At 40.4% G+C, this 576,716-nt stretch overlaps 1 protein-coding gene and 1 long non-coding RNA gene across 2 annotated transcripts; both read right to left on the reverse strand.

Moving 5' to 3' along the window:
* Positions 1-102,036: 102,036 nt before the first annotated feature.
* CCDC6 (coiled-coil domain containing 6) lies at positions 102,037-423,912 on the reverse strand. The gene is made up of 9 exons (XM_053692244.1): positions 423,562-423,912; positions 367,266-367,415; positions 315,113-315,241; positions 310,927-311,030; positions 260,302-260,462; positions 209,552-209,708; positions 162,337-162,437; positions 141,777-141,901; positions 102,037-103,121 (listed from the first exon to the last, which is right to left on the reverse strand). Exons 1-9 carry the CDS (start codon positions 423,817-423,819, stop codon positions 102,933-102,935), a joined length of 1,374 nt encoding a protein of 457 aa, XP_053548219.1. The 5' UTR covers positions 423,820-423,912; the 3' UTR covers positions 102,037-102,932.
* An 83,417-nt stretch (positions 423,913-507,329) lies between these two features.
* Positions 507,330-555,666, reverse strand: LOC128639536 (uncharacterized). Its single transcript, XR_008399217.1, has 2 exons — positions 555,453-555,666; positions 507,330-508,365 (listed from the first exon to the last, which is right to left on the reverse strand). It is a non-coding gene; the product is annotated as an uncharacterized LOC128639536 (long non-coding RNA).
* Positions 555,667-576,716: the final 21,050 nt, after the last annotated feature.

The following is a 576,716-nucleotide window of genomic DNA, read 5'->3' on the forward strand; positions in this document are numbered from 1 at the left end:
AAAGAATGCCAGGAGAATTTATGAGAAGAACACCATGAAATTTAAGTCTTGTAAACTCTATAATAAATCTTTCTAGAGACAGATTTACGAGCTTGTAACATAGTATTAATCACTGAGTCAGAGAAACCTCTATGACTTAGAACTAAACATTCGATTTCCATACCTTCAAATTTAATGATTTGAGATCCTGATGGAAAAACGGACCTTGAGATAGTAGGTCCGGCCGTAACGGAAGTGGCCAAGGAGGGCACCTGGACATTCGCACCAGATCCGCATACCAAAACCTGTGTGGCCATGCTGGAGCCACCAGCAACACAGAAGACTGTTCCATGATGATTTTGGAGATCACTCTTGGAAGAAGAACTAGAGGCGGGAAGATGTAAGCAGGATGATAACACCAAGGAAGTGTCAGTGCATCCACTGCTTCCGCCTGAACATCCCTGGACCTGGACAGGTATCTGGGAAGTTTCTTGTTTAGATGAGAGACCATGAGATCTATCTCTGGAAGACCCCACATCTGAACAATCAGGGAAAACACATCTGGATGGAGAGACCACTCCCCTGGATGTAAAGTCTGGCGGCTGAGATAATCCACCTCCCAATTGTCTACACCTGGGATATGCACCGCAGAGATTAGACAGGAGCTGGATTCCGCCCAAGCAAGTATCCGAGATACTTCTTTCATGGCTTGGGGACTGTGAGTCCCACCCTGATGATTGACATAAGCCACGGTTCTGATATTGTCTGTCTGAAAACAAATGAACGGTTCTCTCTTTAGCAGAGGCCAAGACTGAAGAGCCCTGAGAATTGCACGGAGTTCTAAAATATTTATTGGTAATCTCGCCTCTTGAGATTTCCAAACCCCTTGTTCTTTCAGAGCTCCCCAAACAGCTCCCCAACCTGAAAGACTCGCATCTGTTGAGATCACAGTCCAGGTTGGCTGAACAAAAGAGGCCCATTGAACCAAACGATGGTGATCTATCCACCATCTCAGAGAGTGTCGTACATTGGGATTCAAGGATATTAATTGTGATATCTTTGTATAATCCCTGCACCATTGATTCAGCATGCAAAGCTGTAGAGGTCTCATGTGAAAACGAGCAAAGGGGATCGCGTCCGATGCTGCAGTCATGAGACCTAAAACTTCCATGCACATAGCCACTGAAGGGAATGACTGAGACTGTAGGTGCCGGCATGCTGCGACCAATTTTAAACGTCTCTTGTCTGTTAGAGACAGAGTCATGGACACTGAATCTATCTGAAACCTAAAAAGGTGACCCTTGTCTGAGGAATCAAGAAACTTTTTGGTAAATTGATCCTCCAACCATGTTTCCGAAGAAACAACACTAGTTGATTCGTGTGAGATTCTGCAGTATGTAAAGACTGAGCTAGTACCAAGATATCGTCCAAATAAGGAAACACTGCAATACCCTGTTCTCTGATTACAGATAGTAGGGCACCCAGAACCTTTGAAAAGATTCTTGGAGCTGTTGCTAGGCCAAATGGAAGAGCAACAAATTGGTAATGCTTGTCTAGAAAAGAGAATCTCAGAAACTGATAGTGTTCTGGATGAATCGGAATATGCAGGTATGCATCCTGCAAGTCTATTGTGGACATATAATGTCCTTGCTGAACAAAAGGCAGAATAGTCCTTATAGTCACCCTCTTGAAAGTTGGTACTCTTACATAATGATTCAAAATTTTCAGATCCAGAACTGGTCTGAACAAATTTTCTTTCTTTGGAACAATGAATAGGTTTGAATAAAACCCCAAACCTTGTTCCTGAGAAGGAGCTGGCATTATTACCCCTGAAGACTCCAGGTCTGAAACACACTTCAGAAAAGCCTGAGCTTTTACTGAATTTACAGGGATGTGTGAGAGAAAAAATCTTCTCACAGGAGGTCTTACTTTGAATCCTATTCAATACACTTGAGAGACAATGCTCTGAATCCAATGATTTTGGACTGATTTTATCCAAAAATCCTTGAAAAACCTTAATCTGCCCCCTACCAGCTGAGCTGGAATGAGGGCCGCACCTTCATGTGGACTTAGGGGCAGACTTTGGTTTCCTAAATGGCTTGGATTTATTCCAATTTGAGGAAGGCTTCCAACTGGAAGCAGATTCCTTGGGAGGAGGATTGAGTTTTTGTTCCTTATTCTGACGAAAGGAACGAAAACGGTTAGAAGCCTTAGATTTACCCTTAGTTTTTTTATCCTGAGCCAAAAAAACTCCTTTTCCTCCAGTGATAGTTGAAATAATAGAATCCCACTGAGAACCAAATAAATTATTACCTTGAAAAGAAAGAGATAGTAATCTAGATTTAGATGTCATATCAGCATTCCAAGATTTAAGCCACAAAGCTCTTCTAGCTAATACAGCTAAAGACATGGATCTAACATCAATTTTGATATAAAAAATGGCATCACAAATAAAATGATTAGCATGTTGCAGTAAGCGAACAATGCTAGATATGTCAAAATCCAATTCATGTTGCGCTAAATTTTCCAACCAGAAAGTTGATGCAGCCAAAGAGATAGCAGGTCTGAGAAGATGACCTGAATATAAATAGGCCTTCCTTAGATAAGATTCAAGCTTCCTATCTAAAGGATCCTTAAAGGAAGTGCTATCTTCCATAGGAATAGTGGTACGTTTAGCAAGAGTAGAAATAGCCCCATCAACTTTGGGGATCTTTTCCCAAAACTCTATAGATTTTGCTGGTAAAGGATACAATCTCTTAAACCTTGAAGAAGGAATAAAGGAAGTACCTGGCTTATTCCATTCCCTAGACATCATATCAGAAATAGCCTCAGGAATGGGAAAAACACCTGGGGAAACCACAGGCGGTTTAAAAACAGCATTTAAACGTTTATTAGACTGAACGTCAATAGGACTGGTTACCTCAATATCCAAAGTAATTAACACTTCTTTTAATAAAGAACGCATATACTCTATTTTAAATAAATAAGTAGATTTGTCAGTGTCAATATCTGAGGAAGGATCTTCTGTTTCAGATAGATCCTCATCAGAAGAGGATGAATTATTATGTTGTTGGTCATTTGAAATTTCATTAGCTAAATGAGAAGTTTTAAAAGACCTTTTACGTTTATTAGAAAGTGGAAATGCAGACAAAGCCTTCATAATAGAATCAGAAACAAATTCTTTAAAATTTACAGGTATATCATGCACATTAGAAGTTGAAGGAACTGCAACTGGCAATGTACTATTACTGATGGATACACTATCTGCATGTAAAAGTTTATCATGACAACTATTACAAATGACATTCGGTGGAATAATTTCTACAATTTTACAACAAATGCACTTAGCTTTGGTAGAACCAATGTCAGGCAGCAATGTTCCAGCAGAAACTTCAGAGACAGGATCAGATTGGGACATCTTGCTCAATGTAAGAGAAATAACAACATATAAAGCAAAATTATCTATTTCCTTAAATGACAGTTTCAGGAATGGGAAAAAAATGCAAAAGCATAGGCCTCTTGACAGAAAAGACAGGAGGCAAACATCAATGGGGTATTGAAATAATGGAAAAAAATTGGCGCCAAGTATGACGCACAACGTAACGTAAACTTTTTGGCGCCAAAAATGACACATTTGCGTCACTAATGACGCCGCCGTGTGAAAGGTCTCTTTTCGCGCCAAAAAAAGTTTGCGCCAAAAATGACGCAATAAAGTCTAGCATTTGGCCTAACACCAGCAATTGCAAAAAAGTAGTCAAATTGAAAAAAGACTAAACCCCAGGTAAGAAATAAATTTCTTAAAGTGTTTATATTCCCAAATATGAAACGGACAGTCTGCAAAAGGAAATACATGAATCTGACTCATGGCAAATATAAGTACAATACATATATTCAGAACTTTATATAATTGCATAAAGTGCCAAACCATAGCTGAGAGTGTCTTAAGTAATAAAAGCATACTTACCAAAAGACACCCATCCACATATAGCAGATAGCCAAACCAGTACTAAAACAGTTATTAGTAGAGGTAATGGTAAATTGAGAGTATATCATCGATCTGAAAAGGGAGGTAGGAGATAAATCTCTACGACCGATAACAGAGAACCCATGAAATAGACCCCCGTTAGGAAAATCATTGTATTCAATAAGTGATACTCCCTTCACGTCCCTCTGACATTCGCTGTACTCTGCGAGGAATTGGGCTTCAACAATGCTGAGAAGCGCATATCAACGTAGAAATCTTAGCACAAACTTACTTCACCACCTCCATAGGAGGCAAAGTTTGTAAAACTGAATTGTGGGTGTGGTGAGGGGTGTATTTATAGACATTTTGAGGTTTGGGAAACTTTGCCCCTCCTGGTAGGATTGTATATCCCATATGTCACTAGCTCATGGACTCTTGCCAATTACATGAAAGAAACAAACTTTTCAACCAGAGAAAAGAGAAGTAGCTTTCTGATACAGAGAAAACAAACAAAAAACAGAAGAAAAAAATATTAAGTACGCACAACATTCAAATTGTGCACACATTCCTCAACATATAAGAATGAGGACACAGAGAGGGAACAACAAATTCCCAAACAAAATTTCCACTTAGGATAAATAACTGCCTTATCCGAAATAAGATAAAGCGAATCTCACTGCAAAGCCGAGATTACCTAAACTCTCTGAGCAGAAGATATAGCAAAAAGATAAAAATAATTAAAATGAATGGAATGCCATGGCTCAAAACTGAGCCTGCTGCAAAACCTTAAAATCAAGGTTAAAACTCCAACAGGAGCAACAGACTTAAACACAGGCCTGATACTAACCAGGGTCTATAAAAAGATTACACTTGTGTAAAAAAAAAATGTAGAAATCTGACCCTTCAGAAAACTGACTGACAAACCGTCCTCCAGACCTTCCCAGCGAAAGGGCAAAACCCCTAGGAATCCTGACCCTACTTCAAAGAGTAGTCCTGAGATTCACACCAATCAGGGAATTTATGCCATACCTTATGGTAAAAATTACCAGTAATAGTTGCCCCCGCTCCTGTTCGCCTTCTCCATCGAGCCTCTAGCTCAAGCCATACGAACAGACACGAATATTTACGGCTTTCCTGTTAGCTCCCGTTCACATACCATTTCTTTATATGCGGATGATGTAACTCTCCTGCTTACTGATCCAATTAGGTCGCTCCCCGCTGTTTTCAAACTCATCTCTAAGTTCAGAACCCTAAGTTATTATAAATTAAACCTGGCCAAAACCGAAGCTTTATATATTAATGTTAAGCCTCAGGATCTTATCACTCTACGTGAAAGATACAGGTTCCAGTGGTCTCCCCACTCCTTAATTTTACTAGGTGTCCACCTCTCCTCAAGTGTCTCAACTGTTATTCTTAAGAACTTTACGGAGAGACTTCCGGATTGGAAAAAACTATTAGATTCTTGGGATTTTCGGGATATCTCCTGGACGGGCAGGATTGCAGCCATCAAAATGTCTTATATTCCAAAACTCATTTACCTATTCCGTACCATCCCACTCAACCTGCCCCGTCCACTTCTGAATAAGCTTCAGAGCCTTATTACCAGCTATGTCTGGAAAGGCAATAAACCTCGAACATCGAGACAAACCCTTCAAAGACCCAGTGACAGAGGTGGCCTGGGTATGCCTAATATCATTCTTTACTATCAAGCGGCACGCTTAACCCATCTGATCGAATGGGGTTGTACAGATAGCCCAGCCCTATGGAGGGATGTTGAACAGTCTCTTCTCCCTTCAGGAGTGAGATTAACAGACCTCCCCTGGATTCCCTCTCATTATTGGGAAAATCTTGTCACCACACACCCGGTGATTTTAGATACCCTTAAGTTTTGGGATCAGGCAAGACACTTGATTTCGGTGGCTCCCCACCCTTCCCCGTGTCAAATTATAACTAGTGTTCTTTTTTGCTTACCTGACACTCATGTCCATTCCTGGTCCTCCCTTGGAGCTAACCGTGTTATGGATCTCTATGATAATTCTGGTGGTTTATCTCATGTATCGATTTGTAATAAATTCCGGATTCCAGCTCAGTTACAATTTGAGGCCTTTCGACTCTCTTCCATAGTCAAATCATGGGGATTCCCCAGAGAACACATTAGAACGGATACAAAATGGGAACAGCGTTGGTCCCTACCTCACAAGGTTAAAGGAACCTTATCGTTCCACTATGAGATATTACTAGACCCCTCCTCTCAACCAAAAGTCTCACAATTTATAGCTTGGGAAACTGAACTCAACTTCACAGCTGATGCTGACTCCTGGTACAGAGAACTTAAGTCCACTAGAAGATTATTACATTGCACATCCCTATGGGAACTCCATTACAAACTCACGGTGCGTTGGCACCTAGTCCCAGTAACCCTTCATAGGATTTATAACTCTCACTCTCCTGCTTGTTGGAGAGGCTGTGGACAACTTGGAACTCAGGCACATATCTGGTGGTATTGCCCCAAAATCTCCTCTGTTTGGCTCTGGGTAACTAACCTACTACAATCCCTAGGCATAATTTTTCAACTTAGTCCCCAAATTGGCTTGCTCCACCTCAACTTCCCAGCCCTCTCCCCTACACATAAAGCTTTATCCATCTATCTACTGATGGCTACTAAGTTAGAAATTGCTAAAGCATGGAAACAACTTTCTCCTCCTAACACTTCACAGATTATAGCTACAGTCAACTACTTATCGAAAATGGAAGCCTATTCCCATTCATCCCTAGATAAACTAGATTTTTACCATGCAACTTGGGCTCCCTGGTGGGAAAAATTCTCCTACTAATCAAGCCTAACATTAATTAGACCCTACTCGCTTCTTTCTGAGACAATATACCCCTAATGTAACATTTAACTGACATTCTCTCACTATATATCTCTATTCGTCTCTCTACTTTCTGACTCAATATTTTACATACTTATTTATCTATTTATTTAGTTATTTTCTTCTGGTGCTATCTCTCTCTTTCGTTTCTATTTCTCCATTCCATACTCCACTACCCTATTTGAGACTACCCTATGAGAGCATATATCCCCACTTATCTTTACAATTATTGTAATGCCTGTTATTAATATAAAACTGAGGAAACGGTTATTCGAAATATCATGCAACCTTGGAATATTCTTATATTGATACTTTTTGACTCCACATTAGTTGGTATCACTATCACCTTTTGTCTGTATCATGGAAAATGTCACATTTGTATGGTATTCTTGTATTTTGTGTTTTTCCTCAAATAAAAATTTATTTAAAAAAAAATAAAAAAATAAAAATTACCAGTAATAGGCTTGCGAGCTTGAATCATGGTCCAATACTCGATTCAGAAAAACCACACTTACACAGAACTAAGCATTCAATCTCCAAGCAGAAAGCTTCAGAGAAAACGAAAGTTTGATGAAAGAATGGACCCTGACTTAGAAGGTCCTTCCTCAGGAACAACCACCAAGGTGGAAGAAATCGATCTCCGCTAGATCTGTATACCAGATCCTGCGAGACTATGCAGAAACTATTAAAACACTGATGCTCACTCCCCGATTTGATACGAGCAATGACTCGTGGAAGGAGAGCAAACTGAGGAACAGGGATGTCAGACTGAAATCTCACAGAACCGCCAGGGTATTTAACAGAGCAACCTGCTGATCTCTTGACCTTTAAAACAACTTGGAAGCTTGGCATACTGCCATCCACAACTCCAGCACCCCCCATTTGAGGGTTAACCTGGAGAACATCTCTGGGAGAAGCGCCCATTCCCCGGGATGAAAAATCTGACTGCTCAAGAAGTCCACTCCTGGTATTCACTCCTGAAATGGGAAAAAGTGAATAAAAGAATGTGAGCGTCCTCCCACCGAACAATCCATGCCAACCATGGCAAAGGAACTCCAGATTCCTCCCAGGTGGTTAATGTAAACCACTGAGATTAAATTGTTCAACTAGAACCTGAAAAACGGTTAAGACAACTGAGGCCAAGCCATCAGAGCATTGTAGATTGCTCTCAACTCCAAGATGGTTATGGGAAGAGCAGACTCTTCTCAAGTCTATAGTCACCCACCCAACAGGCTAGTAACCATGGTCACTATTACTCAGGAAGGTCTCTGGAAGCATGTGCCCTGAGACAGATGCTCCTGAGAAAACCAAAAGATTCTGGGGAATGCGTGCAACAATCCCGCTACCTCTTACAAGCTAAGCGAGCAATATACCACTAATTCCCCTCTCTAATCCACAGGGAAGAATCTCATGTTGACAGATCTAGATCTATCCTTCGACACAGAGCCACAAGATCCCAGGTCCACCATCTGAACATGCATAACAGCAGACTCTCAGATGGAATCGAGCAAAGGGTTGATTGTCCAATGAAACAACCATCAGACCAATTACCTCCATACATTCAGCCACTGAAGGGCCAAACAGAAGAGTACTGAAAGAACCAAGAATCCTCTCTAGATAGGGAAAATAAGATGGTCCCTAAGAAAACTACCCCTGTGTCAGCCGTATTGGATCAGCCCAGTTATTTCACCCAACTGCTAGCGTGAAAATTAAGACACACGCTAGCACACTGAGAAATATCCAGGACGTGACCCACTCAGGAAACAAAATAAGCAGGATATAAGGTCTTCCCAAAAGAAATAGTAACTCAATATATCTTCTTGAGAACTGAATTGACACGCAGGTGATAATGTTCCTTTTTAGCAGGTTTACAACAAACAAAGGTAATGTCCCTTTAAGCAGGTTTTCAGCAGACAAATGAGAAATGTTCCTTTTTAGCAGGTTTGCAACAAACAAAGATAATGTCCCTTTAAGCAGGTTATCAGCAAACAAATGATTAATATTCCTTTTTAGCAGGTTTGCAACAAACAAAGATAATGTCCCTTTAAGCAGGTTATCAGCAAACAAATGATTAATGTTCCTTTTTAGCAGGTTTGCAACAAACAAAGATAATGTCCCTTTAAGCAGGTTATCAGCAAACAAATGATTAATGTTCCTTTTTAGCAGGTTTCCAAAGATTAAGGCAAGCAAGGTCAGACAGACAGGAGTTAATGAATCCAGGGGAGGAAGATTAGCAAGGTCAGACAGGCAATGGTTGTTTTCAGGAGACAGGTTGAGGGATATAGATTAGGCAAAAAATCAGGCAGGCAAATATCAAATAAAACAGAGTACTCACAGAACAAAATCAGGACTTTACAAATGGGCCCCGAGTAATATCTCCCACCGTGATTTAAAGGCTGAGCGAGAGGGCCGTGACGTCAGAGGGAGTGTCCGAGAATGTGTCACGTTGCTAGGCAACGTGACGTAACAGAAGAGGTCCGGGAGCCGCGGCGAGACGGCGATGAACGGAGGGGAATCGTGACAGCACCCCCCCTCAAGGACCCCTCCGGGGGACAGGACCAGGTTTAGTTGGGTGAAACTTGTGAAAGGCCTTAACCAAGGTAGGGGCGTTCACCTGCCGGCCAGGGTCGCTCCGTAACAGGGTAACCTTTCCAATGAATGAGATAATACAGTTCTTTGCCACGAAGTTTGGAATCTAGAATGTGACTGACCTCAAATTCAGGTTGTCCATGAATCAAAAGAGGTGGAGGTTTGAACATAGGTTTAGAATACCTATTAGATAACATAGGTTTTAGAAGAGATACATGGAATACAGGATGGGCTTTGAGAGTCTTGGGCAGAGCAATTTGGTAAGCAGTAGGACATACTTGACCCAGTATCCGGAAATGACCCACATATCGTGGTCCCAATTTGGTGGAAGGTTGCTTGAGGCTAAGATGATGTGAAGAAATCCAAACCTTATTGCCAGGCCGATATTTGGGAGCCCTCTTCCGTCGAAGATCAGAATAGAACTTATAACGTTTAGAAGCCTTGGAAAGAAGAAGACGTATCCTCCTCCAATGACGAGTTAACCTCCGGGCAGATAAATCAGAAGCAGGATTTTCTGTGGAAGAAGTATGTAGAGGAAATGTTCTGGGTTGAAATCCATAGGACGCATGAAAAGGAGAGGTCTGAAGAGAGGAGTTGTATCGGGCGTTATGAGCCAATTCTGCTAGTGGGAGATAACCAGTCCAATTAGAATGATGATGATCCACATAATGTCTAAGATACGTTTCAAGGCACTGGTTTACCCTTTCAGTTTGGCCATTAGATTCTGGATGATGTGAAGTAGACAAAGAGATCGTTGTTCCAAAGTGTTTGCAGAGTGATCTCCAAAACCGGGAAACAAATTGTACCCCTCTATCCAAAACGATATCCAGAGGGAAGCCATGTAATCTCACAATGTGAAAAAGAAATAGTTCTGAAAGTCTTTGGGCAGATGGTAAACCAGGTAAAGGAATGAAGTGTGCTGTCTTAGTGAACCTGTCAACAACCACCCAAATAGTGTTGTTTCCAGCTGAAAGAGGAAGGTCGGTAATAAAATCCATGGATAAATGGGTCCAAGGCTGATGAGGAATGGGTAACGGTTGGAGCAAAACGAGGAGTCTTATTGATGGCACACTGTGTACATACTGAGACATAATCTTTAACATCTTGAGAAAGAGTAGACCACCAGACATGTTGCTTGAGATTCCGAGCGGTGTTACTGATGCCAGGATGTCCAGAGAGAGGATTGTCATGAGCCCAATATAGAATCTTGGAACGAAGACGTTTAGGAACAAAGAGTAGGCCATCAGGGGGTTTGCAAGACAAAGGAAGATCCTTCTGATCAGATTGTAAGTCTTGTAAACCAAGAAGTTGATAACTGGGCTAAGACTTTATGAGGTTGAAGAATGGTACCAGACTCAGGAGTTGAGGTATCTTGAAATTGTCTGGAAAGGGCGTCAGCCTTGATGTTCTTAGAACCGGGTATATAAGACAGATTGTAATGAAAATGTGAGAAGAATAAAGACCAAAGTGCTTGTCTGGAATTCAGTCGTTTGGCCGTTTGAAGATATAGAAGGTTTTTATGATCTGTGAGTATAGTAAATGGTAAAGAAGTACCTTCCAACCAATGCCTCCATTCGTCCAGGGCCATTTTAATGGCAAGCAACTCTTTATTGCCTACGTCATAATTTAATTCAGAAGGAGTAAACTTCTTGGAGAAGAATTCAACAGGATTAATCTTTCCTGTGTCAGGTATTCGTTGGGAAAGAACAGCCCCAGCAGAAACAGAAGAAGCATCCACTTCAAGAATAAATTGAAAATCCGGATTTGGGTGACGCAGGATAGGTGCAGAAGAGAAAGCTTCTTTGAGAGAGTCAAAAGCTTCAACAGCCTCAGGAGGCCACTCTTTACAATTTTGCCCTTTTCTGGTGAGGGACGTAAGAGGTGACGTAATTGTAGCAAAACCTTTGATGAATTTCCTATAATAACTGTCGAAGCCCAGAAAACGTTGTAGAGCTTTAAGAGAGTCAGGTCTAGGCCAATCCAAAATGGCAGAAAGTTTAGTTGGATCCATTTCAAATCCTGATTCGGAGATTACATATCCCAAGAAGGGTATGGACCTTTGATGAAAAGAACATTTTTCCAGTTTAGCAAATAGATGATTAGTTCTTAAATGTTGAAGTACCCTCCTGACGTGATGTATATGATCTTGGTAGTTTTGAGAAAAATCAAGATATCGTCAAGGTAAATTATGACAAAAATGTTCCAAAAATCCAGAAAAATCTCATTCACGAAGTGTTGAAAAACAGCAGGGGCATTACACAGCCCAAAAGGCATGACCAGATACTCATAATGCCCAAATTGAGTGTTAAAGGCTGTCTTCCTTTCATCACCCTTGCACATACGGATGAGGTTGTATGCACCACGAAGATCTAGTTTGGTAAAAATGGTGGAACCTTGAAGATATGTGAATAATTCAGGAATAAGGGGTAAAGGATAACTGTTCTTGATGGTAATTTGATTTAGCCCTCTGTAATCGATACAAGGTCGCAGTCCGCCATCCTTCTTTCCCACAAAAAAGAATCCAGCCCCTACAGGAGAAGAGGAGGGTCGAATAAATCCTCTGGCCAAATTATCTTTGATATATCCTTCCAAGGCTACATTTTCAGGCCTTGAAAGTGGGTAAGTCTTGCCTCGAGGATAAGGAGCCCCAGGGAGAAGATCAATAGGGCAATCAAATGGACGGTGAGGAGGGAGGCGTTCTGCTTCTTTTTTAGAAAAAACATAGACAAAATCTTGATAAGGCATAGGTAACGGACCAGAAGTTTCGGTAGTAAGAGCAATAGTGAGTGGTATTTTAGTAAGTTCTTGAAGACAGTTAGTATGGTATGATGATCCCCAGGAGGTGAGTTCACCATGGGTCCAAGAAAAGGTAGGATTATGCAATTGAAGCCAAGGAAGACCCAAGATTATGGGAAATTGAGGAGTAGACATAACATCAAAACTTATCTTCTCACAATGAAGTACTCCGACAGAAAAAAGTATGGGTTTAGTAGCAAACTGGATGAATCCGGAACCCAAAGGATCTCCACTAACAGTAGAGACAGAAACTGAAAACTTCATCCTTAGTAAGGGAATAGAGTGGAGTCAATGAACACTCCTCCAGCACCAGAATCAATAAGAGCTTGGGTATGTATCTTGCTATCCCCAAATTGAAGAGTTACTGGAAAATTATTACTGCGCGTCTGACGTCACTGGGTTTCCGTTGTCTCCGTTCTATGCGTTTCACCCCTTTAGTTTGGGGCTTTATCAAGATCTTGATAAAGCCCCAACCTAAAGGGGTGAAACGCATAGAAGGACTGTGCAAAAAGAATTGTGAAGTTAATACACCTGGGAAACCCTGCTTTTACAGTAAGCCTGGATCGCCGGTCCCAAGTTAAGAAAAGCCCAAACTCTGCGTACAGAGTACTAAAGTGCAGTGGGAGCGAGGCCGAGGACGGCAGAGAAAGGTAGTAACCATCTGAATACTTGCCCAAGTAACACGGAGACAACGGAAACCCGGTGACGTCAGACGCACAGTGAGTAGCGTGGTCGACCCTGGTGAAACACAGCTCGAAGGGACATTGAGGAGAAGCAGGTGAGAGCAACATAAATACAAGCGACAGCTCATTACCCCTGTGAGGTAAGAAATCCTCAGCATACTGAAGTTTGATAATGGACTCTCAAGTGCAAAAGCTTTGTTGCAAAAATATCGAATAATACGTTACAAAGACTAAACATATAGAGACACTTGAATATACAGATTGTTTCCAAAAGTGAAACGCTGGGATAAGGATCTTGCATAAGTTTTTTTATCAATCGAAACACAGTGATTTTGGGATGAAAGAAAAATATATTTTTTCAAGAGTGACTTTTTATGGCTACAAGCTGTGGAAACAGTTAAAAACATAATCTAAGGATACAGTTATAATTATAATCTTCTGTTGAAACAATCCACGAGGCGAGGTCATACAATTTTCTAAAAGATTATTTTTGTTTATACCCATAAGGAAAGAGTCTGCAAAACAGCATATATAACGGTCCATGATAAGATTGAGACTCAGGATTGTAAAATCATAGCGTAGAGGGCTTTATTTAGATTGACATTTTATATAGAAGAATGTTTTTTGAATGAATTTACACGGAATGAATGTGAAGATTATTATTATTGTTATTATTATATTGTGCATCTTTTAGAGCAGTTAGCTGCAAAGTTGTTTGAGGTGATTTTATTGTACTATTTGTAATTAAAGATCAAACTGATATTTTTTAAGATTTGAGCATTCTGGAATTATTTCTAAAAGGGACCCTTTTGAATAGGGATTTACCTAAGATAGATTTGTGATACAGTTTAATGGTTTAAGCAGAGACCCACAGCTGGTACAAGGATAAGGTTTTAATATTCACACTTTATTTTAGAATCCCACAGCTTTTTAGCGCGATCTGAATCCTATTCATTAAATCTTGTACTTACAATTACTGCTTGGGAAGGAGGCAGTTACATTAGATTGGCTAGGTGGGGAAAGTCTAGCGCTTCACATCACAGTATTTACATCTTCCTGCATTAACTGTGCCATTTGTACATATTACGCTATGGGCGCCTTCTTTTTGTACATTTTTTTATAGGTTATCGTTAAAGTGAGAGGCCATCTCACTCTATGAAGAGCTGCCTGCATACCATTGATGTACCCATTGTACCCGAGTATCAGATGTTGTGATCACTAAACAAACAATGAAAGAACCAAGAAACTTTGGGTTCTGTTATATCCCCTATTAGGGAATTTATCATTTTTGGGACTTTTGTATTTGCCTTATGATATTTATTCAGTATATGAATTGTGTCTAAATTGTGTTCTGTAGTGTTGCAATACCAATTGTTAAATAGTATAGTGTTCATTTACTTTGGCCCACCTATTCACTCTTCCTGTGGTTGGTTGAGTTAGTTTTTCCCATTAACTACCACTGGCTCTTGGTCCTAATTAACCATATTGCATTTATTATAATTTACTATTGTGATACAGGAAACACTGTACATATTCAAATACACGTGTAATGTTAACCTGAACACACTCTGTATACAGTAATTATATTGACCTGACAGAGGTCTAGTCGGCTTATATGTGCTTGACTTCATTACCAGCTTTATTTGGCATTATCCTAAACTATCAAGATAGTGTCTAAAGCAATTGTACAAACTAATCTCCCTTTAAGTGTCTTTTTCTCCATAATATTTGGATAAACTTTAATTCTTTCATTGTTACAAATTTCATGACAACAAACGTATTTGTGAAGGGTCCAAATCCTACTTTGAAGTTTATGTTCACATTTCAGATTAAAACCGGCTTTCTATAATCCTCACATTTTCTTTAAATTTTTCATTTTAATTAGTCTTATTATTTGAACTGTACGGGAAATAACTTTATCCATGTGCTTGAGCGCAAAATAGCTAACGTATTAAGAGATCACTACAAGTTTTTTAAATGTTCGTTGACGTGATGCCTGTTAGTAATTTGCTTATTTCACAAACTGACTCACATACATTTAAAAAAATAAATAGAAAATACACAATTTTTAATGGTTTGTAGACTTTTTACATAAAAGTGCCAGATTAAAAATGTTCTCTTAATACCATTTTTTTTTTTTTTTTTTAAGAAATACAATTAACCCAAACAAACAAAATTACTTTTAGCTTGATGCTTTTGTTTTTGCAAGTGTCAGTATCACATGTACATCTCTGTGTTCTAAGCTATCTTACTTCAAAAGTTCCTAAGTAGCAATGTCCCATGATAAAGGGAAATTTAAAGGGATTTGAGATTATTATATCAAATGTTTAATTATATCTAGTAAAAAAAAAAACAACAACTCAAAATATACTTTATTTTGCCAGTAAATGAATAATAAATATTTCTGAAATTTTCCAATTCCTGTTAAAAACAAAATGTATGCTTAACAGATCATTTATTTTATGATGGTTAAAGTCCACAAGTCATCTTGTATAGGAATTCCCCTCCTGGCCACAAGGAGGAGGCAAAAGATAACCTAACACACCAGAGATTTACATTCCTCCCACTTCCCATGTTCCTCAGCCTGTTCTATGGTAATTTACCACCTGGGTGTAGCTTCTTTTTTGTCCAGTAATACTTTTCACAGAGTAGAACTTTCCTGTAGTATATCAGTCTGATTCCGCCTATTATGGTCAGTCCAGCGCAGAAATACCAGGCAATTCCTCTCTGAACAAGAAACACAGCAAACCCCAGACGATCATTTCAGCCTTCATTGGACCTCTTCAGTGAGGTGAAGCCATATTCCTCTAAGCACACTGAGTAAGGAGTCCACATCTGGTTGCCTCTTTTTCCCATAGGAAGACTATATACATACAGAGAGGAGCGCAAGTAAATGAGCAAAACAGAAAAGCAGGAAATATAAAGCAGTGCAAAAGAAGTGCAAAACAAGTACTGCCGCCACCTGAACAAAAAAAAATGCGGAGCTCATAGACTCTCACCATCATGAAAGTATTACATTTATCAAGTAAGTATACATTTTGTTTTCTTTCATCAGATGGTACATTTATATACCCAAGCACTGAAGTTCACAAGATCACCATGAAATAGGGGGGGGAGGGGGCTAAAAGTGACGCCAGGTACATTAGTGATCAGGCACTGTGGCACGCTGAACTAAAAGCGGACTCAGAAAAGGCATACACATCAAAGTGATATAATTTTGAAAAAGTGTGCAAAGAAAACCAAGTAGCTGCTTTTCAAATCGGATCAATAGAAGATTCATTCTGAAAAGCCCACAAAGTGGCAACTATTCTAGTAGAATGTGTAGTAATGCACTCAAGGGGAGTTTTTCCTGCATTCATAAATACCTTCTAAACTCAGGCTTTAAGCCAGACAGCTTGTGAGGCCCAGAAGAAGAAAAAAAAAAAAGAAGAAAGTTTTAAATATTTTGTGGCTTCCACATGATATTTGAGAGCTCTCACAACATCCAGATTGTGAAGAAGATGCATATTAGTTCTTAAGGGTTGTATAAAAAGAAGGAACCACAATTTCCTGGTTAACAGTATCTGTAGATACTACCTTAGGAAGAAAGGAATATCTAGTTAAAAAAACAGCCTTATCCTGATTAAAAATCAGAAAGGAGGTTGACATGAAAAAGCGGAAAGCTCTGAAACCCTTTTAAAAGAAATAGCTAGATGAAAACAAGCCAATATATGCATCAGCTCAAATGGATGAGTTTGAAGAACCATTAAAACTAGATTTAGATTCCAAGGAGGAGAAACTGGATGAATAACTGGTTTAATTCTGATCAGAGTCTGAGATAAGGACAGACCATCTGGAATTTTAGCAATTTTTTTATGAAACAAAACAGAAAGAGCTAAAATCTGACCCTTCAGTGAACTGGCTGACAAATCCTTATCCAGACCCTATTGCAGGAACTCAAGAACTCTAGCAATTCTGAAAGAATTTCAGGGATAACCTTTGCAAGTAGACAATACAAAAAAAGTTTTCAGACCTTACAATAAATATGTCTAGTTCAGGTTTCCTAGCCTAAATCAACGTGCCAATAACTTTGTCATAAAAATCTCTCTGAGACAAAATTAAGCTTTTAATTGCAATGTCATCAAATTCTGAGTTTTCAGATCTTAGTAAAAGAATGAAGAGAGAAGATCCCTTCTTAGAGGAAGACTTCAAGGTAGGCAGAAGGAAATCTGAATCAGATCTGCAAACCATATCCTGCAAGAACATGCCGGAACAATCAAAATTGCTGCGGCTTGTTCCTGCTTGATTCTGGCTATCGCTCAGGATACTAACACAATGTAGAAAAGATATAAATCAGGTTAAACAACTACCACTAGGGGATCTATCAGACCCTCCCGATGGTGCCGAGACCTGGCACAATACTGAGGCCATTTGCTATTCAAGCGAGATGCCATGAGATATATTACTGGTAGTCCCCAATGTCTCACAATTTGGTCAAACACTTCCTGATTTAGAGACTATTCTCCTGGGTGAACACTGGCTACTGAAAAAGTCGGACACCCAATTGTTCACACCTGGAATGTGGATGGCAGATATCATGCAATGATGACATTCTGCCCATCTAATGATGTGGGACATGTCTCTCATCGCTAAGGAACTATGAGTTCCTCCCTGATGATTGACATATGCCACTGCTGTGATATTGTATGACTGGAAACGCAGAAAAGATTCCTGTATGAGGTCAGGCCAACTCTGGAGAGCTTTGAAGATTTCACTGAGTTTCAGAATATTTATAGGTAACCTCAGCTTCTAGCACTTTTGTAAACATTCTGGGTGCTGTAGCCAGACTGAAAGGGAGGACCACAAACTGATAATGCTTGTTTAAAAAAGTGAATCTCAGGAACTCAACATAATTCATTTGAAAAGGGAGATGTAAATAAGTCTTTTTTAAATATATGCTAGACATAAACTGACTCTCCTGCACTAAAGCAAGTAAAGCGTGAATGTTTCCATCTTGAAAGTAGGAACTTCCAGGAATTTGTGAGATTCAAAACCAGACAAATAGAGCCCCTTTCGTTGGTACTAAAGAAATATTTTAATAAAACCTATGGCTTAATTCTGAAGTTGGAACTGAAGCAATCACTTCCAATAATTCCAGATCTCTTACACAAGCCAAAAATGCTTGGGCCTTTAAAGAATCTTGCGGCACTAGACACAAAGAAACTTCCCTGAGGAGGCCTTGAACAAATGCTTATTCCATTCCCCTGATAAATAATTTATAATAACCAGGGATTCTGAAAAAAATCTCTCCCAATCTTACTGAAAGTGTTTCAATCTGCACCCCTACCAGAGACTGGCCTGGCATGGGGGTGCACCTTTATGCAGTCTTGGAGGCTGGGGTAGACTTCTTGGACTGTTAATTTTGAGCCAATAAGGGCTGGACTTCCAGGAACACTTGCAGAAGTCAGAACTCTGGGCAGAGGGGAAGCTTTCTAAGCCTTAGATTGCCAAAATAAATTAAAAACACCCTGCAGATCTAAGCTTACCCTTTTTTATCTTTGGCAGAAAATCTCCCTTACCCCCAGCAGTGACTATGACAATAATAGTATCTAGTCCAGGCCCAAACAGAGATTTATGTTGAAAGGGGAGAGAAAGAAATCTATATTTAGATACCTCATCAGCAAATCAAGCCATCCAGATTGCCTAGCTAAAACAGCTATTGCAGCATTCTTAGCATTAATGTAAATCATTTGCTCTGCTGCATCCCAAATAAAGGTATTGTAATGTGTGTGAGATATTTCTCTATCAGACCAAACTTGGCCAGATGTCTTCTTATCCCGGCATCAAGTGGAAGGATAGGAAATAACCCAGAACAGAGTGGGTTTATGAAATGAGGTAAGCAGTACTCACGATAGACAGGGTAGTCCTTCATGGCAATAAGATGAAGGCAGAGAATGGTCAAGACAGGCAGGGTCCGGCAACAGGAAGGCAATCCAGCAGTATAACAGTTCAGGGGTAAACCAATAGAATGGTCAGGAACAGGCAGGTGTCAGCAACAAAAGGAAATCCAGCAGTATAACAGTTCAGGGGTAAACCAATAGAATGGTCAGACAGGCAGAGTTCAGCAATGATAAGGCAATCCAGCAATGCAAGGGTTAATCAGGCATAGTCGTCAGAAAGGCAGAGTTCAGTAATGATATGGCAATCCAGCAATGCAAGTAAAACAGCACCCAGGAGTACAGACAGTAACACCTATACTTCGGCATTGTAGTAAGGGAAATTGAGTACTTACATAGGCGCAGATTGGCGCCAATGAGGACACACAGGTGCAATCAGGAGCGGCATCCAGGAGTGAGAGACAGCGTGTGGTGATGACGTCATCGCTACAAGCTGTGAACCACCGCAGCATCTATATATATACATAGTGGGCATGGGAACTGCGGTGGCGTGACAGGTATTTGCTGTTCTCAGGTGATAAATGTGATCCTGAACCTCATCCAAAGTAGTTTCCCCAGAAACAAGTTCTTAAAGGCTGTCACACCAAACGGCAGTAGCAGCAGCTACACAGGCATCACTGTCAGAAGGTTGAAACATAAAGCCTAAGAACAAGGGGATATGGGAACGCGCTGTACAAAACAGCATATGAGAGGTAAAGAACTATATAAGGAATGTGGATTACACAAGAGTATAATAAAAAAGTTTATATTTGTTTATAATTGTATTACAATAAGCGATGCCGGCATCTGTTACAAAGTAAAATAGTACAATTAAAATAGGATAAGAATCAACATAAAATATAAAACATCAGTGTGTAGTGCTGTAAGTAACTATAAAAATAATAATATGTTGCAAAGTAACACAATGTTAAAATTCATGATAAAACCCAGTCATATGACTTTCTCTCATCTAATCCCATGACCCTCTCTGATCCAATCACAGAGAACCACAGTGTATTTAAATTCTTGAAAGACCATAATGAGCATCTTGATAAAGGCCTGACTAGGTTGAAACGCGTAGAAATTTGCTCATAACTTGTGAAATTAAGTAGTAGGTAAGGTGGTTGAGACCAACTCTAATTCACAGAGTTGTTTTTTCCTGGAAATACCATCATACCCATGATCTACTTTCTTCTGTCCAGCACTGGAATCTGAATAATATGGACACTGTTACAAACTTTACTTGCAATACAACTGCTTGACTTACATATGCGGTAGGTGCGGTGCATTGAGCCTCTTTAATATATGAATTGACTCTATATGCGTAATTCCCACCCATGACCCACATTTGTTAAAAGCAGTCTGATTCATTTTTACTTCAAAGAAACTAAGTCTGTCGTTGCTTATCATTACTCCTGCACTCTGACCTCCTGACCGGAACCGGTCCACAGCACGGGACATCCCGCAAATACGGCTGTGAATGTGTCTTTGAAATTTAACTCACAGTCATTGGATACAAGCCAGAAGATTCTTGCAAGTTTTTTGCTGTTTTAAAAACAACGCAGAGGGAATTTTCCAAGTAATTCATATAAACAGCTGGATCAGACACTCTAATCACTGGCCTGATTGTGAAAGGACGGTAACATTGACTCTGTTTAAATTTTAACATTGTGTTACTTTGCAACATATTATTATTTTTATAGTTACTTACAGCACTACACACTGATGTTTTATATTTTATGTTGATTCTTATCCTATTTTAATTGCACTATTTTACTTTGTAACAGATGCCGGCATCGCTTATTGTAATACAATTATAAACAAATATAAACTTTTTTATTATACTCTTGTGTAATCCACATTCCTTATATAGTTCTTTACCTCTCATATGCTGTTTTGTACAGCGCGTTCCCATATCCCCTTGTTCTTTTTCTATTTTGGTTTGATGTTAGGAGATACACTTACCTTTTGGGAACAGCATTTGAAATTTGAGCGTTGTATCTTATACCTTCCCTGTTGTTTTGAAACATAAAGCCTGCGAGCTGAAAGCATTGCCTATGAAAACCTTCAAGGTTTCTTTAAAAGAGAAACTATTCTCCAAACTCTTACTTAGTGCCTGGGTGCCAAAATGGATTTTACACGACCATCACTTTAGTAATTTAGTGCGCGTATTACAAGTTGAAAGTAAATGCGTTCACTTGAGCGTAATTTAATTTAATGTGCTTCAGGATAGCGCAACTTCTGAGCTCTGGTTAACTGTTCTGCTCGACAAAAAGTTGCACAAACCACATCAAAATTACATTTAAATGCAGTTACACTCATAATACTGTCTAATAAAAAAATATTTAAATAAAATATTGCATAAAAAAGTTATAATGGCTCAAAGATTTGAGGTCTGTTAGAAAACAAGGCACGCAAAGGGCTTTAACATAAAGATACATACATACACAAGTCTAAATATGTACAGTATATATATATATGTGTTTGTTTATATGTGTGTACAATATATTTATATGGGTATATATGCATTTACAGACAGATATGCACATATAACCACATAAAAAAACATATGTATACAAATATAAACATATATATAAGTGCATTGGAGCCCTTTGCAGTCATGTAGCTGAAAACATGTAAAATCATATTTATGCAATATTCATCCTATAATATAAAAGGTCAGGTATGTTTGTTCGAAGCGGTCATGCGCAGTAGAAACTGCGCAAGGACAAACATACCTTGCATAGGATCAGACAGCAGCTGCAGAGAGGCCAGACGGGAGGGGCGTGGCCTGGTAGGAGGAGGCGGGGCCGTGAGAGAGAGCGCAAAAGAGAGGGTTGAGAGAGAGAGAACAAAAGAGGGGAGAGAACAAAAGAGGGGGGAGAACAAAAAAGGGGGGAGAGAGAGAACAAAAGATGGGGAAGAGAGAGAACAAAAGAGGGGGGGAGAAAAAAAAATAAGGGAGGGAGAGAGCAAAAGGGGGGCAAAAGAGGGGGGAAGAGAGAGAGTAAAAGAGAGGGTGGAAGAGAGAGAGCAAAAGAGAGGGTGGGAGTTAGAACAAGAGAGGGTGGGAGAGAGCAAAAAAGGGGGGAAAGAGAGCAAAAGAGAGGGTGAGAGAGAGAGAGCAAAAGAGAGAGTGGGAGAGAGAGAGAGCAAAAGAGAGAGTGGGAGAGAGAGAGAGAGCAAAAGAGATAATGGGAGAGAGAGAGAGCAAAAGAGAGGGGGGATAGAATAAAAGAGATAGGAGATAGAGAGCAAAAGAGGGGGGAGAAAGAGCAAAAGAGAGGGGGAGAAAGAGCAAAAGAAAGGGGGGGAGAAAGAGCAAAAGAGAGGGGGAGAAAGAGCAAAAGAAAGGAGGTGAGAGAGCAAAAGAGAGGGGGGTGAAAGAGTAAAAGAAAGGGGGTGAGAGCAAAAGAGAGGGTGAGAGAGCAAGAGAGAGGGTGAGAGAGCAAGAGAGGGTGAGAGAGCAAGAGAGGGTGAGAGAGCAAGAGAGGGTGAGAGAGAGCAAAAGAGAGGGTGAGAGAGAGCAAAAGAGAGGGTGAGAGAGAGTAAAAGAGAGGAGGTGAGAGAGAGCAAAAGAGAGGAGGTGAGAGAGAGCAAAAGAGAGGGTGAGAGAGAGCAAAAGAGAGGGGTTGAGAGAGAGCAAAAAAGACGGGGGAGAGAGAGTGTAAAAGAGAGGGTGGGAGAGATAGAGCAAAAGAGGGGGTGGGAGAGAGAGCAAAAGAGAGGGTGGGAGAGAGAGCAAAAGAGAGGGTGGGAGAGAGAGCAAAATAAAGGGTGGGAGAGAGAGCAAAAGAGAGGGTGGGAGAGAGAGCAAAAGAGAGGGGGAGAGAGAGCGCAAAAGAGAGGGGGAGAGAGAGCGCAAAAGAGAGGGGGAGAGAGAGCGCAACAGAGAGGAGGAGAGAGAGAGCGCAACAGAGAGGGGGAGAGAGAGAGCAGAAGAGAGGGGGAGAGCACGAAAGAGGGGAAGAGAGCAAGAGGGGAAGAGAGTGCAAAAGAGGGGGAATAGAGTGCAAAAGAGGGGGGAGATAGCAAAAGAGAGAGAGCAAAAGAGATGCGAGAGAGAGCAAATGAGAGGGGGAGAGAGAGAGCAAAAGAGGGGGAGAGAGAGAGCAAAAGAGGGGGAGAGAGAGAGCAAAAGAGGGGGAGAGAGATAGCAAGAGAGGGGGGAGAGAGAGAGCGCAAAAGAGAGGAGAGAGAGAGAGAGCAAAGGAGAGGGGGAGAGAGGGAGCAAAGGAGAGGGGGAGAGAGGGAGAGAGGGAGCAAAGGAGAGAGGGAGAGAGAGAGAGAAAGGGGTGGGACCGCTGTACTGCAATAAATGGCAGTGTACAAGGGCTTTAGGAGTAGTATTTTATAAAGTGTTCTGTAAATATTTCTTGACATCAGGGAATATGTTCTAAGTATTTTTAAATAGAGATTCCTATATATCTATACCTATAGATATATATTTATATTTTATCAACAATAAAAATCACACACACACACACACATATATATATATATATATATATATATATACACTGTATATATTTAGGAATAATATTTATGAATAAATAGAACATATTCTGCTTAAACTTGTAGGACACTTTTTAATTAAAAAACAATATATATTTTCTACCAAAGAAAAGTGAATTATTTTTAAGTTGAATTAATTTTGACAATATAAAATTACATTTATACTATTTGGAGATCAAGCACATAATCTATCATTTCAGCATAAATAGCACAAAATTGCAACCTCTACTCAACCTCCCTAGACAGAATATCTTTAGTGTTAAAAGGGCAGTAAATGTTTTGCAATTACAAGCCATTTCTGTCGTGTTGCTGTAGAATGACTTATTAGCCAAGTTTTAAACAAAGGGATAAAAAGGTCAAAATTGAAATGTGAACGGGTGCATTTCAATTTGTAATAGAAGCATTTTTGTTATATTTCTATAAGCAAAAATGCTTCTAGTAAAATGTATTACTTTTTTTCTGCTGCATACGCACATATCTTGTGAGGAGCCGTGCACCAGTATTCAAACACCTCGCATGCTAAGGGAGTCAGTGCTAGTTTGTATGACTCAAATTAAGTCTTCACGGAAGCAATATATACCATCATTATTTCTCTGAGATTGAATACTGGTGCACAGGCCTTCTGAGCATATGTGCATGTGCCACTAATAAGCAGTAATTACTTAAAAGAAGCATTTTTGCTAATGGAAATATATTACAAATATAGTACCTTTCTATCCTTTTAACGTCCTTTTTACAGCAATTGTTTTTTAATAGCCAAACTCCAGCCAGCACTTGGGTTATTAGAAGAAGCCAATCCAGGCTTGAGTAAGCAGACAACAACGCTAGCCATAGTCATAATGTTTGCATAAACTTTAAGTACATTGATTTACAGTTGTTATCTAATAAAGGCAGATAGTGAAAGCTATGTAGCAGAGTTAGTCTTGAGAAGTCAACAATGTGTATTTCAAGTTGGAAGAATTAGAAAATCCTCAATTTTCAGAGCAAATGTACATGAAATGGGGCAAAATAGATAATGAAGATGTATTGCCAAGTAATTTTATTACACATAACTAAAACATAATTTATGTAAGAACTTACCTGATAAATTCATTTCTTTCATATTAGCAAGAGTCCATGAGCTAGTGACGTATGGGATAACAAAATTTATGCTTACCTGATAAATTCCTTTCTCCTGTAGTGTGATCAGTCCACGGGTCATCATTACTTCTGGGATATTAACTCCTCCCCAACAGGAAGTGCAAGAGGATCACCCAGCAGAGCTGCTATATAGCTCCTCCCCTCTACGTCACACCCAGTCATTCGACCAAGAACCAACGAGAAAGGAGAAGCTAAAGGGTGCAGTGGTGACTGGAGTATAATTTAAAAATTTAGACCTGCCATAAAAAACAGGGCGGGCCGTGGACTGATCACACTACAGGAGAAAGGAATTTATCAGGTAAGCATAAATTTTGTTTTCTCCTGTTAAGTGTGATCAGTCCACGGGTCATCATTACTTCTGGGATACCAATACCAAAGCACACGGATGACGGGAGGGATAGGCAGGATCTTTATACAGAAGGAACCACTGCCTGAAGAACCTTTCTCCCAAAAATAGCCTCCGAAGAAGCAAAAGTGTCAAATTTGGAAAATTTGGAAAAAGTATGAAGCGAAGACCAAGTTGCAGCCTTGCAAATCTGTTCAACAGAGGCCTCATTCTTAAAGGCCCAAGTGGAAGCCACAGCTCTAGTGGAATGAGCTGTAATTCTTTCAGGAGGCTGCTGACCAGCAGTCTCATAGGCTAAACGTATTATGCTACGAAGCCAAAAAGAGAGAGAGGTAGCCGAAGCTTTTTGACCTCTCCTCTGACCAGAGTAAATGACAAACAGGGAAGATGTTTGTCGAAAATCTTTAGTTGCCTGTAAATAAAATTTTAGGGCACAAACTACATCTAGATTGTGCAGAAGTCGTTCCTTCTTTGAGGAAGGATTAGGACACAAGGATGGAACAACAATCTCCTGATTGATATTCCTGTTAGTGACTACCTTAGGTAAGAACCCAGGTTTAGTACGCAGAACTACCTTATCCTAGTGAAAAATCAGATAAGGAGAATCACAATGTAAGGCTGATAACTCAGAGACTCTTCGAGCCGAGGAAATAGCCATTAAGAATAGAACTTTCCAAGATAACAATTTTATATCAACTGAATGAAGGGGTTCAAACGGAACGCCCTGTAAAACGTTAAGAACAAGGTTTAAACTCCATGGCGGAGCAACAGCTTTAAACACAGGCTTAATCCTGGCCAAAGCCTGACAAAAAGCCTGAACGTCTGGAACTTCTGACAGACGTTTGTGTAACAAAATGGACAGAGCTGAGATCTGTCCCTTTAAAGAACTAGCGGATAAACCCTTTTCTAAACCCTCTTGTAGAAAAGACAATATCCTAGGAATCCTAACCTTACTCCAAGAGTAACCTTTGGATTCGCACCAATACAGGTATTTACGCCATATTTTATGATAAATCTTTCTGGTAACAGGTTTCCTAGCCTGTATCAGGGTATCAATTACTGACTCAGAGAATCCACGCTTTGATAAAATCAAGCGTTCAATCTCCAGGCAGTCAGCTTCAGAGAAATTAGATTTTGATGTTTGAAAGGACCCTGAATCAGAAGGTCCTGTCTCAGAGGTAGAGACCAAGGTGGACAGGATGACATGTCCACTAGATCTGCATACCAAGTCCTGCGTGGCCATGCAGGCGCTATTAGAATCACTGATGCTCTCTCCTGTTTGATTCTGGCAATCAATCGAGGAAGCATCGGGAAGGGTGGAAACACATAAGCCATCCCGAAGGTCCAAGGTGCTGTCAAAGCATCTATCAGAACCGTTCCCGGATCCCTGGATCTGGACCCGTAACGAGGAAGCTTGGCGTTCTGTCGAGACGCCATGAGATCTATCTCTGGTTTGCCCCAACGTCGAAGTATTTGGGCAAAGACCTCCGGATGAAGTTCCCACTCCCCCGGATGAAAAGTCTGATGACTTAGGAAATCCGCCTCCCAGTTCTCCACTCCCGGGATGTGGATTGCTGACAGGTGGCAAGAGTGAGACTCTGCCCAGCGAATTATCTTTGATACTTCCATCATAGCTAGGGAGCTTCTTGTCCCTCCCTGATGGTTGATGTAAGCTACAGTCGTGATGTTGTCCGACTGAAACCTGATGAACCCCCGAGTTGTTAACTGGGGCCAAGCCCAAAGAGCATTGAGAACTGCTCTCAATTCCAGAATGTTTATTGGCAGGAGACTCTCCTCCTGAGTCCATGATCCCTGAGCCTTCAGGGAATTCCAGACAGCGCCCCAACCTAACAGGCTGGCGTCTGTTGTTACAATTGTCCAATTTGGCCTGCTGAATGGCATCCCCTTGGACAGATGTGGCCGAGAAAGCCACCACAGAAGAGAATTCCTGGTCTCTTGATCCAGATTCAGAGTGGGGGACAAGTCTGAGTAATCCCCATTCCACTGACTTAGCATGCACAATTGCAGCGGTCTGAGGTGTAGGCGTGCAAAGGGGACTATGTCCATTGCCGCTACCATTAAGCCGGTCACCTCCATACATTGAGCCACTGACGGGTGTTGAATGGAATGAAGGGCACGGCAGGCGTTTTGAAGTTTTGTTAACCTGTCTTCTGTCAGGTAAATCTTCATTTCTACAGAATCTATAAGAGTCCCCAAGAAGGGAACTGTTGTGAGTGGAACGAGAGAACTCTTCTTTTCGTTTACCTTCCACCCATGCGATCTTAGAAATGCCAGTACAAACTCTGTATGAGACTTGGCAGTTTGAAAGCTTGAAGCTTGAATCAGAATGTCGTCTAGGTATGGAGCTACCGAGATTCCTCGCGGTCTTAGTACCGCCAGAAGAGCCCCCAGAACCTTTGTGAAGATTCTTGGAGCCGTAGCCAACCCGAATGGAAGAGCTACAAACTGGTAATGCCTGTCTAGGAAGGCAAACCTTAGATACCGGAAATGATCTCTGTGAATCGGTATGTGAAGGTAAGCATCCTTTAAATCCACTGTGGTCATGTACTGACCCTTTTGGATCATGGGTAGGATTGTCCGAATAGTTTCCATTTTAAACGATGGAACTCTTAGGAATTTGTTTAGGATCTTTAAATCCAAGATTGGTCTGAAGGTTCCTTCTTTCTTGGGAACCACAAACAGATTTGAGTAAAACCCCTGTCCGTGTTCCGACCGCGGAACCGGATGGATCACACCCATTAATAAAAGATCTTGTACACAGCGTAGAAACGCCTCTTTCTTTATTTGGTTTGTTGACAACCTTGACAGATGGAATCTCCCTTTTGGGGGAGAGGATTTGAAGTCCAGAAGATATCCCTGAGATATGATCTCTAACGCCCAGGGATCCTGGACATCTCTTGCCCAAGCCTGGGCGAAGAGAGAAAGTCTGCCCCCCACTAGATCCGGTCCCGGATCGGGGGCCCTCAATTCATGCTGTCTTAGGGGCAGCAGCAGGTTTTCTGGCCTGCTTGCCCTTGTTCCAGGACTGGTTAGGTCTCCAGCCTTGTCTGTAGCGAGCAACAGCTCCTTCCTGTTTTGGTGCAGAGGAAGTTGATGCTGCTCCTGTCTTGAAATTACGAAAGGAACGAAAATTAGACTGTCTAGCCTTCGGCTTGGCTCTGTCTTGAGGCAGGGCGTGGCCTTTACCTCCTGTAATGTCAGCGATAATTTCCTTCAAACCGGGCCCGAATAAGGTCTGCCCTTTGAAAGGTATGTTGAGTAACTTAGATTTAGAAGTAACATCAGCTGACCAGGATTTTAGCCACAGTGCTCTGCGTGCCTGAATGGCGAATCCGGAATTCTTAGCCGTAAGTTTAGTTAAATGTACAACGGCATCTGAAACAAATGAATTAGCTAGCTTAATTGTTTTAAGCTTGTTTGAAATTTCCTCTATAGTTATTGAGTCAAGAGTCTCTTCCAGGGACTCGGACCAAAAGGCTGATGCGGCCGTGACAGACGCAATACATGCAAGAGGTTGCAATATAAAACCTTGTTGAACAAACATTTTCTTAAGGTAACCTTCTAATTTTTTATCCATTGGATCAGAAAAAGCACAGCTATCCTCCACCGGGATAGTGGTACGCTTAGCCAGAGTCGAAACCGCTCCCTCCACCTTAGGGATCGTCTGGCATAAGTCCCGTGTGGTGGCGTCTATTGGAAACATTTTTCTAAATACAGGAGGGGGGGGAAAAGGGCACACCGGGCCTATCCCACTCCTTAGTAATTATCTCTGTAAGCCTCTTAGGTATAGGAAATACGTCAGTACTCGCCGGTACCGCATAGTATCTATCCAGCCTACATAATTTCTCTGGAATTGCAACGGTGTTACAATCATTCAGAGCCGCTAATACCTCCCCTAACAGTACGCGGAGGTTATCAAGCTTAAACTTAAAATTAGAAATGTCTGAATCCACTCTAATGGGATCAGAACCGTCACCTGCAGATTGAAGCTCTCCGTCCTCATGTTCCGCATACTGTGACCCAGTATCTGACATGGCCCTAGTATTATCAGCGCACTCTGTTCTCACCCCAGAGTGGTCCCGCTTCCCTCTAAGTTCTGGTAATTTTGACAAAACCTCAGTCATAACATTAGCCATGTCCTGCAATGTGATTTGTAATGGCCGCCCTGATGTACTCGGCGCTACAATATCACGCACCCCCCGAGCGGGAGATGCAGGTACTGACACGTGAGGGGAGTTAGACGGCATAACTTTCCTCTCGTTGTCTGGTGAAAGCTGTTCAATTTGTACAGATTGACTTTTATTTAAAGTAGCATCAATACAATTAGTACATAAATTTCTATTGGGCTCCACTTTGGCTTTAGCACATATAGCACAGAGATATTCCTCTGAGTCAGACATGTTTAACACACTAGCAAATAACCAGCAAACTTGGAAATATTTTTCAATCTTTTATAAATAGTATGCAAAAACGCACTGTGCCTTTAAGAAGCACAGAAGGATATGACAGTTGAGTACAATAAAACAGATAATTTTATGAAAAACAAACTTTTTTCTCAGTAAAAAAACAATCTTAGCAAAGGATTGCTCCCATTAGTAATGGATAACTAGCCCTTTAATAGCAGAAAAAAAGTACAGAATGTAACGTTTTTTATCACAGTCAAGCACAATCTCACAGGTCTGCTGTGAGTGATTACCTCCCTCAAAATAACTTTTGAAGACCCCGGAGCTCTGTAGAGACGAACCGGATCATGCAGGGAAGAAGAACAGACTTGTGACTGAATTTCTGATGCGTAGTAAAAGAGCCAAATTCAGCCCCTCCCCCTCACACACAACAGTGAGGGAGATCAGTAAACTGTCATAAATCCAACAAAATGCCCGCCAAGTGGATAAAACTAATGCCCAAATAAGTTTTCACCCAGTACCTCAGAAATATAAACGATTTTTATATGCCAGCAAAAACGTTTCACATCAATAAATGTATTTGTCATAAAAAGCCTGCTGCAAGCCGTTTTTAACTGCAAAATAGGCTAAAGTTTTATGTAAACAGTATTATTTCAGTGAAATGCCATTCCCCAGAATACTGAAGTGAAAATATATATACATGACAGCCTGATACCAGTTGCTACTACTGCATTTAAGGCTGAACTTACTTTATATAGGTATTTGCAGTATTTCCTAGTCAATTCCATTCTCAGAAAATAATATGCTGCTACATACCTCTTTGCAGGTGAACCTGCCCGCTGTCCCCTGATCTGAAGTTTACCTCACTCCTCAGATGGCCGAGAACAGCAACATGATCTTAACTACTCCGGTTAAAATCATACAGAAAAAACTCAGGTAGATTCTTCTTCAAATTCTCCCTGAGAAGGAACAACACACTCCGGTGCTGTTTTAAAATAACAAACTTTTGATTGAAGTTATAAAAACTAAGTATAATCACCACAGTCCTCTCACACATCCTATCTATTAGTTGGGTGCAAGAGAATGACTGGGTGTGACGTAGAGGGGAGGAGCTATATAGCAGCTCTGCTGGGTGATCCTCTTGCACTTCCTGTTGGGGAGGAGTTAATATCCCAGAAGTAATGATGACCCGTGGACTGATCACACTTAACAGGAGAAATACATTCCTACCAGGAGGGGCAAAGTTTCCCAAACCTCAAAATGCCTATAAATACACCCCTCACCACACCCACAAATCAGTTTAACGCATAGCCAAGAAGTGGGGTGATAAGACAAAAGTGCGAAAGCATAAAAAAAAAGGAATTGGAATAATTGTGCTTTATACAAAAAAATCATAACCACCACAAAAAAGGGTGGGCCTCATGGACTCTTGCTAATATGAAAGAAATTAATTTATCAGGTAAGTTCTTACATAAATTATGTTTTCTTTCATGTAATTAGCAAGAGTCCATGAGCTAGTGACGTATGGGATAATGACTACCCAAGATGTGGATCTTCCACGCAAGAGTCACTAGAGAGGGAGGGATAAAATAAAGACAGCCAATTCCGCTGAAAATAATCCACACCCAAAATAAAGTTTAAATCTTATAATGAAAAAAACTGAAATTATAAGCAGAAGAATCAAACTGAAACAGCTGCCTGAAGTACTTTTCTACCAAAAACTGCTTCAGAAGAAGAAAACACATCAAAATGGAAGAATTTAGTAAAAGTATGCAAAGAAGACCAAGTTGCTGCTTTGCAAATCTGATCAACCGAAGCTTCATTCCTAAATGCACAGGAAGTAGAAACTGACCTAGTAGAATGAGCTGTAATCCTTTGAGGCAGAGTTTTACCCGACTCGACATAAGCATGATGAATTAAAGATTTCAACCAAGATGCCAAAGAAATGGCAGAAGCCTTCTGACCTTTCCTAGAAACGGAAAAGATAACAAATAGACTAGAAGTCTTTCGGAAATCCTTAGTAGCTTCAACATAATATTTCAAAGCTCTAACTACATCCAAGAATGCAACGACTTTTCCTTAGTATTCTTAGGATTAGGACACAATGAAGGAACCACAATTTCTCTACTAATGTTGTTAGAATTCACAACCTTAGGTAAAAATTTAAAAGAAGTTCGCAACACCGCCTTATCCTGATGAAAAATCAGAAAAGGAGACTCACAAGAAAGAGCAGATAATTCAGAAACTCTTCTAGCAGAAGAGATGGCCAAAAGAAACAAAACTTTCCAAGAAAGTAATTTAATGTCCAGCGAATGCATAGGTTCAAATGGAGGAGCTTGAAGAGCCCCCAGAACCGAATTCAAACTCCAAGGAGGAGAGATTGACTTAATAACAGGTTTTATACGAGCCAAAGCTTGTACAAAACAATGAATATCAGGAAGACTAGCAATCTTTCTGTGAAAAAGAACAGAAAGAGCAGAGATTTGACCTTTCAAGGAACTTGCAGTCAAACCTTATCCAAACCATCCTGAAGAACTGTAAAATTCTAGGAATTCTAAAAGAATGCCAAGAAAAATGATGAGAAAAACACCAAGAAATGTAAATCTTCCAGACTCGATAATATATCTTCCTAGATACAGTTTTACGAGCCTGTAACATAGTATTAATCACAGAGTCAGAGAAACCTCTATGACTGAGAATCAAGCGTTCAATCTCCATACCTTCAAATTTAAGGATTTGAGAACCTGATGGAAAAAAGAACCTTGCGATAGAAGGTCTGGTCTTAATGGAAGAGTCCACGGTTGGCAATTGGCCATCCGGACAAGATCCGCATACCAAAACCTGTGAGGCCATGCTGGACCCACCAGCAGAATAAACGAGCGTTCCTTTAGAATCTTGGAAAAAGAACTATAGGCGGAAAGATATAAGCAGGATGATACTTCCAAGGAAGTGACAATGCATCCACTGCTTCCGCCTGAGGATCCCTGGATCTGGACAGATACCTGGGAAGCTTCTTGTTTAGATGAGAAGCCTTCAGATCTATTTCTGGAAGTCCCCATATTTGAACAATCTGAAGAAATACCTCTGGGTGAAGAAACCATTCGCCCGGATGTAGCGTTTGGCGACTGAGATAATCCGCTTCCCAATTGTCTATACCTGGGATATGAACCGCAGAAATTAGACAGGAGCTGGATTCCGCCCATACAAGTATTCGAGAGACTTCTTTCATAGCCAGAGGACTGTGAGTTCCTCCTTGATGATTGACATATGCCACGGTTGTGACATCGTCCGTCTAGAAACAAATGAACGACTCTCTCTTTAGAAGAGGCCACGACTGAAGAGCTCTGAAAATTGCACGGAGTTCCAAAAATGTTGATTGGTAATCTCGCCTCCTGAGATTTCCAAACCCCTTGTGCTGTCAGAAACCCCCATACAGCTCCCCAACCTGTCAGACTTGCATCTGTTGAGATCACAGTCTAGGTTGGAAGAACAAAAAGAAGCCCCCTGAACTAAACGATGGTGGTCTGTCCACCACATCAGAGAGTGTCGAACAATCGGTTTTAAAGATATTAATTGAGATATCTTTGTATAATCCCTGCACCACTGGTTCAGCATACAGAGCTGAAGAGGTCGCATGTGAAAACGAGCAAAGGGGATCGCATCCAATGCAGCAGTCATAAGACCTAGAATTTCCATGCATAAGGCTCCCGAAGGGAAAGATTGAGACTGAAGGTTTCAATAAGCTGAAACCAATTTCAGACGCCTCTTGTCCGTCAGAGACAGAATCAAGAACACTGAATCTATCAGGAAACCTAAAAAGGTTACCCTTGTCTGAGGAATCAAACAAACTTTTTGGTAAATTGATCCTCCAACCATGTTCTTGAAGAAACAACACTTATAAAAGACTGGAAAGGTTCTTTCTAGTGAAAATGAGCAAAGGGAATTGAATCCAATGCTGTGGCCATAAGACCTAAAACTTCTATGCATTATAGCAACTGAAGGAAATAATAGAGACTAAAGGTACCGATAGACGGAACCCAATAACATTATCCCTTGTCTGATAGAGACAAGGACAGTGACACAAACTATCTGGAAACCTAAAAAAAGGTGACCCTTGTGTGAGGAATCAAGAGCTTTTGAAAAGAAGATCCTCTAACTATGTCCTGAAGAGTAAGTGAATCATATGAGATTTCTGAAAACAGAAAAATGAAAATATGCATTTATTGTATCTAATGAAAACAAATAATGCTATCAATGACCATAAAAAGGCAAAATAGTTTGAATAAAACTCCAAAACCCGGTTCCTCAAAAGGAACTGGAAGAAATACCCCAGAAGATTCCAGGTCTGAGCAGCGCTTGAACCCCATGGGTGCCCAGCCATGCTTCAACAGTACCCAAAATATATAGGACAGAAACACAGTTAAAGAAAGTTTTAGCCGTACTGGAATAAAATCAAAGAAATTTGGACAAAATAAATTTCAAAGAAACCTTAACCTGCCCCTTACCAGCCAAGCTGGAATACGGCACGTACATCGCAAAATTAGGGAGCTGATTTCGAACTCCAATTATAGACATGTTACTTGGGAAAGAACTCAGGAATTCGTTCCTTAATAAGAACAACCAAACCAGTATAAGCTTAAAGTTTTAGTCTTAGAACTCAACCTTGAAGCCCAGAGTAACAGTTAAGAATTGAATCCAATTATAAAATAAATAATTGATTATCTTAGAACAAAGAAATATGGATTTTTTTAAATTTTTTTTTAAATCACAAAATTCTTCTAGCTAAAAAAGCTAAAGACATAGATTAACCCTCATTTGCGAAAATATTCAATAAAATGAAGACACAAATGAAATTATTAGCATGATAGTCCAGTTTAAAGGACCAGCCAATACAGTGGACTTGCATAATCAATAAATGCAAAACAACAAGACAAATGCAACAGCACCTAGTCTAGTAAAAGTTGTCCCTTTAACAAAAAATAAATCATAATCTGATACTTGATCTTAAAGTAAACAGAGAAAATGAAGCAATTGCAATATCCAAATAAATCACAGGACCAAGAAAAGTACCTGAAACTAAATAATTTTCCATAAATAAGATACAACTATCTAAAGGAAAATAAATACTATTTTGCTATAGAAACAATAGCATAATTAGTAGAATTAGAGATAGCCCCAAAAAATTGGAGAACCCTCCAAATTGAGTTTAACTGCTGCAAAGAATATAGTTTAAAACCTTTGAAGAAGGAATAAAAGAAAATTCTCAGCCTATTCCATTCCCTAGTATAGGGAATTGGAAAGAAAACCTCTGAAAACACAGAAGAAATAAATAGGCAGAAATAGTGTCAGCTAGTCTTAAAGAACTAGTTACTTTAATATCCAAAATAATCAACACCTTTTCAACAAAGAACAAATGTACTTTAATAATAGAAAAATAATAAAAAAGTAGATTTGTTAGTGTCAATATCTGATGAAGAAAATTTCTGAAAGAGAAAAAAACATCATCAGAGAAGGATAAATCAGTATGTTGTTGGTCATTTGAAACTTCAATAATTAAAAAAGAAGTGAAAAAGACCTAAAAATTTTATTAGAAGGCACGAAGTCAGACAAAGCATTTAACATAGAATCAGAAAAACATCTCTTATAAGTCTTCTAAATATTTCTTGTAAGAAAAGAAAATATATAAAGCATAAATACTAATGGATTCCGCATGTAAAAGTATAACAGAATAACTTAATACAAACCATAGCTAAAGATAAACATTTATAACATTTAAAATAAATGAACTTAGCTTTGGTAGAACTGAAACTCAGTTAAGCGTTTTTCCAGAAGTGGCTTCTGATTCAGAGTCCATCTGAGACATCTTGCAATATGTAATAGAAAAAACAACATATAAAGCAAAATTGATCAAATTCCTTAAATGACAGTTTCAGGAATGGGAAAAAAATGCCAATGAACAAGCTTCTAGCAACCAGAAGCAATAAATAATGAGACTTTAAATATTGTGGAGACAACAATGACGCTCGAATTTTTTAGCGCCAAAAAAACCGCCCACATTATTTGGCGCCTAAATGCTTTTGGCGCCAAAAATGGCGCCACATCCGGTAACGCTGACATTTTTTGGTGCAAAAACGTCAAAAAAATGACGCAACTTCCGGCGACACGTATGACGCCGGAAATGACAAGAAAATGTTTGCGCCAAGAAAGTCCGCACCAAGAATGACGCAATAAAATGAAGCATTTTCAGCCCCCGCGAGCCTAACAGCCCACAGGAAAAAAAGTCAAATTTTAAGGTAAGAAAAAATTGAATTATTCATATGCATTATCCCAAATATGAAACTGACTGTCTGAAAATAAGGAACGTTGAACATCCTGAATCAAGGCAAATAAATGTTTAAACACAATTATTTAGAACTTTATATAAAAGTGCCCAACCATAGCTTAGAGTGTCAAAGAAAATAAGACTTACTTACCCCAGGACACTCATCTACATGTAGTAGAAAGCCAAACCAGTACTGAAACGAGAATCAGTAGAGGTAATGGTATATATAAGAGTATATCGTCGATCTGAAAAGGGAGGTAAGAGATGAATCTCTACGACCGATAACAGAGAACCTATGAAATAGACCCCGTAGAAGGAGATCATTGAATTCAAATAGGCAATACTCTCTTCACATCCCTCTGACATTCACTGCACGCTGAGAGGAAAACCGGGCTCCAACCTGCTGCGGAGCGCATATCAACGTAGAATCTAGCACAAACTTACTTCACCACCTCCACAGGAGGCAAAGTTTGTCAAACTGATTTGTGGGTGTGATGAGGGGTGTATTTATAGGCATTTTGAGGTTTGGGAAACTTTGCCCCCCCTGGTAGGAATGTATATCCCATACGTCACTAGCTCATGGACTCTTGCTAATTACATGAAAGAAATATAATTTATATAACAATCTCAAGGCCTTTACTGTCCATTTAATTTCTTGGAAGATTGGAATGGGTCAATTTGAATTATAACCAAACTTTTTAAGAGTTGCCACCTGTCTGGGAATGACCCAGACAGTCTGGGTTTCCAAGTGTGTGTCAGAGTTTAAAGGTGAGTCATTACAGGATCTGAAAATGTCCGGGTATGTTGAGTATGCAGAGTCGACATAAAGATATGTTTAGTACTGTAAAGTAAGCAAAACCTCTTTTAAAAAAAAGAACTAATATGTTCAATGTTAAATAAAAAGTGGAGAAATTTACATCATGAGAAGAGTCCTCATCATCAGAGGTGACTTCTCCTTCTGAAGACACAAAAGGTTTATCAACAGGAATCCTAGCCTCAAAAGGCATAGTACTAGTAGAAGGTAAATTCTGAACTGACCTTTTATGGTTACTTGAAGTCAGGAGAGCTGCCAACATTACAGAAATGGTAGATTTGATGAGACCTTTCACACCTGGAGAAAAATCTGTAGCGCTCCCCTGTAAGGAACAAACAGAAGGAGCAGCAATAGCCATAGAAGCTGCATTAGGTTGGTCTAAACGCATTAACATATTTAAATATGAGTCACATGAATGACCCAGCTTCTAAGGTAGATTTAAGGACAGAATTAGAAGGCTCCATTACAGCATTGAACTACAATAGCATAAACAATTACATCCCCTTTAAAAAAAAAACTCTTGAGGAATGGAAAACTTACCCCCTCCAAATGTATTGGGTTATCATGCCACCATTTCACCGCCAAATGTGATCATATAAAAAAATCGTACATTTTTCACAAACATTTGGTTTCTCACTAAAATTATTTACATACCACTTGTGCAATCATGACAAAATTTATTGTAAAAACTTCTTTGGGATCCCTTTTGTCATAAATAGCAGACATACCTGGCTTTGCCATTGTTTTTTTTAATTATTAGTAGGCCGCTACTTGCATCTGCACACCACACTTCTATAATACCCAGCAGTGAAGGGGTTAATCAAGTAGCTTGTAAAATCAATTTTAGCTGTAGTGTAGAGATTACACTTCCACCTGACACCACCCATCCCCCTGATCCCTCCCAAGCGGCTCTCTTCCAACCCGCCATTAACACTCATTCCATCCTTCAACCCCCCCCCAAACTGCTCTGTAACCTTCCCTGTCCCACTAATGGTTGCCATCTTTGGTATTGGCAGCTGTCTGCCATTACCTCATTTTTTTATATCTTTTTAAATTGTTTCTATAGAGTAGTGGATCCCCCCAACTCCCCCCTCCTAGCGATTGTTACATGGGGAACCCCCACCCACCCCCAGCCTTTTTTGTAGTGAAGCGCCCCATCCCACCCTCTCCATTCAATTTTTGGCTTTCTGGAGTTAAGGGCCACTCTCTCCTCTACCACGGAGCCGCGTACCTATTTCTCTCCCACACCTCCTGCCGGCACCATCAGATGATCATTACACATGCTGACACACACAGCATCAATGTAACAATCAGGCATCTGCCTTCATATGGAACCGTAGCACGAGTTTCCATATGCAGACAGATGGCTGCAGCTCAGGAACAGCAGCTCTTAACTGTCACTTTACTTATATACGTTATGTGGTAAATTGGAAAAGAACCTCATGATCAATATATACTGTACCTCTTTTTGGGTCAAGGGGTTAAGGAACGCTAAGCCAAAACAAAAATAAAGTAGGCGACAGGCAGACTCCACACCCAAAGCTTGGATAGCGTTAAGCAGAGAACATGCGTGAAAACTACACTGTTAAAAGGGAGTGAAACTCTCACCAAAAAAACAACAAATTATTAAAGCCTTACAAAATCCAGTTTCTTTTAGATTTTTTTAAGCCAAATAATGTATTAAAATGACAAAATCATGGATTTAAACTTTTTGTGATCCTGTCATTCACCCAATCGGAATCAAGTTTTAATCAAGCAATAAAAAGTGTCTAGAACCATAACACAATATATACAAACTGCATTAAACCACCACAAATGTCAGGTAAATGTAAGTGCTTTTAAAATTAGAGTGGATGGAAAACAGCAATATTGACAGAAATCTTCAGTTTATTTCCTCAAAAAAAGAAAAGGAAAACCATAGCGTAAAAACGGTAAAATTCGATGATATACAGCAATTCAGCTGGGCAATACTACTCACATGTTGCAGAGCTTCAATAGCTAGAGCGCAATTTAATTTAACATGTGTCAAGATAGCGTGACCGCAGAGCTCTGGTTGGCGGTTAAGCTTGAAGAAAAAGTGTCACAAAACACATAAAAAATGCATTTAAAGTACAGTTACACTCATAACAACACCATCTAATAAAAATTATATATAAAAATTATATATATATAAAAAAAATTATAAGGGCTCAAAGATATGAGGTCTCAGTTGTTCGATGAAAAAAGGCAGGCAAAAGGGCTTTAACATATATATATATATATATATATATATATATATATATAAATGTATATGTGTGTGTACATATGTATTTGTGTGTATATATGTATTTACAGACATACAGTATATATATATACATATACACAAATAAATATGCATACATATCTAGACATATATAGAAGTGCATTGGAGCCCTTTGGTAGACGAAAACATGCAAAAGCATATTTATGCAATATTCATATTTAATATAGTGTTATACTGTATATTTACTGTAAATGTTTCACATTCCAATGTTCTGCACACAGGGGGATATGTTGTAAGTATTTTCTAAATAGATATTCCTATATATATCTCTGTATATATCTATACCTATATATAAATGTATCTTTTTGTGCGCATCGGGTTAGCGTCCGAGCGAAAACTTTTTACTTTCAACTTGAAATAGGAGCGCTACCGGACGTGTGCAAAAATCCGACTTCTAGCCGAGTTAGCGTATTAGCGGGAGTGCAAAATATCGCTCCACTCGTAATCTAGTCCCAAATGAAAGCAAAAAAAATAGGAGAAGGGAAAAAAAGATGTGCTCCAGTAAAAACACAGGGTGGGGTCTTGTGGACTCTCACCACCATGAAAGAAATCAATTTATCAGTTAAGCATAAACTATGTTTTCTTCCATCCAGGTGGTGAGTCCACAATCCATTACTCCTGAGAACTAACACCCAAGATGTGGAGTCCACAAGTAATGAGACAAAGGGCAGGATTCAAGAAACATCCTTTTTCAATGAAAAACATCATTTATGTAAGAACTTACCTGATAAATTAATTTCTTTCATATTGGCAAGAGTACATGAGCTAGTGACGTATGGGATATACAATCCTACCACGAGGGGCAAAGTTTACCAAACCTCAAAATGTCTATAAATACACCCCTCACCACACCCACAATTCAGTTTAACGAATAACCAAGAAGTGGGGTGATAAAGAAAGGAGTAAAAAGCATCAACAAAGGAATTTGGAAATAATTGTGCTTTATACAAAACAATCATAACCACCATAAAAAATAAAAAAAGGGGGTGGGCCTCATGGACTCTTGCCAATATGAAATAAATGAATTTATCAGGTAAGTTCTTACATAAATTATGCTTTCTTTCATGTAATTGGCAAGAGTCCATGAGCTAGTAACGTATGGGATAGCAATACCCAAGATGTGGAACTCCACGCATGAGTCACTAGAGAGGGAGGGATAAAAATAAAAACAGCCATTTTCCGCTGAAAAAAATAATCCACAACCCAAATTCTAAGTTAATTCTCATAAATGTGAGGAAAAAACAAATCAAAAGCAGAAAAATCAAACTGAAACCTCTGCCTGAAGAACTTTTCTACCAAAAACTGCTTCCAAAGAAGCAAATATATCAAAATGGTAGAATTTGGTAAATGTATGCAAAGAAGACCAAGTAGCAGCTTTGCAAATCTGATCAACTGAAGCTTCATTCTTAAAAGCCCAGGAAGTGGAAACTGATCTAGTAGAATGAGCTGTAATTCTCTGAGGCGGGGCTTGACCCGACTCCAAATAGGCTTGATGAATCAAAGGTTTTAACCACGAGGCCAAGGATACGGCAGAAGCCTTCTGACCTTTCCTGGAACCAGAAAAGATAACAGACTTGAAGTCTTCCTGAAATCTTTAGTAGCTTCAACATAATATTTGAAAGCTCTCACCACATCCAAAGAATATAAAGATCTTTCAAAAGAATTCTTAGGATTAGGACATAAAGAAAGGACAACAATTTCTTTATTAATGTTGTTAGAATTAACAACCTTAGGTAGGAATTTAAATGAAGTCCGCAAAACTGCCTTATCCTGATGAAAAATCAGAAAAGGAGATTCACAAGAGAGAGCGGATAATTCAGAAACTCTTCTAGCAGAAGAGATGGCCAAAAGAAACAACACTTTTCAAGAAAGTAGTTTAATGTCTAAAGAATACATAGGCTCAAACGGAGGAGCCTGTAAAGCCTTCAAAACCAAATTAAGACTCCAAGGATGAGAGATTGATTTAATGACAGGCTTGAAACTAACCAAAGCCTGCACAAAACAATGAATATCAGGAAGTTTAGCAATCTTTCTATGAAATAAAACAGATAGAGCAGAGTGCTTTCAAGGAACTTGCAGACAAACCTTTATCAAAAGCATCTTGAAGAAACTGTAAAATTCTAGGAATTCGAAAAGAATGCCAAGAGAATTTATGAGAAGAACACCATGAAATGTAAGTGTTCCAAACTTAATAATAAATCTTTCCAGAAACAGATTTACGAGCCTGCAGCATAGTATTAATCACTGAGTCAGAGAAACCTCTATGACTAAGCACTAAGCATTCAATTTCCATACCTTCAAATTTAATGATTTGAGATCCTGATGGAAAAACGGACCTTGAGATAGAAGATCTGGCCTTAAAGGGACATAAAACCCAAATTTTTTCTTTCATGATTTAGAAAGAGCATGTAATTTTAAACAGCTTTCTAATTTACTTCTATTATCTAATTTGCTTAATTCTTTTGATATCCTTTGCTGAAAAGCATATCTAGATAGGCTCAAAAGCTGCTGATTGGTGGCTGCACATAGATGCCTCATGTGATTGGCTCATTGATGTGCATTGCTATTTCTTTAACAGAGGATATCTAAAGAATCAAGCAAATTAGATAATAGAAGTAAATTGGAATGCTGTTTTAAATTGTATTTTGTACCTGAATCATGAAAGAAAAAAATTGAGTTTAGTGTCCCTTTAATGGAAGTGGCCAAGGTTGGCAACTGGACATCCGAACAAGATCCGCATACCAAAACCTGTGAGGCCATGCTGGAGCCACCAGCAGCACAAACGATTACTCCGTGATGATTTTGGAGATCACTCTTGGAAGAAGAACTAGAGGCGGGAAAATATAAGCAGGATGATAACACCAAGGAAGTGTCAATGCATCCACTGCTTCCGCCTGAGGATCCCTGGACCTGGACAGGTACCTGGGAAGTTTTTTGTTTAGATGAGATGCCATCAGATCTATTTCTGGAAGCCCCCACATCTGAACAATTTGAGAAAACACATCTGGGTGGAGAGACCATTCTCCCGGATGTAAAGTCTGATGACTGAGGTAATCCGCTTCAAAATTGTCTATACCTGGGATATGAACCACAGAAATTAGACAGGAGCTGGATTCCACCCAAACAAGTATCCAAGATACTTCTTTCATAGCTTGAGGACTGTGAGTCCCACCCTGATTGACATATGCCACAGTTGTGATATTGTCTGTCTGAAAACAAATGAATGGTTCTCTCTTCAACAGAGGCCAAGACTGAAGGGCTCTGAAAATCGCACAGAGTTCCAAAATATTGATTGGTAATCTCGCCTCTTGAGATTTCCAAACCCCTTGTGCTGTCAGAGATCCCCACACAGCTCCCCAACCTGAAAGACTTGCATCTGTTGTGATCACAGTCCAGGTTGGACAAACGAAAGAGGCCCCTAAAATTATACTATGGTGATCTAACCACCAAGTCAGAGAAAGTCGAACATTGGGATTTAAGGATATTAATTGTGATATCCTTGTATAATCCCTGCACCATTGGTTCAGCATACAAAGCTGGAGAGGTCTCATATGAAAATGAGAAAGGGATCGCGTCCAATGCTGCAGTTATGAGACCTAAAACTTCCATGCACATAGCTACTGAAGGGAATGACTGAGACTGAAGGTTCCAACAGGCTGCAACCAATTTCAAATGTCTCTTGTCTGTTAGAGACAAAGTCATGGACACTGAATCTATCTGGAAACCTAAAAAGGTTACCCTTGTCTGAGGAATCAAATAACTTTTTGGTAAATTGATCCTTCAACCCTGTCTTCAAAGCAACAACACTAGTTGATTCGTGTGAGATTCTGCAGAATGTAAAGACTGAGCGAGTACCAAGATATCATCCAAATAAGGAAATACCGCAATACCCCACTCTCTGATTACAGAGAGTAGGGCACCTAGAACCTTTGAAAAGATCCTTGGAGCTGTCGCTAGGCCAAAAGGAAGAGCAACAAATTGGTAATGCTTGTCTAGAAAAGAGAATCTCAGGAAATGATAGTGATCTGGATGAATCAGAATATGAAGATATGCATCCTGTAAGTCTATTGTGGACATATAATGCCCTTGCTGAACAAAAGGCAGAATTAGTCCTTATAGTTACCATTTTGAAAGTTGGTACTCTTACATATCGATTCAAAATCTTTAGATCCAAAACTGGTCTGAATGAATTTTCTTTCTTTGGGACAATGAATAGATTTGAATAAAACCCCAGACCCTGTTCCTGAAACGGAACTGGCATGATTACCCCTGATAACTCCAGGTCTGAAACACACTTCAGGAAAGTCTGAGCCTTTACTGGGTTTGCTGGAATGCGTGAGAGAAAAAATCTTCTCACAGGCGGTCTTACTCTGAATCCTATTCTGTACCCCTGAGAGACAATACTCTGAATCCAATGATTTTGGACCGAATTGATCCAAACATCTTTGAAAAATGTTAATCTGCCCCCTACCAGCTGAGCTGGAATGAGGGCCGCACCTTCATGCGGACTTGGGGGCTGGTTTTGATCTCTTAAATGGCTTGGATTTATTCCAATTTAAAGAAGGCTTCAAATTGGAAGCAGATTCCTTGGGGGAAGGATTAGGTTTCTGTTGCTTATTTTGTCGAAAGGAACGAAAACGGTTAGAAGTTTTAGATTTACCCTTAGGTCTTTTATCCTGAGGCAAAAAAAAACTCCCTTCCCCCCAGTGAAAGTTGAAATGATTGAATCCAACTGAGAACCAAATCATTTATTACCTTGGAAAGAAAGATAGCAATCTGGACTTAGAAGAAGTCATATCAGCATTCCAAGATTTGAGCCAGAAAACTCTTTTAGCTAAAACAGCTAAAGACATAGATTTAACATCAATTTTGATAATATAAAAAATGGCATCACAAATGAAATTATTAGCATGTTGAATCAACTTAGAAATGCTAGACAAATTATGTTGCGCTAAAGTTTCCAACCAAAAAGTTGAAGCAGCTGCAGCATCAGCCAAAGAAATTGCAGGCCTAAGAAGATGACCTGAATATAAATAAGCTTTCCTTAGATAAGATTCAAGTTTCCTATCGAAAGGATCTTTAAAAGAAGTACTATCTTCCGTAGGAATAGTAGTATGTTTAGCAAGAGTAGAGATAGCCCCATCAACTTTGGGGATCTTTTCCCAAAACTCCAATCTAACTGCAGGCAAAGGATACAATTTTTTTAAACCTTGAAGTAGGAATAAAAGAAGTACCAGGCCTATTCCATTCTTTTGAAATCATATCAGAAATAGCATCAGGAACTGGAAAAACCTCTGGAATAACCACAGGAGGTTTATAAACAGAATTTAAACGTTTACTAGTTTTAATATCAAGAGGACTAGTTTCCTCCATATCTAATGTAATCAACACTTCTTTTAACAAAGAACAAATATACTCCATTTTAAATAAAAAATAGGATTTGTCAGTGTCAATATTTGAGGCAGGATCTTCTGAATCAGATAGATCCTCGTCAGAGAAGGATAATTCAGTATGTTGCTGGTCAATTGAAATTTCATCAACCTTATGAGAAGTTTTAAAAGACCTTTTACGTTTATTAGAAGGCGGAATGGCAGACAAAGCCTTCTGAATAGAATCAGAAATAAATTCTTTTAAATTTACAGGTATATCTTGTGCATTAGATGTTGAGGGAACAGCAACAGGTAATGAACTACTACTGATGAATACATTCTCTGCATGTAAAAGTTTATCATGACAACCATTACAAACCACAGCTGGAGGTATAACCCCCACAAGTTTACAACAAATGCACTTAGCTTTGATAGAACTGTTATCAGGCCGCAGGGTTCCATCAGTGATTTCTGAGACAGGATCAGATTGAGACATCTTGCAAATGTAAGAGAAAAAAACAACATATAAAGCAAAATTGTCAATCTCCTTATATGGCAGTTTCAGGAATGGGAAAAAATGCAAACAGCATAGCCCTCTGACATAGAAAAAAAGGCAGGAGACAAATAGAAATAGGGTCTTAAATAATGAAAATATTTGGTGCCAAGTATGACGCACAACAAACAGAAAAATATTTTTTGGCGCCAAAAACGTCCGTAAACGACTCATAGATGACGGAACCTTGTGAAAGGACTCGGCGTCAATTAAGACGCCGGAAATTACAAATTTGCGTCAATTTATAGGTAACCTTGCCTCCTGAGGAGACCAAACCCCTTGAATAATAAGCTGATGATTAAGCCACCAAGACAGAGACTGAAGTCTAGATGTATCTTTTGAGATAGCGGAGTATGATCCCTGCACTATTGCTGAAGTATACAAAGCTGAAGAGGCCTCCTTAGATCTGTCAAGGAAAGTCTCATGGAAACTGACGTCTATGAATAAGGCCGGAGTAGCCATAACATGTAGGATGGATTGGTGCCTTGTCCTGACATATCTTCAGCAGTGGTTTTAACGTTCTGATGTTTTTCCACGTTGTTAAATAACGAAGAAGCTTTTAAGGATCGCTGTGTTCTTCTGTTTTTTGCTGTCTCATGGAAACTATCTATCTGAACCCCCAGAAAAACAGCCTTTGTATGAGGAACCAGCACTCTTTGGAAAAACATAATTTATGCTTACCTGATAAATTTATTTCTCTTGTGGTGTATCCAGTCCACGGATCATCCATTACTTGTGGGATATTCTCCTTCCCAACAGGAAGTTGCAAGAGGATCACCTACAGCAGAGCTGCTATATAGCTCCTCCCCTAATTGCCATATCCAGTCATTTGACCGAAGACAAGCAGAGAAAGGAGAAACCATAGGGTGCAGTGGTGACTGTAGTTTAAAATTTAAAAAAAATACCTGCCTTAAAATGACAGGGCGGGCCGTGGACTGAATACACCACAAGAGAAATAAATTTATCAGGTAAGCATAAATTATGTTTTCTCTTGTAAGGTGTATCCAGTCCACGGATCATCCATTACTTGTGGGATACCAATACCAAAGCTAAAGTACACGGATGAAGGGAGGGACAAGGCAGATACTTAAACGGAAGGTACCACTGCCTGTAAAACCTTTCTCCCAAAAATAGCCTCCGAAGAAGCAAAAGTATCAAATTTATAGAATTTTGAAAAGGTATGCAGCGAAGACCAAGTCGCCGCCTTGCAAATCTGTTCAACAGAAGCCTCATTTTTAAAGGCCCATGTGGAAGCCACAGCTCTAGTAGAATGAGCTGTAATCCTTTCAGGAGGCTGCTGGCCAGCAGTCTCATAAGCTAAGCGGATTATACTTCATAGCCAAAATGAAAGAGAGGTTGCCGAAGCCTTTTGGCCTCTCCTCTGTCCAGAGTAGACAACAAACAAAGCAGATGTTTGACGAAAATCTTTAGTAGCTTGTAAATAATACTTTAAAGCACGAACCACGTCAAGATTGTGTAATAGACGTTCCTTCTTTGAAGAAGGATTAGGACACAATGATGGAATAACAATCTCCTGATTGATATTCTTATTAGATACCACCTTAGGTAAAAACCCAGGTTTGGTACGCAGAACTACCTTATCTGCATGGAAGATCAGATAAGGAGAATCACATTGTAAGGCAGATAACTCGGAAACTCTATGAGCCGAGGAAATAGCTACCAAAAAAAAGAACTTTCCAAGATAAAAGTTTGATATCTATGGAATGAAGAGGTTCAAACGGAACCCCCTGAAGAACTTTAAGAAACAAATTTAAGATCCAAGGTGGAGCAACAGGTTTAAACACAGGCTTGATTCTAACAAAAGCCTGACAAAATGCCTGAACGTCTGGAACATCCGCCAGACGCTTGTGCAAAAGAATAGACAGCACAGAAATCTGTCCCTTTAAGGAACTAGCTGACAATCCTTTCTCCAATCCTTCTTGGAGAAAAGATAATATCCTGGGAATCCTGGCCTTACTCCATGAGTAGCCCTTGGATTCACACCAATAAAGATATTTACGCCATATCTTATGATAGATTTTCCTGGTGACAGGCTTTCATGCCTGAATTAAGGTATCAATGACTGACTCAGAGAAACCACGCTTTGATAAAATCAAGCGTTCAATCTCCAGGCAGTCAGCCTCAGAGAAATTAGATTTGGATGGTTGAAAGGACCTTGAAGTAGAAGGTCCTGTCTCAGCGGCAGAGTCCATGGTGGAAAGGATGACATGTCCACCAGATCTGCATACCAAGTCCTGCGTGGCCACGCAGGCGCTATCAAGATCACTGATGCTCTCTCCTGCTTGATTTTGGCAATCAGACGAGGGAGCAGAGGAAACGGTGGAAACACATAAGCCAGGTTGAAGGACCAAGGCGCTGCTAGAACATCTACCAGCGTTGCCTTGGGGTCCCTGGACCTGGATCCGTAACAAGGAAGCTTGGCGTTCTGGCGAGACACCATGAGATCCAGTTCTGGTTTGCCCCAACGATTAATCAATTGTGCAAACACCTCCGGATGGAGTTCCCACTCCCCCGGATGAAAAGTCTGTCGACTTAGAAAATCCGCCTCCCAGTTCTCTACACCTGGGATATGGATAGCTGATAGGTGGCAAGAGTGAATCTCTGCCCAGCAAATTATCTTTGAGACTTCTAACATCGCTAAGGAACTCCTTGTTCCCCCTTGATGGTTGATGTAAGCCACAGTCGTGATGTTGTCCGACTGAAATCTGATGAACCTCATTGTCGCTAGCTGAGGCCAAGCCTGAAGAGCATTGAATATCGCTCTTAGTTCCAGAATGTTTATTGGAAGGAGTGTCTCCTCCTGAGTCTACGATCCCTGAAGCCTTCAGGGAGTTCCAGACTGCCCCCCAGCCTAGAAGGCTGGCATCTGTTGTTACAATTGTCCAATCTAGCCTGCGAAAGGTCATTCCCTTGGACAGATGGACCCGAGATAGCCACCAGAGAAGAGAATCCCTGGTCTCTTAATCCAGATTTAGTAGAGGGGACAAATCTGTGTAATCCCCATTCCACTGACTGAGCATGCATAGTTGCAGCGGTCTGAGATGTAGACGTGCAAACGGCACTATGTCCATTGCCGCTACCATTAAGCCGATTACTTCCATACACTGAGCCACCAAAGGGCAAGAAGTGGAATAAAGAACACGGCAGGAATTTAGAAGTTTTGATAACCTGGACTCTGTCAGGTAAATCCTCATTTCTACAGAATATATTAGAGTTCCCAGAAAGGAGACTCTTGTTAGAGGGGATAGAGAACTCTTTTCCTCGTTCACCTTCCACCCATGCGACCTCAGAAATGCCAGAACTATGTCCGTATGAGACTTGGCAATTTGGAAATTTGACGCCTGTATCAGAATGTCGTCTAAATAAGGGGCCACTGCTATGCCGCGCGGTCTTAGGACCGCCAGAAGTGACCCCAGAACCTTTGTAAAGATTCTTGGGGCTGTAGCTAACCCAAAGGGAAGAGCCATAAACTGGTAATGCCTGTTCAGGAAGGCAAACCTGAGAAACCAATGATGATCTTTGTGTATCGGAATGTGAAGATAAGCATCTTTTGAATCCACTGTAGTCATGTATTGACCCTCCTGGATCATAGGTAGGATGGTACGAATAGTTTCCATCTTGAATGATGTAACTCTGAGGAATTTGTTTAAAAACTTGAGATCTAAAATTGGTCTGAAGGTTCCCTCTTTTTTGGGAACCACAAACAGATTTGAGTAAAATCCCTGTCCTTGTTCCTCCTGTGGAACTGGATGGATCACTCCCATAACTAGGAGGTCTTGAACACAGTGTAAGAATACCTCTCTCTTTATCTGGTTTGCATATAATTGGGAAAGGTGAAATCTCCCTTTTGGAGGAGAAGCTTTGAAGTCCAGAAGATACCCCTGGGATACAATTTCCAATGTCCAGGGATCCTGGACATCTCTTGCCCAAGCTGGGCGAAGAGCGAAAGTCTGCCCCCTACTAGATCCGTTACCGGATAGGGGGCTGATACTTCATGCTGTCTTAGGGGCAGCAGCAAGCTTTTTGGCCTGTTTACTTTTGTTCCAGGTCTGGTTAGGTCTCCAGACCGACTTGGACTGGGCAAAAGTTCCCTCTTGTTTTGCATTAGATGAAGTTGATGCCGTACTCGCCTTGAAGTTTCGAAAGGCACGAAAATTAGTCTGTTTGGCCCTTGATTTGGATCTATCCTGAGGAAGGGCATGACCTTTTCCTCCAGTGATATCAGAAATGATCTCCTTCAAACCAGGCCCGAATAGGGTTTGCCCCTTGAAGTGAATGTTAAGCAGCTTAGACTTTGAAGTAACGTCAGCTGACCATGATTTAAGCCATAGCGCCCTGCGCGCTTGAATAGCAACACCAGAATTTTTAGTCGTTAGTTTAGTCAAATGAACAATGGCATCAGAAACAAAAGAATTGGCTAGCTTAAGTGCTCTAAGCTTGTCAAGTATGTCATCCAATGGGGTCTCTACCTGTAAAGCCTCTTCCAGAGACTCAAACCAGAAAGCCGCAGCAGCAGTGACTGGGGCAATGCATGCAAGGGGCTGTAGAATAAAACCTTGTTGAATAAACATTTTCTTAAGGTAACCCTCTAACTTTTTATCCATTGGATCGGAGAAAGCACAACTGTCCTCGACAGGGATAGTAGTACGCTTAGCTAGGGTAGAAACTGCTCCCTCCACCTTAGGGACTGTCTGCCATAAGTCCCGTGTGGTGGCATCTATTGGAAACATTTTCTTAAAAATAGGAGGGGGAGAGAACGGCACACCTGGTCTATCCCATTCCTTAGTAATAATTTCTGTAAACCTTTTAGGTATTGGAAAAACATCAGTGCACACCGGCACTGCATAGTATTTGTCCAATCTACACAATTTTTCTGGCACTGCAATTGTATCACAGTCATTCAGAGCAGCTAAAACCTCCCTGAGCAACACGCGGAGGTGTTCAAGCTTAAATAAATGTAGACATATCAGAATCAGGTTGAATCTTTTTCCCTGAGTCAAACATCACCCACAGAAAGAAGCTCTCCTTCCTCAGCTTCTGTATATTGTGAGGGAGTATCAGACATAGCTCTTAAAGCGGCAGTATGCTCTGTATTTCTTCTAACTCCAGAGCTGTCTCGCTTTCCTGTAAACCCAGGTAGTCTGGATAATACCACAGACAGGGTATTATCCATGACCGCCGCCATGTCTTGTAAAGTAAACGCTATGGGCGCACTAGATGTACTTGGCGCCATTAGAGCGTTTGTCCCTTGAGCGGGAGTCAAAGGGTCTGACACGTGGGGCGAGTTAGTCGGCATAACTTCCCCCTCGTCAGATTCCTCTGGTGATACATTTTTTAAAGACAGAATATGATCTTTATTACTTAAAGTGAAATCAGTACATTTGGTACACATTCTAAGAAGGGGTTCCACCATGGCTTCTAAACATAATGAACAAGGAGTTTCCTCTATGTCAGACATGTTTAAACAGACTAGCAATGAGACCAGCAAGCTTGGAAAACACTTTAAATCAAGTTAACAAGCAATAAATAAAAACAGTACTGTGCCTTTAAGAGAAACAAATTTTGTCAGAATTTGAAAAACAGTGAAAAAAAGCAGTAAATCAAACGAAATTTTTACAGTGTGTATAATAAGCTAACAGAGCATTGCACCCACTTGCAAATGGATGATTAACCCCTTAGTTCAAAAAACGAATCAAAAAAACGATAGACGTTTTTTTAACAGCACACCAAACTGCCACAGCCTTGCTGTGGGCCTACCTTCCCCAACAAACTATTTTGGAAAGCCTAAGAGCCCTTGAGAGAGGTCCTATAGCATTCAGGGGACTCCTGGAGGAAGCTGGATGTCTCAGTCTGTAAAAGTTACTGCGCAAAAAATAGCTAAATTAGGCCCCTCCCACTCATAGTAACACAGTGGAAAGCCTCAGGAAACTGTTTCTAGGCAAATTTAAGCCAGCCATGTGGAAAAAAACTAGGCCCCAATAAAGTTTTATCACCAACGTATATATAAAAACGTTTAAACAGGCCAGCAAAACGTTTTATATTGCAAATCCATTCGAGTATTACCTCAGAAAGTAAGCATGATACCAGTCGCTATTAAATCACTGTATTCAGGCTTACCTTACATAAACCTGGTATCAGCAGCATTTTCTAGCATTCACATCTTCTAGAAAATTTTTTAACTGTACATACCTCATAGCAAGATAACCTGCACGCCATTCCCCCGCTGAAGTTACCTCTCTCTTCAGTCATGTGTGAGAACAGCAATGGATCTTAGTTACAACCTGCTAAGATCATAGAAATCACAGGCAGATTCTTCTTCTATTTTCTGCCTGGGACAAAATAGTACAACTCCGGTACCATTTAAAAATAACAAACTTTTGATTGAAGAAAAAAAAACAACTATGTTACACCACTTCTCTCTTACTACCTCCATGCTTGTTGAGAGTTGCAAGAGAATGACTGGATATGGCAGTTAGGGGAGGAGCTATATAGCAGCTCTGCTGTGGGTGATCCTCTTGCAACTTCCTGTTGGGAAGTAGAATATCCCACAAGTAATGGATGATCCGTGGACTGGATACACCTTACAAGAGAAATTGATTTTCCAACCATGTTGTTGAAGAAACAACAAAAGTCTGCTCGTTTGAGATTCTGCTAAATGAAAAGGTGGAGCTAGAACCAAGATTTCCTCCAGGTAAAGACACAGGAATACCCTGAGCTCTGATCACAAACAAAAGTTACCCAGGACCTTGGAGAATATCCTGGGAGCTGTAGCCAGACAAAACAGTAGAGCAACAAACTGAAAATGCTTGTCCATAAAAGCAAACCTTAGGAACTGATTATGTTCCCTGTGAATAGGAACATGAAGGTATGCATCCTTTTAATCTATTGTGGAAATAAACTGAACTTGCTGAACAAAAGGTAGAATAGCCTGAATAGTCTCCATTTTGAAAATAGGAACTTTGTTCAGGGCCTTCAGATCTAGAGCTGGTCTGAAAGTTCCCTCCTACTTTGGAACACTAAAGTGGTTGTTGCAACAAAAGAAGAGGAACAATTACTCTTGGAACATAGGACACGAGAAGCCTTCTCATGGGAGGCCTTGTCCTAAATCCTATTCGTTAACCCTGGGAGACTATATTAAGAACACAAGGATCCTGAACAAACTGAAACCAAGCCACCTGAAAAAGGCTTGGCCTGCCCCCAACCAGAATAGGGGCCGTACCTTCATGCAAACTTGGATGAGCGAGTAGATTTCTTGGAAAAATAGTATATGAACAATTATCCGGCTTATGCTTGTCTACTTTAGGATCTTTAACCTCTAAATTAAGCACAATTTCTTTTAAAAGTGAATGAATATGCTCACTTTTAAATGAATTTGAGGATGTTCCAGAATTATGATCAGAGGAAGACCCCCTAATCATCAGAAAAAAACCTCTCCCTCTAAGGACATAGCAGCTTCATGTCTAGAAACATTAACCTCAGCAGGCTTAGAGTTAGTAGAAGGTAAATAAAATCCTTGACCCAAGGGGCGAAATCAGTAGGATACTCCTTTAAGGAACAAACAAGAGGAGCAGTAAAACCTTTAGAAGCAAGAGCAGCAAAAGATTGGTCAGAATGCATTAAAATATTAATAAATTTATTGCATACGTTTGTCGGAGGAAAAACCTCAGTCTGTTTACAATACAAACATTTAACACTGCTTCAAAGTCAGAAGGCTCTATAACTGCAGAAAACAAATACAGAAGTTAAGTGCAGAAAAAACAACAAGCATACAGCTAAATGGTACTATCCCCCATTAAGAGCTTTTGATGAAAGGGAAATACTTACCCGCTCTGAAAGAAACTCTTAAAACAAAACAAAAAAACAAAAAAACTTACAAATTCAAGAATCATTAAAGCAGAGATGCAGTAGCACACAGGACATCTGGCATCCAGAAAGCGCACTTATGAGAGAAAACGCACGTCAATCTGGCGTAATATAAAAAAAGAGAGTGCCAAAACGTACACTATCATGCCAACGCACGCTGGCCCAAAAGCTGACGTGTATCAATAGGCATCAAAAAATATACGCACACAAAAAAAACATAATTTATGCTTACCTGATAAATTTATTTCTCTTGTGGTGTATCCAGTCCACGGATCATCCATTACTTGTGGGATATTCTCCTTCCCAACAGGAAGTTGCAAGAGGATCACCCACAGCAGAGCTGCTATATAGCTCCTCCCCTAACTTCCATATCCAGTCATTCGACCGAAACTAGCCGAGAAAGGAGAAACCATAGGGTGCAGTGGTGACTGTAGTTTAAAATTTAGACCTGCCTCAAAAGGACAGGGCGGGCCGTGGACTGGATACACCACAAGAGAAATAAATTTATCAGGTAAGCATAAATTATGTTTTCTCTTGTTAGGTGTATCCAGTCCACGGATCATCCATTACTTGTGGGATACCAATACCAAAGCTAAAGTACACGGATGAAGGGAGGGACAAGGCAGGTACTTAAACGGAAGGGACCACTGCCTGTAGAACCTTTCTCCCAAAAATAGCCTCCGAAGAAGCAAAAGTATCAAATTTGTAAAATTTTGAAAAGGTATGAAGCGAAGACCAAGTCGCCGCTTTGCAAATCTGTTCAACAGAAGCCTCATTTTTAAAGGCCCAGGTGAAAGCCACAGCTCTAGTAGAATGAGCTGTAATCCTTTCAGGGGGCTGCTGTCCAGCAGTCTCATAGGCTAAGCGTATTACGCTCCGAAGCCAAAAAGAAAGAGAGGTTGCCGAAGCCTTTTGACCTCCTCTCTGTCCAGAGTAAACAACAAACAGGGAAGATGTTTGACGAAAATCTTTAGTCGTTTGTAAGTAAAACTTTAAAGCATGGACTACGTCCAAATTATGTAAAAGACGTTCCTTCTTTGAAGAAGGATTAGGACACAATGATGGAACAACAATCTCTTGATTGATATTCTTGTTGGAAACTACCTTAGGTAAAAACCCAGGTTTTGTACGCAGAACTACTTTATCTGTATGGAAAATCAGATAAGGAGAATCGCATTGTAAAGCTGATAACTCAGAGACTCTACGAGCCGAGGAAATAGCCATCAAAAACAGAACTTTCCAAGATAAAAGTTTGATATCAATGGAATGAAGGGGTTCAAACGGAACTCCTTGAAGAACCTTAAGAACCAAGTTTAAGCTCCATGGAGGAGCAACAGGTTTAAACACAGGCTTAATTCTAACCAAAGCCTGAAAAAATGCCTGGATGTCTGGAACCTCTGCCAGACACTTGTGCAAAAGGATAGACAGAGCAGAAATCTGTCCCTTTAAAGAACTAGCTGATAATCCTTTATCCAAACCCTCTTGGAGAAAGGACAATATCCTAGGAATCCTAACCTTACTCCATGAGTAATTCTTGGATTCACACCAATGAAGATATTTGTGCCATATCTTATGGTAGATTTTCCTGGTTACAGGCTTTCGTGCCTGTATTAAGGTATCAATGACTGATTCGGAGAAGCCACGCCTTGATAAAATCAAGCGTTCAATCTCCAGGCAGTCAGTCTCAGAGAAATTAGATTTGGATGATTGAAAGGACCTTGTAGTAGAAGGTCTTGTCTCAGAGGCAGAGGCCAAGGTGGAAAGGATGGCATGTCCACCAGGTCTGCATACCAGATCCTGCGTGGCCAGGCAGGCGAGATCAAGATCACCGATGCTCTCTCCTGTTTGATTTTGGCAATCAGTCGAGGGAGCAGAGGAAACGGTGGAAACACATAAGCCAGGTTGAAGAACCACGGTGCTGCTAGAGCATCTATCAGCGTCGCTTCTGGGTCCCTGGACCTGGATCCGTAACAAGGAAGCTTGGCGTTCTGGCAAGACGCCATGAGATCCAATTCTGGTGTGCCCCAACGATGAACCAATTGAGCAAACACCTCCGGATGGAGTTCCCACTCCCCCGGATGAAAAGTCTGACGACTTAGAAAATCCGCCTCCCTGTTCTCTACACCTGAGATATGGATCACTGATAGATGGCAAGAGTGAGTCTCTGCCCAGCGAATTATCTTGGAGACTTCTAACATCGCTAGGGAGCTCCTGGTCCCCCCTTGATGGTTGATGTAAGCCACAGTCATGATGTTGTCCGACTGAAATCTGATGAACCTCAGGGTTGCTAACTGAGGCCAAGCTAGAAGAGCATTGAATATTGCTCTTAACTCCAGAATATTTATTGGGAGGAGTTTCTCCTCCTGAGTCCACGATCCCTGAGTCTTCAGGGAATTCCAGACTGCACCCCAACCTAGAAGGCTGGCATCTGTTGTTACAATTGTCCAATCTGGCCTGCAAAAGGTCATACCTTTGGACAGATGGACCCGAGATAGCCACCAGAGAAGAGAATCTCTGGTCTCTTGATCCAGATTTAGCAGAGGGGACAAATCTGTGTAATCCCCATTCCACTGACTGAGCATGCATAATTGCAGAGATCTGAGATGTAGGCGCGCAAATGGCACTATGTCCATCGCCGCTACCATTAAGCCGATCACTTCCATGCACTGAGCCACCGAAGGGCGCGGAATGTAGTGAAGAACACGGCAGGAATTTAGAAGCTTTGATAACCTGGACTCCGTCAGGTAAATTTTCATTTCTACAAAATCTATCAGAGTTCCTAGGAAGGAAACCCTTGTGAGGGGTGATAGAGAACTCTTTCCCTCGTTCACTTTCCACCCATGCGACCTCAGAAATGCCAACACTATGTCCGTATGAGATTTGGCAATTTGGAAGTTCGACGCCTGTATCAGGATGTCGTCTAGATAAGGGGTCACTGCTATGCCCCGTGGTCTTAGGACCGCCAGAAGAGACCCCAGAACCTTTGTAAAATTCTTGGGGCTGTAGCTAACCTGAAGGGAAGAGCCACAAACTGGTAATGCCTGTCTAGAAAGGCAAACCTTAGGAACCGATGATGATCTTTGTGAATCGGTATGTGAAGGTAAGCATCCTTCAAATCCACTGTGGTCATGTACTGACCCTCCTGGATCATAGGTAGGATTGTCCGAATAGTTTCCATTTTGAACGATGGAACTCTGAGGAATTTGTTTACGATCTTTAGATCCAAAATTGGTCTGAAGGTTCCCTCTTTTTTGGGAACCACAAACAGATTTGAATAAAATCCCTGTCCTTGTTCCATCTGTGGAACTGGATGGATCACTCCCATTATTAGGAGGTCTTGCACACAGCGTAAGAATGTCTCTTTCTTTATCTGGTTTACAGATAATCTCGAAAGGTGAAATCTCCCTTGTGGGGGGGAAGCTTTGAAGTCCAGAAGATATCCCTGAGATATGATCTCCAACGCCCAGGGATCCTGAACATCTCTTGCCCACGCCTGGGCGAAGAGAGAAAGTCTGCCCGCTACTAGATCCGTTGCCGGATAGGGGGCCGTTCCTTCATGCTGTCTTAGAGGCAGCAGCAGGCTTTCTGGCCTGCTTGCCTTTGCTCCAGGCCTGGTTAGATTTCAGGGCCGGCTTGGATTGCGCAAAAGTTCCCTCTTGTTTTGTAGCAGAGGAAGTTCATGCTGCACCTGCCTTGAAGTTTCGAAAGGCACGAAAATTAGACTGCTTGGCCCTTGATTTGGCCCTGTCCTGAGGAAGGGTATGACCCTTACCTCCAGTAATGTCAGCAATAATTTCCCTCAAACCAGGCCCGAATAGGGTCTGCCCCTTGAAGGGAATGTTAAGTAATTTAGACTTTGAAGTCACGTCAGCTGACCAAGATTTAAGCCATAGTGCCCTACGGGCCTGGATGGCGAATCCAGAATTCTTAGCCGTTAGTTTAGTCAAATGAACAATGGCATCAGAAACAAAAGAATTAGCTAGCTTAAGTGTTCTAAGCTTGTCAAGTATTTCAGTCAATGGAGTAGCTGTCTGAAAGGCCTCTTCCAGAGACTCAAACCAGAACGCCGCAGCAGCAGTGACAGGAGCAATGCATGCAAGGGGCTGCAGGATAAAACCTTGTTGAATAAACATTTTCTTAAGGTAACCTTCTAATTTTTTATCCATTGGATCTGAAAAAGCACAACTGTCCTCGACAGGGATAGTGGTACGCTTTGCTAAAGTAGAAACTGCTCCCTCCACCTTAGGGACCGTCTGCCATAAGTCCCGTGTGGTGGCGTCTATTGGAAACATTTTTCTAAAAATAGGAGGGGGGGAAAACGGCACACCGGTTCTGTCCCACTCCTTAGTAATAATTTCTGTAAACCTTTTAGGTATTGGAAAAACGTCAGTACACACCGGCACCGCGTAGTATTTATCCAGTCTACACAATTTCTCTGGCACTGCAATTGTGCCACAGTCATTCAGAGCAGCTAAAACCTCTCCAAGCAATACCCGGAGGTTCTCAAGCTTAAATTTAAAAGTAGACATATCTGAATCAGGTTTCCCCGAGTCAGAGACGTCACCCACAGTCTGAAGCTCTTCCTCAGCTTCTGCATATTGTGACGCAGTATCAGATAAGGGCATTAAAACATCTGCGCGCTCTGTATTACGTCTAACCCCAGAGCTATCGCGCTTTCCTCTGAATTCAGGCAGTCTGGCTAATACCGCTGACAGGGTATTATCCATGATTGCCGCCATGTCCTGCAAAGTAATCGCTATGGGCGTCTTTGATGTACTTGGCGCCATTTTAGCGTGAGTCCCTTGAGCGTGAGTCAAAGGGTCCGACACGTGGGGAGAGTTAGTCGGCATAACTTCCCCCTTGTCAGAATCCTCTGGTGATAATTCTTTTAAAGATAACAGCTGATCTTTATTGTTTAAAGTGAAATCAATACATTTAGTACACATTCTCCTATGGGGTTCCACCATGGCTTTTAAACATAATCAACAAGGAGTTTCCTCTATGTCAGACATGTTTATACAGACTAGCAATGAGACTAGCAAGCTTGGAAAACACTTTAAATCAAGTTAACAAGCAATATAAAAAAAAAAACGTTACTGTGCCTTTAAGAGAAACAAATTTTGCCAAAATTTGAAATAACAGTGAAAAAAGGCAGTTAAACTAACAAAATTTTTACAGTGTATGTAACAAGTTAGCAGAGCATTGCACCCACTTGCAAATGGATGATTAACCCCTTAATACAAAAAACAGATTAACAAAACGAAAAATATGTTTTTTAAACAGTCATAACAACTGCCACAGCTCCTACTTTTGAAGCCTTTTGAGCCCTTCAGAGATGTCCTATAGCATGCAGGGGACTGCTGAGGGAAGCTGAATATCACAGTTTGTAATTTTAACTGCACCAACTGTAACTTTTATACTATAACAGTGGAAAGCCTCAGGAAACTGTTTCTAGGCAAAAATAAAGCCAGCCATGTGGAAAAAAAACTAGGCCCCAATAAGTTTTATCACCAAAGCATATATAAAAATGATTAAACATGCCAGCAAACGTTTTATATTGCACAATAATCAGAGTATATACCTCTGATAGCAAGCCTGATACTAGTCGCTATTAAATCACTGTATTTAGGCTGTAACTTACATTAATCCGGTATCAGCAGCATTTTCTAGCAAATTCCATCCCTAGAAAAACTTAACTGCACATACCTTATTGCAGGATACCCTGCACGCCATTCTCCCTCTGAAGTTACCTCACTCCTCAGACATATGTGAGAATAGCAGTGGATCTTAGTTACTTCTGCTAAGATCATAGAAAAACTCAGGCAGATTCTTCTTCTAAATGCTGCCTGAGATAAAATAGCACAACTCCGGTACCATTTAAAAACAATAAACTTTTGATTGAAGAAAAAACTAACTATATTTTACCACTTTCCTCTTACTACCTCCAGCTATGTTGAGAGCTTGCAAGAGAATGACTGGATATGGCAGTTAGGGGAGGAGCTATTTAGCAGCTCTGCTGTGGGTGATCCTCTTGCAACTTCCTGTTGGGAAGGAGAATATCCCACAAGTAATGGATGATCCGTGGACTGGATACACCTAACAAGAGAAAAACAGTGTGCATTTAAATAAATACACATGTAAAAACACCAGTAAGCAATATAAAATAAAGGCGGGCGAAAATATGATACATAATAATTAGGGTTGCACCGATACCATTTTTTTTATGACTGAGTACAAGTACCGATACTTGTTTTCAAATACTCGCCGATACCAATTTCTGATACTTTTTTTTTTTTAATGTCATGTGACAGTTTACCAAGCACAATATAGATTATTTAAGATTCCTTCTTTATAATTATAAAGGACTGTAATTCAAAAGACATTATGAAATAATAAAACAGTTTTATTTGTCACAAAGTTCACTGAACATGTTTATAAATAAAAAATATTACAATAAAATATTAAATTTAAAGGGGTGATGCAATTGGCTTGTAGGGCTGTTATATAACATCAATCTGACATTTGTATGGAGGTTCGACTCTAAGTTGAACAGTCTTTCACTTTCCACACTACTGCATGGGGCAGAAAAACATAATTTATGTAAGAAATTAAACGATAAATTAATTTCTTTCATATTGGCAAGAGTCCATGAGCTAGTGACGTATGGGATATATATTCCTACCAGGAGGGGCAAAGTTTCCCAAACCTCAAAATGCCTATAAATACACCCCTCACCACACCCACAATTCAGTTTAACGAATAGCCAAGAAGTGGGGTGATAAGAAAGGAGCGGAAGCATCAAACAAGGAATTGGAATAATTGTGCTTTATAAAAAAAAATCATAACCACCACAAAAAGGGTGGGCCTCATGGACTCTTGCCAATATGAAAGAAATGAATTTATCAGGTAAGTTCTTACATAAATTATGTTTTCTTTCATGTAATTGGCAAGAGTTCATGAGCTAGTGACGTATGGGATAGCAGATACCCAAGTGTGGAACTTCCACGCAAGTCACTAGAGAGGGAGGGATAAAATAAAGACAGCCAATTCCGCTGAAAAAATAATCCACAACCCAAATCAAAAAGTTTTAATCTTATAATGAAAAAACCTGAAATTATAAGCAGAAGAATCAAACTGAAACAGCTGCCTGAAGTATTTTTCTACCAAAAACTGCTTCAGAAGAAGAAAAAACATCAAAATGGTAGAGTTTAGAAAAAGTATGCAAAGAAGACCAAGTTGCTGCTTTGCAAATCATCTGATCAACAGAAGCTTCATTCCTAAAAGCCCAGGAAGTAGAAACTGACCTAGTAGAATGAGCCGTAATCCTTTGAGGCGGGATTTAACCGACTCCACACAAGCAAGATGAATTAAAGACTTTAACCAAGACGCCAAAGAAATGGCAGAAGCCTTCTGACCTTTCCTTGAACCAGAAAAGATAAGAAATAGACTAGAAGTCTTTCTGAAATCTTTAGTAGCTTCAACATAATATTTCAAAGCTCTTACTACATCCAAAGAATGTAAAGATCTTTCCAGAGAATTCTTAGGATTAGGACACAATGAAGGGACAACAATTTCTCTACTAATGTTGTTAGCATTCACAACTTTAGGTAAAAAATTAAATGAAGTCCGCAACACCGCCTTATCCTGATGAAAAATCAGAAAAGGAGATTCACAAGAAAGAGCAGATAACTCAGAAACTCTTCTAGCAGAAGAGATGGCCAAAAGGAACACAATTTTCCAAGAAAGTAATTTAATATCCAGAGAATGCATAGGTTCAAACGGAGGAGCCTGTAAAGACCTCAGAACCAAATTAAGACTCCAAGGAGGAGAGATTGACTTAATGATAGGCTTAATACGAACCAAAGCCTGACCAAAAAAAAATATATCAGGATGATTAGCAATTTTTCTTTGAAAAATAACAGAAAGAGCAGAGATTTGTTCTTTCAAGGAACTTGCAGACAAACCTTTTTCCAAACCATCCTGAAGAAACTGTAAAATTCTAGGAATTCTAAAATAATGCCAAGAGAATTTATGAGAAGAACACCAAGAAATGTAAGACTTCCAAACTCTGTAATAAATCTTTCTAGACACAGATTTACGAGCCTGTAACATAGTATTAATCACTGAATCAGAGAAACCTCTATGACTAAGTATTAAGCGTTCAATATCCATACCTTCAAATTTAATGATTTGAGATCCTGATGGAAAAAAGGGCCTTGAGACAGAAGGTCTGGCCTTAACGGAAGTGTCCAAGGTTGGCAACTGGCCATCCGAACGAGATCTGCATACCAAAACTTGTGTGGCCATGCTGGAGCCACCAGCAGTAGAAACGAACGCTCCATTAGGATTTTGGAAATCACTCTTGGAAGAAGAACTAAAGGCGGAAAGATATAAGCAGGTTGATAATTCCAAGGAAGTGACAACGCGTCCACCACTTCCGCCTGAGGATCCCTGGATCTGGACAGATACCTGGGAAGTTTCTTGTTTAGATGAGAAGCCATCAGACCTATTTCTGGAAGTCCCCAGATTTGAACAATCTGAAGAAATACCTCTGGGTGAAGAGACCATTCGCCCGGATGTAACGTCTGGTGACTGAGATAATCCGCTTCCCAATTGTCTACACCTGGGATGTGAACCGCAGATATTAGACAGGAGCTGGATTCCGCCCATACAAGTATCCGAGATACTTCTTTCATAGCCTAAGGACTGTGAGTCCCACCTTGATGATTGACATATGCCACGGTTGTGACATTGTCTGTCTGAAAGCAAATAAACGATTCTCTCTTCAGAAGAGGCAAGAACTGAAGAGGTCTGAAAATCGCACGGAGTTCCAAAATGTTGATTGGTAATCTCGCCTCCTGAGATTCCCAAACCCCCTGCGCTGTCAGAGATCCCCATACAGCTCTCCAACCTGAAAGACTCGCATCTGTTGAGATCACAGTCCAGGTTGGACGAACAAAAGAGGCCCCTTGAATTAAACAATGGTGATCCAACCACCAAGTCAGAGAAGCTCGAACATTGGGATTTAAGGATATTAATTGTGATATCTTTGTATAATCCCTGCACCATTGGTTCAGCATACAGAGCTGGAGAGGTCTCATGTGAAAACGAGCAAAAGGGATTGCGTCCGATGCAGCAGTCATGAGACCTAGAATTTCCATGCACATAGCTACCGAAGGGAATGATTGAGACTGAAGGTTTCGACAAGCTGAAACCAATTTCAGACGTCTCTTTTCTGTTAGAGACAAAGTCATGGACACTGAATCTATTTGGAAACCCAAAAAGGTTACCCTTGTCTGAGGAATCAAGGAACTCTTTGGTAAATTGATCCTCCAACCATGTCTTTGAAGAAACAACACAAGTTGATTCGTATGAGATTCTGCAGAATGTAAAGACTGAGCAAGTACCAAGATATCGTCCAAATAAGGAAATACCGCAATACCCTGTTCTCTGATTACAGAGAGAAGGGCACCGAGAACCTTTGAAAAGATCCTTGGAGCTGTTGCTAGGCCAAATGGAAGAGCAACAAACTGGTAATGCTTGTCTAGAAAACAGAATCTCAGGAACTGATAGTGGTCTGGATGAATTGGAATATGAAGATATGCATCCTGTAAGTCTATTGTAGACATATAATGCCCTTGCTGAACAAAAGGCAGAATAGTCCTTATAGTCACCATTTTGAATGTTGGTATCCTTACATAATGATTCAATATTTTTAGATCCAGAACTAGTCTGAAAGAATTCTCCTTCTTTGGTACAATGAACAGATTTGAGTAAAACACCAGACCCCGTTCCAGATCCTGAACTGGCACAACTACCCTAGCCGACTCCAGGTCTGAAACACATTTCAGAAACGCCTGAGCCTTTACTGGGTTTACTGGAATGCGTGAGAGAAAGAACCTTCTCACAGGTGGTCTTACCTTGAAACCTATTCTGTACCCTTGAGAAACAATGTTCTGAATCCAAAGACTTTAAATTGAATTGGTCCAAACATCTTTGAAAAATCGTAACCTGCCCCCTACCAGCTGTGCTGGAATGAGGGCTGCACCTTCATGTGGATTTGGGAGCTGGTTTTGACTTTCTAAAAGGCTTGGATTTATTCCAGACTGGAGAAGGTTTCCAAACGGAAACTGTTCCTTTAGGGGAAGGGTCAGGCTTCTGTTCCTTATTCTGACGAAAGGAACGAAAACGATTAGCAGCCCTATATGATATATGATATCAAAAATGGCATCACACACAAAGTTATTAGCAATTGCATGTTGAAGAAGTTTAACAATGCTATAAGCATTTTGGTCTGACACTTGTTGCGCTAAAGCCTCCAACCAGAAGGTGGAAGCTGCAGCAAAATCAGCCAAAGAAATAGCAGGTCTAAGAAGATTACCTGTACATAAATAAGCATTCCTTAGAAAGGATTCAAGCTTCCTATCTAAAGGATCTTTAAAAGAAGTACTATCTGCCGTAGGAATAGTAGTACGTTTAGCAAGAGTAGAGATAGCCCCATCAACTTTGGGGATTTTTTCCCAAAACTCTAATCTATCAGATGGCAAAGGGTACAATTTCTTAAACCTTGGAGAAGGAGTAAATGAAGTACCCAGACTATTCCATTCCCTAGAAATTACTTCTGAAATAGCATCATGAACTGGAAAAACTTCTGGCATAACTACATGAGGTTTAAAAACTGAATTTAAACGCTTATTAGTTTTAATATCAAGAGGACTAGACTCCTCCATATCTAATGCAATCAACACTTCTTTAAGTAAAGAACGAATAAACTCCATCTTAAACAAGTATGAAGATTTATCAGAGTCAATATCTGAGGCAGAATCTTCTGAACCAGAAAGATCCTCATCAGAGATAGATAAGTCAGAATGATGGCGGTCATTTAAAAATTCATCTGAAATATGAGAAGTTTTAAAAGACCTCTAACGTTTACTAGAAGGAGGAATAACAGACAGAGCCTTCCGAATAGAATTAGAAACAAATTGTCTTACATTAACAGGAACATCCTGAACATTAGATGTTGAAGGAACAACAACAGGTAATGGATTATTACCAATGGAAATATTATCCGCGTTAGATAGTTTATCATGACAACTAACACAAACTACAGCCGGAGGAACAGTTACCAAAAGTTTACAACAAATGCACTTAGCTTTGGTAGAACCAACATCAGGCAGCGTCTTTCTAGAAGTAGATTCTGATCCAGGGTCAGGTAGTGACATCTTGCAATATGTAATAGAAAAAAACAACATATAAAGCAAAATTATCAAATTCCTTAAATGACAGTTTCAGGAATGGGAAAAAAATGCAAAACAAAACAAGCCTCTAGCAACCAGAAGCAACTAAAAAGTGAGACTGAAATAATGTGAAAAAAACGGCCACATTTTTGGCGCCAAGTATGACGCCCCCACATTTTTGGGCGCCAAGAATGACGCCCACATTTTTTGGCACAAAAAACGTCTACAACAAACATGCGTGAAAAATGACGCAACCATGTGAAAACCTCCGGCGTCAACTATGACGCCGGAAATGACGATATTTTTGCTCCAAAAAAGTCTTGTGCCAAAAATTACGCAATAAATTGTAGCATTTTCTGCACCCGCGAGCCTAACAGCCTGCAATTTAGAAGAAAAAAGTCAATTGAAAATTTTAAGGTAAGAAAAATATTTATTCATATGCATTTTCCCAAAAAATTAAACTGACAGTCTGAAAGAAGGAACACTGATTATCCTGAATCATGGCAAATATAAGTTTAAAACATACAGGGAGTGCAGAATTATTAGGCAAGTTGTATTTTTGAGGATTAATTTTATTATTGAACAACAACCATGTTCTCAATGAACCCAAAAAACTCATTAATATCAAAGCTGAATATTTTTGGAAGTAGTTTTTAGTTTGTTTTTAGTTTTAGCTATTTTAGGGGGATATCTGTGTGTGCAGGTGACTATTACTGTGCATAATTATTAGGCAACTTAACAAAAAAACAAATATATACCCATTTCAATTATTTATTTTTACCAGTGAAACCAATATAACATCTCAACATTCACAAATATACATTTCTGACATTCAAAAACAAAACAAAAACAAATCAGTGACCAATATAGCCACCTTTCTTTGCAAGGACACTCAAAAGCCTGCCATCCATGGATTCTGTCAGTGTTTTGATCTGTTCACCATCAACATTGCGTGCAGCAGCAACCACAGCCTCCCAGACACTGTTCAGAGAGGTGTACTGTTTTCCCTCCTTGTAAATCTCACATTTGATGATGGACCACAGGTTCTCAATGGGGTTCAGATCAGGTGAACAAGGAGGCCATGTCATTAGATTTTCTTCTTTTATACCCTTTCTTGCCAGCCACGCTGTGGAGTACTTGGACGCGTGTGATGGAGCATTGTCCTGCATGAAAATCATGTTTTTCTTGAAGGATGCAGACTTCTTCCTGTACCACTGCTTGAAGAAGGTGTCTTCCAGTAACTGGCAGTAGGACTGGGAGTTGAGCTTGACTCCATCCTCAACCCGAAAAGTCGGACTGGAGCTCTCTGCCCTTTACCAATCCAGCCACGGGCCCATCCATCTGGCCCATCAAGACTCACTCTCATTTCATCAGTCCATAAAACCTTAGAAAAATCATTCTTGAGATATTTCTTGGCCCAGTCTTGACGTTTCAGCTTGTGTGTCTTGTTCAGTGGTGGTCGTCTTTCAGCCTTTCTTACCTTGGCCATGTCTCTGAGTATTGCACACCTTGTGCTTTTGGGCACTCCAGTGATGTTGCAGCTCTGAAATATGGCCAAACTGGTGGCAAGTGGCATCTTGGCAGCTGCACGCTTGACTTTTCTCAGTTCATGGGCAGTTATTTTGCGCCTTGGTTTTTCCACACGCTTCTTGCGACCCTGTTGACTATTTTGAATGAAACGCTTGATTGTTCGATGATCACGCTTCAGAAGCTTTGCAATTTTAAGAGTGCTGCATCCCTCTGCAAGATATCTCACTATTTTTCACTTTTCTGAGCCTGTCAAATCCTTCTTTGACCCATTTTGCCAAAGGAAAGGAAGTTGCCTAATAATTATGCACACCTGATATAGGGTGTTGATGTCATTAGACCACACCCCTTCTCATTACAGAGATGCACATCACCTAATATGCTTAATTGGTAGTAGGCTTTCGAGCCTATACAGCTTGGAGTAAGACAACATGCATAAAGAGGATGATGTGGTCAAAATACTCATTTGCCTAATAATTCTGCACTCCCTGTATTTAGAACTTTACATATAAAGTGCCCAACAATAGCTTTGAGTGTCATGAATAAAATAAGACTTACTTACCTTAAGACACTCATCTACATTAAGTAGATAGCCAAACCAGTACTGAAACGAGAATCAGTAGAGGCAATGGTATATAAGAGTATATCGTCGATCAAAAAGGGAGGTAGGAGAAGAAATCTCTACGACCGATAACAGAGAACCTATGAAATAGATCCCCTAGAGGAAGACCATGGTATTCAAATAGGCAATACTCTCTTCACATCCCTCTGACATTCACTGCACTCCGAGAGGAAAACCGGGCTTCAGCCTGCTGCGAATCGCATAACAACGTAGAAATCTAGCACAAACTTACTTCACCACCTCCATGGGAGGCAAAGTTTGTAAAACTGAATTGTGGGTGTGGTGAGGGGTGTATTTATAGGCATTTTGAGGTTTGGGAAACTTTGCCCCTCCTGGTAGGAATGTATATCCCATACGTCATTAGCTCATGGACTCTTGCCAATTACATGAAAGAAAATATTTTTGGGCCATTTTAGCCAGAGCTGGAAATCTGTTTATTAACTGCCCAGTACTTCAGGGGTTTGTCTGAACGAGGTAAAGTGACCCTCAGTGGTATCCAGTGACTCCTGTGACCCTCAGTGGTATCCAGTGACTTTCAGAAAAGTTTTATACTTCAAGCAATTGGAAAACTGTTGTGAAAGTATAACCCGGGTTATTTCTATTACCAACAACTACCACATCAAAATCATCGCTTTTAAAGTATTCCTTTCCTGCGTGTAAAACACTAAGTGCAGGAGTTTTTAGGAATACCTTGGATCTGAAAAGCTAAATTGCCAAACTGTTACTACTTTTTAACGGACCAGAAGATCAAAGACCAGACAGTGACGTCAGACGCCGATAACATGCGGCGGGTCTGAGCCTTCAGTCGCATTGAGGAAAGAAGCAGTGATTGAACTGTGCACAAAGGGATAAGGTAACTCATACGATAAGTATCTTAACATAAATCTGCTCCCCTTTTGACCCGCCAAGTTTGGGACTTAAATCAAACAGTTTATACCTATTTTGTTGCAAAGACTTTGTTGCCGTAACAGGAAATATTGCTGTCAGGAAAAAAACGGCTACTAGAGATTTTACATTTTTTCTGTTGCAGAGACGCCTTTGTTGTACCGAAAACACAGTTGTGAAATAACTGATTATTAGAGATTTATATTTTGTCATAAGGTTTTATGCCCTTTTTATATATTTCTTATTGGGGAGACGTCCCCCTATTCTATATCTCCAACCATTATTCTATATTGGTATAATAAATTACTTATATTAAGATCCATTTCTCTTCTTATTGGTTGTCTTGCATAAATTTGCACAAACTATATAAATTTACACACAATTTGCATCTAGAAATTTTAAAACACTAACTGATTTGAGAAATCTACAATTTAACACGCATGGAATTTACAACTTAACACGCATGAACTTTTCAGCATAGCTTTACTTCTATACATTATTGAATATGAACAACTGAATGAAAGTATTTATTTGTTGCACAAGAAATATTGCACATTGCACTTTATTCACATTTGACAATTATGATAAACGATCATACTGTACTCTAAACGCTATATAGCACAAACTGCAATACAGTTTTCAACTAAATAAGAACCAACACTTATGAAAGAAATCTTTGTTTTACAATTAACATTTCTTGATTAACTATTTAGGGAAATCTTATCTATCTAAACATATACACATTGTGTCAAAAAATAACACTTTAGATTTCTTAAGCTTTCACTAGCGCACTCACGCCCCGCCCCTTTTTCCGAATAGGGTCTTACCTTTGAAAGGGATGGACAAAAGCTTAGATTTAGATGACACATCAGCTGACCAGGACTTAAGCCACAACGCTCTTCGCGCTAAAATGGCAAAACCTGAATTCTTTGCCGCTAACTTAGCAAGATGAAAAGCGTTAAAGTCTGTAATAAAAGAATTAGCCAACTTAAGGGCCTTAATTCTGTCCAAAATATCATCTAGTGGGGTCTCCATCTGAAGAGCCTCTTCTAGAGCCTCAAACCAAAAAGCAGCTGCAGTGGTTACCGGAACAATGCACGCTATAGGTTGAAGAAGAAAACCCTGATGAACAAACATTTCTTTAGGAGACCCTCTAACTTTTTATCCATAGGATCAATGAAAGCACAACTGTCTTCAATAGGTATAGTTGTATGCTTAGCCAGAGTAGAAATAGCTCCCTCCACCTTAGGGACCGTCTGCCATGAGTCCTTTATGGTGTCAGAAATGGGGAAAATTTTTATAAAAACAGGAGGGGGAGCGAACGGAATACCTGGTCTATCCCACTTCTTAGTAACAATGTCCGATATCCTCTTAGGGACCGAAAAAACATCAGTGTAAACAGGAACCTCTAAATATTTGTCCATTTTACACAATTTCTCTGGAACAACAATAGGGTCACAATCATCCAGAGTAGCCAAAACCTCCCGGAGCAATAAACAGAGGTGTTCTAGCTTAAATTTAAAAGCCGTCATATCTGAATCTGTCTGAGGGAACATCTTTCCTGAATCAGAAATCTCTCCCTCAGATAGCAAATCCCTCATCCATACCTCAGAACATTGTGAGGGAATATCGGATACGGCTACTAAAGCGTCAGAAGGCTCAGCATTTGTTCTTAACCCAGAGCTACTGCGCTTCCCTTGCAACCCTGGCAGTTTAGATAAAACCTCTGTGAGGGTAGTATTCATAACTGAAGCCATATCTTGCAAGGTGAAAGAATTAGAAGCACTAGAAGTACTTGGCGTCGCTTGTGCAGGCGTAACTGGTTGTGACACTTGGGGAGAACTAGATGGCGAAACCTGATTTCCTTCTGGCTGAGAATCATTTAACGCCAAATTTTTATAAGTCAAAATATGCTGTTTGCTATTAATAGACATATCAGTACAACTGGGACACATTCTTAGAGGGGGTTCCACAATGGCTTCTAAACAAATTGAACAATGAGTTTCCTCAGTGTCAGACATGTTTAACAGGATAGTAATGAAGCAAGCAAGCTTGGAAAACACTTTAATGAAAAAAACACAATTTGCAAAAACGGTACTGTACCTTTAAGAGAAAAAAAGGCATACACAAACTGCAAAACATGTTAAAATTGCTTCAAAAATTCCAAAATTTTAACAGTGTACCCACTAAGCTTTAGAAGGATTTCACCACAAGTAAATAAGCAATAGACCCCCAAATGAAAAAAAAAACGGATTGATAATTGTCTAAAACCGGTTAAAAAAACCCTAAAGCACCTTGGCCCTACCTGCCCTTAGGAAACGATAATATGTTGTTTAAAGCTTCAATTAGTCCCTCAGAAGACTATCAGGACCTCAGGAGAAGTTGCTTGCTGCTTGTAAGTGCGCAACTGAGGCGCAAAAATAGGCCCCACCCACCTCACTCAATGTTGCTGGGGCTTACCCAAAATTAACAAACCCTGCCTGAAAGCCATGTGGGTTATAAACAACCCCAAAGAACCCTCAAGCAAATGTCCCATAAAGCTGAAAACGTTACTCCCAGACACAAAAACGTTTGTCCCAAATTCACATAACAAACTGAGTGCCCACAAAAAATTAACCCTTTATGCAAGCTAGTAAAACCTCTGATAACACTAGGATTACTGCTTCCCCTTCCCCTAATAGGTACACTGTCAGCCTTTCTGAGTTAACAGAGTCTCTGCAGACAAACAGAATTTATGCTTACCTGATAAATTACTTTCTCTTGTGGTGTATCCAGTCCACGGGTTCATCCTTTACTTGTGGGATATTCTCCTTCCTAACAGGAAGTGGCAAAGAGAGCACACAGCAGAGCTGTCCATATAGCTCCCCCTCTAGCTCCACCCCCCAGTCATTCGACCGAAGGTTAGGAAGAAAAAGGAGAAACCATAGGGTGCAGTGGTGACTGTAGTTTAAACTAAAAATCTACCTAATAGCCAGGGTGGGCCGTGGACTGGATACACCACAAGAGAAAGTAATTTATCAGGTAAGCATAAATTCTGTTTTCTCTTGTAAGGTGTATCCAGTCCACGGGTTCATCCTTTACTTGTGGGATACCAATACCAAAGCTTTAGGACACGGATGAAGGGCGGGAACAAGACAGGTACCTTAAACGGAAGGCACCACTGCATGTAAAACCTTTCTCCCAAAATAGCCTCAGAAGAAGCAAAAGTATCGAATTTGTAAAATTTGGAAAAAGTATGCAGCGGAGACCAAGTTGCTGCCTTACAAATCTGTTCAACAGAAGCCTCATTTTTAAAAGCCCATGTGGAAGCCACTGCTCTGGTAGAATGAGCAGTAATTGTTTCAGGAGGCTGCTGGCCAGCAGTCTCATAGGCCAGACGGATTATGCTGTTCAGCCAAAAGGAAAGAGAGGTAGCAGTCGCCTTCTGACCTCTCCTCTTACCAGAATAGATAACAAACAATGAAGTTGTTTGTCTGAAATCCTTAGTTGCTTGTAAATAGAACTTTAAAGCACGAACCACATCAAGATTGTGTAAGACGTTCCTTCTTCGAAGAAGGATTAGGACACAGAGAAGGAACAACAATTTCCTGGTTAATATTCTTATTAGACACAACCTTTGGAAGAAAACCGGGTTTGGTACGCAAAACTACCTTATCTGCATGGAACACCAAGTAAGGTGAGTCACACTGTAAAGCAGATAACTCTGAAACTCTTCGAGCAGAAGAGATAGCTACCAAAAACAAAACTTTCCAAGATAAAAGCTTAATATCTATGGAATGTAAAGGTTCAAACGGAACCTCTTGCAGAACTGAAAGAACTAAATTCAGACTCCATGGCGGAGCCACAGGTCTATAAACAGGCTTGATTCTGACTAAACGCTTGAACGTCTGGTACCTCCGCCATACGTTTGTGTAAAAGAATAGACAAAGCAGGTATCTGTCCTTTTAAGGAACTAGCTGACAATCCTTTCTCCAATCCATCTTGGAGAAAAGATAATATCCTGGGAATCCTAATCTTACTCCATGAGTAACCCTTGGATTCGCACCAACAACGATATTTTCGCCAAATCTTATGGTAGATTTTCCTGGTGACAGGCTTTCTAGCCTGAATCAGGGTATCGATAACTGACTCAGAGAAACCACGCTTAGATAGAATTAGGTGTTCAATCTCCAAGCAGTCAGACGCAGAGAAATTAGATTTGGATGTTTGAAAGGACCTTGAAGTAGAAGGTCCTGCCTCATTGGCAGAGTCCATGGCGGAACGGATGACATGTCCACTAGGTCTGCATACCAGGTCCTGCGTGGCCACGCAGGCGCTATTAGAATCACCAACGCCCTCTCCTGCTTGATTCTGGCAACCAGACGAGGAAGGAGAGGAAACGGTGGAAACACATAGGCCAGATTGAAGGACCAAGGCGCTGCTAGAGCATCTATCAACACCGCCTGGGGATCCCGGGACCTGGACCCATAAAGAGGAAGTTTGGCATTCTAACGGGACGCCATCAGATCCAATTCTGGAGTGCCCCATAGCTGAGTCAGCTGGACAAATACCTTCAGGCGGAGTTCCCACTCCCCCGGATGAAAAGTCTGACGACTTAGAAAATCCGCCTCCCAGTTGTCTAGTCCTGGGATGTGAATTGCTGAGAGGTGGCAAGAGTGATCCTCCGCCCACCTGATTATTTTGGTTACTTCCATCATTGCTAGGGGACTCCTTGTTCCCCCTTGATGGTTGATGTAAGCTACAGTCGTGATGTTGTCCGACTGAAATCTGAGGAATTTGGCCGCAGCTAGCTGAGGCCATGCCTGAAGAGCGTTGAATATCGCCCTCAGTTCCAGAATGTTTATCGGGAGAAGAGCTTCTTCCCGAGACCATAAACCCTGAGCTTTCAGGGAGTCCCAGACTGCACCCCAGCCCAACAGACGTTGGTCGTTATGATGATCCACTCTGGTCTGCGGAAACACATTCCCTGAGACAGGTGATCCTGAGACAACCACCAGAGAAGAGAATCTCTGGTCCCCATGCCCAACTGTATTTGAGGAGACAAATCTGCATAATCCCCATTCCACTGTTTGAACATGCATAGTTGCAGTGGTCTGAGGTGTATCCGTGCAAAAGGGACTATGTCCATTGCCGCTACCATTAGTCCGATTGTCTCCATGCACTGAGCTACAGACGGCCGAGGAATGGAATGAAGAGCTCTGCAAGTAGTTAAGAGTTTTAACTTTCTGACCTCCGTCAGAAATATTTTCATTTCTACCGAGTCTATTAGGGTTCCTAGGAATGGAACTCTTGTGAGGGGGGAGAGAGAACTCTTTTTGATGTTCACCTTCCACCCGTGAGACCTCAGAAAGGCCAATACAATTTCCGTGTGAGACTTGGCTCTTTGGAAAGTCGACGCCTGAATTAAGATGTCGTCTAGGTAAGGCGCCACTGCTATGCCCCGCGGTCTTAGAACCGCCAGGAGGGACCCTAGCACCTTTGTGAAAATTCTGGGAGCAGTGGCCAACCCGAAAGGAAGAGCCACAAACTGATAATGATTGTCCAGAAAGGTGAACCTGAGAAACTGGTGATGATCTTTGTGGATAGAAATGTGCAGATACGCATCCTTTAGATCCACGGTAGTCATATATTGACCCTCCTGGATCATCGGTAAGATTGTCCGAATGGTCTCCATCTTGAATGATGGGACTCTGAGGAATTTGTTTAGAATTTTGAGATCCAGGATTGGTCTGAAAGTTCCTTCTTTCTTGGGAACCACAAACAGGTTTGAGTAAAAACCCAGCCCTTGTTTCACAATTGGAACTGGGTGGATCACTCCCATTGTATGTAGGTCTTCTACACAGCGTAAGAACGCCTCTTTCTTTGTCTGTTCTGTAGACAGACGAGAAATGTGGAACCTTCCCCTTGGAGGGGAGTCCTTGAATTCTAGAAGATATCCCTGGGATACAATCTCTAAGGCCCAGGGATTGTGTACGTCTCTTGCCCAGGCCTGAGCGAAGAGAGAGAGTCTGCCCCCCACTTTGTCTTAAAGGACTTGTCCTGAGGGAGAGCATGGCCTTTTCCCCCAGTTATTTCTGAGATAATCTCTTTCAATTCAGGCCCGAAAATGGTCTTTCCTTTGAAAGGGATGTTCAGGAGTTCGGATTTTGACGACACATCGGCCGACCAGGACTTTAGCCATAGCGCCCTGCGCGCCAGAATGGTGAAACCTGAATTCTTTGCCGCTAACTTAGCTAGTTGGAAAGCGGCATCTGTAATAAAAGAATTAGCCAGCTTAAGAGCCTTAATTCTGTCCCTAATGTCCTCATATGAGGTCTCCGTCTGGAGCGCATCTTCCAGCGCCTCGAACCTCGAGCTGCAGTAGTTACAGGAACAATGCACGCTATAGGTTGGAGAAGAAAACCTTCATGAACAAAAAATTTCTTAATTAAACCCTCTAATTTTTTATCCATAGGGTCTTTAAAAGCACAACTGTCCTCAATTGGTATGGTTGTGCGTTTAGCAAGTGAAGAAACAGCCCCCTCAACCTTAGGGACAGTCTGCCACGAGTCCCGCGTGGTGTCAGATATTGGGGACCTTTTCTTAAAAACAGGAGGGGGAACAAACGGAATACCTGGTCTATCCCACTCCCTAGTTACTATATCCGCAATCCTCTTAGGGACCGGGAACACATCAGTGTAAACAGGAACTTCTAGGTACTTGTCCATTTTACACAATTTCTCTGGAAACACCAAAGGGTCGCAGTCATCCAGAGTAACTAATACCTCCCTGAGCAATAAGCGGAGGTGTTCTAGTTTAAATTTAAAAGCCAATGTATCTGAGTCTGTCTGAGGAGCAACCTTTCCCGAATCGGAAATTTCTCCCTCAGACAGCACATCCCTCGCCCCCATTTCAGAGCGTTGTGAGTGTATATCTGATACGGCTACCAAAGCGTCAGAATGCTCAGAAACTGTTCTTAAAACAGAGCTATCACGCTTTGTAGGTAACACGGGCAGTTTAGATAAAAACACTGAGAGGGTATTATCCATAACTGCCGCCAAGTCTTGCAAAGTAAAAGAGTTAGACGCACTAGGTGCGCTAGGCGTCGCTTGAGCGGGCGTAACTGGTTGTGACACTTGGGGAGAGGTTAACGGGCTAACCTCATTACCTTCTGTCTGAGAATCATCTTCGGCCACATTTTTAAGCACAACAATATGTTCTTTAAAGTGTATAGACATATCAGTACAAGTGGGACACATTCTGAGAGGGGGTTCCACCATGGCTTCTAAACACATTGAACAAGGATTTTACTTAGTGTCAGACATGTTTAACAGACTAGTAGTAAGACAAACAGGCTTAGAAATCACTTTAATCAAGAAAAAACACACTTTGCAAAAAAACGTTACTGTGCCTTTAAGAGAGAAAAAAGGCACACAATTTTCCAAAACAGTGAAAAATGCAGCAAACTTTTCGAAATTTTCACAGTATGTACCTAAAGCATTGGTAAGATTGCACAACTAGCAAGAAAAAAAGATTAACCCCTTAATGCCCAAACCGGATCAATAGCAAGCTAACAACCGGTTAAAACGACTTCAGCACCTTGCCACAGCTCTGCTGTGGCCCTACCTGCCATTAGGAACCAGATTTGTGGGGAAAAAACTTCTTATAGGCCCTCAAACTGCAGCAGGACCCTCCATGTGAAACAGCCTGAAGATCTAGTCAATCTAACTGCGCATCTGAGGCACGAAATTAGGCCCCTCCCACCTTACTCCGGTGCTGTGAGGCCTAAAGAAACACTCCTAAGTGTTATAATAATAGCCATGTGGGTAACAACCCCTGAAAGAAACCCAAAGGAACCTTCAAAGTGTCTCAAAAAACAATATTTATTAGTAAAAAACGTTTGCCATAAAATAGTGTCAACCAGCATAAATTAGCCCTGTTATGTAAGCTTGTAATTCCATACTTAGTCTCTGAATAAAGCTTACCCTTCCCTCATGGGGATCTTATCAGTCCTTTTCTAGCATTATCAGTCTTGTCTAGAAATAAATGACTGAACATACCCTTATTGCTGCCTAACCTGCAAACCGTTCCCCCAAACTGAAGTTTTCTTGTACTCCTCAGACCTTTGTGGGAACAGCAGTGGATTTTAGTTACAACATGCTAAAATTATCTTCCTCCCTGCAGAAATCTAAATCTCTTTTCTGCTAGAGAATAAATAGTACACACCGGTACCATTTAAAATAAACATTTGCTTGTAGAACAAAAACTACAAATCTAACACCATATTCACTTTACCCTTCCGAGAGGGACCCTATTGCTTAGAGCCGTCAAAGAGAATGACTGGGGGGTGGAGCTAGAGGGGGAGCTATATGGACAGCTCTGCTGTGTGCTCTTTTTGCCACTTCCTGTTAGGAAGGAGAATACCCCACAAGTAAAGGATGAACCCGTGGACTGGATACACCTTCCAAGAGAAATATGACTGAACATACCTCATTGCTGTATAGCCAGAAAACGTTCCTCACACCAAAGTTTTCCTATACTCCTCAGCTTCTGTGGGAACAGCAGTGGACCTTAGTTACAAATGCTAAGATCATCCTCTACAGGGAGTGCAGAATTATTAGGCAAGTTGTATTTTTGAGGATTAATTTTATTATTGAACAACAACCATGTTCTCAATGAACCCAAAAAACTCATTAATATCAAAGCTGAATATTTTTGGAAGTAGTTTTTAGTTTGTTTTTAGTTTTAGCTATTTTAGGGGGATATCTGTGTGTGCAGGTGACTATTACTGTGCATAATTATTAGGCAACTTAACAAAAACAAATATATACCCATTTCAATTATTTATTTTTACCAGTGAAACCAATATAACATCTCAACATTCACAAATATACATTTCTGACATTCAAAAACAAAACAAAAACAAATCAGTGACCAATATAGCCACCTTTCTTTGCAAGGACACTCAAAAGCCTGCCATCCATGGATTCTGTCAGTGTTTTGATCTGTTCACCATCAACATTGCGTGCAGCAGCAACCACAGCCTCCCAGACACTGTTCAGAGAGGTGTACTGTTTTCCCTCCTTGTAAATCTCACATTTGATGATGGACCACAGGTTCTCAATGGGGTTCAGATCAGGTGAACAAGGAGGCCATGTCATTAGATTTTCTTCTTTTATACCCTTTCTTGCCAGCCACGCTGTGGAGTACTTGGACGCGTGTGATGGAGCATTGTCCTGCATGAAAATCATGTTTTTCTTGAAGGATGCAGACTTCTTCCTGTACCACTGCTTGAAGAAGGTGTCTTCCAGAAACTGGCAGTAGGACTGGGAGTTGAGCTTGACTCCATCCTCAACCCGAAAAGGCCCCACAAGCTCATCTTTGATGATACCAGCCCAAACCAGTACTCCACCTCCACCTTGCTGGCGTCTGAGTCGGACTGGAGCTCTCTGCCCTTTACCAATCCAGCCACGGGCCCATCCATCTGGCCCATCAAGACTCACTCTCATTTCATCAGTCCATAAAACCTTAGAAAAATCAGTCTTGAGATATTTCTTGGCCCAGTCTTGACGTTTCAGCTTGTGTGTCTTGTTCAGTGGTGGTCGTCTTTCAGCCTTTCTTACCTTGGCCATGTCTCTGAGTATTGCACACCTTGTGCTTTTGGGCACTCCAGTGATGTTGCAGCTCTGAAATATGGCCAAACTGGTGGCAAGTGGCATCTTGGCAGCTGCACGCTTGACTTTTCTCAGTTCATGGGCAGTTATTTTGCGCCTTGGTTTTTCCACACGCTTCTTGCGACCCTGTTGACTATTTTGAATGAAACGCTTGATTGTTCGATGATCACGCTTCAGAAGCTTTGCAATTTTAAGAGTGCTGCATCCCTCTGCAAGATATCTCACTATTTTTGACTTTTTTGAGCCTGTCAAGTCCTTCTTTTGACCCATTTTGCCAAAGGAAAGGAAGTTGCCTAATAATTATGCACACCTGATATAGGGTGTTGATGTCATTAGACCACACCCCTTCTCATTACAGAGATGCACATCACCTAATATGCTTTATTGGTAGTAGGCTTTCGAGCCTATACAGCTTTGAGTAAGACAACATGCATAAAGAGGATGATGTGGTCAAAATACTCATTTGCCTAATAATTCTGCACTCCCTGTATGTAGAAATCTTCATCTATGTCCTGCCTGAGAGTAAATAGTACAACACCGGTTCCATTTAAAAATAAACTCTTGATTGAAGAGAAAATAAAAACTAACAGTTTAACACCTCTTCTCTTTACCCTTCCAGCTTAGAGCCAGCAAAGAGAATGACTGGGGTGTGGAGTTAAGGGGGAGCTATATAGACAGCTCTGCTTTGGTGCTCTCTTTGCTACTTGCTGTTAGGAAGGACAATATCCCACAAGTAAGGATGAATCCGTGGACTCGGTAGATCATGCAAAAGAAATATATATAGAAATATATTCGCGCAGAGAAAAGGAAATTAACTACTGCACTGCCAAATAAAACCTTATGCTTAAAACTACATTAAAGGTGCAAGAGGCGATCTAACCCTAGTCTGCCATGCAAGTCGGTAGCGCACGGTGAAAATCTAATTTTCAATCGATTTGCAAAGAGATAGACGGCTAGATTTAGAGTTCTGCGACCAAAGGGGTGCGTTAGCTACGCGTGTATTTTTTCCCCCGCACCTTTTTAAATACCGCTGGTATTTAGAGTTCACAGAAGGGCTGCGTTAGGCTCCAAAAAGGGAGCGTAGAGCATAATTTACTGCCACTGCAACTCTCAATACCAGCGGTGCTTACGGACGCGGCCAGCTTCAAAAACGTGCTCATGCACGATTCCCCCATAGGAAACAATGGGGCCGTTTGAGCTGAAAAAAAACCTAACACCTGCAAAAAAGCAGCGTTCAGCTCCTAACGCAGCCCCATTGTTTCCTATGGGGAAACACTTCCTAAGTCTGCACCTAACACACCCCGAGTCTAAACACCCCTAACCTTACACTTATTAACCCCTAATCTGCCGCCCCCGCTATCGCAGACCCCTGCATATTATTATTAACCCCTAATCTGCCAATCCGTACACCGCCGCAACCTACGCTATCCCTATGAACCCCTAATCTGCTGCCCCTAACCCCCGCTGACCCCTATATTATATTTATTGACCCCTATATTATATTTATTAACCCCTAATATGCCCCCCCAACGTCGCCGCTACCTACCTACAATTATTTATCCCTAATCTGCCGACCGGACCTCACCGTTACTCTAATAAATGTATTAACCCCTAAAGCTAAGTCTAACCCTAACATCCCCCTAAGTTAAATATAATTTAAATCTAAAGAAATAAAATAAATCTTATTAAATAAATTATTCCTATTTAAAGCTAAATACTTACCTGTAAAATAAACCCTAATATAGCTACAATATAAATAATAATTATATTGTAGCTATTTTAGGATTAATATTTATTTTACAGGCAACTTTGTATTTATTTTAATCAGGTACAATAGCTATTAAATAGTTAATAACTATTTAATAGCTACCTAGTTAAAATAATTACAAAATTACCTGTAAAATAAATCCTAACCTAAGTTACAATTAAACCTAACACTACACTATCAATAAATTAATTAAATACAAATACCTACAAATAACTACAATTAAATAAACTAACTAAAGTACAAAAAATAAAAAAAGAACTAAGTTACAAAAAATAAAAAAAATTATTTACAATATTATAAAAATATTACAACAATTTTAAGCTAATTACACCTACTCTAAGCCCCCTAATAAAATAAGGCCCCCAAAATAAAAAAATGCCCTACCCTATTCTAAAATAAAAATTGAAAAGCTCTTCTACCTTACCAGCCCTTAAAAGAGCTTTTTGCGGGGCATGCCCCAAAGAATTCTGCTCTGTTGCCTGTAAAAAAAAACATACAATACCACCCCCCTTCCTACCTTATCTTCACCTCGCCGGGTATCACCGATCCGTCCAGAAGAGGGTCCGAAGTCTTCCTCCTATCCGGGCGATGTCTTCATCCAAGCGGGGGCTGAAGAGGTCCATCATCCGGCTGAAGTCTTCATTCAAGCGGGGGCTGAAGAGGTCCATCATCCGGCTGAAGTCTTCATCCAAGCGGGGGCTGAAGAGGTCCATCATCCGGCTGAAGTCTTCTATCAAGCGGCATCTTCAATCTTCTTTCTTCCGGCTCCATCTTCATCCTGCCGACGTAGAACATCCTTCCTCCACGACAAACTCCCGACGAATGAAGGTTCCTTTAAGGGACGTCATCCAAGCTGGCGTCCCTCGAATTCCGATTGGCTGATAGGATTCTATCAGCCAATCGGAATTAAGGTAGGAAAATTCTGATCCAATCAGCCAATCAGATTGAGCTCGCATTCTATTGGCTATTCCGATCAGCCAATAGAATGCGAGCTCAATCTGATTGGCTGATGGGATCAGCCAATCGGATTGAACTTGAATCTGATTGGCTGATTCCATCAACCAATCAGAATTTTCCTACCTTAATTCCGATTGGATGATAGAATCCTATCAGCCAATCGGAATTTGAGGGACGCCATCTTGGATCGGGAGTTCATCGTGGAGAAAGGATGATCCGCTTCGGCGGGATGAAGATGGAGCCGGAAGAAAGAAGATTGAAGATGCCGCTTGATAGAAGACTTCAGCCGGATGATGGACCTCTTCAGCCCCCGCTTGGATGAAGACTTCAGCCGGATGATGGACCTCTTCAGCCCCCACTTGGATGAAGACATCGCCCGGATAGGAGGAAGACTTCAGACCCTCTTCTGGACGGATCGGTGATACCCGGTGTGGTGAAGATAAGGTAGGAAGATCTTCAGGGGCTTAGGTTTATTTAAGGGGGTTTGGGTTAGATTAGGGGTATGTGGGTGGTGGGTTGTAATGTTGGGGGAGGGGGGGTATTGTATGTTTTTTTTACAGGCAAAAGAGCAGAATTCTTTGGGGCATGCCCCGCAAAAGGCCCTTTTAAGGGCTGGTAAGGTAAAAGAGCTTTTCAATTTTTATTTTAGAATAGGGTAGGGCATTTTTTTTATTTTGGGGGGCTTTGTTATTTTATTAGGGGGCTTAGAGTAGGTGTAATTAGCTTAAAATTGTTGTAATGTTTTTATAATGTTTGTAAATTATTTTTTGTAATTTAGTTCTTTTTTTATTTTTTGTACTTTAGTTAGTGTATCTATTTGTATTTATTTGTAGGTATTTGTATTTAATTTATTTAATGATAGTGTAGTGTTAGGTTTAATTGTAACTTAGGTTAGGATTTATTTTACAGGTAATTTTGTAATTATTTTAACTAGGTAGCTATTAAATAGTTATTAACTATTTAATAGCTATTGTACCTGGTTAAAATAAATACAAAGTTGCCTGTAAAATAAATATTAATCCTAAAATAGCTACAATATAATTATTATTTATATTGTAGCTATATTAGGGTTTATTTTACAGGTAAGTATTTAGCTTTAAATAGGAATAATTTATTTAATAAGATTTATTTTATTTCGTTAGATAAAAATTATATTTAACTTAGGGGGGTGTCAGGCTTAGCTTTAGGGGTTAATACATTTATTAGAGTAGCGGCGAGGTCAGGTCGGCAGATTAGGGGTTAATAAGTGTAGGTAAGGTAGCGGCGACGTGGGGGGGCGGCAGATTAGGGGTTAATAAATATTATGTAGGTGTCGGCGGTGTTAGGGGCAGCAGATTAGGGGTACATAGGGATAATGTAGGTTGCGGCGGTGTGCGGTCGGCAGATTAGGGGTTAAAATTTTTTAATAGAGTGGCGGCGATGTGGGGGGGTCTCGGTTTAGGGGTACATAGGTAGTTTATGGGTGTTAGTGTACTTTAGAGCACTGTAGTTAAGAGCTTTATGAACCGGCGTTAGCCCAGAAAGCTCAACTCCTGGCTTTTCTCTGCGGCTGGAGTCTTGTCGTTAGAGTTCTTACGCTCACTTCAGCCAAGACTCTAAATACCAGCGTTAGAAAGATCCCCTTGAAAAGATAGGATACGCAATTGGCATAGGGGATCTGCGGTATGGAAAAGTCGGGGCTGGAAAGTGAGCGTTAGACCCTTTCCTGACTGAATCTAAATACCAGCGGGCGGCCAAAACCAGCGTTAGGACGCCCCAACGCTGGTTTTGACGGCTAACGCATGTGCGCTAAAGGAGCGTGCTAGTAACTGAATACAGCAAAATAAAAAGTGGCTTTCTAACAAAGGGGGGAAAGTTGAACAAGGAATCTGGCACACACTAATAGTAAAGGCACGCATTTCAGTAGTGCCAACGGCAAAGAAAAAATGGTTTAATAAATAATAAATATATTATAAATATATTATTAAATTTAATACATAACTCCAAATAAAACCATTTGGTTGTCAGATGCACAATAAAATGTTTTCTGAGAGAATCTCTAATACACCTTCATGTTCTCCATACAGTATTACTAGACTAAAATGTATTAAGTCTAGAGAAAATATGGTAGTGTCCACATAGTAAATTGTCCCCTGGCTATGATATACTATACAATATGTACCTGCTAATAGCCTGTGGGTTATGCAAGTGCATGAAAATGCCATAATTTACATGAAGATGCATCCACTCCACTGTGCTTTCCAGCTGCAGAAATAATTGCTTCCAGTAGAGAGCCAATTCAGTGCTGAGGTGGAAGAGATTAAGTACTCTGAGTTTTAGAAATCTTTGCCTCCTGCTAGTGGCCAGGAGTTGAATCCCAGGAGTAATAGATTGTGAACTCTCACCACCTTAAGAAACTGACCTCCCAATCAACCAGTAAGGCCAACTAGCAGAACTTATCAGTGTTGTTCAGCTGGCCAGAACTTTTAAGGGACATGAACAAAAAAAAATAAAAAAATGATTTCATGATACAGATAGAGCATACATTTTTAAACAACTATCCATTTTACTTATATTATCAATTTTGCTTCATTCTCTTGGTATACTTTGTTGAAAGAGCAGTAACTCACTACTGGGAGATAGCTGAATACATTGGTAAGCCAATCACAAAAGAACATATATGAAGACACCAGTAAGCCACTAGCTCCCAGCTCCTTAACCTACCAAGGTGTGATTTTCAACAAAGGATACCCAAAGAACAAAATAAATTAGATAATAGAAGTAAATGGGAAAGATGTTTAAAAACAGAATTTATGCTTACCTGATAAATTACTTTCTCCAACGGTGTGTCCGGTCCACGGCGTCATCCTTACTTGTGGGATATTCTCTTCCCCAACAGGAAATGGCAAAGAGCCCAGCAAAGCTGGTCACATGATCCCTCCTAGGCTCCGCCTTCCCCAGTCATTCGACCGACGTAAAGGAGGAATATGCATAGGAGAAATCATATGATACCGTGGTGACTGTAGTTAGAGAAAATAATTCATCAGACCTGATTAAAAAACCAGGGCGGGCCGTGGACCGGACACACCGTTGGAGAAAGTAATTTATCAGGTAAGCATAAATTCTGTTTTCTCCAACATAGGTGTGTCCGGTCCACGGCGTCATCCTTACTTGTGGGAACCAATACCAAAGCTTTAGGACACGGATGATGGGAGGGAGCAAATCAGGTCACCTAGATGGAAGGCACCACGGCTTGCAAAACCTTTCTGCCAAAAATAGCCTCCGAAGAAGCAAAAGTATCAAATTTGTAAAATTTGGTAAAAGTGTGCAGTGAAGACCAAGTCGCTGCCTTACATATCTGATCAACAGAAGCCTCGTTCTTGAAGGCCCATGTGGAAGCCACAGCCCTAGTGGAGTGAGCTGTGATTCTTTCAGGAGGCTGCCGTCCGGCAGTCTCATAAGCCAATCGGATGATGCTTTTAAGCCAAAAAGAGAGAGAGGTAGAAGTTGCTTTTTGACCTCTCCTTTTACCAGAATAAACAACAAACAAGGAAGATGTTTGTCTGAAATCCTTTGTAGCCTCTAAATAGAATTTTAGAGCACGAACTACATCCAAATTGTGCAACAAACGTTCCTTCTTTGACACTAGATTCGGACACAGAGAAGGCACAACTATCTCCTGGTTAATATTTTTGTTAGAAACAACTTTCGGAAGAAAACCAGGTTTAGTACGCAAAACCACCTTATCTGCATGGAACACCAGATAAGGAGGAGAACACTGCAGAGCAGATAACTCTGAAACTCTTCTAGCAGAAGAAATTGCAACCAAAAACAAAACTTTCCAAGATAATAACTTAATATCTACGGAATGTAAGGGTTCAAACGGAACCCCTTGAAGAACTGAAAGAACTAAATTGAGACTCCAAGGAGGAGTCAAAGGTTTGTAAACAGGCTTGATTCTAACCAGAGCCTGAACAAAAGCTTGAACATCTGGCACAGCCGCCAGCTTTTTGTGAAGTAAAACAGATAAAGCAGAAATCTGTCCCTTCAAAGAACTTGCAGATAATCCTTTCTCCAAACCCTCTTGTAGAAAGGATAGAATCTTAGGAATTTTTATCTTGTTCCATGGGAATCCTTTAGATTCGCACCAACAGATATATTTTTTCCATATTTTATGGTAAATTTTTCTAGTTACAGGCTTTTTAGCCTGAATAAGAGTATCAATGACAGAATCTGAGAACCCACGCTTTGATAAAATCAAGCGTTCAATCTCCAAGCAGTCAGTTGGAGTGAGGCCAGATTCGGATGTTCGAACGGACCTTGAACAAGAAGGTCCCGTCTCAAAGGTAGCTTCCATGGTGGAGCCGATGACATATTCACCAGGTCTGCATACCAAGTTCTGCGTGGCCACGCAGGAGCTATCAAGATCACCGAAGCCCTCTCCTGATTGATCCTGGCTACCAGCCTGGGAATGAGAGGAAACGGTGGGAATACATAAGCTAGGTTGAAGGTCCAGGGCGCTACTAGTGCATCTACTAGAGTCGCCTTGGAATCCCTGGATCTGGACCCGTAGCAAGGAACCTTGAAGTTCTGACGAGACGCCATCAGATCCATGTCTGGAATGCCCCATAATTGAGTTATTTGGGCAAAGATTTCCGGATGGAGTTCCCACTCCCCCGGATGAAATGTCTGACGACTCAGAAAATCCGCTTCCCAATTTTCCACTCCTGGGATGTGGATTGCAGACAAGTGGCAGGAGTGAATCTCCGCCCATTGAATTATTTTGGTCACTTCTACCATCGCCAGGGAACTCCTTGTTCCCCCCTGATGGTTGATATATGCAACAGTCGTCATGTTGTCTGATTGAAACCTTATGAATTTGGCCTTTGCTAGTTGAGGCCAAGCCTTGAGAGCATTGAATATCGCTCTCAGTTCCAGAATGTTTATCGGGAGAAGAGATTCTTCCCGAGACCATAGACCCTGAGCTTTCAGGGGTTCCCAGACCGCGCCCCAGCCCACCAGACTGGCGTCGGTCGTGACAATGACCCACTCTGGTCTGCGGAAGCTCATCCCTTGTGACAGGTTGTCCAGGGTCAGCCACCAACGGAGTGAATCTCTGGTCCTCTGATCTACTTGGATCGTCGGAGACAAGTCTGTATAATCCCCATTCCACTGTCTGAGCATGCACAGTTGTAATGGTCTTAGATGAATTTGCGCAAAAGGAACTATGTCCATTGCCGCAACCATCAAACCTATTACTTCCATGCACTGCGCTATGGAAGGAAGAAGAACAGAATGAAGTACTTGACAAGAGCTTAGAAGTTTTGATTTTCTGGCCTCTGTCAGAAAAATCTTCATTTCTAAGGAGTCTATTATTGTTCCCAAGAAGGGAACTCTTGTTGACGGGAATAGAGAACTTTTTTCTACGTTCACTTTCCACCCGTGAGATCTGAGAAAGGCTAGGACAATGTCCGTATGAGCCTTTGCTTGTGGCAGAGACGACGCTTGAATCAGTATGTCGTCCAAGTAAGGTACTACTGCAATGCCCCTTGGCCTTAGCACCGCTAGAAGGGACCCTAGTACCTTTGTGAAAATTCTTGGAGCAGTGGCTAATCCGAATGGAAGTGCCACAAACTGGTAATGCTTGTCCAGAAAGGCGAACCTTAGGAACCAATGATGTTCCTTGTGGATAGGAATATGTAGATACGCATCCTTTAAATCCACCGTGGTCATGAATTGACCTTCCTGGATGGTAGGAAGAATTGTCCGAATGGTTTCCATTTTGAACGATGGAACCCTGAGAAATTTGTTTAGGATCTTGAGATCCAAAATTGGCCTGAATGTTCCCTCTTTTTTGGGAACTATGAACAGATTGGAGTAAAACCCCATCCCTTGTTCTCCTAATGGAACAGGATGAATCACTCCCATTTTTAACAGGTCTTCTACACAATGTAAGAATGCCTGTCTTTTTATTTGGTCTGAAGACAATTGAGACCTGTGGAACCTTCCCCTTGGGGGTAGTTCCTTGAATTCCAGGAGATAACCTTGAGAAACTATTTCTAGCGCCCAAGGATCCTGAACATCTCTTGCCCAAGCCTGAGCGAAGAGAGAGAGTCTGCCCCCCACCAGATCCGGTCCCGGATCGGGGGCCAACATCTCATGCTGTCTTAGTAGCGGCAGCAGGCTTCTTGGCCTGCTTACCTTTGTTCCAGCCTTGCATCGGTCTCCAGGCTGGCTTGGTTTGAGAAGAATTACCCTCTTGCTTAGAGGATGTAGAATTTGAGGCTGGTCCGTTTCTGCGAAAGGGACGAAAATTTGGTTTATTTTTAGCCTTAAAAGACCTATCCTGAGGAAGGGCGTGGCCCTTTCCCCCAGTGATGTCTGAAATAATCTCTTTCAAGTCAGGGCCAAACAGCGTTTTCCCCATGAAAGGGATGTTAAGCAATTTGTTCTTGGAGGACACATCCGCTGACCAAGACTTTAGCCAAAGCGCTCTGCGCGCCACAATAGCAAAACCTGAACTTTTCGCCGCTAATCTAGCTAATTGCAAAGTGGCGTCTAAGGTAAAAGAGTTAGCCAATTTAAGTGCTTGAACTCTGTCCATAACCTCCTCATAAGAAGATTCTTTATTGAGCGACTTTTCTAGTTCTTCGAACCAGAAACACGCTGCTGTAGTGACAGGAACAATGCATGAAATTGGTTGTAGAAGGTAACCTTGCTGAACAAACATCTTTTTAAGCAAACCCTCTAATTTTTTATCCATAGGATCTTTGAAAGCACAACTATCTTCTATAGGGATAGTAGTGCGTTTGTTTAGAGTAGAAACCGCCCCCTCGACCTTGGGGACTGTCTGCCATAAGTCCTTCCTGGGGTCGACCATAGGAAATAATTTCTTAAATATAGGGGGAGGGACAAAAGGTATGCCGGGCCTTTCCCATTCTTTATTTACAATGTCCGCCACCCGCTTGGGTATAGGAAAAGCTTCGGGGGGCACCGGGACCTCTAGGAACTTGTCCATCTTACATAATTTCTCTGGAATGATCAAATTGTCACAATCATCCAGAGTAAATAACACCTCCTTAAGCAGACCGCGGAGATGTTCCAATTTAAATTTGAATGTAATAACGTCAGGTTCAGCTTGTTGAGAAATTTGTCCTGAATCTGAAATTTCTCCCTCAGACAAAACCTCCCTGGCCCCTTCAGACTGGTGTAAGGGCATGTCAGAACCATTATCATCAGCGTCCTCATGCTCTTCAGTATCTAAAACAGAGCAGTCGCGCTTTCGCTGATAAGTGGGCATTTTGGCTAAAATGTTTTTAATAGAATTATCCATTACAGCCGTTAATTGTTGCATAGTAAGGAGGATTGGCGCACTAGATGAACTAGGGACCTCCTGAGTGGGCAAGACTGGTGTAGACATAGAAGGAGATGATGCAGTACCATGCTTACTCCCCTCACTTAAGGAATCATTTTGGGCAACATTATTATCAGTGGCATCATTGTCCCTACTTTGTTTGTCACATTCATCACATATATTTAAATGGAGAGGAACCTTGGCTTCCGAACATACAGAACATCGTCTATCTGATGGTTCAGACATGTTAATAGGCATAAACTTGATAACAAAGCACAAAAAACGTTTTAAAATAAAACCGTTACTGTCACTTTAAATTTTAAACTGAACACACTTTATTACTGAATATGTGAAAAAGTATGAAGGAATTGTTCAAAATTCACCAAAATTTCACCACAGTGTCTTAAAGCCTTAAAAGTATTGCACACCAAATTTGAAAGCTTTAACTCTTAAAATAACGGAACCGGAGCCGTTTTTACATTTAACCCCTATACAGTCCCTGGTATCTGCTTTGCTGAGACCCAACCAAGCCCAGAGGGGAATACGATACCAAATGACGCCTTCAATAAGCTTTTTCAGTGGATCTGAGCTCCTCACACATGCATCTGCATGCCTTGCTTCTCAAAAACAACTGTGCATTAGTGGCGCGAAAATGAGGCTCTGCCTATGACTAGAAAAGGCCCCCAGTGAAAAAGGTGTCCAATACAGTGCCTGCCGTTTTTTTTAACACAATTCCCAAGATTAAAATAACTCTTCAAAGTTATAAACCATTAAATATGCTTATAAAGTAATCGTTTTAGCCCAGAAAAATGTCTACCAGTCTTTAAAGCCCTTGTGAAGCCCTTTATTCTTATATTTAAAACTAAGAAAATGGCTTACCGGATCCCATAGGGAAAATGACAGCTTCCAGCATTACCAAGTCTTGTTAGAAATGTGTCATACCTCAAGCAGCAAAGTCTGCCCACTGTTTCCCCCAACTGAAGTTACTTCATCTCAACAGTCCTGTGTGGAAACAGCCATCGATTTTAGTAACGGTTGCTAAAATCATCTTCCTCTTACAAACAGAAATCTTCATCTCTTTTCTGTTTCAGAGTAAATAGTACATACCAGCACTATTTTAAAATAACAAACTCTTGATTGAAGAATAAAACTACATTTAAACACCAAAAAACTCTAAGCCATCTCCGTGGAGATGTTGCCTGTGCAACGGCAAAGAGAATGACTGGGGAAGGCGGAGCCTAGGAGGGATCATGTGACCAGCTTTGCTGGGCTCTTTGCCATTTCCTGTTGGGGAAGAGAATATCCCACAAGTAAGGATGACGCCGTGGACCGGACACACCTATGTTGGAGAAATTGTATGCTCTCTCTGAATCATGAAGGAAAAATGTTCTGTCCCTTTAAGCTTAACACGCAACATGTTTCAACTGGTAATGTTAAAATGCTTGCTGGTAAGTGTAATGCGTTAATTGGTGCAATGCATAACTGCATATGCCATTCCCCTTGTTCAGAGGAGAATTGTCTGTTATTTCTTTGCTCCTGAGATTACATCACTGTTTTTTAAAGAGACAGTCTACACCAGAAGTTTTGTTTTAAAAGATAGATAATCCCTTTATTACCCATTCCCCAGTTTTGCATAACCAACAGTTATATTAATTTACCTCCGTGATTACCCTGTATCTAAGCATCTTCTGACAGCCCCCTGATCACGTGACTTTTAGTTATCTATTGACTTGCATTTTAGCCAATTAATGCAGTGTCTGCCAAAAGCCACGGGCATGATCACAATGTTATCTATATGGCTCACATGAACTAGGACTCCGCTATTGTGAAAAGCAAATATAAATCATGTAATAAGAGGCTGTCTTTAATGGCTTAGAAACAGGCAGACATTTAGAGATTTCAATGTTATAAAGGATATTAATATAACAATGTTGGTTGTGCAAAGCTGGGGGGGGGGGGTAGTAAAGGCACTATCTATATTTTTAAACAATAACAATTTTAGTGTTGACTGTCCCTTTAACAAAAGATGCCAAGAGAATGAAGACAATTTGATTATAGACGTAAATTTGAAAGTTGTTTTAAATTGCATGCGCTATCTGAAAGAAAAATGTTAGGTTTCATGTCCCATTAATGGAGATGAGCGTGTGAACATCAGTTTACACTAATGTAAAAAAGATGGTCCTGAGCACTTTTCTTGTGTGACAACTTGAGTGACATCTAAAATCTTTAAGATGATCTGCTAAAATCCCTGTGTACTAATGTAAAGGAGCTGTGTTGTTATGGAGCTTTAAGTGATTGATTGAATGATATGATCGACAGTGAAGTGGGAGTAACCAGTTATAGAGGTGTGGAAGGAATTTTAGAATCACCCACGCTCTTTAAGAGTAGAAAAGCACCATAAACTGAAACTAGAGTAAATAAAAATGGAGACCATGAACAACTGATCTATGAAGGAGTGAAAACCAGTAGTTAACTTGCCTGCAAACAGGGCATCAGAAGGCAGCTGGATAACAGTCGTCGTAGCCCAAGCAATCTCAGTAGAGTTTTATACCACTATTAACAACTAGTTTAGATGTACACAAAAAACTTAATTTATGCTTACCTGATAAATTGATTTCTTCTATGGTAAGACGAGTCCACGGATTCATCCTTTACTTGTGGGATATTATCCTTCCCTACAGGAAGTGGCAAAGAGCACCACAGCAGAGCTGTCTACATAGCTCCTCCCTTAGCTCCACCCCCAGTCATTCGACCGAAGGTACAGGAAGAAAAAGGAGAAACTACAAAGTGCAGAGGTGACTGAGTTTAAATCAAAAAATACAATCAGTCTTAAAATGACAGGGCGGGCCGTGGACTCGTCTTACCATAGAAGAAATCAATTTATCAGGTAAGCATGAATTTAGTTTTCTTCTATAAAGGTCCACAGGTTCATCCTTTACTTGTGGGATACAATACCAAAGCTACAGGACACGGATGAACGGGAGGGACAAGACAGATGGTTAAACAGAAGGCACCACTGCTTGAAGAACTTTTCTCCCAAAAATAGCCTCCGAAGAAGCAAAGGTATCAAATTTGTAAAATTTGGAAAAGGTATGAAGCGAAGACCAAGTCGCAGTCTTGCAAATCTGTTCAACAGAAGCATTTTTAAAAGCCCATGTGGAAGCCACCGCTCTAGTAGAGTGAGCTGTAATTCTTTCAGGAGGCTGCTGTCCAGCAGTCTCCTATGCCAACCGGATGATGCTTTTCAGCCAAAAGTCAAGAGAGGTAGCCGTAGCTTTTTGACCTCTACGTTTTCCAGAATAGACAACAAACAAAGAAGATGTTTGACGGAAATCTTTGGTCGCTTGCAAGTAAAACATCAAAGCACGAACGACGTCCAAGTTGTGCAACAGACGCTCCTTCTTAGAGGAAGGATTAGGACACAGAGAAGGAACAACAATTACCTGATTGATATTCCTATTAGTAACAACCTTAGGAAGGAATCCAGGTTTGGTACGCAAAACCACCTTATCAGCATGGAAAACAAGATTAGGCGAGTCGCATTGCAATGCAGATAGTTCAGAAACTCTTCGAGCCGAAGAGATAGCAACTAAAAACAGAACTTTCCAAGATAGAAGCTTAATATCTATGGAATGCATAGGTTCAATCGGAACCCCTTGAAGAACTAAATTCAAACTCCATGGCGGAGCAACAGGTTTAAACACAGGCTTGATTCTAACTAAAGCCTGACAGAACGACGAACTTCTGGAACATCTGCCAGACGCTTGTGCAGTAGAATTGATAAAGCAGATATCTGTCCCTTTAAGGAACTAGCTGATAGCCCCTTCTCCAATCCTTCTTGGAGAAAAGACAAAATCCTAGGAATCCTGATCTTACTCCATGAGTAGCCTTTGGATTTGCACCAATAAAGATATTTACGCCATATCTTATAAATTTTCCTGGTGACAGGCTTTCGAGCCTGAATCAAGGTATCTATGACCCACTCAGAGAACCCCCGCTTGGATAAAATCAAGCATTCAATCTCCAAGCATTCAGTCGCAGAGAAACTAGATTTGGATGCTGGAACGGACCTTGAATCAGAAGGTCCTGTCTCAGTGGCAGAGTCCATGGTGGAAGAGATGACATGTCCACCAGGTCTGCATACCAAGTCCTGCGTGGCCACGCAGGTGCTATCAAAATCACCAAAGGTCTCTCCTGTTTGATTCTGGCAATCAAACCAGGAAGGAGAGGAAATGGTGGAAACACATAAGCCAGGTTGAACTACCAGGGTACTGCTAGAGCATCTATCAGTACTGCCTGAGGATCCCTTGACCTGGACCTGTAACAAGGAAGTTTGGCGTTCTGACGAGACGCCATCAGATCCAATTCTGGTGTGCCCCATTGCTGAATCAATTGTGCAAACACCTCCGGATGGAGTTCCCACTCCCCCGGATGAAAAGTCTGACGACTTAGAAAATCCGCTTCCCAGTTCTCCAATCCTGGGATATAGATTGCTGATAGATGGCAAGAGTGAGTCTCTGCACATCTAATTATTTTGGTAACCTCTATCATCGCTAGAGAACTCTTTGTTCCCCCTTGATGATTGATATATGCTGCAGTTGTGATATTGTTCGACTGGAATCTTATGAATCTGGCCGAAGCCAGCTGAGGCCACGCCTGAAGCGCGTTTAATATCGCTCTCAGTTCTAGAATATTTATTGGGAGGAGAGCCTCCTCCTGAGTCCACAAACCCTGTGCTTTCAGGGAATTCCAGACTGCACCCCAGCCCAATAGGCTGGCGTCCGTCGTCACTATGACCCACACTGGCCTGCGGAAACACATTCCCTGGGACAGATGATCCTGTGACAACCACCAAAGAAGAGAGTCTCTGGTCTCTTGATCCAGATTTATCTGAGGAGATAAATCTGCATAATCCCCATTCCACTGTTTGAGGATGCATAGTTCCAGTGGTCTGAGATGCAAGCGAGCAAACTGAACTATGTCCATTGCCGCTACCATTAGTCCGATTACCTCCATACACTGAGCCACTGACGGCCGAGGAATGGAATGAAGAGCTCGGCCGGTGGTTATAATCTTTGATTTCCTGACCTCTGTTAGAAAAATCTTCATGTCCACCGAATCTATTAGAGTTCCCAGGAATGGAACTCTTGTGAGAGGGATAAGTGAACTCTTTTTTACGTTCACCTTCCACCCATGAGATCTTAGAAAAGCCAACACGATGTCCGTGTGAGACTTGGCTAGTTGGCAAGTCGACATCTGAATTAAGATATCGTCCAGATAAGGCGCCACTGCTATGCAACGTGGCCTTAGAACCGCCAGAAGGGACCCTAGCACCTTTGTGAAAATTCTGGAAGATGTGGCCAACCCGAAGGGAAGAGCCACAAACTGATAATGCTTGTACAGAAAGGTGAACCTGAGGAACTGGTGATCTTTGTGGATAGGAATGTGTAGATACGCATCCTTTAAGTCCACAGTGGTCATATATTGACCCTCCTGGATCATTGGCAAAATAGTCCGAATGGTCTCCATCTTGAAGGATGGGACTCTGAGGAATTTGTTTAGGATCTTGAGATCCAAAATTGGTCTGAAAGTTCCCTCATTTTTGGGAACCACAAACAGATTGGAGTAGAACCCTTGCCCCGGAATTGGGCAGATCATTCCCATGGAAAATAGGTCTTCTACACAATGTAAGAACGCCTCTTTTTTTGTCTGGTTTACAGACAATTGAGAAAGATAGAATCTTTGAACTCTAGAAGATACCCCAGGGTTACTATTTCTAAAGCCCAGGAGTCCTGAACGTCTCTTGCCCAAGCCTGAGCAAAGAGAGAAAGTCTGCCCCCTACTAGATCCGGTCCCGGATCGGGGACTACCCCTTCATGCTGTCTTGGTGGCAGCATCGGGCTTCTTGGCCTGTTTACCCTTGTTCCAAGTCTGGTTAAGTCTCCAGACTGACTTGGATTGAGCAAAATTCCCCTCTTGCTTTGCGGCAGGGGAAGAGGTAGAGGGACCACCTTTGAAGTTCCGAAAGGAACGAAAATTATTTTGTTTGGTCCTCATCTTATCCTGAGGAAGAGCATGGCCTTTCCCTCCAGTGATGTCTGAAATGATCTCTTTCAGTTCAGGCCCGAATAGGGTCTTACCCTTGAAAGGGATGGCTAAAAGCTTAGCCTTTGATGACACATCAGCAGGATAGACAGGGTAAGGGAAAAGCTGGACAAGAAGGGGTTAATTAGCACTCATTCCTGTAATTAATGTAAGTATGTTGAGACAAATTCAACTAATAGTTGAAGTGATAGATAAGCTAAAACTTATTATTTATTAAACCACCATTAAAATGTATTTGAAATTACAACTGGGATAAATCCCTATTAAATCACCATTGTGCTCCACACACACAAAGTAAATTACCAACTGCAATATACCGAGACAATAAACACAGCTTCAGCCACCCCCCTGTATTCCTGGCCAGTAACTGGATACTCTGGCTTCAGGTGACAGGGATGGCTTCAATGCTGTGTTTGAGTCCCTTGCAGAAAAATTACTTATTAAGTGGAGTATCAAAAGATAAAGATAATTAAAATCAAACACCATTCACACTAGCATGCTTCACACAAACACGTTTCGGCCTTTCTCAATGTGTAAGATAGAATTGACAAGACGAGTGTATTGCTAACGGCTCCTTAAATACCTAATGTGTGAGTTATCTATCCAATCACATCGCGTGTTGTGTACACGCCCCTCCTATAGCGAATCACATGCGATCTTAGGTGAACATACTGATAGATGAAACTCAACTTCCGATTGGCTGCCAGTGACTAACTGTCTGTCCAATCACTGATCGTTAGCTGTGCTTTGTTTATATTGTTACGATCGATATGTTTACAATGGTATTAAGCTTAGTCAGCTAAAATCACTCGATTTATCTACCGAATTCTACGTGCACCCATATTTATTGCAGCATTGGCCAACATCTGTGTTTAAGAAAGTATTTAGCGCAACGGTAGATGGAACAACATATGCACATTATGCTTATAACTTACTGATTGTATAGTGTTATCAAATGCTGATTATTAGAAATAATCCAATTGATTGCTATGATGGACTCCCACATCTTAAAAATTTAACCGATGTGCATACATAACCTAAGAGTGATTAGCCATTGCGTAACTCACTAACATAACATTGGTTTAACTACAATGGCTAATCACTCTTAGGTTATGTATGCACATCGGTTACATTTTTAAGATGTGGGAGTCCATCATAGCTACTCGGCCGAAAGGCGTTTGTGTGAAGCATGCTAGTGTGAATGGTGTTTGATTTTAATTATCTTTATCTTTTGATACTCCACTTAATAAGTAATTTTTCTGCAAGAAACTCGAACACAGCATTGAAGCCATCCCTGTCACCTGAAGCCAGAGTATCCAGTTACTGGCCAGGAATACAGGGGGGTGGCTGAAGCTGTGTTTATCGTCTCAGTATATTGCAGTTGGTAATTTACTTTGTGTGTGTGGAGCACAATGGTGATTTAATAGGGATTTATCCCAGTTGTAATTTCAAATACATTTTAATGGTGGTTTAATAAATAATAAGTTTTAGCTTATCTATCACTTCAATTATTAGTTGAATTTGTCTCAACATACTCACATTAATTACAGGAATGAGTGCTAATTAACCCCTTCTGGTCCAGCTTTTCCCTTACCCTGTCTATCTTACTATTTTTAAGGGTTAGCACCAGGGATTTTTATATCCCTTATTCCTATATAAAAACAATCACAGTGCCAATACTCCCTTTTTTCTTTGTATACAACACATCAGCAGACCAGGACTTAAGCCATAACGCTCTACGCGCTAAAATGGCAAAACCTGAATTCTTCGCTGCTAATTTAGCCAATTGAAAAGCGGCATCGGTAATGAAAGAATTAGCTAGCTTGAGAGCCCTAATTCTATCCAGAATATCGTCTAATGGAGTCTCAACCTGAAGAGCCTCCTCCAGAGCCTCGAACCAAAAGGATGCTGCAGTAGTTACAGGAACAATGCACGCTATAGTTTCGAGAAGAAATCCTTGGTGAACAAATATTTTCTTCAGAAGACCCTCTAATTTTTTATCCATAGGATCTTTGAAAGCACAACTGTCCTCGATAGGTAAAGTTGTATGCTTAGCCAGGGTAGAAATAGCTCCCTCCACCTTAGGGACCGTCTGCCACGAGTCCCGCATGGCGTCAGATATGGGAAACATTTTCTTAAAAGTAGGAGGGGGAGCGAACGGAATACCTGGTCTATCCCACTCCTTAGTAACAATTTCCGAAATTCTCTTAGGGACCGGAAAAACATCAGTGTAGGCAGGAACCTCTAGGAATCTGTCCATTTTACACAATTTCTCTGGAACTACAATAGGGTCACAATCATCCAGAGTCGCTAAAACCTCCCTGAGCAATAAGCGGAGGTGTTCTAGTTTAAATTTAAAAGCCGTCATATCTGAATCTGTCTGAGAGAACATATTTCCTGAATCAGAAATATCTCCCTCAGCCAGCAAATCCCTCACTTCAGAACATAGTGAGGGTACATTGGATATGGCTAATAAAGCGTCAGAGGGCTCAGCGTTAGTTCTCACACCAGACCTACTGCGCTTCCCCTGCAACCTAGGCAGCTTAGATAAAACCTCTGTGAGGGTAATATTCATAACTGCGGCCATATCTTGCAGGGTGAAAGAATTAGACGCACTAGAAGTACTTGGCGTTGCTTGTGCGGGCGTTAACGGTTGTGACACTTGGGGAAAATTAGATGGTAAAACCTGATTCTCTTCTGACTGAGAATCATCCTGCGACATACTTTTAGTAGCTAAAATATGTTCTTTACAATTTATTGACCTTTCAGTGCATGAAGGACACATTCTAAGTGGAGGTTCCACAATGGCTTCTAAACATATTAAACATTGACTTTCCTCAATGTCAGACATGTTGAACAGGCTAATAATGACTACAAACAAGCATGAAAACACTTTATTTAGTGAAATAAATAATCTTAAAAAATGGTACTGCGCCTTTAAGAGAAAAAAAGCATACATGTTCTGCAAAACAGTCTAAACATGCACCACATTTTTCAAAATTTTGTATGTAGACCCACTATAGGTAGTTAAGATTGCACCACAATTTTTTTTTTAACAATTAACCCCTTAATGTCCAAACCGGATCGAAAATTGGCCCAGATCCGGAAAAATAACCCTCAGCACCTTGCCACAGCCCTGCTGTGGCCCTACCTGCCCTCAGGGATCAAAAGTGTGGGGTAAAAGCTTTGATTTGGCCCAAAACATACACCAGAGCCCTCAGGAGTTAGAACTTGCTGCTTGCTGACAAACTAACTGAGCATCTGAGGTGCGAAAATAGGCCCCGCCCATCTCACTCGATGTTTCCTGAGACTTAAAGAACCACACCAGAGCAGTTATAACTAGCCATGTGGGTTCCAAGACCCTAAAGATAAGCCATGTGTGCCCTAATAAAGTTGCCCAAAACGTTTATTGCCCACAAAAACGTTGAAGCACTCCCATCCAAAAAAGGTTTGCTCACAAACATTTTACATTCAGTGTCAACCATATATGTAATTGGCCCCATAAGCAAGCTAAGTAATGCCCTTCTTTTAGCTCTAGGATTACTGCTTACCCTTACCCTCCTGGGTATGTCAGCCTTTCTGAAATACAGTCTCTCCAGAAAAAATATGACTGAACATACCTCATTGCTGCATAGCATGAAACTGTTCCTCACACTGAAGTTTCCTGTACTCCTCAGCCTCTGTGGGAACAGCAATGGACCTTAGTTACAAATGCTAAGATCATCATCCTCCAGGCAGCAGTCTTCATCCATCTGCTGCCTGAGAGTAAATAGTACAAACCGGTACCATTTAAAAATAACAAACTCTTGATTGAAGAATTAAAAACTAATATTTTATCACCTCTTTCACTTTACTCTTCCTAGTACGTAAAGTAGGCAAAGAGAATGACTGGGGGTGGAGCTAAGGGAGGAGCTATATAGACAGCTCTGCTGTCGTGCTCTTTGCCACTTCCTGTAGGGAAGGATAATATCCCACAAGTAAAGGATGAATCTGTGGACTCGTCTTACCTTTATAGAAGAAAAAAGCCTGGATCATGGTCTCACTGACCGATTCAGAAAATCCACGCTTAGACAGAACTAAGCATTCAATCTCCAAGCAGTCAGCTTCAGAGAAACGAGATTTGAATGGCGGAATGGACCCTGAGTTAGAAGGCCCTTCCTCAGAGGCAAGCTTCAAGGTCACCAAGATGACATCTTCACTAGGTCTGCATACCAGATCCTGCGAGGCCATGCAGGAACTATAAGAATTACCGATGCTCTATCCTGTTTTATACAGGCAATAACTTGTGGAAGGAGCGCAAATGGAGGAATCGGGTATGCTAGACTGAAATCCCAAGGAACAGCCAGACCATCTATGAGAGCGGCCTGAAGATCGATTGACCTTAAACCGTACCTTGGAAGTTTGGCGTTCTGCCGAGACGCCATCAGATCCAACTCCAGCACCCCCCATTTGAGGGTTAACCTGGAGAACACCTCCAGATGGAGAGCCCACTCCCCAGGATGAAATGTCTGTCTGCTCAGGAAATCTGCTTCCCAGTTGTCCACTCCAGGAATGTGGATGGCAGATATACAACAATTGTGAGCTTACACTCACTGAATAATCCGTGCCACCTCCTTCATGGTTAAGGAACTCCTAGTTCCTCCCTGGTGCTTCATGTAAGCCACTGAGGTAATGTTGTCCGACTGAAACCCGATAAACTGGGCTAAGAACAATTGAGGCCAAGCCATTAGAGCATAGTAAATCTCTCTAAATTCCAAGATGCTTATGGGGAGAGCAGACTCCTTCCAAGTCCATAGTCCCTGCACCGTATAACGAGTCCCAGACTGCTCCCCAGCCTAGCAGGCTGGCGTCCGTGGTCAAAATCACCCAGGAAGGTCTCTGGAAGCATGTGTCCTGAGAAAGCCACCACGGGAGAGAGTCTCTTGTTGACTTGTCTAGATCTATCCGCTGAGACAGAACCGAATGGTCTCCGTTCCATTATCTGAGCATGCATAATTGCAGAGCTCTCAAATGGAATCGTGCAAAGGGAATGATGTCCATGGAAGCAACCATCAGACCAATTACCTCCATACATTGAGCCACTGATGGCCGAACAGTAGACTGTAGAGAGAGGCAAGAGGATAGAATTCTGGATTTTCTGACCTCCGCCAGAAAAATATTCATAGATAGGGAATCTATTATGGTCCCTAAGAAAACCACCTTTGTAGCTAGAACAAGGAAACTATTTTCCAGATTCACTTTCCAACCGTGGGAATGTAGAAAAGACAACAAAATCTCTGTATGAGTTTGCTTGTTGAAAATATGGCGCCTAATCAAATATGTCGTCCAGGAATGGCACCACTGCAATTCCCTGAGACCTGATCACTGCCAAGAGAACCCCCAGAACCTTTGAGAAAATTCTGTGAGCTGTGGCAAGGCCAAACGGAAGAGCCACAAACTGAAAGTGTTTGTCTAGAAAGGTGATTCTCAGGAATTTGTGATGATCCCTGAGGATGGGAACATGAAGATACTCGTCCTTCAGATCTATGGTCGCCATGAACTGACCCTCTTGGACCAAAGGAAGAATGGAACAAATGGATTCCATTTTGAAGGACGGTACCCTGAGAAAGTTGATGAGGGACTTTAGGTCTAAAATGGGTCGAAAAGGTCCTTTTTTTTTGGGCACCACAAACAGTTTTGAATAGAATCCAAGACCCTGTTCCTTTACTGGAAAAATCACTCCCAGTGAGGAAAGGTCCTGAATGTAGAAAGCTGGTCTGCAGATAATCTTGAGAGGTGGAATCTGCCCCTGGGAGGGAAAGTTTTACTATGTTCACAGCCCAAGGATCTGGGACATCTCTTCTCCACACTTGACAAAACAGGGAATGTCTGCCCCCCCCCCGATCCGGGGCCGGCCCTTCATGCTGACTTAAACTCAGCTGAGGGTTTCTTTTATTGCTTCCCCTTATTCCAAGACTGGGCTTCCAAGAAGACTTGGACTGCTCCTGCTTGGAAGAGGGAGACTTTTGACCTTTGAAGTTACGAAAGGAACGAAAATGACTTTGAAGTTCTTTGAGTCTGTTCTTCTCGTCTTGCGGTAGAAAAGACCCTTTTCCACCCGTAATATCAGAAATTATTTCTGCCAGACCAGGTCCGAACAAGGTCTTACCCTTGTAAGGAAGCGGCAGAAGCTTGAACTTAGAGGTAACATCAGCTGACCAAGATTTTAGCCACATTGTCCTGCAGGCTAGGACAATGAAGCCAGACATCTCGGCTCCCAGTCTAATTACCTGCATGTTAGCATCAGAAATAACGGAATTGGCTAGTTTGAGAGCATTAATCCTATCTTGTATCTCCTTCAACTGAGTCTCTACTAAAATTGATTCAGACAAGGCGTTGCACCAATAAGATGCCGCACTTGCTACTGTAGGTTGCCATTGAAGAACTTGATGAACATACATCTTCTTCAAATAAGCTTTCAGCTTTTTGCCCATAGGATCCTTAAAGGAGCAGCTATCCTCTATAGGGATTGTAGTTCTCTTAGACAGAGTAGAAATAGCCCCTTCTACTTTAAGCACCGTGCGCCAAGAATCTTTAATGGAGTCAGCAACAGGAAACATTTATTTAAATACGGGAGACGGGGAGAAAGGAATCCCTTGCTTCTCCTATTCCGGTGAAATAATCTCTGTTACACGGTCTGGGACAGGAAAAACTTCCACAGAGGAAGGAACATCATAGTATTTAATAAGTTTAGTAGACTTCTTAGGCTTGACAACCACAGGAGTATTGGAGTCATCCAAAGTAGCCAAATACCTCCTTTAACAGTACATGGTGTTCAAGCTTAAATCTGAAGTTTACTTCTTCAGTATCAGATGAAGGAATAATAGTGTCCGAATCTAAGATTTCACCCTCAGAGGCTACTGACGTATCCTCAGACTTATGAGGGAGGGCAACCTGCGTGGCAGTAGGTGGAACAGAAACCTTACTATCTGAATGTCTAATTTTTCTCTTGCTTTTTCCCATCATAGGAAAAGCAGATAATGCCGCAGAAGATACCTGTACAGCAAAATCTGCAAGCAAATAAACTCCTCCAGGAGGCTGAGAAGAACTGCAGGGCACTGTATTTGACGCCATAGAGGCTTGGGACGTTTGAGGAGAAAAGCTGTGACATTGCCTGAACAGCATTATCCTGAGAGGGCAACAATTTATCTTTAAATTGAAGTGTTCTAGCTAAGCATGCAGCACAGAATTGCATAGGCAAAACAATTTGTGCCTCTAGGCATAAGCAGCATTTGTCAAAAGACAGAGTCTTTCATGTCCATAATACTAAGTAAAAAAAAATCCCAAATTGTAGACATTTTTAATACACTGTCACTTTAAGAATTTTTAATACCACAGCCGCTTAACGTTATGCAAAAATTCTTTAAAATAATAAACCAATCAGACCCCTACACCTCAGACAGACTGAGGTGCCTTACCATAACGCTTACACAATTTGGCTGCCAGAAGTCTCTAAAACGATTGTATAGTAGATCGACACTGAAGAGACTAAAATTCGATGATGCCGCTTCGCTCCGTGAATATCCGACAGCAGAAAGAGGTCACATGACCAGCAGAGAGAGGTCACATGACCGGCAGAGAGAGGAAACTATGCAGCAAGTAAAAGGCATGCATTTCGCTCTGCCTACAACACCGGAGCTAAATTTAGACAAAAGCTCAAGTAGTCTGTCAGTTAGCCTATTCTAGCTAAGCAAGCAAAGAAAACCAACTGCCAAATTTCAAGTTTATACATAAATCCCTGTATAAAACATAAGCCCCACACACATACTAATAAAGTATTTCAACAAAATTAGCCCAAAGAGGAAAAACGTCCGAAGGGAAGATTAACCCCCTAGTCTAAACATACATAATGTGCCTGCTCACTGCCAAAGATAATCCTGTATAAAGGGTTTTAAAGATGTCCCCATCTACTGCATATGAAATATTCTTCTGAAGTGCAAGTCTCCAAGACCTAGAAGACAAAAGCACTTACCTGCAGTCTAGCTGCCTGGCAGGAAGACAGCTCACGAGGCATGAAAGGACACATACTCCTTACAGAGAGACCTGTAGAAAAAGTAAAAGCAGAGTAACAACTCTGGCTATCTGTACCATTGGCAGCAATGTGTTAGGAAACAAAGCAAGGACTACCTCACAACTGCTTAAAAGCCACCACTACTCTACTGAAGAGATTGACATGGATTCAGCTAAACCCAAATCCTTGCTTGCAGGGAAAAATACCAGAAAAAAGGAATTCATTTCTTCAGACATCAAACTTCACTTCCTCCATTGACAGATGCAAAGAGAATGACTGTGCTGCTCTTTGCCTCCTCCTGCTGGCCAGGAGTGATATTCCCGCTAGTAATTGAATGTCTTGAACTCTCCATATCTTAGGAGAGAAAGCAGTCTGCTAAAAATTGATTTTTCTTCTGTTAAATTACCTGTAACTGCTTAAAAGACATTGGACCTCAATGACAGTAGAAAAAAGTGGAGCTCTAGAGGACATTATTTATCTGGGCCATGTAGAAACTTGTCTGACCGTCCATTGGTTGGCTGAATAGAAACGGAACAAAGCCCATTGTAAAAAAGACAGAAATTTTAAAACAAAAAACAGAGAGGAAAGTAGGTGGGGGATGAAAGTTTGTGTGTTACTTCTCTCTATGGCAGCAAGTCTTTGCTAATCGGGTCCTTAGAGAGAAAGAGGAGCTTAACCCCTTAGCGACAGTGACATACCCTGTACATCAGGGTATTTCAGCCCGGTAATAGTGTGGGGGTCTTGCCGACAGCCTGAGGATTGTAGAGATTGCATGTTATTGCTGCTATCATCAAAGGGGTGTCTCTGGTAGGTTTTTAATATATTCCAAATGGCTTGAACTTAAATAATATGTAGTCATGTACTGTTATACACAAAATCACACAACTACTATTCCTATGTACACCTGAATATATTTTACTGTTAATTTTGACACTATCCTACCTAAAATTTAAAAAAAAAAAACAATTTAAATCTTAAAGAAAACACAAATGCTGTTTCACTGCAAAGTGAAACCAAACAATTTATTTGTGCTAAATGAATGAAAAAGATGTATTCAGAAAATAATTCTCTATACATTGTACCGGCTTAGAGTATTCTGCTAAATAAGCAATCAATAGTGCCAAGCTGTGCTACGTTCTCTGTAATATGTCCTGATTCTAATTAGTACAAAATAACTGGACAAGTCAAGACATTGCTAAAATGTAATTTTTAAATCATATTCTCTTTATATGCTACGTTTGATTTTTAAAATATGCAGGGGAAAAAGAACAAAAGAAAAACCTATGCAGAGTAAGATGCCAAATGTCTTTCACAAATCTCTTCACTTATGTAGCCCATATAGCTAAATTTATACAGCTCATACTCTTTACACTTGCAAAAATAACTATTAAAAAAAAAATAATAAAAAAAAAATACTGTGAGTGTCAGAAATGAATTTACGGACAGTTTACTTATGATGATGATCTAGGATACATTTAAATCTTAAGATCAATTTACAATACATTCCACATATTTAAACAAAATTCCCCACATTTCACCACCATTTCAATTATAGATGATATTTTGGTTTTGTGATTTTTGCATCAGTTACGTCTTGTGTGCAACACAAAACTTGCTCAGCATATAAAATGTATGGGAGTTACAGGCACTGAAGAACTTCACCTACCTCCATAAAATCTTGATTTACACATAATTGGTAAAGAATATTAACATACTGGCTTGCAAAGTATCCATGCTACTATATCTCAAAGAGCATGACTGCTGTTAGCAATATTGGCTTCATTTTAAATTGTGTATATTCATTGTAGATTGGCTTACAACCACAATGGTTTTCATGAGCACCCCAAAAGGTGTCCATATTAAATATTACTCATATGTAGTGATTGTTTCCTGAACGCTTGGGATATCCCTTTGCGGAAAAAAAAAAATCAACCTATCATGCTTAATTATACAAACTCATAAAAAAAGATGATATCCCTTTAACTACACAAATCTAAAAGCCTTGAGAGGATGTATTAGAGCAGTGTTGTACAACTTTTAGTTGGTTCTGCCCAATACCAAGTAGCAATTGTTCCAGCCAGAGAATGAACGTACATGAAGTTTCCGTAAACATGGACAAGTAATCGTGTTGGGAAGTTAAACGCTGTAGACCCACAACACTGGCTGCATTTTAAGACAAACATTTACAACACAATAAAACAGTGAAGCCTATGTAACCTCAGTGCAAATAAAGTCAAATCCAAATATGACAGATAAGCCTTTGGCTTTAGTAAACTGTTCCATGGTATGAGTCCAACTCAAAATGCAGAGACTGCAGAGCACATGCACTAGGGTTGAGGGAAAGGATGCACTGAATTGTGGGAAGTTGCAGACTGAGATGCAGCAGACTGGACTGCAGGTTGTGCTGGAGGTGGTGGAGGTGGTGGCGGCTGCACTGGGGTTTGAGTGTTTGGAGAAGGAGGTGGTGTGGGGCGCTTGAATTTATCTGGGCTGTTGCTTCTCCTTGGTGAAGGTCTCTGAAAAACAAAATGTAAATGATCATGTAAACAGAATAGAAATAAGAAACGGTAAGCCTACTTTACATTTGCTTAAACTATATAACTACAATTTTACCGTTACATTTCATGATTAAGTGAAATATTTTAGTGGCTTCTGGGGCAGCAGTCTCCTTGAGGGAGATGAGTCAACAATATATTTAGTGATCTCTCTAGTAAGTCTCCAAAAATCATCAGTTTGAGTAATCTAGTGTGCAAATAACATAATTTATGTAAGAACTTACCTGATAAATTAATTTCTTTCATATTAGCAAGAGTCCATGAGCTAGTGACGTATGGGATATACATTCCTACCAGGAGGGGCAAAGTTTCCCAAACCTCAAAATGCCTATAAATACACCCCTCACCACACCCACAATTCAGTTTAACGAATAGCCAAGAAGAGGGGTGATAAGAAAAAAGTGCGAAAGCATATAAAATAAGGAATTGGAATAATTGTGCTTTATAGAAAAAAATCATAACCACCACAAAAAGGGCGGGCCTCATGGACTCTTGCTAATATGAAAGAAATGAATTTATCAGGTAAGTTCTTACATAAAACAGAATTTATGTTTACCTGATAAATTACTTTCTCCAACGGTGTGTCCGGTCCACGGCGTCATCCTTACTTGTGGGATATTCTCTTCCCCAACAGGAAATGGCAAAGAGCCCAGCAAAGCTGGTCACATGATCCCTCCTAGGCTCCGCCTACCCCAGTCATTCGACCGACGTTAAGGAGGAATATTTGCATAGGAGAAACCATATGGTACCGTGGTGACTGTAGTTAAAGAAAATAAATTATCAGACCTGATTAAAAAAACCAGGGCGGGCCGTGGACCGGACACACCGTTGGAGAAAGTAATTTATCAGGTAAACATAAATTCTGTTTTCTCCAACATAGGTGTGTCCGGTCCACGGCGTCATCCTTACTTGTGGGAACCAATACCAAAGCTTTAGGACACGGATGAAGGGAGGGAGCAAATCAGGTCACCTAAATGGAAGGCACCACGGCTTGCAAAACCTTTCTCCCAAAAATAGCCTCAGAAGAAGCAAAAGTATCAAACTTGTAAAATTTGGTAAAAGTGTGCAGTGAAGACCAAGTCGCTGCCCTACATATCTGATCAACAGAAGCCTCGTTCTTGAAGGCCCATGTGGAAGCCACAGCCCTAGTGGAATGAGCCGTGATTCTTTCGGGAGGCTGCCGTCCGGCAGTCTCGTAAGCCAATCTGATGATGCTTTTAATCCAAAAAGAGAGAGAGGTAGAAGTTGCTTTTTGACCTCTCCTTTTACCAGAATAAACAACAAACAAGGAAGATGTTTGTCTAAAATCCTTTGTAGCATCTAAATAGAATTTTAGAGCGCGAACAACATCCAAATTGTGCAACAAACGTTCCTTCTTTGAAACTGGTTTCGGACACAGAGAAGGTACGATAATCTCCTGGTTAATGTTTTTGTTAGAAACAACTTTTGGAAGAAAACCAGGTTTAGTACGTAAAACCACCTTATCTGCATGGAACACCAGATAAGGAGGAGAACACTGCAGAGCAGATAATTCTGAAACTCTTCTAGCAGAAGAGATTGCAACTAAAAACAAAACTTTCCAAGATAATAACTTAATATCAACGGAATGCAAGGGTTCAAACGGAACCCCCTGAAGAACTGAAAGAACTAAATTGAGACTCCAAGGAGGAGTCAAAGGTTTGTAAACAGGCTTAATTCTAACCAGAGCCTGAACAAAGGCTTGAACATCTGGCACAGCGGCCAGCTTTTTGTGAAGTAACACAGACAAGGCAGAAATCTGTCCCTTCAGGGAACTTGCAGATAATCCTTTTTCCAATCCTTCTTGAAGGAAGGATAGAATCCTAGGAATCTTAACCTTGTCCCAAGGGAATCCTTTAGATTCACACCAACAGATATATTTTTTCCAAATTTTGTGGTAAATCTTTCTAGTTACAGGCTTTCTGGCCTGAACAAGAGTATCGATAACAGAATCTGAGAATCCTCGCTTCGATAAGATCAAGCGTTCAATCTCCAAGCAGTCAGCTGGAGTGAAACCAGATTCGGATGTTCGAACGGACCCTGAACAAGAAGGTCTCGTCTCAAAGGTAGCTTCCAAGGAGGAGCCGATGACATATTCACCAGATCTGCGTACCAAGTCCTGCGTGGCCACGCAGGAGCTATCAAGATCACCGACGCCCTTTCCTGATTGATCCTGGCTACCAGCCTGGGGATGAGAGGAAACGGCGGGAACACATAAGCTAGTTTGAAGGTCCAAGGTGCTACTAGTGCATCCACTAGAGCCGCCTTGGGATCCCTGGATCTGGACCCGTAGCAAGGAACTTTGAAGTTCTGACGAGAGGCCATCAGATCCATGTCTGGAATGCCCCACCGCTGAGTGACTTGGGCAAAGATTTCCGGATGGAGTTCCCACTCCCCCGGATGCAATGTCTGACGACTCAGAAAATCCGCTTCCCAATTTTCCACTCCTGGGATGTGGATAGCAGACAGGTGGCAGGAGTGAGACTCCGCCCATAGAATGATTTTGGTCACTTCTTCCATCGCCAGGGAACTCCTTGTTCCCCCCTGATGGTTGATGTACGCAACAGTTGTCATGTTGTCTGATTGAAACCGTATGAACTTGGCCCTCGCTAGCTGAGGCCAAGCCTTGAGAGCATTGAATATCGCTCTCAGTTCCAGAATATTTATCGGTAGAAGAGATTCTTCCCGAGACCAAAGACCCTGAGCTTTCAGGGATCCCCAGACCGCGCCCCAGCCCATCAGACTGGCGTCGGTCGTGACAATGACCCACTCTGGTCTGCGGAATGTCATCCCTCGTGACAGGTTGTCCAGGGACAGCCACCAACGGAGTGAGTCTCTGGTCCTCTGATTTACTTGTATCTTCGGAGACAAGTCTGTATAGTCCCCATTCCACTGACTGAGCATGCACAGTTGTAATGGTCTTAGATGAATGCGTGCAAAAGGAACTATGTCCATTGCCGCTACCATCAACCCGATCACTTCCATGCACTGAGCTATGGAAGGAAGAGGAACGGAATGGAGTATCCGACAAGAGTCTAGAAGTTTTGTTTTTCTGGCCTCTGTCAGAAAAATCCTCATTTCTAAGGAGTCTATTATTGTTCCCAAGAAGGGAACCCTTGTTGACGGAGATAGAGAACTCTTTTCCACGTTCACTTTCCATCCGTGAGATCTGAGAAAGGCCAGGACAATGTCCGTGTGAGCCTTTGCTTGAGGAAGGGACGACGCTTGAATCAGAATGTCGTCCAAGTAAGGTACTACAGCAATGCCCCTTGGTCTTAGCACAGCTAGAAGGGACCCTAGTACCTTTGTGAAAATCCTTGGAGCAGTGGCTAATCCGAAAGGAAGCGCCACGAACTGGTAATGTTTGTCCAGGAATGCGAACCTCAGGAACCGATGATGTTCCTTGTGGATAGGAATATGTAGATACGCATCCTTTAAATCCACCGTGGTCATGAATTGACCTTCCTGGATGGAAGGAAGAATAGTTCGAATGGTTTCCATCTTGAACGATGGAACCTTGAGAAACTTGTTTAAGATCTTGAGATCTAAGATTGGTCTGAACGTTCCCTCTTTTTTGGGAACTATAAACAGATTGGAGTAGAACCCCATCCCTTGTTCTCTTAATGGAACGGGATGAATCACTCCCATTTTTAACAGGTCTTCTACACAATGTAAGAATGCCTGTCTTTTTATGTGGTCTGAAGACAACTGAGACCTGTGGAACCTCCCCCTTGGGGGAAGTCCCTTGAATTCCAGAAGATAACCTTGGGAGACTATTTCTAGCGCCCAAGGATCCAGAACATCTCTTGCCCAAGCCTGAGCGAAGAGAGAGAGTCTGCCCCCCACCAGATCCGGTCCCGGATCGGGGGCCAACATTTCATGCTGTCTTGGTAGCAGTGGCAGGTTTCTTGGCCTGCTTTCCCTTGTTCCAGCCTTGCATTGGTCTCCAAGCTGGCTTGGCTTGAGAAGTATTACCCTCTTGCTTAGAGGACGTAGCACTTTGGGCTGGTCCGTTTCTACGAAAGGGACGAAAATTAGGTTTATTTTTTGCCTTGAAAGGCCGATCCTGAGGAAGGGCGTGGCCCTTACCCCCAGTGATATCCGAGATAATCTCTTTCAAGTCAGGGCCAAACAGCGTTTTCCCCTTGAAAGGAATGTTAAGTAGCTTGTTCTTGGAAGACGCATCAGCCGACCAAGATTTCAACCAAAGCGCTCTGCGCGCCACAATAGCAAACCCAGAATTCTTAGCCGCTAACCTAGCCAATTGCAAAGTGGCGTCTAGGGTGAAAGAATTAGCCAATTTGAGAGCATTGATTCTGTCCATAATCTCCTCATAAGGAGGAGAATCACTGTCGACCGCCTTTATCAGCTCATCGAACCAGAAACATGCGGCTGTAGCGACAGGGACAATGCATGAAATTGGTTGTAGAAGGTAACCCTGCTGAACAAACATCTTTTTAAGCAAACCTTCTAATTTTTTATCCATAGGATCTTTGAAAGCACAACTATCCTCTATGGGTATAGTGGTGCGTTTGTTTAAAGTGGAAACCGCTCCCTCGACCTTGGGGACTGTCTGCCATAAGTCCTTTCTGGGGTCGACCATAGGAAACAATTTTTTAAATATGGGGGGAGGGACGAAAGGAATACCGGGCCTTTCCCATTCTTTATTAACAATGTCCGCCACCCGCTTGGGTATAGGAAAAGCTTCTGGGAGCCCCGGCACCTCTAGGAACTTGTCCATTTTACATAGTTTCTCTGGGATGACCAACTTGTCACAATCATCCAGAGTGGATAATACCTCCTTAAGCAGAATGCGGAGATGTTCCAACTTAAATTTAAATGCAATCACATCAGGTTCTGTTGAGAAATGTTCCCTGAATCAGTAATTTCTCCCTCAGACAAAACCTCCCTGGCCCCATCAGACTGAGTTAGGGGCCCTTCAGAAATATTAATATCAGCGTCGTCATGCTCTTCAGTATCTAAAACAGAGCAGTCGCGCTTACGCTGATAAGTGTTCATTTTGGCTAAAATGTTTTTGACAGAATTATCCATTACAGCCGTTAATTGTTGCATAGTAAGGAGTATTGGCGCGCTAGATGTACTAGGGGCCTCCTGAGTGGGCAAGACTCGTGTAGACGAAGGAGGGAATGATGCAGTACCATGCTTACTCCCCTCACTTGAGGAATCATCTTGGGCATCATTGTCATTGTCACATAAATCACATTTATTTAAATGAATAGGAATTCTGGCTTCCCCACATTCAGAACACAGTCTATCTGGTAGTTCAGACATGTTAAACAGGCATAAACTTGATAACAAGTACAAAAAACTTTTTAAAATAAAACCGTTACTGTCACTTTAAATTTTAAACTGAACACACTTTATTACTGCAAATGCGAAAAAACATGAAGGAATTGTTCAAAATTTACCAAATTTTCACCACAGTGTCTTAAAGCCTTAAAAGTATTGCACACCAAATTTGGAAGCTTTAACCCTTAAAATAACGGAACCGGAGCCGTTTTGAACTTTAACCCCTTTACAGTCCCTGGTATCTGCTTTGCTGAGACCCAACCAAGCCCCAAGGGGAATACGATACCAAATGACGCCTTCAGAAAGTCTTTTCTAAGTATCAGAGCTCCTCTCACATGCGACTGCATGCCATGCCTCTCAAAAACAAGTGCGCAACACCGGCGCGAAAATGAGGCTCTGCCTATGCTTTGGGAAAGCCCCTAAAGAATAAGGTGTCTAAAACAGTGCCTGCCGATATTATTATATCAAAATACCCAGATAAAATGATTCCTCAAGGCTAAATATGTGTTAATAATCAATCGATTTAGCCCAAAAAAAGTCTACAGTCTTAATAAGCCCTTTTTGAAGCCCTTATTTACAATCGTAATAAACATGGCTTACCGGATCCCAGAGGGAAAATGACAGCTTCCAGCATTACATCGTCTTGTTAGAATGTGTCATACCTCAAGCAGCAAGAGACTGCTCACTGTTCCCCCAACTGAAGTTAATTGCTCTCAACAGTCCTGTGTGGAACAGCCATGGATTTTAGTGACGGTTGCTAAAATCATTTTCCTCATACAAACAGAAATCTTCATCTCTTTTCTGTTTCTGAGTAAATAGTACATACCAGCACTATTTCAAATAACAAACTCTTGATTGAATAATAAAAACTACAGTTAAACACTAAAAAACTCTAAGCCATCTCCGTGGAGATGTTGCCTGTACAACGGCAAAGAGAATGACTGGGGTAGGCGGAGCCTAGGAGGGATCATGTGACCAGCTTTGCTGGGCTCTTTGCCATTTCCTGTTGGGGAAGAGAATATCCCACAAGTAAGGATGACGCCGTGGACCGGACACACCTATGTTGGAGAAATTATGTTTTCTTTCATGTAATTAGCAAGAGTCCATGAGCTAGTGACGTATGGGATAATGATTACCCAAGATGTGGATCTTTCCACGCAAGAGTCACTAGAGAGGGAGGGATAAAATAAAGACAGCCAATTCCTGCTGAAAATAATCCACACCCAAAATAAAGTTTAATGAAAAACATAAGCAGAAGATTCAAACTGAAACCGCTGCCTGAAGTACTTTTCTACCAAAAACTGCTTCAGAAGAAGAAAATACATCAAAATGGTAGAATTTAGTAAAAGTATGCAAAGAGGACCAAGTTGCTGCTTTGCAAATCTGATCAATCGAAGCTTCATTCCTAAACGCCCAGGAAGTAGAAACTGACCTAGTAGAATGAGCTGTAATCCTTTGAGGCGGAGTTTTACCCGACTCGACATAGGCATGATGAATTAAAGATTTCAACCAAGATGCCAAAGAAACGGCAGAAGCTTTCTGGCCTTTTCTAGAACCGGAAAAGATAATAAATAAACTAGAAGTATTTCGGAAAGACTTAGTAGCTTCAACATAATATTTCAAAGCTCTAACAACATCCAAAGAATGCAACGATTTCTCCTTAGAATTCTTAGGATTAGGACATAATGAAGGAACCACAATTTCTCTACTAATGTTGTTGGAATTCACAACTTTAGGTAAAAATTCAAAAGAAGTTCGCAACACCACCTTATCCTGATGAAAAATCAGAAAAGGAGACTCACAAGAAAGAGCAGATAATTCAGAGACTCTTCTGGCAGAAGAGATCGCCAAAAGGAACGAAACTTTCCAAGAAAGTAATTTAATGTCTAATGAATGCATAGGTTCAAACGGAGGAGCTTGAAGAGCCCCCAGAACCAAATTCAAACTCCAAGGAGGAGAAATTGACTTAATGACAGGTTTTATACGAACCAAAGCTTGTACAAAACAATGCATATCAGGAAGATTAGCAATCTTTCTGTGAAAAAGAACAGAAAGAGCAGAGATTTGTCCTTTCAAAGAACTTGCGGATAAACCTTTATCTAAACCATCCTGAAGAAACTGTAAAATTCTCGGAATTCTAAAAGAATGCCAAGAAAAATGATGAGAAAGACACCAAGAAATATAAGTCTTCCAGACTCTATAATATATCTCTCTGGATGCAGATTTACGAGCCTGTAACATAGTATTAATCACAGAGTCAGAGAAACCTCTTTGACCAAGAATCAAGCGTTCAATCTCCATACCTTTAAATTTAAGGATTTGAGATCCTGATGGAAAAAAGGACCTTGCGACAGAAGGTCTAGTCTTAGCGGAAGAGTCCACGGATGGCAAGAGGCCATCCGGACAAGATCCGCATACCAAAACCTGTGAGGCCATGCCGGAGCTACCAGCAGAACAAACGAGCATTCCTTCAGAATCTTGGAGATTACTCTTGGAAGAAGAACTAGAGGCGAAAGATATAGGCAGGATGATACTTCCAAGGAAGTGATAATGCATCCACTGCCTCCGCCTGAGGATCCCGGGATCTGGACAGATACCTGGGAAGTTTCTTGTTTAGATGAGACGCCATCAGATCTATTTCTGGAAGCTCCCACATTTGAACAATCTGAAGAAATACCTCTGGGTGAAGAGACCATTCGCCCGGATGCAACGTTTGGCGACTGAGATAATCCGCTTCCCAATTGTCTATACCTGGGATATGAACCGCAGAGATTAGACAGGAGCTGGACTCCGCCCAAACCAAAATTCGAGATACTTCTTTCATAGCCAGAGGACTGTGAGTCCCTCCTTGATGATTGATGTATGCCACAGTTGTGACATTGTCTGTCTGAAAACAAATGAACGATTCTCTCTTCAGAAGAGGCCAAGACTGAAGAGCTCTGAAAATTGCACGGAGTTCCAAAATATTGATCGGAAATCTCACCTCCTGAGATTCCCAAACTTCTTGTGCCGTCAGAGATCCCCACACAGCTCCCCAACCTGTGAGACTTGCATCTGTTGAAATTACAGTCCAGGTCGGAAGCACAAAAGAAGCCCCCTGAATTAAACGATGGTGATCTGTCCACCACGTTAGAGAGTGTCGTACAATCGGTTTTAAAGATATTAATTGAGATATCTTTGTGTAATCCTTGCACCATTGATTCAGCATACAGAGCTGAAGAGGTCGCATGTGAAAACGAGCAAAGGGGATCGCGTCCGATGCAGCAGTCATAAGACCTAGAATTTCCATGCATAAGGCTACCGAAGGGAATGATTGTGACTGAAGGTTTCGACAAGCTGAAATCAATTTTAGACGTCTCTTGTCTGTTAAAGACAGAGTCATGGACACTGAATCTATCTGGAAACCCAGAAAGGTTACCCTTGTCTGAGGAATCAATGAACTTTTTGGTGAATTGATCCTCCAACCATGATCTTGAAGAAACAACACAAGTCGATTCGTATGAGATTCTGCTAAATGTAAAGTACCAAGATATCGTCCAAATAAGGAAATACCACAATACCCTGTTCTCTGATTACAGACAGAAGGGCACCGAGAACCTTTGTAAAAATTCTTGGAGCTGTAGCTAGGCCAAACGGCAGAGCCACAAACTGGTAATGTTTGTCCAGAAAAGAGAATCTCCGGAACTGATAATGATCTGGATGAATCGGAATATGCAGATATGCATCCTGTAAATCTATTGTGGACATATAATGCCCTTGCTGAACAAAAGGCAAGATAGTCCTTACAGTTACCATTTTGAACGTTGGTATCCTTACATAACGATTCAATATTTTTAGATCCAGAACTGGTCTGAAGGAATTCTCCTTCTTTGGTACAATGAAGAGATTTGAATAAAACCCCATCCCCTGTTCCAGAACTGGAACTGGCATAATTACTCCAGCCAACTCTAGATCTGAAACACAATTCAGAAATGCTTGAGCTTTCACTGGATTTACTGGGACACGGGAAAGAAAAAATCTCTTTGCAGGAGGTCTCATCTTGAAACCAATTCTGTACCCTTCTGAAACAATGTTCTGAATCCAAAGATTGTGAACAGAATTGATCCAAATTTCTTTGAAAAAACGTAACCTGCCCCCTACCAGCTGAGCTGGAATGAGGGCCACACCTTCATGTGGACTTAGAAGCTGGCTTTGCCTTTCTAGAAGGCTTGGATTTATTCCAGACTGGAGATGGTTTCCAAACTGAAACTGCTCCTGAGGATGAAGGATCAGGCTTTTGTTCTTTGTTGAAACGAAAGGAACGAAAACGATTATTAGCCCTGTTTTTACCCTTAGATTTTTTATCCTGTGGTAAAAAAGTTCCTTTCCCACCAGTAACAGTTGAGATAATAGAATCCAACTGAGAACCAAATAATTTGTTACCCTGGAAAGAAATGGAAAGTAGAGTTGATTTAGAAGCCATATCAGCATTCCAAGTTTTAAGCCATAAAGCTCTTCTAGCTAAAATAGCTAGAGACATAAACCTGACATCAACTCTGATAATATCAAAAATGGCATCACAGATAAAATTATTAGCATGTTGAAGAAGAATAATAATATTATGAGAATCATGATCTGTTACTTGTTGCGCTAAAGTTTCTAACCAAAAAGTTGAAGCTGCAGCAACATCAGCCAATGATATAGCAGGTCTAAGAAGATTACCTGAACACAGATAAGCTTTTCTTAGAAAGGATTCAATTTTCCTATCTAAAGGATCCTTAAACGAAGTACCATCTGACGTAGGAATAGTAGTACGTTTAGCAAGGGTAGAAATAGCCCCATCAACTCTAGGTATTTTGTCCCAAAATTCTAATCTGTCAGACGGCACAGGATATAATTGCTTAAAACGTTTAGAAGGAGTAAATGAATTACCCAATTTATCCCATTCTCTGGAAATTACTTCAGAAATAGCATTAGGAACAGGAAAAACTTCTGGAATAACCACAGGAGATTTAAAGACCTTATCTAAACGTTTAGAATTAGTATCAAGAGGACCAGAATCCTCAATTTCTAAAGCAATTAGTACTTCTTTAAGTAAAGAACGAATAAATTCCATTTTAAATAAATATGAAGATTTATCAGCATCAATCTCTGAGACAGAATCCTCTGAACCAGAAGAGTCATCAGAATCAGAATGATGATGTTCATTTAAAAATTCATCTGTAGAAAGAGAAGTTTTAAAAGATTTTTTATGTTTACTAGAAGGAGGAATAACAGACATAGCCTTCTTGATGGATTCAGAAACAAAATCTCTTATGTTATCAGGAACATTCTGAACCTTAGATGTTGAAGGAACTGCAACAGGCAAAGGTACATTACTAAAGGAAATATTATCTGCATTAACAAGTTTGTCATGACAATTAATACAAACAACAGCTGGAGGAATAGCTACCAAAAGTTTACAGCAGATACACTTAGCTTTGGTAGTTCCAGCACTAGACAGCGATTTTCCTGAAGTATCTTCTGACTCAGATGCAACGTGAGACATCTTGCAATATGTAAGAGAAAGAACAACATATAAAGCAAAATTGATCAAATTCCTTAAATGACAGTTTCAGGAATGGGAAAAAATGCCAATAAACAAGCTTCTAGCAACCAGAAGCAAAGAAAAAATGAGACTGAAATAATGTGGAGACAAAAGCGACGCCCATATTTTTTAGCGCCAAATAAGACGCCCACATTATTTGGCGCCTAAATGCTTTTTGGCGACAAAAATGACGCCACATCCGGAACGCCGACATTTTTGGCGCAAAAGAACGTCAAAAATGACGCAACTTCCGGCGACACGTATGACGCCAGAAACAGAAAAGATTTTTTGCGCCAAAAAAGTCCGCGCCAAGAATGACGCAATAAAATGAAGCATTTTCAGCCCCCGCGAGCCTAACAGCCCACAGGGAAAAAAAGTCAAATTTTTAAGGTAAGAAAAAATGATTGATTCAAATGCATTATCCCAAATATGAAACTGACTGTCTGAAAATAAGGAATGTTGAACATCCTGAGTCAAGGCAAATAAATGTTTGAATACATATATTTAGAACTTTATAAACAAAGTGCCCAACCATAGCTTAGAGTGTCACAGAAAATAAGACTTACTTACCCCAGGACACTCATCTACATGTTTGTAGAAAGCCAAACCAGTACTGAAATGAAAATCAGCAGAGGTAATGGTATATAAATAAGAGTATATCGTCGATCTGAAAAGGGAGGTAAGAGATGAATCTCTACGACCGATAACAGAGAACCTATGAAATAGACCCCGTAGAAGGAGATCACTGCATTCAAAATAGGCAATACTCTCCTCACATCCCTCTGACATTCACTGCACGCTGAGAGGAAAACCGGGCTCCAACCTGCTGCGGAGCGCATATCAACGTAGAATCTAGCACAAACTTACTTCACCACCTCCATAGGAGGCAAAGTTTGTAAAAACTGAATTGTGGGTGTGGTGAGGGGTGTATTTATAGGCATTTTGAGGTTTGGGAAACTTTGCCCCTCCTGGTAGGAATGTATATCCCATACGTCACTAGCTCATGGACTCTTGCTAATTACATGAAAGAAATCACTCATTTGGCTCTTCTTGATGGTCTAAAATTGTTCTAACATATCCCAAAGTTAAAAGAACTGTAAAGTCATTACTAGACATTCATGATATAGGCAGAGCATATAATTTTAAAAAACTTTCCAATTTACTTCTATTATTTAATTTGCTTCCTTCTTTTGTTATCCTTTTGCTGAAAGGTTTATCTAAGAAAGCTCAAGAGCAACAAAGAACCTAGGTTCTAGTTGCCGATTGGTGGCTGCATATATATATATATATATATATATATATATATATATATATATATATATATATATACACACACACACACACCGATTGTCATTGGCTCACCCATGTCTTCAGTTAGAAACCAGTAGTGCATTGCTACTTCTTCAACAAATGATACCAAGAGAACGAAACACATTTTTATCATAGAAGTAAACTGGAAAGTTGTTAAAAAATTGTATGTTCCACCTAAATCATGAAAACATTTTGGGTTTCATGTTCCTTTAAAGATGCACAATCATAAGAATTATTCAGTCGGATAAAACTTATAGTCTAAGACTAATAATTTCTTTATTTAACTCTTTCAATTTACAAATTGAATTGGATCTGAAGAGCAACTTAATTATTCTCTTTCTCTAATGTTCATTGTTTACTGAAGCAATGCTGTCTGGTATAATGGCTGCATTTAGTTATCATGTCTGTCTTGCTTAAAGGATTACTAACTTTTAGCAAATTTAGTATAAAAAAAAACACATATAAAAGTTACATGTATAAAATAAAACTTACTGACATATAACTTTTGCAAATCGAAGCCGCATAACCTTAGACAATGCATCTTTATTTTTTGACGATTACGTCATGATATCCAGCCCACAATTTTCGGCACTACGTGTATGGAATTTACAACCAATCCGATTAGCGGTTTATGCATGTCATTATGACACAAATTAGTCCTCATTCGCATGCACACAAAATCGGCTGAAATAGCACATGCACATTTGCAACTATTGAAGCCGAAATTACCAGCAGCTAGATTGGAATAACACATGCACATTTGAGACCGAAATCTATGCAATCGGTTCTCCAGGCTTTCTACGTAGATAAGCCTCTGACAAAGCGGGAGGAGTCCCGCGAAACGCGTAAGGCCACGCCCACACGCACAAGTAGAGTTACGCTGTATCCCTCTAGGTCAGGAGAAACCGTTGCCGGCAACACGGGTTGACCTACCGCATGAGGGAATCATTTGTTTGAAGGACTGCAACTTGTATCCTGTATCCGGACTTCCTGCAAGTAACACTGAGACTGGACGGTCACAGACAGGTTAGCCAGGAGGGAGAAACAGGACACTGTGATATCGTATAGCATCATCTATACAACACGCTGTTACATACCTCACATTGTTTGAGGTTTTGCTTGTGAGTTTGTTTTTTGTCTTTAATAAATTGTAATTTTTATTCAGACATACTGCACTATGATTTTTTTCTCTGCTTTCTTCCTTGCGCTCCATGTTTTCCTTCTTTCTACGTAGAATCATAATACTATTAGACTGCATGTCCTTATTCAAAATGAATCTCTTGCAGGGAGTGACGTTTGCGGAATGTTGCGCAATCTTGCACAGAGAGAATTTTAGGCGCCATATTCCAACTGCAGTTGTCGGCCAAGATTGCATAGGAGAGAAAGATACCCACAGAGTGGGTTTGGAAAAAAAATATATTTCGGAATGAAGATTACGGCGATACAGTAAAGATCTCCTAATGAGATCCTATTGAGAAGATGCTTATTTTGGATAGTTAGTTTGTAACAAGCATCGTTACATTTTACTTACAGTGTCCCTTTAAAGGGACACTAAAGTCAAAATTAAACTTTAATTATGCAGATAGAGCATGCAGTTTTAAGAGTCTTACTTTACTTCAATTATCACATTTTGCAGTCTTTTTATATGCACACTTTCTGAGGCACCAGCTCCTACAGAGCATGTGCACAAGTTCAGTGAATTTGTATACTAGTCTGATTGGCTGATGTCTGTCACGATACAATGTGCCAGCATTTGGGGGGTAAACTACTGTGTATTTGAAATCCAGAATGTGTATTTGAAATCCAGAGTTACTGCATTATATTTTTTATTATGCACTTGATAAATTATACAATTCTACTGTACTTAAAGGGACAGTCTACAGCAGAATTTTTATTGTTTAAAAAGATAGATAACAGAATTTATGCTTACCTGATAAATTACTTTCTCCAACGGTGTGTCCGGTCCACGGCGTCATCCATAACTTGTGGGAACCAATACCAAAGCTTTAGGACACGGATGAAGGGAGGGAGCCAATCAGGTTACCTAAACGGAAGGCACCACGGCTTGCAAAACCTCTCTCCCAAAAATAGCCTCCGAAGAAGCAAAAGTATCAAATTTGTAGAATTTGGCAAAAGTGTGCAGGGAAGACCAAGTCGCTGCCTTACATATCTGATCAACAGAAGCCTCGTTCTTGAAGGCCCATGTGGAAGCCACAGCCCTAGTAGAGTGAGCTGTGACTCTTTCAGGAGGCTGCCGTCCGGCAGTCTCATAAGCCAATCGGATGATGCTTTTCAGCCAAAAGGAAAGAGAGGTAGCAGTAGCTTTTTGACCTCTCCTTTTACCAGAATAGACGACAAACAGAGAAGATGTTTGTCTGAAATCCTTAGTTGCTTCTAGATAAAACTTTAAAGCACGGACTACATCTAAATTGTGTAACAAACGTTCCTTCTTTGAAACTGGATTCGGACACAAAGAAGGCACAACTATTTCCTGGTTAATATTCTTGTTGGAAACAACTTTTGGAAGAAAACCAGGTTTTGTACGCAAAACTACCTTATCTGAATGGAACACCAGATAGGGCGGAGTACACTGCAGAGCAGATAACTCAGAAACTCTTCTAGCAGAAGAAATAGCAACTAAAAACAAAACTTTCCAAGATAACAACTTAATATCTATGGAATGTAAAGGTTCAAACTGAACCCCTTGGAGAACTGAAAGAACTAAATTTAAACTCCAGGGAGGAGTCAACGGCCTGTAAACAGGCTTGATCCTGACCAAAGCCTGAACAAAGGCTTGAACATCTGGCACAGCTGCCAGTCGTTTGTGTAACAAGACAGATAAATCAGAAATCTGTTCCCTTAGAGAACTCGCTGATAATCCCTTATCCAAACCCTCTTGTAGGAAGGAAAGGATCCTAGGAATTGTAATCTTACTCCATGAGAATCCCTTGGATTCACACCAACAGATATATCTTTTCCATATTTTATGGTAAATCTTTCTAGTTACAGGTTTTCTGGCTTGTACCAGAGTATCTATCACAGAATCCGAAAACCCACGCTTAGATAAAATCAAGCGTTCAATTTCCAAGCCGTCAGCTGGAGAGAGACTAGATTTGGATGTTCGAATGGACCCTGTACCAGAAGATCCTGTCTCAAAGGTAGCTTCCATGGTGGAGCCGATGACATATTCACCAGGTCTGCATACCAAGTCCTGCGTGGCCACGCAGGAGCTATCAAGATCACCGAGGCCCTCTCCTGTTTGATCCTGGCTACCAGCCTGGGAATGAGAGGAAACGGTGGAAAAACATAAGCTAGGTTGAAGGTCCAAGGCGCTACTAGTGCATCCACTAGAGTCGCCCTGGGATCCCTGGATCTGGACCCGTAGCAAGGAACTTTGAAGTTCTGATGAGACGCCATCAGATCCATGTCTGGAATGCCCCATAATTGTGTCAACTGGGCAAATATCTCCGGGTGGAGTTCCCACTCCCCCGGGTGGAATGTCTGACGACTCAGATAATCCGCCTCCCAGTTTTCCACTCCTGGGATGTGGATCGCAGATAGGTGGCAGGAGTGATCCTCCGCCCATTTTATGATCTTGGTCACTTCTCTCATCGCCAGGGAACTCCTTGTTCCCCCCTGATGGTTGATGTAAGCAACTGTCGTCATGTTGTCTGATTGGAATCTTATGAATCTGGCCCTTGTTAGCTGAGGCCAAGCTTTGAAAGTATTGAATATCGCTCTCAGTTCCAGAATGTTTATCGGGAGAAGAGATTCTTCCCGAGACCATAGACCCTGAGCCTTCAGGGAGTCCCAGACCGCGCCCCAGCCCACTAGACTGGCGTCGGTCGTGACGATGACCCACTCTGGTCTGCGGAAGCTCATTCCCTGGGACAGATGATCCTGGGTTAGCCACCAACGTAGTGAGTCTCTGGTCTCCTGATCTACTTGAATCACTGGAGACAAGTCTGTATAGTCCCCATTCCACTGTTTGAGCATGCACAGTTGTAATGGTCTTAGATGAATTCGCGCAAAAGGAGCTATGTCCTTAGCTGCAACCATCAATCCTACTACTTCCATGCACTGAGCTATGGAAGGTCGAGGAACAGAGTGAAGAACTTGACAAGCGTTTAGAAGTTTTGACTTTCTGACATCTGTCAGGAAAATCTTCATTTCTAACGAATCTATTGTCCCCAAGAAGGGGACTCTTGTCGACGGAGACAGGGAACTTTTTTCTATGTTCACCTTCCAGCCGTGAGATCTGAGAAAGGCCAGAACGATGTCTGTGTGAGCCATTGTCCTTGAAAGAGACGACGCTTGTATCAGAATGTCATCCAAGTAAGGTGCCACTGCAATGCCCCTTGGCCTTAGAACCGCTAGAAGGGCTCCGAGTACCTTTGTGAAAATCCTTGGAGCAGTGGCTAACCCGAATGGGAGAGCCACAAACTGGTAATGTTTGTCCAGAAAGGCAAACCTTAGGAACTGGTGATGATCTTTGTGGATAGGAATATGTAGATACGCATCCTTTAAATCCACGGTAGTCATAAATTGACCCTCCTAGATTGAGGGTAAAATCGTTCGGATAGTTTCCATTTTGAACGATGGTACTTTGAGAAATTTGTTTAGAATCTTTAAATCTAGAATTGGTCTGAAGGTTCCCTCTTTTTTGGGAACTACAAACAGATTTGAGTAAAAACCCAGTCCTTGTTATACAATTGGAGCTGGGTGTATCACTCCCATTTTTAACAGGTCTTCTACACAATGTAAGAATGCCTGTCTCTTTATTTGGTTTAAAGATAAGTGAGACATGTGGAACCTTCCCCTTGGGGGTAGTCCCTTGAATTCCAGAAGATAACCCTGAGAAACTATTTCTAGTGCCCAGGGATCCTGAAATCTCTTGCCCAAGCCTGAGCGAAGAGAGAGAGTCCGCCCCCTACTAGACCCGGTACCGGATCGGGGGCTGCTCCTTCATGCTGTTTTGGTAGCAGCAGCAGGCTTCTTGGCCTGTTTACCCTTGTTCCAGCCTTGCATCGGTTTCCAAGCTGGCTTGGTCTGCGAAGCATTACCCTCTTGTCTAGAGGCTGCAGAGTTGGAGGTCGGTCCGTTCCTGAAATTGCGAAAGGAACGAAAATTAGACTTATTCTTGGCCTTGAAGGGCCTATCTTGGGAGAGGGCATGGCCCTTACCCACAGTGATGTCTGAGATAATCTCTTTCAACTCTGGTCCAAAAAGGGTTTTACCCTTGAAGGGGATATTAAGCAATTTTGTCTTGGAAGATACATCCGCTGACCAAGACTTTAGCCAGAGCGCTCTGCGTGCCACAATTGCAAACCCAGAATTTTTCGCCGCTAATCTAGCTAACTGCAAAGCGGCATCTAAAATAAAGGAATTAGCTAACTTAAGTGCGTGTATTCTGTCCATAACCTCCTCATACGGAGTCTCTCTATTGAGCGACTTTTCTAGTTCCTCGAACCAGAACCACGCTGCTGTAGTGACAGGAACAATGCACGAAATGGGTTATAGGAGGTAACCTTGCTGAACAAAAATCTTTTTAAGCAAACCCTCCAATTTTTTATCCATAGGATCTTTGAAAGCACAATTATCCTCGATAGGAATAGTAGTGCGCTTGTTTAGTGTAGAAACTGCCCCCTCGACCTTAGGGACTGTCTGCCATAAGTCCTTTCTGGGGTCGACCATAGGAAATAATTTCTTAAATATAGGAGGGGGAACAAAAGGTATGCCGGGCTTCTCCCACTCCTTGTTCACTATTTCCGCCACCCGCTTGGGTATAGGAAAAGCGTCGGGGTGCACCGGAACCTCTAGGAACTTGTCCATCTTACACAATTTTTCTGGAATGACCAGGTTGTCACAATCATCCAGAGTAGATAAAACCTCCTTAAGCAGTGTGCGGAGGTGCTCTAATTTAAATTTAAATGTCACAACATCAGGTTCTGCCTGTTGAGAAATTCTACCTGAATCTGAAATTTCCCCATCTGACAAAACCTCCCTCATGGCCCCTTCAGAGTGGTGTGAGGGTATGACAGAACAATTATCATCAGCGCCCTCCTGCTCTACAGTGTTTAAAACAGAGCAATCGCGCTTTCTCTGAAAAGCAGGCATTTTGGATAAAAAATTAGCTATGGATTTATCCATTACTGTCGCCAATTGTTGCATAGTAACAAGCATTGGCGCGCTAGAAGTACTAGGCGTCTCCTGCGTGGGCAAAACTGGTGTAGACACAGAGTGAGATGAAGCAGAACTATCTTTACTCTCTTCATCTGATGAATCATCTTGGGCAACCTTACTATCTGTGGCAGTACTGTCCTTACTTTGTTTGGACGCTATGGCACAATTAGCACACAATTTGGAAGGGGGAGACACATTGGCTTCCATACATACAGAACATAGCTTATCTGAAGGTACAGACATGTTAAACAGGCTTAAACTTGTCAATAAAGTACAAAAAAAACGTTTTAATTAAAACCGTTACTGTCTCTTTCAATTTTAAACTTTATTACTGAATATGTGAAAAACAATGAAGGAATTGTTCAAATTTTACCAAATTTTCACCACAGTGTCTTAAAGCATTCAAAGTATTGCACCCAAATTTTCAGAGCTTTAACCCTTAAAATGAAGAAACCAGAGCCGGTTACAGTTTTAACCCCTCTACAGTCCCAGCTACAGCCTTTGCTGCGACTTTACCAAACCCAGGGGGGAATACGATACCAAATGAAGCTTTCTAGGAACCTTTTCAACTACTTTCAGATCCACACACATGCAGCTGCATGTCCTGCTCTCAAAAGTAACTGCGCAGTAATGGCGCGAAAATGAGGCTCAGCCTACTACAGTGAAGGCCCTTCCTGACTGAAAAGGTGTCTAAACCAGTGCCTGACGTTAAAAACGTTCCCCAAAGTTTATAAGTGTGAAATTCAACCTTAATCTGTATAAAATGCCCAAATAAAGCAATCGATCTTGCCCATAAAAGTGTCTACCAGTTTTATAGCCCATATTAAGCCCTTTATTCTGTTTGAGACTAAGAAAATGGCTTACCGGTCCCCATGAGGGGAAATGACAGCCTTCCAGCATTACACAGTCTTGTTAGAAATATGGCTAGTCATACCTTAAGCAGAAAAGTCTGCTGTTTCCCCCAACTGAAGTTATTTCATCTCAACAGTCCTATGTGGAAACAGCAAACGATTTTAGTTACTGCTGCTAAAATAATATTCCTCTCACAAACAGAACTCTTCATCTTTTTCTGTTTCAGAGTAAATAGTACATACCAGCACTATTTTAAAATAACAAACTCTTGATAGTAGAATAAAAAACTACAACTAAACACCACATACTCTTAACCATCTCCGTGGAGATGTTGCCTGTGCAACGGCAAAGAGAATGACTGGGGTGGGCGGAGCCTAGGAGGGACTATATGGACAGCTTTTGCTGTACTCTTTGCCATTTCCTGTTGGGGAAGAGATATTCCCACAAGTTATGGATGACGCCGTGGACCGGACACACCAATGTTGGAGAAAATCCCTTTATTACCCATTCCCTAGTTTTGCACAACCAACACAGTTATATAAATACACTTTTTAACGCTGTGATTATCTTGTATCTAAGTCTCTGCAAACTGCCCCCTTATTTCAGTTCTTTTGACAGACATCTATTTTAGCCAATCAGAACTGACTCCTGGAACCTCACGTGCGTGAGCAGTGTTATCTATATGACAAACATGAACTAATACCCTCTAGTGGTGAAAAACTGTCAAAATGCCCTGAGAGAAGAGACGGCCTTCAAGGGCTTAGAAATTAGCATATGAACCTCCTAGGTTTAGCTTTTAACTAAGAATACCAAGAGAACAAAGAAAAATTGGTGATAAAAGTAAACTCGAAAATTGTATAAAATTAAAGTCTTTCTGAATCATGAAAGTGTATTTTGGACTAGACTGTCCCTTTAATGGTCCTTTAAGTGGTCAAGTTTTTATGTGAAGTATTTCTCTGTATGTTGTATGTTACAGTTTCCCTTCTATCTAATATTAGTTTGAACCTAGAAAAGCAAGGATACATTTGCAAAAATTACAGCAAAAAGAGTGGAGATTGATGTGTCCAGAATAAAAAAAATAAGATAAAAAAAACATTTATAAAGCTATTTAAAGGGACACTCAATAAAATTAAACTTTCATTACTCAGAGCATGCAATTTTAAACAACTTTCCAATTTACTTCCATTAACAAAATGTGCAGTCTTTTTATATTTTAACTTTTTGAGTCACCAGCTCCTACTAAGCATGTGCAAAAATAAGTGTGCATGCATTTGTGAATGGCTGATGCTGTCACATGGTAGGTGTATGCATTTGTGATTGGCTGATGGCTGTCACATGGTAACAGGGGGAGTAGAAAAAGACATAACTTTTTAAATTGTCAGAAATAAAAATCTACTACTCATTTGAAGTTCAGACTAAGTGCTATTGCATTGTCTTGTTATCTTGCATTTGTTGATTATGCAAATCTACTGTGTTGAATGTTCCTTTAAAAGCAAATGGAGTACAGTCACAAAAAAGTTATACAGATTTTTTTCCGTCTATTTTTGACAAAGACTAACCCTCTCATACAACATAGGGTGACAGATACATAAATTAGAAATAACAGGGAAAAGGTTATAACGAACAAAACATAACTAACAACATCTCTATAACAGGTGCAAAAAGATGGGAAACAAAAGGCAGAAGCTGCAATAACTCTTGTTGAACTAAGTTACATACTGAGTATAAGACTTGAGCCTTGCCAGTTCAACCAATAGATGGTGCGGCACATAAACCACCAATACAATATACAACCAAAGAATTAGTCTGGAGTCATATAAGCTAATAACTACAAAACAAATGTATGCTTACCTAATGAGATGAATTTCTTTCATGATAGTGAAAGTCTACAAGTCATCACATGTGGGTATTCTCCTCCAAGTGGTCAGGAGGGGAATTCCCACACGTAACGATTAGCAGACGTTCACCATCTGATAAAAGAAAAACATAAATTATAAATTAATTTCTTTCATGCTGGTGGGAGTAAACAATCCATTACTCATGGGAATTAACTCTTCTCAATGACTACAAACCCCAAGAGCTCTATAAAACCCCTCCCACATACCTCAGGTTAACGCATAGCCAAGCAAAGTGAGGTAAGAAAATGGAATAAGAGTCATAAAAGGAGCAGGGAAAAAATAAGGAGCACTGAAATAACAATAACCCCCAAAAAACATAAGGATGGGGTTTCAAGGACTCTTAACACCATGAAAGAAATTAACTTATCAGGTAAGCAAAAATTATGTTTTCTTTCATACAGGTGGTGAGAGTCCACAATTCATTACTTATGGGAACTAATACCCAAGCTGTGGAGTCCACGTGTAATAAAGTGAGGGAATTTAAAAAAAAACAAAAAAAAAACACATTTTTTTACTGAGAAATTAAATCCACAACCCCAATAATTATTTTTTTTGTGAATGCACTTAAATTAAACTATACCACACATATACATCCCTGTGACAAACACTGTACTCTGAGGGGAGTCCGGGCCTCAACATAGACTGAAAACCCCTTTCTCTGAAGAATTAAATGCTCATCTTCATTCTTCAACCACCTCCAGCAGAGGCACAGTAAAGACTGAGGTATGTTTTAGGTAGAATGGGTTTTATAGGGCTCTTGTGGTTTGGGACTCTTTGCTGCCTCCTAGGGGTAGAGAAAAGTAAGGATTGTAGACTCTCACCAACTGTGTGAAAGAAAACAACTTACTCTCATGGTGTTGCAACAGTCAAAGAAACAAATTCAAGCTTTATTGAAAAATAGGATGTTAAAAAAAAAAAAAAAAAAAAAGGATAAGATGGGGTGGAGCTGGCTGTCAAGCATGATAGCCGCACACTAAGTAAGCCCTGTGTGCCCGGGCCAATTTACCTCATTATAGCATAAAAAGGCCTCTGACTATGCGACAATTCCTCCTAAACCAACAAAAAGACTCAAAGGATCCACAGCTGTACTTGCGAGGTAAAGCCGACGGCACTTCTTAAGCACATTGCCTAGGACTCAGCGGGGCCAGGAAACCTAAGACCTGCATGGTTTCCATGCATGGATGGATACTGTAATATACTCGCTTTCAATATTTATATGAATACTAAGAGTCCCAGCAATCTGGAAAGTGATAATCTGTCCTTGAATATTATTTCACTGTTATCCAGATACTTTGACTTCCTACCTCACATTAAAGTATTTTCTTTATGTACTTCTCTATATGAAATAAAGAACCACAGAGGTGTTTATATTACACTCATTAATGCATGTTCTGGGAACTTCATCTTTAAAGACTTCTCTTCAAGTTTGCAGCTTGTATTTCAGAATTGTATTCCTGCGTCCAATTGCATATCTTCTAAAGGGAGTTAGCGTACTGCATTTGAAAAGTTATGTAGCTAAGAAAACCCAATCTGATCTCTATTTTATATGCACTTATAATAACTTTTCTCTTGATCAACCCTACACTCACTTGTAATTTCGTGGCATTGAGACCTCCCATTCACATTGTCCTCAAAAGAATGGCAGCAAATATTTCTCCACACGAAAAAAAATCTGCACACTAAGCATCCCTTTCAGAAACAAACTATACATTCCTATTCAGGTGGTACTTAACACCTCAAAAAACAGAATTTATGTTTACTTGATAAATTACTTTCTCCAACGGTGTGTCCGGTCCACGGCGTCATCCTTACTTGTGGGATATTCTCCTCCCCAACAGGAAATGGCAAAGAGCCCAGCAAAGCTGGTCACATGATCCCTCCTAGGCTCCGCCTTCCCCAGTCATTCGACCGACGTAAAGGAGGAATATTTGCATAGGAGAAATCATATGATACCGTGGTGACTGTAGTTAAAGAAAATAAATTATCAGACCTGATTAAAAAACCAGGGCGGGCCGTGGACCGGACACACCGTTGGAGAAAGTAATTTATCAGGTAAACATAAATTCTGTTTTCTCCAACATAGGTGTGTCCGGTCCACGGCGTCATCCTTACTTGTGGGAACCAATACCAAAGCTTTAGGACACGGATGAAGGGAGGGAGCAAATCAGGTCACCTAGATGGAAGGCACCACGGCTTGCAAAACCTTTCTCCCAAAAATAGCCTCAGAAGAAGCAAAAGTATCAAATTTGTAAAATTTAGTAAAAGTGTGCAGTGAAGACCAAGTCGCTGCCTTACATATCTGATCAACAGAAGCCTCGTTCTTGAAGGCCCATGTGGAAGCCACAGCCCTAGTAGAATGAGCTGTGATTCTTTCAGGAGGCTGCCGTCCGGCAGTCTCGTAAGCCAATCTGATGATGCTTTTAATCCAAAAAGAGAGAGAGGTAGAAGTTTCTTTTTGACCTCTCCTTTTACCAGAATAAACAACAAACAAAGAAGATGTTTGTCTAAAATCCTTTGTAGCATCTAAATAGAATTTTAGAGCACGAACTACATCCAAATTGTGCAACAAACGTTCCTTCTTTGAAACTGGATTCGGACACAAAGAAGGCACGACTATCTCCTGGTTAATGTTTTTGTTAGAAACAACTTTCGGAAGAAAAACAGAATTTATGTTTACCTGATAAATTACTTTCTCCAACGGTGTGTCCGGTCCACGGCGTCATCCTTACTTGTGGGATATTCTCTTCCCCAACAGGAAATGGCAAAGAGCCCAGCAAAGCTGGTCACATGATCCCTCCTAGGCTCCGCCTACCCCAGTCATTCGACCGACGTTAAGGAGGAATATTTGCATAGGAGAAACCATATGTTACCGTGGTGACTGTAGTTAAAGAAAAGAAATTATCAGACCTGATTAAAAAAACCAGGGCGGGCCGTGGACCGGACACACCGTTGGAGAAAGTAATTTATCAGGTAAACATAAATTCTGTTTTCTCCAACATAGGTGTGTCCGGTCCACGGCGTCATCCTTACTTGTGGGAACCAATACCAAAGCTTTAGGACACGGATGAAGGGAGGGAGCAAATCAGGTCACCTAAATGGAAGGCACCACGGCTTGCAAAACCTTTCTCCCAAAAATAGCCTCAGAAGAAGCAAAAGTATCAAATTTGTAAAATTTGGTAAAAGTGTGCAGTGAAAACCAAGTCGCTGCCTTACATATCTGATCAACAGAAGCCTCGTTCTTGAAGGCCCATGTGGAAGCCACAGCCCTAGTGGAGTGAGCTGTGATTCTTTCAGGAGGCTGCCGTCCGGCAGTCTCATAAGCCAATCGGATAATGCTTTTAATCCAGAAGGAGAGAGAGGTAGAAGTTGCTTTTTGACCTCTCCGTTTACCAGAATAAACAACAAACAAAGACAAAGTTTGTCTGAAATCCTTAGTAGCTGCTAAGTAAAATTTGAGAGCACGAACTACATCCAAGTCGTGCAACAAACGTTCCTTCTTTGAAACTGGATTAGGACACAAAGAAGGCACAACTATCTCCTGGTTAATGTTTTTGTTAGAAACAACTTTTGGAAGAAAACCAGGTTTAGTACGCAAAACCACCTTATCTGCATGGAACACCAGATAAGGAGAAGAACACTGCAGAGCAGATAATTCTGAAACTCTTCTAGCAGAAGAAATTGCAACCAAAAACAAAACTTTCCAAGATAATAACTTAATATCAACGGAATGTAAGGGTTCAAACGGAACCCCCTGAAGAACTGAAAGAACTAGGTTGAGACTCCAAGGAGGAGTCAAAATTTTGTAAACAGGCTTGATTCTAACCAGAGCCTGAACAAAGGCTAGAACATCTGGCACAGCTGCCAGCTTTTTGTGAAGTAACACAGACAAGGCAGAAATCTGTCCCATCAAGGAACTTGCAGATAAACCTTTTTCCAATCCTTCTCGAAGGAAGGATAGACTCTTAGGAATCTTAACCTTGTCCCAAGGGAATCCTGCAGATTCACACCAACAGATATACCAAATTATGTGGTAATTTTTCTGGTTACAGGCTTTCAGGCCTGAACAAGAGTATTAATAACAGAATCTGAGAACCCTCGCTTTGATAAGATCAAGCGTTCAATCTCCAAGCAGTCAGCTGGAGTGGGTCGAACGGACCTAGAACAAGAAGGTCTCTCAAAGGTAGCTTCCATGGTGGAGCCGATGACATATTCACCAGATCTGCATACCAAGTCCTGCGTGGCCACGCAGGAGCTATCAAAATCACCGACGCCCTCTCCTGATGGATCCTGGCTACCAGCCTGGGGATGAGAGGAAACGGCGGGAACACATAAGCTAGTTTGAAGGTCCAAGGTGCTACTAGTGCATACACTAGAGCCGCCTTGGGATCCCTGGATCTGTACCCGTAGTAAGGAACTCTGAAGTTCTGACGAGAGGCCATCAGATCCATGTCTGGAATGCCCCACGGTTGAGTGACTTGGGCAAAGATTTCCGGATGGAGTTCCCACTCCCCCGGATGCAATGTCTGACGACTCAGAAAATCCGCTTCCCAATTTTCCACTCCTGGGATGTGGATAGCAGACAGGTGGCAGGAGTGAGACTCCGCCCATAGAATGATTTTGGTCACTTCTTCCATCGCTAGGGAACTCAGTTAAACACTAAAAAACTCTAAGCCATCTCCGTGGAGATGTTGCCTGTACAACGGCAAAGAGAATGACTGGGGTAGGCGGAGCCTAGGAGGGATCATGTGACCAGCTTTGCTGGGCTCTTTGCCATTTCCTGTTGGGGAAGAGAATATCCCACAAGTAAGGATGACGCCGTGGACCGGACACACCTATGTTGGAGAAACCAGGTTTAGTACGTAAAACCACCTTATCTGCATGGAACACCAGATAAGGAGGAGAACACTGCAGAGCAGATAATTCTGAAACTCTTCTAGCAGAAGAAATTGCAACCAAAAACAAAACTTTCCAAGATAATAACTTAATATCAACGGAATGTAAGGGTTCAAACGGAACCCCCTGAAGAACTGAAAGAACTAAATTGAGACTCCAAGGAGGAGTCAAATGTTTGTAAACAGGCTTGATTCTAACCAGAGCCTGAACAAAGGCTTGAACATCTGGCACAGCTGCCAGCTTTTTGTGAAGTAACACAGACAAGGCAGAAATCTGTCCCTTCAAAGAACTTGCAGATAATCCTTTCTCCAAACCTTCTTGAAGAAAGGATAGAATCTTAGGAATTTTTACCTTGTCCCAAGGGAATCCTTTAGATTCACACCAACAGATATATTTTTTCCATATTTTGTGGTAGATTTTTCTAGTTACAGGCTTTCTGGCCTGAACAAGAGTATCAATGACAGAATCTGAGAACCCTCGCTTTGATAAGATCAAGCGTTCAATCTCCAAGCAGTCAGTTGGAGTGAGACCAGATTCGGATGTTCGAACGGACCTTGAACAAGAAGGTCTCGTCTCAAAGGTAGCTTCCATGGTGGAGCCGATGACATATTCACCAGGTCTGCATACCAAGTCCTGCGTGGCCACGCAGGAGCTATCAAGATCACCGATGCCCTCTCCTGATTGATCCTGGCTACCAGCCTGGGGATGAGAGGAAACGGCGGGAATACATAAGCTAGTTTGAAGGTCCAAGGTGCTACTAGTGCATCTACTAGAGTCGCCTTGGGATCCCTGGATCTGGACCCGTAGCAAGGAACCTTGAAGTTCTGACGAGAGGCCATCAGATCCATGTCTGGAATGCCCCACAATTGAGTAATTTGGGCAAAGATTTCCGGATGGAGTTCCCACTCCCCCGGATGAAATGTCTGACGACTCAGAAAATCCGCTTCCCAATTTTCCACTCCTGGGATGTGGATTGCAGACAAGTGGCAGGAGTGAGTCTCCGCCCATTGAATGATTTTGGTCACTTCTTCCATCGCCAGGGAACTCCTTGTTCCCCCCTGATGGTTGATGTACGCAACAGTCGTCATGTTGTCTGATTGAAACCGTATGAACTTGGCCTTTGCTAGCTGAGGCCAAGCCTTGAGAGCATTGAATATCGCTCTCAGTTCCAGAATATTTATCGGGAGAAGAGATTCTTCCCGAGACCAAAGACCCTGAGCTTTCAGGGGTCCCCAGACCGCGCCCCAGCCCACCAGACTGGCGTCGGTCGTGACAATGACCCACTCTGGTCTGCGGAAGCTCATCCCCTGTGACAGGTTGTCCAGGGACAGCCACCAACGGAGTGAATCTCTGGTCCTCTGATCTACTTGTATCGTCGGAGACAAGTCTGTATAGTCCCCATTCCACTGACTGAGCATGCACAGTTGTAATGGTCTTAGATGAATTCGCGCAAAAGGAACTATGTCCATTGCCGCTACCATCAAACCTATTACTTCCATGCACTGCGCTATGGAAGGAAGAGGAACAGAATGAAGTATTTGACAAGAGTTTAGAAGTTTTGATTTTCTGGCCTCTGTCAGAAAAATCCTCATTTCTAAGGAGTCTATTATTGTTCCCAAGAAGGGAACCCTTGTTAACGGAGATAGCGAACTTTTTTCTACGTTCACTTTCCACCCGTGAGATCTGAGAAAGGCCAGGACAATGTCCGTGTGAGCCTTTGCTTGTGGAAGGGACGACGCTTGAATCAGAATGTCGTCCAAGTAAGGTACTACTGCAATGCCCCTTGGTCTTAGCACCGCTAGAAGGGACCCTAGTACCTTTGTGAAAATTCTTGGAGCAGTGGCTAATCCGAACGGAAGTGCCACAAACTGGTAATGCTTGTCCAGGAATGCGAACCTTAGGAACCGATGATGTTCCTTGTGGATAGGAATATGTAGATACGCATCCTTTAAATCCACCGTGGTCATGAATTGACCTTCCTGGATGGAAGGAAGAATTGTTCGAATGGTTTCCATTTTGAACGATGGAACCTTGAGAAACTTGTTTAGGATCTTGAGATCTAAGATTGGTCTGAATGTTCCCTCTTTTTTGGGAACTACGAACAGATTGGAGTAGAACCCCATCCCTTGTTCTCCTAATGGAACAGGATGAATCACTCCCATTTTTAACAGGTCTTCTACACAATGTAAGAATGCCTGTTTTTTTATGAGGTCTGAAGACAATTGAGACCTGTGGAACCTCCCCCTTGGGGGAAGCCCCTTGAATTCCAGAAGATAACCTTGGGAGACTATTTCTAGTGCCCAAGGATCCAGAACATCTCTTGCCCAAGCCTGAGCGAAGAGAGAGAGTCTGCCCCCCACCGGATCGGGGGCCAACATCTCATGCTGTCTTGGTAGCAGTGGCAGGTTTCTTGGCCTGCTTTCCTTTGTTCCAGCCTTGCATTGGCCTCCAGGCTGGCTTGGCTTGAGAAGTATTACCCTCTTGCTTAGAGGACGTAGCACTTGGGGCTGGTCCGTTTCTGCGAAAGGGACGAAAATTAGGTTTATTTTTGGCTTTGAAAGACCTATCCTGAGGAAGGGCGTGGCCCTTGCCCCCAGTGATATCAGAGATAATCTCTTTCAAGTCAGGGCCAAACAGCGTTTTCCCCTTGAAAGGAATGTTAAGCAATTTGTTCTTGGAAGACGCATCCGCTGACCAAGATTTTAGCCAAAGCGCTCTGCGCGCCACAATAGCAAAACCAGAATTTTTCGCTGCTAACCTAGCCAATTGCAAAGTGGCGTCTAGGGTGAAAGAATTAGCCAATTTGAGAGCATGAATTCTGTCCATAATCTCCTCATAAGAAGAAGAATTATTATTGAGCGCCTTTTCTAGTTCATCGAACCAGAAACACGCTGCTGTAGTGACAGGAACAATGCATGAAATTGGTTGTAGAAGGTAACCTTGCTGAACAAACATCTTTTTAAACAAACCCTCTAATTTTTTATCCATAGGATCTTTGAAAGCACAACTATCTTCTATGGGTATAGTGGTGCGTTTGTTTAGAGTAGAAACCGCCCCCTCGACCTTGGGGACTGTCTGCCATAAGTCCTTTCTGGGGTCGACCATAGGAAACAATTTCTTAAATATGGGGGGAGGGACGAAAGGTATACCGGGCCTTTCCCATTCTTTATTTACAATGTCCGCCACCCGCTTGGGTATAGGAAAAGCTTCGGGGGGCCCCGGGACCTCTAGGAACTTGTCCATTTTACATAATTTCTCTGGAATGACCAAATTCTCACAATCATCCAGAGTAGATAACACCTCCTTAAGCAGAGCGCGGAGATGTTCCAATTTAAATTTAAATGTAATCACATCAGGTTCAGCTTGTTGAGAAATTTTCCCTGAATCTGAAATTTCTCCCTCAGACAAAACCTCCCTGGCCCCCTCAGACTGGTGTAGGGGCACTTCAGAACCAATATCATCAGCGTCCTCATGCTCTTCAGTATTTTCTAAAACAGAGCAGTCGCGCTTTCGCTGATAAGTGGGCATTTTGGCTAAAATGTTTTTGATAGAATTATCCATTACAGCCGTTAATTGTTGCATAGTAAGGAGTATTGGCGCACTAGATGTACTAGGGGCCTCCTGTGTGGGCAAGACTGGTGTAGACGAAGGAGGGGATGATGCAGTACCATGCTTACTCCCCTCACTTGAGGAATCATCTTGGGCATCATTTTCTCTAAATTTTGTGTCACATAAATCACATCTATTTAAATGAGAAGGAACCTTGGCTTCCCCACATACAGAACACAGTCTATCTGGTAGTTCAGACATGTTAAACAGGCATAAACTTGATAACAAAGTACAAAAAACGTTTTAAAATAAAACCGTTACTGTCACTTTAAATTTTAAACTGAACACACTTTATTACTGCATATGTGAAAAAGTATGAAGGAATTGTACAAAATTCACCAAAATTTCACCACAGTGTCTTAAAGCCTTAAAAGTATTGCACACCAAATTTGGAAGCTTTAACCCTTAAAATAACGGAACCGGAGCCGTTTTTATATTTAACCCCTTTACAGTCCCTGGTATCTGCTTTGCTGAGACCCAACCAAGCCCAAAGGGGAATATGATACCAAATGACGCCTTCAGAAAGTCTTTTCTATGTATCAGAGCTCCTCACACATGCATCTGCATGTCATGCTTCCCAAAAACAAGTGCGCAATAGAGGCGCGAAAATGAGACTCTGCCTATGATTAGGGAAAGCCCCTAGAGAATAAGGTGTCCAATACAGTGCCTGCCGGTTATTTTACATAGTTCCCAAGATTAAAATAATTCCTCAAGGCTATGGAGTATAAAATATGCTTATATATAAATCGTTTTAGCCCAGAAAATGTCTACAGTCTTAAAAGCCCTTGTGAAGCCCTTTTTTCTCTTTATGTAATAAAAATGGCTTACCGGATCCCATAGGGAAAATGACAGCTTCCAGCATTACATCGTCTTGTTAGAAATGTGTCATACCTCAAGCAGCAAAAGTCTGCTCCCTGTTTCCCCCAACTGAAGTTAATTCCTCTCAACAGTCCTGTGTGGAAACAGCCATCGATTTTAGTAACGGTTGCTAAAATCATTTTCCTCTTGCAAACAGAAATCTTCATCTCTTTTCTGTTTCAGAGTAAATAGTACATACCAGCACTATTTTAAAATAACAAACTCTTGATTGAATAATAAAAACTACAGTTAAACACCAAAAAACTCTAAGCCATCTCCGTGGAGATGTTGCCTGTACAACGGCAAAGAGAATGACTAGGGAAGGCGGAGCCTAGGAGGGATCATGTGACCAGCTTTGCTGGGCTCTTTGCCATTTCCTGTTGGGGAGGAGAATATCCCACAAGTAAGGATGACGCCGTGGACCGGACACACCTATGTTGGAGAAATTGGATAGACTAATTCTACATGAACCCAATTTCCTATTTGGTGGACATGCTTTAAAAACAGAATTTATGTTTACCTGATAAATTACTTTCTCCAACGGTGTGTCCGGTCCACGGCGTCATCCTTACTTGTGGGATATTCTCTTCCCCAACAGGAAATGGCAAAGAGCCCAGCAAAGCTGGTCACATGATCCCTCCTAGGCTCCGCCTACCCCAGTCATTCGACCGACGTTAAGGAGGAATATTTGCATAGGAGAAACCATATGGTACCGTGGTGACTGTAGTTAAAGAAAATAAATTATCAGACCTGATTAAAAAAACCAGGGCGGGCCGTGGACCGGACACACCGTTGGAGAAAGTAATTTATCAGGTAAACATAAATTCTGTTTTCTCCAACATAGGTGTGTCCGGTCCACGGCGTCATCCTTACTTGTGGGAACCAATACCAAAGCTTTAGGACACGGATGAAGGGAGGGAGCAAATCAGGTCACCTAAATGGAAGGCACCACGGCTTGCAAAACCTTTCTCCCAAAAATAGCCTCAGAAGAAGCAAAAGTATCAAACTTGTAAAATTTGGTAAAAGTGTGCAGTGAAGACCAAGTCGCTGCCCTACATATCTGATCAACAGAAGCCTCGTTCTTGAAGGCCCATGTGGAAGCCACAGCCCTAGTGGAATGAGCTGTGATTCTTTCGGGAGGCTGCCGTCCGGCAGTCTCGTAAGCCAATCTGATGATGCTTTTAATCCAAAAAGAGAGAGAGGTAGAAGTTGCTTTTTGACCTCTCCTTTTACCGGAATAAACAACAAACAAGGAAGATGTTTGTCTAAAATCCTTTGTAGCATCTAAATAGAATTTTAGAGCGCGAACAACATCCAAATTGTGCAACAAACGTTCCTTCTTTGAAACTGGTTTCGGACACAGAGAAGGTACGATAATCTCCTGGTTAATGTTTTTGTTAGAAACAACTTTTGGAAGAAAACCAGGTTTAGTACGTAAAACCACCTTATCTGCATGGAACACCAGATAAGGAGGAGAACACTGCAGAGCAGATAATTCTGAAACTCTTCTGGCAGAAGAAATTGCAACTAAAAACAAAACTTTCCAAGATAATAACTTAATATCAACGGAATGCAAGGGTTCAAACGGAACCCCCTGAAGAACTGAAAGAACTAAATTGAGACTCCAAGGAGGAGTCAAAGGTTTGTAAACAGGCTTAATTCTAACCAGAGCCTGAACAAAGGCTTGAACATCTGGCACAGCAGCCAGTTTTTTGTGAAGTAACACCGACAAGGCAGAAATCTGTCCCTTCAGGGAACTTGCAGATAATCCTTTTTCCAATCCTTCTTGAAGGAAGGATAGAATCCTAGGAATCTTAACCTTGTCCCAAGGGAATCCTTTAGATTCACACCAACAGATATATTTTTTCCAAATTTTGTGGTAAATCTTTCTAGTTACAGGCTTTCTGGCCTGAACAAGAGTATCGATAACAGAATCTGAGAACCCTCGCTTCGATAAAATCAAGCGTTCAATCTCCAAGCAGTCAGCTGGAGTGAAACCAGATTCGGATGTTCGAACGGACCCAGAACAAGAAGGTCTCGTCTCAAAGGTAGCTTCCAAGGTGGAGCCGATGACATATTCACCAGATCTGCATACCAAGTCCTGCGTGGCCACGCAGGAGCTATCAAGATCACCGACGCCCTCTCCTGATTGATCCTGGCTACCAGCCTGGGGATGAGAGGAAACGGCGGGAACACATAAGCTAGTTTGAAGGTCCAAGGTGCTACTAGTGCATCCACTAGAGCCGCCTTGGGATCCCTGGATCTGGACCCGTAGCAAGGAACTTTGAAGTTCTGACGAGAGGCCATCAGATCCATGTCTGGAATGCCCCACAGCTGAGTGACTTGGGCAAAGATTTCCGGATGGAGTTCCCACTCCCCCGGATGCAATGTCTGACGACTCAGAAAATCCGCTTCCCAATTTTCCACTCCTGGGATGTGGATAGCAGACAGGTGGCAGGAGTGAGACTCCGCCCATAGAATGATTTTGGTCACTTCCTCCATCGCTAGGGAACTCCTTGTTCCCCCCTGATGGTTGATGTACGCAACAGTTGTCATGTTGTCTGATTGAAACCGTATGAACTTGGCCCTCGCTAGCTGAGGCCAAGCCTTGAGAGCATTGAATATCGCTCTCAGTTCCAGAATATTTATCGGTAGAAGAGATTCTTCCCGAGACCAAAGACCCTGAGCTTTCAGGGATCCCCAGACCGCTCCCCAGCCCATCAGACTGGCGTCGGTCGTGACAATGACCCACTCTGGTCTGCGGAATGTCATCCCTTGTGACAGGTTGTCCAGGGACAGCCACCAACGGAGTGAGTCTCTGGTCCTCTGATTTACTTGTATCTTCGGAGACAAGTCTGTATAGTCCCCATTCCACTGACTGAGCATGCACAGTTGTAATGGTCTTAGATGAATGCGCGCAAAAGGAACTATGTCCATTGCCGCTACCATCAACCCGATCACTTCCATGCACTGAGCTATGGAAGGAAGAGGAACGGAATGAAGTATCCGACAAGAGTCTAGAAGTTTTGTTTTTCTGGCCTCTGTCAGAAAAATCCTCATTTCTAAGGAGTCTATTATTGTTCCCAAGAAGGGAACCCTTGTTGACGGGGATAGAGAACTCTTTTCCACGTTCACTTTCCATCCGTGAGATCTGAGAAAGGCCAGGACAATGTCCGTGTGAGCCTTTGCTTGAGGAAGGGACGACGCTTGAATCAGAATGTCGTCCAAGTAAGGTACTACAGCAATGCCCCTTGGTCTTAGCACAGCTAGAAGGGACCCTAGTACCTTTGTGAAAATCCTTGGAGCAGTGGCAAATCCGAAAGGAAGCGCCACGAACTGGTAATGTTTGTCCAGGAATGCGAACCTTAGGAACCGATGATGTTCCTTGTGGATAGGAATATGTAGATACGCATCCTTTAAATCCACCGTGGTCATGAATTGACCTTCCTGGATGGAAGGAAGAATAGTTCGAATGGTTTCCATCTTGAACGATGGAACCTTGAGAAACTTGTTTAAGATCTTGAGATCTAAGATTGGTCTGAACGTTCCCTCTTTTTTGGGAACTATGAACAGATTGGAGTAGAACCCCATCCCTTGTTCTCTTAATGGAACAGGATGAATCACTCCCATTTTTAACAGGTCTTCTACACAATGTAAGAATGCCTGTCTTTTTATGTGGTCTGAAGACAACTGAGACCTGTGGAACCTCCCCCTTGGGGGAAGTCCCTTGAATTCCAGAAGATAACCTTGGGAGACTATTTCTAGCGCCCAAGGATCCAGAACATCTCTTGCCCAAGCCTGAGCGAAGAGAGAGAGTCTGCCCCCCACCAGATCCGGTCCCGGATCGGGGACCAACATTTCATGCTGTCTTGGTAGCAGTGGCAGGTTTCTTGGCCTGCTTTCCCTTGTTCCAGCCTTGCATTGGTCTCCAAGCTGGCTTGGCTTGAGAAGTATTACCCTCTTGCTTAGAGGACGTAGCACCTTGGGCTGGTCCGTTTCTACGAAAAGGACGAAAATTAGGTTTATTTTTTGCCTTGAAAGGCCGATCCTGAGGAAGGGCGTGGCCCTTACCCCCAGTGATATCAGAGATAATCTCTTTCAAGTCAGGGCCAAACAGCGTTTTCCCCTTGAAAGGAATGTTAAGTAGCTTGTTCTTGGAAGACGCATCAGCCGACCAAGATTTCAACCAAAGCGCTCTGCGCGCCACAATAGCAAACCCAGAATTCTTAGCCGCTAACCTAGCCAATTGCAAAGTGGCGTCTAGGGTGAAAGAATTAGCCAATTTGAGAGCATTGATTCTGTCCATAATCTCCTCAAAAGGAGGAGAATCACTATCGACCGCCTTTATCAGATCATCGAACCAGAAACATGCGGCTGTAGCGACAGGGACAATGCATGAAATTGGTTGTAGAAGGTAACCTTGCTGAACAAACATCTTTTTAAGCAAACCTTCTAATTTTTTATCCATAGGATCTTTGAAAGCACAACTATCCTCTATGGGTATAGTGGTGCGTTTGTTTAAAGTGGAAACCGCTCCCTCGACCTTGGGGACTGTCTGCCATAAGTCCTTTCTGGGGTCGACCATAGGAAACAATTTTTTAAATATGGGGGGAGGGACGAAAGGAATACCGGGCCTTTCCCATTCTATATTAACAATGTCCGCCACCCGCTTGGGTATAGGAAAAGCTTCTGGGAGCCCCGGCACCTCTAGGAACTTGTCCATTTTACATAGTTTCTCTGGGATGACCAACTTGTCACAATCATCCAGAGTGGATAATACCTCCTTAAGCAGAATGCGGAGATGTTCCAACTTAAATTTAAATGCAATCACATCAGGTTCAGCCTGTTGAGAAAATACCGGGCCTTTCCCTCTCCCTCAGACAAAACCTCCCTGGCCCCATCAGACTGGGTTAGGGGCCCTTCAGAGATATTAATATCAGCGTCGTCATGCTCTTCAGTATCTAAAACAGAGCAGCCGCGCTTACGCTGATAAGTGTTCATTTTGGCTAAAATGTTTTTGACAGAATTATCCATTACAGCCGTTAATTGTTGCATAGTAAGGAGTATTGGCGCGCTAGATGTACTAGGGGCCTCCTGAGTGGGCAAGACTCGTGTAGACGAAGGAGGGAATGATGCAGTACCATGCTTACTCCCCTCACTTGAGGAATCATCTTGGGCATCATTGTCATTATCACATAAATCACATTTATTTAAATGAATAGGAATTCTGGCTTCCCCACATTCAGAACACAGTCTATCTGGTAGTTCAGACATGTTAAACAGGCATAAACTTGATAACAAAGTACAAAAAACGTTTTAAAATAAAACCGTTACTGTCACTTTAAATTTTAAACTGAACACACTTTATTACTGCAATTGCGAAATAACATGAAGGAATTGTTCAAAATTCACCAAATTTTCACCACAGTGTCTTAAAGCCTTAAAAGTATTGCACACCAAATTTGGAAGCTTTAACCCTTAAAATAACGGAACCGGAGCCGTTTTAAACTTTAACCCCTTTACAGTCCCTGGTATCTGCTTTGCTGAGACCCAACCAAGCCCAAAGGGGAATACGATACCAAATGACGCCTTCAGAAAGTCTTTTCTAAGTATCAGAGCTCCTCTCACATGCGACTGCATGCCATGCCTCTCAAAAACAAGTGCGCCACACCGGCGCGAAAATGAGGCTCTGCTTATGCTTTGGGAAAGCCCCTAAAGAATAAGGTGTCTAATACAGTGCCTGCCGATATTATTATATCAAAATACCCAGATAAAATGATTCCTCAAGGCTAAATATGTGTTAATAATGAATCGATTTAGCCCAGAAAAAGTCTACAGTCTTAATAAGCCCTTGTGAAGCCCTTATTTACGATCGAAATAAACATGGCTTACCGGATCCCATAGGGAAAATGACAGCTTCCAGCATTACATCGTCTTGTTAGAATGTGTCATACCTCAAGCAGCAAGAGACTGCACACTGTTCCCCCAACTGAAGTTAATTGCTCTCAACAGTCCTGTGTGGAACAGCCATGGATTTTAGTGACGGTTGCTAAAATCATTTTCCTCATACAAACAGAAATCTTCATCTCTTTTCTGTTTCTGAGTAAATAGTACATACCAGCACTATTTCAAAATAACAAACTCTTGATTGAATAATAAAAACTACAGTTAAACACTAAAAAACTCTAAGCCATCTCCGTGGAGAGGTTGCCTGTACAACGGCAAAGAGAATGACTGGGGTAGGCGGAGCCTAGGAGGGATCATGTGACCAGCTTTGCTGGGCTCTTTGCCATTTCCTGTTGGGGAAGAGAATATCCCACAAGTAAGGATGACGCCGTGGACCGGACACACCTATGTTGGAGAAATTCAATCTATTTGGAGTGAATTTAAGGAGCTATTAAACTCTCTGCTACAGAGCAACTTACAGCTTGATTCGCTAATCTTCCTCTTAAATTAATTCCCCAAGATGCAATTTAAAGCCCATTTATGTCTTGCCCACTTGGCCATCAATAGTGTGAAGCAACTTATAACTAGGTTATGGGGGAAAAAGCCACAGTACCTACTTTGAATATGTGGAAAGCACAGTTTGAACTTAACTTATCCTTAAATAGATACCACCATTTAATTACAGACAAACAAGACTTTTACTACTCCAGGATTTTCATTTGGTCCAAATCTTACTAAGTATATTAATTAGAGCGAAAATAAAATTGAGGTATAATGTGTAATTTCACAGCAGCAGAAAGTATTGAATTTCCTCTTTACAGTATCAACAATCCATTTGTGCACATTCCTGACAGATGGATTTGTTTTGCTTAGCATAATTATGTTACTGTAAATGTACGTTCATTCTTTTTTTCTTCTCTTACCTTACCAGTAAACTTGATAATGGTTATTAAATTGCATATGGACACTGATGTCTTTGGCCAAAATATATCTGCTTCTTACAGGGACAGTCTAAGTACAGATAACATGGTGGAGATCATCTTACTGAAGCTATATACTGTATGTTATATTGTTGTAAAAGTATCTGTTTACTGGATTTGCTCTTTTACTTGGTCGCTGTTATTTTTTCCTTTTTTTTTATAACTTTAAATAAAATAAAAGAAATAAACAAAAGGACAAGTTCAAGTCAAAACCAAAAAAGATGCTGAAACAACTAGAAATCCAGTTCTTCACACTCAGAAAAGGGTTCTATGTTCTAGATAATATAATTTTTGTCAGAAAACTCCTGAAGAGACCTCTTCCTTTGAGATGATTCCAGACTGCACCCAAACCAAACATACTGGCAAAACCACAGTCCAAATGGGCTTCATTAAAAACCTTTCCCTGAAGTATGTGTCTTCCAAGAGGCACAAACTCAGCGATAACCTCACACGGAGTGCCAGCTCAGTCCCCTGGGACAAATCTTTAAAACTCACTTGCACTGGTCTCTTGAGAAACTGAGCAAAATAGAATCACTTCTAGAGTTAAAACCATCAAACCTAGAACAAACATAAAATTCTGTGCACACATAAGAGGCATGAATCTTGGGACACAGTCTGCCGAAAAAAGGCTAACAGAAAATAAACACTTCTTGATTGAACTAGAGAATTTTAGCTAGATTGCTCTGTAAATTGAAACTCTGATCAATAAGAGTGGCTTGAAGGATAAGTATCTGCACTAAACCAAATTTCTGTTCTGCTCTTTTATATGAACTACAAACATTTTTCTGCCTGGAAAATAATGAAGGAAAAGCTGTTTAAAGGACCATTAAATACAGAAGAATTGCATAATCAACAAAAACAAAATAAAACAACAATGAAATAAATTTAAAATCAGATTTGTTTTTTTAAAGATAAATTTCAATATGACTTCCATTTTCCCCACCCCGTGTATCATGTGACAACCATCCGCTAATCCTAAACACATACACACACATTATATACACACATGCATATATATATATATATATATATATATATATATATATATATATATATATATATATATATATATAAACACACACACATATATATATATATATATATATATATATACATACACACACACACATACATATACACGCATATGCTTTTGATTCTTTATCTGAGTTTAGATAAAGTTTTGAATACTTACTGTAATACCGTGGGATGATCCCATATGTTGCACATGTAAACCAGGAGCGTTGAAATATGACATTCCAGCCCTAGTCAGGGACGCTGGAGGTGTGAAACCGACATTGTGACTTGCATAAGACAAACCTAAGAGAAGACAAATTAGGCTATGACACATCACTGTATTTTACCTGCAAGGAAAAAGGAATTCAAAATACGATTATTTAGTAAAGTTCTGGAAGAAACTGGAGCAATGAATAGTTATGAAATGGGACAGCAAACACCCTTGCCTTACAATAAATTAATGTACTAGGTGAGACTGAACATCTTTTGAATGCATCATCAACTTGTTCGCGGCAACTGATTTTTCAATAGCCAAACTCCACCCACCAGCTGCCTTATTTGGGGGAGCAAATCTGGACTTCTTACTGGAGCATACACTGCTAGCCAATGGCAACTTCTTAGCAAAATTCCATTGTGCTGCAGTCCCTTATCTGATCGTTCCTGCTGAAGACAGTTGGGGACAGATGTGTGTCAGGGATAGACTGGTAAAGCCTTCTATACTCAATTTTCTTTTCCTTAAATGTTGAATAATCTTAATTTTCAGATGTAAATTAAATGGAAAAGGGGACAAAATAAATGATAAAAGTATACAGGAATTTTTTTTTTAAATACATAAACATTGCATATTAAAGCTTAAAGTGTTTACTGTCTCCAAGTATGAAATAAAAGAAGTAGAACACACTTTTTGATTGGCTCTGTAGTAACGTCATAGTATGTTGGTCAAAATAAAACAGAATCTAAACTAAAGCTGTGCCCAGCCATCTAAAAAAGAAAAAGAAAGCAGGCATGCCATTACCAGATGCCCTCCACAAAAAGGAAATTTATGCTTACCTGATAAATTTATTTCTTTTACGATATGACGGGTCCACGGATTTCATCCTTACTTATGGGATTTCCCCTCCTGGTCAGCAGGAGGAGGCAAAGAGCTCCACAGCAGAGCTGCATAAAGCTCCTCCCTTCCACCCCTAACCCAGTTAATGAAGTTAGGAAGAGAAAGGAAAAGCCAAGGAGCAGAGGTGACTGAAGTTTAACAAAAATAAAAACCTGTCTTTAGAAAAAATACGACAGGGAGGGCCGTGGACTCGTCATATCGTAAAAGAAATAAATTTATCAGGTAAGCATAAATTTCCTTTTCTTTTACAAGATATGACGAGTCCACGGATTTCATCCTTACTTATGGGATACAATACCAAAGCTATAGGACATGGATGAAAGGGAGGGACAAAACAGGAACCTAAACGGAAGGCACCACTGCTTGAAGAACCTTTCTCACAAAAACAGCCTCAGACGAGGCAAAAGTATCAAATTTATAAAATTTGAAAAAGTATGAAAAGACGACCAAGTTGCAACCTTGCAAATCAACAGAAGCATCATTTTTAAATGCCCATGAGGAAGCCACAGCCCTAGTAGAATGAGCCATAATTCTTTCAGGAGGCTGCTGTACAGCAGTCTCATATGCAAAGAGGATGATGCTCTTCAGCCAAAAAGAAAGGGATGTAGCCGTAGCTTTCTGACCCCTACGTCTTCCGGAAAAAACAACAAATAATGAAGATTATTGACGAAATTCTTTAGTCGCCTGCAAGTAAAACTTCAGGGCACGGACCACCTCCGAGCTATGTAACATACGTTCCTTCTTAGGAGGAGGATTAGGACACAATGAAGGAACAACAATTTCCTGATTAATATTTTTGTTGGAAATAACCTTAAGAAGAAACCCAGGTTTGGTACGGAACACTACCTTATCAAAATGAAAAATAAGGTAAGGAGAATCACATTGTAGAGTCGAAAGCTCAGAAACTCTGCGCGCAGAAGAAATAGCAAGTAAAAATAAATCTTTCCAAGATAAAAATTTAATATCTATGGAATGCATAGGTTCAAACGGAACCCCTTGAAGAACCTTAAGAACTAAATTCAAACTCCAAGGAGGAGCAATAGGTCTAAACACAGGCCTGATCCTAGTCAAAGCCTGAAAAAAAGATTGAACATCCGGAATATCTGCCAGACGTTTGTGTAGCAAAATAGACAAAGCAGAAATCTGTCCCTTTAAGGAATTTGCTGATAACCCCTTCTCCAATCCTTCTTGGAGAAAGGACAAAATCCTAGGAATCCTAATCTTACTCCATGAGTAACCCTTGGATTCGCACCAATAAAGATATTTACACCATATCTTATGGTAAATCTTTCTAGTAACAGGCTTACGTGCCTGAATCAAGGTATCAATGACCGAGTCAGAGAACCCTCGCTTAGATAAAATCAAGCGTTCAATCTCCAAGCAGTCAGCTGTAGAGAAATTAGATTTGGATGATGGAAGGATCCCTGAATGAGAAGGTCCTGCCTCAATGGAAGCTTCCACTGTGGCAGAGAGGACATGTTCACCAGATCGGCATACCAAGTTCTGCGGGGCCACGCAGGAGCGATGAGAATCACTGAAGCCCTCTCCTGTTTGATCCGAGCAATCACCCGGGGAAGGAGAGCAAACGGTGGAAATACATAAGCTAGGATGAACGACCAAGGCACTGCCAAGGCATCTATCAGTTCGGCCTGAGGATCCCTGGACCTGGATCCGTATCTCGGGAGCTTGGCATTCTGACGAGATGCCATAAGATCCAGCTCCGGTCTGCCCCATCTGAGAATCAGGGTGGCAAAGACCTCCGGATGGAGTTCCCATTCCCCCGGATGAAACGTCTGTCTGCTCAAAAAATCCGTTTCCCAGTCGTCCACTCCTGGGATATAGATTGCTGACAGATAACAAGAGTGAGCCTCCACCCACCGAATTATCTTGGATACTTCTGTCATCTCTAAGGAACTCCTTGTTCCTCCCTGATGATTGATGTAAGCCACAGTCGTGATGTTGTCCGAATGAAATCGGATGAATTTGGCCGAAGCCAACTGAGGCCAAGCCTGAAGCGCATTGAATATTGCTCTCAACTCCAGAATATTGATTGGAAACAGAGACTCCGACTGAGTCCACACACCCTGAGCCTTCAGGGAATTCCAGACTGCGCCCCATCCTAGTAGACTGGCGTCCGTTGTCACTATCACCCATGAGGGTCTGCGGAAGCACATCCCTTGGGACAGATGATCCGGCGACAACCACCAAAGAAGAGAGTTCCTTGTCTCCTGATCCAGATCTATTTGAGGAGACAAATTTGCATAATCTCCATTCCACTGTCTGAGCATGCTCAGTTGTATATGTCTGAGATGAAAACAAGCAAACGGAATGATGCTCATTGCTGCCACCATCAATCCAATTACCTCCATGCACTGAGCCACTGATGGCTGAAGATTGGACTGAAGGGATCGGCATGTATTCAGAATCTTTAACTTTCTGACTTCCGTCAAAAAGATTTTAATGAATAGAGTCTATTAGAGTTCCCAGGAAAGGAACTCTTGTCCGTGGAATTAGTGAACGCTTTTCTAGATTCACCCTTCCACCCGTGAGTACTTAGAAAGGACAGAACCATGTCGGTATGAGACGATAAGACGACGCCTGGATCAGAATATCGTCCAGATAAGGTGCCACTGCAATGCCCCGCGGTCTGAGAACCGCCAACAGAGACCGTAGAACTTTTGTGAAGATTCTGGGTGCCGTGGCCAGCCCAAAAGGAAGGGCCACAAACTGAAAATGTTTGTCCAGAAAGGCAAACCTCAGGAACTGGTGATGATTTTTGTGGATAGGAATATGAAGATATGCATCCTTTAAGTCCACGGTAGTCATATATTGACCCTCATGGATCAATGGAAGAATTGCCCGAATAGTCTCGGATGGAACTCTGAGAAACTTGTTTAGACTCTTGAGATCTGAAATGGGTAGGAACGTTCCCTCTTTTTTGGGAACCACAAAAAGATTTGAGTAAAACCCCTGCCCCTGTATTGGAACGGGACAAATTACTCCCATAGTGGAGGTCTTTTACACAACGTAAGAACGCCTCTCTTTTTATCTGGTCTACAGACAATCGTGAAAGAAGAAACCTTCCCCTTGTGAGGGAATTTTTGAACTCCAGCTGATACCCTTGGGACACGATTTCTAGTGTCCAGGGATCCTGAATGTCTCTTATCCAAGCCTGGACAAAGAGAGAAAGTCTGCCCCCTACTAGATCCGGTCCCAGATAGGGGGCCGCCCCTTTATGCTGTCTTGGGAGCAGCAGCGGGCTTCTTGGGTTGTTTACCCTTGTTCCAAGCCTGGTTGGGTCTCCAGGTGAGCTTGGTTTGAGGATAATTCCCTTCCTGCTTACCTTGAAAGGAATAGCCAAAAGCTTGGATTTAGAGGATACAGCCGCAGACCAAGACTATAACCATAAGGTTCTGCGCGCTAAGATGGAAAATCCTGCATTCTTAGCAGCTAATTTGGCGATCTGAAAAGCGGCATCCGTAACAAAAGAATTAGCAAGCTTAAGGGCCTTAATTCCATCCATTATTTCCTCTAACGAAGTCTCAGACTTAAAGAGACTCTTCTAAGGTATCAAACCAAAAGGCAGCCGCAGTTGTGACTGGTACAATGCAGGCTGTCGGTTGTAATAGAAAACCTTGATGAACAAATAGTTTCTTTAAAAGACCCTCAACTTTTTATCCATAGGGTCTTTGAAAGCACAACTGTCCTCAATAGGGATAGTCGTACGCTTAGCCAAGGTAGAGATAGCTCCCTCCACCTTAGGGACCGTTTGCCAAGAGTCCCGAACAGTGTCAGATATAGGGTACATTTTCTTAAATATAGGGGAAGGTGAGAACGGGATACCCGGCCTTACCCATTCCCGTGTAACAATTTCCGAAATTCTCTTGGGGACCGCAAAGACATCAGAATAAGAAGGCACCTCTAAGTATTTGTCCATTTCTCTGGCGGTACCACAATAGAGTCACAGTCGTCCAGAGTCACCAACACCTCCCGCAGCAACAGATGGAGGTGTTCAAGTTTAAATCTGAAAGACATGACGTCCAAAACTGTCTGGGGCAAAGCACTTCCTGAATCTGACAGTTCCCCTTCAGACAGGTTCTCCCTACCCCCCAAATCAGAGCCCTGGGAGGGTATATCGGAGATAGCCATTAAAGCATCAGAAGTAGAAAGAACCACAAGGGTTTCTGCCCTGCTGCGTTTGCCTTGTAGCACTGGCAACTTAGACAAAACTTCAGTAAGAGTGGATGACATAACTGCAGCCATATCCTGCAGAGTAAATGAGTCAGACGCAGTAGAAGAACATGGCGTCGCTTGAGCGGGCGTTAAAGGCTGTGACGCTTGGGGAGAAAGATGCGGCATACCCTGAATCTCATCAGTCTGAGAACATTCTTTAGATAAATCTTTATTAAAGAAAATTTGTTCCCTTTCAATGCATGAGGGACAAAGCGTAACAGGGGGTTCCACAATGGCATCTAAACACATAGAACATGTACTCTGTTCAAGTTAATCCATGATAACATGCTTGGTCAAATACTGAAATTATTGTTTAAAAATTCAGTAAACTGAGTTCAAAAATAAAAATACTCTATTTTCTTTCTTTTTATTTATTTATTGTACTGTATCTTTAAAAAGAAAAACTTCTATAAAAGATCGATACATAATGTGTCAATATAAGGAGTATACACTTATATTCCACTCCCTGCACCTTATTCACATAGGATTGTATTGCAAAACAAAAAGAGACAGTCACCCTGCCGCAGCTCTGCTGCGGCTCCTACCTGCCTCCACAAGACCACTCGTTAACCCCTTAAAACCGGCTTCCCTAAGATCGCCTGTCATATACTACAGCACGCAATCTTAGGAGCCATGAGGAGATGCAACCGGAACTCAGATGAAAGAAAACTGAGCGGCTAAGCGCGCTGCACCAAGCCCCGCCCCTCGTGGGCGTAACAGTCACACAAACCCTGTGAAAGTAAAGGAAAGAACCGCCATGTACCGGAGCCTTGTACAAACACTCAAGCACGATCCCCAGCTCATTTTCATATAACTGCATGTAATAGACACTACTATAAAGAATAAGATGCACAGATACTGATATAAAAATCCAGTATAAAATGGTTTAAAAACATACTTAGAAGCTTTCAGTTTAGCTCTGTTGAAAAGGTAGTTGGAAAGCCCACTGCAAGTGGGAAATAAGACACTCCCCCCTCCCCCTTCTTTTGCATATGAAAAGACCCTTTTACACAAACAGGAGCAAGCTGGAGAAGGTAGCTGACGGTATTCAAATAAAACTTTGGGGCTTTGTTAGGAGTCTGAAAATCAGAGCAATGTTATTTAAAAATAAGCAAAACTATACATTTAAAAAAAACAACATAATTTATGCTTACCTGATAAATGTATTTATCTTGTAGTGTATCCAGTCCACGGATCATCCATTACTTGTGGGATATTCTCCTTCCCAACAGGAAGTTGCAAGAGGATTTCCCACAGCAGAGCTGCTATGCCATATCCAGTCATTCGACCGAAACAAGCTGAGAAAGGAGAAACAATAGGGTGCAGTGGTGACTGTAGTTTAATTAAAATTTAGACCTGCCTGAAAAGGACAGGGCGGGCCGTGGACTGGATACACTACAAGAGAAATAAATTTATCAGGTAAGCATAAATTATGTTTTCTCTTGTTAAGTGTATCCAGTCCACGGATCATCCATTACTTGTGGGATACCAATACCAAAGCTAAAGTACACGGATGATGGGAGGGACAAGGCAGGAACTTAAACGGAAGGAACCACTGCCTGTAGAACCTTTCTCCCAAAAACAGCCTCCGAAGAAGCAAAAGTATCAAATTTGGAAAATTTGGAAAAAGTATGAAGCGAAGACCAAGTTGCAGCCTTGCAAATCTGTTCAACAGAGGCCTCATTTTTAAAGGACCAGGTGGAAGCCACAGCTCTAGTAGAATGAGCTGTAATCCTTTCAGGAGGCTGCTATCCAGCAGTCTCATAGGCTAAACGGATTATACTCCGAAGCCAAAAAGAAAGAGAGGTTGCCGAGGCCTTCTGACCTCTCCTCTGTCCAGAGTAAACAACAAAAAGGTTAGTTGTTTGGCGAAAATCTTTAGTAGCCTGTAAGTAAAACTTCAAGGCACGGACTACGTCTAGATTATGCAAAAGACGTTCCTTCTTTGAAGGATTAGGACATAATGATGGAACAACAATCTCTTGATTGATATTCTTGTTAGAAACCACCTTAGGTAAAAACCCAGGTTTTGTACGCAGAACAACTTTATCTGAATGAAAGATCAGATAAGGAGAATCACAATGTAAGGCAGATAACTCAGAGACTCTTCGAACCGAGGAAATAGCCATCAGAAAAAGAACTTTCCATGAATGAAGTTTGATATCAATAGAATGAAGAGGTTCAAACGGAACCCCTTGAAGAACTTTAAGAACCAAGTTTAAGCTAACTGGAGGAGTAACAGGTTTAAACACAGGCTTAATTCTAACTAAAGCCTGACAAAATGCCTGAACGTCTGGAACTTCTGCCAGACGCTTGTGTAAAAGAATAGACAGAGCAGAAATCTGTCCCTTTAAAGAACTAGCTGATAATCCTTTGTCCAAACCCTCTTGGAGGAAGGACAATATCCTAGGAATCCTAACCCTACTCCATGAGTAATTCTTGGATTCACACCAATGAAGATATTTACGCCATATCTTGTGGTAAATTTTCCTGGTGACAGGCTTTCGTGCCTGTATTAAGGTATCAATTACTGACTCGGAGAAGCCACGCTTTGATAGGATCAAGCGTTCAATCTCCATGCAGTCAGTCTCAGAGAAAGAAGATTCGGATGATTGAAAGGACTTTGTATTAGAAGGTCTTGTCTCAGAGGCAGAGTCCATGGTGGAAAGGATGACATGTCCACTAGGTCTGCATACCAGGTCCTGCGTGGCCACGCAGGCGCTATCAATATCACCAATGCTCTTTCCTGTTTGATTTTGGCAATCAGACGAGGGAGCAGAGGAAACGGTGGAAACACATAAGCCAGGTTGAAGAACCAAGGCGCTGCTAGAGCATCTATCAGTGCCGCTACTGGGTCCCTGGGCCTGGATCCGTAACAAGGAAGCTTGGCGTTCTGGCGAGACGCCATGAGATCCAATTCTGGTTTGCCCCAACGGAGAACCAATTGAGCAAACACCTCCGGATGGAGTTCCCATTCCCCCGGATGAAAAGTCTGACGACTTAGAAAATCCGCCTCCCAGTTCTCTTCACCTGGGATATGGATCGCTGACAGGTGGCAAGAGTGAGTCTCTGCCCAGCGAAATATCTTGGAGACTTCTGACATCGCTAGGGAACTCCTGGTTCCCCCTTGATGGTTGATGTAAGCCACAGTCGTGATGTTGTCCGACTGAAATCTGATGAACCTCAGTGTTGTTAGCTGAGGCCAAGCCAGAAGAGCATTGAATATTGCTTGAGCCTTCAGGGAGTTCCAGACTGCACCCCAACCTAGAAGGCTGGCATCTGTTGTTACAATTGTCCAATCTGGTCTGTGAAAGGTCATACCCTTGGACAGATGGGCCCGAGATAACCACCAGAGAAGAGAATCTCTGGTTTCCTGATCCAGATTTAGTAGAGGGGACAAGTCTGTGTAATCCCCATTCCACCATTCCACTGACTGAGCATGCATAATTGCAGCGGTCTGAGATGCAGGCGCGCGAATGGCACTATGTCCATCGCCGCTACCATTAAGCCGATTACTTCCATGCACTGAGCCACCGTGGGGCGCGGAATGGAGTGAAGAACACGGCAAGCATTTAGAAGTTTTGGTAACCTGGACTCCGTCAGGTAAATTTTCATTTCTACAGAATCTATTAGAGTCCCTAGGAAGGAAACCCTTGTGAGAGGAGATAGATAACTCTTTTCTTCGTTCACTTTCCACCCATGCGACCTCAGGAATGCCAGAACTATCTCTGTATGAGATTTGGCAATTTGAAAGCTTGACGCCTGTATCAGGATGTCGTCCAGGTAAGGAGCCACCGCTATGCCTCGCGGTCTTAGGACCGCCAGAAGTGAGCCCAGAACCTTCGTAAAAATTCTTGGGGCTGTAGCCAACCCGAATGGAAGAGCTACAAATTGGTAATGACTGTCTAGAAAGGCAAACCTCAGGAACTGATGATGATTCTTGTGAATCGGAATGTGAAGGTAGGCATCCTTTAAGTCCACTGTGGTCATGTACTGACCCTCATGGATCATGGGTAAAATGGTTCGAATAGTTTCCATCTTGAATGACGGAACTCTGAGGAATTTGTTTAGGATCTTTAAATCCAAAATTGGTCTGAAGGTTCCCTCTTTTTTGGGAACCACAAACAGATTGGAATAAAACCCCTGTCCTTGTTCCGTCTGCGGAACTGGATGGATCACTCCCATTACAAGGAGATCTTGTACTCAATTTAGGAATGCCTCTTTCTTTATCTGGTTTGCAGATAATATTGAAAGGTGAAATCTCCCTTGTGGAGGAGAAGCTTTGAAGTCCAGAAGATATCCCTGAGATATGATCTCCAACACCCAGGAATCCTGAACATCTCTTGCCCACGCCTGGGCGAAGAGAGAGAGTCTGCCCCCTACTAGATCCGTTGTCGGATAGGGGGCCGCTCCTTCATGCTGTCTTAGAGGCAGCAGCAGGCTTTATGGCCTGCTTGTCCTTGTTCCAGGACTGGTTAGGTTTCCAGGCCTGCATGGATTGAGCAAAAGTTCCCTCTTGTTTTGAAGCAGAGGAAGTTGATGCTGCACCTGCCTTGAAATTTCGAAAGGCACGAAAATTAGACTGTTTGGCCTTTGATTTCGCCCTGTCCTGAGGAAGGGTATGACCCTTACCTCCAGTAATGTCAGCAATAGTTTCTTTCAAACCAGGCCCAAATAAGGTCTGCCCCTTGAAAGGAATGTTGAGTAATTTAGACTTTGAAGTCACATCAGCTGACCAGGATTTGAGCCATAGCGCCCTATGCGCCTGGATGGCGAATCCGGAATTCTTAGCCGTTAGTTTAGTCAAATGAACAATGGCATCAGAAACAAATGAGTTAGCTAGCTTAAGAGTTCTAAGCTTGTCAACAATTTCAGTCAATGTAGCTGTATGGATGGCCTCTTCCAGAGCCTCAAACCAGAATGCCGCCACAGCAGTGACAGGCGCAATGCATGCAAGGGGCTGTAAAATAAAACCTTGTTGAATAAACATTTTCTTAAGGTAACCCTCTAATTTTTTATCCATTGGATCTGAAAAAGCACAACTGTCCTCAACCAGGATAGTGGTAAAGTAGAAACTGCTCCCTCCACCTTAGGGACAGTCTGCCATAAGTCCCATGTAGTGGCAACTATTGGAAACATTTTTCTAAATATAGGAGGTGGGGAAAAGGGCACACCGGGCCTATCCCACTCCTTACTAATAATTTCTGTAAGCCTTTTAGGTATTGGAAAAACATCAGTACTCACCGGCACTGCATAGTATTTATCCAGCCTACACAATTTCTCTGGCACTGCAATTGTGTCACAGTCATTCAGAGCAGCTAATACCTCCCCAAGCAATACACGGAGGTTCTCAAGCATAAATTTAAAATTAGAAATCTCTGAATCAGGTCTCCCCGATTCAGAGACGTCACCCACAGACTGAAGCTCTCCGTCCTCAGGTTCTGCATATTGTGACGCAGTATCAGACATGGCTCTTACAGCATTTACACGCTCTGTATATCGTCTAACCCCAGAGCTATCGCGCTTGCCTCTCAATTCAGGCAATCTGGATAAAACCTCTAACAGGGTATTATTCATGATTGCAGCCATGTCCTGCAAAGTAATCGCTATGGGCGTCCCTGATGTACTTGGCGCCATATTAGCGTGCGTCCCTTGAGCGGGAGGCGTAGGGTCCGACACGTGAGGAGAGTTAGTCGGCATAACTTCCCCCTCGACAGACCCCTCTGGTGACAATTCTTTTATAGATAAAGACTGATCTTTACTGTTTAAGGTGAAATCAATACATTTAGTACACATTCTCCTATGGGGCTCCACCATGGCTTTTAAACATAATGAACAAGTATCCTCTGTTTCAGACATGTTTGTACAGACTAGCAATGAGACTAGCAAGCTTGGAAAACACTTTAAAGCAAGTTAACAAGCAATATAAAAAACACAATTTATGCTTACCTGATAAATTTATTTCTCTTGAAGTGTAGTCAGTCCACGGGTCATCCATTACTTATGGGATTATATCTCTTCCCCAACAGGAAGTTGCAAGAGGATCACCCAAGCAGAGCTGCTATATAGCTCCTCCCCTCACGTCATATCCAGTCATTCGACCGAAACAAGACGAGAAAGGAGAAACCATAGGGTGCAGTGGTGACTGGAGTTTAATTAAAAATTTAGATCTGCCTTAAAAGACAGGGCGGGCCGTGGACTGACTACACTACAAGAGAAATAAATTTATCAGGTAAGCATAAATTATGTTTTCTCTTGTTAAGTGTGTTCAGTCCACGGGTCATCCATTACTTATGGGATACCAATACCAAAGCTAAAGTACACGGATGAAGGGAGGGACAAGGAAGGAACTTTAAACGGAGGGAACCACTGCCTGAAGTACCTTTCTCCCAAAAATAGCCTCCGAAGAAGCAAAAGTGTCAAATTTGTAAAACTTTGAAAAAGTGTGAAGTGAAGACCAAGTCGCAGCCTTGCAAATCTGTTCAACAGAAGCCTCATTTTTAAAGGCCCAGGTGGAAGCCACAGCTCTAGTAGAATGAGCTGTAATTCTTTCAGGAGGCTGCTGTCCAGCAGTCTCATAGGCTAAACGTATTATGCTACGAAGCCAAAAAGAGAGAGGTAGCCAAAGCCTTTTGACCTCTCCTGTGTCCAGAGTAAACGACAAACAGGGAAGAAGTTTGACGAAAATCTTTAGTTGCCTGAAAATAGAACTTCAGGGCACGGACTACGTCCAGATTATGCAAAAGTCGTTCCTTCTTTGAAGAAGGGTTAGGACACAATGATGGAACAACAATCTCTTGATTGATATTCCTGTTAGAAACTACCTTAGGTAAGAACCCAGGTTAAGTACGCAGAACAACCTTGTCTGAATGAAAAATTAGATAAGGAGAATCACAATGTAAGGCAGATAACTCAGAGACTCTTCAAGCCGAGGAAATAGCCATGAAAAACAGAACTTTCCAAGATAACAGCTTAATATCAATGGAATGAAGGGGTTCAAATGGAACGCCTTGCAGGACGTTAAGAACTAAGTTTAAGCTCCACAGCGGAGCAACAGTCTTAAACACAGGCTTAATCCTAGCCAAAGCCTGACAAAAAGCCTGAACGTCTGGAATTTCTGCCAGACTCTTGTGTAGAAGAATAGACAGAGCAGAAATCTGTCCTTTTAACGAACTAGCGGATAAGCCCTTTTCTAAACCCTCTTGTAGAAAAGACAATATCCTAGGAATCCTAACCTTACTCCATGAGTAACTCTTGGATTCGCACCAATACAAATATTTACGCCATATCTTATGGTAAATTCTTCTGGTAACAGGTTTCCTAGCTTGTATTAAGGTATCAATAACCGACTCCGAGAAGCCACGCTTTGATAGAATCAAGCGTTCAATCTCCATGCAGTCAGCCTCAGAGAAATTAGATTTGGATGGTTGAAAGGACCCTGAATTAGAAGGTCCTGCCTCAGAGGCAGAGACCATGGTGGACAGGACGACATGTCCACTAGGTCTGCATACCAGGTCCTGCGTGGCCACGCAGGCGCTATCAGAATCACCGATGCTCTCTCCTGTTTGATCTTGGCAATCAGTCGAGGAAGCATCGGAAATGGTGGAAACACATAAGCCATGTTGAAGACCCAAGGGGCTGTCAGAGCATCTATCAGCACCGCTCCCGGGTCCCTGGACCTGGATCCGTAGCAAGGAAGCTTGGCGTTCTGGCGAGACGCCATGAGATCCAGATCTGGTTTGCCCCAACGATGAATCAGTTGAGCGAAGACCTCCGGATGAAGTTCCCACTCCCCCGGATGAAAAGTCTGGCGACTTAGAAAATCCGCCTCCCAGTTCTCCACCCCTGGGATGTAGATTGCTGACAGGTGGCAAGAGTGAGACTCTGCCCAGAAAATTATCCTTGAGACTTCCAATATCGCTAGGGAACTCCTGGTTCCCCCTTGATGAATGATGTAAGCCACAGTCGTGATGTTGTCCGACTGAAATCTGATGAACCTCAGAGTTGCTAACTGAGGCCAAGCTAGAAGAGCATTGAATATTGCTCTTAACTCCAGAATATTTATTGGGAGGAGTTTCTCCTCCTGAGTCCATGATCCCTGAGCCTTTAGGGAATTCCAGACTGCGCCCCAACCTAGAAGGCTGGCGTCTGTTGTTACAATCGTCCAATCTGGCCTGCAAAAGGTCATCCCCTTGGACAGGTGGGGCCGAGAAAGCCACCATAGAAGAGAATCTCTGGTCTCTTGGTCCAGATTTAGTAGAGGGGACAAATCTGAATAATCCCCATTCCACTGACTTAGCATGCACAATTGCAATCTGAGATGCAGTCGCGCAAATGGTACTATGTCCATTGCCGCTACCATTAAGCCGATTACTTCCATGCACTGAGCTACTGACGGGTGTGGAATGGAATGAAGGGCACGGCAAGCATTAAGAAGTTTTGATAACCTGGCCTCCGTCAGGTAAATTTTCACCTCTACAGAATCTATAAGAGTCCCTAGGAAGGGAACCCTTGTGAGTGGTAATAGAGAACTCTATTCCACGTTCACCTTCCACCCATGCGACCTCAGAAATGCCAGAACTATCTCTGTATGAGACTTGGCAGTTTGAAAACTTGACGCTTGTATCAGAATGTCGTCTAGGTACGGAGCCACCGCTATGCCTCGCGGTCTTAGTACCGCCAGAAGTGAGCCCAGAACTTTTGTAAAGATTCTTGGAGCCGTAGCTAACCCGAAAGGAAGAGCTACAAACTGGTAATGCCTGTCTAGGAAGGCAAATCTTAGGTACCGATAATGATCCTTGTGAATCGGTATGTGAAGGTAGGCATCCTTTAAGTCCACAGTGGTCATGTACTGACCCTCTTGGATCATGGGTAGGATGGTTCGAATAGTTTCCATTTTGAATGATGGAACTCTTAGGAATTTGTTTAGGATTTTTAAGTCCAAGATTGGTCTGAAGGTTCCCTCTTTCTTGGGAACCACAAACAGATTTGAATAGAATCCCTGCCCGTGTTCCGTCCGCGGAACTGGGTGGATCACCCCTATTAGTAAGAGGTCTTGTACACAGCGTAGAAACGCCTCTTTCTTTATTTGGTTTGCTGATAACCTTGAAAGATGAAATCTCCCTTGTGGAGGAGAAGCTTTGAAGTCCAGAAGATATCCCTGAGATATGATCTCCAACGCCCAGGGATCCTGGACATCTCTTGCCCAAGCCTGGGCGAAGAGAGAAAGTCTGCCCCCCAACTAGATATGTTTCCGGATAGGGGGCCCTCTCTTCATGCTGTCTTAGGGGCAGCAGCAGGTTTTCTGGCCTGCTTGCCCTTGTTCCAGGACTGGTTAGTTTTCCAGCCCTGTCTGTAACGAGCAACAGCTCCTTCCTGTTTTGGAGCGGAGGAAGTTGATGCTGCTCCTGCCTTGAGGTTACGAAAGGCACGAAAATTAGACTGTTTGGCCTTTGATTTGGCCCTGTCCTGAGGTAGAGCATGGCCCTTACCTCCCGTAATGTCAGCGATAATTTCTTTCAAGCTAGGCCCGAATAAGGTCTGCCCTTTGAAAGGAATATTAAGCAATTTAGATTTAGAAGTCACGTCAGCTGACCAGGATTTAAGCCATAGCGCTCTGCGCGCTTGGATGGCGAATCCGGAGTTCTTAGCCGTAAGTTTGGTTAAATGTACAACGGCATCAGAAACAAATGTGTTAGCTAGCTTAAGTGCTTTAAGCTTGTTCATAATTTCATCCAATGGAGCTGTGCGAATGGCCTCTTCCAGAGACTCAAACCAGAATGCCGCCGCAGCAGTGACAGGCGCAATGCATGCAAGGGGCTGTAAGATAAAACCTTGTTGAACAAACATTTTCTTAAGGTAACCTTCTAATTTTTTATCCATTGGATCTGAAAAGGCACAACTATCCTCCACCGGGATAGTGGTACGCTTAGCTAAAGTAGAAACCGCTCCCTCCACCTTAGGGACCGTGTGCCATAAGTCTCGTGTGGTGGGGTCTATAGGAAACATTTTCCTAAATATGGGAGGAGGGGAAAAAGGCACACCGGGTCTATCCCACTCCTTGCTAATAATCTCTGTAAGCCTTTTAGGTATAGGAAACACGTCAGTACACACCGGTACCGCATAGTATCTATCCAACCTACATAATTTTTCTGGAATTGCAACCGTGTTACAATCATTCAGAGCCGCCAATACCTCCCCTAGCAATATGCGGAGGTTCTCAAGCTTAAATTTAAAATTAGAAATCTCTGAATCCGGTCTCCCTGGATCAGATCCGTCACCCACAGAATGAAGCTCTCCGTCTTCATGTTCTGCAAATTGTGACGCAGTATCGGACATGGCTCTCACATCATCAGCGCGCTCTGTCCTTAACCCAGAGCGAACACGCTTGCCTCTTAATTCTGGCAATTTAGATAATACTTCTGTCATAACAGTAGCCATGTCTTGCAAAGTGATTTGTAAGGGCCTCCCTGATGTACTTGGCGCCACAAAATCACGCCCCTCCTGAGCGGGAGGCGAAGGTACTGACACGTGAGGAGAGTTAGTCAGCATAACTTCCCCCTCGTTGTCTGGTGATAATTTCTTTGCATGTAAAGACTGACTTTTATTTAAAGTTACATCAATGCATTTAGTACACAACCTTCTATGGGGCTCCACATTGGCCTTCATACATAGTGAACAAACAGATTCATCTGTGTCAGACATGTTTGTACAGACTAGCAATGAGACTAGCAAGCTTGGAAAATACTTTTCAAATAAATTTACAAGCAATATAAAAAACGCTACTGTGCCTTTAAGAAGCACAAAAAGCTGTCACAGTTGAAATAACAATGAACCAAATTAGTTATAGCAACCAAATTTTCACAGTAAATGTATTAAGTTAGCAAAGGATTGCACCCACCAGCAAATGGATGATTAATCCCTTAATACCCAAAAACGGACAACAATTTAATAATTAACGTTTTTATCACAGTCAAACACACTGTCACAGGTCTGCTGTGACTGATTACCTCCCTCAAAATGAATTTTGAAGACCCCTGAGCTCTCTAGAGACGTCCTGGATCATGGAGGATGAAGTAGGAAGATTGTGACTGAATTTTTACTGCGCAAAAAAAAGCGCTAAAATAGGCCCCTCCCACTCATATTACAACAGTGGGGAAGCTCAGTTAACTGTTTCTATGCAGAAACAAAAGTTAGCCATGTGGTAAAAATCATGCCCCAATAAGTTTTATCACCAAGTACCTCACAAAAAACGATTAACATGCCAGTAAACGTTTTGAACATACATTTTAAAAGTTATGAAGTGTTATTAATAAGCCTGCTACCAGTCGCTTTTACTGCAGTTAAGGCTCACACATTACTTCAGTATTAACAGTATTTTCTGAGTCAAATTCCATTCCCTAGAAAAATACTTCAGTGTACACACACTCCTCAGCCTAATACCAGTCGCTACCACTGCATTTAAGGCTGAACTTACATTACATTGGTATCAGCAGTAATTTCTCAGTCAATTCCATTGCTTAGAAAAATAATTTATTGCACATACCTCGTTTGCAGGGGGGCCCTGCATGCTATTCCCCTTTTCTGAAGTTACCTCACTCCTCAGAATGTGCGAGAACAGCCAGTGGATCTTAGTTACGTCTGCTAAGATCATAGAAAACGCAGGCAGATTCTTCTTCTAATGCTGCCTGAGAAACAAACAGCACACTCCGGTGCCATTTAAAATAACAAACTTTTGATTGAAGAAATAAACTAAGTTTAAAAACACCACAGACCTCTCACAACGACCTATCTTTAGTTAGGTCGCAAGAGAATGACTGCATATGACATGTGAGGGGAGGAGCTATATAGCAGATCTGCTTGGGTGATCCTCTTGCAACTTCCTGTTGGGGAAGAGATATAATCCCATAAGTAATGGATGACCCGTGGACTGACTACACTTAACAAGAGAAAACGTTACTGTGCCTTTAAGAGAAACAAATTTTGACAAAATTTGAAACAGTGAAAAAAGGCAGTTACACTAACAAAATTTTTACAGTGTATGTAACAAGTCAGCAGAGCATTGCACCCACTTGCAAATTGATGATTAACCCCTTAATAACAAAAACGGAATAATAAATGACAAAAACTTTTTTTAAAGACAGTCACAACAACTGCCACAGTCTACTGTGGTTGTTACCCTCCTCAAACACGACTTTGAAGCCTTTTGAGCCCTTCAGAGATGTCCTGTATCATGCAGAGGGAAGCTGAATGTCTCTGTCAGTATTTTTATCTGCACAGAAAAGCACTAAAATAGGCCCTTCCCACTCATATTACAACAGTGGAAAGCCTCAGGAAACTGTTTCTAGGCAAAAATCAAGCCAGCCATGTGGAAAAAACTAGACCCCAATAAGTTTTATCACCAAGCATATATAAAAAAGATTAAACATGCCAGCAAACGTTTTATATTGCACTTTTATAAGAGTATGTATCTCTGTTAATAAGCCTGATACCAGTCGCTATCACTGCATTTAAGGCTTAACTTACATTAATCCGGTATCAGCAGCATTTTTCTAGCAAATTCCATCCCTAGAAATATGTTAACTGCACATACCTTATTGCAGGAAAACCTGCACGCCATTCCCCCTCTGAAGTTACCTCACTCCTCAGAATATGTGAGAACGGCAGTGGATCTTAGTTACTTCTGCTAAGATCATAGAAATCACAGGCAGATTCTTCTTCTAATGCTCCCTGAGATGAAACAGTAGTAGAAGTTAAAAAACTAACTATAATACACCACTCTCCTCTTACTACGTCCATCTTTGTTGAGAGTTGCAAGAGAATGACTGGATATGGCAGTGAGGGGAGGAGCTATATAGCAGCTCTGCTGTGGGTGATCCTCTTGCAACTTCCTGTTGGGAAGGAGAATATCCCACAAGTAATGGATGATCCGTGGACTGGATACACTTAACAAGAGAAAAAAAAACTTTATGGGCTTTATAAATAGATCATCTACAAAACATTTATGCAAAGAAAAAATGAGTGTATAATGGCCCTTTAAGCAGCATGTCGGCTCTCCTATATCTAATGAGAACCCACATACTGTTCAATATCAAAGGCAGAGTACAGTCGAATCTGAGATATGCTGCAGGGCCCCAGAGTAAAAGACTGCACTTACCTCCATGCTGAGGAACAGCATGCTATTTTCACAGTGTCAAGAGGTCCACTCTTCCTCCTGAGGTCCTATGATAGTAGAAGGATCTAAGTAAATATTCTCTAAGACCACATACTGAAAAGGCAGCACAAGAATGGGAGGCACAGAGAAGCTAAAACCCCTCCAGTTCCCACAGCCTGAAAGGCTATCACTCCAGACGCTGCTCTATAGAAAAATAGTACACATTGGCACCGTTTGAAAATAAAAAATTATTGATTGAAGAATCTAAACTAAACACCTCACTTTACCTCTTCCTATCACTAACAAAGGCAAAGAGAATGACTGGGTTGGGGGGAAGGGAGGAGCTATTTATGCAGCTCTTTGCCTCCTCCTGCTGAACAGGAGGTGAAATCCCATAAGTAAGGATGAAATCCGTGGACTCGTCATATCTTGTAAAAGAAAATACAGGATGACCTGTTGGCGACTAAATGGACCTTCACCAAAGCTCTACCTGGCCTAACTGACTACCAATGTTTTTACAACTCTATGGTTTCCAATAAAGAACACAGTTTATCCCAGTGGCTGCATGTGACACACACAGAGAAGTATTTTAATAAACCCAGAGACTGACAGAAATGCAAGACATTTTACCCTGCATGGCTGTCAGTAACACCTAAGCAGTACATTTGCAGTGTAATTTCTTCCTGGGCACTATGTGTAATGCATACAGGCATAAAAGCCCTCTCTAGCTGCCACTCAGAAGACTTTGAATAAAAACTGGACATTTTATCCCCCCCCCCGTACTTTTTTTTATAGATTATACAGGACACCTAGCTACCCTACCAGAGAGATATAACTTCCTAGACCAGTGCGTCTTTTAGTAGAAAGTGCTCTTAACATTCCCCCTAAGTATCTCCTAACTACAGCAGATAGTTTTCAAGATTTAAGATACCCCCAACATAGCTCAGATATTCCTATTTTTTCTGTTTGGTATGTTGCACTTTGTTTCCTTTCACTGGGGCTGTTTTGTTGTTACAATTACACATTTTATGTGAATTTATCTTTATTTTAATTTGCACTGGGACTATATTTTTTTATATTTTATTAGATTGCAAGCTCTGGAGTAACTCTTACAAATAGCCCAAGTGGCCCCAGAAGTACACGTGCCACTAATGGAGAAACTAAGAACTAGACCAGGGATGGCAGACATCAAACAAGTTCCTAAGGTGGCACTCTGTTTCTAGCCTACCAAAATACTGCTTAGTTTCACTGGTTGCAATTGTAATGCTTAATATTGTTTTTTTGACAATAAAATCATTCCATAAATATGCAAATAAGCTTTAATAGTCCATTTTGTATGTCACGAATGGTCAACTTACAACCAATGGGCCACATATGACTTCTCTGTATTAACCGTTTACTGCCCCCAGTGCATTGTTGTTGTTTTTTGGTTTCAGTGAAAAGCCAAAACTAAATATTTGTGCTTTGGGGACTTCTGGTGGGTGGGCCAAACAAGGTGGCCACAGCTCAAGAGTGGAGAACAGGAGAGTACCTGCACCCTTACCTAAATATGGATCTGTGCCACTAGATAATTTAGGAAGTTTCCCACCACATTTATAAAAAAACAACTAAATGGTAATGTTTCTTTAATGGCCATTTAAATTCAGAAAATGATCACTAATTTGCGCCCCCCCCCCCAAAAAAAAAAGGTTCCCATCTCTCCTAGAACATAGTCTAAGTAGCATCATTTGCCCTTATATTGTATTATAGGAATCTATTTCATTTTTCTAGCAATTAAAATGCCTGAACAGGAAACTTAAAGGTGCAGTACAATATTTCACAGACCACATAGAGCATGCAACTTTCCAATTTACTTTTATTATCAAATTGCTTTGTTGTTTTGATATCCTTTGTTAAAGAGCATACCTAGGAAGGCTTGGGAGCACCACTGCACTGCTGGGAGCTAGCTGTTTATTGGTGGCTGCACATATATGCCTCATTATTGCCTCACCAGAGGTGTTCATCTAGCTCCCAGTAGTGCATTGCTGTTCCCGAGCATACTCTACAACAAAGGATACCACGAGAACAAAGCACATTTGATAACAGAAGTAAATTGGAAAGTTGTTTAAAATTGAAAAAAATGTCTGAATTATGAATGTTTATTTTTTTACTTTATTGTTTCTTTATGCTAAATAAATGAACTCTTCCATATTTCTTTATTAACAGTCTAGAGCAGGATGGATCAAATAAAAAGCACTTTACCAGGAGAAATAGGCCTGCTGGAACTTGGAGATGGTGTATAGGGAATAGGGCTGGATACAGTGCGTGGCCTCAGCCCTTGTGCTGACATCTCATTAAAATACCTGAAAATGAAAATATGAAAAACTTTCAGAATTTATTTTTTTCATACTCAAAATCATTATGTCATCTTTATTTGTGAGTTTATAACTGTGTGCGACTTATAGTAATTCCAGAATTATCCAGATCCTTCTCCTTAAGGGAGAAGAGAGAGAGGGAGAAGAGAGAGAGAGAGAGAGACAGCGAGAGAGAGAGAGACAGCGAGAGAGAGACAGCGAGAGAGAGACAGCGAGAGAGAGAGAGACAGCGAGAGAGAGAGAGACAGCGAGAGAGAGAGACAGCGAGAGAGAGAGAGACAGCGAGAGAGAGAGAGACAGCGAGAGAGAGAGAGACAGCGAGAGAGAGAGAGACAGCGAGAGAGAGAGAGACAGCGAGAGAGAGAGAGACAGCGAGAGAGAGAGAGACAGCGAGAGAGAGAGACAGCGAGAGAGAGAGACAGCAAGAGAGAGAGAGACAGCGAGAGAGAGAGAGACAGCGAGAGAGAGAGAGACAGCGAGAGAGAGAGAGACAGCGAGAGAGAGAGAGACAGCGAGAGAGAGAGAGACAGCGAGAGAGAGAGAGACAGCGAGAGAGAGAGAGACAGCGAGAGAGAGAGAGACAGCGAGAGAGAGAGAGACAGCGAGAGAGAGAGACAGCGAGAGAGAGAGACAGCGAGAGAGAGAGACAGCGAGAGAGAGACAGAGGGGGGGGGAGAGAGAGAGAGAGGTGGGGAAGGGTCAAAGAGAGTGAATAAGAAAAATTAAAGAATATAATAGAATTTTTGGTAAAAATAAATCTCTTAAGTAGTTATACCATAAGATCTTCATTAGTGGGTTAATATCAGCATAACCCATCAAAAAAAATGTGATTGGAAACTCTCTGCCAAATGCTGCTGGGTGGTATATATATACATACATACATACACACACACATACATATATATAGGAGTATGGAGACTAGGCCACTGCAGAGCGTGATGCTGGGAGGAGAGTCGCAAGCTGCCCAGCTGATAGGGTGAATATCAACACATACATATATATACCATATTGTCCGGAGTATAGGCCACACTCCCCCCCCCCCCCTAATTTTAATTAAATTAGAGGCGCAGCCTAAATCGGGATGTTATCAACAGCGTCCAATGTCATTCAATATTATCGACAGCTGTTACATTCAATAATGCTATTTCAAATATGCTAAAAAAAAAATTGACGCCTTTGGCTGCAATTGAAATATTACTGTAAGTTTTTATTTTTGTTTGTATACACTCAGGTGTTGTTAATTGAATTAATGATTGTTTAACTGATCACTTTTTCTCAAACTTTTTTTCAAAGGGGATAATGGATTCAATGAGAGTCCTGAAAAAAAACAGTACAGCTACTGTATTTCTGTGAACATATAACAGATGCCGTCAAAAGCAGGCCTAACTGCATAGTTGATAGCAAAAGTGTTAAAAATACCGGTACATGTGTTCCTATTCATTGAATAAATTAAAATACTGTTTTACTGTTCTAGTAATGTATATAGTTTCTTTAAAAATTAAATATTCTTTAAAATGGCACCAAACTTTAAGGGTGAGGCTTATAATCGGGTGGGGTCTATACGCGAGACAATATGGTATTTATTAACTAAAATTTGGGAGTCAGTCCTGATGACGTCATATTAACACCACCAGGCAGTGTCATAAAACATATGCAAGTCAGCTAAACCAGTTAATCTTAATTAAACCCATTATCCTCTTTGATACACAGACTACATGACACATTGTTCAATATATTGCTCAATACACGCTCACAGATGTTACTTTGCTGACACCTACTGGTTTAATCGTGTGAAACATACAGAGTAGTGATTTAGCCTCTTGGTTGTCCAGTTAACAGGATAATCTAATCAATGGGTAAAAGGGACATTTAAGTCAGACAAACTTCCATGATTCAGATACAGCATAACATTTTAAATGACTTTACAGTTTACTTTTATCATTAAAGGGACACTGAACCCAAATCATTTTTTTCATGATTCAGATAGAGCAGGAAATTTTAAGCAACTTTCTAATTTACTCCTATTATCATTTTTAATTTGTTCTCTTTGTATCTTTATTTGAAAAAGCAGAAATGTAAGCTTACGAGCCGGTCTATTTTTGGTTCAGACTCTGGATAGCACTTGCCGATTGGTGGCTACATTTAGCCACCAATCAGGGAGCGCTACACAGGTGCTGAACCAAAGATGGACCGGCTTGTAAACTTACATTCCTGTTTTTAAATAAAGATAACAAGAGAACAAAGAGAAAAAAGAAAACAGAATTTATGTTTACCTGATAAATTACTTTCTCCAACGGTGTGTCCGGTCCACGGCGTCATCCTTACTTGTGGGATATTCTCTTCCCCAACAGGAAATGGCAAAGAGCCCAGCAAAGCTGGTCACATGATCCCTCCTAGGCTCCGCCTACCCCAGTCATTCGACCGACGTTAAGGAGGAATATTTGCATAGGAGAAACCATATGATACCGTGGTGACTGTAGTTAAAGAAAATAAATTATCAGACCTGATTAAAAAACCAGGGCGGGCCGTGGACCGGACACACCGTTGGAGAAAGTAATTTATCAGGTAAACATAAATTCTGTTTTCTCCAACATAGGTGTGTCCGGTCCACGGCGTCATCCTTACTTGTGGGAACCAATACCAAAGCTTTAGGACACGGATGATGGGAGGGAGCAAATCAGGTCACCTAGATGGAAGGCACCACGGCTTGCAAAACCTTTCTCCCAAAAATAGCCTCAGAAGAAGCAAAAGTATCAAACTTGTAAAATTTGGTAAAAGTGTGCAGTGAAGACCAAGTCGCTGCCCTACATATCTGATCAACAGAAGCCTCGTTCTTGAAGGCCCATGTGGAAGCCACAGCCCTAGTGGAATGAGCTGTGATTCTTTCGGGAGGCTGCCGTCCGGCAGTCTCGTAAGCCAATCTGATGATGCTTTTAATCCAAAAAGAGAGAGAGGTGGAAGTTGCTTTTTGACCTCTCCTTTTACCGGAATAAACAACAAACAAGGAAGATGTTTGTCTAAAATCCTTTGTAGCATCTAAATAGAATTTTAGAGCGCGAACAACATCCAAATTGTGCAACAAACGTTCCTTCTTCGAAACTGGTTTCGGACACAGAGAAGGTACGATAATCTCCTGGTTAATGTTTTTGTTAGAAACAACTTTTGGAAGAAAACCAGGTTTAGTACGTAAAACCACCTTATCTGCATGGAACACCAGATAAGGAGGAGAACACTGCAGAGCAGATAATTCTGAAACTCTTCTAGCAGAAGAAATTGCAACCAAAAACAAAACTTTCCAAGATAATAACTTAATATCAACGGAATGTAAGGGTTCAAACGGAACCCCCTGAAGAACTGAAAGAACTAAGTTGAGACTCCAAGGAGGAGTCAAAGGTTTGTAAACAGGCTTGATTCTAACCAGAGCCTGAACAAAGGCTTGAACATCTGGCACAGCTGCCAGCTTTTTGTGAAGTAACACAGACAAGGCAGAAATCTGTCCCTTCAGGGAACTTGCAGATAATCCTTTTTCCAATCCTTCTTGAAGGAAGGATAGAATCTTAGGAATCTTAACCTTGTCCCAAGGGAATCCTTTAGATTCACACCAACAGATATATTTTTTCCAAATTTTGTGGTAAATCTTTCTAGTTACAGGCTTTCTGGCCTGAACAAGAGTATCGATAACAGAATCTGAGAACCCTCGCTTCGATAAGATCAAGCGTTCAATCTCCAAGCAGTCAGCTGGAGTGAGACCAGATTCGGATGTTCGAACGGACCTTGAACAAGAAGGTCTCGTCTCAAAGGTAGCTTCCATGGTGGAGCCGATGACATATTCACCAGATCTGCATACCAAGTCCTGCGTGGCCACGCAGGAGCTATCAAGATCACCGACGCCCTTTCCTGATTGATCCTGGCTACCAGCCTGGGGATGAGAGGAAACGGCGGGAATACATAAGCTAGTTTGAAGGTCCAAGGTGCTACTAGTGCATCCACTAGAGCCGCCTTGGGATCCCTGGATCTGGACCCGTAGCAAGGAACTTTGAAGTTCTGACGAGAGGCCATCAGATCCATGTCTGGAATGCCCCACAGTTGAGTGACTTGGGCAAAGATTTCCGGATGGAGTTCCCACTCCCCCGGATGCAATGTCTGACGACTCAGAAAATCCGCTTCCCAATTTTCCACTCCTGGGATGTGGATAGCAGACAGGTGGCAGGAGTGAGACTCCGCCCATAGAATGATTTTGGTCACTTCTTCCATCGCCAGGGAACTCCTTGTTCCCCCCTGATGGTTGATGTACGCAACAGTTGTCATGTTGTCTGATTGAAACCGTATGAACTTGGCCCTCGCTAGCTGAGGCCAAGCCTTGAGAGCATTGAATATCGCTCTCAGTTCCAGAATATTTATCGGTAGAAGAGATTCTTCCCGAGACCAAAGACCCTGAGCTTTCAGGGATCCCCAGACCGCGCCCCAGCCCATCAGACTGGCGTCGGTCGTGACAATGACCCACTCTGGTCTGCGGAAGGTCATCCCTTGTGACAGGTTGTCCAGGGACAGCCACCAACAGAGTGAGTCTCTGGTCCTCTGATTTACTTGAATCCTCGGAGACAAGTTTGTATAGTCCCCATTCCACTGACTGAGCATGCACAGTTGTAATGGTCTTAGATGAATGCGCGCAAAAGGAACTATGTCCATTGCCGCTACCATCAAACCTATCACTTCCATGCACTGCGCTATGGAAGGAAGAGGAACGGAATGAAGTATCCGACAAGAGTCTAGAAGTTTTGTTTTTCTGGCCTCTGTCAGAAAAATCCTCATTTCTAAGGAGTCTATTATTGTTCCCAAGAAGGGAACCCTTGTTGACGGAGATAGAGAACTCTTTTCCACGTTCACTTTCCATCCGTGAGATCTGAGAAAGGCCAGGACGATGTCCGTGTGAGCCTTTGCTTGAGGAAGGGACGACGCTTGAATCAGAATGTCGTCCAAGTAAGGTACTACAGCAATGCCCCTTGGTCTTAGCACAGCTAGAAGGGACCCTAGTACCTTTGTGAAAATCCTTGGAGCAGTGGCTAATCCGAAAGGAAGCGCCACGAACTGGTAATGCTTGTCCAGGAATGCGAACCTTAGGAACCGATGATGTTCCTTGTGGATAGGAATATGTAGATACGCATCCTTTAAATCCACCGTGGTCATGAATTGACCTTCCTGGATGGAAGGAAGAATTGTTCGAATGGTTTCCATTTTGAACGATGGAACCTTGAGAAACTTGTTTAAGATCTTGAGATCTAAGATTGGTCTGAACGTTCCCTCTTTTTTGGGAACTATGAACAGATTGGAGTAGAACCCCATCCCTTGTTCTCCTAATGGAACAGGATGAATCACTCCCATTTTTAACAGGTCTTCTACACAACGTAAGAATGCCTGTCTTTTTATGTGGTCTGAAGACAACTGAGACCTGTGGAACCTCCCCCTTGGGGGAAGCCCCTTGAATTCCAGAAGATAACCTTGGGAGACTATTTCTAGCGCCCAAGGATCCAGAACATCTCTTGCCCAAGCCTGAGCGAAGAGAGAGAGTCTGCCCCCCGCCAGATCCAGTCCCGGATCGGGGGCCAACATTTCATGCTGTCTTGGTAGCAGTGGCAGGTTTCTTGGCCTGCTTTCCCTTGTTCCAGCCTTGCATTGGTCTCCAAGCTGGCTTGGCTTGAGAAGTATTACCCTCTTGCTTAGAGGACGTAGCACTTTGGGCTGGTCCGTTTCTACGAAAGGGACGAAAATTAGGTTTATTTTTGGCCTTGAAAGGCCGATCCTGAGGAAGGGCGTGGCCCTTACCCCCAGTGATATCAGAGATAATCTCTTTCAAGTCAGGGCCAAACAGCGTTTTCCCCTTGAAAGGAATGTTAAGTAGCTTGTTCTTGGAAGACGCATCAGCTGACCAAGATTTCAACCAAAGCGCTCTGCGCGCCACAATAGCAAACCCAGAATTCTTAGCCGCTAACCTAGCCAATTGCAAAGTGGCGTCTAGGGTGAAAGAATTAGCCAATTTGAGAGCATTGATTCTGTCCATAATCTCCTCATAAGGAGGAGAATCACTATCGACCGCCTTTACCAGCTCATCGAACCAGAAACACGCGGCTGTAGCGACAGGGACAATGCATGAAATTGGTTGTAGAAGGTAACCCTGCTGAACAAACATCTTTTTAAGTAAACCTTCTAATTTTTTATCCATAGGATCTTTGAAAGCACAACTATCTTCTATGGGTATAGTGGTGCGTTTGTTTAAAGTGGAAACCGCTCCCTCGACCTTGGGGACTGTCTGCCATAAGTCCTTTCTGGGGTCGACCATAGGAAACAATTTTTTAAATATGGGGGGAGGGACGAAAGGAATACCGGGCCTTTCCCATTCTTTATTTACAATGTCCGCCACCCGCTTGGGTATAGGAAAAGCTTCTGGGAGCCCCGGGACCTCTAGGAACTTGTCCATTTTACATAGTTTCTCTGGGATGACCAACTTGTCACAATCATCCAGAGTGGATAATACCTCCTTAAGCAGAATGCGGAGATGTTCCAACTTAAATTTAAACGTAATCACATCAGGTTCAGCTTGTTGAGAAATGTTCCCTGAATCAGTAATTTCTCCCTCAGACAAAACCTCCCTGGCCCCATCAGACTGGTTTAGGGGCCCTTCAGAACCATTATTATCAGCGTCGTCATGCTCTTCAGTATCTAAAACAGAGCAGTCGCGCTTACGCTGATAAGAGTGCATTTTGGCTAAAATGTTTTTGACAGAATTATCCATTACAGCCGTTAATTGTTGCATAGTAAGGAGTATTGGCGCGCTAGATGTACTAGGGGCCTCCTGAGTGGGCAAGACTCGTGTAGACGAAGGAGGGAATGATGCAGTACCATGCTTACTCCCCTCACTTGAGGAATCATCTTGGGCATCATTGTCACATAAATCACATTTATTTAAATGAGAAGGAACTCTGGCTTCCCCACATTCAGAACACAGTCTATCTGGTAGTTCAGACATGTTAAACAGGCATAAACTTGATAACAAAGTACAAAAAACGTTTTAAAATAAAACCGTTACTGTCACTTTAAATTTTAAACTGAACACACTTTATTACTGCAATTGCGAAAAAATATGAAGGAATTGTTCAAAATTCACCAAAATTTCACCACAGTGTCTTAAAGCCTTAAAAGCATTGCACACCAAATTTGGAAGCTATAACCCTTAAAATAACGGAACCGGAGCCGTTTTTAACTTTAACCCCTTTACAGTCCCTGGTATCTGCTTTGCTGAGACCCAACCAAGCCCAAAGGGGAATACGATACCAAATGACGCCTTCAGAAAGTCTTTTCTATGTATCAGAGCTCCTCACACATGCGACTGCATGTCATGCCTCTCAAAAACAAGTGCGCAACACCGGCGCGAAAAACATAATTTATGCTTACCTGATAAATTCCTTTCTTCTGTTGTGTGATCAGTCCACGGGTCATCATTACTTCTGGGATATAACTCCTCCCCAACAGGAAATGCAAGAGGATTCACCCAGCAGAGCTGCATATAGCTCCTCCCCTCTACGTCAGTCCCAGTCATTCGACCAAGAATCAACGAGAAAGGAGTAACCAAGGGTGAAGTGGTGACTGGAGTATAATTTAAAAGATATTTACCTGCCTTAAAACAGGGCGGGCCGTGGACTGATCACACAACAGAAGAAAGGAATTTATCAGGTAAGCATAAATTATGTTTTCTTCTGTTATGTGTGATCAGTCCACGGGTCATCATTACTTCTGGGATACCAATACCAAAGCAAAAGTACACGGATGACGGGAGGGATAGGCAGGCTCATTATACAGAAGGAACCACTGCCTGAAGAACCTTTCTCCCAAAAATAGCCTCCGAAGAAGCAAAAGTGTCAAATTTGTAAAATTTGGAATAAGTATGAAGCGAAGACCAAGTTGCAGCCTTGCAAATCTGTTCAACAGAGGCCTCATTCTTAAAGGCCCAAGTGGAAGCCACAGCTCTAGTGGAGTGAGCTGTAATTCTTTCAGGAGGCTGCTGTCCAGCAGTCTCATAGGCTAAACGTATTATGCTACGAAGCCAAAAAGAGAGAGAGGTAGCAGAAGCTTTTTGACCTCTCCTCTGTCCAGAGTAAACGACAAACAAGGAAGAAGTTTGGCGAAAATCTTTAGTTGCCTGCAAGTAGAACTTGAGGGCACGAACTACATCCAGATTGTGTAAAAGACGTTCCTTCTTTGAAGAAGGATTTGGACACAAGGATGGGACAACAATCTCTTGATTGATGTTCCTGTTAGTGACTACCTTAGGTAAGAACCCAGGTTTAGTACGCAGAACTACCTTGTCTGAGTGAAAAATCAGATAAGGGGAATCACAATGTAAGGCTGATAACTCAGAGACTCTTCGAGCCGAGGAAATAGCCATTAAAAACAGAACTTTCCAAGATAACATTTTTATATCAATGGAATGAAGGGGTTCAAACGGAACACCCTGTAAAACGTTAAGAACTAAGTTTAAACTCCATGGTGGAGCAACAGCTTTAAACACAGGCTTGATCCTAGCTAAAGCCTGACAAAAGGACTGGACGTCTGGATTTTCTGACAGACGTCTGTGTAACAAGATGGACAGAGCTGAAATCTGTCCCTTTAATGAACTAGCTGATAAACCCTTTTCTAAACCTTCTTGTAGAAAAGACAATATCCTAGCGATCCTAACCTTACTCCAGGAGTAACCTTTGGATTCGCACCAGTATAGGTATTTCCGCCATATTTTATGGTAAATCCTTCTGGTAACAGGCTTCCTAGCCTGAATCAGGGTATCAATAACCGACTCAGAAAAACCACGTTTTGATAAAATCAAGCGTTCAATTTCCAAGCAGTCAGCTTCAGAGAAGCTAGATTTTGATGTTTGAATGGACCCTGTATCAGAAGGTCCTGTCTTAGAGGTAGAGACCAAGGCGGACAGGATGACATGTCCACTAGATCTGCATACCAAGTCCTGCGTGGCCAAGCAGGTGCTATTAGAATTACTGATGCTCTCTCCTGTTTGATTTTGGCAATCAATCGAGGAAGCAGCGGGAAGGGTGGAAACACATAAGCCATCCTGAAGTTCCAAGGTGCTGTCAAAGCATCTATCAGAACTGCTCCCGGATCCCTGGATCTGGACCCGTAGCGAGGAAGTTTGGCGTTCTGGCGAGACGCCATGAGATCTATCTCTGGTCTGCCCCAACGTCGAAGTATTTGGGCAAAGACCTCCGGATGAAGTTCCCACTCCCCCGGATGAAGAGTCTGGCGACTCAAGAAATCCGCCTCCCAGTTCTCCACTCCCGGGATGTGGATTGCTGACAGATGGCAAGAGTGAGACTCTGCCCAGCGAATTATCTTTGATACTTCCATCATTGCTAGGGAGCTTCTTGTCCCTCCCTGATGGTTGATGTAAGCTACAGTCGTGATGTTGTCCGACTGAAACCTGATGAACCCCCGAGTTATTAACTGGGGCCAAGCCAGAAGGGCATTGAGAACTGCTCTCAATTCCAGAATGTTTATTGGAAGGAGACTCTCCTCCTGATTCCATAGTCCCTGAGCCTTCAGAGAATTCCAGACAGCGCCCCAACCTAGTAGGCTGGCGTCTGTTGTTACAATTGTCCAGTCTGGCCTGCTGAATGGCATCCCCCTGGACAGGTGTGGCCGATAAAGCCACCATAGAAGAGAATTTCTGGTCTCTTGATTCAGATTCAGAGTAGGGGACAAATCTGAGTAATCCCCATTCCACTGACTTAGCATGCATAATTGCAGCGGTCTGAGGTGTAGGCGTGCAAAAGGTACTATGTCCATTGCCGCTACCATTAAGCCGATCACCTCCATGCATTGAGCTACTGACGGGTGTTGAATGGAATGAAGGACGCGGCATGCATTCTGAAGTTTTGTTAACCTGTCTTCTGTCAGGTAAATCTTCATCTCTACAGAATCTATAAGAGTCCCCAAGAATGGAACTCTTGTGAGAGGAAAGAGAGAACTCTTCTTTTCGTTCACTTTCCATCCATGCGACCTTAGAAATGCCAGAACTAACTCTGTATGAGACTTGGCAGTTTGAAAGCTTGAAGCTTGTATTAGAATGTCGTCTAGGTACGGAGCTACCGAAATCCCTCGCGGTCTTAGTACCGCTAGAAGGGCACCCAGAACCTTTGTGAAGATTCTTGGAGCCGTAGCCAATCCGAATGGAAGAGCTACAAACTGGTAGTGCCTGTCTAAGAAGGCAAACCTTAGATACCGGTGATGATCTTTGTGGATCGGTATGTGAAGGTAAGCATCCTTTAAATCCACTGTGGTCATGTACTGACCCTCTTGGATCATGGGTAAGATTGTCCGAATAGTTTCCATTTTGAACGATGGAACTCTTAGGAATTTGTTTAGAGTCTTTAAATCTAAGATTGGCCTGAAAGTTCCCTCTTTTTTGGGAACCACAAACAGGTTTGAGTAGAACCCTTGTCCTTGTTCCGACCACGGAACCGGATGGATCACTCCCATTGTTAACAGATCTTGTACGCAGCGTAGAAACGCTTCTTTCTTTATCTGGTTTGTTGACAACCTTGACAGATGAAATCTCCCTCTTGGGGGAGATAATTTGAAGTCTAGAAGGTATCCCTGAGATATGATCTCTAGTGCCCAGGGATCCTGAACATCTCTTGCCCAGGCCTGGGCGAAGAGAGAGAGTCTGCCCCCTACTAGATCCGGTCCCGGATCGGGGGCTCTCGGTTCATGCTGTCTTTGGGGCAGCAGCAGGTTTCCTGGCCTGCTTGCTTTTGTTCCAGGACTGGTTAGGCCTCCAGCCTTGCCTGTAACGAGCAACAGCTCCTTCCTGTTTTGGTGCAGTGGAGGTTGATGCTGCTCCTGTTTTGAAATTCCGAAAGGGACGAAAATTAGACTGTCTAGCCTTAGCTTTGGCCTTGTCTTGAGGTAGGGCGTGGCCCTTACCTCCCGTAATGTCAGCGATAATTTCTTTCAAACCGGGCCCGAATAAGGACTGCCCCTTGAAAGGTATATTAAGTAATTTGGACTTAGAAGTAACATCAGCTGACCAGGATTTTAGCCACAGTGCCCTGCGTGCCTGTATGGCGAATCCTGAATTCTTAGCCGTAAGTTTGGTTAAATGTACTACGGCCTCCGAAATGAAAGAATTAGCTAGTTTAAGGACTCTAAGCCTGTCCGTAATGTCGTCTAGCGTAGAGGAACTAAGGTTCTCTTCAAGCGACTCAATCCAAAATGCTGCCGCAGCCGTAATCGGCGCGATACATGCAAGGGGTTGTAATATAAAACCTTGTTGAACAAACATTTTCTTAAGGTAACCCTCTAATTTTTTATCCATTGGATCTGAGAAAGCACAGCTATCCTCCACCGGGATAGTGGTACGCTTAGCTAAAGTAGAAACTGCTCCCTCCACCTTGGGGACCGTTTGCCATAAGTCCCGAGTGGTGGCGTCTATTGGAAACATCTTTCTAAATATTGGAGGGGGTGAGAACGGCACACCGGGTCTATCCCACTCCTTAGTAACAATTTCAGTTAGTCTCTTAGGTATAGGAAAAACGTCAGTACTCGCCGGTACTGCAAAGTATTTATCCAACCTACACAGTTTCTCTGGTATTGCAACGGTGTTACAATCATTGAGAGCTGCTAAGACCTCCCCTAGTAGTACACGGAGGTTCTCCAATTTAAATTTAAAATTTGAAATATCTGAGTCCAATCTGTTTGGATCAGAACCGTCACCCACAGAATGAAGCTCTCCGTCCTCATGCTCTGCGAGCTGTGACGCAGTATCAGACATGGCCCTAGCATTGTCAGCGCACTCTGTTCTCACCCCAGAGTGATCACGCTTGCCTCTTAGTTCTGGTAATTTAGACAAAACTTCAGTCATAACAGTAGCCATATCTTGTAATGTTATCTGTAATGGCCGCCCAGATGTACTAGGCGCCAAAATATCACGCACCTCCCGGGCGGGAGATGCAGGTACTGTCGCGTGAGGCGAGTTAGTCGGCATAACTCTCCCCTCGCTGTTTGGTGAAATTTGTTCACATTGTACAGATTGACTTTTATTTAAAGTAGCATCAATACAGTTAGTACATAAATTTCTATTGGGCTCCACCTTGGCATTGGAACAAATGACACAGATATCTTCCTCTGAGTCAGACATGTTTAACACACTAGCAAAAAAACTTACAACTTGGTTATAATCTTTTTTTAGCAAAAAAACGCACTGTGCCTCAAAGAGGTACTAACGATTAAATGACAGTTGAAATAATGAACTGAAACACAGTTATAGCATCAAACTTTAAAACAACACAACTTTTAGCAAAGGTTTGTTCCCATTAGTAAAAAACAACACTAATTAAATTTGTACATAAGAAAACAAAACAACGTTTTTTATTCACAGTCACTATAAGAATTCTCACAGCTCTGCTGAGAGAATTTACCTCCCTTCAAAGAAGTTTGAAGACCCCTGAGATCTGTCAGAGATGAACCGGATCATGCAGGAAATATAAAAGTAGCTGACTGGAATTTTTTGATGCGTAGCAAAGAGCGCCAAAAACGGCCCCTCCCTCTCCCACACAGCAGTGAAGAGAAACGAAACTGTCACAATTAAATCAAAAAAACTGCCAAGTGGAAAATAATGCCCAAATATTTATTCACACAGTACCTCAGCAATGTAAACGATTCTACATTCCAGCAAAAACGTTTAACATGAGAATAGTTATTAAAAGGATTAGTGACTTTTAACACAGTAGTTCCGGTGAAATACCATCCCCAGAATACTGAAGTGTATACATACATGTCATTTTAACGGTATGGCAGGCTTTTCTCATCAATTCCATTCAGAAAATAAAAACTGCCACATACCTCAATGCAGATTCATCTGCCCGCTGTCCCCTGATCTGAAGCCTTTACCTCCCTCAGATGGTCGAGAACAGCAATATGATCTTAACGACTCCGGTTAAAATCATAGTAAAAAATCTCTGTCAGATTCTTCCTCAAACTCTGCCAGAGAAGTAATAACACGCTCCGGTGCTATTTTAAAATAACAAACTTTTGATTGAAGTCATAAAAACTAAGTATAATCACCATAGTCCTCTCACACATCCTATCTAGTCGTTGGGTGCAAGAGAATGACTGGGACTGACGTAGAGGGGAGGAGCTATATGCAGCTCTGCTGGGTGAATCCTCTTGCATTTCCTGTTGGGGAGGAGTTATATCCCAGAAGTAATGATGACCCGTGGACTGATCACACATAACAGAAGAAATGAGGCTCTGCCTATGATTTGGGAAAGCCCCTAAGAATAAGGTGTCTAAAACAGTGCCTGCCGATATAATCTTATCAAAATACCCAGATTAAATGATTCCTCAAGGCTAAATATGTGTTAATAATGAATCGATTTAGCCCAGAAAAAGTCTACAGTCTTAATAAGCCCTTGTGAAGCCCTTATTTACTATCTTAATAAACATGGCTTACCGGATCCCATAGGGAAAATGACAGCTTCCAGCATTACATCGTCTTGTTAGAATGTGTCATACCTCAAGCAGCAAGAGACTGCTCACTGTTCACCCAACTGAAGTTAATTCCTCTCAACAGTCCTGTGTGGAACAGCCATGGATTTTAGTAACGGTTGCTAAAATCATTTTCCTCATACAAACAGAAATCTTCATCTCTTTTCTGTTTCTGAGTAAATAGTACATACCAGCACTATTTTAAAATAACAAACTCTTGATTGAATAATAAAAACTACAGTTAAACACTAAAAAACTCTAAGCCATCTCCGTGGAGATGTTGCCTGTACAACGGCAAAGAGAATGACTGGGGTAGGCGGAGCCTAGGAGGGATCATGTGACCAGCTTTGCTGGGCTCTTTGCCATTTCCTGTTGGGGAAGAGAATATCCCACAAGTAAGGATGACGCCGTGGACCGGACACACCTATGTTGGAGAAATAGGAGTAAATTAGAAAGTTGCAGTATCCCTTTAAATTTGCATCATTCTTTTGGTAACTTTGTTAAAAAAATCAGCCCCAGAGCAAAAATGCACCACTGGCAGCTAGCTGAATACATTTGGAGAGGCAATGACAAGAAGTATATATGCAGCCACAAATCAGCAGCTAGCTCCCAGTGAAGCACTGCTGCTGTTTCTGAGCCTACTTGGGTATGCTATCCAACACAGGCTACCAAGATAGCAAACTTATTATTTCTGAACTAAGTTTAATTTTGAATTTCAAAATCAGTTTGAGACTAGCTGAATTTAGCTTTCAACAAATAACAAGAGAACAAAGCACATTTGATGATAAACGTAAATTGGAAAGTTATTTAAAATTACATGCCCTATCGGAATCACAAGTTTAATTTTGACCTGACTGTCCCTTTAAACAACTTTCCAGTTTACTTCTATTATCAAATTTGCTTAATTCTCTTGGTATCATTTGTTGAAGGAGCAGTAATGCACTACTGGTTTCTAACTGAAAACATGGGGTGAGCCAATGACAATAGGTATATATATATATGCAGCCTCCAATCAGCAGCTAGCACCCAGGTGATTTGATGCTCCCGATCTGAGCTAGATAAACCCTTCAGCAAAGGATAACAAGAGAATAAAGCAAATTAAATAATAGACGTAAATTGGAAAGTTGATTACTAAGGTATCTCACAGCGCTCACAGATAGTTCCTACTAGCTCCCAGGTTCAAAAGGGAACCTAGCTTACCCTTAGATGAAAGTTATTAAAATATTGGAAGACCTAGGAGCGCCTAACACAGGCCGAGGAAGTGATTTAGAAGCTAGCTAGTAGCTCTGCAGGTTAGCCAAAAATAAATAATCTTATATATTAAAATATAGATAAACGTTCTAGGACGTCTTAAAAAATCCTGTTACCTTTACTAGAGTGGATGTAGATTAAGGCAAAATATACAATATTGATGCAGTAAAACACAATATGTTAATACAGTAAAACACAATAAGTTAAAATCATGGATCCATGGTACATTACACGCAAAATACAATAACATATAATTAATAGGATAAAACAATGGTATTGCAATAGTAAATAAAATGGTTGGGAAATCAGAGGGAAATAGTGTTCCCTGCTAATGGGATGTACAAAAAAGGTGAAAGAAAATATATCTCTCAAAAAATGAACAACGTGAAAGTGATCAAAAAAGTGATCTAAAAAGCCAAAAAACATAATTTATGCTTACCTGATAAATTCCTTTCTTCTGTTGTGTGATCAGTCCACGGGTCATCATTACTTCTGGGATATAACTCCTCCCCAACAGGAAATGCAAGAGGATTCACCCAGCAGAGCTGCATATAGCTCCTCCCCTCTACGTCACTCCCAGTCATTCGACCAAGAATCAACGAGAAAGGAGAAACCAAGGGTGAAGTGGTGACTGGAGTATAATTTAAAAGATATTTACCTGCCTTAAAAAAACAGGGCGGGCCGTGGACTGATCACACAACAGAAGAAAGGAATTTATCAGGTAAGCATAAATTATGTTTTCTTCTGTTATGTGTGATCAGTCCACGGGTCATCATTACTTCTGGGATACCAATACCAAAGCAAAAGTACACGGATGACGGGAGGGATAGGCAGGCTCATTATACAGAAGGAACCACTGCCTGAAGAACCTTTCTCCCAAAAATAGCCTCCGAAGAAGCAAAAGTGTCAAATTTGTAAAATTTGGAAAAAGTATGAAGCGAAGACCAAGTTGCAGCCTTGCAAATCTGTTCAACAGAGGCCTCATTCTTAAAGGCCCAAGTGGAAGCCACAGCTCTAGTAGAATGAGCTGTAATTCTTTCAGGAGGCTGCTGTCCAGCAGTCTCATAGGCTAAACGAATTATGCTACGAAGCCAGAAGGAGAGAGAGGTAGCCGAAGCCTTATGACCTCTCCTCTGACCAGAGTACACGACAAACAGGGAAGACGTTTGTCGAAAATCCTTAGTTGCCTGCAAGTAGAACTTGAGGGCACGAACTACATCCAGATTGTGTAGAAGACGTTCCTTCTTTGAAGAAGGATTCGGGCACAGGGAAGGCACCACGATCTCTTGATTGATGTTCCTGTTAGTGACTACCTTAGGTAAGAACCCAGGTTTTGTACGCAGAACTACCTTATCTGAATGAAAAATCAAATAAGGAGAATCCCAATGTAAAGCTGATAACTCAGAGACTCTCCGAGCCGAAGAAATAGCCATTAAAAATAACACTTTCCAAGATAACAACTTTATATCAATGGAATGAAGGGGTTCAAACGGAACTCCTTGTAGAACGTTAAGAACAAGGTTTAAACTCCATGGCGGAGCAACAGTTTTAAACACAGGTTTGATCCTAGCTAAAGCCTGACAAAAGGCCTGGACGTCTGGATTTTCTGACAGACGCCTGTGTAACAAGATGGACAGAGCTGAGATCTGTCCCTTTAATGAGCTAGCCGATAAACCCTTTTCTAAACCTTCTTGTAGAAAGGACAATATCCTAGGAATCCTAACCTTACTCCAGGAGTAACCTTTGGATTCGCACCAGTATAGGTATTTACGCCATATCTTATGGTAAATCCTTCTGGTAACAGGCTTCCTAGCCTGTATCAGGGTATCAATAACCGACTCAGAAAACCCACGTTTTGATAAAATCAAGCGTTCAATTTCCAAGCAGTCAGCCTCAGAGAAGTTAGATTTTGATGTTTGAATGGACCCTGTATCAGAAGGTCCTGTCTTAGAGGTAGAGACCAAGGCGGACAGGATGACATGTCCACTAGATCTGCATACCAAGTCCTGCGTGGCCATGCAGGCGCTATTAGAATCACTAATGCTCTCTCCTGTTTGATTTTGGCAATCAATCGAGGAAGCAGCGGGAAGGGTGGAAACACATAAGCCATCCCGAAGTTCCAAGGTGCTGTCAAAGCATCTATCAGAACCGCTCCCGGATCCCTGGATCTGGACCCGTAGCGAGGAAGTTTGGCGTTCTGGCGAGACGCCATGAGATCTATCTCTGGTTTGCCCCAACGTCGAAGTATTTGGGCAAAGACCTCCGGATGAAGTTCCCACTCCCCCGGATGAAAAGTCTGGCGACTCAAGAAATCCGCCTCCCAGTTCTCCACTCCCGGGATGTGGATTGCTGACAGGTGGCAAGAGTGAGACTCTGCCCAGCGAATTATCTTTGATACTTCCATCATTGCTAGGGAGCTTCTTGTCCCTCCCTGATGGTTGATGTAAGCTACAGTCGTGATGTTGTCCGACTGAAACCTGATGAACCCCCGAGTTTTTAACTGGGGCCAAGCCAGAAGGGCATTGAGAACTGCTCTCAATTCCAGAATGTTTATTGGCAGGAGACTTTCCTCCTGACTCCATTGTCCCTGAGCCTTCAGAGACTTCCAGACAGCGCCCCAACCTAGTAGGCTGGCGTCTGTTGTTACAATTGTCCAGTCCGGTCTGCTGAATGGCATCCCCCTGGACAGATGTGGCCGAGAAAGCCACCATAGAAGAGAGTTTCTGGTCTCTTGATCCAGATTCAGAGTAGGGGACAAGTCTGAGTAATCCCCATTCCACTGACTCAGCATGCACAATTGCAGCGGTCTGAGATGTAGACGTGCAAAGGGTACTATGTCCATTGCTGCTACCATTAAGCCGATCACCTCCATGCATTGAGCTACTGACGGGAGTTGAATGGAATGAAGGACACGGCATGCATTTAGAAGCTTTGTTAATCTGTCTTCTGTCAGATAAATCTTCATTTCTACAGAATCTATAAGAGTCCCCAAGAATGGAACTCTTGTGAGAGGAAAGAGAGAACTCTTCTTTTCGTTCACTTTCCATCCATGCGACCTTAGAAAAGCCAGAACTAACTCTGTATGAGACTTGGCAGTTTGAAAGCTTGAAGCTTGTATCAGAATGTCGTCTAGGTACGGAGCTACCGAAATTCCTCGCGGTCTTAGTACCGCCAGAAGGGCACCCAGAACCTTTGTGAAGATTCTTGGAGCCGTAGCCAATCCGAATGGAAGAGCTACAAACTGGTAATGCCTGTCTAAGAAGGCAAACCTTAGATACCGGTAATGATCTTTGTGAATCGGTATGTGAAGGTAAGCATCCTTTAAATCCACTGTGGTCATGTACTGACCCTTTTGGATCATGGGTAAGATTGTCCGAATAGTTTCCATTTTGAACGATGGAACTCTTAGGAATTTGTTTAGGATCTTTAAATCCAAGATTGGCCTGAAAGTTCCCTCTTTTTTGGGAACCACAAACAGGTTTGAGTAAAACCCTTGTCCTTGTTCCGACCGCGGAACCGGATGGATCACTCCCATTAATAACAGATCTTGTACACAGCGTAGAAACGCTTCTTTCTTTATCTGGTTTGTTGACAACCTTGACAGATGAAATCTCCCTCTTGGGGGAGAGAATTTGAAGTCTAGAAGGTATCCCTGAGATATGATCTCTAGCGCCCAGGGATCCTGAACATCTCTTGCCCAAGCCTGGGCGAAGAGAGAGAGTCTGCCCCCCACTAGATCCGGTCCCGGATCGGGGGCCCTCGGTTCATGCTGTCTTTGGGGCAGCAGCAGGTTTCCTGGCCTGCTTGCCCTTGTTCCAGGACTGGTTAGGTTTCCAGCCTTGTCTGTAACGAGCAACAGCTCCTTCCTGTTTGGGTGCAGTGGAAGTTGGTGCTGCTCCTGCTTTGAAATTCCGAAAGGGACGAAAATTAGACTGTCTAGCCTTAGCTTTGGCTTTGTCTTGAGGCAGGGCGTGGCCCTTCCCTCCTGTAATGTCAGCGATAATTTCTTTCAAACCGGGCCCAAATAAAGTTTGCCCCTTGAAAGGTATATTAAGTAATTTGGACTTAGAAGTTACATCAGCTGACCAGGATTTTAGCCACAGCGCCCTACGTGCCTGAATGGCGAATCCTGAGTTCTTAGCCGTAAGTTTGGTTAAATGTACTACGGCCTCCGAAATGAATGAATTAGCTAGTTTAAGGACTCTAAGCCTGTCCGTAATGTCGTCCAGCGTAGCTGAACTAAGGTTCTCTTCCAGAGACTCAATCCAAAATGCTGCCGCAGCCGTAATCGGCGCGATGCATGCAAGGGGTTGCAATATAAAACCTTGTTGAACAAACATTTTCTTAAGGTAACCCTCTAATTTTTTATCCATTGGATCTGAAAAAGCACAGCTATCCTCCACCGGGATAGTGGTACGCTTAGCTAAAGTAGAAACTGCTCCCTCCACCTTAGGGACCGTTTGCCATAAGTCCCGTGTGGTGGCGTCTATTGGAAACATCTTTCTAAATATTGGAGGGGGTGAGAACGGCACACCGGGTCTATCCCACTCCTTAGTAACAATTTCAGTTAGTCTCTTAGGTATAGGAAAAACGTCAGTACTCGCCGGTACCGCAAAGTATTTATCCAACCTACACAATTTCTCTGGTATTGCAACAGTGTTACAATCATTAAGAGCCGCTAAAACCTCCCCTAGTAATACACGGAGGTTCTCCAATTTAAATTTAAAATTTGAAATATCTGAATCCAATCTGTTTGGATCAGAACCGTCACCCACAGAATGAAGCTCTCCGTCCTCATGCTCTGCAAGCTGTGACGCAGTATCAGACATGGCCCTAGTATTATCAGCGCACTCTGTTCTCACCCCAGAGTGATCACGCTTGCCTCTTAGTTCTGGTAATTTAGCCAAAACTTCGGTCATAACAGTAGCCATATCTTGTAATGTTATCTGTAATGGCCGCCCAGATGTACTAGGCGCCACAATATCACGCACCTCCCGGGCGGGAGATGCAGGTACTGACACGTGAGGCGAGTTAGTCGGCATAACTCTCCCCTCGCTGTTTGGTGAAATTTGTTCAATTTGTACAGATTGGCTTTTATTTAAAGTAGCATCAATACAGTTAGTACATAAATTTCTATTGGGCTCCACCTTGGCATTGGAACAAATGACACAGGTATCTTCCTCTGAATCAGACATGTTTAACACACTAGCAATAAACTTGCAACTTGGTTATAATCTTATTTAACAAAAACGTACTGTGCCTCAAAGAAGCACTAAACGATTAAATGACAGTTGAAATAATGAACTGACAAAGAACAGTTATAGCATCAATCCTTAAAAACAACACAACTTTTAGCAAAGGTTTGTTCCCATTAGTAAAGTAACAATAATTAAATTTGAAGCATAAAAATTACAGAGCAACGTTTTAATCACAGTCAATATATAAGTCTCACAGCTCTGCTGAGAGAATCTACCTCCCTCCAAAGAAGTTTGAAGACCCCTGAGTTCTGTTAGAGATGAACCGGATCATGCAGGAAATACAAGAGTAACTGACTGGAAATTTTTGATGCGTAGCAAAGAGCGCCAAAAACGGCCCCTCCCCCTCACACACAGCAGTGAGAGAGAAACGAAACTGTCACAATTAAAACAAGCAACTGCCAAGTGGAAAAATAATGCCCAAACATTTATTCACTCAGTACCTCAGAAAATGCAAACGATTCTACATTCCAGCAAAAACGTTTAACATAATAAATACCTATTAAAAGGTTTAATGTACTTTTAACAGAGTAATTCCAGTGAAATACCATCCCCAGAATACTGAAGTGTAGAGTATACATACATGTCATTATAACGGTATGGCAGGATTTTCTCATCAATTCCATTCAGAAAATAAAAACTGCTACATACCTCAATGCAGATTCATCTGCCCGCTGTCCCCTGATCTGAAGCTTTTACCTCCCTCAGATGGCCGAGAAACAGCAATATAATCTTAACTACTCCGGTTAAAATCATAGTAAAAACTCTGGTAGATTCTTCTTCAAACTCTGCCAGAGAGGCAATAACACGCTCCGGTGCTATTGTAAAATAACAAACTTTTGATTGAAGTTATAAAAACTAAGTATAATCACCATAGTCCTCTCACACATCCTATCTAGTCGTTGGGTGCAAGAGAATGACTGGGAGTGACGTAGAGGGGAGGAGCTATATGCAGCTGTGCTGGGTGAATCCTCTTGCATTTCCTGTTGGGGAGGAGTTATATCCCAGAAGTAATGATGACCCGTGGACTGATCACACATAACAGAAGAAAAATATATATATATAAAATGTAAAATGAAAAGTATGTGTTCGTGGTAAAGTTAGTGGTCAAAAGTTCCAATAAGAAACTGTGATGAATAATTCCAATGAAAAAGCTGTGTGTCAGTGAATCAAACTTCCTTAAGTGTCCTCAAAAGAGTCCATATAAATGTTGATATGGTAGGTGAGGGAATGTCCGGTAAATCCTGGATTCAATCCCTATATCCAACCTGAAAAAGAAATCTAAAATAGTGCAATAATGCTAATAAATAAACATATTATTATAAAAGTGCTCACCAATTTCTGCCAACTCGTTTCGGCCCTAATCTGGGCATCAAAATTGTATATTTTGCCTTAATCTACATCCACTCTAGTAAAGGTAACAGGACTTTTTAAGACGTCCTAGAACGTTTATCTATATTTTAATATATAAGATTATTTATTTTTGGCTAACCTGCAGAGCTACTAGCTAGCTTCTAAATCACTTCCTCGGCCTGTGTTAGGCGCTCCTAGGTCTTCCAATATTTTAGTAAATTGGAAAGTTGTTTAAAATGATATGCTCTGTCTAAAAGAAAGGGGACTTTCATTCATTAAGTATAAGATACTTCATGTAGAAAGCTCCTTTATTTGATTCAATCAATCGTTTTTAGCTGCTCCAGCAGCCCACGATTAAGAAATGATTTCACCTCTTAGCCAATAGCCGTGCAGTAAATCTGGCTTGGCGCCCATGGGAGCCGGATTTACCGCACGGCTATTGGCTAAGAGGTGAAAACGTCACCTCTTAGCAAAAAAATTTTTAGCCGTGGGTTGCTGTACCAGGTAAAAACGGCGATCGATTGAAACAAATAAAGGAGCTTTCTACATGAAGTATCTTATACGTAACAAATGAAAGTCCCCTTTATTTGTTTCAATAGTCAATCCTAGCGTTTGTAAAACGCTAGGATTGACTTTCACTTTAAGTAGCATTTATAAATAACAGAAAATTACAAAAGTATTGATTTGCCCCCACCAGGCTCATAATGCCACCTGGCTGGCAAAGTTTTGTTGCAAACACTGAAAATGACTTTACCTTTGTTTCCTCAAGAACACATTTGTAATTATGTAATTAAATCACTGCTGCTTAACAGTGTTGTAACCCCTCGATTACACAGAACACCCCAGGGTGGAACACACATGGACAATCAAGGGGATAAATCACTGGTGCAAACCACACTTGCCGTACCTGGAACCTCGACTACTTAGAACAAAAGCAACAGTGAACTTTGAAGGGAAAGAGAACTGAGTCTGGCTGAATAATTACTTCTACCAAATACCCCCCAAAAGAGATTTGGTTGAAAGATAACACATTTGCATAATAGAAAGTGGGAGCTTAAAATATTTGCTTTTTTTTTTTTTTTACAGTTTAAAAGTAACATAAAAAGTCCTCAGGAATAAATTAGAGTACTGCAGTCACTACAAAATATACAGTTCTTGCTTTGTATCGTGCCTGCCAAATGGAATTGCACAATATGGTTTGTCAGAAAGAGAACAGTATCACTGATCTGTGAATGTGCACTGCTTCTATCAAAGGGTACAAGATGGCGGCACCCAGTGTGAAGATGCAAAACTTCACTAACCAGCACTTGTAATCGGTTAATATAAATAGCTTTGAAGAGAGCTGCAGAAAAAAATGAGGGCAATAGCATGGTGAGCAGTAACTGTGTAATTGTACCAGGAGTTTAATGTCCCTTTAATGGCATATTTTTTTTTTTGGGGGGGGGGGGGATCTTAACCAATTATGTATAATTCGTCCCAGCAGAAAAGGGACGATGATTAACGAATAGGTTAAATGATGCAATTTAAAAAAAGAATGGAAAAAAGTGAAACTTGGAGACCACCTTCTGTAAAAAGCTGCAGCTAGTTTTAATACAAAACTGAACAGGGAAAACAAGAATATAGCACCTGCAACTCAGCCACCTATTAACCTGAGGTAATGGCCATGATAAAATTTGACTTTAACTAGAGCTTTCAGAGAAATATTTCTCACAAAGGGTCAATGCAAAAATGCCATTAAAGCTTCTGGAATATAATGTAAATACCGTTGAGCCACAAATACCTGAGCTGAATATGTGCCATAGCTTGAAAAAATAGTAATTAAAGGGACATTACACACCAATTTTCATATAACTGCATGTAATAGACACTACTATAAAGAACATGCACGGCTACGGATATAAAATCCAGTATAAAATAAAACCTTTTAAAAATATACTTAGAAGCTCCGAATTTAGCAGTACTGTTGAGCTTTGGTTTGGACACCCACTGAAATGGGCTGAAAAAGCTGACACTTCCCTTCCCTGCATATGAAAAGAACCTTTACACTAACAGGAGCAAGTTGGAGTCTGTAGACATCAGTATACATCTAATACTTTGGGGCTTGTTTAGGAGTCTAAAAATCAGTACAAATGTTTTTGTGAAAATGTATAGGTTTGCTTATTTTTAAAGAACACCCAAGATGTGCAATATAAAATCTAGTGTACAATGTCTCTTTAAAAAAACAAAATGTATGCTTCCTTGATAAATTAATTTCTTTCATTGTGTTCATAGCCCACGAGCCATCATGTGTGGGAATATTCCCCTCCTGACCACCAGGAGGAGGTAAAAGACACCTCAACACACAAGAGCTTTAAATCCTTCTCATGACCCTCATACATATACCCAAGCAGATGTGGAAAAAGAAAAGCAGGAAAGAAAAAGAAGGGCAAAGAAGTGCCCTTTTTGCTGCCACTTGAACAAAAAGAAACGGTGGGGTTTGTGGACTCTCACCATCATGAAAGACATGCATTTATCCTGTAAGCATATATTTTGTTTTCTTTCATCAGATGGTGAGAGTCCACAAACCAAGTGTGAGAATACCCAAGCTGTGGAGCCCACGAGACCACCGTGAATAGGGGAGAAACACAGTAAAGGCAGGATGTTACTATTCAGGCACTACGGACCACAGAACTTTCCTCCCAAAGGCAGCCTCAGCAGAAGAATACACATCAAAGTGTTTGAAACTTAGAAAAAGTGTGCAAAGAAGACAAAGTAGCTGCCTTACAAATCTGATCAATAGAAGCCTCATTACAAAAAGCCCAAGTAGCAGCAAATGCCCTAGTGGAATGAGCAGTAATGCGTTCAGGGGGAGTCTTCCCCTCAACCAAATAAACCTTGCAGATAAAAGCTTTAAGCCAAGCTACTAAAGTAAAACCCGTAGCTTTCTGACCTTTGTGAGGCCCAGAAAAATGAACAAAAAGAAAGGAAGAAAGTATGAAATCCACAAAATATTTAAGAGCTCTTACAACATCCAAGTTGTGAAGTAGAGGCACCTTACAATTCTTAGGAGCTGAACAAAAAGAAAGAACCACAATTTCCTGATTGATAGTATCTGAAGATGCCACTTAAGAAAGAAAAAATAGCTAGTGCGAAGAACAGCCTTACCCTGATGAAAAAGGGAAGTTCACATGACAATTCTGAAAGTTGAAAGACTCTTCTAGCCGAAAAAATAACTAGAAGACAATGAACCTTCCAAGATACAAGCTGAAGGTCGAAACCATGCATTTGCTCAAATAGAGGAGTTTGAAGAACCCTCAAAACAAGATTCAGATTCCAAATAGATGAAGGACAAAAAAAAAATGGTTTTATCCTTATATGAGCCTGAACAAAGGCCTAAAAATCAGGAATTCTAGCAATTTTCTTATGAAACAGAACAGAAAGAGCTGAAATCTGAAACTTCAGAGAACTGGTTGATTCTGACCTTCGCGTGAAAACTATGCAAAAAAATGCCTTATGATAAATACATCTGGTAAAAGGTTTCCTTGCTTGAATCAGGGTATTAATAACCTTGTCAGAAAAACCTCTCTGAGACAGAATTAAGCAGTCAAATGCCATGCCGTCAAATTTAGAGATTTGAGATCTTGATAAAAGAATGGGCCTTGAGAGAGAAGATCTTTTCTTAGAGGAAGCCTCCAACGCAGGAACGAGGACAGCTGCACCAGATCCACAAACAAAATCCTGCAAGGCCACAGCGAAGCAATTAGAATCTTAACTCCAGTAAATTCCAACAAAGCTAAAACTTGAGCTCTCAGGAATTCATTATGTAGAAATTTGACAATATGGCTGACAAAGAATAATACAAAGAAGGCCTATACACCTACAAAGCCAAAATTAAACTTTTATGATTCAGATAGAGCATGCAATTTTAAACAACTTTCCAATTAAAATTCAGTCAAATTTTCTTTTTTCTTTTGGAATCCTTTGAAAAGTAGGCTCAGCAACTGCAATGCACTACTATGCAATGAGAAGAGGCATAAATGTGCAGCCACCAATCACCAACTAGCTCCCAGTAGTGCCCTGCTGTTCATGAGCATACTCAGGTTTACGCTACATCAATGGATACTAAAAGAGTGAAGCAAATTTCATAATAGAAGTAAATTGGAAAGTTGTTTAGCCTGCATGCTCTAATGAAATCATGAAAACTTAATTTTGATTTTACTGTCCCTTTTACAAAAAACTTTATGGTCCACTAATCCACTAATGGATCTGAAAGCCCAAAATTGTTCAGGCTGCTAAGCTGCAAATGCAGGGCCTAAAGATTTAGACAAGAGGCCAGACCTGGACATATGAAGCAGCCCTGGTCATGTTAAGTCTTTCACAGCACACTGAAGTGGAAGAAAACATAGGGCAACAGAAAATCCCTACAAGCCAGCAGCAGCAGCACAATCCCTTAATGACAGCTGACATACTCTATGTTGGCTGTAACTTTCACTGCAAGCGGTAAAATAGACAGCGACAAGAGTGCGCTATTGCCGAATGCCTACTGGAGGGAGGCATGTAGTAATAGCACATCTCACTGCTTTAGGTAAGACCCTAGGTAATACTAAAAACCCTGTAAGGACACACAACATACAGGGTACATCTGTGTCGTTAAGGGTTTAATAAAGTCAAAATCCATTAGAGCAAGTGATTTTAAGACTTTAAGGTGTGTTTAACCCATGCAAAGAGGTTAAACACAGTAGAATTACCACTTTGGACCTGCAGAGCACTGCTTGTCCCGAATGGAAAGCGTTGCTGATCTAATTAGAAGTGATAGTTCTACATCTGAGTTGTGCAACTAGTGTTGCTGATTGGATCAGAGGCGGTTTCCGCTCTGGTCCAGCAGTGCTCTGCGAGCGAGGGTTAAACACACAGTAGTGTAAAGTCGATAGCCTTAAAATTAAAAAGCTCTAATAGATTAGAGTATGTAATGCTCGACTATAATGGTCCTTTAAATGGAATCAAAAGTCAAATTTTAAAAGACTTCCAATTAACTGTTCAATTTACTGTTAATGTTAAATTGTATTTATTTCCTTGGTATCCTTTGGTAAAAAAAAAGCATATCTAGATAAGCTAAGGGGAGCTAGTTGCCTATTGGTGGCTACACACATATGCCTCGTCATTGGATCATCGGATGTGTTCAGCTAGGTCCCAATAGTGCATTGCTGCTCTGGAGCAGACTATAGGCCGATTCTGTAAAGCTCTCTGATCTAAAGAGAATATCATACAAGCCTCCTCAGTAATGTGAGGTCCCACAAAGAATATTAGGAAGGCAAATTTTAGATAAAGGGCTTTTTGTCTTACTAAGTATGGTTCTGGCTGTGTAGGATAGACACATACATTACAATATAATGCTCCCAAACTTTCTGGGCTCGATTTATCAAGCCTTTCTCTCTCCTTTGACTGAAGGTTCGGACAAACAAACCTGCAGTCCTGATTTATCAAGCAGCGGTCATCAGACGGCTGCTACACTACCCTGTTCTCCACCTCTTATGTGAAGAATTTCAATCTCCCCGGTCCCTTAAAGGGACATAAAACTCACAATTTTTCTTTTATGATTCAGAACATAAAAACAAAATTTATGCTTACCTTATAAATGGAGAGTCCACAACTTCATTCCAATTACTAGTTGGATATTCAACTTCTGGCTAGCAGGAGGAGGCAAATAGCACCCCAGCAGAGCTTTTAAAGGTCACTTCTCTTACCCATAAACCCCAGTCATTCGGCCTAAGGGATATGGAAAAAGAAGATAACACAAGGGTATAGAGGTGCCCAAGGTTTACATAAAAAAATTGACATCTTAAATTTAAATAATGATGGGGTTGTGGACTCTCCATGCCCGGAAAGAAATACATTTAGCAGGTAAGCATACATTTTGTTTTCTTTCCTATGGCATGGAGAGTCCACAACTTCATACCAATTACTAGTGGGAACCAATACCCAAGACAGGCAGACCTAAACAGAAGGCACCACCGCTTGAAGAACCTTTCTCCCAAAGGAAGCCTCAGCAGAGGCAAAAGTATCAAATTTGTAGAATTTGGAAAAAGTGTTCGAAGAGGACCATGTAGCCGCATTGCAGATTTGCTCCACAGAAGCTTCATTTTTGAAAGCCCAGGAAGAAGAGACAGCCCTAGTGGAATGAGCCGTAATTCTCTCAGGAGGTTGTTGTCCAGCTGTCTCATAAACTAACTGGATAACGCTTCTCAAACAGAGAGAAAGGGAAGTAGAAGTGGCCTTCTGTCTCTTACGCTTACCAGAGAAAATAACGAACAGGGAAGAAAAAAATCTTTAGTTGCTTGAAAGTAAAACTTTAAAGCACGAACAACATCCAAGTTATGTAAAAGACTTCCTTCTGGGAAGAAGGATTGGGACAGAAAGGAGGAACAACAATTTCCTGATTAATATTGCGATCCAACACAACCTTAGGAAGAAAACCCAGCTTAGTACGAAGGACCGCCTTATCTGCATGAAAAATAAGATAAGGGGAATCACACTGCAGAGCCGAATAGCTCAGAGACTCTGTGAGCAGCAGAAATAGCAAGAAGGAACAAAACCTTCCAAGATAACAATTTAATATCAACAGAATGCATCAATTCAAATGGAGCCTGTTACAAAACTTTAAGAACAAGGTTAAGGCTCCAAAGAGGAGCAATAGGTTTAAACACAGCCCTGATTCTAACCAGGGTCTGAACAAAAGATTGGACATCTGGCAAATCTGCCAGACGTTTGTGTAACAGAATGAACAGTGCAGAAATGACCCTTCAGGGTACTGACTGACAAACCCTTCTCCAGGCCCTCCTGAAGAAAATACAAAATTCTGGGTACCCTGACCCTACTCCAAGAAAAACCTTTTGATTCACACTAAGAGGCATTTACGCCATACCTTACGGTAAATCTTATGAGTAACTAGTTTACGAGCTTGAAGCATGGTATCAATGACAGACTAGTCAAAACTAGGCGTTCAATCTTCAAGCAGTCAGCTTCAGAGAATCTAAATTTGGATGAGGAAAGGACCCTGAGTTAGAAGGTCCTTCCTCAGAGGTAACTTCCAGGGTGGAAGAGATGACATCTTCACCAGATCTGCGAACCAATCCTGCGAGGCCATGCAGGAGCTATTAGAATCACAGAAGCTCTCTCCTGCTTGATACAAGCAATGACTTGTGGAAGGAGAGCAAACGGAGGAAACCGGTACGCTAGATTGAAGATCCAAGGAACCGCCAGAGCGTCTATCAGAGCGGCTTTAGGATCTCTTGACCTTGAACCGTGCTTTGGAAGCTTGGCGTTTTGACGAGACACCATCAGATCCAACTCTGGAACCCCCCCACTTGTGGGTTATCCTTCAGAACACCTCCGGATGGAGAGCCCACTTCCCAGAATGAAAGGTCTGTCTTCTCAAAAAATACACCTCCCAGTTGTCCACCCCTGGGATGTGGATGGCAGATAGAAGACCATTGTGAGCTTCCGCCCACTGAAGAATGCGAGTCACCTTCTTCATAGCTAAGGAACTCCAAGTTCCTCCCTGATGGTTCATGTAAGCCACTGAGGTGATGTTGTCCGACTGGAATCTGATAGACCGACTAAAGATAATTGAGGCCAAGCCGTCAAGACATTGAAGATCGCTCTCAACTCTAGGATGTTTATGGGAAGAGAAGACTCCTCCTGAGTCCACAGGCCCTGAGCTTTGAAAGAGTCCTAAACGTCTCCCCAGCCTAACAGGCTGGCGTCCATGGTTACAATCACCCAGGAAGGTCTCAGGAAGCATGTGCTCCGAGAGAGATGGTCTTGTGATATCCACCACAAAAGAGAGTCTCTTGTCAGGGAATCCAGATGTATTTTCTGCGAGAGATCTGGGTGGTCTCCGTTCCATTGACTGAGCATGCATAACTGCAGAGGTCTCAGATAGAACCGGGCAAAAGGAATGATATCCATGGAAGCCACAATCAGACCAATCACCTCCATGCAATGGGCCGTCAGAAAAATATTCATGGACAGAGAATCTATGATTGTTCCCAAGAAACACACCCTTGTGTCTGGTACTAGGGAACCCTTTTCCAGATTCACTTTCCATCCGTGGGAACATAGAATAGATAACAACTCTGTATGAGATTTTGCTAGATGAAAAGATGACGTCTGAACCAAGATGTCATCCAAGAAAGGCCCCACCTCTATTCCTTGAGATCTGACCACTGCCAGAAGAGCCCCTAGAACCTTTGTAAAGACTATGGGAGCCGTAGCAAGCCTAAAGGTAAGGGCAACAAACTGTAAGTGCTTGTCCAGGAAGGCAAACCTCAGAAACTGGTGATGATTCCTGTGAATGGGAACATTAAGATACCCGTCCTTCAGGTCTATGGTCGTCATGAACTGACCCTTTTGAACCAATGGAAGAATGGAACAAATGGTCTCCATTTTGAAGGACGGAACTCTAAGGAATTTGTTGAGACACTTTAGATCTAAAATGGGACGGAACGTTTCCTCCTTTTTGGGAACCACAAAAAGATTTGAATAGAATCCTAGGCCCTGTTCCTCTACAGGAACTGGTACAATCACCCCCAGGGAAGATAGGTCCTTTACACAGTTTAAGAAGGTCTCTCTTTTCACCTGGTTAGCGGATAACTTGATAGGATAAATCTGCCCCTGGGAGGACAAGTCTTGAATCCTATTCTGTAACCCTGGGATACTATGTCCACAGCCCAAGGATCTGAGACATCACGTATCCAAGCCTGACAAAAAAAGAAAGCCTGCCCTCCACTTAATCCAAAATTGGATAGGGGGCGGACCCTTCATGCTGATTTTGAATCAGTAGAAGGCTTCTTGGCTTGCTTCCCCTTTTCCAAGGCTGATTGGACCTCCAGGAGGGCTTGGATTGCTCAGGCTTGGAAGAGGAGGAGGAAGACTTACACCCTTTGAAGTTACAAAAGGAACTAAAATTAGAATTCTGGCGACCCTTAGGCCTATTCTTCTTGTCCTGATGTAAGAAAGATCGTTTTCCACCTGTAATTTCGAAAATGATCTCCGCCAGACCAGGACCAAATAAAGTCTTGAATTTATAAGGTTAAGACAGAAACTTTGATTTGAAAGTAACATCCGCAGACCAAGATTTAAACCACAGAGCTCTGCAGGCTAAAACAGCGAAGCATGACATCTTGGCTCCCAACCTAATTACCTGCATGCTGGCATCACCAATAAAAGGTATTGGCCAATTTAAGAGCCTTGATCCTATCCTGGATCTCCTCTATAGAAGTCTCTTCTGAAATTAGGTCAGATAAGACATCGTACCAATAGGATGCTGCCCCCGCAATCGTAGCAATACTTGCAGCTGGTTGCCACTGTAATCCCTGATGAATGTACATCTTTAAGTAAGCTTCAAGCTTCTTATCCATAGGATCCTTGAAAAAACAAACTATCCTCTATAGGAATAAGTTATTTTGGCTAGAGTAGAGATAACTCCTTAAACCTTAGGCACAGTGAGCCGCGAGTCACGTACAGAGTCAGCAACAGGAAACATTTTCTTAAAAACAGGGGAAGGGGAAAAAGGAATCCCTGGCTTATCCCATTCCTGAGCTATAATTTCCAACATACGGTCTGGAACTGGAAAAACATCCGCAGATGAAGGATCATCATAAACTCTATTAAGTTTACTAGACGATTTATGAGCGACAGCGACTGATGAGCCGGAGTCATCCAAGGTAGAAAGTGCCTCCTTCAGAAGTAATCAGAGGTGCTCAAGTTTAAATCTAAAATTAACCTCTTCTGAATCAGTAGAATTTTCCAATATAGATTCAGAGTCTGAGATCTTACCTTCAGGAGCCACTGAAGCATCTTCATAATCAGATAACTGACTTTTGCAGAGTCAGAAACCTTACTGATAGAAATATTTTTAGACTTTCTCTTTTTCTTACCAGGAGCAGGAAAAGCGGACAAAGCTGCAGAAACCGCAGAAGTTATTTGCGCAGCAAAATCCCCCCAGTAAATAAACACCCTCTGGATGATGTTAAGAGGAACTGCAGGGCACTAGATGGCAGCACTATTTCTTGTCATGTAGTGCTCCAAACATGTGAACGCAACCTATCTATATATCTCTTCAAGAAAGACAATGAGAACAAAGCAATTTCGATAATAGAAGTAAATTGGAAACTTTTAAAATTGTATGTTCTGTCTGAATCATAAAAGAAAAAAAAACAGAATTTATGCTTACCTGATAAATTACTTTCTCCAACGGTGTGTCCGGTCCACGGTGTCATCCATAACTTGTGGGAATATCTCTTCCCCAACAGGAAATGGCAAAGAGTACAGCAAAAGCTGTCCATATAGTCCCTCCTAGGCTCCGCCCACCCCAGTCATTCGACCGACGGACAGGAGAAAAAAAAGGAGAAACTATAAGGTGCCGTGGTGACTGTAGTTAAAGAAATAAATTCATCAAACCTGATTAAAAAAAACCAGGGCGGGCCGTGGACCGGACACACCGTTGGAGAAAGTAATTTATCAGGTAAGCATAAATTCTGTTTTCTCCAACATTGGTGTGTCCGGTCCACGGCGTCATCCATAACTTGTGGGAACCAATACCAAAGCTTTAGGACACGGATGAAGGGAGGGAGCCAATCAGGTTGCCTAAACGGAAGGCACCACGGCTTGCAAAACCTTTCTCCCAAAAATAGCCTCTGAAGAAGCAAAAGTATCAAATTTGTAGAATTTGGCAAAAGTGTGCAGGGAAGACCAAGTCGCTGCCTTACATATCTGATCAACAGAAGCCTCGTTCTTGAAGGCCCATGTGGAAGCCACAGCCCTAGTAGAGTGAGCTGTGATGCGTTCAGGAGGCTGCCGTCCGGCAGTCTCGTAAGCCAATCGGATGATGCTTTTCAGCCAAAAGGAAAGAGAGGTAGCAGTAGCTTTTTGTCCTCTCCTCTTGCCAGAATAAACGACAAACAGAGAAGACGTTTGTCTGAAATCCTTTGTAGCTTCTAAATAGAACTTTAAAGCACGAACTACATCTAGATTGTGTAACAAACGTTCCTTCTTTGAAACTGGATTCGGACACAAAGAAGGCACAACTATTTCCTGGTTAATATTCTTGTTGGAAACAACCTTTGGAAGAAAACCAGGTTTAGTACGCAAAACAACCTTATCTGAATGGAACACCAGATAGGGCGGATTACACTGCAGAGCAGATAATTCAGAAACTCTTCTAGCAGAAGAGATAGCAACCAAAAACAGAACTTTCCAAGATAACATCTTGATATCTATGGAATGTAGAGGTTCAAACGGAACCCCTTGAAGAACTGAAAGAACTAAATTCAGACTCCAGGGAGGAGTCAAAGGTCTGTAAACAGGCTTGATCCTGACCAAAGCCTGAACAAAAGCTTGAACATCAGGCACAGCTGCCAGTCGTTTGTGTAACAAGACAGATAAAGCAGAAATCTGTCCCTTTAGAGAACTCGCTGATAATCCCTTATCCAAACCTTCTTGGAGAAAAGAAAGGATCCTAGGAATTTTGATCTTACTCCATGAGAATCCCTTGGATTCACACCAACAGATATATCTTTTCCATATTTTATGGTAAATCTTCCTAGTTACAGGTTTTCTGGCTTGTATCAGAGTATCTATTACAGAATCCGAAAACCCACGCTTAGATAAAATCAAGCGTTCAATTTCCAGGCCGTTAGCTGAAGGGAAACTAGATTTGGATTTTTCGAATGGACCTTGTACTAGAAGATCCTGTCTCAAAGATAGCTTCCATGGTGGAGCCGATGACATATTCACCAGGTCTGCATACCAAGTCCTGCATGGCAACGCAGGAGCTATCAAGATCACCGAGGCCCTCTCCTGCTTGATCCTGGCTACCAGCCTGGGAATGAGAGGAAACGGTGGAAACACATAAGCTAGGTTGAAGGTCCAAGGCGCTACTAATGCATCCACTAGAGTCGCCTTGGGATCCCTGGATCTGGACCCGTAGCAAGGAACCTTGAAGTTCTGACGAGACGCCATTAGATCCATGTCTGGAATGCCCCACAATTGAGTCAACTGGGCAAAGATCTCCGGGTGGAGTTCCCACTCCCCCGGATGGAATGTCTGACGACTCAGATAATCCGCCTCCCAGTTTTCCACTCCTGGGATGTGGATCGCAGATAGGTGGCAGGAGTGATCCTCCGCCCATTTTATGATTTTGGTCACTTCTCTCATCACCAGGGAACTCCTTGTTCCCCCCTGATGATTGATGTAAGCAACAGTCGTCATGTTGTCTGATTGGAATCTTATGAATCTGGCCTTTGCTAGTTGAGGCCAAGCCTGGAGAGCATTGAATATCGCTCTCAGTTCCAGAATGTTTATCGGGAGAAGAGACTCTTCCCGAGACCATAGGCCCTGAGTTTTCAGGAAATCCCAGACCGCGCCCCAGCCTAATAGACTGGCGTCGGTCGTGACGATGACCCACTCTGGTCTGCGGAAGCTCATTCCCTGGGACAGGTGATCCTGGGTCAGCCACCAACGGAGTGAGTCTCTGGTCTTCTGATCTACTTGAATCACTGGGGACAAGTCTGTATAGTCCCCATTCCACTGTTTGAGCATGCACAGTTGTAATGGTCTTAGATGAATTCGAGCAAAAGGAACTATGTCCATTGCTGCAACCATCAACCCTACTACTTCCATGCACTGAGCTATGGAAGGCCGTAGAATAGAGTGAAGAACTTGACAAGCGTTTAGAAGCTTTGACTTTCTGACATCTGTCAGGAAAATCCTCATTTCTAAAGAACCTATTATTGTCCCCAAGAAAGGAACTCTTGTCGACGGAGACAGGGAACTTTTTTTCTATGTTCACTTTCCATCCGTGAGATCTGAGAAAGGCCAGAACGATGTCTGTGTGAGCCTTTGCCTTTGAAAGAGACGACGCTTGTATCAGAATGTCGTCCAAGTAAGGTGCCACTGCAATGCCCCTTGGTCTTAGGACCGCTAGAAGGGACCCGAGTACCTTTGTTAAAATCCTTGGAGCAGTGGCTAGCCCGAATGGGAGAGCCACAAACTGGTAATGTTTGTCCAGAAAGGCGAACCTTAGGAACTGATGATGTTCTTTGTGGATAGGAATATGTAGATACGCATCCTTTAGATCCACGGTAGTCATAAATTGACCCTCCTGGATTGTAGGTAAAATCGTTCGAATGGTTTCCATTTTGAACGATGGCACTCTGAGAAATTTGTTTAGGATCTTTAAATCCAGAATTGGTCTGAAAGTTCCCTCTTTTTTGGGAACCACAAACAGATTTGAGTAAAACCCCATTCTTTGTTCCACGGTTGGAACTGGGTGTATCACTCCCATTTTAAACAGGTCTTCTACACAATGTAAGAATGCCTGTCTCTTTATTTGGTTTGAGGATAAGTGAGACATGTGGAACCTTCCCCTTGGGGGTAGTTCCTTGAATTCCAGAAGATAACCCTGAGAAACTATTTCTAGTGCCCAGGGATCCTGAACATCTTTTGCCTGAGCGAAGAGAGAGAGTCTGCCCCCTACTAGATCCGGTCCCGGATCGGGGGCTGCTCCTTCATGCTGTTTTGGAAGCAGCAGCAGGCTTCTTGGCCTGTTTACCCTTGTTCCAGCCTTGCATCGGTTTCCAAGCTGGCTTGGTCTGCGAAGCATTACCCTCTTGTCTAGAGGCTGCAGAGTTGGAGGTCGGTCCGTTCCTGAAATTGCGAAAGGAACGAAAATTAGACTTATTCTTGGCTTTAAAAGGCCTATCTTGTGGGAGGGCGTGGCCCTTACCCCCAGTGATGTCTGAGATAATCTCTTTCAATTCTGGCCCAAAAAGAGTTTTACCCTTGAAAGGGATATTAAGCAATTTTGTCTTGGAAGATACATCCGCTGACCAAGACTTTAGCCAGAGCGCTCTGCGCGCCACAATTGCAAACCCAGAATTTTTCGCCGCTAATCTAGCTAACTGCAAAGCGGCATCTAAAATAAAGGAATTAGCTAACTTAAGTGCGTGAACCCTGTCCATAACCTCCTCATACGGAGTCACTCTACTGAGCGACTTTCCTAGTTCTTCGAACCAGAACCATGCTGCTGTAGTGACAGGAATAATGCACAAAATAGGTTGCAGGAGGTAATCTTGCTGTACAAAAATCTTTTTAAGCAAACCCTCCAATTTTTTATCCATAGGATCTTTGAAAGCACAATTATCCTCGTTAGGAATACCTTAGGGACTGTCTGCCATAAGTCCTTTCTGGGGTCGACCATAGGAAATAATTTCTTAAATATAGGAGGGGGAACAAAAGGTATGCCGGGCTTCTCCCACTCCTTATTCACTATGTCCGCCACCCGCTTGGGTATAGGAAAAGCGTCGGGGTGCACCGGAACCTCTAGGAACTTGTCCATCTTGCACAATTTTTCTGGAATGACCAGGTTGTCACAATCATCCAGAGTAGATAACACCTCCTTAAGCAGTGCACGGAGATGCTCTAATTTAAATTTAAATGTCACAACATCAGGTTCTGCCTGTTGAGAAATTCTACCTGAATCTGAAATTTCCCCATCTGACAAAACCTCCCTCATGGCCCCTTCAGATTGGTGTGAGGGTATGACAGAGCAAATATCATCAGCGCCCTCCTGCTCTACAGTGTTTAAAACAGAGCAATCGCGCTTTCTCTGATATGCAGGCATTTTGGATAAAATATTTGCTATGGAGTTATCCATTACTGCCGTCAATTGTTGCATAGTAATAAGCATTGGCGCGCTAGAAGTACTAGGGGCCTCCTGCGTGGGCAAAACTGGTGTAGACACAGAAGGAGATGATGTAGAACTATGTCTACTCCCTTCATCTGATGAATCATCTTGGGCAACTTTACTATCTGTGGCAGTACTGTCCTTACTTTGTTTGGACGCTATGGCACAATTATCACACAATTTTGAAGGGGGAGACACAGTGGCTTTCATACATACAGAACATAGCTTATCTGAAGGCACAGACATGTTAAACAGGCTTAAACTTGTCAATAAAGTACAAAAAACGTTTTTAAACAAAACCGTTACTGTCTCTTTAAATTTTAAACAGTGCACACTTTATTACTGAATATGTAAAAAACTATGAAGGAATTGTTCAAATTTAACCAAATTTTCACCACAGTGCCTTAAAGCATTCAAAGCATTGCACCCCAAATTTGAGACCTTTAACCCTTAAAATGAAGAAACCGGAGCCGGTTAAAGTTTTAACCCCTCTACAGTCCCAGCTACAGCCTTTGCTGTATACGATACCAAATGAAGCCTTCTAGGAACCTTTTCAAATACTTTCAGACCCACACACATGCAGCTGCATGTCCTGCTCTCAAAAGAAACTGTGCAGTAATGGCGCGAAAATGAGGCTCAGCCTACTACAGGGAAGGCCCTTCCTGACTGAAAAGGTGTCTAAACCAGTGCCTGACGTTAAAAAAACGTTCCCCAAATTTTATAAGTGTGAATATCAACATCAATCTTTATAAAATGCCCAAATAAAGCAATCGATCTTGCCCATAAAAATGTCTACCAGTTTTATAGCCCATATTAAGCCCTTTATTCTGTTTGTTTTAGATTAAGAAAATGGCTTACCGGTCCCCATGAGGGGAAATGACAGCCTTCCAGCATTACACAGTCTTGTTAGAAAAATGGCTAGTCATACCTTAAGCAGAAAAGTCTGCTAACTGTTTCCCCCAACTGAAGTTATTTCATCTCAACAGTCCTATGTGGAAACAGCAAACCATTTTAGTTACTGCTGCTAAAATCATATTCCTATCACAAACAGAACTCTTCATCTTTTTCTGTTTCAGAGTAAATAGTACATACCAGCACTATTTTAAAATAACAAACTCTTGATAGTAGAATAAAAAAAACTACAACTAATCACCACATACTCTTCACCATCTCCGTGGAGATGTTGCCTGTGCAACGGCAAAGAGAATGACTGGGGTGGGCGGAGCCTAGGAGGGACTATATGGACAGCTTTTGCTGTACTCTTTGCCATTTCCTGTTGGGGAAGAGATATTCCCACAAGTTATGGATGACGCCGTGGACCGGACACACCAATGTTGGAGAAAAATGGGTTTTATGTCCCTTTAAGTATTCATCTCATAACACAGTGGTATAAAATTTACCTAGGCACCCAGGAACAAAATAACAGATTGTTCTCTTGTTCTTCCTCCAATAAAAAACATAATTTATGCTTACCTGATAAATTTATTTCTCTTGTTAAGTGTATTCAGTCCACGGGTCATCCATTACTTATGGGATATATTCCCTTCCCAACAGGAAGTTGCAAGAGGATCACCCAAGCAGAGCTGCTATATAGCTCCTCCCCTCACATGTCATATCCAGTCATTCACTTGCAACTCAACTAGATAGGACGTTGTGAGAGGTCTGTGGTGTTTTTTATACTTAGTTTATTTCTTCAATCAAAAGTTTGTTATTTTAAATGGCACCGGAGCGTGCTGTTTGTTCTCAGGCAGTATTTGGAAGAAGAATCTGCCTGCGTTTTCTATGCAGAAGTAACTAAGATCCACTGGCTGTTCTCGCATATTCTGAGCAGTGGGGTAACTTTCAGAAAGGGAATAGCGTGTGGGGAATCCTGCAAACAAGGTATGTGCAGTAAATTATTTTTCTAAGGAATGGAATCGACTAAGAAAATTCTGCTGATACCGATGTAATGTAAGTACAGCCTTAAATGCAGTAGCGACTGGTATCAGGCTGATGAATGTATGTACAATAAGTAATTTTCTAAGGAATGAAATTGACTAAGAAAATACTGTTAATACTGAGGTAATGTATGAGCCTTAACTGCAGTAGAAGCGACTGGTAGCAGGCTTATTAATAACACTACCTAACTTTTAAAGTGCATGTTTAAAACGTTTACTGGCATGTTGTTCGTTTTTTTGTGAGGTACTTTGGTGATAAATCTTTTGGGGCATGATTTTCCACATGGCTGTCGTTTATTTCTACATAGAAACGATTAACTGAGGTTTCCCACTGTTGTAATATGAGTGGGAGGGGCCTATTTTAGCGCTTTTTTGCGCAGTAAAAATTCAGTTACAGTCTTCCTGCTTCTTCCTCCTTGATCCAGGACGTCTCTATACACTACAAGAGAAATAAATTTATCAGGTAAGCATAAATTATGTTTTCTCTTGTTAAGTGTATTCAGTCCACGGGTCATCCATTACTTATGGGATACCAATACCAAAGCCAAAGTACACGGATGATGGGAGGGACAAGGCAGGAACTTAAACGGAAGGAACCACTGCCTGTAGAACCTTTCTCCCAAAAACAGCCTCTGAAGAAGCAAAAGTGTCAAATTTGTAAAATTTTGAAAAAGTGTGAAGCGAAGACCAAGTTGCAGCCTTGCAAATCTGTTCAACAGAGGCCTCATTCTTAAAGGCCCAGGTGGAAGCCACAGCTCTAGTGGAATGAGCTGTAATTCTTTCAGGGGGCTGCTGTCCAGCAGTCTCATAGGCTAAACGTATTATGCTACGAAGCCAGAAGGAGAGAGAGGTTGCCAAAGCTTTTTGACCTCTCCTCTGACCAGAGTACACGACAAACAGGGAAGAAGTTTGACGAAAATCTTTAGTTGCCTGTAAATAGAACTTCAGGGCACGGACTACGTCCAGATTATGTAAAAGTCGTTCCTTCTTTGAAGAAGGATTAGGACATAATGATGGAACAACAATCTCCTGATTGATATTCCTGTTAGAAACAACCTTAGGTAAAAACCCAGGTTTAGTACGCAGAACTACCTTGTCTGAATGGAAAATCAGATAAGGAGAATCACAATGTAAGGCCGATAACTCAGAGACTCTTCGAGCCGAGGAAATAGCCATCAAAAACAGAACTTTCCAAGATAAAAGCTTAATATCAATGGAATGAAGGGGTTCAAACGGAACCCCTTGAAGAACTTTAAGAACCAAGTTTAAACTCCACGGAGGAGCAACAGTCTTAAACACAGGCTTAATCCTAGCCAAAGCCTGACAAAAAGCCTGGACGTCTGGAACTTCTGCCAGACGTTTGTGTAAAAGAATAGACAGAGCAGAAATCTGTCCCTTTAACAACTAGCAGATAAGCCCTTTTCTAAACCCTCTTGTAGAAAGGACAATATCCTAGGAATCCTAACCTTACTCCATGAGTAACCCTTGGATTCGCACCAATATAAATATTTACGCCATATCTTATGGTAAATTTTTCTGGTAACAGGCTTCCGTGCCTGTATTAAGGTATCAATAACTGATTCCGAGAAGCCACGCTTTGATAGGATCAAGCGTTCAATCTCCATGCAGTCAGCCTCAGAGAAATTAGATTTGGATGTTTGAAAGGACCTTGTATTAGAAGGTCCTGCCTCAGAGGTAGAGACCATGGTGGACAGGACGACATGTCCACTAGGTCTGCATACCAGGTCCTGCGTGGCCACGCAGGCGCTATCAGAATCACTGATGCTCTCTCCTGTTTGATCTTGGCAATCAGTCGAGGTAGCATCAGAAATGGTGGAAACACATAAGCCATGTTGAAGACCCAAGGGGCTGTCAGAGCATCTATCAGCGCCGCTCCCGGGTCCCTGGACCTGGATCCGTAACAAGGAAGCTTGGCGTTCTGGCGAGACGCCATGAGATCCAGATCTGGTTTGCCCCAACGATGAATCAGTTGAGCGAAGACCTCCGGATGAAGTTCTCACTCCCCCGGATGAAAAGTCTGGCGACTTAGAAAATCCGCCTCCCAGTTCTCCACGCCTGGGATGTAGATCGCCGACAGGTGGCAAGAGTGAGACTCTGCCCAGCGAATTATCTTTTAGACTTCCAACATCGCTAGGGAACTCCTGGTTCCCCCTTGATGGTTGATGTAAGCCACAGTCGTGATGTTGTCTGATGAACCTCAGTGTTGCTAACTGAGGCCAAGCTAGAAGAGCATTGAATATTGCTCTCAACTCCAGAATATTTATTGGGAGGAGTTTCTCCTCCTGAGTCCATAATCCCTGAGCCTTCAGGGAGTTCCAGACTGCGCCCCAACCTAGAAGGCTGGCATCTGTTGTTACAATTGTCCAATCTGGCCTGCGAAAGGTCATCCCCTTGGACAGGTGGACCCGAGAAAGCCACCAGAGAAGAGAATCTCTGGTCTCTTGATCCAGATTTAGTAGAGGGGACAAATCTGAGTAATCCCCATTCCACTGACTTAGCATGCATAATTGCAGGGGTCTGAGATGCAGGCGCGCAAATGGTACTATGTCCATTGCCGCTACCATTAAGCCGATTACTTCCATGCACTGAGCTACTCACGGGCGTGGAATGGAATGAAGGACACGGCAAGCATTTAAGAGTTTTGATAACCTGGCCTCCGTAAATTTGGCCTCCGTAAATTTTCATTTCTACAGAATCTATCAGAGTCCCTAGGAAGGAGACTCTTGTGAGTGGTGATAGAGAACTCTTTTCCACGTTCACCTTCCACCCATGCGACCTCAGAAATGCCAGAACTATCTCTGTATGAGACTTGGCAATTTGAAAACTTGACGCTTGTATCAGAATGTCGTCTAGGTACGGCGCCACCGCTATGCCTCGCGGCCTTAGCACCGCTAGGAGTGAGCCCAGAACCTTTGTAAAAATTCTCGGGGGCCGTAGCTAACCCGAAGGGAAGAGCTACAAACTGGTAATGCCTGTTTAGAAAGGCAAATCTTAGGTACCGATAATGATCTTTGTGAATCGGTATATGAAGGTAGGCATCCTTTAAATCTACTGTGGTCATGTATTGACCCTCTTGGATCATGGGTAGGATGGTTCGAATAGTTTCCATTTTGAATGATGGAACTCTTAGGAATTTGTTTAAGATTTTTAGGTCCAAGATTGGTCTGAAGGTTCCCTCTTTCTTGGGAACCACAAACAGATTTGAGTAAAACCCTTGCCCTTGTTCCGTCCGCGGAACTGGGTGGATCACCCCCATTACTAAGAGGTCTTGCACACAGCATAGAAATGCCTCTTTTTTTTCTTTAAATATTTTTTTATTTGAGAAATTTCACAAATAACAGAAACATCAAACACATGCAACATCTTCGGCAATACAGGGCTAACAGATGTGATAACCAGTACAAAATCAATGGTCTCAAAACAAATGAATCTAAATGGTTGCAAGACAATTCAAACTTTTCTCAAGTTTTATAAAAGGCTGTCATAAGTATAGCATAAATTAAATGGTCCCCTTTGTGCCATATACATAGTAAATTGGGAAATCTATACCGATAAAATTAGGGCCGGGGGGGAGTTAGCCTTAAAGTTTTATGGGGGGGATGCAGCGGGCAAGAGCCGCTCAAAGTATAATTAGGGGGGGGGGGAATGGAGGGCGGAGCCAGTTTAGAATGTCAAATTGATAAATACAATGGAATTTCTGAGCCGTCTAGTACACTACCAATGGAGTCAGCCTCCATTTGTGCTATGTTTATGTTGAATTCTGGGCCAGGATACAAATGTAAAAATCAGAGAAGATTCATGATGCGCTATACTACGTGCAGGGCTGAGCTATGTTACTGTCAAAAGCAGCTATTGGCCAATAGCATATAACTATTATTCTTGGGCATAGAAACCGTGAATAAGCGTTATACCAAATGAGGCCCCACGTATCTGGAGCTAATTGTTTTGAGAGGAGAGGTGCAGAATCGCTATGGGTGTATTCAGGGAGGACAATCATACCAACCTGCTTCACAAGTAACATCAATACCCCCTATGGACCAGCACAGGGAGAGATATCTTGACTGTAAATATAATGTGGTCATCCCTTGGTGAAAGAGCTCGGGAAGTATTAGGGTTAGTATCGTTATAGTTAGTATGGAAGTAGGAGTCATTTGGAGAATAAGCCTTCTGCTACTACTATGGTTGCTGCGTGTGGGAGGTAATACCACAATACACTAAGCTATACTGTGAGGTACATAGCATATTAAGGTCTCACTATTCTAGGGCACCTATTTATATTCTGGCTCATATACACTGGTTATTAGGGAGAGTAAGACAACTATAATAATAAAAGTATAAGGCTCTGTCATCTAACCAATTAACATTTAAAAACTGCTTCTCAAATATTGATACCCCTAATAGACCCACCTCACAATAAAGTTATATACTTCTCATAGGTATAACATATGGGAACCAAGAATATCAAGTACATAAATTGTATATAATAATGAGCTAGCTAAAACACATCATTATGGACTAAATAATAGTAGCACATATATAGGTATGAGGAAGGAGTTGACTGCACACAGTATTCTAGTAGCGATGCAGTGCTCTGATACATAAAATTACCATAAAACAGAATAGCATTACACCAAGTAGTAGGTCTAAATAGAGATAACATACAAAAGTAACCACAGTGAATGAGATGACATGCCTGATAAAGAAATTAACTTTGTGATGTTCCTCCCTCATCTGGTAGCAGGTTGCATGAACTAAAAACTACAGTATCTGCTAGTTTATAGATGTCAGTTCTGAGCTCTAACAGTCTAATTATAATAGGGATCTATGAACCAACCAACTCCCTCTCCCATAAAAAGCAGCTTCAGAAATTCCTACATGAATGCTAGTATTATATCCTGTCAGGGCCTAAGTATGTGGTAGACTGAAAAGGAGCTGTCATAAACACAATAACATTTCAACCAAAACATCAAAGTCTAATATATCACGCTATATTACAACAGTAATCGTGACTACAATTTGTTATGTATAGAGAGAGCTGTTCCATGCAAATATCTGTCCCTGGAGCTGTAAACCAGTTAATAGACTGTATATACATATGTTCTTGCATCAAACCCAGGGGTCTTCATCAGTATATGTCTGCCAGAAGGGATCCATATACATGCAGACTTCATATGTATGCGTGCATGTGCAGTCAACAACAGTAGAAACATTACCCAATTCCAGATCGGATGGCAATAAACCTCCAACCAACAAAACAGGGGCCACGGAAAGGATAATGGCGCTAATAGCGCGGCTTCACCCGGATCGGAACTACCGCAACATTAGAGGAGAGATGAGCCAGGGTTTTGAAGGAGACGCTCAGTCTAGGTTTCCCTGCAAAGGTATTAGAAGTTGAAGTCCCCGTTAGCTGGCAGGATCGGTCCGCATCTCTCAGCAGTGTCTGGTGTCTACTCACTCCAAGGTAGAATGATGCTGAGCTAATGTCCGTAGCAGTGGACTCCATTGTTAGCACATGGCGATCTGTTAGGAGCATTCCTTCCTCGTGGTGTAGGGATTCCTCAATAATCTCCCATGTAGTAGCCACAAAGTTGGCTGTGTCTGTAGCCGCTGTAGATTCTGTGTTAGCAGACTCTAACCCTTTCAAAATGGTATCTCCTTTAACTTCAGTTCTGCAGGTCAGCATTAGATCCTCAAAGTTACGCTGCATCGATTCTCCCATTCGATCCAGTGACACCTGTAGTTGAAGGTAAAAGTCCTCCATATTTTATGGTGTGGCAGGAGGTTCCGTATATAGCAATTCAATTATATAGGGCCCAAGATCACAGCAACTATGTGTAGGGTCTCACCGTCAATATCTCAGACAACTGTCATCTCTTGCGAGAGCTAACTGTTACACTCCGCCATATGTGCAACCTAATGAGTAAGTTGTAACTCCGGCTAAGTAGGAGAAAGGCGGCCATGTGGAGTTGTTGCTTTCTAGCATCTTTGTTGTGGATATTTTGGTCAGATGATGGTTTTCTTAGGACTCACGTCCATCAGTGTAAAGCTTAGACTTTCTGGTGTCGGTTAGTATTATCCAAGGGCTGGAATCGTGCTAGAATCACTCATGGTTATAATCATTAAGCTTTGCAACCACGGAGCACTAAGTTTCAGCGGCCATGTTGGTCAACGGCCGGCTCGAAATGCCTCTTTCTTTATTTGGTTTGCTGATAACCTTGAAAGATGAAATCTCCCTTGTGGAGGAGAAGCTTTGAAGTCCAGAAGATATCCCTGAGATATGATCTCCAACGCCCAGGGATCCTGGACATCTCTTGCCCAAGCCTGGGCGAAGAGAGATAGTCTGCCCCCCACTAGATCCGTTTCCGGATCGGGGGCCCTCTCTTCATGCTGTCTTAGGGGCAGAAGTAGGCTTTCTGGCCTGCTTGCCCTTGTTCCAGGGCTGGTTAACTTTCCAGCCCTGTCTGTAACGAGCAACAGGTCCTTCCTGTTTTGGAGCGGAGGAAGTTGATGCTGCTCCTGCCTTGAAGTTACGAAAGGCACGAAAATTAGACTGTTTGGCCTTTGATTTGGCCCTGTCCTGAGGAAGAGTATGACCCTTACCTCCAGTAATGTCAGCAATAATTTCTTTCAAGCCGGGCCCGAATAAGGTCTGCCCTTTGAAAGGAATATTAAGCAATTTAGATTTAGAAGCCACGTCAGCTGACCAGGATTTAAGCCATAGCGCTCTGCGCGCCTGGATGGCGAATCCGGAGTTCTTAGCCGTTAGTTTGGTTAAATGTACAACGGCATCAGAAACAAATGCATTAGCTAGCTTAAGTGCTTTAAGCTTGGCCATAATCTCATCCAATGGAGCTGTGCGAATGGCCTCTTCCAGAGACTCAAACCAGAATGCCGCAGCAGCAGTGACAGGCGCAATGCATGCAAGGGGCTGTAAGATAAAACCTTGTTGAACAAACATTTTCTTAAGGTAACCTAATTTTTTATCCATTGGATCCGAAAAAGCACAACTATCCTATAAGTAATGGATGACCCGTGGACTGTATACACTTAACAAGAGAAAACATAAATTGGCATTTATAGTGCTTTCTGACAAATGATCTCTTTTCATGTATTTATACTTTCCAAAAAAGCAGTCTACAATATCACTTGTGTCGCTGGGTAATAACAAGAAGGCCCACTCACCAGTTCATGACTTATGGGTATAAAAAGACTGTAGGTTAAGCAATTTCTTATTTGAAGAACTGTGTTTCAGTACCTTTATGATTTTAACAAAGTAGGAGGAAAAACTCAACAACCGCTAAATGCCCTATTCAGGAAATTAATCCTTACATGCATACGAACAATCAGAAATAAAACATGGTAAATAACCAGCTAACTGCACATTTTTTATAGAACTTGTATATATAAAATTTCAGTAGTAAGTCTTGGCTTCCTGGCTCCTAGAAACTAGCAAATAAGACTAAATAAGAGGTTTAACAAATACCACAAGCATGTTTGTGCACAACTGATACTGCCATACATACACTTAAAGGGACATGAAGCAATTTTTTTTTTTTACATGAATTCAAATAGAGCATACAAATTTTAAACAACGTTCCAATTTACTTCTATTATCAAATTTGCTTCATTCTCTTGGTATCCTGTTTTGAAGGAGCAGCAATGCACTACTGTCAGCTAACTGAACACATCAGATGAGCCAATGACAAGAGGAATATATGTGCAGCTACCAATCAGCAGCTATCTCCCAGTAGTACATCCCTGCTGCTGAGCCTACCTAGGTATGTTTTTTAACAAATGATATCAAGATAACAAAACAAATTAGATCATAGAAGTAAATTAGAAAGTTGTTTAAAATTGCATGTTCTATCTGAATCATAAAGAGTACTTTTTTACTTTACCGTCCCTTAAATGGCAAAAAGGGTGCGAGAATATTAAATTTTATGGCCTGAAAAAAGGGGGGGGAAATGCAATGCAATTTTTGTACTTTATTCTGGCAGTATAATGGCATTATTTGCTTCCATATTTTTCAAAAACTTTGATAGGTTAAAAAAGCTGAGATGTTATGGAGAAGAAAATAATTTAAGAAAATAGTATATAACACTATTCCATTAAAAAAAAAAAAAAAACAAACACACAAAGTAAAAATGAATACAAGTAAACAATTTTACATGTCAAGAGCTCTGCAGACAAATTAGACAAGCTGAATTGTTCTCAGACAGAGATTGTAAAATGTATTTAACATTTATGAATCAGCAATATTACTGAGGAGCAAGACATTTCCTTTGTATTTTATATATATATAACTAACTATAACTATTTAACTATAAAGCCAAATGAATCATCCTGAGCTTGTAATGTTACAATGCGTACTGACACACTTCTGTTGCTAACAGGGTGTTATGTAGTTTAGGTATTTTGATCAACTCTTGGGCGTCTAGATATCAGTCTGCACTTTGCATTTAAATAGATGGAATTGCAACTATGTGTTTATCATGGCTTCTTTTGCATGTCTAGAGTTACACTTTATTCTTTCAATGTTTTTAATTTTATTTAAGGTAACAATGGTGTTGGGTGTTTATTTTCACTGCTGTTTGTAAAATTTGCTTATATATATATATGTCTCCCTTTTTTCTACAGATTATCTTTGTCTTGAAGAAGGCTCGGATGTGAGCCGAAACGTCGACTTTGTCCTTGATGAATTGCTGAGATTCCTAATAAAAAGATTTTGTGGTTCTTTAAAAACACCCTGAGAGTGCCCTTCACTTCCAAGCTTTAATATATATATATATATATATATATATATATATATATATATATATATATATATATATATATATATATATATATATATATATATATATATATATATTAATGCAACTGAATTAGGTGCCAGAGATAGATTTCTAGGAATCATGGCTCCCTGGTTCTATGGATTTGTCAACCCTGGTCTTAAGACCACTCTGGAGGCAGAACCCTACCCCATTATAATAAAAAAAAAAAAAATCAAACCTCTCATCATCCATTTCTAAACTGGACTCGCTTTCTGACAGTTGCCTGCATAGGGCCTCTCTTCTTTCCATCTCTCGCTGTAGCTTTCTTTGAAGTCGCAAGTTTTCTTCTCTCATGTGGCGTTCTTCCTCCAAATATTGTGCCATTTTCTCAGTGTCTGCAATAACAGATATAATTACTTCCCAATTCATATTTTCATACTCAAAGTGACAGCACACAGCGGTAAGTTCCTACTGATGGGATGTAATAAAAAATAAATAAAAAAAAGCAAAGGCCTGGGTAGTAAATGAGCATGTTGGGATGTCTACATAAGAGATAGGCATACTCAGTGTCACCATTATGGGAGCTGGGATCTTTGTGAACAAAAAAAATCAGAGGAAAAAGGGAAGCTTTTCTGTAGCATACCTATTGTTTATATGAAAATATTAGGTTACTTTGATGTCCCTTTAAAAGGGACACTCAAGTCAAAATTAAACTTTTAGGATTCAGAAAGGGCACACAATTTTAAGAATATTTCCAATTTACTTCCATTATCAAATTTTGCAGAATCTTTTTATATGCACACTGTTTGAGGCACCAGTTCCTACTGAGCATGTGCACAAGCTCATATGGTAAACATATACTAGTCTGTGATTGGCTGATGTCTGTCAGATGATACAGGGGCTGGCAGAGGGGAGAATAAATACATTTGCCAGACAAAAAATAAAATCTACTCCCTACACAAGTTGTAAGACCTTTCAGAAAAAGGTAAGGGAGCTGCAGGGGTCAAGCATCTACTTAATTTCTAACTAGCTTATTACAAGCAAAAGGCGTATCAGTCATGCATCATTGTATGCTCTTAAAAGGTCTCACTAGAGCACTTAGGTGACATAAAAAAGAGCTGCAAGAGAAATCTGTCAGAAATAAAGTACCACAAATAACTACTACGGCAAAATGGCTTGCCAGGTACACATATCTGTTCTAAGGTATAAATAGGGCATATCACTGGCATAATAGTTGCAAGGAACATATTATAAGCAATAAAAAGGGCAGCATGTCAAACCTATGACGTTGGGCACATCTTCCAAAGGCTGTCATTTCCACCGTACTTGACCACGTGTGCTGCAGTGGAAGTAGACATTGGTGACAGTGTGCATGGAAACTAAATAATTAAGCATACCAGGGTAACATGGGTATGCAAGAGATTTCTTTTTAAGATTCTAACCAGTTTGGACATGCTTTCTAAGAGGTTTTGTCAGCCTTTTGCCAGGGCCATACAACTGGCACAAGCGGGTTAAACAAGGACATCATTTCTGGAATAAATATTTTTTCGTCTTTAGTTAAAACAGTTATGTTTGTAAACTGTAACTGGTTTCATAGGTCTATAAATCAAATAATTATGCACCAAGATTCAGAGAAAATGTACTGTACATTACTAATGGGGGAAAAACAGATAAAGAGGATTTTCTTGAAGAACCCTTGAGGTTTTGATTCTTAAAGGGACACTCAATCAAAATTAAACGTTCATTATTCAGATAGAGAATGCCATTTTAAACAACTTTCTAATTTACTTCCATTAACAAAATGTGCACAGTCTTTTTATATTGAAACTTTTTGAGTCACCAGCTCCTACTGAGCATGTGCAAGAATAAGTGTGTATGCATTTGTGAATGGCTGATTGCTGTCACATGGTACGTGTATGCATTTGTGATTGGCTGATGTCTGTCACATGGTACAGGGGGAGTGGAAATAGACATAAGATGTATAATGCTCTTCAACAGATTGTTTTAACCACAGAACACAGTGAGTTTTTTTCTTGTAATTTTTTTTTTTTTAATTATTCATATGGTTTTTTTGGAAATCTTCTAAATCCTCCACATACTAGAAAAATAGTTATTGCTTGCAACACTCAACACCGCAACATAAACTTGGGAAAAACTTTTCTTCCAAGCAGATCCTCAAATCACAAATTGACCTTGTAGGCAACATGTAAGCATAAGTCTGGTCAACACTGGAAACCTCAGAATTTAAATCTATTTTTATCACTTACAAAGGCATCAGCCTTCATTGACCAAGCTATAGAATTATGCTGAATTTTAGACAGGTTTGCCATGTGTCCTGTATTGAACTTGGCAGTCCAGTACTTCTAAAGACTGTCCAGTAAAATCTTTACAAAACATTGACACAAACATCCATTTTCTTAGGTCATTAAACTGTAACTAAGTTTAAGGCTGTATATCCAATGATGCCTAAATAAAAAAATATGGTTTCGTTAGAAAATGGTACTGCTCGTGCAGTCACGTTGTCCGCTAGTTGCCATGTATGTAAACAATTTAAGTTTCAATGCTGTGTGTGCAGGAGTAAATTTGTGAATAATCACTGTGATGTGCATGTTACTCTCAGCCAGCTGAGTCATATAACTGTGTTTTTCGAATGTATTAAACTCATTACTAAATCAATGTAACTGACAGCCAGAGGGGAGATAAAATCACTGCTTTACAAGTATTACTAGCATACAGGGGTAATTATCACTGTTTTATTTGTTACTGGCAGCCATGGGGATAACGCGCTGCTTATTAGTGGAAAAATAACAGAATTTATGCTTACCTGATAAATTACTTTCTCCAACGGTGTGTCCGGTCCACGGCGTCATCCTTACTTGTGGGATATTCTCTTCCCCAACAGGAAATGGCAAAGAGCCCAGCAAAGCTGGTCACATGATCCCTCCTAGGCTCCGCCTTCCCCAGTCATTCGACCGACGTAAAGGAGGAATATGCATAGGAGAAATCATATGATACCGTGGTGACTGTAGTTAGAGAAAATAATTCATCAGACCTGATTAAAAAAACCAGGGCGGGCCGTGGACCGGACACACCGTTGGAGAAAGTAATTTATCAGGTAAGCATAAATTCTGTTTTCTCCAACATAGGTGTGTCCGGTCCACGGCGTCATCCTTACTTGTGGGAACCAATACCAAAGCTTTAGGACACGGATGATGGGAGGGAGCAAATCAGGTCACCTAGATGGAAGACACCACGGCTTGCAAAACCTTTCTGCCAAAAATAGCCTCCGAAGAAGCAAAAGTATCAAATTTGTAAAATTTGGTAAAAGTGTGCAGTGAAGACCAAGTCGCTGCCTTACATATCTGATCAACAGAAGCCTCGTTCTTGAAGGCCCATGTGGAAGCCACAGCCCTAGTGGAGTGAGCTGTGATTCTTTCAGGAGGCTGCCGTCCGGCAGTCTCATAAGCCAATCGGATGATGCTTTTAAGCCAAAAAGAGAGAGAGGTAGAAGTTGCTTTTTGACCTCTCCTTTTACCAGAATAAACAACAAACAAGGAAGATGTTTGTCTGAAATCCTTTGTAGCCTCTAAATAGAATTTTAGAGCACGAACTACATCCAAATTGTGCAACAAACGTTCCTTCTTTGAAACTGGATTCGGACACAGAGAAGGCACAACTATCTCCTGGTTAATATTTTTGTTAGAAACAACTTTCGGAAGAAAACCAGGTTTAGTACGCAAAACCACCTTATCTGCATGGAACACCAGATAAGGAGGAGAACACTGCAGAGCAGATAACTCTGAAACTCTTCTAGCAGAAGAAATTGCAACCAAAAACAAAACTTTCCAAGATAATAACTTAATATCTACGGAATGTAAGGGTTCAAACGGAACCCCTTGAAGAACTGAAAGAACTAAATTGAGACTCCAAGGAGGAGTCAAAGGTTTGTAAACAGGCTTGATTCTAACCAGAGCCTGAACAAAAGCTTGAACATCTGGCACAGCCGCCAGCTTTTTGTGAAGTAAAACAGATAAAGCAGAAATCTGTCCCTTCAAAGAACTTGCAGATAATCCTTTCTCCAAACCCTCTTGTAGAAAGGATAGAATCTTAGGAATTTTTATCTTGTTCCATGGGAATCCTTTAGATTCGCACCAACAGATATATTTTTTCCATATTTTATGGTAAATTTTTCTAGTTACAGGCTTTCTAGCCTGAATAAGAGTATCAATGACAGAATCTGAGAACCCACGCTTTGATAAAATCAAGCGTTCAATCTCCAAGCAGTCAGTTGGAGTGAGGCCAGATTCGGATGTTCGAACGGACCTTGAACAAGAAGGTCCCGTCTCAAAGGTAGCTTCCATGGTGGAGCCGATGACATATTCACCAGGTCTGCATACCAAGTTCTGCGTGGCCACGCAGGAGCTATCAAGATCACCGAAGCCCTCTCCTGATTGATCCTGGCTACCAGCCTGGGAATGAGAGGAAACGGTGGGAATACATAAGCTAGGTTGAAGGTCCAGGGCGCTACTAGTGCATCTACTAGAGTCGCCTTGGAATCCCTGGATCTGGACCCGTAGCAAGGAACCTTGAAGTTCTGACGAGACGCCATCAGATCCATGTCTGGAATGCCCCATAATTGAGTTATTTGGGCAAAGATTTCCGGATGGAGTTCCCACTCCCCCGGATGAAATGTCTGACGACTCAGAAAATCCGCTTCCCAATTTTCCACTCCTGGGATGTGGATTGCAGACAAGTGGCAGGAGTGAATCTCCGCCCATTGAATTATTTTGGTCACTTCTTCCATCGCCAGGGAACTCCTTGTTCCCCCCTGATGGTTGATATATGCAACAGTCGTCATGTTGTCTGATTGAAACCTTATGAATTTGGCCTTTGCTAGTTGAGGCCAAGCCTTGAGAGCATTGAATATCGCTCTCAGTTCCAGAATGTTTATCGGGAGAAGAGATTCTTCCCGAGACCATAGACCCTGAGCTTTCAGGGGTTCCCAGACCGCGCCCCAGCCCACCAGACTGGCGTCGGTCGTGACAATGACCCACTCTGGTCTGCGGAAGCTCATCCCTTGTGACAGGTTGTCCAGGGTCAGCCACCAACGGAGTGAATCTCTGGTCCTCTGATCTACTTGGATCGTCGGAGACAAGTCTGTATAATCCCCATTCCACTGTCTGAGCATGCACAGTTGTAATGGTCTTAGATGAATTCGCGCAAAAGGAACTATGTCCATTGCCGCAACCATCAAACCTATTACTTCCATGCACTGCGCTATGGAAGGAAGAAGAACAGAATGAAGTACTTGACAAGAGCTTAGAAGTTTTGATTTTCTGGCCTCTGTCAGAAAAATCTTCATTTCTAAGGAGTCTATTATTGTTCCCAAGAAGGGAACTCTTGTTGACGGGAATAGAGAACTTTTTTCTACGTTCACTTTCCACCCGTGAGATCTGAGAAAGGCTAGGACAATGTCCGTATGAGCCTTTGCTTGTGGCAGAGACGACGCTTGAATCAGTATGTCGTCCAAGTAAGGTACTACTGCAATGCCCCTTGGCCTTAGCACCGCTAGAAGGGACCCTAGTACCTTTGTGAAAATTCTTGGAGCAGTGGCTAATCCGAATGGAAGTGCCACAAACTGGTAATGCTTGTCCAGAAAGGCGAACCTTAGGAACCGATGATGTTCCTTGTGGATAGGAATATGTAGATACGCATCCTTTAAATCCACCGTGGTCATGAATTGACCTTCCTGGATGGTAGGAAGAATTGTCCGAATGGTTTCCATTTTGAACGATGGAACCCTGAGAAATTTGTTTAGGATCTTGAGATCCAAAATTGGCCTGAATGTTCCCTCTTTTTTGGGAACTATGAACAGATTGGAGTAAAACCCCATCCCTTGTTCTCCTAATGGAACAGGATGAATCACTCCCATTTTTAACAGGTCTTCTACACAATGTAAGAATGCCTGTCTTTTTATTTGGTCTGAAGACAATTGAGACCTGTGGAACCTTCCCCTTGGGGGTAGTTCCTTGAATTCCAGGAGATAACCTTGAGAAACTATTTCTAGCGCCCAAGGATCCTGAACATCTCTTGCCCAAGCCTGAGCGAAGAGAGAGAGTCTGCCCCCCACCAGATCCGGTCCCGGGGGCCAACATCTCATGCTGTCTTAGTAGCGGTAGCAGGCTTCTTGGCCTGCTTACCTTTGTTCCAGCCTTGCATCGGTCTCCAGGCTGGCTTGGTTTGAGAAGAATTACCCTCTTGCTTAGAGGATGTAGAATTTGAGGCTGGTCCGTTTCTGCGAAAGGGACGAAAATTTGGTTTATTTTTAGCCTTAAAAGACCTATCCTGAGGAAGGGCGTGGCCCTTTCCCCCAGTGATGTCTGAAATAATCTCTTTCAAGTCAGGGCCAAACAGCGTTTTCCCCTTGAAAGGGATGTTAAGCAATTTGTTCTTGGAGGACACATCCGCTGACCAAGACTTTAGCCAAAGCGCTCTGCGCGCCACAATAGCAAAACCTGAACTTTTCGCCGCTAATCTAGCTAATTGCAAAGTGGCGTCTAAGGTAAAAGAGTTAGCCAATTTAAGTGCTTGAACTCTGTCCATAACCTCCTCATAAGAAGATTCTTTATTGAGCGACTTTTCTAGTTCTTCGAACCAGAAACACGCTGCTGTAGTGACAGGAACAATGCATGAAATTGGTTGTAGAAGGTAACCTTGCTGAACAAACATCTTTTTAAGCAAACCCTCTAATTTTTTATCCATAGGATCTTTGAAAGCACAACTATCTTCTATAGGGATAGTAGTGCGTTTGTTTAGAGTAGAAACCGCCCCCTCGACCTTGGGGACTGTCTGCCATAAGTCCTTCCTGGGGTCGACCATAGGAAATAATTTCTTAAATATAGGGGGAGGGACAAAAGGTATGCCGGGCCTTTCCCATTCTTTATTTACAATGTCCGCCACCCGCTTGGGTATAGGAAAAGCTTCGGGGGGCACCGGGACCTCTAGGAACTTGTCCATCTTACATAATTTCTCTGGAATGACCAAATTGTCACAATCATCCAGAGTAGATAACACCTCCTTAAGCAGAGCGCGGAGATGTTCCAATTTAAATTTGAATGTAATAACGTCAGGTTCAGCTTGTTGAGAAATTTTTCCTGAATCTGAAATTTCTCCCTCAGACAAAACCTCCCTGGCCCCTTCAGACTGGTGTAAGGGCATGTCAGAACCATTATCATCAGCGTCCTCATGCTCTTCAGTATCTAAAACAGAGCAGTCGCGCTTTCGCTGATAAGTGGGCATTTTGGCTAAAATGTTTTTAATAGAATTATCCATTACAGCCGTTAATTGTTGCATAGTAAGGAGGATTGGCGCACTAGATGAACTAGGGACCTCCTGAGTGGGCAAGACTGGTGTAGACATAGAAGGAGATGATGCAGTACCATGCTTACTCCCCTCACTTAAGGAATCATTTTGGGCAACATTATTATCAGTGGCATCATTGTCCCTACTTTGTTTGTCACATTCATCACATATATTTAAATGGAGAGGAACCTTGGCTTCCGAACATACAGAACATCGTCTATCTGATGGTTCAGACATGTTAATAGGCATAAACTTGATAACTAAGCACAAAAAACGTTTTAAAATAAAACCGTTACTGTCACTTTAAATTTTAAACTGAACACACTTTATTACTGAATATGTGAAAAAGTATGAAGGAATTGTTCAAAATTCACCAAAATTTAACCACAGTGTCTTAAAGCCTTAAAAGTATTGCATACCAAATTTGAAAGCTTTAACTCTTAAAATAACGGAACCGGAGCCGTTTTTACATTTAACCCCTATACAGTCCCTGGTATCTGCTTTGCTGAGACCCAACCAAGCCCAGAGGGGAATACGATACCAAATGACGCCTTCAATAAGCTTTTTCAGTGGATCTGAGCTCCTCACACATGCATCTGCATGCCTTGCTTCTCAAAAACAACTGCGCATTAGTGGCGCGAAAATGAGGCTCTGCCTATGACTAGAAAAGGCCCCCAGTGAAAAAGGTGTCCAATACAGTGCCTGCCGTTTTTTTAACACAATTCCCAAGATTAAAATAACTCTTCAAAGTTATAAACCATTAAATATGCTTATAAAGTAATCGTTTTAGCCCAGAAAAATGTCTACCAGTCTTTAAAGCCCTTGTGAAGCCCTTTATTCTTATATTTAAAACTAAGAAAATGGCTTACCGGATCCCATAGGGAAAATGACAGCTTCCAGCATTACCAAGTCTTGTTAGAAATGTGTCATACCTCAAGCAGCAAAGTCTGCCCACTGTTTCCCCCAACTGAAGTTACTTCATCTCAACAGTCCTGTGTGGAAACAGCCATCGATTTTAGTAACGGTTGCTAAAATCATCTTCCTCTTACAAACAGAAATCTTCATCTCTTTTCTGTTTCAGAGTAAATAGTACATACCAGCACTATTTTAAAATAACAAACTCTTGATTGAAGAATAAAACTACATTTAAACACCAAAAAACTCTAAGCCATCTCCGTGGAGATGTTGCCTGTGCAACGGCAAAGAGAATGACTGGGGAAGGCGGAGCCTAGGAGGGATCATGTGACCAGCTTTGCTGGGCTCTTTGCCATTTCCTGTTGGGGAAGAGAATATCCCACAAGTAAGGATGACGCCGTGGACCGGACACACCTATGTTGGAGAAATATAGATCATTAGGAGGGATTTTTGAGAGACCCCCTCCGACCAACCCCTGGCACCCTCCCCACAACCCACCCAGTATTTGTTTGAAGACCAGCTGGTAACCCTAATTTTAAAACTTCTGTGAATCTTTCATTTCCTGCAGTGTACAGTTGCTTAAAAATATCCTTCCTTTTCTTTTATAGATTACTAAAACTCTTTCACAGAACAGCACCATGCAAAGCTAGTCCAGAAATATTTCCATCACTTATTGGTATTAAGAATAAGAAATATTTGTAAAAACAATCAATTTAAAGTCCTTGCCAAAAACTTCAAAAAGGAAATTTATGCTTACCTGATAAATTGATTGCTTCTACGATACGACGAGTCCACGGATTCATCCTTACTTGTGGGATATTATCCTCCTGCTAACAGGAAGTGGCAAAGAGCACCACAACAGAGCTGAATATATAGCTCCTCCCTTCTCTCCACCCCCAGTCATTCGACCGAAGGTATAGGAAGAGAAAAGAAAAGCTAAAAGGTGCAGAGGTGACTGAAGTTTTGAAAAAATATAATCGGTCTAAAAAGACAGGGAGGGCCGTGGACTCGTCGTATCGTAGAAGAAATCAAATTATAAGGTAAGCATAAAATTACATTTATTCTACTAGATACGACGAGTCCACGGATTCATCCTTACTTGTGGGATACAATACCAAAGCAACAGGACACGGATGAACGGGAGGGACAAGACAGATACCTAAACGGAAGGCACCACTGCTTGAAGAACCTTTCTCCCAAAAATAGCCTCAGAAGAAGCAAAAAAATCAAATGTGTAAAATTTGGAAAAAGTATGAAGGGAGGACCAAGTCGCAGCCTTACAAATCTGTTCAACAGAAGCATTGTTTTTAAAAGCCCACGTGGAAGCCACAGCTCTAGTAGAATGAGCCGTAACCCTTTCAGGGGGCTGCTGTCCAGCAGTCTCGTATGCCAGGCGGATGATGCTTTTCAGCCAAAAAGAAAGAGGTAGCCGTAGCTTTTTGACCCCTACGTCTTCCAGAATAAACAACGAATAGAGAAGATGTTTGGCGGAAATCGTTGGTCGCTTGTAAGTAAAACTTCAAAGCCCGAACCACGTCCAAGTTATGTAACAGACGTTCCTTCTTAGAAAACGGATTAGGACACAAGGAAGGAACAACAATTTCCTGATTAATATTCTTATTAGAAACAACCTTAGAAAGAAATCCAGGTTTTATCAGAATGGAATATAAGATAAGGCAAATCACATTGCAACGCAGAAAGCTCAGAAACTCTTCGAGCCGAACAGATAGCAACTAAAAACAAAACTTTCCAAGATAATAGTTTAATATCTATGGAAAGCATGGGTTCAAACGGAACCCCTTGAAAAACATTGAGAACTAAATTCAAACTCCATGGCGGAGCAATAGGTTTAAACACAGGCTTGATTCTGATTAAAGCCTGACAAAAAGACTGAACGTCTGGGACATCTGCCAGACGCTTGTGTAGTAAAATTGACAAAGCAGAAATTTGTCCCTTTAAGGAACTAGCTGATAATCCCTTCTCCAATCCTTCTTGGAGAAAGGACAAAATCCTAGGAATCCTAACCCTACTCCATGAGTAGCCCTTGGATTCGCACCAATAAAGATATTTACGCCATATGTTATGGTAAATCTTTCTAGTGACAGGCTTGCGAGCCTGAATCAAAGTATCAATGACCGACTCAGAGAATCCCCGCTTAGATAAGATCAAGCGTTCAATCTCCAGGCAGTCAGTTGCAGAGAATCTAGATTTGGATGTTGGAATGGACCTTGAATGAGAAGGTCCTGTCTCAACGGAAGTTTCCACTGTGGCAGAGAAGACATGTGCACTAGATCCGCATACCAAGTCCTGCGTGGCCATGCAGGCGCTAATAGGATTACCGAAGCTCTCTCCTGTTTGATTCTTGCAATCACACGAGGCAGGAGAGGAAATGGTGGAAACACATAAGCCAGGTTGAACGACCAAGGAACTGCTAGAGTATCAATCAGTACAGCTTGGGGATCCCTTGACCTGGACCCGTAACGAGGAAGTTTGGCATTCTGACGAGACGCCATCAGATCCAATTCCGGTGTGCCCCATTGACTAATCAATGATGCAAACACCGCCGGATGGAGTTCCCACTCCCCCGGATGAAAAGTCTGACGACTTAGAAAATCCGCTTCCCAGTTCTCTACTCCTCGGATATAGATTGCTGATAGATGGCAAGAGTGAGACTCCGCCCATCGGATTATCTTTGAAACTTTGATCATCGCTAGAGAACTCCTTGTTCCCCCTTGATGATTGATATATGCTACTGTCGTGATATTGTCTGACTGGAATCTTATGAATTTGGCCAAAGCCAACTGAGGCCATGCCTGAAGCGCGTGAATTTGGCCAAAAGCCGCCTGAAGTGCGTGAATTTGGCCAAAGCCAACTGAGGCCATGCCTGAAGCGCGTTGAATATTGCTCTCAGTTCCAGAATATTGATTGGAAGGAGAGACTCCTCCTGAGCCCAACCACCCTGAGCCTTCAGGGAATTCCAGACTGCACCCCAGCCCAAGAGGCTGGCGTCCGTCGTCACTATTACCCATGCTGGCCTGCGGAAGCACATTCCCTGGGACAGATGATCCTGTGACAACCACCAAAGAAGAGAGTCTCTGGTCTCTTGATCCAGATCTGAGGAGATAAATTCGCATAATCCCCATTCCACTGTCTGAGCATGCACAGCTGCAGTGGTCTGAGATGAAAGCGTGCAAACGGAACGATGTCCATTGCCGCTAACATTAGTCCAATGACTTCCATACACTGAGCCACTGATGGCCGAGAAATGGACTGAAGCGCTCGGCAAGTATTTAGAATCTTTGACTTTCTGACCTCCATCAGAAATATTTTCATGTCTACCGAGTCTATCAGAGTTCCCAAGAATGGAACTCTTGTTAGTGGAACTAGTGAACTCTTTTCTATATTCACTTTCCAACCGTGAGTTCTTAGAAATGCCAACACGATGTCCGTGTGAGATTTGGTCAGATGATAAGTTGACGCCTGAATCAAGATATCGTCTAGATAAGGCGCCACTGCTATGCCCTGCGGCCTGAGGACCGCCAGAAGGGACCCTAGCACCTTTGTGAAGATTCTGGGAGCTGTTGCCAACCCGAAGGGGAGGGCCACAAACTGATAGTGTTCGTCCAGAAAGGCGAACCTTAGAAACTAATGATGATCCTTGTGGATAGGAATGTGAAGATACGCATCCTTCAGGTCCACGGTGGTCATATATTGACCCTCCTGGATCATTGGTAAAATTGTTCGTATAGTCTCAATCTTGAACAATGGGACTCTTGAGAAATTTGTTTAAGCACTTTAGATCTAAAATCGGTCTGAAAGTTCCCTCTTTTTTGGGAACCACAAACAGATTTGAGTAAAACCCCTGTCCCTGTTCTAGTTTTGGAACTGGACAAATTACCCCCATGGTATAGAGGTCTTTTACACAGCGTAAGAATACCTCTCTTTTTGTCTGGTCTACAGACAAACGTGAAAGATGAAATCTCCCTCTTGGGAGAAAATCCTTGAATTTCAGCTGATACCCCTGGGTCACAATTTCTAATGCCCAGGGATCCTGAACATCCCTTTCCCAAGCCTGAGCGAAGAGAGAAAGTCTGCCCCCTACTAAATCCGGTCCCGGATCGGGGGCTGCCCCTTCATGCTGTCTTGGTAGCAGCAGCGGGCTTCTTGGCTTATTTACCTTTATTCCAGGCCTGGTTAGGTCTCCAGACTGACTTGGATTGAGCAAAATTCCCTTCCTGCTTTGTGGCGGAAGAGGAAGTAGAGGGTCCTCCTAAAATTATTTTGTTTAGCCCTCATCTTAACAGTCTTATCTTGAGGCAGGGCATGACCTTTACCTCCAGTAATGTCAGCAATGATTTCCTTCAATTCAGGCCCGAATAGGGTCTTACCTTTAAACGGAATAGCTAAAAGCTTCGATTTTGATGACACATCAGCAGACCAAGATTTAAGCCATAACGCTCTACGTGCTAAAATGGCAAAACCTGCATTTTTCGCCGCTAATTTAGCCATTTGAAAAGCGGCATCGGTAATTAAAGAATTAGCTAGCTTGAGAGCCTTAATTCTATCCAAAATAACATCTAATGGGGTCTCAACCTTTAGAGACTCCTCTAGAGCCTCGAACCAAAAATCTGCTACAGTAGTAACTGGAACAATGCACGCTATTGGTTGTAGAAGAAAATCCTGATGAATAAACAATTTCTTTAGAAGACCCTCTAATTTTTTATCCATAGGATCTTTGAAAGCACAACTGTCCTCAATAGGTATAGTTGTACGCTTAGCAAGGGTAGAAATAGCTCCCTCCACCTTAGGGACCGTTTGACAAGCATCCCGAATGGTGTCAGATATGGAAAATCAGTGGACTCGTCGTATCTAGTAGAAGAAATATTTGTAACTGAACATTCTGTTAAGTAGACCCTGTACATATTATGAAAGCAAAACTTAACTGTGGATTTCACAATTTGATAAACTCATTGGAATCACGTCTTATCTTTTACAAATGAGAAGAAAACAGAGTATTCAAAGGCTTATGAAACACCAAGTTAAAGAGGTCAGGAAAACAAACAACATTACTGTCTGTAGTAATCATTAAACACATTTTTTTCAGACTTTGTTATTTGCTGCAGTTTCCAACATTCCTAGAGTTCTGTATTTTCAAAGATATTTTTAGTTGCAGTTCTTTTCTACTATCCAAGGCGTTAGAACCCTTTGACTGCTGGAAACCACAGCTAACTTCCAAAAAATCCTGAAAAATCTAGCAATCAGCCTATAGGAGAAAACTTTTTATACTTTGCCAGTTAACTGCAATCTGTTTGACCATGCACTTGTTAAAAAGATTACCATTTATGTTGGAATCAGAGGTTAAGCCATCTCCCCCCCCCCCCACCCCATGGTAAATTCTATAATGTGCAGAGGGAAGAATATATATGATAGTAATTTTGCAAGAACACTAAATGGCATCACTATTTCCTGCCTTGGATTGCTCCAGACACCTACATAGGTATCTCTTCAAAGAAAATTTGATAAAAAATAAAAAATAAAGTAAATTGGGAAAAAAATAAAACGTGTATGCTCTCTTTTTCATATGTCTGTAATTACTTTTAATTGGTTAACAAACAAATAATTAGCTAAACAATTTAAATCACTAACTCTAGGTACCACAGACTCTACATAGCAGTTGCTTAAAATTAGTGTGGCCTGTCATTGTAGACTTTAATTACTAAAAGCAGAAATACAGACATTAAATCCAAAATAATGGTGTATCTTGGCTTATATTCCTATATAAAACTCCCCATTGAGAGATACCCCTATTAAAGGGACAGTCTAGTCCAAAATAAACTTTCATGATTCAGATAGAGAATGTAATTTTAAACAATGTTCCAATTTACTTTTATCACCAATTTTGCTTTGTTCTCTTTGTATTCTTAGTTGAAAGCTAAACCTAAGAGGTTTATATGCAAATTTCTAAACCCGTGAAGGCCGCCTCTTCTCTCAGGACATTTTGACAGTTTTTCACCACTAGAGGGTGTTAGTTAATGTGTGTCATATGGATAACACTGTGCTCACGCACGTAGAGTTCCAGTGAGCCAGCTATGATTGGCTAAAATGCAAGTCTGTCAAAAGAACTGAAATAAGGGGGCAGTTTGCAGAATAAAGGTAATCACAGAGGTAAAAAGTTTATTTATATAACTGTGTTGGTTATGTAAAACTGGGGAATAGGTAATAAAGGGATTATCTATCTTTTAAAACAATAAAAATTCTGGTGTAGACTTTTTAATAATTCAGCACTCCCCAATTTACTACCATAAAAGGTGGCTCTTAGTGATGTCCAGGAAAGAACAGCTAACAACCGAAGAAATCCTAATTCATTCTACAGACATAAGCCAAAATATAGAAACTCATCAGTGAATTGAATGCAAAAAATACCAAGATTTGGTAGGAAAATCTCCACAGAGTCCCAAAGGAAACAACTGCTTCTATTGTACCACTAAGGCCACCATTTTAAAGGATGTTTGAGATATAAAGGAAATCATCAGGGACAGAGTCTTTCTTGTTCTATTTCTGTAGGAATGATGCTTTAACTGACATTTCCCATCTTGCCCACTTTACAACCCATATTAATCTCACCATGGCAACAGATTTTCACATGAAGGATTATTTCCCGAATATTCTGCTATAAAATAGATAACATCCCTTTTTGGGACTGAAGAAGACAATCTCTTGACTTAGAATCAACTATCGTCTTTATTTCTCAGCCATGGTACTGCAGAAATTTTAATACCTTTTCTGTACATAGGATCCTTTTTATGTTAAAATCAATCACAAGTAAAATGTTGTCCAGATAACGGAGTACAAAAATTCCTTTTCTCCACATTTCTGCAATAAGAGGTACTAAAGAAATGCCTAATTGAAGGGCTCACAAACTAAAAATGCTGTGTTCCTATTGCAAACCAGAGATATTGCACAACAGTAGGTGACTATATTGATGCTTTAAAACAGGACACTCATGAAAAATACATGTCAGGACTGATTAAATAAATATTTTGAATAATGTTCTATTCTAAGAACCCTGACATATGTATATTCATGTGTGTCCTGTTTTAAAGTGGCAATATAGTCACCCTACACAACAACCACTGGATTATGTATAACAATTTATGTAAGAACTTACCTGATAAATTCATTTCTTTCATATTGGCAAGAGTCCATGAGCTAGTGACGTATGGGATATACAATCCTACCAGGAGGGACAAAGTTTCAAACCTCAAAATGCCTATAAATACACCCCTCACCACACCCACAATTCAGTTTAACGAATAGCCAAGTAGTGGGGTGATAAAGAAAGGAGTAAAAAGCATCAACAAAGGAATTTGGAAATAATTGTGCTTTATACAAAAAATCATAACCACCATAAAAAGGGCAGGTCTCATGGACTCTTGCCAATATGAAAGAAATGAATTTATCAGGTAAGTTCTTACATAAATTATGTTATCTTTCATGTAATTGGCAAGAGTCCATGAGCTAGTGACGTATGGGATAGCAATACCCAAGATGTGGAACTCCACACAAGACTCACTAGAGAGGGAGGGATAAAATAAAAACAGCCATTTTCCGCTGAAAAAATTAAATAAACAACCAAAAAAATACGTTTTTTTCTCATAAATGAAAGAAAAAAAAAACTTAAAACAAAAGCAGAAGAATCAAACTGAAACAGCTGCCTGAAGAACTTGTCTAACAAAAACTGCTTCCGAAGAAGCAAATAGATCAAAACGGTAGAATTTAGTAAATGTATGCAAAGAAGACCAAGTTGCTGCTTTGCAAATCTGATCAACTGAAGCTTCATTCTTAAAAGCCCACTAAGTAGAGACTGATCTAGTAGAATGAGCTGTAATTCTGAGGCGGGGCTTGACCAGACTCCAAATAAGCCTGATGAAATAAAAGCTTTAACCAAGATGCCAAGGAAACTGCAGAAGCCTTCTGACCTTTCCTAGAACCAGAAAAGATAACAGACTAGAAGTATTCCTGAAATCTTAAGTAGCTTCAACATAATATTTCAAAGCTCTTACCACATCCAAAGAATTCTTAGGCTTAGGACACAAAGAAGGGACAGAAATTTCTCTATTAATGTCGTTAGAATTCACAACCTTAGGTATGAATTTAAATGAAGCCTGCAAAACCGCCTTATCCTGATGAAAAATAAGAAAAGGAGATTCACAAGAAAGAGCAGATAATTCAGAAACTCTTCTAGCAGAAGAGATAGCCAAAAGAAACAACACTTTCCAAGAAAGTAGTTTAATGTCCAAAGAATGCATAGGCTCAAACGAAGGAGCCTGTAAAGCCTTCAAAACCAAATTAAGACTCCAAGAAGGAGAGATTGATTTAATGACAGGCTTGATATGGACCAAAACCTGTACAAAACAGTGAATATCAGGAAGCTTAGCAATCTTTCTGTGAAATAAAACAGAAAGAGCAGAGATTTTTCCCTTCAAGGAACTTGCAGACAAACCCTTATCCAAACCATCCTGAAGAAACTGTAAAATTCTAGGAATTCTAAAAGAATGCCAAGAGAATTTATGAGAAGAACACCATTAAATATAAGTCTTCCAAACTCGATAATATATCTTTCTAGAAACAGATTTACGAGCCTGTAACATAGTATTAAACACTGAGTCAGAGAAACCTCTATGACTAAGCACTAGGGGTTCAATTTCCATACCTTCAAATTTAATGATTTGAGATCCTGATGGAAAAACGGACCTTGAGACAGAAGGTCTGGCCTTAATGGAAGTGGCCAAGGTTGGCAACTGGACATCAGAACAAGATCCGCATACCATAACCTGTGAGGCCATGCTGGAGCTACCAGCAACAAAAACTATTGTTCCATGATGATTTTGGAGATCACTCTTGGAAGAAGAACTAGAGGCGGGAAAAACAGAATTTATGTTTACCTGATAAATTACTTTCTCCAACGGTGTGTCCGGTCCACGGCGTCATCCTTACTTGTGGGATATTCTCTTCCCCAACAGGAAATGGCAAAGAGCCCAGCAAAGCTGGTCACATGATCCCTCCTAGGCTCCGCCTACCCCAGTCATTCTCTTTGCCGTTGTACAGGCAACATCTCCACGGAGATGGCTTAGAGTTTTTTAGTGTTTAACTGTAGTTTTTATTATTCAATCAAGAGTTTGTTATTTTGAAATAGTGCTGGTATGTACTATTTACTCAGAAACAGAAAAGAGATGAAGATTTCTGTTTGTATGAGGAAAATGATTTTAGCAACCGTCACTAAAATCCATGGCTGTTCCACACAGGACTGTTGAGAGCAATTAACTTCAGTTGGGGGAACAGTGTGCAGTCTCTTGCTGCTTGAGGTATGACACATTCTAACAAGACGATGTAATGCTGGAAGCTGTCATTTTCCCTATGGGATCCGGTAAGCCATGTTTATTACGATCGTAAATAAGGGCTTCACAAGGGCTTATTAAGACTGTAGACTTTATTTGGGCTAAATCGATTCATTATTAACATATATTTAGCCTTGAGGAATCTTTTTATCTGGGTATTTTGATTTATTGATATCGGCAGGCACTGTATTAGACACCTTATTCTTTAGGGGCTTTCCCAAAGCATAAGCAGAGCCTCATTTTCGCGCCGGTGTTGCGCACTTGTTTTTGAGAGGCATGGCATGCAGTCGCATGTGAGAGGAGCTCTGATACTTAGAAAGGACTTTCTGAAGGCGTCATTTGGTATCGTATTCCCCTTTGAGCTTGGTTGGGTCTCAGCAAAGCAGATACCAGGGACTGTAAAGGGGTTAAAGTTCAAAACGGCTCCGGTTCCGTTATTTTATGGGTTAAAGCTTCCAAATTTGGTGTGCAATACTTTTAAGGCTTTAAGACACTGTGGTGAAAATTTGGTGAATTTTGAACAATTCCTTCATGTTTTTTCGCAATTGCAGTAATAAAGTGTGTTCAGTTTAAAATTTAAAGTGACAGTAACGGTTTTATTTTAAAACGTTTTTTGTACTTTGTTATCAAGTTTATGCCTGTTTAACATGTCTGAACTACCAGATAGACTGTGTTCTGAATGTGGGGAAGCCAGAATTCCTATTCATTTAAATAAATGTGATTTATGTGAAAATGACAATGATGCCCAAGATGATTCCTCAAGTGAGGGGAGTAAGCATGGTACTGCATCATTCCCTCCTTCGTCTACACGAGTCTTGCCCACTCAGGAGGCCCCTAGTACATCTAGCGCGCCAATACTCCTTACTATGCAACAATTAACGGCTGTAATGGATAATTCTGTCAAAAACATTTTAGCCAAAATGAACACTTATCAGCGTAAGCGCGGCTGCTCTGTTTTAGATACTGAAGAGCATGACGACGCTGATAATAATATTTCTGAAGGGCCCCTAACCCAGTCTGATGGGGCCAGGGAGGTTTTGTCTGAGGGAGAAATTACTGATTCAGGGAACATTTCTCAACAGGCTGAACCTGATGTGATTGCATTTAAATTTAAGTTGGAACATCTCCGCATTCTGCTTAAGGAGGTATTATCCACTCTGGATGATTGTGACAAGTTGGTCATCCCAGAGAAACTATGTAAAATGGACAAGTTCCTAGAGGTGCCGGGGCTCCCAGAAGCTTTTCCTATACCCAAGCGGGTGGCGGACATTGTTAATAAAGAATGGGAAAGGCCCGGTATTCCTTTCGTCCCTCCCCCCATATTTAAAAAATTGTTTCCTATGGTCGACCCCAGAAAGGACTTATGGCAGACAGTCCCCAAGGTCGAGGGAGCGGTTTCCACTTTAAACAAACGCACCACTATACCCATAGAGGATAGTTGTGCTTTCAAAGATCCTATGGATAAAAAATTAGAAGGTTTGCTTAAAAAGATGTTTGTTCAGCAAGGTTACCTTCTACAACCTATTTCATGCATTGTCCCTGTCGCTACAGCCGCATGTTTCTGGTTTGATTATCTGATAAAGGCGGTCGATAGTGATTCTCCTCCTTTGGAGGAGATTATGGACAGAATCAATGCTCTCAAATTGGCTAATTCTTTCACCCTAGACGCCACTTTGCAATTGGCTAGGTTAGCGGCTAAGAATTCTGGGGTTGCTATTGTGGCGCGCAGAGCGCTTTGGTTGAAATCTTGGTCGGCTGATGCGTCTTCCAAGAACAAGCTACTTAACATTCCTTTCAAGGGGAAAACGCTGTTTGGCCCTGACTTGAAAGAGATTATCTCTGATATCACTGGGGGTAAGGGCCACGCCCTTCCTCAGGATCGGCCTTTCAAGGCCAAAAATAAACCTAATTTTCGTCCCTTTCGTAGAAACGGACCAGCCCAAGGTGCTACGTCCTCTAAGCAAGAGGGTAATACTTCTCAAGCCAAGCCAGCTTGGAGACCAATGCAAGGCTGGAACAAGGGAAAGCAGGCCAAGAAACCTGCCACTGCTACCAAGACAGCATGAAATGTTGGCCCCCGATCCGGGACCGGATCTGGTGGGGGGCAGACTCTCTCTCTTCGCTCAGGCTTGGGCAAGAGATGTTCTGGATCCTTGGGCGCTAGAAATAGTCTCCCAAGGTTATCTTCTGGAATTCAAGGGACTTCCCCCAAGGGGGAGGTTCCACAGGTCTCAGTTGTCTTCAGACCACATAAAAAGACAGGCATTCTTACATTGTGTAGAAGACCTGTTAAAAATGGGAGTGATTCATCCTGTTCCATTAAGAGAACAAGGGATGGGGTTCTACTCCAATCTGTTCATAGTTCCCAAAAAAGAGGGAACGTTCAGACCAATCTTAGATCTCAAGATCTTAAACAAGTTTCTCAAGGTTCCATCGTTCAAGATGGAAACCATTCGAACTATTCTTCCTTCCATCCAGGAAGGTCAATTCATGACCACGGTGGATTTAAAGGATGCGTATCTACATATTCCTATCCACAAGGAACATCATCGGTTCCTAAGGTTCGCATTCCTGGACAAACATTACCAGTTCGTGGCGCTTCCTTTCGGATTGTCCACTGCTCCAAGGATTTTCACAAAGGTACTAGGGTCCCTTCTAGCTGTGCTAAGACCAAGGGGCATTGCTGTAGTACCTTACTTGGACGACATTCTGATTCAAGCGTCGTCCCTTCTTCAAGCAAAGGCTCACACGGACATTGTCCTGGCCTTTCTCAGATCTCACGGATGGAAAGTGAACGTGGAAAAGAGTTCACTATCCCCGTCAACAAGGGTTCCCTTCTTGGGAACAATAATAGACTCCTTAGAAATGAGGATTTTTCTGACAGAGGCCAGAAAAACAAAACTTCTAGACTCTTGTCGGATACTTCATTCCGTTCCTCTTCCTTCCATAGCTCAGTGCATGGAAGTGATCGGGTTGATGGTAGCGGCAATGGACATAGTTCCTTTTGCGCGCATTCATCTAAGACCATTACAACTGTGCATGCTCAGTCAGTGGAATGGGGACTATACAGACTTGTCTCCGAAGATACAAGTAAATCAGAGGACCAGAGATTCACTCCGTTGGTGGCTGTCCCTGGACAACCTGTCACAAGGGATGACATTCCGCAGACCAGAGTGGGTCATTGTCACGACCGACGCCAGTCTGATGGGCTGGGGCGCGGTCTGGGGATCCCTGAAAGCTCAGGGTCTTTGGTCTCGGGAAGAATCTCTTCTACCGATAAACATTCTGGAACTGAGAGCGATATTCAATGCTCTCAAGGCTTGGCCTCAGCTAGCGAGGGCCAAGTTCATACGGTTTCAATCAGACAACATGACAACTGTTGCGTACATCAACCATCAGGGGGGAACAAGGAGTTCCCTAGCGATGGAAGAAGTGACCAAAATCATTCTATGGGCGGAGTCTCACTCCTGCCACCTGTCTGCTATCCACATCCCAGGAGTGGAAAATTGGGAAGCGGACTTTCTGAGTCGTCAGACATTGCATCCGGGGGAGTGGGAACTCCATCCGGAAATCTTTGCCCAAGTCACTCAGCTGTGGGGCATTCCAGACATGGATCTGATGGCCTCTCGTCAGAACTTCAAGGTTCCTTGCTACGGGTCCAGATCCAGGGATCCCAAGGCGGCTCTAGTGGATGCACTAGTAGCACCTTGGACCTTCAAACTAGCTTATGTGTTCCCGCCGTTTCCTCTCATCCCCAGGCTGGTAGCCAGGATCAATCAGGAGAGGGCGTCGGTGATCTTGATAGCTCCTGCGTGGCCACGCAGGACTTGGTATGCAGATCTGGTGAATATGTCATCGGCTCCACCTTGGAAGCTACCTTTGAGACGAGACCTTCTTGTTCAGGGTCCGTTCGAACATCCGAATCTGGTTTCACTCCAGCTGACTGCTTGGAGATTGAACGCTTGATTTTATCGAAGCGAGGGTTCTCAGATTCTGTTATCGATACTCTTGTTCAGGCCAGAAAGCCTGTAACTAGAAAGATTTACCACAAAATTTGGAAAAAATATATCTGTTGGTGTGAATCTAAAGGATTCCCTTGGGACAAGGTTAAGATTCCTAGGATTCTATCCTTCCTTCAAGAAGGATTGGAAAAGGGTTTATCTGCAAGTTCCCTGAAGGGACAGATTTCTGCCTTGTCGGTGTTACTTCACAAAAAACTGGCTGCTGTGCCAGATGTTCAAGCCTTTGTTCAGGCTCTGGTTAGAATTAAGCCTGTTTACAAACCTTTGACTCCTCCTTGGAGTCTCAATTTAGTTCTTTCAGTTCTTCAGGGGGTTCCGTTTGAACCCTTGCATTCCGTTGATATTAAGTTATTATCTTGGAAAGTTTTGTTTTTAGTTGCAATTTCTTCTGCCAGAAGAGTTTCAGAATTATCTGCTCTGCAGTGTTCTCCTCCTTATCTGGTGTTTCATGCAGATAAGGTGGTTTTACGTACTAAACCTGGTTTTCTTCCAAAAGTTGTTTCTAACAAAAACATTAACCAGGAGATTATCGTACCTTCTCTGTGTCCGAAACCAGTTTCAAAGAAGGAACGTCTGTTGCACAATTTGGATGTTGTTCGCGCTCTAAAATTCTATTTAGATGCTACAAAGGATTTTAGACAAACATCTTCCTTGTTTGTTGTTTATTCCGGTAAAAGGAGAGGTCAAAAAGCAACTTCTACCTCTCTCTCTTTTTGGATTAAAAGCATCATCAGATTGGCTTACGAGACTGCCGGACGGCAGCCTCCCGAAAGAATCACAGCTCATTCCACTAGGGCTGTGGCTTCCACATGGGCCTTCAAGAACGAGGCTTCTGTTGATCAGATATGTAGGGCAGCGACTTGGTCTTCACTGCACACTTTTACCAAATTTTACAAGTTTGATACTTTTGCTTCTTCTGAGGCTATTTTTGGGAGAAAGGTTTTGCAAGCCGTGGTGCCTTCCATTTAGGTGACCTGATTTGCTCCCTCCCTTCATCCGTGTCCTAAAGCTTTGGTATTGGTTCCCACAAGTAAGGATGACGCCGTGGACCGGACACACCTATGTTGGAGAAAACAGAATTTATGTTTACCTGATAAATTACTTTCTCCAACGGTGTGTCCGGTCCACGGCCCGCCCTGGTTTTTTTTTTTTAATCAGGTCTGATAATTTATTTTCTTTAACTACAGTCACCACGGTGCCATATGGTTTCTCCTATGCAAATATTCCTCCTTAACGTCGGTCGAATGACTGGGGTAGGCGGAGCCTAGGAGGGATCATGTGACCAGCTTTGCTGGGCTCTTTGCCATTTCCTGTTGGGGAAGAGAATATCCCACAAGTAAGGATGACGCCGTGGACCGGACACACCTATGTTGGAGAAATATAGATCATTAGGAGGGATTTTTGAGAGACCCCCTCCGACCAACCCCTGGCACCCTCCCCACAACCCACCCAGTATTTGTTTGAAGACCAGCTGGTAACCCTAATTTTAAAACTTCTGTGAATCTTTCATTTCCTGCAGTGTACAGTTGCTTAAAAATATCCTTCCTTTTCTTTTATAGATTACTAAAACTCTTTCACAGAACAGCACCATGCAAAGCTAGTCCAGAAATATTTCCATCACTTATTGGTATTAAGAATAAGAAATATTTGTAAAAACAATCAATTTAAAGTCCTTGCCAAAAACTTCAAAAAGGAAATTTATGCTTACCTGATAAATTGATTGCTTCTACGATACGACGAGTCCACGGATTCATCCTTACTTGTGGGATATTATCCTCCTGCTAACAGGAAGTGGCAAAGAGCACCACAACAGAGCTGAATATATAGCTCCTCCCTTCTCTCCACCCCCAGTCATTCGACCGAAGGTATAGGAAGAGAAAAGAAAAGCTAAAAGGTGCAGAGGTGACTGAAGTTTTGAAAAAATATAATCGGTCTAAAAAGACAGGGAGGGCCGTGGACTCGTCGTATCGTAGAAGAAATCAATTTATCAGGTAAGCATAAATTTCCTTTTCTTCTACTAGATACGACGAGTCCACGGATTCATCCTTACTTGTGGGATACAATACCAAAGCAACAGGACACGGATGAACGGGAGGGACAAGACAGATACCTAAACGGAAGGCACCACTGCTTGAAGAACCTTTCTCCCAAAAATAGCCTCAGAAGAAGCAAAAAAATCAAATTTGTAAAATTTGGAAAAAGTATGAAGGGAGGACCAAGTCGCAGCCTTACAAATCTGTTCAACAGAAGCATTGTTTTTAAAAGCCCACGTGGAAGCCACAGCTCTAGTAGAATGAGCCGTAACCCTTTCAGGGGGCTGCTGTCCAGCAGTCTCGTATGCCAGGCGGATGATGCTTTTCAGCCAAAAAGAAAGAGGTAGCCGTAGCTTTTTGACCCCTACGTCTTCCAGAATAAACAACGAATAGAGAAGATGTTTGGCGGAAATCGTTGGTCGCTTGTAAGTAAAACTTCAAAGCCCGAACCACGTCCAAGTTATGTAACAGACGTTCCTTCTTAGAAAACGGATTAGGACACAAGGAAGGAACAACAATTTCCTGATTAATATTCTTATTAGAAACAACCTTAGAAAGAAATCCAGGTTTTATCAGAATGGAATATAAGATAAGGCAAATCACATTGCAACGCAGAAAGCTCAGAAACTCTTCGAGCCGAACAGATAGCAACTAAAAACAAAACTTTCCAAGATAATAGTTTAATATCTATGGAAAGCATGGGTTCAAACGGAACCCCTTGAAAAACATTGAGAACTAAATTCAAACTCCATGGCGGAGCAATAGGTTTAAACACAGGCTTGATTCTGATTAAAGCCTGACAAAAAGACTGAACGTCTGGGACATCTGCCAGACGCTTGTGTAGTAAAATTGACAAAGCAGAAATTTGTCCCTTTAAGGAACTAGCTGATAATCCCTTCTCCAATCCTTCTTGGAGAAAGGACAAAATCCTAGGAATCCTAACCCTACTCCATGAGTAGCCCTTGGATTCGCACCAATAAAGATATTTACGCCATATGTTATGGTAAATCTTTCTAGTGACAGGCTTGCGAGCCTGAATCAAAGTATCAATGACCGACTCAGAGAATCCCCGCTTAGATAAGATCAAGCGTTCAATCTCCAGGCAGTCAGTTGCAGAGAATCTAGATTTGGATGTTGGAATGGACCTTGAATGAGAAGGTCCTGTCTCAACGGAAGTTTCCACTGTGGCAGAGAAGACATGTGCACTAGATCCGCATACCAAGTCCTGCGTGGCCATGCAGGCGCTAATAGGATTACCGAAGCTCTCTCCTGTTTGATTCTTGCAATCACACGAGGCAGGAGAGGAAATGGTGGAAACACATAAGCCAGGTTGAACGACCAAGGAACTGCTAGAGTATCAATCAGTACAGCTTGGGGATCCCTTGACCTGGACCCGTAACGAGGAAGTTTGGCATTCTGACGAGACGCCATCAGATCCAATTCCGGTGTGCCCCATTGACTAATCAATGATGCAAACACCGCCGGATGGAGTTCCCACTCCCCCGGATGAAAAGTCTGACGACTTAGAAAATCCGCTTCCCAGTTCTCTACTCCTCGGATATAGATTGCTGATAGATGGCAAGAGTGAGACTCCGCCCATCGGATTATCTTTGAAACTTTGATCATCGCTAGAGAACTCCTTGTTCCCCCTTGATGATTGATATATGCTACTGTCGTGATATTGTCTGACTGGAATCTTATGAATTTGGCCAAAGCCAACTGAGGCCATGCCTGAAGCGCGTGAATTTGGCCAAAAGCCGCCTGAAGTGCGTGAATTTGGCCAAAGCCAACTGAGGCCATGCCTGAAGCGCGTTGAATATTGCTCTCAGTTCCAGAATATTGATTGGAAGGAGAGACTCCTCCTGAGCCCAACCACCCTGAGCCTTCAGGGAATTCCAGACTGCACCCCAGCCCAAGAGGCTGGCGTCCGTCGTCACTATTACCCATGCTGGCCTGCGGAAGCACATTCCCTGGGACAGATGATCCTGTGACAACCACCAAAGAAGAGAGTCTCTGGTCTCTTGATCCAGATCTGAGGAGATAAATTCGCATAATCCCCATTCCACTGTCTGAGCATGCACAGCTGCAGTGGTCTGAGATGAAAGCGTGCAAACGGAACGATGTCCATTGCCGCTAACATTAGTCCAATGACTTCCATACACTGAGCCACTGATGGCCGAGAAATGGACTGAAGCGCTCGGCAAGTATTTAGAATCTTTGACTTTCTGACCTCCATCAGAAATATTTTCATGTCTACCGAGTCTATCAGAGTTCCCAAGAATGGAACTCTTGTTAGTGGAACTAGTGAACTCTTTTCTATATTCACTTTCCAACCGTGAGTTCTTAGAAATGCCAACACGATGTCCGTGTGAGATTTGGTCAGATGATAAGTTGACGCCTGAATCAAGATATCGTCTAGATAAGGCGCCACTGCTATGCCCTGCGGCCTGAGGACCGCCAGAAGGGACCCTAGCACCTTTGTGAAGATTCTGGGAGCTGTTGCCAACCCGAAGGGGAGGGCCACAAACTGATAGTGTTCGTCCAGAAAGGCGAACCTTAGAAACTAATGATGATCCTTGTGGATAGGAATGTGAAGATACGCATCCTTCAGGTCCACGGTGGTCATATATTGACCCTCCTGGATCATTGGTAAAATTGTTCGTATAGTCTCAATCTTGAACAATGGGACTCTTGAGAAATTTGTTTAAGCACTTTAGATCTAAAATCGGTCTGAAAGTTCCCTCTTTTTTGGGAACCACAAACAGATTTGAGTAAAACCCCTGTCCCTGTTCTAGTTTTGGAACTGGACAAATTACCCCCATGGTATAGAGGTCTTTTACACAGCGTAAGAATACCTCTCTTTTTGTCTGGTCTACAGACAAACGTGAAAGATGAAATCTCCCTCTTGGGAGAAAATCCTTGAATTTCAGCTGATACCCCTGGGTCACAATTTCTAATGCCCAGGGATCCTGAACATCCCTTTCCCAAGCCTGAGCGAAGAGAGAAAGTCTGCCCCCTACTAAATCCGGTCCCGGATCGGGGGCTGCCCCTTCATGCTGTCTTGGTAGCAGCAGCGGGCTTCTTGGCTTATTTACCTTTATTCCAGGCCTGGTTAGGTCTCCAGACTGACTTGGATTGAGCAAAATTCCCTTCCTGCTTTGTGGCGGAAGAGGAAGTAGAGGGTCCTCCTAAAATTATTTTGTTTAGCCCTCATCTTAACAGTCTTATCTTGAGGCAGGGCATGACCTTTACCTCCAGTAATGTCAGCAATGATTTCCTTCAATTCAGGCCCGAATAGGGTCTTACCTTTAAACGGAATAGCTAAAAGCTTCGATTTTGATGACACATCAGCAGACCAAGATTTAAGCCATAACGCTCTACGTGCTAAAATGGCAAAACCTGCATTTTTCGCCGCTAATTTAGCCATTTGAAAAGCGGCATCGGTAATTAAAGAATTAGCTAGCTTGAGAGCCTTAATTCTATCCAAAATAACATCTAATGGGGTCTCAACCTTTAGAGACTCCTCTAGAGCCTCGAACCAAAAATCTGCTACAGTAGTAACTGGAACAATGCACGCTATTGGTTGTAGAAGAAAATCCTGATGAATAAACAATTTCTTTAGAAGACCCTCTAATTTTTTATCCATAGGATCTTTGAAAGCACAACTGTCCTCAATAGGTATAGTTGTACGCTTAGCAAGGGTAGAAATAGCTCCCTCCACCTTAGGGACCGTTTGACAAGCATCCCGAATGGTGTCAGATATGGAAAATCAGTGGACTCGTCGTATCTAGTAGAAGAAATATTTGTAACTGAACATTCTGTTAAGTAGACCCTGTACATATTATGAAAGCAAAACTTAACTGTGGATTTCACAATTTGATAAACTCATTGGAATCACGTCTTATCTTTTACAAATGAGAAGAAAACAGAGTATTCAAAGGCTTATGAAACACCAAGTTAAAGAGGTCAGGAAAACATTAAACAACATTACTGTCTGTAGTAATCATTAAACACATTTTTTTCAGACTTTGTTATTTGCTGCAGTTTCCAACATTCCTAGAGTTCTGTATTTTCAAAGATATTTTTAGTTGCAGTTCTTTTCTACTATCCAAGGCGTTAGAACCCTTTGACTGCTGGAAACCACAGCTAACTTCCAAAAAATCCTGAAAAATCTAGCAATCAGCCTATAGGAGAAAACTTTTTATACTTTGCCAGTTAACTGCAATCTGTTTGACCATGCACTTGTTAAAAAGATTACCATTTATGTTGGAATCAGAGGTTAAGCCATCTCCCCCCCCCCCCACCCCATGGTAAATTCTATAATGTGCAGAGGGAAGAATATATATGATAGTAATTTTGCAAGAACACTAAATGGCATCACTATTTCCTGCCTTGGATTGCTCCAGACACCTACATAGGTATCTCTTCAAAGAAAATTTGATAAAAAATAAAAAATAAAGTAAATTGGGAAAAAAATAAAACGTGTATGCTCTCTTTTTCATATGTCTGTAATTACTTTTAATTGGTTAACAAACAAATAATTAGCTAAACAATTTAAATCACTAACTCTAGGTACCACAGACTCTACATAGCAGTTGCTTAAAATTAGTGTGGCCTGTCATTGTAGACTTTAATTACTAAAAGCAGAAATACAGACATTAAATCCAAAATAATGGTGTATCTTGGCTTATATTCCTATATAAAACTCCCCATTGAGAGATACCCCTATTAAAGGGACAGTCTAGTCCAAAATAAACTTTCATGATTCAGATAGAGAATGTAATTTTAAACAATGTTCCAATTTACTTTTATCACCAATTTTGCTTTGTTCTCTTTGTATTCTTAGTTGAAAGCTAAACCTAAGAGGTTTATATGCAAATTTCTAAACCCGTGAAGGCCGCCTCTTCTCTCAGGACATTTTGACAGTTTTTCACCACTAGAGGGTGTTAGTTAATGTGTGTCATATGGATAACACTGTGCTCACGCACGTAGAGTTCCAGTGAGCCAGCTATGATTGGCTAAAATGCAAGTCTGTCAAAAGAACTGAAATAAGGGGGCAGTTTGCAGAATAAAGGTAATCACAGAGGTAAAAAGTGTATTTATATAACTGTGTTGGTTATGTAAAACTGGGGAATAGGTAATAAAGGGATTATCTATCTTTTAAAACAATAAAAATTCTGGTGTAGACTTTTTAATAATTCAGCACTCCCCAATTTACTACCATAAAAGGTGTCTCTTAGTGATGTCCAGGAAAGAACAGCTAACCACCGAAGAAATCCTAATTCATTCTACAGACATAAGCCAAAATATAGAAACTCATCAGTGAATTGAATGCAAAAAATACCAAGATTTGGTAGGAAAATCTCCACAGAGTCCCAAAGGAAACAACTGCTTCTATTGTACCACTAAGGCCACCATTTTAAAGGATGTTTGAGATATAAAGGAAATCATCAGGGACAGAGTCTTTCTTGTTCTATTTCTGTAGGAATGATGCTTTAACTGACATTTCCCATCTTGCCCACTTTACAACCCATATTAATCTCACCATGGCAACAGATTTTCACATGAAGGATTATTTCCCGAATATTCTGCTATAAAATAGATAACATCCCTTTTTGGGACTGAAGAAGACAATCTCTTGACTTAGAATCAACTATCGTCTTTATTTCTCAGCCATGGTACTGCAGAAATTTTAATACCTTTTCTGTACATAGGATCCTTTTTATGTTAAAATCAATCACAAGTAAAATGTTGTCCAGATAACGGAGTACAAAAATTCCTTTTCTCCACATTTCTGCAATAAGAGGTACTAAAGAAATGCCTAATTGAAGGGCTCACAAACTAAAAATGCTGTGTTCCTATTGCAAACCAGAGATATTGCACAACAGTAGGTGACTATATTGATGCTTTAAAACAGGACACTCATGAAAAATACATGTCAGGACTGATTAAATAAATATTTTGAATAATGTTCTATTCTAAGAACCCTGACATATGTATATTCATGTGTGTCCTGTTTTAAAGTGGCAATATAGTCACCCTACACAACAACCACTGGATTATGTATAACAATTTATGTAAGAACTTACCTGATAAATTCATTTCTTTCATATTGGCAAGAGTCCATGAGCTAGTGACGTATGGGATATACAATCCTACCAGGAGGGACAAAGTTTCAAACCTCAAAATGCCTATAAATACACCCCTCACCACACCCACAATTCAGTTTAACGAATAGCCAAGTAGTGGGGTGATAAAGAAAGGAGTAAAAAGCATCAACAAAGGAATTTGGAAATAATTGTGCTTTATACAAAAAATCATAACCACCATAAAAAGGGCAGGTCTCATGGACTCTTGCCAATATGAAAGAAATGAATTTATCAGGTAAGTTCTTACATAAATTATGTTATCTTTCATGTAATTGGCAAGAGTCCATGAGCTAGTGACGTATGGGATAGCAATACCCAAGATGTGGAACTCCACACAAGACTCACTAGAGAGGGAGGGATAAAATAAAAACAGCCATTTTCCGCTGAAAAAATTAAATAAACAACCAAAAAAATACGTTTTTTTCTCATAAATGAAAGAAAAAAAAAACTTAAAACAAAAGCAGAAGAATCAAACTGAAACAGCTGCCTGAAGAACTTGTCTAACAAAAACTGCTTCCGAAGAAGCAAATAGATCAAAACGGTAGAATTTAGTAAATGTATGCAAAGAAGACCAAGTTGCTGCTTTGCAAATCTGATCAACTGAAGCTTCATTCTTAAAAGCCCACTAAGTAGAGACTGATCTAGTAGAATGAGCTGTAATTCTGAGGCGGGGCTTGACCAGACTCCAAATAAGCCTGATGAAATAAAAGCTTTAACCAAGATGCCAAGGAAACTGCAGAAGCCTTCTGACCTTTCCTAGAACCAGAAAAGATAACAGACTAGAAGTATTCCTGAAATCTTAAGTAGCTTCAACATAATATTTCAAAGCTCTTACCACATCCAAAGAATTCTTAGGCTTAGGACACAAAGAAGGGACAGAAATTTCTCTATTAATGTCGTTAGAATTCACAACCTTAGGTATGAATTTAAATGAAGCCTGCAAAACCGCCTTATCCTGATGAAAAATAAGAAAAGGAGATTCACAAGAAAGAGCAGATAATTCAGAAACTCTTCTAGCAGAAGAGATAGCCAAAAGAAACAACACTTTCCAAGAAAGTAGTTTAATGTCCAAAGAATGCATAGGCTCAAACGAAGGAGCCTGTAAAGCCTTCAAAACCAAATTAAGACTCCAAGAAGGAGAGATTGATTTAATGACAGGCTTGATACGGACCAAAACCTGTACAAAACAGTGAATATCAGGAAGCTTAGCAATCTTTCTGTGAAATAAAACAGAAAGAGCAGAGATTTTTCCCTTCAAGGAACTTGCAGACAAACCCTTATCCAAACCATCCTGAAGAAACTGTAAAATTCTAGGAATTCTAAAAGAATGCCAAGAGAATTTATGAGAAGAACACCATTAAATATAAGTCTTCCAAACTCGATAATATATCTTTCTAGAAACAGATTTACGAGCCTGTAACATAGTATTAAACACTGAGTCAGAGAAACCTCTATGACTAAGCACTAGGGGTTCAATTTCCATACCTTCAAATTTAATGATTTGAGATCCTGATGGAAAAACGGACCTTGAGACAGAAGGTCTGGCCTTAATGGAAGTGGCCAAGGTTGGCAACTGGACATCAGAACAAGATCCGCATACCATAACCTGTGAGGCCATGCTGGAGCTACCAGCAACAAAAACTATTGTTCCATGATGATTTTGGAGATCACTCTTGGAAGAAGAACTAGAGGCGGGAAAATATAAGCAGGTTGGTAACACCAAGGAACTGTCAACGCATCCACTGCTTCCGCCTGTAGATCCCTGGAAAGGTCCCGGGGAAGTTACTTGTTTAGATGAGAAGCCATTTCTCCATTTTCCATTTCTGGAAGACCCCACATCTGAACAATCTGAGAAAACACATTGGATGGAGGGACCACTCACCCGGATGTAAAGTCTGACGGCTGAGATAATCCGGTTGCCAATTGTCTATACCTGGAATATCAACCGCAGAAATTAGACAGGAGCTGGATTCCGCCCAAGCAAGTATCCGAGATACTTCTTTCATAGCTTGGGGACTGTAAGTCCCACCCTGATGATTGACATATGCCACAGTTGTGATATTGTCTGTCTGAAAACAAATGAACGGTTCTCTCTTCAACAGAGGCCAAACCTGAAGAGCCCTGAAAATCGCACAAAGTTCCAAAATATTGATTGGTAATCTCGCCTCTTGAGATTTCCAAACCCCTTGTGCTTTCAGAGATCCCCAGACAGCTCCCCAACCTGAAAGACTTGCATCTGCTGTAATCACAGTCCAGGTTGGACGAACAAGAGAGGCCCCTAGAACTATACGATGGTGATCTAACCACCAAGTCCGAGATAGTCGAACATTGGGATTTAAGGATATTAATTGTGATATCTTTGTATAATCCCTGCACCATTGGTTCAGCATATAAAGCTGGAGAGGTCTCATGTGAAAAGGAGTAAAGGGGATCGCATCCGATGCTGCAGTCATGAGACCTAAAACTTCCATGCACATAGCTACTGAAGGGAATGATTGAGACTGAAGGTTCCGACAAGCTGAAACCAATTTTAATCGTCTCTTGTCTGTTAGAGACAGAGTCATGGACACTGAATCTATCTGGAAACCTAAAAAGGTGACTCTTTTCTGAGGAATCAAGGAACTTTTTGGTAAATTGATTCTCCAACCATGTTTTTGAAGAAACAACACTTGTTGATTCGTGTGAGATTCTGCAGAATGTAAAGACTGAGCTAGTACCAAGATATCGTCCAAATAAGGAAACACTGCAATACCGTGTTCTCCGATTACAGAGAGTAGGGCACCGAGAACCTTTGAAAAGATTCTTGGAGCTGTCGCTAGGCCAAATGGAAGAGCGACAAATTGGTAATGCTTGTCTACAAAAGAGAATCTCAGAAACAGATAGTGGTCTGAATGAATCGGAATATAAAGATATGAATCCTGTAAGTCTATCGTGGACATATAATGCCCTTGCTGAACAAAAGGCAGAATAGTCCTTATAGTCACCATTTTGAAAGTTGGTACTCTTACAAAATGATTCAAAATTTTCAGATCCAGAACTCACCTGAATTAATTTTCTTTCTTTGGGACAATGAATAGATTTGAATAAAACCCCAGCCCCTCTTCCTGAAACGGAACTGGTATGATTACCCCTGAAAGCTCCAGGTCTGAAACACACCTCAGAAAAGTATGAGCCTTTACTGGATTTGCTGGGATGCGTGAGAGAAAAACATAATTTATGTAAGAACTTACCTGATAAATTCATTTCTTTCATATTAACAAGAGTCCATGAGCTAGTGACGTATGGGATATACATTCCTACCAGGAGGGGCAAAGTTTCCCAAACCTTAAAATGCCTATAAATACACCCCTCACCACACCCACAAATCAGTTTAACGAATAGCCAAGAAGTGGGGTGATAAGAAAAAAGTGCGAAGCATATAAAATAAGGAATTGGAATAATTGTGCTTTATACAAAAAAATCATAACCACCACAAAAAAGGGTGGGCCTCATGGACTCTTGTTAATATGAAAGAAATGAATTTATCAGGTAAGTTCTTACATAAATTATGTTTTCTTTCATGTAATTAACAAGAGTCCATGAGCTAGTGACGTATGGGATAATGAATACCCAAGATGTGGATCTTTCCACACAAGAGTCACTAGAGAGGGAGGGATAAAATAAAGACAGCCAATTCCTGCTGAAAATAATCCACACCCAAAATAAAGTTTAATGAAAAACATAAGCAGAAGATTCAAACCGAAACCACTGCCTGAAGTACCTTTCTACCAAAAACTGCTTCATAAGAAGAGAATACATCAAAATGGTAGAATTTAGTAAAAGTATGCAAAGAGGACCAAGTCGCTGCTTTGCAAATCTGATCAACTGAAGCTTCATTCCTAAACGCCCGGGAAGTAGAAACTGACCTAGTAGAATGAGCTGTAATCCTCTGAGGCGGAGTCTTACCCGAATTAACATAGGCAAGATGAATTAAAGATTTCAACCAGGATGCCAAAGAAATGGCAGAAGCTTTCTGGCCTTTTCTAGAACCAGAAAAGATGACAAATAGACTAGAAGTCTTTCGGAAAGATTTAGTAGCTTCAACATAATATTTCAAAGCTCTAACAACATCCAAAGAATGTAACGATTTCTCCTTAGAATTCTTAGGATTAGGACATAATGAAGGAACCACGATTTCTCTACTAATGTTGTTGGAATTCACAACCTTAGGTAAAAATTCAAAAGAAGTTCGCAACACCGCCTTATCCTGATGAAAAATCAGAAAAGGAGACTCACAAGAAAGAGCAGATAATTCAGAAACTCTTCTGGCAGAAGAGATGGCCAAAAGGAACAAAACTTTCCAAGAAAGCAATTTAATGTCCAATGAATGCATAGGTTCAAACGGAGGAGCTTGAAGAGCTCCCAGAACCAAATTCAAACTCCATGGAGGAGAAATTGACTTAATGACAGGTTTTATACGAACCAAAGCTTGTACAAAACAATGAATATCAGGAAGGATAGCAATCTTTCTGTGAAAAAGAACAGAAAGAGCAGAGATTTGTCCTTTCAAGGAACTTGCGGACAAACCCTTATCTAAACCATCCTGAAGAAATTGTAATATTCTCGGAATTCTAAAAGAATACCAAGAAAAATGATGAGTAAGACACCAAGAAATATAAGTCTTCCAGACTCTATAATATATCTCTCTAGATACAGATTTACGAGCCTGTAACATAGTATCAATCACAGAGTCAGAGAAACCTCTTTGACTAAGAATCAAGCGTTCAATCTCCATACCTTAAGTTTAAGGATTTCAGATCCGGATGGAAAAAAGGACCTTGCGACAGAAGGTCTGGTCTTAACGGAAGAGTCCATGGTTGGCAAGATGCCATCCGGACAAGATCCGCATACCAAAACCTGTGAGGCCATGCCGGAGCTATTAGCAGAACAAACGAGCATTCCCTCAGAATCTTGGAGATTACTCTTGGAAGAAGAACTAGAGGCGGAAAGATGTAGGCAGGATGATACTTCCAAGGAAGTGATAATGCATCCACTGCCTCCGCCTGAGGATCCCGGGATCTGGACAGATACCTGGGAAGTTTCTTGTTGAGATGAGAGGCCATCAGATCTATCTCTGGAAGCCCCCACATTTGAACAATCTGAAGAAATACCTCTGGGTGAAGAGACCATTCGCCCGGATGCAACGTTTGGCGACTGAGATAATCCGCTTCCCAATTGTCTACACCTGGGATATGAACCGCAGAGATTAGACAGGAGCTGGATTCCGCCCAAACCAAAATTCGAGATACTTCTTTCATAGCCAGAGGACTGTGAGTCCCTCCTTGATGATTGATGTATGCCACAGTTGTGACATTGTCTGTCTGAAAACAAATGAACGATTCTCTCTTCAGAAGAGGCCAAAACTGAAGAGCTCTGAAAATTGCACGGAGTTCCAAAATATTGATCGGTAATCTCACCTCCTGAGATTCCCAAACTCCCTGTGCCGTCAGAGATCCCCACACAGCTCCCCAACCTGTGAGACTTGCATCTGTTGAAATTACAGTCCAGGTCGGAAGAACAAAAGAAGCCCCCTGAACTAAACGATGGTGATCTGTCCACCACGTTAGAGAGTGTCGAACAATCGGTTTTAAAGATATTAATTGAGATATCTTCGTGTAATCCCTGCACCATTGGTTCAGCATACAGAGCTGAAGAGGTCGCATGTGAAAACGAGCAAAGGGGATCGCGTCCGATGCAGCAGTCATAAGACCTAGAATTTCCATGCATAAGGCTACCGAAGAGAATGATTGTGACTGAAGGTTTCGACAAGCTGTAATCAATTTTAGACGTCTCTTGTCTGTTAAAGACAGAGTCATGGACACTGAATCTATCTGGAAACCCAGAAAGGTTACCCTTGTTTGAGGAATCAAAGAACTTTTTGGTAAATTGATCCTCCAACCATGATCTTGAAGAAACAACACAAGTCGATTCGTATGAGACTCTGCTAAATGTAAAGACTGAGCAAGTACCAAGATATCGTCCAAATAAGGAAATACCACAATACCCTGTTCTCTGATTACAGACAGAAGGGCACCGAGAATCTTTGTGAAAATTCTTGGAGCTGTAGCAAGGCCAAACGGTAGAGCCACAAATTGGTAATGCTTGTCTAGAAAAGAGAATCTCAGGAACTGAAAATGATCTGGATGAATCGGAATATGCAGATATGCATCCTGTAAATCTATTGTGGACATATAATTCCCTTGCTGAACAAAAGGCAATATAGTCCTTACAGTTACCATCTTGAACGTTGGTATCCTTACATAACGATTCAATAATTTTAGATCCAGAACTGGTCTGAAGGAATTCTCCTTCTTTGGTACAATGAAGAGATTTGAATAAAACCCCATCCCCTGTTCCGGAACTGGAACTGGCATAATTACTCCAGCCAACTCTAGATCTGAAACACAATTCAGAAATGCTTGAGCTTTCACTGGATTTACTGGGACACGGGAAAGAAAAAATCTCTTTGCAGGAGGTTTCATCTTGAAACCAATACTGTACCCTTCTGAAACAATGCTCTGAATCCAAAGATTGTGAACAGAATTGATCCAAATTTCTTTGAAAAAACGTAACCTGCCCCCTACCAGCTGAACTGGAATGAGGGCCATACCTTCATGTGAACTTAGAAGCAGGCTTTGCCTTTCTAGCAGGCTTGGATTTATTCCAGACTGGAGATGGTTTCCAAACTGAAACTGCTCCTGAGGACGAAGGATCAGGCTTTTGTTCTTTGTTGAAACGAAAGGAACGAAAACGATTGTTAGCCCTGTTTTTACCTTTAGATTTTTTATCCTGTGGTAAAAAAGTTCCTTTCCCACCAGTAACAGTTGAAATAATAGAATCCAACTGAGAACCAAATAATTTGTTTCCCTGGAAAGAAATGGAAAGTAGAGTTGATTTAGAAGCCATATCAGCATTCCAAGTCTTAAGCCATAAAGCTCTTCTGGCTAAGATAGCTAGAGACATAAACCTAACATCGACTCTAATAATATCAAAAATGGCATCACAGATAAAATTATTAGCATGCTGAAGAAGAATAATAATATCATGAGAATCACGATTTGCTACTTGTTGCGCTAGGGTTTCCAACCAAAAAGTTGAAGCTGCAGCAACATCAGCCAATGATATAGCAGGTCTAAGAAGATTACCTGAACACAGATAAGCTTTTCTTAGAAAGGATTCAATTTTTCTATCTAAAGGATCCTTAAACGAGGTACCATCTGACGTAGGAATGGTAGTACGTTTAGCAAGGGTAGAAATAGCCCCATCAACTTTAGGGATTTTGTCCCAAAATTCTAACCTGTCAGGCGGAACAGGATATAATTGCTTAAAACGTTTAGAAGGAGTAAATGAATTACCCAATTTATCCCATTCTTTGGAAATCACTGCAGAAATAGCATTAGGAACAGGAAAAACTTCTGGAATAACCGCAGGAGCTTTAAAAACCTTATCCAAACGTATAGAATTAGTATCAAGAGGACTAGAATCCTCTATTTCTAAAGCAATTAGTACTTCTTTAAGTAAAGAGCGAATAAATTCCATCTTAAATAAATATGAAGATTTATCAGCATCAATCTCTGAGATAGAATCCTCTGAACCAGAAGAGTCCAAAGAATCAGAATGATGGTGATCATTTAAAAATTCATCTGTAGAGAGAGAAGATTTAAAAGACTTTTTACGTTTACTAGAAGGAGAAATAACAGACAAAGCCTTCTTTATGGATTCAGAAACAAAATCTCTTATGTTATCAGGAACATTCTGCACCTTAGATGTTGAGGGAACTGCAACAGGCAATGGTACATTACTAAAGGAAATATTATCTGCTTTAACAAGTTTGTCATGACAATTATTACAAACAACAGCTGGAGGAATAGCTACCAAAAATTTACAGCAGATACACTTAGCTTTGGTAGATCCAGCAGGCAGTGATTTTCCTGTAGTATCTTCTGGCTCAGATGCAACGTGAGACATCTTGCAATATGTAAGAGAAAAAACAACATATAAAGCAAAATAGATCAAATTCCTTATAAGACAGTTTCAGGAATGGGAAAGAATGCCAAATATCAAGCTTCTAGCAACCAGAAGCAAATGAAAAATGAGACTGAAATAATGTGGAGACAAAAGCGACGCCCATATTTTTTAGCGCCAAATAAGACGCCCACATTATTTGGCGCCTAAATGCTTTTGGCGCCAAAAATGACGCCACATCCGGAACGCCGACATTTTTGGCGCAAAATAACGTCAAAAAAATGACGTAACTTCCGGCGACACGTATGACGCCGGAAACGGAAAAGAATTTTTGCGCCAAAAAAGTCCGCGCCAAGAATGACGCAATAAAATGAAGCATTTTCAGCCCCCGCGAGCCTAACAGCCCACAGGGAAAAAAGTCAAATTTTTGAGGTAAGAAAAATATGATAATTCAATGCATAATCCCAAATATGAAACTGACTGTCTGAAAACAAGGAAAGTTGAACATTCTGAGTCAAGGCAAATAAATGTTTGAATACATATATTTAGAACTTTATAAATAAAGTGCCCAACCATAGCTTAGAGTGTCACAGAAAATAAGACTTACTTACCCCAGGACACTCATCTACATGTTTGTAGAAAGCCAAACCAGTACTGAAACGAGAATCAGTAGAGGTAATGGTAAATATAAGAGTATATCGTCGATCTGAAAAGGGAGGTAAGAGATGAATCTCTACGACCGATAACAGAGAACCTTATGAAATAGACCCCGTAGAAGGAGATCACTGCATTCAATAGGCAATACTCTCTTCACATCCCTCTGACATTCACTGCACGCTGAGAGGAAAACCGGGCTCCAACTTGCTGCGGAGCGCATATCAACGTAGAATCTAGCACAAACTTACTTCACCACCTCCCTTGGAGGCAAAGTTTGTAAAAACTGATTTGTGGGTGTGGTGAGGGGTGTATTTATAGGCATTTTAAGGTTTGGGAAACTTTGCCCCTCCTGGTAGGAATGTATATCCCATACGTCACTAGCTCATGGACTCTTGTTAATTACATGAAAGAAACATCTTCTCACAGGAGGTCTTACTCTGAATCCTATTCGGTACCCTTGAGACAATACTCTGAATCCATTGATTTTGGACAGAATTTGCCCAAATGCTTTGAAAGAATCTTAAAGGGCCATTATACACTCATTTTTTCTTTGCATAAATGTTTTGTAGATGATCTATTTATAAAGTCCATAAAGTTTTTTTTTTTTTTTAAATGTATAATTTTGCTTATTTTTAAATAACATTGCTCTGATTTTCAGACTCCTAACCAAGCCCCAAAGTTTTATTTGAATACCGTCAGCTACCTTCTCCAGCTTGCTCCTGTTTGTGTAAAAGGGTCTTTTCATATGCAAAAGAAGGGGGAGGGGGGGAGTATCTTATTTCCCACTTGCAGTGGGCTTTCCAACTACCTTTTTAACAGAGCTTAAATGAAAGCTTCTAAGTAAGTTTTTAAACCATTTTATACTGGATTTTTATATCAGTATCTGTTCATCTTATTCTTTATAGTAGTGACTATTACATGCAGTTATATGAAAATTAGTGTATACTGTCCCTTTAATCTGTCCCCTACCAGCTGAGCTGGAATGAGCGCCGCACCTTCATGCAGACTTGGGGGATGGCTTTGGTTTCTTAAACGGCTTGGATTTACTCCAACTTGAAGAAGGTTTCCAATTGAAACCAGATTCTTTGGGGGAAGGATTGGGTTTCTGTTCCTTAATTTGTCAAAAGGAACGAAAACAGTTAGAAGCTTTAGATTTACCCTTAGGTCTTTTATCCTGAAGCAAAAAAACTCCCTCCCCCCGGTAACAGTTGAAATAATTGAATCCAACTGAGAACCAAATAAATTATTACCTTGGAAAGAAAGAGATAGTAATCTAGACTTAGATACCATGTCAGCATTCCAAGATTTGAGCCACAAAGCTCTTCTAGCTAAAATAGATAACGACATAGATTTAACATCAATTTTGATGATATCAAAAATGGCATCACAGATAAAATGATTAGCATGTTGAAGCAAGCAAACAATGCTAGACAAATCAGGATCCATTTCCTGTTGCGCTAAACTTTCCAACCAAAAAGTTGATGCAGCTGCAACATCAGCCATAGAAATGGCAGGCCTGAGAAGATAGCCAGAATATAAATAAGCTTTCCTTAGATAAGATTCAAGTTTCCTATCTAAAGGGTCCTTAAAGGAAATTCTATCTTCCATAGGAATAGTAGTACGTTTGGCAAGAGTAGAAATAGCCCCATCAACTTTAGGGATCTTTTCCCAAAACTCCAATCTAACTGCTGGCAAAGGATACCATTTTTTAAACCTTGAAGAAGGGATAAAAGAAGTACCAGGAATATTCCATTCCTTAGAAATCATATCAGAATCAGCATCAGGAACTAGAAAAACCTCTGGAGTAACCACAGGAGGTTTATAAACAGAATTTAAACGTTTACTAGTTTTAGTATCAAGAGGACTAGTTTCCTCAATATCCAACGTAATCAACACCCCTTAACAAGGAACGAATATACTCCATTTTAAATAAATAAGTAGATTTGTCAGTGTCAATATCTGAGGTATCAGAGGAGGATAATTCAGTATGTGTTCGGTCATTTGAAATTTCATCAACTTTATGAGAAGTTTTAAAAGACCTTTTACATTTATAAGGCGGCGGGATAGCAGACAAAGCCTTCTGAATCGCATTAGCAATAAAATCTTTTATATTCATAGGGATATCATGTACATTAGATGTTGAAGGAGCAAAAGGCATTGTACTATTACTGATAGATACATTCTCTACATGTAAAAGCTTATCATGACAACTATTACATACCACAGCTGGAGATATAATCTCCACAAATTTACAACAGATATACTTAGCTTTGGTAGAACTGTTATCAGGCAGCAGGGTTCCAACAGTGGTTTCTGAGACAGGATCAGATTGAGACATCTTGCAAATGTAAGAGAAAAAACTAAATATAAAGCAAAATTATTAATTTACTTATATGGCAGTTTCAGTAATGGGAAAAAAAATGCAAACAGCACAGCCCTCTGACATAGAAAAAGGCAAGAGGCATATAGAAATGGGGTTTAAAATAATTAAATTATTTGGCGCCAAGTATGACGCACAACGCAATATGAAATGTTTTGGTGCTAACATCCAGAAATGACACTCGCGTCATTGCAGACACAACCTTGTGCAAGGAAACTCGGCGTCAACTAAGAACGCCGGAAATGACTAATTTGTGTCACCGGACGTACCTTTGCCCCAAAAAATTCTTGCGCCAAAAATGATGCAATAAACATCAGCATTTTGCGACCTCGCGAGCCTAATTTTGCCCACGAAAATTGAATGAAAAAGCAGTCAATTTGAAAAAAGACTATATCCCAGGTAAAGAAAATATTTTTCTAAATATGTTTTTTCCAAATATGAAAAAAGGAAATATACATAAACCTGACTCATGGCAAATATAAGTATAATACATATATTTAGAACTTTATATTAATACATAAAGTGCCAAACCATAGCTGAGAGTGTCTTAAGTAATGAAAACATACTAACCGAAAGACACCCATCCACATAGCCAAACCAGTACTGAAACGGTTATCAGTAGAGGTAATGGAATATGAGAGTATATCGTCGATCTGAAAAAGGGAGGTAGGAGATGAATCTCTACGACCGATAACAGAGAACCTATGAAATAGATCTACCGTGAGGAAAACCATTGCATTCAATAGGTGATACTCCCTTCACATCCCTCTGACATTCACTATACTCTGAGAGGAATCGGGCTTCAAAATGCTGAGAAGCGCATATCAACGTAGAATCTAAGCACAAACTTACTTCACCACCTCCATAGGAGGCAAAGATTGTAAAAACTGAATTGTGGGTGTGATGAGGGGTGTATTTATAGGCATTTTGAGGTTTGGGAAACGTTGCCCCTCCTGGTAGAATTGTATATCCCATACGTCACTAGCTCATGGACTCTTGCCAATTACATGAAAGAAATAGCATTCTGTTGAAAAGAAAAAAAAGGCCTTCATGATTCAGATTTTAAACAACTTTCATGTTTACTTTTATCATCAAATTTGCTTTGTTCTTTTGGTATTCTTTATTAAAAGCTAAACCTAGCTAGGCTCATATGCTAATTTCTAAGCCTTTGAAGGCCTCCTCTTATCTCATTTGACTATTATGATTTTGACAGGCAGTGCTAGTTCACATGTGTCATATAGATAACAATGTGCTCACTCCTGTGGAGTTATTTATGAGTCAGCACTGACTGATTGGCTAAAATGCAAGTCTGTCAATAGCACTAAGATAAGGGGGCAGTCTGCAGGGGTTTAAATACAAGGTAATCACAGCAGTAAAAAGTGTATTAATATTACCGTATTGGTTATGAAAAACTGGGGAATTGTAATAAAGGGATTATCTAAGTGAGAGCAGTAACAAATCATATAACACATTTTTTTCGATTGCTCTAGACTTATTTACACAGTAGACAAAGTCTATTGATGAGTTTTTAGTGATAAAAAAAACTAAAATATATCACATTGAAGTTGAACAGAATGTCACAGCCGTCAGTCCAAAGTTACATGGATACTTAATGAACTTTCTAAGTTACATGGTTCACTGGAAAAGTCCTCAAAAATAATCAAAACAGATTCTAGATTTCTGTGTTACCTTCTTAAAAGATAATTAACACTTTTCTCAAGAAAGAGCTTCTGAAAACCTTAAAGGGACATGAAACCCAAAAACATTCTCACACAATTTAGGTACAACACAATTTTTAGCAACTTTCCAGTTTACTTCTATTATCAAATTTGCTTCATTCTCTTGGCATCATTTGTTGAAGGAGCAGCAATGCACTACTGGTTTTTAACTGAACACATGGGTGAGCCAATGACAATCGGCATATATATGCAGCCACCAATCAGCAGCTAGAACCTAGGTTCTTTGCTGCTCCTGAGCTTACCTAGATAAACCTTTCAGCAAAGGTTAACAAGAGAAGGAAGCACATTGAATAATTGGAAAGTTGTTTAAAATTGTATGATCTGTCTAAATCATGAAATATTTTTGGGGGATTTCATGTCCCTTTAAAAGGGACATTCCAGCCAAAATAGGAATCCACATGGACGCATTTCAGTTTTGAATAGAAGCATTTTTGTAATATACATCGATTAGCAAAAAATGCTTCTAAAAAAGCTACAGCTGTTTCAAAAGTGTATTTAAGTATGCACTGTGCATCAGCGTTTTAAATACAACACTTGCTCAGAGAGCCTAAGGTTAGTTGCCGACATGATTACAAGCCACACTGGTGCTCTGAGCAGCTGCAGTATTTAAAATGTTGGTGCACTGAGAATATCTAGCTATGCTTCACATGCAGAGAAAATGTTAACACTAAAACAGTGATAACTTTTACTAGAAGCATTATTGCCAAGAGATGCATCTTGGAAAACACAATTTATGCTTACCTGATAAATTTATTTCTCTTGTGGTGTATCCAGTCCACAGATCATCCATTACTTGTGGGATATTCTCATTCCCAACAGGAAGTTGCAAGAGGACACCCACAGCAGAGCTGTAATATAGCTCCTCCCCTAACTGTCATAGCCAGTCATTCGACCGAAAACAAGCCGAGAAAGAAGAACCATAGGGTGTAGTGGTTACTGTAGTTTAAATTTAAAAATTACCTGCCTTAAAATGACAGGGCGGGCCGTGGACTGGATACACCACAAGAGAAATAAATTTATCAGGTAAGCATAAATTGTGTTTTCTCTTGTAAGGTGTATACAGTCCACGGATCATCCATTACTTGTGGGATACCAATACCAAAGCTAAAGTACACGGATGAAGGGAGGGACAAGGCAGGAACTTAAATGGAAGGAACCACTGCCTGTAAAACCTCTCCCCCAAATATAGCCTCCGAAGAAGCAAAAGTATCAAATTTGTAAAATTTTGAAAAAGTATGAAGCGAAGACCAAGTCGCCGCCTTGCAAATCTGTTCAACAGAAGCCTCATTTTTAAAGGCCCAAGTGGAAGCCACAGCTCTAGTGGAATGAGTTGTAATCCTTTCAGGAGGCTGCTGTCCAACAGTCTCATAGGCTAAGCGGATTAAGCTTCTTAGCCAAAAAGAAAAAGAGGTTGCCAAAGCCTTTTGACCTCTCCTCTGTCCAGAGTAGACAACAAACAAAGCAGATGTTTGACGAAAATCTTTAGTAGCTTGTAAGTAAAACTTTAAAGCACAGACCACGTCCAGATTGTGTAACACAAGGATGGAACCACAATCTCTTGATTGATATTCTTGTTAGATACCACCTTAGGTAAGAACCCAGGTTTGGTACGCAGGACTACCTTATCCGTATGAAAAATCAGATAAGGAGAATCAAATTGTAAGGCAGATAGCTCAGAGACTCTACGAGCCGAGGAAATAGCTACCAAAAAAAAAAAAAAAAGAACTTTCCAAGATAAAAGTTTGATATCTATGGAATGAAGAGGTTCAAACGGAACTCCTTGAAGAACCTTAAGAACCAAGTTTAAGCTCCATGGTGGAGCAACAGGTTTAAACACAGGCTTGATTCAAACTAAAGCCTGACAAAATGCCTGAATGTCTGGAACATCTGCCAGACGCTAGTGCAAAAGAATAGACAGAGCAAAAATCTGTCCCTTTAAGAAACTAGCTGACAATCCTTTTTCCAAACCTTCTTGGAGAAAAGATAAAATCCTAGGAATCCTGACCTTACTCCATGAGTAACCCTTGGATTCACACCAATAAAGATATCTACGCCATACCTTATGGTAAATTTTCCTGGTGACAGGCTTTCATGCCTGTATTAAGGTATCAATAACTGACTCGGAGAAGCCACGCTTTGATAAAATCAAGCGTTCAATCTCCAGGCAGTCAGCCTCAGAGAAATTAGATTTGGATGGTTGAAAGGACCCTGAAGTAGAAGGTCCTGTCTCAGAGGCAGAGACCATGGTGGAAAGGATGACATGTCCACTAGATCTGCATACCAGGTCCTGCGTGGCCACACAGGTGCTATCAGAATCACTGATGCTCTCTCCTGCTTGATCTTGGCAATCAGTCGAGGGAGCAGAGGAAACGGTGGAATCACATAAGCCAGGTTGAAATACCAGGGCGCTGCTAGAGTATCTATCAGTGTCGCCTCGGGATCCCTGGACCTGGATCCGTAACACGGAAGCTTGGCGTTCTGGCGAGACGCCATGAGATCCAGTTCTGGTTTGCCCCAACGGAGAATCAGTTGTGCAAATACCTCCAGATGGAGTTCCCACTCTCCCGGATGAAAAGTCTGACGACTTAGAAAATCCGCCTCCCAGTGCTCTACACCTGGGATATGGATAGCTGATAGGTGGCAAGAGTGAATCTCTGCCCAGTGAATTATTTTTGAAACTTCTAACATCTCTAGGGAACTTCTTGTTCCCTCTCGATGGTTGATGTAAGCTACAGTCGTCATGTTGACCGACTGAAATCTGATGTACCTCAGAGTTTCTAACTGAGGCCAAACCTGAAGAGCCTTGAATATCGCTCTTAGTTCCAGAATATTTATTGGAAGGAGAGACTCCTCCTGAGTCCACGATCCCTGAGCCTTCAGGGAGTTCCAGACTGCACCCCAACCTAGAAGGCTGGCATTTGTTGTTACAATAGTCCAATCTGGCCTGCGAAGGTCATACCTTTGGACAGATGGACCAGAGATAGCCACCAGGGAAGAGGATCCCTGGTCTCTTGGTCCAGATTCAGTTGAGGGGACAAATCTGTGTAATCCCCGCTCCACTGACTGAGCCTGCATAGTTGCAGCGGTCTGAGATGTAAGCGTGCAAACGGCACTATGTCCATTGCTGCTACCATTAAGCCGATTACTTCCATACACTGAGCCACCAAAGGGCGCGGAATGGAATGGAGAACCCGACAGGAATTTAGAAGCTTTGATAACCTGGAATCCGTCAAGGTAAATTTTCATTTCTACAGAATCTATCAGAGTCCCTAGAAAGGAAACTCTTGTGAGTGGGGATAGAGAACACTTTTCCTCGTTAACTTTCCACCCATGCGACCTCAGAAATGCCAGTACTACGTCCGTATGAGACTTGGCAATTTGGAAGTTTGACGCCTGTATCAGGATGTCGTCTAAATAAGGGGCTACTGCTATGCCCCGCGGCCTTAGGACCGCCAAAAGCGACCCTAGAACCTTTGTAAAGATTCTTGGGGCTGTAGATAATCCAAAGGGAAAAGCTACAACTGGTAATGCCTGTCTTGAAAGGCAAACCTGAGAAACCGATGATGATCTTTGTGTATCGGAATGTGAAGATAAGCATCCTTTAGATCCACTGTAGTCATATATTGACCCTCCTGGATCAGTGGTAGGATGGTACGAATAGTTTCCATCTTGAACGATGGAACTTTGAGGAATTTGTTTAAGATCTTTAGATCCAAAATCGGTCTGAAGGTTCCCTCTTTTTTGGGAACCACAAACAGATTTGAGTAAAAACCCTGTTCCTCCTTTGGAACTGGATGGATCACTCCCATAACTAGGAGGTCTCGTACACAGTGTAAGAATGCCTCACTCTTTATCTGGTTTGCAGATAATTGTGAAAAGTGAAATCTCCCTTTTGGGGGGGAAGCTTTGAAGTCCAGAAGATATCCCTGGGATATAATTTCCAACGCCCAGGGATCCTGAACATCTCTTGCCCACGCCTGGGCGAAGAGTGAAAGTCTGGCCCCTACTAGATCCGTTACCGGATAGGGGGTCATTCCTTCATGCTGTCTTAGAGGCAGCAGCAGGCTTTTTGACCTGCTTACCTTTTTTCCAGGTCTGGTTTGGTCTCCAGACCGTCTTGGATTGAGCAAAAGTTCCCTCTTGTTTATTATTAGAGGAAGTTGATGCCGCACCTGCCTTGAAGTTTCGAAAGGCACGAAAATTAGACTGTTTGGCCCTAGATTTGGACCTGTCCTGAGGAAGGGCACAACCTTTTCCTCCCGTGATATCAGCAATAATCTCCTTCAAACCAGGCCCGAATAGGGTCTACCCCTTGAAGGGAATGTTAAGTAGCTTAGATTTTAAAGTCACGTCAGCTGACCATGATTTAAGACATAGCGCTCTGCGCGCCTGTATAGCAAAACCAGAATTCTTAGCCGTTAGTTTATTCAAATGAACAATGGCATCAGAAATAAAATAATTGGCTAGCTTAAGTGCTCTTAAGTTTGCCAAGTATGTCATCCAATGGAGTCTCTACCTGTAAAGCCTCTTCCAGAGACTCAAACCAGTACGCCGCAGCAGCAGTGACAGGGGCAATGCATGCAATGGGCTGTAGGATAAAACCTTGTTGAATAAATATTTTCTTAAGGTAACCTTCTAATTTTTTATCCATTGGCTCTAAAAAAGCACAACTGTCCTCGACAGGGATAGTAGTACGCTTTGCTAGAGTAGAAACTGCTCCCTCCACCTTAGGGACTGTCTGCCATAAGTCCCGTGTGGTGGCGTCTATTGGAAAACATGGAAGAGAACGGCACACCTGGTCTATCCCATTCCTTATTAATAATTTCTGTAAACCTTTTAGGTATTGGAAAAACATCAGTAAACACCGGCACTGCAAAGCATTTATCCAGTCTACAAAATTTCTCTGGCACTGCAATGGTATCACAGTCATTCAGAGCAGCTAAAATCTCCCTAAGTAACACGCGGAGGTGTTCAAGCTTAAATTTAAATGTAGAAATATTAGAATCAGGTCTCTTTCCTGAGTCATTAACATCACCCACTGACTGAAGCTCTCCTTCCTCAGCTTCTGCATATTGTGAGGCAGTATCAGACATGGTTCTTAAAGCGTCAGTATGCTCTGCATTTTGTCTCACCCCAGAGCTATCTCGCTTACCTCTAAGTTCAGGTAGTCTAGCTAATACCGCTGACAGTGTATTATCCATGACTGCCGCCATGTCTTGTAAAGTAAACGCTATGGGCGCCCTAGATGTACTTGGCACCATTTGAGCGTGAGTCCCTTGGGCGGTAGTCAAAGGGTCTGACACGTGGGGAGAGTTAGTCCATAACTTTCCCCTTGTCAGATTCCTCTGGTGATAATTTTTTTAAAAACAGAATATGATCTTTATTGCATAAAATGAAATCAGTACATTTGGTACACATTCTAAGAGGGGGTTCCACCATGGCTTTTAAACATAATGAACAAGGAGTTTCTTCTATGTCAGACATGTTTATACAGACTAGCAATGAGACTAGCAAGCTTGGAAAACACTTTAAATCAAGTTAACAAGCAAATATAAAAAACGGTACCGTGCCTTTAAGAGAAACAAATTTTGTCAGAATTTGAAAAACAGTGAAAAAATGCAGTAAATCAAACGAAATTTTTACAGTGTATGTAATAGGCTAGCAGAGCATTGCATCCACTTGCAAATGGATGATTAACCCCTTAGTTCAAAAAACGGATCCAAAAAACGAAAGACTTTTTTTTTTGTTTTTTACAGTCACAACCAACTGCCACAACAAGCTGTGGTCCTACCTTCCCCAATAAACGACTTTGGAAAGCCTTTGAGCCCTTTAGAGATGTCCTATAGCATACAGGGGACTCCTGAGGGAAGCTGGATGTCACAGTTTGTAATTTTAACTGCACCAACTGTAACTTTTATACTATAACAGTGGAAAGCCTCAGTAAAACTGTTTCTAGTCAAAATTTAAGCCAGCCATGTGGAAAAAACTAGGCCCCAATAAAGTTTTATCACCAATGCATATATAAAAACGATTAAACATGCCAGCAAACGTTTATATTGCAATATCATAAGGGTATTACCCCTGGGAGTAAGCATAATACCAGTCGTTATTAAATCACTGTATTCAGGCTTAACTTACATTAATCCGGTATCAGCAGCATTTTCTAGTGTTTTCCATCTCTAGAAAAAATTATAACTGCACATACCTGATAGCAGAATAAACTGCACGCCATTCTCTCGCTGAAGTTACCTCATCTGTGTAATCCCCTCAGACATATGTGAGAATAGCAATGGATCTTAGTTACAACCTGCTAAGATCATAGAAACCTCAGGCAGATTCTTCTTCTATTTACTGCCTGAGATAAAATAGCACAACTCCGGTACTATTTAAAAATAAACTTTTGATTGAAGAAAATAAACTAACTATATTTAACCACTCTCTCCTACAACATCCTAGCTTGTTGAGAGTTGCAAGAGAATGACTGGCTATGACAGTTAGGGGAGGAGCTATATTACAGCTCTGCTGTGGGTGTCCTCTTGCAACTTCCTGTTGGGAATGAGAATATCCCACAAGTAATGGATGATCCGTGGACTGGATACACCTTACAAGAGAAATAAGTTTCTATTCATCTAAATTATGACTGGAATGTCCCTTCAACTAAAGGCTACAATAATTCTAAAGTCACACTTAAAAGGGACACAATACTCATGTGCTAAATAATTTGGAAGTGATGCAGCATAACTATAAAAAGGTGACATGAAAATATCACCTGAACATCTCTATGTAAAAAGGGAAGATATTTTACCTCAACACTTATTCAGCTCACCAGAGTAAATGCTCTGTAAACAGTTAGAGTTGCCGTAAAGCTTCAAGTTGAAAAAAATAAAATAGCCAATCAGCATCAGCAGTGCTGAGGTTATGCATTGCTTTGATCTCATGAGATTTCACAGTAAACTTCCTTAAACTGAGTAGGAATCTAACATGATGCACACTCTCTTGGAAGCCCTGGGACACAAATCGCTTTACAGTGGGGTATGAATACTTAGGAAATGTTGAGGTAAATATCTTCCTTTTTTAGATAGAGATATTCATGTGATATTTTCTTGTCAGCTTTTTACAGCTATGCTGCATCACTTTCAAGTGCTTCACCATTTGGGTATCATGTCCCTTAAAATGGATGTTAAACAGTCTGTTTCATTACTGGAATAAAAAAGCACTAAGCAGTGACATATACTTGCTAGAAATCATTGCAATATGTATTTATCAATTTAAATGGATTTTATCATTTATTTTTAACTTAATTTGTGCAGTGTCCATTACTACCTGTAACAGCCCTACAAGGATGCAATGGTTTCGACAAGAATCTTATCTAGCATGATGTCACAAAACTTCCAGAGCTGGTTTATTATTAAGTGAATAGACCAGATAAACAGGGAGTCAGATTTGCTCATGTCGAAAAAGGTTCCACTCTTATCACATTTGAGGGCAGGGGCTACAGTGAGAAATTCTAAGTGCTAATGTTGCAAGAAAACAAGATGATTTCATATATTTGTTTTTAACAAAGGGACAGATAGTGATCACTACAATTATGTGCACGTGTTTATGTGAGCAACTAAGGCCATCTGCCTTCCAGTACCTCTTTGACAGTGCAGGCGCATTAGAAATACTGTACACAAACATGTGCTTCACCAAACAATTTGTTTAAACATTGAAAAAATAAGCGCTAAGCTTTAGTGTCCATAAATGAATGGGCAGTGCCATGTTGTAACCTAGTGTTCCTTCTCTGCAAAGGCAATCAGCAACAGTCATAAATTTGTTGCAACCAATGGCTGCAGGGAATACAGCAGTGTTAAGCCTGAACTCTACACTTCCACTTCTAACAGGAAATCGAAAGACTTGTAGATTTGTAGAGATAAATTACAGGAAAAAAGGATAAAATAAATAATAAAAGTTTATTTTAAAGTGTTTTAGTATATATATAACAATATCAAGGTGATTAATGGCCCTTTAAGGTCTTAGTAAGTAAAGTTATATTTAAACACCTACTTTAAAGGGACATTAAAAACTAAATACATTTTACAAGCATAGTTTAGAGGTTATGCGTATGTTCCATAATGGCAGCACTCATGATTAGAGGGAGGTGCGTGAAATCTATATAGTATTTAGAGCGATTTCATCTTCTGCAGTGCATGTTAGAGACATTGAAGACGTTTTAGGCATTGCTGGATTCATGTTCTTTCTAGTTAGCACACAGACAACAAACAGCTTTTGTCCTGACAAAAGCAGATCAGTCTGTAAAAATGCACATCTGGTACAGAGTCAAACTTACGTTGCAGCTGAGCTGCTCTTAACTGCTTCTTTAGCCTTTCTACCTCATTCTTCAAAAATCGTATGTGCCTCATCATGTTTTCTGGAGAATCTATGTCCATTGATATGTCTCGTGGTGACGGAGGAGCAGATACAGGTTGATCTAATTTTTCTTGTAAAATTCTAGAAAAACAGAGCACACCATCATTAAAATTACAAAAACAAAGTATATTGACAAACAGAAAGCTTGAAGAAAAATGTCTGATAAAACATCAACCATTGTATAGGAAGGAGGAAAAATCAATAACTACATCAAACAGGTCAATCTAAGTCACTGAGATCACTGCACTAGTTTGTGAAAATATCTGTCCGTCCTACAATTGACCATAGTGGGTAAAACCTACCATAAAGTTATAGGAATAAAAACAAAATGTTTCAAAAATATTACTTTTTACCTATACAGTAAATTCATCAACTTAGACTCATCTCAAAGCACCAAAAAATTATAATAATAATTGTGATATTGTAAAACAATGACAGCAGATTCTTGGCTAGAACATGTTTTAGCTAAGAAACTGCAAACTTATCTGGATAACTTGTTTGTCAAAATGTGTGGCCTTTGCTGCTGCTTATATAGTAATATAGGACAACTTTCTTCAAAATGTTTCCTCCCTATCTAACACTATCATATCACACACTATTATGACCCAATTCTTGTGCTTAGTCTGTAAATATGACATGTAAAATAAAACAAGCTCGCCAGTTAAAAGGGACAGTAAATCAAATTTTCATGATTCAAGTAGAGCATGCAATTTTAAACAACTTTCCAATTTACTTCTACAGGTAGGAAACCCTTTATCCAAACTGCTTTAAACTGTAAAAAAAGGTTTGGATTTAGGAATAGTCTGGATTTTGTAATATTTGTATCTGTAAAATGGGAGCAAGGGTAAACAACAAAATATTATTATATCATTTAGACAAAAAGGAAATTTATTCTTACCTGATAAATTTGTTTCTTTTACGATACAATGAGTCAACGGATTTCATCCTTACTTGTGGGATATCGCCTCCTGGTCAGCAGGAGGAGGCAAAGAGCACCACAGCAGAGCTGTATATATAGCTCCTCCCTTCCCTCCCACTCCAGTCATTCGACCAAAGTTAGGAAGAGAAAGGAAAAGCCAAGGTGCAGAGGTGACTTAAGTTTTAACAAAATGAAAGACCTGTCTTAGAAAAACAGGGTGGGCCGTGGACTCATCGTATCGTAAAATAAACAAATTTATCAGGTAAGAATACATTTCCTTTTCTTTTACAAGATAAGGTGAGTCCACGGATTTCATCCTTACTTGTGGGATACAATACCAAAGCTATAGTACACGGATGAAAGGGAGGGACAAGACAGGGAACCTAAACGGAAGGCACCACTGCTTGAAGAACTTTTCTCCCAAAAACCGCCTCAGATGAGGCAAAAGTATCAAATTTGTAAAATTTGTAAAAAGTGTGAAGAGACGACCAAGTTGCAGCTTTGCAAATCTGTTCAACAGAAGCTTCATTTTTGAATGCCCAAGAGGAAGCCACAGCCCTAGTAGAATGGGCCGTAATTCGTTCAGGAGGCTGCTGTCAAGCAGTCTCATATGCAAAATGGATGATACTCTTCAGCCAAAAAGAAAGAGAGGTAGCCGTAGCTTTCTGACCTCTACGTTTCCCTGAATAAACGACAAACAAGGAAAACGAAAATCCTTAGTCGCCTGTAAGTAGAACTTCAAGGCACGGACCACGTCCAAATTATGTAACGGACGCTCCTTCTTAGAAGAAGGATTAGGACACAAAGAAGGAACAACAATTTCCTGATTAATATTTTTGTTTGAAACAACCTTAGGAAGAAATCACATTGCAATGCCGAAAGCTCAAAAACTCTGCGAGCAGAAGAAATGGCAACCAAAAATAAAACTTTCCAAGACAATAACTTAACATCTATAGAATGCATAGGTTCAAACGGAACCCCTTGAAGAACGTGAATAACTAAATTCAAACTCCAAGGAGGAGCAATTGGTCTAAACACAGGCCTGATTCTAGTCAGAGCCTGACAAAAAAACTGAACATCTGGAACATCTGCCAGACGCTTGTGCAACAAAATAGATAAAGCAGAAATCTGTCCCTTTAGGGAACTTGCTGACAACCCGTTCTCCAATCCATCTTGGAGAAAAGACAAAATCCTGGGAATCCTAACTCTACTCCATGAGTAGCCCTCGGATTCGCACCAATAAAGATATTTACGCCATATTTTATGGTAAATTTTCCTAGTAACAGGCTTACGTGCCTGAATCAGGGCATCTATGACCGAATCAGAAAAACCTTGCTTAGATAAAATTAAGCGTTCAATCTCCAAGCAGCTGCAGAGAAACTAGATTCGGATGGTGGAAGGGTCCCTGAATGAGGTCTTTCCTCAAAGGAAGCTTCCACGGTGGTCAAGATGACATGTCCACCAGATCGGCATACCAAGTCCTGCGAGGCCACGCAGGAGCGATGAGGATTACCGATGCCCTCTCCTGTTTGACTCGAGCAATCACCCGGAGCAGGAGAGCAAATGGAGGAAACACATAAGCTAGGCTGAAAGACCAAGGCACCACCAAGGCATCTATCAGCTCGGCCTGAGGATCCCTGGACCTCAGGAGTTTGGCATTCTGACGAGATGCCATGAGATCCAACTCCGGTCTGCCCCATCTGAGGATCAAGTTGGAAAAGACCTCCGTCTGGAGTTCCCACTCTCCCGGATGAAATGTCCGTCTGCTCAGAAAATCCGCCTCCCAGTTGTCTCCCCCTGGGATATGGATCGCCGACAGATGGCAAGAGTGAGACTCCGCCCACTGTATTATCCTGTTACCTCCGTCATCGCTAAGGAACTTCTTGTTCCTCCTTGATGATTGATGTAAGCTACCGTCGTTATGTTGTCCGACTGGAATCTGATGAATTGAGCCAAAGCCAACTGAGGCCAAGCCTGAAGCGCATTGAATATTGCTCTCAATTCTAGATTATTTATGGGAAGGAGAGACTCCGCCTGAGTCCATACACCCTGAGCCCTTAGGGAGTTCCAGACTGCTCCCCATCCTATCAGGCTGGCATCCGTTGTCACTATCACCCATGAGGGCCTGCGGAAGCATGTCCCCTGGGACAGATGATCCAGCGACAACCACCATAGAAGAGAAGTTCCTTGTTTCCTGATCTAGAGTTATTTGAGGAGATAAATTTGTATAATCTCCATTCCACTGACTGAGCATGCTCAGTTGCAGAGGCCTGAGATGAAAACGAGCAAACGGTACGATGTCCATTGCTGCTACCATCAACCCAATTACCTCCATGCACTGAGCCACTGACGGCCGAGGATTGGTCCGAAGGGCTTGGCATGTATCCAGAATAGAGGGACTAGAGAACTCTTTTCCAGATTTACCTTCCACCCATGAGTCCTCAGGAAGGATAGAACAATATCGGTATGAGACTTTGCTAGCTGATAAGACGCCTGGGATCAGAATATCGTCCAGATAAGGCGCTACTGCAATGCCTCGCAGTCTTAGAACCGCCAGCAGGGACCCCAGAACCTTTGTGAAAATCATGGGAGCCGTGGCCAGACCGAAAGGAAGGGCCACAAACTGAAAATGTTTGTCCAGAAAGGCAAATCTCAGGAACTTGTGATGATCTCTGTGGATAGGAACATGAAGATATGCGTCCTTCAGGTCCACGGTAGTCATAAATTGACCCTCCTGGATCATTGGAAGGATGGTACGAATAGTTTCCATCTTGAAGGATTGAACTCTGAGAAACTTGTTTAGACTTTTGAGGTCTAAAATAGGTCGGAACGTTCCCTCTTTTTTGGGAACTACAAAGAGATTTGAATAAAACCCTTGTCCCTGTTCCTGTATTGGAACAGGACATATGACCCCCATGGAGGAGAGATCTCTTACACAGCGTAAGAACGCCTCTTTTTATCTGGTCTACAGACAATTGTGAAAGAAGAAACCTTCCTCTGGGGGAGGGATTTTTTAACTCCAACTGATACCCCTGAGACACAATGTCCAGGTATCCTGAACTTCTCTTATCCAAGCCTGGACAAAGAGAAAGTCTTCCCCCTACCAGATCCGGGCCCGGATCGGGGGCCGCCCCTTCATGCCGTCTTGGTAGTGGCAGCCTGCTTCTTGGACTGCTTACCCTTGTTCCAAGACTGGTTTGGTCTCCAAGTGGACTTGGCCTGTGAATAATCCCCTTCCTGTTTAGCGGAAGAGGAAGAGGGCACCCCTTTGAAATTTCGAAAGGAATGAAAATTACTCAGTCGCCCTTTCTGTTTGGACTTTTTATCCTGAGGGAGTTGATGACCCTTGCCTCCCGTAATGTCTGAAATAATTTCCTTCAAGTCAGGCCCGAACAGGGTCTTCCCCTTGTAAGGAATAGTCAAAAGCTTAGACTTGGATGACACATCCGCAGATCAAGACTTTAACCATAAAGCCCGATGTGCTAAGATGGCAAAGCCCGAACTCTTAGCCGCCAATTTAGTAATCTGCAGAGAAGCATCCATAATAAACAAATTAGCTAACTTAAGAGCTTTAATCCGATCCTGTATCTCTTCCAAGGGAGTCTCTGTCTTAAGAGACTCCTCTAGAGCATCAAACCAGAACGCAGCCGCACTAGTCACAGTAACAATGCAGGCCGCCGGTTGTAAAAGAAATCCCTGGTGAACGTAAACCTTCTTAAGAAGATCTTCTTATCCATGGGGTCTTTAAAGGCACAACTATCCTCGATAGGAATAGTAGTTCGCTTGGCCAGGGTAGATATAGCCCCCTCTACTTTAGGGACCGTCTGCCAAGAATCCCTAATAGCGTCAGCTATAGGATACATCTTTTTAAATACAGGCGAAGGAGAAAAAGGAATACCTGGTCTTCCCCATTCCTTTGCAATAATCTCTGAAGTTCTTTTAGGAACTGGAAAGACGTCTGAGTAAGAAGAAATGTCCAAATATCTGTCTAACTTACTCAATTTTTCTGGCGGGACATTGATGAAGCGTAAACCTGAAAGAAATCACATCAGGATCAGTTAAGGGCAAGGCACTCCCTGCTTCAGAGAGCTCACCCTCAGAGAGTACCTCCGTACTTTCCAACTCAGAGCCCCTGGAGGGTGCATCCGCAATCGCCACCATGGAATCAGTGGCACACGTGCCCACATAGGTGTCCCGTCTTGTACGCTTGCCGTGCGAAATAGGAAGGTTGGATAACGCATCAGAAAACGTAGAGTACATCACTGCAGCAATGTCCTTTAATGTAAATGCTGCAGACACTGGGGAAATACATGACCCTGCTTGTGCGGGCGTTAAGGGCTGTGGCGCTTGGGGAGAAAGTTGCAGCATACCTTGCATCTCATCTATAGACTCCTGAGAAGCATCTGTCTTAGGCAAAGGTTTATCACAACAAATTTGGTCCCTATAATGTAAGGCTCTCTCACAACATGAAGGACAAAAAGGAACCGGAGGTTCCACTGGGGCATTCAAACACATAGAACAAGTTACAACTTGGATGTCATCTGAATCCATACTAAAAGTAATAATAATAATGTAGTTAGAAGTTGTCAGTAGTTAAAGAGAACCTTATTACAAGTACACTGTCTCTTTAAGAAATAAACTGACAACAATTTTTCCTGCAAGCAAAACGATATAACAACAACTGCAGAAAAAAACGTATAGTCACCAAGCACCTCGCCTCAACCGCTCTGCTGAGGCACCTACCTGCCCCCACGGTTCTCTGACCACTCCTAGGAACAATCCGGAACAGAGCCTATAACCGCTTGCTTTAGTCAGAAACCATGCGGTCTAGGCGTTACTTGCAATGTGCCTCTATCAACCGGAGACTTCCGGAGTAAGAGCAACTGCGCAGCAATTACTGGAGAGCGTGCCAAGTCAAAACTCCGCCCATCGTGGGCATCGTCAATGCCACCATTAAACCCCGGGAAAATATCATAGGCAAAGGTTTCATGTAACCGCCAAAAAAAAACAAAATGAATTACCAGCCGCAAAACCGGAGTCCAATAATCAGACTCCGGCAACATATCCCAGCGTCAGCCCAAAAAATAAAAGCATTTACCAGCCGCTCCTGTTGTCTAATAAAGAGTAAGGCTAAATGCTAACAGTGTCCCAAGTGTACTCTTATTAACACAAACACTGACACATATAGCTGTGTTGGTAACATTCACACACTCTAAAAATAGGGAAGCCCTTTACTAAGAGCCTGGTTCCCCAAATATGAAAGGAGTACAGCCAGTGCTGACATATGCCCAAAAGCCCCAGAAATGAAAGACTGCACTTACCTTAATGCCGAGTACCAGCATGACGAGTCTCACAGCGTAAAGAGGTCCATCTGCACCCTCCTTCAGCTCTGTGAACACAGAAGGGCCTTAGTTAATACTCTCTAAGACCATCAACATAAGGGCAGCACAAGTATGGGAGACGCAGTGAAGCTAAAACCCCACCAGTTCCCATTGCTTTAAAGCCACCTGTAGCTCTACTCTAGAGGCTGACAAGGAATACAGCTACACCCTATAGAAAAATAGCACACTTTGGTACCATTTTAAAAATAATAAACTCTTGATTGAAGAATCTAACCTAACACCTCACTTTACCTCTTCCTATCACTAACACAGGCAAAGAGAATGACTGGGTGGGAGGGAAGGGAGGAGCTATATATACAGCTCTGCTGTGGTGCTCTTTGCCTCCTCCTGCTGACCAGAAGGCGATATCCCACAAGTAAGAATGAAATCCGTGGACTCATCGTATCTTGTAAAAGAAATTTACATATCTTTATATCATTTATATTACATCTGTATACATGGTACCATCATAAAGATAGTACAGCATTGTAATCAGAAAGGTAACAGTTGTTCTAATTAAATATAGAGGCGCATTAGTATTTTAGAATACGCAAATAAAATAAAAAATCAGCAGAGAAGTGTGTGTGAAAATGGGAAGTTTTTTAATTTCTTTTATTTTTAAAAATATATGAATAAAAAGTTTGGATTTTAGAATTCTTGATTTGAGGATTTGTACCTTTATTATCTATTTTGCTTCATTCTCTTGGTATCCTTTGTTGAAAAGCATACCTAGGTAGGCTCAGGAGCAGCAATGCACTGATGGGAGCTAGCTGGTGTTTGGTGGCTGTACATATATACCTCTTTCCATTTGCTCATCCAGTGTTATCAGGTAGCTTCCAGAAGCAAATTGCTGTTAATTCAGGAAAGAATACTAAAAAAATTAAGCAAATTTGATAAAAGAAGTAAATTGGAAAGTTGTTTTAAATTGTATGACCTATCTGAATCATGAAAGAAAAAAAAAAGGGTTTCATGTCCCTTTAAATATAGGGCAATTTCCACCTAAATGGTTTGACTCAGCCAAAATAAACTTTGTTCATTAAAGATGATAATTTTTAATAAATAAAATAAAACCCCATAGCAGATGCCTGTCTGCAACATATCAAGAAGCTAAACACCAAAGACACCAGACCTCACATCAAATACATTATTCCATCACAATCTTTAAAGGGTCAGTAAATTTAAGATTCTCAAAACGTCAGTCATTCTTTTTTATGTTAGCATTACAACCGCTTATTTTAATTTTTTTTTAAAAAACAACAATATTTATATATAATAATTATGCTTACTTTTTGTTATAGAACCGTTAGTGCACGGTACTTCTCCAACCCCTCTATGACAAATCTTACATGGGAGTTATTTAGTTCAGCCCTCATAAAATGTCTGTCACGCATCAATGTAGGACTTAAAAGGACATACCACCCACATTTTTTCTTTTATGATTTAGAAAGAGAATGCAATGTTAAACATCTTTCTAATTTACTTATATTATCTAATTTGTTTGATTCTATGGATATTCTTTGATGAAAAGCATATCTAGATATGCTCACTAGCGGATGATTGGTTGCTGCACATAGAAGCATCATGTGATTGGCTCACCATGTACATTGCTTTTTATTCAAATAAGGATATTTAAAAAATGAAGCAAAATAAATTATGGAAGTAAATTGTAATGTTGTTTAAATTTCTATTCTCTATCTGAATCATGAAAGAAAGATTTTGGGTTTAGTGGCCCTTTAAAGGGCCATAATACCCAAATGTTTAAACACTTGAAAGTGATGCAACATAGCTGTAAAAAGCTGACTAGAAAATATCTCCTGAACATCTCTATGTAAAAAAGAAAGATATTTTACCTCAAAAGTTCCTCAGTAGCCACCTCCCATTGTAAAAGATTTCTAAGCAGCATTTTAGTGTGTCTGTCCTGGGACATCTGAAAGGATGAGCCTCGTGAACTCTCATATTATTTCACCAATCAGGTAAAGGAAGCTTACTATGAAATCTCATGAGAGTTAAGTCAAATCTCATGAGATCACAGTAAGAGTTCATGACCTCAGCACTGCTGATGCTGATTGGCTGCTGTTCATTTCTTCATTTTTTTTTTATTTTTACCTGCAGCTGGGAGCAGGTGAAGTATAACTTTTTACACAGAACTTACTCTTCTGAACTGAGGAGATTGTGAGGTAAAATATCTTCCTTTTTTACATAGAGATGCTCAGGTGATATTTTCCTGTCAGCTTTTTACAGTTATACTGCATCAGTTTCAAGTGATATAGCATATGAGTATTATGTCCCTTTAAGTGACAGTCTACACCAGAATTTTTATTGTTTAAAAAGATAGATAATCCATTTATTACCCATTCTCTAGTTTTGCACAACCAGCACAGTTATATAAAGACACTTTTTACCTCTGTGATTACCTTGTATCTAATCCTCTGCAAACTGCCCCCATTTATTATTATTATTATCAGGTATTTGTAGAGCGCCAACAGATTCCGCAGCGCTGTAAACATAGTCGGTATACAGGATAGCTTTTGCAGGGATCAAGTGGGTAGAAGGCCCTGCCGAGAGTTGCACTGTTGTAGTCGGCTCTTATGAAGGCGATCTGCAAACAGCTGGGCTCATAGGCTTACATTCTAAGGGGTTCAAGGGGAAAGCAATGGAGTTAGTGTTAGTTGTAAGCATCCCTGTTTTTAGGGAGCGCTTGAAGCTGTTAAAACTAGAAGAGAGTCTTATGGAGCGAGGCAGGGAGTTCCACAAGATGGGGGCCAGTCTGGAGAAGTCCTGTAAACGGGAATGTGATGAAGTAACAAGAGAGGAGGAGATCCTGAGTTGATCGAAGGGGACGGGAGGGAGAGTATCTGGAGACAAGTTCTGAAATGTTCTGAAGTTATTTCAGTTCTTTTGACAGACATCTATTTTAGCCAATCAGAGCTGGCTCACCTGAACTCCACGTGCGTAAGCACAGTGTTAGCTATATGACACACATGAACTAACACCATCTAGTGGTGAAAAACTGTCAAAATGCCCTGAGAGAAGAGGTGGCCTTCAAGGGCTTAGAAATTAGCATATGAACTTCCTAAGTGTAGCTTTCAACTAAGAATATCAAGAGAACAAAGCAAAAACACAATTTATGCTTACCTGATAAATTTATTTCTCTTGTGATGTATCCAGTCCACGGATCATCCATTACTTGTGGGATATTCTCAGTCCCAACAGGAAGTTGCAAGAGGACACCCACAGCAGAGCTGTAATATAGCTCCTCCCCTAACTGTCATAGCCAGTCATTCGACCGAAAACAAGCCGAGAAAGAAGAACCATAGGGTGCAGTGGTTACTGTAGTTTAAATTTAAAAATTACCTGCCTTAAAATGACAGGGCGGGCCGTGGACTGGATACACCACAAGAGAAATAAATTTATCAGGTAAGCATAAATTGTGTTTTCTCTTGTAAGGTGTATACAGTCCACGGATCATCCATTACTTGTGGGATACCAATACCAAAGCTAAAGTACACGGATGAAGGGAGGGACAAGGCAGGAACTTAAATGGAAGGAACCACTGCCCGTAAAACCTTTCTCCCAAATATAGCCTCCAAAGAAGCAAAAGTATCAAATTTGTAAAATTTTGAAAAAATATGAAGCGAAGACCAAGTCGTCGCCTTGCAAATCTGATCAAAAGAAGCCTCATTTTTAAATGCCCAAGTGGAAGCCACAGCTCAAATGGAATGAGCTGTAATCCTTTCAGGAGGTTGCTGTCCAGCAGTCTCATAGGCTAAGCGGATTAAGCTTCTTAGTCAAAAGAAAAAGAGGTTGCCGAAGCCTTTTGACCTCTCCTCTGTCCAGAGTAGACAACAAACAAAGCAGATGTTTGACGAAAATCTTTATTAGCTTGTAAGTAAAACTTTAAAGCACAGACCACGTCCAAATTGTGTAACACAAGGATGGAACAACAATCTCTTGATTGATATTCTTGTTAGATACCACCTTAGGTAAGAACCCAGGTTTGGTACGCAGGACTACCTTATCCGTATGAAAAATCAGATAAGGAGAATCACATTGTAAGGCAGATAGCTCAGAGACTCTACGAGCCGAGGAAATAGCTACCAAAAAAAAAGAACTTTCCAAGATAAAAGCTTGATATCTATGGAATGAAGAGGTTCAAACGGAACTCCTTGAAGAACCTTAAGAACCAAGTTTAAGCTCCATGGTGGAGCTACAGGTTTAAACACAGGCTTGATTCTAACTAAAGCCTGACAAAATGCCTGAACGTCTGGAACATCTGCCAGACGCTTAACTAGCTGACAATCCTTTTTCCAAACCTTCTTGGAGAAAAGATAATATCCTAGCAATCCTGACCTTACTCCATAAGTAACCCTTGGATTCAAACCAATAAAGATATCTACGCCATACCTTATGGTAAATTTTCCTGGTGACAGGCTTTCGTGCCTGTATTAAGGTATCAATAACTGACTCGGAGAAGCCACGCTTTGGTAAAATACAGCGTTCAATCTCCAGGCAGTCAGCCTCAGAGAAATTAGATTTGGATGGTTGAAAGGACCCTGAAGTAGAAGGTCCTGTTTCAGAGGCAGAGGCCATGGTGGAAAGGATGACATGTCCACTAGATCTGCATACCAGGTCCTGCGTGGCCACGCAGGTGCTATCAGAATCACTGATGCTCTCTCCTGCTTGATCTTGGCAATCAGTCGAGGGAGCAGAGGAAACGGTGGAAACACATAAGCCAGGTTGAAAGACCAGGGCGCTGCTAGAGCATCTATCAGTGTCGCCTTGGGATCCCTGGACCTGGATCCGTAACACGGAAGCTTGGCATTCTGGCGAGACGCCATGAGATCCAGTTCTGGTTTGCCCCAACGATGAATCAGTTGTGCAAATGCCTCCGGATGGAGTTCCCACTCTCCCGGATGAAAAGTCTGACGACTTAGAAAATCCGCCTCCCAGTGCTCTACACCTGGGATATGGATAGCTGATAGGTGGCAAGAGTGAATCTCTGCCCAGCGAATTATTTTTGAAACTTCTAACATCTCTAGGGAACTTCTCGTTCCCCCTTGATGGTTGATGTAAGCTACAGTCGTGATGTTGTCCGACTGAAATCTGATGTACCTCAGAGTTGCTAACTGAGGCCAAGCCTGAAGAGCCTTGAATATCGCTCTTAGTTCCAGAATATTTAATGGAAGGAGAGACTCCTCCTGAGTCCACGATCCCTGAGCCTTCAGGGAGTTCCAGACTGCACCCCAACCTAGAAGGCTGGCATCTGTCGTAACAATTGTCCAATCTGGCCTGCGAAAGGTCATACCTTTGGACAGATGGACCCGAGATAGCCACCAGAGAAGAGAATCCCTGGTCTCTTGGTCCAGATTCAGTTGAGGGGACAAATCTGTGTAATCCCCGCTCCACTGACTGAGCATGCATAGTTGCAGCGGTCTGAGATGTAAGCGTGCAAACGGCACTATGTCCATTACCGAAGGGCGTGGAATGGAATGAAGAACCCGGCAGGAATTTAGAAGCTTTGATAACCTGGACTCCGTCAGGTGAATTTTCATTTCTACAGAATCTATCAGAGTCCCTAGAAAGGAAACTCTTGTGAGTGGGGATAGAGAACTCTTTTCCTCGTTCACTTTCCACCCATGCGACCACAGAAATGCCAGCACTACGTCCGTATGAGACTTGGCAATTTGGAAGTTTGACGCCTGTATCAGGATGTCGTCTAAATAAGGGGCTACTGCTATGTCCCGCGGCCTTAGGACCGCCATAAGTGACCCTAGAACCTTTGTAAAGATTCTTGGGGCTGTAGCTAATCCCAAGGGAAGAGCTACAACTGGTAATGCCTGTCTTAAAAGGCAAACCTGAGAAACCGATGATGATCTTTGTGTATCGGAATGTGAAGATAAGCATCCTTTAGATCCACTGTAGTCATATATTGACCCTCCTGGATCAGTGGTAGGATGGTACGAATAGTTTCCATCTTGAACGATGGAACTTTGAGGAATTTGTTTAAGATCTTTAGATCCAAAATTGGTCTGAAGGTTCCCTCTTTTTTGGGAACCACAAACAGATTTGAGTAAAAACCCTGTCCCTGTTCCTCCTTTGGAACTGGATGGATCACTTCCATAACTAGGAGGACTCGTACACAGTGTAAGAATGCCTCTCTCTTTATCTGGTGTGCAGATGATTGTGAAAGGTGAAATCTCCCTTTTGGGGGGAAGCTTTGAAGTCCAGAAGATATCCCTGGGATATAATTTCCAACGCCCAGGGATCCTGAACATCTCTTGCCCACGCCTGGGCAAAGAGTGAAAGTCTGCCCCCTACTAGATCCGTTCCCGGATAGGGGGCCGTTCCTTCATGCTGTCTTAGAGGCAGCAGCAGGCTTTTTTTACCTGCTTACCTTTTTTCCATGTCAGGTTTTGTCTCCAGACCGTCTTGGATTGAGCAAAAGTTCCCTCTTGTTTATTATTAGAGGAAGTTGATGCCGCACCTGCCTTGAAGTTTTGAAAGGCACGAAAATTAGACTGTTTGGCCTTAGATTTTGACCTGTCCTGAGGAAGGGCATGACCTTTTCCTCCAGTGATATCAGCAATAATCTCCTTCAACCAGGCCCGAATAGGGTCTGCCCCTTGAAGGGAATGTTAAGTAGCTTAGATTTTGAAGTCACGTCAGCTGACCATGATCTAAGCCATAGCGCTCTGCGCGCCTGTATAGCAAAACCAGAATTCTTAGCCGTTAGTTTAGTCAAATTAACAATGGCATCATAATAAAAGAATTGGCTAGCTTAAGTGCTTTAAGTTTGCCAAGTATGTCATCCAATGGAGTCGCTACCTGTAAAGCCTCTTCCAGAGACTCAAACCAGTACGCCGCAGCAGCAGTGACAGGGGCAATGCATGCAAGGGGCTGTAGGATAAAACCTTGTTGAATAAATATTTTCTTAAGGTAACCTCTAATTTTTTATCCATTGGATAAAAAAAAAAAAAAAGCACAACTGTCCTCGACAGGGATAGTAGTACGCTTTACTAAAGTAGAAACTGCTCCCTCCACCTTAGGGACTGTCTGCCATAAGTCCCATGTGGTGGCGTCTATTGGAAACATTTTTCTAAAAATAGGAGGGGAAGAGAACGGCACACCTGGTCTATCCCATTCCTTATTAATAATTTCTGTAAACCTTTTAGGTATTTGGAAAAACATCAGTACACACCGGCACTGCAAAGTATTTATCCAGTCTACACAATTTCTCTGGCACTGCAATGGTATCACAGTCATTCAGAGCAGCTAAAACCTCCCTGAGCAACACGCGGAGGTGTTCAAGCTTAAATTTAAATGTAGAAATATTAGAATCAGGTATCTTTCCTGAGTCATTAACATCACCCACTGACTGAAGCTCTCTTTCCTCAGCTTCTGCATATTGTGAGGCAGTATCAGACATGGTTCTTAAAGCGTCAGTATGCTCTGCATTTTGTCTCACCCCAGAGCTATCTCGCTTACCTCTAAGTTCAGGTAGTCTGGCTAATACCGCTGACAGTGTATTATCCATGACTGCCGCCATGTCTTGTAAAGTAAACGCTATGGGCGCCCTAGATGTACTTGGCGCCATTTGAGCGTGAGTCCCTTAAGCGGGAGTCAAAGGGTCTGACACGTGGGGAAAGTTAATCGGCATAACGTCCCCCTCGTCAGATTCCTCTGGTAATACATTTTTTAAAGACAGAAAATGATCTTTATTGCATAAAATTAAATCAGTACATTTGGTACACATTCTAAGAGGGGGTTCCACCATGTCTTTTAAACATAATAAACAAGGAGTTTCTTCTATGTCAGACATGTTTATACAGAATAGCAATGAGACTAGCAAGCTTGGAAAACACTTTAAATCAAGTTAACAAGCAAATATAAAAAACGGTACTGTGCCTTTAAGAGAAACAAATTTTGTCAGAATTTGAAAAACAGTGAAAAAATGCAGTAAATCAAACAAAATTTTTACAGTGTGTATAATAGGCTAACAGAGCATTGCACCCACTTGCAAATGGATGATTAACCCCTTAGTTAAAAAAACGGATAAAAAAAAACGAAATAGACGTTTTTTAACAGTCACAACCAACTGCCACAGCAAGCTGTGGCCCTACCTTCCCCAATAAACGACTTTGGAAAGCCTTTGGGCCCTTTAGAGATGTCCTATAGCATTCAGAGGGCCTTTGAGGGAAGCTGGATGTCACAGTTTGTAATTTTAACTGCACCAACTGTAACTTTTATACTACAACAGTGGAAATTGTTTCTAGTCAAAATTTAAGACAGCCATGTGGAAAAAACTAGGCCCCAATAGTTTTATCACCAAAGCATATATAAAAACGATTAAACATGCCAGCAAACGTTTTATATTGTAAATATCATAAGGGTATTACCCCTGGGAGTAAGCATGATACCAGTCGTTATTAAATCACTGTATTCAGGCTTAACTTACATTAATCCGGTATCAGCAGCATTTTCTAGTGTTTTCCATCTCTAGAAAAAATTATAACTGCACATACCTGATAGCAGAATAAACTGCACGCCATTCTCTCGCTGAAGTTACCTCATCTGTGTAATCCCCTCAGACATATGTGAGAATAGCAATGGATCTTAGTTACAACCTGCTAAGATCATAGAAACCTCAGGCAGATTCTTCTTCTATTTACTGCCTGAGATAAAATAGCACAACTCCGGTACTATTTAAAAATAAACTTTTGATTGAAGAAAATAAACTAGCTATATTTAACCACTCTCTCCTACAACGTCCTAGCTTGTTGAGAGTTGCAAGAGAATGACTGGCTATGACAGTTAGGGGAGGAGCTATATTACAGCTCTGCTGTGGGTGTCCTCTTGCAACTTCCTGTTGGGAATGAGAATATCCCACAAGTAATGGATGATCCGTGGACTGGATACACCTTACAAGAGAAATTGGTGATAAAAGTAAATTGGAAAATTGTTTAAAATGGACATTCTCTATCTGAATCAGGAAAGTTTATTTTGGACTAGACTGTCCCTTTAAGCATTGATCGCTTCACATGCGTTGCGTAGAGCGTAGTATGTTGTGAATGCTCAAACCTGTAACCCAACAAAGCCTGGTATTGGTGATGCCATCAAGCGCGCATGCACAAAAGGAATCTATAGCACGACAGAGATGTTAGCGATAAGTGGATGGTTATTACTTTGAATAAACTTCAAGATACCAACTTAAAAAAAGGCAGCTGAGCAGTAGGCGGTCAGGTAATATTCCAGGGGCTAACATTTAAGATAAAAATATTGATGATAAAATAAATATGACAAATGATGAATGAAAGTTATATTGAAATAAATCTTGCAAATGCAAAATTGAAGGAGTCATTTATGAGTTTACTGTCCCTTTAAGCTACACTATATGGGGAGAGAGAGGGGGAAAAAATCAGCTCTCAGTTCAGATTCACACCACCATAACCCTTATCTTAAAGAGACCAACACATCTTGCTTTTATGCACAAAATGTGCATGTCCCAATGCTTCCCAGGGACCAGAATGTAAATTCTGTAATGAGAAAAGGCCTGGGTTTAAGAATTACCATTTTGGCTAAGGAATATGGGACAAGCACACATTTTATACAAAAGCAAGTTACTTGATGTCCCTTTAAAGGGACAGTCTACTTCAGAATCTTTATTGTTTAAAAATATAGATAACCCCTTTATTACCCATTCCCCAGTTTTGCATAACCAACACGGTTATATTTATATACCTTTTACCTTTGTGATTAGCTTGTATCTAAGTCTCTGCAGACTGCCCCCTTATTTTAGTTCTTTTTACAGACTTGCATTTTAGCCAATCAGTGCTGACTCCTAGGTAACTCCACGGTCGTGAGCATAATGTTATCTATATGTCACACATGAACTAACGCCCTCTAGTTGTGAAAAACTGTCAAAAGCATTCTGATAAAAAGCGGTCTTCAAGGGCTTACAAATTAGCATATGAGCCTACCTAGGTTTAGCTTTCAACAAAGCATACCAAAAGAACAAAGCAAATTTGATGATAAAAGTAAATTGCAAAGTTGTTTAAAATTGCGTGTCCTAACTTAATCATGAAAGTTTAATTTTGACTAGACTTCCATTAAAATCTGCAGCTATTGCTTCCAATGATCTCACTTGCAAGTGGTTTGTTTTACATGACACGTAACAGAAAGTGAGGACAGGGAAGAGAGGAAGGTAAAAAAAAAAGGTAAAGAAGCTGTAATGCTCAAGCGCTCACAACAGAAGATTATTGCAAACTCACAAAAACAGAATTTATGTTTACCTGATAAATTACTTTCTCCAACGGTGTGTCCGGTCCACGGCGTCATCCTTACTTGTGGGATATTCTCTTCCCCAACAGGAAATGGCAAAGAGCCCAGCAAAGCTGGTCACATGATCCCTCCTAGGCTCCGCCTACCCCAGTCATTCGACCGACGTTAAGGAGGAATATTTGCATAGGAGAAACCATATGGTACCGTGGTGACTGTAGTTAAAGAAACCAAAACATCAGACCTGATTAAAAAAACCAGGGCGGGCCGTGGACCGGACACACCGTTGGAGAAAGTAATTTATCAGGTAAACATAAATTCTGTTTTCTCCAACATAGGTGTGTCCGGTCCACGGCGTCATCCTTACTTGTGGGAACCAATACCAAAGCTTTAGGACACGGATGAAGGGAGGGAGCAAATCAGGTCACCTAAATGGAAGGCACCACGGCTTGCAAAACCTTTCTCCCAAAAATAGCCTCAGAAGAAGCAAAAGTATCAAACTTGTAAAATTTGGTAAAAGTGTGCAGTGAAGACCAAGTCGCTGCCCTACATATCTGATCAACAGAAGCCTCGTTCTTGAAGGCCCATGTGGAAGCCACAGCCCTGGTGGAATGAGCTGTGATTCTTTCGGGAGGCTGCCGTCCTGCAGTCTCGTAAGCCAATCTGATGATGCTTTTAATCCAAAAGGAGAGAGAGGTAGAAGTTGCTTTTTGACCTCTCCTTTTACCGGAGTAAACAACAAACAAGGAAGATGTTTGTCTAAAATCCTTTGTAGCATCTAAATAGAATTTTAGAGCGCGAACAACATCCAAATTGTGCAACAAACGTTCCTTCTTTGAAACTGGTTTCGGACACAGAGAAGGTACGATAATCTCCTGGTTAATGTTTTTGTTAGAAACAACTTTTGGAAGAAAACCAGGTTTAGTACGTAAAACCACCTTATCTGCATGGAACACCAGATAAGGAGGAGAACACTGCAGAGCAGATAATTCTGAAACTCTTCTAGCAGAAGAAATTGCAACTAAAAACAAAACTTTCCAAGATAATAACTAAATATCAACGGAATGTAAGGGTTCAAACGGAACCCCCTGAAGAACTGAAAGAACTAAATTGAGACTCCAAGGAGGAGTCAAAGGTTTGTAAACAGGCTTAATTCTAACCAGAGCCTGAACAAAAGCTTGAACATCTGGCACAGCTGCCAGCTTTTTGTGAAGTAACACAGACAAGGCAGAAATCTGTCCCTTCAGGGAACTTGCAGATAATCCTTTTTCTAATCCGTCTTGAAGGAAGGATAAAATCTTAGGAATCTTAACCTTGTCCCAAAGGAATCCCTTAGATTCACACCAACAGATATATTTTTTCCAAATCTTGTGGTAAATCTTTCTAGTTACAGGCTTTCTGGCCTGAACAAGAGTATCAATAACAGAATCTGAGAATCCTCGCTTCGATAGAATCAAGCGTTCAATCTCCAAGCAGTCAGCTGGAGTGAAACCAGATTCGGATGTTCGAACGGACCCTGAACAAGAAGGTCTCGTCTCAAAGGTAGCTTCCAAGGTGGAGCCGATGACATATTCACCAGATCTGCATACCAAGTCCTGCGTGGCCACGCAGGAGCTATCAAGATCACCGACGCCCTCTCCTGATTGATCCTGGCTACCAGCCTGGGGATGAGAGGAAACGGCGGGAACACATAAGCTAGTTTGAAGGTCCAAGGTGCTACTAGTGCATCCACTAGAGCCGCCTTGGGATCCCTGGATCTGGACCCGTAGCAAGGAACTTTGCAGTTCTGACGAGAGGCCATTAGATCCATGTCTGGAATGCCCCACCGCTGGGTGACTTGGGCAAAGATTTCCGGATGGAGTTCCCACTCCCCCGGATGCAATGTCTGACGACTCAGAAAATCCGCTTCCCAATTTTCCACTCCTGGGATGTGGATAGCAGACAGGTGGCAGGAGTGAGACTCCGCCCATAGAATGATTTTGGTCACTTCTTCCATCGCTAGGGAACTCCTTGTTCCCCCCTGATGGTTGATGTACGCAACAGTCGTCATGTTGTCTGATTGAAACCGTATGAACTTGGTCCTCGCTAGCTGAGGCCAAGCCTTGAGAGCATTGAATATCGCTCTCAGCTCCAGAATATTTATCGGTAGAAGAGATTCTTCCCGAGACCAAAGACCCTGAGCTTTCAGGGATCCCCAGACCGCGCCCCAGCCCATCAGACTGGCGTCGGTCGTGACAATGACCCACTCTGGTCTGCGGAACGTCATCCCTTGTGACAGATTGTCCAGGGACAGCCACCAACGGAGTGAGTCTCTGGTCCTCTGATTTACTTGTATCTTCGGAGACAAGTCTGTATAGTCCCCATTCCACTGACTGAGCATGCACAGTTGTAATGGTCTTAGATGAATGCGCGCAAAAGGAACTATGTCCATTGCCGCTACCATCAACCCGATCACTTCCATGCACTGAGCTATGGAAGGAAGAGGAACGGAATGAAGTATCCGACAAGAGTCTAGAAGTTTTGTTTTTCTGGCCTCTGTTAGAAAGATCCTCATTTCTAAGGAGTCTATAATTGTTCCCAAGAAGGGAACCCTTGTTGACGGGGATAGAGAACTCTTTTCCACGTTCACTTTCCAGCCGTGAGATCTGAGAAAGGCCAGGACGATGTCCGTGTGAGCCTTTGCTTGAGGAAGGGACGACGCTTGAATCAGAATGTCGTCCAGGTAAGGTACTACTGCAATGCCCCTTGGTCTTAGCACCGCTAGAAGGGACCCTAGTACCTTTGTGAAAATCCTTGGAGCAGTGGCTAATCCGAAAGGAAGCGCCACGAACTGGTAATGTTTGTCCAGGAATGCGAACCTTAGGAACCGATGATGTTCCTTGTGGATAGGAATATGTAGATACGCATCCTTTAAATCCACCGTGGTCATGAATTGACCTTCCTGGATGGAAGGAAGAATAGTTCGAATGGTTTCCATCTTGAACGATGGAACCTTGAGAAACTTGTTTAAGATCTTGAGATCTAAGATTGGTCTGAACGTTCCCTCTTTTTTGGGAACTATGAACAGATTGGAGTAGAACCCCATCCCTTGTTCTCTTAGTGGAACAGGATGAATCACTCCCATTTTTAACAGGTCTTCTACACAATGTAAGAACGCCTGTCTTTTTATGTGGTCTGAAGACAACTGAGACCTGTGGAACCTCCCCCTTGGGGGAAGTCCCTTGAATTCCAGAAGATAACCCTGGGAGACTATTTCTAGCGCCCAAGGATCCAGAACATCTCTTGCCCAAGCCTGAGCGAAGAGAGAGAGTCTGCCCCCCACCAGATCCGGTCCCGGATCGGGGGCCAATATTTCATGCTGTCTTGGTAGCAGTGGCAGGTTTCTTGGCCTGCTTTCCCTTGTTCCAGCCTTGCATTGGTCTCCAAGCTGGCTTGGCTTGAGAAGTATTACCCTCTTGCTTAGAGGACGTAGCACTTTGGGCTGGTCCGTTTTTACGAAAGGGACGAAAATTAGGTCTATTTTTCGCCTTGAAAGGCCGATCCTGAGGAAGGGCGTGGCCCTTACCCCCAGTGATATCAGAGATAATCTCTTTCAAGTCAGGGCCAAACAGCGTTTTCCCCTTGAAAGGAATGTTTAGTAGCTTGTTCTTGGAAGACGCATCAGCCGACCAAGATTTCAACCAAAGCGCTCTGCGCGCCACAATAGCAAACCCAGAATTCTTAGCCGCTAACCTAGCCAATTGCAAAGTGGCGTCTAGGGTGAAAGAATTAGCCAATTTGAGAGCATTGATTCTGTCCATAATCTCCTCATAAGGAGGAGAATCACTATCGAGCGCCTTTATCAGCTCATCAAACCAGAAACATGCGGCTGTAGTGACAGGGACAATGCATGAAATTGGTTGTAGAAGGTAACCCTGCTGAACAAACATCTTTTTAAGCAAACCTTCTAATTTTTTATCCATAGGATCTTTGAAAGCACAACTATCCTCTATGGGTATAGTGGTGCGTTTGTTTAAAGTAGAAACCGCTCCCTCGACCTTGGGGACTGTCTGCCATAAGTCCTTTCTGGGGTCGACCATAGGAAACAACTTTTTAAATATGGGGGGAGGGACGAAAGGAATACCGGGCCTTTCCCATTCTTTATTAACAATGTCCGCCACCCGCTTGGGTATAGGAAAAGCTTCTGGGAGCCCCGGCACCTCTAGGAACTTGTCCATTTTACATAGTTTCTCTGGGATGACCAACTTTTCACAATCATCCAGAGTGGATAATACCTCCTTAAGCAGAATGCGGAGATGTTCCAACTTAAATTTAAATGCAATTACATCAGGTTCAGCCTGTTGAGAAATGTTCCCTGAATCAGTAATTTCTCCCTCAGACAAAACCTCCCTGGCCCCCTCAGATTGGGTTAGGGGCCCTTCAGAGATATTAATATCAGCGTCGTCATGCTCTTCAGTAACTAAAACAGAGCAGCCACGCTTACGCTGACAAGGGTTCATTTTGGCTAAAATGTTTTTGACAGAATTATCCATTACAGCCGTTAATTGTTGCATAGTAAGGAGTATTGGCGCGCTAGATGTACTAGGGGCCTCCTGAGTGGGCAAGACTCGTGTAGACGAAGGAGGGAATGATGCAGTACCATGCTTACTCCCCTCACTTGAGGAATCATCTTGGGCATCATTGTCATTATCACATAAATCACATTTATTTAAATGAACAGGAATTCTGGCTTCCCCACATTCAGAACACAGTCTATCTGGTAGTTCAGACATGTTAAACAGGCATAAACTTGATAATAAAGTACAAAAAACGTTTTAAAATAAAACCGTTACTGTCACTTTAAATTTTAAACTGAACACACTTTATTACTGCAATTGCGAAAAAACATGAAGGAATTGTACAAAATTCACCAAATTTTCACCACAGTGTCTTAAAGCCTTAAAAGTATTGCACACCAAATTTGGAAGCTTTAACCCTTAAAATAACGGAACCGGAGCCGTTTTAACACTTTAACCCCTTTACAGTCCCTGGTATCTGCTTTGCTGAGACCCAACCAAACCCAAAGGGGAATACGATACCAAATGACGCCTTCAAAGTCTTTTCTAAGTATCAGAGCTTCTCTCACATGCGACTGCATGCCATGCCTCTCAAAAACAAGTGCGCCACACCGGTGCGAAAATGAGGCTCTGCTTATGCTTTGGGAAAGCCCCTAAGAAATAAGTTGTCTAATACAGTGCCTGCCGATATTATAATATCAATATACCCAGATAAAATGATTCCTCAAGGCTAAATATGTGTTAATATGAATCGATTTAGCCCAGAAAAGTCTACAGTCTTAATAAGCCCTTGTGAAGCCCTTATTTACCATCGTAATAAACATGGCTTACCGGATCCCATAGGGAAAATGACAGCTTCCAGCATTACATCGTCTTGTTAGAATGTGTCATACCTCAAGCAGCAAGAGACTGCACACTGTTCCCCCAACTGAAGTTAATTGCTCTCAACAGTCCTGTGTGGAACAGCCATGGATTTTAGTTACGGTTGCTAAAATCATTTTCCTCATACAAACAGAAATCTTCATCTCTTTTCTGTTTCTGAGTAAATAGTACATACCAGCACTATTTCAAAATAACAAACTCTTGATTGAATAATAAAAACTCTAAGCCATCTCCGTGGAGATGTTGCCTGTACAACGGCAAAGAGAATGACTGGGGTAGGCGGAGCCTAGGAGGGATCATGTGACCAGCTTTGCTGGGCTCTTTGCCATTTCCTGTTGGGGAAGAGAATATCCCACAAGTAAGGATGACGCCGTGGACCGGACACACCTATGTTGGAGAAATAGAGTCTTGCAATCCATACTTTGAACATGCCTTGGATTAACAAGCTGCCTCTTTGCTTGACAGAGACATTTATGATATATTTGACAAGCACCTTGCTTTTCTAGCACAAAGCTATAATTTGCTGTCTCTATATCCATCTACAATCTTAGCGCAAAGCAACTTACACTTTCAGGCAATCTTAGTACATACATCATATGAAGTTTTTTCCTCTAGATTTAGAGGATCAGATTTCGGAAAAATCAATGCTTTAGTGTAGTTCACAATAACTTCAGAAATAAACTTTGAATGGTCTCTGATATTATCCTTAAAAGCATATTAAACAATCTGTTTCATTATTGTAATAAAAAAGCACCAAGCAAAGGGTTATACTTAAAAGAAATCATTACAGTATGTATTATTTTCTAATATTATATTATTTTCTACTATCCAAAGCACAAGTTAATTACATAATTTAATATAAATATATTTAATGATGATTGAACATTCTTATTGTTTGCTAATTTTAGCTTAATATTGGTTAACATTTTATCTGAGTGGTCAGTACAATCAGCTGGTGGTGCCCCCGCTGAAAAGGTCCTGGGAACAACACTGCTTTTTTTTTTATTAAAGGAGCACCATTTCATATCCCTTTAAGAAAGATGTAGAATGGTGCTTTATAGTATAAAGCAAGAAATGCTGCATCCCTGCAGTTCAATTTATGGCAAGTTGCAGTCTTTTGATCAAGACTTCAGAGTCAATTAATTTTATAGTTTCAACAGGAAGTTATGTCAATACTGGGAAAACCCCCATATATTATGCTTACCAGATAATTTCCTTTCCTTTTGTACAGGTAGAGTCCACAGCTGCAATCCTTACTTATGGGAAATACTGAACCTGGCCACCAGGAGGAGGCAAAGACACCCCAGCCAAAGGCTTAAATACTTACCCCACTTCCATCATCCCCCAGTCATTCTGCAGAGGGAACAAGGAACAGTAGGAAAAATATCAGGGTGAAAAAGGGTGCCAGAAGAACAATCTAAAATTTAGGGCCGCCCAACACAGAACACGGGTGGGAGCTGTGGACTCTCCCTGTACAGAAGGAAAGGAAATTATCTGGTAAGCATAATTTATGTTTTCCTTCTTAATACAGGGATAGTCAACAGCTACATTCCTTACTTAAGGAAAATTATACCCAAGCTCTAGAGGACACTGAATGCTAACGGTAGGGCAAAAAGGAGAGGTGGCCCCCATCTGAGGGCACCACATCCTTCAAAACCCTTTCTCCCGAAGGCTGCTTCAACAGAAGCAAAAACTCGTTAAATTTTTTAGGAAAAGGAATGTAAGGAGGAACAGGCAGCCGCCCTACCAATCTGATCCATAGAGGCCTCATTTTAGGAGACCTAAGAGGATGTCACTGTTCGTGAAGAATGAGCCATAATCCTCTGAGGAGACTTGTGTCTCGCTGTCACATATGCCAAGCAGCTGATACTCCACAACTAAAAGGTAAGGAAGTCGAAGACGCTTTTTGACCCTTACGCTTCCCAGAGAGATAAGAGGGGAAAAAAAATCTGTCAATTCCTGTGTAGCCTGAAGATAGAACTTCAAGGCACGTCTCCATAGTATGTAGAAAAACTTTCTTTCAAGAAGAAGGAATAGGACATAAGAAAAGAACCACAATTTCTTGAATGAAGTTGCGATTTAACACAACCTTAGGAGGAAATCCTAACTAGGATCGTAGAACAGCCTTGTTATCATGGAACACCAGATAAACAGGGTAGCGTAGCAAGGTCGGAGACTGAGACTTCTGTACGCAGAAACAAAAGTTAGACAGAAAGAAATTTCCAAGATACCAACTTAAAATCAACCTCATGCAGAGGTACAAAAGTAGTCCAATGCCAAACCATAAGAATAAGATCTAAGCTCCAAGGAGGAGCATTCGATCGACACAAAGGCCTGTTCGTAGTCAGAGCCTTCACAAAAAACTATGTCCGGAAGCTCAACGAGCCTCTAGCGCAGTAAACACAGACAGGGCCAAAACTGTCCCAACAAGGAACGAGCTAAGAGGCCCTTCTCCAGACCCTCCTTGAGGAAGGAAAAAATCCTTGCAGACTTGAATAGTGTGCCAGGCCGAACGACGCTCTTCACAGAAGAAGGGGTTCCTCCACACCTCTCAGAAAACCCTCTTTTGGCTAAGACTAAGCGTCATTTCGCAGTCCGCCTCAGATAAATAAGATTTGATTAATCAAAGCGGCCTTGTACCAGCAGATCCTTGCGACAAGGTAACCCTCATGGAGGAGAAGACAACATCCCCACCATAACACGAACCACGATTTTTGCGGCCATAACGGAGCAATCAGTATCATTGACCCCTGCTCCTGCTAGGTTCAAGTCACCACTCAAAAAAAGAGTGATGTGGTCGTAAGGAAAAATTTTAATAATCCTTCAGGGCACCGCTAATGCATCCATTAGCTCCGCCTGAGGATCCCTGAACAACAACCCATCTGTGGAACTTGGTATAGAGACGGGACGTCCTAAGATTCTAATCCGGCGTCCCCTTCCAGTCACAAATAACCAACCACCCCTCGGATGGAGACCATATCCCCAGAAAAAAGGAAATGTCTGTAGAGAACATCCGTACCAGATTACCCCAACCTCTACCAAACCCGAGATACTACCCTTATCGCTAGGGAATCTCTCAAAGACTGACCAGATCTATGGACTGGGACTAAACCAGTAGAATAAACCTTCAGAGCTAAGAGATTGCCTGAAGATTTATAAAGTTAAACGGAAGGGAAACCTAAGTCCACGGAGCCGTGCCCTCTTGGCACGCTTTCACCATCCTGATGGTCTGCGACTGAAGTCAAAACCACCCCGGATTAATATGAAAAATGTCCCTCAGGACAAGGAGATCTGGACAAAGACACTAGAGAGTAATTCTCTCAATCAGAAGTCCAAGGAAATCTGTTAAGACAGATTCGAAACAGCGCCGCTCCACTGTCTCAGCATACACCAAGCCTCTGCTGAGGCGAGACCTGGTAAAAGGAATAAAGCTTAAAATTTTATTTAAAAATAAGTTTCTAGCGCTGGACTTAAAATACTTAGGCCTCTTTTTATTATAACCTCCTCCTGGTTATATGCAATGAAATAAATAATAGATCTTTAAAAAGTGGCGCTTGATTAGCTTTAAGTATTAAAAAACTATGGGTGATGTTAACTAATGTGGTGAAAAGACAAGCTTTAGTACCTTCAAAAAATATATCAATGTGAATATTTTAAAAATTCATTTATAATAGCAACCTATAATAACCCAACTTGAATTGATGTAATTTAGTAATGGACAAATGTTAACTATTACCAGCTATAGCAACAAATACGCAAAAGTAGCTTTTTTAGTTAATAGAGCTTATTTTAATAATGCATAAACATACAATAATAGCAGAAAAAATGGGGTTTATGTTCAATAAATTATCTTCTAAAGTTTAGTTGATCAACTAATAAAACAAATTAATAAAACAGATTAAATAGAATACAAAACTCAATATAAAAAATTCATTGTAAAAACATAGGCAAAGCAATGAGAGAGAGCCCGGATTTTAAAGGGTTCAAAAAATGATTCCTTTCTGAAATTAGATATCTTACTTCAAAAAGTAGAAACACAAAAGCTTTTATTTTAAAGACAAAAATGGATAAAAGTGGATATGAATGAATAAAATATAAGCCGGTAGTTAAACGGAATAAAGTAAATGTCTTTTTGCGGCAAAAGAACGGATATGTAATTTGTCTTTGTAGAGTTAGTTCTTTTCTCTGACTGACTTATAGGTAAGGCTTACAGTCTTTTTTCTTAAAAACAAAGACTAGCTGTTTCAGATATTTCTTTATATATATATTTCTTTTTTTATATATATATATATATATATATATATATATATATATATATCGCGACGGTTAGGTTTAAACAGTGGTGGCCAGCCGTTATTTAAAACTTTTTTTTTCGCTATGTGTTAATATAGAGCAAAGTTTGATGTTACAGATCTTAACTGGACGGATTTCAATACTTGGGGTGGAAATGTATATAGCCTGCTATGCAGGTAATCTCACCCTCCGACGTCCTCTCCCTAAGATCAGGGGGCGCCTTGGAACAGCACCGCTCGAGATTGTAAATGGTGATTGATTCCGGTTGTCTTCAGACTTGTGCAAGTCACCTGGAATAAACCGGTAATGTTTTCTTCTTTGTGACTCCTGCTCTTAGTACTTCAATGTACGCAGGGAAAGAAATACAGCTTTCACAGATTCCCGGTAAACAGCTTTCAAAGATCCTCCCAGTATACAGCTTATAAAACCTCCCGGTTTAGATGGAAGTCTTTCTCTGATGTGTAGACACAGCTTTCTACGCGTTTCACCCAATTTCTGGGCTTTTTCAAGATGCTGTGTGTGTCTGAATATAGGATTTAAATAATGCCGCCTTTCGTTTCATTGGTCAGTTAGATAATGACGTTTAATAGGGCTCTCTCTTTTTTTTATATGTGTTTATTTGTTGCCCTTAGGGCTCTCTCATCAATATTGCTTTGTTTAATATAATTTTGATTGAAGATTGTATCAGAAGTTAACCTTCAATTATTACATAGTTGTTTATTTGTTGCAAGTTTGTGTTTCACTGGAATAAGTTCTTACTTTAATAAAATCTTTGTGAAGTTTTTCGTGTTTATAGTCTCTATTCTTTCTTATATTAAAAAGAGTGCTAAAATGTCAGTATATATATATATATATATATATATATATATATATATATATATATATATATATATATAATAGTTGTTTATTTTTAACTCACTAAAGACTCAGTTTTTAAATTGGATTTAGATATTAAAAGTGACACATTTCTGAAAGAACATTTGGTTAGATTTTAGGCATTTCATCAACTACAAAAAATAATAATTGTTACGCTAGTTCTAAAGCCTAGGATCGTGTATAAAAATAGGGGACAATTTCTTGATCTAAAAAAAAGGATAAGGGACACATAACATAGTGATAAGGGAGTGATCAATTTATTATTCCTGGTGTTAACCCCTTCTGTTATTAAATTTATTACTAAAGACTCAGTTTTTATATTGGATTCAGATATTAAAAGTGACACATTTCTGAAAGAACATTTGGTTAAATTTTAGGCATTTCATCAACTATAAAAAAAATAAAAAATAATAGTTACGCTAGTTCTAAAGCCTAGGATCGTATATAAAAATAGGGGACAATTTCATGATCTAAAGCCTAGTTCTAAACCACAAAGCTCCATATGAATCATATAAAAAGACTACATATTTATAATTAAAGTTCACTTTCCTCTTTTCACTAATTTTTATAACTTATTCAACCTAAATCTAAATAAATTTAATTACAGAAGGGGTTAACACCAGAAATAATAAATTGATCACTCCCTTATCACTATGTTATGTGTCCTTTATCTTTTTTAGATCATGACTTGATGAAGCTAACTCATAATTTCACAAGTCCAATAGAAGTGTCTCCATGTCTAGGAAGACAAAATTAGCATCCAGGAATCCACCCTGGTGTCTACACCCGAGAACTCATGTCTATCTAAACTTCCATCCCTGAGGATCGAGGAAGACAGATTCAATCTCTAATGGACTTCTATTAGACGAGACAATGTGGGATGAACCAGAATCGTCTAAACAAGAGAAACTTCCGCGAGATCTGGATTCTGATCACTGCCAAAGGGAAACCTAGAAGCAGTAGCGAGACCAAAACGGAAGGAGCAATGTCCTGGAGTGCTTATCCAGAAATGACAACCTTCGGAACCTGAAATGTTCCCTGAGGAGGAATGAAAAGGTATGCTATTCTTCCTCAACAGTGGTCCTGCACTGCCCTACCCTAACCAAGGGTACAGTGGACCTTATAGTCTCTCTCTAGAATGAGGAGGCATGAAGATCTTGCTTAACCACCTTAGGAACCAAATAGGACGGGAGTCCCCTCCCTCTATGGGACCTCGAAAAAACGGTTTGAATAATATCTCAAACCTCACTGCAATAGACCCCCGGGCCAATGGCTCCTAAAGAGAACAACAAAAAACATAATTTATGCTTACCTGATAAATTCCTTTCTCCTGTAGTGTAGTCAGTCCACGGGTCATCCATTACTTATGGAATATATCTCTTCCTAACAGGAAACTGCAAGAGAATTACCCAGCAGAGCTGCTATATAGCTCCTCCCCTCACATATCATACTCAGTCATTCGACCAAAGCAGACGAGAAAGGAGGAACCACAGGGTACAGTGGTGACTGGAGTTTAATTAAAATTTAGACCTGCCGTAAAAACAGGGCGGGCCGTGGACTGACTACACTACAGGAGAAAGGAATTTATCAGGTAAGCATAAATTATGTTTTCTCCTGTTAAGTGTAGTCAGTCCACGAGTCATCCATTACTTATGGAATACCAATACCATAACTAAAGTACACGGATGAAGGGAGGGACAAGGCAGGAACATTAAACAGAAGGAACCACTGCCTGAAGTACCTTTCTCCCAAAAATAGCCTCCGACGAAGCAAAAGTGTCAAATTTGTAAAATTTTGAAAAAGTGTGAAGCGAAGACCAAGTCGCAGCCTTGCAAATCTGTTCAACAGAGGCCTCATTTTTAAAGGCCCAGGTGGAAGCCACAGCTCTAGTAGAATGAGCTGTAATCCTTTCAGGAGGCTGCTGTCCAGCAGTCTCATAGGCTAAGCGTATTATGCTACGAAGCCAAAAAGAGAGAGAGGTAGCCGAAGCCTTTTGACCTCTCCTCTGTCCAGAGTAAACGACAAACAGGGAAGAAGTTTGACGAAAATCCTTAGTTGCCTGCAAATAGAATTTCAGGGCACGGACTACGTCCAGATTATGCAAAAGTCGTTCCTTCTTTGAAGAAGGGTTAGGACACAGTGATGGAACAACAATCTCTTGATTGATATTCCTGTTAGTAACTACCTTAGGTAAGAACCCAGGTTTAGTACGCAGGACTACCTTGTCTGAATGAAAAATCAGATAAGGAGAATCACAATGTAAGGCAGATAACTCAGAGACTCTTCGAGCCGAGGAAATAGCCATCAAAAACAGAACTTTCCAAGATAACAGCTTGATATCAATGGAATGAAGGGGTTCAAATGGAACGCCTTGAAGAACATTAAGAACTAAGTTTAAGCTCCACGGCGGAGCAACAGACTTAAACACAGGCTTAATCCTATTTAAAGCCTGACAGAAAGCCTGAACGTCTGGAACTTCAGCCAGACGTTTGTGTAGAAGAATAGACAGAGCAGAAATCTGTCCCTTTAACGAACTAGTAGATAAGCCCTTTTCTAAACCCTCTTGTAGAAAGGACAATATCCTAGGAATCCTAACCTTACTCCATGAGTAACTCTTGGATTCGCACCAATGTAAATATTTACGCCATATCTTATGGTAAATTTTTCTGGTAACAGGCTTCCTAGCCTGTATTAAGGTATCAATAACCGACTCCGAGAAGCCACGCTTTGATAGAATCAAGCGTTCAATCTCCATGCAGTCAGCCTCAGAGAAATTAGATTTGGATGTTTGAAAGGACCCTGAATTAGAAGGTCCTGTCTCAGAGGCAGAGACCACGGTGGACAGGACGACATGTCCACTAGGTCTGCATACCAGGTCCTGCGTGGCCACGCAGGCGCTATCAGAATCACCGAAGCTCTCTCCTGTTTGATCTTGGCAATCAAACGAGGAAGCATCGGGAATGGTGGAAACACATAAGCCATGTTGAAGACCCAAGGGGCTGTCAGAGCATCTATCAGCACCGCTCCCGGGTCCCTGGACCTGGATCCATAACAAGGAAGCTTGGCGTTCTGACGAGACGCCATGAGATCCAGATCTGGTTTGCCCCAACGACGAATCAGTTGAGCAAAGACCTCCGGATGAAGCTCCCACTCCCCCGGATGAAAAGTCTGGCGACTTAGAAAATCCGCCTCCCAGTTCTCCACGCCTGGGATGTAGATCGCTGACAGGTGGCAAGAGTGAGACTCTGCCCAGCGAATTATCTTTGAGACTTCCAACATCGCTAGGGAACTTCTGGTTCCCCCTTGATGGTTGATGTAAGCCACAGTCGTGATGTTGTCCGACTGAAATCTGATGAACCTCAGAGTTGCTAACTGAGGCCAAGCTAGGAGAGCATTGAATATTGCTCTTAACTCCAGAATATTTATTGGGAGGAGTTTCTCCTCCTGAGTCCATAATCCCTGAGCTTTCAGGGAATTCCAGACTGCTCCCCAGCCTAGAAGGCTGGCGTCTGTTGTTACAATCGTCCAATCTGGCCTGCGAAAGGTCATCCCCTTGGACAGATGTGGCCGAGAAAGCCACCATAGAAGAGAATCTCTGGTCTCTTGATCCAGATTTAGTAGGGGGGACAAATCTGAGTAATCCCCGTTCCACTGACTTAGCATGCACAATTGCAGCGGTCTGAGATGCAGGCGCGCAAATGGTACTATGTCCATTGCCGCTACCATTAAGCCGATTACTTCCATGCACTGAGCTACTGACGGGTGTGGAATGGAGTGAAGGACACGGCAAGCATTTAGAAGTTTTAATAACCTGGCCTCTGTCAGGTAAATTTTCATCTCTACAGAATCTATAAGAGTCCCTAGAAAGGGAACTCTTGTAAGTGGTAATAGAGAACTCTTTTCCACGTTCACCTTCCACCCATGCGACCTCAGAAATGCCAGAACTATCTCTGTATGAGACTTGGCAGTTTGAAAACTTGACGCTTGTATCAGAATGTCGTCTAGGTACAGAGTCACCGCTATGCCTCGCGGTCTTAGTACCGCCAGAAGTGATCCTAGAATTTTTGTAAAGATTCTTGGAGCCGTAGCTAATCCGAAGGGAAGAGCTACAAACTGGTAATGCCTGTCTAGAAAGGCAAATCTCAGATACCGGTAATGGTCCTTGTGAATCGGTATGTGAAGGTAGGAATCCTTTAAGTCCACTGTGGTCATGTACTGACCCTCTTGGATCATGGGAAGGATGGTTCGAATAGTTTCCATTTTGAATGATGGAACTCTTAGAAATTTGTTTAGGATTTTTAAGTCCAAGATTGGCCTGAAGGTTCCCTCTTTCTTGGGAACCACAAATAGGTTTGAATAGAATCCCTGCCCGTGTTCCGTCCGCGGAACTGGGTGGATTACCCCCATTAGTAAGAGGTCTTGTACACAGCGTAGAAACGCCTCTTTCTTTATTTGGTTTGCTGATAACCTTGAAAGATGAAATCTCCCCCGTGGAGGAGAAGTTTTGAAGTCCAGGAGATATCCCTGAGATATGATCTCCAACGCCCAGGGATCCTGGACATCTCTTGCCCAAGCCTGGGCGAAGAGAGAAAGTCTGCCACCCACTAGATCCGTTTCCGGATAGGGGGCCCTCTCTTCATGCTGTTTTGGGGGCAGCAGCAGGTTTCTTGGCCTGCTTGCCCCTGTTCCAGGACTGGTTAACTTTCCAGCCCTGTCTGTAACGAGCAACAGCTCCTTCCTGTTTTGGAGCGGAGGAAGTTGATGCTGCTCCTGCCTTGAAGTTACGAAAGGCACGAAAATTAGACTGTTTGGCCTTTGATTTGGCCCTGTCCTGAGGTAGAGCATGGCCCTTACCTCCCGTAATGTCAGCAATAATTTCTTTCAAGCCGGGCCCGAATAAGGGCTGCCCTTTGAAAGGAATATTAAGCAATTTAGATTTAGAAGTCACGTCAGCTGACCAGGATTTAAGCCATAGCGCTCTGCGCGCTTGGATGGCGAATCCAGAGTTCTTAGCCGTAAGTTTGGTTAAATGCACAACGGCATCAGAAACAAATGCGTTAGCTAGCTTAAGTGTCTTATGCTTGTTGATTATGTCATCCAATGGAGCTGAGCGAATGGCCTCTTCCAGAGACTCAAACCAGAATGCTGCCGCAGCAGTGACAGGCGCAATGCATGCGAGGGGCTGTAAAATAAAACCTTGTTGAACAAACATTTTCTTAAGGTAACCCTCTAATTTTTTATCCATTGGATCTGAAAAGGCACAACTATCCTCCACCGGGATAGTGGTACGCTTAGCTAAAGTAGAAACTGCTCCCTCCACCTTAGGGACCGTCTGCCATAAGTCTCGTGTGGTGGCGTCAATAGGAAATATTTTCCTAAATATGGGAGGAGGGGTAAAAGGCACACCCGGTCTATCCCACTCCTTGCTAATAATCTCTGTAAGCCTTTTTGGTATAGGAAATACGTCAGTACACACCGGTACCGCATAGTATCTATCCAACCTACATAATTTCTCTGGAATTGCAACCGTGTTACAATCATTCAGAGCCGCTAATACCTCCCCTAGCAATGTGCGGAGGTTCTCTAGCTTAAATTTAAAATTGGAAATCTCTGAATCCAGTCTCCCTGAATCAGATCCGTCACCCACAGAATGAAGCTCTCCGTCCTCACGTTCTGCAAACTGTGACGCAGTATCTGACATGGCTCTCATCTCATCCGCGCGCTCTATCCTTAACCCAGAGCTATCGCGCTTGCCTCTTAATTCTGGCAACTTAGATAATACTTCTGTCATAACAGTAGCCATGTCTTGCAAAGTGATGTGTAAGGGCCTCCCTGATGTACTTGGCGCCACAAAATCACGCACCTCCTGAGCGGGAGGCGAAGGTACTGACACGTGAGGAGAGTTAGTCGGCATAACTTCCCCCTCGTCTGGTGATAATTTCTTTACATGTAAAGATTGACTTTTATTTAAAGTAGCATCAATGCAATTAGTACACAAATTTCTATTGGGCTCCACATTGGCCTTTAAACATAGTGAACAAAGAGATTCATCTGAGTCAGACATGTTTAAACAAACTAGCAATGAGACTAGCAAACTTGGAAATACTTTTCAAAATTAATTTACAAGCAATATAAAAAAACGTTACTGTGCCTTTAAGAAGCACAGAAAAACTGACACAGTTGAAATAACAATGACCAAAATAGTTATAGCAACCAAATTTTCACAGTAAATGTATTAAGTTAGCAAAGGATTGCACCCACCAGCAAATGGATGATTAACCCCTTAGTACCCAAAAACGGATAACAATTATATAATTAACGTTTTTCTCACAGTCAAATACACTGTCACAGGACTGCTGTGCCTGATTACCTCCCTCAAAATGGATTTTGAAGACCCCTGAGCTCTCTAGAGACGATCTGGATCATGGAGGATGAAGTAGACAGATTGTGACTGAATTTTTACTGCGCAAAAAAGCGCTAAAATAGGCCCCTCCCACTCATATTACAACAGTGGGGAAGCTCAGAAACTGTTTCTATGCAGAAAACAAAAATGGCCATGTGGTAAAATCATGCCCTAATAAGTTTTATCACCAAGTACCTCACAAAAACGATTAACAAGCCAGTAAACGTTTTAAACATACATTTGAAAGTTATGTATTATTAATAAGCCTGCTACCAGTCGTTTTTACTGCAGTTAAGGCTCATACATTATTTCAGTATTAACAGTATTTTCAGAGTCAATTCCATTCCTTAGAAAAATACATTCAGTGTACACACACACACACACATCAGCCTGATACCAGTCGCTATCACTGCATTTAAGGCTGAACTTACTTTACAATGGTATCAGCAGTATTTTCTCAGTCAATTCCATTCCTCAGAAAATAAATTACTGCACATACCTCATTTGTTGCAGGGGAGCCCTGCATGCTATTCCCCTTCTCTGAAGTTACCTCACTCCTCAGATGAGAAACAGCCAGTGGATCTTAGTTACGTCTGCTAAGACCATAGAAAAAAACCCAGGCAGATTCTTCTTCTAATGCTGCCTGAGAATAAACAGCACACTCCGGTGCCATTTAAAAATAACAAACTTTTGATTGTAGAAATAAACCAAGTTAAAAAACACCACAGATCTCTCACAGCTTCCTTTTTTAGTTAGGCTGCAAGAGAATGACTGAGTATGATATGTGAGGGGAGGAGCTATATAGCAGCTCTGCTGGGTAATTCTCTTGCAGTTTCCTGTTAGGAAGAGATATATTCCATAAGTAATGGATGACCCGTGGACTGACTACACTTAACAGGAGAAAACCTGTATCCACGTAAACTGGCTTCCTTCTGTCTCTCTGGAAGACAGGATCAAAAGAAAAAAAAACTGTCCTGGAAGGCTGAGATTTGAAGTCTAGTTATGACCTCTAGGGTTCATGGATCCTGTACATTCCTGAATCAGCATCTGAAAGGAGCGATAGTCAGTCCCCAATGCGATCCAAGATAGGACCTGGAACTGCTTGGCCTTATACCAGGACTGAGTCGGCTTCAAAAAAACACTTGAAATGCTCAGGCTTAATGGAGATCTCTGGCACTGGTGCAGTGACAAGAATAAGAGAAAGAGAATTGACTCTCTCCAAATAAAAACAACTGGCACCTATACCCCCAATGGCTGGGGCACTCACCACCTCTTATGACCCATACAAAATAGAGAAAACTCACTCCTTTCCGTAGTCACTCGGTCAGGACAAAAAAATGGGAACATTGGCTACTCCCAGTCACACGGTGCGCAATGCAGGACCGCCCCTGCTAAAAAAAAAAAAAAGCGCTCCAACTGTGCAGCTCTCAAAGTAAGAGAGCAACCTGTACATTCCATATCAGCCTATGAGCCCAAAATATCTCACACATATAAGCAGCATAAATCACATAAACAAATATGATTAACACCCCACTGTTCAACAATCCCCCTCAGGAGATATTAACCCTTGATTTCATAAAGATAAATGAGTCCCACTGTGACCCTGTCTTCTAGCGTTACATATGTGTAAAAAATGAAACGATCTTACCGGAATCTATGCAGTAGAACAGACACACGGTCCTTCAAGTGTGAAAGACGGTAGCATCGCTTCTGACATGGACTTGAGAGATAAGAAGCAGGAGCTGTTAATATGAGTCTGGATGGTTTCGCCGAAAGACTCTCCCTGCATCTCCAGAATAACTTTTATCAATGCTCTCACTGAGAGGCTGACAAGACTACTAAAAAGACTAATTAAAACTCCAGTCCCATTTCGAAGGGTAGATACCCTTCCTAAGGAACTACTCAGAATCTTCTGACACTTCTCTGCCAACCTTATGTGACGAAAAGCAAAGATGACTGGGGGATGAGGGAAGTGGGGGAGGTATTTAAGCCTTTGGCTGGGGTGTCTTTGCCTCCTCCTGGTGGCCAGGTTCAGTATTTCCCATAAGGAACGCAGCTGTGGACTGTCCCTGTATTAAGAAGGAAAATACTGATATCTCAAGACAAAAAAATATTAGAATGGGGCACTAATTTACTTTACAACTAAAAAGACGTATTTAAGTGGACTACAGCAAACATAGAAAAATAAAATTATCTAAATGACAGAAAAAGTGTCCAGTAGATACGGAAAAGTTCTAAATAGGCGAGGTTCCAGAACGAGAGAGAGTTCAGTAACAAAATGTTTTGAATTTCAAATCTATATCATTATAATCCATTTCATTCTTTATCCTTAAAGAAATTATCTTTTGCCTTCAGGCCTAAAATAAAAATATACACATTTTCAAAGCCTGTATGGTGAGCAAAGCTAAAAAGTAGGCACGGTCAGAATTAGGTTATAGGAAATGAAGGCCAAATAGGGGAGTAAGCAGTAGCATTTGGCTATTGTAATACAGTGGATATAAAAAGTCTACACACTCCTGTTAAAATGTCAGGTTTCTGTGATGTAAAAAAATGAGACAAAGATAAATCATTTCAGAACTTTTTCCACCTTTAATGTGACCTATAAACTGTACAACTCAATTAAAAAACAAACTGAAATGTTTTAGGTGGAGGGAAGAAAACAAAAAAAACTAAAATAATGTGGTGGCATAAGTGTGCACTGGGGATGTAGCTGTGTTCAGAATTAAGCAATCACATTCAAAATAATGTTAAATAGGAGTCAGTACACACCTGTCATTTAAAGTGCCTCTGATTAACCCCAAATAAAATTCAGCTGCAGTGTATTCTTCATATGTCTGGGCTATGGGGTAGAGTGGCAAGACAAAAGCCTTTTCTTACGAACAAAAACATCCAAGCCAGGCTACATTTTGCAAAAACACATCTGAAGTCTCCCAAAAGCATGTGGGAAAAGGTGTTATGGTCTGATGAAACCAAGGTTGAACATTTTGCCATAATTCCAAAAGATATGTTCGGCGCAAAAACAACACTGCACATCACCAAAAGAACACCCTACCCACAGTGAAGCATGGTGGTGGCAGCATCATGCTTTGGGGCTGTTTTTCTTCAGCTGGAACTCGGGCCTTATTTAAGCTAGAGGGAATTATGAACAGTTCCAAATACCAGTCAATATTGGCACAAAACCTTCAGGGGCTTCTGATAGAAAGCTGAACATGAAGAGGAACTTCATCTTTCAGCATGACAACCACCCAAAGAATACATCCAAATCGACAAAGGAATGGCTTCACCAGAAGAAGATTAAAGTTTTGGAATGGCCCAGCTAGAGCCCAGACCTGAATCCTATTGAAAATCTGTGGGGTGATCTGAAGAGGGCTGTGCACAGGCGAGTGTTTTTGCAAAGAAGAGTCAAAATGTGCCATGCTGATAGACTCATACCCAAAAAGACTGAGTGCTGTAATAAAATCAAAAGGTGCTTCAACAAAGTATTAGTTTAAGGGTGTGCACACTTATTTCAATTGTGTAGTACAGTTTATAGGTCACATTAAAGGTCGAAAAAGTTCTGAAATGATTTATCTTTGTCTCATTTTTTTACATCACAGAAACCTGACATTTTAACAGGGGTGTGTAGACTTTTTATATCCACTGTACATAAATATCTGGATTTGCACAAATATATTTTCACTGTTACACAAGTAAATTTGGCGCTGAAAATGCCGTTGCCTGTGGCAATATTTGACATTTATTTATTTCAGAATAATGAAATTCTGCCCTTGCCTATTAAGGAGCACTTGATATGCAGAGAGTAGCCGTAGAGGAGATGGAAACACATGTTAACCTGCAAACATCACTGGGAAATGCGGGAAATACTAAATGTGCATCATTGAGGCTGCAAAACCAAATGTAATGTTACAAAAGGACGATCATGAAAAATCCTGCCACAAGTCCTGCCCCTTTAACATACAAAGTGTTAGACTGACTAAAGCTGGTTATACAATGTAGACATTCCTTAAGAAAAGCAAAAACATAAATTATGCTTACCTGATAATTTCATTTCCATCATGGGGAGGAGAGTCTACGGCTTCATTCATTACTATTGGGAATTAAGAACCTGACCACCAGGAGGAGGCAAAGACACCCAGCCAAAGGCTTAAATACCTCCCCCACTTACCTCATCCCCCAGTCATTCTGCCGAGGGAACAAGGAACAGGAGGAGAAACATTAGGGTATAAATGGTGCCAGAAGAAAAAATAAATTTAGGTCTGCCCAACAGAGATACGGGGGGAGCATGGACTCTCCTCCCCTTGCTGGAAATAAAATTCTCAAGTAAGCATAATTTATGTTTTCCATCTAAAGGGGAGGAGAGTCCATGGCTTCATTCATTCATTACTATTGGGAACATATACCCAAAGCTCTAGAGGACACTGAATGAAACCGGGAGGGTAAAAGGCGGACCCTAATCTGAGGGCACCACAGCCTGTAGAACTTATCTCCCAAAAGCCACTTCCGCAGAAGCAAAAATGTCAAATTTGTAAAATGTTGTAAAAGTATGTAATCTCCGCAAACAACTCAGGGTGAACAGAACATTCCCCCGGATGGCAAGTTTGCATGCTGAAGAAGTCCACTTCCCAGTTGTCCATACCCAGAATGTGGATCGCCAAAAGCGAACAGTTGTGGGACTACGCCCATTCCAGGATCCGAGACACCTCCGTCATTGCAAGGGAGCTCCTCGTACCCCCCTGATGGTTGATGTAAGCCACTGAGGTAATGTTGTCCGTCTGAAACCTTATGAAGTTGAACGTCCCCAGGCAGGGCCACGACTTCAGAGCATTGTAGATCGCTCGAAGTTCCAGGATATTTATCGGTAAAAGGGACTCCAGCCAAGACCATTTTCCCTGTGCCATCCTGGCACCCCAAACAGTTCCCCATCCCGCCAGACTCGTGTCCGTGGTCACAACCTCCCAGGACGGTCTCAAGAAGTATGTCCCCATGACAGTTGTTCCGGGCGGATACATCAAGAAAGGGAGTCTGTGCCCGCACATCCATGGATGTCAGCTGTTCCACTGCCTCAACATGCATAATTGAAGAGGCCTGACATGAAACCTGGCAAATGGAATGATGTCTATGCTGGAGACCATGAGCCCGATCACCTCTATACAGTGAGCCACCAAGGGCCTCTCTGAGGATCGAAGGGCCTCACAGGTGGACGCAAGCTTCCTGCGTCTTTGATCCGTGAGGAAAATCTTCATGGGCAAAAGTCTATGATCATGCCCAGAAACTCCACCCTGGTGCTGGGTACCAGGGAGCTCTTTCCGGAGTTTACCTTCCAACCGTGAGATGAACTGCCCCTCTTGAACTAGGGGCAAAACGGACCTGATCGTTTCCATTTTGAACGATGGAACGGACAAAAACTTGTTTAAACATTTCAGATCCAAAATCGGGCGGAACGTGCCCTCCTTTTTTGGAACTACGAACAGATTTGAATAATACCCTAGACCCCTTTCTGCAAGGGGTACTGGTACGATAACACCTAGAGAAAAAAGATCCCTCACACCCTAGAAAGGCCTCTTTCATTTACGGCCTCGATTACAGGTTTGACACGGGGAATCTGCCCCTGGGTGGAAAGGACTTGAACCCTATCCTGTAACCATGGGAGACAACTTCCAGAACCCAAGGGTCCTGAACATCCTGCAACCAGGCTTCGGAGAAAAGAGATAACCTGCCCCTACTCGGTCCGTAGACCTGTCGGGGGCCGCCCCTTCATGTCGACTTGGTCCCGGTGGGCTTCTTCTTCTGCTTGGACTTGTTCCAAGACTGAGCAGGTTTTCAAAATCCCTTGGATTGGTCCGCTTTCGCGGCGGGCTGCATGACGCTGGGCCCTTTCTGCACGAAAAGAGACAAAAAGTAGATCCTTTAGGTTTAGCTTTCTTATCCTGGGGTAGGAAGGCACCGTTGTCTCCCGTAACCGTGGATATGATCGAGTCTAGGCCCGGACCGAACAGAATCTTCCCTTGAAAAGGCAGGGACAGCAACCTCAATTTAGAGGTCATGTCCGCTGACCAGGATTTTAGCCACAAGGCTCTGTGCGCTAAAACCGAAAACCCTGATACCTTAGTATTCAGGCGAATAATCTGCATATTGGCGTTGCAAATGAAAGAATTTGCTACCTTCAAAACCTTAATCTTTTCCTGCACCTCTTCGAAAGAGGGATCACCCTCAATCATTTCACACAGGGAATCACACCAATATGACATAGCTCCAGTAACCGCGGCTATGGCTGCTGCCGGCTGAAAAACAAACCCTGTGTGCTAAAACATCGTTTTCAGCATGTTCTCCAACTTTTTATCCATGGGCTCCTTGAAAAACAAACTATCCTGTAGGGGAATAGTTGTTCACTTAGCGAGCAAGGATATAGCTCCATCCACCCTAGGGATGGTCGCCCACAGCTCCAACTGAGCCTCTGGAACGGGGAAAAGTTCCATTAAGGACGAGGAAGGGGAAAAGGAAGAACCTAATCGAGCCCATTCATACTTGAAATGTTAGCCATCTTTATAGGAACCGGGGAAGGTCTGGGGTACCACCCTGTCCACATAAACCTTATCTAGTTTAGGGATAGAAGGTTCTTCCGGAAGCTTCTGCTTTGTTACCTCCAGAGTAGAAAGCACTTGCTTTAGCAAAAAGCGCAAAATCTCCATCTTAAACCTATAGCCAGGCACCTCTGCCGGAGCTTTAGATGGCGCGGATTCCGAGCCAGAAGGGGCCCCCTTCCGAAGTGTCGGAGTGGGCCTCATCATCGAACTACTCCGCAGGATCTTCCGAAACGGCCAAATCCTGGGCCTGGCCCTACGCTTGCGCTTAGCAGAACGTGGTAAGGCGTGGATCACTTTGGAAACCGCCGTCTGCAGTTGATCCGCAAAATCTGGTGGCCAACAAATCTCTCCCAAAGGAGCAAAAGTCGGACCCCGGGGCGCTGATGTGCAATAGGGGACTCAACTCAGGAACGCACCTCACAGGACGGAGAACTCTCAGAGGTAGACGGCTCAGTGGTACTAGACATTCTTTTAGTTTTAGATGTCTCAGCCCTCTCAAGGCATGTGGAACATAATTGGGCAGGCTGGTCTACCGGAACCTCACAATAAACACAGGTATGAGACTTTGCTAAAGAGGGAGTACCCTCTAACGCGTCAGAATCCTACATAGCTTGTGCCTTATTAGAATAAAAGAGAAAATAACAGGCACCCTTATAACCGCCAATGGCCGGGGCACTCACCACCCCCTATAACCCAGACTACAGAAACCGCTTCGTCTCCTCCGTCGCAGATCAGCCCGGAAGTGAAGAAGCCCCACCCGGTCACATGGGTGCCTCACAGGACCGCCCCTGCCTAAAAGGAGAAAAAACACGTCAAAAAAGGCAGCGCAAAAACTCCCGGAAAAAGAACCTGATAGTTCCACACATTGCCAGAGCCTCATCCCACACAAGTGCAGCAATGACACAAGCAATATCATGTTTAAACCCCCCCTGTTCCATAATCCCCCTACCAAGAATATTAACCCAAGATTCTGTAAAGATAAAAGGCGTCACACTGTGACCATGTCTTCTATAAAATGAAACGATCTTACCAGAATCCACGCCGTGGAACAGGAACACGGCCCTTCAAGTGTGACAGGTCATAGCAGCGCTCCTGACATGGACTTGAGAGAAGAAAGCAGTCGGCGAAGCTAGTCTACGCCGATTGCTGTAGGAGCTGTTAGTATGAGTCGGGATGGTTTCGCAAAAGAGACTCTACCTGCATCTCTGGACTCTCACTTTCACCCAAGCCCTCGCTGAGAAGTCTTATAGGGCAACTTAAAACTCCAATCCCATTGCGAAGAGTAATACCCTCCATAAGAGGCCTCCAAATCTTTGGCACCTCCTGTGACGAAAGGCAAAGAATAACTGGGGGATGAGGGGAGTGGGAGAGGTATATAAGTCTTTGGCTGGGGTGTCTTTGCCTCCTCCTGGTGGCCAGGTTCTTAATTCCCAATATTAATGAATGAAGCAGTAGACTCTCCTCCCCTTTAGATGGAAACTGCTATTAAAATAAGTCAAAGTATTGTACCCAACAAAACACAAAAGAAGAAGCTGGGGAGAAGAAAGCCATGCTAGTATATAATAATGCGTAGGTCTATGGAGAAAGAAAACTGACCAATAAAATGTCAATAAATTTCCAGGAATACACAGTCAGGAATAGGCTGAGGTAGTAAAATGACTGGAACATCAACACAGGATACAGCTGGGAGACAGAGTTCTCAAGAACACAATACAGGTTACCATAATTAGCGAAGTGGAGACCCCAGACAGCTTTGCCACAGCCTATGATTCCCAGAAGAGTTACCTTAGGGGATACTCTTGCAGATTAGGGGGTCTGCATGACAAGAACACCAAGACCCTGCAGAAAGCCCTACTAAGATGGATTTCATCATCTGCAGCTTGAATCTAGCTCTACAAGAGAGACAGTGTTCACCTCTTTGGCTTTATCACAGAGCACAAGCACATTTTAGAGGGACACCATTTAAAAGGGACAGTCTAGGGGGAGGCGGAGCTTGGCCGCGCTGGTAGATGGCCGCAACAGCTTAGAGCTCCTGCTACTTGCCTAGGCCCTTTATATTAAATCAGAATATGGAAACCATCTGAGCCGCTCAAACCTACAAAAAATCAGTGGGGAACCCCTACACCAACAATCAGAAGTGAGGAGAAGGTGTTAGCTGAACTAAACATTTTGGCCTAACCGCGAGCATCGGAGTACACGCGGCACCTAACTGAGAGCATCTCCAACCACCCCGGCGCTAATCCTATACCTAACTGCTATAAGCCTACTCACCAGAGAGGATCAAGCTGCATCCATACGGCAAAGGAAACACAGCGCAAGCCGGCACAACACCTTTGGCAGAGAAGATACTCGCGGTCAGCGAGTAACGAGCAGCAAAACACACATCGCCTTGAATCGCACTACCCACCACCCGGCTGAGAATATACCCGATACCTGACCAGCAGCACACGTTGGCAACGGAACACATCCTCCCCGGCCCGCACAGGAGGAGAGGTGCCGGGAACTGGCGGTGAGTTTCAGTGAATCAGTACAAGCCGCAGCCCTCACAAGGTCTGCACGGAGTACCGGGTAGGCCCTAAAGTAATCGCATCAGGCGTGCAGGGGCAAAAGAAACACTCATATAGATAAAGTGTCCAGTACAGGATATCACTGCTTAACTGCAGAAGTGACTACACTAATTATTCTCGGGGCACATTAAGAGAACCCCCACCGGGTCAGAGGGCTGTAATATACAGGCTTCCCACCATCCCCCAAATACTACATTAACGCTGCCCCCCAATCTGCAGCACTGCTCCTGTGCCAAAGATCATAGGAGACAGACAAGCCACTCACCAAGGCCTAACATTAGGCGCATCTGAGCTTTATAGAATAAAATATTTTGTGGACTCTTTCTAATTACAAAAAGCAGATTTATATCTCCTAACACGCATAACTCACCTGCTATAACTTTGTGTGAACTGACAATAGACATCTCATCACAGAGATTGGGAAACAACAAACTCTAGTGGGGACAGGCACCTGTAATGCCCCAAAAGAAAAACACAACAGGGGAAAAAACCTCCAGACCCCGAAACATGAACCATTATCTTAAACCTGCTGACCCCTCTGTTCCTGACTCATTGACAGCTCACTCAGACATGAAACAAGCTGCCACCACACAATCACAAGAGGCACCCACACTGCCCCCATCCTATGTCACCAAAGAGGACCTGTTGTCACTTTCATCCAAAGCAGACATCAAGGGGGTAATGGAGGAAGTTAAAAGTCTCTTCAGTGAACTCCGTAAAGACATTACAGATCTGACACGAAGGGTTACCAGTGTGGAACAAAATCATAATAACTTTGTGGAGGAACTGAAAGACACCTCATCCAGAGCGCAATACAACACTGACATGATACACACTTTAATGGACAAAGTAGAAGACTTGGATAACCGCGGCAGGCGGAACAACATACGGATCAGAGGAATCCCAGAGTCTATACACCCATCAGCTCTCCAAGGTTACCTGCAAGACCTGTTCCGCACACTTAAAGGTACTCCTATGTCCCCAGCAATTGAAATAGAGAGAGCACATAGGGCTCTCCGCCCCAAACCATCAGTGAAAGCTCCCCCCAGGGATGTCATCCTTCGGGTTCTGAACTTTAAAGACAAGGAGGAGATCTTGAAACATAGTAGAAATAAACATCCGATCACTCATGCTGGAGTAGCCCTGCAGATTTTCTCGGACCTTAGCCCAACCACATTACAGAAAAGGAGGGAACTGAGATTTATTACTTGCATCCTTCAGGAACACAAGATTATTTACCGCTGGGGCTTCCCCACGAGTATAATAGCATCTAAAGGAGACCACACAGCTATTTACAGATCAATTGAGGACCTTGTCCCTTTCTTCAAATCACTAGGGCTTAACCCCCCTCCCGTGCCTAGACAACCTCAAGAAGACATAGCGGCAGACACATCTAATACATCTAATAACTTTCATAACCAGAAAACCGCAAAGGAACAGTGATGAGGACTTATCTACAATACCGATTGTGATTCCTGCTCAGGTTTGCATGAAAATTTAAAATGTCCTGGTTTTTTTATAATGGACACAGTTATGTTGAAATCTGTTGTTTATCTCCTGCCTCGCATGTTATGTCTCACTTTACCTACTGTTAGAAACTGGTATAACAATACTTCGAGTTATAATCTAATGTACTAGATATTCATGCAATTTTCTGGCGCATATTGATACTCCCACTCTGAACACACAGATGCCTGAAATGGATGTTTCAGCATGGAGGTCTTGAGATCCTTGATCTTTTACCTCCATATCACCTGTCACATCACGGGGGAATCCTCACTGTGCTCCAGGAAATATATAAAGGGCGGCGATATGCCTACAGGCCCTATATTTAGACTTATTTAGTTTTGTTTTGTTATATTTATAAAGTGAGCGGCTCAGTTAAAGTTGGTTTAATTCCTTTTTCAGTTTCATCCCCACATGGGCCTAGCAGGGCACAGCCTGTTAGACTTACTCTCTCATAAAGTATTTGTATACAATTGATCCAATGTTGCTATTTTTTCTGTACATTTGTATTGCTGGTTTTAGAGTGTCATTGTGGACGGGCCCCAATACACAATTTCTAACCTCTTGCCCCCTTCCTCCTGACTTATTTTGTTACCAACATACCACAAACACCATGCACCACCCACAGCGAGGGGACCCCATATTGAGGGAACAACATACTAGATGCAAAGCACACCCGATCAAACTACTAACGGTGAATGTTAAAGGCCTCAATAACCCGGGCAAAAGATCCATAGTAACGAGAGACCTACAGAAAATGGGAGGGGAAATTGTGTTTCTTCAAGAAACCCATTTTATCAAATCCAAAGAACCCAATTGGCACAGTCACGCATACCCCAACCTGTATCTAGCCTCAGGCCCACGTAAACAGAATGGGGTAGGGGTCCTTATCCACCGTAAACTACCATTCACCTTGATACGCCAAGAGAAAGATAAAGACGGTAGATATATCATCCTTGTAGGTCAGCTTCACGGCAAACTAATCACATTAGTCAACATTTATTCACCTAACTCAAAGCAAGACCACTTCTTAAAAGGGGTCACCCAAAAAATACAGGAAATATCGAGGGGTGTCCTCTTTATGGGGGGAGACCTCAATGTACCATTAATCCCCATGTCCGATACCTCTAACGGGGTATCAAGCACCCCACACCATACATTGAAACAAATCAACTCAATACTCAAACACCTTTTTGTACATGATATATGGAGAACATTGCACCCAACAGACAGAGATTTCACCTTTTATTCCGCCCCCCACAGAAAGTATTCCCGGATAGACTACCTCTTTTCTGATTCAATGGGGATATCATACATTACACATAGCGACATTCTGTCTATCACATGGTCGGATCATGCCCCTGTCTCCTGCAACATTGCATGGCCAAATTCACCTAACACACCTTTTTTGTGGAGGATGGAGGATGTGCTCCTGGATAATCCGGAAATAAAAACTGACATAGAAAGATCCATCTCGGAATACTTCAACATTAACACACAGGACAATCTCCCACTCACCACAATCTGGGAGGCCCACAAATGTGTCCTTCGAGGTATTTTAATTAAACATAAATCTAAACTGAATAAACAGCACAGAGAAAAATACAATACAAAGCTTCACACTATACATGTGCTAGAAGAAAAACATAAAAGAAACCCCACTAATGCTTCATTAGAAAATGAACTATCTCAAGCCCGACTTGAGTTCCGAGCCTTGTTACAAGAAGAGAACCAGCGCTCGGCCCTAAAACTCAGACAAAAGTATTATGAGGGGGGTGACAAAGCAGGCAGACTCTTGGCGAGAGCCCTTACACGCCAGAGGTTGAAAACTTATATACACTCTATGAAAGACGGACAGGGACAAACTAGACAGGATAGTTACAGTATTGCACGTATTTTCCATGCCTACTATGAAGGGTTATATAATCTCAAAAAAGGTGAGACAGATAAACATATACAGAACATACGAGACTACCTGAGACACACAAGACTACCTACTCTGACTGTAGAAGAATCTGATTCTTTAGATACTCCCCTAACACAAGAAGAAATTGCTGAGACAATAACTGCTCTCCCGGCAGGGAAGAGCCCAGGTCCGGATGGTCTGAGTAATAAATATTATAAGACCTTTCTCCCGCTACTCTTGCCCCACCTACAAAAGCTGTTCAATGAATTACCTGACTCCGGACACTTACCAAAGACTATGCTGACAGCCCACATAACAATCTTACCGAAACCCGGGAAACCCCCAGATAAACCAGAGAGTTATAGGCCCATCTCCCTCCTTAACAGTGATATTAAGATTCTAGCAAAGGTCTTAGCAACCCGTATCAACAAATATCTGCCACAACTGATATCCACCGATCAGGTGGGATTTGTCCCTGGCAGAGAGGCCAGGGACAATACTTTAAAAATCTTTCATCTCATGGCTTTCTCTAAGGCTCAGTCTATCCCTCTCGCTCTGCTGTCTACGGACGCAGAGAAAGCATTTGATAGGGTGGACTGGGCTTTTCTACGAGAATCTATGGCTGCAATGGGGTTTGGAGATAAGTTTTTAAGAACTGTTTTTGCCTTATACTCACACCCTAACGCACAAATCAAAGTCAATGGCATTCTCTCTGATCCATTCCATATTGGAAATGGAACTAGGCAAGGGTGCCCGTTATCCCCCGCATTATTTGCCATCACCATTGAGGCACTGGCCAGTAACATCAGATACAATACTGAGATAAAGGGTATAAGGACAGGTCCCGTTGAAAACAAGTTGGCCATGTATGCTGACGACTTGTTACTTACTATAACTGATATAGAATCATCCATTCCCGCGGTCTTAGCAGAATTTGAAAGATTTGGCTTAGTCTCTAACTTCTTACTTAATCTCACAAAATCAGAAATCTTGGGCATTTCTCTAACTCCAGAAATGCAATCCTGGCTCGGGAACCATTCTCCATTCCTGCAAAGGACTGGAACATTGAAGTATCTGGGAATACACATTTCGGGAAATCACCTAGAGGTCTTTGAGGCCAACTATGTGCTCTTGAAGAAAGAGATAACCAGGGACTTTTCTGAATGGAAAAACAAGTCCATCTCCTGGCTCGGCAGAGTCGGGGTCGTGAAGATGAACGTCCTGCCGAGAATATTATATTTATTACAGGCTGCCCCTATAGCACTCCCTCGCACTTTCATTCCCTCTTTACAAAATCTAATTGAGGAATACATATGGAAAGGCGTGAGACCGAGAATTAACAGACAAACTCTATATCTACCGAGGGAGCAGGGGGGACTGGGTATACCGCACATCCTATATTATAGGCGGGCTGTCTTGCTTCAGAGAATAGTAGAGTGGTGCCAACCTTCAGCGGACAAAGCCTGGAAACAGGTGGGTTCACATGCCATTAAAAGGTCTAACCCAGCTACTCTGTTCTGGACTGACAGAAAACACAGACCAAATGATATATCCAAACTACCACTGTTAGAGGAACTGCTTAATGAATGGGACAAAATAATAACCACAGACTCACACATCTCCACCAGTTATGCACCTCTCACACCTATTTACAATAACCACGACTTACCTTTGCATATGACCATGGCGGCAGACCCTCCGGCCACCCCCCTGAACTGTATAGGCAACATTTTGACCCAGGGGAGACTTAAAACACAACAGGAACTATACGATGACCACCCTGCACTAGCAAACTCTTGGTTTGCGTACTCTCAAATACTACATTATATCAGCTCACATAAATCTAAACACCTCTTCGGTAGAGACTTGACGAAATTTGAACAGCTGTGTCTATCCCTTATGGAAATTAGACATGTGATCTCGATCATTTATAAACTCTTTTTGATACCATCTGACGACGTCTTACCTCAATACACCACACAATGGCATAGAGAACTAGGACACACCTTTACTACTGAGGAATGGAGACACATGTTTCTTTTGGGGAAGAGGGTTTCCATCTCAGCACGCTCACAGGAATCTCATTACAAACTTCTAAGTAGGTGGTACCTCACACCATATAGATTGAAAAGGATCTACCCTAATACCTCGGGAAAGTGCTGGAGAGGGTGCGGGTTGGAGGGTAACATGGCCCATGTGTGGTGGGATTGTCCACTACTTAGCCCCTTCTGGGAGGAAGTGTGGAAAGAAATTAACTTAATCATTGATCTGGAAATCCCTAGATCCCTAGAAACACTACTACTACACCTTCCACTCAAATTCCAGAATAGGGCACAAAAAGCTCTACTTATACTCCTTCTATCCTGTGCTAAAGCCCTGATCCCTCTCCACTGGAAATCCACTTGCATCCCTTCATTTTCAGAGTGGAAGCTAAAAGTAAATATCACATTGCAGCTAGAAAGATATCACTATCTTTCAAATGGCCAGCTGGACACCTATGAAATGATGTCGGAGATGTGGTCCCGGAGAGAACCCTCAAATAGCCTGAGCTGTGTCAATGGGAGGGAGGGGGGAACATGTCTGGGGCCCGTCCCGAGCCACACCGAACTGAACCGAACTGAACTAACCTGTATGACACGTCTGAACTAGATGTAAGGTACAACATATATGAAACATTGGATCCTTTAATGTAAAACTTGAATTACTGTTATGAGTCATGTTTTCTTTCTGGACTTTCTTTTTTCTTTATTTTTCTTTTTCCTTTTACTACAGGACTAAATGCTTTGCATATTTCTGTATGTTTAATATAATTAGAACATCTTTGTTAGCTTTGTATTTTGCTTATGGGAACAAATGTATTGGTTACTGCTGGCAATCTTTCTGCTATGAATGGGATTTATTGGATAATTCTCTAACAGGATCTCAAGGACACTTGTAACATGAAACTGTAATATGGACATTCCTGGAATCCAACCAGAGACTTACAGATACCCATAATTCGCCACATGTAGCTAACCTATGTTAAAGATGTATGCGTCAAACTGTATATAATCCCATAATTTTTTTGTAACAACTTGGGAAATATTGTATCTTTTTCTATATCTTCAATAAACATTATTTTAAAATTTAAAAAAAAAAAAAAAAAAAAAAAAAAAAAAAGGGACAGTCTAGTCAAAATTAAACTTTCATGATTCAGATAGGGCACACAATTTTAAATGTTCCAATTTACTTTTATCATCAAGTTTGCTTTGTTATCTTGGTATTCTTAGATTAAAGCTAAACCTAGGTAGGCTCATATGCTAATTTCAATGCATTTGACAGTTTTTTCACAGCTAGAGGGCATTATTTCATGTGTGTCAGATAACATTGTGCTCACACCCGTGGAGTTATTTATGAGAGGGCAAGTCTGTCAAGAGAACCGAAATAAGGGGGCAGTCTTCAGAGGCTTAGATACAAGGTAATCACAGAAGTATAAAGTATTTTAACTAATGACCAACAACGTATCCCGTACATCGCTGGTCTTTCTATGTGGGTGTATTTTTTTTAATAGCGTAGTCTCACTGCTAGCGGCGAGACTGCACTATTTTAGCAAGAGTGCAGGAGGGAGGGTCTAATAGCGTGGTCTTGCTGCTCGCGACAAGACACTTACTATTACAGCCAGACAACCCCTTAATGACCAGCGACGTACAGGGTACGCCGTAGTTGTTAAGGGGTTAATATAACCATGTAGGTTATGCAAAACTGTGGAATGGGTAATAAAAGGGATTATCTATCTTTTTAAACAATAACAATTCTGAAGTAGACTGTCCCTTTAAATGGACACATTTTAAGTGGACAAAATTGAAATTTGGATGAGAACATTTCAGTTTTGAATAGGAATGTATTATATTTGTTTTAGCAAAACTGCTTCTAGCAAAAATTATGATTGGTTTTAGCAGCACGTAAAACACATGCTATGCTTGCCACATTCACCATCAAACACTAAGGGCAATTTATTACGAGATGATTGCCCTGATCTGTTTGAGCCTGTAACTGATATTTATAAAGTACCGGTTTTAACTGCTGTTTCATAAACCCCCTCTGCAAATTGGTTGCATGAGGTTAGGGGGCGGTATTGTGCAATGATAAACATGGGGAACACATTAGCCCCACATTTTGGGATGATACAGACAGGTTCACAACATGTAAATCCTGTCTGCTTGCAAATTGATAAATCTTGACCTAGGTCTGCTCACAGAGCTGCTTGTGGTGTGTCTCATCAGCAATGAATTAATTAGGCCTATGTAAGTCACCGTGGGATCTCGGAGCAGAAATTTCATAAAGAATATACAATGATTGTACAATAGTATTTATGAGTTAAAAGAAACAAGTGTAAACCAAGACACACAGATACAAACCTTTTCTCTGCTTCAAGTTTGTCCATCCTTTTCCAGAGGCGGTTTACAAGCGCTTCCTGTTCTTGTTCTAATGTGTTTTCAAGATCAATTTTTTCACGTCTTAACTGGAAAAAGAAAGATGGGTGGTTAGAAAATAAATACATGATCTCTACTTTCACAGTTTTCAGAAACCTTGGAAAACAAAATTTATGCTTACCTGATAAATGTATTTATTGACACGGTGAGTCCACGGATCATCTAATTACTATTGGGAAAATCACTCTTGCCCAGCAGGAGGCGGCAAAGAGCATCACAGCAAAGCTGTTAAATATCACCTCCCTTCCCTCCAACCCTCATTCGACCGAAGGTGCAGAGGTGTCGGAAGTTAATAACAAAAAAAAACCTGTCTTTAAGAAAACAGGGAGTGCCGTGAACTCACCGTGTCAAGAAAGAAAAAAAATGTATCAGGTAAACACTGAGTCCACGGATCATCTAATTACTATTGGGAATCAATACCCAAGCTAGAGGACACAGATAAGGGAGGGACAAGACAGGGAATCTAAACGGAAGGCACCACTGCTTGAAGAACCTTTCTCCCAAAAGAAGCCTCAGCCGAGGCAAAAGTATCAAATCTATAGAATTTAGAAAAAGTGTGAAGAGAGGACCAAGTTGCAGACTTGCAAATCTGTTCCACAGAAGCTTACTTTTTGAATGCCCAGGAAGAGGAAACAGCCCTTGTAGAATGAGCCGTAACTCTCTCAGGAGGCTGCTGTCCAGTAGTTTCATAGGCCAATCGAATTATACTGTTCAACCACAAAGAAAGAGAAGTCGCTGTAGCTTTCTGACGCTTATGTTTCCCAAAGAAAACAACAAACAGAGCCGAAGACTGGCGAAACTCAGTCGCCTGTAAATAGAATTTCAACGCACGCACCACATCTAGGTTGTGCAGTAGACGCTCTTTATGGGAAGAATGGTTAGGACATAAAGAAAGAACAACAATTTCTTGATTAATGTTCCTATCCGAAACAACCTTAGGAAGGAAACCAAACTTAGTACGCAGAACTACCTTATTAGAATGAAAAATAAGATAAGGGGATTCATACTGCAACGCTTAGAGTTCTGAGACTGCGGGCAGAAGAAATTGCAACAAGAAACAAAACTTTCCAAGACAATAACTTAATATCTAGCGAATGCATAGGCTCAAACAGAGCCTGTTGAAGAACTTTAAGAACAAGGTTAAGACTCCAGGGAAGAGTAAGAGGTTTGAACACAGGCTTGATTCTGACTAAGGCTTGACAAAAGGATTGCACGTCCGGTATATCCGCCAAACGTTTATGTAACAAAACAGACAAGGCAGATATTTGACCCTTCAAAGAACTTGCCGATAATGCCTTCTCCAAACCCTCTTGGAGAAAAGACAACATTCTAGGAATTCGAACTCTACTCCAAGAGTAGCCTCTGGATTCACACCAATGCAGATATTTACGCCATATCTTGAAAATAAATCTTCCTGGTAACAGGCTTCCAAGCCTGAATCATGGTCTCAATAACTGATTAAGAAAAACCACGCTTAGATAAAATTAAGCGTTGAATCTCCAAGCAGTCAGCTTCAGAAAAACTAGATTTGGGTGAAGAAAGGGCGCTTGAAGTAGAAGGTCCTTCCTCAGCAGAAGTCTCCAAGGAGGGAGAGATAACATCTCCACCAGGTCTGCATACCAGATCCTGCGAGGCCACGCCGGAGCAATGAGGATCACTGACAACCTCTCCTGTTTGATTCGGGCAATGACCAGAGGAAGGAGAGCGAAAGGAGGAAATAGGTATGCGAAACTGAAATTCCAAGGGACCGCCAGCACATCTATCAGTATAGCCTGAGGATCCCTCAACCTCGACCCGTACCTTGGGAGCTTGGCATTCTGATGAGATGCCATGAGATCCAGATCTGGCTGTCCCCATTTGAGAATCAAGCTTGAAAACACTTCCGGATGGAGTTCCCACTCCCCCGGGTGAAAGGTCTGTCTGCTCAGAAAATCTGCTTCACAATTGTTCACTCCTGGGATGTGGATCGCAGATAGAAAGCAGTTGTGGGTTTCCGCCCACCGAATAATCTTGGCTACCTCTGTCATGGCCAAGGAACTCCGAGTTCCCCCCTGATGGTTGATGTAAGCCACCGAAGTTATGTTGTCCGACTAGAACCTGATAAACCGGGCCGAAGCTGAGGCCAGGCTAGAAGAGCATTGAAGATTGCCCTCAGCTCCAGAATGTTTATGGGGAGAACAGACTCCTCCCGAGTCCATGTCCCCTGAGCCTTTAGGGAGCCCCAGACTGCTCCCCATCCCAGCAGATTGGCGTCCGTTGTCACAATCACACAGGTGGGTATGCGAAAACAGGTTCCCTGGGAGAGATGATCCTGAGACATCCACCAAAGAAGAGAATCTCTTGTTACCTGATCTAACTGTAATCGCGGAGACAGATCCGCATAATCCCCATTCCATTGACTTAGCATGCATAACTGCAGAGGTCTGAGGTGGAAACTAGCAAACAAAATGATGTTCATGGCAGCTACCATCAGACCGATTACCTCCATACATTGAGTCACTGACGGCCGAGGAGAGGACTGAAGGGCTAGACAAGAGTCTAAGATCTTTGATATTCTGACCTCTGTTAGAAATATTTTCATTGATAGGGAGTCTATTATGTTTCCCAAGAATACTACTCTTGTAGCCGGAATTAAGGCACTCTTTTCCTAGATTTACCTTCCATCGGTGAAATTGCAGAAAGGATAACAACATCTCCGCGTGGGAGTTCGCTTGTTGAAAGGATGGCGCCTGAACCAGGATGTCGTCCAGATAAGACACCACTGCAACCCCCCGCAACCGGAGCACCGCCAACAGGGATCCCAAGACCTTTGAAAAAATTCTGGAAGCTGTGGCAAGGCCGAATGGGAGAGCCACAAACTGGAAGTGTTTGTCAAGAAATGCGAACCACAGAAACTTGTGATGGTCCTTGTGTATGGGAACATGCAGGTACGCATCCTTTAGATATACTGTTGTCATGAATTGACCCTCCTGAACCAAGGGAAGAATGGAACAAATAGTCTCCATTTTGAAGGACGGTACTCTGAGGAACTTGTTTAGACTTTTGAGGTCTAGAATTGGTCTGAAAGTTCCCTCTTTTTTGGGAACCACGAACAGATTGGAGTAAAATCCCAGACCCTGTTCCTGCATTGGAACAGGAACTATCACTCCCAAAGCGGAAAGGTCTCGAACACAGTGTAAGAACGCCTCTTTTTTTATCTGGTCTACAGATAATCTTGAGAGCAGAAACCTGCCCCTGGGAGGAATGGTCTTGAACTCTAGCTTGTATCCCTGGGACACGATGTCCACTGCCCAGGGATCCTGAACATCCCGAACCCACGCCTGAGCAAAGAAGGAAAGTCTGCCCCCTACAAGTTCCGGTCCCGGATCGGGGGCAGACCCTTCATGCTGACTGAGTCAGTAGCGGGCTACACCCTAGAACAAAGCAGAACAATCTTGCACTGCTGAAAAACAATAAAATCTTGCTTGAAGAATCTTCTTTTCAACACCTGACTTTGCCTACGTTAGAGCAAGGAAGTCGTAAAGAGAATAACTGGGGTTGGAAGGAAGGGAGGTGATATTTAACAGCTTTGCTGTGGTGCTCTTTGCCGCCTTCTGCTGGGCAAGAGTGATATTCCCAATAGTAATTAGATGATCCGTGGACTCACCATGTCATTAGGAAGAAATACCTTTTACATGAAAAATAAATTGGTTTCCAGGAGACATCAGTGTATTTCAGTTTTTAATAGGAGCATTTTTGCCATGCACATATATTAGCATACGTGCTTCTAGTAAAATGTATAGTATTTTAAAAAGCTTGTCTGTTCAGACAGCTGGCTCCGTTTTGTATGATTAATTACCAATACAAGAAACTTGCTCTTTGGGCAGACACAGTTTAAAAAGCTGGGACATACCTATATATCCTTCACATGCACTTGGACAGCATAAGCCCTCACTAAAAACATTGACAACTTTTACTAAAAGCCTTTTTGCAATACATACGTTTTGCAAAGATATTTTTAATTAAAATTTAAATGAACCAATAAGTATTTCAAGTTTAAATAGAATGTGTGCTACATCTAAGAATGTTTACCTGTTCTAGCGTTAGCTGTTTGGAGATTGTATCATTTTACCTGTTCTAGCGTTAGCTGTTTGGAGATTGTATCATTTTCCAGTTTCTTTATTTTCTTCATTAGTTTGTTCACTTGAAACTCTTGTTCCTGTTCCAGATGCTGTTCCAGCTCTGCTTTTTCATGTTGCAACTATAAACGAGAGACACAGATATAGAAAACAAAAATGAGTGTGATACAAATAACATACAAACGTATTAGGAGGTGATAGTACACTCATCACCAAAATAAAAGTTTGACATTTAATATAAATAAATAAGGTACTTTATAGTGGCATAATAGCTAACAGTTATTTGATCATATTATTTTTCATGTATTTAAACAGATTTAACATAGCTCAAATAACTTTCAAAATAGGACCAATTAAAAATGACTACTAGAATCAATAGATAGACCCATATAATTCTCAATATGAAGGATAAAGAGCATGCATTGGTCCGTAGACCTCTACCTCTATTGGCCCGTAGACAATGCAATAGCACTTACAGTGACATTCCGGTCAAAATTTCAATGCACATAGATTATATCTTGGGATAAATACATATTTGCAATATGCATGTATTGGCACAATGCTTCTGGTAAAAGATAGCACTGTTTTAGTGTTAAAATGTTTCCCTGCACATGCATGTGAGCAATTAAATTGAGTCATTACCATTTACCTTATAATTGCTCTCATCTCACTCAGTATTAACATCATTCTATCCCTTGCAGACCTCACCTCCTGTTTCTCCCCCTCCTACCCTTCTAGATTGTAAGTTTCTATGGGAATAGGGCCCTCAAATACTCCTGTATTTGTTTGTCTAATTTTGTCTTGTTTTGTCTCAAGTCAAGTTTTGAATAATTGTTTTATTTAAATGAATTGTACCCATGGACAGCACTGTGGAATATGTTGGCGCTTTACAAATAAATAAAGTATGATACTACTAAAATGCTGGCGCATACTTAAACACACTTTTGAAACAGCTACAGCTTTTATTAGAGGCATTTATGTTAATACATGTATATAACAAAAATGCTTCTATTGAAAACTAAAATGTATCCCCTGTGGTTTCCCTTTAACTCCGATTATCAAATAAGCTGTAGATTAGTCAAAATTTCTTTCCATTTGCCGGCCACCTGTATCATGTGACAGCTATCAACCATTCACAGACATTACCCAGTGAACATGCTCAGTTGGAGCTGGTGTCTCATACAGTATATATACTTTATATAAGGACTTGCATTTAATAATGAAAGTCAGATTTCAAGTGTAAATACATATATTCTGCATATTTTTGACATACTCCGTAAGAGCTGGTGCCTCAGAAAGTGTGCATATAAAAAGATTGTGCATCTTTAAAATTGCATGCTGTATCTAATTCATTAAAGTTTAATTTTAGCTTTCCTTGAGTGCTAACGACGGCTCAGAGCCGTCGCTAGCACTCACCTACCTTAAAAGCAATCTTGGGGCTCCCATCGACTCTCACCCTGGCGATCGGGCCTGTATAGTGACAGGCATCGCCGGGGCTTCCTGTTACGTGCGGTGACGTTACGTGCAGTGACGTCACGCGCAATGACGTGATGCCGTCACCGTGCAACTTTATTTAATAATTACAATAGACAAAATAGGGAAAGGGGGCATGCTGCTTAAAAGCCTGTATATCAGGCATCTAAGCAGCTACAGACCCTCAAGACCCATCGTAGGTAATCGCCTAACCTTTCCAACGGCATAAGTCTTGGGTATCGGGGGGTTGGGAGGATAATAGTTTAAAAAAAACAAAAACTTAAATCCAGCGTAGCACTCAAAGGGTTGAAAGGTACCTTTAATTTTCATTATAACTTTACTTTTCAAATTCAGACTATACTGCATCCCATGAAGGAGTCGTTAATAAGATATTCTATATTTCTGGCTCAAAAAAAAACATTCCTATGTGGTATTTAGTAGGGATTTCGCTATAACAATGTTTTTTTATGTTTGTGCAATAAAATCAGGTCATTTAAAATCTCAAAATCATCAGGATCACATTAAAATCATGGGTCAATGAGAAAATGTAATCCCTACCTTGCACCAATTATTTCACTCAAAGAGAAGAATAGAAAATAGCAGCTAAGCAAAGTTTCATCTCCTGCCAAATGTAGTATTTAGAAGTGTAAAAACCATGCTAGTAAAGAAAAGTCTTTAGGGGTTTAAGGTTTGTTAAGATCAGCAGCATATGTCAAATTGAAAAAGGCAGCAGTCATCAAAATGGCTTTGGAATAGAACATGTGCACAATCAGAACAAAACAGCAATAAAAATCTCTTTCTACTGGGGAGCAAGGTCACGCGTCCAAGAGGATTTACTCCTTTGAGACAAAGGCATTTGAACAGAGATTTCAGCCGTCAGAGTGCTGTGACCTCACCTTACCTTTGCAGTTATTTGAAAGTATTCATGAAAACCTGATAATAGACCGTTTGCATTTAATCTGCTATCAACGGTTAAAATTACTTTAGAATATTAAAAGGGACAGTAAACACCTTGCGATTTTCATGTAATTTAGCCCTGAAAAATTGTGGGTTTTTTAATTCTCACAGCTGAAATAAATGCAGCAAACTAGAAGTTAGTTTTTAAAAAGTTTAGACTGTTTATTATTTGATAGCAAGACAACAGAAGTGCCTTGTAGTTACAACTTGTTTACTGTCCCTTTAACTGACAATATATTTATACTATTTTTCTTTTCCGGTTATTTGTTTAATATAAATATGTTTGCATTTGTGCAGGGCTTGACAAATGTATTCAAATCTTGGAGCCAGCAGCTTTAGGTCATCCTTATGATATGTGTGTGTGCGAGCATGTGTTTGCAGAGACCTGCACGACCCACTTGACCCCCAATCTGTACATAATGTAACTAATAGCTCCAGCCGGTATTGCATGTGAAATCAAGTGCCATTAACTCCCTCAAAGCCCCCCGTGTTGACTCATTTGTTAAAAAGGCTTTGCAGGAGGTATTAGAGGGGGGGCTTGGCCAAAGCTAGATTTGTATTTCACTGTTGCGTGGCTTAGAAAGGATCCAGCCACACCAGGTTAAATTGTAGGTGCGGCTGGTGGGTCTTGGGAGCTAGAGTCTAAATTTAAGGTGGCAGTGGCTCCCTGATGTCTGGAATCGTCAAGCCTTGTTTAAGTGGACTGAGCACTGCCCTCTGCACTTCACCGCAATGTCACAGTAATGCAATTTCCATAGCATCACAGGCATCACTGTTAATATGCAGGCTAGGAACTGGGGCATGAACTTGCTCAAAGCCGATTCAGAAAATACATCCTCATAAGCAAAGAAAACCAAAGTACCTCTTTTTCTGGAGGGCAGATCGGACACTAACACCATGGATTTTTTGCAGTCACAAACAGTAACAATTTTAAAGTCAAATTCAAGGCAGTTAAACTTTTTTAATGTAATAGAAAAAGGTCAGTAACAAATAGAATATATACATGCGTCTAGAAATGGACCTATTTTCTATCCCTTTAATGGGCAGTAAAAGTGTATACACATAAAAGGCTCCTTATGTCTACATAATCTAATAGACCTATGTTGAAAATGGATTTATTGTTTCAGAGAGAATGAGAAGCAATTGCAAAAGAAGAGCTGTAAATAGGTTATAAAGGTTGTCTGCACAGAGATTAACAATGGAGTGAACCCATATCTCAAAACTGTTGGAATAAGAAGAAAAGTATTCTAACTAAACATGAAGCTTTATATGAGGAGGAAATGATCAAATCTGATAAAACCATTACTGATTAAACAAAATCATTAACACTAAAATGCAGCACACTGTAGATAAAAACAAAATCAATACAAATGTATTTTATAGTGTTGTGTATCACAAATGTAATCTCAAGACAGGGCGTGTTAAAACTCAAATGGAGTATTTCCTGTATCATAAATCAGTGTTTGGAAAAAAAAAAAAAAAAATTGGAACATTTTTAAAGCATTTCTATCCTTAAACCAGTTATTGTTCTTTAAAAAGGGGCAGTCTACAATAGAATTTTTGCATAACCAATACAGTTATAATATTCTTTTTACCTCTGTGTATCTAAGTATTTTCTGACAGCCCCCTGATCACATGACTTTTTAGTTATCTATTGACTTGTATTTTATCCAATCAGTGCTGTGTTGTGCTGACTTTTAAATAACTTGACGGGCATGAGCACAATATAATCTATATGGCCCACATGAACTAGCAGTCTCCTGTGGTGAAAAGCAAATAAAAAAGCATGCGATAAGAGGATGTCAGTAGGGGCTTAAAACAGGCAGAAATTTAGAGGTTTAAATGTTATAAAGTATATTAATATAACAATTAGGGTTGCACCGATACCATTTTTTTAAGACCGAGTACAAGTACCGATACTTGTTTTCAAATACTCGCCGATACCAATTACCGATACTTTTTTTTATGTCATGTGACAGTTTACCAAGCACAATACAGACTAATTATTTAAGATTCCTTCTTTATAATTATGAAGGACTGTAGCTCAAAAGACATTATGAAATAATAAAACAGGTTTTATTTGTCACAAAGTTCACAGAACATGTTTAGAAATAAAAATATTACAATAAAATATATTAACAACAACAATAAATAACAAATGTAAAATTGCAACCAACCAAAAGTGCCATACAGTAAAAAATAGAACAGAATACTGTTTAATCATGGCGAACAACACTATGGGCTAGATTACATTTGACTGGTAAGCTTTACCAATGCTCTATTACACGTCCTACTCCATTAAAGGCTATGGAGTTGGAAATGTGAACAGAGCATTGGTAAAGTTTACCAATCAAATGTAATCTAAATCTAGTCCTATAATTGCAGGATGAGTGTTCATTGGGATTAACTTAATTTTTCCTGTGAGTACTCTTCCTGCAATTATATAAGCTAAGATGTTCCTCAGAGTACAGTATGTTTTGAACATAATTGTGCAAGATGAGAACTAGCAGTATAAAAGGCAATCTAGAAATTAGAATAATTTTTCAAAAGTTAGTGGCAAGTTCTTATTAAGGAACAGAACAGAAGCATCTCTGCATGTTCAGCTATAAGTCTGTTTTTGCTATCAGTAAGGAGGTTCAGCTTTCCCCACTACTGCATGGGGCAGAAAGATATTTTTGGGCCATTTTAGCCAGAGCTGGAAATCTCAGTTCATTAACTGCCCAGTACTTCAGGGGTTTGTCTAAACAATGTAAAGTAATCTCTCCTACAATAATACAAATAAGAGCAATTTGTATTGGCAGAACAGTATTAAACAATTTTTAGTTTAGTCTTCACTCCAGCTTTAAATGAAATGGGAACATGTAGTTTGAAAAAAACACCACAAGATAGCATATGGGTAGTAAGTGGAGGTATCGATTTAAGTATCGGTGCATTTGCACGAGTACAAGTACTCATGCAAGTACTTGGTATCGGTACCGATACCGATACTAGTATCGGTGCAACCCTAATAACAATGTTGGCTGTGAAAAGCTGGGGGAATGGGTAGTAAAGGCGTTATCTATCTTTTTAAACAATAATAATGTTAGTGTTGACTGTCCCTATAAAAAAAGTTAAGTTTATCTCTTTACTCTCCATTGCAAATCCATCCACGTAGAGCTGGCAGATGGCTTACTAGCGTTTGTCAATTGATGTATCCTCTATAAAGCTTTTCATCCCGCAACACTGTGACAGTGCAGACACACTTGGAAAAGAAAGTCAATGATACTTCTTTTACTAGGGTAGAAAGTAATTATTAGAAAGTAAATATAGAGAAGCAGAAAGAAATTATAGGACAAATTCAATCCATTGTGCCGTTTCTATACATTACAGATTCTTGGGTAAGATATGAGTTTATGCACTACTGCCTTTCCATCAATAATCAATACAACTGGATTCCAGTCTAATTTAGAAATATTTAAATAATGATATCAAGGGGTTAATCCAGAACTCCATTAATACTAAGTGCCAGATAACCATGGAGATAAAAACTGAGACCAGAGACTAAGCAAACCAGCCCAACAGTTACCTCCTGCCTCACTAATATCACAGTGGTAGGATTTTGGATAAGAGTGAGGTCAATGCACGGCCTTGGATGGTGCTACACCACTCCTATAGCCACCTCTTCTCTCTTTGCAATTGGTGAATCTGCACTCTCCTACCCTTGTCTGTGCTCTTTCCTCCTTTGTACCAGTCTTTATTTATTAAAACATTTTTTTAATAAACACTTTCTGGACTCCTATGGGATTAACAAAGGAGGATGCATTTTGTGACTCTAACAAGCAGCTAAATGGTTTAAACATGTTATTGGTGGGTCAAGAAATCACTATGGATGTCCAGTATTTAGGACAAAAAAAGATGGGATTTTTGTTTATGCACAAACAAGCTTATTAAAATGCCTGAAGCACAGACAGTTCTTCAAAATCCTAGATGCTAGTGTGTCCTGACGACTGAAACAAAAACTATCATAGGGAAAAAACGGTCTGCCAACTGTGGCAGAACAGATTAGTTCTAGGTTAATTTCTGCACCGTTTATACCTCAACCAGATGATTCTGAAAGTGAAAAACATAATTTATGTAAGAACTTACCTGATAAATTCATTTCTTTCATATTAGCAAGAGTCCATGAGCTAGTGACGTATGGGATATACATTTCTACCAGGAGGGGCAAAGTTTCCCAAACCTCAAAATGCCTATAAATACACCCCTCACCACACCCACAATTCAGTTTAACGAATAGCCAAGAAGTGGGGTGATAAAAAAGTGCGAAAGCATATAACATAAGGAATTGGAATAATTGTGCTTTATACAAAATCATAACCACCACAAAAAAAGGGCGGGCCTCATGGACTCTTGCTAATATGAAAGAAATGAATTTATCAGGTAAGTTCTTACATAAATTATGTTTTCTTTCATGTAATTAGCAAGAGTCCATGAGCTAGTGACGTATGGGATAATGATTACCCAAGATGTGGATCTTTCCACACAAGAGTCACTAGAGAGGGAGGGATAAAATAAAGACAGCCAATTCCTGCTGAAAATAATCCACACCCAAAATAAAGTTTAATGAAAAACATAAGCAGAAGATTCAAACTGAAACCGCTGCCTGAAGTACTTTTCTACCAAAAACTGCTTCAGAAGAAGAAAATACATCAAAATGGTAGAATTTAGTAAAAGTATGCAAAGAGGACCAAGTTGCTGCTTTGCAAATCTGATCAACCGAAGCTTCATTCCTAAACGCCCAGGAAGTAGAAACTGACCTAGTAGAATGAGCTGTAATCCTCTGAGGCGGAGTTTTACCCGACTCAACACAGGCAAGATGAATTAAAGATTTCAACCAAGATGCCAAAGAAATGGCAGAAGCTTTCTGGCCTTTTCTAGAACCGGAAAGATAACAAATAGACTAGAAGTCTTTCGGAAAGATTTAGTAGCTTCAACATAATATTTCAAAGCTCTAACAACATCCAAAGAATGCAACGATTTCTCCTTAGAATTCTTAGGATTAGGACATAATGAAGGAACCACAATTTCTCTACTAATGTTGTTGGAATTCACAACTTTAGGTAAAAATTCAAAAGAAGTTCGCAACACCGCCTTATCCTGATGAAAAATCAGAAAAGGAGACTCACAAGAAAGAGCAGATAATTCAGAAACTCTTCTGGCAGAAGAGATGGCCAAAAGGAACAAAACTTTCCAAGAAAGTAATTTAATGTCCAATGAATGCATAGGTTCAAATGGAGGAGCTTGAAGAGCCCCCAGAACCAAATTCAAACTCCAAGGAGGAGAAATTGACTTAATGACAGGCTTTATACGAACCAAAGCTTGTACAAAACAATGAATATCAGGAAGAATAGCAATCTTTCTGTGAAAAAGAACAGAAAGAGCAGAGATTTGTCCTTTCAAGGAACTTGCAGACAAACCCTTATCTAAACCATCCTGAAGAAACTGTAATATTCTCGGTATTCTAAAAGAATGCCAAGAAAAATGATGAGAAAGACACCAAGAAATATAAGTCTTCCAGACTCTATAATATATCTCTCTAGATACAGATTTACGAGCCTGTAACATAGTATTAATCACAGAGTCAGAGAAACCTCTGTGACCAAGAATCAAGCGTTCAATCTCCATACCTTTAAATTTAAGGATTTCAGATCCTGATGGAAAAAAGGACCTTGAGACAGAAGGTCTGGTCTTAACGGAAGAGTCCACGGTTGGCAAGAGGCCATCCGGACAAGATCCGCATACCAAAACCTGTGAGGCCATGCCGGAGCTACCAGCAGAACAAACGAGCATTCCTTCAGAATCTTGGAGATTACTCTTGGAAGAAGAACTAGAGGCGGAAAGATATAGGCAGGATGATACTTCCAAGGAAGTGATAATGCATCCACTGCCTCCGCCTGAGGATCCTGGGATCTGGACAGATACCTGGGAAGTTTCTTGTTTAGATGAGACGCCATCAGATCTATTTCTGGAAGTTCCCACATTTGAACAATCTGAAGAAATACCTCTGGGTGAAGAGACCATTCGCCCGGATGCAACGTTTGGCGACTGAGATAATCCGCTTCCCAATTGTCTATACCTGGGATATGAACCGCAGAGATTAGACAGGAGCTGGATTCCGCCCAAACCAAAATTCGAGATACTTCTTTCATAGCCAGAGGACTGTGAGTCCCTCCTTGATGATTGATGTATGCCACAGTTGTGACATTGTCTGTCTGAAAACAAATGAACGATTCTCTCTTCAGAAGAGGCCAAAACTGAAGAGCTCTGAAAATTGCACGGAGTTCCAAAATATTGATCGGTAATCTCACCTCCTGAGATTCCCAAACTCCTTGTGCCGTCAGAGATCCCCACACAGCTCCCCAACCTGTGAGACTTGCATCTGTTGAAATTACAGTCCAGGTCGGAAGCACAAAAGAAGCCCCCTGAATTAAACGATGGTGATCTGTCCACCACGTTAGAGAGTGTCGAACAATCGGTTTTAAAGATATTAATTGAGATATCTTTGTGTAATCCTTGCACCATTGATTCAGCATACAGAGCTGAAGAGGTCGCATGTGAAAACGAGCAAAGGGGATCGCGTCCGATGCAGCAGTCATAAGACCTAGAATTTCCATGCATAAGGCTACCGAAGGGAATGATTGTGACTGAAGGTTTCGACAAGCTGTAATTAATTTTAGACGTCTCTTGTCTGTTAAAGACAGAGTCATGGACACTGAATCTATCTGGAAACCCAGAAAGGTTACCCTTGTCTGAGGAATCAAAGAACTTTTTGGTAAATTGATCCTCCAACCATGATCTTGAAGAAACAACACAAGTCGATTCGTATGAAATTCTGCTAAATGTAAAGACTGAGCAAGTACCAAGATATCGTCCAAATAAGGAAATACCACAATACCCTGTTCTCTGATTACAGACAGAAGGGCACCGAGAACCTTTGAAAAAATTATTGGAGCTGTAGCTAGGCCAAACGGTAGAGCCACAAACTGGTAATGCTTGTCCAGAAAAGAGAATCTCAGGAACTGATAATGATCTGGATGAATCGGAATATGCAGATATGCATCCTGTAAATCTATTGTGGACATATAATTCCCTTGCTGAACAAAAGGCAAGATAGTCCTTACAGTTACCATCTTGAACGTTGGTATCCTTACATAACGATTCAATATTTTTAGATCCAAAACTGGTCTGAAGGAATTCTCCTTCTTTGGTACAATGAAGAGATTTGAATAAAACCCCAGCCCCTGTTCCAGAACTGGAACTGGCATAATTACTCCAGCCAACTCTAGATCTGAAACACAATTCAGAAATGCTTGAGCTTTCACTGGATTTACTGGGACACGGGAAAGAAAAAATCTCTTTGCAGGAGGTCTCATCTTGAAACCAATTCTGTACCCTTCTGAAACAATGTTCTGAATCCAAAGATTGTGAACAGAATTGATCCAAATTTCTTTGAAAAAACGTAACCTGCCCCCTACCAGCTGAGCTGGAATGAGGGCCGCACCTTCATGTGGACTTAGAAGCAGGCTTTGCCTTTCTAGCAGGCTTGGATTTATTCCAGACTGGAGATGGTTTCCAAACTGAAACTGCTCCTGAGGATGAAGGATCAGGCTTTTGTTCCTTGTTGAAACGAAAACGATTATTAGCCCTGTTTTTACCTTTAGATTTTTTATCCTGTGGTAAAAAAGTTCCTTTCCCACCAGTAACAGTTGAGATAATAGAATCCAACTGAGAACCAAATAATTTGTTACCCTGGAAAGAAATGGAAAGTAGAGTTGATTTAGAAGCCATATCAGCATTCCAAGTCTTAAGCCATAAAGCTCTTCTAGCTAAAATAGCTAGAGACATAAACCTGACATCAACTCTGATAATATCAAAAATGGCATCACAGATAAAATTATTAGCATGCTGAAGAAGAATAATAATATCATGAGAATCACGATTTGTTACTTGTTGCGCTAAAGTTTCCAACCAAAAAGTTGAAGCTGCAGCAACATCAGCCAATGATATAGCAGGTCTAAGAAGATTACCTGAACACAGATAAGCTTTTCTTAGAAAGGATTCAATTTTCCTATCTAAAGGATCTTTAAACGAAGTACCATCTGACGTAGGAATGGTAGTACGTTTAGCAAGGGTAGAAATAGCCCCATCAACTTTAGGGATTTTGTCCCAAAATTCTAACCTGTCAGACGGAACAGGATATAATTGCTTAAAACGTTTAGAAGGAGTAAATGAATTACCCAATTTATCCCATTCTTTGGAAATTACTGCAGAAATAGCATTAGGAACAGGAAAAACTTCTGGAATAACCACAGGAGATTTAAATACCTTATCTAAACGTTTAGAATTAGTATCAAGAGGACCAGAATCCTCTATTTCTAAAGCAATTAATACTTCTTTAAGTAAAGAACGAATAAATTCCATTTTAAATAAATATGAAGATTTATCAGCATCAATCTCTGAAACAGAATCCTCTGAACCAGAAGAGTCATCAGAATCAGAATGATGATGTTCATTTAAAAATTCATCTGTAGGGAGAGAAGTTTTAAAAGATTTTTTACGTTTACTAGAAGGAGAAATAACAGACATAGCCTTCTTGATGGATTCAGAAACAAAATCTCTTATGTTATCAGGAACATTCTGCACCTTAAATGTTGAAGGAACTGCAACAGACAATGGTACTTTACTAAAGGAAATATTATCTGCATTAACAAGTTTGTCATGACAATTAATACAAACAACAGCCGGAGGAATAGCTACCAAAAGTTTACAGCAGATACACTTAGCTTTGGTAGATCCAGCACTAGACAGCGATTTTCCTGTAGTATCTTCTGACTCAGATGCAACGTGAGACATCTTGCAATATGTAAGAGAAAAAAAACAACATATAAAGCAAAATTGATCAAATTCCTTAAATGACAGTTTCAGGAATGGGAAAAAATGCCAAAGAACAAGCTTCTAGCAACCAGAAGCAATGAAAAATGAGACTTAAATAATGTGGAGACAAAAGCGACGCCCATATTTTTTAGCGCCAAATAAGACGCCCACATTATTTGGCGCCTAAATGCTTTTGGCGCCAAAAATGACGCCACATCCAGAACGCCGACATTTTTGGCGCAAAATAACGTCAAAAAATGACGCAACTTCCGGCGACACGTATGACGCCGGAAACGGAAAAGAATTTTTGCGCCAAAAAAGTCCGCGCCAAGAATGACGCAATAAAATGAAGCATTTTCAGCCCCCGCGAGCCTAACAGCCCACAGGGAAAAAAGAGTCAAATTTGAAGGTAAGAAAAAATGAATAATTTAAATGCATAATCCCAAATATGAAACTGACTGTCTGAAAAATAAGGAAAGTTGAACATTCTGAGTCAAGGCAAATAAATGTTTGAATACATATATTTAGAACTTTATAAACAAAGTGCCCAACCATAGCTTAGAGTGTCACAGAAAATAAGATTTACTTACCCCAGGACACTCATCTACATGTTTGTAGAAAGCCAAACCAGTACTGAAACGAGAATCAGTAGAGGTAATGGTATATATAAGAGTATATCGTCGATCTGAAAAGGGAGGTAAGAGATGAATCTCTACGACCGATAACAGAGAACCTATGAAATAGACCCCGTAGAAGGAGATCACTGCATTCAAATAGGCAATACTCTCCTCACATCCCTCTGACATTCACTGCACGCTGAGAGGAAAACCGGGCTCCAACTTGCTGCGGAGCGCATATCAACGTAGAATCTAGCACAAACTTACTTCACCACCTCCATCAGAGGCAAAGTTTGTAAAACTGAATTGTGGGTGTGGTGAGGGGTGTATTTATAGGCATTTTGAGGTTTGGGAAACTTTGCCCCTCCTGGTAGGAATGTATATCCCATACGTCACTAGCTCATGGACTCTTGCTAATTACATGAAAGAAAAGAGGACATGTGAATCACATTAATCTGTATTAATAGGTTACAAAGTACTAAGATGTTAGTTTAACTTCCCTTGTATTGATTAATCTGCACTTTTACACATTTTTCATAAATGCTGTAGCTATGCGCACTAGTACAGTCCCAACACTTTTTATTTATTTTTTAAAGTTGGCATAGCCGCAACTATGCACAGGGAAAAAAAATATCAGTAAAATATAAAAAATTAAATATTAAAAAGTAAAACTATTTTTAAAAAGCATTATATACACACACACACACACACACACACACACATATATATAAATAAAAGTGACAAACTAAAAATCAATCGAAACACAGTTGCAGTAGTAATCAGGAGGTCTAGCAATAGTACTACTATTTAGAGCAGTGGCCATCCTCCTAATATGACGCCATGGTCGGTGCACTACTTGCACAATTTACAGCTCAGACATTGCATAATGTTAACCAGTGAGAAAAAGAACCCTTGCTTGCTCTTCGACACAAAGCTGCAAGAATAAACTTAGCTAAAAAACGGAAAAAAAAAAAAAAAACACATGAAAAGAAGCCTGATGAATATTGGGGGCACATTCTTTGTTTAGATGAGACCAAGATAAATGAGTTCAGTTTAGATAGGGTCCAGCATGTTTGGCTTGAACGTGGCCAGGACTACCCCATTGAATATGGAGGTGGGAGTGTGATGATATGGGGCTGTATAATGGCAAAATGTGTTGGGGAGATGACATTTATAAATGCCTGTATAGATACCAAAATACTGGCTGACATGATGACTCCCAGTGAGAAATTCAAAGGTTGTGAAAAAGGTAATTATTTCTAATATGATCGCATTTTGCAGCGAAACAGTGGCATAAAATATACCAAAATAGGCCTAGATCAATACCTTGGATTTTCTACTAAAAAATATATATTGTTTTGATAGGTAAATAATAAAAGAATAAGGCTCTATTTCTGTTTAAATGGAGTGATGGCAAAAATGCTAAACATTCTCTGGTCTTTTGAGCAAGTTTTAGTCTTAAAGGGACAGTAAACCTTAAAAATAATGTTATATAATTCTGCACATAGTGCAGAATTATATAACATTATTTAGGTGCTATAGCCATAAAACCTTTTTTTACCTTTTAAAATGTAAAAATGACAGCGCTTTTACAGACCCGCTCTCTGCTGAGCGGGTCTGTAATATTTAGTCAGCGCATCAGGCCAGCTGTATAGTCACAGCCCGGCCCGACCTGTGGCAGGAGCGAGCTGCACTTAGTCTTATGGCGCGATGCGCTGACTAAATATTACAGACCCACTCAGCAGAGAGCGGGTCTGTAAAAGCGCTGTCATTTTTACATTTTAAAAGGTAAAAAAAGGTTTTATGGCTATAGCACCTAAATAATGTTATATAATTCTGCACTATGTGCAGAATTATATAACATTATTTTTAAGGTTTACTGTCCCTTTAAGTGCCCAGTCCTTAAGGGGTTAAAAAATTACAGACTATTATTAGCACTTTAGAACACACAAAAAAAAAAAAAAAAAAAAAAAAAAAAAAAAAAAAAAGAAGCCATAAGATTGTGACTTACTGGCGGGAGGAAAATGAAAAATGATAGTAATTTTTAATAATTTTATTTGTAAAATAATTTCAAAATAATTCTGGATTTTTGAATTTCTGATTTGGGGATTTGTACCAGTATAGCAAACAAACATTTGTCTTAGTTATATTTGATTTACTTAAATGGTTTTATCCTAAAACAATAAACAAACACTCCATAGATGTCTGTTCTTGTAATAAAACACTGACATTGTAGACAGGCACACATTTTAAGTAAATATTCCGTGCTAAGAGTTGTTCTATTGCTTCTATCGCCATCTTTTGGATAAGGTTGGATATGACAAACATAAGGGAAACAGGATACACTTTCACTCAGCCACTTATGAATAACGTCTTTAAATTGATGCTACCTTTAGAAATCAAATCCTCTACGACATAAAGCTTAAAAGTAAAAAAAAAAAAAAAAAAAAAACACTAAGTGATAAGTAAGTAGAGAGTAATTTACTAAAGTGTGCATCGATTACAAGTAAGTGAATTTCAAAGTAGCATGCAGAAGGGAATTGCACTGCAGCATTTTATTGTGCAGCAAATACGAAGTATACTCCTGCCTTGGAATGGTGCAAGACTGCCAGTGAAAAGCGCAATAAACTTTTATGTTTCACACTTTGTCACTCAGCTTGAGTATTTAACCCTGTAGGTAACGGAGCAGCATTTTTTTATAGATTAACACTGGCGTAGTGAATACGGTAGTGACTTGTCTTAAAGGGATACAGAACCAACAATTTTTATTTCATTATACAGATAGAGAATGCAATTTTAAGCAACTTTCTAATTTACACCCATTATCAATTTTTCTTCATCCTCTTGGTATCTTTATTTGAAAAATAAGGAATGTAAGCTTACAAGCTGGCCCATCTTTGGTTCAGCACCTGGGTAGTGCTTGCCGAATGGTGGCTAAATGTATCCACCAATCAGCAAGCGCTATCCAGGGGTGCTGAACCAAATAAAAAAAATAAAAAAACTTCACTTGTGCAGGCTCTATTACTTCCTGCACAGCCCCATAAGAGGGTTGTAGTTTCCATAGGAAGGCAAAGAAGCAGCTTACCTTTGAAGAGGTTGCTAATAAATTACACCTGCAAAAACTGCAGTCAGTGTCTTGCCCCTGCTCAGTAGATACTTTTTGCTGCAAAAACCATGTAATGTCAGCTCACTTAACTCTCTAAAGGCAGTGGTAAGAAAATAAGTTGTTTGCATTTTCTTAACATATGGGATATATTTCCCGCCACCAGGAGGAGGTCAAGAGCTTTAACCCCTCCCACCTCCTCTTCCCACTCGGTTTACTTATAGCAGACAAGACAGAGAAAAAAGTTAGGAAAGACAGAAAGCATGGTTAAGAGGTGCAAATAAGAACTGTCGTCCATATAGGAAAACCAGGGTGGGTCCTATGAACTCATCATCCCGAAAGAAAGAAATTTATCAGTAAGTATAAATTCTGGGTTTTTTTTCGTAAGATGAGAGACTATAGGTGTACATACCATATGGGATACGATACCCAAGCTGAGAGTCCATTTTAAGGTTGGGAAAAAAGATGGCAGTTCCTATTTGCTGGACACTGCAGCCTGAAGGAATTTCCAGCAAACTTTGGAGGAAGCATACATATCAAAATGATAAAATTTAGAGAGAAAAAAAGTATGAAGGGAAGACCAGATTGACACCTTGCAAATCTTGGGCTAAAGAGGCCCAAGAAGTAGATACAGGTCTAGTGGAATTAGAAATTACTATTTTTGGAGGCGGTTTTCCTGCAATCAAGTAAGCCCCATGCTTGAGTCATGATGCTAAAGACACCTGGGTAGCCTTCTGACCGTTTCTGGAACCTGAAAAGAGAATAAAGTAGTATGTCTAAAATCTTTTGTAGCCTGAAAATAAAATTTTAAGGCTCTGACCACATCCAAAATGAGAAGCACGCGTTCCTTAGATTTAGAAGGATTTGGGCACAGAGAGGGAACAAAATGTCCTGATTAATATTCTCTGAAGACACCACCTTCGGAAAAAAATCATATTTGGTCCAAAGGACCACTTTATTCTCATGAAAAACAAAAAAGGGGGAATCACAAGACAAAGCTGGTACCTCAGAAACTCATCTAGCAGAAGAAATAGCTAGAAGGAAAACAACTTTCTAAGACATCATTTTGAGGTCCAAAGTATTCATAGGTTCAAAAGGGGGACCTAAACAGAAAGAAACAGATTCAAATGCCAAGGGTGAGAAATTGGCCTAATAACAGGGCAAATTCTCACCAAGGCTTGTACAAAAGTTTGAACATCAGGCAACTTAGCCAACTACTTGTGAAACAACAGACAATGCTGAAATTTGCCCCTTTAAAGAGCTAGACAGCAGAACCTTATCCAGATTATCCTGAAAGAACTGAAGAATTCTGTGAATTCTAAAAGATTTCTAAGAGGTTCAGAAGAACAGCAAAGAAAGTAAGCTTTCCATGTTTTTATGATAAATGCATGACCGGCTTTCTAGCCTGTGGCAAAGTAAAAACAACAGAGTTTCAGAAACCTCTGTTCTTAAGAACTAGGCATTCAACCTCCACGTCAAATTCAGTGATTGACGTCCGGATGATACAAAGATCCTTCCTAAAAGGACCACTCAATGCAGTAGAATTACATATCCAACAATTGCATAATAAAAAGGCAATAACATCTACCCTGAATTTCAAATAACAGTATATTTATCCTGACAAATTTATTTTTTCTTCTATTTTGCTGGCCCTCTGTATCATGTGACAGACATAAGCCAATCACAGACTAGTATACTTATACCCTGTGAGCTTGTGCACAGGCTCAGTAGGATCTTCTTCCCCAGAAAGTGTGTATATAAAAAGATTGTGCAAAATATAATAGAAGCAAATTGGAAAGTTTCTTAAAACTGCATTCTCTTTCTGAATCATAAAAGTTTATTTTAACTTGAGTGTCCCTTTAAGGGAAGGGTTCATGGGGAAAGAGATGACAACTGAATTAGGTCTATGTACCATGTTCTGCGGGGCCACGCCAGAGCTATGAGTATTACTACAGCCGATTATTGTTTGATTCTGGCAATGACTCTTGGAAGAAGAGCGAAATGGAAGGAATAGATGGGCCAGTTGAAAATTCCAATGACACACTAGAGCATTGATCATGTGAGCTCCAGGATCTCTTGATCTGGCACAATAAGTTTGGAGTTTGTGTTTCAATTTGGAGGCCATTATATCTATTTCCGGAAGACCCCACCTCAGGACCAACTGATCGAACACGTCCAGATGAAGAGACCATTTTCCTGGATGGACGGTTGGATGGACGACTTTGGAAGCCTCCAATTGTTCACTCCGGGAATGTGAATGGCCGATAGGGTGCAGAGGTTATCCTCTGCCCAAAACCGAATGAGAGATATCTCTCGCATAGCTAAGAGACTGCAAGTCCCTCCCTAATGGTTAAAGGGACAGTATACACCAATTTTCATATAACAGCATGTAATAGACACTACTATAAAGAATAAGATGCACAGATACCAATATAAAAATCCAGTATAAAACTGTTTAAAAACGTACTTAAAAGCTGTCAGTTTAGCTCTGTTGAAAAGGTAGCTGGAAAGCCCACTGCAAGTGGGAAATAAGACCCCCCACCCCTTCTTTTGCATATGAAGTGACCCTTTATACAAACAGGAGCAAGCTGGAGTAGGTAGCCAACGGTATTCTCCTAAAACTTTGGGGCTTGGTTAGGATCCTGAAAATCAGAGCAATATTATTTAAAAATAAGCAAAACTATACAATTTTTTAAAAATAAAAATAAACTTTATGGGCTATATAAATAGATCATCTACAAAACATTTATGCAAAGAAAAAAACAGAATTTATGCTTACCTGATAAATTACTTTCTCTTGTGATGTATCGAGTCCACGGATTCATCCTTTACTTGTGGGATATTCTCCTTCCCAACAGGAAGTGGCAAAGAGAGCACACAGCAGAGCTGTCCATATAGCTCCCCCTCTAGCTCCACCCCCCAGTCATTCGACCGAAGGTTAGGAAGAAAAAGGAGAAACCATAGGGTGCAGTGGTGACTGTAGTTTAAACAAAAACACTACCTGACTTAATAACCAGGGCGGGGCGTGGACTCGATACATCACAAGAGAAAGTAATTTATCAGGTAAGCATAAATTCTGTTTTCTCTTGTAAGATGTATCGAGTCCACGGATTCATCCTTTACTTGTGGGATACCAATACCAAAGCTTTAGGACACGGATGAAGGGAGGGAACGAGACAAGTACCTTAAACGGAAGGCACCACTGCTTGTAAAACCTCTCTCGCAAAAATAGCCTCCGAAGAAGCAAAAGTATAGAATTTGGAAAATTTGGAAAAAGTATGCAGCGAAGACCAAGTCGCTGCCTTACAAATCTGTTCAACAGAAGCCTCATTTTTAAAAGCCCATGTGGAAGCCACTGCTCTGGTAGAATGAGCAGTAATTGTTTCGGGAGGCTGCTGGCCAGCAGTCTCATAGGCCAACCGGATGATGCTTTTCAGCCAAAAGGAAAGAGAGGTAGCAGTCGCCTTCTGACCTCTCCTCTTACCAGAATAGATAACAAACAATTAAGGTGTTTGTCTGAAATCCTTAGTTGCTTGTAAATAGAACGTTAAAGCACGAACCACATCAAGATTGTGTAACAGACGTTCCTTCTTCGAAGGAGGATTAGGACACAGAGAAGGAACAACAATTTCCTGGTTAATATTCTTATTAGACACAACCTTAGGAAGAAAACCGGGTTTGGTATGCAAAACGACCTTATCTGCATGGAAAACCAGGTAAGGTGAATCACACTGTAAAGCAGATAACTCTGATACTCTTCGAGCAGAAGAGATAGCTACCATAAACAAGACTTTCCAAGATAAAATCTTAATATCTATGGAATGTAAAGGTTCAAACGGAACCCCTTGCAGAACTGAAAGAACTAAATTCAGACTCCACGGCGGAGCCACAGGTCTATAAACAGGCTTGATTCTGACTAAAGCCTGACTAAATGTTTGAACGTCTGGTACCTCTGCCAGACGTTTGTGGAAAAGAATAGATAAGGCAGATATCTGTCCTTTCAAGGAACTAGCTGATAATCCCTTCTTCAATCCTTCTTGGAGAAAAGACAATATCCTGGGAATCCTAATCTTACTCCATGAGTAACCTTTGGATTCACAACAAAAAAGATATTTTCGCCAAATCTTATGGTAGATTTTCCTGGTGACAGGCTTTCTAGCCTGAATCAGGGTATCAATAACAGACTCTGAGAAACCACGCTTTGATAAAATTAGGCGTTCAATCTCCAAGCAGTCAGACGCAGAGAAATTAGATTTGGATGCTTGAAAGGACCTTGTATTAGAAGGTCCTGCCTCACTGGTAGCGTCCATGGTGGTACAGATGACATGTCCACTAGGTCTGCATACCAGGTCCTGCCTGCGTAGCCACGAAGGCGCTATCAGAACCACCGAAGCCCTCTCCTGCTTGATTCTGGCAACCAGACGAGGGAGGAGAGGAAACGGTGGAAAAACATAGGCCAGATTGAAGGACCAAGGCGCTGCTAGAGCATCTATCAGCACCGCCTGGGGATCCCGGGACCTGGACCCGTAAAGAGGAAATTTGGTGTTCTGACGGGACGCCATCAGATACAATTCTGGAGTGCCCCATAGCTGAGTCAGCTGGGCAAATACCTCCGGGTGGAGTTCCCACTCCCCCGGGTGAAAAGTCTGACGACTTAGAAAATCCGCCTCCCAGTTGTCTACTCCTGGGATGTGAATTGCTGAGAGATGGCAGGAGTGATCCTCCGCCCACCTGATTATTTTGGTTAGCTCCATCATAGCTAGGGAACTCCTTGTTCCCCCTTAATGATTGACGTAAGCTACAGTCGTGATGTTGACAGACTGAAATCTGATGAATTTGGCCGCAGCTAGCTGAGGCCATGCCTGAAGCGCGTTGAATATCGCCCTCAGTTCCAGAATGTTTATCAGGAGAAGAGCTTCTTCCCGAGACCATAAGCCCTGAGCTTTCAGGGAGTCCAGGACTGCACCCCAGCCCAACAGACTGGTGTCGGTCGTTACGATGATCCACTCTGGTCTGCGGAAACACATTCCCTGAGACAGGTGATCCTGAGACAACCACCAGAGAAGAGAATCTCTGGTCGCCTGGTCCAACTGTATTTGAGGAGACAAATCTGCATAATCCCCATTCCACTGTTTGAGCATGCATAGTTGCAGTGGTCTGAGGTGTATCCGTGCAAAAGGGACTATGTCCATTGCCGCTACCATTAGTCCGATTGTCTCCATGCACTGAGCTACAGATGGCCGAGGAATGGAATGAAGGTCTCGGCAAGTGTTTAAGAGTTTTAACTTTCTGACCTCCGTCAGAAATATTTTCATATCTACCGAGTCTATCAGAGTTCCGAGGAAGGAAACTCTTGTGAGGGGAGAGAGAGAACTCTTTTTGATGTTCACCTTCCACCCGTGAGACCTCAGAAATGCCAATACGATTTCCGTGTGAGACTTGGCTCTTTGGAAAGTCGACGCCTGAATTAATATGTCGTCTAGATAAGGTGCCACTGCTATGCCCCGCGGTCTTAGAACCGCTAGGAGGGACCCTAGCACCTTTGTGAAAATTCTGGGAGCAGTGGCCAACCCAAAAGGAAGAGCCACAAACTGGTAATGCTTGTCCAGAAAGGCGAACCTTAGAAACTGGTGATGATCTTTGTGGACAGGAATGTGCAGATACGCATACTTTAAATCCATGGTGGTCATATATTGACCCTCCTGGATCATTGGTAAGATTGTCCGAATGGTCTCCATCTTGAATGATGGGACTCTGAGGAATTTGTTTAGAATTTTGAGATCCAGGATTGGTCTGAAAGTTCCTTCTTTCTTTGGAACCACAAACTGGTTTGAGTAAAAACCCAGCCCTTGTTCCGCAATTGGAACTGGGTGGATCACTCCCATTGTATGTAGGTCTTCTACACAGCGTAAGAACGCCTCTTTCTTTGTCTGTTCTGTAGACAGATGAGAAATGTGGAACCTTCCCCTTGGAGGGGAGTCCTTGAATTCTAGAAGATATCCCTGGGATACAATCTCTAAGGCCCAGGGATGGTGTACATCTCTTGCCCAGGCCTGAGCAAAGAGAGAGAGTCTGCCCCCTACTAGATCCGGCCCCAGATCTGGGGCTACCCCATCATGCTGTCTTGGAGGATGCTGCAGGCTTCTTGGCCTGTTTACCCTTGTTCCAGCCCTGGTAAGGTTTCCAGGCTGCCCTGGGTTGTGCAGCATTACCCTCTTGCTTTGCAACAGGGGAGGATGAAGCGAGACCGCTCCTGAAATTCCGAAAGGAACGAAAATTATTTTGTTTGTTCTTAGTCTTGAAGGACTTGTCCTGGGGAAGAGCATGGCCTTTTCCCCCAGTGATTTCTGAAATAATCTATCAATTCAGGCCTGAAGAGGGTCTTTCCTTTGAAAGGGATGTTCAATAGTTTGGATTTTGACGACACATCGGCCGACCAGGACTTTAACCATAGCGCCCTGCGCGCTAAAATAGCGAAACCTGAATTCTTTGCCGCTAACTTAGCTAGTTGGAAAGCGGCATCTGTGATAAAAGAATTAGCCAGCTTAAGAGCCTTAATTCTGTCCATAATGTCCTCATATGAGGTCTCCGTCTGGAGCGCATCTTCCAGCGCCTCGAACCAGAAAGCAGCTGCAGTGGTTACAGGAACAATGCAGGCGATAGGTTGGAGAAGAAAACCTTGTTGAACAAAAATTTTCTTAAGTAAACCCTCTAATTTTTTATCCACAGGGTCTTTAAAAGCACAACTGTCTTCAATTGGTATAGTTGTGCGTTTAGCAAGTGAAGAAACAGCCCCCTCCACCTTAGGGACCGTCTGCCACGAGTCCCGAATGGGGTTAGATATGGGGAACATTTTCTTAAAAACAGGAGGGGGAACGAAGGGAATACCTGGTCTATCCCACTCCCTAGTAACGATATCCGCAATCCTCTTAGGGACCGGAAACACATCAGTGTAAACAGGAACTTCTAGGTACTTGTCCATTTTACACAATTTTTCTGGAACCACCATAGCAGTCATCCAGAGTAATTAATAACTCCCTAAGCAATAAGCGGAGGTGTTCTAGTTTAAATTTAAAAGCCAACGTATCTGAATCTGTCTGAGGAGAAACCTTTCCTGAATCGGAAATTTCTCCCTCAGACAGCACATCCCTCGCCCCCACTTGAGTGTTGTGAGGGTATATCTGATACGGCTACTAAAGCGTCAGAATGCTCATTATCTGTTCTTAAAACCGAGCTATCACGCTTTGCAGGCAACACGGGCAGGTTAGATAAGAACACCGAGAGGGTATTATTCATAAATGCCGCCAAGTCTTGCAAGGTAAGAGTTAAACGCACTAGAGGTGCTAGGCGTTGCTTGAGCGGGCGTAACTGGTTGTGACACTTGGGGAGAGGTTGACGGGCTAACCTTATTACCTTCTGTCTGAGAATCATCTTGGGCCACATTTTTAAGTGCAACAATATGTTCTTTCAAGTGTATAGACATATCAGTACAAGTGGGACACATTCTAAGAGGGGGTTCCACCATGGCTTCTAAACACATTGAACAAGGATTTTCCTTGGTGTCAGACTAACAGACTAGTAGTAATACAAACAGGCTTGGAAATCACTTTAATCAAGTAAAAACACACTTTGAAAAAAACGTTACTGTGCCTTTAAGAGATAAAAAAGGCACACAATTTTGCAAAACAGTGAAAAAATGCAGCAAACTTTTCGAAATTTTTACAGTATGCCCCACTAACAATATAAACGATTAACCCCTTAATGCCCAAACCGGATCGACAGAAGCCAAAAAAAAACGGTTAAAGAAACTTCAGCACCTTGCCACAGCTCTGCTGTGGCCCTACCTGCCCTTGGGAACCAGCTTTGTGGGGAAAAAGCTTCTTATAGGCCCTCAAACTGCAGCAGGACCCTCCATGTGAAGCAGCCTGAACTTCTAGCCAAAATAACTGTGCATCTGAGGCGCGAAATTAGGCCCCTCCCACCTCACTATGGTGCTTGTGAGGCCTGAAGAAACACTCCCAAGTGTTTTAGTAATAGCCATGTGGATAACAAGCCCTGAAAGAAACCCTAAGGAACCTGCAAAGTGTCTCAAAAAATGATATTTTCAATAAAAACCGTTTGCCCTGAAGTAGTGTCAACCAGCATAAACTAGCCCTGTTATGTAAGCTTGACATTCCATACTTAGCCTCTGAATACAGCTTACCCTTCCCTCATGGGGATATTAACAGTCTTTTCTAGCATTATCACAGTCTTGTCTAGAAATAAATGACTGAACATACCTTATTGCAGCCTAACCTGCAAACCGTTCCCCCCAACTGAAGTTCTCTTGTACTCCTCAGTCCTGTGTGGGAACAGCAGTGGATTTTAGTTACAACCTCCTAAAATCATCTTCCTCCCTGCAGAAATCTTCATCTACTTTCTGCTAGAGAGTAAATAGTACACACCGGTACCATTTAAAATAAACTCACGCTTGTAGAAAATAAAAACTACAATTCTAACTCCACATTCACTTTACCCTTCCGATTGCTTAGAGCCGGCAAAGAGAATGACTGGGGGGTGGAGCTAGAGGGGGAGCTATATGGACAGCTCTGCTGTGTGCTCTCTTTGCCACTTCCTGTTGGGAAGGAGAATATCCCACAAGGATGAATCCGTGGACTCGATACATCTTACAAGAGAAATGAGTGTATAATGTTCCTTTAATGTGCGCCACCGCTGTGATGTCTGACTGAAACCAAATTAATTTTTCTTGCTTGAGAAAGGTCCAAGCCTGAGGGGTCCGAACAATCGCATAAAGTTCTAGGATGTTGATTGGTAACCTCGCCTCCAGAGGAGACCATACTCCCGGCGTCCTCGAGCCGCCCCAAACAGTGACCCAACCCATCAAACCTGCGTCAGTAGTGACCAAAGTAGTCCGAAGACCCCCCAAGGGTCAAAACAGGGACTCTTCCTCCACCAGAAGAGATAGTTTGACTGAGGACTGAGAAATATCTGCAGATCCAGTTGAAAATCTTTTGTCCACTTCTGCAGCATAAACATTTGTAGAGGACTTAGATGAAAGTGAGCAAAAGGTATGGCGCCTGACGCCGATACCATGAGACCCACTACTTCCATACAGTGAGCAACAGTTGGCCAAAAATTGGTAATGTTTTTTGAAAAAAATGCAAATCTTAGAAACTGGAAATGACCCCTTAGGATTGTTATGTGCAGATATGCATCCTTTAAATCTTTGGTTGTCATGGATAGTTTCCATTTTGAACAAAAGCACCCAAACCATTTTGTTCAGAGCCTTTAAGTCCAGAATAGGTCTGAAAGTGCCCTCCTTCTTTGTAATAATGAAGAAGTTGGAATAGAAACCCTGCCCTTGTTGAGATATTGTCACAGGTTGAATCACTCCCATGTACTCTAAGTCTGGATCACCTTGAACAAAGGCAGCTGATTTTACAGGATCTCTTGGAATGTGAGAAAGATGAAACCGTTCCCAAGGATGTCTGGTGCGAAAGACTATGCTATAACCCTGGGATATGATGTTGATAACTCAAGGATCCTGAACTGTTCAAGACCGAATCAATCTGCCCCCTACCAGCAGAACTTTCGGGTTAGGGGGATGTCCCTTCATACAGATTTCTAACTAAAATTGGATTTTTAGACCAAGAAGATCCTGGTGGAATCAGACTTTTGGTTGGAGGGGGATTACTGATCTCTAGAGGAGTGAAAAGAACAAAATAAATTTGCTTGTTTGTACTTCCCTTTAGACTTCTTACCCTGAGGTAGAAAAGCCAATTTTCCCCCAGTCTTAATGATAGAATCCGAATTTGATCCAAAAAGCAATTAGGAAAAAAAATAATGAAATTTTGCTTGCAGAGCAAGAGTGGGGAAAAGGGGAAGCAATGAAAGCTCGTGATGGTTCTTGACCTCCTCCTGGTGGTGGGAAAAATAAAACAGAATTTATGCTTACCTGATAAATTACTTTCTCCAACGGTGTGTCCGGTCCACGGCGTCATCCTTACTTGTGGGAATATCTCTTCCCCAACAGGAAATGGCAAAGAGTCCCAGCAAAGCTGGCCATATAGTCCCTCCTAGGCTCCGCCCACCCCAGTCATTCGACCGACGGACAGGAGGAAAAAATAGGAGAAACCATAGGGTGTCGTGGTGACTGTAGTTAGAGAAAATAATTCATCGGACCTGATTAAAAAAACCAGGGCGGGCCGTGGGCCGGACACACCGTTGGAGAAAGTAATTTATCAGGTAAGCATAAATTCTGTTTTCTCCAACATAGGTGTGTCCGGTCCACGGCGTCATCCTTACTTGTGGGAACCAATACCAAAGCTTTAGGACACGGATGAAGGGAGGGAGCAAATCAGGTTACCTAAACCTCCTAAAATCATCTTCCTCCCTGCAGAAATCTTCATCTACTTTCTGCTAGAGAGTAAATAGTACACACCGGTACCATTTAAAATAAACTCACGCTTGTAGAAAATAAAAACTACAATTCTAACTCCACATTCACTTTACCCTTCCGATTGCTTAGAGCCGGCAAAGAGAATGACTGGGGGGTGGAGCTAGAGGGGGAGCTATATGGACAGCTCTGCTGTGTGCTCTCTTTGCCACTTCCTGTTGGGAAGGAGAATATCCCACAAGGATGAATCCGTGGACTCGATACATCTTACAAGAGAAATGAGTGTATAATGTTCCTTTAATGTGCGCCACCGCTGTGATGTCTGACTGAAACCAAATTAATTTTTCTTGCTTGAGAAAGGTCCAAGCCTGAGGGGTCCGAACAATCGCATAAAGTTCTAGGATGTTGATTGGTAACCTCGCCTCCAGAGGAGACCATACTCCCGGCGTCCTCGAGCCGCCCCAAACAGTGACCCAACCCATCAAACCTGCGTCAGTAGTGACCAAAGTAGTCCAAAGACCCCCCAAGGGTCAAAACAGGGACTCTTCCTCCACCAGAAGAGATAGTTTGACTGAGGACTGAGAAATATCTGCTGATCCAGTTGAAAATCTTTTGTCCACTTCTGCAGCATAAACATTTGTAGAGGACTTAGATGAAAGTGAGCAAAAGGTATGGCGCCTGACGCCGATACCATGAGACCCACTACTTCCATACAGTGAGCAACAGTTGGCCAAAAATTGGTAATGTTTTTTGAAAAAAATGCAAATCTTAGAAACTGGAAATGATCCCTGAGGATTGTTATGTGCAGATATGCATCCTTTAAATCTTTGGTTGTCATGGATAGTTTCCATTTTGAACAAAAGCACCCAAACCATTTTGTTCAGAGCCTTTAAGTCCAGAATAGGTCTGAAAGTGCCCTCCTTCTTTGTAATAATGAAGAAGTTGGAATAGAAACCCTGCCCTTGTTGAGATATTGTCACAGGTTGAATCACTCCCATGTACTCTAAGTCTGGATCACCTTGAACAAAGGCAGCTGATTTTACAGGATCTCTTGGAATGTGAGACAGATGAAACCGTTCCCAAGGATGTCTGGTGCGAAAGACTATGCTATAACCCTGGGATATGATGTTGATAACTCAAGGATCCTGAACTGTTCAAGACCGAATCAATCTGCCCCCTACCAGCAGAACTTTCGGGTTAGGGGGATGTCCCTTCATACAGATTTCTAACTAAAATTGGATTTTTAGACCAAGAAGATCCTGGTGGAATCAGACTTTTGGTTGGAGGGGGATTACTGATCTCTAGAGGAGTGAAAAGAACAAAATAAATTTGCTTGTTTGTACTTCCCTTTAGACTTCTTACCCTGAGGTAGAAAAGCCAATTTTCCCCCAGTCTTAATGATAGAATCCGAATTTGATCCAAAAAGCAATTAGGAAAAAAAATAATGAAATTTTGCTTGCAGAGCAAGAGTGGGGAAAAGGGGAAGCAATGAAAGCTTGTGATGGTTCTTGACCTCCTCCTGGTGGTGGGAAAAATAAAACAGAATTTATGCTTACCTGATAAATTACTTTCTCCAACGGTGTGTCCGGTCCACGGCGTCATCCTTACTTGTGGGAATATCTCTTCCCCAACAGGAAATGGCAAAGAGTCCCAGCAAAGCTGGCCATATAGTCCCTCCTAGGCTCCGCCCACCCCAGTCATTCGACCGACGGACAGGAGGAAAAAATAGGAGAAACCATAGGGTGTCGTGGTGACTGTAGTTAGAGAAAATAATTCATCGGACCTGATTAAAAAAACCAGGGCGGGCCGTGGACCGGACACACCGTTGGAGAAAGTAATTTATCAGGTAAGCATAAATTCTGTTTTCTCCAACATAGGTGTGTCCGGTCCACGGCGTCATCCTTACTTGTGGGAACCAATACCAAAGCTTTAGGACACGGATGAAGGGAGGGAGCAAATCAGGTTACCTAAACGGAAGGCACCACGGCTTGCAAAACCTTTCTCCCAAAAATAGCCTCCGAAGAAGCAAAAAGTGTGCAGTGAAGACCAAGTCGCTGCCTTACATATCTGGTCAACAGAAGCCTCGTTCTTGAAGGCCCATGTGGAAGCCACAGCCCTAGTGGAGTGAGCTGTGATTCTTTCAGGAGGCTGCCGTCCGGCAGTCTCATAAGCCAATCGGATAATGCTTTTAAGCCAAAAGGAAAGAGAGGTAGTAGTCGCTTTTTGACCTCTCCTTTTACAAGAAATAGACGACAAACAGAGAAGAAGTTTGTCTGAACTCTTTTGTAGCTTCTAAGTAGAATTTTAGAGCACGGACTACATCTAAATTGTGTAGCAATTGTTCCTTCTTTGAAACTGGATTCGGACACAAAGAAGGTACAACTATCTCCTGATTAATATTTTTGTTGGAAACAACCTTTGGTAGAAAACCAGGCTTAGTACGCAAAACAACCTTATCTGAATGGAACACCAGAGAGGGTGGAGTACATTGTAGAGCAGATAACTCAGAAACTCTTCTAGCAGAAGAAATAGCAACCAAAAACAAAACTTTCCAAGATAACAACTTAATATCTATGGAATGTAAAAGTTCAAACGGAACCCCTTGAAGAACTGAAAGAACTAGATTTAAACTCCAGGGAGGAGTCAAAGGTCTGTAAACAGGCTTGATCCTAACCAAAGCCTGAACAAATGCTTGAACATCTGGCACAACTGCCAGTCGTTTGTGTAGTAGGACAGATAAAGCAGAAATCTGTCCTTTTAGAGAACTCGCAGATAATCCTTTATCCAAACCTTCTTGTAGAAAGGAAAGAATCCTAGGAATCTTTATCTTATTCCATGGGAATCCCTTGGATTCACAGCAGCAGATATATCTTTTCCATATTTTATGGTAAATCTTTCTAGTTACCGGTTTTCTGGCTTGAACCAGAGTATCTATCACGGAATCTGAAAACCCACGCTTTGATAGAATCAAGCGTTCAATCTCCAAGCCGTCAGCTGGAGGGAGACCAGATTTGGATGTTCGAATGGACCCTGAACAAGAAGGTCCTGTCTCAAAGGTAGCTTCCATGGTGGAACCGATGACATATTCACCAGGTCTGCATACCAAGTCCTGCGTGGCGACGCAGGAGCTATCAAGATCACTGAGGCCCTCTCCTGTTTGATCCTGGCTACCAGCCTGGGAATGAGAGGAAACGGTGGAAACACATAAGCTAGGTTGAAGGTCCAAGGCGTTACTAGTGCATCCACTAGAGTCGCCTTGGGATCCCTGGATCTGGACCCGTAGCAAGGAACCTTGAAGTTCTGACGAGACGCCATCAGATCCATATCTGGAATGCCCCATAGTTGCGTCAACTGGGCAAAGATCTCCGGGTGGAGTTCCCACTCCCCCGGATGGAATGTCTGACGACTCAAAAAATCCGCTTCCCAGTTTTCCACACCTTAAATGTGGATCGCAGATAGGTGGCAGGAGTGATTCTCCGCCCATTGTATTATTTTGGTCACTTCTTTCATCGCCAGGGAACTCCTTGTTCCCCCCTGATGATTGAGATACGCAACAGTCGTCATGTTGTCTGATTGGAATCTTATGAATCTGGCCTTTGCTAGCTGAGGCCAAGCCCTGAGAGCATTGAATATCGCTCTTAGTTCCAGAATGTTTATCGGGAGAAGAGACTCTTCCAGAGACCACAGTCCCTGAGCTTTCAGGGATTCCCAGACCGCGCCCCAGCCCACTAGGCTGGCGTCGGTCGTGACGATGACCCACTCTGGACTGCGGAAGCTCATTCCCTGGGATAGGTGATCCTGGGTTAGCCACCAACGGAATGAGTCTCTGGTCTTCTGATCTACTTGAATCACTGGAGACAAGTCTGTATAGTCCCCATTCCACTGTTTCAGCATGCACAGTTGTAATGGTCTTAGATGAATTCGCGCAAAAGGAACTATGTCCATTGCTGCAACCATCAATCCTACTACTTCCATGCACTGAGCTACGGAAGGACGAGGAATAGAATAAAGAACTTGACAAGCGTTTAGAAGTTTTGACTTTCAGACTTCTGTCAAGAAAATCCTAATTTCTAAGGAATCTATTATTGTTCCCAAGAAGGGAACTCTTGTCGACGGAGACTGGGAATTTTTTTCTATGTTCACCTTCCATCCGTGAGATCTGAGAAAGGCCAGAACGATGTCTGAGTGAGCCTTTGCCTTTGAAAGAGACGAGGCTTGTACTAGAATGTCGTCCAAGTACGGTACTACTGCAATGCCCCTTGGTCTTAGAACCGCTAGAAGGGATCCGAGTACCTTTGTGAAAATCCTTGGAGCAGTGGCTAACCTGAATGGGAGGGCCACAAACTGGTAATGTTTGTCCAGAAAGGCGAACCTTAGGAACTGATGATGTTCTTTGTGGATAGGGATATGTAGATATGCATCCTTTAGATCCACGGTAGTCATAAATTGACCTTCCTGAATTGTGGGTAGAATCGTTCGAATGGTTTCCATCTTGAACGATGGTACGCTGAGAAATTTGTTTAGGATCTTTAAATCCAGGATTGGTCTGAAAGTTCCCTCTTTTTTTGGGAACTACAAACAGATTTGAGTAAAATCCCATTCCTTGTTCTGCCGTTGGAACTGGGTGTATCACTCCCATCTTTAACAGGTCTTCTACACAATGTAAGAACGCCTGTCTCTTTATTTGGTTTGAGGATAAGTGAGACATGTGGAACCTTCCCCTTGGGGGTAGTTCCTTGAATTCCAGAAGATAACCCTGAGAAACTATTTCTAGTGTCCAGGGATCCTGAACATCTCTTGCCCAAGCCTGAGCAAAGAGAGAGAGTCTGCCCCCCACTAGATCCGGTCCCGGATCGGGAGCTACTCCTTCATGCTGTTTTGTTAGCAGCGGCAGGCTTCTTGGCCTGCTTACCCTTGTTCCAGCCTTGCATCGGTTTCCAGGCTGGTTTGGTCTGTGAGGTATTACCCTCTTGCTTAGAGGATGCAGAATTAGAGCCCGGTCCGTTCCTGAAATTACGAAAGGAACGAAAATTAGACTTATTCTTGGCTTTGAAAGGCCTATCTTGTGGGAGGGCGTGGCCCTTTCCCCCAGTGATGTCTGAGATAATCTCTTTCAATTCTGGCCCAAAGAGAGTTTTACCCTTGAAGGGGATATTAAGCAATTTTGTCTTGGATGATACATCCGCTGACCAAGACTTTAGCAAAAGCGCTCTGCGTGCCACAATTGCAAACCCTGAATTTTTCGCCGCTAATCTAGCTATTTGCAAAGCGGCATCTAAAATAAAAGAGTTAGCCAACTTAAGTGCGTGAACTCTGTCCATAACCTCCTCATATGGAGTCTCTCTACTGAGCGACTTTTCTAGTTCCTCGAACCAGAACCACGCTGCTGTAGTGACAGGAACAATGCACAAAATGGGTTGAAGAAGGTAACCTTGCTGTATAAAAATCTTTTTAAGCAAACCCTCCAATTTTTTATCCATAGGATCTTTGAAAGCACAATTATCCTCGATAGGAATAGTAGTGCGCTTGTTTAGAGTAGAAACTGCCCCCTTGACCTTAGGGACTGTCTGCCATAAGTCCTTTCTGGGGTCGACCATAGGAAATAATTTCTTAAATATAGGAGGGGGAACAAAAGGTATGCCGGGCTTCTCCCATTCCTTATTCACTATGTCCGCCACCCGCTTGGGTATAGGAAAAGCGTCGGGGTGCACCGGAACCTCTAGGAACTTGTCCATCTTGCATAATTTTTCTGGAATGACCAGGTTGTCACAATCATCCAGAGTAGATAACACCTCCTTAAGCAGTGCGCAGAGATGTTCTAATTTAAATTTAAATGTCACAACATCAGGTTCAGCCTGTTGGGAAATTTTTCCCCATCTGACAAAACCTCCATCATGGCCCCTTCAGATTGGTGTGAGGGTATGACAGAACAATTATCATCAGCGCCCTCCTGCTCTTCAGTGTTTAAAACAGAGCAATCGCGCTTTCTCTGATATGCAGGCATTTTGGATAAAATATTTGCTATGGAGTTATCCATTACAGCCGTCAATTGTTGCATGGTAATAAGCATTGGCGCGCTAGAAGTACTAGGGGCCTCCTGCGTGGGCAAAACTGGTGTAGATACAGAAGGAGATGATGTAGAACCATGTCTACTCCCTTCATCTGATAAATCATCTTGGGCAACTTCATTATCTGTGACAGTACTGTCCTTACTTTGTTTGGACGCTTTAGCACAATTATCACATAATTTAGAAGGGGGAGACACATTGACTTTCATACATATAGAACAAAGCTTATCTGAAGGCACAGACATGTTAAACAGGCTTAAACTTGTCAGTAAAACACAAAAACCGTTTTAAAACAAAACCGTTACTGTCTCTTTAAATTTTAAACAGAGCACACTTTATTACTGAATATGTGAAAAAATATGAAGGAATTGTTCAAAATTTACCAAAATTTCACCACAGTGTCTTAAAGCATTAAAAGAATTGCACACCAATTTTCAGAGCTTTAACCCCTTAAAATAACGAAACCGGAGCCGGTTACAGTTTTAACCCCTCTACAGTCCCAGCTACAGCCTTTGCTGCGACTCTACCAAGCCCAGAGGGGAATACGATACCATACGGAATACGGAACTTTTCCAACTATTTTCAGGTCCTCACACATGCATCTGCATGTCTTGCTCTCAAAAACAACTGCGCAGTAATGGCGCGAAAATGAGGCTCAGCCTACAACTGGGAAGGCCCTTCCTGACTGGAAAAGGTGTCTAACATAGTGCCTGACGTTAAAAAACGTTCCCTAAGTTTATAAATGTGAAATACCAGCATAAACATGTATAAAATGCCCAAATAAAGCAATCGATTTTGCCCATAAAAGTGTCTACCAGTTTTATAGCCCATATTAAGCCCTTTATTCTGCTTGAGACTAAGAAAATGGCTTACCGGTCCCCATGAGGGGAAATGACAGCCTTCCAGCATTACACAGTCTTGTTAGAAATATGGCTAGTCATACCTTAAGCAGAAAAGTCTGCTAACTGTTTCCCCCAACTGAAGTTACTTCATCTCAACAGTCCTATGTGGAAACAGCAAAGGATTTTAGTTACTGTCTGCTAAAATCATCTTCCTCTCACAAACAGAATTCTTCATCTCTTTCTGTTTCAGAGTAAATAGTACATACTAGCACTATTTTAAAATAACAAACTCTTGATAGTAGAATAAAAAACTACAACTTAAACACCACATACTCTTAACCATCTCTGTGGAGATGTTGCCTGTGCAACGGCAAAGAGAATGACTGGGGTAGGCGGAGCCTAGGAGGGACTATATGGCCAGCTTTGCTGGGACTCTTTGCCATTTCCTGTTGGGGAAGAGATATTCCCACAAGTAAGGATGACGCCGTGGACCGGACACACCAATGTTGGAGAAATACAATTGTGTATGCAGATGCATTATTCTGTATGATGTTCGCTTGATATACTGGTCGTTGGTGGTGCAGTCACTTTAAGTCTGCCTGGTCTTGCTTTGTATGAAAATGGTTTGGTTTCACAAAATCTCTGCAGTGTTTGCGTTAGAATCCCATTAGAAATATTCAAATTACCTACAATTCAGCGCTAGGAAAGATTTTCAGCACACAGAAAAGCAACAGTTCTCAACTTCCTTCACTAAACTCCTTTGATATAATTACAAATGGTATTTCAACTAAATGTCCTTCGTTAAAGGGACATTGTACACTAGATTTTTCTTTCCATAAATATTTTGTAGATAATCCATTTATATAGCCAATATGGGAGTATTTTTGTAACAATGTATAGTTTTGCTTATTTGTTTATAACATTGTGCTGATTTTAAGACTCCTAACCAAGCCCAAAAGTAATAGATTTAAACCCGGGTCTACAGATTCTTGCTGCTCTTGTTTGTGTAATATGTCTTTTTTTATGCAGGGAAGGGGTGGGTTGTCTGCACTTTCTGCATTCCCAGCCTCTTTCACTGGGTGTCCCAGCCTAACCTCATCAACAGTGCTAAACTGGGAGATTCTAAGTTTTCAAAAGGTTTTATACTGGTTTTTAAGATCACTATCTGTGAAGATTGTTCTTTATCGTAGTGTCTCTAAAACGAGTACTTGCAGGAGATGTATTAGAAGCACTAGCAGGACCATACTAATATACTTGAAATCATTAAAACACAAATACAACACATGTGTGGTAGGATGTAACCCTCTGAATTAAATATATTGTATTGGAGTGTATTGCACCAAACAGTTTTGAAAATGTATATGCAAATGGTGTGTGAAGAAAAAATACACATAAATATATAAATGGCAAATATCAAACCTCTCAAACAAAAAAATGGCTGACTAAAGCACTAAAGAAAGAAAAATCTTAGGAACCCATAGAACATCCAAAGGATTCCAACAGAAGACCAATAAAATATCAGGTTTGTGCCAAATTCTCTAGCACGTACTCTTTGTAAAGCTTGCTCTGTATCAGGTAAAATATGCATTTGTGTTAGTTATTAGTATAACTATAAATTCAGCATATGTGTGTCTGTAGTAAAGAAATGAAGATTGCTGCCACAATGTGTACAGTCCTCTTCTGAATCATCTGTTCCTGTGCTGTCACTGCCAAAAAGGAAGATAGCAATTACCTGAATGCTTAAGTGAACCACTGCAGATCGGAGAAATGCCAAGCTGCTGCAGTTTTAGCCAATGCTGAGCAGCATGTAAAGAAAATTCAGTGTGCGTGCTTTAATATTCAATAAGGGAGAAGTGAGTAAACCCCTCTGGCAATGCTGGAAAGCATAGCTGGATAAAACAATTTAATGGGAATATATAATACAGTAGTGAGAGCAGTGGAGGAAATCACGCACCTGTGCTGATTTCCAGCATTCTAAATTCCTCCTTAAATCCTACAACTCTGCGCTCAGCCTGGTCAAACAAGTCTATCTCTCCTCGTGTCATTTCACACATCCAACCCCAGAAAGCGGTTCTCAACCATTACTTCTCTTCTATGCCTGCCTGCACCCCAGGCCACTACCAACCTCACTGCTCAGATTATTGCTGATCACTTAAAAAATAAAATTGACACCATTAGAATAGATATCTACACCTCACACCACTCAAACCCAGCACTCATACCCCCCCCCCCTTCTATTAAAGCTATATGCTACTTCCCTCCTGTAACAGAGGAAGAAGTCTCTGTACTCCTATCTTTGGCTCATCTCACAACCTGCCCATTGGACCCTATTCCTTCATAACTTCTTCCCTCTCTCTCTCTGCTTCACTAACCCCCTACCCTAACTCATCTACTTAACCAATCTCTCACCACTGGCACATTTCCTGATACATTCAAGCATGCGTCAATCACACCAATCCTAAAAAAGCCCTCGCTTTACCCCTCTTCTAACTATAGCCCAGTCTCCTTACTTCCAATAATTTTGAAGCTAAGGGAACGACTGGTCTATAATCGGCTAACTCAATTTCTCACAACTTCTTAATTGAACCACTACAATCTGGTTTCTACTCTAAACACTCAACAGAAACCGCTCTTACTAAAGTAACAAATTACCGCTCTTACTAAAGTAACAAATTACACAGCTCTCTCCTGGTTTGCCTCTTATCTCTCAAACCGCTCATTTTCAGTTTCCTTTAACAACATATCTTCGGATCCTTTGCCTCTCTCAGTTGGAGTACCACAAGGCTCTGTCTTGGGTCCCTTGTTTTGCTCTCCTATAGCCACCTTTAGCTTCCAGTACCATTTATATGCTGATGATACCCAAAACTATATTTCCTCTCCCGATATCTCTCCCTCCTTACTCAACCAGATTTCCAACTGCCTCTCTGCAATTTCCTCTTGGATGACTTCACACTACCTCCAACTCTCAATTTCTCCAAAACTGAGCTACTTCTTATTCCCCTCTATTTGAGACATCCAAAACCAGACATTTCTCTGACAGTTGGAGACTCTATTCTCAACACCTCACCCCAGGTCTGCAGTTTTGGGGTCACACTTGACTCAGAACTAACATTCAACCCACATATACAAGCGCTTACCAAATCCTGCTGTGCAACATTTCTAGAATTCGTCCCTTCCTTACTAAAAAAAATACAAATATACTAATTAATTCCCTCATTTTGTCACTCATTGATTATTGCAATCTACTTCTAAATGGCCTTCCAAAACACTGCCTCTCCTCCCTTTAATCTATTATAAATGCTCAGCTAGACTCATCCACCTAAGTCGCCAATCTTTACACTGGCTCCCCATACACTCCAGAATACAATTTAAAGTATTAACCCTAACTTACAAAGCACTCAACAGTCTAGCTCCCAACTAAATTTCCTCTCTCATCTACAAATATCCTCCATCCCCTCCTCTTCGATCAACCTCTGACCTACGTCCATCTACTCCAGTTATCTCTACATCCCACTCCCGTCTCCAAGACTTCTCACTTGCTGCTCCTGTCCTCTGGAACTCTCTACCCCGCTTCATAAGACTGTCTCCAACCTTGTATAGCTTCAGACGCTCCTTGAAAACATACCTATTCGGAGAGGCTTACCATCTCTCCTCCAACAAAATAATTCTTGAACTGCCTAACTCACTTCTGCAACTACAATCCATGTTACAAGCTAGCCCAAACCTTATGTCTCTGCACCCTCAACCTGTAGACTGTGAGCTCTCCGGAGCAGGGCCCTCTTCCTCCTGTACTAGATTTGTTTAGTTTGTTATGTTTTCTATTTTATTACAAATCCTTGTCATTGTATACCGCTATCTTTGTACCCAGCGCTACGGAATTTTGTGGCACTATACAAATAAATGAAAATTATAATAATAATAATAATACTATAAAACACAAATCCACAAGAGAACCAGAACTTGGTGGCAGGAGTCCGAGCATGGCACTCAAAACATGTTCAATTGTTACAGGTCCCAACCATAAGGGAAGGGCATATGGTAGGATAATGTATGCTGAATACCCTGAGAGGGTAGCAAGGAGAAAAGTTTGTTTTGTAGAGATCCTGACAGCTTGTGTAGAGAGAGAGACACAGAGAAAAGACATGGCAAGACCCTTGTTGTTCACATAAATTAAACAAAGGGGTCAGAGAGATCCCACGGAGCTAAAAGAAGCAATTCAATAATATTTTTAAAAAAAACAGATCTAGAAGGATAGAAACCTTCTCTAAACAGGAATATATCCCTAAATGAATAGTTATTAGCCTATCAAGAATCATCTCTTGCTTACTGTGATGGCACAATAAACGCAAGAGAAAATCTTCAGGAACAGTATGCTCCTTTGACATGCCACAGAACACTTCATACTCAAGCAAAGCAAATATAAAGATATTGCAAGTAGAGGTACTTTGAAGAATAAATAATAAAAAAAAAAAAGTAAAAAACAAACTTGGGAGGGAAAAGTGAAACCACACGCAACATGTCTAAAAACTGTAAAGGCAAAAAAAACCATAATTTATGCTTACCTGATAAATGCATTTCTCTTGTAGTGTATCCAGTCCACGGATCATCCATTACTTGTGGGATATTCTCCTTCCAAACAGGAAGTTGCAAGAGGATCACTCACAGCAGAGCTGCTATATAGCTCCTCCCCTAACTGTCATATCCAGTCATTCGACCGAAAACAAACAGAGAAAGGAGAAACCATAGGGTGCAGTGGTGACTGTAGTTTAATTAGAATTTAGACCTGCCTTAAAAGGACAGGGCGGGCCGTGGACTGGATACACTACAAGAGAAATAAATTTATCAGGTAAGCATAAATTATGTTTTCTCTTATTAAGTGTATCCAGTCCACAGGTCATCCATTACTTGTGGGATACCAATACCAAAGCAAAAGTACACGGATGATGGGAGGGACAAGGCAGGATTAAGCAGAAGGAACCACTGCCTGAAGAACCTTTCTCCCAAACACAGCCTCTGAAGAAGCAAAAGTATCAAATTTGTAAAATTTTGAAAAAGTGTGAAGCGAAGATCAAGTCGCAGCCTTGCAAATCTGTTCAACAGAGGCCTCATTTTTGAAGGCCCAGGTGGAAGCCACAGCTCTAGTAGAATGAGCTGTAATCCTTTCAGTGGGCTGCTGTCCAGCAGTCTCATAGGCTAGGTGTAATACGCTCTGAAGCCAAAAGGAAAGAGAGGTTGCCGAAGCTTTTTTGACCTTGACCTCTCCTCTGTCCAGAGTAAACGACAAACAGGGAAGATGTTTGACGAAAATCCTTAGTAGCTTGTAAGTAAAACTTCAAGGCACGGACTACGTCCAGATTATGTAAAAGACGTTCCTTCTTTGGAGAAGGATTAGGGCACAACGATGGAACAACAATCTCTTGATTGATATTCTTGTTAGAAACCACCTTAGGTAAAAACCCAGGTTTGGTACGCAGAACTACCTTATCTGCAAGAAAAATCAGATAAGGAGAATCACATTGTAAGGCAGATAGCTCAGAGACTCTCCGAGCCGAGGAAATAGCCATCAAAAACAGAACTTTCTAAGATAAAAGTTTAATATCAATGGAATGAAGGGGTTCAAACGGAACTCCTTGAAGAACCTTAAGAACCAAGTTTAAGCTCCACGGGGGAGCAACAGGTTTAAACACAGGCTTAATTCTAACCAAAGCCTGGCAAAATGCCTGGACGTCTAGAACCTCTGCCAGACGCTTGTGCAAAAGAATAGACAGAGCAGAAATCTGTCCCTTTAAGGAACTAGCTGATAATCCTTTGTCCAAGCCCTCTTGGAGAAAAGACAATATTCTAGGAATCCTAACCTTACTCCATGAGTAATTCTTGGATTCACACCAATAAAGATATTCACTCCATATCTTGTGGTAGATTTTCCTGGTAAAAGGCTTTCGTGCCTGTATTAAAGTATCAATGACTGACTCGGAGAAGCCACGCTTTGATAGAATCAAGCGTTCAATCTCCATGCAGTCAGTCTCAGAGAAATTAGATTTGGATGATTGAAAGGACCTTGTATCAGAAGGTCCTGTCTTAGAGGCAGAGTCCATGGTGGAAAGGATGACATCTCCATTAGGTCTGCAAACCAAGTCCTGCGTGGCCACGCAGGTGCTATCAGAATCACTGATGCTCTCTCCTGTTTGATTTTGGCAATCAGTCGAGGGAGCAGAGGAAACGGTGGAAACACATAAGCCAGGTTGAAGAACCAAGGCGCTGCTAGAGCATCTATCAGCGTCGCTTCTGGGTCCCTGGACCTGGATCCGTAACAAGGAAGCTTGGCGTTCTGGCGAGACGCCATGAGATCCAACTCTGGTTTGCCCCAACGAAGAATCAACTGAGCAAACACCTCCGGATGGAGTTCCCACTCCCCCGGATGGAAAGTCCGCCTCCCAGTTCTCCACGCCTGGGATATGGATTGCTGACAGGTGGCAAGAGTGGTACTCTGCCCAGCGAATTATTTTTGAGACTTCTAACATCGCTAGGGAACTCCTGGTTCCTCCTTGATGGTTGATGTAAGCCACAGTCGTGATGATGTCCGACTGAAATCTGATGAACCTCAGTGTTGCTAACTGAGGCCAAGCCAGAAGAGCATTGAATATCGCTCTTAACTCCAGAATATTTATTGGAAGGAGTTTCTCCTCCTGAGTCCACGATCCTTGTGCCTTCAGGGAATTCCAGACTGCACCCCAACCTAGAAGGCTGGCATCTGTTACAATTGTCCAATCTGGCCTGCGAAAGATCATACCCTTGGACAGGTGTACCCGAGACAACCACCAGAGAAGAGAATCTCTGGTCTCTTGATCCAGATTTAGCAGAGGGGACAAATCTGTGTAATCCCCATTCCACTGACTCAGCATGCATAATTGCAGCGGTCTGAGATGAAGGCGTGCAAATGGCACTATGTCCATTGCCGCTACCATTAAGCCGATTACCTCCATACACTGAGCTACCGAAGGGCGCGGAATGGAGTGAAGAACACGGCAAGCATTTAGAAGTTTTGATAACCTGGACTCCGTCAGGTTAATTTTCATTTCTACAGAATCTATAAGAGTCCCTAAGAAGGAAACTCTTGTGAGTGGGGATAGAGAACTCTTTTCCTCGTTCACTTTCCACCCGTGCGACCTCAGAAATGCCAGAACTATCTCTGTATGAGACTTGGCAACTTGAAAGCTTGACGCCTGTATCAGGATGTCGTCTAGATACGGAGCCACCGCTATGCCTTGTGGTCTTAGAACCGCCAGAAGTGAGCCCAGAACCTTTGTAAAGATTCTCGGGGCTGTAGCCAACCCGAAGGGAAGAGCTACAAATTGGTAATGCCTGTCTAGAAAGGCAAACCTTAGAAACCGATGATGATCTTTGTGAATCGGTATGTGAAGGTAGGCATCCTTTAAGTCCACTGTGGTCATGTACTGACCTTCTTGGATCATGGGTAGGATGGTCCGAATAGTTTCCATTTTGAAAGATGGAACTCTGAGGAATTTGTTTAAGATCTTTAGATCCAAAATTGGTCTGAAGGTTCCCTCTTTTTTGGGAACCACAGATTCGAATAAAAACCCTGTCCTTGTTCCGTCCGCGGAACTGGATGGATCACTCCCATAACTAGGAGGTCTTGCACACAGCGTAGGAATGCCTCTTTCTTTATCTGATTTGCAGATAGCCTTGAAAGATGAAATCTCCCTTGTGGAGGGGAAGCTTTGAAGTCCAGAAGATATCCCTGAGATATGATCTCCAACGCCCAGGGATCCTGAACATCTCTTGCCCACGCCTGGGCGAAGAGAGAAAGTCTGTCCCCTACTAGATCCGTCGCCGGATAGGGGGCCGTTCCTTCATGCTGTCTTAGAGGCAGCAGCAGGCTTTCTGGCCTGCTTGCCTTTGTTCCAGGACTGGTTAGGTTTCCAGGCCTGCTTAGATTGAGCAAAAGTTCCCTCTTGTTTTGAAGCGGAGGAAGTTGATGCTGCACCTGCCTTGAAATTTCGAAAGGCACGAAAATTAGACTGTTTGGCCTTTGCTTTGGCCCTGTCCTGAGGAAGGGTGTGACCCTTACCTCCAGTAATGTCAGCAATAATTTCCTTCAAACCAGGCCCAAATAAGGTCTGCCCCTTGAAAGGAAAGTTGAGTAATTTAGACTTCGAAGTCACGTCAGCTGACCAGGATTTAAGCCATAGCGCCCTACGCGCTTGGATGGCGAATCCGGAATTCTTAGCCGTTAGTTTAGTCAAATGAACAATGGCATCAGAAACAAATGAGTTAGCTAGCTTAAGTGTTCTAAGCTTGTCAATAATTTCAGTCAATGGAGCTGTATGGATGGCCTCTTCCAGGGCCTCAAACCAGAATGCCGGCGCGGCCGTGACAGGCGCAATGCATGCAAGGGGCTGTAAAATAAAACCTTGTTGAATAAACATTTTCTTAAGGTAACCCTCCAATTTTTTATCCATTGGATCTGAAAAAGCACAACTCTCCTCAACCGGGATAGTAGTACACTTTGCTAAAGTAGAAACTGCTCCCTCCACCTTAGGGACCGTCTGCCATAAGTCCTGTGTAGTGGCGTCTATTGGAAACATTTTTCTAAATATAGGAGGTGGGGAAAAAGGTACACCCGGTCTATCCCACTCCTTGCTAATAATTTCTGTAAGCCTTTTAGGTATAGGAAAAACATCAGTACACACCGGTAGTATTTATCCAGCCTACACAATTTCTCTGGTACTGCAACTGTGTTACAATCATTCAGAGCAGCTAATACCTCCCCAAGCAACAGACGGAGGTTCTCAAGCTTAAATTTAAAATTAGAAATCTCTGAATCAGGTTTCCCCGAATCAGAGATGTCACCCAGACTGAAGCTCTCCGTCCTCATGATCTGCATATTGTGACGCAGTATCAGACATGGCCCTTACAGCATCTGCGCGCTCTGTATTTCTCCTAACCTCAGAGCAATCGCGCTTGCCTCTTAATTCAGGCAACCTGGATAATACCTCTGACAGGGTATTATTCATGATTGCAGCCATGTCCTGCAAGGTAATCGCTATGGGCGTCCCTGATGTAATTGGCGCCATATTAGCGTGCGTCCCTTGAGCGGGAGGCAAAGGGTCCGACACGTGGGGAGAGTTAGTCGGCATAACTTCCCCCTCGACAGAACCCTCTGGTGACAATTCTTTTAACGATAAAGACTGATCTTTACTGTTTAAGGTGAAATCAATACATTTAGTACACATTCTCCTATGGGGCTCCACCATGGCTTTCAAACATAATGAACAAGTAGTTTCCTCTGTGTCAGACATGTTTAAACAGACTAGCAATGAGACTAGCAAGCTTGGAAACACTTTAAACAAGTTTACAAGCAATATAAAAAACGTTACTGCACCTTTAAGAAACACAAATTTTGTCAAAATTTGAAATAACAGTGAAAAAAGGCAGTTACACTAACGAAATTTTTACAGTGTATGTAACAAGTTAGCAGAGCATTGCACCCACTTGCAAATGGATGATTAACCCCTTAATACCCAAAACAGAATAATAACAGACAAAAACGTTTTTTAAAACTCACAACAATTGCCACAGCTCTACTGTGGCTTTTTACTTCCCTCAAAAACGACTTTGAAGCCTTTTGAGCCCTCCAGAGATGTCCTGGATCATGCAGGAAGAAGCTGGATGTCTGTGTCTGTAATTTTTGCTGTGCAAAAAAACGGCAATAGGCCCCTCCCACTCATATTACAACAGTGGAAAGCCTAAGGAAACTATTTCTAGGCAAAATTCAAGCCAGCCATGTGGAAAAAAACTAGGCCCCAATAAGTTTTATCACCAAATACATATAAAAACGATTAAACATGCCAGCAAACGTTTTATATTACATTTTTATAAGAGTATGTATCTCTATTAATAAGCCTGATACTAGTCGCTATCACTGCATTTAAGGCTTTACTTACATTAGTTCGGTATCAGCAGCATTTTCTAGCAAATTCCATCCCTAGAAAAATATTAACTGCACATACCTTATTGCAGGAAAACCTGCACGCCATTCCCTCTCTGAAGTTACCTCACTCCTCAGAATATGTGAGAACAGCCATAGATCTTAGTTACTTCTGCTAAAATCATAGAAAACGCAGGCAGATTCTTCTTCTAAATACTGCCTGAGATAAACAGTACACTCCGGCACCATTTAAAAATAACAAACTTTTGATTGAAGAATAAACTAAGTATAAAACACCACACTCCTATTACGACCTCCATCTTGGTTGAGGCTTGCAAGAGAATGACTGGATATGACAGTTAGGGGAGGAGCTATATAGCAGCTCTGCTGTGGGTGATCCTCTTGCAACTTCCTGTTGGGAAGGAGAATATCCCACAAGTAATGGATGATCCGTGGACTGGATACACTTAACAAGAGAAACATAAATTATGCTTACCTGATAATTTCCTTTCCTTCTGTATGAGGAGAGAGTCCACAGCTTCATTCCTTACTTGTGGGAATACAGAACCTGGCCACCGGAGGAGGCAAAGACACCCCAGCCAAAGGCTTAAATACCGCCCCCACTTCCCTCATGTCGAAGTCATTCTCCCAAGGGAACAAGGAAAAGTAGGAGAAATAGGGTATAAATGGTGCCAGAAGAACACAACAAAATTTAGGTCCGTCCTTCGGAGTATATGGGCGGGGGTCGTGGACTCTCCTCATACAGAAGGAAATTAAATTATTAGGCAAGAATAATTTTTGTTTTCCTTCTTAATATGAGGAGTCTCCACGGCTTCATTCCTTACTTGTGGTAAACATATACCCAAGCTCTAGAGGACACTGAATGAAACTGGAGGGTGAAAGAGAGGTGGACCCTATTCTGAGGGCACCACAGCCTGCAACACTTTTCCTTCAAAAGCAGCTTCAGCCGAAGCAAAAAGTCAAACTTGTAAAATTTTGAAAAGGTATGTAAGGAGGACAAGGCCCTACAAAGCCGCCCTACAAATCGGATCCATAGAGGCCTCATTCTTGAAGGCCCAAGAGGAAGCCCCAGCTCTAGTTGAATGAGCCTTAATCTTCTGAGGAGGCTTATGTCCCGCTGTCTCATATGCTAATCGAATAATGCTCCTCAACCAAAAAGATAAGGAAGTGGAAGAGGCCTTCTACCCCCTACGCTTCCCAGAATAGACAACAAACAGAGAAGAAGTCTGTCTAAAAATTCTTTCGTAGCCTGAAGACAGAACTTCAAGGCCCAAACCACATCCAAATTATGAATTAACCGCTCGGTCGAAGGAGGAGGATTAGGACACAAAGAAGGAATCACAATCTCCTGATTGATGTTGGATCTGAAATGACCTTAGCAAGAAAACCTAACCCAGGACGCAGAACAGCCTTATCAGCATGGAATACTAGGTAAGGGGGCTCACATTGCAAGGCTGCAATCTCAGATACTCTGCGTGCCAAAGCAATAGCCAGTAGAAAAATAACCTTCCAAGACAGTAACTTAATGTCAATTATATGTATAGGCTCAAACTGAGCCCTCTGCAACACTTTATGAACAAGATTTAAACTCCAAGGAGGATCAATAGATCTAAACACCGGCCTGATTCTAGTCAGAGCCCAAACAAAAAAGATTGTACATCTGGAAGCTCAGCGAGCCTCTTATGCAGTAAAACAGATCGGGCCGAAAAACTGTCCCTTAAAAGAACTAGCAGAAAGGACCTTCTCCAGGCCATCCTGGAGAAGAGAGAGAATTCTGGAAACCCTGACCTTATGCCAGGGGAATCCACGTTCTTCACACCAGAATAAGTAGGTCCTCCACACCTTATGATAGATCAGACTAGTAACCGGCTTACGAGCTCGAATGAGAGTATTAATAACCCTCTCAGAAAAAACCCTATTAGCGAGGACTAAGTGTTCAATTTCCAGGCAATCAGCCTCAGAGAATCTAGATTTTGATGAACTAAAGGACCCTTTTCCAGCAGATCCCTGCAACATGGTAACCTCCATAGAGGAGATGAGGACATCTCCACCAGGTCCGCAAACCACATCCTTCGCGGCCACGATGGAGCAATTAGGTTTACTGATGTTTGCTCCTGCTTGATGCGGGCCACTACACGAGGAAGGAGTGGTAACGGCGGAAAAATGCAGATCAGATGAAACCTCCAAGGCACTGCTAATGCATCTATTAGCTCCGCAACACATATCTGGGTAGCTTGGAATTGAGCCGTAACGCCATGAGATCTATCTCCGGCGTCCCGCATCTGTTGCAAATCTCCGCAAACACCTCGGGATGGAGAGACCATTCCCCCGGATGAAAGAATTGTCTGCTGAGGAAATCCGCTTCCCAGTTGTCCACACCCGGAATGTGGATCGCTGACAACGAGTAGTTGTGGGCCTCCGCCCACTCCAGAATCCGAGATACTTCCCTCATTGCTAGGGAGCTCCTCGTTCCCCCGATGGTTGATGTAAGCCACTGAGGTTATGTTGTCTGATTGGAATCTGATAAACTGGGACGAACCCAGAAGAGGCCAAGCCTTCAGAGCATTGAGGATCGCTCAAAGTATCAAAATGTCGATCGGGAGGAGAGATTCCTCTCGAGTCCACAGGCCCTGTGCCTTCCTGGCACCCCAAACAGCTTCCCATCCTGAAAGACTTGCGCCCGTAGTCACAATCTCCCAGGATGGTCTCAAGAAAGATGTCCTTTGAGACAGGTGATCTGGACAGAGCTACCAGGAGAGCTATTCTCTCAACCGGTTGTCCCGAGAAATCTGTTGAGAATGATCGCCGTTCCACTGTCTCAGCATGCACAGCTAAAGTGGGCGGAGATGGAATCTGGCAAAAGAAATGATGTCCATGCTGGACACCAAGAGACCAATCACCTCCAGACACTGAGCCACAGAGGGCCTTAAGGAGGTCTGGAGGGCAAGACAACTGGAAGTTAGCTTGTAACATCTCTGATATGTAAGGAATATCCTCATGGATATGGAGTCTATTAAAGTACCCAGGAACTCCACCCTGGTATTGGGAATAAGAGAACTCTTCTCTAAGTTTATCTTCCATCCATGATATCGAAGAAGAGAGAGAAGATCCTTCGAATGGTCTTCTGCCAGACGATAGGATGGTGCATGAACCAGAATATCGTCCAAGTATGGCACTACTGCTATACCTCTGGTTCTGGACACCGCAAGCAGAGCCCCTAGAACCTTTTCGTAAAAACTCTTGGAGCAGTAGCAAGACCAAACGGAAGTGTAATAAACTGGAAGTGCTGGTCCAGGAATGCAAACCTTAAGAACTTGAAGTGTTCCTTGTGTAATGGAACGTGAAGGTACGCATCCTTCAAATCTATCGTGGTCATGAACTGTCCTTCCTGAATAAAAGGAAGGATGGACCTTATTGTCTCCATCTTGAACGAGGGGACAGATAGGAATTTGTTTAAGCACTTTAAGTCCAGAATTGGGCGAAAAGTTCCCTCCTTCGGGATCACAAAAAGGTTCGAGTAGTACCCCAGACCTCTTTCTGCCAGAGAAACCGGTACAATGACTCTCAAGGAGGAAAGGTCCCTCACGCACCCAAGAAAAGCCTCTCTTTTTTCTGGCCTTGAAGGCAGGTTTGAAAAGAGGAATCTGCCCCTGGGTGGATGAGACTTTAAAACTATCCTGTATCCCTGAGCGATACCCTCCAGGACCCACGGGTCTTGCACGTCCCCAAACCAAGCTTACGAAAAGAGTGACAGTCTGCCCCCTACACGATCCAGAGGCGGATCGGGGGCCACCCCTTCATGCCGACTGACTCTGCGGGCTTCTTGTTCTGCTGGGATTTATTCCAGGACTGAGCCGGCTTCCAAGTTCCCTTGGATTGCTCAGGCTTTGCAGAGGGCTGCTGACGTTCCGAACAAAAAAAATCCGAACAAAAATTAGGACCTTGTCCCTTTAGTTTGTTCTTCTTATCCTGCAGTAAAAGGTACCCTTGCCTCCAGTAACCGTGGAGATAATAGAGTCCAGACCTGGAACAAAAATAATCTTTTCCTTAAATGGAAGGGAAAGAAGTCTTGACTTCGAAGTCATGTCCGCAGACTAAGACTTCAGCCAGAGAGCCCTATGGGCTTGAACAGAAAAAAACTAAAGCCTTGGCGTTCAGGCGAATAATCAGCATATTTGCTTCATAAATAAAAGAATTAGCCACCCTTAAGGCCTTGATTTTTTTCTTGGATCACGTTGAGGGGACCCTCCACCTCGATCAACTCAGATAACGAGTCACACCAGTAGGTAGCCGCTCCAGCAACCATAGCAACAGCCGCTGCCGGTTGAAAGAAATATCCCGTATGTTGAAACATCTTTCTTAACAGAGTTTCTATCTTCTTATCCATGGGCTCTTTAAACGACGAACTATCCTTAAGCGGGATAGTATTGCGCTTAGCAAGCGTGGAGATAGCGCCATCCACCTTGGGGATGAAGGCACACAACTCCAATTGCGTGTCCGTAAACAGGAATAATTTTTTAAAGGAAGAAGAGGAAAATGACGAACCAAGTCTTTCCTATTCATTCTTAATAATGTTCGTCATCTTTATGGGAACCGGGAAAGTCTGTGGTACAACCTTGTCCTCGTAGACCTTATCTAATTTAGGAGTACAAGGTTCCTTAGAAAATTTAGGCTCCGGAACCGCTAAAAACTTCCTTTAGCAGAAAGCGTAAATGTTCAATCCTAAAGTCTGGTTCCTCCGCAGCTGGAGGCTTAGAGGCAGCAGATTCCAACCCAGAAAGAGCATTCTCTGAAGTATCAAAGGCGTCTTCTTCAACTGATAATCTTGTATCTGATAACTCCAAAAAGCTAGTAGATGACCCCTGGGAAGGATAGCAATATTTGACCTTTCACTTGCACTTAGCAGGGCGAGGTAAAGCACTAAAGGCCACAGACACTGCCGTATGTAACTGTTCAGTGAAGTCTGGCGGTAAAAGAGCCCCTCCAGATGGAGGATCAAGAGTGCTACGGGAAGCTGCATGTGTAAAAGGAGATGACTGTAGGGTGTGCACCTCACGGGACGGAGACTCCTCAGAGGTGGACGGCTCAGTGGTACTAAACATATTGACTTTCCTTGACATGATCCTTATCAAGGCATGTGGAACAAAATTGAGCAGGAGGGTATACCTTGGCCTCCTCACAATATAAACAGGTATTAGACTTAGGTAAAGAGGGAGTACCCTCTAAAGCAGTGTTTTTCAACCAGTGTGCCGTGGCACACTAGTGTGCCGTGAGAGATCCTCAGGTGTGCCGCGGCAGACTGACAACAGTGCAGGGGTGTTTGTGAATGAATGTCAATATGTCATGTATAGTTTGTAGGAGGCATGGTATGACAGCACAGTACAGTGTGTATGTGTATATATAATATATATATATATATATATATATATATACACATATATATATATATATATATATATATATATATATATATATATATATATATATACACATATATACTGAATATATATCCTGTATTAGGCTACAATGTGTGATTTTGTAAAATTTTGGGATGGTGGTGTGCCACAGGATTTTTTAATGTAAAAAAGTGTGCCACAGCAAAAAAAAGGTTGCAAATCACTGCTCTAAAGTATCAGAGTCCTCCATAGCATGTGCTTATAAAACAGACTATAGAAAAAAAATATAAACTGGCACCTTTATACCCCCAATGGCTGTGGCACTCACCACCTCCTATGACCCAGGCCAACAGAGAAACCACTTTGTCTCCTTAAACCGCACGGTCAGGTACAAGGAAATCAGTGTGACCACACCCAATCAAGTTGTGCGCCATGCAGGACCGCACCCTTCTATAGGAAAAAGCGCACCAAGCTTAACAGACTGTGCAGCTGATCCCAAAAACTAAAGTAACCTGTACGTTCCACATCTGCCTGAGCCTAATCTCACACATGTTGCAGCATAACATAAAACAATTTATGTGATTAATCCCCCCTGTTCAATAATCCCCTTCCAGAGATATTAACCATTTACTCCATACAGATAAAAGTAGCCACACTGTGACCCTGTCTTCTTGCGTTATCATGTGTGTATAAAAAAATGAAACAATCCTACCGGAATCTATGCCGTGGAACAGAAACGCAGTCTCTCAAGTTTGACAGTCTTGTAGCATCGTACCTGACATGGACTTGAGTGATGGAAGCAAGCAGTGAAACTCGTCAATACTGATTGCTTTGAAGCTGTAAATAAGAGTCTGGATGGGTTCGCAGAAAGACTCTCCCAGCATCTCCAGACCCTAACTTTCGTCAATGCCCTCACTGAGAGGCTGACAAGACTACTTAAAACTCCAGTCCCATTCCAAAGGGTAGATTCCCTCCATAAGGAACTACTCCGTATTTTCTGACACTTTTCTGCCAACCTCCTGTGACGAAAGGCAAAGAATGACTGGGATATGAGGGAAGTGGGGGAGGTATTTAAAGGGACAGTCTACACCAGAATTTTTATTGTTTTAAAAGATAGATTATCCCTTTATTACCCATTCCCCAGTTTTGCATAACCAACATAGTTATAATAATATACTTTTAACCTCTGTGATTATCTTGTATCTAAGCCTCTGCAAACTGCTCCTTTTTTCAGTTCTTTTGACAGACTTACAGTCTAGCCAATCAGTGCCTGCTCCCAGATTACTTCACGTGCACGAGCACAGTGTTATCTATATGAAATACGTGAACTAACACCCTCTAGTGGTGAAAAACTGTTAAAATGCAATCTGAAAGAGGTGGGCTTCAAGGTCTAAGAAATTAGCATATGAACCTCCTAGCTAAGCTTTCAACTAAGAATACCAAGAGAACAAAGCAAAATTGGTGATAAAAGCAAATTGGAAAATTGTTTAAACTAACTGAATCATGAAAGTTTATTTTGGCCTAGACTGTCCCTTTAAGCCTTTGGCTGGGGTGTCTTTGCCTCCTCCTGGTGGCCAGGTTCTGTATTCCCACAAGTAAGGAATGAAGCCGTGGACTCTAATAAGGAAACATGTTAGAAAATATAGTGCAAAAAAACATAAAAAGTGAGTTATTGAATCAGTAATACAGACCTGATCTTGAGAAGGCTTCAGCTGGAGAGAATCGAAGATCAAAACAATGACTAGCTGAACCATGGCAAGCGTCACGGCCTCCAAGCATGCCCTTCTTACACAGGCTAGACCAATATGGTGGGAAGTAATGACAGCAAAGCCACAGTCCATATATTCCATGGGGGGCTAATTAGAAAATGATCTTGCATAGTGGTGGTCTGGTTACAGTAGCAGCAGGTATGCAATCCTGAAAGAGGGGGCAAATTCTTTTTACGGTAGATACATACTGCTGGCAGTGTTTGTATCCTGGTGCGCTATATATATATATATATATATACACATACATACATACATATACACACACACACACACACATATACATATATACACACACACACTCTGTACACAGTACAATAGCAAAACATGTATCTAATAAATGTTGATACAAATACTTCAAACGTCCTTCTATCCAAAAATAAAATGCATTTATTTGCATTTCAAATATGATCTTTAGGTACCTTTAATTCATGTAAGATTGGTGCTAGGAATTTAGAGGAGTAAAAAACCTGTTAAGAAATCGGTCACCTGCTCAGTGGAACAATGAGGTTTGTGCTTACTATTGTGCTTGTAATCATGGATCAAGTGTAAAGGAACAATCAAAATTAAACTTTCATGATTCAAATAGAGCGTGCGACAATTAACTTTCCAATTTACTTATGTTATCAAATTTGCTTTGTTCACTTCATATGCTCTGTTGGGTAGCATAGCTAGGTAGGCTCAGGAGCAGCAATGCACTACTGGGAGCTAGCTGCAGATATGCCTCTTTTTATTGGCTCACCCAAAGTGTTCAGGTAGCTCACAGAAGGATACCAAGAAAATGTAGCAAATAATAGAAGGAAATTGGAAAATTATTTAAAATCTGGTGTTCTGTCTGAACAATGAAAGAAAAATTTGGAGTTCCATGTCCCTTTAACGCCCTGTCAGTCAGATAATTGACAAGTGTTAATCTTGATGAACAAGGAAGGAGATGTTTTTACTTCACAGATTTTAAAGTGCTGGAATTATCACAGCTTCAAAACAAATTGATAACCCACTGGTTACCCATTCTATCTGCAGGACCAACTCTTTCTCCTGTACTGTATTTAGTTAAAAGGGACAGTTTAGTCATAATTAAAAACTTTCATGATTCAGACATGTGATTTTAAACAAACTATCCAATTTACTTTTATGATCAAATTTGCTTTGTTCTATTGGTATTCTTTGTTGAAAGCTAAACATTAGGTACGCTAATAAGCTAATTTCTAAGCCGCATTCAAGTTACTTACGAGTCAGCACTGATTGGCTAAAATGCAAGTCTATCAACAAAAATTCTAGAGTAGACTGTCCCTTTAAGACCCATTAAAGGCATATAAAACCTACATTTTTTTCTTGCATGATTTAGAGGGAACATACAATTTTAAGCAGCTTTCCAATTTACTTCTATTATCACATTTTCTTAATTCTCTTGTTATCCTTTATTGAAAAGCGGGAAACTAAGTTCAGGAGTGTGCAAGTGTCTGCAGCCCCATATATCAACTGCTTTGTAACAATGTTATACATTAGCAAGAGCACTAGATGGCAGTACTATTTCCTGTCATGTAGCCCTCTAAACATGTGCATGCTACCGATCTAGATAACTATTCAACAAAGAACACCACGAGAACGACACAAAATTGATAATAGAAGTAAATTGGAAACTTTTTAAAAATTGTATTCTCTATACGAATCATGAAACAAAAAAATGGGGTTTCATGTTTCTTTAAAAATAGCATCAGTTGAATCTTGTACTCATTTTTTCTCTCTTCCATCTAATACGGGGTATGTCAGAATGTACATATTTAATTAGTTAAAGGGACACATCAGTGTGTAATGATATACACGCTAACTAATGGGAGATAGAGTGCAGTTGCTGAACCACTCTATGGTGAACTATTTAATAAAGAAGACGTTGAACATAAACAGTGTTTGCAGTAGTTGTAGGTAAATGTGGAGCTGTTGGTATTCCCAGCTTTTTTTATAGGAGCTTGCTTGTATAACACTCTTACAAACACTGCTGCCACAAAGTGCGTAAGACACAAGTCTACCTCTGTATGCCCTCAAGTGATATAAAGAGAGGTACATGTGATATATAAGAAATAAATTAGAAAGTTTTTCAGCATTTTTTGTTATTTCAAGTGTCTACACCAAGTGGTTACCAACCCTTTTTGGGCCAAGGCACACTTCAAACGAGACAAAATATTTCCAAGGCACATCTGCTTGTTTTTACATTAATTGTGGGATTATAAACATCATATCCACTATCCAATAGAATTTGCCAATATACATTGTGCAATTTATAAATAGTCCCACTGCCAGTGATACACACAAGACAAATAATAGTTATCACCTCTGTCCACTGAATAGTTCTACCCACCTGGAGGCGCACTTGTGATTTTATAAAGCTTTCTGCGTGGCATTTTTTCCAATCACAAGAGGTTGCAGGTCACTTCAGATTGTATTATTTGTTCCACAAACCATAAAGTAAATAACTTCTGCATGGAGCTACCAGTGCCTGATAAATGTTTTGTAAATAATTGCACAAAACATTTATGGTACTTCAAAAGATCAGAATGTCCTTTGCTATGTAACAGATAAAACATAAAAAAAACACACATGAGGAATTTCAAAACTTCCTGCAGACTAATAGAATTTTAGACATTCACCTGCATGAGTTTACGGGACAGTTCATTTGTGAGGAATTCCTCCTCTTTTTCATAGTTGACAGCAAGGGTTTCCTTCTCCTTCTGCAAGGCTTGAATCTTCTTAAACAAAGTGTTGCTAATGAACTCCTCCTCTTGCTCTGCTCTTGCTTGCTGCAAAAGAAAAGAATGAAAATATTTTATGGTTAAAAGCTATTTCACTAAAAACGTAAAGGGTTACTAAACACACATTTTTTTCTTTCATGATACAGATAGAGCAAGGAATTTTAAACAACTTTCTAGTTTACTCCTATTATAAATTGTTCTTCGTTCTCTTGCTATCTTTATTTAAAAAGCAGGAATTTAAAGCTTAGGAGCCCACCCATTTTAGGTTCAGCACCCTGGATAGTGTTTGCTTATTGGTGGCTACATTTAGCAAACCAATAAGCAAGCATAACCCAGGTTCTGAACCAAAAATGGGCTGGCTCCTAAGCTTTAAATTCCTGCTTTTTAAATAAAGATAGCAAGAGAATGAAGAAAATAATAGGAGTAAATTTGAAAGTTGCTTAAAATTGCATGCTCTGATCTGAATCATTAAAGAAAATATTTGGGTTTAGTATCACTTTAAAAGATGACTTTCAGACTACTGAATTATTCCAAAGAATAAAGGTCTGTTTCAGCTAGCATTTTTTTAACAATATTAAATATATTTATTAATCAGTGTTCTTACCAGAACCTATTAATGGGCTGAGTTTACTGACCACCTGGTTAAAAGTTAAGCCAATATTAAAGGCATTACAAAGGTCAAAACTGAATTATGCATGGGTGCATCTAAATTTTAAATAGAACAATTTTTGCAATATACTTCCATTAACAAAAAGGCTTCTAGTAAAGTTATTAAAGGGACATTAAAGCCAATTTTTTTCATTCATGATTTAGAAAGAACATGTAATTTTACGCAACTTTCTAATTTACTTCTATTATCTAATTTGCTTCATACTCTTGATATCTTTTGCTGAAAAGCATATCTAGATAGGCTCAGCAGCTGCTAATTGGTTGCTGCACATAAATGCCTTGTGTAATTGGCTCGCCCATGTGCATTGCTATTTCTTAAACAAAGGATATCTAAAGAATGAAGAAAATTAGATAATAGAAGTAAAATTGAATTTTGTTTAAAATTGTATTCTCTATCTGAATAATGAAATAAAATGTTTGGGTTTAATGTCCCTTTAAAGTGAATGTAAAGTTTAATGAGAAAGTAACCGTTTTTTAAAAAACAGAATTTATGTTTACCTGATAAATTACTTTCTCCAACGGTGTGTCCGGTCCACGGCGTCATCCTTACTTGTGGGATATTCTCTTCCCCAACAGGAAATGGCAAAGAGCCCAGCAAAGCTGGTCACATGATCCCTCCTAGGCTCCGCCTACCCCAGTCATTCGACCGACGTTAAGGAGGAATATTTGCATAGGAGAAACCATATGATACCGTGGTGACTGTAGTTAAAGAAAATAAATTATCAGACCTGATTAAAAAACCAGGGCGGGCCGTGGACCGGACACACCGTTGGAGAAAGTAATTTATCAGGTAAACATAAATTCTGTTTTCTCCAACATAGGTGTGTCCGGTCCACGGCGTCATCCTTACTTGTGGGAACCAATACCAAAGCTTTAGGACACGGATGAAGGGAGGGAGCAAATCAGGTCACCTAAATGGAAGGCACCACGGCTTGCAAAACCTTTCTCCCAAAAATAGCCTCAGAAGAAGCAAAAGTATCAAACTTGTAAAATTTGGTAAAAGTGTGCAGTGAAGACCAAGTCGCTGCCCTACATATCTGATCAACAGAAGCCTCGTTCTTGAAGGCCCATGTGGAAGCCACAGCCCTAGTGGAATGAGCTGTGATTCTGTCAGGAGGCTGCCGTCCGGCAGTCTCGTAAGCCAATCTGATGATGCTTTTAATCCAAAAAGAGAGAGAGGTAGAAGTTGCTTTTTGACCTCTCCTTTTACCAGAACAAACAACAAACAAGGAAGATGTTTGTCTAAAATCCTTTGTAGCATCTAAATAGAATTTTAGAGCGCGAACAACATCCAAATTGTGCAACAAACGTTCCTTCTTCGAAACTGGTTTCGGACACAAAGAAGGCACGACTATCTCCTGGTTAATGTTTTTGTTAGAAACAACTTTTGGAAGAAAACCAGGTTTAGTACGTAAAACCACCTTATCTGCATGGAACACCAGATAAGGAGGAGAACACTGCAGAGCAGATAATTCTGAAACTCTTCTAGCAGAAGAAATTGCAACCAAAAACAAAACTTTCCAAGATAATAACTTAATATCAACGGAATGTAAGGGTTCAAACGGAACCCCCTGAAGAACTGAAAGAACTAAGTTGAGACTCCAAGGAGGAGTCAAAGGTTTGTAAACAGGCTTGATTCTAACCAGAGCCTGAACAAAGGCTTGAACATCTGGCACAGCTGCCAGCTTTTTGTGAAGTAACACAGACAAGGCAGAAATCTGTCCCTTCAAGGAACTTGCAGATAATCCTTTCTCCAATCCTTCTTGAAGAAAGGATAGAATCTTAGGAATCTTTACCTTGTCCCAAGGGAATCCTTTAGATTCACACCAACAGATATATTTTTTCCATATTTTGTGGTAAATTTTTCTAGTTACAGGCTTTCTGGCCTGAACAAGAGTATCAATAACAGAATCTGAGAACCCTCGTTTTGATAAGATCAAGCGTTCAATCTCCAAGCAGTCAGCTGGAGTGAGACCAGATTCGGATGTTCGAACGGACCTTGAACAAGAAGGTCTCGTCTCAAAGGTAGCTTCCATGGTGGAGCCGATGACATATTCACCAGATCTGCATACCAAGTCCTGCGTGGCCACGCAGGAGCTATCAAGATCACCGACGCCCTCTCCTGATTGATCCTGGCTACCAGCCTGGGGATGAGAGGAAACGGCGGGAATACATAAGCTAGTTTGAAGGTCCAAGGTGCTACTAGTGCATCTACTAGAGTCGCCTTGGGATCCCTGGATCTGGACCCGTAGCAAGGAACCTTGAAGTTCTGACGAGAGGCCATCAGATCCATGTCTGGAATGCCCCACAGTTGAGTAATTTGGGCAAAGATTTCCGGATGGAGTTCCCACTCCCCCGGGTGTAATGTCTGACGACTCAGAAAATCCGCTTCCCAATTTTCCACTCCTGGGATGTGGATTGCAGACAGGTGGCAGGAGTGAGTCTCCGCCCATTGAATGATTTTGGTCACTTCTTCCATCGCCAGGGAACTCCTTGTTCCCCCCTGATGGTTGATGTACGCAACAGTCGTCATGTTGTCTGATTGAAACCGTATGAACTTGGCCTTTGCCAGCTGAGGCCAAGCCTTGAGAGCATTGAATATCGCTCTCAGTTCCAGAATATTTATCGGTAGAAGAGATTCTTCCCGAGACCAAAGACCCTGAGCTTTCAGGGATCCCCAGACCGCGCCCCAGCCCATCAGACTGGCGTCGGTCGTGACAATGACCCACTCTGGTCTGCGGAAGGTCATCCCTTGTGACAGGTTGTCCAGGGACAGCCACCAACGGAGTGAGTCTCTGGTCCTCTGATTTACTTGTATCTTCGGAGACAAGTCTGTATAGTCCCCATTCCACTGACTGAGCATGCACAGTTGTAATGGTCTTAGATGAATGCGCGCAAAAGGAACTATGTCCATTGCCGCTACCATCAAACCTATTACTTCCATGCACTGCGCTATGGAAGGAAGAGGAACGGAATGAAGTGTTTGACAAGAGTTTAGAAGTTTTGTTTTTCTGGCCTCTGTCAGAAAAATCCTCATTTCTAAGGAGTCTATTATTGTTCCCAAGAAGGGAACCCTTGTCGACGGAGATAGAGAACTCTTTTCCACGTTCACTTTCCATCCGTGAGATCTGAGAAAGGCCAGGACTATGTCCGTGTGAGCCTTTGCTTGAGGAAGGGACGACGCTTGAATCAGAATGTCGTCCAAGTAAGGTACTACTGCAATGCCCCTTGGTCTTAGCACCGCTAGAAGGGACCCTAGTACCTTTGTGAAAATCCTTGGAGCAGTGGCTAATCCGAAAGGAAGCGCCACGAACTGGTAATGCTTGTCCAGGAATGCGAACCTTAGGAACCGATGATGTTCCTTGTGGATAGGAATATGTAGATACGCATCCTTAAAATCCACCGTGGTCATGAATTGACCTTCCTGGATGGAAGGAAGAATTGTTCGAATGGTTTCCATTTTGAACGATGGAACCTTGAGAAACTTGTTTAAGATCTTGAGATCTAAGATTGGTCTGAACGTTCCCTCTTTTTTGGGAACTATGAACAGATTGGAGTAGAACCCCATCCCTTGTTCTCCTAATGGAACAGGATGAATCACTCCCATTTTTAACAGGTCTTCTACACAATGTAAGAATGCCTGTCTCTTTATGTGGTCTGAAGACAATTGAGACCTGTGGAACCTCCCCCTTGGGGGAAGTCCCTTGAATTCCAGAAGATAACCTTGGGAGACTATTTCTAGTGCCCAAGGATCCAGAACATCTCTTGCCCAAGCCTGAGCGAAGAGAGAGAGTCTGCCCCCCACCAGATCCGGTCCCGGATCGGGGGCCAACATTTCATGCTGTCTTGGTAGCAGTGGCAGGTTTCTTGGCCTGCTTTCCCTTATTCCAGCCTTGCATTGGTCTCCAGGCTGGCTTGGCTTGAGAAGTATTACCCTCTTGCTTAGAGGACGTAGCACTTGTGGCTGGTCCGTTTCTACGAAAGGGACGAAAATTAGGTTTATTTTTGGCCTTGAAAGACCTATCCTGAGGAAGGGCGTGGCCCTTACCCCCAGTGATATCAGAGATAATCTCTTTCAAGTCAGGGCCAAACAGCGTTTTCCCCTTGAAAGGAATGTTAAGGAGTTTGTTCTTGGAAGACGCATCCGCTGACCAAGATTTCAACCAAAGCGCTCTGCGCGCCACAATAGCAAACCCAGAATTCTTCGCCGCTAACCTAGCCAATTGCAAAGTGGCGTCTAGGGTGAAAGAATTAGCCAATTTGAGAGCACGGATTCTGTCCATAATCTCCTCATAAGGAGGAGAATCACTATCGATCGCCTTTACTAGCTCATCGAACCAGAAACACGCGGCTGTAGTGACAGGGACAATGCACTAAATTGGTTGTAGAAGGTAACCTTGCTGAACAAACATCTTTTTAAGCAAACCTTCTAATTTTTTATCCATAGGATCTTTGAAAGCACAACTATCTTCTATGGGTATAGTGGTGCGTTTGTTTAAAGTAGAAACCGCTCCCTCGACCTTGGGGACAGTCTGCCATAAGTCCTTTCTGGGGTCGACCATAGGAAACAATTTTTTAAATATGGGGGGAGGGACGAAAGGTATACCGGGCCTTTCCCATTCTTTATTTACAATGTCCGCCACCCGCTTGGGTATAGGAAAAGCTTCTGGGAGCCCCGGGACCTCTAGGAACTTGTCCATTTTACATAGTTTCTCTGGGATGATCAAATTCTCACAATCATCCAGAGTGGATAATACCTCCTTAAGCAGAGCGCGGAGATGTTCCAACTTAAATTTAAATGTAATCACATCGGGTTCAGCTTGTTGAGAAATTTTCCCTGAATCTGAAATTTCTCCCTCAGACAAAACCTCCCTGGCCCCCTCAGACTGGTGTAGGGGCATTTCAGAACCATTATCATCAGCGTCCTCATGCTCTTCAGTATCTAAAACAGAGCAGTCGCGCTTACGCTGATAAGTGGGCATTTTGGCTAAAATGTTTTTGATAGAATTATCCATTACAGCCGTTAATTGTTGCATAGTAAGGAGTATTGGCGCGCTAGATGTACTAGGGGCCTCCTGAGTGGGCAAGACTCGTGTAGACGAAGGAGGGAATGATGCAGTACCATGCTTACTCCCCTCACTTGAGGAATCATCTTGGGCATCATTTTCAGTGTCACATAAATCACATTTATTTAAATGAGAAGGAACCTTGGCTTCCCCACATTCAGAACACAGTCTATCTGGTAGTTCAGACATGTTAAACAGGCATAAACTTGATAACAAAGTACAAAAAACGTTTTAAAATAAAACCGTTACTGTCACTTTAAATTTTAAACTGAACACACTTTATTACTGCAATTGCGAAAAAATATGAAGGAATTGTTCAAAATTCACCAAAATTTCACCACAGTGTCTTAAAGCCTTAAAAGTATTGCACACCAAATTTGGAAGCTTTAACCCTTAAAATAACGGAACCGGAGCCGTTTTTAACTTTAACCCCTTTACAGTCCCTGGTATCTGCTTTGCTGAGACCCAACCAAGCCCAAAGGGGAATACGATACCAAATGACGCCTTCAGAAAGTCTTTTCTATGTATCAGAGCTCCTCACACATGCGACTGCATGTCATGCTTCTCAAAAACAAGTGCGCAATACCGGCGCGAAAATGAGGCTCTGCCTATGATTAGGGAAAGCCCCTAGAGAATAAGGTGTCTAAAACAGTGCCTGCCGATATTATTTTACAAAAATACCCAGATTAAATGATTCCTCAAGGCTAAATATGTGTAATATATGAATCGATTTAGCCCAGAAAATGTCTACAGTCTTAATAAGCCCTTGTGAAGCCCTTATTTACTGTCTGAATAAAAATGGCTTACCGGATCCCATAGGGAAAATGACAGCTTCCAGCATTACATCGTCTTGTTAGAATGTGTCATACCTCAAGCAGCAAAAGACTGCTCACTGTTCCCCCAACTGAAGTTAATTCCTCTCAACAGTCCTGTGTGGAACAGCCATGGATTTTAGTAACGGTTGCTAAAATCATTTTCCTCTTACAAACAGAAATCTTCATCTCTTTTCTGTTTCAGAGTAAATAGTACATACCAGCACTATTTTAAAATAACAAACTCTTGATTGAATAATAAAAACTACAGTTAAACACTAAAAAACTCTAAGCCATCTCCGTGGAGATGTTGCCTGTACAACGGCAAAGAGAATGACTGGGGTAGGCGGAGCCTAGGAGGGATCATGTGACCAGCTTTGCTGGGCTCTTTGCCATTTCCTGTTGGGGAAGAGAATATCCCACAAGTAAGGATGACGCCGTGGACCGGACACACCTATGTTGGAGAAAACAGGGGCACTTTCATTCAGTAAACTTTACATTTAAGAGGTTTTTTTTTTTTTTTTTTTTTTTTTTTTTAAATACTTACCTTTTCCCTTATGACAGCAGACCGGGGATCTTCCTTCCGCAGCTACTGCTGTACTTAGCACAGAAATGACGAATCCGGCTTCCTCCAATCAATTTGCGTGCACCCCAAGGTGTCAAGCTTGTGAGGCAATGATTGGAGGAAGCCAGATTTGTCATCGTTATACAAAGTACCACAGGAGCTGCGGGTGGAGGATTGCCGGTCTACTGTCATAAGGAAAAAAGTAAGTATTTTTTTAAAAAAAACAACATTTATGCTTACTTGATAAATTTATTTGTTTCCGGACATGGAGAGTCCACGACGTCATACCAATTACTAGTGGGATATTCACTCCTGGCCAGCAGGTGGAGGCAAAGAGCACCCCAGCAAAGCTGTTAAAGTGAAAGTAAATCCTTTACAAACGCTATAGGATTTACTTTTGAAACAAATAAAGGGGACTTTCATTCCTTTGTTTGTTTTAACCGATCACTGTTTTTAGCTGCTAAAGCAGCCCACGGCTAAAAAAAAAAATTTGCTAAGAGGTGACGTTTTCACCTCTTAGCCAATAACCGTGCGGTAAATCCAGCTTGGCGCCCATGGGAGCCAGATTTACCACACGACTATTGGCTAAGAGGTGAAAACGTCACCTCTTAGCAATAATTTTTTTTAGCCGTGTGCTGCTATAGCAGCTAAGAACGGTGATCAGTTGAAACAAATAAAGGAGCTTTCTACATGAATTATTTTATACTTCATGAATGAAAGTCCTCTTTATTTGTTTCAAAAGTCAATCCTAGCGTTTGTAAAATGCTAGGATTTACTTTCACTTTAAGTGTCACTTCCCTTACCCATAACCCCCAGTCATTCAGCCGAAGGGAAACAGAAAACGAAGATAACACAAAAGGTGTAGAGGTGCCTGAGGTTTAACAAAAAATACTGTCTAATCTTAAGGGTGGGGTCGTGGACTCTCCATGTCCGGAAAGAAAGACATTTATCAGGCAAGCATACATTTTCTTTTCTTTCCTAAGACATGGAGAGTCCACAACGTCATTCCAATTACTAGTGGGAACAAATACACAAGCTAGAAGACACGAAATGAACAGGGAGGGAGAACAAGACAGGCAGAACTAAACAGAAGGCACAACTGCTTGAAGAACCTTTCTCCCAAAAGAGGCCTCAGCCGAGGCAAAAGTATCAAATTTGGAAAAAGTATGCAGAGAGGACCATGTTGCTGCCTTGTAAATCTGTTCCATGGAAGCTTCATTTTTGAAAGTCCAAGAAGAGGAGACAGCCCTAGCCAACTTCACGTCCTCCATTGACAGAGGCAAAGAGAATGACTGGTGGTTATGGGTAAGGGAAGTGACACTTAACAGTTTTGCTGGGGTGCTCTTTGCCGTCTCCTGCTGGCCAGGAGTGAATATCCCACTAGTAATTGGAATGACGTCCTGGACTCTCCATGTCTTAGGAAAGAAAAACGCTTAAATGTAAAGTTTACTGAATGAAAGTGCCCCTGTTTTTATGAGTATTTTAAAAAAACGGGCACTTTCTCATTAAACTTTACATTCACTTTAAAGCTTTTCAGCGACATATGTACACATATGCTGTGAGGAACTATGCACGCATATTGAAGCTCAGAGAGCTGGCGATGATGTGTATTGTGCTTTTGTGCCATATAAGCCACTGATGACTGAGAAGGTGTGGTGTATGGGTAACTTCTATAATTTTTATCCATTACAGAAGCCAGTCAGTAAAGTTTTGCATGTTCAAACTGGGAACCACTATCTTGAAATGTACGAATTGTTGCATCCTGTTACAGAAGCAGTGAACTTTCATAAACCTGTGATTTTTTTTATAGCTGTACCTTGCACTTTGAATTAGATTGCACAATAGAAAGAGGGAACTTTACATATTAGCAGTTAGACGTTAAAGCAATAAAAAATGTTAGCGTTCTTGAAATTCTTGCCTGTATCTATGGAATAAATTAAATGGACCTCAATTCAGAATTTGTAAGTGAATATGTGCTAGAACATACCTTTAATTTGTTCATCATTCTACTAAAAAAAACCCTAAAGCAGCCCACCCCAAAACTAAATGTTTTTCACGAGGTGACATTTCCACCTCTTATCCAATAGCTGTGCTAGCCATACGGCACTGAACCGTTGATTGCATCTTAATTACTTGAAAGCCGAGATAATACAGTGAACAATCAGCATAAAAACTGTAGTCTTTGGTATTTTTGTTTGCAACTACCACTTAGAATGTAAGCTCCTTAGGAAGCTAATCTTTCTGTCCCAGGTTAAGTTCCCTGTTTGTACTCCCTTAATTAGCTCTGCCCAATCTGTTGGCTTAATACAAATAAAGACAATAATAAAGATAAAACTAACTTTGAAATCTGTCAGAAAAACAAAATCTACTACTGATTTTAAAATCAAACTCATTTAAAAATCAAAGTGCTTTTGTATTGTCTTTTTGATATGCATTTGTTGATTATGCAATTCTACTGTATTTAATTTTCCTTTAAAGGAACATTGAATTAAAAACATTGACAATTCAGACAGAACATGCAGACAACTTATCAGTTAACCTCCACAATCAAATTTACTTTGTTCTCTTTGCATCAATTTTTTTTTCAAAGCATATCTAGGTAGGCTAAGAAGCTACAATGCACTACTGAGAGCTAGCTTGTGATTGGTGACTAGCTTTTTTTTTAGCAGTGTGTTGCTGAGCTGGAAAAAAGCCTATCAATTTGTGGTTGTTCTTTTGTCAAGATACAAGAAAAGAAAAAAACCTCTCTATAAAGCCATTTTCCAATAACTATGTTCTTATTAACACAAAATTAAAGGGACATGAAACCCAAACATTTTCGTTCATGATTCAGATAGGGAATACAATTTTAAACAACTTTCCAATTTACTTCTATTATTTAATTTGCTTCCTTCTCTTGTTATCCTTTGCTGAATGGTTTACATAGGCAAGCTCAGAAACAGCAGAGACCCTAGGTTCTAGCTGTTGATTGATGGCTGCATATATATAAGGAGAATTGCCTGGTATTTCGGGGCTGGACTGACCTTACTTGGCGGGATCAGACTGATATACTTCAGGAAAGTTTTCTTCTGTGTAAAGCACACTGGTCTAAAAGAGGCTGCTTCCGGGTGGTAAATCGCCATAGAACAAGCCACTGAGCTGTTGTTCGTTCCTGGTAGAGCGCTTCTCTCTTTGTATGCAAACTATATATATATATATATATATATATATATATATATTGATTGTGATTGGCTCACCCATGTGTTCATTAAGAAACCATTAGTGCAGTGTTTTTCAACCAGTGTGCCGTGGCACACTAGTGTGCCGTGAGAGATCCTCAGGTGTGCCGCGGCAGACTGACAACAGTGACATATTTTTTTTTAAATTTTGTTTGTTTTTTATTGGGCCGTTTTTTTTATTTTGAGTGAGATGATGACAGAGTAACTGTGCCGGCAGCTCACCTCGCCGACCCGTGTTCACACTTGGAAGGAACCCCCCACCCACCACAACACGTATCTAGTGCCGGCTCTACACGCAGCACAACACGACACTTCAATCCCCCATGCTTTGCTCCTATTCCAGAACAGTTTCAGCCAGGTCACGTCACTCACGTTCCTTCTCAGCACAAGGAACATGACCGGAGGACTGGAGTGTGGGGGTGTCCCTCTTTCAAATTTTAAAATATTGGGAGGTATATGACAGGCTCATCAGGCATCATTTACACCCTTGACATATTGACATTCATTCACAGACAATCATTATGATTGTTTGTGAATGAATGTCAATATGTCATGTATAGTGTATAGTGTATAGTTTGTAGGAGTCATGGCATGACAGCACAGTGTGTGTGTGTGTATATATATATATATATATATATATATATATATATATATATATATATATATATATATATATATATATATATGCTGTATTAGGCTCCAATGTGTGATTTTGCAAAATTTTGGGATGGTGGTGTGCCGCAGGATTTTTTAATGTAAAAAAGTGTTCCACGGCAAGAAAGAGGTTGAAAATCACTGCATTAGTGCATTGCTGCTCCTTCAACAAACGATACCAAGAGAATGAAACAGATTAGATAATAGTAGTAAATTAGAAAGTTGTTTAAAATGGTATTCTCTATCTGAATCATGAAAGAAATTTGTTGGGTGCCATGTCCCTTTAAGGATGACATATGTTTTGATAAGCATAAATCTCTGACATAATCTGAGGACTTCAGGAAATAGACTGAGCACTACATTATCACAATGGAAATACAAATAAGGGGAATGAGCTAAAAGCCTAAGGAAAAAAATATTGGTTTACATGAGGACTCTGGGCATCTGCGACAAGAGGCTGCAGGATGTTTTACAGCTAAGAGGCTATTTGTGTCTGGTTATGTGCAGGTGTACACATGTTTGCCTGCTGAAAAGTGCTGTATAAAGCATGTGCAAAGACACTTACAGTGTCAGGTGGTGTGTGAAGCCCAAATCTGATGTGCACCAGTTCAGGGTTTGATAAATGTGTATAAAACCTAGGAGCCTAAAGGTTAGAAGTAAATGGTTTGTTTGCAGGTGCTATCAATAGATGTGCTAAATAAATACAAATGCATGTATGTGTGTGTATATATACATATTAGTCTATTTTGTCTATGAATACTAATATATATATATATATATATATATATATATATATATATATATGTACACAAAATGTATAGAGATGGCGCTGTGTGAGTAAGGTGGTAAGTATAATAGCCTATTTAGGGCTATAGACAATGTATAATTACGGTAAATACTAGAGTGTGGCTAGAGTATGGCTTACGTTCAGACAATTAGCCCAAAGAAAGTACTGCACATTAATATGAATTACTGAAAATATACATACAAGCCTGTACATATATGAAGGAGGTTATATTGGGAGCTAGGTATAATTCTCACTATTAGTCAGTAAAGAATATATCTGTGGAACTGTATTAGTATATCATAGAAAAGCTGCTATATCGATATCCACATTGAGACCTGCTGGGCTTCTGGTTCCAAATGCATGAATCCAGAAGGTCTCTCTCTGTCTAAGTAAAATTTCTCTACTGTCTCCTCTATTTCCCACTCGTACATGCTCTAAGATAGTGCCCCTCAGACATTCGGGATTTTTTTTTTTTTTTTTTCCTCATTCGATTGAGGGTATTTAATGTAAGTGCATACCCTTAGGGGTATACATACAAGATTGGAAGAAGATTGAGTCTGAATTTTCCATTTGTCTTCTACTTTGTGACACATTAAGGAACTTTCACTGCCCTATTAACACATAGGTCCTACCCTTGTGTACTTCCTAAATTTGTGTCAAAACTCGCTATATTTTCAGTAATTCATATTAATGTGAAGTACTTTCTTTGGGCTAATTGTCTGAACATAAGCCACACTCTAGTATTTAATTATACATTGTCTATAGCCCTAAATAGGCTATTATACTTACCACCTTACTCACACAGCGCCATCTCTACACATCTTGTGTACACCTATTCATTTGGGAGGTATTGGGAACTCCTCCAACATTTTGGAGCCTGGCAGCTAGTGTAAGATTATAGGTGCATACCAACGTATATAGGGGTATTTGAGAACTGCAAGTACTTGCCTCTAGACCTTAGGAGCGCTGTAGGGTTAGCTAGAGGGGTTATTCCTAATAGCTTTCTGTCTTTCTTAATATTAATATATATATATAAAAATTAGGTTGGCTCATAAATTTATGGACTGGCTCGAAGATTTCAAACAAATTTCAAATGTGTCAAGCCCTGCTGTATGTTATAGGGAACATATTAGCAAGACCCTCTACAAATCGGCCCATGTTTTTGATGAGTGCTGCTAGAGTGACCCAAGATAATAAAAGCTGTAAAATGTACTTGGAATCACCAATGTAAATCTTATAAAGAGAAACTACAGTGTCCATGTGTTTGCTAGACCTTTTAAACTAATAATAAATGGACATAGTAAAATAAGTCAGTCAGTAAGAACCAATTACAGAACAGATTTTTTTGAGCCCTGCTGTATGTTATGGGCAACATGATATTAGCAAGAAGAGAGGTGCTTTGGGTTTCTATCCAACCCTCTCTATAAAATGGTCCCATGTTTTTGGTGAATGCTGCAAGGGTGAGCCATGAAAATATTAGGGGTAATGTTTATTTGATATCACCAATATAAATAACATTGAGAGACAGTATTGTATCTATGTGCTTTCTAGACCCTTTTAAACTACTCATAGACATTCAGTCAGTAAGAGCCAGTTACAGGCCAGCTTTATTCATATTTAACAACCCGTTAAAGTACCATGACACAATCACTCACCTGGCCTCTACTACAGATATACTGAAAACCTAAAAAGACTGGAATTAAAGAATGAGTTAAATACCCCAGAAACAAGTAAAAATAAGAGGACTTTACAGATAATTTTTTTTGTAAGTTTAGTATAAATTCAGGAAAGTCACAATAAATATAATACGGAGTGTAGGTGATCTACATAACAGGCCATTTTGTACTTAATGTATATAGTGCTGTTATCCATTTAATGCTGGACTAATCAAAGGTAAACAATACAGAAATCTTAATCTTTTCACGGATGTTGACCGTTAGCGTAACATGTTGCTGCAATAAGAGTATAGACTTTCACATAATTAATTAACCGCCTCAAAGAGAGGAAACAAAACTATGAGTCTCCTGTTGTACTATAGACAAATGCTCCTGACCTACTTTAAACATCAAGAACAGGTTATAAGACAAAAACAAGTGCCACACTTTTCCAAATCTCCTTGGGCAGCATTTACAAATGTCAACAGGCACACAGTAAGGGCGTGGTACAAACTTACAACATTTAAGGGACGACGACTGATCAAATTATACAACATGGATTACAAAGGACATGTTTAAACATAATACTTTGTGTGCAAGAAAATTAAATGAGGCGCAATATTCTAAAGTAGCACAGGTTTATGCTGTGTTTGAGAGTAATTACTTCTGCCATTACATAACTTGCAACGCTGTTCAACAATCTTCACAATACCTATATTAAAGGGACACTGTGCCCAAATTTTTTCTTTTGTGATTCAGATAGAGCATTACATTTTAAGCAACTTTCTAATTTACTCCTATTATCAAATTTTCTTGGCATCTTTGTTTGAAATGCAAGAATGTAAGTTTAGATGCCGGCCCATTTTTGGTGAACAACCTGGGTTGTCCTTGCTGATTGGTGGATACATTCATCCACCAATAAAAAAAAAAGTGCTTAGATGCCTTCTTTTTCAAATAAAGATAGCAAAAGAACGAAGAAAAAATAATAGGAGTAAATTAGAAAGTTGCTTAAAATTGCATGCTCTATCTGAAGTTAGGAAAGAAAAAATTTGGGTTCAGTGTCCCTTTAAATAGAGTCATGAAACACTGATATTGTAGTATAAAATATATAATCGTGTAGTAAAACAAGTTTGCAATACTTTCATTATTTATTTTGTAGAATTGCATGCCTATCCCTGCCTCATATCTGTTTCTAATTGTCCCCAATAGAGATTGCAAGATACAAAATTTGCAGGGACAAAATTGATATTTTGGTAACAAAATGACAGTGGCAAGCTTTATCTACCCCAGTTAAGCCCAGATTCACTTTTCCAAATAAAGAAAGATGTGTGAGGCTCTTGGCTTTTGGAAAACGACGGCAGCAAACAATTTTTTTTTTTTAATATATTTACTATGTATGTTAATTTATGGCAAGACTGCAGAGAAAACATAAATTATGCTTACTCATTCTGCCAAGGGAACAAGGAACAGTAGGAGAAATATCAGGGTGAAAAAAAGGTGCCAGAATAACAAAAAATTACCGCCGCCCCGTAGATAAACACACGGGCGGGAGTTGTAGACTCTTCCCGTCAGAAGAAAAGAAAATTATTAGGTAAGCATAATTTATGTTTTTCTTCTTAAACGGGAAGAGTCCACAGCTGCATTCATTACTTTTGGGAAAACAATACCCAAGCTAGAGGACACTGAATGCAAACAACGGGTGGGTACAAAAGGCGGCCCCTTCAAAAGGCACCACAGCCTGAAATTACCCGACACCCTATAAAAATAGACAACACGGGTGAAAACCCGAAGCCCAGGTAACTGCACATTAGTTACAACGCCAGCAAAGTCGAACTAGAGACCACTCAGTGGCAGAGTCCGTCGAGCCCAAACAGCCTCAGAGAAGTCAGCCCCACGAGTCACGACTCCCAAAAAGGTACCCGGCCAAAAGACAAGGACCACTATCTTCCCCCAAAACAGGGAACCGACTCCCAGGAAAAATCCAAAGGATCATTCCACACGGCTCAACAAGCCTACAACAACCCAAGGTTGTCTTACAATAGTAGCGCCCAGGGAGACGAACTCCCTAGAAACACCAGGATCGATAAGAAAAAAAAAAAAAAAAGATCCATACACAGGGAAAACACGTCCCAAAGGACTCGAGGGACACTCCCTGATCTTGTCACATACCCTAAGGTACTCCAGAAAAACAAGAGTTCCCTAATGCCTCGAATCTGATCGAAACCTGCAGGCTAGACAAGCAGAGACAGCGGCAAAAGAATAACTATCCCAGCAGTTAGGAAGGAGCTCTCCAAGAGAACACCAAACTGCCTGAACAGGAACTCTCAATGAACAGCTTCTAGGTAGGAAAGCGGACTCAACCGCCGAAAGGTGTTGTAAGCCTGCTAGCACACCTTCAAAGTGCAAGTAGCGGTAGCTGGTTTTGAACTGTTAACCTTCCAAAAACACACAGCCCTACGAAGACCGGGCTTCATGAGCGTCCCCCCTCCCAGTACCAGACGCCAGTAGAAAAGGGAAGGACATCAAAAGTCCTCACACCAAAGGGGAGGACCAACTCTGGAGGAAAAACGGTCAACACTACAAAGGTAACAGATCCCCGAGCTTCCCTCCAGGGTAACGGTCCCAGCCCAAAGCTAGTTAAAGAACAAAGACAAGAGCCCCAAACCTCTGGAAGAAAAAGGAAGGGTCAACGAGGAACAAAGCCCACGGATAGACCTCTGACCACTACTACAAACAGCATTCTACCGTGATTCAGATAGGCAGTGTGCACGGGTAAGAGACCCCCTACACTGCTGTCTTTCCCAAAAGGACACTTTGATTTCAACATTTCAGCCAATAGGAATGCAAGGTACCCCAAATTGATTGCGGTACCTTGCATTCAATCTTTAGTGTACGAAGGACATTGGATGAAGAGAAGCCTCCATGCCGCTGAGGAGCGGTGCCGATGCTGCTGAGGACTACCGCGGTTGAGGACCGCTGCTGAGGATCCACGCGTTGGAGAAGACAGCTCCGCGCCTCCGCTCCGCCGGTGAGGACCGCCGCTGAGGATCCACAGCTCCGCATCTCCGCCTTCACTCCGGATGAAGATAAAAGATGATAGAGCAGCCTGGAAGAAGACCTTCTCCGCCGGACTTCAGGAACAGTGAGTACCTATTTGGGGCTTAGTGTTAGGATTTGATTTTTGTGTTAGTTTTTTTTATTTTGGGGGGTTTGGTGGGGTTTTACTGTTAGGGGGTACTTGATCATTTGTTTAGGTAAAAGAGCGGTTTAACTTAGGGCAATGCCCTACAAAAGTCCTTTTAAGGGCTATTGGTAGTTTAGTATTAGATTAGGGGGTGTTTTTATTTCGGGTGGATTTTTTCTTTATATAGGGGTATTAGTTTAGGCTTAATTTTTTTATTTTGGATAGCTTTGTTTATTTTTTTCTGTAATTTTAAAATTTTTATTTTTTGTAATTTTAGCTTTGGGGGGTTGTATTTTTTAAAAAAATAGTCTTCTTTTACACACACACACACACACATATATACATATACACACTATACTATGTATAATGTACAGCATTTTTTAAATGGACACTGAATATTTAGTTTACACTTTCAGGCACTGAAGAAATTACAGGGGTGACTGTTAGAAGCACTAATCGCATCAATCACAATGTATTATACACATAAAAGAAAAATGTTTATTTATCAGACAACCACAAATTATTTTTGAACATGAATCTGTGCCCCCCCCAACCCCTGTCACTTGTGGTATTACCTGATATGCACAGAAAAGCACATTACAAAAACAAAGTTTTCATACACACTTGAGTAGCTTTATTGCTAATATTCCCGCAAATATATGCAGAACGTCACCCACAAACCAATAGATCACAAAATTCTCAGCCTCATTACAGGCAGGTTGTTTTTTTTTTTTGGGGGGGGGGGGGTTCCAGTAAAGGTATAAGGGGAAGGGTGATGTCAAGTATATTGTGAGGGTGCTACAGATTCTCATTGGCTGTATTCTTAAAGAAAAAAAGCACTCTCTCTAACATTCATAAAATGCTAAAACCATTTTGCAGAGTTTTTTTTTAAAAAATGTGTGTGTTATAGAGCAGTTTATTTTTGGTCCTTTGTGTCCTTAAAATACACAGCACAGTCTGGATCTTTATTTTATTCATTTAAAGATTTATATATCAGTGTCTATATAAAGACATAAAAGCGCAACAAGAAAATTGTATACATTTTAGAACATTTTATTACTGTACTATTGTGTTTAACCCTGTAAAGGGATTAAAGGAATAATTAGAGAATTGTAATATTGCACTATTGTTTGTGTGTTTCAGCCCTGCAAAGGGAATAAACACACAGTTAAAATCAGCTCCAGAGCAGCAACTCACTAATGTGACACAGCTGAATATATCTGATGAGCTAATGACAAGAGGCATATGAAAGTAGCCACCGATCAGCAGCTTGCTCCCAGTACTGCATCATTGCTCGTAGGCCTACCTAGGTAAACTTTTTAACCAAGAATACCAAAAGAACTAAGCACATTTAATATTAGAACATGCCATTTTAAGATATTTTTTCAAACTGTTTCTATCTAAACCATAAAAATACAGAAATTTAGAGTAATGCAGCTTACCAAAGAGGAATCTAAACATAGAATGCAAAATGAGCATATTGTCTAGCCATGGAGGTTTCCCTAGTTGCTCTTAAAGGGACACTGAACCCAATTTTTTTCTCTTGTTATTCAGATAGAGCATGAAATTTTAAGCAACTTTCTAATGTACTCCTATTATCAAATTGTCTTCATTCTCTTGGTATCTTTATTTGAAAAGCAAAAATGTAAGTTTAGATACTGGCCTATTTTTGGTGAACAGCTTGGGTTGTCCTTGCTGATTGGTGGATAAATTAATCCACCAATAAAAAAGTGCTGGCCAGAGGCTGAACCAAAAAAAAGCTTAGATGCCTTCTTTTTCAAATAAAGATAGCAAGAGAACGAAAAAAAATGATAATAGGAGTAAATTAGAAAGCTGCTTAAAATTGCATGCTCTATCTGAATCACAAAATAAATTTTTTGGGTTTAGTGTCCCTTTAAATAAAGCTAAAAACATTCACTCCTGGCTTGTCCAGTTACAATAGAGCCTTGCTCTGCTTTGTGACACCATACTACCGCACCCTACACTATTCCTCTCATCACATTCAGCAAAGAACTCCAATCTTATGTTTTTTCGCTGTAGATCCAGGTGTGTGGCACTTCTCTCACTAAACAATAGATCATTGGAAGTTTGTCTATAGAGAATATTGTTAAATTTAATTTTGACCAATTTCTAAAATGTGTTAATTGGTCTTCAAGTCGGAAAAAAAATTACAATGTGGCCCATAACTTGAAAAACTGATTTAAACAGATCAAAAGACCACTTTAAAGGCACATGAAACCCAACATTTCTCATGATTCAGTTGGCGCATACAATTTGATACAACTTGCCAGTGCACGTCTATTATAAAAGTTGTTTCATTCTCTTGGTATCCTTTGTTGAAGGAGCAGCAATGCACTACTGGGGGCTAGCTGAACACATCAGGTTTCAGGTTAACCAATGAGGCATGTGTGTGCAGCCAATTAGCAGCTAGTGCCGAGTAGAGCATTGCTTCTCCTGAGGATACCTAGGTATGTTTTTTTACAATGAATACCAAGAGAATGATGCAAATTAGATAAAAGAAGTAAATTGTAAAATTATATTCTCTATCTGAATCATGGAGGTTTAATTTTGACTTTACTATTCCTTTAAAATATTAATATTACCCATGTTTAACCCCTTTCTGACGGTACTTATTTGTTACATCGGAACAAAGTTGTGATGTAAATAAATAAGTACAAAATTGAAATCAGCATGTACGATCGCAGGATTTCATAGATGGGATCAGGTCTAGGGGGAGTGCCTATGACGCTAGGCACGCCCTTCCGTCCACAATCCCAGTTAGAAAGCCGTAGCTGCTTCAGTAGAACAGCTAGGACTCCCCATGCCGTCCTAACGGCTCTAAAGCCTAGTGCGGTTAGGTCGTCATGGAACGTCCTAACAGCGTTAAAGTTCTACTATTGTCATTGTCAGTAGGAGGTCTCATCTAAATATTCACAAAAACAAGTCAAGAACTTATTTATAATGCTCAATAGATGATAGCAGATAGTTATAACAGGCATGAGGTCCATTATTTATTATGGAGATGACCAAATCAAATACACGTAGATCTCTTTTGAAGGGCTCAAAGAAACTTAAAGGGATACTAACCCCACATTTTCCTTCATGATTCCGATAGAGCATGCAATTTTAAGCAACTTTCTAATTTACTCCTATTATCAATTTTTCTTTGTTCTCATGTTATCTTGATTTGAAAAAGCAGTAATAAAAGGTTAGGTGACAGCCCATTTTTAGTTCAGCACCTTGGTAGAGCTTGCTGATTGGTTTGCTACATTTAGCCACAAATCAGCAAGTACTACCCAGGTGCTGAACAAAAAATGGGCTGGCTCTAAAGCTTTACAGTACTGCTTTTTCAAATCAAGATAGCATGAGAACAAAGAAAAAATGATAATAGGAGTACATTATAAAAGTGCTTAAAATCTCATGCTCTATCTGAATCATGAAAGAAAAAAATTGGGTTTAGTATCCCTTTAATTTGATGGTTATAATACATTTACATAAATTGGAAAACATTTTTACATGTTTGAAGCTTGGCAGAAAAAAGCCTGCCACTCAGAAAAGGAGAAAAGGAAAATGAGTTTCATTTATTCATGATAAAAGCAAATGGACACAGTGTTTGGTTTCTTTCTGTCATTAATTATTAAGAGCTTTGGCTTCTTTTACAGACATTGTAGGAGTTTATACCTTTGCCAGGTTAAGCTTTAGAGAAGACATTAGTATGGAAACATAACCGCTTAGATGATCACATAGAAAGTTGGCAGAAGTTTTGGAGACAGGAAACTTTCTATGTTTGAAATGTTTGGTGCGTAAACTTTAAAAAGGGACACAGTACCATAAAATAGGTTTCCCTTTAATGTGTTCTACACTACTTTTATACTTACTGCAGAATATTAAATGTATGGGAAATTGTTCCTTGGTGTTTATTTTTGTATTTTCAATTGCTGTTTTTCTAATAAAAATTGTCACTTATTGTTCTCAAGGATATGCTCGCTTCAATGGGCTGACTAAGCAGCAAGCGCTGACTTGCTCATGCTATCACTTTCTGTACACATAGTATAACTGTGTTAATTCACTGGTCAACAAATTACGGGAATCACACTACTAAAAATGTAACTTCTTTTCTTCAAATTAATCTTGCTACCAGGACGACACTTCTGGTGGAAAAAAAAAAAAAGACATCATCGTAGCCAATTAGCTGCAAACGACCAAGCTGCGCTGCTAATAGGGTCAGTGGCAGAGTCTGTATGGGACAAGCAGTTCTCTGCAGCTCCAGAGCAATATTAAAACATAATTTATGCTTACCTGATAAATTCCTTTCTTCTGTAGTGTGGTCAGTCCACGGGTCATCATTACTTCTGGGATATTACTCCTCCCCAACAGGAAGTGCAAGAGGATTCACCCAGCAGAGCTGCATATAGCTCCTCCCCTCTACGTCACTCCCAGTCATTCGACCAAGGACCAACGAGAAAGGAGAAACCAAGGGTGTAGTGGTGACTGGAGTATAATTTAAAAAATATTTGCCTGCCTTAAAAAAACAGGGCGGGCCGTGGACTGATCACACTACAGAAGAAAGGAATTTATCAGGTAAGCATAAATTATGTTTTCTTCTGTTAAGTGTGATCAGTCCACGGGTCATCATTACTTCTGGGATACCAATACCAAAGCAAAAGTACACGGATGACGGGAGGGATAGGCAGGCTCTTTATACAGAAGGAACCACTGCCTGAAGAACCTTTCTCCCAAAAATAGCCTCCGAGGAAGCAAAAGTGTCAAATTTGTAAAATTTTGAAAAAGTATGAAGCGAAGACCAAGTTGCAGCCTTGCAAATCTGTTCAACAGAGGCCTCATTCTTGAAGGCCCAAGTGGAAGCCACAGCTCTAGTAGAATGAGCTGTAATTCTTTCAGGAGGCTGCTGTCCAGCAGTCTCATAAGCTAAACGTATTATGCTACGAAGCCAAAAGGAAAGAGAGGTAGCAGAAGCCTTTTGACCTCTCCTCTGACCAGAGTAAACGACAAACAGAGAAGACGTTTGTCGAAATTCCTTAGTTGCCTGTAAGTAAAATTTTAGGGCACGAACTACGTCCAGATTGTGCAATAGACGTTCCTTCTTCGAAGAAGGATTTGGACACAAAGAAGGAACAACAATCTCTTGATTGATATTCCTGTTAGTGACTACCTTAGGTAAGAACCCAGGTTTAGTACGCAGAACTACCTTATCCGAATGAAAAATCAAATAAGGAGAATCACAATGTAAGGCTGATAACTCAGAGACTCTTCGAGCCGAGGAAATAGCCATTAAAATTAGAACTTTCCAAGATAACAACTTTATATCAATGGAATGGAGGGGTTCAAACGGAACGCCCTGTAAAACGTTAAGAACAAGGTTTAAACTCCATGGCGGAGCAACAGTTTTAAACACAGGCTTAATCCTAGCCAAAGCCTGACAAAAAGCCTGAACGTCTGGCACTTCTGACAGACGTTTGTGTAACAGAATGGACAGAGCTGAGATCTGTCCCTTTAATATACTAGCAGATAAACCCTTTTCTAAACCTTCTTGTAGAAAAGACAATATCCTAGGAATCCTAACCTTACGATTCACACCAATATAGGTATTTACGCCATATCTTATGGTAAATCCTTCTGGTAACAGGCTTCCTAGCCTGTATTAAGGTGTCAATAACTGACTCAGAAAACCCACGTCTTGATAAAATCAAACGTTCAATTTCCAAGCAGTCAGCTTCAGAGAAGTTAGATTTTGATGTTTGAAAGGACCCTGTATCAGGAGGTCCTGTTTCAGAGGTAGAGACCAAGGTGGACAGGATGACATGTCCACCAGGTCTGCATACCAGGTCCTGCGTGGCCATGCAGGTGCTATTAGAATCACTGATGCTCTCTCCTGTTTGATTCTGGCAATCAATCGAGGAAGCATCGGGAAGGGTGGAAACACATAAGCCATCCTGAAGTCCCAAGGTGCTGTCAGGGCATCTATCAGGACTGCTCCTGGATCCCTGGATCTGGACCCGTAACGAGGAAGCTTGGCATTCTGCCGAGACGCCATGAGATCTATCTCTGGTTTGCCCCAACGTCGAAGTATTTGGGCAAAGACCTCCGGATGAAGTTCCCACTCCCCCGGATGAAAAGTCTGACGACTTAAGAAATCCGCCTCCCAGTTCTCCACTCCCGGAATGTGGATTGCTGACAGGTGGCAAGAGTGAGACTCTGCCCAGCGAATTATCTTTGATACTTCCATCATTGCTAGGGAGCTTCTTGTCCCTCCCTGATGGTTGATGTAAGCTACAGTCGTGATGTTGTCCGACAAACCTGATGAACCCCCGAGTTGTCAACTGGGGCCAAGCCAGGAGGGCATTGAGAACTGCTCTCAATTCCAGAATGTTTATTGGCAGGAGACTCTCCTCCTGACTCCATTGTCCCTGAGCTTTCAGAGAATTCCAGACGGCACCCCAACCTAGAAGGCTGGCGTCTGTTGTTACAATTGTCCAGTCTGGTCTGCTGAATGGCATCCCCCTGGACAGATGTGGCCGAGAAAGCCACCATAGAAGAGAATTTCTGGTCTCTTGATCCAGATTCAGAGAAGGGGACAAGTCTGAGTAATCCCCATTCCACTGACTTAGCATGCACAGTTGCAGTGGTCTGAGGTGTAAGCGAGCAAAGGGTACTATGTCCATTGCCGCTACCATTAAGCCGATTACCTCCATGCATTGAGCCACTGACGGGTGTTGAATGGAATGAAGGGTGCGGCAAGCACTTTGAAGTCTTGTTAACCTGTCCTCTGTCAGGTAAATCTTCATTTCTACAGAATCTATAAGAGTCCCCAGGAAGGGAACTCTTGTGAGTGGAACGAGTGAACTTTTCTTTTCGTTCACCTTCCATCCATGTGACCTTAGAAAAGCCAGTACTAACTCTGTATAAGACTTGGCAGTTTGAAAGCTTGAAGCTTGTATCAGAATGTCGTCTAGGTACGGAGCTACCGAGATTCCCCGCGGTCTTAGTACCGCCAGAAGAGCACCCAGAACCTTTGTGAAGATTCTTGGAGCTGTAGCCAATCCGAATGGAAGAGCTACAAACTGGTAATGCCTGTCTAGAAAGGCAAACCTTAGATACCGGTAATGATCTTTGTGAATCGGTATGTGAAGGTAAGCATCCTTTAAATCCACTGTGGTCATGTACTGACCTTCTTGGATCATGGGTAAAATTGTCCGAATAGTCTCCATTTTGAACGATGGAACTCTTAGGAATTTGTTTAGGATCTTTAAATCCAGGATTGGTCTGAAAGTTCCCTCTTTTTTGGGAACCACAAACAGATTTGAGTAAAACCCTTGTCCCTGTTCCGACCGTGGAACTGGATGGATTACTCCCATTAACAAAAGTTCTTGTACGCAGCGTAGAAACGCTTCTTTCTTTGTTTGGTTTGTTGACAACCTTGACAGATGAAATCTCTCTCTTGGAGGAGAGTATTTGAAGTCCAGAAGGTATCCCTGAGATATTATCTCTAGCGCCCAGGGATCCTGGACATCTCTTGCCCAAGCCTGGGCGAAGAGAGAAAGTCTGCCCCCCACTAGATCCGATCCCGGATCGGGGGCCCTCAATTCATGCTGTTTTAGGGGCAGCAGCAGGTTTCCTGGCCTGCTTGCCCTTGTTCCAGGACTGGTTAGGTCTCCAGCCTTGTCTGTAGCGAGCAACAGATCCTTCTTGTTTTGGAGCAGTGGAAGTTGATGCTGCTCCTGCTTTGAAATTCCGAAAGGAACGAAAATTAGACTGTCTAGCCTTAGGTTTGGCTCTGTCTTGAGGCAGGGCGTGGCCCTTACCTCCTGTAATGTCAGCGATAATTTCTTTCAAACCGGGCCCAAATAAGGTCTGCCCTTTGAAAGGTATATTAAGTAATTTGGACTTAGAAGTTACATCAGCTGACCAGGATTTTAGCCACAGTGCTCTGCGCGCCTGAATGGCGAATCCGGAATTCTTAGCCGTAAGTTTAGTTAAATGTACTACGGCTTCCGAAATGAATGAATTAGCTAGCTTAAGGATTCTAAGCCTGTCCGAAATGTCGTCCAGAGTAGCTGAACTAAGGTTCTCTTCCAGAGACTCAATCCAGAATGCCGCTGCAGCCGTGACCGGCGCAATGCATGCAAGGGGTTGCAATATAAAACCTTGTTGAACAAACATTTTCTTAAGGTAACCCTCTAACTTTTTATCCATTGGATCTGAAAAGGCACAGCTATCCTCTACCGGGATAGTGGTACGCTTAGCTAAAGTAGAAACTGCTCCCTCCACCTTAGGGACCGTTTGCCATAAGTCCCGTGTGGTGGTGTCTATTGGAAACATCTTTCTAAATATCGGAGGGGGTGAGAACGGCACACCGGGTCTATCCCACTCCTTAGTAATAATTTCAGTTAGTCTCTTAGGTATAGGAAAAACGTCAGTACTTGTTGGTACAGCAAAATATTTATCCAACCTACACATTTTCTCTGGTATTGCAACTGTGTTACAATCATTCAGAGCCGCTAACACCTCCCCTAATAATACACGGAGGTTTTCCAGCTTAAATTTAAAATTTGAGATATCTGAATCCAATCTGTTTGGATCAGAATCGTCAGCCGCAGAATGAAGCTCTCCGTCCTCATGTTCTGCAAGTTGTGACGCAGTATCTGACATGGCCCTAGCATTATCAGCGCACTCTGTTCTCACCCCAGAGTGATCACGCTTGCCTCTTAGCTCTGGTAATTTAGCCAAAACCTCAGTCATAACAGTAGCCATATCTTGTAATGTTATTTGAAATGGCCGCCCAGATGTACTGGGCGCCACAATATCGCGCACCTCCTGAGCGGGAGATGTAGGTACTGTCACGTGAGGCGAGTTAGTCGGCATAACTCTCCCCTCGCTGTTTGGTGAAATTTGTTCAATTTGTACAGATTGACTTTTATTTAAAGTAGCATCAATACAGTTAGTACATAAATTTCTATTGGGCTCCACTTTGGCGTTAGTACAAATAGTACAGGTCTCATCCTCTGAATCAGACATGTTTAACACACTAGCAACTAAACTTGCAACTTGGAAATATTATACAAGTAAAATACAATGCAAAACCTACTGTGCCTAAGAAGCACAGAAAGATATATGACAGTTGAAATCAATAAACTGAAAAGGTTACAGCATCAAACTTTGTAAAACAAAAGACAATTTTAGCAAAGGCTTGTTCCCATTAGCAAGAATAACTAACCCTGATGGCCTAAAATTTTTTAAGAATAAACGTTTTTTATCACAGTCAACTACAATCTCACAGCTCTGTTGTGAAGTTTACTTCCCTCAAACAAGCTTTGAAGACCCCTGAGTTCTGTAGAGATGAACCGGAACATGCAGGAAAACAACAATGACTTTCTGACTGAAATTTTTGATGCGTAGCAAAAGCGCCAAAAAAGGCCCCTCCCCCTCACACACAACAGTGAGAGAGATCAGTAAACTGTCAGAATTAGATCAAGCAACTGCCAAGTGGAAAAATAGTGCCCAAACATTTTATTCACCCAGTACCTCAGAAAATGAAAACGATTTTACATTCCAGCAAAAACGTTTAACATAAATTAGTAAAAAGCCTGTTGCTTGCAAATAGGCTAAAGTTTATATACACAGTGTAATTCCAGTGAAGTACCATTCCCCAGAATACTCAAATGTAAAATATACATACATGATATTGTATCGGTATGGCAGGATTTTCTCATCAATTCCATTGTCAGAAAATAAAAACTGCTACATACCTCTTTGCAGATTAACCTGCCCGCTGTCCCCTGATCTGAAGTTTACCTCTCCTCAGATGGCCGAGAAACAGCAATATGATCTTAACTACTCCGGCTAAAATCATAGTAAAAACTCTGGTAGATTCTTCTTCAAATTCTACCAGAGAAGGAATAACACACTCCGGTGCTATTAAAAAATAACAAACTTTTGATTGAAGAAATAAAACTAAATAAAATCACCATAGTCCTCTCACACATCCTATCTAGTCGTTGGGTGCAAGAGAATGACTGGGAGTGACGTAGAGGGGAGGAGCTATATGCAGCTCTGCTGGGTGAATCCTCTTGCACTTCCTGTTGGGGAGGAGTAATATCCCAGAAGTAATGATGACCCGTGGACTGATCACACTTAACAGAAGAAATATATATATATATAACAGTATACTGTTTGAGTAAAGACAGCAGCCATTTAAAGGAACACTGAAATCAAAATTAAATTTTCCTGATTCAGATAGAGCATGCACATTTTATGAGGCACCAGATTCTACTGAGCATGTGCAAAGCATTCACTATATATACAGTACATATATGTATTTTCTGATTGGCTGACGCATGATACAGGGGGCAGAGAAAATGGAATTAGCTTTAAAAATTTTCAGAAAAAAAATAATATACTAGTCATTTGAAATTCAGACTCTGAGGCCCATTTATCAAGCTCCGAATGGAGCTTGAGGGCCCGTGTTTCTGGCGAGCCTGCAGACTCGCCAGAAACAGCAGTAATGAAGCAGCGGTCTAAAGATCGCTGCTCCATAACCTGTCCACCAGCTCTGAGCAGGCGGACAGACATCGCCACAATTCAACCCGATCAGGTACGATCAGGTTGATTGACAACCCCCTGCTGGCGGCCGATTGGTCGGGAAACTGCAGTGGGCGGTGTTGCACCAGCAGCTCACAAGAGCTGCTGGTGCAATGCTGAATACGGAGAGCGTATTGCTCTCCGCATTCAGCGAGGTCTGGCGGACCTGATCCGCACTGTCGGATCAGGCCCGACAAACCTTTGATAAATAGGGCTCTAAGTGTTATTGCATTGACTTTTTATTATGCATTTGTCGATGCATGCAACTGTACTGTATTTAATCATCCTTTAGAAGGGACAGTCTACTCCAGAATTGTTATTCTTTAAAAAGATAGATAATCCCTTTAACACCCATTCCCCAGTTTTGCATAACCAACATGGTTATATGAATATACTTTTTACCTCTGAGAGTGCCTTTGCAGACTGCCCCCTTATTTCAGTTCTTTTGACAGACTTGCATTTTAGCCAATCAGTGCCCTCTCATAAGTAACTCCACGGTTGTTGTCACAATGTTATCTGTATGGCACACATGAACGTACGCCCTCTAGCTGTGAAAAACTGCCAAATGCATTGACATAAAGAGGTGGCCTTCAAGGTTTTAGAAATCAGCATATGAGCAGGTTTAGCTTTTAACAAAGAATACCAGGAGAAGAAAGCAAATTTGATGATAAAAGTGAATTGGAAAGTTGTTTAAAATTGTATTCCTTATCTAATTAATGGAAGTTTAATTTTGACCAGACGGTCCCTTTAAGAAAATACAACATGCTAGTAAATAATTTCCCAAAGCACCAAGCTACATTATTATGTTTACAAAAAATAAAATACATTTAAAATATATCTCTATAACTAAGTGGACTATGCACTATGGCCCGTAGAATACTCCTCTTGCCGGATTTTCACAGATAACTCATATATATGTAGTCTAATGATTGATAGCAATCCAAGTTGCAGCTTTACAGGTTTTGATTTTTGAAGCGAATCCTTCTGCTGTCTACAAAATACAACCTTTACTGCCCTAATGAAGTAGCAGAGTGTAATATAACATGCAGATAAGCAGCGCTAATTACAGTGGGCATAGCACTTGGACAGCACAGACGATAGTAAATCTGCTACCATTACCAAAGAGGTCAAGACTGGCCTTGAAGAACAAGACCTTTGAGTTGAACAGCTTTGGAAATACACTGAACTATGATATGATATGATAAAACTGCAGCAGTCTTTGCAGGGGAAAATGTTTACAAAGTCTAGTGGAATAATAGACAGACTAAGTATTTCGAAAATACCCAGTTTAATAAGGGTTTACCATAATCAGTCTTCTTATCTGCACAATAATATCCTTTCATGAATAAAAGTCAGAAACAACTAAAAATTCTGGAACTTTGTGTAATACTTTTTTGTTCTTATGAAGTAAGAGATACGGTTTGCCAAAAGTGGCTGAAACTCTGAAACCTTACTTGCAGAAGTAATAGTCGCAAAAAAACATAGTTCTAAGTGACAAAAAAATAGGCATGGGCAGAATTTGGGATTTGTTTACTCAATTGACGAATGTGGCCGCAGGCAGCACCATTCAAATATTTTCGGCACGAGATTTATTAGAGCAAAAGTGCAACACACAAATATCTTTGCAAATCCCGATATTTGTGAGTTGCACGGTCACACTAGCAAATCTGGAGTCTTAATAAGCCGAATTCCGCTGCCTGCAGCCATGTGAAATGCTGCCCATGCCTAATAAAAACCACAAAGAGAGCTTACTCAAATTCTGGGGAAAGACATGGAAATTTGATGTAGAACGCCCATAAATACTGGAATCACCCGAGGTCTGAGGTAGTAATGACTAGAGATGTAAAATGTCCGGATATTTTGAAACCATGGAAAAAAAAATTAGTTTTTTTCTGGAAATTTTAAAAAAAATGCAGTGTGAAGTCGTTTTACAAAAAGAAAGTAATTTTGTTACACTGGGAACATAAAATGCAGTGTATATAAAATATACTTGATATAAAAGTACAGCTTATTTAGTAACTAAACTTGCTTTTTAAAACTTTTTTTTTTGTTACAAAGGGAATAATAAGGTCTATATATGTTAAGAACATTTCCCTCAAAAGCAACAAAAAAAAGCAAGAAACTATCAAAATAAAAAGGTAAGTAACTGGCATTATTTGTGCAAGTAGGATATGGTTGTTGGGGGGGTGTAAGGGCCACCTAAATATTTAAGCTCCATAGCGAGGTTTAACTTTAAAAAAAATAAAATTGAGAAATGGAAACAGAAAACATATACATGCAATTTAAAGGAACACTGAACCCAATTTTTTTCTTTTGTGATTCAGATAGAGCATGAAATTTTAAGCAACTTTCTAATTTACTCCTATTATCAAATTTTCTTCATTCTCTTGGTGTCTTTATTTGAAATGCAAGAATGTAAGTTTAGATGCCGGCCCATTTTTGGTGAACAACCTGGGTTGTTCTTGCTGATTGGTGGATAAATTCATCCACCAATAAAAAAGTGCTGTCCAGAGTTCTGAACCAATAAAAAAGCATAGATGCCTTCTTTTTAAAAAAAAAAAGATAGCAAGAGAACGAAGAAAAATTGATATTAGGAGTAAATTAGAAAGTTGCTTAAAATTGCATGCTCTATCTGAACCACGAAAGAAAAAAATTGGGTTCAGTATCCCTTTAATAGAAATCATTTAGATACAGGTTATAAAGATTCATTTGTCAGACAAATTTAACCTCTTAACTGTCAATTAAGGCCTGATAGGAAAGAAACCATCATCTACTGTACACCAACAATCACCCACTGTAGGAGGTACAAGATGGAGCCCACAAGCAAATGAAACTAAAGCCTTTCCTCTGCAGTGCCCCCTAGAGGCAGAAATGCTTATTTTTCTTATTTGAGAATTGCATTAAAGGGACAGTCTACACCAGAATTTTTATTGTTTTAAAAGATAGATAATCCCTTTATTACCCATTTCCCAGTTTTGCATAACCAACACAGTTATAATAATATAATTTTAACCTATGTGATTATCTTGTATCTAAGCCTCTGCAAACTGCCCCTTTTTTCAGTTCTTTTGACAGACTTGCAGTTTAGCCAATCAGTGCCTGCTCCCAGATTACTTCACGTGCACGAGCACAGAGTTATCTATATGAAATATGTGAACTAACACCCTCTAGTGGTGAAAAACTGTTAAAATGCAATCTGAAAGAGGTGGGCTTCAAGGTCTAAGAAATTAGCATATGAACCTCCTAGGTTAAGCTTTCAACTAAGAATACCAAGAAAACAAAGCAAAATTGGTGATAAAAGTAAATTGGAAAATTGTTTAAAATTACATGCTCTATCTGAATCATGAAAGTTTATTTTGGCCTAGACTGTCCGTTTAAGAAGTACAGTGTACTTGAATAGTATTGCAGGATTTGCTTGTCTTTAGCCAAGAACTTGCAATGATTTGAGACTTTAAATAAAGTCTCAGAAGCCTTTCATTAATGTCTTTGTGTTATATAGTTTGACTACCATGTTATAGACATATTATTTATCATTGTAAAAACATTCTACACTACATATTTTTTTCAAATTTTCTGGAAAAAAAACAAACACACACTTGGGATTAAAAAAAAAAAATATATGTTACCCCCAATTTTTCATTTTTTTTTTTCAGGCCTTCCCATCTCTAGTAATGGCTACCATGGTCTCCTTGGTCAAAGGAGAAGAAATGTCAAAGGGACACTCAAGTCAAAATTAAACGTTTATGATTCAGATAGAGCAGGCAATTTTAAACAACTTTCCAATTTACTTCCATTAACAAAATGTGCACAGTCTTTTTATATTTACACTTTATGAATCACCAGCTACTAATGAGCATGCGCAAGAGTTCATAGAATATACATATATGCATTTTTGATTGGCTGATGGCTGTCACATGATACAGGAGGAGTGGAAATAGAAATAACTTTGAAATTTGTCAGAAAAAAAGTTCAGACTATGGGGTAGATTTATCATAGTGCGAGCGGACATTATACGATTTAGCGTATCATGTACGCTGCACATCGATAAATGAAGACAGCATACTCTGTCGGCATTTATCATTGCACCAGCAGTTCTTGTGAACTGCTGGTGCAATGCCGTCCCCTGCAGATTAGCGGCCAATCGGCCGCTAACAGGGGGTGTCAATCAACCCAATCGGGTTGATTTCTGTCCGCGGCCTCAGAGCAGACGGACAAGTTATGGAGCAGCAGTCTTTAGACCTCTGCTTTACAACTTCTGTTTCCGGCGAGCCTAAAAACTCACGCGGAAACAGGGTCATCGGACCCTAAGTGTTAACTCAATGTCTTTTTATCATGCTTTTGTTGATAATGGGAATCTACTGTATTTACTACCATGTGATAGCAATCAGCCAATCACAAATGCATATACGTATAGTCTATGAATTCTTGCACATACTCAGTAGGATCTGGTGACTCAAAAACTGTAAATATAAAAGACTGTGCACATTTTTTTAATGGAAGTAAATTGGAAAGTTGTTTAAAATTACATGCTGTATCTGAATCATGAAAATTAAATTTAACCTGAGTGTCCCTTTAACTCGAAATTTCTAAGTTCTGTAAGAAGTTTGATTTTTAAACACAATCTCTTTCTTTTCACGCTTACTTTGATTTAACACAGTTTTTTAGTAAAGGAAAACTATTTTTATATCTCTTTACATCTGAAAATTGTAGATCTATTAGTCATAACAACCCTAAACTCTCATCACTCCTTAATTTGCAGTTTTTCTCTTATATTTAATGCTGATGCCAAACAAGAGATTTTGTTAACATAACAGGGGGCACACCCTCATGTCCAGATAGGCTCCTCCAAAAAAGGAAGGGTGGGGGTGAAGTTTGACTATAGAAAAATAATTGCAGCAAGCAAGGTATTCCTCTGTTTTAATATAGTCCAGACTTCTCTGATGTGTTAATCTATGCTAGGACTGCAAAAAAAATGCAATTACTGGATGTTTTCTGTCCTGTTAAGGTAGTAAAGGGAAAATGGTCAGATTCTACCTATCTTGCCACTGGAGCATAAGGGGTCTCACCAAGCTAGGTGAACCATGATAAAAGACTTTACAGTTTGGGTATTTTGTCCACACCAGCATTATGCTAAGTATATGCGTTTGGGAGCCAAGATCTAAGGAAAATAGAATCATTATTTTTGCAACTTGGATAGGATAGCTTACAAAGTGCTTGGTATTGTTCCACCAAGTTTTGTTATCTATAAAACCTTTGTTTTTAAAAGCACATATCTAACATTACTCATTCATAGGAAGTGTTTAATAACAGGATTTTCCACAGCAGTACAAAAGTAACTATGAAATGTGATTAATTTAAGTCATAATTTACAAGTACAATCATCTAACAACACATTTCACAAAGCAGCAACTGAATTGGATTTTGCAGTATGCCTTGCAGATTCCCTAAAGAGATCTAGTCTGGCGTCTGATAGAAATAAAATGCCTCTTGGGCATTACGAGGTCCCACAAGGATTGTTTTAAACGCAATTATACCTTAGGAATTGGGGATTTCACTAATATACTTTATGTGAAGGACATACACTTACTTTACAATATATTTGCTCAGTAAAATAAGCTGATGATTTCTCTCTATGCTGGCAAGGTTTTGTTAATTGGGCACTAAGACTTTAAAGGGACAGGGTCGTTTAAAAAGATAGATAATCCCTTTATTACCCAGCCCCCAGTTTCGCATAACCAACACGGTTATATTATTAAAGGGATACTAACCCAAATTTTTTCTCTTTCATAAATCAGAGCATACAATTTTAAAAACTTTCTAATTTACTCCTTGTATCAATTTTTCTTCGTTCTCTCTGTATCTTTATTTGAAAAATCAGGAATCAAAGCTTAAGAGCCAGCCCATTTATGGTTCAGCACCCTGGGTAGTGCTTGCTGACTGGTGGGCTACACTTAGCCACCAATCGGCAAGCGCTACCCAGGTGCTGAACCAAAAATGGGCCGGCTCCTAAGCTTTACATTTCTTTTCAAATAAAGATAGCAAGAGAACAAAGAAAAATAGGAGCAAATTACTAAGTTGCTTACAATTGCATGTTCTATCTGAATCACGAAAGAAAAAAATTGGGTTTAGTATCCCTTTAATATACTTTTTACCTCTATGATTACCTATCTAAGCCCCTGCAAACTGCCGCTTATCTCAGTGCTTTTTGAAATCTTGCATTTTAGCCCAGTTTTGGTTCTTGTATAACCATTCTCCATGGGAGCAAGCACAATGTTACTTATATGGCAGACATGAACTAGCACTGTCTGTAAAAAGTTAATAAAAAGCACTGAGATATGAGGTATTTAGAAACAAGCAAACAGAGGTTATAAAGTATATTATTATTACAATGTTGGTTATGCAGAGTTGGGGAATGGGTAGTAAAGGCATTATCTTTTTAAACAATATAAAAAATAAAGTAGATTGTCTCTTTAAAGAGACCTGAAACCCAAAATATTTCATTCATGATTCAGAAAGAAAATACAATTTTAAACAAAATTCCAATTTACTTCTACTATTTCATTTGCTTCATTCTTCAGATATTCTTAGTTGAAGAAATAGCAACACACTTTGAACATTTTTTTCCAAGGTAATTGATAACGCCATCCTCCATACAATAGATTTAGCTTGCCCCCTTCATGGTCGTTCTCCCTCTTAACCAAAGGGAAGTTCAGAAAGAAAAGAAAAAAAAAAAGGCTAAATATCTGCCCCTACTTCCTTACCTCTAAACAAAGCTTCCACACTCTTATAGCTCAGGTGAGGGTATGCATTAAGCAGGAGATAGTGGACCTTAAAAGGAACGTTAACGGTTAAATTCATTTTATAAGTAGTTGGTTTTTTTATTCGCAATGTTCCTAGCTTTCCCTTCATTACAGAGCTGATGTGTTTGCATATGAAATATATTTAAAAATTGACTGAAATAGGAAATAGAGTTGAGTCCATGAAGGAAGGTGCTGAATTCTACCAAGGTAAATTAACAACTTCACCAAAAAAAAGATGAGATGGAACAGCTTCAAAACAAACTTGAAGATTGAGACAATTGTGGTAGGTGTCAAAATGTAAACACATGAGACATTACAGAAATCATCTCCAACAATATCTGCAAGATTTGTTCAGAAACCTAAAAGGCGTATAGAGATCCTTCCCCTGGACCTGGAAAGGACAGATAGGGCCTTCAGACTCAGTCCCACCTAGAAATGTGATTAATAACTGTAGGGATGCAAAAGATAGAAAAAGACACATTGCACCTGTCCAAAAAGCAAGCACCGGTCAAAAGGTGAAAATTTCATGCTTCAATTCTTCCAAGATCTTGCACCAAGGACAATGCTATGTTGCAGTAAGCTGACCCCAGTTACTATAAGTGAAAAATAAATCCCATGGAGATGGGGTTTTCTCTTTCAAGAGACCACTACAAGAGATGTTAAACAATATGTCTGTAGAAGTCCAAAAGACATCACTACGTTTTGTCAAGCACATATGCAGCAGCAGTTTTCTCAATCGTTACTGTTCCCTGTACAGTATCTGCTGCACCAAAACCCCAGTATCAAGAATGGGAAATGGTGGTTTCTAAACATACCAAAGGAACAATCCACACGTCATCCAAACCGAGGAGAAATAAAACTACAGTATATTCTGGTAAATCATCTACTAGTGGGTTTTCCAGGATACAAACTGTCAGCAATAAGACAGTAAGTTATTTTATTGTTATCTGGCCACATTTACCCTGGTTAGATTGTGCCATGATGGTGAGAGAAGACTATATGCCTATAGACATTTCACAGATCACTCCATTACTGTAAAGCATGGTTTGCCTCATGCATATGCCCGTGCAATTTAGCGGCATTACTATTATTTACTTCTGAAGCCACAGTGGCTTGGTAAATGGGATCGCAGGCTGGAGGGCGTTCCTAGCGTCATAGGCAATGCCCCCTGACTCAATCCCATCATTGAAATCATGACATTACATGAACCATCATGTGATTCCAATTTGTTTATATCGGCACTTAGTTCTGATGTAGACAATTTAGTCTAGGTGGGAAAGGGTTAAAATATCTGAATTGAATGGTTTTCTTTCTTGTTTGGTTATTGTTGTTGCTACCATGTTACGCCATACTAAATATGCACATCACTAGATCATTCTCATCACATTATAGCAATCTGCCTTTACAATTCCTATATTCCATAAGGGTACTATTATTAAAAACAATATTTAAACTCAAAACATCAAGGGTTTCAATTCCCATAGTACAAGATTCCCCATCTTCCATGGTTTTAAGGAGAAAAGGAAATGATATATTTATGCAAGAATCGCATTAAGAGCTATACATACACACCTACTAGTTCCCATCCTTCAAAAAAATTAAAAGGACACGAAACCCAAAATGTTTCACTTTCTTGATTCAGATACAGCATACAATGTTACACAACTTTATCATTTACTTCTATTATTACATTTTCTTCATTCTCTTGGTATCTTATCTTGAATCACATCGATATAAGCTCAGGAGCATGCACAAGTCTGGAACACTATAAAGCAGTAGTTTTCTGCAATGGAATCCTTTTGCTAGAGCACTATTTCCTGCCATTTAGTGCTCCAGACACCTAATTAGGTATACCTTCAACAAAGAATACCATAGGAATAAGTAAATTGCTGTATGCTGTGTCTCAATCACAAAAAAAATTAGCTTTCACGTCCCCCTTTTTGTGAATATATATATATATATATATATATATATATATATATATATATATATATATATATATATATATATATATATATATATATATACACACACATATATATATATATATATGAAACACGTCACAGTTCACTTTTCTGCCTGATCATAAAACTGTATCTTATAAGAAATCAAGTGAGAAGCAAATTCATAGCTGCTAGCGTTTATCTCACCGCCAACTGACATACTGATACAGAAATACTGTATATAGTTAGTTCATGTGTGTCCTATAGATAACATTGTGCTCACGCCCGTGGAGTAACTTATGAGAGGGCACTGATTGGCTAAAATGCAAGTCTGTCAAAAGAACTGAGATAAAAGGGCATTCTGCAGAGGCTTAGATAAGAGATAATCACAGAGGTGTTTTTAAACAATAACAATTCTTTAATAAGACTGTCCCCTTTAAGGATGCCACGTAAAATTTAAAGGGACACAACCCAATTTTTTCTTTTTTGATTCAGATAGAGCATGCAATTTTAAGCAATTTTCTAATTTACTCCTATTATCAATTTCTTCATTCTCTTGCTATCTTTATTTGAAAAAGAAGGCATCTAAGCTAAGGAGCCAGCCAATTTCTGGTTCAGAACCATGGACAGCACTTGTTTATTGGTGCTGTCCAATCAGCAAGGACAACCCAGGTTGTTCACCAAAAATGGGCCGGCATCTAAACTTACATTTTTGCTTTTCAAATAAAAAATACCAAGAGAATGAAGAAAAAGTGATAATAGGAGTAAATTAGAAAGTTGCTTAAATTGCATGCTCTATCTGAATCACAAAAGAAAATATTTGGGTTCAGTGTCCCTTTAAGTACAAAGCAATCCCATAAAAAAAATAAAAAAAAATTGTATCCAACACAAAATCTAAAATATAGTCACCTTAAAATTTGCAATAGTAATATTAAAAATACATACAAGAATAATTAGGATCAGGGATTGTCATATTTTTCACATTGCCTATAACATTTCTATTTTTATTCTCTATATACACTATTTATCCTGAACCACCCTCAATTGCTGCTGATTAAGTGAGGCATTTGCTTTATGACGACTTATTTCAATAAGTTAAGAAGAACAAGATATACCAGTGAATATTGACTCAGATCTTTCTTTCACTCCACACATTCAGTCATTGGCTAAAGCCTGCCGCTTCCACCTTAAAAACCATCTCTAAAATTAGACACTTCCTTACACAAGACACAACTAAGATTTTAATCCACTATCTCATCCTTTCCCGCCTCGATCACTGCAACTCTGTCCTCTCTGGTCTCCCTAGCTGCCGCCTAGCTCCTTTACAATCCATAATGAATGCCTCTGCCAGGCTCATCTTCCTTACACATCGCTCTTCATCTGCTGCACCTCCCTTCACTGTCTTCCTCTTGCCTCTAGGATCAAACACAAAATCCTCACTCTGACATACAAAGCCCTCAACTGCACTGCGCCCCTCTATATCTCAGACCTTGTCTCCAGTTACTCTCCCTCCCGTCCCCTTCGCTCTGCTCATGACCTCCTACTCTCCTCCTCTCTTGTCACCTCATCACATTCCCGTTTACAGGACTTCTCCAGACTGGCTCCCATCTTGTGGAACTCTCGGCCTCGCTCCACAAGACTCTCTTCTAGTTTTAAAAGCTTCAAGTGCTCCCTAAAGACTCTACTGTTCAAGGATGCATACAACCTACGCTAACCTTACTTTATACCAGTTCCTCTCCTCCATTGCTATCCCTTGAACCCCCTTAGCATGTAAGCCTAAGAGTCCAGCTGTTTGTAGATCACCTTCTTAAGAGCTTACTACAACAGTGCAACTCTTGGCAGGGCCCTCTACCCATTTGATTCCTATAATTGTTTTGTTGTACTCCGACTTTGTTTATAGCTCTGCGGAATCTGTTGGCGCTCTACAAATAACCGATAATAAGAATATACTACTGAAGCCATTAGACCAGACATTTATATGCGCACTATTTAAATACACTTTTTTGGCAAAAAGAATACAATACCTACGAATTACTATTTATTAAAGTAATTTGAGATTGTAATATAAAATGTTCAATTACATTAGTGAAACAACTAGTCAATTTAAACCAATTAATGATACATCTTTGCATTGTTAGGAATGTACTTACATTATTAATTTTGTCTACTTTGCCTGTAATTTAAAATTGTGGACTTCCCCATTCCTGTTAAAATTGGAAGCGCAGACTGCTATATTCCACAGTCACTGGTTGCACACTCTAGTTGACCCATAACTGTGCCTGATTGGCCTCAACATTAAAGGAAAGTTTTAAAAGTAGATCTGCATACTATTCTCAGGCTATATCTAGGCATTTAGATATAATAAAACAAATCTAGCACTGTCAATTTTACAGTAAAGCAGTAAATATGATTTGCTTGCTAGTTGTGTGTGCAGCAAACCATCCTGTGTCAAAAATGTAATTGCTTGACATTTTCTTACTTTTAGCTTTGTTGTACCAAACAGAATGAGGTTACAATAGTATAGGGGTTATCAATAGTTTTTTGACTCCTATTTTTTTTTTTTTTTACCCAAACCTCATAGTTTTGTGTATATCGGGGTCCAAAAAATGCACCAATGACTTATAAATATTTATTGCATTCATGGTTTTAAAATTGCATTCTTAAAGGGGCATCAAACCCAAAAAAGTCACTTCATGATTCCGATTTTCCAATTGACTTCTATTATCAACTTTGCTTCATTCTCTTGGCATTCTTTGTTAAAAAAAAAGTAACTACAGTAGATTTGTATAATCAACAAATGCATGATAACAAGACAATGCATTAGCACTTAGGGGGCGATTTATCAAGCTGAGGCGGACATGGGCACACATACGCTCCCCTGTCCACCGCAGCTTGCCCCTGGCGGAATTCAGCATTGCACACAAGCGCTATTAGCGAGTGCAATCCCACCCCCTGCCCACACACAGCCAATCAAGTGCGGGCAGGAGCTGTCAATCTCCCCGGTCTGACTAGACCGCGGAGATTGAAATTCGTAGGAAAGCAGCATTAACCGCTGCTTGTTAAATACGGCATGCAGGTTTCTCTTGTGGGACCTGCAGTCGTAGGCAGGAAAAGCCTGCCAAAAGGGCTTGATAGATCTCCCCCTTAGTACGAACTTCAAATTTCAGTTATTTCTTTTTACACTCCTTCTGTATCATGTGACAGCCATTAGCCAATCACAAATGCATATACGTATATTGTGTGAATTCTTGCACATGCTCAGTAGGAGCTGGTGACTCAAAGTTCAAATATAAAAAGAATGTGCACATTTTGTTAATGGAAGTAAATTGGAAAGTTGTTTACAATTGCATGCTCTCAGTGCTTTCCAAACTGTGTGTCGGCGGCGGTGTGTAGGTGCGTCTCTGCTTCAGCACAATTTTTTTTTTAATTTAAAATTCTTTTTTGGTTTCCGACTTTCTGCCTGCCTGCTACGCATATCACATGGTTGACACGTGATTAATACCTAGTGGGTCACAGATCATCTTAACCTACCAGCCAGCGGGAACTGAAACTTTTCACATTGGTGGCTTTGGCGGCACATTGGCTCCTGACTGCACGTGTAGTCTTCTCAATCAGCTCGTGACTGCATGTGTAGTCAGTGAGTGGGACAGCAGTGTGTTTGCAGTGCAGGCAGTAGTCAGTCGGACTCGCAGAGCTCTGAGGGCAGCAGCTTAAACGCTGAGCTGAAGTCAAAGTGTTTTTTTTGCAGCTAGCTCCCAGTAGTGCATTGCTACTCCTGCTCTTGATATATGGATAGGAAGTGGAAGCTTAAAAATACTTGATGAAAAGTGAGTGTCTTTATCTAATATCCCCCCAAATATTCAGAAATTGTGTTCATCCCATCAACCTCATACATCCCATTAAAATAGTAAGTAGCTATTGGTGTTATTAATTCTTGCACATACATACTGTTACTTGTAAATACATTGTGTTATTATATCATTTATGTATGTGTCCGTATCACTTAAAACAAGTTAGTTTAACCTCCTGTTTGCTAGTACAACTGAATTACTGTGTCGCAAAATGATGTAGGTCTAAAAAGTGTGTCACCAACAGGAAAAGTTTGGAAAGCTCTGCTCTATCTGAATCAAATGTTTAATTTTAACTTGAGTGTCTTTTTAAAAGAGCAGCAAATGCCCTACTGGGTGCTAGCAGAACAAATTAGGGGACAAGTGACATATGTACAACCACCAATTAGCAGATAGCTCCCAGTAGTGAATTGTTAGTCCTGAGCCTACCTAGGCATGTTTTTCAACAAATCATAGCAAAAGAACAAAGAAAATTAGATAAAATAAGTAAACTGGAAAGTTGTTTAAAATTCTATGCTCTATCTGAATACCGTAATTGTCATCGGTATGCTAAATACAGTAAGAGATGCGGATGCAGGCAGAGGATCGGTGTTATGTTTACCATAACGCAATGGTAAGAATTTTTAAAAAGAAGCATCTTTGTAAAGTTTAATGAATCAAAGTGCCTCTGTTTTTAAGATTATTTTTAAATGCGGGACACTAATTAGTTAAAGTTTACACTCACTTTAAGGGATTATACCACAGATACTGTGACATGCAGCAATTATTAAACCCCTTGGCTGACATGTGCTGTAGGTAATTTATGGGATTATATCCCTGTTATACAAATTTTATGAGCCTGCCTCAAATGGAAAGGTAGAACTAAACCGCATTTTAAACAGTTGTCTTTTTAGGAAGCATTCCAGACAGTACTGACTTATATTAGTGTCATACTGTGTAATAATTACAACTTGGTTTAAAAGATTTTCATTCGGATTCCATTGCATTACATAAATGTAACCATTTAATGGTTAAATCCACAGGCCGACAGGACTTGTTTTTATATCGAAAGAAGTTTTCTTTAACGTATAATTTTACTTAGTAAACGATACTGGTATTAGGAGCTCATCTGGACAGCAATAGAAAAAAAAAGTACAGTCATTTACAGTGAAAGTACTCCACTACAACTCTCCAACCCAAGGCTTAAAGGGACACTGAACCCAGTTTTTTTCTTTCATGATTCAGATAGAGCATGCAATTTTAAGCAACTTTCTAATTTACTCCTATTATTAATTTTTCTTCGTTCTTTTGCTATTTTTATTTTAAAAAAAAAGAAGGCATTTAAGCTATTTTGTTGGTTCAGAACCATGGACAGCACTTGTTTATTGGTGGGTGAATTTATCCACCAATCAGCAAGAACAACCTAGGTTGCTCACCAAAAATGGGCCGGCATCTAAACTTACATTCTTGCATTTCAAATAAAGATACCAAGAGAATGAAGAAAATTTGATAATAGGAGTAAATTAGAAAGTTACTTAAAATTGCATGCTCTATCTGAATCACGAAAGAAAACATTTGGATTCAGTATCCCTTTAAGAGGCACTCAAGTCAAAATTAAAACTTTCATAATTCAGATAAAGACATTCTAAACATGTGTTAAGAGAAATTTGGAAAAAACAGAGCATTTAAATTATTCAAAGAAAATAGTACAGACTCAACATACAATATTTATAAAGAATGTAACAACGCATGCAAAAAAGCAATCAAAATTAATTGCAAAGGATTCTAAGTCTAACCCTAAAAGGTTATTTAAGTACATAAATAGCAAAAAAAACAGAGGACAATATAGGTACATTAAAATGCGTGGAGGGTAGCATGATTAACAGTGACAGGGAGAAGGCTGAGGTACTAAACCAGTTCCTTTCTTCAGTATACACAAGAGAGGAACCAATGGAGGATACTTTGGAACAAACTAGAACATGCCAGCACATACCATTAACTGGGTTATGTATAGAGGAAAGCAAGAAAAAACTGGATAATATTAAGGTAAATAAAACTCCAGGCCCAGATGGAATTTATCCAAGGGTGTTAAGGGAACTTAGCACTGTTATAGACAAACCCCTACTCTTAATTTTTGAAGACTCATTATCATCAGGCATGGTCCTCCAGGATTGGCGTAAAGCTGATGTGGTGCCACTCTTCAAAAAGGGAAGCAGGGATGATCCAGGAAGCTATAGACCAGTTAGTCTGATATCAATAGTGGGGAAGATATTTGAAGGGATTATAAGGGATTATATTGATGAGCATATTTGTGTAAACAAGATTATAAATTCAAATCAGCACGGTTTTATGAGAAATAGATCATGTCAAACTAATCTAATTAGATTCTGTGAGGAAGTAAGTAAAAATATAGATAAAAGTGAATAAGTTAATGCGATATACTTAGATTTTAAAAAAGGCATTTGAAACACTGCCACATGAGAGATTAATGAACAAAATTAAGGGACTGGGAATAGCTGAAAATGTTAGATCATGGATAAATAACTGGATAAAAGATAGGGAGCAACAAGTAGTAGTGAATGGATCATACTCAGATTGGACAAAGGTAATCAGTGGAGTCCCCCAGGGATCAGTACTGGGCCCTGTTCTTTTTATTATTTTTATAAATGACTTGGAGCAAGGATTAAATAGCGATGTCTCTATTTTTGCAGATAATACCAAGTTAAAGGGACACTGAACCCAAATTTTTTCTTTCATTATTCAGATAGAGCATGCAATTTTAAGCATCTTTCTAATTTACTCCTATTATCAATTTTTCTTCATTCTCTCTCTATTTTTATTTGAAAAGCAAGAATTTAGAGTTTAGATGCCGGCCCATTTTTGGTGAACAACCTGGGTTCTCCTAGCTGATTGGACAGCACCAATAAACAAGTGCTGTCCACTGGTCTGAACTAAAAATTGTCTGGCTTCTTAGCTTAGATGCCTTCTTTTCAAATAAAGATAGCAAGAGAACGAAGAAAATTTGATAATAGGAGTAAATTAGCAATAAAGTTGCATGTTCTATATGAATCATGAACTAAAAAATTTGGGTTCAGTGTCCCTTTAAATAAGGTCATTAGGTCAGAGCAGGATGAACTTTTGTTACAAAGGGATCTGCAAAAATTAGAAGTATGGGCAGGTAAATGGAAAATGAGATTTAATACGGGAAAATGCAAGGTTCTATATTTTGGAAGTAAAAATAAGCGGCAATTTATTATTTAAATGGGTCAAGACTTAGCCAAACACAGGAGGAAAGGGATTTGGGAGTAGTAATAGATAACAAGCTAAAGATGGGTGCACAATGCAGGGCATAGGCTTCAAAGGCTAAAAAGATACTAGCATGTATTAAAAGAGGCATTGATTCAAGGGAGGAAAACATCACAAAAAAGATACTGCAGAACTAGAAAAAGAGGCTAGCCAAACTGGGTCTGTTTTCTTTAGAAAAAAGGTACTTGAGAGGTGACATGATTAATTTATATAAATGTAATCAAGGCCCATATACAGAGATGGCAGAAGCTCTGTTTATTCCAAGAAAATTGTTTGTGACAAGAGGTCACAATTTAAGGTTGGAGGAAAGGAGATTTAATCTCCTGCAACAGAAACGTTTTTTCACTGTAAGAGCAATAAAATTGTGGAACTCATTACCAAAGGTGGTAGCTAATGTTAATACCATAGATACATTTAAAAAGTGTTTGGATACATCTCTGTCTATAAACAAAATTCACGGATATGATTGCTTGTATTAAATGGGTCACCTTTTAGTGGGATTATTTAAGTTTAACTGGAGGGTAAGTATTTTATTGTATATTTGTATAGGTTGAACTCGATGGACTTCGGTCTTTTTTCAACCTAATCTACTATGTTACTATGTTAGCTAAGCCACAGGCCACACACAAAACGTTGTATACAAACATTCTGCACTTCTATGCCCCTTTGAGAGAATTTGGTCATGAATACAATGAGCTGATTTGTTTTTACTTATCATTTACAGCTTCTTTTATATTCCTGTAAATAATTAAGCTATATCGAACAAGTGTTGCAACTTATTTGTCTAAAATGTTTGTTTAGTTTATCTTTAATGTCTGGACTAATAACTACTGTTTCGATCAGAGGCTGTTTATGTACTTTTCAGGGAAATGTTCAATATTGTATATGTTGGCAAACTGAAGATGCTAACTAGCATTGTTAGTTCCCAGGAAGGGGGGGGGGGGAGATATATAGATATACACACACATCTCTCTCTATATATATATATTTTACATATCATATATATATATTTTAATATTATATATATATATATATATATATATATATATATATATATATATATATATATACACACACACAAACACACAATTAGGGCTGCACGATTAATCGCAAATTTAATCCCGCAATTAATTGCTGTGATTTAAAAACAGCAAGAGTTCGCGATTTTTTGCTATAAGAAAAAATAAAAAATCCTCGGATGTGGCTGCACTGCATAGATTTGAATGTGATTTCTTATAAACCAGCTCCATCTAGTGGTTGCTTTTAGCACACATTTGTAAAATGGCTGTTTTACTTTCACTTTCTGTTTGTGATCTCAGTAGCAGCAGATCAATCTATAAAATCAATCTAAAAGCAGAGCCCATGCAGGAGAGTGAAGAGGAGGGAAAGCCACTTACTTATATTTCCCCCTAGGGACATCTGCAGTCTGAAACTTAGGGTATGTAATCATTATGAAACCTCCCACACAATCTCCTGCTCTCTGAAAAACAGCTCAAATACATAGCAGATGCAGTTAACCCCACGGCTGCCAAAAAGGCTAAAACTTGAGTCCCCTCTGCTAGCTAGCTGCTGGGTTAACTGCATCTACAATGTATTTGATATCAGCAAGGCACAGCATTTCTGAAAGGAGCAGCCCCCCACCTCTACTGCTATATGCCTGTATTGGATTCCTGCACAGGAGCAGGGCACATTATCAGTCAAGATGAAATGTTTAAAAAAAAAAACTATATGATACATATATATATATATATATATATATATATATATATATATATATACACACACACATACATACATACACACACATATATAGCTTGTAAGTGAGTGCTGGACTTTCTCTGTGTGTTGTATTAATCTGTTTTGTAATTTTCCCTATGGTTCTTGCACCCAGACCTATCTTGGGTTAACTGCCTGTGAATGACTTGGAGCAAGGATTAAATAGCGACATCTCTATTTTTGCAGATAATACCGAGTTAAAAGGGACACTGACCCCAATTTTTTTCTTTCGGGATTCAGATAGAGCATGCAATTTTAAGCAACTTTCTAATTTACTCCTATTATCAAATATTCTTAATTCTCTTGGTATGTTTATTTGAAAAGCAAGAATGTAAGTTTAGATGCCAGCCCATTTTTGGTGAACAACCTGGGTTGATCTAGCCGATTGGTGTATAAATTTACCCACCAATAAAAAAGTGTTGTCCAGTGTTCTTAACCAAAGTAATAGCTTAGATGCCTTCTTTTTCAAATAAAAATAACAAGAGAATGAATAAAATTTGATAATAGGAGTAAATTAGAAAGTTGCTTAAAATTGCATGCTCTATCTGAATCATGAAAGAAAAAATTGGGTTCAGTGTCCCTTTAATAATAACAATTGAAATAGTTTTATTTAACTAAACAATTATATTTCATGTTTAATGCTTGTTCTTCCCTCCTCACACTTAGGTCCTTGTGCAGATCTATTCCACTCCAAACAATCTTCTATTCAGTGAGCTTCTTGAAACTTAGTATAGGTTGATTCATTGTACATAGCTTTGCAGGAGAGCAATGGCATTAAAGAGACAGTAAAGTCAAAATTCAACTGATGATTCAGAAAGAACATGCAATTTTTAACAATTTTCCAATTTACTTATCTTATCTAATTTGCTTTGTTCTCTTGATATCCATTGTTTAAAAGCATACACATGGGAGGCTCATAAGCAATGCGCTACTGTGAGCTAGCTGCTTGTCACCGTCTTAAAAACAATGTGTTCATCTAGTTCCCAGTAAAGCATTGCTCTCCTTCAACAAAGGATACCAAAATAATGAAGCAAATTTGATAATAAAAGTAAATCTGAAACCCAAAAGTTCTCTTTCATTATTCTGTCCCTTTTAATGTCTCTCTCTCAACTCTGTATGTTTGTTTTATAACATTTGTGCTATGAAGAAGGGGCATGTTATTTCTGCAGACACAAATTTCAGGATAAATAACCTTTAGATTATATTGTATCTTAAATACAAACTATCTTTAGACTTTCCTCAAAAATATTTTTTTTATTAAACAAAAATCATATTTAAAATTAAAAATAATAATTAAATCAATTTATGTTAAATTATGCAATTAATTTGTGCTTTGGACAGCTTAAAGTGATGGTAAATCCTAGCATTTCTGAAACGCTAAGACTTACCATTGGAATAAAGGGGACTTTAAAAGGGACAGTATACACTCATTTTCATATAACTGCATGTAACAGACACTACTATAAAGAATAAGATGCACAGATACTGATATAAAAATCCACTATAAAACTGTTTAAAAACGTACTTAGAAGCTTTCAGTTTGGCTCTGTTGAAAAGGTAGCTGGAAAGCCCACTGCGAGTGGCAAATAAGACCCTCCCCCTCCCCCTTCTTTTGCATATGAAAAGACCCTTTACACAAACAGGAGCAAGCTGGAGAAGGTAGCTGACAGTATTCACATAAAACTTTGGGGCTTGGTTAGGAGTCTGAAAATCAGAGCAATGTTATTTAAAAATAAGCAAAACTATACATTTATTTAAAAATAAAACTTTATGGGCTATATAAATAGATCATCTACAAAACATTTATGCAAAGAAAAAATGAGTGTATAATGTCCCTTTAAGTCATGAAGTACAAAATACTTCATGCTGAAAGCTCCTTTATTTGTCTGCAGCGTTTGCCGCACTGAGCTGCTCAGGCAGCCCACAGCAGAATGCTAATTGTGATGAAAGATGACATTTTCACCTCTTAGCCATGCGTGAAATCCGGAGCCAAACCTGACTTCTCGCACGGCTATTGGCTAAGATGTGGAAACGTCAACTCTCAGCCAAATAGCGTTCTGCCGTGGATGAACATCTTCAAGGTTGAAAGAGGATGAAAATGATAAAAAAAATGAATATAAATTGATATGAATTGAAATTTGAGCATGGTTCCTCTAGATAAATAAAATATGTTGATTAATGTTGAATGTTATTTCATTTTGCTCACATTTTATATCTAATTAAAAAATTGCTAATATTTAAAGATACATGAAACCCCAAATTTTTCTTTCACAATTCAGATAGAAAATACAAATTTTAAAGGGACACTAAAATCAAAATTAATCTTTAAAGGGACACCGTCGATAACTTCTCTAATACGAGGTAAATATGGCAGCCAAACTCCCCCCACCGTTACGTAGCGACCTTCTTCTTCAAATGATCAGCCAATCAGAATCCAATCCTCGGTCAGAAATTGCAAGCGCGTGCATTTTCTGACCGAGGATTTGATTCCGATTGGCTGATCCTTTGAAGAAGGTCGCTACGTAACGGTGGGCGGAGTCTGGCTGCCATATTTACCTTGTATTAGAGAAGTTATCGACGGTGATTACTACAAAAGGGGCAAAAGGGGTATGGTGCAGGCAAGGCAAAAGGGGTATGGTGCAGGCGGATCTTCGGTTTTTATTTTTCAATATCGCATAATGTTACCTCGAGTGTTGACTGTCCCTTTAATGAATCAGATAGAGCATTTTTAAGAGAGACTTTCCAATTTACTTATCAAATTGTGCACATTCTTCTTATATACACACTTTGGAACACCAGCTCCTACTGAACATGTGTGCAAGTTTACAGCGAATACTAGTCTGTGATTGGCTGATGGCTGCCACATGATACAGGGGGCCAGCAAATGGGGAAAAACTACTGCTTATTTGAAATTCAGAGCAAGTGCTATTGCATTGTCTTTTTATTATGCACTTGTTAATTATGCAATTTTACTGTATTTAGTGGTCCTTTAAATGACTTTCCAATTTACTACTGTTATCAATTATGCATCATTCTCATGGTATCCTTTATTTAAGGAGCAGCAATGCACTACTGAGAGCAAGATGAACACATTAGTAAGCCAACGATAACAGCCACCAATCAGGTGCTAGCCCCCATCTCCTAAGCCTACCTAGGTATTTTATTTTCAGAAAATGATACTAAGTGAATGAGGCAAATTAGGTAATAGAAATAAATTCAAATGTTGGGTCTCATGTCCCTTTAATTGAATTACTTACTAATATGACAATGTATTTATTTATTGTCTGTTGTAGGAAACTGCATTGCCCTTAAAAAAAAAAAAAAAAATACTACGTTTTTGGTAAGATAAGCAATGTAAACATAAAATATATACTATAGCATTATTTTTATCAAGACTTATGTCTTTAATATCACCTGTACCCAGGTGTATATAAATGCTAGCAACCATTTGTCTTTTGTAAACCATTATTAAAAAGTAATAAATTAATCTATAGTAATCTATATATACAAATTAGTGGTTTGGGAAATAGACACCAAGGGTAATACAAAATGCATAGCGTAAGGAAATCTGATTGACTTTCAGAATGTCTGCACATTTGATAACATACTGTTTTTAAGGGACAGGAAAGAGTTCTTTCATGACTTGGATAGAACATACAATTTAAAAAAAAATTCAAATTTATTTTCATTATGAAATATGCTTCATTCTCTTGTTATCCTTTGCTGAAGGAACAGCATTGCACTACTTGCATCTAGCTGAACACATCTAGCTAGCCAATCACGAGACAAATATATGCAGGCACCAATCACCAGCTAACTGCCACTAGTGTTAGATATGTGGGTATTCATTTTCAACAATGGATACCAAAAGAACAAAACACATTTGAAAATAGAAGTTCACTTAAAACTGTCTTAAAATTACATGCAAGTTAAATTTTGACTTTCCTATCCATTTAACATATTTATACCTGATGTTGAGCATGTTCAGAAAGAAGACACTGACGCACAAAACACTTGCAAATGGCAACATGCCACAGAAAACATTTACCAGTTATGAAAATAACCAGGATTAGTCAATTTTGGCAGCAAGCTTCAATAGATTTTCACAAGCAGTAGTCATGGGACGGTTTCTGGCCAGCACGGAGCACTCTCCTTAACTGCTCAGTATCAAAACAATCCTCAGTATTCAAATAAGCGTCAACATTTTTTGCACCTGTTAGATTTACTGCTACATTGGATATGTCCAACCTTTTCAAATAAAATAACATTAATTTTTTTTCTCTTTCATATGAAGGGCCAGTAAAAGACCTTCAGAACACAAACAAAATATAATTAGATAGATAGAGATATAGAGATATAGAGATATAGATAGATAGATAGATATAGATAGTCTGGGAATACACCCTGACAAGCTCCACAAGCGCTCTTAATTAGGTAAAATAACCAGATTATAGTTATAACACAGAACAATTAGGAGTACAGAAGCTGCTGTTCTCACAAGAAGAATGATTCCTCAAGTCACTATTAATAATCAAATGGAAAATAAGATAGGGAAAAGTGCTGTCATAAAAAAAATATTATATAAATGTAATAAAACAATATACATAAAAAATACACTAAAATGGTATTATAAAATGGTATAATAAAATACAGTCCTTATTTGAAATGCTGTCAGAGTAATAACCCCGGTGCCCCACAGGGATGTCCATTTACGTCAAATTACCTCAATCTGTATGAGGTAACAAGCACGTATAGGTCTGGTTCCTCCCAGAGTATGGTTCCTAAAAGCACAGATCAGCGTTCCTTGATCTCTTGACTCTACGGAACAGATCTTTGCAAAGGAATTAAAGGGACATTAAACCTAAAGTTTTTCTTTCATGAATCAGATCTAGAATATAATTTTAAACAACATTCCAATTTACTTTTATTATCTAATTTGCTTCATTCTTTAGATATCCTTTGTTGAAAAAATAGCAATGCACATGGGTGAGCCAATCGCACGAGGCATCTATGTGCAGCCACCAATTAGCAGCTACTGAGCCTATCTAGATATGCTTTTCAGCAAAGGATATCATGAGAATAAAGCAAATTAGATAATAGAAGTAAATTAGAAAGTTGTTTAAAATTGCATGTTCTTTTGAAATCGTGAAAGAAACAAATTGGGTTTCATGTCCCTTTAAAGGACATACTGTTTAGAATACGGCTTGTCATATACCTCATAATTGTGGGGTTGAAAAGTGCGAGTGTGTTATTATTTGTTTATATGGATATTCAATAAAACAATGTAACGCTATGAGAATTCTTTTTGCTTGCTTCCTTATCCTGTTCATGTGAGGGGTACATATTGAAACTACGGAGGAATACACTGATAACGTGGCCTTCTGAAAAAAGGAAGTTTCTATACAACCAATCGCAGGGATCCAGGAACCCTGATCTGTGCTTTCAGGAACCATACTCTGGGAGGAACCAGACCTATATGTGCTTAACTTACCTCATATAGATTGAGGTCATTTTAAAGGGACACTAAACCCAAATTTCTTTTTCATGATTCAGAAAGAGCAGGCAATTTTAAGCAACTTTCTAATTTACTCCTATTATCAATTTTTCTTTATTCTCTTGCTATCTTTATTTAAAAAGCAGGGATGCATAGGAGCCGACCCATTTTTAGTTGAGAACCTGGGTTATGCTTGCTTATTGGTGGGTAAATGTAAGCTTCCAATAAGCAAGCGCTATCCATGGTGCTGAACCTAAAATGGGCTGGCTGCTAGGATTTACATTCCAGCTCTTCAAATAAAGATAGCAAGAGAACGAAGAAAAATTAATAGGAGTAAATTAGAAAGTTTCTTAAAATGTCATGCTCTATCTGAATCATGAGAGAGAAAAAATTGAAACTTTTTAAAGTTATTCTTCTACTGTTAAAGGAACATTCAATGCAGTAGAATTGCATAATTAACAAGTGCATAATAAAGAGAGAATGATTTAACACCTACTCTGAATTTATTTTTTCTCCCATTTTCCGGCCCCTTGTATCATGTGACAGACATCAGCCAATCACAGACTAGTATACGTATACCCTGTGCACATGCTCAGTAGTATATTGTTCCTCAGAAAGTGTGAATATAAAAAGATTGTGCAAATATGATAATGGAAGAAAATTGGAAAGTGTATTAAAACTGCATGCACTGACTCAAAGTGTCCCTTTAATGTATAGCTCACTGTCAATGGGGACATGATTCTAAAATGCAAAACAAATTAGGGAATTAGAATGACTAATAAAATATACAAACTGCTAGTGTTTCCTTTTAAGTACATTGAGAAAAATCACAAACATCCTGGACATTTGCTAAATTCCATATGGCACCAAGTGAGTGGAAATGACAGAGTTTAGATCCTCAGAATAAATTCTACAAATAAAGCAATAAATGCTTGATCCTATTTATAGGGACAGTAAACACCTTGAGATTTTAATATAAAAGGTTAAATTATGCATACTAAACCAATTTAGCAATAAAATTTCATACTTTATTTTGCCCCCTTTTCATGTAATTTAGCTCTGAAAATGGTTGACTTGCTAATTCTCAGAACTGAAAACGCTCAATGCAGACTGCTCAAGGATAACCCTGCTACAAATTGTCCCCTAATTGGATTTAACAGATAAAAACCGCAAAACAATGCACTTTATACTAACAATATGACCATAGCCTTGTGTTCTGAGGACTCAAATCCAGATTGGCTTCTCCAAATAAGGCAAATTGTGGATAGAGTCGGCCTACTGAAAAACAATTGCAACAAGCAAGATGTTCATATTTTTATTTATTTTTTTAAAGTGTAATTTTGGCTGAGATGTTATTCCAGAGCAAAACATAAGAAATACCTTGGAGTTTACTGTCCCTTTAAAGGGATGCCTATTCTTAAAAGGGACATAAAACCCAAATGTTTTTTTTCATAATTCAGAGCATGCAATTTAAAAAAAAGTTTACAAATGACTTATACCTGTATTATAAAATTTGCTTTACCCCCCTACTATTCTTTTTTTAAAGATAGGTAGTGTGCACATATCTGCAGCAGTACATGACAGGAAAAAGTGCTGCCCTCTAGTGCTCTTGCTAATGTATAACATTATAACAAGACTGCTGAAATATAGTGCTGCACACACGTGCACACTCCTAAACTTACCATCCTGCTTTTCAAGAAAGAACACCAAGAAAACGAACAAAAAAAATCATCACATCTTAAATGATAAAAAGATAAGAGTTGAGTAAAAATTTAAAAAAACGCAATTATCCATAAATGGGGGATTTTAAAGGGACATGACACTAATTTTCAGTTCTTTCATTATTCAGATAGAACATAGAATTAAAAAAAGCCTATATTTATTTGTAATGAATTTGCTTCAATCCTATGGTATTATTTGTTGAAGGAGCAGCAATGCACTACTAGAAGCTAGCTGATGAGCCAATGAGAAAAGGAATATATGTGCAACCACCAATCAGCAGATAGCTGCCAGCAGCTCACTGCTGCTTCTGAGGCTACCTAGGTATGCTTTTCAACAAATAAGTTAACAGAAGAAAAATTAAATCTTAGTGAGCGGGGCTCCACTAGGAGAAATGCTAATATTTACGGTCACTATTATATAGCTCTACCACCATATATTGTTTATGGTTAAAGGGACAGTCTAGTCTAAAATAAACTTTCATGATTCCGATAGAAAATTTAATTTTAAACAATTTTCCAATTTACTTGTATCACCAATTTTGCTTTGTTCTCTTGGTATTCTTAGTTGAAAGCTAAACCTAGGAGGTTCATATGCTAATTTCTAAGCCCTTGAAGGCCGCCTCTTCTCTCAGGGCATTTTGACAGTTTTTCACCACTAGAGGTTGTTAGTTCACGTTTGTTATATATGGAGTTCCAGTGAGCAAGCTCTGATTGGCTAAAATGGATGTCTGTCAAAAAAACAGAAATAAGGGAGCAGTTTGCAGAGGCTTAGATACAAGGTAATCAGAGGTAAAAAGTGTATTTATATAACTGTGTTGGTAGTGCAAAATTAGGGAATGGGTAATGAAGGGATTATCTATCTTTTCAAACAATAAAAATTCTGGTGTAGACTGTCCCTTTAATGTTATGTAGCTTTACAACCATATATAATATTATTATATATAATAGATTTTAAATCAAAGGATATCTAGGTTCCAAAAACAATATAAAAATTCAAACTATAGTATAAATAGAAATATGTCAAAAATGTGGTAAAAATACAGGCAATAATATGAATAAAAAAGTATTTGTTGCAGTAAAAATCCAATAGTTCACACAGTGAAACCGTTACTTGTGTGCAGCTTGTTGTTGATATATCAATAGAAAAATATCTTTATGAGAGCCCAGTGCAGCTTTCTTCAGATCTTTTGTGATATTAAGATCCTCTGACTTTGAAAAGCAAATATATTTAAATTTGCATGTTCTATCTGAATCATAAATAATTTTTTTGAGTCTTGTGTCCCTTTAAAAGAAAGTTTAGACTGTAACAAAATTCCAAGGCACTTCAACATAAAACTATGAATATTATTTCTGTGTTTAGGCTGGTTTTTACACATGCTTGAAAACTCCTGAGTCACCCCATGCCAATTTGAAACCCAAACTTTGGATAGAATATTGCAAACTCACACCTGACACGCATCCAAAAACCACACCCATCAAAAGCCTATGCTGAAATCATATTAACCATTTTAAAAGGACTCTCCCAAAAATACAATCTGTAACATGGTTAGCCCAACATTAAAAGCCTAAATTGCATCAATCTGTAGCATAACCAATTCATGCCATCACGCCTCAGTTCTTCACTCTGTAGCACAGACAGTGTCACCTGACTCCCTTACGCTGTAGCATGTCCACTACATTCTATTACCCCTCAATGCTTCACTCTGTAGCACAGACAGTGCAACCTGACACCCAAAGGTGCATTACTCTGTAGCATAACCAATTCATGCAATAACGCCTCAATTCTTCACTCTGTAGCATAGACAGTGCCACCTGACTCCCTTACGCTGTAGCATGTCCACTACATTCTATTACTACTCAATGCTTCACTCTGTAGCACAGACAGCGCAACCTGACACCCAAAGATGCATCCCTCTGTAGCATGTCCACTACATTCTATTACCCCCCAATGCTTCACTCTGTAGCACAGACAGTGCAACCTGACACCCAAAGATGCATCCCTCTGTAGCATGTCCACTACATTCTATTACCCCCCAATGCTTCACTCTGTAGCACAGACAGTGCAACCTGACACCCAAAGGTGCATTACTCTGTAGCATGTCCACTACATTCTAGTACTACTCAATGCTTCACTCTGTAGCACAGACAGTGCAACCTGACACCCAAAGATGCATCCCTCTGTAGCATGTCCACTACATTCTATTACCCCTCAATGCTTCACTCTGTAGCACAGACAGTGCAACCTGACACCCAAAGGTGCATTACTCTGTAGCATGTCCACTACATTCTAGTACTACTCAATGCTTCACTCTGTAGCACAGACAGTGCAACCTGACACCCAAAGATGCATCCCTCTGTAGCATGTCCACTACATTCTATTACCCCTCAATGCTTCACTCTGTAGCACAGACAGTGCAACCGGACACCCAAAGGTGCATTACTCTGTAGCATGTCCACTACATTCTAGTACTACTCATTGCTTCACTCTGTAGCACAGACAGTGAAACCGGACACCCAAAGGTGCATTACTCTGTAGCATGTCCAAAAACGCATCCAAAAACTACACCCATCAAAAGCCTATGCTGAAATCATATTAACCATTTTAAAAGGACTCTCCCAAAAATACAATCTGTAACATGGTTAGCCCAACATTAAAAGCCTAAATTTCATCAATCTGTAGCATAACCAATTCATGCCATCACGCCTCAGTTCTTCACTCTGTAGCACCAGACAGTGCCACCTGACTCCCTTACGCTGTAGCATGTCCACTACATTCTATTACCCCTCAATGCTTCACTCTGTAGCACAGACAGTGCAACCGGACAGCCAAAGGTGCATTACTCTGTAGCATGTCCACTACATTCTATTACCCCTCAATGCTTCACTCTGTAGCATTGCCAGGGCAACCTGAGGCCCTAAAATGAATCAATCTACACTACAGCCTATCATTTCTATTGCTTCACCCTGGAGCATGCCAGTGCAATCTGCAACCCCAGGGAGCTCACATTGTGACATAAATGGTACAACCTGGTACTTCATTTGGTAACATGTTTAATTCAAACTGTCACACCTGGATGCTTCACTTGTCACCAATGTAAGCTCTCATCACTTGGTGTTTCAAGGTCTGCTGTGCCCAATGCAGCCTGTCACCCCTGTGTGCCTCACTCTCTGCTGTCCCCAGTGTAGCCTGACACCCCTGTGTGCCTCACTCTCTGCTGTCCCCAGTGCAGCCTGTCACCCCTGTGTGCCTCACTCTCTGCTGTCCCCAGTGTAGCCTGTCACCCCTGTGTGCCTCACTCTCTGCTGTCCCCCATGTAGCCTGTCACCCCTGTGTGCCTCACTCTCTGCTGTCCCCAGTGTAGCCTGTCACCCCTGTGTGCCTCACTCTCTGCTGTCCCCAGTGCAGCCTGTCACCCCTGTGTGTTTCACTTTCTGCTGTCCCCAGTGCAGCCTGTCACCCCTGTGTGTTTCACTCTCTGCTGTCCCCAGTGCAGCCTGTCACCCCTGTGTGCCTCACTCTTTGCTGTCCCCAGTGCAGCCTGTCACCCCTGTGTGCCTCACTCTTTGCTGTTCCAGTGCAGCCTGTCACCCCTGTGTGCCTCACTCTCTGCTGTCCCCAGTGCAGCATGTCACCCCTGTGTGCCTCACTCTCTGCTGTCCCCAGTGCAGCATGTCACCCCTGTGTGCCTCACTCTCTGCTGTCCCCAGTGCAGCATGTCACCCCTGTGTGCCTCACTCTCTGCTGTCCCCAGTGCAGCATGTCACCCCTGTGTGCCTCACTCTCTGCTGTCCCCAGTGCAGCATGTCACCCCTTTATATTTTACTTTCTGTTGTCCCAAGTGCAGCATGTCACCCCTTTATATTTTACTTTTTGTTGTCCCAAGTGCAGCATGTCAACCCTTTATATTTTACTTTCTGTTGTCCCAAGTGCAGCATGTCGCCCCTTTATATTTTACTTTCTGTTGTCGCCTGTCACCCCCATAATGTTTTGCTTTCTCCTGTTGCCAGTGCAGCCTGTCACTCCTGGGTGCTGCCATCACTACAGTCCAGGATGCCCATCCCCAGCAGTCCTCGTGACTCTCACCCCCCAATGCAAGATGCCTACTTGCGGTACTCACTATAGTGACACTGGCTTTTCTCAAGTCCCGGTTCTCCTCCTGCAGCGCCTTACACTTGAGCTTGTAGGTCTCCAGTTCGATCTTCAGCACTTTGTTCTCCTGCTGTAGCGAGGCCAGGCGGTTAGTCAGCTCCTCCAGACGGAACGGCGAAATCACAATGCCTGACTTCCCAGAGGAAGGCGCCGAAGACGAGGTCTGCATGGCTGCCGAGCTGTTACCTGCACCATCAGTATCACTCTCGCTGGCACTGTCCGCCATAACCACGGCTGTTTAAGGGGAACGATGACACAGAACAGGCGGCGGCCAGACACTCATCCTACTGTGCGAGAGCAGGCGACACTGCGCACACTCACAACGAGAGAAGCCCGAAGAGAGAAACGTCACGCGCACAAACGATGGAGCTCCGGAACAGCGCCTCCTACAGCACACAAAGGGATTAGCTTAGTAGGTAGAATGTCAGGTGGGCATTTCTAAAGGTGGTGACCCATTTTCAATACAATATGAAAGCCAAGAGGGGGTTTCCCTAAGCAATATATTAATTAGATACATTTTAGCAAGTATTTGTCAATTTTTCAAATGTTAAGTAACTTTTTTTAGAACTAAAGTCCAAAAGTCCTGGGACCCCTCAAAGTTGTCGTTTTTTATGTTTAAAGGAATAGCATACTCTTTTTTTTATTAGCTCTCTGAAAGTATTTTAACGTGTTTTAATTCCTGAAAATAATATGTTCCTGTGTTGCATACGAGTTATTTTTCAGTCAGTCTGTATTACTCCTATAAACAATAGTAAAGAATAATACCAAGCGCCTGGAAATATTGCCTCTGGCTTTGTACAAAGGGCCTCCTAGCCAAGTGAAAAATCGGTAGGTATGTGTGTGGTGTACAAAGCTCCCAAAAAATGCTGAGGTTAATAAAGTGATTCAGTATACGCGATAAGCCCAAACAGGTCAATATGACCACTGAAGGGTGTTGAAATGTATGTGATGGGTATAGATATGCTGAGCTTCTTATCTAAAATATTTATTACATCAAATAATAAAACACAGTGAATACAGATGATAAAAACCAAGATGAATAGTGCCCTGAGGGCTATGCAGTTATTTAAATTGTACAAATTCTTAAAATCATGGATCCATGATAAATAAATCTAAATAATTTGAGATAGGATGACTTGACACAGGGCCTCCATCAGGGGGTGACATGGGTGACTCATGTCAGGAGCCCAATGGGAAAGGGGGGCCCCATAAGGCAAGAACAATTTATTTTAAACTATATATATTTTATTATTTTTTACATTTTGGCAGCCACCAGAGGGTACTACAGCAGAGTGCTATTGAGTGGGAAATGTTATTACAAGGAGTAAAGTATTAGCATTTGAGAGGATTTCTGAGTGTACACTAAACCACTATGCACAGTGTGAGACACACTTAGCACTTAAGTTTGTACAGTGTGTGCCTGAGTCAGACAGCAGATCACTTTCATTTGCAGAGGAGGTAGGACTTACTTAGTATTTTTTTTTATTTCTTTGTGCAATTTCAGATTGTAACTTCATTGTGGTAGTAGTTGTATGGTGGGGCCAGGGGTCAATAAAAACACATTTTTTTAGCAATATGTTGCAGTGTATTTATGATTATTTGACAATGCTGTAGACATTCTATATTTAAAGCCATGTAGAAATGTTTCCTCCTCAATACACAAATGGTAGGTGCCCTTTTGGCAGATATGAGGTGTTTTTTTATATATATATATTAATTACATTCCAGTTTACTGCCCCTTTATGCAAGGACTTTCCAGATGCAAGGAGGCATTTTATCTAAGATTTTTACATCTGCATAAAATGTTACTCTCAGACTTTGGCCTAGATTTGGAGTTCGGCGGTAAAAGGGCTGTTAACGCTCCGCGGGCTTTTTTCTGGCCGCACCATAAATTTAACTCTGGTATCGAGAGTTAAAACAAATGCTGCGTTAGGCTCCAAAAAAGGAGCGTAGAGCATTTTTACCGCAAAAGCAACTCTCGATACCAGAGTTGCTTACGGACGCGGCCGGCCTCAAAAACGTGCTCGTGCACGATTCTCCCATAGGAAACAATGGGACTGTTTGAGCTGAAAAAAAACCTAACACCTGCAAAAAAGCAGCGTTCAGCTCCTAACGCAGCCCCATTGATTCCTATGGGGAAACACTTCCTACGTCTGCACCTAACACTCTAACATGTACCCCGAGTCTAAACACCCCTAATCTTACACTTATTAACCCCTAATCTGCCGCCCCCGCTATCGCTGACCCCTGCATATTTTTTTTAACCCCTAATCTGCCGCTCCGTAAAGCGCCGCCACCTACGTTATCCCTATGTACCCCTAATCTGCTGCCCTAACACCGCCGACCCCTATGTTATATTTATTAACCCCTAATCTGCCCCCCACAACGTCGCCGACACCTACCTACACTTATTAACCCCTAATCTGCCGAGCGGACCTGAGCGCTACTATAATAAAGTTATTAACCCCTAATCCGCCTCACTAACCCTATCATAAATAGTATTAACCCCTAATCTGCCCTCCCTAACATCGCCGACACCTACCTTCAATTATTAACCCCTAAACTTCCGATCGGAGCTCACCGCTATTCTAATAAATGTATTAACCCCTAAAGCTAAGTCTAACCCTAACACTAACACCCCCCTAAGTTAAATATAATTTACATCTAACGAAATTAATTAACTCTTATTAAATAACTTATTCCTATTTAAAGCTAAATACTTACCTGTAAAATAAATCCTAATATAGCTACAATATAAATTATAATTATATTATAGCTATTTTAGGATTAATATTTATTTTACAGGCAACTTTGTAATTATTTTAACCAGGTACAATAGCTATTAAATAGTTATTAACTATTTAATAGTTACCTAGTTAAAATAATAACAAATTTACCTGTAAAATAAATCCTAACCTAAGTTATAATTAAACCTAACACTACCCTATCAATAAAATAATTAAATAAACTACCTACAATTACCTACAATTAACCTAACACTACACTATCAATAAATAAATTAAACACAATTGCTACAAATAAATACAATTAAATAAACTAGCTAAAGTACAAAAAATAAAAAAGAACTAAGTTACAGAAAATAAAAAAATATTTACAAACATAAGAAAAATATTACAACAATTTTAAACTAATTACACCTACTCTAAGCCCCCTAATAAAATAACAAAGCCCCCCAAAATAAAAAATTCCCTACCCTATTCTAAATTAAAAAAGTTACAAGCTCTTTTACCTTACCAGCCCTGAACAGGGCCCTTTGCGGGGCATGCCCCAAGAATTTCAGCTCTTTTGCCTGTAAAAGAATAAATACAATACCCCCCCCTCCCAACATTACAACCCACCACCCACATACCCCTAATCTAACCCAAACCCCCCTTAAATAAACCTAACACTAAGCCCCTGAAGATCTTCCTACCTTGTCTTCACCATACCAGGTTCACCGATCCGTCCTGGCTCCAAGATCTTCATCCAACCCAAGCGGGGGTTGGCGATCCATAATCCGGTCCAGAAGAGGCTCCAAAGTCTTCCTCCTATCCGGCAAGAAGAGGACATCCGGACCGGCAAACATCTTCTCCAAGCGGCATCTTCGATCTTCTTCCATCCGGTGCGGAGCGGGTCCATCTTGAAGCAGGCGACGCGGATCCATCCTCTTCTTCCGATGTCTCCCGACTAATGACGGTTCCTTTAAGGGACGTCATCCAAGATGGCGTCCCTCGAATTCCGATTGGCTGATAGGATTCTATCAGCCAATCGGAATTAAGGTAGGAATTTTCTGATTGGCTGATGGAATCAGCCAATCAGAATCAAGTTCAATCCGATTGGCCGATCCCATCAGCCAATCAGATTGAGCTCGCATTCTATTGGCTGATCGGAACAGCCAATAGAATGCGAGCTCAATCTGATTGGCTGATTGGATCAGCCAATCGGATTGAACTTGATTCTGATTGGCTGATTCCATCAGCCAATCAGAAAATTCCTACCTTAATTCCGATTGGCTGATAGAATCCTATCAGCCAATCGGAATTCGAGGGACGCCATCTTGGATGACGTCCCTTAAAGGAACCGTCATTAGTCGGGAGACATCGGAAGAAGAGGATGGATCCGCGTCGCCTGCTTCAAGATGGACCCGCTCCGCACCGGATGGAAGAAGATCGAAGATGCCGCTTGGAGAAGATGTTTGCCGGTCCGGATGTCCTCTTCTTGCCGGATAGGAGGAAGACTTTGGAGCCTCTTCTGGACCGGATTATGGATCGCCAACCCCCGCTTGGGTTGGATGAAGATCTTGGAGCCAGGACGGATCGGTGAACCTGGTATGGTGAAGACAAGGTAGGAAGATCTTCAGGGGCTTAGTGTTAGGTTTATTTAAGGGGGGTTTGGGTTAGATTAGGGGTATGTGGGTGGTGGGTTGTAATGTTGGGGGGGGGGGGTATTGTATTTATTCTTTTACAGGCAAAAGAGCTGAAATTCTTGGGGCATGCCCCGCAAAGGGCCCTGTTCAGGGCTGGTAAGGTAAAAGAGCTTGTAACTTTTTTAATTTAGAATAGGGTAGGGAATTTTTTATTTTGGGGGGCTTTGTTATTTTATTAGGGGGCTTAGAGTAGGTGTAATTAGTTTAAAATTGTTGTAATATTTTTCTTATGTTTGTAAATATTTTTTTATTTTCTGTAACTTAGTTCTTTTTTATTTTTTGTACTTTAGCTAGTTTATTTAATTGTATTTATTTGTAGCAATTGTGTTTAATTTATTTATTGATAGTGTAGTGTTAGGTTAATTGTAGGTAATTGTAGGTAGTTTAATTATTTTATTGATAGGGTAGTGTTAGGTTTAATTATAACTTAGGTTAGGATTTATTTTACAGGTAAATTTGTTATTATTTTAACTAGGTAGCTATGAAATAGTTCTTAACTATTTAATAGCTATTGTACCTGTTTAAAATAATTACAAAGTTGCCTGTAAAATAAATATTAATCCTAAAATAGCTATAATATAATTATAATTTATATTGTAGCTATATTAGGATTTATTTTACAGGTAAGTATTTAGCTTTAAATAGGAATAAGTTATTTAATAAGAGTTAATTAATTTCGTTAGATAAAAATTATATTTAACTTAGGGGGGTGTTAGTGTTAGGGTTAGACTTAGCTTTAGGGGTTAATCCATTTATTAGAATAGCGGTGAGCTCCGATCGGAAGTTTAGGGGTTAATAATTGAAGTTAGGTGTCGGCGATGTTAGGGAGGGCAGATTAGGGGTTAATACTATTTATGATAGGGTTAGTGAGGCGGATTAGGGGTTAATAACTTTATTATAGTAGCGCTCAGGTCCGCTCGGCAGATTAGGGGTTAATAAGTGTAGGCAGGTGTCGGCGACGTTGAGGGGGGCAGATTAGGGGTTAATAAATATAATATAGGGGTCGGCGGTGTTAGGGGCAGCAGATTAGGGGTACATAGGGATAACGTAGGTGGCGGCGATTTGCGGTCGGAAGATTAGGGGTTAATTATTGTAAGTAGCTGGCGGCGACGTTGTGGGGGGCAGGTTAGGGGTGAATAAATATAATACAGGGGTCGGCGGGGTTAGGGGCAGCAGATTAGGGGTACATAAGTATAACGTAGGTGGCGGTCGGCAGATTAGGGGTTAAAAATTTTAATCGAGTGGCGGCGATGTGGGGGGAGCTCGGTTTAGGGGTACATAGGTAGTTTATGGGTGTTAGTGTACTTTAGGGTACAGTAGTTAAGAGCTTTATAAACCGGCGTTAGCCAGAAAGCTCTTAACTCCTGCTATTTTCAGGCGGCTGGAATTTTGTCGTTAGAGCTCTAACGCTCACTGCAGAAACGACTCTAAATACCAGCGTTAGAAAGATCCCATTGAAAAGATAGGCTACGCAAATGGCGTAGGGGGATCTGCGGTATGGAAAAGTCGCGGCTGAAAAGTGAGCGTTAGACCCTTTAATCACTGACTCCAAATACCAGCGGGCGCCCAAAACCAGCGTTAGGAGCCTCTAACGCTGGTTTTGACGGCTACCGCCGAACTCTAAATCTAGGCCTAAGATTGCTCAGTGTTTAAAAAGAGACAGGTCACTGTTCAGTTTACACTACAGTTGACTTAAACAAGCCTAAATCCTGGATTTAACCAGATCTAATGGCATGAGACTGAGTACCACAGCTTATGGTTCCACCAAGACCATATAGAGTACAGCTGACAGATGGGACCATTTGTACACCATATTTTAAGTGGTGCTCTTGGTTGGGGAAAATGAGGGGAAAAAAACAAACATATGTAAACCTTTCAAAAGTACTTTACTTCATATAGCCATCTACCCAGATCATTAATCTACAATTTGAATTCACATAATTATTTTTGTTTGCACATTTACAAATATGATTCTTTAATTTCTGCAATTTTTTTTATCATGCATGTCACACACTGTTGATTTAGGGGATGCAATGTGCAGAAATTTTACCCCCTGTGAGTGTTTCTGTGGGTGTCTGTGTTTATGTCTTTGTGCTTTTGTTTGTGTCTCTATGAGTGTGTATGTATTTTTTTCTGTGGGTGTGTATGTCTGTGCATTTTCTGTGAATGTCTGTGAGGGTGTGTGCGTATATCTGTGTGCTTTTTCTATGGGTGTCTCTGTGAGGGTGTGTGTATGTATGTCTTTGTGTATTTTCTCTGGATGCCTCTTTAAGGGTGGGTGTGTATGTTTTTGTGTGTTTTCTGTGGATGCCTCTTTGAGGGTGTGTGCGTATGTCTGTGTTTTCTGTGGGTGTCTGTGAGAGTATGTGTATGTCTTTATGTGTTTTCTGTGGATGTCTCAGTGAGGGTGTGTGTATGTATGTCTTTGTGTGTTTTATGTGGTTGTCTCTCTGTGTGTGTATGTCTTTGTGTGTGTCTCTGTGTGTATGTCTTTGTGTGTTTTCTGAGGCTGTCTCTGTCATTGTTTCCTTGGGTGGATCTGCAAGTTTGAGTTTGTGTGTGTGTGTGTCTATTGTCTGTTCATTTTTAGGACATTTTGACCTTACTACTGATTATTCACATCTTTCTACAGACTTTGAGACTAATGAGACTCTTCCGGAAGTCACCAATCCACCATTTAACGTTTCAATTATTGTTTAGGCCGTTCAGGGCCCTTCATTTGAGCCACTGCATGCTGTTGTCATCATTTAGTTGGCATCTTCCTTGACAAAAAGATAATCAGAACTCCATATTTTGTTTTGTAAATCTCCTTTTTTGACAAAACTGTAATCTACCTCATTACTTGTCGGGTCAATGTAAACAAGTGCTGAGTGTCTGTTTGGGTGTCTGTGTCTGAGTGTGTTTGTTGTTTCTTGGTATGTCTGCTAGAGTGTTTATATGTGAATCCTTATGTGTGAGTGTGTGTTTCGGTGTATGAGTGTGTCTGTGTGTCTCTGTGTTTGTGTGTTACTACCTTTACAACATTTCCAAGTTTGATTACACATAAAAATAAAGAGCATATACATTTTAGTCACTTGGTCAAAAATTGCACATGTCAAAGGATGGGGGGGGGGCTGATCAATGGTTAAGTCAGGGGCCCCAAAATTTTCAGTGGCAGCCCTGACTTGACATATAATGAGTATATAAAGTGGTTGGTGCAGCTCCACTTGTGTTAAGGTGAGTTGTGTATCACTAAAAATGCGTACCTATAAGGGAGTGTATAACTGTGCCAATGGTGACAAGATTTTGTTTCCTATGTAACAATAAATTGTATCAACAATAAAGATGTAATAATGGATACATGTACATACTTATTGCAAATCTATATTCCAGTAACTTCCAAGTTATGTAAATCAATGGTGTCCACAGAAGTGTACAAAGTCTGGTGTTTAGAAATCTCCAAAGTTTGTGTCCAAAATAGCTTAGTCCAAAGTGTGTGCACAAATAATTCCAAAACTCTGGGTAACTGCAAAAAGGTGCAAACAGTTGAAAAATTCAGGTGAAAAAATAGTGAAAAATATTAAAAAATATTAAAAAATATTAAAGGGACAGTAAAGTCACATAAAATCTTTCATGATTTAAATAGGGCATGTAATTTTAAACAACTTTCCAATTTACTTTTATTACCAATTTTGCTTTGTTGTCTTGATATTCTTAGTTGAAAGCTAAATCTAGGAGGTTCATGTGCTAATTTCTTAGCCCTTGAAGACTGCCTCTAATCAGAAAGCATTTTGACAGTTTTTCACCACTAGAGGGCGTTAGTTCATGTGTTTCATATAGATAACATTGAGCTCCGGCACGTGAAGCTCCTAAGAGCAAGCACTGATTGGCTAAAAATGCATGTCTGTCAAAAGAACTGAAATAAGGGGGCAGTTTGCAGAGGCTTAGATACAAGGTAATCACAGAGGTAAAAAGTATATTATTATAACTGTGTTGGTTATGCAAAATTGGGGAATGGGTAATACAGGGATTATCTACCATTTTAAACAACACACATTCTGGTGTTTACTGTCCCTTTAAAATGTAAAAATATTAATAATAATTAAAAATAAAGATAAAACTGAGGATAAAGCTAATATGTAGCTCCTGAAGTGAAAGGATATGAGTAACCAACTTTTTAAACTTGATAGATTTTATCTTCAGATTAAATCCTAATGAATCCTTGTATCTTCCTATGTAATGCTGACGGTCCCTGTGAAAAATAAACTAGAAAGTGTAGATTGTACAAGTTTAAAGAAAAATATTGAAATAGTGCTTACCAGCTGTGCCAACGCATTTCGGCCCCTGTTCAGGCCTTTATCAAGACTGGGGTCGAAAAACACTATTTTTTCACCTGAATTTTTCAACTGTTTGCACCTTTTTGCAGTTACCCAGAGTTTTGGAATTATTTGTGCACACACTTTGGACTAAGCTATTTTGGATACAAACTTTGGAGATTTCTAAACTCCAGACTTTGCACACTTCTGTGGACACCATTGATTTGCATAACTTGGAACTGGAATATAGATTTGCAATAAGTATGTATATGTATCCATTATTACATCTTTATTGTTGATACAATTTATTGTTACATAGGAAACAAACGCCTAGATTACAAGTTTTGCGTTAGAGGCTAAGCGGTGCCTTCGAGCAGTTTTTTCTCACCACTCACTTAAATACAGCGCTGGTATTACAAGTTTTCAGAAACCCGTCGTTAAAAGACAAAAAGTGAGCGTTGAGCAAAATTTTGCTCCAAATCACACTCCAATACCAGCGCTGCTTAAGTCAGCAGTGAGCTGGTGTAACATGCTCGTGCACGATTTCCCCATAGGAATCAATGGGGAGAGCCGGCTGAAAAAAATTCTAACACCTGCAAAAAAGCAGCGTAAAACTCACTAACGCAGCCCCATTGATTCCTATGGGGAATAAGAGTTATGTTTACACCTAACACCCTAACATAAACCCAGAGTCTAAACACCCCTAATCTGCCGCCACCTACATCACCGACATCTATATTATACTTATTAACCCCTAATCTGCCGCTCCGGACACCGCTGCCACCTACATTATGCTTATGAACCCCTAATCTGCTGCCCCCAACATTGCCGCCACCTACATTATATTTATTAACCCCTAATTTGCTGCCCCCAATGTCGCCGCCATCTACCTACACTTATTAACCCCTAATCTGCCGCCACCAACATCGCCGCCCCTATAATAAACATATTAACCCCTAAACCGCCGCACTTCCGCATCGCAAACATTAGTTAAATATTATTAACCCCTAATCTGCCGTCCCTAACATCGCCACCACCTACCTACATTTATTAACCCCTAATCTGGCGCCCCCAACGTCGCCGCCACTATATTAAAGTTATTAACCCCTAAACCTAAGTCTAACCCTAAACCTAACACCCACTAACTTAAAGGGACACTCAGGTTAAATTAAACGTTCACGATTCAGATACATCATGTAATTTAAACAACTTTCCAATTTACTTCCATTAAAAAAATGTGCACAGTCTTTTATATTTACAATTTTTGAGTCACCAAATCCTACTGAGCATGTGCAAGAATTCACAGACTATACGTATATGCATTTGTGATTGGCTGATTGCTATCACATGGTACAAGGGGAGTGGAAATATACATAACTTTGAAATTTGTTATAAAAAAATCTACTACTCATTTAAAGTTCAGACTAAGTGCTATTGCATTGTCTTGTTATCTTGCATTTGTTGATTATGCAAATCTAATGTGTTGACTGGTCCTTTAAATATAATTTAAATAAATCTAAATAAATATTCCTATCATTAACTGAATTATTCCTATTTAAAACTAAATACTTACCTGTAAAATAAACCCTAACTAATAGTTACATTGTAGCTAGCTTAGGATTTATTTTTATTTTACAGGTAAGTTTGTATTTATTTTATCTAGGTAGAATAGTTATTAAATAGTTATTAACTATTTAATAACTACCTAGCTAAAATAAATACAAATTTACCTGTAAAATAAAACCTAACCTAAGTTACACTAACACCTAACACTACACTATACTTAAATAAATTAACTCTTGTTTTGCCTATTTCAAGCAGAATTTCTTGTCTATTATAACATACTAGTCCTAAAGCCCGTGTACACGGGCCAAAATACTCATCCAATTGGATCCCCTCTCCCTCCCTCCTTCCTCTTCCCTGCCGCTCTCAACTTTTTTTTTCTGTAGTGCAGCGGTCCCACCCACCCGCTCCTGCCCCCCCCGCGTCCCCATTCACACCCCCCGACCCCCCTCTCTGCTGTCTGATCCTCAATGACTGATCCTTCCTTAGATATGGACAGGTATTTTTGTCTCGCACTGCAGTCTCTACTGCGCATGACTTTATCGGACAAATATACCTTTTAGAATATAAAATATCTATATCATATTTTGTAATGTTACATATTTTGAGCATTTTGTATTTATAATTCAATAAACACAAATGATTTATGATTAAATTGAGAAATTAAAGTTCAATTAATAATTTTACACTATGAAATATGTACTCAATTTAAATATGGGTATCCAAATGTTCATTCATTTGTGTAGAGAGGTGTTTTGCTATTTAAAAATGGAGCTCAGAAAAGTTTTATTACCTTTAACTTAATTCTTTTTATCACGTTTTATTTTATTTTTTTTGAGAAAATAATATATTCATAAATGCAGCCCAGTGATGATTCAACGTTTGTCTCCTCCTGTGCCAACCTTGCTATTGTTTGGTAAAAAATGTGCTACATTGACTCAAACCATAATGTTTTAAAAGCATCTCTTATTTTCTATCAATGATTTATAGATGATCTCCAGATCATCTGGAATGGTAGAAAAAAGTAAAAGAATATAATAATTTTATGACAGTAATATTTATTTTTTTTTACTCCTAAACTTTTAGCATTTTTACAGATTTTCTATACATCAAAAAAAACACAAGATACTAGATTAAGGACTAGATTACAAGTGGAGCGCTAATTTATTGCATGCCCCAAAACGGGCAAATTCGTCCGTTTACGGGTGAACGTTAAATAACCAGCCATTACAAGTGGCTGGTTATTGCTACCGCAAGCTTGCGGTAGCAATTAGCGCTTCGGAAAATTAACCAGAGATCAGATCTCTGGTTAATTTTCCAAAAGTGGCCAAATTGCCCCCAAATTTATGTTTAGTGTGGGTTTTTAATATGAACCCCTTAGTGATCAGAGCACTTTTCCATTTGTTGACCATTTCGGACCAAGGCTAGTTTTACATTTCTGCTGTGTTTGTGTTTAGCTGTAATTTCCCTCTTACTCATTTACTGTACCCACACATATTATATACCATTTTTCACGCCATTAAATGGACTTTCTAAATATACCATTATTTTCATCACATCTTATAGTTTACTATAGAAAAAATATAAAATATGATGAAAAAATGGAAAAAAAAACCCCACTTTTTCTAACTTTGACCCCCAAAATCTGTTACACATCTACAACCACCAAAAAAACACCCATGCTAAATAGTTTCCAAAATTTGTCCTGAGTTTAGAAATACCCAATGTTTACATGTTCTTTGCTTTTTTTGCAAGTTATAGGGCAATAAATACAAGTAGCACTTTGCTATTTCCAAACCATTTTCTTCTCAAAATTAGCGATAGTTATTGGAACACTGATATCTGTCAGGAATCCTGAATAACCCTTCACATGTATATATATATATATATTTTAGTAGACAACCCAAAGTATTGATCTACGCCCATTTTGGTATAATTCATGCCACCATTTCATCGCCAAATGGGATCGAATAAAAAAATTGTTAATTTTTTCACAAACATTTTCACAAACTTTAGGTTTCTCACTGAAATTATTTACAAACCGCTTGTGCAATTTTGGCATCCCCTTTGTTCAGAAATAGCAGACTTATATGGCTTTGGCATTGCTTTTTGGTAATTAGAAGGCAGCTAAATGCTGCTGTGCACCACACGTGTATTATGCCCAGCAGTGAAGGGGTTAATTAGGGAGCTTGTAGGGTTAATTTTAGCTTTAGTGTAGTTTAGTAGACAACCCAAAGTATTGATTCTAGGCCCATTTTGGTAGATTTCATGCCACCATTTCACTGCCAAATGCGATCAAATAAAAAAAATCGTTAACATTTTCACAATTTTAGGTTTCTCACATAAATTATTTACAAACAGTTAGTGCAACCATGGCACAAATGGTTGTAAATACTTTTCTGGAATCCCTTTTGTTCAGAAATAGCAGATATATATGGCTTTGGCGTTGCCGTTTGGTAATTAGAAGGCCGCTAAATGCAGCTGTGTATAGGGTTGCCACCTCAGTCATGTTTTCCTGGACTCTTATGAGTTGCACATGCTGCAGGGTGTGCAGGGAGGAACATGTATTGTGTTTCTGGACAGCACTATTCATATTCCTCCCTGCACACCCTGCAGCATGTGTAACTTATAAGTGTTCTGTATTTTAAGGGACGGATGGCAACCCTAGCTGCGTACCACACTTGCATTATGCCCAGCAGTGAAGGGGTTAATTCAGGAGTTTGTAGGGAGCTTGTAGGGTTTAGCTTTAGTGTAGAGATCAACCTCCCACCTGACACATCTCACCCCTGAACCCTCCCAAACAGCTCTCTTTTCTCCCCAACCCCACAATTGTCCCCGCCATCTTAAGTACTGGCAGAAAGTCTGCCAGTAATAAAATAAAAAGCTTTTTTTTTTATTATTATTATTTTTTAAACTGATTATGCAGTGTTGGATCCCCCCTTAGCCCCCAACCTCCATCATCCCCACCATACAGCTTTCTAACCCTCCCCCCTCTACCTAGTTGCTGCCATCTTGGGTACTGGCAGCTGTCTGCCAGTACCCAGTTTGCAAAAAAAATGTGTGTTTTTTTAATTTTAGATTAAAAATAAAAAAAATTCTGTAGTGTAGCTGCCCCCCTCAATACCCTCCCCCCCCAGATGCCTTGGCCAATATTTAATATCCCCCCTTCCTCTGCCTCCTTCATGTCCATTTTTGTGTAAATGTGGCATGCACACACACCCCCCGTCCACAACGCCGCAGCCGCGAGTGAGCATGCACACATCGGTATGCACAGGAACCGGAACCACCATCGATGGGCCACCCACCCACCTCCCTGTTGCTGCTCTCACCCACCAACGATCGGCACCGTCAATGGCCGATGCAGGAAGGGCCACAGAGTGGCCCTATCTGCATCAGTGGTTTAAAAAGGGTATTGCAGTGATGCCTCAATATCGAGGCGTGACACAGGCGGGGCCTTATGCCATGGCCGACTGGCCGTGAGAGACAGAGAGCTCTAAAGAGGGGTATAGAGAGAGAGCAGAATAGGGGGGGGATAAAGAGAGGGGGATACAGAGATCAAAAGAGAGGGGGGAGAGAGAGCAAAAGAGAGGAAGAGAGACAGCAAAAGAGAGAGGGGATAGAGAGAGCAGAAGAGGGGGAGAGAGAGCAAAAGAGGGGGAGAGAGAGAGAGCAAAAAAGAGGGCGAGAGAGAGAGAGCAAAAGAGAGGGGGAGAGAGAGAGCAAAAGAGAGGGGAGAGAGTAAAAGAAAGGGGAGAGAGTTAAAGAGAGAGGGGAGAGAGAGCGCACAAAAGAGAGGGGGATATAGACCAAAAGAGATGGAAGGCGACAGCAATAGAGAAGGGGAGAGACAGCAAAAGAGAGGGGGAGAGAGTAAAAGAGAGGGAGAGATACAGCAAAAGAGAGAGGGGAGAGAGAGCAAAAGAGAGGTGGAAGAGAGTGCAAAAGAAAGGGGAGAGAGCAAAAGAGAGAGGGGAGAGAGAGAGCAAAAGAGAGGGGGAGAGAGCGCAAAAGAGAGGAGGAGAGAGCGCAAAAGAGAGGGGGAGAGAGAGCAAAAGAGAGGGAGAGAGTAAAAGAGAGGGAGAGAGCAAAAGAGAGGGGAGAGTGAGAGCAAAAGAGAGGGGAGAGAGAGCAAAAGAGAGTGGAGAGAGAGAGAGAGGAAAAGAGAGAGAGAGCAAAAGAGAGGGGGGAGAGAGGGCAAAAGAGGGGGGATAGAGAGAGCAAAAGAGAGAGGGGAGAGAGAGCAAAAGAAAGGGGAGAGAGTAAAAGAGAGAGGGGGGAGAGCGTGCAAAAGAGAGGGGGAGAGAGAGCAAAAGAGATGGAGAGAGACAGCAAAAGAGAGGGGGGAGAGAGCAAAAGAGAGGGAGAGATACAGCAAAAGAGAGAGGGGAGAGAGAGAGAGAGCAAAAGAAAGGGGAGAGAGTAAAAGAGAGAGGGGAGATAGAGAGTGCAAAAGAGAGGGGAGAGAGCGCTAAAGAGAGGGGGAGAGAGGGAGAGAGACAGCAAAAGAGAGGGAGAGAGAGAGCAAAATGGAGGGAGAGAGAGAGCAAAAGAGAAAGGGGAGAGAGAGCAAAAGAGAGGGGAGAGAGAGAGAGCAAAAGAGAGTGGAGAGAGAGAGAGAGAGAGAGGGGAAAATGGAGAGAGAAAGCAAAATAGAGGGGGGGATAGAGAGAGCAAAAGAGAGGGGGAGAGAGAGCAAAAGAAAGGGTAGAGAGTAAAAGAGAGAGGGGAGAGAGAGCGTGCAAAAGAGAGGGGAGAGAGAGCAAAAGAGATGGAGAGAGACAGCAAAAGAGAGGGGTGAGAGAAAAAGAGAGGGAGAGATACAGCAAAAGAGAGAGGGTAGAGAGAGAGAGAAAAAGAAAGGGGAGAGAGTAAAAGAGAGAGGGGAGAGAGAAAGCAAAAGAGAGTGGGATATAGAGAGTGCAAAAGAGAGGGGGAGAGAGCACTAAAGAGAGGGGGAGAGAGAACAAAAGAGAGGGAGAGAGACAGCAAAAGAGAAAGAGAGAGAGCAAAATGGAGGGAGGGAGAGAGCAAAAGAGAGAGCAAAAGAGAGGGGAGAGAGAGCAAAAGAGAGGGGGGAAAGATTGAGAGCAAAAGAGAGTGGAGAGAGAGAGAGAAAGAGAGAGGGAGAGCAAATGAAAGGGGGGAGAGAGAGCAAAAGAGAGGGGGAAGAGAGAGAGCAAAAGAGAGGGAGAGAGACAGCAAAAGAGGGGGAGAGAGCAAAAGAGAGGGGATAGAGAGAGAGAGCAAAAGAGAGTGGAGAGAGAGAGAAAAAGAGAGAGAAGTAGAACAAAAGAGAGGGGGGAGAGAGAGAGCAAAAGAGAGGGGGAGGAGAGAGAGCAAAAGAGAGGGAGAGAGCAAAAGAGGGGGAGAGAGAGCAAAAGAGAGGGGAGAGAGAGAGAGCAAAAGAGAGGGGAGAAAGCAAAAGAGGGGGGGATAGAGAGAGAGCAAGTGGTGGGACCGCTGTACTGCAAGAAATGGCCAGTGTACACAGGCTTTAGGACTAGTATATATATATATTTATGTGTTAATATGTGTATGTACACATATAAACACATAAATATACAGTATATGTATATATTCATGTATATTTCAGATTGGTGCCCATCGCTGCGCGACTTACCCCCTTTGCTGGAGCCTATGGAAATGCACTCTATTGAGTGCAAAGCTTCCATGCAATGCGAACGCGAGCTCATGTTTGCATTGCGCTTTAATTATAATATCAGTGTAATCTAGCCCTAATGGTTTTAAGGAAAGAAACAGCAAAAAATAAATCCCATGTGACAATTCTATGTTTAATAAAGAAATATATTTCACATCACATTTTTAAACATATTAGGCCAGACAACAAGTGGTGCGCTAATGATAGCACGGGTTGTGATACGCAATAACGCTGGAGCACACTAACATTAGCACACAACATAATATTACAAGTACATGGTAAAGCGAGCAAACCAGAGAAGTAAATTGTAAGGGTTAAAAAAAAAAGTTGCACAAAACACATGTAAGATGCATCAAAATGCAATATTACACACATATATACACTTTTTTAATAAAATACATATCTTTTAAATATTAATGAAATGGTTTTAAATGGGTTAAACATTGATTTGGTATATTTCAAAGTGTTTGAGAAGGGCTCCAATGTGTGTGTGTGTGTAAGCCTTCATCAAAGATAGAGAAGCACCTGACAATATCAGATGGATGATTAACATAATAGACTATCTAGGTGAGACTCGGGTGCCTTCTCTGTTTCTTTCTTTGGATGTGGAGAAGGCATTTTACAGGATAGACTGGGCTTATGCAGGCAGTTCTGAACCATATTTGAAGGTTACTTTATCAGAGCCATTAAAATTATTTATTTGTCCCCAACAGCTCAAGTCTCAGTTGCAGGATATAACTCCAAAATATTCCATATACTAAATTGCACGAGGTAGGGGTGTCCTCTTTCCCCCCTATCTTTGTTCTCTGCATTGAACCTTTAGCGGCCAGAATTACAATTTCTCCCAATATCACAGGAGAAAAATAATGACTATAAACTGACGCTCTTTGCTGATAACATATTTCTAATCATAAAGGGACAGTTTAAAAAGATAGATAATCCCTTTATTACCCATTCACAAGTTTTGCAAAATCAACACATCCTATAAAATAAAAGACCAAGTGTGTTTGTTTGAAGCTGTCATGCGCAGTAGAGACAGCACGAGGACAAACACACCTGTCCTTACCTGATCTGCTGTTTGCAGCATGGTGCAGCAAAAGTGGGCAAGGCCGGACATGTGGGGGGGCACGGTCTGGCGTGGTGGGGGCATGGCCGGGCGTGGCGGGTGCAAGGGTGGGCGCGGTCGGCATGAGAGAGAGGGGAGAGAGATAGAAAGAGAGGAGGAGAGACAAAAAGAGATGGGAAAGAGCTAAAGAGAGGGGAAGAGAGAGCAAAAGAGAGGGGAAAGAGCTAAAAAGAGGAGGGAGAGAGAGAAAAGTAGAGGGGAAAGAGCAAAAGAGAGAGGAAAGAGCAAAATAGAGGGAAGAGAGAGAAAAAAAAGAGGGGAGAGAGAAAATTAGAGGGGGAAAGAGAGAGAGCAAAAGAGAGGGGAAGAGAGAGCGCAAAAGAGAGGGGATAGAGAGAGAGAGCAAAAGAAGAGAGGGGGAGAGAGGGGGGAGATGGGGAGAGAGAGAGGGGAGAGAGAGGGGGGAGAGAGAGGGGGGAGAGAGAGGGGAGAGAGCAAAAGAGAGGGGGGAGAGAGCAATAGAGAGGGGGAGAGCGAGAAAAAGAGAAGGGGGAGAAAGAGAAAAAGAGAGGGGGGAGAGAGCAAAAGAGAGGGGGAGAGAAAGCAAAAGAGAGGGATGGAGAGAAAGAGCAAAAGAGAGGGAAACGAGACAGAGCAAAAGAGAGGGGGAGAGAAAATAAGAGGGGGAAAGAGAGGGGAAGAGAGAGAGCAAAAGAGAGGGGAGAGAGAGAGCAAAAGAGAGGGGAGAGAGAGAGAGCAAAAGAAGAGAGGGGGAGATGGGGAGAGAGAGAGGGGAGAGAGCAAAAGAGAGGGGGGAGAGAGCAATAGAGAGGGGGAGAGAGAGAAAAAGAGAAGGGGGAGAAAGAGAAAAAGAGAGGGGGGAGAGAGAGCAAAAGAGAGGGGAACGAGACAGAGCAAAAGAGAGGGGGGGGGGAGAGAAAATAAGAGGGGGAAAGAGAGAGAGCAAAGAGAGGGGAAGAGAGAGAGCAAAAGAGAGGGGGAGAGAGAGAGCAAAAGAAGAGAAGGGGAGAGAGAGAGCGCAAAAGAGAGGGGGAGAGAGAGTGCAAAAGAGAGGGGGAGAGAGAGCGCAAAAGAGAGGGAGAGAGAGAGAGCGCAAAAAAGAGGAGGGATAGAGAGAGCGGAAAAGAGGGGGGAGAGAGAGTGGAAAAGAGAGGGGGAGAGAGAGCGCAAAAGAGAGGGGGGAGAGAGAGAGCGCAAAAGAGAGGAGGGAGAGAGAGCGCAAAAGAGAGGGGAGAGGGAGAGCACAAAACAGAGGAGGAGAGAGTGCAAAAGAGAGGGGGAGAGAGAGAGTGCAAAAGAGAGGGGGGAGAGAGAGAGCAAAAGAGAGGGGGGAGAGAGAGCAAAAGAGAGGGGGGAGAGAGTGCAAAAGAGAGGGGGGAGAGAGCAAAAGAGAGGGGAAAGAGCAAAAGAAAGGGGGAGAGAGAGCAAAAGAGAGGGATGGAGAGAAAGAGCAAAAGAGAGGGGAACGAGACAGAGCAAAAGAGAGGGGGGAGAGAAAATAAGAGGGGGAAAGAGAGAGAGCAAAGAGAGGGGAAGAGAGAGAGCAAAAGAGAGGGGGAGAGAGAGCAAAAGAGAGGGGAGAGAGAGAGAGCAAAAGAAGAGAGGGGGGAGATGGGGAGAGAGAGAGGGGAGAAAGAGGGGGGAGAGAGAGGGGGGAGGGGGGGGAGAGAGCAAAAGAGAGGGGGGAGAGAGCAATAGAGAGGGGGAGAGAGAGAAAAAGAGAAGGGGGAGAAAGAAAAAGAGAGGGGGAGAGAGAGCAAAAGAGAGGGGGAGAGAGAGCAAAAGAGAGGGATGGAGAGAAAGAGCAAAAGAGAGGGGAAAAGAGAGGAGAGAGAGAGCGCAAAAGAGAGGAGGGAGAGAGAGCGCAAAAGAGAGGGGGAGAGAGAGAGCGCAAAAGAGAGGAGAGAGTGCAAAAGAGAGGGGGGAGAGAGAGCAAAAGAGAGGGGGGAGAGAGAGAGTGCAAAAGAGAGGGGGAGAGAGAGCAAAAGAGAGGGGAAAGAGAAAAAGAAAGGGTAGAGAGAGAAAAAGAGAGGGGGAGAAAGAGAGCAAAAGAGAGGGGAAGAGAGAGAGCAAAAGAGAGGGGGTAGAGAGCGCAAAAGAGATGTGGAGCGAGAGAGAGCGCAAAACAGAGGGGGAGAGAGCACAAAAGAGAGGGGGAGAGAGACAGAAAAAGAGAGGGGGAGGGAGAGCAAGGGGTGGGACCGATGTACTGCAAAAAATGGCACGTGGCTTTAGGACTAGTTGATAATAATGCATGTTTTACCTCTGTAATTACCTTGTATTTATGCCTCTGCAAACTGCCCCCTCATTTCAGTTCTTTTGACAGACTTGCATTTTAGCCAGTCAGTGCTGACTCCTAGATAACTTCATGTCCATGAACTCAATGTTATCTATATGACACACATGAACTAATGCCCTCTAGTCGTGAAAAACCTGTCAAAATGCATTCACATAAGAGGTGGCCTTCACGATCTAAGAAATTAGCATATGAGCCTACCTAGGTTTAGCTTGCAACTAAGAATACCAAGAGAACAAAGCAAAATTGGTGATAAAAGTAAATTGGAAAAGTTGTTTAAAATTACATGCCCTATTTGAATCATGAAAGTCTATTTTGGACTTGACTGTCCCTTTAACCAAACCCCTCATCTCATCACTCAATCTTTATGACTTACTAAACCAATTCTCCAAGATATGTGGATACAAAGTCAATCTTGACAAATGTGAGGCATTACCAATAGCCCTACCACCACACACCAAAAAAATGATAGAAGCTAACTTTGATTAAAAATTGGGCTAAACACTGTCTCAAATACTTAGCGATCCACCTCACCACCAATTCAATCATCTTTATAAGCAGAACTAAATACCAATATACAAAGAAATCAGAAGGGACATTAACAAATGGAGGACACATACGTTCTCTTGGCTAGGCAGATTATTAGGTGTAAAAATGAATAATCTACCCCATTTATTATACTTATTCAGAGCTCTTACTATTAGAGTCCCAACCCCAGACCTAGCGACCTTACAATCAGACGGCTAGAATACGAGTTTTGCGTTATGAGCGGTGCAGTGCTAACTCGCATGTTATTGTCACCGCTCACTTCCCTACAGCGCTGGTATTACAGGTTTATAAAAACCAGGCAAAAAGTGAGCATAGAGCAAAATTGAGCTCCATACCGCACTCCAATACCAGCGCTGCTGAAAGCTGCGGTGAGCTGGTTTTACATGCTCGTGCACGATTTCCCCATAGACATCAATAGGGAGAGACGGCTGAAAAAAAGTCTAATACCTGCAAAAAAGTAGCGTAAAGCTCTGTAACGCAGTCCCATTGATTCCTATGGGGAAACAAAATTTATGTTTACACCTAACACCCTAACATGAACCCCGAGTCTAAACACCCCTAATCTTACACTTATTAACCCCTAATCTGCCGCCCCCTGACACCGCCGACACCTACATTATACTTATTAACCCCTAATCTATACCGCAAGATTCGCAACACAATCTAAAGTCAGTAGTTATGAGTTTTACGCTACAAAGCTGTAACATAAAACTCATAACTAAAGTGTTAAAAAGTACACTTACACCCATAAACTACCTATTAACCCCTAAACCGAGGCTCTGCTGCATCGCAAACACTAAAATAAAATTATTAACCCCTAATCTGCCACTCCCGACATCGCCGCCACTATAATAAACATAACCCCTAAACCGCCACACTCCCGCATCGCAAACACTAGTTAAATATTATTAACTCCTAATCTGCCGCCCCTAACATCGCCGCCACCTACCTACATTTATTAACGCTAATCTGCCGCTCCGGACATTGCCGCCACTATAATAAACATATTAACCCCTAAACCGCCGCACTCCCGCATCACAAACACTAGTTAATTATTATTAACCCCTAATCTGCCGCCCCTAACATCGCCACCACCTACCTACATTTATTAACCCCTAATCTGCTGCCCCCAACGCCGCCGCCACTGTACTAAATTTATTAACCCCTAAACTTAAATCTAACCCTAACACCCCCTAACTTAAATATAATTAAAATAAATCTAAATAAAACCTACTATCATTACCTAAATAATTCCTATTTAAAACTAAATACTTACCTGTAAAATAAACCCTAAGCTAGCTACAATATAACTAATATTTACATTGTAGCTATCTTAGGGTTTATTTTTATTTTACAGACAAATTTGTATTTATTTTAACTAGGTAGACTAGTTAGTAAATATTTATTAACTATTTACTAACTATCTAGCTAAAATAAATACAAATTTACCTGTAAAATAAAACCTAACCTGAGTTACACTAACATCTAACCTTACACTACAATTAAATAAATTACATTTATTAAATACAATTACCTAAATTACAAAAAACAAAACACTAAATTACACAAAATAAAAAAAGAAATTATCAGATATTTAAACTAATTATTAGACCTAATCTAATAGCCCTATCAAAATAAAAAAGGCCGCCCCCCACTAAAACTAAACTAAACTACCAATAGCCCTTAACAGGGCCTTTAGCAGGGCATTGCCCCAAAGAAATCAGCTCTTTTACCTGTAAAAAATAATACAAACAACTCCCAACAGTAAAACCCACCACCCATACAACCAACCCCCCAAATAAAATCCTAACTAAAAAACCTAAGCTCCCCATTGCCCTCAAAAGGGCATTTGGATGGGCATTTAGCTCTTTTTCAAGTGCCCAAACTCTAAAAAAATAAAACCCACCCAATAAACCCTTAAAAAAACCTAACACTAACCCCCGAAGATCCACTCACAGTTTTGAAGACCGGACATCCATCCTCAACGAAGCCGGGAGAAGACTTCATCCAAGCGGCAAGAAGTCCTCCCAGAAAAAAACTTTTAATATCGGCGCTATGGAAGTCCCATAGAAAAAAGACTTTACGCAAATTGCGTAAGTTAATTTGCGTTATGGCCAAAAAAGTGTGCGGTACAGCTTTTTTGACAAGACTCGTAATAACGAAGCCGGGAGAAGACTTCATCCAAGCGGCAAGAAGTCCTCCCAGAAAAACCTTTAATATCGGTGCTATGGAAGTCCCATAGAAAAAAGACTTTACGCAAATTGCGTAAGTTAATTTGCGTTATGGCCAAAAAAGTGTGCGGTACAGCTTTTTTGACAAGACTCGTAATAACCCATAACGCTGCTTTTTCACTCATAACGCAAAACTCATAATCTAGCCGAGAGCTAGTAGCATTTATAAGGGGGATAAAAATTAGCTAGGATCCCTTCCTCAATTATAACTAGACATAAAACACTAGGGGGAGGGGGGGGAGCCCCTAACCTAATTGACTAGTTTACGGCCTCTAGACTGGCACAAATGATTCTATTAGGTATAAACTCCGGAGAAATCCTATGGATATCTCTGGAAGCCAACTTAAGTGGTTCTACATATCCTGATGCAATTTTATGGGACAAACAACTCCAAAGTAGATACTCAAAACATTACAGATCACCCACTTCGGATTCCACCATTCATATCTGGTCCTCAATGACCAAGCTATGGGGCCTATTTCCGACCAATACACTGATGACATCACTTAGATGCCTTCTTTCACCTGACACAAAGAAGATAGTAGATCAATGGGCAAACAAAGGTCTTTATAGAGTGGCAGATATCTTAGTGAATAGGACAAATATGACCTTTAACCATATTCAGAATATCCTAACTCCCTTGATATTACACTGGTACCAGTATCTCCAGATTGCCTCATCTACTCAAAAATACCTACGGAAGTCACAACATCCAGAATCCACAATCATAGAAAGCATATGGAGGTCAACACACAGACCCAAATAGGCCATCTCCAGTCTATACATAGCAATTCAATCAACACCTAATAACACTAAATCCTCAATAATTTTGAACTGGGAGAAAGACATAGGGGCCAATTTATCAAGCCCTGTATTGGTCCCAATGCATCTGCGGACAGAGGGAACATCAGAGTCCATGTTATCTGATGATTATATCAATACTGGTTCCTCTTTTCGCCACGCCTCCAAGTTCTATCCTATACACACCAGAGGTACTATTTTAGAAAAATTCCAGGCAAGAATCGAAACAGACCTAAACAGGCTGGCTTACAGCATAAATGGAAGGAAGTTTTCCAACCTCAATAAAGAAGAAATTCTTATCCTTAATAAATTACAGGGCAATCACCAATTGGTGATACGTTCAGCAGATAAAGGGGGATCAGTGGTAGTAATGGATAGAGATTTCTTTGTCCAGGAATCATTACGTCAACTCACTGATCCCTCGCAATATCAGGTATTGGATTTTAATCCTGTACATCGTTTCAAACGTGAACTAGCCCAGTTAATAGATGATGGGAAGGAAGAGGGCTTTATTGATCAACCTACTTTGGATTTTTTGATGGTAGATTGCCCAGTTACCCCCATCTTCAATTTTTTACCCAAGGTGCACAAGTCCCTTGTGGAGGTCAAAGGAAGGCCAATCATTAGTGGTATTGGTTCTCTGTTTGAACCCCTTTCTCAGTGGCTGGATGAAATTTTACAGCCGTTGGTTAAGGGCTTAAGCAGCTATCTCAGAGATACCAAACAATTACTAAATGAAATGGCTAAGTTTGTGTGGAGGGAGGGGTACAGTTGGCTTACAATTGACGTTGTGGCTCTGTACTCCTCCATCCCGCATGACAAGGGCCTTGAAGCACTTAATTTTTGTCTGTTAAGGTTTACCAACTTCAGTCCTGGTTTCCGTAGATTTATCCTCAGGGTGACTGAATTTTTACTGACACATAATGCCTTTGTTTTTGAGGGAGTTCACTACCTCCAAAGATGTGGGACAGCCATGGGGGCTAAATTTGCCCCTTCCTACGCAAACCTGTTCATGGGTTGGTGGGAGCTGTCCCACATCTTTGGATGTGGTGAACTCTGGAAGCACAGGATCATTTACTATAGAAGGTACATTGATGACCTGCTAATGATCTGACCTGGCTCTGAAGAGGAAGCTAAGAGTTTTGTATCCATACTCAATGACAATAACACAGGCTTAAAATTCACTTTTGAATTTAATAAAGTCAGTATAAATTACTTGGATGTCACCCTGGTTGGTATTAGCAATGATATCGTTAATACCAAAGTATATAGGAAACCAATCACAGGGAATACTCTCCTCCATGCCAGAAGCAATCATCCGAAAAGAGTCTTTAATTCTGTCCTTAAATTACAATTTATTAGACTCCGGAGAAACTGTACAACGGATGAAGACTATGAGAGACAATCTCTCAAGCTGGAGGAGAGGTTCTGTGAGAGAGGATACAAAAGAGAGGTTGTTAGCCAACACAGACTTAACATTGGGGCTAAACCCAGAGCTATCTATCTTGATAATAACAAAAGTATGAAATATGGGGTAAGCACATTTGATGGAGTTTCCTTCATCACCCAGTACAGTAACCAATTCCATCAAATTTGTAATATTATTAGAAAACACTTTAATATTCTTAAAGCGGATGATGGATTGACAGATATTGTCACAAAAGGGTGCAGATGTGCTTTTAGACGTGGGATTAGCTTAAGCAACTTGCTTGCCCCCACACAACTTAAGGATCCAAACAATGAAGTTTCATCTTGGTTGAGTTTTAAAGGAACTTACAAATGCAACTTTGCACAGTGTATTGCCTGTGAATTTTTACAACAGGGAGAAGGCTTTAGGAGCGCTAGTACTGGTGAAGATTTCAGACACTCTTCTTGTTTAAACTGCAGAACTAAGTTCGCAGTTTACTTATTAACTTGTACAGAGTGTGCAATACAGTACACAGGGCTCACAACAAGGGAGACAAGAGAGAGGATCAGGGAACATGTCTCCAATATTAAAGCTGGCAAATTGACCACTCCTCTGGTTCAGCATTTTAAAATACATCACAATCAAAGTCCCAGGTCACTCAGATGGACCATTATTGAGCAGGTTAAGTTGAATAAGAGAGGTGGGGACAAGGAAAGATTGCTGGCAAAGAGGGAGGTATTTTGGATACACAGACTCGGAACCAGAGTCCCGGAAGGTCTAAATTCAGAATTTGACCTTATTAATTTTTGGGAATGATTTTCAGGTTCTGAGTCTGTGTACCGAATGTTTAAGTCTTGCTTAAATACAGGGTCTTTTGAACACTGAACACTGTACCTTAAGAAAATGTGTGATAAAATTAGCTCTGGCACTATGTACAAATATAAATATATTTTGTTGAATTTTAGGCAGGAGCTTGGCCTATACATGCTAATATAAATAAAATTAAGGATCTAATTGGTTCTCTCTCTCTCTCTCTATATATATATATGTAAGGTCCATTGTCACTCGATATACAGTGTTTGCTTTTTGTTTATTAATTTATTTTTTCATTCTTGCTAATGTGTCTAACATTGTATCAGTTGATATTTAATCATTAGCGTTTCCTAAAAAAAGGTTACAAGTTTCATTTCTTTCATTTTTGACTGTTTATGCATATATTTTGGATTTCCTAACTGTGTATATCACAACAACCAATAGATAATTGCTATTCCATTATGTCTTATGTGTAAAGGGAGTGGGGGTTAACTTCACTCTAGGTGTGGTTTTAATTATATTTTTAAACCAATCAGGTACCAGGAACAGGTTTATTAGACTGGTGCACACCTGAGACTGTAGCTACGATTACGGCTTCATCGCCGAAACATGTCAGCAGACAGTCACTAGAGTGAAGTTACCTACACTCACTACTAATCTTGCATATCCTGTATCCCTGAAGGGAGCGAATATTTTTACTTGCAAATAAAGAAAAGAATACTTGTATTAACAACTGGCTGTTTGTGCACCTCATTTGAACTTTGATTATTCTTATCCTGCGGAACCGAGGTTGCACCAGTTTCCAGTGTGCTACATCTGCTATTCTCTAGCGCACCGATCCTGGTCTTGGCTGTTCCCGGTACACGCATAGCATTATCGAGGAGAAAGAAGTTCCGTGTACCGGAAGTTTTGCCCAGTGACGTCACACGCCATCACAGGTGGATCGAGCAGAGGGGACCGGAGCGGTCAGTGAGAGCGTCAAGTGCCGGACCAGCTCCTTGTGCACCTGGTTTGCACATACGGAGGGTCGTTTTTTCCTGCTATTCCACAGGTCAGGCTTAGTGATGCTGGACATTGCCTAACCAGGAGAGGGGTGAGAGATCTACTCGCTATTTTACAAGCACTTTACCTGTTAACATAGGTGCCGACACACATTGACTGTTTTTGCATCTGTTTCCACACAAGCCTTCAGGTTTGCTGGAAACAGGAGTTAAGAAGGAACAGTCTTAAGTCGGATATGATCGGGTTGACTGACACACCCTGCTAGCGGCCTATTGGCCGCAAATCTGTAGGGGGTGACATTGCACAATCATTTCACTAGAAATGCTTGTGCAATAATAAATGCCGACAGGGTATGCTACAGCGGATTATGTCCGTCCATACATTAATAAATCAGCACCTTAGACACTACTCGGGAAAATAAATTCTGTAGTGGTATCTTTAACTCAGCGTGTAAAGACCTTCTGAGCTCTGACTTGAGGGAAAACAAAATCAAAACCATATTAAGATGGTACTTAAAACCCTTAAAAACTTTACATATTTCCCCATCTAACACTAGATTATGCTACAGAGGATGCAGAGAACTAGGCTCGTACCTTCAGATGTGGTGGGATTGCGAACAAATCAGACCGAATTGGGAAAAATTGTCATCTCTACTTAGCACACTTTTAGATGACCACATACAATTAACCATCTCTCAAGCCCTCTTACACAAACCCATATGCAAATACAACAAATATATTAGTGCTTTTATAAGAATAGTCTGTACAGTGACCAGAACCTGCATAGTAAAACACTGGAAAACTAGTGCAAGACCTCGCTGAATGCGGAGAGCAATACGCTCTCCGCATTTAACATTGCACCAGCAGCTCACAAGAGCTGCTGGTGCAACGCCTCCCCCTGCTGACTCGCAGCCAATAGGCCGCCAGCAGGGAGGTGTCAATCAACCCGATCGTACTCGTTCAGGTTGATTTACGGCGATTCCTGTCCGCCTCATCAGAGCAGGGGGACAGGGTTATGGAGCAGCAGTCCTTAGACCGCTGCTTCATAACTGGTGTTTCTGATGAGTCTGAAGACTCGCCAGAAACACGGGCCCACAAGCTCCGTTCGGAGCTTAATAAATGGGCCCCAATGTATGAAATCAGCTGCATGGATTTTAGATACCAAGGACCTGGTCCATAATATCTGGTTCTATTGGCTTTTAAGAGGGAATTCCCATAATTAGGGTATACCAATACTTGTAAAAGATAGTTTACCCCATAGAGACCTAAATATATAATACCAAACTATCAGGGTCATCTACAGATTAAGTTGAAGATAGGGTTTTTTTTCTCTCTTTTTCTTTACGTTAATATGTTACATATCAGTGCTCTCGGTATCTAACTTTTTTTTTTTTTTAATTTATGTTTTAGTTATTTTTACTGTTTTTTGTTCTATTTTTTGTTTTATGGGCAATAAGTACACTAAATATAGCCACCCCGTGAGGTAAATTGACTTTACCCAATTTTTCCCACATGACTCAAGAGATCATACCAGAATCTGGAATTTACCATTTGAGTCTAATAAAGATCACCTTGGACTCATTAAGATACATTGGACACTCACTGTGTGATCTAATTCACCATAGGTGATACAGGGAGTGCAGAATTATTAGGCAAATTAGTATTTTGACCACATCATCCTCTTTATGCATGTTGTCTTACTCCAAGCTGTATAGGCTCGAAAGCCTACTACCAATTAAGCATATTAGGTGATGTGCATCTCTGTAATGAGAAGGGGTGTGGTCTAATGACATCAACACCCTATATCAGGTGTGCATAATTATTAGGCAACTTCCTTTCCTTGGCAAAATGGGTCAAAAGAAGGACTTGACAGGCTCAGAAAAGTAAAAAATAGTGAGATATCTTGCAGAGGGATGCAGCACTCTTAAAATTGCAAAGCTTCTGAAGCGTGATCATCGAACAATCAAGCGTTTCATTCAAAATAGTCAACAGGGTCGCAAGAAGCGTGTGGAAAAACCAAGGCACAAAATAACTGTCCATGAACTGAGAAAAGTCAAGCGTGCAGCTGCCAAGATGCCACTTGCCACCAGTTTGGCCATATTTCAGAGCAACATCACTGGAGTGCCCAAAAGCACAAGGTGTGCAATACTCAGAGACATGGCCAAGGTAAGAAAGGCTGAAAGACGACCACCACTGAACAAGACACACAAGCTGAAACGTCAAGACTGGGCCAAGAAATATCTCAAGACTGATTTTTCTAAGGTTTTATGGACTGATGAAATGAGAGTGAGTCTTGATGGGCCAGATGGATGGGCCCGTGGCTGGATTGGTAAAGGGCAGAGAGCTCCAGTCTGACTCAGACGCCAGCAAGGTGGAGGTGGAGTACTGGTTTGGGCTGGTATCATCAAAGATGAGCTTGTGGGGCCTTTTCGGGTTGAGGATGGAGTCAAGCTCAACTCCCAGTCCTACTGCCAGTTTCTGGAAGACACCTTCTTCAAGCAGTGGTACAGGAAGAAGTCTGCATCCTTCAACAAAAACATGATTTTCATGCAGGACAATGCTCCATCACACGCGTCCAAGTACTCCACAGCGTGGCTGGCAAGAAAGGGTATAAAAGAAGAAAATCTAATGACATGGCCTCCTTGTTCACCTGATCTGAACCCCATTGAGAACCTGTGGTCCATCATCAAATGTGAGATTTACAAGGAGGGAAAACAGTACACCTCTCTGAACAGTGTCTGGGAGGCTGTGGTTGCTGCTGCACGCAATGTTGATGGTGAACAGATCAAAACACTGACAGAATCCATGGATGGCAGGCTTTTGAGTGTCCTTGCAAAGAAAGGTGGCTATATTGGTCACTGATTTGTTTTTGTTTTGTTTTTGAATGTCAGAAATGTATATTTGTGAATGTTGAGGTGTTGTGGTTTCACTGGTAAAAATAAATAATTGAAATGGGTATATATTTGTTTTTTGTTAAGTTGCCTAATAATTATGCACAGTAATAGTCACCTGCACACACAGATATCCCCCTAAAATAGCTATAACTAAAAACAAACTAAAAACTACTTCCAAAACTATTCAGCTTTGATATTAATGAGTTTTTTGGGTTCATTGAGAACATGGTTGTTGTTCAATAATAAAATTAATCCTCAAAAATACAACTTGCCTAATAATTCTGCACTCCCTGTACTGTTAAAAACATGTAAGAGGAGATATTATATACAGTGTACTCTCTTATTATATGTATCTTGTACTGTGATATTTAATCAAAATGTTTTAATAAAAAAGATTTTAACATAATATATAATACCTCTGTTGATGAGGTTCAAGAGTGAGCTACATACGTCAATAAAGGGGAAAAAGAGGACTATTTAGTTTTATATACAATACTGTATTTTATTTTGAACATTGTATTTCTATTTGAATTTTGTCTCTGTATTATAAAGTCCTCAATAAAAATAATATAAAAAAAATAAATAAAAAAGTATACAAAGGTAGGCTCAGGAGCAGCAACAAATTAATGGGAGCTAGCTGCTGATTGGAGGCTGCTCATATTCCGTTTGTCACTGGCTCATAAGATGTGCTCAGCTATCTCCAGGAGTGCATTGGTTCCTTCCTTTTTTGGGGACTATAAATAGATTTAAGTAAAATCCTTTTCCCCTTTCTGAATGGGGAACTAGAATAATAACGCTGATTGATACAAGATCCTCTGCACATTTTAGTAAGGCCCTTCTTTTCTCCAGTCTTCCTGAGATCCTGGAGAGGAGGAACCTGTCCCTTGGAGGGGCGAGATCGTAGGCCTATTCTGTATCACTGGGGTATGATGTCCAGAACCCAGGACAATCTGACCCCACACTTCTTGAAAAAGAGATAGTCTGCCCCCTACTGAACCCAAGCCCGAGTTGGGGGCCAATCCTGCATGCTGATTTGTTGTCAGAGTTCGATTTCTTGGGCTGCTTATTGTTACCCCAAGACTGGTTAGGTTTACAGGTACACCTGGCATGATCCAGTTTGGAGGAGGATGGATTTCTCTGAGCCCGATTCTGACGAAAAGAACGCCCTTTAGACTTAGCTTCCTTGTCCTGAGGAAGTAGGATGCCCTTGCCCCCTGTAATGGTAGACATAATAAAATCCAAACCTGGCCAAATAAGGTCTGTGTAAGGTGTTGCAGGATATTGTCACTTATCTGTACTGTTTCTTTAAGCTTGGGTCTTCCTCCCTATTTAAGGCAACCTCCCAGACATAGCATTGCTGGATTATTGCAGACCTACCTGCAAAGCAACCTCTCTAATCGTTGTGACTTTAGCTACTGAGTCCCACCGCTGACGTCATCAGCTACAGACGGGTGAGCGTGTCATTCCACTTATGTTCCGCTCTCACTACTGGCAACTCAGCGTTTCCTGCTCTCCACCGGACAAGTGTTCCACAGAAGTACCCCAGCTCCTACGTACTCAGACCGGACCGGACTTCCTCCATATTATCAACTTAATATTTCATCCGGTCTGTGAGTACTTCCCAGCTGTGCTGAAGGAGTTCTGTGAGTACAAACATTTTACATTGCAGTCTAACTGTACATTCTGCCTGCCTGACTAATGTGTGTTAACCATCTATTTAATCACAGACTGTTTCAAGCTTAGGCAAATAGCAAGTCACTGAGTTAACCCATACAGCCTCCATAGTGGTTAACTCTGTGACACAAAACTTAACTATTACGGCTCTGTTATGAACACTCCTCAGTGACTCTCAAGCTGAACTTTTGGGACTTCATGTTTATTAATTAAGAACTGTTATTGTGTTTATTTTGAGAGAAGAAATCCTTAAATTTATAACATATGCAACATATTATGACATGTATGACAGTCTTATCCTTAATAGCCAGAGAGAGAAGTCTGGTTAAAGTCCTGGTCAGCGGACATAGTTTCAGAGAGCCCATCTAGCAAAAACAGCAAACCCAGAGGACTTGGCATTAAGGCGAATAAAATTCATAATTGCGTCACAATGGAAAGAGTTGGGTGTCTTTAAGGCCCGAATGCGGTCCTGAAGATCCTCCAACAGAGATTCAACCAAGATCAGCTCAGATAGGGAATCGCACCAGAATGTGCCAAATCCTGCCACTGCCGCAATACCTGCAGCAAGCTGGAAAAAGTAAACCCATTTGAATAAATATTCTTCTCAGGTGTCCCTCAAATTTTCTATCCATGGGATCCTTGAAAGATGTACTGATGTCCAGAGGGATAGTGGTACGTTTAGCTAGGGTTGAGATAGCCCCATCCACCTTTGGGCACCGTACTCCACACCTCTAAATGATATTCTGGAACTGGAACATTCTCTAAAAATTTGGAGAAGGAGAAAAGGGGATCCCAGGCCTCTCCCATTCTTTAGATATAATGTCTGCCATCAGAGAAGGGACTGGGAACACCTCAGAAGTCTTTAACTTAGGTTTAAACACCATATCCAACCTGTCAACCTTTTTCTCCTCATAAGACTTTGTTTCTAGAATGTCTAACGTGGACAAAATTTCTTTAAGCAAATATCTTAGGTGTTCAAGCTTGAACCTGAAATTAATATCCTCTGTCTCTGTCTGAACCTTTTCACTAGATGAGCTAGAGGATGAAAGTTCCCCCTCAGAACTAGCCGAGGAATGTTACTCATCCGAAACTTGAGCATGACTAAGCGTTGTAGTCTCAAGAGAGCTGCTGGTCCTATCATCAGGGTCATTATGTTTATCTTTTCCTCTTAACTGCAACTGGCAAAGTGCTCATGGCAGCAGTAACCACTGATTGCAATTGTGGGGCAAAATCAATAATGCCTGAGGATATATGGGGAATGGAGCAACAGGGCACTGCATGTGAGGGGCCTGGGGAGGGAGACTGAGGTTGCTGTACCGGCATATCAGGGCTAACTGAATCCTGTGAGGCTACAGGTGTTGCTGAATTAATCTGGGATACAGGATTTAATGTAGGAGTCTTGTCACTAGGTCCACTAGAGTAAGACTGCAGAACGAATGAAGGCACACATCACATAATTGGCTAAGGGAACAAAACTGTGGATAATTTGCATAGCATACACTTGTTATCTTCAAGTAAAATAGGAGAATTGACCTCCTCTTGTGTAAAACTAGCAAAAGAATCTTGTCTGGTAATAGCCCCCTATAGGATTACAGACTATCTCCTAATAAAAAGCCCCAATTAATGCTAAATCTAGGGTGCCTCGCCACCTCCATGCAAGTAATCAAAGCGATGTCGATCCACTGCCAGGTCCGGAACAGAATGCGCAGTGTAGAAGCCAGAGTGGAGTCAAAGCGTTCCAAACTGATGCGCAACGTAACCACGACTCCTGCTCTGAATAGAGACACTCCAAATGAAGATCACGCTAAAAATGTCGGGCACTGTCCACAGCTACGCACCCCATCAGCCGCGATAGTAATTTGGTCCCGAAAAGCAGACAGAAATCTCTATGTGATTATTATGCTTTTTAGGTATCAATGTGTACCCATAAGTGTGGAGCCGTCACAACCGAGAAGTTACACAAACACCTTCTATACATAGATTTAATAGAGGTGTCCTAAATACATTTCATGACCCCCCCCCCCCCACACACACACACACTGGAGGATTATAAGCATAATATCACTTAAAACTCCAAAATGGTGGAGAAAAAAATTGGAAAAGTACACACACTGTTGATCGTAAGCGCTAAAAATTCTGTTCCATAACCCCAAGCGCTTTCAATATGCGAGTGTTACAGGACCGGAACAGAGGGCTAACAGTTAAACTTCAGAGGACTGTCCCGATGGGTTTCTCCTGACCCAGGGGGGCAAATAGTGCAGGAGACTTCAATGTTATCCCAATTGTGTTCGAAGAGGTGCAAATAAATCACCCATATAAACAGAAACAATGGAATCAGAAAGCCACGTACCTTCCGGTCACCAGGACCCTTCTGACCTGTACTCCGGGTAACTGCCTCCTTAGTAGTAGCGGGTAGTGTCCTGACGGTACTCCAGGCCGTGTGTAAGTGTAGTCTCCAAGCCGGAACAACCGGTGCCTTCCTCTTGTGTGATTCCCTGGAGGGGTGTGTGTTTGGGCGGTCAGTTGCCTGATTCGCTCCCTGTCAAAATGCTGCTTGAAACGGCCTCAGACAAACTGGTAAACAAAAGTAGGCAGCACAGACACGGGATACTGCGAAAAAATATGTGCTTTATTTACAGGCAGCAATACACTGCTGCATGAGTGAAAAAACAACAATAGCTAGTTGCTAACGCTTGGCGTGGAGGGGATAGACACCCCGGGTTAAAGATACAAATAGTGTATACTAGGCTGATGTGAAACAGGTAAACGCGTTTCAGCTCCTGGCCTTACTCATTACCTGGATAAGATTAAACAATGTGTGGTTTAAAACAGCCTTCTAGTTTGCTCATTGGTCCGCTGGAATACACCCCTTGTTAAGACTCCGGACCAATGGAAATGTCACTCTAAGATGCAGTACGTGCACAGCTTGTAACAGATACACTTGACAATGTATGTTTTTACATACTAACAGGGAGGATAGTAGTATACAAATAAATAAACAATCAAATGAGACCTAAACACTAAGCAAAAACTGTGTATATACAATTGGTTGGACTCTTCAGTTCTTTCAATGAGGTCCCCGTGCAGATCAAACTTGTAATTCAGTTGAGACCCACTGTAATACAAAGAAATTCATTAATAAAGGGAATCATCTGCCAGATTGCTGTATGTTTTAAGCATAGGGTCATGTAAATGGGCCCCTCCCTGTGTGTTGTGCTGCTATAAGTCAAGGTCTGAATAGTAAAGCTTGAACCCTTCTAGATATACTGCACTATTTAGAAAAGAGAGATCCCTACACTCCATTAATTACAATATGGACTAAAAATCTAGTGAATTTTTGACAGAGGGATGGTTATCTCTCGGATCTATCCGATTATCCGTTCAGTTTACCTCCCCCTGTTATAACACTGGTTTGTGGTGCATAGTACATGGTGTAGGTTCTAGCGTTGTACTAAATGAAAATTTAAATTTAAAGGGAACAGTCCAATGTGGATGATATAGAAAAAAAGGAAAATTGTCATGAAATCAACTTAAATACAATAAACTGTTACCATTACTATTACTAATGAGAGTGGGACAACTCCTCCCTAATAAAAAGGGGAGCTACTATATGTAAAGAAAAGAAATGAGTGGAATAGAACTCATAATATCCTCTGGACTGGGAAACTGTATATAAAAGCTACAATTTAGCTTCTAATGAGTATACAATTAGATACATACACATGGCGACATGCTCTTAAATTTTAATAAGTATTAATACAGTCCTCTCAAGGTGGAGTTCGGACAAAATTATAACAACAACAGATACAGTCATTAAGGGGACTCACCAAAAATTGATGAGATCAAGCTCCGAGTTAAGGCCTTCTGGAACCCTGGTCCTCAACTTGAAGATCCAGAAGGCCTCCCTCTCCCCTAATGTACGATTTCTGTCCAAACCCCCCCTGAGAGGAGGTATCCTCTCTATAATGGTCCAAGTGAAGGAAGAGGTGTTTTTGTTGTGAACCCTAGTGAAATGTTGTATGAGGGGGGTGGTTAGTATCCCTGCACGTATGTCTGCCAGATGTTCCTTAATCCGTGTCCTGGCCTCCCTTGTAGTTAGGCCCACATACTGTACGGAGCACTCCCTGCAGCTAATAACATATACAACAAAAGTGGATCTACAGTTCAGACAAGAGTTAATCTGAAAAGTTTGTCCTGTAGTTAATGAACTAAATTGTTCCCCTGTAACCACTTTCTCACAGGCCACACAAGTGCGGTGGTGACAACGAAATGTGCCCTTACAACTCAGCCAGGAAGAGGTCTCTATCCTCTTTATTCTTGTGGGTGCCACAATATTACCAATCGATTTTCCCTTCTTGTAAGTACATCTCAAGCCCCTGTCTACCTCTTCTTGTAGACTATCATCAGCAGAGAGCAGCGTAAAATGCTTCCTTACTACCTGGCAAACTTCTTCGTATTGTCTCGAGTATTCAGTCAGAAAGATCACTTTCTCATTCTGTCTATTAGAAAAGGTATCCTTGTTTTTCTCTGTGTTGGATGTTCCTAGTAACTTATCTCTAGGTATGCCTTCTACTGTTCGTCTCACTCTAGAGATGACAGAACCCTCATATCCTCTCTCCCTGAGTCTTTTAGCAAGGTCATCCACTTGTTTTTCATACACTTCACTTTTGCTACAATTCCTCTTGAGGCGAATAAATTGCCCCTTGGCTACCCCCTTGAATACCCCTTTGGGGTGGCAGCTCTTGGCGTGCAAAAGTGAGTTGCCTGAAATGGGCTTACGGTATGTTTCTGAAACTATGTTTTGACCTGAAAACCCTTGGAGAGATACATCAAGGAAATTGATGGTATGCTGCTGTACCTCATGTGTGAAATGTAGACCCAACCAGTCATCTTCCAAACTATCGACAAAGGTGTTCAACTCTGGGCTCGTGCCTCCCCATATGAAGAGGAGGTCATCTATAAATCGACCATACCAAATAATGCAATTCTTATGAGGGTTTCGATCTCCAAAGACGTGGGACAGCTCCCACCAACCCATAAACAGGTTGGCATAGGAGGGGGCAAACTTTGCCCCCATAGCTGTCCCACGTCTCTGGAGAAAGAAATTACCCTCAAATTCAAAATAATTATGACTCAAAAGGAAGCCTGCAACCTCCACCACAAAATCAACAAATTCAGAATTCTTTCCATATTGTTTCTCTAGAAAAAAACGAATGGCCTCAAGGCCTGTGTTATGTGGAATGGACGTATAAAGGGACTTCACATCCGCTGTGAGCCATACATAGTTGTCCCTCCATGTCACCCTTGAGTGGAGATTAAGTACATGCTTGGTATCTGATAGAAAGCTCCAGAGTGATAGCACTAAGGGCTGCAATACACGATCCAACCACTCTGACAAGTGCTCCAACAAGGAGCCAATGCCGCTGACAATTGGCCTCCCCTGTACACCACAAGTGGATTTATGGACCTTTGGTAGATGATTGAATGTGGGAGTAGCTGGGTTAGACACCAGCAAGTAATCTTTGGTACTGGTGTCAATAAATCCCAATTCAACACCATCATCTACAAGGGAGGCCAACTGCCGCTGGTAACTCCTCGTTGGGTCACCCGGCAGGGCGGTATAATCCTCCGTATTCCTGAGCTGTCTAAATGCTTCCTCGCGGAAGCTGCTAGCATTCTGAACCACTATGGTCCCCCCCTTGTCAGCAGCCCTCACTACTATATTGTCTTTTTTGGCTAGGCTCTCTAATGCCCTTTTCTGATTGTGTGTGATGTTTCCTTGTTCGCCTCTTTTAGATGTGTAGTATAACTTCATTAAATCCTTCTCTACTCTCTGTTGAAACTTTTCTAAGTAGGGCTTTACTATTCAGACCTTGACTTATAGCAGCACAACACACAGGGAGGGGCCCATTTACATGACCCTATGCTTAAAACATACAGCAATCTGGCAGAGGATTCCCTTAATTAATGAATTTCTTTGTATTACAGTGGGTCTCAACTGAATTACAAGTTTGATCTGCACGGGGACCTCATTGAAAGAACTGAAGAGTCCAACCAATTGTATATACACAGTTTTTGCTTAGTGTTTAGGTCTCATTTGATTGTTTATTTATTTGTATACTACTATCCTCCCTGTTAGTATGTAAAAACATACATTGTCAAGTGTATCTGTTACAAGCTGTGCACGTACTGCATCTTAGAGTGACATTTCCATTGGTCCGGAGTCTTAACAAGGGGTGTATCCCAGCGGACCAATGAGCAAACTAGAAGGCTGTTTTAAACCACACATTGTTTAATCTTATCCAGGTAATGAGTAAGGCCAGGAGCTGAAACGTGTTTACCTGTTTCACATCAGCCTAGTATACACTATTTGTATCTTTATCCCCGGGGTGTCTATCCCCTCCACGCCAAGCGTTAGCAACTAGCTATTGTTGTTTTTTCACTCATGCAGCTGTGTATTGCTGCCTGTAAATAAAGCACATATTTTTTCGCAGTATCCCGTGTCTGTGCTGCCTACTTTTGTTTACCATAATATCACTTACCCTGTGTCCTTATTATATCCCTCCTAGTCTAACAACACACCATCTATAGGGAATCAGGGAAATTCCTGGGACTTACCAGTCAGAGGTATTCACTGCAGCCAGGATTCCTCTGCAGTCCTAGTCAGCAATTCTCAGCAGCTCCAGATCTGACAGTAGAAACCCTTAACCTGACAGGGACCTGTGGTATAAAGGAAATGCAGTGTAACTAACACTCGGCTAGAGAGTAAAAAAGCAGCGTTAAGGCTCATAACACTGCTTTTTCATTACCGCTGCTATTACGAGTCTTGTAGGTACAGCTGTCCCGCACACTTTTTTGGCCGTACCACAAATTAACTTACGCAATTTGCGTAAAGTCTTTTTTCAATGGGACTTCCATAGCACCGATATTACAAACTTTTTTTTGGAGGCCAAAAAGTGAGTGGTACAGCCTATCCCGCAAGATTCGTAACGCATTCTAAAGTCAGTAGTTATGAGTTTTACGCTACAAAGCTGTAGCATAAAACTCATAACTAAAGTGTTAAAAAGTACACAAACACCCATAAAATACCTATTAACCCCTAAACCGAGGCCCTCCCACATCGCAAACACTAAAATAAAATTATTTACCCCTAATCTGCCGCCTCGCAAACACTAGTTAAATATTATTAACCCCTAATCTGCCGCCCCTAACATTGCCGCAACCTACATTACCGTTATTAACCCCTAATCTGTTGCGGCGCGGAGCATCCTCTTCTTTCGACTTCTTCACGAATGAATGTTCCTTTAAATGACATCATCCAAGATGGCGTCCCTTGAATTCCGATTGGCTGATAGAATTCTATCAGCCAATCAGAATTAAAGGTGAAAAAATCCTATTGGTTGATCCAATCAGATTGGAACAGCCAATAGAATGCAAGCTCAATCCTATTGGCTGATTGGATCAGCCAATCCTATTGGCTGATTGTAGCCAATAGGATTTTTTCACCTTTAATTCCGATTGGCTGATAGAATTCCATCAGTCAATCGGAATTCAAGGGACGCCATCTTGGATGACGTCATTTAAAGGAACATTCATTCGGGAAGAAGACATGGAAAGAAGAGGATGCTCTGCGCTGGATGTCTTGAAGATGGAGCCGCTCCGCACCAGATGGATGAAGATACAAGATGCTATCTGGATGAAGACTTCTGCCCATCTGGAGGACCACTTCTGCCGACTTGGATGAAGACTTCTCCTGGCTTCGTTGAGGACTTCTTGCCACTTCGTTGAGGACTTCTCCCGGCTTCGTTGAGGATGGATGTCGGCTCTTCAAAACTGTTAGTGGATCTTCGGGGGTTAGTATTAGTTTTTTTTAAGGGTTTTTTGGGTGGGTTTTATTTTTAGGTTAGGGTTTGGGCAGCAATTGAGCTAAATGCCCTTTTAAGGGCAATGCCCATCCAAATGCCCTTTTCAGGGCAATGGGGAGCTTAGTTTTTTTTTTAGTTAGGATTTTATTTGGGGGGTTGGTTGTGTGGGTGGGGGTTTTTACTGTTGGGGGTGTTTGTATTTTTTTTGACAGGTAAAAGAGCTGATTTCTTTTGGGCAATGCCCAGCAAAAAGGCCCTTTTAAGGGCTATTGGTAGTTTAGTTTAGGCTAGGGTTTTTTTTTATTTTGGGGGGGGGGGGGGGTTATTTTGATAGGGCTATTAGATTAGGTGTAATTAGTTTAAATATCTGATAACTTGTTTTTAATCTTGTGTAATTTAGTGTTTGTTTGTTTTTGTAATTTAGGTAATTGTATTTAATTTATTTAATTGTTGTGTAATGTTAGGTGTTAGTGTAACTCAGGTTAGTTTTTATTTTACAGGTAAATTTGTATTTATTTTAGCTAGGTAGCTAGTAAATAGTTAATAACTATTTAATAGCTATTCTACCTAGTTAAAATAAATACAAATTTGCCTGTAAAATAAAAATAAATCCTAAGCTAGCTACAAGGTAACTATTAGTTATATTGTAGCTAGCTTAGGGTTTATTTTATAGGTAAGTGTTTAGTTTTACATAGGAATTATTTAGGTAATGATAGTAATTTTTATTTAGATTTATTTTAATTATATTAAAATTAGGGGGTGTTAGGGTTAGGGTTAGACTACGGTTTAGGGGTTAATAAATTTAGTATAGTGGCGGCGATGTTGGGGCGGCAGATTAAGGGTTAATAAGTATAATGTAGGTGTCGGCGATGTTGGGGCAGCAGATTAGGGGTTAATAAGTATAATGTAGGTGTCGGCAATGTCGGGGCAGCAGATTAGGGGTTAATAAGTGTAAGATTAGGGGTGTTTAGACTCAGGGTTTATGTTGTAAACATAAATTTTGTTTCCCCATAGGAATCAATGGGGCTGTATTACAGAGCTTTACGCTGCATTTTTGCAGGTGTTAGGCTTTTTTTCAGCCGGCTCTCCCCATTGATGTCTATGGGGAAATCGTGCACGAGCAAATACAACCAGCTCACCGCTGACTTAAGCAGTGCTGGTATTGGAGTGCGCTATGGAGCGCAATTTTGCTCTACTCTCACTTCTTGCCTGATAACGCCGGGTTTATGAAAACCTGTAATACCAACGCTGTAGGTAAGTGAGCAGTGACAATAACGTGCAAGTTAGCACTGCACCCCTCATACCGCAAAACTTGTAATCTAGCCGACTGTTTGCCTGGAGGGGAGAGGATAGCATAAATATACTGGAAGGAGGCTTGGGAAACTTCCCTGCGACAACCAGCAGCTAAAATTCACCAATAATCTACTAAGAGAATTACTTGGCTACTACCAGCTCCTCTGTCCTCTCTTGCAGGAAACAGTCTATTAAGGACAACAGAGTCAGAATCTTCAGCAGAGCACCTCTCTCTGCCAACCTCCATGATAGGAGGCAAAGAACTACTGAGAGGGTAGGGGAAGTGGAAGGGATAGTTTATGCTTTGTCTGGGGTGTCTTTACCTCCTCCTGGTGACCAGGTACAATATTTTCCATAGTTAATTAATTCATTTGTGGACTTTAATCCTTTAGAAAGAAAAATGTGTTTCATGTACCTTTAATTGTAATAATATATTAACATGCAAATAATAATATTTAGATGTGTACACATTTTATAGATTTAAAATGTGATTGGTTCAATGTTTTAACTACCACAAATCAGAAGAAAAAACACTTACAAACAGCTTATCCACACTAGGTAAGAATCTGTGCTGCTTTGTTGTAAAAGAGGGGGGATTACCCGGCTAATACTGTGGATAATATATTGTTTGCATCTTTGCATTATTTAGTTTGACAGTAATTTTCATATTTTAGCACTCTGTATTGTCTGCAGCTTACTGATTTTAGCATAAGTAACATACACCACTTCCTACACACAGTGCATAAATATTAAAATTACTGTCAGTCTAAATAATACAAAAATCAATTTGCCCCCAACAGCTCACCCAGTCCGGACAGTGAGATCAGACTGTTTGCTGTGACTCTCCTCCTATTTATAGTAATTTGACACACTGCAGCCTAGCTTCTCTTCTGCACCTCTGCCCTCAAAGTGTCATAAGGGGCAAGATTATATACGCGGCGCAAGCTTCAGCGCAACTGCTGAAACCCGCGCCACCCGTAATGGGCTGTAAATCGGATAAACTAGCAATGTCCAGAAATGAGCGTAAATACAAATTTCTGGAGTCGCCAGTGACTTACGGCACTTTAGAAACTGCCGGCACCTAAGAAAATAAAATAAATGTCAAATCTCCTGTAAAAGTCTAACCCGCCTCCCAAAAATAAACCCGACACGTAAAACCCCCTAGATCCGCCATCACCCGCATATCGGAACTAAAAATAAAAGTATTAACCCCTAAACTGACAACCTCCCACAGCACAATATGCCTAATTAAACTATTAACCCCTAATCCTCCATTCACCCACATCGCAATCTACCTAATAAAAGTATTATCCCCTTAATCCGCCAACGCCAACATCGCAAACTACCTAATAAATGTATTAGCCGCCAATAACCCACTATTAACCCCTAATCTGCCATTAACCCACATTGCAAAGCCCCTATTAAAACTATTAACCCCTAAGCTGCTATTAACCCACATCGCAAAGTACCTATTAAAACTATTAACCCCTAATCTGCCATTAACCCACATCACAACAAACCTTATAAATCTATTAACCCCTAATCCACCAAACCCACACAACGCAATAATCCTAATAAAACTATTAACCCCTAAACCACCAAACCCCCACAACGCTAATAACTAATTAAATTACTAAGCCTTAACCTAACACCTCCTTAATTAACCCCAATTACCTAAATTTAAAAATACTAAGTTACAAACAATTAAAATAAAAAAGCTAACATTACTTTATATTGAAATAGTTTTTATTGTTCAATTTTTGAGATCAAAACAGAAACAAATACATTCATAAAAGCATAGTTGTACAGGTGTATTTTTGAAAACCATCAACTTAAAGCATGGATCTTAACATTCTTGATAAAAGTGGATCCTGGCAACATAGTATTAATCATCTTTAGGTCTCCAAACAATCCACTCCAACCTGTATATTGTAATTACCTTCAGTTAGTAACATACCCTCCCCCCCCCCCTCCCCAACTAGAACCCTCCCCCCTCCCAGGAGGTGCCAGTATTGTGTTGTTTAAATCTATTAACTAACATACTATGACTCTATATATCGTTGCTATCTGCTTCTGCAGAGAGGATAACTACATGGGCGACTACTAGGGCTAAATTTAGATCTTCCTTAACTGATCCTTTCTTCCCCTCTTCTATCATTTTCCAGTTTATCTCAAACATTGTTCTGATCTCAGCAACCAATAGAACCAAACCTTCTGAAATTGCTCTGGCTGTCCCTGTGACCACGCCGCTATTTCTGACATGGTATATGTCTCTGTTATTTTTCCCACCACCTCCTGCCATGTGGGTACCCCCACCTTCCAGTGTCGGGCAATGCAGATTCTCAAGCAAGTGCAGAGGATTTTGATGAACTTGTTTATTGATGCATTGAATGGTTTCACCCTATCATGAAGTAATGCCTGTGCGATCGTGAGAGAAACTCTTTCTTCTAACAGATTGCTAACCAGTTCTGACAGTCTCCTCCATAGTGACTGTACTCCCTGACAATCCCACCACATGTGCCTAAATGTACCCCTTTCTTGACATCCCCTGTAACAGTTACCATTTAGCGTTGTGGCAAAGTGCGCTGTCCTTTCTGGTGTCAGGTACCATCTAAACATCACCTTTATGCAGTTTTCTCTCATGTCTGCGCTAATCAATCCTTTGTATGAGTTTAGCATCAGTTCATTCCAGTCATCTGTCTCCCACGTCTCTAATGTGTCCCTCTCCCATCTCTCTGTCATGTCTAGCTTGGTATTGCGTTTAACCTTCTGAATTAATATAAAGATCCTAGATATCAATTTTTTCCCTCTAGAGGTCGCCATTACCATTCTCTCGAGTTCTGTAGGTTGGGTGGTCTGCTTATTTGACATGTACGTTGTGATCGCTGAACTGATCTGCAGGTATACAAACCAGTGTAGCTGTTCCGGCTCTATTCGGTCTCTAATATGATTAAACAAAAGTAGCTTGAGGTTAGATAAAAAGTCAGCCACCCTATACAGCCCCTTATTTGCCCATTTATCAACTATTTTCTTTAATTCGTTTGGCAGTAGGAATCTGACAGGTCTTGCCAATGAGTTTGGCTCACATAACCGCAGCCCTTTTGTGATCTTATTCCACTGCCTAATTGCTTCTAGTGTTATTGGCGATCTATATTCCCCTGGTTTGGTTATTGCTTCTAAGTCCCATAATATATCCTCTGCTTTCGAATTACCCGCAATCTCTGCTTCTATCCGTGGCCACACTAAACTATTGTTTTGTCTACCTAATACAACCGTCTGCGCCAGTCTTGAGGCCTGGTAATATTCCACTAAATTTGGAACCCCTACTCCCCCTACCTGTCTGTGCATTTTCAGCAAATGTGAGGCTATTCTCGGTCTACCTTCTCCCCTCAAAAACTTCAAAATATCTGTTTGTAGTGCCTCAAGTTCCGGCAAAGGAATGCCAATCGGTATGGCTCTGAACAAGTACATCAGTCTAGGAAGGACATTCATTTTAATAGACATTAATCTCCCATACCAAGAGAACTTACCCTTTCTCCACTTCCTCAAATCTGCTCTAATAGCTTTGAAAACTGGGGTATAGTTCAATTTGTAGAGGTAGCTTTGTACTCTGAAGGTCCTATCTGCACTCCCGAGATTTCCTTTGTTTTCCTAATACATGCTGCCAGCGGTTCAATACAGATTGCAAAAATAAGCGGTGACAGCGGGCATCCCTGCCGTGTTCCGTTCATAATGGCTATCTGTCTTGACAGATATCCCGCTGCCCCCACCACTGCTGTCGGTCTTGAATATATACTGCCTAATGCCTCTATGAAGGCACCTCGAAAGCCCATGACCGACAATACCTTAAACATAAACTTCCAGTCTACCCTGTCAAACGCTTTCTCCGCGTCTAGTGACAGGAGTAGAGCTGGAGTTCCTTTCGCCTTCAAATAATCTAGTAGAGTGAGCGCTCGTCTAACATTGTCTGGGGCTTCTCTGTCCTGCACAAAACCTACCTGATCTTGGTGTATTAAGGAGGGCAATATCTGTTTCAATCTATTAGCCATAATTTTAGCGAAAATTTTTATATCGTGATTAATAAGGTCTATAGTTTTGACACAATTTTGCATTTTTTCCCATTTTTGGAATTACAATAATCTTGGCCTTAAGCATTTCCTCAGGTATCTCCCGCCCTTCCATGATCCCATTACAGAAGCTAGTCAGATGGGGGAGCAATTCTTTCTTAAAGAGTTTGTAATATTCACCCGTCAACCCGTCTGGGCCCGCCGCTTTACCTACTTTTAATTCTTTAATTACCCCCAATACTTCCATATTTGTTATTTTCACATTAAGCGTCTCAAGGTCCTCAGTTGTTATAGATTTCAAGTCGGCCTTGTCTAAGAATTCAGAAATTTGAATGTCCCCTATACCCGTGTTTACTTTTTTCCCATCGTATAATTGTTCATAGTAGTGGGCGAAGCTGTCCGCCATTTCCTGCGGGTTCGAGGTAAGTTCACCTTTTGTAGTTATAAGTTTGGGGATAGAGAAGAATTTATTTTTTTCCCTGAGTTTTCCTGCTAGATATCGATCAGGCTTGTTCGCGTATACATAATAGTGGGCTTTCAGCCTTACTGCAGCTCTAATTGAGGAATCATTTAATATTTTAGCTAATTCCTTTCTCTTATTAACTAAGATTTTATATGTTTTACCTGACAGCGTGCGCTGGTGTTCCCTCTCTAGGTGTTCAATCTCACTCTGTAATGTTTTAGTCTGTGCTGTCGCTTGCTTAGAGTTCAAAAGGCAGTGAGTTCCCAGTAATCATTCACTGCCTTTTGAACTCTACTAAATATCTCAGGTTTTTTCAATAAGGTTGGGTCATATGTCCATGTCCGTTGTCTAGTAAAATTTATAAGTCCCTTAAGTTCAAGGTATATGAGTGAGTGGTCAGACCACACACAAGCTTGAGTACCTGATTTCACTAGATTGGGTGTTAAAATCTGACTAACGTAAATATAATCTAGTGTGGTGTATGTCTTATGTGCTGGCGAGTAGTAAGTGTACTCGTGATCCGAGTAGCCTAATGCTTCCCATGAGTCTACCAACCTCTGTTCCTCCAGAGAATGGTGAACTGATTTAACTATGCTGTTATGTCTGTGTTGTTTGTTTGTTATTATTATTTGTTATTATTTGATTATGTAGTCCCCCGAAAGAGGACATATTAACATTGAAGTCGCCAGCTACTATCAATCTAGTACGTTCCCACTGTGTGAGAAGCGCGGATATCTCAGTGAAAAATATGTTCTGCGACTCATTGGGGGCATATATATTACATAGTGTGACTTTTGTACCTTGTAGTGAGCCTTGGACTATTACATACCTCCCCTCTCTATCTCTAGTCACTTTATCCAGCTCAAAGTCTAGTGTTCTGTGCAGCAAAATTGAAACCCCCCTTTTCTTGGAATCGGCTGTAGCGTGATAGTGTGTTGGAAAGTGATGTGACCAAAACCCTGGAATACCTGTTGAAACGAAGTGTGTCTCCTGTAGAAATATTATTTTGGCATTAGATCTCAGATACTGAGACATTGCTGTCCTTCTTTTAATATCTGTATTCAGGCCCCTTGCATTGTGTGAAAGGAGAATAAAATTATGAGCCATTATCATTCATTTTCCCCCCTCTTCCTTTTACCTCTGCCGCTATCCTGAAACAGTTGATTAGTATATAGGAGTAGCTATGTATCCCGTGACATCTACCTACTCTGTTGTCACATCCCGTTTCCCCCGTAGTGTTTCCTCTTATCCCGTCACTAACTGGCACCCCCCGGTTAAACCCATAACATAAAAAACCATAACATAAAAAACAAGCAATAAATTTCACATACTTAACGATACTTCGCCACATATTAACTTCAGAGGCAGTAACAGTGTTCCATCATACATTTTGAATAACAGTAAAGACTGATATTATTCCCCCCCATTTAACTAACTTACCCTCTTTTATGCTAGGACTGCTTCAAATAATCATAACCCCCTTCTAGACATCACAGTACAGTATCTCATTAACATCTGTATGATATTCAAATACATCTCGTAATGTCTGTCTTATATATGGTAGAGTCTTATTAGTGTCCATCAAAAATCTTGAGCCCACCACCCTAACGTATATCTCAACATTTGTATACCCCATATTTGCAACAGTAACCCCAAACAACCAACATAAACAAAACAATTTGGATAGCATTATATTATACTCATCTGTCCGGAGTTCAGCAAAAGTTCCTGAGTTCCAAGCTTTTTTTCCCTCAGAGCCTGGTGAACTGAGTCTGTTAGCGGAGCTCTTTACAGCTCCAACTCTCCTTTTGCAGATTGGTTTTAACTATACTTCGAGTCCTCTTTTAAACAACATCAAGAGATTTCATGTTTTCCTCCTCTTCTCAGGAATTTTAGACCATCTCTTCTGAGCAGTCTGTCTGCTCCTTTCATCGTTACTTGTCGGCGTTTTAAGTTGCTGAAGAGCTGGTACTTCCAATTTTAAGCGTCTGCAGATTTCTGGAATCTCCTCCGGATCTCTAATGGACATCATCCTGTTCTCCCAATTAATGTGCAGAGCGAATGGAAAGCCCCATCTGTATGGGATTTGAGCTTTCCTTAATTGTGAAGTAAGGGGTCTAAGAGCACCCCTTCTCTGTAATGTCCTTGGGCACAAATCTTGGAAGAACTGCACCACATTTCCCTGATGCTTGTATGTGGGTTGTCTTCGTGCGGCTGCTAGGATCTCCTCTTTTTCCTGATATCTGAGCATCCTGATAATGATGTCGCGTGGCGGTTCATCACCTTTGGGTTTGGGCCGCAATGCCCTGTGGGCCCTTTCTATCTGGAATTTGTTATCTTCATCTGTGTCGGTTATACCCTGAAATAGGTTGAGCAAATATGTGTTTAGTTCCTTGGGGTTCACCGATTCAGGTACTCCTTTCAGCCGTATATTACAGCGTCGACTTCGGTTCTCCAAGTCCTCAAGTTTGTCGTAAATTTCCTCTATTAGAACGGACAAGTGAAGGGGAGCTAGGTTTCAATTAATTAGAAAATAATTGAAAAATAATAGCAAAGTGCTTTTAATCGTGTTGCAGCGTGGTAGGTGAACAGATATCAAAAACATAAAATTTATATGTGTTAACTAGTTTGTGTGATGATAAGATGATAAGATTTGTGGAAATCAATATAAATAATAAAAAGAAAAAGAAAACTGAGGTATTGTACAAAATGTGACAATTTTTATATATTGAACAAATGTAGCGAATACAAGTTGTAACAAATACAAGTAGGATAGGAACAAATACAATATGGTTTATATTTATAAATTATAATACAATATGGTATATATTTAATACAATATGGTATATATTTAAAAATAGGCAGATTAAAAAGAGGCAAATTAAAAAGACATTAAATACATATTTGCACAATATATATGTTGTATGTGTATCGCACTTCAGTGGATAAAAATGTATAAAAAAAAGGTCTAGTAAAATTGTATAAAACAACCCAAGATAGGGTAGTTTTGATAAGAGCGGTTGATTGTTAAAAGAGTGCCTTATAACACCTTAAAAAAGTACCTTAGAAAGTAGTGGTTCTCAAAACTACTTAGTTGTTTAGTGGGATCCGTTGGAAGACATTCATATGGATAAGCTATTAGTAATAGCTAAAAAGGGAACTTTTGTGGATGGCGGTTGTCTCAATACTATTTATCAGTATGGACTCCGGTCTGATAGCAGGTATCTGGTTCCAAATGGAGAAAAGTTTTCTTTGTTTAGGGTCCTGTGGAATTTCCTGGAAATTGCGGTGTCCCAATACTCTCTGTCAGTATGGACTTATGTTCGCAAGTGAAGGAGAAATTTCTTGGAAATTGCGGTGTCCCAATACTCTCTGTCAGTATGGACTTTTGGATCCTTAGCTGAACCAGTGTGTAGCAGCAGTTGGATTTCTTGGGATCCGTTTGGCGGCAAAAAAGAGTTCAAAGTTTAGAGTACCGGCTTTTTTTCAAAGTGACCGGCTTTTTCAAAAGAAACGGCTTTTTCCAAATAACCGGCTTTTTCAAATTGCCCGGCTATATATCTTTAGATACCGACTGAGTTGAGGTTAGGTATTAGTCAGTCCTTGTGCACTATAATGCAGTGTTTCAGAGTGTAGGCAGCTCTACGCGTTTCGGCCGTAGCCTTTATCAAGATGCCTGTGAACACTCTGTAGGGCATTTATAAAGGGCAGTATAGATTGCTATTGGATAACAGTGGTAGGCAATCTATATTACTATTGGGTGTTTGTAATTGCTTTTAACCAATAGAAAAGTTCATAGAAAAAACACAAAAAAGTAAAGTGGAACATCTGTTATTGAATTTACAGTTTGTGTAAGTAAAAATGGTGTGAAGCTTGTGTTGGAAAAGGATTTTTATAACTAATTGTGTTAGGAATGTGTTTTTAGATATAATATAAAGGTATAGTGTCAAATATAATATAAAGGTACAGTGTCAAATAAAAAATGGGTATAGGAGGAACAATTAATTTCTTTGTGCCTAAATGACTGATATATAAAATAGATCTTTTGTGATTAAATAAAGGATCTGCTAATATGGATCTAGATGCTCATTTATTAAGGCGATATTGCTTTAGATAAAAGGTAATATTAAGGAAAGTATTTTAATCTTAAAAGATGAGGTACTAGATTATTGTTCGTTATCTTATATTAATCTATATTTAGGAATGGTTATTCTTTGTGTTTTGATCAGTGTTAATAATGTTGTTTTTTTTTTTTTTTAAATGGAGATTTTTCGGGTAAGTGAAAAAGGGGCAAAATAAACTATTTTATTAAACTATGTTATAGAGATCAATTTTAATTCCAAAAAGTTATTGGGTTTAGACTGAGCTGATCTTACTCAGTAGTTTATTTATAGGTCTTAAAATTAAGAAAGGGGGGCAGAGTAAACTATTATGTTTAATTAACTAATGTGAATATCGTTGTGTATAAATTTGTTTGTTATTTGTTTTAATTAAAAAATGGGAAGATATATTTAGAGAACTTTGTTATAGAGTATTTATATTTATATTTTGATAGAAAATCTTCTTTTGATTTGCTTTTAATTTTAATTTTTGATTTTGCTTTTAATTTGACTTTTAATTTGATTTTAAATTAGAAAGTTTAGGTCAAATTCCATATTTAATCCATATGGATGGAGAGTTTTAAATGCATAGATATATTCTGCTTCCTTTCTAAGTAGAAAATGTTCCATATTACCTCCTCTGGGGCTAAGAAATACTTTTTTAATTCCCCAATATTTGAATTTGTTAATGTTTCCGTTGTGACATTCTGTAAAGTGTTTGTATAGTTCAGTATTGGTAGCTTTGTGTTCTATATGGTGTAGGTGTTCTCTAATTCTATCTCTTAACATGCGGCTCGTTTGGCCAAAATATTGTAGGCCGCATGAACACTGTATGCAGTAGATTACATTTTGATCTGAACAGCGTATGATTTCTTTTATATTTATGTATTGTTCATTATTATTTGATTTTATTGTTTTGATTTTTGAACTATGTTTACATGATTTGCATGAAATGCATGGAAAAAATCCTTCTATTTTTTCTTTTTTGAAGTTTGTATCTACTAAGTTGTTGGTTGTTTTATTTTTAAATTCACTAGGTGACAGAATATTTTTTAAATTTTTTGCTCTTTTAAAAATAATGTCCGGCTGATTTTTTATTCTAGGTCCTAATATCTGATCTTGTTTAATGTAGTGCCAATGTTTATTGAGGATCTTTTTTATTTCATGATGTTGGGAACTATATTGTGTGATGAATGGTATAAAAAATGGGTCTTCAGTTTTTTGTTTTTGTTTTTGTTTTGTCATATGTTGTGTAGTTAATATTAACTCTCTGTTTTTTTCTTCAGCTTCTTTTTTGGCTTTATTAATAATGTGGGACTTATAACCTTTTTCTTTAAATCTCTGTGTGAGAATTTCGGATTGTTTAGAAAATTGGTTGATATCTGAACAGTTTTTACGGATTCTTAGATACTGACCCTTGGGTATATTTGTTTTCCATCTCGTTAGATGGCAACTATCATTGTGAATATAATTGTTTGCGTCTGTTTGTTTGAAATAAGTTCTTGTTTTTATTTCTGTGTTAATGATTTCAATTTCTATGTCTAAAAAATGGATTAGATTACTGCTGTATTCGTGTGTAAATTTAAGATTCATTGGGTTAGTGTTCATGTCCTCTATGAATAATTCTAGAAGTTCGTGTTCCCCCTTCCAAATGATGAAGAGATCATCTATGTATCTGTAGTAGTGCACAAGGTTCGCCCCCCATTGTCCTTCATATATAAAGTTTTTTTCAAAGAGGCCCATAAAAAGGTTGGCATAACTGGGGGCGAACCTTGTGCCCATTGCTGTTCCTTTGACTTGGAGATATATATTTTCATTGAAGAGAAAAGAATTATTGTGGAGTATAAAGTTTATACATTCAAGTAGAAATTGGTTTTGATCTGAGTTTAAAAGGGGATCTTTGTCAAGGAAATGTTTTATTGCTCTTAATCCTTTTTGATGGTCTATATTTGTGTATAGCGAATTGACATCGCAAGTGACTAATAGAAAATTTTCTTTCCAAGATAGATTTTTTAAAATATTAAGTAATTGAGTTGAATCTTTGAGATAGGATGGTAGGGATATAACATAATTTTGTAAAAAGAAATCTACATATTGAGAAAGATTGGATGTGAGTGATCCTATGCCTGATATGATGGGGCGGCCTGGGGGTCTAGTGAGGTGTTTATGGATTTTAGGTAAAATGTAGAATGTTGGAGTGATGGGATTTTTTACGTTTAGGAATTCATATTCATATTTCGTTAATAGCCCAGTATTAAATGCTTTATCCAATAATTGTTCTAATTTTATTGCCTGATTTTTAATGGGATTATTTTTCAGTTTTTTGTAAGTGGTTTCGTCGTGGAGGAGTCTATTTGATTCTTCAATGTAGAAGGAAGTGTCCATAAGGACAATGCCTCCACCTTTATCTGCTGGTTTGATTGTAATATTTTTATTATTTTTTAATTCTTTGATTATGTTGAGTTCTTTCTGACTCATGTTCCAATTAAGATATTTATTTTGGTCAAGGTTTTCTAAGTCTTTTTTTAACATTTCTTCAAATAGTTTAATGTGTTCACTCTTTTCATGAGTGGGGTAGAAAGTGGAAGGGGCTTTTAGATCAGTGTGTTTATACATGGTTTCTTTTTCTTTTAAAACTTTATTTTCTAAAGGATTTTTTATGTAATACCTTTTAAGTGTGAATTTTCGAACAAATTGGTTAATGTTAATAAGGGTTTCGAACTTATTTAGTTTGCAGGAATGAGCATCTAGATCCATATTAGCAGATCCTTTATTTAATCACAAAAGATCTATTTTATATATCAGTCATTTAGGCACAAAGAAATTAATTGTTCCTCCTATACCCATTTTTTATTTGACACTGTACCTTTATATTATATTTGACACTATACCTTTATATTATATCTAAAAACACATTCCTAACACAATTAGTTATAAAAATCCTTTTCCAACACAAGCTTCACACCATTTTTACTTACACAAACTGTAAATTCAATAACAGATGTTCCACTTTACTTTTTTGTGTTTTTTCTATGAACTTTTCTATTGGTTAAAAGCAATTACAAACACCCAATAGTAATATAGATTGCCTACCACTGTTATCCAATAACAATCTATACTGCCCTTTATAAATGCCCTACAGAGTGTTCACAGGCATCTTGATAAAGGCTACGGCCGAAACGCGTAGAGCTGCCTACACTCTGAAACACTGCATTATAGTGCACAAGGACCGACTAATACCTAACCTCAACTCAGTCGGTATCTAAAGATATATAGCCGGGCAATTTGAAAAAGCCGGTTATTTGGAAAAAGCCGTTTCTTTTGAAAAAGCCGGTCACTTTGAAAAAAAGCCGGTACTCTAAACTTTGAACTCTTTTTTGCCGCCAAACGGATCCCAAGAAATCCAACTGCTGCTACACACTGGTTCAGCTAAGGATCCAAAAGTCCATACTGACAGAGAGTATTGGGACACCGCAATTTCCAAGAAATTTCTCCTTCACTTGCGAACATAAGTTCATACTGACAGAGAGTATTGGGACACCGCAATTTCCAGGAAATTCCACAGGACCCTAAACAAAGAAAACTTTTCTCCATTTGGAACCAGATACCTGCTATCAGACCGGAGTCCATACTGATAAATAGTATTGAGACAACCGCCATCCACAAAAGTTCCCTTTTTAGATATTACTAATAGCTTATCCATATGAATGTCTTCCAACGGATCCCACTAAACAACTAAGTAGTTTTGAGAACCACTACTTTCTAAGGTACTTTTTTAAGGTGTTATAAGGCACTCTTTTAACAATCAACCGCTCTTATCAAAACTACCCTATCTTGGGTTGTTTTATACAATTTTACTAGACCTTTTTTTTATACATTTTTATCCACTGCAGTGCGATACACATACAACATATATATTGTGCAAATATGTATTTAATGTCTTTTTAATTTGCCTCTTTTTAATCTGCCTATTTTTAAATATATACCATATTGTATTAAATATATACCATATTGTATTATAATTTATAAATATAAACCATATTGTATTTGTTCCTATCCTACTTGTATTTGTTACAACTTGTATTCGCTACATTTGTTCAATATATAAAAATTGTCACATTTTGTACAATACCTCAGTTTTCTTTTTCTTTTTATTATTTATATTGATTTCCACAAATCTTATCATCTTATCATCACACAAACTAGTTAACACATATAAATTTTATGTTTTTGATATCTGTTCACCTACCACACTGCAACACGATTAAAAGCACTTTGCTATTATTTTTCAATTATTTTCTAATTAATTGAAACCTAGCTCCCCTTCACTTGTCCGTTCTAACTTTTACATCGATAACAATTTGGAGGAATTGTTATCACTTAGAAGGGTTGTAGAGCATATTTTTAACCACTCAAAAATTATTTTGCTCACTAATATCTAATTAGTTTCAAAGGTGCACTCGCTCCATCCTGCTTTTTAAGTAAATTTCCTCTATATCATGTTGATGAGCACTTGTGTGGTTCATTACTTCATTTAAACCTTCTGCTAAGGCGTCGCCATTTTCTTCAAGTGTATTCACTCTAGCTCCCAATTCTCCCATCTCCTTCTTGAATTCTGTCAAGCTGCTGGTTACTGTACTTTGCAGGACCTCCATTTTTTCTAGAAGCTTTTCAAAGTTTGTAGATATGTCTTGCTTCGACACCAGATTATCTAGATCCGCCCTTGTTAATGGCGTCTGGTTGCTCAATTCTGATGTATACCCTGCAGAAGCATTTAGCTCCTCATCTGATCTAGGTGAATTTTGCTCTGGTGATTTTTCACCTCTGTTAGTTCTGAAGAAAATGGGAGCAGTGGTTTGTTTTCCTGCTGCAGCAGTTTTTATATTTCTTCTGGCAGCCATGTTAACAGTGCACTACCTTTAATGAGGGTCGCTTATTTTATAGTTAAATGTCTATAATTTTCTTTGCTTAATCCCTTTTTCTTTGACAGAAGGATATGGCCCTTAGCATCTGTGTCACTTAGGGGTTTGTCCCTTCTCAGGAATATCCGCCTTATATTGAAAGAGCAGGTTGTGTGCAAGCGCTGCTGCACTATCAGGACATTTATAGGGCATCCATGAATCTATCCCAAAAGTTTTCTTTTCTGTATGTACCTTCAATCAGTCAGGGGCTGTCACCGTTATTTTTAATATCCCCCAGGAGGGTTAATGACTGAGAGTTGCTTTTTTCATTTCAGGCCAAGTGCGCTGCAAAACTATGGGGCCGTTTAGGCTGTGTGGGATCCCTTTTAGCGGGGTTCAAAACTGGTCATATGCCTGACCGCTCCTATTGTTTGACTCCTTAAGTTACTTTTATCCCCTTGCTTGCGATCTTAGAGACCGCCGTCTCAGCCGCCCCATGTGGGTGTCCGCCATGATGTCTCACTCACCGCACTTAGCTGTAAGTCCCAGCCTGTTCTCTTGCCACACGGAGCTTCTCGTGGCCGGTTTTTGTGAGTGCAAATGCTTCCCCAGTTGCTCCGGTCAACGTGCTGTAGAATGAGGGTCAAGTGTTCCAAGTTTATTCAATCATATCAGCCCTTATGCTCTGTGTACTGCCCGGAGCTTCTCGATCACGCAGCCATTACTTGGCTTCCCCAGGCTCCGCCGGCCTAACATTACTTTAAAGGGACAGTCAAGTCCAAAAAAACTTTCACGTTTCAAATAGGGCATGTAATTTAAAACAACTTTCCTATTTACTTTTATCACCAATTTTGCTTTGTTCTTTTGGTATTCTTAGTTGAAAGCTAAACCTAGGAGGTTCATATGCTAATTTCTTAGATCTTGAAGGCCGCCTCTAATCTAAATGCATTTTGATAGTTTTTCAAACGAACATCTGTGGAAATTAATCACAAAGAAAAGAGGGCGCCTCCTAGTGCAATATTGCAAGATAATACACAAAAAATAGAATTTGTGCAAGAAAAATACTCACAAAATAAGCAGCACCAATGTGCTGATAGGGGCAGGTTGGGGAATCACAGTGACCCAGCTACACTGATCCAGCGATTGGATGATGGAGCTTGAATGGAAACAAATGTAGAATCTGAATAAGAAATCAAAAAAGAGATGGAGGAGCACCTCCTAGTGCAATAATGTAATATCAATGGCACAAATGGACAAACTTGAAGATTGTATACTCACAAAGGGAGCAGCACCTATGTGCTGATTGAGGCAGGCTGGGGAATCACAGTGACCCAGCTACACTGATCCTGCAGCAGGATGATGGTTACCAATATCTCCAAACAATCAATCAGGCTTAGACTTCCATAAAAATAACAATTTATTTAAAAATTCAAGGGATGTGAATTGACAACACCCCAATATAAAAACAATTGTTTAAAAACAGTTGCAACTAGTTTCTCAGCTACAAAGGCTGTTTCCTCAGGCTACTTTCCAATTTACTTTTATCACCAATTTTGCTTTGTTCTTTTGGTATTCTTAGTTGAAAGCTAAACCTAGGAGGTTCATATGCTAATTTCTTAGACCTTGAAGGCCGCCTCTAATCTAAATGCATTTTGATAGTTTTTCACCAGTAGAGGGCATTAGTTCACGTGTTTCATATAGATAACATTGAGCTCATGCACGTGAATTTACCATGGAGACAGCTCTGACTAGCTAAAATGCAAGTCTGTCAAAAGAACTGAAATTAGGGGGCAGTCTGCTGAGGCATAGATACAAGGTAATTACAGAGGTAAAACAGAGGTAAAGATGTATAATTCTAACTGTGTTGGTTATGCAAAACTGGGAAATTGGTCATTAAGGGATTATCTATCTTTTAAAACAACAAAAATTCTGGTGTTGACTGTCCCTTTAAAAAAAAACTAAGATTACAAAAAATAAAAAAATTCTATTCTAACATAACATAAAATAATAAACCAAATTATCAAAAATAAAAAAATTAAACCTAATCCCTGTGAAAATAAAAACACCCCCTAATCTAATGCTGAACTACCAATAGCCCTTAAAATGGTCTTTTGTAGAGCCCCCTCTAACAGTAAAACCCCCACCCACCAAACCCCCCAAATAAAAAAACTTAACACTAAAAAATCCTAAACTACTCATTGCTCCTAAAGAGGCATTTGTATAGACATTGCCCTTAAAAGGGCATTCAGCTCTTTTACTGCCCTTAAAAGGACATTCAGCTCTTTTACTGCCCTTAAAAGGACATTCAGCTCTTTTTCAAAGGCCCATTAAAGCTTTAATCTAAAAAAAAAAAACCTCCAAAAAATAAAAAAAAGTCTAAATCTAACCCCCAAATAGGTACTTATGATTCCTGAAGTTCAACAGTGAAGTCTTCTTCCAAGCGGCGATATCCTCTATCTTCTTCCAGGAACAAGCCGGCGCAGAGTGGAGCGCAGAACTGAAGACTGGTTACTGCGGAACTGAAGACCGGCGACAGCGGAACTGAAGACGCGACCACGGGCCATGGAGCTTGGAGATCCTCTTCGTACGATCACCGACGCACACTGAGGATTGAATTCAAAGTACGCGTTTAAATATGGGGTACCTTGTATTCCTATCGGCCGATTTGAGTCTTCAAATTCAATACAACCAATAGGATGAGAGTTACTGAAATCCTATTGGCTGATTTGAAATTTTCTCTGTTAGGGATACTATACCCCAAATTATCGGCCTCCCTGGCGGTGGAGTTATCCCTTTAAGTAATTTGGGAATAGTAGAACGGAGAAAATTTCAGAGTATGTTGATTATTGTCTGAGACCCTGCCTTGATATATTACCTTCCTATGTTAAGGATTCCTTAGATGTCCTTAAAAAATTGGAATGTTTAACACTTAAAAAAAGACACAATCCTTGTAGCAATTGATGTAGAAAGGTTATATTCCTCCATTCCTCATGAAAAAGGAGTTGAATCTTGTAGATATTTTTTGGAACAAAGAGGCCTTGGGGATATCTATCAAGCCGTCAACCGCAAATACGCCGGAATTCCGCAGCGTAATTGTTGCGAGTTTGATCCGACCTAGTTATCAAAGCCTACAGACCGGCAAAAGTTGAAATCTGTAAAGTAACATATGATCTGCCGGTCTCAATCTGATGCAGATCTATGCTTACGTCATTACAGATGTTCCGAATACACATTCGGCTCTATTTGACACTTTTTCAAAGTTATCAAATAGTTAATAGGTACGCTTGTGGCTATTCCGGCCCAGCGTACCTGGTTTTCAATCCTCCACCCTGGAGGCCACGGATGCCATAGAAATCAATGGGAGTCTGAAAGCACCGAAAGCTTATGTTTACACCTAACACCCTAACATAAGCCCCAAGTCTAAACACCCCTAATCTGCAGCCCCTGACATCGCCACCACCTACATAATGTTATTAACCCCTATCCCGCCGCTCCCCGACATCGCCGCAACCTAAATAAAGTTATTAACCCCTATCCCACCGCTCCCGGACCCCGACACCACTAAATAAGCGTATTAACCCCTAAACCTCTGGGCTCCCACATCACTACCACTAACTAAACCTATTAACCCCTAAACCGCTAGCCCCCCACATCGCCATAAACTAATTAGACTATTAACCCCTAAACCTAACAACCCGCTAACTTTAAATTAAAATTACAACATCCCTATCTTCAAATAAATTTAAATTTACCTGTAGAATTAAAATAAACTATTTTTAAACTATTAATTAACCCACCCTATTATACTACACTTAAATTAAACTACCAATTAAATTAACTAAATTACATATTAAAAAAACATAACCCTATTAAAATTATTTTTATATACTATTTAACCTTATTAAAAATTACTAAATTACAAAAAAAAAAATAAACGCTAAATTACAAAAAATAAAAAACACTAAATTACGGGGGGAAAAAACACATTATCAAAAAAAAAAAAAAATTACACCTAATCTAATAGCCCTATCAAATTAAAAAAAAGCCCCCCAAAATAAAAAAAAAACCTAGCCTACAATAAACTACCAATGGCCCTTAAAAGGGCCTTTTGTGGGGCATTGCCCAAAAGAAATCAGCTCTTTTTTTTTTTTTTATATTTTTATTAAATAATTCAAAAGCATACAGCATGGGATGAAATATTACCTTATACAGAAGGATAAGGAAAGTTACATCAAATAGACAATTCCAGATCTATATCGTATGAAACGTATGCCAAGAAACTAATAAACAAGTAAATAAAGAAAGAGTGGTACCAGCTTATATGCAGATAGTTGAGTAGGGCTACTAGAATTGTTATTCTGACCATGCTATGCGATTAATACCATTTATAAAGTGGAAGAGTTGGCCCTCAGATATTCTTCCCATATAAAACATATGGAGTGATAACTATCCAGTTGTTTGGTCTGTGTGTAATGGTATTTTTCTAGTTTTAGTGAGTGAGTAACTATTCCCTGCCATGTTGGGATTGATGGAAGATCTAGCTTTTTCCAGTTCAGGGGTATTAATCTTTTTGCCGAGTTAGTCATGATTGTCAACAGTGCTAGTCTTAATTTACAAGTGATTTGGGGAAAAAGATTAAACAGAAGGGTCCAGAAAGTGAAAGGGAGGGAAATATTGAGTACTATGTCAATTTCCTTTTTGATTGCTTCCCAAAAGGCCTTAGCAATGGGACATAGCCACCAAATGTGTGTGTCTGTTCCAACCTCAGGACATCCCCTCCAACACTGCGCTGATGTGTTGGGGAATAATTGGTGTAGACGCACATTAATTTTAGGTTCATTTCCATGATGGATATGAAAGATGTTGACCTGCTCATGTTCAGCATTATTTTTGACCATGTTTGTTTAGGGAGTAAGTCATTGACCTCTCCCTCCCACCTGGTGACATATGAAGGTGGTGCTTTTGAGTAAGATAATAGGATTTGCTTATATGTCAGGGACAGTATTCCTTTGTTAGGTAAAGGATTAAAACATATGGCTTCAAAAGGTGTGAGGGTGCGACTCAGTTGGGTTTTATATGGGTGTGTCGAGAGGAAGTGGGTCAGCTGCTGGTATATAAGCCAGCCTTGAAACCGCTGTCCATGTTGCTCAGAAATTACAGCATGTGGTTTTACCTTTCCATTTGTGAAGAAAAGGTATGCTGGGATAGATGCGTGAATGCTTGGGATAATAGGATCTTGTAGTAGATTGTGTATAGGGCAAGAGGTGTTCCCAAGGAATGGAGTCAGAGGTGAGTATGCATTTGAAATATGTGTGTTAGACATAAGTGTCTTGTCCCAAATTTTATATGTTTCTTGGGTTGCTGTAGAGGTAGTTTTTAACAGAACTCTTTGGGCTGGGGGGATCCAGCATTGCCCTCCTAAATTCACATTGTTTGCAAGATGGTGTTACAAAAGGACCCATTCATTATGATTGGCGTTTTTACACCAATCCACAACTCTTGTCAGGAATGTTGCTAGTCTGTAATGCTGTAAGTATGGTACCCCCGCGCCCCTAGATCTTTAGGACGGTATAAAGTAGCGGTAGCTATACGCGGGCATTTGTATGACCAGATAAAGGAGTTCAGTGTTTTCTGTAATTGAAAAAGTATGTGGTCCGGGAGTGGTATGGGCAAGGTTTGTAAGAAATAGAGGCCTAGATTACGAGTTTTGCGTTAGAGGCTGTGCGGTGATAGCCAGAAGTTTTCACTCACCGCTCACTTACCTGCAGCGCTGGTATTACGAATTTTCAGAAACCCGTAGTTAAAAGACAAGAAGTGAGCGTTGAGCAAAATTTTGCTCATTACCGCACTCCAATACCAGCGCTGCTTAAGTCAGCGGTGAGCTGGTCATACACGCTCAAGTGCGATTTCCCCATAGGAATCAACGGGGAGAGCCGGCTGAGAAAAAGTCTAACACCTGCAAAAAAGCAGCGTAAAACTCCTTAACGCAGCCCCATTGATTCCTATGGGGAAATAAAATTTATGTCTACACCTAACACCCTAACATGAACCCCGAGTCTAAACACCCCTAATCTTACACTTATTAACCCCTAATCTGCTGCCCCGACATCGCTGACACCTACATTATATTATTAACCCCTAATCTGCTGCTCCGGACACCGCCGCCACCTACATTATACTTATGAACCCCTAATCTGCTGCCCCCAACATCGCCGACACCTACATTATATTTATTAACCCCTAATCTGCCGCCCCCAATGTCGCCACAACCTACCTACATTTATTAACCCCTAATCTGCCGCCCCCAATGTCGCCGCCACTATATTAAAGTTATTAACCCCTAAACCTAAGTCTAACCCTAACCCTAACACCCCCTAATTTAAATATAATTACAATAAATCTAAATATATATTACTATCATTAACTAAATTATTCCTATTTAAAAGTAAATACTTACCTGTAAAATAAACCCTAAGCTAGCTACAATATAACTAATAGTTACATTGTAGCTATCTTAGGGTTTATTTTTATTTTACAGGCAAGTTTGTATTTATTTTAACTAGGTAGAATAGTTATTAAATAGTTATAAACTATTTAATAACTACCTAGCTAAAATAAATACAAAAGTACCTGTAAAATAAAACCTAACCTAAGTTACAATAACACCTAACACTACACTATAATTAAATAAATTAACTAAATTAAATACAATTACCTAAATTAAATTAAATTAGCTAAAGTACAAAAATAAACAAACACTAAATTACAGAAAATAATAAACAAATTACAGATATTTAAACTAATTACACCTAATCTAATAGCCCTATTAAAATTAAAAAAGCCCCCCAAAATAAAAAAAAACCCTAGCCTAAACTAAACTACCAATAGCCCTTAAAAGGGCCTTTTGCGCTAGAATTGGAAATGTATTGGCTCATTTATCTTCAGTTACGCTACTGACAATATTTGCTAGGAACTTGTCAGATGGAGAGGAGGGTGGCCACTGGTCCCCCTCACTTGTTATGCCCTATTCCACGGACTAATCGGACATTATACTCATCCCTGTATGAACTCAGTAACAATGCAACAATATATTACCACAGACTTTCAGTGGATAATTACAGTGGGAAGGGTTGTTGGTAACCATATACTTGTTCCTAGACTGCACGTAATATTGTATTAATGCTAATTTCCAATAAAGTTTTTTTGAAAAGAAAAAAAAAAAAGGGCCTTTTGCGAGGCATTGCCCCAAAGTAATCAGCTCTTTTACCTATATAAAAAAAAAACAACCCCCCAACAGTAAAACCCAAAACACACACAACCAACCCCCCAAATAAAATACTATCTAAAAAAAACTAAGCTCCCCATTGCCCTGAAAAGGGCATTTGGATGGGCATTGTCCTTAAAAGGGCAGTTAGCTCTTTTGCCGCCCAAACCCTAACCTAAAAATAAAACCCACCCAAAACACCCTTAAAAAACCTAACACTAACCCCCTGAAGATCGACTTACCGGGAGAAGTCTTCATCCAAGCCGGGCCAAAGTCCTCAATGAAGCCGGGAGAAGTCTTAATCCAAGGTCCTCCAGACGGGCAGAAGTCTTCATCCAGACGGCATCTTCTATCTTCATCCATCCGGCATGGAGTGGGTCCATCTTCAAGACATCCGACGCGGAGCATCCTCTTCATCCGAAGCTGAATGAAGGTACCTTTAAGTGACGTCATCCAATATGGCGTCCCTTAGATTCCAATTGGCTGATAAAATTCTATCAGCCAATCGGAATTAAGGTAGAAAAAATCCTATTGGCGATGCAATCAGCCAATAGGATTGAAGTTCAATCCTATTGGCTGATCCAATCAGCCAATAGGATTGAGCTTGCATTCTATTGGCTGATTGGATCAGCCAATAGGATTGAACTTCAATCCTATTGGCTGATTGCATCAGCCAATAGGATTTTTTCTACCTTAATTCCGATTGGCTGATAGAATTCTATCAGCCAATTGTAATCTAAGGGACGCCATCTTGGATGACTTAACTTAAAGGTACCTTCATTCAGCTTTAGTCGTCGGATGAAGAGGATGCTCCATGTCGGATGTCTTGAAGATGGACCCGCTCCACGCCGTCTGGATGAAGACTTCTGCCCGTCTGGAGGACCACTTCGCCCGGCTTGGATGAAGACTTCTCCCGGTAAGTCGATCTTCAGGGGGTTAGTGTTAGGTTTTTTTATGGGTGTATTGGGTGGGTTTTATTTTTTGGTTAGGGACTTTGGGCTGCAATAAAGCTAACTGCCCTTTTAAGGGCAATGCCCATCCAAATGCCCTTTTCAGGGCAATGGGGAGCTTAGTTTTTTTTAGATAGTATTTTATTTGGGGGGTTGGTTGTGTGGGTGGTGGGTTTTACTGTAGGGGGTGTTGTATGCATTTTTTTTTACAGGTAAAAGAGCTGATTACTTTGGGGCAATGCCCAGCAAAAGGCCCTTTTAAGGGCTATTGGTAGTTTAGTTTAGGCTAGGGTTTTTTTTTATTTTGGGGGGGGCTTTTTTATTTTAATAGGGCTATTAGAATAGGTGTAATTAGTTTAAATATCTGTAATTTGTTTATTATTTTCTGTAATTTAGTGTTTGTTTGTTTTTTTACTTTAGCTAATTTTATTTAATTTAGGTAATTGTATTTAATTTAGTTAATTTATTTATTTAATTATAGTGTAGTGTTAGGTATTAGTGTAACTTAGGTTAGGTTTTATTTTATTGGTAAATGTGTCTTTATTTTAGCTAGGTAGTTATTAAATAGTTAATAACTATTTAATAACTATTCTACCTAGTTAAAATAAATACAAACTTGCCTGTAAAATAAAAATAAACCCTAAGATAGCTGCAATGTAACTATTAGTTATATTGTAGCTAGCTTAGGGTTTATTTTACAGGTAAGTATTTAGTTTTAAATAGGAATAATTTAGTTAATGATAGGAATATTTATGTAGATTTATTGTAATTATATTTAAGTTAGGGGGTGTTAGGGTTAGGGTTAGACTTAGGTTTAGGGTTAATAACTTTAATATAGTGGCGGCGATGTTGGGGGCAGCAGATTAGGGGTTAATACATATAATGTAGGTAGCCGCGGTGTCCGGAGCGGCAGATTAGGGGTTACATTTTTTATTATAGTGTTTGCAATGCGTGAGGGCCTCGGTTTAGGGGTTAATAGGTAGTTTATGGGTGTTAGTGTACTTTTTAGCACTTTAGTTATGAGTTTTATGTTATGGCGTTGTTCCATAAAACTCATAACTACTGACTTTTAAATGCGTTAGGACTCTTGATGGGGTAGGGTGTACCGCTCACTTTTTGGCCTCCCAGGACAGACTCGTAATATCAGCGCTATGGAAGTCCATTAGAAAAAAGACTTTACGAAGTTTACGTAAGTCATTTTGTGGTAAGGCCAAAGAAGTGTGCGGTGACCCTAAACCTGCAAGACTCGTAATACCAGCGGGCGTAAAAAAGCAGCGTTAGGACCTCTTAATGCTGCTTTTTTACCCTTACGCACAACTCGTAATCTAGCCGAGATTATTTTGAGCAGAATCATCATTTTGACTGCATTAAGTCTTCATAACCAGGAGAGATATTTATTGTTCCAAGGTCCTTGTAATATGTCTATATTGGTTTTAAGGGTCTTGTAGTTAAGGGCTATGATATCTTGAATGTTTGGGGATAGGTGGACGCCTAGATATTTAATTGCCTAAGGCTGAATTCTAAAGTGAGATTGTTGTTGAAGAGAGTCTACCGTAGCTCTTGTTAGTCCAATACTCAGGAGTTCAGACTTGGAGATATTAATACTGAAGTTGGAATACATGCCATATGTGTTTAAGGTAGTGAGTAGAGCTGGGACCGAAGTTTCAGAGTTAGTGAGAGTTAGGAATGCGTCATCTGCATAAAGTGTTATTTTATATTTCAGTGGACCTACTCGTAGTCTAGTGATAGTGGGGTTAGTTCTAATATACGAGGCCAGAACCTCTATAGCTAGTACGAAGAGTAGGGGCCTTGTCTGGTTCCGTCGATATATGGAATGAATGTGAAAGGGAGTCGTTCAGCCAGATAGTCGCTTGGGGTTTATTATACAGTGTGAAGATTTTTCCTACTAGTTCTCTATCAAAGCCGAATTTAGACATAGTATGTTGTAAGAAAAGCCAGTCAAGCCTATCGAAGGCTTTTTCCGCTTCCATAGATATGAATGCGGAAGGTATATGGTGTTGGTATGCGTGTTCCATGAGGGCAAACATTTTGGTAATGTTGTTTCTGGTTTCACGTAGAGGTGTAAAGCCCGCTTGGTTAGTATGTATTATAGAGGGAAGGACTGTGTTAAGGCGGGCCGCAAATTTTTTTGCAAAAAGCTTAATGTCTACATTAAGCAGAGAAATTGGATGGAAGATCGCAGGTGTGGTTGCTGGTTTACCGGGTTTGGGAATCACTGTGACGTATGCTTCTAGCATTGTAGGTGGGAATGGATTTTCTTCAGTGACTTCATTAAAGATAAGTGTAAGGTAGGGTGCAAGCGCAGGGGAAAATGCCTTATAATACTTAGAGGAAAACCTGTCTGGACCTGGGCTTTTCCCTTTTTGTAGGGTATTTATCGCATTTAAAGTTTCTTGTATGGTTATCGGTCTCTTAAGGTGTTGTAGTTGCTCTTGTGTTATTGTTGGGAGATGGCCACCATCTATGTAAGATGCTAACTTAGAGAGTTGCTCATCGGTAGGGGGAGTAGTTCGTATGTTATAAAGTGCAGTGTAATATTCCCGGAAGGCTTGAAGAATTTGTTGTGTGGTTTTTAGGGAATTCTTATTTTGTGGGCACTGCAGCTCATAGATATAGGACTTAAATCTTTTCTCTTTGAGCGCGCAAGCTAGTAGCTTACCTGCCCTATTGTTTTCAAAATAGAACATGCTATTGTTTTTTTTATGCAGCGCATGATATTCAATGTCTAAGAAGTGGTCTAGCTCCTTACGGGCAGCATGGTATTCTTTTTCTGTCACCAAGTCAGTTGGGTTCTGCTTTAAAGCCAGATCAAGTTGCGCAAAGGTAGTGGAAAGGTCTTTGCATTGTTTGCGGTAATGACTTTGGAGGTGAGCTTTAAATTTAATTAGTTCACCACGGACTACACACTTGTGTGCTTCCCATATTTTAAAGTTATCTGCAATAGAGTTAGCATTGTTTGCAAAATATTCTGTGATGATTGCCGTTAATTTAGTTAGTGTGTCTGGGTTGTCTAGTAGGGTCTCATCTAACTTCCATAAAAATGTCTCTAAGGGTTGTTCTGGCCGCAAAAAATTCAATTTCACTGCTGAGTGGTGAGACCAAGCTGTTGGTGATATGTCACAACGGTGAACATGTGTAAGGCCTTTCTGTTTGGTGAATATATAATCTAGTCTGCTGTATGTTTTGTTTGGGTGCGAGAAAAAAGTGTAGTCCTTGGCATCTATATGGATGAAACGCCATGTATCATAGAGAGTCAAATCTTTGAGGCCCCTCCACAAAGTATTTGAGGTTTTGTGTGACACTGAAATTTTGGGGTATGTGCTATCCATTGTGGGTTTTAGCGGGACATTGAAATCCCCTGCAAAGAACACCGGGCCAGTAGCCAGATCTAAGATCTTTTTGAATACATTTTTGAAAAAGGGGGTCTGATTGGTATTAGGGGCATATATATTAACCAGCGTTATAGGGCGGCCGAACAGGAGCCCTGTGAGCCCCAGAAACTTCCCTTCCTTATCCTTCACAAGTTTATTTAGTGTAAATAGAAGAGTATTTTTGATTAATATGCTAACTTCAGCCTTTTTATGGGCCCGGAGCTATATAAATGTGTAGTATACACTTTTCCAAAATATTTGGGTTCTTCTTTGTCACTGAAAGTGGGTTTCTTGTAAAAAAAGTATATCGGCGTGCCTCTTTGCAAGATCTGACAACGCCTTAGAACGTTTATGTGGCGAATTTAAGCCCTTTTCGTTTTGTGTAAACAAGGTCAGATGGTGTGTAGGTTTACTAGTGAGTTGCGACATGACTGTCTGTCTGGTGTATATGGATATCGAAATGCTGCATATAATGTGATACCTTATGAGGGAAAATAAATATTAAACAAAACAAATAATAACTGTGGTGAGCAAAGAACATCTTTCTGCAATTAAATACAGTAACAATTTTAACAGAAATAATAATACAATCTAACATGAAACGTATTAAATAATAAAGGTATACTTGCAAATACAATTCTCTCCTCCTAATATAGGCCATAATGAGAGTAGTAAATAGGGGGAACCTGTATTGCAGTCCCTTAGGAAGTGTCTAAACAGTCCATGGATAACCTATCCTGTCAGCTACAGAACAAGAATGGTATAATAAAGTGTGGTACTATACTTGTATACTCTTATATACTTTTATACAGCAATATCAGTGGGCAAGTGTCTCCAGGACACTGTTAGTGAGAGTGTGATGCCCTCTATATCATACTAAAGAGTACCTTCAAACATGGGATATCAAGGTGACAAGATGGAGCCATCGGGACTGGAAGCATCAGATCTTGGCGATGCAGGAGCGGTTACTTTGCTTTTTTGTGTGGAAATTGTGCGCCAGGATTAAGCAGTATTGCCAAATCTCTTGGCCGGAGACAGCTGTGACTTGCTTGTAGATATAATCTCAACAGGATCGATCCCTAAAGATGAAAAAAATGAAGGGATGTCCTTCGGAGATCCACAGATCAGGCGTGTGTTATTCTTGAGCACCCATATTTGAGTTGGGAAACCCCAACGGTACGGAATTTTTTTTATTCCTGAGTGTAGTTGTTAATGGTGCAAACTCCTTTCTTCTTTGTAGTGTTTCACAAGACAAGTCCTGATAGAATTGGAGAACCGTTCCCCTGAAACGGATGGGCTGATTCTTGCAAGATTGATTAAGCAGCATTTATTTTTCTAAGTAATTTTTTAACCTAATGACAATGTCTCTGGGTGGAGCTGTGTCGGGTGGTTTGGGTCGTAGTGATCGGTGAGCTCTGACCCAAAGGATGTCTGTGTTATGTGAGGATTCCTTGATATGTTGAAAAAGGGCCTGTAAGTAGACAGGAAACTCACGTGGAAGCACATCTTCAGGCACCCCACGTATCCTTAAGTTTTTCCTCCTGCTGCGGTTTTCCAAGTCCTCGGGTTTGATATTATGCGCCGCTTTCAATGAATGAGATGAGGCAGATATAGCCTCTCCATACAGCCCTGCAACTTGAGCCTTTTACTTTTTTGGGCTAATGAGGGCTAAGTGGAGTTAGCGTCTTTAACAAGTGGGTCAGCGTGTCCTTACTGTAGTGATCCGCTTACTTGCGTGTCCGTCGGTGCCTGTCAATGCGGTCTGGTTAATACGATCCTCCTGCATGATCACTACTACTTTAGCAACAGACGCAGAAGCAAGTAGATCAGTGCTCTGCTTATGGGATGGCGCTTTGTATCGTCAGGCCTTACTTCTAGTCCGGGACATGGCGCATCTGTAAATAGCCATCGGTAATCTGGGTCTGATATATTAGCTTTTAGGGATCATAGCTCCCTCGATTAGCAATCAGGTTTGTCCACTGGCTATTAGATGCATTTTGTCCACATTATTTGCTGGTTAGTGATAAGAAGATCCAGGATAGTTTTGAATCTTTAAGGGCTGCTACACGGAGCTCCGGAGTTACGCCGCACTCATGTCAGCGGCCAGCTCCGCTCCCCAAGAAATCAGCTCTTTTAGCTGTAAAAAAAATACAAACACCCCCCAACAGTAAAACCCACCACCCAACCAACCCCCCCCCCCCCCCGCAATGGGGCTTTTCTGGCTGTCATTTTAGGGTAATCTTCAACAAGCTTCACAACCATAGAATCCAATGTTAGAACATGCCAATGTTTCATTAGTATTGACCTAACATAGGCCCAGCTACTGTTGTAGGTGCTTATGAATCTAACCAGGTCATCCTTTTCTTTGATCTTTGGATTGTATAACATTTCCTCCCTCTGTGTATGTATAGCTTTTTTATATGTTTTTTTCAGACAATTCTGAGAATAACCTCTTTCTTTGAATCTCAGGCTTAGATCCCTTGCTTCTTGTTTGAAATTTTGTATATGTGTAAAATTTCTTCTATGCCTAAGATATTGTCCTTGTGGAATATTATCAAATAGGTGACCTGGATGATGGCTGTCTACTCTTAATAGTGTATTACCAGCGGTTTGTTTTCTATGTGTTGAGGTCACAAAATTCTGATTTACATTTTTAATTTCAAGATCCAAAGAACTTATTTGTTGTGTGCTATATGTGAATGTGAATTTTAAATTATATTCATTTTTATTTAGTTGATTCATGAAAAGAATTAACTGATCTTCTGTACCTTCCCACAACATTAGGGCGTCATCTATAAAACGTATCCATAATCCAATCAAATGTTGATTTGAGTCCCAGATATTCTCATACTCCCATTTTCCTAGGTACAGACATGCATACGTTGGTGCACAGCACGTATCCATGGCTGTACCTAGGATCTGCTCATAAATCTTTCCATCAAAGACAAAGTAGTTGTGTCTCAATATAAAGATTACCAATAAAGCTACAAAATCTGTATATTTCAAATACACTTGGGGGAATATTTATCAAAGCCTCAACTATGCTGCATTCGCCGGCACTAATACGCTTGCCTAACATCACCTAACAACGTGGCTGCGGACCTGAATATGATCTCCATATTTATAAAAAAAAGCCGGCGTGGAGCTCCTCGTCATCCAAGATGGCGTACCTTGCATTCCTATTGGCTGAAAGTTTCCAATCAGCCAATAGGATTAGAGCTGCTAAAATCCTATTGGCTGTTCCAATCAGCCAATAGGATTTGAGCAGCTCTCATGAATATAAAGTATATTGCACTCACATTGAGTAGAGCACCCTTTGTGGTGCCAATGAAGCAGACTGGGTTCACAACAGTCACCCAGCAGACTGACCTCCGGTGTTATTACAGCAATCTGTAGGTGATGTAAAAAGACATACATGCCAATATGGCCTAGTATTGTATGGTACAAGTATATATGTATTAAAAGTTGCACTCACATAAGGTGAAGCACCCCTCTTGGTGCAAATGTAGCAAGCTGGGATCAAACAGTCACCCAGCAGACTGGCCTCCGGTGGAACAGGATACTTGGATAACTCATCAATGGAGTCCAGAGATATATATATGCGTGGTCGAGGTGAATTGATCATTGAGAGTAAATGAGTAAAATATAAAATAATATAAATAAAAATAAAAGTATGGCGGCAAGTGGTAAGTGTCCAAACTTACTTTAATATAAAGATAAAATCAAGCAACTCGTTTCTCAACCAAACAGTGGTTGTTTCATCAGGCTTTTTACTTATTTACTCTCAATTATCAATTCACCTCGACCACGCATATATATATCTCTGGACTCCATTGATGAGTTATCCAAGTATCCTGTTCCACCGGAGATTAGTCTGCTGGGTGACTGTTTGATCCCAGCTTGCTACATTTGCACCACATGTGAGTGCAACTTTTAATACATATATTCTTGTTGTACCATACAATACTAGGCCATATTGGCGTGTATGTCTTTTTACATCACCTACAGATTGCTGTAATAACACCGGAGGTCAGTCTGCTGAGTGACTGTTGTGATCCCAGTCTGCTTCATTGGCACCACAAGGGGTGCTCTACTCAATGTGAGTGCAACATACTTTATACTCATTTTATTCTCCAGTCAAACAATACTAGGCCATGTGGCACTTCTGTCTCCGTATGTTGTCTACAGATTGTGATAAGTATATTCATTCAAGTGAATAGAGGTCACTAATAAGAAGTTCTTATAAATTTCCAGTATATAATCACTTTTCAACTGAAACCCCCAACATACACACAAAATATCTATATATACACGCATACATAGATGTGTGTACATGTATATATAAGTAAACAAAATAGTATATATATATTTATAAAAAATGAGGTATCAGTCATCCATTAAAATAAATAAAAAAAGTTGAGTCCTGTAAATAAAGACAGTTATATATTTTATCTTCGTATTGGGAGAAACATTAAAAATATTGAATTGAACACTAATTGCAATATGAAAAATGATATAAACATATATTGTATGTTTCTTTATTATCGTTAAATTTGTATCAAAAATGTTGTTATAAACAATGTCAAAAGTTACAATTTCACCCTGACAAAAGAAAAAATGCAAATGGTTGAAAGAGGGAGGCGTTTTACTTCTCCTCCCCTTTATAGGTTTCAAGAACTCCATTGGATTTATGATTGCTAAACAACCCAGATGAAGCCCCAGTGCCTGAAGGGATGAAACCCGCATAGCGGGCATTTTAGTTACATGTCCAGGTGGCTTTCTACAATATTCATCTATTACCACTGAAGTGAAAGTCTCCAGGAGAAGTGTTGAGCTGCTTGCCTCATTTGAGTAGAGGGGGCAGTGTCTATCCGACACCTCAGAAAACTCTGACAAAGTAAGATGCGGATTCCGCTGGATTAACAGGTGTATGGTGTCTCAGTTTGAATCCACATGCCGTTGGTCGGAAAACGCTGACAGGGATAGAGGCCAGAAGGATCCTTTCCTGCCCAAAGAGGGGCGTGATTTGGATTTGGTGACCGACATTGGCACTCTCCCACAACAGGCACCCGGAGAAGTGTTCCTGAGTGAGTGCACCGCGATAGCTATAAGCACTGGGATAATCGCAGCAGGCATCCGGGAAAGTCTACCTGAGTCACTGAGTGAGTACACCGTTGATGCTTAAAGCACTGCAATATCCACAAGGGACTCTGTCTTTTGCACTGATATTACCCCGTCTGCCAAAAATTGTTCAGAGTGCTGGGATTCTCTGTAGCCCCTAAGAGAGCTTATTTGCAATTAGTAAAGGGGAATTGCAGCTTTACTTAGCATTATTACATATAGCTCCACTTCCAACGTTAAACTTTTATTATCAACCCCTTCTTTATTTACTTTTTGATGCCAAATTGGAACTGTTCTCACTCTTCCTTAAATACTTTTCTGTGAAGTAACAGGAGGAACTTTTTGGATTTTCTGTTTCAGGAAAATAATATATATATATATATATATATATATATATATATATTCTATTTATTTTTTATTTTGAGAGCTCTCTATATTGTTCCATAAATGCAGTATGGTTAATGAGTGGTTTAATTAATTTTATGCCTATGTGACTGTAACTAATAAATTAGCAATTTCTGTTCATTACTATATTCTCTATTATGGTGTATTTTTAGGAGTGGAGATCCTCCATTTCAGCCTACCCCTCATATTTAATTATATGTAATTAGAAGGTGCTGGAAAGGATAGTCTTTATTTTCTTTAACTTAGTTATTTAATCTTTTTTACTATCCCCGTGCACCCTTGTCCTGTAATCAATTTAAATTCAGGACATTGTTCTAATCAATCGATTATTAACACTGGCGAGTGCTGACAACAGTAATTTAATATATATATATATATATATATATATATATATATATATATATATATATATATATATATATATATATAGTGTATTATTTAAATATAAGTGAATCCTACTGGAATATTGTTATTATTAAATGGGTTCACATATTTGTCTACCCAATTTTGATGCTGTGTTGCAATAATAACCATATGCCCAGAGCATAGTATTGTCAATATTATGGGGTAGGTGTAAGAGCTTGGTGCTGTAATCTGTATAAGCAGCTATGGATAAGTCTAAATTATACTATTACTAGCAAATGTGTGTGTTTTGATGGCAGAACAGAGTGGGTGGAGCAGTTGAACAGTAGGTCGTCAATACTCTGGTAACCTGCTTGCTTGCTTTGCTGCAAAGTGTGCCTGGATTTTTTTTTTTAAATGTTGGCAACTATGCATCTTGGAGGCTGCAGGCTGCTTCAGCAGATGGCCAATCGGAGGAACTGCATGCACAATTTATAAGTAGGAGGTGCAAACTGTAGACCAGGAGATTGACAAATAAATCTGCATTTCACCCTGTACAGGAAGCACTTTTGAGGGGGATAATGGTTAGAGAACCTTATCAATCCACATGAATAAAGAGCTCTACAGAGTTTCTCTAATGCCATGCTGGTGGGAAAACATAATTGAGGAATGCTGAGAGATGGGATGAGAAATGTAAGTGTTTTCCCTCCTCCTGGTGGACATAAAGTATATTGCACATGTGGTGATTCATAGACTGTCACCATCGTTTTAAAAAAAATCAGTTTAGAGGAGCAGTCTATTTGATTTTTGTATTGTTTAAAAAAATAGATAGTACCTTTACTACCCATCCCCCCAGCTTTGCAAAACCAACATTGTTATTTTAATATATTTTTATAACCTCTATACTTCTAAACCTCTGCATGTTTCTAAGCCCCTGCAGGCTGCCTCTTATTTCAGTGCATTTCATTAGTTTTTGTCATAGCCAGACCATGCTAGTTCATGTGTGTCATATAGATAACATGTTCTAACTGGAGTTATGCAGGAATCAGTACTAATTTGTTAAAGTTTGTAAAAAGATAGAGATAAGGGTGCAGGGGCTTCGATACAAGGTAATCACGGAGGTAAAACGTATATTAATATAACAGTGTTGCCTGTTGTCATTGGCTTACAGATGTGTTTAGCTAGCTCCCAGTAGTGCATTGATGCTCCTTCAATAAAGGATAACAAGAGAATGAAGCAAACTTGATAATAGAAGTAAATTGGAAAGTTGTTAAAAATTGCTTGCTATTTCAATTTCCCTTTAAGTTAACCTGTGAGATAAGATAAGATGTTTCATCTGCAGTGGTTCATTAACACAATGCAGAGGATCTTTTGTTCTTCAATAAATTTAATCTGTGTGAAATTGAATCAACGTTCATTGTAGATAGAACCAAAAAGATGATGGGGCCGACTTATTATGCTGCAAATGCAGCGATTTCCGCGTGAGCCTTCAGGCTTGCCGGAAAACAGAATTTATGTTTACCTGATAAATTCCTTTCTCCTATCCGGTCCACGGCTTCATCCTTACTTGTGGGATATTCTCAATCCCTACAGGAAGTGGCAAAGAGAACACACAGCAGAGCTGTCCATATAGCTCCCCTTAGGCTCCGCCCCCCCAGTCATTCGACCGACGGTTAGGAGAAAAAGGAGAACCATAGGGTGCAGTGGTGACTGTAGTTTGGAAAAATAAATTTGAACCTGACCAAATGCCAGGGTGGGCCGTGGACCGGATACACCGTAGGAGAAAGGAATTTATCAGGTAAACATAAATTCTGTTTTCCGGCAAGCCTGAAGGCTCGAGCGGAAATCGCTGCATTTGCAGCATAATAAATCGGCTTCATCCTTACTTGTGGGAACCAATACCAAAGCTTTAGGACACGGATGAAGGGAGGGAACAAGTCAGGTAACCTAAACGGAAGGCACCACTGCTTGTAAAACCTTTCTCCCAAAAATAGCCTCCGAAGAAGCAAAAGTATCGAATTTGTAAAATTTGGTGAATGTATGCAGTGAAGACCAAGTCGCTGCCTTACAAATCTGTTCAACAGAAGCCTCATTCTTGAAAGCCCATGTGGAAGCCACAGCTCTGGTGGAATGAGCTGTAATTCGTTCAGGAGGCTGCTGTCCAGCAGTCTCATAAGCCAATCTGATAATGCTTTTCAGCCAGAAGGAAAGAGAGGTAGCAGTCGCTTTTTGACCTCTCCTCTTACCAAAATAGACAACAAACAAGGATGATGTTTGTCTGAAATCTTTAGTTGCTTGTAAATAGAATTTTAAAGCACGAACCACATCAAGATTGTGTAACAGTCGTTCCTTCTTAGAAGCTGGATTAGGGCATAGAGAAGGAACAATAATTTCCTGGTTAATATTCTTATTAGAAACCACTTTTGGAAGAAAACCAGGTTTGGTACGCAATACAACCTTATCTGCATGGAACACCAGATAAGGTGAATTACACTGCAAAGCAGACAATTCAGAAACTCTTCTAGCAGAAGAAATAGCTACCAAAAACAAAACTTTCCAAGATAGTAACTTAATATCTATGCAATGTAGAGGTTCAAACGGAACCCCTTGAAGAACTGAAAGAACTAAATTTAGACTCCATGGAGGAGCCACAGGTCTGTAGACAGGCTTGATTCTGACTAAAGCCTGTACAAACGCTTGAACATCTGGCACGGCTGCCAGACGCTTGTGTAACAAAACAGACAGAGCAGATATCTGTCCTTTTAAGGAACTAGCTGATAGACCTTTCTCCAATCCTTCTTGGAGAAAAGATAGTATCCTTGGAATCCTAATCTTACTCCATGAGTAACCCTTGGATTCGCACCAGCAAAGATATTTCCGCCATATCTTATGGTAAATTTTCCTGGTGACAGGCTTTCTAGCCTGGATCAGAGTATCTATAACTGATTCCGAAAATCCATGCTTAGCTAGAATCAAGCGTTCAATCTCCAAGCAGTCAGTTGCAGAGAAACTAGGTTTGGATGTCCGAATGGACCTTGAATTAGAAGGTCCTGCCTCAAAGGTAGCTTCCATGGTGGAACCGATGACATGTTCACCAAGTCCGCATACCAAGTCCTGCGTGGCCACGCAGGAGCTATCAGAATTACCGAAGCCTTCTCCTGTTTGATCCTGGCTACTAGCCGGGGGAGAAGAGGAATCGGTGGAAAGACATAAGCTAGATTGAACGACCAAGGCGCCACTAAGGCATCTACCAATGTCGCCTTGGGATCCCTGGACCTAGACCCGTAACGAGGAACTTTGGAGTTCTGACGTGACACCATCAGATCCAGATCTGGAATGCTCCATAGTTGAGTTAACTGGGCAAAAACCTCCGGGTGAAGTTCCCACTCCCCCGGATGGAAAGTCTGACGACTCAGATAATCCGCTTCCCAGTTGTCCACTCCTGGGATGTGAATTGCTGATAGATGGCAGGAGTGATTCTCTGCCCATTTGATGATCTTGGATACTCTTTGTTCCCCCCTGATGATTGATGTAAGAAATTGGTTGAAGAAGAAAACCTTGTTGGACAAAAATTTTCTTAAGCAAACCTTCTAATTTTTTATCCATAGGATCTTTGAAAGCGCAACTATCTTCTATTGGTATAGTCGTGCGTTTAGCTAATGTTGAAACTGCCCCCTCTACCTTAGGGACCGTCTGCCACGTGTCCTTTCTGGGGTCAACAATGGGGAACATTTTCTTAAATATAGGGGGGGGGGAACAAAAGGTACACCTGGTCTCTCCCACTCCCTAGTTACTATATCCGCCACCCTCTTAGGTATCGGAAACGCATTAGTGTGTACTGGGACCTCTAAGAATTTGTCCATTTTACACAATTTTTCTGGGACCACCAAAGGGTCACAATCATCAAGTGTAGCTAGGACCTCCTTAAGTAGGGCACGGAGGTGTTCTAGCTTAAATTTAAATGCTATGGTATCAGGCTCTGCCGGCTGAGAAACTTTTCCTGTGTCAGAAATTTCTCCCTCAGACAGGCCCTCCCTCACCGCCAAGTCAGATTGATGTGAGGGCACTACAGATAAATTATCCTCTGCGTCTGTTTGCTCATTTGCTGTATTTAAAACTGAGCAATTGCGCTTCCTTGGAAAAGCTGGCAGTTTGGATAAAAATGCTGCGAGAGAATTATCCATTACTGCTGCTAACTGTTGCATAGTAATAGCAATTGGTGCGCTAGATGTATTGGGCATCGCTTGCGCGGGCATAGCTGGTGTTGACACAGAAGAAGGGGATAGCGGGCTATCTTCACTACCTTCAGCTAAAGAATCATCTTGGGCTATATTTTTAAGTGTGATTGTATGGTCCTTAAGCTGTTTGGACGCTATGGCACACTTCACACATAAATTTAATGGGGGAACCACCTTGGCCTTTACGCATACAGAACATAGGCTATCTGAAGGGTCAGACATGTTTGACAGACTTAAACAGAACTTCAATGCAATAAAAATTATTTTTGACAAAAACGTTACTGTGTCTTTAAATAATAAAAGTGCACACTTTATTACTGAAACATCAAAAAACCATCAAGGAAACATCCGATTTTAATGAAATTTTCACCACAGTGTCTTAATGCATTGAAAAGATTGCACACACAATTTCAAACCAATTAACCCATTAATGCCCAAACCGGAGCTAATAACAGCAATAAACCGGTTAAAAAACACTACAGTACAATGCCACAACCTCTACTGTGGCTTTTACCTTCCTTAGGGATTATTTAAGTAAGAAATAAGCCTCAATGAAGTCCTTTCTGATGTCTCTGGACTCCCCACGTGAAGCTGCATGAACTGCCTAGTCAAAACAACTGCGCAATTGAGGCGCGAAAATGAGGCCTCCTTCCTCTTCATTCCAGAGTGGAGGGGCCTTTCTGACTAACTTAGGTGACCAAATAAGTGCCAGGCGCAAATTAAACCCCAAAAAGTGTTTTAAAGTCTTAAAAAACACCTTAGTTATACTGAGAATATGCTAAAAAGCAATCGATTAAGCCCACAATAGTGTCAACCAGCATAGAGCCCTTAATATAAGCCATCATTTTATACAGAGTCTAAGAAAAATGGCTTACCTATCCCTGAGGGAATTTCTGACAGTCTTCTAGCATTACATGGTCTTGTTAGAAAAATGACTGATCATACCTGAAGCAGTTAAGCCTGCAAACTGTTCCCCCCAACTGATGTTCTCTGGTATTCAACAGTCCTGTGTGGGAACAGCAATGGATTTTAGTTATTGGTGCTAAAATCATATTCCTCTCAGCAGAAATCTTCATCACTTTCTGCTTCAGAGTAAATAGTACAAGCCGGCACTATTTTAAAATAACAAACTCTTGATAGAAGAAATAAAAAAACTACAACTAACACCACATACTCTTTACCACCCCCATGGAGATGCTACTAGTTAGAGCGGCAAAGAGAATGACTGGGGGGCGGAGCCTAAGGGGAGCTATATGGACAGCTCTGCTGTGTGTTCTCTTTGCCACTTCCTGTAGGGATTGAGAATATCCCACAAGTAAGGATGAAGCCGTGGACCGGATACACCAATGTAGGAGAAACATAAGTTAAGAAGCAGTGGTCATAAGACCGCTGCTCCTTAACTCGTCCACCACCTCTGAGGCGGCAGACAGCAATCAGCCTGATCGGATACGATCAGGTTGATTGACATCCCTGCTAGCGGCCGCAAATGTGCAGGGGGCCGCGAATGTGAAGGAGCGGTATTGCACAAGCATTTCACGAGAAATGCTTGTGCAATGATAAATATCGACAGCGTATGCTGTCGGCATTTATCTATGTCGGGCGGACATGATCTGCTACAACGGATCATGTCTGTCCGACAAATGATAATATGGCCCAGATGAATTGAGAGTCTTAAGCTGTAAATCACTACCCAGAATCCTTAGATGCAATGAAGGCACTTTTACTGAGTTTTTCAATGGTTATCATGCTTTCCATTTTACAGGGGGTTGTCATCACTGATCTATGTCAAGCTTTAGAACCACTTGGAACATTTAGCCATATGTAAAAATGAGAGAAACACACAGCACAACTGCACTTACAGGGTTAAAATAAAACATTTGCTTATCACAAAGCAATGAACAGCTTCGATACAGCCAGCTTTGATAAAGCTTTTGCTTTAATTTACCACTCCTCAAGGTTTGCAGTGATTCTCCAGACGGATAAGTTCTCACACCGCTTACTTCAGCACTTGGAAGCAGAGAAGACAGCTGTGCACTAGGCAATCCATTGCAGTATTTTCCTTGAATATCCAAAATAAACTTGAATGTTCCCTTAAAACCCTACGCGTTTCATCTGCTTAATATCGAGCAGACTTCTTCAGGGGTAAAAATCATGTATGGTATGTCCCTGTTGGATAAAAACTCAAATTTTTAAATTTATCCCAGACCAGAAATGATGTGGGGGAGTTGGAAAGAAGCCACACGCACCATTACCAAGCCTGGTCGGATAGATACATTTGTAACATAAACCGGAAATATTTCATATCCTTACATGATCATTTTAATAGCTAACACAAAATATCCTGATTTAAAGGGATAGTAAACCCCAAAATTATCTTTTATGATTCAGATAGAACATACAATTTTAAACAACGTTCAAATTTACTTCTATTATCAAATTTGTTGCATTCTCTTGTTATCCTTTGCTGAAGGACTCAGGAGCAGCATTACACTACTGGCAGCAAGCTTACAAAATATACAGCTAGATTACGAGTTTTGAGTGCTATAGGAAAATTAACGAATGCAACAAAAGTGGCGTTATTTAATCCCCTATATCGCTGTCATTACAAGTTTTAAAAAACCAGGCTTGTGCGGGCGATATGGAGTTTTTGAGCTTCATACCACACACATATCAAGCACTGTTTTGACGTCCCCATAGATATCAATGGGGAGAACCGGCTAGAAAAAAGACCTGCGATCGCGGAAAGAAAAGCTCCGTAATGCAGCCCCTTTGATGTCTATTGGGAAAAAGAAAATACAGTTTAAACCTAACACCCTAACATAAACCCCACGTCTAAACACCCCTAATCTGCTGCCCCCAACATCGCTGACTCCTGCCTACAGTTATTAACCTCTAATCTGACGTTCCCGATATCCCCACTACCTAAATAAAGGTATTAACCCCTAATCTGCCACTCTCGATATCGCCGCCACTATTCTAAAAATATTAACCCCTATTCTGCCGCACCCCAAGATCGCCCACACTATAATAAATATATTAACCCCTATTCCGCCACTCCCCGACATCGCCGCAACTAAATAAAGCTATTAACCCCTAAATCTCTGGCCTCCCACATCACTACCACTAAATAAACCTATTAACCCCTAAACTGCCAGCCCCTCACATCGCAACAACCTAAATGAAACTATTAACCCCTAACCCTAACGTAACCCTAACCCTAACACCCCCTAACTTTAACATAATTAAAAAAGAGCTAATTCAACTTACAATTATTAACTAAATAAACCTATTAACCCCTAAACTTCCAGCCCACCACATCGCAACAACCTAAATTAAACTATATTAACCCCTAAACCTAACCCTAATGTAACCCTAACCCTAACAGAACCTAACTTTAACATAATTAAAATACAGCTAAATTAAACTTACAATTATTAACTAAATAATACCTAGTTAAAACTAAATACATACAGTATTTCACAAAAATGAGTACACCCCTCATATTTTTGTAAATATTTTATTATATCTTTTCATGTGACAACACTGAAGAAATAACACTTTGCTACAATGTAAAGTAGTGAGTGTACAGCCTGTATAACAGTGTAAATTTGCTGTCCCCTCAAAATAATTCAACACACATCAATTAATGTCTAAACCGTTGGCAACAAAAGTGAGTACACCCCTAAATAGAAATATCCAAATTGGGCCCAAAGTGTCAATATTTTGTGTGGCCACCATTATTTTCCAGCACTGCCTTAACCCTCTTGGGCATGGAGTTCACCGGAGCTTCACAGGTTGCCACTGGAGTTCTCTTCCACTCCTCCATGACGACATCATGGAGCTGGTGGATGTTAGAGACCTTGCGCTCCCCCACCTTCCATTTGAGGATGCCCCAGTAGGTTGCTCAGTAGGGTTTAGGACTGGAGACATGCTTGGCCAGTCCATCACCTTTACCCTCAGCTTTTTTAGCAAGGCAGTGGTCGTCTTGGAGGTGTGTTTGGGGTAGTTATCATGTTGGAATACTGCCCTGCGTCCCAGTCTCTGAAGGGAGGAGATCATGCTCTGCTTCAGTATGTCACAGTACATGTTGGCATTCATGCTTCCCTCAATGAACTGTAGCTCCCCAGTGCAGACAGCACTCATGCAGACTCCTCACCTATTTGCCGCCACACTCGCTTGACACCAACTGAACCAAATACAGTAAGTTTATCTTGGTCTCATCAGACTACAAGATATGGTTCCAATAATCCATGTACTTAGTCTGCTTGTCTTCAGCAAACTGTTTGTGGGCTTTCTTGTGCATCATCTTTAGAAGAGGCTTCCTTCTGGGATGACAGTCATGCAGACCAATTTGATGCAGTGTGCGGCGTATGGTCTGAGCACTGACAGGCTGTCCCCCCATCCCTTCAACCTCTGCAGCAATGCTGTCAGCACTCATATGTCTATTTCCAAAAGACAACCTCTGGATATGACGCTGAGCATGTGCACTCAACTTCCTTGTTCGACCATAGCGAGGCCTGTTCTGAGTGGAACTTGTCCTGTAAAACCGCTGTATGGTCTTGCCCACCCTGCTGCAGCTCAGTTTCAGGGTCTTGGCAATCTTCTTATAGCCTAGGCCATCTTTATGTAGAGCAACAATTCTTTTTTTTCAGATCCTCAGAGAGTTTTTTGCCATGAGGTGCCATGTTGAACTTCCAGTGACCAGTATGACAGAGTGTGAGAGCGATAACACCAAATTTAACACACCTGCTCCCCATTCACACCTGAGACTTTGTAACACTAATGAGTCGCATGACACCGAGGAGGGAAAATTACTAATTTGGACATTTCCACTTAGGAGTGTACTCACTTTTGTTGCCAACGGTTTAGACATTAATGGCTGTGTGTTCAGTTATTTTGAGAAGACAGCAAATTTACACTATTATACAGGCTGTACACCACTCACTACATTGTAGCAAAGTGGCATTTCTTCAGTGTTGTCACATGAAAAGATATAATAAAATATTTGCAAAAATGTGAGAGGTGTACTCACTTTTGTGAAATACTGTACTTACCTGTAAAATAAAACCTAAGCTAGCTACAATATAACTAATAGTTACATTGTAGCTAGCTTAGGTTTTATTTTTATTTCACAGGTAAGTTTGTATTTAATTTTAACTAGGTAGACTAGTTAGTAAATAGTTAACTATTTAATAACTACCTAGTTAAAATAATTACAAAATTACCTGTCAAATAAAACCTAAGCTACCTTACACTAAAACCTAAAATTACAAAAAATAAAAAAACCTACCATTACAAAAAACAAACGAAATTATCCAAAAAAATAAAAATTATTCCTATTCTAATACCCTTTAAAAAAAAAAAAAAAACACCCCAAAATAAAAAAGCCTAATCTAAAATAAACTACCAAGGGCCCTTTAAAAATTATTCCTATTCTAATAGCCATTAAAAAAAAAACACCCCAAAATAAAAAAACCTAATCTAGAATTAACTACCAATGGCCCTTAAAAGGGCCTTTTGTAGGGCTTTGCCCTAAAGAAATCAGCTCTGTTTATGAAATAAAAATACAAATACCCACTAACATTACAAACCCCCACCCCCCCAACCCACAAAATAAAACTATCTAAAAAACCGAAGCTACCCATTGCCCTGAAAAGGGCATTTAGCTCTTTTACTGCCCAAACCCTAATCTAAAAATAAAACCCACCCAAAAAACCTAACACTAACCCCAAGATGATCCCCTACAGTTTTGAAGTCCCGCTTGAACGATCTTCTTCATCCAAGCGGCCTCTTCAATCTTCATCCAGGCGGCATCTTCTATCTTGATCCCGGTGGCGTGGAGCGGGACCATCCTGAAGACATCCGGCGCGGAGCATCCTCTTCATATGGTCGCTGCCATACACTGAATTTTCAATGCAAGGTGCGGGATCCAAGATGGCGTCCCTTGCATTCCTATTGGCTGAAAAATTTGAATCAGCCTATAGGAATTAGAGCTGCTAAAATCCTATTGGCTGTTCAAATCAGCCAATAGGATTTAAGCCGCTCTAATTCTATTGGATGATAAATCAGCCAATAGAACGAGAGCTGCTTAAATCCTATTGGCTGTTCAAATCAGCCAATAGGATTTAAGCAGCTCTCATTTCAAGACTCAACTTATCTTCTTTTCAATATTTTTTGTTAATGACTTGGAGCAAGGATTAAATAGCAACATCTCTATTTTTGCAGATGATACAAAGATGTGTAAGGTTATTAGATCAGTGCAGGATTTAATTGCTTTACCAGGGGATCTACAAAATAAGAAAAATGGGCAGGTAAATGGAAAATTAGATTTAATAATGGAAACTGCAAGGTTCTACATTTTGTAAGTAAAAATAAGCAGGCAACCTATTATTTGAATGAGACTAGACTTAGCAAAGCAGAGGAGGAAAAGGATTTGGGAGTAGTAATAGATAACAAGCTAAAGATGGGTGCACAATGCAGAGCTGTGGCTTCTGAGGCTAATAAGATAATAGCATGTTTAAAAGAGGCATTGATGCAAGGTAGGAAAGCATAATTCTGTCACTATATAAATCCCTGGTAAGACCTCACCTTGAAGATGGAGTGCAGTTCTGGGGACTGATATAAAAAGAGACATTGCAGACTTAGAAAAAGTTCAGAGAAGGGCCACAAAGCTAATAAGGAGAATGGAGAGTTTAACCTATGAGGAGAGGCAAGCCAAACTGGTTCTGATTTCTCTAGAAAAAAGGCGATTGAGAGGGGACATGATTACCTTATATAAATATATTCAAGGCCCATATACAGAGATGGCAGAAGCTCTGTTTTTTTTTCCAAAAAATTGTTTGTGACAAGAGGTCACAATTTAAGGCTGGATGAAAAGAGATTTAATCTCCTGCAACGTAAACATTTTTTAATTGCAAAAGCAATCAAATTGTCGAACTCATTACCTAAGGAGGCAGTAAATGCCAATACATTAGATACATTTAAAAATGGTTTAGATACATTTCTGGCTAGAAACAGAATTCAGGGATATAATTGCTTGTGTTAACTGGGTCACCTTTATTAAAGTTATTAATTTAAGCTCCACTGGAACTTTTTCGTAAGTTTAGTATATTAAGATTTGTATAGGTTGAACTTGATGGACTGCTGTCTTTTTTTAACCTCATCTACTATGTTAACTATGTATATATACTAATAAAGTGAAACAAGTTTGATTTAACAATATTACTATATCATTTTTTTTTTTTTTTGCTCATGGTTGTGCTGTTGAAATTTGGCTAATGCTATTTTAAAGCAGACAGAAGTGGGTGTATTTATCTGCTTAGTGTTTTAACAAATCTGTTAGTATTGACATGAACAATTATCTAAATTATTGTAATTTTATTTCCAAGAAATCAATGTCAAATGAAAAAAAATGACTGTAATTTTTTTTACTGCTATGCTTTAAAGGGACAGTAAAGTCAAAATGAAACTTTCATGATTTTGATAGGGCATGCAATTTTAAACAACTTTTTATTTGACTTCTATCATCAAAATAACTTTTTTTCTTGGTATCCTTTTTTAAGAGTAAAGCTAGATAAGCTGATATGAGCTTATGAACGCCCACATGTCTTTAGCAGTCTAGGCAGCAGTGTGTGCAACTATTTATAACACTGCCATAAACATTGTTGCAAACACTGCTGCAAAATCACTAAAGACACATGAACACTCCTAAGCACACAAATAAATATTATTTAAAGGGACACTGTACTATAACATTTGTTTCCCTTTAATGTGTTACATATGCCTTGTTATACCTTCTACAGAATATTAAATGTATAGGAAATTGATACATCGTGTTTATTTTTATATTGTAATGGATGGTTTTGCTCATTAAAACCATCACCTCGTGTTCTCCAGTACATGCCTATAACAATAGTCTGAGCCTGCAAGTAAAGCAGACCTATATTATATAGGTAAGGTACTGTAATACTAATTATGGATGGGGGAGGGTTGAATGGGCACAACCAGCTATTTCAGATCCAAAATCTCTCCCTCACTCCTACCCCCCACTGCGAGATTAATTAGTGCCATTATTTCCTGTTTACATAGCCTTTCTACAGATAAATGTGTTACTCATATTTTCAGTATAGGAGAGGATACAACAGGCAAAGGGATCTATTTCAAATAACAAAATAAAAATAAAGGTGCTATCTGCAAACAATCAAATACACTCCAGCATGTAAAATAGACTACTTAGAGCACACTAAAGGCAAGTACAATGTCCATTTAGCAAAGGATACCAAGAGTACTAAGCAAAACTGATAACAGCAGTAAATTGGAAGTTGTTTAAAAAGTCATGCTCTAACCAATTAATTTAAGTTTAATTTTGACTTTAGTGTCTCTTTAAATTTGTATCCCCTACCTCTCCATTCTTTTTTTTTTATTTCAAGAAAATTACCTCCATGTTCCAGAATGTCAATATATTTTAAGTATGTATTAATAGGTAAGAAACCATCAGTACAAGGGTACTAGAAATCATCAGTGTTAGGTGTTATTTTCAGGGGGGGGGGGGCACTTACAGTATTCTACACCTTCACCTAGAACTGAAGGGGTTAACTGAATGAGATATCTCGGGAACAGAAATCAGACACGCAGCAAGTCAGTCTAAAGCTGTTCTGTTTATTATAAGATGAACAATACTTTTATAGGCAGTGGTTACAGCATATAGGGTTAAACAATGACATGTTCATAACTACATCATCTTTCTCAGGAACAAAAGAAGCTCATTAAAATATAATTGGGTAAAAGAGGAGTGTTAGGGAGTATTTCTATAGAAATATCTAGTTTTAGATAAAAGTGCATCTGAGCGTCTAGCCCAGCACAAATCAAGGCCGTTTGACATCTTATAGAAATAACAGTGCATCCAAGCACATTGTCAGGGACATTCCCAGTGCTATTCTAGCTATACAAGTATTACTAACATCTGCAGATTTCTTGGTACATAATAAGCTGTTATAATAAACCATTCTTAGACAAAATGGATGCCTAAGACAAAATGGCGTCGGTAATGCTAATATATCCTAACATACCACTCTTTTATTCTAACAGAATAACATAAAAGGAAAAGCACAGAAAATTAGTAAATCTGTTAACAACAATATACACCTAATACTTCAGTATAACATGAATCTATGTGAGAATACTGTAGAGAAATGTATTAACATTTACTGCTATAATTTTTTTAGGCCAATAGGGCACAATTTGTCACTGCACATAGGTAGGTCCCTCCAATACTCTCTGTCGACCTCCCAGCATCCTCAAACTACTGGTCTATCTGCACAAAGAACCAACCAGCCCCCTATCTACCCCCAAACAATGCTGCATCTTTATTTCTCAACCTGAATAGCTAGCACCCCCCCCCCCAATATTTCCGACAGTTTCTTGCTCTGTACACTCTCCACAGTGAAGCATGACATGGGAACAGCACAAGTATCTCTGGGTGGCCTCTGATCACTTTAAGAACAGTCTTTGTCCTCTTAGAGCTCCACCTTCCTCAGACACTCTGCTTCAATACCATAGTCCATTTGCAGTAGGGGTGCTTTGCCAGTGTCCATCTGCGGGTATATGCTGGAAGTCCAATGGTTTGTTCATGGGGTAGACAAGGATAGCAAGCAGACACTCGAGTCAGAAGGAGTCTAAGAAGGAAACAAAACAGCACAAGATGAGCACACACCCTGATACAATCACAATTATGTCCAACACAAACTTCTTTCACCTTTTTTGTAAGCATCACAATTTCCTTTAATAGCTTAACTTATCCTATATCATTTAAAACCAGGAAAACATTGTGGATCTATAATACAAACTAAATACATTGATTATACTTTTACAGAGAATAACTCACAGCTTCTGTATATAATTTAAATGATACCTTAAACATGAATACTAAGCAAGTAAAAACTACTAAACTTCAACATGAAGCTATATAACTATGCTAGTAACTTGTGCTAAGACTTGCAAAACAAGGAAAAAATTAAACAGACAATAAAAACATTTTCTTTAAAATTTATTTCTTCACACTTTCTCTTTGAACTACTAAAAATAACCTAGTGATACTTTATTTTGTAATGTTTATAATTCTCCAACTATGATTTTAGTAGAATCATCTTCCTCCTCTGATATAAACACTATTGATTTACTAATTATTTTATGCAACCTAAATATCTTGCACTCCTGTATGAGGAAAGAATACAACCATAACATTATTAAAAATACACAATTTTCTTAAAGGTAAACACATCTTTATGGTAAGATAATTCCTTTCACTGACAAACACCTGGAATTACAAAAACTCAAATTGCAGATACCATACCAGTTAATAAAGGGAGAAATACATTTGCTTTCAAAGCACAGATCCAATAAGAGCCATTGCAGGTAGAACATATACAATCAATATAACTATAATTATACTACTCCTAAAAAAAAACATGGGTGAACCTTCTGTGTTCTACAATGGTAAAGGGTCTAGAATATTCTGAGATATTGCAGCATTTTCTTTAAACTATAAAGGTGCAAACATATTCTCTATATTCAGTGGGCCATTCAATAGGTTACAATACTGCAAGGTTTAAAGTTACACTTATCTAGAGGGTTACTTTGTTTAAAGGGACAGTCTAGGCCAAAATAAACTTTCATGATTTAGATAGAGCATGTAATTTTAAACAATTTTCCAATTTACTTTTATCACCAATTTTGCTTTGTTCTCTTGGTATTCTTAGTTGAAAGCTTAACCTAGGAGGTTCATATGCTAATTTCTGAGACCTTGATGCACACCTCTTTCAGATTGCATTTTTAAAGTTTTTGACCACTAGAGGGGGTTAGTTCACATATTTCATATAGATAACACTGTGCTCGTGCACGTGAAATAATCTGGGAGCTGGCACTGATTGGCTAGACTGTAAGTCTGTCAAAAGAACTGAAAAAGGGGCAGCTTGCAGAGGCTTAGATACAAGATAATCACAGAGGTTAAAAGTATATTATTATAACTGTGTTGGTTATGCAAAACTGGGGAATGGGTAATAAAGGGATTATCTATCTTTTAAAACAATAAAAATTCTGGTGTAGACTGTCCCTTTAAGTACATAAACTATAATGTGTACTAATACAAATAAGGCATACTATTCTGCAGACAAAGCTATATGACTTCTTATAACTAATATGATCAATAAAAATAACACAATTAGAAGAGAATACAAAACAAGCAATGTAAGTGAACAAGTTAAAACAATACTCCGCTAATTTAAATGTGGATGACTCTGTAACAGTGTAACAGGTCCTCAATTCCAACAGGCAAGGCACAGTCCAGAGAAGGATAGTCTTTATGTTCTGAAGACACACATCCTAGGAAACAGTGATAGATTACCCAGAGTCCAGTTCTGAGGCTGGTACCAGCATGCTAAGCAAATAATGGATCCAAAGATAGTTCAGCAACTTTTACTGCAGTATGGTGGTTAAACAACCTTGACAAAAGGTCATTTATCTTCTTTTTTTTCTTCACCTAGGCACCAGGCATTTCTTTATTTAAAAGGTTTACTTGTATTCAATATTTAATCTTTTGGAGAGTGCACTATGGAATTTTATCTGTACAGATTTACCTAAATATAAAAAACTCAAAAATAATTTAGTTAGTGTTTTTACTCTCTGGATACAGCTACATGATCTCATCCTGCAAATACAAATATTGTATTAATAACAACAAAAAAACATTTTAGGTTAATTTTCTTACTAAAAAAAAACAATCACCCAAATAACATAAAGATACTCATCAATACTCATTAATACTCCCCCCTTTGTTCGCGTGACAGTGACGTGCAGTAATAGGAGGCAGGGGAGGCAGCGCCTCCCCTGTCAAATCGTGAAACAACAAATTTTTAATGATTAATTAAATTTAAAAAAAATGTTAAATGTTTTTGTGCATTAACTTTTTTTTCTGACCACCCACCCTTACCCCCCCCACCCCCCTTCCTCCGCAGGCATCACTAGATGCGATCCCAAAATCTCATCCCATGATTTCCATGAATGTATCATCCATGTTGCGCAATTGAGAGGCACTGAGCCGTTCCGCTGCCCTCAATTCATTGCGCAACATAGATGCTTTCTAGTATTACTATCTCACTATGAGCTACCGCCACCCAGTGGTATCTCACCGGGCCGATACCTTGCTGCAATAGGAGGCGGTTCTCCAAACCGCCTCTATGATCAGCAAGTTGAGACAGCCAATAAGATATGAATACTGCCAGGGAGGCGTGCCGGCGTGGACGTCACTGATACTGACGTTGGCGGGAACACAGAATTGAATTCCCCATCAGTGTAACGTAACCCAGAGGAGAGAGGACACTGTGCAGACTGAGCGGCAAACGTGTGTGAGGGTGCCGCTGCCATGCCTCTCTCTGTTGCCATAGAACTGGATGTCACCGGATCGGACTCAGATCATGCTGACGGTGACCTGCTCCGCTACTGGACTGCACTGCACTGACTTGAGTCTGGAGTCACTATCTACATTTAAAAAAAAAAAAACTTTGCCAACAAGACAGACTGTGCCCAGACTACCAGGACTGCCCAATTCTGATGCCAATTACCACAGAAAAGATATTTCCTTCGTTTTTGTAAGTGAACCATTTGAGATCATTATTTTCATTTCATTTCAATGTTCTCTGTTTTCTTCTTATCACTAAAACAATTACTATCTACATTACACTAGTACTATACTAGAGTTCTACACTAGAATTGCTAACCCCATATTGTATGTTACTTACCTGCTGTGGGCACTTACTATAGTCAGACTGGTACCCTCTGTTCTACCTATAAACACCAAGTCACAAACTCATGGGCATTAGCACAAACTGTATTTTACAATGCTCGTGTCTGTATTTGGCAGAGATGGGTTAATAAATAAGAACATAAAAAGTAACATTCTGTGTATTCAGCTAGTAATTACAGTGATTTCCTGGCATTGAAGATTTATGCTGCAGTACTGGTGCCAAGTGTATGGAAAATGACTGATCAACTCGCTAACAGGGGATGTTTGTATAGAGGGACAGGCTCAGGGACATTTTATGTTTAAAGAAACGTAGTCACATTTTCTAATTATAAATGTTATTAGAAATTATGCTCAGACATTTTAAGTACAACCTGTTTAAATTTAAGCTGAAACTACTAGGAAATGCATACTGTAGTATTCAATAATGGCTAATGAATAAAACTCTTATAATGTATTGGGTACCTCTTCTTGTACTATAGAGGATGGTGAGTGGATTGCTGTGACAAACAGGGATGAAGATAACTTGGCTATTAAAGGCATATGAAACCCAAGTTTTTTCTTTCATGATTCAGATAGAGCCACCAATCAGCAAGCACTACCCAGGTGTTAAACTAAAAATAGGCCTGTTCCTAAGCTTACATTTCTGCTTTTTAAACTAAAGATACCAAGAGAACAAAGAAAAAATGATAGGATGGGAGTAAATTGGAAATATGTTTAAAATTGCATGCTTTATCTGAATCATGAAATAACATTTTTGGCTTTCATATCCCTTTAACATTGTACTTTTTTTTAGTTGTATATATTCACAGACTATTGCAGTGCACTTGTTCTCATGTCAGTCAGTTTTTTTTGCATGGAGCTTACTTACCAATCAGATATCTCATGTGACAACTTCAAGTAAAAGAAGTTAGTAGCTCTGGTCCTGGTGACATGAAGTGGCTTCCCTAGCTGAGACTGAGTGATGTCTCTTTACAGTGTTTGTGGGTCATTTGTACGACTACGTTAGCTGGATCATCTTGATTGATATATTATTGGCTAATTTGGCTGAATACTCAGGTTGTCAAATGACATAGGATACATACAAGGTTTAGAAATAAAGAATATAGGATCATCTGCTTTACCTTGTAACAGGTCTACGTCTACCCCAAAGCTAAATAACAATAAAATTGTATTTTTAGTATCTTATTATTTTATGTGGCATCCTAATAGGATGTCACATAAAATAATAAGATACCAAAAATACAATTTTATTGTTACTTAGCTTTGGGGTAGACCTGTTACAAGGTAAAGCAGATGTTTCCACACACATGTACACATACATCCACACACATGTACACATACATCCACACACATGTACACATACATCCACACACATGTACACATACATCCACACACATGTACACATACATCCACACACATGTACACATATATCCACACACATGTACACATACATCCACACACATGCACACACACATTCACACACATGTACACATACATCCACACACATGTACACATACATCCACACCAGTGACGTGCGGTGAGGTCAGAGGCTGGTGAGGCACTGGCAATGATACACCCAGGAAACATACATATATATATATATATATATATATATATATATATATATATATATATATATATATATATATACACACATACATACATATATACAATTATACACACACACATATAACTAACTCTGACACTCTCTCACTCACACTCTCTCTATCTCTCACTCACACTCTCTCTATCTCTCACTCACACTCTCTCTATCTCTCACTCACACTCTCTCTATCTCTCACTCACACTCTCTCTATTTCTCACTCACACTCTCTCACACTCTCTCTCTCTCACACACTCTCTCTCTCTCTCTCTCTCTATCTCTCCCAGTCTCGCTCACTCCCTCTCACACTCTAGGGCAGTGATCATCAACAGCTTATATACAAGCACCCCAGAATATGCCCCAAGATTATTTAGAAAATGTGCAGAAGAAAAGGGATTATAAGGTTATCCTAGCATACTTTTGCATTAAAATAAATTGCTAACATTTTAAAGATAAGTCCCTTTAATTGCTTTCTATTTTGCAATGACATCACTCACAGATGTATATAAAAGTTAGGTCTCAGCACAGACATCACACACAGAGGTATATAGGGCGCGATCCGATATAGATCGCAGTTTGCGGCGCAAGCGAGGGAACCGGCGTCGCCCGCAGTTTCAGCTCTCAACTCGAGCTATCCCATATATGGCGCCGTCAGATGCTAACATGCCGTAAGTCTGACAAACCAGCGATGTCCAGAAATCTGCGCAAGTACAAATTTCTGGCGTCGCCAGTGACTTGCGCCACGTTAGAAACTGCCGGCGCCTATAAAACCTGACTAAAGTCTAAAACACCCGCACTGTCTAACACGCCTCCCTAACATAGCCCGCACTGTCTAACACGCCTCCCTAACATAGCCCGACACGTCTAACCCTCTATCCGCTATCCCCCCTCACTAGCCTAACAATAAAAAAGCTATTAACCCCTAAACCGCCGCTCCCGTACCCCGCCGCAACCTAATAAAGTTATTAACCCCTAAACCGCCGCTCCCGTACCCCGCCGCCAGCTATATTATATCTATAACCCCCTAAAGTGAGCCCCTAACACCGCCGCCATCTATATTAAAATTATTAACCCCTAATGTAAGCCCCTTACACCGCCGCCATCTCTATTAAAATGATTAACCCCTAATTTAATCTACCTACCCCGCCGCCAGCTATATTATCTATATTAACCCTAAGTATATTATAGTTAATATAGGTATTACATTATATATATTAACTATATTAACCCTAATTATATTAGGGTTAATATAGTTACTATAGTATTTATATTAACTATATTAACTCTATCTAACCCTAACACCCCTAACTAAATTTATATTAAATTAATCTAATTCATATTATAAACTAAAATATTCCTATTTAAATCTAAATACTTACCTATAAAATAAACCCTAAGATAGCTACAATATAATTAATAATTACATTGTAGCTATGTTAGGGTTAATATTTATTTTACAGGTAAATTGTTAATTATTTTAACTAGGTATAATAGATATTAAATAGTTATTAACTATTTAATATCTACCTAGTTAAAATAATTACCCAATTACCTGTAAAATAAATCCTAACCTAAGTTATAAATACACCTACACTATCAATAAATTTAATAAACTACAAACATCTATCTAAAAATACAATTAAATTAACTAAACTAAATTACAAAAAAAAAAAAACACTAAATTACAAAAAATAAAAAAAAGATTACAAGATTTTTAAGCTAATTACACCTATTCTAAGCCCCCTAATAAAATAATAAACCCCCAAAATAAAAAAAATTCCCTGCCCTATTCTAAATTAAACAAATTTCAAAGCTCTTTACCTTACCAGCCCTTAAAAGGGCCTTTTGTGGGGCATGCCCCAAAGAATTCAGCTCTTTTGCATACAACAAATACAATCCCCCCCCCCCATTACAACCCACCACCCACATACCCCTATTCTAAAACCACCCAAACCTCCCTTAAAAAAGCCTAACACTACCCCCCTGAAGATCTCCCTACCTTGTCTTCACCACACCGGGCCGAACTCCTGATCCGATCCGGGCGATGTCTTCCTCCAAGCGGCAAAGAAGAATTCTTCCTCCGGCGACGTCTTCCTCCAAGCGGCAGCAAAGTCTTCATTCTTCCGGCGGCATCTTCAATCTTCTTTCTTCGCTCCGCCGCCGCGGAGCATCCATCCCGGCCGACTGCTGTACTACGAATGAGGTACCTTTAAATTACGTCATCCAAGATGGCGTCCGCCGAATTCCGATTGGCTGATAGGATTCTATCAGCCAATCGGAATTAAGTTAGAAAAATCTGATTGGCTGATTGAATCAGCCAATCAGATTCAAGTTCAATCCGATTGGCTGATCCAATCAGCCAATCAGATTGAGCTCGCATTCTATTGGCTGATCGGAAAGAAGATTGAAGATGCCGCCGGAAGAATGAAGACTTTGCTGCCGCTTGGAGGAAGACGTCGCCGGAGGAAGAATTCTTCTTTGCCGCTTGGAGGAAGACATCGCCGGAGGAAGAATTCTTCTTTGCCGCTTGGAGGAAGACATCGCCCGGATCGGATCAGGAGTTCGGCCCGGTGTGGTGAAGACAAGGTAGGGAGATCTTCAGGGGGGTAGTGTTAGGCTTTTTTAAGGGGGGTTTGGGTGGTTTTAGAATAGGGGTATGTGGGTGGTGGGTTGTAATGGGGGGGGGGGGGGGATTGTATTTGTTGTATGCAAAAGAGCTGAATTCTTTGGGGCATGCCCCACAAAAGGCCCTTTTAAGGGCTGGTAAGGTAAAGAGCTTTGAAATTTGTTTAATTTAGAATAGGGCAGGGAATTTTTTTTATTTTGGGGGTTTATTATTTTATTAGGGGGCTTAGAATAGGTGTAATTAGCTTAAAAATCTTGTAATCTTTTTTTTATTTTTTGTAATTTAGTGTTTGTTTGTTTTTGTAATTTAGTTTAGTTAATTTAATTGTATTTTTAGATAGATGTTTGTAGTTTATTAAATTTATTGATAGTGTAGGTGTATTTATAACTTAGGTTAGGATTTATTTTACAGGTAATTGGGTAATTATTTTAACTAGGTAGATATTAAATAGTTAATAACTATTTAATATCTATTATACCTAGTTAAAATAATTAACAATTTACCTGTAAAATAAATATTAACCCTAACATAGCTACAATGTAATTATTAATTATATTGTAGCTATCTTAGGGTTTATTTTATAGGTAAGTATTTAGATTTAAATAGGAATATTTTAGTTTATAATATGAATTAGATTAATTTAATATAAATTTAGTTAGGGTTAGAAAGAGTTAATATAGTTAATATAAATACTATAGTAACTATATTAACTATATTAACCCTAATATAATTAGGGTTAATATAGTTAATATATATAATGTAATACCTATATTAACTATAATATACTTAGGGTTAATATAGATAATATAGCTGGCGGCGGGGTAGGTAGATTAAATTAGGGGTTAATCATTTTAATAGAGATGGCGGCGGTGTAAGGGGCTTACATTAGGGGTTAATAATATTAATATAGCTGGCGGCGGTATAGGGGGATTAGATTAGGGGTTAGGTGTTAGGTTTTATTTAGCAGATCGCGGTTGACAGGGAGATAGACATTGCGCATGCGTTAGGTGTTAGGTTTATTTTAGAAGATCGCGGTTGACAGGGAGATAGACATTGCGCATGCGTTAGGTGTTAGGTTTATTTTCTAGTTAGTTTAGGGAGTTACGGGGCTCCAATAGTCAGCGTAAGGCTTCTTACGGCTGCTTTTTGTGGCAAGGTGAAAATGGAGTAAGTTTTCTCCGTTTTTGCCACGTAAGTCCTTACGCTGCATATTGGATACCAAACTGCGCTGGTTTGGTATACCTGCCTATGGCCCAAAAAACTACGGGCGACGGCAGAAATATACGCGCGTAACTTCTAGGTTACGCCGTATATAGGATACCAAATCAGCGTAAATATTGGCGTCGCCGGCTTTTGCGGGCGACGATTTATATCGGATCGACCCCATAGAAGGCAGCTAGGTCTCAGCACAGACATCACACACAGAGGTATATAAAAGATAGGTCTCAGCACAGACATCACACACAGAAGTATATAGAAGCTAGGTCAGCACAGACATCACACACAGATCTGATAATAACTCAGTGCTTGTAGCACTGTTATCAGGCCACTAGATAACAGACAAGGCCAGATAAATTAAATGTTTTCAAAATAGGAAATTTGCAAGAAAAAAAAAATAAGAATTACTGCTGGATTTGAGCATATCTAAAATATACAGACAGTATTAACAAAATCATCCTTAGCTCAATCTGAGCAATAAGCATTGTTATAAGCAATACACATTGTCCTTGTAACAAGCAGATTGAAGACTTTTAGTAAACACATCACACACAGAATAACTCATACTCTATAAGGCATACATTTGCAGAGGAGTAGATCAAGCAAGCAGTAATATTACAGGTTTTTTTTTAATAAATTAAGGAGTGTGGAATTGGCTTTCAACCTTTGGCAGCAAAATATATCAAAAGGAGAAACAGAGAGGTTGTTCTGTATGTTAACCAGTATTTAAACTGCAGATAAGCAGCAAGCCTTCCTTCTCATCCCCTTATCCCAAGGGTGTGTATATGTGTGTGAATGTGTGTGTGCATGTGTGTGGATGTATGTGTACATGTGTGTGAATGTGTGTGTGCATGTGTGTGGATGTATGTGTACATGTGTGTGAATGTGTGTGTGCATGTGTGTGGATGTATGTGTACATGTGTGTGAATGTGTGTGTGCATGTGTGTGGATGTATGTGTACATGTGTGTGGATGTATGTGTACATGTGTGTGGATGTATGTGTACATGTTTGTGCATGTGTGTGGATGTATGTGTACATGTGTGTGAATGTGTGTGTGCATGTGTGTGGATGTATGTGTACATGTGTGTGGATATATGTGTACATGTGTGTGGATGTATGTGTACATGTGTGTGGATGTATGTGTACATGTGTGTGGATATATGTGTACATGTGTGTGGATGTATGTGTACATGTGTGTGGATGTATGTGTACATGTGTGTGGATGTATGTGTACATGTGTGTGGATGTATGTGTACATGTGTGTGGATATATGTGTACATGTGTGTGGATGTATGTGTACATGTGTGTGGATATATGTGTACATGTGTGTGGATGTATGTGTACATGTGTGTGGATATATGTGTACATGTGTGTGGATGTATGTGTACATGTGTGTGGATGTATGTGTACATGTGTGTGGATATATGTGTACATGTGTGTGGATGTATGTGTACATGTGTGTGGATATATGTGTACATGTGTGTGGATGTATGTGTACATGTGTGTGGATGTATGTGTACATGTGTGTGGATATATGTGTACATGTGTGTGGATGTATGTGTACATGTGTGTGGATGTATGTGTACATGTGTGTGGATGTATGTGTACATGTGTGTGGATGTATGTGTACATGTGTGTGGATGTATGTGTACATGTGTGTGGAAACATCTGCTTTACCTTGTAACAGGTCTACCCCAAAGCTAAGTAACAATAAAATTGTATTTTTGGTATCTTATTATTTTATGTGGCATCCTAATAGGATGTCACATAAAATAATAAGATACTAAAAATACAATTTTATTGTTATTTAGCTTTGGGGTAGACGTAGACCTGTTACAAGGTAAAGCAGATGATCCTATATTCTTTATTTCTAAACCTTGTATGTATCCTATGTCATTTGACAACCTGAGTATTCAGCCAAATTAGCCAATAATATATCAATCAAGATGATCCAGCTAACGTAGTCGTACAAATGACCCACAAACACTGTAAAGAGACATCACTCAGTCTCAGCTAGGGAAGCCACTTCATGTCACCAGGACCAGAGCTACTAACTTCTTTTACTTGAAGTTGTCACATGAGATATCTGATTGGTAAGTAAGCTCCATGCAAAAAAAACTGACTGACATGAGAACAAGTGCACTGCAATAGTCTGTGAATATATACAACTAAAAAAAAGTACAATGTTAAAGGGATATGAAAGCCAAAAATGTTATTTCATGATTCAGATAAAGCATGCAATTTTAAACATATTTCCAATTTACTCCTATCCTATCATTTTTTCTTTGTTCTCTTGGTATCTTTAGTTTAAAAAGCAGAAATGTAAGCTTAGGAACAGGCCTATTTTTAGTTTAACACCTGGGTAGTGCTTGCTGATTGGTGGCTCTATCTGAATCATGAAAGAAAAAACTTGGGTTTCATATGCCTTTAATAGCCAAGTTATCTTCATCCCTGTTTGTCACAGCAATCCACTCACCATCCTCTATAGTACAAGAAGAGGTACCCAATACATTATAAGAGTTTTATTCATTAGCCATTATTGAATACTACAGTATGCATTTCCTAGTAGTTTCAGCTTAAATTTAAACAGGTTGTACTTAAAATGTCTGAGCATAATTTCTAATAACATTTATAATTAGAAAATGTGACTACGTTTCTTTAAACATAAAATGTCCCTGAGCCTGTCCCTCTATACAAACATCCCCTGTTAGCGAGTTGATCAGTCATTTTCCATACACTTGGCACCAGTACTGCAGCATAAATCTTCAATGCCAGGAAATCACTGTAATTACTAGCTGAATACACAGAATGTTACTTTTTATGTTCTTATTTATTAACCCATCTCTGCCAAATACAGACACGAGCATTGTAAAATACAGTTTGTGCTAATGCCCATGAGTTTGTGACTTGGTGTTTATAGGTAGAACAGAGGGTACCAGTCTGACTATAGTAAGTGCCCACAGCAGGTAAGTAACATACAATATGGGGTTAGCAATTCTAGTGTAGAACTCTAGTATAGTACTAGTGTAATGTAGATAGTAATTGTTTTAGTGATAAGAAGAAAACAGAGAACATTGAAATGAAATGAAAATAATGATGTCAAATGGTTCACTTACAAAAACGAAGGAAATATCTTTTCTGTGGTAATTGGCATCAGAATTGGGCAGTCCTGGTAGTCTGGGCACAGTCTGTCTTGTTGGCAAAGTTTTGTTTTTTTTAAATGTAGATAGTGACTCCAGACTCAAGTCAGTGCAGTGCAGTCCAGTAGCGGAGCAGGTCACCGTCAGCATGATCTGAGTCCGATCCGGTGACATCCAGTTCTATGGCAACAGAGAGAGGCATGGCAGCAGCACCCTCACACACGTTTGCCGCTCAGTCTGCACAGTGTCCTCTCTCCTCTGGGTTACGTTACACTGATGGGGAATTCAATTCTGTGTTCCCGCCAACGTCAGTATCAGTGACGTCCACGCCGGCACGCCTCCCTGGCAGTATTCATATCTTATTGGCTGTCTCAACTTGCTGATCATAGAGGCGGTTTGGAGAACCGCCTCCTATTGCAGCAAGGTATCGGCCCGGTGAGATACCACTGGGTGGCGGTAGATCATAGTGAGCTAGTAATACTAGAAAGCATCTATGTTGCGCAATGAATTGAGGGCAGCGGAACGGCTCACTGCCTCTCAATTGCGCAACATGGATGATACATTCATGGAAATCATGGGATGAGATTTTGGGATCGCATCTAGTGATGCCTGCGGAGGAAGGGGGGTGGGGGGGTACGGGGGGGTGGTCAGAAAAAAAGTTAATGCACAAAAACATTTAACATTTTTTTAAAATTTAATTAATCATTAAAAATTTGTTGTTTCACGATTTGACAGGGGAGGCGCTGCCTCCCCTGCCTCCTATTACTGCACGTCACTGATCCACACACATGCACACACACATTCACACACATGTACACATACATCCACACACATGCACACACACATTCACACACATGTACACATACATCCACACACATGCACACACACATTCACACACATGAACACATACATCCACACACATGCACACACACATTCACACACATGTACACATACATCCACACACATGCACACACACATTCACACACATGTACACATACATCCACACACATGCACACACACATTCACACACATGTACACATACATCCACACACATGCACACACACATTCACACACATGTACACACCCTTGGGATAAGGGGATGAGAAGGAAGGCTTGCTGCTTATCTGCAGTTTAAATACTGGTTAACATACAGAACAACCTCTCTGTTTCTCCTTTTGATATATTTTGCTGCCAAAGGTTGAAAGCCAATTCCACACTCCTTCATTTATTAAAAAAAACCCTGTAATATTACTGCTTGCTTGATCTACTCCTCTGCAAATGTATGCCTTATAGAGTATGAGTTATTCTGTGTGTGATGTGTTTACTAAAAGTCTTCAATCTGCTTGTTACAAGGACAATGCGTATTGCTTATAACAATGCTTATTGCTCAGATTGAGCTAAGGATGATTTTGTTAATACTGTCTGTATATTTTAGATATGCTCAAATCCAGCAGTAATTCTTATTTTTTTTTTCTTGCAAATTTCCTATTTTGAAAACATTTAATTTATCTGGCCTTGTCTGTTATCTAGTGGCCTGATAACAGTGCTACAAGCACTGAGTTATTATCAGATCTGTGTGTGATGTCTGTGCTGACCTAGCTTCTATATACTTCTGTGTGTGATGTCTGTGCTGAGACCTATCTTTTATATACCTCTGTATGTGATGTCTGTGCTGAGACCTAGCTGCCTTCTATATACCTCTGTGTGTGATGTCTGTGCTGAGACCTAACTTTTATATACATCTGTGAGTGATGTCATTGCAAAATAGAAAACAATTAAAGGGACTTATCTTTAAAATGTTAGCAATTTATTTTAATGCAAAAGTATGCTAGGATAACCTTATAATCCCTTATCTTCTGCACATTTTCTAAATAATCTTGGGGCATATTCTGGGGTGCTTGTATATAAGCTGTTGATGATCACTGCCCTAGAGTGTGAGAGGGAGTGAGCGAGACTGGGAGAGATAGAGAGAGAGAGAGAGAGTGTGTGAGAGAGAGAGAGTGTGAGAGAGTGTGAGTGAGAAATAGAGAGAGTGTGAGTGAGAGATAGAGAGAGTGTGAGTGAGAGATAGAGAGAGTGTGAGTGAGAGATAGAGAGAGTGTGAGTGAGAGATAGAGAGAGTGTGAGTGAGAGATAGAGAGAGTGTGAGTGAGAGATAGAGAGTGTGAGTGAGAGAGTGTCAGAGTTAGTTATATGTGTGTGTGTATAATTGTATATATGTATGTATGTGTATATATATATATATATATATATATATATATATATGTTTCCTGGGTGTATCATTGCTAGTGCCTCACCAGCCTCTGACCTCACCGCACGTCACTGTCGCGTGAAATACCCTATGTGTCACGCAAACACAATATAACAGCAAACTAAAAGACAATTCATGCACTCCTAAAAAAAAGAGTAGAATACTATTCTTAAAATCAGGCAAAATCAAATACACCTCAATATTCAATCTGCCATTCATACAGCACCCTTCCACACACATTCACTAAAAATAAAAACATAACATTCTCTGAGAAAACACTTAAAGGGACAGTCAACACCAGAATTTTTGTTGTTCTAAAAGATAGATAATCCCTTTATTACCCATTCCCCAGTTTTGCATAACCAACACAGTTACAATAATATGCGTTTTATCTTGTGATTACCTTGTGTCTAAGCCTCTGCGGACTGCCCCCTTATTTCAGTTATTTTGACAGACTTGCATTTTAGCTAATCAGTGCTCACTCCTCGGTAAATTCACGTGCATGAGCTCAATGTTATCTATATGAAACACATGAACTAACACCCTCTAGTGGTGAAAAACTGTCAAAATTAATTTAGATTAGAGGCGGCCTTCATGGTCTAAGAAATTTGCATATGAACCTCCTAGGTTTAGCTTTCAACTAAGAATACCAAGAGAACAAAATTGGTGATAAAAGTAAATTTGAAAGTTGTTTACAATTACCTGCCCTATTTGAATCATGAAAGTTTTTGACTGTCCCTTTAAAACCAACTGTTCATTACACAAAACAAAACATTAACAGCCGGCACAAACTGTTAAAAACCACAATCAACCGGAAATTCAACACTTATACTTACATTCACTGAAACACAGCACGGAAAAATACTACATTCTAGCAAAACAATACAAATAATTAAAATTCTATAACAACCGTTTATGCCCTGGCTTTGCAAATTCTACCATACACAATACTATGAGATCACGCTAATAATGCAAACACTTCAGGAGATCAATAAACTCCAGTTGCATATTTACAAATAAAATCCCTAACAATAAATTTACAAAGGAACACACAAACACCTAAGTACTATATTCTGGGAAAGGTCAGATAATAATAGTATAGCCACTGTTCTATATAGCCCCTGCTTGCATGCACAGTGCAAACACACTGTTAAATAAATCATGTTTGGCACAAATAATTTGTGAAAAGCTCTAGAATCCAGTCTATACTTTTACATAACCAACGGATAGATTACGAGTTGTGCATTAGGCTTAAAAAGCAACGTTGGCCGGTCCTAACGCTGCTTTTTAACGCCCGCTGGTATTACGAGTCTTGCAGGTACAGGTGTACCGCTCACTTATTTGGCCAGACTTGGAAATACCACAAATCCACTTACGTAAATTGCGTATCCTCTTTTTTCAATGGGACTTGCATAGCGCCGGTATTACGAGTCTGCCAAAAAGTGAGCGGTACACCCTCTCCTGTCAAGACTGGTACCACATTTTAAAGTCAGTAGTTAAGAGTTTTACACTACAACGCCGTAGCATAAAACTCTTAACTAAAGTGCTTAAAAATACACTAACACCCATAAACTACCTATTAACCCCTAAACTGAGGCCCTATCGCATCGCAAACACTACAAAAAATGTTTTAACCCCTAATCTGCCGAACCGGACATCGCCGCCACTATAATACATATATTAACCCCTAAACCGCCGCAACTCCCGCCTCGCAAACATTAGTTAAATATTATTAACCCCTAATCTGCCGGCCCTAACATCGCCGCCACCTATCTACATTTATTAACCCCTAATCTGCCGCCCCCGACGTCGCCGCCACTATATTAAAGTTTTTAACCCCTAAACCTAAGTCTAACCCTAAACCTAACACCCCCTAACTTAAATATAATTAAAAGAAATCAAAATAAATATTCCTATCATTAACTAAATTATTCCTATTTAAAACTAAATACTTACCTATAAAATAAACCCTTAGCTAGCTACAATATAAATAATAGTTACATTGTAGCTAGCTTAGGCTTTATTTTTATTTTACAGGCAAGTTTGTATTTATTTTAACAAGGTAGAATAGTTAGTAAATAGTTATTAACTATTTACTAGCTACCTAGCTAAAATAAATACAAAAGTACCTGTAAAATAAAACCTAACCTAAGTTACAATTACACCTAACACTACACTATAATTAAATTAATTCCCTAAATTAAATACAATTAAATAAAATTAGCTAAAGTACAAAAACCCCCCAGTAAATTACAGAAAATAATAAACAAATTACAAGATTTTTAAACTAATTACACCTAATCTAATCCCCCTAACAATATAAAAAAGCCCCCCCAAAATAAAAAAGCCCTACCCTACACTAAATTTCAAATAGCCCTTAAAAGGGCCTTTTGCGGGGCATTGCCCAAAAGTAATCAGCTCTTTTACCTGTAAAAAAATTTACAAATCCCCCCCAACATTAAAACCCACCACCCACACAACCAACCCTACTCTAAAACCCACTCAATACCCCCTTAAAAAAACCTAACACTAACCCCTTAAAGAGCACCTTACCGGGAGAAGTCTTTATCCAACCAGGCCGAAGTCCTCAACGAAGCCGGGAGAAGTCTTCATCCAAGCCGGCAGAAGTCTTCATGCAGAAGGCATCTTCTATCTTCATCCATCCGGCGCGGACCGGGTCCATCTTTAAGACATCCGACGCGGAGCATCCTCTTCATCCGATGGGTAACACTGAATGAAGGTTCCTTTAAATGACGTCATCCAAGATGGCATCCCTTCAATTCCGATTGGCTTATAGAATTCTATCAGCCAATCGGAAGGTAGAAAAAATCCTATTGGCTGATGCAATCAGCCAACAGGATTGAAGTTCAATCCTATTGGCTGATCCAATCAGCCAATAGGATTGAGCTGGCATTTCTATTGGCTGCTCCAATCAGCCAATAGAATGCCAGCTCAAGCCTATTGGCTGATTGCATCAGCCAATAGGATTTTTTCTACCTTAATTCCGATTGTCTGATAGAATTCTATCAGCCAATCGGAATCGAAGGGACGCCATCTTGGATGACGTCATTTAAAGGAACCTTCATTCAGCTTTAGTCGTTGCCAGAAGAGGATGCTCCATGTCGGATGTCTTGAAGATGGACCCGCCTGATGGATGAAGATAGAAGATGCCATCTGGATGAAGACTTCTGCCCGTCTGGAGGACCACTTCTTCCGGCTTGGATGAAGACTTCTTCCGGCTTCGTTGAGGACTTCGGCCTGGTTGGACCTTTTTTTTTACAGGTAAAAGAGCTGATTACTTTGGGGCAATGCCCCGCAAAAGGCCCTTTTAAGGGCTATTTGTAATTTAGTGTAGGGTAGGGCTTTTTTTATTTTGGGGGTGCTTTTTTATTTTGTTAGGGGGATTAGATTAGGTGTAATTAGTTTAAAAATCTTGTAATTTGTTTATTATTTTCTGTAATTTAGTGGGGTTTTTTTTGTACTTTAGTTAATTTTATTTAATTGTATTTAATTGTATTTAATTTAGTTAATTAATTTAATTATATTGTAGTGTTAGGTGTAATTGTAACTTAGGTTAGCTTTTATTTTACAGGTAAATTTGTCTTTATTTTAACTAGGTAGTTATTAAATAGTTAATAACTATTTAATAACTATTGTACCTAGTTAAAATAAATACAAACTTGCCTGTAATATAAAAATAAACCCTAAGCTAGCTACAATGTAACTATTAGTTATATTGTAGCTATCTTAGGGTTCATTTTATAGATAAGTATTTAGTTTTAAATAGGAATTATTTAGTTAATTGTAGTAATTTTATTTAGATTTATTTAAATTATATTTAAGTTAGGGGGTGTTAGGGTTAGGTTTAGACTTAGGTTTAGGGGTTAATAACTTTATTATAGTGGCGGCGACGTTGGGGGTGGCAGATTAGGGGTTAATAAATGTAGGTAGGTGGCGGTGATGTTAGGGCCGGCAGATTAGGGGTTAATAATATTTAAATAGTGTTTGCGATGCGGGAGTGCGGCGGTTTATGGGGTTAATATATTTATTATAGTGGCGGCGATGTAGGGTTCGGCAGATTAGGGGTTAAAATATTTTTTTTAGTGTTTGCAATGTGTGGGGGGGGGGCTCGGTTTAGGGGTTAATAGGTAATTTATGGGTGTTAGTGTACTTTTTAGAACTTTAGTTAGGAGTTTTATGATACGGCGTTGTAGTGTAAAACTCTTAACTACTGACTTTAAAATGCGGTACCAGGCTTGACAGGAGAGTGTCTACCGCTCACTTTTTGTCAGACTTGTAATACCGGCGCTATGCAAGTCCCATTGAAAATATAGGATATGCAATTGACGTAAGTGGATTTGTGGTATTTCTGAGTCTGGCCAAAAAAGTGAGCGGTGAGCCTGTCATTTCAAGACTTGTAATACCAGCGGGCGTTAAAAAGCAGCGTTGGGACTGGCCAACGCTGCTTTTTAAACCTAACGCAAGACGCGTAATCTAGCCGTATATTTATATGTCTCAACAGGTGGAAACACATTAAATCTCTCTTCAGTCTTTATTTGCATAAAATAAATATCACTTAAAACTAAAATTGCTATTGATAACAAACATAATTAATCAGAAACATACAAATGACTTTAAAATCAAGTTACAACAATAACACTTTAAAATACTTCATTACAGCATCATATTCCTTAACTAAGAAACACTTTTATATACACACACAGCTCCAGCCTGAATAATTACCATTCAGAAAGAAAAAATGTACCAAGGTCAGATATTTACAGCGATACACACACAAGCTTATATCAACTTGCATACCATAAATTCACTCCCAACAATCAGCAACTTTAACATAGCAAACTTTTTTTTTTTAAGACACTGAAAACATATTTTATTAACGTTCTCTCTCTTTCAAGAAAACATATATTTCAAACATACCAAAGAGATTTAGAAATACAATAAGATTAACTTTGCACCAAATTTAAAATGTATCTGAAAGTGTCCAAATTTGCAAGGAATGGCCATTTTCCCAACAGATTGAGACATAATCAAATTATTTTTAGACAGGATAATAAATCCTCAGATATTTAGTGTAGAGTAAACCTTTTACACGTAACATTGGACACAGTGAATACATTAGACAGACAAACACTTCTTACACAGCACTGGCCCCCCTTTGTTGTGCCCCTAACATTTCTGTGCACAGCTCCTTCCTTGAAATGAAACTGTTAACCCCTTCGTAGACATTAAAGATGCAATAGCATTCTCCTCTTCTCTGTGCATTATTATCAATATTCTGCTGTGAGCGAACACATTTTAACAACACAATAATAGCAGCAATTACTTTATTATACTTAAGCACAGCACAGCACAAATGAAAAAGCAACAAAGCATAAGCATCAACAAGTACCAACTCAGCTCCAGTGATAGGTAAACCAACAGTATTATAGGGATATATAAGGAAACTTCAACACAGGTGAGACTTTAACTCACCGTAAAATAGTGTTGCAACTTTCACGAGGACTTTAACCACAGCAAATGCCTGCTTACTCTTGCGCCTCACTTGCGCTTCACTAGCAGGACTGTATGCTGTCTAGAGGGGCTAATACTAAGAAAGACTCAAAGTTGCCACTATAAATGCCGGCAGGACTAAAACCTCTGCAAAACCTGCGCCTCCACTGTAGGACTTTAACCTTTTATATATATATATATATATATATATATATATATATATATATATATATATATATATATATATCTCACTAACACCTTTTATTTGAATAAATTTAGGATCAGATTCACAGAGGGAAAAGCAGAGTAAAAAAAACTTATCTACTTACCCAGTGTGAATCCCATGATCTGACACCAGAATTGTTAGGTGTTATTTTCAGGGGGGGGGGAGTGTCAGGTAGCACTTACAGTATTCTACACCTTCACCTGGAACTGAATGGGTTACCTGAACGAGATATCTCGGGAACAGAAATCAGACACGCAGCAAGTCAGTCTAAAAGCTGTTCTGTTTGTTATAAGATGCACAATATTTTTATAGGCAGTGGGTACAGCATAAAGGGTTAAACAATGATGTGTTCATAACTACATCATCTTTCTCAGGAACAAAAGAAGCTCATAAAAATATATTTGGGTAAAAGATGAGTGTTGGGGAGTATTCCTTTAGAACACATCAAGGCCGTTTGACATCTTATAGAGATAACAATGCATCCAAGCACATCGTCAGGGACATTCCCAGGGCCTTTCTAGCTATACAAGTATTACTAACATCTCAGATTTCTTGGTACATAATAAGCTGTTATAATAAACTATTCTTAGACAAAATGGATGCCTAAGACAAAATGGTGTTGGTAATGCTAATATATCCTAACAATCAGTACAAGGGTACTAGAAACCATCAATACAAGGGTATTAGAAACCATCAGTACAAGGGGGCCTCAAACAGACCATTAACACAAAACACTAGAACACAGAGAAATAGGTATTTCTCCAAAAGGGGTACAAAGTGCAATTGTTAAGGTGAGCTAGAGAAAAGGCTTGTGCACATGATAGAAATGCACTTATCCTTCACAAGAATGAAACAACAAACATAAGGGGGTTAAATAAACTGAGCAGTGGTTTAGAGGAGAGCACACCAGTAAGATTAATTACAACCTTTAATGAGGGGGCAGGTGCTTTGAAGAATATCTTGAAGAAGCACTTGCCTATACTCAAAGCAGATCCTTTACTGGGGTCTTCTATAGGAGATAATCCACAGATCACCTTCAAGAAAGGTAGGAGTCTTAAAAATGTACTAGCTCCAAGTAAATTAAGGGCTAAGAGGGAAGCTGAAAAATTGATGGATAAGAGGGAAAATTAATTAACAAGTTGGAAGGGGACCCTAAAATGTGCTAAAGCAAGATGTAATATGTGTCATCATATAAATCGGTCACCAAACTTCACAAATTCAGATGGTTCAGAGAGTTTTGATATTTCTTTTAAGAGTAATTGTGATTCCACTTTTGTGGTCAATTTTTTTGCAATGTGGGTGTGGCCTATTATAGGTAGGCCGCACGAAAATAAAGATCAGACGAAGGGTTAATGAACACATATATAATATAAAAACATATATTATAAACATAGTGTTCCCAAGCATTTTTTAGAATACCATAATTGAAACCCTGTGACTTTAAAAGTACAGGTGATAGACTGGGTTCCCCCAGCAAGTCAGGATAGGCTTTTAAAATTAAGGAGACTTAAAACATACTGGATATATAAACTGAAATGTTTGTCTCCAAGGGGTTTGAATTTTGATATTGACATTGTAGCACATATTTAATATTTACTTTTAACTATGTATATATTCAAATGTGATGTTCATTTCATTTACTATCGACTTATGGTATTATGTTTTTTATGTTTTTATGACATAAGGTATGTATTTAAGGTATTTTAGGTTTTTAATTGCCAACAATCTCATATCTATTTGTTAATAGTGGTAAAACTAATGATGTTGGAAGACTGAAATAATGGCATTTTGGATTAGGATAGATGAAACACCATGTATGAAGTGGTGGGAACACTGCCATTAGTACAATTGTATTTGTGAGAATGCAACAAATAACATAAGATAGACATGTAGTCAATTTGGTCACTAAGTGTAACGAGCATTTTCTAGCGGAGAGGTCCCCATGTATGCTTTATACTTTCTTTCATTTATCATACGGCACTAAAGTACACTCCTCTATTTTGGAGGACTGTGATTGCACAATGTAGAGCCAATGAAATGGAGGGCAAAGATACACCTACATGGTAAAGGCAGGGTTCAATTAGGGGTTTGAAAAGCCTTTTAAAAGAAGGAGACTAGTAACCACGATTATTCACTGTTTTGTCCTTTTTATAAAGCACTGCCGATTACCGAGGAAAATGCGTTGAGGTGGAAGTTAGTTTGCTGGCAAATTGCTTTTATTTATCCCGGACTGTGTGCTGCTGGTGGTGGGTCATGTGACTTCTGAAGTTTTCCAGAGTCACTGAAGGAGTCGGCGGCCGTGGGGGGAGAAAGTCAAGATCACTGCTTCTTAATACCGCTGTGCATTGTAGCACCTTCTGGGCATTGTATTTACTTACATCTGGTAAGTTTTTATATTTATTTTCGTGTGTGCTATGTATTAATAAACTACACTTGAATCATGTGTGCGCTCTGTTTTTCTGTAAATACAACCTCAGATAAACAACAACACACGACATATTACACCATGTTATGATTTATTTAACAAAAATAAAGACAAAATGGAAAAGCATATGTAAAAATCTAAGTACACCCTTACTGCTTCCATAGGAATTAGGAGGCTAAGTAGCAGCCAGGTGCTGCAGCAAGTGTGACCAACTCTATAAAAGCCAAAGGTTTATCAGTTTGCTGGTATGGAGATTTCAGGTGTGTGTTAACACAATGCCAAGGAGGAAAGACATCAGCAATGATCTTAGAGAAGCAATTGTTGCTTGCCATCAATTTGGGAAGGGTTATAAGGAAATTTCAGTGAGAAAGAATATTCACAAGTGGAAAACATTCAAGACAGTTGCCAATCTTCACATGAGTGGACGTCCCAGTAAATTCCCCTAAGGTCAGAGCAATGTTCAGAGAAATTGCAAAAAAAAAAAAAAGAGTTAAATCTAAGACTACAAGCCTCAGTTAGCATGTTAAATGTTAAAGTTCATGACAGTACAATTAGGAAAAGACTGAACAAGTATGGTTTGTATGGAAGGGTTGCCAGGAGAAAGCCGCTCTAGAAAGAACATGGCAGCACAGCTTAGGTTTGCAAAGTTGCATCTGAACAAACCACAAGACTTCTGGAACAATGTTCTTTGGACAGACGAGACCAAAGTGGAGATGTTTGGCCATAATGCATAGTGCCACGCTTGGCAAAAACCAAACACTGCATATCAGCACAAACACCTCATACCATCTGTCAAGCACGGTGGTGGAGGGGTGATGATTTGGGCTTGTTTTGTAGCCACAGGACCTGTGCACCTTGAGGTCATTGGGGGCGATTTATCAAGCTCTGTACGTAGCTTGATGCCCCTGTTTTCGCGCGAGCCTTCAGGCTCGCCGTTAACAGAAGGTATGAAGTAGCGGTCTAAAGACCACTGCTCCATAACTTGTCCGCCTGCTCTGAGGCCGCGGACAGAAATCAACCTGATTGAATTTGATTGGGCTGATTGACATCCCCTGCTAGCGGCCGATTGGCCGCAAATCTGCAGGGGGTGGCATTGCACTAGCAAATCACAAGAACTGCTGGTGCAATAATAAATGCCAACAGCGTATGCTGTCGGCATTTATCGATGTGCAGCGTATGCTGTCGGCATTTATCGATGTGCAGTGGACATGATACACTACAACGTATCATGTCCTCTCGCACTATGATAAATCTACCCCCTTGAGTCGACCATGAACTCCTATGTATTCTAAAGTATTCTAGAGTCAAATGTGAGGCCATCTGTCTGACAGCTAAAGCTTGTCCAAAATTGGATCATGCAACAGGACAATAATCCCAAGCACACCAGTAAATCTACAACAGAATGGCTAAAAAAGAAAAGAATCAATGTGTTGCAATGACCCAATCAAAGTCGAGACCTCAACTAATTGAAATGCTTTGGCGGGACCTTAAGAGAGCTGTTCATTAACAAATGCCCACAAACCTCAATGAACTAAAGCAACATTGTAAAGAAAAGTGGTCCAAAATTCCTCCACAACGATGTGAGATACTGATAAAGTCATACAGAAAACGATTACTTCAAATTATTGCTGCTAAAGCTGGTTCTACAAGCTATTGATTCATACGGTGTACCTAGTTTTTCACAAATGGCTTCTCCATTTTGGCTTTATTTTTGTTAAATAAATCATGGCACAGTGTAATATGTCATGTGTCATTGTTTATCTGAGGTTGTATTTATCTAATTTTAAGACCTGCTAAGGACCAGAGGTTTGTTATTATGTCCTGATAAGTAAAACCATAGAATTCAAAGAGGGTGTACTTTTTAATTTGGCTGTAAGTCTACATATGTTTTTATGTGTATGTATGTCTGTAAATACATATCCACACACACACACATATATATATATATATATATATACATATATATCTTTAAAGATTTCTAAAGCCCAACATTTGAGACCTCATATCTTTCAACCAGTATAACTTTTTTGTGCAATATTTTTTTGAATATTTTTTATTAGATGGTTTTATTATGAGTGTAAGTGTACTTTGCAATGTATTCTTGGATGTGTTTTGGGAGACTTTTTTGTTTCGTGACACAGTTAACTAGAGCTCTGGAGTCACCCTAACCCGACTCGCGTTATCTTGAATTGAACTCAAGCAAATCGTGTTTACTTTCACCTTGTAATACAAGTGAAAAACAGTCACGATAAACCCCTTCTTGCTGTTAACGCACCACTTTTAATCTGGCCCATAGTGTTTTTGTAAAACAATATTGTTTAATTATGGCTTTTACAGAATCCAGTCTCCTACTTTTCAGATTTTTAAAATACCATTATTACCAAGTATTCTGTTATTTCAGTGTTTACATACATTTAGAGGTCCATTAAATGTAATGCATAAAAAGACAATGCAAACATATTTCTCTCAATTGACAGTTTCCTTTAATTGCCCTGTCTTCTCTATCACGTAATAAACATTAGCCTGTCACTGACTCATATACATATAAACTGTGAACTCTTGCTTAGATGTTAGTGCCTCAGAAAGTGTGCACACAAAACGACTGTGCACAATTTTATAAAGGAAGTATATTTTTTAATTGCATGCTTTGTCTGAATCATTAAAGGGACATGAAACCCATTTTTATTTTCTTTCATGAATCAGGCAGAGCATATAATTTTAAACAACTTTCCAGTTTACTTCAATTATCAAATTTGCTTTGTTCTCTTGGTATCCTTTGTTGTAGGAGCAGCAGTGGATTACTGAATTATTGATGTTTATTCTTGACTTTCATGTCCCTTTAAATATCTATAATCTCTTATTTCTGTCTTAAAGGGACATTAAGCCAGGTGAGATTGTTATTCAAGTAAATAATTTAGAAGTGTCGCTAACTGGCGACAGCAAAGAGGCGATAAGATATGGTAACAGCAAAACCTAGGTTAGAACCCTGTTGGTCCTAATTTATTTAAAGGGACATTCCGGGCTAAATTTAAATGCGCATATATTTATCACATCTTTGAATAGAAACATATTTGCAAGATACATGTATTGGCAAACATGCTTCTAGTAAAAGTTATCACTGCTTTAGTGTTAACATTTTTTTCTGCATGTGCATGTGAAGCATAGCTAGATATTCTCAGTGCACCAGCATTTTACATACTGCAGCTGCACATAGCACCAGTGGGGCTTGTGTTAAGTCAGCAATTAACAAATTGAGTCATTACCAGATGGTACAAGCACTGCTATGTTTAAAATGTTGGTGTACGGCACATACTTAAATACACTTTTGAAACAGCTATAGCTTTTATTATAAGCAGTTTTGCTAATACATGTATATTACAAAAATACTTCTATTTAAAACTAAAATGCATTCGTGTGGATTCCAGTTTTGGCTTGACTGTCCCTTTAATATTTAAATGGCTAACATCATTTAAAAAACATCTGCTAATCGTTCCTTTAAATAAATCATAATATCCAAATGTATTTAATATTTGATGCCCCTTTAAATGTTATAGTAAATGATGATAGCCTGCTAAAATAGCATTTGTTTATTGTAACTGGGCTTTAGTGTAAACAAGTTTATTCAATATAAACTGTAAATGCAAACAGAATGGTTTACAGCCTGGTAATTGTTAATTTAATAAAATGACTCCCAGCTGTAGATGCTGTTTTCCCAGCATTCAAGAGAATCTGGACTATGACATCATTGTGTCTAATTATAATGATTAGGATAATAGGTGGGTAATTAAGAATTGCCTTAATCTCCTGTATTAAATATACAAATTACGCATCTTTATTCCCCACTTACAAAGGGTGCACATTTTGTAAGCTTTAGAAGATTTAAGAGTAGATTACTGGATTTATTACCGAAGCCATATGACATAAATTTTGCTAATATCAATATTGTACAGCTTCCGTATGCACTATGATGCAACCCAAACAACTATAAACAGAGGCAATAATATTGTGGCATTCTCTATCTTTTTAAGAACCACCCATTACAATTTAGTTTAATTGCAATACAGAGATTAGTTTTAAGAAGCAAAATTACCAGTATATGTTTCCACATGCTTTGCTTAGTTTCTGTGCAAAACAGTATAGGAGAGCGCTTATAGAAACCTTAAGGGTATCTAGCTAATGAGATGTCTGACACAAATAAAATTATTAAGAAGTGTAAGGTATAAGAAAAATTTACTAAAACAAGTAAACTAAAAAGGGTAAACTAAAATTGCAAAGTAAGTATAAGTCGCTAATACAAGTAATAAATACAAGATATCCTAAAACAAGTAATAATAAATCTAAAATAAGCACATATAGAAAAAAAAACAATAACCGGTTATTGTATACAATAATACAGTAAGAGTATTTTCTCTTATAAGAACAGAAATAAAATAAAATAGAAACTAGTTAACCTTAATGTTAACTAGATACTTGCAAGATAAAGCCTAAAGGTAGGCAATGAGTCTTAGCTGTTAGAATTGTCTTAGAGGTACAGAATCTGTTGTAAAGGTACAGCTATAAGCTTAGTACGAAGATAATGTGACTGATGTATATTCTATAAAGTCCTCTTTGAGGGCTAAGGAAAGTTCTCTATTTGAGAGAAATTAATCAACAGCAAATCATGCGTGTGTGTTCCAAAAGTACAGTTGATGGTTGTGGGAATCCACTCACCTAGTAACGTCCTAAGCAGCAAGTGCCAACAAGCGTTGACGTCTGAGGAATTCCACTTACCTAGTGGCATCTAAAACAACAAGTGCCAACAAGTGTTGACATCTGTGAGATTCCACTCAAGCGGCCACCAAAAACAGAAGTCCACTCTGATAATCTGTGAGTGGTTTGGTAAAGTACAACTCCGATGTAGATAGTGGTCTAGGCAGTTACCCACTATGTGGGTGTCAGGAGTGTAGCTTATACGGATTACTCCTCAACCCACTGTGTGGGTCTTCAAATATGTTTTTTTCTTCCTCTACGATATGAGGGATCAGCGAGTCAGGAGTAGCTCAATTAGAGCAAATGATGATATTGTAACATGTTCCAAAAGAACAGTGTAAAAGAACAGTGTAAAATTGGAGTCCGTTCAATCTGAGTGCAGCAACAAGACACCAAACAGGAGTGATCAACACGTTTCAGCCATTATATCCTTTATCAATATAAATGCTAATGGCCTGGTTACAATATAAATGCTAATGACAGCTATGCAACAATGAATAATATAAATGTGCACCCAATCACAAGTGAGTGTAGCCCAGTGGTGACCGTAAACAAATGTCAAACTAGATGTTTAATATAGAGCTGACCACAGTACCTCACTATGTTGATCTGCCAGTGTAGCAACAAAGTAAAAATCATGCCCTCCAAAATACGTTGGGTTATTCCTTCCGAACACTCTAGCTCGTGGTGGCGGCTTTTGCAAACGGCTCCTAGGTCTGGTCGGATGATGACGTCACCCAGTGGTGGGTATGGTGTCTGAGATGCTGCTCCAACGATACTGAGCTCAATCCTCTCAGCAAACCAGGTATACAGAAAGACAGGGAGACAAATTTAGCTGATTTAACTCTAGAAAACAATGACATTTGTCTGTTAAATACGGGCCTTAATTTCGCACCTAAGTCAAAACCTAATAAATTTGACACATTTGTGGATGTACACAAGTACATTAGAAAATTAACGCTCAAACGATACTTTCTTAAAAACCCTGATCTCAGAACCACTAATAAGGTAGAATATATGCAGGCATCAGATTTAGATACATTAAAGATTCTACACAGTTTGGAAGAAGAGGGAAGAATAAGTGACAAACAAGATAATACAGATTCAAGCATGCAAGAGAATATGGAACTTGAGTCCCTTTTCAATTTATCTATTCATGAACCTACACTTGAGATAGTGCATTCTAAATTTAAAGGCAAATCTTCCTTTTACCCTGTAGGGGCTCAAGGGGACCAAATTCCGGTCTTTACTAAATTGGTTTTAATTTAGAGAAGGCATTCAAAAATATATATAACATTTTAAATAAACACAATGATAATTTGACGATCTTTGAAAGGAAAGCATTAAATAAACTAACTAATAACTACGATATTGTCATTCACTCCACCGATAAAAGTGGAGGTATAGTGATCCAAAAAAGGGAACATTATTTGGAGGAAGCATTTAAACTAATGAATGATACTGAAACGTATAGGATGTTGTATCAGGATCCTATTATTAAATTCAATAAAGACCTGGAAAAACTTCTTTTAGAAGCAAAGAATGCTGGGATTTTGAATATTGATGAACATAGATTTGTTTCAAACCCTCATCCGGTAACTTCTTTGTTTTATCACCTTCCGAAGTTTCCAGATTGGCTCGCTTTGTGATAACCTCTCTAAATATGTTGACTCATATTTACAACCTATGGTCAAAAATACTCGAGCTTATCTAAAAGACACCAGGAGGTGATAAAGCTCTTTGAGGGAATTAAATAGGAACAAGATATGTTTTGGATCACCTGTGATGTCTCAGCGCTTTACACCTGCATTCCACATAATGCAGGTGTTAGGGCAGTTAAGACTGAATTAGCAAGAGGCAATATCTCTAATCTTCATGTCCAATTTTTAGTGGATAGTATTATGTTTATTCTTAACCACAATTATTTTGTATTTGAAGACCCATTTTATTTACAAACACGGGGTACAGCTATGGGGACTACATTCGCCCCCTCATATGCAAACATATATGAACCACTTTGAAAATTCTCATATTTGGTCTAACAACCCGTTTGCGAACAATATAGTTAAATACAATTGTTATATTGACGATATTATTTTATGGTGAGGAAGCGATCATACAAGCATACAAGACATATAAGCTTTTTATTAATATATCAATAAAAATTATTTTAACCTGAAATTTACAGGTATACATTCAAAGTCCTCTATTGAATTTTTGGATCTAGTTTTGTATAGTGATGATAATAGCTTGGTAGCGGTCACAAATTTCAGGAAACCCACTGAGCAAAATAGTTTTATCAACTATTCTAGGGCTCACAAACGAAGTTGGATAAGAAATGTCCCTTATAGCCAATATTTGAGGATGCAAAGGAATTGCACGCATGAAAGTAATTTTCAGAAAGAGGCAGAGATATTAGATAAGAAGTTTTACAAAAAAGGTTGCAATGTAGGTTTGCTTAAAGATTCCAAAGTAAAAGCCCTGAATAGAAATAGAGTAGAACTCATATCTCCAGATCTGAAAATTATTACAAAACAGGACAAGCAAGGGAATACACCTATTAGATTTATAACCACCTTTAATGAGGGTGCCAGTAAAATCAAAGGCATCATCAAGAAACACTGGCCTATTTTAATAGCAGATCTGGTTTTGGGGAGCAACATTGGAGATCAACCAATTGTTACTTTTAAAAGGGGTAAAAATCTTAAAAATTTTCTGGCAGCTAGTAAACTTAGAAGCCAGCAAAAGGGTTTAGTTAATAACTCACAGGGCATGAATTGGTTAGTAGGAAACAAGGGCACTATGAAATATGGAAAGAACAAATGTGGCATGTGTCAACATATTAATAAATCTCCCACTTTTCATAACTGCAACTGTTCAGAGGAATTCAATATCAAAATTCGAAGCAACTGTAATTCTACTTTTGTAGTATACCTTTTAGAGTGTGGGTGTGGCCTATTTTATGTGGGCCACACCAAAAGAAAACTAAAAAGAAGGTTCTATGAGCATGTGTATAACATAAAAAAGGAATCCATTAAACACAGTGTCCCTAGACATTTTTTTAGAATGTCACAATTGTGATCCCAGTAGTTTGAAAATACAAATGATTGATTTTGTCCCCCCTAAAGAGAGGGACAGACTCTTGAAACTATGCAAATTAGAAACTGTGTGGATATACAAAATGAAAAGTTTACACCCTTTAGGTCTGAATATTGCTATAGACGTTGCAGCCCATATGTAGGAGAGTAGTACCCTCCATTATTATGATAGTTGATAAGTTGAAGTTCACCACAACCCTTCTCTTTACCATGTTGATTCAGAATGAATGTTTTTATTATTACTGTGATTGTTAGTGTTTTGTATATCTGGTTGTGTGTCTCACTTTTTGTGCATCTTTTAGCAGGTTGGTGTACAATAAGAAAGAATGATAATAATATTATCTCCTCAAAGTGCAGATTTGTGCGACAATGCTTCATAATAGTGGTGGCTAGTTTATTTCTAAGATTTGTAGCTAGCCCTGCCATGACACCATGACATAGGCTGCTGTGTACTAGGGGGAGAACAGATTGTTTGCTGTAAACAAACAGGGGAAGTTCATCATCTATCCGGTAATATTATTTGTTCAAAATAAGTGTGACATTTTTTAAATTTTAATATTTCTATGTTTTTATGTATCTTTATTGATGCAATGTTTTCTATTATGTTTTTTATGATGTTTTTACTATTATTATTTTTTTGACTTGTCTGATTTAGTATACCTTATATAACTTTATTGGTTAATTAGTTTCCAATAAGGCTGTCACTGGGGAGGTATGCTTACCTACACACACACCCTCATACTATTGGTTGCTGAAACCTTTAACCCTTTGAGTTGTAAGCACTTTCCCACCTGGGTGCTAAGCTGATTTAATTAATTTTTTTATTTTGTGAAAAAAAATGTTTGAACTTTTTTTTCCCCAGATCCCCAAGACGTACAACATTGGAAAGGTTAGGCGATTACCTTTCCAATGGTGGGTCATGGGGGTCTGTAGCTGCTTAGATGCCTGAGATACAGGCTTCTAAGCAGCATGCCCCCTTTCCCTATACTTTGTATTGACAAATTGTTAATAAAGTTGCGCGGTTACGTCATCACGTCATTGCGCGTGACGTCACCACACAAAACGTGATGCCCCGGTGATGCCTGTCACTCTACAGGCACGATCTCTGGGGTAGGAGCGGGTGGGAGCCCACAGATCTCCCTCAAGGTGGGAGAGTGCTAGTGACGGCTCTGAGCCGTCATTAGCACCAGAGTGGGAAACTCTGTAACGGCTCAGAGCCGTCATTAGCACACAAAGGGTTAAGAGGGGATTTGCCACCTGTGAGATTATATGTTATTTTTCCTCTTGATAAAGCCCGTTCATAGAACGGGTGAAACGCATTGAGGTTTTGCTATTATAGCATTGTTTTAAAGTAATTTTAAGTATTGCCATTAAGCATTGCCACTTTATGTCATTACACACCTTTGTCAAGTGAATTCCTGAATCCTGAGACCGGAGATTGCTCTTTTGAGAGACACAGTGGTAATACATGGGGGGCAAATGATTTTCATCTTCCCGGACCAGATCCTGTGAACCACTTACCTGGTTGTCTGTATTGACTACATTCCATTATTCCTTGCATATCTTGTAAGTGTGATTCTTTGTTTACGTTATATTTCTGTTTAATAAAACTGACTTGAATTGAGTTTTGCACTCCTTTTGTCTCCTGTCTTTCTAAAAAACAAATTAAGCCAGCCTATTACAGTAAAGGAAACAAGAGATGTAATTAAGAACCTAAAACCTACCAAAAGTCCTGGTCCAGATGGATTCTCTGGACTCTATTACAAGACATTTATAGACCAGATTACCCCTTATCTTACACTATTATTTAATCTTATTCCAGACATGATTCAATTCCCAGACACAATGCTACAAGCACTTGTTTCTGTTTTACCCACACCTGGAAAACAATCCAATATACCTGAAAATTTTAGGCCTATATCCTTGTTGAATGTAGACCTGAAACTCTATGCCAAAATCCTAGCAACTAGAATGAATTCCATCCTTCCCCACATAATACATCAGGATCAGGTGGGCTTTGTACCGCAGAGTATATACACACTATAAAAATATTAGATTTATTAGAACACCTTATATTCCAAAAGATGCCCGCTATTTATTTGTCCACTGATGGTGAAAAGGCGTTTGAGCTCTTAGATTGGACTTTCCTACAATCCACCCTCTCACATTTTGGCTTCTCAAATACCTTTATACAACAAATTATGGCCCTCTATTTTAATCCAACAGCAGAGATTAAGGTTAATGGATGTCTTTCAGACCCATTTGAAATCTGTAACGGATCAAGACAGGGTTGTCCATTGTCTTCTTTTTTGTTTATCTTATATTTAGAACCGTTAGCTATTAAAATCCAACTTAACCTTTTTATCCGAGGAATAAAAATTAAAGAACAAATCTACAAACTAGCAATGTTCGCAGAAGACATTTTAATGACATTCACCAACCGTTAGAATCTCTCTCTACGATACTAGACGAGTTAAGGAAAATTTGACCGGGTGTCCAACTTTTCAGTTAATCTTGGCAAGTCGTAGCTGCTCTCAATCAATATCCCGCCAAAAATGATTAATGACATACTACAAATTTGCCCATTTAGAATTCAAAAATCCTCCCTAAAATATCTAGGCTTACACATAACAGCTGACATGGCCTCATTACGCAAACTAAATTACTGCAAACTAGTAGAAGAATTCAGACAACTCACATCTACTTGGCTCCCAAAACACATTTAATGAATAGGTAGAATCCATGCTGCTAAAATGGTGCTTCTACCTAAAGCACTTTACCTACTACAAACATTACCTATCCTAGGAGCAATCCATGAAATCCACCCACTACAAAAAATCATTAATGATTATATTTGGCGACGAAGACCCTCGAGAATATCTAAACAAATTCTATATAAATTAACAACGGAAGGAGTCTTAGGGGTACCAGACTTATTAGAATATAAACAGGCTATTTCTCTGCAAAGAATAGTGGAATGGTCCACCTATAGCTCCAACTCATACAAACGATGAATTCAACTAGAAATGCAATTATCAGACACGCCTCATATTGGAGCCTTATGCTGGAACCCAGATGTAGCACACAAATCTGCAATATCTACATCATCAATCGTAAATATGACTTGGCTAGACTGGACCAAATTACGAAACAAACACTCCACAATAACAACTAAATATTCCCCGCTAACACCACTACTCAATCTAGCAGAATTCTCTATAGGTAAGGATACCCAGGCAGGAACTGTGACTAACTATACACATTTTCTTCCCATGTATATCTTAATTCAAGGAGGCAGACCTCTACCAAAAGACCAAATAGATCATTTAAGCAATGGGTTTTTAAAACCATGGACCCGATATCATCAGATGTCACATTTTATCTATACACACAAATACAACTTAACACATACACACACAGGGGGGTAGTTATCAACGTGTCAACTTTCCTGCCTTCACCGGCCCAATACGCCCGCCTAAGCTCGCCTACCATCGCCGCCGCGGACCTGAAAAAATTTGCCTAAGTTATCAATAAATCTGTCAAAAAGCCGCGCACCAAGTACGGGACGATGAGCAGCGGACTGTGAGAGTTATCACTCATCCGGTCTCGCTGCTCTTCGGCTTTTTGACAGCTTTCTTGCTAGCCTGTCACTAAGCACCCACACTAAACTACACTGTTCTACCCCCTATACCGGCGCCCCCGGAGCCCCCCACAACTCAATAAAGTTACTAACCCCTAAACCGCTGCTCCTAGACCCCGCCGCAACTCTTATAAATGTATTAACCCCTAAACCGCCGCTCCCGGACACCGCCGCAACCTACATTTTACCTAGTAACCCCTATCCTGCCCCCCCTATACAGCCGCCCTCTATAATAAAGTTATTTACCCCTATCCTGCTGATCCCGCACCTCGCTGCAACGAAATAAATAGTTTAACCCCTAAACCGCCGCTCCCGGACCCCGCCGCAACCTATATTAAATTTATTAACCCCTAATCTGCCCCCCCTACACCATCACCACCTATAATACATTTATTAACCCCTATCCTGCCCCCCTACACCGTCGCCACTGTAATAAATTTATTAACCCCTAAACCTAAGTCTAACACTAACCCTAACACCCCCCTAACTTAAATATTAATTAAATAAATCTAAATAATATTTCTATTATTAACTAAATTAATCCTATTTAAAACTAAATACTTACCTTTAAAATAAACCCTAATATAGCTACAATATAAATAATAATTATATTGTAGCTATTTTAGGATTTATTTTTATTTTACAGGTAACTTTCAATTTATTTTAAATAGGTACAATAGCTATTAAATAGTTATTAACTATTTAATAGCTACCTAGCTAAAATAAAGAGAAATTTACCTGTAAAATAAAAACTAACCTAAGTTACAATTACACCTAACACTACACTATCATTAAATAAATTATTCCTATTTAAAACTAAATACTTACCTGTAAAATAAACCCTAAGATAGCTACAATGTAATTAATAATTACATTGTAGCTATTTTAGGATTTATATTTATTTTACAGGTAACTTTGTATTTATTTTAGCTAGTTAGAATAGTTATTAAATAGTTATTAACTATTTAATAACTACCTAGCTAAAAGAAATACAAAATTACCTGTAAAATAAATCCTAAGCTAAGTTACAATTAAACCTAACACTACACTATCATTAAATTAATTAAATAAATTACCTACAAATAACTACAATTAAATACAATTACATAAACTAACTAAAGTACAAAAAATAAATAAAGCTAAGTTACAAAAAATAAAAAAAATAAGTTACAAACATTTAAAAAATATTACAACAATTTTAAGCTAATTACACTTAATCTAAGCCCCCTAATAAAATAACAAAGCCCCCCAAAATAAAAACAATTCCCTACCCTATTCTACATTAAAAAAGTTCAAAGCTCTTTTACCTTACCAGCCCTTAAAAGGGCCTTTTGTGGGGCATGCCCCAAAGAAAACTGCTCTTTTGCCTGTAAAAGAAAAATACAACCCCCCCAACATTAAAACTCACCACCCACATACCCCTAATCTAACCCAAACCCCCCTTAAAATAACCTAACACTAATCCCCTGAAGATCATCCTACCTTGAGTCGTCTTCACTCAGCCGAGCCACAGATGGAACTGAAGAGGAGATCCGGAGCGGCAGAAGTGATCCTCCAAGGGGCGCTGAAGAAGTCTTCCATCTGGGCGATGTCATCTTCCAAGCGGGGTCTTCAATCTTCTTTCTTCAGGATCCATCTTCATCCCGCCGACGCGGAACATCCTTCTTTCCCGATGGACTACCGACGAATGAAGGCTCCTTTAAGGGACGTCATCCAAGATGGCGTCCCTTCAATTCCGATTGGCTGATAGGATTCTATCAGCCAATCGGAATTAAGGTAGGAAAAATCTGATTGGCTGATTGAATCAGCCAATCAGATTGAGCTCGCATTCTATTGGCCGATCGGATCAGCCAATAGAATGTGAGCTCAATCTGATTGGCTGATTGGATCAGCCAATCGGATTGAACTTCAATCTGATTGGCTGATTCAATCAGCCAATCAGATTTTTCCTACCTTAATTCTGATTGGCTGATAGAATCCTATCAGCCAATCGGAATTGAAGGGACGCCATCTTGGATGACATCCCTTAAAGGAGCCTTCATTCATCGGTAGTCCGTCGGGAAAGAAGGATGTTCCGCGTTGGCGGGATGAAGATGGATCCTGAAGAAAGAAGATTGAAGACCCCGCTTGGAAGATGACATCGCCCGGATAGAAGACTTCTTCAGCGCCGCTTGGAAGATGACATCGCCCGGATGGAAGACTTCTTCAGCGCCGCCTGGAGGATCACTTCATCGGATGGAAGACTTCTTCAGTGCCTCTTGGAGGATCACTTCTGCCACTCCGGATCTCCTCTTCGGTTCCATCGGTGGCTCGGCTGAGTGAAGACGACTCAAGGTAGGATGATCTTCAGGGGATTAGTGTTAGGTTATTTTAAGGGGGGTTTGGGTTAGATTAGGGGTGTGTGGGTGGTGGGTTTTAATGTTGGGGGGGTTGTATTTTTCTTTTACAGGCAAAAGAGCAGTTTTCTTTGGGGCATGCCCCACAAAAGGCCATTTTAAGGGCTGGTAAGGTAAAAGAGCTTTGAACTTTTTTAATGTAGAATAGGGTAGGGAATTTTTTATTTTGGGGGGCTTTGTTATTTTATTAGGGGGCTTAGATTAGGTGTAATTAGCTTAAAATTGTTGTAATATTTTTTAAATGTTTGTAACTTATTTTTTTTATTTTTTGTAACTTAGCTTTATTTATTTTTTGTACTTTAGTTAGTTTATGTAATTGTATTTAATTGTAGTTATTTGTAGTTAATTTATTTAATTAATGTAATGATAGTGTAGTGTTAGGTTTAATTGTAACTTAGGTTAGGATTTATTTTACAGGTAATTTTGTATTTCTTTTAGCTAGGTAGTTATTAAATAGTTAATAACTATTTAATAACTATTCTAACTAGCTAAAATAAATATAAAGTTGCCTGTAAAATAAATATAATTCCTAAAATAGCTACAATGTAATTATTAATTACATTGTAGCTATCTTAGGGTTTATTTTACAGGTAAGTATTTAGTTTTAAATAGGAATAATTTATTTAATGATAGTGTAGTGTTAGGTGTAATTGTAACTTAGGTTAGTTTTTATTTTACAGGTAAATTTCTCTTTATTTTAGCTAGGTAGCTATTAAATAGTTAATAACTATTTAATAGCTATTGTACCTAGTTAAAATAAATTGAAATTTACCTGTAAAATAAAAATAAATCCTAAAATAGCTACAATATAATTATTATTTATATTGTAGCTATATTAGGGTTTATTTTAAAGGTAAGTATTTAGTTTTAAATAGGATTAATTTAGTTAATAATAGAAATATTATTCAGATTTATTTAATTAATATTTAAGTTAGGGGGGTGTTAGGGTTAGTGTTAGACTTAGGTTTAGGAGTTAATAAATTTATTACAGTGGCGGCGGTGTAGGGGGGGCAGGATAGGGGTTAATAAATGTATTATAGGTGACGACGGTGTAGGGGGGGCAGATTAGGGGTTAATAAATTTAATATAGGTTGCGGCGGGGTCCGGGAGCGGCGGTTTAGGGGTTAAACTATTTATTTAGTTGCGGTGAGGTGTGGGATCAGCAGGATAGGGGTTAATAACTTTATTATAGAGGGCGGCGGTATAGGGGGGGCAGGATAGGGGTTACTAGGTATAATGTAGGTTGCGGCGGTGTCCGGGAGCGGCGGTTTAGGGGTTAATACATTTATTATAGTTGCGGCGGGGTCAGGGAGCGGCGGTTTAGGGGTTAATATGTATAGAGTAGCTTGCGGTGGGCTCCGGGAGTGGCGGTTTAGGGGTTAATCAGTTTATTATAGCTTGCGGTGGGCTCCGGGAGCGGCGGTTTAGGGGTTAATCAGTTTATTATAGCTTGCGGTGGGCTCTGGGAGCGGCGGTTTAGGGGGTAATAACTTTATTTAGTTGCGGCGGTGTAGGGGGGACAGATTAGGGGTGTTTAGACTCGGGGTACATGTTAGGGTGTTAGGTGTAGACAGCTCCCACAGGAATCAATGGGATGTCGGGCAGCAACGAACATGAACTTTCGCTATGGTCAGACTCCCATTGATTCCTATGGGATCCGCCGCCTCCAGGGCGGCGGATTGAAAACCAGGTACGCTGGGCCGGAAAAGTGCCGAGCGTACCTGCTAGTTTTTTGATAACTAGCAAAAGTAGTCAGATTGTGCCGCACTTGTGTGCGGAACATCTGGAGTGATGTAAGAATCGATCTGTGTCGGACTGAGTCCGGCGGATCGAAGCTTACGTCACTAAATTCTACTTTTGCCGGTGTCTAGCCTTTGATAACTAAGGCGAATCAGCCTCGCCACAAATACGCTGCGGAATTCCAGCGTATTTGAGGTTGACGGCTTGATAACTACCCCCCACAGCCTTTGAAAAAATATGTATAAATAACAAACCACCTAAAAACTCATATCTACTCTGTATAAAATATCATTGAACTGTAGAACCCCTAACACTCCAGGTTACGTTAGAGGATGGGAAAGAGAACTAGGAACCCAGGCTCCTACAAAATCTTGGAATGCTAGATTCAGAGCATTAAAAAAATCAGCACACTCCACCAAGGCCCTAGAGATAAATGTCAAAATCATGTTGCGCTGGTACCTAACGCCATCTAGAATTAAATACATGTTCCCCAAAGCCAGTGACAAATGCTGGAGAGAAATGTGAAACACTTAAACCTTTCTGGAATATGATACCAAATAACATCAATTCAGTGTTACATCTAAATTTACACCAGAAATATCACTACTAAACGAGTTGCCCAAAATCAACTGTACAATTAAAAAACACCTCTTTCAAATCTTACTTAACTCAGCGAAACAACTAATACCCATGAGGTGGAAATCCCATTTTCTCCTTACAGATGATGAATGGAAGTCTTTGGTAGAAAAAAACCCTATTAATGGAACGTTACCATTATCTGAAACTTGGAAAATTGGATCTTTTCTATGACATGATCTTTTACTGGGAATCATACACAATAAAACCATTGGGTTTGTAGAATGCAGTCTTAAACATACACATCATAGATTATAACTCTCCTAGAGGACGTACATATGTTTAATACGTATAAAAGAATCCTTATATGGCAGACAAAAAAAACAATAAATGTCCTCCAAACACAGTAAGACAATTTTTATTTTATTGGTAACCAAAAACATGTAACCTGTTCTATGATTGTTGTTTATTTTATTTTGTTTAATGTTCAGATGTATGCATTTTGTTATAGAATTTTTTTTGGAACATACCTTGAAAAGATCAAGGTGCACAGGATCAACACACGGATAATTGGACAAACTCTCGTTGCCCAACCATCACTGCTAAAGAAACATTCAAAATACTGTCTATTGATTGAGGGATACAAAAGAGATCCTATCTTGACCCATTCTTCTAAAACACAATACATGTTTGTCCACCTTAAAACCATGCTTGTTTGCTCTGTTATGTAAATTGCATGTTATTCCAAAAAAAAAAAAAAAAAAGGCAGGAATAACTTCTATCATAAATATGCAATATTTGATTCTAATTTTTCTAATTATTAGATTTGAATTATGCAATATTCAGATTGGAAAAAAATTGAATCAATGTGTTTGTAATAGAATTTTTTAAAGATTTCTTTAAGGGGACACTGAACCCAATTTTTTTATTTCATGATTCAGATAGAGCATGCAATTTTAAGCAACTTTCTAATTTAATCCTATTATCAATTATTCTTCGTTCTCTTGCTATCTTTATTTGAAAAAGAAAGTCCAGAACCTTGGACAGCACTTGTTTGTTGGTGGATGAATGTATCTACCAATCAGCAAGAACAACCCAGGATGTTCACCAAAATAGGCTGGCATCTAAACTTACATTCTTGCTTTTGAAATAAAGATACCAAGAGAATTAAGAACATTTGCTAATAGGAGTAAATTAGAAAGTTGCTTAAAATTGCATGCTGGGACTTCCTGTTGGAGGCGGAGCATACAGGTAGCTTCAGGTACATGCTCCCGCTCCAAGACTCGGCGTCTAGGAGTATTTTCACCTTCCAAACATTGCAGCTTTTCCTTGCCCGCATGTGATGCGTCTGGCCTGGTTACTGTATCGTTAGGTTCTGCAATGGAAGTCCAAAGAAAAGCCTAATTGTGCTAATGGCTAAGGCACACTACTTTTAACAAGTAACTATACCTATATTATAACTCTTACAAGGTATTGGAACTTTGACACGCTACAAGCTGACACATCCTTGACATGCTGCAAGATGCCTTATTGTTGCAGGTAAACCTGATGGGCGCAAAACACATCCATAGTGCCGCTGTTTTTTCTCCCTCTATACCCTGATTGCATCTGGAAAAAGCATATATATATAACAGCAGACGTGTGTGTTGCTGCTACCTTTACCTGATATTCCACCCGCCTGGTCAGGTAGGGGACAAGTAGACACCTTGCTTGGACCTGGTTTCAAGCGGGCAGGGTTCGCTGTTATCGGTAGTCCTAGAGCGTGAGTGAGGAGGTTTCCTGTCTTGCTACGGAGATCTGAGGATCCTAGTCCTGGCTTGTTGTGAGGAGGAGCTCTTGGTAGCTGTGGTAGTCAAGCCATGCTCTCTGTGCCGTGGAAGCGGCGTCTGTGAAAGATACAGAGTCAGTTTACCTGCTCTGGCAGATGTGACATACCCATTTGATCCCGCCTATATGTGACCTGCCACAATTCAACGGACAAGCTGCCTGGAGTAACCTGGATTTATGGTAGCATATTGAGGACTAGAGCCTGCTAGTGTGGAGGTGCCGCTGACTGGTGGGTCCACGTATGCTGTGAGGTGTTCCTGTGGAAGCATGCAGGTTTTGGCCCGTTGCTGATTTGTGTCCGGGAGCCGGTGGAGTGTTTATTGCTGGTGCTGTGATATCTCTGAAGTACTGGGAACTTTCTCGCTGTTCTCTTCCTGGCTCAAGATCTGCTGAGAATGACCAGGGGGTTCCTCTGCTGATGTGTACTCTCAGCGGGCTTACTTGAGTTCGCTCCTTCACTGTTTTTCTTAAAAACATTTGAGTTTTCCTACCAGATACAGGTGTCTCTAAGGAGTCTAGATCTAACCGGTCTTTACGGTAATATTTCTTCATAACTTTAGAAGGGCATTTGTTTTTGTCTTTGTATTACATATTATAAGACAGAAAAGTGGTTGGTCTAACGAACTGTGAAGTGGACAATTTTTGTTGCCTTTTTGTTTTTTGGTCTTTTTCCTTTTTGTTTTTCTTAAGTCTGCTTTTACAGAATTCAATTGTTTATATTTAGCTGCTCCACTCATAGAAGTAAGAAGGTGGATATGATTATTTGTTATAATCAATAACCGTATTACTAGTATTTGGGTATTCAAGTTACAAACCCTACCTTATCCTTGCAAGGTCTGATAACTAACGCCTCCCTATGAATCTAATATATTATCATCATAATCTGCATGTCTAACTAACTATAAGATTACAGTAAGGGTTTCTCAGGGAATTCCGTCAGGCTCATTATATATTTTTTTTTAGCTATAGAGTGTCTAAAAATGTTTAAAAGAGGCTAATCATTTCCTCCCTAAGAACGTTATTAGGTTATAACTGTAGCAAAATCAAATATAATAATTTTTTTCTTGTACACAGATGCTCATATTGATTTTTTTTCATATGTCGACATGTATAATATTACTGTGTAAAACAACATCTCAAGTTTGAATGTAGGTGGTAGCCATTCTTTGAATACCGGAAAATAGCTGCCTGCCTAGGTTTAAGGAGGTGGTAGAAGGTTTAAACAGGGAAGGAAGAGAGGAGAATTTTCATGAAGCCTATAAAATTGCTGCTTTTAATTGCCCACTATTCACTTGCACTAGAGAACAAGTGCTTTATATAATTGTGCTATTTTTGATTTGCACTTCAATTGACCCAAAATTTTGTTTTTGGTTTTTTTTTTTTTTTTCCTTTCACATATTCACTTTAATCACTTACTCCTGAGATCAGCTGATCTACTTAATTGTGTAATTTATTCCCATTTGCTGATCTCTACATTCTAATTTAATTTAAGATTCACATTTTAACAATCGCTGACTACGATTGTCTACACGAACACCTTATATATTTCTATACCATATAGTTACTTTGAAACTTCAATGTTCACTTGCGTTGCTTAATGCCTTTTTTTCACACAATTTTACAGCAATTATTGTGCTTCATTTGTAAGTGTTGTGTATATGGATAAATTTATATTTAACAAGAGTGCTTCTCCCAACATGCCACCTAAAACAAGATAAAAAAGAGGGAACAGTAGTAGGACTTCAGAGAGTAATGTTGATGTTTTACCAGACAAAGGAACGAGAAATTTAATGAATAGCGATATCTCCGAATTCGCGGCTGAGGTCGCTAAAATGCTCACACCCCAATTTGACTCAATAAAACAGGAAATTAAAAAAGAAATCGCTAACTTAACTACTGAAGTTAGACAATTCGCAGTTAGGTTGGATGAGGCTGAGGGCAGAATATCGGATCTTGAGGATAGATGTAATATACAAGAACCTACTGTAGAAGCACATAGTAAATCAATCACATTACTGCAGGCTAAAATTGAGGACCTTAAGGACCGTTCTAGACAGAATAACCTAAAGGTAATTTTCCTCCCGGAAATAATGGATTTCCAGGATCTGATGACATTTGTGACTGTTACCCTCCCACAGGCTCTACAGATCCCACCACCACTATCCCCCTTTCAGATCGAGAGAGTTCATAGGATTGGATTTGGTAGTGAGAATAGTACAAATACCAAACCAAGACCAATTATATTTAAGTTCATAAATTTTCAGGACAAGTTATTATATCTCAAACATTACAGACATCTTAACTCTCTATTGATTGGCCCCCACAAACTTCTGATTTTTCAGGACTTTTCATCTGAAACCCTGGCTAAATGAAGGGAGATGTCCCTCTTCTACAGGAAGCTTGTGAAGGTCAACTTCAATACTAAATTAGTATATCCTGCTAAACTGATTATAATAAAGGATGGAGTGACACATACTCTTAATAATACTACGGAAGCAGAGAAATTCTGTAGAGAGGTAGCCTTAGTTGATTAACATATACATGCAAATATCTGTCTGTTTAGTCTTTTTTCCTTGGAAACTGATTATGAGAAGTGAGGGAAGGTTAGTTATTCTTAAGGATATTTTAGAAGTAGAGGAATTCTGTAGAGTGTTAGATTTAACCAACCAACAAAATATGTTCAAATATCTCTTTTAATAGATTATGGTTGGGAATTTATCTGTTTGGATACATTTTTTTATGTTTGGTTTGAGAATTAAATTGGGTGGAAATGTTTTATTTTATGAGACTGGTTTATGATTTATATACATATATTATATTCCTTTTTTTTTTTTTTTTCTTCTTATTTTTTCTTTCTCCCTCTCCCATACCGAAGTTATATTTTTTATCAGTAAAGCTTCTTCTTAGTTACTGAGAGATGGTTGGTACAGATTTTAATTTAATTTCCTGGAATGTGGGCGGCATAACCTCTCCAATTAAGAGGAAAACTATTATTAAATATTTGGGCAAATCTAGACCTGATATCGTTTTCCTACAGGAACTACATTTAAAAACAGTAGAGGTACCTAAACTTAAAGTTAAATGGGTGGGAGAGGTTATTGCCGCTACACACAGTGCCAGGAAAAGAGGAGTTGCAATATTGTCGAACAAAAATCTGGATTATCATATTGAGACTGTAGAATTAGATTCAGAAGGCCGTTTTCAAATTATAGAAATGATCATAAATAAAATACGTTATACTCTATGTAATGTCTACGGCCCTAATAATGTTGATCATGAATTTTGGAAAATTTTGACTTAAATTTATAGGCCAGAACTTAATTATAGGCAGGGACTTTAATCTAACAGCAGACCCCACCTTAGATAGACTAAATAAGAGGAAGGTAATTACTAGAGACAGGAAATCTCGGATACTAAGTAAATTTTGCTTCCAATTAGGTCTCATTGACATATGGCGTGTACAAAATCCCGATCTGCGGACATATACTTGCCTATCTAAAACTCACCAATCCCTATCTAGGATTGATTATTTGTACATTTCAGATTCTTTATTGAAATTTAACTGGAGGGCTGATATCGATGATATTTTAATTTCGGACCATGCTGCCATATCCTTAACTTGTAAATTAATGCATCGCTACAGACGAATAATAACATATATTTCCCTAAACATTTAATCAACAATAGTAGTTTTCAGAATTGGCTGAGGAATAGATGGGAGGAATTCTCTCTGTTTAATAGGGAATATTCTGAAAAAATAGAAGTATTCTGGGAGGCTTCTAAAGCGGTTTTGCGTGGTCAAATTTAATCCTATATGTCCCAACAAAAAAAAAAGGAATAAACAAATTCAAATTCAGTTAGCAAATCGAGTCAAAAATGCTTATAGAGCATACATAAATGATCCTGTTAGGGCTCGTTGGATACTATAGGTAAACGCAAAAGCAGAGCGAGATGCTTATTTGAAACAGCAAAATATTCAAGAGGAAGTGAGATTAAAGTCTTTGTATGGTGGACATATGGGTAGATCGGCTAAATTTCTTGCTAAAATCACTAAGGTAACCTCAAAGAATGCCATATCAGCTATTAAGAAGGGCATGGTTAGATATACCAATCAAGCAGATATTGAAATGGTGTTTTTTGATTATTTTAGTGATCTATATAAGGCTGAAAATCATAATCCAAATATCAAAAAAGAGCCTTAAGCTATTTATTGGCGAGCTAATTCATGAAAATCAATCTGGATTCATGCCGGGCAGGAATCCAGTTAGGAATATGAGGAAAGTGCTTATGCTGCTTGATCATTATTGGAATAGATATAAGTCCGATAGACTTAAAAAATCTCCAGATAAGGCTATTTTAATGGTCGATGCTGAAAAAGCTTTTGACCGGATTTGCTGGGATCATTTATTTTTTTCTCTTGAACAATTTGGCCTGTCCGGTCATTTTAATAAATTTATTCAATTAATTTATAGTGCTCCTTCCTCGGCGATCATCATTAACAATATAATTTCTCAACGATTTACTCTGCAAAGAGGTACCAGACAGGGCTGTCCTCTATCGCCATTACTCTTTAACATTTCTTTAGAACCGTTAGCAATATTATTACATCAGGAACTTGAGGGTATATTTTTAGGTGGTCAGAAACTAGTCCTCTTACTCTACGCGGATGACCTTCTCTTATTTCTGTCGAACATTAATCAATCGTTACCAATATTACAAAAGATTATTTACATGTTTGGAGCAATCTCTGGATATAAGGTCAATCTGTTGAAATCTGAGCTATTATGGATATGTAATAAACCAGAGAATAGATCTGAACTTCCTTTTTTAGAGTCATCCCAAATTTCATATCTGGGGTTGCGGCTGACTAATAACCCAAATGAATGGTACAATTTAAATTATGTCCAGTGCCTAGAGAACTGTAAAAGGAAACTGGAAGATTGGGCTATGCTACCCATCTCTCTCTCTGCCCGTGTATCTTTGATTAAGACGATAATTTTCCCCAAGTTAATATATATTTTTCAAAATATGCCATTTCTTTTACATAAATCTGATATTTCCAAATATAATAAAGTCTGTAATAAATTTTTGTGGAAAGGGGCAAAGCCTCGAATAGGCATACACCGACTTATGAACTCTAAAATGGCAGCGGGACTTGCGTTACCCAATATACAAATATATAATATAACAGTCCTGGCAAAAACGGCGATTGACTGGATTACTAAAAGAGAACAGATTTCAGTGCTTTGCTGTGAAGATAAATTGGTGGCACCTTTTTATTTGGAAGCTTTCTTTATTGCACTGTCCGCTAACATCTCTCCCTTCGACAATCTTCTTTTCAATTACATTTAAGAACGTTATAGTGGCATGGCAAAAATTTTGTATGGAGTTGGGAATATCTCCATATGTTTCTCAATATCTACCTATCAGAGGTAACCCTAACTTTCTACCCTGGTTTTCCGATAAAGTATTTAAAAGGTGGGCATAGGAAGGATTGAAGTGGAGGCTCAAATATTGGGTCCGGATGGATATCCGATTACTTTCACTACCTTAGCTAATAGATTCGGACTCCCGTCACAGGACCTTTACGCCTACCTCCAGGTAAGGCACTTCGCTGATGAATTAAGACAAAAATATGGGAGCGATTGGTCTTTGGGTGCAATCTCGAATAGAATAACAGAATATTTGTCTGGGATCTATGCGGTCTCTTCGCTATACGATTTATGTATTCAAAAATCTTCATTTTTGCAGGTTGAGGATATGGTAGCAAAATGGTCTTCTAAATTTCCGGATATTAACCAGCAGGTCATAGCTAGAAGTTTTAAGATAATCGACCAAAGTTGGGTCCCAACATCTTGGAGAGAATCGCAAATTAAAATTAGTCTCAGGTCCTACTTTACCCCAGAAACTAGCCAGGTGGTATAACTCCAATATTGTGTGTTCTAGATGTAGTAGTATATACGCAGATATTTTTCATTGTTTCTGGGGGTTGTCCGAAAATTCAACAGTTTTGGCAGAAAATAATATTTTGGATGAATACAGTTTTACACCTCGATCATCAAATTAAATCTATTGAAATATTCTTTCTAGCTAAATTTCAAGGAGTACCCAAAAATTTTAAACTGATAAACACCATAATATTAACAGGCCGTTATCTTATCCTTAAAACTTGGAAAGCATCTTCTGCTCCAAAATTTGCTCATTTTAAAAAAACAATAATTGGGCAATGTATAGCAGAGCAACATATCTCAACTTACCGGTCAGATGACCAAATAAACTCCTATCTTAAGAAATGGGAATCCTTCATATTATCATTACAGAAGCCAACACAAAGAGTGCTGATTAAACCTTTACTTAAATATCCCTTTGTTCAACTAAATATATTTGCTGGTCATTTCCCTAGTCATTGGTTGGAGGAAGATGCGGAAGATAATCACGAGTTGAGGGAGTAGGGAATTGTTCTCCCCTTTTTTTTTTTTGTGTGTGGTTAGTTTTTATGTTTTTTTTTTTTTTTTTTAAATAATAAAAAAACAGTACTGAAATTCCGACACACTGATATTATGTTGATTTGACAATGGAATATGAATTGTCTATGATCTAAAATATTAACTGTCATGTTGCCCTGCGTGGCGCAAAAGGTTATTGGTTTCTTTTTCATATTGTGTTGGAGGAAAATAAATAAAGATTTAAAAAAAAATTGCATGCTCTATCTGAATCACAAAAGAAAAAATTTGGGTTCAGTGTCCCTTTAAATTAAATTTGAACCAACATATTTGTATCTTTTATGTATCATTTTACTAAATTACCAACCACATGAATTATTGCACTTCTGAAAAGTATTTGTTAAATTGAATTAGATTAGAAATTTTGTAATTTAGATATTCAATCTAATAAAACAAAAGTAACATTCAAAACCGGAAATAACATTCAATTACCTAATTTTAATGGACTTTCCTTTGTATCAACATTCGATTGTCCAAAACGAATGTCAGCAGGACTATTCCTTCTACCAAATGAATTGCACTTTCAGCACATTTGCCCATCCCTAAATATAATTGTTCTGTAATAAATAGAAAGATAAATATCTCAGATGAATTAAGAGAAAAGGACATGTTTCACTTTCAGATTGGTTTTATAAATTATTTATGATTTGCCAAATTTATGGTTAGCCAAACTGGGTCTGTTTTATATAGAAAAAAGGCACTTGAGAGGTGACATGATTACTTTATATAAATATATTCAAGGCCCATATACAGAGATGGAGAAAGCTCTGTTTATTTCAAGAAAATTGTTTGTGAAAATAGATCACAATTTAAGGCTGGAGGAAAGGAGATTTAATCAGTTAGTCATGGAAGAGGAGCATACTATAGTGAGCAGTCCTTCAGTCATGGAAGTGGGGCATACTGTAGTGAACATTCCTTAAGTCATGGAAGTGGGGCATACAAGTCTTGGCCAGAGGCAGATGTTGGTTGTTGGAGATTCTATTATTAGGAAGGTTGATAGGGTAATTTGTAATCCAGATCCCTTAAATTGAACAGTTTGCTTTCTTCCAGGGGCTTGTGTTAGGCATATTGTGGAGCGTATTTGTCACAAATACCTCAGGATTTAGCTGCTAAGGGGTTAATTCTGTTTAGTTTGTGAACTAAAAACAGTTATTTGCTTTTCAAGAAGAATTGTGTCCTGTGTTTGTTTGTGTTTTCTTTGAAGTGCCAGGAGCCTCAGAAATAGTTTCTAAGGCTCACTCCACCAAATGTTATTGTGTATGCATTTAATCATAAAGCCACTCAAGCTTTTAGCTCCAGAGGTACAACACAGTGCTTCTTCCTCATATCCTGAGGGGGTCAATAAAAGGACATTGGTATATATGTGTTTAAAACTGTTATGACATTAAATGAAGGTAAATATGACAACCTATGTCATATCTGGTATCAAATTGATTCTCCCAATGAAACCAAGAGATTACCGGTCAGTATATCTGAAAATAAAGTTACCTAGCAGGAATTATAATGGGTTCTATAATTCCAGGCAAAAAGACAGGGGGGTTTCTTAGCCCGCCCAGGAGGGGGTGGTCAGGCAACTTGATCTCTGGAAAATAGGTATAAGAATCTTCTTTTTTAACTATAAGATTGTCATTCTTACAAGGGGAGCTGTCCTACAGCGTAAGGACCCAATTGCTTCATGCCAGTCCCCAGGCGCAGATCTTGAGACTAGTAAAGTATTCAATCTGTTTTTCTCTTTTTTTTTTAACCTGTTTGCTGTGTGTATTTGTAACAACTTTTTATTAATAATGCATTGTGCATAATATTTTTGGCATAATAAATAATTCCTTTATTAAGTTTGGCCTTTGTCTAATAATTGAACCACGTTTCTGAAGAGACTGGAATATTAGAACTGTATAATTTAGGTTATTTTCTGCTAAATTGTACTCAGGGAGTTAATGTGTAAGTCTGGGTTTTTCCTTAGGATTTTCCCTTTAATACATTTTAAGTGGTGGCAGTTTTGGAGCTATATGGTTGTTAGTTTAGTGTGGGTGGCATTAAAGGGGAGTTTTGGGCATTTATTTTACATCTAGTACAGACTAGGGAGTGTTGTTAACCCTTGCACCCACGGAACTAAGTCACAAGCTGGCCTGGTGTGGCTAGATTGTGACCTATTAGTGAGAGTAGAAGGGGTCTGATAACCCTTTCTGTGACAAATAAGTGACTGGCGCAGGGTTGGATAACCTTGGTTCATCACAGTATTGATAGATTTTTAGAGGTATCTGGGTCTGATCCTGCAGTCATGGTGCATATTGGCACTAATGAATGAATAAGCTGGAGATGGAGTGTCCTAAAAAATGACTTCAGAGAGTTAGGTAGCAAGCTTAAAGCAAGGACCTCAAAGGTAATATTTTTGGAGATATTACCAGTGCCATGTGCTAACTCATTAAGGCAGGAGGAGCTAAGTTCAGTTAATTCCTGGTTAAAAACATTGTGTAAAAATGAGGGTTTTTACTTTTTAGAGCACTGGCCTGACTTTTCACTTGGGTACAATTTGTAAAGTAAGGATGGATTGCACCTGAATGACATGGGTGTAGGTGTGTTGTGGGAGAGGATGGTAGCACACTTGGAGAATCTTTTAAACTAGGCAAAGGGGGGAGGGTCAGTCCAAGCATAATAGAACAGGCAGATCAGTCTGTGAATTTGTCTCACCTATAATATCTCAAGGAAGGTATGACAATAGTGTACACTTAGGAAATGTCACGTTAGAAAGTTTGGAGGAAAGCACATGAAAATTAAATGTATGAAAGCAAATGCAGGAAGCATGATGGGTCAAATGGGAGAGCTGAAGCTATTAGTTGCAGAAGAGGACTATGATATTATCACCAGTATAACTGAAACTTGGTGGGATTATTCAATGACTGGGCAGTTAACTTAGAAGGTTATACTTTATTTAGGAGGGACAGGAAGGGTTGAAGTATTTGCATGTATATTAAACCTGACCTTAAACCTACAACAAGGGAAGATATTTATAATGATATAGGTGATAATGTAGAGACCCTGTGGGTTGAAATAAAGAGTGGGAAAAAAATCCATGCTACAAGCCCCCCAACATTAGGGACATAGAAGAAACTCAACTACTAATGCAAATAGGAAAGGCAGCTAATAATACCAGTGCTGTAATTATGGGAAATTTTAACTAACCTGACATAAACTGGGCCAATTAAACTAGTAATACAGCTAAGGGAGATATATTTCTAAATGTTCTCAGGGATAACTTCTTGTCACAATTAATAGAGGAGCCAACTAGGAATAAAGATATATTGGATTTAGTGCTATCAAACGATACAGATATAATATCAAACATAGAAGTCAAAGAACATTTGGGTAACAGTTATCATAACATGGTCACATTTAAAATCATTTTCCAAAAGCAGTGTCTTAAGGGTTCAACTAAGACTTTTAATTTTAAGAAAGCAAAATACAATGATTTAAGGAAATCAATAAATAACATAAATTTGGACAAAATATTCTCTAATAAAAATACAGAGGATAAATGGATAACTTTTAAAACTTTGTTAAATAAATATACATATCAACACATACTGTAATGCTCGTGGGATATTTCCCTATCAGACCAAACTTCGCCAGTAGTCGTCTTATCCCAGAGTCAAGTGGAAGGATAAGGAGGAAGTATCCCAGAACAAAGTAAGTTTAAGAAATGAGGTAAGCAGTACTCACGGTAGACAGCGTAGTCCTTTACGGCAATAAGGGTAAGGCAGAGAATGGTCAGAGACAAGCAGAGTCTGGCAACAAGTAGGATATCCAGGTATCAACAGAACAGGGTTAATCAGAAGAGACAGGCAGAGTTCAGCAACAGAAAGGCAATCCAGCAGTTCAGGGGTTAACCAGTAGAATGGTCAGAGACAGACAGAGGTCAGCAACAATAAGACAATCCAGCAGTTCAGCAGTTCAGGGGTTAACCAGTAGAATGGTCAGGGACAGGCAGAGGTCAGCAACAATAAGGCAATCCAGCAGTTCAGCAATTCAGGGTTTAACCAATAGAGTGGTCAGAGACAAGCAAAGTTCAGTAACGTTAAGGCAATTCAGAGTATCAGCAAAGACAAAAGATTAAAGTAGCACTCAAGAGCAAAAGACAACCTATACTTGGGCAGTGTAGTAAGGAAAAGAAAGCACCTACATAGGTTCAGATTGGCGCCAAGGAGATAACACAGGTGCGATCAAGGCAGCATCCAGGAAGAGACAGCGTGTGTCGATGAAGTCATTGCGGCACGCCCCACCACCGGCCCCAGCACCTGCCATAGCAACAGATGAACGGCAGCGGCGTGACACATACCACATGGTTATTAAAGTAAACTAAATAAATCCAAGCCAATGAGGCTAAATAAAAATGTGTTAAGAGAAATTAGGAAAAAAACATTGGGCATTTAAATTCTTCAAAGAAAAAAGAACAGACTCAACATACCAAATATATAAGGAATGTAATAAAGCATGCAAAAATAGATCAAATTAGCCAAAATTGAAAATGACAGATTAATTGCAAAGGCTTCTTAGTCACACCCTAAAAGTTTTTTAAGTACATAAATGGCAAAAAAATCTAAGAACAATATACAGTAGGTACATTAAAATATGTTAAGTGTAGCATAATTAACAGTGACAGGGAGAAGCCTGAGGTACTAAACCATTTCTTTTCTTCAGTATTCACAAGAGAGGAACCAATGGGAGATACTTTGAAACAAACTAGAACATACAAGCCCATACCATTAACTGAGTTATCTCTAGAGGATATCAGGAAAAAAACTCGATAATATTAAGGTAAATAAAACTCCATCCCAGATGGAATACACCCAAGGGTTTTTACGGGAACTGTTATAGACAAACCTCTACTCTTAATTTTTCAAGATTTATTATCCTCAGGCATAGTACCCCAGGAATGATGTAAAACTGATGTGGTGACCCTCATTAAAAAGGAAGCAGGGCTGATCCAGGAAGCTTTAGACCAGTTAGTCTGACATCAATAGTGGGGAAGATACTTGATGCAAGGAAAGAAAGCATAATTCTGTCCCTATATAAATCCATTGTAAGACCCTCACCTTGAGTATGGAGTGCAGTTCTGGGGACCAATCTCAAAAAAAGACATTGGAGAAAAAGTGGTAGCAGGGCATACTATAGTGAACAGTCCTTCAGTCATGGAAGAGGGGCATACATAAAGAAAATTGTTTGTAACAAGAGGTCACAATTTAAGGCTGGAGCAAAGGAGATTTAATCTTCTTCAACGTAAACGTTTTTTCACTGTAAGAGCAATCAAATTATGGAACTACCTGAGGAGGTAGTAAATGCCAATACCTTAGATACATTTAAAAATGGTTTAGATCAATTTCTGGCTAGAAACAGAATTCAGGGATATGATTGCTTGTGTTAAATGGGTCACCTTTTTTAATGGGAACTGCTGCTTTTTTGTAAGTATATTAAGATTTGTACAGGTTGTACTCTAATCTTATGCCTTTTTTTTCAATCTCATCTACTATGTTACTTTATTACTATGTATTTAAATTATAATTTAGAATTATATGCAAGAAAGTTCAAGAAAAGTTTTGCTCTGAATGCTGTTTTATGATCATTCAGAGCGTTTTGTATGCGTTTGCTCTAAATTGTTGGTAACATATACTGCCATTACACATTATTCCTATCGTGTATGAACCATTACCCCAACACTGGGCCAGATTATGAGTGGAGTGCTATCTTAACGTTTGCCCATAAAGGGGCCCCTTTACAGCGCACAGTAAATAACCAGCTATTACAAGTGACTGGTAAATGCTCCTGTGAGCTCGCGGTTTCCCTTTGGTCCCACCTCTGGTTAATGAAAAAATGTGCCCCAATTGCCCCAGAGGACAATACTTTACAATATAGAACAAATATGAGCATTTTATGTAAAAAAAAAAAAAACCCTGCACAAAGCATTTATATAGGGTTAAAGTGAGGGGATGTGGGGTGTAAGAAAAAAAAAAAAAAAACAGCACCTAAAGTGCCTTTACATAAAGGTGAATGGGGGGTCTGTGTTTTTACTCTAAATATATACACTGTATATGTAAATTCTTATATACATATATTTGTATGTGTTAATATGTGTATATACACATAACATATAAAAACACATATATATATATATATATATATATGTACATACACATATAAATACATAAATATATATGTATATACACATAAAACATATAAACACACATATATATATGTATATACACATATAAACACATAAATATATATGTATATACACATATAAACACATAAATATATATGTATATACACATATAAACACATAAATATATATGTATATACACATATAAACACATAAATATATATGTATATACACATATAAACACATAAATATATATGTATATACACATATAAACACATAAATATGTATGTATATACACATATAAACACATAAATATATATGTATATATTCATATATATATTTATTTATTGCTGCACAACGCTGTGCGATTTGCCCCTTGAACTGCACTAGGTGGATTGCCATGTCTGACGGCATGAAAACTAGGCACCCATTGGAGCCTATGGAAGCGCACTCTCATGAGTGCTTGGCTTCCAGACAATGCGAACGTGAGGTTGTATTTGCATTGTGCCTCACTTGTTATATCATCTTACATTTACGTGAGCTGGTATTACTGAGTGGAGCACAAATATTGTGCTCATGTAAGCGCAATATTGTGCTCCACTCGTAATCTAGCCCAATGTATATATATTTTTTTCTTATTTTTAAATGGTTTCAGACATTGATTAAGCCATTTTGGAACTGTATTATAATAGTAGAAATGTATTTTTAAGAGGTTAAAAATATATTATTTCCCTCATTTAGGATGAATTGGAATAGTTTTTTTTAACACAAATATGACAAAATGCTCCGAATAAAGGTGAAAGGTTATTCCTTGTAATCCTAGATAAAGATAGGTGTGTACAATTAAAGGGATATAAAAAAATAATATTTTGGGATTCAGACAGAGTAGACTGTTTTAATTTTTCCCCCCAAGGTTCTTCTAGTATCAAATTTGCTTCGTTCCCATGATAATTTTTGTTAAAGAGATACCTAGGTAGGTTTCTGGAACACTACATGACAGGAAATAGTGCTGCCCTCTAGTCCTCTTACAAATGGATAACATTCTTGCAAAACTGCTGCCATATAGTGCAGTCTCTTGAGCTTATGTCCCTGCTTTTCAACAAAAGATACCAAGAGAACAAAGAAAAAATGAAAATAGGAGTAAAATAGAAAGTTGTTTAAAATTGCTGCTCTGACTGAATCACAAACATTTTGGGTTTCATATCCCTTTTAATCTTGATTAAGGCTGTAACAATTGGGATCAGCAGACTGCCACTTGTAATCTAGCCCTAAAAGGGACGGTATACACTCTTATTTTCATATAACTGCATGTAAAAGACACTACTATAAAGAATAAGATGCACAGATACTGATATAAAATCCAGTATAAAACTGTTTAAAAACTTACTTAGAAGCTCTCAGTTCAGCTCTGTTGAAAAGGCAGCTGGAAAGCCCACTGCAAGTGGGAAATAAGACACTCCCCCCCTTCTTTTGCATATGAAAAGACCCTTTACACAAACAGGAGCAAGCTGGAGAAGGTAGCTGATGATATTCACATAAAATTTTGGGGCTTGGTTAGGAGTCTGAAAATCAGAGCAATGTTATTTAAAAATAAGCAAAACTATACATTAAAAAAAAAAAAACTTTATGGGCTATATAAATAGATCATCTACAAAACATTTATGCAAAGAAAAAATGAGTGTTTAATGTCACTTTAAGGTGTTACTGTGAAAAGAAAAAAGAACAGTCCAAGACACTGCAACATCTTAGCAGTGGGTCAGTATCGTGCCATTTATGAAACTTAAAAAAAAAATACCTCCAGCTACTGGTTCTACTCATATAAAGCTTACCATATATTTATCAATCTTATTAACACTTTTATTTACTTTCAGAATGCTATTGATTAGTGCACTATAGCCTAAATCTACTTTTTTTTCTCAATAAGATCTGGAATCCCCAAAGTCAAGAGGCAGTTATATTTCTGTATTGAGCTGTCCCTGAGTAGGGAGAAAAATAACCATGCAGACAGATTAGAGGCTACTATATATATATATATATAAGTGAATTTGATACATATCTTTTTTTTTTTTAACATTTAACACAGAAAAAAAAATGTGAATCAGATTACATGTCTGCAAAAAGAGGTACCCTGTGCTCACAGTCTGTGAGATGGTCTGACCCCCTATTACTGTATATAGTGACACTGTTTAACCCACCAGTACTGTATACAGTGAGTCAGTGACACAGTCTGTAATCTGCTGGTGAGATGACTGGCCTGACCCTACCCGCCCCAGTACTTTATATAGTGATCACAGTAGTCTGTAACATGGTCCAGCCCCCCCCCCCGTACTGTATATAGTGGGTACTGTATAGTGACACTGTTTACCCCCTCCCCCCATGCTGTAGTAACAAGGTCTGTAATTTGCTGGTTTCACAAACATACACAAACACACATACATGCATAAATACACACACAGTCACATATATACCACACACACATACACACACATAAACACCAATGGGTAAAACAGAAACACTAACCCCTGTAGTCAGAGACACTAGTGAAGCATCATGTCACACTCGCATGATATCCGTGCAGGCAGTGGCAGGTCAAAGTTTTTTTGTTTTCTTTTTTAAGCTGGGCCCCCACCCTCAGGGGCCCAGTCGCAGTTGCGATATCTGCGCCCCCTGTAGTTTCAACCCTGATTTGGTGCATATTTAAGGCTTGTAAAAGCCCAACCTTTCTTCATTCACTCAATGCCACTGAAGGAGATATAAGCAGTCTGGTCTGAGATATAACCAGTTTGTCCACCTTCTATAATGTTTATTTAAAGGGATACTGAACCCCCATTTTTTTCTTTCATGATTCAGATAGAGCAGCAATTTTAAGCAACTTTCTAATTTACTCCTATTATCACTCTTTCTTTGTTCTCTTGCTATCTTTATTTTAAAACCAGGAATGTAAATCTTAGCAGCCAGACCATTTTAGGTTCAGCACCATGGATAGCGCTTGCTTATTGGAGGCTGATATTTACTCACAATTAAGCAAGCATAACCCAGGTTCTCAACCAAAAATGGACCGGCTCCTATGCATCACATTCCTGCTTTTTAAATAAAGATAGCAAGAGAACGAAGAAAAAATGATAATAGGAGTAAATTAGAAAGTTGCTTCAAATTGAATGCTCTATCTAAATCATAAAAGAAAAAAAATTGGGTTTAGTGTCCCTTAAAGGCAGGTGATAGTACAAATGTATCTCCATCTATATTAAACTTATAGTTAATAGATTGCACAGGTCTAGTTTATTTTTCTTCTCTTCATGTTCACTGATCTTGGTCCCATAATGCATTATATCGAGATGATACAATGGTAGGACAATTTCAGTTTATTGATTATTCTGTGTCCTCTGGTAGGCATCGTCTGGCCCAAAAGAGGCCTATTTATAGTTTAGACAACAATGGGGAGACATGATGTTTTCCTTTAGACTATGGGGCCCTATTTAAAGGGACACTGTACCCAAAAAAATTCTTTCCTGATTCTGATTGAGCATGACATTTTAAGCAACTTTCTAATTTACTCCCTAATATCAAATTTTCTTCATTCTCTTGGTATCTTTATTTGAAATGCAAGAATGTAAGTTTAGATGCCGGCCCATTTTTGGTGAACAACCTGGGTTGTCCTTGCTGATTGGTGGATAAATTCATCCACCAATAAAAAAGTGCTGTCCAGAGTACTGAAACCAAAAAAAAGCTTAGATGCTTTCTTTTTCAAATAATGATAGCAAGAGAACGAAGAAAATTTGATAATAGGAGTAAATTAGAAAGTGGCTTAAAATTTCATGCTCAATCTGAATCACGAAAGAAAATTTTTTGAGTACAGTGTCCCTTTAACAAGCTCCGTGTTTCTGGCAAGCCTTCAGGCTCGCCAGAAACACAAGTTATGAAGCAGCGGTCTAAAGACCACTGCTCCATAACCTGACCGCCTGTCTCTGAGGCAGCAGACAGACATCGCCGGAAATCAACCCGATCCAATACGATTGGGTTGATTGGACACCCCCCTGCTAGCAGCCAGTTCACAAGAACTGCTAGTGTAATGATAAATGCAGAGAGCATATGCTGTCGGCATTTATCGATGTGCAGCGGACATGATCAGCAATATCGGATCATGTCCGCTCACACATTCTTAAATAGGCCCCTAAATGTTGGTGTTAGTTTTTTTTTTAAGGGACTCCAAGTTTATTTTGTTTCTTAAGTTCCTCCTCTCACCTAATTATATATAAATAAGCAGAGGTCCATGAGTGGCCTCATATATCCTTATATTAAAGTTTAAAAAGTAGAAGTTCCTTTTTGATGTAATACAAAATTTTACAGACATGTTATATTCGATTATTTATGAACCACCATTATGTCTTGTTGATGTGATTGAATTGTTTTACTATAGCGTAAAAGGTTTGTTATTGTACTTCCAAACCTTAATAAAAATAAATAATAAATAAAAAACCTCCATTGTTGCATAAATATTTGGGCAAATAATCTGTAAAATTCAGCTATAACTATGTACCTTGTAAAAAACGAATCTAGGCCTCGATCCGATATGCAGCGTCGCCCGCAAAAGCCGGCGACGCCAAATTTTGCACTGGTTTGGTATCACATATACGGCGTAACCTAGAAGTTACGCTCGTATATTTCTACCTTCGGCCGTAGTTTTTTGGCCCATAGACAGGTATACCAAACCAGCGCAGTTTGGTATCCAATATACAGCGTAAGGAACTTACGTGGCGAAAATGGAAAAATCCTACTCCCATTTTCACCTCGCCACAAATTGCAGGCGTAGTAGTAAGCCTTGCGCTGTGTATTGGAGCCCCGTAACTCCCTAAACTACCTGCAAAATAAAACCTAACACCTAACGCATGCGGCAATGTCTATCTACCTGTCAACCGCAAACTGCTAAATAAAACCTAACACCTAACGCATGCGCAATGTCTATCTACCTGTCAACCGCGACCCCCCGCCGCAATCCCTAATAAAGTATTTAACCCCTAAACCGCTGCTCCCGGACCCCCGCCGCCACCTACATTAAATGTATAACCCCCTAATGTGAGCCCCTACACCGCCGCCATCTACATTACCTACCCCCTAATGTGAGACCTTACACCGCCACCACCTACATTAATTACCCCCTAATGTGAGTCCCTTACACCCGCCGCCACCTACATTAACTACCCCCTAATGTGAGCTCTTACCCCGCCGCCAGCTATATTAAATTATTAACCCCTAATCTAATCCCCCTATACCACCGCCACCTATATTAAATTAATTAACCCCCTAATCTAATCCCTCCTATACCAATGCCACCTATATTAAATTAATTAAACCCTAATCTAATCCCCCTATACCGCCACCACCTATATTAAATTAATTAACCCCTAATCTAATCCCCCTATACCGCCGCCACCTATATTAAATTAATTAACCCCCCTAATCTAATCCCACTATACCACCGCCACCTATATTAAATTAATAACCCCAAATCTAATCCTCCTATACCGCCGACACCTATATTAAATTAATTAACCCCCTAAAATACTAAACTATCCCTACCACTAAACCTAAGTCTAACCCTACAAATAACCCTGAAAAAGGGCTTTTTGCGTGGCATTACCCCAAAGTAAACAGCTCTATTGCCAGCCCTTAAAAGGGCTTTTTGCGGGGCTATGCCCCAAAGTAATCAGCTCTTTTACCAGCCCTTAAAAGGGCTTTTGGCGGGGCATTGTCACAAAGTAATCAGCTCTTTTGCCTATAATCTAAATCCCCCTATACCGCCGCCACCTATAATAAATATATTACCCCCCTAATCTAATCCCCCTACACCGCCGCCACCTATATTAACCCTAATTATATTAGGGTTAATATAGTTAATATAGTTATTATATTATATATATTAACCCTAATTATATTTGGGTTAATATAGTTAATATAGTTATATATTATATATATTAACCCTAATTATATTTGGGTTAATATAGTTAATATCGTTATTTTATTAAATATATATATATATATATATATATATATATATATATATATATATATAAAGTATAATAACCCTATCTAACTCTAACACCACCAACTAAATTCTTATTAAAATAAATCTAATTAATATTAATAATTAAAATATTCCTATTTAAATCTAAATACCTACCTATAAAATAAACCCTAAGATAGCTACAATGTACAATAGCTATTAAATAGTTAATAACTATTTAATAGCTACCTAGTTAAAATAATTACCAATTTACCTGTAAAATAAATCCTAACCTAAGTTACAAATACACCTACACTATCAATAAATTAATTAAATAATCTACAAATATCTAAACTAAAATACAATTAAATACACTAAACTAAATTACAAAAAAACAAAACACTAAATTACAAAAAATAAAATAAGATTACAAGAATTTTAAGCTAATTACACCTATTCTAAGCCCCCTAATAAAATAATAAAGCCCCCCAAAATAAAAAAAATTCCCTACCCTATTCTAAATTACAAAAGTTAACAGCTCTATTACCAGCCCTTAAAAGGGTCTTTTGCGGGGGCATGCCCCAAAGTAATCAGCTCCTTTGCCTGTAAAAAAAAAACACAATACCACCCCCCCAACATTACAACCCCACATACCCCTACTCTAAACCCACCCAAACCCCCCCTTAAAAAAAAACTAACACTAAGCCCCAGAAGATCTCCCTACCTTGAGTCGTCTTCACCAGCCGGGCCGAACTCTTCATCCAATCCGGGCCGATGTCTTCATCCAAGCGGCAAAGAAGAAGTCTTCCATCCGGCGATGTCTTCATCCAAGCGGCAAAGAAGAAGTCTTCCATCCGGCGATGTCTTTATCCAAGCGGCATAAATGTATCTATGGTATTGGCATTCACTACCTCCTTTGGTAAGGAGTTCCACAATTTTATTGCTCTTACAGTGAAAAAACGTTTCCGTTGCAGGAGATTAAATCTCCTTTCCTCCAACCTTAAATTATGACCTCTTGTCAGAAACAATTTTCTTGGAATAAACAGAGCTTCTGCCATCTCTGTATATGGGCCCTTGAATATATTTATATAAAGTAATCATGTCACCTTTCAAGCGCCTTTTTTCTAAAGAAAACAGACCCAGTTTGGCTAGCCTCTCCTCATAGGTTAATTTCTCCAATCCCCTTATTAGCTTTGTGGCCCTTTTCTGAACTTTTTCTAGTTCTGCAATATCTTTTTTAGCAATCGGTCCCCAGAACTGCACTCCAAACTCAAGGTGAGGTCTTACCAGTGCTTTATATAATGATAGAATTATGCTTTCCTCCCTTGAATCAATGCCTCTTTTAATACATGCTAGTATCTTTTTTTTTTTTTAAGTAATTTTTATTGAGGTAATATGACAAACAGAAAATACAATATCAGACATAAACATCATGGCAACATGCCCATTTGATATACATCAGGCTTTACACGTTGAATTAAACAAGCATGTCCTCACATCTGTATAATCTTAGCGTATCCAAACCCAAAGGTACATTGTCTAGCCATCGATATTACCTCTTTTTACGTAAGTGCATTTTCTAACAGAACAAATAACACAGTTTAAGGACAACCAACTCAGTATAAGCCTAATTTCTTGACATATGCAGGCTTGTACTTGTCTGTGGTATATTCAACAGAACTTATAACTAAATAACATGACACATGAAAATGATCGGATAGAATCGAATTGATGGACAAAACATAACAGAACAATTGCTAATAATGAGACCTAGTTTACATAACACATCACTAAAAGGAGGAGAAGTAGGTCTTATGTCCATAGCGCAATCAGCAACCAGCAAATGTGATAGTCTAGCTCCGCTCAACATAGTACATAGTCGTATAACCAGAATAAGGTTAATTTTATAATATTAAGTAAACCCTTTATCAGGAGAAACATAGCCGCTCCTGGGCCTTAGGTATGTTATATAAACACTCAGAGCTAGTACAGTACATATACTCTCACATATATGCAGGGTCACTCTTAGACCTTCAAGGACCTAACTAGTACTATATGAGGGTCAGTCAAGTAACATCCTTATTCAAGTAATATTTATGCATAATAACTTATCTTACACTGACTTTTGCTGGGCTTCTAGAGACAGTAAGCCAGTATTATAAATACATCTCTACTTAAAGACAAATACAAGCAGCAATTAGATATTTAAGCATTCATATGAATGAAGCGCTCTCAGACAAAATATTATGTAAACTCCGCTTAGCATATTTATCTCCCAGGTAAAGAAGATCCAAATAATTTAAAAATAATAGGGAGGTTATTTATTGTACTAGCTTCTATAAGACTCCATAAAAAATAATAATTAATTAATACATTTATATATGTCCAGATAAATGCTGTTTACCAGATATCCTTCAGGATTAGGGTTACAGATCCAAAACCAGCCCTTTCTGCAATAATAAAACCTCTTAATACATTAATCCCATTAATGAGTATTCCACCTGGGGTATTTAGTTACCTACTAAACTCTATATGTAGAGTATTTATCCAAAGTTACTTATTTACCCCACGTCTAACAAGGCCCCCTATGGAACCGCAGGGAACTCTGTCGTCTAGTCTAGGGGTATAGCTCTCTTTTGGGCCTGCCTAACAAAAAAAATATCCACACACACAGGGGGAGAACCTTCTCTTTACAGAACAGGAGCGTGGCTATTAACTCTTAACAAAAATATAGAGCGTCTGAAAAAATCCCCTTTCTTCCCCAGTAGGGACCAGAGCCCGGCCTCTCTGATTATCATGTGTACTCAGGTCCTTACTATAGAGTAGGAATTATATGTCGTTGAACCAAGGGCATATTAGTACAGGGCCCAACAAACATCACAATACAATAGATAAGAGTGACCCCATTTACGGATAGCTTTGCTATACAGGCCATCACATATATACATATTAAACTAATAGTGAGCCTCAAGGGCCTAAACCAGTTTCAAAGATACTTGCAATAGCCATAGCTTCAAAGTTTATCATCACTCAGGACAGCGTCGATTCCTAGATCAAGTAGGGTGCAGTTCATAGGGGGAAGGAAAATTACTAAGTTAGATCTGGCACCTTAGAGTCTGTCTTTTCCTGGAACTCTTCATCCGACCCCCATTTTAATACGGGCGTCTAAATCTTGAGCACCTCCCGGTACCCCCGTCGGGGATCCGAGTGACAGGATAGTAAAAGGTTACCAATCATGGATTCTTACCCAACGAGCCGATTGCTCGGGAGCCGGCAGCTCTCCTCCGCGTGACCTGGTAGGCTACAAAGGTCTGGGGATCCTCCCCACTATCGCCGTTATGTGCCACTGTTGGGTCTCGTCCATTGGCGGCAGTCCCCCCAGGTGCAATGATCCCTTCGAACAAGTTATGTTCCAGAAAAGCTCCTGAATCCCTGACAACTCCCGAGCTTTCCTTTTCAGGGCTACTCTCCCGCTGCTCCCTTTCCAGTATATTGGCTCTAGTACAAGGGCTCTCATCCTGCTGCTGATTTGCGCCATTCTGAGCACTCAAAACTATCGGCTCCACCTCAATAGGCCCACATGGCTCCTCTCCAGGGGCACTTGTTAGCGCCATGAGTCGGTCAAATCTGTGGTTTATCACTGCTCGGATTGAGCAAACAAGGCTCGAATTTTGATATAGAGGTCCTCCTCCATGTTGCAGATATTGAGCAGAGGATGTCAAGTGGGGGGAGCTGGGGTCCCTCTCCCTCAGAGGCCACCAGGGACACTCAGCGGTCCAGTTTAAGGAGTCCCGCCACAATAAAAAACTGTTATTTTTCAGTCCAGTCAGTTCAGTATTCTCAGCCTCCTGCAATATAGTATCTTGCTGGATGGCCTATTCAGACTCGTAGATTACAGGCGGATTGTAAAATCTATATCACATGCTAGTATCTTATTAGCCTTTGAAGCCGCTGCCCTGCATTGTGCACCCATCTTTAGCTTGTTATCTATTACTACTCCCAAATCCCTTTCCTCCTGTGTTTGGCTAAGTCTTGTCCCATTAAAAAAATACGTAGCCTGCTTATTTTTACTTCCAAAATGTAGAACCTTGCATTTTTCTGTATTAAATCTCATTTTCCATTCACTTGCCCATAGTTTCTAATTTTAGCAAATCCCTTTGTAAAGAGAGTTCGTCCTGCTCTGACCTAATGACCTTACTTAACTTAGTATCATCTGCAAAAATAGAGATGTCGCTATTTAATCCTTGCTCCAAGTCATTTATAAAAATATTAAAAAGAACAGGGCCCAGTACTGTTCCCTGGGGGATGCCAACTGATTACCTTTGTCCAATCTGAGTATGATCCATTTACTACTACTCGTTGCTCCCCTACTCTTTTATCCAGTTATTTATCCTTGAGCTAACATTTTCAGCTATTCCCAGTCCCTTAATTTTGTGCATTAAACTCTCATGTGGCACTGTATCAAATGCCTTTTCAAAATCTAAGTATATCAAATCAACTGATTCCCCTTTATCTATATTTTTACTTACTTCCTCGTAGAATCTAATTAGATTAGTTTGACATGACTCTATTCCTCCTAAAGCCATGCTGATTAGAACTCATAATCTTGTTTACACGAATATGCTCATCAATATAATCCCTTATAATCCCTTCAAATATCTTCCCCACTATTGATGTCAGACTAACTGGTCTATAGCTTCCTGGATCATCCCTGCTTCCCTTTTTGAAGAGTGGCACCACATCAGCTTTACGCCAATCCTGGGGTACCATGCAGAGGATCTTTTTTTATTTTTTGTAATTTAGTGTTTGTTTGTTTTTTTTGTAATTTAGTTTAGTGTATTTAATTGTATTTTAGTTTAGATATTTGTAGTTTATTTAATTAATTTATTGATAGTGTAGGTGTATTTGTAACTTAGGTTAGGATTTATTTTACAGGTAAATTGGTAATTATTTTAACTAGGTATCTATTTAAATAGTTATTAACTATTTAATAGCTATTGTACCTAGTTAAAATAAATACCAAGTTACATAGAAACATAGAAACATAGATATTGACGGCCACATAAGAGCCATAGGCCCAGCAAGTCTGCCCGACCTTACCTAACAGTATAAACTTATCTAGTTCGTAAGGATAGCCTTATGCTATGTCCCATCCATTTTTAAAGTCCCCACCCCCCCCCCAGTGTTTGTTGCTACCTACCTCTTGAGGAAGTTTATTCCAAAAATCAATCACTCTTTCTGTTAAGAAGTGTTTCCTCAGATTACTCCTGAATCTACTACCCTTTAGCTTGAGCTCACTGACCCCTTCTTCTTGAATTTTCATTTTATGTAAATTACCCACAGCCTCAGTTTTTTCTAAACCCTTTAATGTACTTGAAAGTTGCTATCATATCACCTCTTTCCCTCTCTCTCCTCTAAAGCCTATACATATTTAGGTCATTGAGCCTATCACTGGTAAGTCTTATTTTTTAGACCATGTACCCATTTTGGTAGCCCTCCTTTTGCACAGATTCAAGTTTGTTAATATCCTTCTGAAGATATGGCCTCCCCAAAAACTGCACACACATACTCAATATGAGGCCATAACTAATGATGGTGGCATAAGAACCTTACTATTTCTGACTGCAAATACCTCTACCAATACATCCAAGCATTCTGCTAGCCTTACTCGCTGCATTACTACAATTGCGCTGCATTACTACAAATAGTTAGTATTAAATTTAAACCCTAAAATAGCTACATATGTAATTATAATTATATTGTAGCTATCTTAGGGTTTATTTTATAGGTAAGTATTTAGATTTAAATAAGAATATTTTAATTAATAATATTAATATTAATTAGATTTATTTTAATAAGAATTTAGTTAGGGTAGTTAGTAGTTAGATAAGGTTATTATACTTAATATATATATAATATAATAACGATATTAACTATATTAACTCTAATATAATTAGGGTTAATATAGTTAATATATATAATAATAATAACTTATAATAACTATATTAACCCTAATATAATTAGGGTTATATAGTTAATATAGATGGCGGTGGTGTAGGGGGGTCAGATTAGGGGTTAATCTATTTAATATAGGTGGCGGCAGTGAGTGTAGGGGGATTAGATTAGGGGGTAACTACATTTATTATAGGTGGCAACGGTATAGGGGGATTTTGAATTATAGGCAAAAGAGCTTATTACTTTGTGACAAATGCCCCGCCAAAAGCCCTTTTAAGGGCTGGTAAAAGAGCTGATTACTTTGGGGCAAAGACCCGCAAAAAAGCCCCTTTTAAGGGCTGGCAATAGAGCTGTTTACTTTGGGGTAATGCCAGGCAAAAAGCCCTTTTCAGGGCTATTTGTAGGGTTAGACTTAGGTTTAGTGGTAGGGCTTAGTTTAGTATTTTAAGGGGTTAATTAATTTAATAAAGGTGGCGGCTGTATAGGAGGATTAGATTAGGGGTTAATTAATTTAATATAGGTGGCGGTGGTATAGTGGGATTAGATTAGGGGTTAATTAATTTAATATAGGTTGGCGGCGGTATAGGGGGATTAGATTAGGGGTTAATTAATTAATATAGGTGGCGGAGCGGGGTAGGGGGATTAAATTAGGGATTAATAATTTTTAATATAGCTGGCGGCGGGGGTAGGGGGATTAGATTAGGGGTTAAACATTTTAATGTAGCTGGCGGCGATGTAAGGGGCTCACATTAGGGGGTAGGTAATGTAGCTGGCGGCGGTGTAAGGGGCTTACATTAGGGGGTAGTTAATGTAGCTGGCGGTGGTGTAAGGGGCTCACATTAGGGGGTAGTTATGTAACTGGTGGCGGTGTAAGGGGCTCACATTAGGGGGTAGTTAATGTAGCTGGCGGCGGTTGTAAGGGGCTCACATTAGGGGGTAGTTAATGTAGCTGCGGCGGTGTAAGGGGCTCACATTAGGGGGTAGTTAAATTTAGGTGGCGGCGGGGTCCCGGAGCGGCGGTTTAGGGCGTTAATAACTTTATTAGGTGCGGCGGGGTCCCCGGAGCGGCGGTTTAGGGGTTAATTCATTTCTTCATTCTTAGGAGAGAGTGAGGGGGGATAGCGGATAGAGGGGTATACGTGTCGGGCTATGTTTGGAGGGCCGTGTTAGACAGTATGGGAGATTTAATAACTTAGTCAGGTTTTGTAGGCGCCCCGGCAGTTTCTAAAGTGCCATAAATCACTGGCGACCTCCAGAAATTTGTACTTACGCAGATTTCTGGACATCACTGGTTTATCAGACGTACGGCACTTTAGCATATGACGGCGCCGTATATGGGATAGCTCGATTGCGAGCTGCAAACTACGGGTGGCAGGGGCTCCCTCGCTCTGCGCTGCAACTATGATCTATATCGGATTGCGCCCCTAATCTGCAAAGTGTAATGTTAAATATGTTAAAAATAATGGTTGACTAAACATTTAAAACAGGGACATTTTGTCCACTTAAGGGGGACCAGGAACTTTAGGTTCTCAGCACACCAAATCATAGGTCTCGCTTCTTGAGCTAGGTTTGCACATTAGCAATTCTGGCCACTAGTAAGCTCAATTCCTATACTTTTATTAGCCATGCATGCTAATGTGTAAGTTCCATGATTGGACGTGCTAAGAACAAAAAGTCCTGGTCTCTTCAAGTAGAGGAGTGTTCCCATAATAAGAGTTATTATTATTATTGGTTATTTGTGGAGCGCCAACAGAGTTCCTTAAGATAGACTGAGTGGAATACAGTTTCTAGAAAAACATTTTTTTTAGAAAATATGCTGGCAATTCCCCTAAACTGTGTAGAGAGCACCTGGAGGTACAATTTCAAGTCTTTTTCCTTCTTCACTTGCAAGGAAGAGGAAAGTTCTGATTATCCCTGCATGCTACACTAAATTTTCCCCTGTCTGCTATTTTGGTAAATGGAAGCCAACTGTTTAAAATAGCTGATTTTGCAGCTGCATTTCTTACCCTATAAGCAAGCTCTGCAAAGTGGACATGGAGGAGTCAGATGGGTCAGTTTATTTATACAGTACAACCTGCTCATTATCAGTGTACAGCACAGCATATCCTTTGTCATAGATACTAATAGTCATTATACTATTCAACATTCACATTATTAGTGTAAGTATACTCATCTTTATTATATACCTCACCATGATTATTATACAGCGCATTTTCCATCTAATCATCATATACAGTAGATACTCAGCTTCACCTGTATGGAAGTGCAGGAGCTTTGCTTTTATATATAGTTCAATGTGCTCAGTATCAGTGTAAAGAGACATTATTATTATGACTAACCAACATTCATTTTTGTCTTGTGTATGTGCAGATAGATAGGCAGACTGATAGATAGACAGATAGACAGACAGACAGACAGACAGATAGATAGATAGATAGATAGATAGATAGATATGCAGATAGATAGATAGATAGATATGCAGATTGATAGATAGATAGATAGATAGATAGATAGATAGATAGATAGATAGGCAGATTGATAGACAGACAGACAGATAGATAGATAGATAGATAGATAGATAGATAGGCAGATAGATAGGCAGATAGATAGATAGATAGATATGCAGATTGATAGATAGATAGATAGATAGATATGCAGAATGATAGATAGATAGATAGATAGATAGATAGATAGATAGATAGATAGATAGGCAGATTGGTAGATAGATAGATGTCCACATGTCGCCCAGGATTATCATGGAGAGCAGCTGCAAGTACATGTAAGTACAATAAATTTGTCTGGCACAAAGGGGTTAAATGATTGCTCAATTGATGGCACTAACAAGACTGGGGTTAATTGTGTGTTATGTGAATTGATGTTAAAATAATGCTTAAAATATCACTTTTTTGTGTTACTCACAGAGAAGGGAGAAATAGATGCTGTTTGTGTGTTACTGGCAGCAAGTGGGAGCAAAAGTAAAGCTCTGTATGTTACTGCCACTGACAGGGTTAACAGTTGCTGTGTTATGGCAGCCAAGAGGGTAAAAATCATGTGTGTTGTTAGCACAAATGGGTTAAATCTTTTCTGTAACTTTAGAATCAAAGGAGCACAAGCGGCTTTAGCGCATGGATTTTTTTTTTACCTTGTAAAGGGTTATTTTAGGAGAGCAGACACCAGGATTTGTACAGTTCTCGTTGCTTAATACATACTATCTACCCTTTTATTTGAATCTTTTGTTCTTTATCATTCCCTTTTTTTTGTTATTTTAATACCACAACAATGAAAATGAAACATCTGCAGTTGCATTTCAAAGAATAAACCAGTAAATAAAAACCTATTTGTATTGTAACTTCATTGGCTTTGAAAACATCCAGAATCACATGAACGTCTGATGTGATGGTAAAAAAAATGCCAACCATCTGTTTAAATCCTACAGACACATTCCTTTCACATATAATTCAGCCAATTTGGTCCAGTTACGTATCCCTGAATTTTATAATATACTTTCTACTTGAGGTAAGGCACTCTAGGACATGTACAGTATTCAAACTATGAAAATGAAGAGCTGCATACAGGGTACGCCCAAAGC

This window comes from Bombina bombina, chromosome 9 (genome assembly GCF_027579735.1).
Source record: "Bombina bombina isolate aBomBom1 chromosome 9, aBomBom1.pri, whole genome shotgun sequence".
Taxonomy (NCBI): Eukaryota; Metazoa; Chordata; class Amphibia; order Anura; family Bombinatoridae; genus Bombina; species Bombina bombina.

Bases quoted from the DNA above. Each gene is read 5' to 3' on its own strand.
- CCDC6 (XM_053692244.1), bottom strand. From the start codon at position 423,819: ATGGCGGACAGTGCCAGCGAGAGTGATACTGATGGTGCAGGTAACAGC. The intron at 315,242-367,265 runs GTGAATGTCTAA...TCTCGTTTATAG, and splicing joins TGTCCCGTAAACTCATGCAG to TTGCAACATGAAAAAGCAGA. The intron at 141,902-162,336 runs GTAAAGTGCTTT...GTCTTCTCTTAG, and splicing joins CAGCAGGCCTATTTCTCCTG to GTTTGTCTTATGCAAGTCAC.